Source organism: Phyllostomus discolor, chromosome 5, assembly GCF_004126475.2.
Source record: "Phyllostomus discolor isolate MPI-MPIP mPhyDis1 chromosome 5, mPhyDis1.pri.v3, whole genome shotgun sequence".
Classification (NCBI taxonomy): Eukaryota; Metazoa; Chordata; class Mammalia; order Chiroptera; family Phyllostomidae; genus Phyllostomus; species Phyllostomus discolor.
The window spans coordinates 36,576,115-37,139,685 of record NC_040907.2 but is presented as its reverse complement, the minus strand read 5'-3'; the positions used below and the strand labels follow the sequence as shown (position 1 = coordinate 37,139,685).

The 563,571-nt window shown below is 39.8% G+C and overlaps 13 protein-coding genes and 1 long non-coding RNA gene across 31 annotated transcripts; 9 read left to right on the top strand and 5 right to left on the bottom strand.

The window, feature by feature from the left end:
* Positions 1-20,801: 20,801 nt before the first annotated feature.
* Positions 20,802-41,607, bottom strand: SHISAL2A (shisa like 2A). Of its 3 annotated transcripts, none has more exons than XM_036026090.1 (4): positions 41,418-41,607; positions 40,786-41,054; positions 33,184-33,323; positions 20,802-21,079 (listed from the first exon to the last, which is right to left on the bottom strand). In XM_036026090.1, the coding sequence occupies exons 2-4, from the start codon at positions 40,965-40,967 to the stop codon at positions 20,829-20,831; spliced, it is 573 nt and encodes a 190-aa protein (XP_035881983.1). In that variant the 5' UTR covers positions 40,968-41,054; positions 41,418-41,607; the 3' UTR covers positions 20,802-20,828. The 3 variants fall into 3 exon arrangements, with proteins under 3 accessions (XP_035881983.1, XP_035881982.1, XP_028369569.1); XM_036026089.1 differs by lacking the exon at positions 41,418-41,607 and adding an exon at positions 41,163-41,347; XM_028513768.2 differs by lacking the exon at positions 41,418-41,607 and having other exon boundaries at positions 40,786-41,347.
* Positions 24,847-27,865, top strand: TCEAL7 (transcription elongation factor A like 7). Its single transcript, XM_028511473.1, is given in 3 exon segments — positions 24,847-24,897; positions 27,433-27,594; positions 27,596-27,865. Coding segments are annotated over 3 exon segments (483 nt in total).
* Positions 41,608-55,743: 14,136 nt separating the features above from the next.
* LOC114496538 (60S ribosomal protein L15-like) lies at positions 55,744-56,472 on the top strand. Its single transcript, XM_036026088.1, is given in 2 exon segments — positions 55,744-55,909; positions 55,911-56,472. Coding segments are annotated over 2 exon segments (615 nt in total). The 5' UTR covers positions 55,744-55,792; the 3' UTR covers positions 56,409-56,472.
* Positions 56,473-58,259: 1,787 nt separating this feature from the next.
* On the bottom strand, positions 58,260-67,049 carry GPX7 (glutathione peroxidase 7). The gene is made up of 3 exons (XM_028512463.2): positions 66,851-67,049; positions 60,536-60,797; positions 58,260-59,043 (listed from the first exon to the last, which is right to left on the bottom strand). Exons 1-3 carry the CDS (start codon positions 66,983-66,985, stop codon positions 58,880-58,882), a joined length of 561 nt encoding a protein of 186 aa, XP_028368264.1. The 5' UTR covers positions 66,986-67,049; the 3' UTR covers positions 58,260-58,879.
* A 37,753-nt stretch (positions 67,050-104,802) lies between these two features.
* Positions 104,803-209,815, top strand: TUT4 (terminal uridylyl transferase 4). Of its 8 annotated transcripts, none has more exons than XM_036026078.1 (30): positions 104,805-104,985; positions 131,696-132,576; positions 139,776-139,939; positions 144,767-144,883; positions 155,350-155,527; positions 157,312-157,400; positions 159,907-159,958; positions 162,549-162,618; positions 164,779-164,905; positions 167,365-167,484; positions 167,639-167,851; positions 170,074-170,248; positions 172,103-172,803; positions 175,051-175,201; positions 176,469-176,555; positions 179,268-179,371; positions 182,467-182,524; positions 182,616-182,719; positions 183,011-183,100; positions 185,602-185,715; positions 190,047-190,124; positions 190,275-190,452; positions 190,719-190,766; positions 190,856-190,938; positions 195,388-195,503; positions 196,432-196,637; positions 199,837-199,937; positions 202,416-202,863; positions 207,079-207,237; positions 209,175-209,815. In XM_036026078.1, the coding sequence occupies exons 2-30, from the start codon at positions 131,787-131,789 to the stop codon at positions 209,261-209,263; spliced, it is 5,010 nt and encodes a 1,669-aa protein (XP_035881971.1). In that variant the 5' UTR covers positions 104,805-104,985; positions 131,696-131,786; the 3' UTR covers positions 209,264-209,815. The 8 variants fall into 8 exon arrangements, with proteins under 8 accessions (XP_035881976.1, XP_035881971.1, XP_035881970.1 ...); XM_036026077.1 differs by having other exon boundaries at positions 196,420-196,637; XM_036026082.1 differs by having other exon boundaries at positions 196,417-196,637; positions 202,461-202,863.
* A 2,421-nt stretch (positions 209,816-212,236) lies between these two features.
* PRPF38A (pre-mRNA processing factor 38A) lies at positions 212,237-234,477 on the bottom strand. The gene is made up of 10 exons (XM_028511827.2): positions 234,140-234,477; positions 231,254-231,413; positions 229,493-229,614; positions 227,743-227,828; positions 221,017-221,127; positions 218,721-218,833; positions 217,875-217,901; positions 217,677-217,774; positions 217,162-217,210; positions 212,237-216,585 (listed from the first exon to the last, which is right to left on the bottom strand). The coding sequence occupies exons 1-10, from the start codon at positions 234,267-234,269 to the stop codon at positions 216,543-216,545; spliced, it is 939 nt and encodes a 312-aa protein (XP_028367628.1). The 5' UTR covers positions 234,270-234,477; the 3' UTR covers positions 212,237-216,542.
* A 69-nt stretch (positions 234,478-234,546) lies between these two features.
* Positions 234,547-264,774, top strand: ORC1 (origin recognition complex subunit 1). Of its 4 annotated transcripts, none has more exons than XM_036026086.1 (19): positions 234,560-234,676; positions 239,003-239,068; positions 240,326-240,404; positions 241,331-241,430; positions 242,059-242,186; positions 243,787-243,965; positions 245,106-245,424; positions 248,938-249,304; positions 250,212-250,316; positions 250,886-251,066; positions 252,729-252,826; positions 253,392-253,493; positions 253,954-254,125; positions 255,505-255,612; positions 255,915-256,064; positions 257,693-257,812; positions 262,171-262,340; positions 262,865-262,952; positions 264,373-264,774. In XM_036026086.1, exons 4-19 carry the CDS (start codon positions 241,336-241,338, stop codon positions 264,565-264,567), a joined length of 2,577 nt encoding a protein of 858 aa, XP_035881979.1. In that variant the 5' UTR covers positions 234,560-234,676; positions 239,003-239,068; positions 240,326-240,404; positions 241,331-241,335; the 3' UTR covers positions 264,568-264,774. The 4 variants fall into 4 exon arrangements, with proteins under 4 accessions (XP_028367627.1, XP_035881979.1, XP_035881978.1 ...); XM_036026085.1 differs by having other exon boundaries at positions 238,968-239,068; XM_036026084.1 differs by having other exon boundaries at positions 238,965-239,068.
* A 3,066-nt stretch (positions 264,775-267,840) lies between these two features.
* Positions 267,841-282,043, top strand: CC2D1B (coiled-coil and C2 domain containing 1B). Of its 4 annotated transcripts, none has more exons than XM_028512431.2 (25): positions 267,917-268,063; positions 269,571-269,657; positions 271,105-271,255; positions 272,187-272,293; positions 272,668-272,826; positions 273,235-273,360; positions 273,554-273,713; positions 273,888-274,066; positions 274,238-274,313; positions 274,399-274,500; positions 274,589-274,719; positions 274,940-275,012; positions 275,202-275,338; positions 275,752-275,860; positions 275,944-276,116; positions 276,557-276,682; positions 277,254-277,312; positions 277,395-277,511; positions 277,886-277,959; positions 278,106-278,164; positions 278,386-278,437; positions 278,904-279,003; positions 279,171-279,261; positions 280,648-280,778; positions 281,086-282,043. In XM_028512431.2, the coding sequence occupies exons 2-25, from the start codon at positions 269,592-269,594 to the stop codon at positions 281,219-281,221; spliced, it is 2,694 nt and encodes an 897-aa protein (XP_028368232.1). In that variant the 5' UTR covers positions 267,917-268,063; positions 269,571-269,591; the 3' UTR covers positions 281,222-282,043. The 4 variants fall into 4 exon arrangements, with proteins under 4 accessions (XP_035881967.1, XP_035881966.1, XP_028368232.1 ...); XM_036026075.1 differs by having other exon boundaries at positions 267,928-268,063; positions 271,105-271,249; positions 281,086-281,227; XM_036026074.1 differs by lacking the exon at positions 281,086-282,043 and having other exon boundaries at positions 267,841-268,063; positions 269,575-269,657; positions 280,648-281,079.
* Positions 282,044-286,378: 4,335 nt separating this feature from the next.
* On the bottom strand, positions 286,379-411,343 carry ZFYVE9 (zinc finger FYVE-type containing 9). 2 transcript variants are annotated; one of them, XM_028511349.2, is made up of 19 exons: positions 411,010-411,343; positions 365,302-365,407; positions 360,978-361,083; positions 356,410-358,511; positions 342,416-342,515; positions 339,856-340,032; positions 338,070-338,239; positions 331,320-331,440; positions 325,914-326,036; positions 323,922-324,077; positions 316,774-316,998; positions 314,504-314,586; positions 313,062-313,166; positions 298,881-299,031; positions 296,199-296,279; positions 295,407-295,569; positions 293,040-293,145; positions 290,690-290,866; positions 286,655-286,938 (listed from the first exon to the last, which is right to left on the bottom strand). In XM_028511349.2, the coding sequence occupies exons 3-19, from the start codon at positions 361,045-361,047 to the stop codon at positions 286,777-286,779; spliced, it is 4,272 nt and encodes a 1,423-aa protein (XP_028367150.1). In that variant the 5' UTR covers positions 361,048-361,083; positions 365,302-365,407; positions 411,010-411,343; the 3' UTR covers positions 286,655-286,776. The 2 variants fall into 2 exon arrangements, with proteins under 2 accessions (XP_028367151.1, XP_028367150.1); XM_028511350.2 differs by lacking the exon at positions 339,856-340,032 and having other exon boundaries at positions 286,379-286,938.
* Positions 411,344-424,594: 13,251 nt separating this feature from the next.
* Positions 424,595-437,023, top strand: LOC118500628. The gene is made up of 4 exons (XR_004903202.1): positions 424,595-424,617; positions 435,870-435,880; positions 436,070-436,075; positions 436,915-437,023. It is a non-coding gene; the product is annotated as an uncharacterized LOC118500628 (long non-coding RNA).
* A 7,790-nt stretch (positions 437,024-444,813) lies between these two features.
* Positions 444,814-464,311, bottom strand: BTF3L4 (basic transcription factor 3 like 4). The gene is made up of 6 exons (XM_028511684.2): positions 464,153-464,311; positions 460,836-460,901; positions 456,184-456,297; positions 449,123-449,324; positions 448,242-448,301; positions 444,814-447,714 (listed from the first exon to the last, which is right to left on the bottom strand). The coding sequence occupies exons 2-6, from the start codon at positions 460,887-460,889 to the stop codon at positions 447,668-447,670; spliced, it is 477 nt and encodes a 158-aa protein (XP_028367485.1). The 5' UTR covers positions 460,890-460,901; positions 464,153-464,311; the 3' UTR covers positions 444,814-447,667.
* Positions 464,312-465,357: 1,046 nt separating this feature from the next.
* Positions 465,358-491,238, top strand: TXNDC12 (thioredoxin domain containing 12). Its single transcript, XM_028512420.2, has 7 exons — positions 465,358-465,582; positions 478,399-478,459; positions 484,955-485,007; positions 485,772-485,845; positions 487,456-487,525; positions 488,241-488,324; positions 490,423-491,238. The coding sequence occupies exons 1-7, from the start codon at positions 465,486-465,488 to the stop codon at positions 490,500-490,502; spliced, it is 519 nt and encodes a 172-aa protein (XP_028368221.1). The 5' UTR covers positions 465,358-465,485; the 3' UTR covers positions 490,503-491,238.
* Positions 478,480-481,733, top strand: KTI12 (KTI12 chromatin associated homolog). Its single transcript, XM_028512419.2, has one exon. It carries the CDS (start codon positions 479,991-479,993, stop codon positions 481,152-481,154), a length of 1,164 nt encoding a protein of 387 aa, XP_028368220.2. The 5' UTR covers positions 478,480-479,990; the 3' UTR covers positions 481,155-481,733.
* Positions 491,239-501,436: 10,198 nt separating the features above from the next.
* RAB3B (RAB3B, member RAS oncogene family) lies at positions 501,437-563,247 on the top strand. Of its 2 annotated transcripts, none has more exons than XM_028514186.2 (5): positions 501,437-501,641; positions 509,270-509,497; positions 544,177-544,295; positions 547,804-547,928; positions 559,689-563,247. In XM_028514186.2, the coding sequence occupies exons 2-5, from the start codon at positions 509,270-509,272 to the stop codon at positions 559,874-559,876; spliced, it is 660 nt and encodes a 219-aa protein (XP_028369987.1). In that variant the 5' UTR covers positions 501,437-501,641; the 3' UTR covers positions 559,877-563,247. The 2 variants fall into 2 exon arrangements, with proteins under 2 accessions (XP_028369987.1, XP_035881965.1); XM_036026072.1 differs by having other exon boundaries at positions 501,541-501,641; positions 509,257-509,497.
* The last annotated feature ends 324 nt before the right edge of the window (positions 563,248-563,571 follow it).

The following is a 563,571-nucleotide window of genomic DNA, read 5'->3' as shown; positions in this document are numbered from 1 at the left end:
GTTTCCAGTTCCTAGTCCGTGTTCGTACCACAGTCACTGAACTCAGTGGACTGTCTCTGACACAGGGAGCCAAGGAGGGAAGTGGGTGGACCTAATCTCATAGCCAGTGAGGTTTGAGGTAGGCTTGCAGCTAACTGATGGACTCCAAGCCCAAACTGGCTTTACTCTCTAGATATCAAATGCTTTCTGTGTTTCTCAGGCGTGCCAGAAATCTTCCAGGCTCAGCTTCCACAGAAGTACATGGTAGGATGGACTGAGGGTGGGGTGGGCTGATGGCGAGACAAAGATACGGGGTGCTACTCAGGGCCAGCTTCATGGATGAGCCACCTGTGCCTCTGCAGAGTGCCCCATGCTTGGTTTTAATGCTCTGTTGTCACAGGCTTGATATTCTTAATTTTTCTGCCATTTCTGGATTTTTTTTTTTGATGCTCCAGTTGGGGTCTACTGCACTATTTTATTTTAGTATTTTTGTTTCAAAACTTTTTAAAAATTCTTTTAAAATTTCTTGCTGTGTGGTATTAATTAATTCATTAATTAATTTTCGGTATTGTATTTATTTCACTCCCAGAGTTGCTCATATCTTTTTAAGATTTTATTTATTTACTTTTAGAGAGAGGGGAAGGGAGGGAGGGAGAGAGGGAGAGAAACATCAATGTGTGAGAGATTATAGTGATTAGTTGCCTCTCACATGCCCCCCACTGGGGACCTGGCCTGCAACCCAGTCATGCGCCCAGACTGGGAATCAAACCAGCGGCCTTTCGGTTTGCAGGCCAGCGGTCAGTCCACTGAGCCCCACCAGACAGGGTGAAATTCTTAATTTTGAACAAAGGGCCCTCCATTTTAGTTCACTGAACTCCACAAATTAGGTAGTTTATTTTTTTAATTTTGTGCTTTTGTTTAATTTTTTAATTCTTTTTTGGTGTAGTTCATTTATGTAGGTGCTGTGGTCTGGGGTGGGAGGCAGTGTCCCCTGGCCTGCAGTGGTCCTGGGAGTTGTCACAGGCTTCTCAGTCCTGGGGGTCAATGACTGAGTCACCAACACACAGGAAGGAAGCCAGATCAAACCCCATGACACAGATCTGGCCTGTGACTGCAAATCTCTAAGAGACCTTAGCTGAGCAAGAGAGAGGACAGGTGTCATGGAGACTATGGGGGTGGGGGAATAGGAACCCACAGAGAAGGGACATGATCTGAGGGGGATTTTAGCTCAGCAAGAGAAAGAATTTCCTTAGTCAAAATGTAATTTAATTCAACAAAGCTGTTAAAAATGTAATCATAATGCTGGTAACTAACATCAGTTGGGTGCTTATGATATATAAGGAGTTATGCTAAGCACTTCATTGAAACCATGGAGAATAGCAGAGTGGAGTGGTCAAGAACACGGACTCTGGAGCCATACTGCCTGGGTTCAATCCTGGTTCTACCACTTGTTAGCTGTGTGAACTGGGGCAAGGTACCTGACCTCTCTGTGCCTTTGTCTTATCAGCTGGAAAATAGGAATAAGAATAGTATTGACCTCCCAGGCTTATTGTTATTGAATGAGGTTACATTTAGAAAACTCTTAGAATTCGATGTATACCATGTACTGTATATAAGGTTTGTTAGTTATTTTTTGTTTAATCCTCAGGACAATCCCATGGTGTAGGTATTATTCAGCATTACTCCCATTTAATAGATATGTAAACTGAGCCTTAGAAGGCTGACCACAGAGTTGGTAAGTTGTGGACCTGGGATATGGCCTGCAGTCAAGGAGCTTTTGAGGAGATTCCACCTTAGGAGCTAGGTCAGACTTCATGACCATTATGCCCAGTCTATGCTTAGACCAGAGTAGGAATCTGGTGAGTTTTTGTTAAATTAATCAATTAATTATTGTTTTGTTCACTTCTGAGATTCTAAGCCTCTAGGAAATGTGTGCTCTGGCTGGAGGAGGATTAAGGAACCCAGCTGTCTCAGCATTTCTTACCAATTATTGGCCTCAATATAATTAAGTATCAGGTATGTCCACCCTAGGCCTTCTGAGTTAATTGCCTATATGCTCCCTCCTTTCATCACTATGCACACTGCCCAAGCTCCAGTCTCTCCTTCTCTCTGGAGCCTGAACTCAGCACCACTGTATACTAATCCTGGTCCCTCACATCTGCACAGGACTTTACAGTGATTTCACGTTCAGTGGTTCACTGGTCTGTGTAGTAGACAGCTCAGTCTACTGTCCTCAGGCCAGGCCTCTGAACAGATCCCAGCCAGCTAGGGCTACCTACACCAGACCCAGGGCAGACTGCATGGGAGGGGTGTGCAGTCTGGACACGTTGGGGAGCTCGGTGAGTTCTTGCTCTCCAGGTTGTGTTTAAGGATTTTCTAATCCAAGGAGTAAATGGAAAGGGGCAAGGCCCTCTCCAGGAAGTGTTTATGGCCACGCATGCTTAAAATCTCAAATTCAAATCCAGTGCCTGGGGAGAATTATCTGAAGGCAGGCAGTCCGTCAGTTCCTCTGAAATTACAGAAAGCATGAAGCTACAACACAGAGGGCTGGGGTCCTAGACCTCGTCCCTCCACGGAGTATCTTTTTCCAAATTGCCATAAACTTACATCCAAGATTGCTGTAGGATGTATGGTGACATCCATACATCCGGATGGTGTGTCCCGGGAGGGGTAAATCTGCAGTTTCTTTCATTTGTGTAAGTTCCTACATGCCTCATAAAAGCCTCAGTGCATGCACATTTCCCCACACCAGGTGTGATTCTACTGCTTGAGGATATGTCTTGCTCCCAAGCAAGCCAATCCCTTATTTCCCACCAAAGAAACAGCAATCCGTTCCACTGCTAAAGGAAAAGTTGGCTGTGCTATTGAGAGATGATTCTATACTTTATGGATGATTAAAAGGATTTCCAAGAATTATTTTGATTTTACACAATTATTTTTAGAACATTACCCTAGGTCAGCTTTGACTGAACTATGACCACAAATAAGGTGACCAACCATCTCAGTTTGTCTGGGACTGAAGTGGCTCCTGTGAGGCAAGACTTTCAGTGCTAAGAATGAGAAAGTCCCAGGCAAAACGGAGAAGCAGGTTACTTACTTATCCTGTAACACATCTCTGGGTCTATCGTGAGAGCCCTGTGGAGGCCATGGTCCTTTATATCATTCTTTTTTTAAAAATTTGTTTTATTGTTCAGTTATATTTGCCCCCATTTTCCCCCCATTACTCTCCCCTGCCCTACCCCCACTTCCCACATTCAATCTTCTCCCTTCCCCCATTGTCTTTGTCTACGGGTCCTTTATACATGTTCCATTATACCATTCCTTATGAGGATCTCAGGAGAAAGTCTCCTCTGGCCTTCATACCAAGAATAGTTGTATGTCTCCTAAGGAGAAACTAGTTTGTTTTTATCTCACGAACACTGTGAATTGTGCACGTGAACAAGTTTCCCTTTTTACTGGAAGTCTTATTGCTAAATATGTGGAACGCAGATTTATCTTTGTAGATCCTGATGTTCGGCATTTTCCGCAGCATTCCAACTCCGCTTTGTCTCTCTACCTTGTTTTTTTCCTCAGTCTTATCTTGCTTATCCTATCTTTAAACTTACTGATCTCATTTTACTTTAAATGTCTTTCTGGTTTAAGGCAGGATAAAATTAAACTGTTCTTAACTTAGAGTCCATGGACTCTGCTGAGAGTCATTGACAATCTGAAATGATATGCAAAGCTGATGTGTATGTACGTTTTTTTCCTCTGGGGAAAGAAAAAGAGATTTTAATAACTTCTTAAAGGAGTTATTACAAGGGTATAGATTTTAGTAACTCCTTAAAGGAGTCTATGTTTTCCAACATATTAAGAGCCATTGATATAAGTGAACCAAGACACAAACAATGCTTTCAGAAGAAAGAAGTTGGGAGGTTGAAAGTCTTGAACTGTAGTTCTGATGTTTCAAAAGGCTGGAGTGATGGTATAGAGGAATATTGGTGGGCAGAACACTGGAGCAGCAGGGAGAGGAATGCTGGTGGGGTGGAGTGCCCCCATGATGGAATGGCAAGGCACATAACGTGGTGTGATGAAACCTTGGTGTGCTAGAATGTTAGTGCATTTGGAATGTTGGTGTCACTGGATCCATAGACCACCTCCTGCCAGATGTCCTGGCTTCCTTCTTGCTTAGTTTTACCTCAAGGTTGGGCCTCTGATTCAGCTTCTAAATCTCCCATATTCCTAGCTCAGTGCCCTGTGAGGGCCCAGTAAAGACCCAATTGGTTGCAAGAGCTCTTGCTAATTGGCACTTGGCTGGCTCGTGGGCTTCTGTCAACTTCACACGGGGATGCCCATTCCTTTCTGACTTTGCCCGCTCTCCTTTGAGATAGGTCTCAAATACTTGCAGACTCAGGACCCCAGTAGATTACATATCTTGTCCACTTCCGATGTTCTCGGTGCCTGCCTTAGGGCCTGCCGAGAGAACATGCCAACCTTCTTGCTACTCTAGGGTAGCCTGGCTAATCTGCTAGTCAGAGGGCTTCTGAGGAGGGGGCTCTTAGGCCTGGAGTTCTATAGACTTTAGACTGAAGACAACTCAGGATCCCTGGTATTCGTTTGGAGCAGGGGAAGCCAGGTCAAAGTTGACTGCGGGAGAGGCCATTGTTCCTTTACTGAGACCCACCCCCCAACAAAGCCAGCAAGCGAGTGCCATATCTGAGTCTTCATCAACATGGCTAACACTGTTCACCCCACTCTGGTGATTCCCTGAGATCCCTGCCCCACCCAACTTGCAGGCCTACCCAAGCTGTTTCCATGGCTTTTCCATAAGAATGGCTTATCTTGGTTCATGCTTCAGAGCTTCCTAAAATATCTGAAACAAGCAGCATCTGGCCTCAGCATGCCCTGTACCTCTTGCTAAGTGGCCCCAGACACAACACTAATGGCAGCCATCATTGGTTCACAACTTGGCCTTGCTTGAGCACCTCTAAACCCAGCACAGTGGCAGCCATCTGCAGATCACTTCATAGCTCATGTCCTGGGCAGAAGACAGGTGGCAGCTGACTTTGACCCGCACCTCCCTAGAGCCAGCACACCTCGTGGACATCTTCAGACCACAGTGAAGCACCACCCAACTACCTCCATAAGCAACACACTCAAGGAATGGACTTAGTGGGCACCTGGAACCTATTAAAGTAAGTCCTGCCTTATGGGGTGGGCTCCTGCACAACTGATTCCACAGTGGTTCATGGTCAGAGGTCACAGCCAGTCCTTGCAGCCAAAACACCTGGAGACAAATCCCTCCCACTGATGTTCCAACAACAACCAAGGCTCAACTGCAACAGGAGGGTGTACACAGCTCACATGAGGGTGGGGGGCACGGTGAATGTCCATCTTGGGTGATCAGGGAGGCTGTGCCACTGGACCCTACAGGACACTCTACCAAGCCCAGAAGATGTAGCAGCTCTACCTAATACATAGAAACAAACACAGGGATGCTGCCAAAATGAGACAAAGAAACAAGCCCTAAATGAAAGAACAGAACAAAACTCCAGAAAAAAATTAAATGAAATGGAGACGAGCAAACTATTATAAGGATGCTTAATGTACTTAGTGAGAACTTCAACAGCATAAAAAAAGGATGTGGAAACCACAACAAAGACCCAGTCAGAAATGAAGGACTCACTAACTGAAATGAAGAATAATTTACAGGGAATCAATAGTAGATTAAATGAAGCTGAGAATCAAATCAGCAATTTGGAATATAAGGAAGCAAAAAATACCTGATCAGAAGAGCAAAAAGAAAAAAGAATCAAGAAAAAAAAAGAGGATAGTGTAAGGAACTTCTGGGACAACTTCAAGTGTATCAATATTGGCATCATGGGGGTACTGGAAGAAGAAAACAAAGAGCAAGAAATTGAAAACCTATTTGAAAAAATAATGAAAGAAAACTTCCCTAACCTGGTGAAAGAAATAGACATATAAGTCCAGGAAGCACACAGAGTCCTAAACAAGATGAACTCAAAGAGGCCCACTCCGAGACACATCATAATTAAAATGCAAAAGATTAACGACAAAGAGAGAATCTTAAAAGCAGTAAGAGAAAAATAGTTACATATAAGGGAGCTCCCATAAGACTGTCAACTGATTTCTCAACAGAAACTTTGCAGGCCAGAAGGAATGGTCAATAAATATTTACAGGGGTGAAAAGCAAGGACCTAGAATCAAGATTACTCTACCTAGCAAAGCTATCATTTAGAATTGAAGGACATACAAAGAGCTTCTCAGAAGGGAAAAAGCTAAAGGAGTTCATCACCACCAAACCAGTATTACATGAAATGTAAAAGTGTCTTCTTTAAGAAGAAGAAAAAAAGATAAAAAATATAAACAATAAAATGGCAAAATACATATCTATCAACAACTGAATCTAAAAACTAAATAAACGAACAAGCAGAACAGAAACAGACTCATAGATACAGAAAACATTTTGATGGTTGCCAGATGAATGAAGGAATTAAGAAGTATACATTTGTTGTTACAGAATAGTCATGAGGATGTAAAGTATAGCATAGGAAATATAGGCAATAATATTCTAATAACTATGTATGTTGTTAGATGGGCATGAGATTTATTGGGATGACCACTTAGGAAGTTTATAATGTCTAATTACTGGGGTATACACCTGAAGCTAATATAATAGTGTATGTCAAATGTAATTAAAAATAAAAAATTACTTAAACCAAAACCAAAACCAAAAATGGGGTGGAGGGGAAGACTGTTGAAATCAGTGCCAACCAGGGGAAGATAATTGGCTCTTAATGTTTGTAAACATTTTGTGGTTATGAGAGAACAGGATCTTCTGGAGGTGAAAAGTCTCCTACCTCCCAGCCATCCTGCTACTGAAGCAGGATAGTAAAAGCTAGGAAGATTCCTGGGCAAGTGGAAAGGGGAAACTGAGACATGAAAATCAAACAAGGCCAAACAGTCTGAGCAACTTACAATTAGCTGGTGAATCCCAAGGCCTTATCTCCCCTGACCAAGGATACTTGAGAGCGAATGGCTTGTACCGCTCCTCCCTAACCAAAGAATACATAGCTTAAATTTCCCTGGCCTGGGAAATAAAGAACAAAGACCCAATTAATGTCATTTGTGCCAGCTAAACTCAAGGACAAATAAAATCAGGGAAACAAATAACAAAAACATTATTAAAAGCTGGACGGATCCAAGATAAAAGTAAAACAGTATAACAGACCAACAAATATTCCCCCAACCCCTTATGTGCTCATTTTATTAAAATACAACTGGAAGACTGATGAATGTTCTGCTGAAACCCTCCCTTAAGATTCTCACCCGCAGAAAGAAGATAAGAAGCCCTTAGAACAAAGATATAGTGTGGGCTCAGCCTAGAGCGCTCCCCTGCCCCTCCTTAGGCATAAACTTTTTATTTCCTCCTAAATTCTAAGGGTCCCAAAGAGACTTGCAGCCAGGAGAGCAGTGGGGAGCGGCTCTACTTGGGCTTACCCCTTGATCCTGCCTCCAGGGCCCCCTTTTTTCTTACTTCCCCAGTGAGCTAACAGTAGAATACCACCCTGCTATTAACTCCTTTCCTATAACTTTTCTAGGGAGTCAGCAGAATACTGCCCAGGCTCTCTCCTCTTACTTCTTCTACCCTAAGTCCTCCGTCTCTGTAGCCTTTGCTTCCCAGGTGAGCTAACAGCAGCCCCTCCTTGGCTTACTCCTTTTCTATAACTTTTCTAGGGAGCCAAAGCAGACCCGCCTAGGCTCTCTCTTACTTCTTCTGCCCTAAGTCTTTCCTTTGTTTCATCGTACCCAGCCTTAATAAACATATTCTCAAAAGTCACCTGGATTCACACTGTGAAATCTTTCCTACATGAAATCTAGAACTCACACACTATAGGCTGGCCTGAGGCAGACCTGCTCTGGGCCGGTGCCTATTTGGTAACACACTACCATGTCTTTTCTTTTTGGCACATGTCTTAGCCTGGCCCCCATTCCAATAGCCAGGTGGGCCATGTAGTCTCCTGCTGTCCATCTCAATTATATCAACTTTAAAATGAGCTCCATAATGGTGTGGGGAATTCTTACTAAATAGGGAGGCAAGACAACTGTATTCAAACCCTGGCTGTTGGACAGAGTCGTTGCAGATGGCACTAGGTAGGGTTGGCCAGGGTACTCACTTCCTCTTAAAAAAAAAGATTTTATTATTTATTTATTTTTAGAGAGAAGGGAAGGGAAGGAGAAAGAGAGGGAGAAAAACATCAATGTGTGGTTGCCTCTCATGCGCCCCCTACCAGAGACCTGGCCCACAACCCAGGCATGTGCCCTGACTAGGAATTAAACCAGCAACCCTTTGGTTTGCAGGCTGGCACTCAATCCACTGAGCCACACCAGCCAAGACTTACTTCCTCTTTTTAGGCTTCATGTTTCCCATCAGTGAAAAGAGAAAGAACATGCAAAGATTGCTCTTTCTGCCTTGAAGTTCTATATCAATGTAGAATCCTGGATGTCCTGTTTTCAGGTTATTCCTTTAAAATAGAGGATGTGCCCTGAGTGGTGTGGCTCAGTGGACTGGGCACTGGACTGTGAACCAAAGGGTCGCTGGTTCGATTCTTAGTCAGGGCACATGCCTAGGTTGCAGGCCAGGTCCGCAGTAGGGCGCACCTGAGAGGCATCCACACATTGATGTTTCTCTTCTTCTCTTTCTCTCTCCCTTGCCATCTCTGAAAACAAATAAATAAAAGCTTTAAAAAATAAAATAAAATAAAGGATGTGTGACTCGGGAAACTGGGGCTCTAGATATGATTTGGGCTCAAACTTGCTTTGTGAACTTGAGACAGTCACTAAGCCTGTCTGAGCCCTAATGTTCTCATTTGGTAAACTGAGGTAACACTTATCTCACAGGACTTTGTGAAGCTCCAGTGAGCTAAAAGCAATATGATGATGATGATGATACTGAAAATGATGATGATCTATCTGCACATTAGTCAATCTCTTGGACTAAATTAAAATTGCGGGTGTTACCAGGTAGTTAGGGGTCACCTCCAAAGTCACAGGGCATGTGAACAAGTCTTTGAAAGCCTTCCCCATGGCTAAGCAAACATTCCCAGCAAGAGCTACTACAGAGGAGGCGGGAAAGGGAATCAATCTTTGCTGATTACCCACGTCCATTTGTTTCTTCTATTCCTGCCATGTGGGTGTTAGTATACCCACCTAGTAGCTGGATGATCAGTAAATAAACCTTTTGGAGACTCAGTTTCTTCATCTTAAAATGTAATATTACCTGACTTAATACTGCGGAAGGCTTTAGTGGACATTAACTGCTTTTGGCTGCCCAGCATCTAAACACTGCCTATCAGGAGGAATTCTAAGCTATGTGGAAATCAGAGAGGGCAACAACTCTTTCCCTGACTTCCCTGAGCCGGGACTTGGCCAAGTTGGTCCCTCACCTGGGCCTTGAGCTTGGTGGGAGTTAGGCAGAGAGGACAGTCAGAGATTACTTCAGGTGGCTGCAGTGGGGACAAGAGCCCAGCAGTGCAATAGGGAGCAGCAAGTGGCTATGTGGCCTGAGGTAGAGTCTGTCCTAAACAGAGTTCCTGTAGCAGGACTTTGACTGTGCCCAGCTGCCCCAGCTCCCTGTCTAGCTCTCCAGTCTCTCCGTCCTTCCTTCCTTCCTTTCAGATTTCATTTATTTATTTTTAGACAAAGGGGAAGGGAAGGACAAAGAGAGGGAAACATCAATGTGTGGTTGCCTCTCGTGTGCCCCCTATTGAGGACCTGGCCCTCAGCCCAGGCATGTGCCCTGACTGGGAATCAAACCAGCAACCTTTGGTTCACAGGCCGCGCTCAATCCACCGAACTACACCAGCCAGGGCCAGTCTCCCTCTCATTTCAGTGATTCATCCAATAGCCTTACAACAAAGCCCCTTCTGCTGGTTTTGCCAGACAGGGTTTCAATTGTTTGCAACTGAGAATCCTGACTGGTACAGAGTAAACCACGTAATGTGCCAGACACAGTGCCCGGTATATAGTAAGCACCCAAAAAACAACAACAACACACACATACCCACACACATACCCACACACATACACGGAAAATAAGGTTCAGAGAAGTAAAATCACCAGCCTGAGGACACACAGTTAGGCAGTGGTGCTGGTCTGGACTGATCATAAACATCTTAGTAGTCTTGTTTTTAGATACCACTTTATATCACACCACATCATTGTTGAACAATTTATTGTTGATTCACTGGTTCAAAAGCCTCAAAACAGCCTGACTGGTGAGGCTCAGTGGATTCGGTGGTAGCCTGTGAACCAAAAGGTGGTTCGATTCCCTCCCAGTCAGGGCACAGTCCTGTGTTGCGGGCCAGGTCCCCGGTTTGGGGTGTATAAGAGACAGCCCATAGATGTTTCTCACACATCCATGTTCTCTCCCTCTCTTACTTACCCTCTCTCTAAAAAATAAATAATGTTAAGAAAAAAAAACTCCCCGTGAGGTCCACAGAGCCAGAATACTCTCTTTAAAAGACAGAGAAGACAGCACTAGCTCAGGCGGCCACGTAATGGTTTGGAACCCAGGTCTCCAGTCTTCAGCCCAGGGCTGGTGCTCCAGCAGTATCTACGCACACGAGCTCACGTGTGCGTGCTGCTGCTTTAAAGAAGAGCCCCAACCGAATACACGGACACGCAGTGCACTAGCTGCCTGCGGTGAGTCAGCAGCTGCCATCAGGGAGAGAACGCCTTGTACCAGAACCTTCAGAAAGAAATGCTCCTGCACCCACTCTGCTGACCTGGGGTGTGGAGGAATAGGGGGATTGTGATGGGGTACAAAGTGAGGGTGGGGGTGGGGAGGGGACAAGTAGAGTCATCCTAAATAAGACCTCCTCTGCTGGGCCTACTGATCAAGGGACGTTTTGATTGCTTTACTGTTGACAAAGTAGCTTAATTGGACCTAATAGGAGGAAAATGTGTGATGAATATGAATAATAGAGGTGAGGAGGCCCCAAGGAAAGCTGGCTGGAGGAAGAGTGATGAGCCGAAGACAGGTCTGATGGGCATTAGTTTCCACCTCCAGGGGTGAGCGCAGATGGGGAGCAGGGACAGCTGCTCCTCCCTGGGGCCAGGACCATCCTGCTGACCCCGGTCTCTGCCCTGTCCTGGCCTTCAGACCTTGCCTTCACACTCGCACAGAATGAGAGAATGTGGGACTCACAGGGTTCTGGGATTAGAATCAGACCCAGGATTCTAGAATCACAGACCCTTAGCATCACATAGGTTATTCATAGAAAATATCAGAATCGAACAATCTGACAATTGGAGGCCCTGGGGGGAAAATTTAGGAGATCCTTCTCTAACTTTCATTTAATACCAATAAATAACATCTGCTGGGTATCTCACAACTTCCAAAAATCCTTTCACATCTGTACAGCCACCACATGGGAGTGGGTGTTATAGTGCCTTCAGGTTAGTAACGTGCAGAAAATCAAAATGAGGTGACTGAGACCAGAACCCAGGTTTGCAGGACAAATTCTACTTTCCCTATGCCAAGGTGTTGGTACCCTTGTCTTCTAGAATTACAGCATCACTTTTAACTACTTGGCATAATAGGTCCAAATTCTCAGATGTTCGTTGTGTAAATTCTGCATGGTCATGCACCGTTTTTCTTAGTGCATTCTGGCATATTGCAATGCACTGAAACGTGGTTATCTTGGTTGCATCAGCATAATCAGGGCTGGTGCGTTCTGCGGTTGCTTTTTGTCAGGTTTAACATCCAGCACTATTTTCAGTTCACAAAGGACTTAAACATATCCGAAAATAGATTTAAAATCGCTAATGTAAAGAGTGAACTTCCAGTCACTCTAGGTTTAGTCAGACATGTTCTGATTTTCTTAGAATAAAAAGTTAAACTACAATAACTGCGAGAAGACAAAAGAACAAAGGAAAAATAGGCATCTCTGGATAGGAGCTCAAAACGCCACAGAGGGGTGGTTGTGGCGAGGGCCAGACGCGCCAAGTGGAGGAAATCTGTGCTTAGGATTCTGCCAGTGACAGGCTGAGGGTAGACTATTGCAAATCCGCGCCCTTTTCTGTGTCTCAGTTTACCCCAGTTTGAATGGAGATAATAATTCTTGTAGATTCAAGAGTTTATCAGGCCTAGAGATCTACAGCCACCAGAGAAAGGGCTGAGAGAGACGGCCGAGGGGGAGGGGTGCGGAACAACGGGGAGCTGAGAGGGGCTTGCGGTCTCCATGGTAACTCACAGCAGCCTGGAGAAGAGGCGGGGTTTGGGAACCCGGATCTGGAGGTTTTGAAAATGAAGGATTCACAAAGACAGCAGAAAGCTCCCTCCCCTCTGGAGAAAAGCCTTCTTTCAGATAGAGCTCTGCCCCCGGACGGCCCTCCGTGCCGGGTGGGGATGGCGAAGTGACTCGTGCCCCGTGTGGCAGACGGGGAGAACGAGGCCGAGAGGCAGAACGAGAGTTGCCTGCAAGTTACTGGCAGGGCCGGCGTTTGAAACTAGCCGTCCAGCCTTCTAGTCAGTTCTCTTGTCTGTACCAGAATGTTGTTCCTCTGAACCTTGGCTTCTCCATTTGTGTAAGTGAGACAGTAAGGGCCCTTGCAGCTCTGACAGCGTTCCATGAAACCGTTAGCAAACGCATTCAGGATGGTGAATACTAAGATGAGGATTCTGTGGTTCGTGAGGCATGGGCATTGTCTGATTGTTCCTGGGTCCTCACCCCAACAAATGAGGAGGCACAGAGTAGACACTGGTATTTGTGGAATGAATGTTTATGCAAACAGATACATTCATTCTTTTGTTCCCCAAGCTTGAAAGAGCACCTACTATGTGCCCAGTACTGTGAAAACTTAGAGAAGGGCTTGTCACTGAGGACTGCAGTGATCCAGACTTGCTGGAGGAGGAGGAGGCCGGGGACAAAGGGAAGGAGAGCCCAGGAGGGCACAGGTGAGGGAGAGGACTCTAAACGCCTTGAGCTGCTCTGCTAAATGCACTGTGTTCATTTCCTGGGGCTTTGCCTGCCAAGCATGATTTCTCCCATCCCTTGTCTCCAGGAGGGTGATTTCATTCTCACGGTTCCTGCTGGGCAGTGAGGCATGCAGGTGGGCCAAGACCTATTCTTAGAAAAATTTAAAAAATTTTGTTGACAAAGGGGGTGGAGCAGGTGGTCCCTGCCAGCTTCTCCTTTTTTTCTTTCCCAGTTAACTAATTGGAGAGAAGGTGTGTTTGGGTCATGCCTCTTCCGTGCCTGGCATGGCAAAACGAGCACTGAACCAGGAATCAGAAACCTGGGTTCAAATTCTGACTACCTCCACTCAATGTGTGGCCTTGGGCAGGTTGTTTTCCTTCCCTGGTCTTAGGTTGCTAAAAATAAATAATAAAAATAATGGGGATAGTGATCTTCATAGTGAGAATCAAATAGGAAAATGGTTATGAAATCCTCCCTACCTCCTCACCAAAGTCAAAGTTATCATTTACTGTGAGACAAACATTTTACAAACATCTATAATCTGAGCAAAAAAAATCCTGCAGATGATATTTGTTATCCAAGCTTAACGTATGAGGAAACTCAGGCCATGTAGATAGGAAGTCACAAAGCCAGGATCCAGAGAGGCCAAGTCTTTCTGACCAAAGTGCAACTCTAACAGCAGATCTTTTGGTGTCTTCATTTCTTCACCAAACCGTATTTATTGAACATGTACTATGAGCTAGGTGGCAGCTGGGATAGATTAAGGAATAAAACACTATCAATCAGGGTGTCAAGAGGAAATAGATGGCACTCTAAAACTGGGTAATTTTAAGAAAAGTTTAATAAAGGGCTTATTTAATACAGTGACTAGGGATAGGGTAATACTCCTGCACAAGTAATGTCAGGGCACTACCCTTATGCCTAAAGGAGCAGGGGAGGTCTCAATTATTAGACTTGGAAGACAAAGAGAGCTGTGGTAAGGGCAGCCTGATGTGAGCTGTGTCCCTTGATCGAGAGATCTAGCTAGCATACAGTGCCAACTACAGGGAGGAAGCTAGGGGAATATATACGCTGCTGGGATTCCATGTGGCCAAAGAGTACCAGAATCCAGAGGGCAAGGTAACCGTTGATGTAACCCATACAAATATTCCTAAGGTATGAAGTGAAGTCGAGGAGGGAAGAGAGCATATCTGGGGTGGCAAACAGAAGATGTTCAGCACAAAAAGCCAGTTTCTCTCCCCTAGGGGAAGAGCTCTCAGACAAATGGAGAAGGCAGGTACATTCATAGTTGTAACAATACCTATCAGTGCTCTATTGCTGTGTAACAAATTTCTCCAAAACACATGGTTTAGAATAGTAACCATGGATTTGGTCATGAGTCTATAAATTGGCACTTCAGGCTGGGCATAGCTGGTAGTTCTTCTGTTGATCTCACCAGGGGTCACTCAAAAGTTACAGTCATCTGGTGGCTCACCCAGGAACTGGTTGGTCTAGAGGGCCCCGGTGGAGGGATCCTGTGTGTTCTGCCTGGTCTCATCTTCCAGCTGGCCAGGCCAGGCTTCCTTACATTGTGACGCCACATTCCAAAAAACTGAGATAGGAAGCTGCAAGGTCTTTCAAGGTCTAGGCTCAAAGGTAGCACAATGTCACTTCTGCTATTTGTCACAGCAAGTCACAAAGTCAGTATGGAAACAAAGGATAGGAAAATACATTCCACTGCTTGACAAAAGTGGGGGCCACGTTACACTGCACTAAGGCACTGCCATGTGTGAGATTAGTATAGACTATCTTAGTGGTAAGCCATCTTTCAGCTGGTGAATAAAAAAATAGTACTTCCCACACTGTTGTAATTGTCTATTTAATCTATCAGTCTTCCCCCAATAGCCTGAGAGTTCTCCAAGGGCAGGATTTATGAATGATTCATTTGTTTGTTCCTATAGCTCAGGGCAAGGCCTGGCATGCAAAAGATATTAAGTGTATGTTTGTTGAATGACTATAGCTGGGAGTGGTGCTATTCATTGTCTACTTGTCCAAAGCCCTTGAAGCTACAAATAGAACTCTCTTTAAATGTAAACTTGAAATCATAAAACACTCCCTCTACCTCACTGAAACCCTTCAAATATTGCCATGGTCCATCGAGGTCAAATTCAACCCCCCATTTCCTCCACAAAGGTTTCTAGATTATTTCTTTTCTCCTGTTTTAGAATTTCTGGAATCTAATGGCCTTTGCCTAACACCTTTGATTTGCTTTCAGACTTTTTCTAACTGCTCCCAAGGTTTCCATGGGTCAAACCCACTCTTCATCCCTAGAGGGTAAATCCCTGAGGGCAGGAGTGCGCCTTCTTCTTTTTTTTAAATATATTTTATTGATTATGCTATTACAGTTGTCCCATTTCCCCCCTTCTCTCCCCTCCACCCTGTACCCCCTCTCCCACCCATATTCCCCCCCACTTTAGTTCATGTCCATGTGTCATACTTATGAGTTCTTTAGCTTCTACATTTCCCGTACTATTCTTGCCCTCCCTCTATTTTCAACCTACAATCTATGCTACTTATTCTCTGTACCTTTTCCCCGCTCTCTCCTCCTCCCACTCCCTTGTTGCTAACCCTCCATGTGACCTCCATTTCTGTGGTTCTGTTCCTGTTCTAGTTGTTTGCTTAGTTTCTTTTGGTTTTGCTTTAGGTGTGGTTGTTCATAATTGTGAGTTTGCTGTCCATTTACTATACATGTTTTTTCTTTATCTTCTTTTCTTAGATAAGTCCCTTTAGCATTTCATAAAATAAGGGCTTGGTGATGATGAACTCCTTTAACTTGACCTTATCTGAGAAGCACTTTATCTCCCCTTCCATTCTAAATGAGAGCTTTGCTGGATAGAGCAATCTTGGATGGAGGTCCTGCCCTTCATGACTTGGAATACTTCTTTCCAGCCCCTTCTTGCCTGTAAGGTCTCTTTTGAGAAATCAGCTGACAGTCTGATGGGAACTCCTTTGTAGGTTACTGTCCCCTTATCTCTTGCTGCTTCTAGAATTCTCTTCTTTGTTTTTACCTTGACAAATGTAATTATGATGTGCCTTGGTGTGTTTCTTCTTGGGTCCAACTTCTTTGGGGCTCTCTGAGCTTCTTGGATTTCTTGGAAGACTATTTCTTTTGCCAGATTGGGGAAGTTCTCCTTTATTATTTGTTCAAATACATGCTCAATTTGTTGCTTTTCCCCTTCCGATTCTGGTACCCCTATAATTCGGATGTTGGAACGTTTAAAGGTGTCCTGGATGCTCTTAAGCTTCTCCTTGTTTTTTTGAATTCTTATTTCATCATGCTTTCCTGTTTGGTTGATTCTATCTTCCTTCTGATACATTGTATTGTTTTGAGACCCAATTTCCTTCCCTTCACTATTGGCTCTCCTCCGTGTATCTTCCTGCATCTCGTTTATGGTAACCTGCATCTTTTCATCTAATTTGTGCCCAAAATCAATCAATTCCGTGAGCTTTCTGATTACCAGTGTTTTGAACTGTGCATCTGATAGATTGGCTATTTCTTGTTTGCTCAAAAGGATGAGTCCTGGGGGACTGATCTGTTCTGTTGGAAACATATCTCTTCCTGTCTCTCCTTTTTTTCCTTTTTTTTTTTCCGGTCTGGTCGCTCTTGTTATGGTGGGGGGCGAAGCCTTAGGTGTTCCTGGGGGCTGGGCACCCCAGTCGCTAGATTGTGATGTTATATGGGGGGGCGGGAGTGGGGATGGGAGGAAAAAATGGCAGTAGTTCCGTTCTCCTGGGATCTCAGTCCCTTCTCTGGGACCCTGGGCTGCGAGCTCTGCCCTGGTCCACAATTGCTGCCTCACTGGGTCTGCCAGCCGCAGCTTGTATACTCAGGGACCACTGCTGCGTTCTGGCACACCGGATGGCTTTCGCGCCGATTTCACGCCAAGTTTTCCCCGACCCCCGCGCGCCGCCACCCGAGCCCGCCCCGCTCGTCATCTCCTACTAGTCTGGATGTACGGGTCTACTTCAACTTCTTGACTGTCCGACTTCCATTCAGATAAATCCTCTGTCAGTTCTGGGTGTTATTCTATCTGTAAATTATTGCTGTTCTAACCTTAGTTGTGCGAGGAGGTACGGTGCATCCACCTATTCCTCCATCTTGCCGGAAGTCCCCCAGGAGTGCATCTTCTATCCTGGAGCTCTGGTCACAGTGTGGGGCCCACAGTATGTTCTCAGTCAAAAGTTCCTGAATGGACAACCCACTCTGGGTGGCCTTGATCCTGTGAGAAATGGCAGACGAGCTATTCACACCCTTTTCACACAAGAGAGCCCCGGGTCTGTGGGACAGAGCAAGGCACATCACTCTCCTGGGCTCTGGCCTATGGCCTGGGCCTCGGCTGCCCCATGCATGCTCTGGTCTCTGAGCAAACTGGACATAGGCCAGGAAGAACAATGTCACGAATGGCAATGGAGAGCTACCTCCTCCTCATAAGAGGAGACATGTCCCGGGCTTGAGCTATTTCTTGTGGGCACACAAGCCATCTCTGTCTTTCAGGTTTCTGTGATTTTGGGAAAGAAAGGGGCAGGTGTTCGATAGACCCCAAAAACAGAGCTCCTGGGTGGCAAATTTCACTTCAGTGTCATGAGAGCATGAAAGCAAGCTATCAGATGAGAGTGCTGAGTTCCTTTCTATGCTTAAAAAACCCTGCAGGTTAAAGCCTAAGCCCCTTAATGTGGCAAAGGGTTCAGGACTTGATCCCTATTCCCTACCTTGGTTATAGTATCCACCAAACTGAACCAGTTATTATGCTGTTCCCTGTGTCTTGAATGCTATTCCCTATCTGGTACCACAACCCCCCTTTCACCTCTCTGTGGGTATTTCAAGACTTAATTCAGGCACCACTTACTCCAAGAAGCCTTTCCTGAGGCCCCTGGCTGGGTTAGGGATCCCCTGCAGACACCATGGGCATGAGCTCCTTGAGGACAGGAACTGGGACTTCATTTAGCTCAGATCCTGGCAGAGCATTGTTGTCAGGAGTGCTAACACAACAAATGGAAAGTTCTAATATTTCCAAGTTTTAATAGTCAACAGTTCCCCAATTCTTGGTGAAGACTGAGACTTGGGCTCCCTCCATCTGGGGCCCACTCCTGAGCTCTCCGCCTCCACCCCAGCCCCTCTGAGTGTTCGTTCTCAGGCAGGCACACACACATGTTCTGAACATAACCGGGAAAGCAATTTACAAGAAATAATTGCCGGTCGATGTGTGCTTGGGAGCAGCAGTGAGCTCAGACTATTTCTGTCTGTGCGTCAGCCCACCCAGCTTCCTTCCTCCCTGGCTGCCCTGGGAGTGGGGGTGGGGCCGGGCGCGGGGAGGGGGTTCCTGCTGCACAGGGTGGACAGTTTGTTTCCAAACCAAGACTCAGACGAGCCAACCCCAGAGAGAGCCAGCTCTGAGGGCTGACTGAATTCCAGCGAGAGAAGCTGAATCTGGGGATGGATGTGGGGGGAGCTCTATGGGCCAGGGATGAGTAGGTCGGCAAAGACAGCATGCACAGTCTATTTTCCACCTATCCTCACCCCATCCTCACAGGCTTCTGCTGGGGAAATTCTACCAGATCTTCTGGGCCCTGCTCAGTGTGAGGTCTCCTCCTAACCCCCAGCTCTGAGTCCCCTTTGTTCTTTCTGGCCAGTCTGACTCTAAGGGTGGTCGCAGAGCAGCAGCAGCAGTATCACCTGGAACTACTTAGAAATGCAAATTCTGGGGACTTACTCCAGACCTACTGAATCAGACACTCTGAGAGGAAAAGGAGTGGGTCTAGCTCTCCCAGTTTTAACAAGCCCTCCAGCGGATTCTGATGCAGGCTCAAGTCTGGGAACCATTGCCTTAGGCCACCGACAACCACTCGAGTTTTTAGAATTTACCTTCCCCCATCAGACCTAAAGGCAAGGGCAGCATTGAATCCTTTCTTGTAACCTCCCGCAAGGCCCAGCACAGAAATTGTTCAGAGAAAAATTGGATTTTCCTGATGGGGATGCTGAGGAGAGAGACAGGATCTGGTCTGTCCTGTGAAAGGTCACACAGAAGAGCAGAGACTAAATTTCTGGGCAACATGCTGTTCCTGGGCTGTGCTGGGCTCTTGCCGTTTCTGAACAGGTTGTACTCTGCCCATGTCTTCTGACCTTGTCTCATGTGGAACCTTTGACTCATCTGATGATTCAGCTCAAATATCCCTTAGTGCTTCCTCAAGCTGCTCAAAGGGCTGCCATTGGGCCAACTGGCCGTGGTGTGCCTACCTTGCCCTCCATGAGCACCCTGGAGGCCGGCAGCTATGACTGATTCCCTGTTGTCTCTGGTAACCTGCACAGGTCCTGGTGCAGAGGATGCCACCAGACATACAAGAAGCAGACCAAGGTGCTGGTGTAGAGTGCTGAAAATAAGACATGCACACACACTCACAGGCCCATAGACAACAAATAAAGCAAGACCAGAACCAAGGGCTCTTGGCTTTCAGCCTAGGGCACTTCTGCGTGTGACTCACCCCGTCATGTGCCCTTGCCTGGCTCAGTTCCCATGAAATATCTAAGAGTGACCAGTTCAGTGTTGTCAAATCCGGCAGCAGGTTATGTCACTGTCAGAAATGTGAAGAGCTGCTTTCAGTGGCTACTGAGTCTCCCCGATACTTGCCTTGCACTCCTAAGGCAAAGCCTAGAGCCACTGCCAAAAATGATAACGGGGCGGGGGGGGGGGAGGGCATAGGAAGGGGTGGGGTTGCGGAGAGGGGACTCCTTTGTACTTGCTACATGGAATGCTGCTCTTTTTATGAATCACTTAATAAAGCCAGTTAGATTTTCAAAATAAAATTAAATGGGAACAGCTGGGAGAGAGGGGTGGCAGTCAGCATCCTGCTCTAAGATTTCTTTGCTATCAGTTTAATTTAAAAAAGAAAAGCCAACACATAAAGCTTTCCATTTGCCAACTCTGTTCTGAGCACTTTGCATGGACTAAGTAACTTCATCCTACAAAACCCTTTAAGGTAGGAACAACTATTACACTCACTTATGTGGATGAGAGAACCAAGGCACAGATGTTACCTAACAAGTAAGGGCAAGGACAAGATTTGAACCAATCATTTGGCTCCAGAGTACCTGCTCTTACTGCTATATTGAAAAACACCCATTTGTAATTTTTCAGTATTTGTAGTACTTTTATGTTTATGAAGGGGGTTCACATCCATCATCTTTGAATACTCACCATAACCCAGCAAAGGAACTGAGGCTCAGGGAGACTAAGGACTTTATCGAGGCTACAGCAGGGTCAGGAAGTGGCTGCTTCCGGTCTGGTCTGCGCGCTGTGAAGCCTGTGTTTGACCTGCTAACCATTCATTTCCTCACTCATTGATTAACTCTTTCATTCACCTAAGGAACTGGATGATATTAAACGTGGTTGCACTCTGTGTACTCTACATCCCCTCTCATTCTGTCCCCTGGCAGGTGGCTCACCCTAGGAGTGCAGCAGAGATGCATCTGCCTCTTCTGTGGTGTCCTAAGTACACCTGCTCTGTATCAGGAAGAACAAGTCAGGGTTCCCTGACTCTCCAGGTTAGGTGAGTGGCTCCTCAGAGCCTCCACTAACCCTGGGCTTCTCCTTGATTTCATGGAGTTATTACTGATCATTTTACTTGGGATCCATGTCTGAACTCCCTTTGGCTCATGGTGGGCTAGGCAGAGCAGAATAGCTGGGTCCACAGCAGGCTCTGGGTGGATTTGCTGGGAAAAGCCCTCATTTACCCCACTAGGCACTAAAGTACCTTTGATCATCCTCACCCCCACATTTCCACTGAATAGAGACTCCGGAAGAGGATGGTGTAGAGACATTTATTGTATGTCTATGGGGCTGGTCCATGTGAGATTAGACTGGGGACAGGGGCCTCCTCAGGGATGCCTGGAATGTCACTGGTGGTCACTGTGGCCATGAAGCAGTGCTGGAGAAGATGTCTGGGGTCCACAGCCTGCTCCTCCTTCCAGTCCAGCTGTGGTTTTGGGAAGGGGTAACTTTGCCGTAGACGGTTCACTCCTGGCACCTCCACCGACTTGCCTGAATTCCCATCTTGGTGGTCAGGGGGCACCTCCTCAGGATCTGGAAAACAGCAAGCTGAGGGCATGGGGTCTCCTCCTGTATCCCATTCCTCCCACTGGGAGGAATTCCTTCACACATCCTGGCTGACTCCTCTGAGTGTTTACTTTGGGTGGGCAGGACTGTGCTCAGGGTCTTAAATGCATCATTCATTTAACAAATATTCATTAGTGATATAACACACCAAGCACTAGGAGCTGTCAATGTTTCTAATAAACTTAAGTTTAATGGGGGAGACAGACAATAAACAATTGTTAAGAGATATGAAGGCCCTGGCTGGTGTAGATCAGTGGATAGAGTGCGGGCTATGAACCAAAGGGTTGCTGGTTCGATTCCCAGTCAGGGCACATGCTTAGGTTGCAGGCCAGGTCCCCAGTGGGGGCCACATGAGAGGCAACCACACATTGATGTTTCTTTCCCCCTCCTTCTCCTCTCTCTAAAAATAAATAAATAAAATCTTTAAAGAAAGAGATATGAAGACTTGACCTTCACCATAAATCCATGAGGCAGGAACTATTAAAAAACTAATTTTATAGATGGTACAGGCTACTACACAACCAGTATACAGAGAGGTGCTGGAAATTTTAAAAACATATATTATTTTAAGAATAGATTTCATGACTTTATCTACTGCTTTATCCTCTCCTCTTATATCTGAATTTCTACTGCTTTATCCTCTCCTCTTATATCTGAATTTCATTTGGCTTTATTATTTATTCTCCACTTCCCATTCCTGACTTACTCTGATGCAATTTTCTTGGCTTCTGCTCCCACCATAGTTTAAAATATTTTGTCACTAAATCCCACGATCACTTATAAGTCCTTATCTCCTTGACTCATCAGCACTTGACACTTGACACAATTAGGCATTCCTGCCTAAAAAAATGTATCAAGTGTCCAAGCCGGAAATGCGAGTCATCTCTCATCATCCTTCACACTCTTCTCTAACTCTTTCACAAAGTCAAGCAGTTCACCAGGTCCTGCTGATTCCGCCAAATCACTATCTGCCACGTTCATCTGTTTCTCTCCATCCTCAAGGCCACCACCCTTGGTGAGGCTTTCATCTTCTTCTGCCCTGAGCACTGGAACAGCCTCCAGTCTACCCTCCAGGCCATAGCCAGAGAGATCTGTCTAAGGTCAAGTGAGTCCATGTACTATTCTTTCTCAAAAGCCTTCAATGTCTTCCTATTGCCTGGGACACTTGAGATGGCATTCAAGGCTTTTTGCTCCCGGTGCCATCAGCTTCATTACTAACAACCACTCTTCCCTCGTGAACTCTATACTTTGCCACACCAAAATTTTCAATGTTCTCTAAATAGGTCCATCCCTTCACATCTCTGGGCCTTGGCTTATGCTATTTCTTCTAGAATGACACTTTATACTTTCTCTGTCTAGAAAACTCATGCTTTAAGACCCATTGATGGATGATATCTAGGAAAAATGGTGCCCCTGAAACCAAGGGAAGAGTAAATTTCAAGAAAGACGTTTTACTGGATATTGGAGTTGCTTACCCAACATCCATTCTTCCCCCTTCTCCACCTAGTAATAGTAATTATATTTGGGTAGGATTGGCCCCACCCCATCTACAGGAGTGGGTCCTGATTGATCTGAGCCAACCAAGTGATCCCATTCCTTTGCCATATGGATGGGCAATCAGTGCATAACATTTCCCTGGGTACAGTGATTGGTTTAGTGGTGAGCATGTGACCTAAGGTGGTCAAATCAGAGTACAGCGCAGGCCTTTATTATTTTCCCCCTAGTTGAAGGAAGAGATAGCTCCCTTTCTCCTCCTGGCATGCAGAAGGGAACAAAAAGCATAAAGTCCCAGGGACTGCTGGTAGCCTACTTTGTGCAGTGAGCAAAGTCAGTCTGAGAAGAAAGCCAACACAGAGAGAGGGCAGAGTTGAGAGACTCCCAGAGGATGTGGTCATAAGCCTGAGGATACTTGAACTTCTATTCAAACTGTGCCTGAAGCCCACCCCTACTTTTGGACTTCTCACCTATAGAGTCCATGATTTCCTTTTTTGTTTGTTTTGTTTTTAAGTTTTTATTTTTAAACAATTTAAGACTCACCAGAAGTTACAAAAATAATACAGAGTTCCAGTATATCCTTCACCTAGCTTTCCCCATTGATAACATATTATATAACCATAAAACAATTTCAAAACCAGGAGACTGACATTGATACTAAGCTACTATTGAGCCTATGCAATTTTCACCAGTTTTTATATGTACTTTTTTGGTGTTTAGGAAATTAATAAATATAGTAAGTGTGTATTTAACTTTGTGAAAACACCAAACTATCTTCCAAAGTGGCTCTACCATTTTACAGTCCCACCAGCAATACAGGGTAGGGCGAAAGTAGGTTTACAGTTATTCATATGGAAAATAATATAATAATTAATAAATAATAATACAAGAATAAACTCTGTTTCATGTACTCACAACTGTAAACCTACTTTTGTCGCACCTTGTGTGTAAGAAATCCAGTTGCTCCTCCGTTCCTCATTTGGTATTGTCAGTGTTTTTACTTCAGTATTCTGATGGGCGTGAAGTGGTATCTCACTGTAGCTTTGATATTCATTTTTTTCTAATGTTTAATGAAGCCAAAACATTTTTTCATGTGCTTACTTGGTATCTGTGAAATATCTGTTTAAGTCTTTTGCTTATTTCCTAATGGGATTGTTGTTCTGTTAATGTTAAGTTTTGAGAATTCTTTATATATTCTGGATAACAATACTGTGTCAGAATATTATTCCTCAGTAAGGGCACTGTCTTTTCATTATTTTAATTAATATCTTAATTACCTTAATTTTTGTCTTTTCACAAACATTTTGGATTTTGATGAAGACCAATGACCAATTTTTTAAAAAGTGAGTTGTCTTTCATTGACTGGCTTATTTCACCTAGCATAATAGTCCCCAGTTCCATCCATGCTGTTGCAAAAGAATTCATTCTTTTTTACTGCCACATAGTATTCCACTGTGTAAATGTACCACAGCTTTTGTATCCATTCCTCTACTGATGGGCATTTAGGCTGTTTCCAAATCTTGGCTATTGTAAATAATGCTGCAATGAACATAGGGGTGCATATATTCTTTTGAATTGGTGTTTCGGGATTCTTTGTATATAGTCCCAGCAGTGGAATCACGGGATCAAAAGGCAGTTCCATTTTTAATTTTGTGAGGAAACTCCACACTGTTTCCCACATTGGCTGTACCAGTCTGCATCCCCACCAACAACAAACTAGGGTTCCCTTTCTTATCCTCACTAGTACTTGTTTGTTGATTTATTCATGATAGCCATTTTGGCAGGTGTGAGGTACTATCTCACTGTGGTTTTAATTTGCATTTCTCTGATGGCCAGTAATGCTGAGCATTGTTTCATATGTCTATGTGCCATCTGTATATCCTCCTTGGAGAACTGTCTACTCAGGTCCTTTGCTCATTTTTTAACTGGATTGTTTGTATTCCTGGTGTTGAATGATATGAGTTTTTAATGTATTTTGGAGATTAAACCCTTGTCCAATGTATCATTGGCAAATATGTTCTCCCATACAGTGGGTTCCCTTTTCATTTTGCAATGAAAGGCACATACTATATGATCTCACTTATAACTGCAATCTAAGCAACAAAATAAACTAATGGGCAAAATAGAATTGGAGGCACAGTACAAAGAACAGACTGACAGAGGCTGTACGGGGAGAGCGGAGGGTGGGACTGCTTGAAAGAAGGTGAAGGGTTTAGACAAAGAACATACCTGCATCCCCCATGGATATGAACATCGGCGTGGGGATTGACTGTGGAAAAGGGAGTCTGGGGGTTAAGAGAAAAAGGGAGAAAAACTGGGACAACTGTAATAGCATGAACAGTAAATAAATACAAAAATAAAAAATAAACAAAAACAAAAAAAATGAGTTGTACCTTTTGTGCCTTGTATAAGAAGTCTTTGCCGGGGGCTGGATTGGGAGTAAAAGGGAGAAAACTGTATTTGAACAATGATTAAAATAAAATTTAAAAAAAAGGGGGTGGGGGGAAGGAGTCTTTGCCAAACCCCAGGTAGTGAACATTTTCCCCTGTTTTCTTTTAAAGAGTTCATAGTAAAAGTTTAATAGATTATATGATCATATATAGATCTATGATTTATTTTGAGTTAATTTTTATATGAGGTGTGAGGTTTAGGTAAAGATTTTGGTTTTTTTTTACCTATGGAAGTCTAGTTCTTCCAACATCATTTATTGAAAAAACTATTCTTCCTCCATTGAACTGCTTTTGTATCTTTGTCAAAAACCTTTTCGACATACTTATCACGTGGGGTCCATTTCTGGACTCTGTCTTGAATTATGTGCCTGTCCTTCCTCTAATACCACACTGTCCTAATTACTGTCGATTATTGCTGCTAAATAGTAAGTCTTAAAATCTTACTAAGTAGTGTGATTTCTTCCAACTTTATTATTCTTTTTCAATGTTATTTTAGCTATTCTAGTTCCTTTGTCTTTCCATGTAAATCTTAGAGTCAATTTGTCTGTGTATACAAATAAACTGCTGCAATATTTATCTTTACTATGTTGAGTCTTCCAATTCATGAACATGGTATATCTCTCCATTTATTTGTCTTCTTTGATTTCCTTCATCAGCATTTTGTGATATTTGTTATACAGATCCTGTTTTATTAGTTTTACACCTAAGCTTTTCGGGGGAGTGACTATAAATGGTATTATTGTATTTTTAATTGTGGTCCTTAATTGTTTGTTGTTAATTCATCTTGTATATAAATATAATTGATGTTTGGTTCTCACCTTACATACAATGATCTTGCTAAATGCACTTATTAGTTCTAGAACGTTGTTTTGTGTGTGTGTGTGTGTGTGTGTGTGTGTTTTGTAGATTCCTTAGGATCCTTTGTCATTTAAGCTTGCATTTTCAGGTATTCCATTTGTTATAGGGGTTTAGCAAGTTTCTATTCAATGCAAGAATCCCCTTAACTATTAATAAATACCCATGATTAATTATTAACTATTATTCTCTATTACTAAATTACTAGTTAATAAATCAGGGCAAGGCTAAATGTTGTTAATTAATTAGGACAACTATAATTAATATTATTAATTAACATTTAGCTTTGCCCTGATTACTTTCCAGTTTGGGGGGTGCTTTTTTTTTCTCTAAAACTAAGAGTTACAAATTGATGAACCAAATAGCCCAAAATAGTGAGGGTGTTCTTTACGAGAGTATTTCAGGTCTCCTAGAAAGGTCTGTCTTTACTGAATCAGCATCTGCTTCCCTATGGCTCCCTACACTGATCCCAGTTCTGTTCTCTGGCTTCTCACCAATGTCTCCTCCTTGTGCCCAGGGACAGCCTTGCAGAGATTTGAGGTCCTAGACTGTGAGCCCCGAGCCTTCTTTGTTCAAGGCCCAAAGTCCCCAGCTCCTCAGCTGTTACTGACAGGACTTGGCTCCTAGACTGAGCTGCCTCTGATCACCTTTTGATTGCTCAAGGTCCCTCTTAAATTGTGGGGCTCTGAGCAGCACAGCAGTTACAATAGGATTCATGTTTGGCTGAAATGCACTGGTACAACAATCTTATTTGATTCTCCTAACACTCAGAGATGGTTATTATTATTCCATGTTATAGAAAAATAAATGAGGCCCAGGTAGAGAAGGTCAATTATGAAACAACCATTAAGTAGTGGATCCAGGATTCACTTCCCATTCTGCTTGATTCCAAAGCCTGGAACCTTACCACAGAGCAAACATACCCTTAGTATAGATTAGGAACGAGGCTAGGTTCTGGGGATACAAAGGCATTTAAAATATAGTTCGTATCTCTGAGATCAGCAGACTCTTTGAGGAGACTAATGTAAAATCTAAGTACCTAATAATAATAAAAAAATGAGAGCTACTTATTGTTAAAAGCCTACCATGTGCTGAGATTAATTTAGCTCCTATGTAAGCATCACCTTTAGTTTTTATAACTTTCTTAGTAGGTATTACTGTATACATTTTACAGAGTAAACTGAAGGCCAGAGAGAAGTGACTTGCCTAAAGCCACACAATGAGAACCACAAAGCCAGGACTAGAACCAGGCTCTCTGATGTCCCAGACCAGGGTGGTGCCTTCCCACCATTCTCCAAGGACCTCTGTGGCCAGTCCTTACATGGCCTGGGGCCCTCAACCTTGCACTTGGGACTATCCTATGATGACCAGCTAAGAGAGGATTCTCTCCCTCCTTGCAGATGAGTTAAGACTGACTGCCCTACAAGTGATTGTGACTGTGGCCAAGAGAAGGAGAACTTAAATTCCTTAAATCCCAGCAGAGAACGGTTCCTTCCCCTCCCCCCTCGGTTCTGTCTGCAGGTGCTCCAAGGGTCTAGGTTCACAGACATCTCAAGGCACAAAAAAGAGAAGGAAACTATCCCAAACTGTCACAGGAAACAATTACATCATGCAAAAAAACTCTGCAAAGAAAATGAAGGGAAGCCCAAGTTCAGCGTGCCAAAGAGAGAGGAAGAACCCCCAACATGGAAAATTTGAACGCCAGCAAACTGAAGGGAATTTTAGGCAAAGGCTGCTTAAGTCCCTTGAGGAATTTAAAGAGGACATAGATTACAGGCCTTTTAATAATGAAGAAATGACAAGAGAGGGAGATGAGATGAAACAGTCTTTGGAAGAGATAAGGGGTCTGAGAAAGAAGTTTAGGGCTCCGCATTTTAACAATAGGCATTCCAGGGACTGTCCTTATCCCGTTCAATGCCTTTCTCACCCGAATTTAATTGTTTTCTGCTATTAATATCACCACCACTAGGTTTTTTGTCTGCATTTTCTTGCTAAATATTTGCGATTACACTGAATCCTTCAGAGTTCCTTTGATTTACAGGTTACTCTTGCTACCCACATCTCATCTTTTGACCCAATCTCATTCATTTAATAGGATGTTTCATTCATTTGCATGAGAAGATGCTCATTGTATATTGTAAAGTGAAAACAACACATTGAAAAACACTATATATAATGTGCATTTACATGTGTTATAATACAAAAAGAGAATTATTATGCACCAAAAGGTTAATAGTGATTCTCTGTGATCTGTACTTTTTCATTTTTTGCCTATCTTCATCTTCTCATTTTCCAAAAAATGAATGTATATGTGTGTATAACTTATGCCTCAAAAAAAAAAACCCAACCCACCCAAACCCCTAAAATAGATACTATAAAAGAACGTGTCAATAAAAAAAAAGACTGACTCATCACTGAGGTTTGTTTGGGTCAGAGGTACCAAATGCGGTTAATTAAAAGGCAGTGGGCTCTGGTGCAAACGAACCCTCACTGGAAGGTGAGATGGGCTGCTGCGGGGACATGTCCTCGGCCTACAAGGCACAGGCTTCGACAATTGGCTGGATGACCTTGGGCATGTGACGGTCTCTTTCAGGGCCTCAGCTCCTCATCTCTGCAGTGAAAGCATCAGACTTGGTTTCTAGGAGCCTTTCAGTCAGTGGAAATGACTGACTAATAAGCTCCTCACCAACACCTTTAAGACAAGGATGAGAACTGTGAAGTCTTGTCTTCCATTTTTATTCCTGTTGTTTTTTTTGGTCTTTTATTAAATGCACCAAGGCTGGAACATAAACTCCATACTTTCCTCACTCACCCCATCTGCAAAATAAGATTGATTATAACCAATTGGCAGAGTAGTTAGGCAGGTAAGTGAGATAATATGTTTGAAGTCCTTAGCATAGCATCTAGCACAGCGGTAGGACCTCAGTGACTCTTCTGGTCAAGCTAGTTACAAAGTACCAGAGTAAGAAAGTTCTGGCTTTTTTGCATCCCACGTTTGGAGGACGGTGTGGAGGTAGGGGAGATGGGCCAGTACAAAATACCCCAGTAGCAGCTGAAGCCTGTTTTCAGAAACTCTATTCCATTCCCACTCTGCTCTTGCCAAGGCACTCCCCATACCGTCCTTGTCCTCACACTCAGAGACCAGGCCCCTGAGGTACGGTGCAGTGATCATAGAGGCTGGGAGATCAGGACTGACATCCCAGCAGCACATGCTCACTACTGCGTAGACTCGGCCAATGTCCTCTGATGTAAAATAGGGCTAATGGTCTCTCTACATGTCCTGCTGGAGAGGGAGACAGCAGACAAATGGAAGTCTGTGGAAAGGGTAAAGCTCTGATGAATGTAAGATAGTGAGCTTAAACTGTCTTAAATGCAGAAAGAGGGACAAGAGCCTCCTGGGAAGGAGGGGACAGCACTTAATGAAGAAGAAAGAGAGGAACTAAGGGCTGAGACTGTGCAAAAGACGGAGCTAAAAGCTATCATTTAGTAAAAGGTCAGTTAATACATTTTCTATCTTAAAAATGAGAAGCAAAAAGCAAGAACATAGGCTATCTCAGACAATGGCAATTGAATAATACAGCTGGTGGCTAAGCAGTAAAAAGGAGAGTGGTTTTCAAGTGGGCCAAGGGATGAACTATATTCCCTTTGACAGGTAGGCTCAGGGTGAGGGAGGAAAAAGGGTGGGGAGAAATGAGAGGACCAGGACACAAGCAGGGGCACCCCATGGACCTGGCCTGGTGAGATAGAAACAGTAGGACTTGGAAGGCAGGAAAGCACACGTATTTGAATTCCAGATCCACGATTTACAAACTCTGACCCTTTGGGTAAGTCAACTCACCTCTCTGAGACCTGGTTTTCACATCTGTAAAATGGATGATAATAATACGTACCTCACTCAGATAGTTGGGAAAATTCGATGAGATAATGCATGTACAGTTTATGAGTGTCTGGACTATAGTTGGGACTTCTGTTTCACAGAAATAAGGAGAACAAGGAGAGTGGAGGTAGAGTTGGCTCTGTCACTCACTCACTAGGTAACCTGGGCTTCAGTTTCTTCATCTGTAAAATGGAGAGTAATAAGATCTATACTCTCCCCAGTTACTGTGAAGAACAAATAAGATGATCTATTTAGAGCTAGTTCAGTCCTTCTAACTGTGGTATTGTATCTCATTATTCCTCTACTGGTAGATAGACACTTTCTTTGTTTCCAATATGACAAAATATCATGTTACCCATCTTTATAAATCCTCTTCTAGTGAAACGAACTATTTCTTCTAAGATAATTAGAAGTGGAATTACTGAGTTATAGGGTATATTCACTTTTTTAAAGATTTTATTTATTTTTAGACAGAGGGGAATAGAGAAAAAAAGAGAGGGAGAGAAACATCAATGTGTGGTTGCTTCTCAAGTGCCCCCTACTGGGGACCTGGCCCATAACCCAGGCATGTGCCCTGACAGGGAATTGAACCAGCGACCCCCTGGTTCACAGGCCAGTGCTCAATCCACTGAGCCATATCAGCCAGGGCTATACTCATTTTTAACATAAATAGATACTGACAACTTACTCTACCAAGTGGTGGTACCATTTTATACTCCTATTAGCCATATATGACAGTATCCATTCCCCCTACCCAAACTTCTCAATATTAACATGATCCATTCTTTTACTTTTGCCAATGTAGTTAATAAAAGTTAGGTTCTTGTGAGCCCCTGGTCAAAACGTTTTGTCAACCAATCAATACATATCTTTGTTTTGGGTATTTCTGTCTAAAGACACCTTATTTAATACATACTGTTAATTGATTAACATTTAACTGATGGCCAAGAGCACTATAACTCCTGCCTGAACAAAGTTTACCCAATACATGGATTTTCTCCACAAAGCACATGACAGTCTTATCCGTGCTTAGGAACATGAGACGGCACTTCAGCACTACCTTTGGGGGGCATTTTCAACAGTGAAACAACCATCAAAAGTCATAAAAATGCAAAAACACAGCACTCAATATACCATGAAAAGGACACTTGTTTACAGTGTGAGACCTGGAACAAGAGGGCAGAACACAGCCTTGTTCAACCTCAGCTAGGAAAGTGTGTGATGGTGTAACTCAATTTTTTTGCTGCTCTGCGCATGTCCGCTTTCACAAATGACCTTGAAAACACTGCAAGTATTGATTTTGAGGTTACAAATAAGTTTTAGCAAATAGGAAAATTCACAAATATTGATTCTGCAAATAATGATTGCCTGTATGTGTGTGGTTCCATTTATAATATCTTTGTAGTCTATCACTTGTTTCTTATCTTTATGTATAATGTCCTTTGTATTATTTGTATCTGATGTCTGTTTGCATTTTATGCAGGCAATTTTGTCAATTTTTCTGTATTTTAATTAGTCTGTTTCTGGACTTTCTATTCTAGAGTTTCTCAACATCAGCACTATTGACATTTTGGGTTGGATAATTCTTTGTTGTGGAGCCCTGTCCTGTGTTGTAGGCTGTTCAATGGCATTTCTGGCCTCTACTCAAAGACACCAGTAATACCCCTCACCCAATTGTGACAACCAAAAATGTTTCCACACATTGCCAAAAGACCTTGAGAAGCAAATTTGCAACGAGTTGAGGACATTGCATTGCCCAATTCTGTCTGTCAGTTTCTGTGCCAATATCAAATTGACAAATTTTTATCTTTAAAAAATGTCTTATTATCTGATAGGGCAAGTCCCTTCTTTCTCTTCCAAAATTGTTTTGTCCACTATTACACCTTTATTCTTCTAGATTAATTTTAGAATTTTGATAAATTCCATGAAACCTTTTGTTGGGATCTTAAATTATAGATTAACTTGGAAAGAACTAAGTTGTCTATGACAATGAGCTTTCCCATATCTCACTGGATAGTCAGGTTCTTCTACACCTTTCATTAACTTTTATGCTTTTTCTCTATACAAGTTGAAGCCTGGGCTATCTCTGGTCTCCCAAAGGCTGGGTCTATGCTCCGGATTTTTTCTATTCTGCCATTGCCTCCCAGGTCTTCCTGACTCCAAGGGAAGCCGGCCAAACCCTCCCATCCTCAAAGGCCATCCCTCCTGCTTTTCCCAGTGGGATTATTCATAATCATCAGGATCTGAGAAGGGTTCATGTGCTGTTGTTTGTTGCACAAATTTGTTGTTAAATTGGAAAAATAATCTTGTATGAAGGAAAAGCTCTCTCTGTCTTTCTCTGAAACTTAGCTTTTATACACCCTGTCCCTTGTCCCTCCCTGATGTTTGCCATTCTTACTTCTGAGATTAAATTTCTCCCCTATCCAGCCCAGCCTCACTCCTTATGGTGCTTCAGGGTGAATGACCCTGTCATTGCACAGGTCTCCCTCAGTGCTGCCCACACACCTTTACCCATTATTTATCCTCTTCTAGAAGGCCCTTTCCCCTCTCTTGCCTAAGCAACTCTTTCACTAACTCAACACTAATTCAAGTCTCCTTTCCTTTTTGAAACCCTCTTTAACATTTGGTATCAAATAATTTTGTGCTTAATTATGTGCTGCACAGACCCAGTGTGGTGGGCTGAAGAAAGAACATGACTCAGGTAGAAAGGCATGGGCTAGATTTCAGCCTCACCACTTGCTAGCTGTGATACTTTGAGCAAGTCACCTAATCTCTCTGGGCCTCGGTTTTCTCGTTTGTAAAATGGAGATAATAACAACCATTTTAAGTGTTGTCTACCAAACTATACTGAAAGATCTTTTGCCAACAGCTACTGGTCCCTTTCACAGTACCTTGCAGAGGTGGTGAAAACATGTGATAGACTTGTGAAAAAGCAACACTCTCCTGGGGGGCCCTGCAGGGAGGCTCTAGGTAGCTTGTGCTAATAAAGAAGTGGGTAGTCCAGCACATCAGATTGTCAAAAAGTACCTGTATTTAGTTTCTGAGGAAATTGAGTTTGGAGAGCAGTGAATTTTTCTTATTGTCTCTTGTTTGGGGTAGTAGTATTCAAGTCAGTTTGTATTTTGTAAGTCTAGAATTAAACCATTGTTTCAGGAGATCCACAAGATGAATTCATATTTGCATAACCAATAGAATGCTGACTATATCAAATTATTCTGATAAACACAGAGCACATGAAAAGTTTAGATGGGCAATGTTCACATCATAAGCTGCTGCTTCTGAATATTCTAGGAACACTCATGAGGCAAATGTTCCAAATATCATTTCTAAATGTGTCCCCTTTGTAAAACTGCTTGCCTGCTGAATACAAGGAAATCATGTGGCCTCTTTCTTACCTGTAGTCTGTAAGCTTAAACCTAGGTCCAACTTTGAGTGAGGCTTTGAGCTGAAGAACAGGTAACAAAGCACACAGGCAGTGACAATGAAGGCCAGGAGGACCGCCGCTGCTATGGACAGGCCCACAAGAGCACCAACACTGGGGAGAGAAGACCATAGAGGAACTGAGAGTCAGGAAGGGGCTTGGGAGGTAGCATGTTATAGGAGAAGTGTCCCACCTCCTAGTGTGTGTTCCCTTTCTTCTCCTCTCCTTCCCTTCCAACTTTCTTTAACCTACTCCCACGCCAGGGAGCTGGGATAACCTTAAAGAGATGTCCCCACACTGCTGTTTCTTAAAAAAAAAATCAAGACACATGGTAGGCCTTAGTTAAAAACCAGTTGTCCTTCCAGCCTCAAGGAAATTTCTGACCCACCCTCCAGTAGGTCACATGAGTGGCCACATCTAAAACCCTCTCCACACTGGTCTCTCACTCACTGTGTCTGCCCTGAGTCAGGCCTTAGTCACTTAGTCTTTAGACAACTACCTCCTAGTTCATTTGGGGACCACTGTCTTTCCTTTTTCACATGATCCCTCCCCATTATCTCCCTATGTTGGAATTTTAGCTGTCTTCCGTGGCCCGTCTCAAATGTCTCCTCAATAATGCTTTCCTTGGTGATCTTTCTCTCCCTTACCCCCATTCCCTGCATGCCCAGTTAATCTACCTAGGATGCTTTACTGAGGACCTTTAGCACTTCCCACTGGGTCAGAAAGCCCAATGTGGTAGGAAAAGAGCAAAGAGCTTTGGAACCAGACCTACCTGGGTTACACCCAGCTCTATAACTAACTATGAAGTCCTTATGAAGTTATTTAACTTTTTGAGCCTAAGTTTCTTTGTCTGAAAAGTTAGAATAATGAAAACACAACATCCAATGGGTGGTTGTGAGGATGAATGATATATGGCATATTCTCAGCACATAGTAATTGATCTACATATTTCTCATGTGTTCCTTGAAGACAGACTATATTTAGTCTGCTTTATGCAACTTGTGCAAGCCCTGTCAAGCCTGTGCAAGCCTCTCCTTGTGCAAGCCCTGACCCACAGTAAGCAGTTAGTAAACATCATCGAATACCTACTATGTGTCAGGTGCTGTGAGATATTCTTCTAATGCTAGGATATCGGTAGGCACCAGGCTTTGTTTTTGTGCCCTTCTTGCCTACAACTCTGAAAAGGGTTGCCAGACCCAATATTAACAATGTGTTTGGAGACTTCTCCACACCAACAAGTGTTTCTCTGACCCTGGCAGGGTGTCTGAGAATTCAACTCAATTCTGATATGATCTACCCAAGATAGAATCAGATTCCACAGGTTAAGGAAGGGTTCAGCTGTACAAGACTGCCCCCTCCCCAGCACATATACACACTTCAGACACCAGCTGCAAGTCCAGGCTCTTACCTGTGCTGCTGAACAACCAGCTATAGATTGGAGATCCCATTAACCCCCTCCTTGGGTTCCATTATGTTGCTATCATGGCTCACACAACTCAAGAAAAATTGTTCACTCACTAGATTACTGATTTATTATAAGGATATTGGACTTCTGGCCAAGGTGGAGGTGTAGGTAGATATACTTTGCCTCCTTGCACAACCAAAAGAAGGACAATAACAAATCTAAAGAACAAAAAATAGCTAGAACTGCCAGAAAATCTAACTGTATGGGAGTCTGACAACCAAGGAGTTAAAGAAAAATATTCATCCAGATCAGAAGGAAGGGTGGAGACCAGCAGGAAGGATGGAGAGCAGCATTTGGGGCAGAGAGAACACACGACAAGGCAGCAGCTGGCACACTGAGTGTTCTCACATTTGCCTGCAGATAAATCAAAAGGAACAAATGAGGAGTGAGACAGTCTGCACAACCCAGGGTTCCAGCACTGGGAAATAAAGCCTCAAAACCTCTGACTGAAAAAACCTGTGGGGGTTGTGGCAGCAGGAGAAACTCCTAGCCTCACAGGAGAGTTCATTGGAGAGACCCACAGGGTCCTGGAACATACACAAACCCACCTATGCGGGAATCAGTACCAGATGGCCCAATTTGCTTGTGGGTAGTGGGGGAAGTGACTGAAAACTGACAGAGACTCAAGCAAGCAGCATTGTTCCCTCTCTGACCCCTCCCCTACTTACAGCATCACAACACAGTGCCATGGGTTGCCCCACCATGGTGAATACCTAAGGCTTGACCCCTTACAACATAACAGCTGTGTTGAGACAAAAACATATGGCCCTAATAAAAGAACAAATCAAAGTTCCAAAAATAGAATTAAGTGATGAAAATATAGCTAAACTATCATATGCAGAGTTCAAAACACTGGTAATCAGGATGCTCACAGAAATGGTTGAGTATGGTTACAAAATAGAGGAAAAAGTAAAGGCTATGCAAAGTGAAATAAAGAAAAATATATAGGGAACCAACAGTGAAGGGAAGGAAACTGGGACTCAAATAAATGATTTGGAGCAGAAGGAAGAAATAAACATTCAACCAGAACAGAATGAAGAAACAAGAATTCATAAAAATGAGGAGAGGCTTAGGAACCTCTGGGACAACTTTAAACATTCTAACATCCAAATCATAGGGGTGACAGGAGGAGAAGAGGAAGAACAAGAAAACTTACTTGAAAAAATAATGAAGGAGAACTTCCCCAATTTGGCAAAAGAAATAGACATGCAAGTCCAGGAAGTTCAGAGAGTCCCAAAGAAGTTGAACCCAAGGAAGCACACACCAAGGCACATCATAATTATATTACCCAAGATTTAAGACAAGGATAGAATCTTAAAAGCAGCAAGAGAAAAGAAGACAGTTACCTACAAAGGAGTTCCTATAAGACTATTAGCTGATTTCTCAAGAGAAATCTTGCAGGCAAGAAGGGGCTGGAAAGAAGTATTCAAAGTCATGAAAAGTAAGGACCTCCATCCAAGATGACTCTATCCAGCAAAACTATCATTTAGAATGGAAGGGCAGATAAAGTGCTTCCCAGATACGGTCAAGTTAAAGGAGTTTATCATCACCAAGCCCTTATTAAATGAAATGTTAAAGGGACTTATCTAAGAAAAAGATGATCAAAACTATGAATAGTAAAATCTTAGCAAACTCACAATTATCAACAACTAAACCTAAAGGAAACAAAAACAAAAGCCAGCTAAGCAAACAACTAGAACAGGATCAGAATCACAGAAATGGAGATCACATGGAGGGTTATCAGAGGGGAGGGAAATGAAGAAGAATGGAGGAAAAGGTACAGGGATAAGAAGCATAATTAGTAGGTAGAAAATAGACAGGGGGAGGTTAAGAATAGTACGGGAAATGGAGAAGCCAAATAACTTATATGTACAACCCATGGACATGAACTAAGCAGGGGGAATGCTGGTGGGAGGGGTGGTCCAGGACAAAGGAGATTAAAGGTGAGGAAAAAATGGGACAACAGTAATAGCTTAATCTATAAAAAATATATTTAAAAAAAGTAAAGGATACTAAAGGATTTGAATCAACAGCCAGATGCAGAGATACATAGGGCAAGGTCAAGAACAGAGGAGCAAAAGAGCTTCTGTGGAGCTTGGGGCCTGGTGGCACATGAAAGCTTTCTGGTTCCCCAACATGGAAGCTCTCCAAAAAAAAAAAAAAAGGACCAACTGCTATCCTTTTAGGTTTTGGGAAGGCTTCATTATGTAGTCATGATTGAGTAAGTCGTTGGCCATTCACAAGTGAACTCAATATCCAGCCTCTCTCCCTGAGGTCAGGAAGGGATGGGGGACTGGAGGTTCCAAACCTCTAATCACATGGTTGGGTTTCCTGGCAACCACATCCCACCTTTGATGGGGGCCCAAAAGACACCTTTATTGTTCTCAACACTTAAGAAATTCCAAGGGTTTTGGGAGTTGTGAGCCAGGAACTGTGAATGAAGACCAAATATCTTATAAATCACTATATGGCATACTACTTCTTCAGTTTTTTTGCCCACCCCTCTCCCTGACCCAGACTCCTGCCCTTGCCATTTGTGTCACATTTCACACCCAGCTAGCTGATGGCTAATTACCACTGAACAGAAACACCTTAGAGCTTTGGAGAGTCTGTATTACCATGGCTAAATAAATTATTGGACAGCCCCACAATGGATGCAATGGAATAGCATAGAGCCCTTAAAAACATTTTTTTCAAATAATATTTAAGATCAAGACTAAATTTAGATGAGAGAATGTTAAAGGAGCAGAACATACTACTAAATATATTGCATAATTGCAACTCAAATGAACACAAATAGGTGCATAATTCTGTAAGGTTTGAATGGAAATGCCCCCAAATGCTAACAGGCTGTTACTAGGTATAGCCCAGGGTGTGGATGTCCTGTCCATGTCCCATTAGGATTATAATTGTAAAATATTCTGGCCAGAGTTTAAAATGCCAGCACTTGTATCTTTTTGCCTTAGGGCTTTCTCAGGCCCAGAACAGACACAAACTGCACAGTGAGCAGGTCAGAAGGGCAAGAAAATTAATGCCTGCCTTCTCACACCAGCACACAACCAATGACTAACAGAAATTGATATGTAAACACCCAGCTTCCTGGCCCTTAGTTGGAATGACTTTGAGGTGTAGGTTCTACACTGGCTGGCAGAGTTCAGCAAGTTTAAACTCTGGTGACCCTTGGTGGTGACTTGCTTGGTAACACCATCATTAGTTCCTTCCCTTCTCCACCCTTAGTTCCCCACGCTCCACTAGATTTCTAGGATTGATTTCCATATAAACTATCTTTCTTTAGATCCTTGTCTCCAAGTTTTTGGGGGAATCCAAGCTCAGACACTAGGTCTCTCATGATTTCTTTCCTTTTTAATTTCTCCTGTCCTTTCTACATTTTCTGCATAAACCATGTAGTACTTATTAGTTCTTGAAATGTTATTTCCTCTTTTGAGATACACTGACTGTTTGTAAGGCTCTTGGCTGGGAGACCTCTACTCAAGTTAGGACCCCACCCCTTACAAGGGACATCTATGACCACCTGGATAGAAAGGACCCTCTAAAAGTAGGGTCCTTTGAAGAGTCGGTGAGAGAGCTGTGGGGATATATCTCAGATCAGTGGTCGGTAAGGAAGTGGGTGCTGTCTCAGATGATCTGTCTGGGGACAAAGGAACTAGCCTGCCCTTGGGGTAATAGGATGGGACAACACTGGCATGTGATGTGACCTCGGAGCTCACCCTAACGAATCACTACCTCACTGTCTAAGCCACTAAAGTACTCCGTGGCAGTACTGGAGGGACCACTAGGGTGTATAGGGAAGAGGGTGGTAGTAGAGGGTTGGGGTTCTGGCTGGGTGCTGAGGGGGTTACTCATTTCTATGTTTCCAAGGGCTAGAACAGTGTCCAGAAGACAAGATCATTAAGTTTTTTTGTTTTTGTTTGTTTTTGTTTTTTTCAAATGATCTGAATAGAGCATGTTATAAGAGAGCCAGGCTCAGATTTAGACAGTTGTGCAGCAGGACAAGCCTGGGCTTGGGGCACTCCCTGATAGCAACTTAATGGCTTTCAAGTTTCCTTATGTGTAAAATGGAGAGAAAACATGCCAGGATTGCAAATGTATGAATGCATCTGGCCCTTGGGTGGACCTGGATCTCAGTCTACTGCGACATTCCTAGAAGATCTTGGACAATTCCCTTGCATACTCCGAGCTGCACCTTCCCCACCTGTGAAGCAGGGGAGGGGAGCTCCCTTTCAGTGAACATCTGCAACATGTACCAGTCACTTTCACATGCACACTTCACCAAATCCTGCAACAATTCCATAAGACAGGTATTACTATTGCCATTTTAACGATGAAAAGAGAGATTTGGACATAATTTGCCTGAATTCACATAGCTACTAAGTGACAGAGGCAAGGTCTGGACGGGGCTCTAGTCAGTCCCAAAGCTCCACGTTGTCCCTACACCTCGAAGGGAAGTAAGTTCCATTGTACATCAGCACCCATCCCAGTGCTCAGTACAGAGTGCGTCTTAAACAAAAGCTCCATTTTCGTACTGTAGGTGCATGTCATCTCTCTTTGAGTGCACTGTGAGCTCCTGAGGGGCCGGGAATAATTGATTCTGTGTCCCCAGTGCCTAGTATAGAACCTGGCACAAGGCAAAGGCAATATAACAAATGAATGAAAATATGAATGAACCGAAAATAAATTAATGTATTCCTCTGGGTTACAGATAGCAGCTGAATGTGCAGACTCTGAAAACCTGGTCATCTAAAAGTCCTTTAGAATTATGGTTTGAACTGTTTAGAAAAAGAAATAATATCTATAATTGTCAGGGGCATACGCCAGGCTGATTTCACCTCTTTATCTCATTTGGTCCTTGCCCTAGTCAGGAGTCAAGGCAATGACTTATCATCCTCCTCATTTGATAGATAAAAAGACAAAGGCTCAGAGAAGTTTTAGTGGCAAGCTGTCTTCTCCCATTCAGAGGGGATGCAGCCTCTGGTCAGGTACTTCCAGGGACAGGAAAATTATTGTCTACTGAGATGGCCCGCTCCATTTTTGCCGATTCTCTTTTCTCAGAGAATCGGCAAAAATGCCGGTTAGGTTCCAGGGTCAAGTGCTACTTTCTGGGTGAAGCCTTTGGAGATGGAGAGAGACTGCAGCCAATTGCCCTCTCATCCCTACAATGAGGTTCTAGGAATGTCAGCAATGGCCTAACCACCCCCTTCCCTGAACAAGTGAGGAAACTGAGGACTTGTGGGTAGATATTCACCCAAATCACTCGATTAATACAGCCTGAGCTGGCTTCTACTGTGGCATTATGCCATAGTCTCATGATGAACTTGGAAGTAGCTCCGATCTCTTGGTCTTCTGTCTGAGCTCAGGAGTGTAGTACCTCCCCAGCACTCACCATAGGGCCTAGAAAAGCTTAAGTGCTCAGTAAGAGGCGACTGAATATCAGGGGGAAAGAGCTGAGGCTGGGCTGAGGATGGGGCTGAGGTGGAATGTAGTATTAGGTGAGAATTAAAGCTTGAAGCAGAGGTTTGCATGTACGTCTATAGAATGTTTGCAGTCAGGGTGGGGAAGGAGAGCTGAGGTGGGACTGCAGGCATTACTGAGGGGAGGTTGGGCTGGTGATAGAGTAAGGGCTGAGATCCTACTGGGGTAAGTCACGAGTGAGGAAGGGGATCTTGGTGGGCACTTGGATGAGGGTGGAGTCTGGGTTTCCTGTGAACACTGGTACATGGGAGTTAGCTGTCAGGCAGAGTGTTGGTGTGTATTTGGGGGTTGGGTTGAGGGTGCTGGAAGATGACGCTGGGAGTGGGGATGGAGTGAAGGTTTTTCAGGATGGAGTTGGGGTGGGAGGTTCAGGACTGCATCTGAACAGTAGTTGGAAGCAGGACCAGAATGTGAGAGTGGAGCTGAGAAGGGCTTGCAGAGGGAGTTGGGTTGGTGATGGGGTGGGAGCAAATGTCAGTGTTGGGCCCCAGGGGTTAAAAAGTGGGTAGGGTGGGCACTTGGATGAGAACTGAGGGTTTAGCTCGAGGCCTGGCTGAGGTGGGGCAAGAGGGTTAAGACTGGACTGGGGTTCTAGGTGGGATAAGGGGCCAGTGCCGGTACCTGAGCCACCACATGTAGCTGTGCTCGTAGGGGAAGAAGCTGTGCGGGTCGTCGCAGCAGTACTTGTGGTCGCGGAAGCCGCAGCAGAAGACCTCGGCCGCCTCGCCCCCCGGGCGCGGGCAGCTGAAGCCACGCACCACCTCCTGCTCAGCGCTCACGTAGCTCGTGCAGGCGCCACTCATTGTGCCTGGCGCGGGGGGGCCCCGCCGCCACCTCCGGCCACCGGCCGGCCGGAGGTAGGAGGACACGGGCGGAGACGGAACTGAGCTCTGGGAAGACAGAGACAGAGATAGGCAGAGATGAGCAGAGAGACATATAGAGACCAGAGAGAGAGAGAGAGACGAGAGGAGAGGCGCGGAGACGCCCCGGTTAGAAACCTAGAGTCCCCGAGGGCCAAGAGAGTTGAACAGGTACGCGGACAGGGGCGCACGGAGGGAGGCGGAGGAGGGAGAGGAGAAGGAGGAGGATGGAGGAGTGGTGGGAGTGGACAGCGGGGGGAAGGAGGAGGGAGCGGGCGTCCAAGCGCGGGCGCGGGGGTTGGGGGCGACTCCGTGGAGCTGTGAGCGGGGAGCTGCCCCGAGAGCTGTCGGGGGCGGGGCCGTCCCTGTAGGCACTGCCCCCACCGGCCCTACTGCATTCTCAGGGTTTGCACAGAGAGAGCTGGATGCTCAGAGGGACAACTCATGTCCAGGGTGGCAGGGCGGGAATAGAAGCGTGGATTCCACGTCTTGTTTGAGCACCGCCTGGTGCAAGTAACTGTGCTGGACACTGGGAATCTCAGGTCAGTGTCAGGCGAGTGCAGGACGCCAGCAGGCGACCATACTAGCCAGCAGGGCCAGTATGGGATGATTAACCTTACCAACAACCCAGAGGAGGAGGGGTTTTCAAAAGCATTTTATAAATGAGTGCTAAGGGTCAGAGAGAAGTCGTGTTCCCCTGGCCCTCAGGCCCATGGGATTTTAACCAGGGTTTGCCTCGTTTTCAAGGCCTTGCTCTCACAGCGCATCTTCACCAGTGAACTTTTATATTTAAATTACATTTTATTGATTATGCTATTGCAGTTGTCCTGATTTTTCCCCTTTGACCCCTCCACCCAGCACCCCCCCCCCCCCCAGGCAATCCCCACACCATCGTTCATGTCCACAGGTCATGCATCTAAGTTCTTTGGCTACTCTTTTCCTATACTGTACTTGCATCCCCATGGTTATTCTGTACCTACTTATTTGTATTTCTTAATCCCCTCATCTCTTCATGCATTCCCCCACACTCCCTTCCCATCTTGTTACCATCAAAATGCTCTCTGTATCCATGATTCTGTCTCTGTTCTTGTTTGCTTAGTTTGTTTTTTAGATTCAATTGTTTATAGATTTGTAATTTTTGCCATTTTATTGTTTATAGTTTTGATCTTCTTTTTATTAAATAAGTCTCTTTAACATTTCATATAATAATGGTTTGGTGAAGATGAACTCCTTTTAGTTTTTTCTTGTCTGGGAAGCTCTTTATCTGTCCTTTGATTCTAAATGATAGCTTTGCTGGGTAGAACAATCTTGGCTGTAGGTCCCTACTTTTCATCACTTTGAATATTTCTTGTCAATTCCTTCTAGCCTGCAAAGTTTCTTTTGAGAAATCAGCTGACAGTCTTATGAGAACTCCCCACTAGGTAACTAACTTCTTTTCTCTTGCTGCTTTTAAGATTCTTTATTTATATTTAACCTTCATCATTTTAATTATGACGTGTCTTCAAGTGGGCCTCTTTGCATCCTCTTGTTTGGGACTTTCTGTGCTTCCTGGACTTGTATGTCTAGTTCCTTCACCAAATTAGGGAAGTTTCCTTTAATTTTTTCAAGTAGATTTCCAATTTCTTGCTCTTTCTCTTCTCCCTCTACATGATGCAAATGTTGAACCTCTTGAAGTTGTCCCAGATACTGCTTATACGATCCTCGTTTTTTTTGGACTCTCTTTTCTTCATTTTGTTCTGATTGGTTGTTTCTTTCTTCCTTATGTTCCAAATTATTGATTTGATTCTCGACTTCATCAACTCTACTGTTGTTTCCCTGTAAATTGTTCTTTATTTCAATTAGTGTATTCTTTGTTTCTGACTGGATCTTTTTTATGCTGTTGAGGTCCTCAATGAGTTCCTTGAACATCCTTATAACCAGTGTTTTGAACTCTGCTTCTGATAGATTGCTTATCTCCATTTCATTTAGTTCTTTTTCTGGAGTTTTGATCTGTTCTTTCATTTGGGCAGTGATTTGTTGTCTCCTCATTTTGGCAGCCTCTCTGTGTTTGTTTCTGTGTATTAATTAGATAGAGCTGCTTTGACTCCCTGTCTTGGTAGTATGGCTTAATGTAGTAGGTGTCCTGTAGGGCCAGTGACACAGCCTTCTCTACCTATCTCCCAAACTGAATAGTTGAAGTGTGCCCTTTGTGTGGGCCCAGTATACCCTCCTCTTGTAGTTGAACCTTGGTTGCTATTGGCAGGTCAATGGGAGGGATTTACCCAGGTCAATCAGCTGCAAGGATTGGTTGTAACCACTGACCACCAACCTCCACCCTCTGTGGAAGATCAACTGTGCAGGGGCAGGGTGGTGATGCTCCTATGTGGTCTGTAGCTGTCCACTGGGTGTGCTGGCCCTGGAGTTTCCCAGATGGTGCAGGCTGGGTAGTGTACTCTAATGAAGGTGCATTTTGGCCTCTGTATTTATCAGATAGAGAGTAAAGAGGAGTGGTAGAATCTTGTGGAAAGGAGAGAGCACTCCTGGGGACATGGGATTCAACTGGGAAGTAGATAGCACTCTACTCTGGCTTTTTAGTAAAATTGGGAAGCTGCCAGCAGTTTCTGAAGTCCTTTACCAGCCAAGAATTAATTTGTTCCTCCCAACAACCCTGTGGGTGAGTCAAGCTAGGATGATTATGTCCCTGAGAGACCTACAAAGCTCAATGCCACACAGGAATCTATGGTCCAGGCAGGACTGGTACCCATGTCTGTCTAGCCAAGGATCCTCTTTGACAGTCTGATGAAGACTACGGACCACTATTCAGAAGAATACTTTTTTTAACTACAAAGAGTAAATTACTTTGGAATACAAGGGATATCAATTATATAGAATCATATAAAAATATTTCTTTTGTGATTTAGTTCTTTTTAAACACCTTAAATAACAAGATCTAGAATAGGTTCACTGCTCTGATAACCTATTGTAATTTCGAGGTGGTGAATGAGTATTTCAAGACGTCACTATTGTAATGCAATGTGGAAATATCTATGATTTCTACTGGTGCCAAAATCACTGCTGTGATTTGTTGCTTATATGCATGATAGAAGGAAATGCTAAATTTCAGTCAGATGTTAGTGAAAATCCAAGTTCATGCTTCCCCTCCTCTCACTGTGATCTCTATCCATGCACACTTTTTCGCTCTGTGGAATCTATGCTAAAATCGTCTACCTCTTCTGGTCTAGCTACTATTCCAATGCTTCATCACATGCATCACACTTCTCCCTGCAGACACTTATTGCAGACCTATTATGTGCCACACAGTTTCCCATCTTGTATGTCATATAGTCCTTGAAAACTTCCTTTTGGGTAGGTGTTATTCTTACCATTTTGCAGATAAGGTAACTGAGACTGGTGGAGGTTAAGTGATGTTTACTCAAAGCTGCACAGCCAGTAGCTGAAATCAGAGTCCTGTACCACCCATTCCTACCTCCCCAGCTGAGGTTGGGCGCCAGAGTCTCTAACACCAGAAGGAAAGAAAAGTATAAGAGAAGGATAAGCAAGGAGAATTCATATTCATGGAGGACACACTGCGAAGTAGAGATTTATGCTGTGCTTTTTATTATCTCTTTTAGTCCTCACAACCCTATGCAATATAACTCTCTCTATTAAAAAATAAGTAAATACACATTCATTATAAAACAACAAATCAGAGAATACAGATAAACCAAAGAAAAAAATTTAAAAATCACCCATAATCTCTCCACACAGAAATATCTTACTAGTTTGATATGGAGTCTCCAAGATGCGCGCGCGCGCGCACACACACACACACACACACAATTTTATACCCGCTTTACTGATAGGAAAGCTGGACCCAAAGAGGTGAAGTAACTCACCCAAGGATGTTCCAGTCATAAGTTCCAGTCACCTGTGGTTTGACCTTAGGCAGATCACTTTCCCTCTCTGCATCAGGGCAGTAGGAAGAGCCAAAGCCTGGCACTTGGAAAGCCAAAACTGAAACCCACTGAGCAGCCCTCAGAACAGTGCCCTCTACACTAAGGTAGCCTGTCTTCTCAGGGAGAGTTGGGAAAGAAACACCCACTCCCTGTGACTTTTGCTTATCTACATCCTTTCCACCCTTCAAGACCCAGCTTAAAGGAACCCTTCCAGCAGGAAGCCTTTCTGTGACCACTTATTCTTTCTTGACGCATCTGCTGTCTTGATGGTACCTGTACCATTCACTGCGCACCTTCTGAATGCTGGTACCTGTACCATTCACTGAGCACCTTCCGCATGCCGTCATCTCACAGATACCACAGGACTCACCCTGTAAGTCAGAGGCTGTACCTGCTTCATCCTGGTTTCATGGTCCCGAGGCAAGGGCCTGGTTCTCAAGACAGGGCTGCTGCTTTGTGCTGCTTTGTTCCTTTGTGCAAAGTAGAAAAAAAAGTGCCCCTTCGCCTGACCTGGTGTAGCTTTACACTGAAGACAAGGCCTGTCTCCTGCTCTGGTCTTAACACGAGTCCATCACTTCCATGTTATTAAGCATTTTTCATGTTCACATTTCTTTTTCAGCCTGATATCATCCACTTATGGAATTTATTCCAAGGCTTCTGCACCCTGGAGTGAATGGCCCTCTCCTAGTATCAGTGTCTCAACCCTAAACCTCCCCTTTCCCTGCCAGAGTGTTACTGAAATGCAGGAAGCAGAGGACAGAGGGAAAGGCAAGGACTTGGTACCAGATTAGCCTAGATTCTAATTTCTACTTGGCAACTGATTGCTGGGACACTGTACTTCTCACTTAGCCTGATCTATAAAATAGAAGTTACAGTACTTATCTCATAAGGATGAGATATAGGCATGTGAGCACTCAGTAAAGGTTACTCCTCTTCTTCCTTTCACTTTGCTGAGAGCAAGGATTGTGTCTCATGCTAGGTTTACACATAAGAAAAGTGCAGCCTTTGTCTACAGAAGACTCTTTTTTAAAAAAAATTTGAATTTACTGGGGTGACATTGGTTAATAAAATTATTTAGGTTTCAAGTGCCCAGTTCTATAATACAAAATCTATATGTTGTATTGTGTGTTCACCACCCCAAACCAAGTCTCCTTCCATCACCATTTATTCCCTCTTTACTCTCTTCTACTTCCCCCATCCCCCTTTCCCTCTGGTGATCACCATACTGTTGTCTGTCTATGAGTTGTTGTTTTTTTTCTTTTTTTAAAATATTTTATTTATTTATTTTTAGAGAGGGAAGGGAGGGAGGGAGGGAGAGAGAGAGAGAGAGAGAGAGAGAGAGAGAGAGAGAAACATCAATGTGCGGTTGCTGGGGGTCATGGCCTGCAACCCAGGAATGTACCCTGGCTGGGAATCGAACCTGGGACACTTTGGTTCCCAGCCCGCGCTCAATCCACTGAGCTACGCCAGCCAGGGCCTGTTTTTTTTTTTCTTAGTCCCTTCACCTTTTTCACCCAGACTCCCAAACCTCTACCTTCTTTTAGTCCAAGGTATCAATGAGTTTGTTTCTATTTTGCTTATTTTGTTAATTAGATTTCACATATAAGTGGAATCATAATCATATGGTATTTGTTGTTCTCTGACTGGCTTATTTCATTTAGCCCAATACTCTCCAGGTCCCTCCATGCTATTGCAAAAGGTAAGATTTCCTTCTTTTTTTATGGCTGTGTAGTATTCTGTCATACAAATGTACCATAGCTTTTTATCCACTCATCTACTGATGGGCACTTGGGCTGCTTCCAAATCTTGGCTATTGTAAATAATGCTGTAATGAACATAGGGGTGCATATATTCTTTTGAATCAGTGTTTTGGGTTTCTTCAGATATAGTCCCAGAAGTGGAATCGCTGGGTCATAAGGAAGTTTCATTTTTAATTTTTTGAAGTATTAACTCCATACTGCTTTCCACAATGGCTGCACCAATCTGTATTCCCACCAACGTTGCACAAGTGTTCCCTTTTTGTCACATGCTTGCCAACACTTGTTTTTGGTTGATTTATTGATAGCCTTTCTGACAAGTATGAAGTGGTATCTCATTATGGTTTTTTAAATCCTTGCATGAGGATGCATTTATTGATTTTAGAGAGAGTAAGGAAGGAGAGAGACATCAATGTGAGAGAGAAACATCTATTGGTTGCCTCCTGTGCGTGTCTTGACTGGGGATTGAATCCACAGCTCAGGTATGTGTCCTGACTGGGAATTGAATCTGAAACTTTCTGGTACATGGGATGACACTCCAACCAACTGAGCCACACTGCCCAGGGTTCATTGTGGTTTTAATTTGCGTTTCTCTGACGATTAGTACGTGAGCATCTTTTCATATGTGTATTGGCCATCTGTATGTCCTCTTTGAAGCAGTGTCTATCTGGGTCCTTTGCCCATTTTTAAATTGGATTGTTTGTTATTTTGGTGTTGAATTTTATGAGCTCTTTATCAACCTCTTACGAGATGTATCATTGGTGAATATGTTTTCCCATTCAGTGAGTTGTCTTTTCATTTTGTTGATGGTTTCCTTTGTTGTGAAAAAGCTTTTCAGTTTGATGTAGTCTCATTTGTTTATTTTTTCTTTTGCTTCCCTTGCCCTAGAAGATACATCTGAAAAAGTATTGCTACAAAATATCTGAGATTTTACTGCCTATGTTTTATGGTTTTGAGTCTGACATAAGCTTTTAATCCATTTTGACTTATTCTTGTGTATGGGGTGAGAAGATGATATAGTTTGTTTTGTTTTGTTTTGTTTTTTTGCACATATCTGTCCAATTTTCCTAACACCATTTATTAAATAGACTATCATTACCCCATTGTACAGTATGTTTTTTTTGCCTCCTTTGTCAAATAGTAATTGGCCATAAGGCATGGGATTTATTTCTGGACTGTCTATATTCTGTTCCATTGATCTATATGTCTGTTTTTATGTGAGTACCGTACTGTTTTGATTACTATGACGTGATATAGTTTGATATCAGATAGTGTGATTCTGTAACTGAATGCAGGTCTGGCTGCCTGCAGCTACAAAAGCCAATACTCAAGAGGCAGGTACTGATTTAAGGAAAGTGGTTTCTTCAGATGCCGGCCACCTGGAAAATGGGGGACTCCTGTCTCAAAGCCCATCCCCTGGGAAGTGGGGGAACTCTTGTCTCATCTCAAAGTCCATCTGCCTGGGAAGATAGGGGACTCATATCCCAAAGCCCATCTCCACCTCTCAGTGGAAACAGAGGTTTTTATGAGGAGGGAGAGGGGAACAGAGCAAAGAGATCAAGGGAGGGGGTTGTAAAGTTCTCTACATGCAAACTAGCACACTCTATTCTGATAAGGCAAGTGAGGGTCTGGTGTGCATCATCCTGGTTTAGTCATCCTGGCTTTAAGAAAAAGAGGAAGACCAAAACTATGAGCAATAAAATGGCAAAAAAGTACAAATCTATCAACAATTGAATCTAAAAAACAAACTAAGCAAACAAGAACAGGGATAGAGTCATGCATACAGAGAGCATTTTGATGGTTGCCAGATGGGAAGGGAGTGTGGGGAATTTGTGAAGAGGTGAGGGGACTAAGAAGTACAAATAAGTACGTACAGGATAGCCATGGGGATGTAAAGTACAACACAGGAAATGGTGTAGCCAAAGAACAAATATGTATGACCCCTGGACGTGAACAATGGTGTAGGGATTGCCTGAGGGAGGGGGTGGTGCTGGGTCAGGTGGGGCAAAGGGGGAAAATCAGGACAACTGTAATAGAATAATCAATAAAATATAATTAAAATAAATAAAAACAATTGCTGTGGCTATTTGAGGTCTTTTTGGTTCCATATAAAATTCTGGAATATTTGTTCTAGTTCTGTGAAGTATGCCATTGGTAGCTTGACAGGAATTGCACTGAATCTATAGATTGCTGTTTGTAGTATGGACATTTTAATGATGTTAATTCTTCCTATCCGTGTTATGTTATATGCTTCCACTTATTTGTATCTTCTTCAGTTTCTTTTTTCAGTGTCTTATAATTTTCTGAATATAGGTCTACAGGTCTTTACATCCTTGGTTAAATTTGTTCCTAGGTATTTTATTTTCTATTTTTATTTTTTGATGCAAGTGTAAATGGGATTATTTCCTTAGTTCCCCTTTTTGGTAGTTCATTATTGGTGTATAAAAATGCAACTAACTTCTGGATATTTATTTTATATCCTCTACTCTACTGAACTTATTTATCAGTTCTAGTAGCTTTTTGGTGAAATCTTTAGGGTTCTCTGTACACAGTATCATGTCATTTGGTACAGAAGACTCTTAATGAGCTTTGTCAGCCCATGACTAGGACTTTTTCTCTAGATCTTGGGCAAGCCTGTTCCCCTCTGGGCCTCAATTTTCTGTCTTTTAAATGGTGACAGTAATACCCAAATGACTACAAGAACTACTATTATTTACTAAATATTTACTGTTATTAGGCCCTGCAGTGCTTCATGGGTATACTGTCATTTAGTCATCAGAATAGGACTATGAGGTAGGTACTATTGATATTTTAGACACCCCAGAGGAAGGTGGTGAGGCCCCGAGAGGTAAAATACTTTGCCCGTGAGTCATTCAGCTGCTAAGTGGCAGCGCTGGGATGTGAATCCTGTTTGCAACACTCTAGACCAGGATTTCTTAACCTTTGACATTTTGAGGCAGATAATTTTTTGCAGTAGGGGACAGTCCTGTGCACTGCAGGATGTTTATCAGCCTCCCTGTCCTTGGCCCATTCGCTGCCATCTCTCACTGTGACAGGCAAAAATGTCTTCAGACATTGCCAAATGTCCCTTAATGAGCCAAATCACCCTTAAGAACCACTGCTCTACCCTCTAGAGTCCTGCACAGTGTTTTTCCTCTACAATATGAACAAGCTAGGGAAGCTTCTTTCCCCCTCAGGGTCAGGAAATCAACTGCAGACAGCATTACTCTAATGCTAATACTATTCCATATTTATTACAGCCCATTTGTACTTACAAAGTGCCTTCTTATACATTAGTTTGTCTGAATATTCCAGGTGAGAGAACACATAGATGGATGTGGCTAGCACAGGGCCCAGAATATATGAAGTAAAATCTTGGCTTCTTTTTATTAGCTAGATGAAGGGGTGAAGATTCAGGGAGGTTAGTGACTGCCCCAAGGTTACACAGCTAGTAAGGCAGTCTTGTCATCTGTTATGTTGATTAGGCTGTTAACTCAGTTCTTCCACTTTAGTCCTTAGAAGAGTTTCTGCTTTCATTGAGAGGAACAAGGCAAATCAGAAGAGTTAAAATCTGTTTCTTAGAATTGGAAAGATCCTAGACCCAGGCTATCTAGTTCAACTCCCTATGGCATGGCAGTAGGGTTGACAGATAAAATACAGGATGGCTAGTTAAATTCGAATTTCAGAGAAGCAACAAATAATTTTTTAATATGTTCCAAAATGTCACAAATACCAAGTACAGTTGTGGCCCTGTGGGACTCCCTCTGGCAAATGATGAGTGGGCCCAACTGCTCCTGTGATCAGAAGGGAGCACGCCTATTCCTAGGGATTAGAGGAAGGGGCCTTTTGACTGGGCGCTCCCACCTCACTGGGATTGGTCACCCCCTCCTTGGGAGGATTTGAGCCTTTCAGGAGGAACTTAGCTGATGCAGGGGGCTCCGACAGTCCCTGGAACATTGGGAAACAGACATAGATAAATGCCCTTTGAATACCTATTATGAATCAGGCATTTGTTATGCTCAAAGAATACAACAGAGATAAGGTGCACAGCAATGCAATATCATGGAAAGGAGGAGAATTTCTACTTATGCAACAGAAGGAAGTGTAACGGGAAAAGACACCGGCGTTCGGGCTGCCTGTCACTACCAAGTCCAATAAGCAATGACAGTGATTGAATCTTTTATAGGTGCTTTATTCAGATGGCCGGCGATCCGAGAAGATGGGGGGTTCATACCCTAACGAACCATCTCACTCTTTCTTTCCTGGCCAGATCTTTTATAAGGGGGTTGGGGGAGGGCAAACAAGGTGTCAGTGAAAGCCTTTGAAATTCAACAGTTGCCTCCAAGGGGGAAGGGTAGTCGCTTGCTTCTTCCTAGTACAGAAGTCTCCAGATGAGGTAATCCCCAGTCAATGACCCAGGAGGTCAACTGCTTAAAATTTAGGTGCCAGGATGGGCCTTATCTGTAGTTGCTGAAACAAAAACTTAGCATACACATTACTTGCTAGATTTATGACTATTTACCTTAAGTTAAATTTCCCCAAGTCTTAAACCCCTATTAGGAGGAGTGAAAGAGAATATGGCAAACAAAGGAGGATGAGACACAAAGACATTGAATGACGTTAAGGAACCAAGCCTTTATTCCAAAGACAAGGTTGGGAAGCACATTGGAGCAGAGAGATAATATGCTTGGATTGCTGTTTGGAATATCTTTCAACTTGTGATGTTGAGGATGGATTAGAGGAGGAGGTGGGGGCCAAGGAGATGAGCTAGAAGGATGATGAATCCTGAATTAGAATAATGGAAGCAGGAAGAAGGAAAAGGGGAGAGCTTTGAAAGATGTTAAGATGTGGGTTAGAGATGGCTATTTGTCCCTGCTCTCCCAACATCTTTCTCCTCTTCTTCTATGTTAATGAAACCCCCAGTTTTCATCAGGGCTCATGGCCATACAGAATAAAAACTTTATTTCTCAGTGATTCTTGTGTCTAAATGGCTATGTGACTAAATCTCCTTACCAGTATAAGGTGATGTAGTGCCCTTGAAGGAATAGGATGGAGGTAGTCAGCTATCTTGGATCATGCAGATGTTGGCAATATTCTACGGATGGCAGAGCTGTAAGCCTGGACCCCTGACTAATTCATAGAGCAGATAAAGGGTCCAACTTTTAGATAGGGCATAAAGAAATTTATACTTTATTTGAGACTGTGTTTACTTTGAGTTTTTGTTGTTGCTGCCCAGTCTCTATCCTGACACAAAGTGGTAAAAATCAGGTGAGGGCTAAGATGCAGGGATTCACAGAGATATAGGGAGGAGAGGGAACCTCTCTGTAGGGAAGCTGCAGAGGTTTTGTTATACCTAAGGCAGCATTTCTTGAATGCCTTTGACCACCTGCAGTATAATATTTCTGGGTGGGGCCCAGGAATTAAGCCAGCAGCTCCTTTGGCAATCCCCTCCAGCAATCCCCAGGCTAGCCTTGCTGGAGCCAGGGCTCTGTCTGCTTTCCACAGGTGTCTCCACTGGTGACTAGCCCTCCAGGCAGACTCTAGAGCAGCGTACTTCTTATCAGTAGTTCAGGTCTGCTTCTGCCCTGGGGTTTATTATGCCCTTAAGATTTGGGACTGAAAACAAGCTCTGTCATGTGAGGTCAGTTCACTGCTCTTTTTTTTTTTAAATATAAAGTTTATTAAATTTATTGCTGCAACATTGGCTGATAAAGTTATACAGGTTTCAAGGGTATAGTTCTATAATACGTCATCTGTATTGTTGCAGTTTGTTCACCAGCATTTCTTATGTGCATTTCACAAGGTCCTGAATGAGCTGGTCCTTGCATACCTCTCACCAGACAGCACTGGCTCCATGCAGTCCAGCGTCTTCCTGCCTTAGGGTCTTTTCAAGAGACACTACAAGTGCTTAGGACCTCCCCACTTCTTTCCCCCACTGACTCTTATTAAAATTTCAGCTCTCAGCTTAAATGTTGTTCCTCAGGGAAGACTTCTCTAGAGTAGGTCCATTGCCACTTTCATACACACCCATAGCTCCTTGTGCTTCTTCCTGGTGCATATCATAATTGTAATTATATAATATTACAATTTATTGTGTAATGATTTGGTTAATGTTTGCCTTCCCACTATCTCTAAACACCATGACAGCGGAGAACATGTGTTGTTTACTGATGTACCACTAGAACCTAGTGAAGAACCTGACACATAATCAGCGCTCCAGAAATACTTGTTAATGAATGAATGCCTCTTCCAACAATTTTCCAGGAAGTCCCCTTATAGTCACACTCTCCCTGCTCCACTCTCCAGACCAACTCAGAGGAGTAAATAAGCAGTTTAAATGGGACCTCCCTTTATCTGAGGACCTGGGACCAGTTGATGTTGAAAGAGAATGAATCGTGGGTTAGGGAGTGTGGAAGGAGAGCTCAGCAAAAGACAAAGGCCTTTATCATATCTCCAGAAGTGACCTCCTCCCCACACTCCTAGCTGTTGGTCTCTGACTTGCTAATCTACCCTAAATCTACCCTGACTTGCTAAATGTAACTGAATGCAGGTCCAGCTGCTGATAAGGAAAGAGATTTATTCAGATGCCAGCAATCTGAGAAGATGTGGACTCTTATCTCAAAGCCCATCTTAATGTGTCAGTGCAGGCAGAGGTTTTTATAGGGAGGGAGAGGGAAAGCAGAACAAAGAGATAAAGGGTAGGGGATTGAAAAGTTCTCTACCTGCAGACCAGCACAGTCTACTCCCCTAAAGCCCTCAAAACTGGTCAAGTGATGGTCTGGTGTGTGTCATCCTGGTTTTACAGTTGAAGGTCAGCAAATCTCCCCGAGTTAGGATGACTGAAGGTCAGAGTCTTTATCTTTTGTAGTTCCTAGGATTCTTACTCAAACGTGCTACTGTAAGTCAGAGTTAGCATTTACAGAAACACAGTTAAAAGAATGGTGGGGAAGGTTGCAACTCCCTACTGTTAGACTAATAGCAGATAGCTAAGGAATCAGTAATAAGACTTAAGGAGACAATTAAAATATAGATTAATAATTAAAATGGTTTGGAAAATAGCTAAACTACTATTGATGTAAGAATAGTCCAAACCTGTAGAGAATTTTTATGAGTTTATTTGAGCCAAACTGACAACATATGTAGGGGACCAAGATCTCAGATGCTCTGGAGAGTAACAGTTTGCATTTTTTTAATTTCATTTGGAATTAATGAGGTATTTAAGGAAGATTACATGATGGTGGGAGAAAGCAAGGTAGGATTGGATTACTAGATTACGTGCTTTCTTAAGGGTGATTACACCTTTGAGGAGTATTACTTCCAAGTTTCAAATATGTGTTAACCTCCTGCAAGAACAATGGACAGAGTCTGCTTAAAAACCTTTCACTGAAGGAGTTATAGGCCTGGGGCATGACTACCCAGAATGTCCTGCCCTTTTTCTTCCAAATTACTGAGTGTTAATACACAGCCTAATAAATAAAGTATTTAGCTTACAAGTAAAGTGTTAGAAGATAACTGAAGTGTTGGTAGAAAATGAAACATTAACTATTCAAGTGCCGTCTGGTAACTGAGGGATTAATTTAAAACTGAGTTGTTAGTATTTACTGGTTAACCAATGACTAAGATAATAGTCGATAAGGATTTAAAGTAAGATTTTTCCTAGGGGACTCTTGCACATTAGAAGGGACAGAAGAAAGCTGATAATGCCGAAAGGAAGGAAGGTCTAACTGAGATGGTAAAATTCTCAGCTGGACTCTAAACTTCTAGGGGAAACTGTTTGCTCGTCTTTGGTTTTCAGATAGGATTTAGCCAGGGACAGCATGGAGCTATTGCTCAAAATGTTTGCCATCTAATTGCCTGTACTCTGATAAGGGTCAGGAACTGTGCTAAAGAGAGAAGAGAGAGGGTAGTTGCTTAAACAGTGAGGATAGAGTGTGGTGAGTGAGTGAGTGGTATGCGACGGGAAAGGCTTAGGGGGTTTGCAAAGGCTGGGTGGGAGCGAGAGCAGGTGAGCTCTGCGTATGTTGAACTGAGATGCCCTCAGACATGTCAGTAGGCAGGTTGATATGAGTCCAAGATAGAGATCTCAGTCCAAGATACAGATGGTGCTCAAAACCATGAGAAAAAAATGAGATAGCTGCAGAAGAGTGTATGGAGTGACAAGAGGGACCAACCTAAAACCTCAAGGAAGAACAATAGGGAAGGCGTGGGCAGAGGAAGAAACATCAACCAACACTGAGAAGGAAAGAGCACTCAGAGAAAGGGAGAAAACCAAGAGAAGACAGTGACATGAAAGCTAAGGGAAGAGAATGTGTCAGGGAGAAAGGTGTAGTCAGCAATGGCAGATGTGGCTGAGAGGTCAAGAAGGATGAAGTCAGAGATGTGTCCACTGAGAATGCAGTTCGGGATGTCCATCCCAGAAATGTCCCTGATAGCTGGGCTTCATTGCATGTATGTGTATGCACACACACGAAGTATATACCAAGCTGGAGCATGAGGCAGGGTGTGTAAGGGCACTCTGGAGGCCACCTCAGAAGGGCTGTGGTTGGCTCAAAGAGAGCCTTCATTTACTCTGGGCAGCTTTTGAGGAGGACCATTAAGGGAGACTTTGAGAACTATAAGCAGAGTTCAACCCTCTTGTGGTCCAGTGGGAAAATTGAAGACAGAAGACAGGAAATACCCATATTTTGCCATGTATAATGTGCACTTTTTTGCCCAGATTTTTGAGGGAAAAATAAGGGTGCACGTTATACATGGGTATAATGATTACATATCATGGGTATAATAATCCTGTGTATAATGCACACAAAAACATGGGTCACATTATACACAGCAAAATACCCATAGTATTCTCCCAATACTGGTAGTTTGCTCAGTCTGTGAGTCAGGGGCACAGCCTGGACCTGAATCTGAGTCTGCTTCTCCTAGAAGAGTGACCTTGGGAGAAGTAGACAAGAAATTCTTACTGGCCAATGAATTATCAATCAGTAACTCTGTCCATCACCTCAGTTTTTAGCTGCCTTTAAAAAATATTCATATAGCTCCTTTCCATCTGGCTGCAGCCATAAGGTAAGCCAAGATGGGTGCTTACAAGTACATCCAGGAGCTATGGAGGAAGAAGCAGTCCGATGAGATGCGCTTCCTTCTCAGGGTGCGCTGCTGGCAGTACCGCCAGCTCTCTGCGCTCCACAGGGCCCCCCCGCCCCACCAGGCCCGATAAACAGCGCAGGCTGGGCTACAAGGCCAAGCAAGGTTATGTCATATATCGGATTTGTGTACGCTGTGGTGGCCACAAACGCCCTGTCCCTAAGGGTGCGACCTATGGCAAGCCTGTCCACCATGGGGTTAACCAGTTGAAGTTTGCCCGAAGTCTTCAGTCTGTTGCTGAGGAGCGAGCTGGGCGCCACTGTGGGGCTCTGAGAGTCCTGAATTCTTACTGGGTTGGTGAAGATTCCACCTACAAATTCTTTGAGGTTATCCTCATTGATCCATTCCATAAGGCTATCAGAAGGAATCCTGACACCCAGTGGATCACCAAACCAGTCCACAAGCACAGGGAGATGCGAGGGCTGACATCTGCAGGCCGCAAGAGCCATGGCCTTGGAAAAGGCCTCAAGTTCCACCACACTATTGATGGTTCTTGCCCTGCAGCTTGGCGAAGGCACAATACTCTCCAGCTCCACTGTTACCGCTAATACGTGTCATGTTTGTAAAATTCTTACCTAATAAACAATTTAGGACAGTCATATCTGCTTAAAAGTGTTCTTTGATTTGTTAAAACTAGTTGGCAGATTGTTTCATGAATGCATTGTCAAATTATGAAAGTTAAAGTGCAATAATGTTTGAAGACTATAAATGATGGTGTATCTTGTTTCTCATAAGTGAACACTTGTTTTTGCTTTATCAGAGATTTTCAACATTTTTTCATCTGTGACACACCAAAATGTGTATTAGTTTTTTGCTGGTCTGATAAAAAAATTGGTGTAATTTTTGATTTATGCACATCAGGTCTCTATTGTGTTGGCTGTTCTCATTTTTTATTTGACAGTCTAAGGGGAAAGAGGTCAGTGCCCCTGACTAAATAATCGGGTATTGCATGTTTTAAAAATTCTTGCGTCACACCAGTGTGCCATGGCACACCAGTTGAAAATCACTACTTTTTCTTGTTAGGGAGTTTTCTATGTCAGTGTTTAAAATCTGTTTGGTATGATAGGTGTAAAATAAACTCTGTGAAAAAGGAGTACAGAGAAAAAATCATATAAAAGTGAAATATACATTTTTACATACAAAATTCAAACATCACAACAATACTTAACAAAGAAGGTGAGTGACTCCTGTTATCCCACCTCACCCGCAACCACCATTCACATTTTGGTCTATATTCCCTCCCCCTTCTCTCCTCACTTAACATTGTCATTTTTTTTATCCTCAAAGGAGGACATGCTTATTGATTTTAGAGAGAGAGGAGAAAGGAGGGAGAGAGAGGGGGAGAGAAATATTGATATCAGAGGGAAATATCGATCAGCTGCCTTCTATGCGCTTCGACTGGGGGCTGCACCTGCAGCCCAGACATGTGCCCTGACCAGGATTTGAGGCCTTTTGGTTTTTGGGACAATGCTCCAACCACCTGAGCCACAACAACCAGGGCTCACTGTAAATTTTTAATTAAAATATTATTCTTCATACTGGATTTTTTTTGTGTGTGCATAGGTTCATTCTGTTGTACAGCTTACCCTTTTTTCACTTTTGGGCAACTTTCTATGATAGCATATAGAAATCTAATTCATTAATTTAATAACTATATTAGTGTATCATTTGGATTTGTACCATAATTTATTAGTAGACCATAAGTTGGTAATAAATTATGTTGATGGACACAAGGATTACATCCAATTTGCACTATTATGAACAGTGTATACATATATTATTGTACACATATATTTGCATAATTTGGGAGTCTTCTAATAGAAATAATGGATCAAAGGGTATGAATACTTTGTTTTCAAAGATGTTGCCAGATCACCCTCCAAAAACTTGTGCCTGTTTATTGTCCCAACAATAGTTTATACAAATGCCTATTTTCCCACATCCTTACCAACAATGGGTATTATCATTTTTAAAATCTTTCCAACTTGATGCCCTGGCCAGTGTGGTTCAGTTGGTTGGAGCGCTGTCCTATAACTGAAGGGTTGAAGGTTCAATTCTAGGTCAAGGCACATACCTAGGTTGCAGGTTTGGTCCCTAGTTCTGGCACGTCAGATCCACAGTCCAGTGCACTCCAGAGGCAATCTATCAGTGCTTCTCTCTTTCATCGATGTTTCTCTCTCTTGCTTCCTCTCTCTAAAAGCAATGATAAAATGTCCTTGGGTGAAGATAAAAAAAATTTAAAATCTTTCAAACTTGAATGAAGCCAGCTATCTTTTCATATCCTTATTATCCATCCATATTCTGTGAATTATCTATTCATATCTTTTGTGTCTTCATTATTGTCGTGTACTTTTGGTCAGGGAACTTTCAGTGAGTCATAATGATCAGCCCGATACAAAAAGGCTTGAGGGGTACATTTTCATTTTATCACATCATCCTGCATTGTCTTACAATGAATTTACATTCCTTTGGTAATTAAAAATAATAATAGAGAAGAAAACAACAACAATATATGTTTGACCATTCTCATTGGCTGGGAATCCATGTTGTGTGCAAGTTTTCATTGATCACATTATTTTTTTGTTTATATGCAGAAAACATTTATTGAGTGTCTCCTATTGGGCTGACACTGTCCTAGGCATGCTCATAGGTCTTTCATTAATCCTCACAACAGCCCTGTGAGGTAGGAATCAGCCCTGTTTCATAGAGTTCTTAATAGGTGGGAGATTGTTGCTTGATATACTTCTATTTACCACATGTTTTCATGGGCTAGAAGTTCTTATTGGCTGGTGATTCATTGGTCAAGGGCTCTCATTGGCCAGGAGTTCCTATAGGTTGCTCTAAGACTCAAATCATCAAAATGCTAGAATTGCCCCCTCACAGGAGTGATGGCATAGGTGAGATATGTATGGGTGAAGGAGAGCCATCGTCTCTCCCTCTAAAGCACCATTTGAGTTTGCTTTGGTCACCAAAAAGCAAGGTAGGGGGAAAGGGGACAGTAGGTGAGGAGGGAAAGTGGTTATAAGTCTTCTCGCTTCTTCAGGATGAGCTTCCTCACAAGTGCTGTGATATGGGGTCTGATCTCCTCCACTGACACAGTTGGGTCCCAAGCCCCTACCACCTTTCCATCTGGGGCCACGAGGTACTTCCAGAAATTCCAAGTGGGTTCCTTTCCAGAAGTTTCTAGAGAAAAAGGAAGAAGGAGAGCAAAGTGTGCTTCCCTGTGTACTGTCCCCTGGACACTGTTAGTGTCCATTCGTTCCTTGAGGCAAACCATTTAAATCAGAGGGGGGCAGGACTCAGGCGTCAGTATTTTTCAAAAGCTCTTGGGGAGATTCTAATGTGGTGCCAAGGTTAAGAACTACTGCTCTAGGATTCTTGTGAAGTGCTTGCCAAAGCAGTATCAGATTGTCCTTTACTAATGAACTCAAACGACCGAATAGTCCACACTCTACTCCCTAATGTAATCTAAATGGTTTTCAAATGTTAGTTCATGGACTGGTTGCATCTTAATCATGGTGGTAGTGGTGGTGAGGGGTGCTTAAAATAAACAGATTCTTGGGCCCTGCTTCAGTAGGTTTCAGGCTAATGCATTTTTTAAAAAAGATTGTATTTATTTATTTTTAGAGAGCGGAGAAGGAAGAGGAGAAAGAGAGGGAGAGAAAAATCAATGTGTGGTTCCCTCTGGTGTGCCCCATACTGGGGACCTGGCCTGCAACCCAGGCATGTGCCCTAAATGGGAATCGAACCCAGGACCCTTTGGTTCATAGGCCGGCACTCAATCCACTGAGCTACACTAGCCAGGGCAGCATAATACATCAAGAGATCCCCAGGTACTTCCAAAGCAGGATCAGCTTTGATTTATAACTATGGTAACTAGGAAGGAACTAATAAAAAGACACAGGAGGAGAAAAAGCAAATATTAAGATTGACCTGCAGAGCAAAATTCCAACCTGCCTTTGTAAGGGACATTTTGTTTGCTACACTGTTGTTTCTCATTTACTTCTCCAGGTAAATGGGTGGATGGGGGTGACAAGGGATTTGAAGGCAACCACAAGCAAGGAGTAGGCGAAGGCAAAAAAGGAGTCCCCAAAGGAGGAGATAGGCCCCAGGGAAGAAATAGGGCCATAATGACAAGTGTGGCCTGTGACCTCATTTTGTGGCTCTGAAGCTTCTGGGGCTGGAGAAGGGATCTATATCTAAATATTGAGATTATTGGGATCTGCTTTTTTAGCTCAGGTTTCTCTCCTGTGGCCTATAGACTTTGACTCTGACTCAGGATAGGAGATGCCTATCAGCTTCTCCGGGCATGTGGCATCCCCTCCCTGTCTGCACCGTAGTTTCTTCATCCTGAGTCCAACTATTCACAATTGACTAAAATCTTAGGGTCCAGTCTCCTTACAGGAGTCCCCACCTATGCAAAGGATCTTAGAGATGTCTTCAAGAGTAACTCTGGGGAAGAACTTAAAAGCAGCAGGGTGAAGATATTCTTTAGGCAGGAATACCCTTCAACACATCCTCAAAGATTAGTGCTGGAATAGACCATCAATACATTTTAGCGCGGGGCTGGTTGGGAAAGGGTCCCAGGTCACCCAGGCAGCCAGTGGCTTCTGCTGTCCAGGAAGCCATGGCCTCAGCCAGCTGAGGGAAGGTAAGGGGAAGGATTTGCACTCACCAGTCAGGTACTTGAAGGCAGGGTGTGCACCAGTGCCAGTCACTGCAACCTTGCTAAACATGGGGAAAGAGACACTGTAGGTGCGGCGGGCAAAACTCTCGATCTCCCTGTTGCTGTCAGGCTCCTGTTGGCCAAACTGGTTGCAGGGGAAGGCAAGCACATTGAAGTGGTGGGGCCCCAGGTCCCGCTGCAGCTGCTGCAGGGCCCGGTAGTGCTGGTCTGTGAAGCCACACTCACTGGCCACGTTCACTACCAGGGACACCTGTGTGACAAAAACAAAAATCCAGACATGCACAACCCAGTCAACAGGCATGTACTTGTACATGCCTAGATATATATGCCCACATGTGTGACTGCCCCCCAGCAATTAATACTTTCTCCTACATACAAGATCACAATGTACACATGTAAATGTGAGTGCAATGATCTCATATATACACAAACACATGCACACAGGCACAAATACAATCAGACGCACAGGGCTTATACATATGTATGCGTACACATGCATGAACACTCATGAGAATAAGCATACACCGTTCACAAATGGGTATGCATATGCCCCATGATACAAAGATACATTAGCACACATCACACATATCCACAAACATACAGCACAATCACTGAGAGGCATACACATGGCAGAGTCGCATCAAGAAGTGATGTGGGGGAGTAGGAAGGTAGACCTGGTTCAATTTCTGGCCCATCACTGTAGTTGCCTCTACATGTGTCAGTCTTCCTTCTAGAATTAAGCCTACTGGGGACAGGAGCTATGTCCACTTCACTCCAGGGGCTGATGTATGGAAAAGTCTCAGAAAGTGCCTGCTAAATGAAAAAGTAAGTGTGCACGCATACACAACCACCTGTGTGGGTACATAGACAGACATGGGCTTTCTTGATAAAAGGACCCCATGGTCCCCAGGGCAACCCCATTTTGTCCTGCTCCCGCCTGCAAACAATACTACTTTCTTCTATCACTAGACTAAGCCTTCAATTTATTATCGCCTTATAATAACTTTATTTATTTATACAAATTTATTTATAAATTTATTTAGTACCTTTAGGTGATAAATATAAAGATGGGTGATGGAACTTCAATTACAATACTGCAATTAGAATTCTGGCACCAATGCTATCTTTTTGGCTTCTATTTATATATTATTAAGAATTTTAAATCCTATTTTGTGTCTGGGCTGCCCATCCCTATCTCTCTGGCCACCTTTTTAGAAGAGCCAGGATTATACTGGCTGGCTCCCTAAAGAGGGCCGTCGCCCAGGGGCAGCCTGGGACTCTGGACATGCACAGGCACAAACTGCTCAGGTTAGATGTTTTAGGCTGGCTATTCTTTGTTGTGAGGGGGCTACTCTGTTCATTGTAGGACGTCTAGCAGCATCCCTGGCCTTTACCCACTAGATGCTTAGTCTTGACAATCAAAAATGTCTCCACACATTGCTAAATGTCCCCTGAGGAGCAAAATCACCCCCAGTTGAGAACCACTGGGCTACAGAATGAGAACCACTGAGCTGTAACTCCTTCACCCTGCCTCCATCAGATGAGAAACAACCCACTCCTTGGGGCCACAGGCTGGCAGAACAACCTTCCTCATTTGCATCAGCCTATCATATGCCATGTTTGCCTGCGGTAGTAAGGAACTGGGATCCTTTTAAAAATATATTTTATTGATTACGCTATTACAGTTGTCCCAATTTCCCCCCTTTAACCCACTCCACCTAGTACCCTCATTCCCTCCAGTAATCCTGCCCCTTAGTTCATATCCATGGGTCATGCATGAGTTCTTTGACTACTCCTTTTCCTTACTGTTTTTAACATCCCCCTGTCTATTTTGTACCTGCCAATTTGTACTTCTTAATCCCTGTACCTTTCCCCCCATTCTACCTCTTCCCCCTCCCAACTGATAACCCTCCAAACGATCTTCATATCTATGATTCTGTTCCTGTTCTGGTTGTTTGTTTAGTTTGTTTATTAGACTCAATTGTTGATAGTTGAATTTGTTGCTATTTTAATGTTCATAGATTTGATCTTTTAATTATACAGTTCCCTTTAACATTTCATTTAATAATGGCTTGGTTATAATGGACTCCTTTAGTTTTGCCTTGTCTGGGAAGCACTTTATCTGCCCTTCAATTTAAACACTTCTTGCTAGTCCCTACTAGCCTGACAAGTTTCTTTTGAGAAATCAGCTGACAGTCTTATGGGAACTCCTTTGTAGGTAACTATCTGCTTTTTTCTTGCTCCTTTTAAGACTCTCTCTTTAGCTCTGGCTGGTGTGGCTCAGTGGATTGAATATGAGCCTACAAACCAAAAGGTTGCTGGTTTGATTCCCAGCCAGGACACATGCCTGGGTTGAAGGCCGCATGTGAGAGGCAACCAGTTGATGTATCTCACACATTGATGTTTCTCTTCCTCTCTTTCTCTCTCCTTGAGCTACTCTTTCAAAATAAATAAAATTTATTTACCTACTCTCTAACAATAAATAAATAAATAAATAAATAAATAAATAAATCTCTCTTTATCTTTAACCTTGGGCATTTTAATTATGATGTGTCTTTGTGTGGTTCTCTTGGGGTCCAACTTGTTTGGGACTCTGTGTGCTTCCTGGACTTGTATGTCTATTCCTTCACCAAATTAGGAAAGTTTTCCTTCATTATTTTTTTAAAGTAAGTTTTCAATTTCTTGCTCTTCCTCTTCTCCTTCTGGCACCCCAATGATTTGGATGTTGGTACGTTTGAAGATGTACCAGAGGCTCCTTAGCCTACTCTCGTTTCTTTTATTATTATTATTATTTCTTCTTGTTGTTCTGATTGAATGCTTTTTTCCTTCCTTATGTTCCAAATAACTGATTTGATTCTCAGCCTCATCCCTTCCATTGTTGGTTCCCCGTAGATTTTTTCTTAAATTTCATTTTTGTCTGGGTCTTTTTTTTTATTCTGTTGAAGTACCCAGTGAGTTCCTGGAGCATCCTGATAACCAGTGCTTTGAATTGTGCACTTGATAGGTTGCTATCTCCATTTCATTTAGTTCTTTTTTTGGAGTTTTGTTCTGTTCTTTCATTTAGGCCATATTTCTTTGTCTCCTCAATTTGGCAGCTTCCCTGTGTTTGTTTCTGTGTATTAGGTACAGCTGCTTTGGCTTCCAGTGTTAGCAGCATGGCCTGTCTGGATGAATGTGGCTTCTTTAAATCTTTGGTTGTTAGACTTCCATAAAGCTTGATTTTCTGACAAATCTGGCTGATATTTGTTTTATAGTCTAGTTGTAACTTTTGCTGTAATTGTGCAAAGAGGTAAAGCATATTTACCTATGCTCCCCTCTTAACCAGAAGTCCTGAAACTGGGATCCTTAACTTCCTTCCCTAGTCAGGGGTCTTCCACTTTCTTTTCTGCTGGATCCCTGGGCATTGACTGCACTGAAAATTATTTATTTTTATCCTGCAACTTGTGTGTCTTCCCACTCTTTTGGAAGGAAGGAAATCCTACTTCTAGTACCATGCCTGAAACCAAAAAGCTTATCCTTCAAGTGACCCAAACAGACAGATGTATCCAAATACACTAGTTAATTTGTAGCAAGCAAACAAACATATCATTCACACATACACACACATGCACACACACTACACTCAGGGCTACATGTACATAATCTCATGCTGCAGGCAAGCACTTTCCCAAATGGTCACTGATTCATGCAAACTCATAGTCTAAATGACTGTCTTCCCAGTTAGCCTTAGGGCATAAATCATAGTCTTTTTCATGACTATATCTCTAGGACTAGACCCAGTGCCAAGTATGCAGTGGGAACTAGAACCAGTAAATTTTTTTTCAATTAAAAAAATTGCCATGAAATATACATAATGAGTCAGTAACTATGTGCAGGTGAATAAATGAGCATATTGCCCAAGGGGCAGACCTAGATTGGGGTTAACTCAGCATCATTTACATGCAGGGTTGTTCAACTTTTTGGCATCTTTGGGCCACACTGGAAGAAGAGTTGTCTTGGGCCACACATTAAATACATAATCACACAAAAAATCTCATGTTTTCTCAATGTTTTAAGTAAATTTATGATTTTGTGTTAAGCCACATACATAGCCATCCTAGGACACATGCAGCCTGCAGGCCCAGGTTGGACACCCCAATTTTATAGCTTTCCTGGACTGACTATTGCTGGTTTCCCTCCAAACGTGGTGTTCAAGGGCATGGGCTCTGGAGCTGGACTTGGACTGCCTGGATTCAAATTCTAACTCTAACACTTAGCAGCTGTGGGACATTTTTTTTTCCAATTTCTTTCCGATTGATTTTTTGGTCTCTTGCTCCTGTGCATTTACCAATGATCTAGAGTTTTAAAACACTCAGAATTCTGGAATTATTCTTTGGGTCATTTTTCTCCAGGATTTCTATTCCTCACATCCTGGATGCCTTATTATTTCTGAAAACAAATAGACTTTGTTCTATTCTTGTCATAGTACTTATTACTACTAGGAAATACCTTATTTATTTTTCTGTTCCTTTTTGATTTTCTCTCTCTTCTTCATTTTATATAAGCTTTATTAAAGTGGAAACTTATCTATAGACATACCTTGGTACTTGCTGGCTTCAAAACTCGTCAAAACCAGTACTCATTGCATTTTGAATGAGAAAAAAATGTTTCAGCATTTGGTGCTTGCTCAGGACTTGTTGCACTTGCTAGAACTTGTATGAGTCACAATGCCATCCACAAGAGAAAATGCTTCATCACTCCTCACTTACTTGTTCAGTACTCGTTGGTTTCGGCATTTGTTGAGACTCATCAACAAAGAGGACTGAGGTACCACTGAATTTTGTTCACCACTGAATCTCCAGGACTGGCCTATTACTTGGTATACATAAGGTGCTCCATACAAAATAGTGAATTAATAAGTATCAGAGCTGGTCAAGTGGTAAACCTGGAGTTCTGTGGCCCACTGCACTAGAAGGAAGGAGAGGCCTGATGGGAACGGGCCCTGCTCTTATTGGCTCTTTGCTCTGAGTTCTGGACGCAGCTCCTGCTGGGGCCCACCAAACACAGGCATAGAGCACTCTATCAAGTGCTGCCACACTGTCTCTCATTTGAAACTCACAATACCTTGGGGAGGAAATGAGGACAAGGATTACTTTCCCCAGAATGTAGAGGTTTAGAGAGCACTTTCTTCACTAAAATGGCCTTGCTCCCGAGAGAAGAATGCTGACATCCATTTTTATGTGGTCCATCTGAATCTGGACAGTGGGCCCACCTGTCTAGTAGAGACCACTTCCTTGCCCTTCCCACACCACAGCCTCACTTGAGAAGAGGACTTGGAGGGCTCTTCATTCCACACAGTGCAACATCTAGGTGCCTCTGAATGTAGTGTTCAAGGCCCCTCTTAGTGTCTCCGGACCCTCTTCAGCCTCAACTTCCACCACTCTCAGACTCATGCTTTACACTCCTCAAGCACAACTGCTTGAAGTCCTGGCCACCACCACCTCTCCATCACGTTCCTTGCTGTTTACTATGGAGCCTTGACTCGGACAGTTCTCTGCCTCAAATGCTCTTGGTTTTCCTAAAGCTCACTCTTATTCAAAGATTCACCACACACTTCCACTCCGAACACCTCTATGAGCTGAGATGCCCTCTTAGTAAGGAGGCAGCAGTTAGCCTGGGTGACTCACTTCTCCTTCTGAGCTGTCATCTTAGGAGTTTGCCTAGAGCAGATCAAGGGTGGATGAATGGTTTTCCTCCCGGCTCTGTGCTTTCTAGCGTTGTGTGACCCTGTACAAATACCTCCCTTCTTCCGGCCTCAGTGTCCTCCCTGGAGGACGATTTGAGTAAGGTACCCACACACTCCCTCTGCACTGCACATTTATTTCCACAATGTTCTCGTTGAATTTACTATCATCAGCTTCCTGAATTGCAGACAGGGAAAATGGGGATAGGAGAGACAAAGGCCGCAGGATGCTAGGGTTACTTTTTCCACCCTTGCTGTGACACAGGCTCAACGGGGGCAGCCAGCCTCTGAGAGAGGCCCAGACCCACTGCCCAAAGTCTCTGGCAGGGAAATCAGAGCTGGCTGCGAGAGTTTCAGGTTTCACTGTGCCTCAGGGCCGCGCCACGTAGTCACGGGACCAACTGGAGCAGGATCTGGGGGAGCTGCGCTCTGGAGGGAATGCCCGCGTGGCGGTGGGGAGACATTGCTGTGTTGTTGGGCAGCTGGAGACCCCTAGAAACAACAGCCTGCAGTTCCCGGCAGCGGGGCGCCCCCATCAGGCCCCGCCCCGGCGGCTCCGAGGCCGCGCGGTGTACACTCACCGAGCCACGGTACTTCTCTAGGGACACCAATTTGCCCCGGATGTTAACAGCCTTGAAGTCGTAGAAGTCCTGCTCTCTCTGTGTGCAGGCCACGGCTGCTAGAAGCAGCCACGCTGCAACCAGTGCAGCCACCATGACTCGCTTCTGGGGTGGCTGCGTCGCGAGGGCAAAGACAAGGGGGGTGGGTAGCCCAGCGTGGGGGGCGGGAGGAGGCGGCTCTGGCGCCACCCGGCCAGCTAGGCAAGACGCGCCCCCTTCTCGTTTTCCTCCCTGAGCGAGCGTTGGAGAGTCAGACTCGGGACCTCAGTTTCTTCATCATTACTAAGCGAGCGTTGGGTCCAGAGCTGCGCCTTCCTGGAGGGCAAAACTATGATTCCACGATTCTGACCATTAAGACCATCGAAAATTAGTTCAGCGAGGCTCTCTCATTGCCTTGTTCTGGGATGCAGTGACTTGGTCAGGAAAGGAGGCAAAAATCTGGATCTGAGATCTAGCTTGTAAATTAGTGCATTGGCCTTAGGCTTGTCACACCACCTTTCTCTCAGCCTCAGTTTCTCTATCTGTTCAGTGAGGCTAGCCTTCTTGCCGCAGGTAGGCAGTACAGAATGGGACTAATAGAAATATGGATGTGAAACACTTTGTCAGCTGAATGGTGTCTATAAACTTGAGGTGAATGAATGAATGGTTCCCGAAAGGTATGGCATGGGGAAGGGGACGAAATGGTGGAGGGCCTGTTGCACACTGGGGTCCTGGGGAGCAGAACCTGCGATGGGACTGCAGTGCAGGATGTCCTTGAGGAAGCACCCTGGGGATCAATATCCATGGAAGGGAGAGGCAGGAACAGGACTGGGAAGAAGTCCAGAGCACCATGCAGACCCAAGGACAGTGTGGCAGCTCCACTGGTACTTGAGCTAGAATGGCTTGTAGAGTTGTCCCCAGATAAACTAAATTGGCCAGTCTCTTACATCCCTGACTTCTTCAGTCATTGGATGAGGGTCCATCTGGGAAAAGGTATCACAGAAGCCAAGGTGGCCTTGTCCCTGGAGGGGCTGACAGTTAAAGGCTTTCCACTGATGCCACTGGTGTCCTAAATTTTCACTGATGGAGGATCTGGGCAGCACATTACAGTGACTCCCACCTCAGAAAATCCCTACTGAATGCCACTAAATGCCAAGCCTGATACTGGATGCTGACATGGTACCAGATCTCCAGGAGCTTGCAGGCTGCCATGAGAAAAGCCAGATAAACTACAGTCATTCAACAAATACTGCTTGAGTGCCTGTTCTAGGCCAGGCTCTGCTCTAGGTGCCTCTTATGAAGTAATGAACAAGACAGTGTGGTTCCTACCCAGGGGACAATGGTATTAAATAATTCATAAATAGCTCTAAAATTACTGTTGTGGTAAGTACCACCTAAACTAGCCTTGGGGGTGGGTGGGGAGGGCAGGGCACAGGGAGGCTTCTCAGAAGAAGGAAGGTTTGAGCTGAACTCAAAAGAGTAGAAATTAGCCAGGTTGAAACAAGGAAGCAAGTGCAAAGGTCCTGAGAAAAGAGAAGCATGGTGCGTTGAGAGACAAGGCTGGAATTTGGCTCAAGCAGAGACAGCAGAGGCCGAGAAGAGAAGGTGTAGAGCAGGCAGCGGACGAGGTCATACAGAATCTGGTAGGCTGCAATAAAGATTATGGTCTTTAAGCTAAGAAATGAAGATTCTTTTTTTTTTTTTTAAGTGGGTGAGTAGCAGTGAGCTCGGTGTTATAGAAAGAACCCTCTGGCTGTTCTGTAGTGAGTAGATAGAAAGGGGCAAGAGCAGATGTGCTCCAGATGGTGGGATAGAGGAAGATCTGGGGAATCTGAGGCCCAGAAACAGTTTCTAACCTAGCAGTCAGGAAAAGCCTCCTGGAGGCGATAACCCAGAGTTATGTCTTAAAAGTGGAATGAGAATTTTCCAGTTTGGGACGGGGAGTGGGGTGGGGCAAAGATGTCAGCCTGAGGGAGCAGTGTCTGTGAAAGCACGGAGTTCCAGAGAAGTGCTCAGCTGTTTGGGGTAAGAAGGGGGTATGGGACAGATGTGGTTGGAGGGCTCATCAGGAGCCAGATGGAGAAGGGTCTTGAGTAACAAGCCAAGGAGCTTGGATTTTACTCTCTAGTCTATGATGAGCACAGGTTTTGAAACTGAGCATAAGATCATACAGTTAATAAGACTCAAACCCAGGCCTTTAGAGTCAGAACATGGGAAATTTTTACACTTTCAAGGTGGCCTCTTTCCTCAGGAGCAGACATTATCAGGAGAGCTGGAGAAAGTGTGCTCCAGGCAACGGCCAAGGCATGAATAAAGTGTTTCTGCCCTTTCTACTCCTTCCCCCTTCTCTGTTGGAGTCTTGATGGGTCCTATGATATTAAATGGTCCCATCTCTGCTTTGCCCCCTGTGAAGCTGTGGGTCTCCCTTCCTGCCATCTGTCCCCTTCATTCAGCCTTTCCTTTCATGTCCTAATAACCAGGAGTTCTCAAATTCTGCTCCACACAACTCTGAGTTTTGCCGGCTTGGCTGAGCTATTTTCTATTAAAATCCAGATAGACAGGCATTTCTACTAAACAGAGGGGGAAAAGTTAGTGGTGAAATGTTTCTCACTTGTAAATTTCTCTCTTGGGCCCTTCCGGCCCCCTCCTCCATTCATGCTTCAGGAACCATCTCAGGTATCACCCACCTCTGCTACTACACTTTATCACTCCCTCCTCTCTGTTGTCTTCGTACCTAGTGCATGTTAGTGGGCTAATAACAATATGTGTAGTATGGCCACCAAACTGCAAGCTCCTTGGAGCCAGGCAGAGCTGTATCTGAATCATCTTTGTGCCCCTCTGGTGCACACTAATGCAGTAAATACTCATTTTTCTGAAACTTTCTGGTGACTTTTATTACTTGTCTATGCTAGAGTCTGATATGAGATGCTGTTGATTTAGGCCCACAGTAGTATATTTTGTCATTTTATTTTCAGTCCACTATGAATTTTTGGTGTTTCTGAAAGAGCACAGCTATTCCCAGGTGGTCCATCTACACAAGTGGGAGACCCACAGGCACAGGCAAACTGGCACACAGTTGTCAGTGGAACACCCAAAGGGTAGAGGACTCACATCTGGATGCCCCATAATTCCCTTTCCATATTAGGCTCAAAGAAGTTTTTTATGAGCATTTAGAATACTCATTAATGTTTTGTTCATTCAACAAATTGCTGAGAACCTACTACGTACAAGATACTATTTTAAAGTCTAGCAATATGTAGTGAATAAGACAGAAAAAAATTCTTGAACTTACATTCTAGTGGTGGGGGGAGGATAATAACAAAAATTTACTGTATGAAACATATAGACCAGTAGGTGATAAGTAGGGGAGAGGGGTAGCGAATGTGTTGGTGGGGTGAGGAGGGATTACAACTTTAATTCAAGTGGTCAGGAAGCCTCACTGAGAAAGTGTCGTTTGAATAAAGACCAGAAGAAAGAGAGCAAACAATGGGGAAAACTGGAAGAAGAGTAACATTCCAGGTAGAGAAAATAGCAAGTACATAGGCTGTGAAGCAAGAGCATGCATGATGCATTTGGAGAACAGCAGAGAGGTCAGTGTAGATGGAGCAGAGTCAGCGAGGGGAAGAGTAGCAAGAGATGATCTCAGGTTAACAGGATGGGGAGCAGATACTATGGGATCTTGTAAGCTATTGTAAAGACATTTGCTTGACTCTGAGTGAGATGGGAAGCCATTGAAGAATTTTAAGCAGGGGAATGATATTTCTAATTTATATTTTAACTGCAGTATTAAAATATGGAAACCAGTCAGGAGGCTATTATAGTAATCCACACAAGAGACCGTGTAGGCTTAGACCAAAGTGATAGCAGTAGAGGTGGTGGGAAGTGTCAGAGCCTGAATATATTTAGAAAATGGAGGTGAAATGATTTCCTCATCGGTTGAATGAGGATAGGTGACAAAGGGAAGAGTCACAGATGATTTTAAGATTTTTGGCCAGAGTAACTGGAAGAATGAAGGTGCCATTAATTGAAATGAAGATATCTGCAGGGGCAACTGGTTTGGGATGGGGATCAAAAGCACAGTTTTAGACATGCTAAATTTGAGTTGTGTAATAGCACTGGTATGCTGATAAACATTTAACAACTGGCTCTCCAGGGAAAAGGGGCGTGTGTGTGTGTGTGTGTGTACCCACATAAGTTGATTATAAAGTTTACTGATATAAGTGATGTATAAACACAATTCACAAATAACAATGAAATATGCAATACTCCTTATTGTAAATTCCACATGGCTAATTTATTCTCACACAAAGCTTTAATTGATTTTTGCCAAACTTGTGCCTGTAGCCAACTAACTGTTGCAAGTGCTGAATGAATGAGTATGGTTCCAACATGAATGTTGGTTGATGTTTTTATTTACATTAATAGTAAGATGAAAGTGCAACAATAAAGACATATTTTAGAACTTCACTAGTCAAGTGACTTTTCTGACTTGGATAATAGTATTCCAATACTAGAAGAATATTTCCTCAAATTTTTTACTTTATTTATGATGCAATAGCTACAGACCCAATACAGTCCAAATTTAATCTGCATTTGTATTACTTTTTTCATCACTTTCTTAAGTATAGGCAATTAACAAAATAATAAATCAAATTCTGATTGGTTGTGTTTTCCAGTTTCTGTGGTATAATACTGTCACCATGGTTGGTTTCAGAGTTACCAACATGATGTCATTAAACATGGACTTAGGAAGAGATGTTAAGAGTAGCACACTGTTATGTAGTATTTCCAAAATACAGCTAGAATAAATATAAATGACCCCAAGAGCATAGAAAATAAAATATAATAAAATAATCACAAAGTGACAAGTTTTGAAAATTACCTTCATTTTTATTTTTTAATATTTTATTTATTTATTTTTTAGAGAGAGGGGAAGGCAGGGAGAAAGAGAGAGAAACACCCATGTGTGAGAGAATCATTGATTGGCTTCTTCTCGCATGCACTCCAGGGCACCTTTGTTTTTAATACAATTTATTTAATTTTAAGTTTATATAATTTAATATTTAGTAATGGCTGCTTTTAGCAAGAGGCTGAAAAATTCCTGAATATGTTACAGTTTTCTCTAGGAGCTGGCTCTAGACACTGCTCCTATCTTTAGTTAGGTTGGATATTTGAGTCTGGACTTGGAGAAGTCTAGGTCAGAGATATAAATCTGGGAATGGACAGCATACCTAGTATTTCAAGCCATGATACTGGATGATGATGGAGAGTTGATGCAGATAGACAGGAGGACCAACAACAGCCCTTGGGACTCCAAAATTCAGCAATAGGGAAATGAGAAGGGACCGGAAGAGGAGCCTGAAAAAGAGTAGCCAGCCGAGGAAGAACAAAAACCGAAAGAGTATGGTGTCATGGAGGCCAAGCGACAAATTTGTCCAAAGAAGGTCAAATGCTGCTGATAAATCTAGTAAGATTAGGACTTAGAACTGAACATTAGATTCAGCAATTTGTCCTTTACCAATAACGGGAATAAAACTCTTTGCTACTCCTCATGCTGTTCCCTCTGCCTGGGACTTTTTTCCCCCTGTTATCCTGATAGTTCCCATCCTGCTTCCAGGCTTTATGGAGTCTCAATAGAAAACTGATGACACACACTCAGATTAGGATAATTAGACAAAGGTTTATTTACAAAGGGATGAATTTTTAACTGTGGGCAAAGTATAGAGGAAGACAAGGTATAATTTAGGAACTAAACCCCCTTGACCTGAAGGGTTTGGGAAGAGCGGGGAGAGATAACAGGAACTGTGAAAAAGAGTACTACTCATCAATCCATCTTGACAGGGGAAGTTACCTTCAAAGGAGGTTTGTAGCCATACGAGGCAAACTTGCAGGGAAATAGCTAGGGAATTAATTACCCAGCCATTGCTCTTCTCTGGCTCACTGACCTCCTGCAAGGGTGTTGGCCCATACCCAAGTGGAAGTCAGGGAGCAAAAGAGCCCATGGTCTGTACAGCTTCAGTGTACTGGGCAGACGGTGGGTGGACAGTGGATCTACATTGTGAAATAGAAAGTGTCCAGAACAAAAACCCAGCCCAAAAACAACTTCTCTTTGAGGCTTTTCTCAACACCTTCAGGTAGTTAGAGTGGAGGTTGGTGGTTAGTGGTCATAGCTTGTAGCTGGCTGGCCTGGGTAAATCCCTCCCATTGACCTGCCAACAGCAATCAAGGCTCAACTACAAGAAGAGGGTATACTCAGTCCACATGAAGAGTGCACCTCAAGTACCCAGCTTGAGTGATAGGGGTGGCTGTGCCACCAGACCCTGTAGGACACCTACTATATTAGGCTACACTACCAAGACAGGGAGTTATAGCAGCTTTACCTAATACATAGAAACAAACACAGGGAGGCTGCCAAAATGAGAAGACAAATAAATAGGGCCCAAATGGAAGAACAGATCAAAACTCCAGAAAAAGAGCTAATATCAGAGTCAGGGTTCAAATCACTGGTTATAAAGGTGTTCAAGGAATTTGGAACCTCAGCAGCATGAAAAAGATCCAGTCAGAAACAAAAGATTTCACTGATTGAAATACAGAACAATTTGCAGGGAAACAAGAGTAGAGTGGATGAAGTTGAGAATCAAATCAATGATTGGAACATTAAGAAGAAAAAAACAACCAGTCAGAAAAACAGGAAGAAAAAAGAATCCGAAAACCAAGGATGGTGTAAATAGCCTTTGAGACAACTTCAAGAGATCCAACATTTGCATCATAGGAGTGCCAGAATGAGAACAGGAAGAGCAAGAAATAGGAAACCTATTTGAAAAAATAATGAAAGAAACCTTTCCTAATTTGATGAAGGAAATAGACTAGACATGCAAGTCCAGGAAGCACAGAGTCCCCAACAAGATTATGAAAAGAGGCCCACTTCAAGACACATCATAATTAAAATGCCCAAGGTTAAAGATAAAGAGAAAGTCTTAAAAGCAGCAAGAGAAAAGAAGTTAGTTACCTAGTGGGGAGTTCCCATAAGACTGTCAGCTGATTTCTCAAAAGAAACTTTGCAGGCTAGAAGGAATTGACAAGAAATATTCAAAGCGATGAAAAGTAAGGACCTACAGCCAAGATTGTTGTACTCAGTAAAGCTATCATTTATCATTGAAGGGCAGATAAAGAGCTTCCCAGACAAGAAAAAAGTAAAGGAGTTCATCTTCACCAAACCATTATTATATGAAATGTTAAAGGGACTTATTTAAGAAAAATAAGACCAAAACTATGAACAATGAAATGGCAAAAATTACAAATCTATCAACAATTGAATCTAAAAAACAAACTAAGCAAGTAAGAAAAACAGAATCATGGATACAGAGAGCATTTTGATGGTAACAAGATGGGAAGGGAGTGTGGGGGAATGGATGAGGAGGAGGTGAGGGGATTGAGAACTACAAATAGGCAGTTACAGAATAGCCATGGGGCTGTAAAGTACAGATAGGAAATGGAGTAGCCAAAGAACTTGTTCATATGACCCATATACATGAACAATGGTGTGGGAATCACCTGAAAGAGTGGGCAGTGCTGAGTGGAGGGGGGGCAGAGGGGGAAATATTGGGACAACTGTAATAGCATAATCAATAAAATATAATTTTAAAAAGAAAGAAAAAATAAAATATCAGAGTAAATCCCAGAGTATAGTAAGAGTATACTTCAATCAGAGTATAGTAAGAGTATGTGTGATCTAGGTGTCAAAGTAAACTATTTTCTACTGTGGATTGCAACCAAAAAGCTTGAAACCCACTGGTCTAGAATAAGTAATAAATGCCTCTGCTTCTGTTTACTTACCTTTAAAATGGGAATACTGTAATAGTACCTCCTACTTAGTGGGATTGTAATGAAGATGAAATGAAATAACATATAAAGTATCTAGCATGGAGTAAATAATCAACAGTAGCTATAAACAAAACAGTTTCTAAAAAATACATAAAATTTTATATTTCCTGCAATTACTGCTGGATAATATATAACATTACAGATAGATAAGAACTTTTTGTCTTACTATATCTGAATAGTTATTATTGTAAATGATATGGCCTCTTTTTTTTATTTACTTATTTTTAAGAGTTTCATTTATTTATTTTTAGAGGGAAGGGAAGGAGAAAGAGAGGGAAACAGGATTGGTACTGCCTGACCACGAATCAAACCGGTGAACTTTTTGTTCACAGGCCAGTGTTCAAAACACTCAGCCACACCAGCCAGGGCTCTATGGCCCCTTTCTTTTTCACGAGGTGTTGCTTAACACAACTCTGTTTGAAGGTCTGGGAGGAGGGACTCTGCAGCCCTTACTTATTTAAGTATTCAAAGCACTTAGCCTGGCACTCAATAAATGTGGGCTAAGTTGAATTTAACTATTGATAACTGTTGTGTGACCTTGATCAAGTCGCCCTCGCCCCCAACTGCTCTCTAGACTAGAGTTCCCTGTGTGTAAAGTGAAGGAGATTATATGGAAGACCTCTGATTTTACAAAAATGGGGAAGTTAAGACACTAGGGGAAAGGACTTGCCCAAGTTAATAGAGAGTCAGAGGTTACAGCTGAAGTCTCCACTCCATGGTAGACCACATTTAAAAATATATATTTTATTGATTATGCTATTACACTTATTCCCCCTTTGCCCCCCTCCACCTGGTTCCTTCCAGCAATCACCCGCTTAGTTCATGTCCATGGGTCATGCATGTAAGTTATTTGGCTACCCCATTTCCTATATTGTTCTTAACATCCCCCTGTCTATTTTGTACCTACCAATTTGTACTTTTTAATCCCTATACCTTTTCCCCCATTTTTCCCCTTCCCCCTCCCAACTGATAATCCTCCAAAATGATCTCCATTATCCATGATTCTGTTCCTGTTCTGCTGGTTTGCTTAGTTTGTTTCTTGTATTCATTTGTTGATAGTTGTGAATTTATTGCCATTTTAATGTTTATAGTTTTGATTTTCTTCTTTTTCTTATGTAATTCCCTTTAACATTTCATGTAACAATGGCTTGGTGATAATGTACTCCTTTAGTTTTACCTTGTCTGGGAAGCTCTCTATCTGCCCTTCCATTCTAAATGATAGCTTTGCTGGATAGAGCAATCTTGGTTGTAGGTTCTTGCTTTTCATGACTTTGAATATTTCTTGCCAGTCCCTTCTAGCCTGCAAGGTTTCTTTTGAGAAATCAGCTGATAGTCTTATGGGAACTCCTTTGTAGGTAGGTATCTTCTTTTCTCTTACTGCTTTTTCCACTCTCTCTTTAACTTTGGGCATTTTAATTATGATGTGTCTTGGGGTGGTCCTCTTTGGGTCCATCTTGTTTGGGACTCTGTGTACTTTCTGGATTTATATGTCTATTTCCTTCACCAAATTAGGGAAGTTTTCCTTCATTATTTTTTTTCGAGTAAGTTTTCAATTTCTTGCTCTTCCTCTTCTCCTTCTGGCACCCCAATGATTGGGATGTTGATACGTTTGAAGATGTACCAGAGGCTTCTTAGCCTATCCTCATTTTTTTTTTAATTATTTTTTCTCCTTGTTGTCGTGATTGAATGCTTTTTTCTTCCTTATGTTCCAAATCATTGATTTGATTCTCAGCCTTATCCCCTCCATTGTTGGTTCCCTGAAAATTTTTCTTTTTTCCACTTAATGTAACCTTTATTTTTGCCTGGGTCTTTTTTATGGTGTTGAAGTACCCAGTGAGGTTCTGAAATATCCTTATAACCAGTGTTTTGAACTGTACATTTGACAGGTTGCTTATCTTTACTTTGTTTAGTTCTTTTTCAGGGGTCTTGATCTGTTCTTTCATTTGGGCCGTGTTTCTTTGTCTCCTCAATTAGGCAGCCTCCCTTTGTTTGTTTCTGTGTATAAGGTAGACCTGCTTTGATCCCTGTCTTAGGAACAAGGCCTATTGTAGAAAAGGACCCTTGTAAAATGTGTAGGGTGGAGCCTTGGGTAATTGCCAGGGCGGGGCAGCCCATGTCAGGGTTCTGTGGCTGTGTGTGGGGGTGGGCTTGGGGAGTGGACAGTGCTACTGCATACTCATTGGAGTTTTACCTGGGAGGAAGCTGTCTTCCAGCACTCGCCCTATTGCCAGTCACTTCAAGTTCTCTCCCTTATGCCACTAGTACCCTTCCAGCTGTTGCCCTGGTGCTCATTCCCAAAGGGTGTGGGTCTGGGTAAGTCCTAAGTCCATTGCAGGCCCTTTAAGAGGAGTCTTCAGGGAATCCTGCAGTTTCTTCCACCTCCCCAGCCCCCACAGATTTTTTATAGCTAGAAGTTATGGGGACTTATCTTCCTGGCACTGGAACCCTGGGCTGGGTAGTCTGGTCTTTGGGGGAGATTGCTTCCTCCTGAGGTATCCCTCCCAATATTTATGTACCACACATGGGTATAGGACCATCTGTTCCACATCACCACACCTCTCTGGGCCACTCCACATCTCCACACCTTTCTGTGCCTTTCCACCCTCCATGCCTCTCCATGTCTCTGCCCCTTAGCACTTTCTATAGCCTTGTACTGTCAATTCAATTCTATAACCCTAGAGAGCTGTTAAAACAGCAAACTAAAGCTACACAGAGCAGCAGGGATAGATCTTGGAAAATATAGTGTGTTGTACAAAAGCAAATATAGGATGAGATACATAAAATCCGGCACCATTTACATAAATGTATAATACATACACACAATATGAAAATGCACACAATATGAAAATTATGCTTGTTTCCCAAGAATAATGTAAACAGTTACACAGTAAACAGTTGCTTGCTCACAGGGTTGGGGAGAGGAAAGGTGAAAGGGTATAAGTAAGTAAATAAAACAAGAGATAGGGCTTCAAGGCCAGAGAAGATGACTGAATACTAGGTTTAACTCAACCCTCTGCACATGAGGTGAAAAAATAAAATGAAATACTATAATCTCTGCTTTCTCATGGATTTAACAGTATGTGTAAAATATAAAGCAGATAGGTTCTGCCATTGATTTCGAAAACTCTCTGCTTATCTCCTTACCTTCTCTCCTTATTTAGATCTCAGCTTCTCTCTCTTGGACTCCTGGAGTATCTTTCTCCTCCAGTCTCCCTGCCTCCACTTTTGCTGCATCCAGTCCAGTGCAATTTTCCACAGGGCGACCAGAATAACCTTTGTCACACAAAAATCTGATCATGGCTCTCCTTTGTTTAAATGCCCTTCAGTGACTTAGTTTGTGACCAAATGTTCTAGGCAGCACGGGGCAGTGGTCAAGCACACTGGATTTGGCTGCCTGGGTGTGTTTCTTAGTTCTGCCACTTTCACTTTCTGTGAGATTTTTAAGGAAGTTAATTAACCCGAGGTGCCTCCATTTGCTTATCTGTAGAACAGGCATAATAGCACCTACTCATTATACAGTTGGCCAATTAAATACATTTAAACATGTGAAGTATTTCAAACAATGCATGTCGCACCACAGACATTTAGCTATTATTACTTTTTATTCCCAGGCTCTTGACAGTTTGGGTCCCATGTAACCCTTCAGCCTCATTTCCTGCCTCTTCCTTTTTGTTTCTGGTGCCTGAAAGGCCCTGCCTCCTGTTTCCTGCGTGGTTGACTCCCACTTGATTCAAAATCCCTTCCTCCAGGAAGCCAGGCTTCAGTCCCCTTGCCACAGATGGGGTGCAGTTGATGCAGAGTCCTTCCTGTGTGCTCCTCAGACCCCTGTATTGTAAATTTCTCTTGTTTCTCTTCTCTGTTTGCCTAACACACAGTGCCTTGTGTATGATAGGTATTCAATAAGTATTTCTGTAAAAAAACCTTTCTATTGGTGAATAATATACAGAAAAATTAATATAGCATAAGCATACAGTCTTGATAAATTTTGGCACAGTGAACACACCAGGTTACCTGCACCAGATCTATAAACTGAACATTTTCAGGACTAGAAACCCTCCTCATGTCCCCTTCCAGATACTACCTTCCAAACCTCCAATCCTGACTTCTGACAGCATAGATTACTTTTGCCTGTTTTTGTGTTTTATCTAAATGGAACAGAATAGAATGTACTCTTTTACATCTGGCTTTTTTCATTCATCATATGTTTTACTCATCAATATTCCACATTTTTGTGTATAGTTGTGGATAGTTCATTCTCATGCTGTGTGTATACTTAATTCAAGTGTGTGAGTGTGCTGTAACGCATCTATTCATTCTATTGTTGATAGGCACTCAACAAATATTTCTTGAATGAATGAAGAAGTCTGTCCATTCTGTTACATCATGAGTTTCTCGAGGAAAGAGACAGGGTTTTACTCGTGTCTAAATCCTTAGTATTTAGCACAGGGCCTGGCAATTGGTGGGAGCTCAGTGAATGTTTGAGGAATGACTTGATGCATGATTCCCCTGAGATTTTTGTAATTAAACTGGTCATTTCCCCTCCGTGGGGCCCCAGCTTCAGATCCCTGGGTGATGCAGGTGAGTTGCTAGGCAACAGCATGAGGTTGGCTCTGGGGTCACAGTGGAGAGTGTGCTGCGGGGGTGGAGGTAATTGGAAACACTTCTATTCAGCAGCCTCTGAACTGCCTCTGGTTTCTCCCCTCCGGCCCATCCCCCACACAGCTGCAGGAGGGATATTTCTAAAACAGGCACCAGACCACCCCACTCCCCTATTTTCCAAAACCTTTGAGCTCTCAGTAGAAGAAACAAAGGCTTAGAGATTTTAAATAACTTGTCCAATGTCAATGTAACCAGTAAAGCGCAAGGCTAAACCCAAGTTTGTCTGATTCCAAAAACCAAGTCCTCTTCAGTATTTTTATTTTGGACAAGTTGAATTTGGGTGCCCACAGGTCATCAGGTGGAGAGGTCCAGGCGTCCATGGGTTGGTTACATTGTTGCCCTCCTCATCAGAGCCTTCCATGGAGTAGGTGCTTCAGCAACAAATGGGAACCGAAGGCTAGCAGACTAATTTGCTATGGGAGAAGGGATGACTGAAGGTTCCCTCCAATTCGATATGTGGGGTTTCAATTGGTGGACTTTGACCCAGAGAGCAGCTTCTCTGCCTGACCTCCCTGGTCCCACCAATGTACAACAGACCTAACCCAGACTGGAAAAACACAGGAGGGCTGTCAGGAAAGGGTTTTAAGGCAAAGGAACGTTTTTGAACGATAGTAGATCAAGGAGAGGTGAGGAATGTGTGTGATGGAGGCAGTTAAAATGCCTGGAAGTGTAAGTTTAGGAGAGATTTAATAATTTGGCTGAGGCCTACTTTCCTGGGTAAAATTACAGTTCTTTCGAGCATTCATTCATTTATTCATTCCACAAGTATTTCTTGGTTGAGCTGTGTACCCTATGTTTCAACCACAGTGAACTTCTCACTGCTCCTTACATGATCAATGAAAGCTCTCTCTCCCTTCAACCTTTAAATATTATGCACAGGTCTTTGGGAGACCGTGGTAGTAAGTCTTAGCCTAGATGTGGGATGGAGAAAGGGCATGTGAAGAATGCTTCCAGGAGGGAGTGTCGTCCAAACTGATACCAGAAGGGTGTGTGGGGTTGGGCCAGGAAGGGGGAGTAGGGAACTGGTCTATGTGGAGGAACTACATGTATAAAGGCTCAGAGGCAAGACAGCATAGTGCATTTGGATAACTGGAAGAGGCTTCTCATGGCAAATTTGTACACACACTTCAAGTTTCCATTTAAACATGTCCTCTGTTCTTATCCCAGGGAGACTCACATCCCTCCCCTGTTCCTTGAAGGCTTACAATGCCTTAGAGGATTCAGTACATTATGTTGCCTTTTATCTGGTTTGTAATATTATGTGTGTATTTGTCTGTTCTTCTAAAGACAGAAGTTCCTTGAGGGCAGGAAACTGTCTGATTTTGCTTTGTGACAGCAACTATTAATTAGTGGCTCTTGATAAGTATTGTTGAATGACTGAATTAATTATTTACCTGTCTTTCTACCCCACCGAATTATGAGTTGCTCAAAGGCAGGGATCCTATCTAATTCATTTCCCAGAAATCTCTTAGCTTTTGAGTATAGTGGGGAGTGCATAGGCTCTCAGAGATGGATGAAGGTCAAATGTCAGCTGAATCATGTACTAGCTGTGTGACTTCACTCTTCCTTGCCTTCAGTTTCCCAGTCCTTGGTGGAGCAACAGTTCCATCCTCACAGGGTTTCTATGAGGGTTGAATGAAAAAATGTATGTAAAGTACTTGGCACACAGTAAATACTTGTTGAATGAATGGGCAGATTGGTGGTATAGCAGTGGCTAAAGAGAAGATACAGGAGAAGAAAAACAAGGAAAAGACAATACCCTTAGTCCCAGTGAAGGAGGATTCCCCCTTGCCCCCCAATCGTTGGAATAGACTGTAGAGCTGTCCCTTCCACTCAGGGACCCCAATTCCAATCTAGAACCCACTAACTCAGTGTTGTGTGCTCAGCCTCCCTTAGCCCTTCCTACTTTCCCCTCCTTTTGTTCACTCCCTTGTATCATTTGTGAGTACCTGTCCATCTCCTCCACAGGCTGGAGTAATCCTTGGAGTGATCCTTGGGGAGTAAGGATCAGGATGGATTAATACCCTTGGCTTCTCAGTGCTTCCTACAATGGGCACATGGGGAGTGGTTCTCATTAATCACATGTGAAGTAGAAATATAAAGAATAATGAGTCTCTATAATACATTCAGAATAATTACAGACTCTAATTTAACTCAAAGACAACCCATTAGAATTTTTTTTTCTTTCCTGGTAGCACTTTTCTATTTGGGGCCAGTGACTTGATTTATTGAAAGACCTTAAAGTGCTGTCGATCTGAGCCACAGAAGGTTCAGAAAGCCTTTTCTTGGCAGGAACTCAATCCTTTCTATTATGTCACTTTCTTTAAACAGAAAAGGATTTTTTAAAAATCTTTTTTAATTGATTCTCTGTAAACACTCAAGGAAAGAATGTCCGTCCTGTGGCTGGGTTGTGATTGATTCTAAGAATAAAGTGGAGGTCTCTTCATTGTAAAGATGTGAAATGCCTGAACCTTTCTTCCTATGTATTTAGTGTAATTGGCAATAATTTCCCCCTCCCCCACTCCCTGATTGAGAGACAGCTCACTTCCTATTAGAAGAAAACCAGATCACTAACCTAGGAACCTGAGTCTTGGAAAGAGTTTATTTTACCCATACTTGCTTCCAGAGGGAGCGGAAAGCCGGAAGCCTGTGTTTTCTCTCTGCGTCAGTCCACCTGGTACCTGGACTTATCACCATGTTTGTGATTGGCTTCAGCTTTCTGCCCTCTCTATTGGGACACTTTGCAGTCTTTGAAATATTGGGGCAGATGTTTCCTGTGGAAAATATTCCCCAGGGCTGCCCTCTGGCATATTGGTTTCTGGTAGAAGTATCCAAGGTTTGAAGCTGGGCCCCATATCAAGATACTATGAGGTATATTGAGGTTGAGGGATCTATTGTGACATTAGAAAATTTCTTCTTAGAAATTTCTTTGCATTGCCAACAATTAAAACCTCTTCTTTTCTTCAGCAAGTAGGCTTTTAAATTTGTCAAACTCCTGGCTCTAGCATTTATTAACTGTATAGGTTTGGGCAAGTTGCCTACTATCTCTGAAACTCAATTTCCTTTTCTGAAAAAGAAATTTATTTTTTTGGAAATAACAGTTCCCATCTCCAAGGGTCATTATGTAACAGAGAGAAAAGGTATGTGAAAATCCTGGCACATAGTAACCAGTAATAAATTATAACTACTGTAGAACCAAAGGCTCAGTTCTGCCCAGTTTCTGAGCTAATCCTGACCAATGTAGGGTCAGGCTGTCTCACCTGTAATAGCAGGTGGGCCCGAGAATTAGACCTGGTTTGGCCAGATGTGAACCCTGGTTCAGTCTGTACAACTGATATTCAGCTGCCATTCTCTCACTTAATATACCTGTCCCGTGGTTGTCAGCCCGCATAAATCCTACTAATCCTAATCCAGGTAGAGAGTAAGGGGTGGATCCTACTCCTCATTTTAGACACTGGCTGGCGAGTAGATGTGAATAGAATGATAACCCAGAACCACAATGTTCCTCCCATCAGACTCTTATTAGTGTCACTTGCTGCCTCGATTCTGGCCGCCATGTCTATCCACTGAATAGGAGCTTCTTGCCACCCATACCACCTATCCAGAGCATATCTGAGCTCTCACACTCTGAACATTGTGCATTGGCCCAAGAAGATCTTCAGCCTTCTCCTCACTAGATGTCTACTTCTCTCTTCCCCTAGTCCCCCATCCCCCCAGAAAGGAGAAGAAAGGGATTAACATTTATTAGGTGCTAGGCAGTTTTATATATGCATTCTTAATTTAATCCTAAATATATGAAGTAGGTATTGCTTTTCATTTTTACTCCAAAGATGACAAAACTGAGGCTCAGAAAGGTTATGTCATTTGCTCAGAATCATATGTCAAGAAAGGGATGGAGTAAGGCCTTGAATCTAGATCTCTGCACTGAAGTCCACCTTCTCTCATTAGAAACTTTAAGGCCCTTCTGACACCTTCGGTCTTGGGGCCCATATAAACACTTTCACTGGAGTTAGGGAATTCCTCTAGCTTCTCTGACTACCAGCTGCTTTGCATCTCCTAGTTCATTCTTTTCTAGGGTCCTGCTTGGCTTTACATCTCAACTCTTCCTTCTTGTCTTACTCATTTGCATGTAGTAAGCAATCCTGTTCCAATGCCTGCTTTGTGACTGACCAGGAAATATTTGATCAATCACTAAATGTACAGGGTTTATATTAATTTGCTAGGGGTGCCATAACAAAATACCACAGACTGGGTAGTTTAAACAACAGAAGTTTATTTTCTCACAGTTCTGGAGGCTAGAATTTAAGATCAAGGTGTCCAGGGTTGTTTCTCCTGAGGCCTCTCTCCTTGGCTTACAGTGGCTACCTCTTCTCTGTGCGCTTACGTGGTTGTTCCCCTATGCAGAGGTGTCTCTGATGTCTGTCTGTGTGCCTAAATTTCCTCTCATAAGTTACACCAGTTAGATTAAATTAGGCTCATCTTAACGGCTTCATTTTAATTTACCTCTTTAAAGGCCCTGTCTCCAAATACAGTCATTCCGAGGCACTGAGGGTACTGGGGGTTAGGGTTTCAACATGAATTTTGTTGGGGGTTGGGGAGGAGGAGACATGATTCAGCCCATACCAGGAAGTTCTAAGTAGTAAGCAATAGAAACGGACTGTTAATGATTTCAGCAGAAGAAAATTATTAAAGGGGCACTGAGGATTTTACAAAATCACAAGGAAGACTTGGAAACAGTAAGGCATGAGGGAGGTGAGTGAGGCAGTGAGTAATTAGCCCTCACCAAACAGTCTGGTGAGGACATTGCTGCCCTGACCAGTGACACTACCCTCCCTGTATGCTGCCACTGCCCCTGGTAAACTTGGCATGCCTGCTGCTGCCACCTCTCTGCCACTAGAGTGGATTCTCTATGGCCCCTGTTCATCTGAGTCAACAGCGCTGTGGAGGAGACAATGTTCCATGAAATGACCGCTGCCAGACCCTTCAGCTAGATCCAGCTAGATCCAGGCCAGAACAGGTTGCTTCTGCTAAATTATCCCCTCAGAGTCTGTTTGATGAACCCCTCCCCTAAGCCCCAGGCATGCTGGTTCCTGGAATCTGTCCCTGCCTGCCCCGGGCAAGCACTGTCCCCTTATCTGGAGCAGGTTTCACCAGACTACTTCTATATACCCTGTCTATCCTGTACAATTCTTTAGTGCCTGTGATGTGACATGGAGGATATCCAAGGTGCTCCTCACATATAAGCTCCTCCCTTAATAAGCTTTTTACCCTCCTGAATAAACTCCTGATATAAAGCTGGAGCTGTTAGCCTCTTTTTTTAGTCTCATGACCCTGAGAAGTTTTCCTAGCAAAATCCTGATTCAAAGTTTAAGGTGGGTTTATCTGGTTGGAGAACATATGTTCTTGCTTACCTGCAAGGGAGGCTGGGAAAACAAGCATCATATGTTTTCTCCTTCTGTATTAGCCTCTGCTTTACACGAAAACTCAAGAAGTCTCCTAACATAAGGAGGACGTTTAGATGTGGGGTACTCAGAATGACAAGTGTTCACTGCAGTCAACAAATATTTGTTGAATTTTTAATATCATGCCTTGGAAATACAAAGATGACCAGCATTTGCCTTCAAGAATTCCAAGTCTGGTGTGGTGGGAGATAGACAATTTGAATGAACTGTAATGATGGTCACTACAGAGGAAAGCAGAGGGGGCTATGGGATTACACAGAGAAAGAGGAACTATTGTCAGAAGAGATCAGGGAAGATATTCTGGGAAAGATGACATCTGAGACCTGAAGGACAAAAGGCATTAGCTAGCTAAGAATTACACCCTCCCCACTAAGTCCCAGGTGCCTGTTTCCAAAGCCTCAGATATGAAGCACTTTGCTTGGCACCTGGCATTCAGTCTAGAGTTGTAGATACCATTGATCAGGTACCACAGCCTCTTGATTTGAGGACAGAAACTAAACACAAGTTTTCACAATGCAAAAACATATCCTCATATACACTGAGTACATTCATTCCTTCATTAATATTCCCAGTCTCTTTTGGAAGTTTCTAGAACTGCCCAGCTCTGTGCTAGGTAGAGATAGGAGATGAAAAGAGAGAAGCCATGGTCTGTGCCCTTATGGCACTTGCAATTTGGGAATGAGGAAAAAAGACCTGCAGTGGGGCCAAGGATGTGGTCCTGGTCAAGGTCTACTGGCCACTCAGATTCATTCCCACGGACCAGCATCTCCATGGTCCAGCACCCTGACAGGCTCAGAACCTTGATTTTGTGCCACATGAAGAGTGGATGCATTTCTCAGATTAGAGACATATCCAGATTAGAGATATAACCTCAGACTCACATTAACAAAGCTCATGGTGAATAATGCATAAACCAGTTCATTTATTAATTTGCAAAAAGAAAGTATTACTTGTAAAGCCAATTTAATTTGAGAAGCAGACCAGAACACTCACATCAGAAGATCAGTGGATTTGCTCTATCCCTCTGAACACATCACATGGGAACCAAGTACTGAAGGTAGAAGAGTAGGCTTGGAATCAGAGCAAGGGATATGAGTCAATCTCAGAAGAGGCCTCTCCGTCAGTCAGTTTAGACATTCTGTTCACTTTAACTGTTTCTCAACACTGACTTCAGCTTAGAATCATTTGGAGGAGTCTTCTTCTTCTAGATTTTATTTATTTATTTTTAGAGAGAGGAGAGGGAGGGAGAAAGAGAGAGAAACATCCATGTGTAAGAGAATCATTGACTGGTTGCCTCTTGCATGCCCCCAGCTGGGGACCTGGCCCTCAACCAAGCATGTACCCTGACTAGGAATTGAACCAGCAACCTCAGTTCATAGGCTGATGCTCAATCCACTGAATCACACCAGCCAGGGCAGGGAGACTTCTTAAATACTCATGGCCCATTCCCTGAGATTCTGATCCAGTTGATGCTGAAATAGGAATCGTACGTTTATAGAGGCTGTGGCTAGCCTAACATGGAACAAAGGGGTGTCCTCTAGGTGTTGTCAGGAAAACCATGATGTTTATGTTGTTTAGCTTCTCACTGCAGGATTCCTGGAGAGACAACTGTCACTTTCCCTTTTTAAGGTCCCATGGTTGCCCAATCTCTCCTGTTCTCTAAACAGGATACATTTTAATTAATATGGTTTCCACTTATTAAATTGCTGCCAGTTTTAAAGCAGAGAGCGCAGGGGAGAGAGAGAGAGAGATTTGTTGTTCCTCTTATTTATGCATTCATTGGTTGTTTCTTGTATGTGCCCTGATCAGGAATCAAACATACAACCTTGGTGCATCAGGATGATGCTCTAACTAATTGAGCTACCTGACCAGGGCCTACTTGATGTTTCTGTTTGAATAAAGAATTCTTGCCCTGGCTGGTGTAGCTCAGTGGATTGAGCGCGGGCTGCGAACCAAAGTGTCGCAGGTTCATTTCCCAGTCAGGGTACATGCTTAGGTTGCAGGCCATGACACCCAGCAACCGCACATTGATGTTTCTCTCTCTCTCTCTCTCTCTCTCTCTCTCAAAATAAATAAATAAAATCTTTAAAAAGAAAAAGAACTCTTTCTTCATCTTTGAAATTTAGTAATTTTGCCAGGATTAATCTCTCTTTTGAGAATACTGCTGGAGAATTTATTATTTGCCTATAATTTGATGAACGACCTCGGGTTACGGCCCTGTCACTTTTGGAGCATCATTTTTTCTCACAATGAGGGAGATAATGAGTCCTTTTAGCTTTGTCAGTTTATGTTCCTCTGACTGGATTCATGAATGAACAAGCACCAGTAGATTTCATTTTACATGGGCTGTTAAGCAAGAAGATGTATAAAAACTGAGTTTGAAGAATTCCTTATAGAGATTGTAGCACGACTTCAAGTTCTGGCGACTAGAGCAACCATGTTCAAGGTCCTTTTAAATCCCATAAGTAAATCTAGGATAATGATGCCTTGGTATATTTCTGTAACTGTGGGCCCAGCTGGCTAAAGTTTGATGTTTCAAAGAAGTTTAGAGTACAGATGTATCTTTAAGTCCTTCTAACCCAGTGCTGTCATTGCACACATTGGCAACTGGATACTCAGAGAGGGACATGAGTTCTACAAGGTCACGCAATGTGTTAGTGGTGCAGCAAGGACTGGAATTAGACTTTTGAATTCATAATTTATACTTTCTTTTTTTTAAACAGGTATGTCATTTTTTTTAAAGATTTATTCATTTATTTTTAGAGAGGGAAGGGAGGGAGAAAGAGAGAGAGAGAGAAACATCAATGTGTGGTTGCTGGGGGCCATGGCCTGCAACCCAGGCATATGCCCTGACTGGGAATCAAACCTGGGATGCTTTGGTTCGCAGCCCGTGCTCAATCCACTGAGCTACGCCAGCCAGGGCCATAATTTACACTTTCTTCTCTGCACTATATTAGAATAGGTCTACTACCAGGATGTCTAACCCACAGCCCATGGGCTGCAGGCAGCCCAGGGTGGCCATGAATGTGGCTCATCACAAAATTATAAATTTACTTAAAACAATGAGTTTTTTGTGTGTGATTACATGTTACATTGTATTTAATGTGTGGCCCAAGACAACTCTTCTTCCAGTGTGGCCCAGAGATGCCAGAAGGTTGGACATCCCTATAACTAGACCTGTGGTGAGCCCACTAGATTGATACTGCCTTTCCATGATGAACTGAAAACAATGGCATGCATCTTTGTAGTGGGAGCCTCTGGATACTTCAAATGGGGGTGAGGAGAAAGAATGAAAGTGGTCAGATGCCCTCCTCTTGCATCAATTGCTTTCAAATCTTCCTCATCCTTAAAATGACAGTCCAAGTTCCTTGTCCTCTATGAAGCATTTTGATGCTGGAGTTTGAGAAGATGTTGCCCTCCACTCTATCCATCTATCCATCCATCCAACCAGCCATGCATTTATTTAATGACTACTCATTGAACATCTTCTTTGTGCAAGGCTGTCAGCTGGGCACTCATCAATGAAACAGTCACGTCTACATTTTCATGGAGCTACCAGGGTAGGAATAAAGGCAATTATGATGCAGTGTGATAAACAGCCCCCCAAGAGCCTCACAGAAACCTTGTCAGCCTTCCATTTGGAAGTGTCTCCTAGCTATACTCATCAGCTCTGTTGGTGGTGGATTTCAGTTAGAGTCAAATGGTAAGTTTTTGAGTAAATAATAAAGTGACAAATTATGAAACTTATACTATTAATAGAAAAGTTGTTAAACTGTAGGCACTTAAATTTCAACTGTGTATACTAGACTTACTGTTTTCCCTAAATTATTTCCTGAATAAGGTCTAAACTTAGAAAATATGAAGTGAATTTGAAAACTAGCACATTGCAAATAAAATTGTAGGAATATTAAGAGGCTACAAAATGATCCCAGAAGTAGGTAACTAACAACAAGCACAACTATTATGAAGCAGATTAGAAATAAAATATAAAACTAGAACAAAGAAAGTAAAAGAAGACAACTTACCACATTGATGCAGCTACACAATATACAAGTATCATTCACAAAGAACAGGTAATAGAGGAAGAGAGTGGCTGGTCATTCATTAAAACTCTCCTACTGTGTTTGTCAAAAGAGATCACCCTATGAATTTTACAGTTATAATGTCCCTAAGGTGCGCACTGGGCAAACAACTTTGCTTTTTCCTTAGGTAACTGCCTACCACCTGTTAATAACTATGAATGGCTAACAATAATCTTTATAGTTCTATGACTCTTAGAAAAAATACAAAGAATTTATCACACAAAAAGCTACTATTAAGACAATTATTAAAATGAACAAACCATTACTCTATATATCAATATGATTATAACTCAAAAATAAATGTCAGAAAAACTCAAGTTACAGAAACATTTACAGTGTGATTTATTTATATAAAGTTAAAAAAATGCAAGGTATTAGGAACAACTCTTGTTTTTTAAAAAATATATACACAAATAAATAAATATGGATATGTATGTATGTGTGGGTTAATATACATACAAATATTTCCTTGCTCTAGAAGGGCCTAGAAGCAGTGATGCTCTAATTGCATTGATTGCACCTAGTACCCAGATCTTGGATTCTAAATACCAATCTTCAAAACAAAGAATCCACATTCCTTGGAGAAATGATTGATTCTAAGGCTGTGGCAAGGAAAATGCAAGATAAGCCTGGAGCATCTTGTGGTGCCAGGATAGAGACATACCAAAAAATATGCTCTGGCTGGTGTGGCTCAGTGGATTGAGTGCTGGCCTGTGAAGCAAAGCATTGATGGTTCAATTCTCAGTCAGGTCACATGCCTGGGTTGCAGGCCAGGTCCCCAGCTGGGGACACACAAAAGGCAACCATTGATGTTCCTTTCCCTCTCTTTCTCCTTCCCTTCCCCTCTCTTGGGAAAAAAAGAGAAAAAAGACACAGAAGCCAACCAAAGACCTCCCAATGGCCAAAGCTGGAACAATTTGAGTAACAAAATAATCATAGTACTGGATTATAAACGAAAGAATGAAATACATATCAGTAAGTCCTTGCTGGTATAAATAAATGATTGTATAAATAAACAAATAAGGGAGAAGAAACAAACTTTACTTACAATTAATAGAATTAATAAAATTAATGGATTTCAATTAATAAAAATAGAAGGAATTAGGGAAATGAAAAATCAACATTAGAACATCATGGCATTGATTGTAACAGTCAAGATCCAATATGAATACTATAATTAGTGAATGAAAGTTCAAGGTAAAACAAGATATTTTCTTAGCTTCAACTTTTATCCCCCCAAATATTACTTTTACAAAAGGAAAAACAGAAGGTTTACAGTGGGGAAACCTGTCAGCCTCTCCTTGATCCAGTGATCCAGGTCAACATCACAAGCAATAAGATGTGCTGATAATATATACCCACTGACACAATGCACTGACTAGAGCACATAGCTTTTGTGATATTCTTCCCCAAAAGTTACAGCCTTAATCTAATCATGAGACAAATCCAAACTGAGGAACATTCTACCAAATACCTGACAAGTGCTCTTCAAAAGTGTCAAGGTCATTGTAGAAGAGGAAAACCTGAGGAGTTGCCACAGATTGAAGGAGACTAAGGAGACATGACAACTAATTGCAATGTAGAGCCCTAGCTTGGATTCTAGAATAGAAAAAGAATATTAGTGAAAAACCTGGTGAATTCTGAAAAAAGTTTTTAGTTTAATGAATAGGACTGCATACAAGTTATAACACTTTCTTAGTTTTGATATTTGTACCGTGATTGTGCACTATGTTCACATTCAGAAGAGTTGGGTACGTGGAATGCTCTGTGCTGTTTTTGAACCTCTGCCATAAATTTTAAATTATTTCAAATTAAAGAGTTAAAGATAAAAAATAATACTATATATTACTCAGATGTACAAATATGCATTGAAAGTCTAGAAGCTTACTTAGGAATGAAAACCACCAAATTCATGATAGTAAATAGGTCTGGATGCCGAGGGAGGGGAAGAAAAGATTAAACAACTGCGGAGGAATATATGGCAGCTTCAGTTTTACTGGACACGTTTCATTTCTTAACTGCATCATGGGAATACAAGAATTCATTTTATTATTTTCTATTTTTTTAATCTGAACTGTTACATTAAAATGGAATATGTAATTTAATGTCAAAATGAGCATTTGTGATAAAGTCTTGCCTTATTCCTTTGCACAGATTTACCACTGAAAATAGCCAAAACTTAAGTCACCCTCCACTTACTCATGCCCTTGACTTCAGGACAGAAAGGTGAGTTGGAGAAGATTGTAAAGGACGTTGAATGCTTGTACTTTATACTGAGAGTAATGAGAAGCTGTTAAAAGGTTTTAAGCAGGGGAGGGATGTGGTCATATTTGTGTTTTAAGAATATGACTCTGTCTACAGTAGAGAAATTGAATGGGGGTTGAGGATAGAAGCAAAGAGATAAACTGGGAGGCTGTTGCAGTAGCCCAAAGGTGAATGTTCGAGGTCTAAACCAAGGCCATGTTGGTGGGAACAGTGAGAAGAGAAAGATTTAAAAAACAAAAACAACAACAAAAAAGAAGAACTAAGAAGGAAACAGAAGCAACAAGACTAGGAGAGTGATTGGTTGTGTGGTAAGAGGGAAGACTCAAGGATGACTCCTCTGAACCTCCTCAGAAATGCTCTCCATAAATTTAAATTATTTGGCCATTTAGCTATGGTTGTTTTGCTTTTTGTGTTAATCATTTGTCTCCTCAATATACTGGGAGTTCATTGAAGGTAGGAACTGTCTTTTCTTTGGCCCTTCCACACCACCCAGCCACTTACCTTGTGCCAGAGCTTACTGAAGAGGTAAGTTGGTAGGAGCCGGAGAGGTGGTGAGTAGATAGATGATCGGGGCAGCAGCAATAACACTCTCATGCTCTGGGCAGTGCTATTGAAGAAAGGTCAATCCTGCGGCTGGCAGTATAAGGTGAGCCTTTGAAGAACCAGGAAGGGGGGCCTAGAATAAGAGTTGAGTTGAAAGCTGGTACAGGAATAAGTTCATGAGGAGATTTTGACAGCAAAAAGAGGATCACTAGAAATAGTTCAAGAATAGAGGGGAAAAATGTTGTTCACAGAGGTCTGTGTACCATTTCTTGGATAAGATATTTTTCTTCAACTGCTGGCTCTGCAGAGCAACAACCCTGGTTTTTAATGGTGCATGGGAAATGTTTCTAATATTAAATGGTGATTCTCTGGTTTGATTTAATTAGTCCCAATCCTGCATAGCACCATGCAGAGCCTCCTGAAAGCTGGGATGCTAAAATTATACCAAAACCAAATATTAACACTTTATTAATTTATTCAGTAACTCATTCAAAATAATTTTTATCAAGCATCTGTTATCTTGCAGGCTGTATTCCAAGGGTTGAATTATGTAACTTATGGTCTACTGAAGAGACAATGATAAAGTATTACAAGTGTGATAAATGACTCAAATGAGAAACAGAAACATAGAGTACTATAGGACCATGCAACAGGAAGGTCTAAACTTGTCTTTGGGTTGAGGAAGGCTTCCTTCAGCAGTAATGTTGAAGTGAAATCTGAAGGCTGAGCAGCAGTTAATTAGATGAAGAACTGGGGAAATGGGTGGGAAGAGACAGTGAGAGTGGTGGTGCTGGCATGTGGGAAGGTCCAGAGGATTTAAGGAGCCAAATTTTGTTCAGGAAACTGAAAGGTTTGTATTGATTGGAACCCAGAATACGGGACATGAGACAAAGCTGAGAGGCTGCCAGAGGTCAGCTCATTTAAGACTTTATGGACATGTTGGAGTATTCATAGATCTTCTCTCTGGGACTGACTTCGTTCTAGGTACTAGAGAGACATAGACTTGAATCAGGCTTTAAAGTACTTTAATCCCAGGATTTCTCAGGTGGGGTAGAGATACTTCGACAATGGCGGTGCAGCATGAGAAATATGATGGTAGAGGTAAGAAGAGATTTTCATGGAAATTCACAGGAGAGGTACTTAAGGGATAAAAGTATTTCATCGTATTGCCTTTTATGTTATTTCATACTTATTCCAAACTCAGATCAATCAATTGCAGGACTAAGTTTAGATTAATGTTATTTTTAGGCACACATAAAAAATGATTTAGCCACTTAGGCAATCAAGCAATTCCAGTATAGTTTTTGCTTATGACCTATGTACTACATCTTCCTTTCCTTTTCATAAACTCTCATTCATCCTTTAAAATGCTATCGAATTGTCCCCCTCCCAGTTTACTCCAGATAGAGTAGAAATCTTTCCCTCTGTGCCCCTGGAGGACCCTGGCCTTTCTGGAAGAAAAGTGCATAAACTCTACAGCATGTGTAGCCTGCACAAGACTGAGCTTAAAAATAACTCTTTCCCCTCTCTAACTCTTGCAGTTGCTGTAGATAGCAAAGGTAGGAGTGGGGGTCGGGGGATATATATTGGATTACACAGGATGTCTCAGGCCACTCATGTTTCTCTGGAGATTCATTTTAAACTTGGATCTTCCCACCAGCTTATTGCTTTCTCTGAAAACAACAACAAAAAGTTTAAAATACTCCCTTTACTGTAGTAAAGGATACAAGTGAGTGGAAAACACAACACAGACAAGGCACATGACAAAAAGAGTGAGGATTATCTAGAGCCAGATAGAGTCACATTGATAAGAGAAACATCATTTCATGGGTCAATAAGGAATAAGAAGAGTGAGTTTTGCAGGCTCATTGGAGGAAGCAAACTTCCTCAGAAATATGATTAAGTCTGTACTTAAAGTAAACCATGGGGATTTAGATTAAGGGCCCCAGACAGAAGAGAATCAACAGATCTTGGAGAGTGCAAGAAGGAAAGTTGAAACTGAACTTGAGGCCTTCACATTGGTTAAGAGCTTTCACTATTTTGTTTTCTTTTTTTTTAGGAAGGAGTAACTGAAAGTTTAAGCTAGAACCCACTATACCGTCTTTGAATACCTTTATACAGATTGATGTGTAAGTCAACAGGCAGTCAACTGTGTATTCTCATTCCAGTCTCTCTCAGTGAACCCTTTTGTGACCTTCATAAAATCTTGAATTAAAAACTCCCTCTATGTATGATCTATAGATAGCAATCCGGATGACTAGACCCTACCTAATGTGCAATCAAAATTCTGACTCCCAGAGTGGGCAAAAAAGGGAGAAAACTTCTTTTTTATTCTGAGTGTTATATGTAGAACACAAAGTTTCTAACAATTCTGAGGGTGTTCAGAGTTCTTGTTTGTGAAACTGCTTAAGAGCTGTATTCTGGATAGGAGGAATTTATAGCAACATTATGTCCCAGATTTATGAGTACAGCCCAGATTTCAAAAACCCCGTCTTGTCATAACTATAATACTTGTGCTTAAATACTTGTGCTTTCATCTATCTTATTTTGAATAGAAAGGAAAATATGAGCACAATGTAATTGATCCTTTCTTGGACTTTATGATAAGGGTAAATACCAGGAGAAACTCATACTTGGGTTTAGAGGGATAACAGTGCTCTACTAAGAGTATTTCTTGGTAAAAGCTATCTTCAGTATGAAAGAGGCTGGGAGAAACTCCTGCAAAATTGAGAATGTTTGTTTGTGCCATTTGGAGAGAGTAAAAAAGTCCAGGGGAGAGAAGTTTGGGGACAAAATGGAGAAAGGCTGCTCCCAGCAAAGGTCAGCTGTGTCCCCTTTTGAAGAGGATGAAAGGGCTGAAAGTTTGAGAGAACCAGAAGATAGATAGATAGAGATAGAGATAGAGATAGAGATAGAGATAGAGATAGAGATAGAGATAGAGATAGATAGAAAGAGACAGAGAGAGAGAGAATGGGAGAGAATGGGAGAAAGAATAGCATTAAAAGAAGCTTACAGAAAAACTTACAAGACAGACTCAGGAGGGTGAGAGGAACAGGTGGGTGAGAATAAGAGCCGAAAAGAAAGTGAGACTGAAAATGGGGTGAGGAAAGCTAGAGCAAGCACACAAGCATGCTTGAATGAAAGAAAGACGAAGGAAAAGCTGGAAGTTTCTTTTAGGGTTGTGGAAGTCTAGAGAAAGTTGGAGGAGTGTTGGGAGAAATCTAAGGCCAGGAAAGGAAAGGATTCTGGAACTGAGCCAAGGGCAGTCCAAACAAGGAAAGGTCAGAGTTGCATATACCATCTGCTAGAATTGGTAGTCCCTCCAGGGATCCCTTAGAGAGCCTCTCCTCCAAACCTGTAAGTTATCCTGAGTTATATTATCTGGGGAACTTTGGAGACACTGCAAGATGTTTTGTTGATGTTGCCTAACATTAAGGAACTATCTCCCTAAAATAATATTGCAAGGTGGGGGTACTTAGCTACTGAACAGGTTCTTAGGGGACATCAAAGTAAATAAAGTGTGGCAAGTTCCCCCCTTCCAAAATCTGGGACTTCTGTGCTACCAGCCCGTATTTATTTTTTTGAAAGAAAATACATTTGTAGATGTTATGGCCTTTGCTCAGAGATTCTGAGAAGCCTATCATTTTTGAAGCTTGAAAATGTTTAGCTGGTTTTCTTTCCCACATAATGGTGGAAGTGGAATTTAGGAAAAACCTTTTAAAAATCAATTTGACAGTACATATTAGGAACCTTTTAAATTTTCACAGTACTTGATATAGAAATCCCACATCTGAGAATTTTCTCTGAGGAAGTAACCTTGTAGTGTTTCATACAGTTATGCAAAAAAGCATTATTTATAGTAGTAAAAAATTAAATGCCTAATTTAATTAAATATGTAACAATAAGGGGCTGGTTAAGCAAGCTCTGGCACCTTCTCTCATGTAATATTTTGCAACTGTTAAAACTACATTCACAAATAATTCTCAATGATGTGGAGAAATACCTATAAAAATTGAATAAAAAATTATACACAAAGTGTGATCACAACTATGTTAAAGTGCATTAAAAAAAAACTAGAAGGAAATATGCCAAAAAGTTGTTTCAATTGATGATCTTAAGATAGTGAGGTTGTGGTCTATTGTTATTGTTATTTTCTGTTTTATGTTTTCCTATATTTTCCAGATTTTCTACAAACTGCATGTAATAGTATTACAATCAGGAAGTTTACTTTTAAATGTCTGAAAAATCAGGGAACTGTTTATAAACATAAAAGTAATTTAGTCAAAAATAATTTTACAAAAGATTTATAAGTTGTAAAAAAACACGTTAAAGGAAATAAAGTTGTTAAAGGAATGAAATAAAAGTTATTTAAAAAAATATTTATTTTTAGCCCTGGCTATGTGGCTCAGTGGATTGAGCACTGGCCTGCAAACCAAAAAGTCGCTGGTTTGATTCCCAGTCAGGGCACATGCCTCGGTTGCAGACCAGGTCCCTGGTTTGGGGGCGTGTGAGAGGCAACCAGTTAATGTTGTCTCTCACACATCGATGTTTCTCTCCCTCTCATTTTCCCTCCCTTCCCATCTCTCTAAAAATAAATAACTAATATCTTTTTAAAAATGTTTTTAAAATATTTATTTTTATTTTATTAAAGTAAAACTTAACTTCTGAAAACATAAGTGGTCATGAAAACTGTATAACAACATGAGTAATGCTTATGAGTTAAGATTAAATGAAAACAGACCAAAATTAATATTAATTCAGCAAGAATTAAGATTACAACTATTCAGTGTAGTACTTTAAGCAACCATACTCAGCCTTACAATATACAGTAGGTACCTAAAAAAGAAATTTCCCTGTATGTACTGTCCTTCCACAGGGCTAGCTCTTGAACCTCCCCACCGTTTGTACTCTTGCCCTTTGCTTGCTCATTTTAGACATGTATTTTTGACTTGGCTTTCTTTTAGATTCTGCCTTGCTCCTGCCAGAATATGCCCAGAGACTACTTTTGGTTTTGCCTCTCTGTATCTGACCCTAGTTACTCCTATCAGCCGGTTGCCTTATCTTGAATAGCTAACTTTAAAAATAAAGAAAAAGAAAGAGACTGGTAAGAAATCCAGGATACCAAAATGCTAATAGTCCTGCAGTGGTATTATAAATAGTTTTTGCCACTTTTCCTCAGGCTTGAAATTTTGCAATGTGGTTGTGTTTGGTTTATAACAAGAAACATTTAAAGTTTGTTTGAAAGTCATTTGCCAAGTACTTTCATAGGTAACTATTGAATTTTCCTCCCTTTCATGATTTCCAAGGATGGCTATAAAATTGATATCCCTTTAGCCAAGAAGATACTAGGTCTGCAAGTCTGTCTGAGTCAGAGAAACTCTTTTCCATCTTTCTCTCTCCAAGCAGACTCTGCACAGGGAAAACAGAGAAATGAGCCTGTACTTCCCCTACTTCAAAACTTGAGATGCTTTCCAATGCCTGCAGGGTCAAGCCCAGCTTTTTAATATGGCTCCCAAGACCGTTCAGAATCTGTTGCCACTCTATCTCTCTGACTTTATCTCCTCACAATCTGTTAACCTTTTTCTTTCTTACTCCATGTTAGATCAGGCTATTTGCCATTCTTTAACATGTTAATGTTTTTCACTTTTTAAAATTGGTGTGTAACATTTATATAGTAAGGAACACAAAACTTATGTGTACAACTCAGTGGTTGTTCACATATGTATTAACCCAGATCAAGATCTAGAACATTTCTAGAACACTAGAAGGTTTGTTTCCCTTACTCCTTCCCAGTCCGTGTCTACATTCCCACCTAGAAATAATCACTATTCTCAATTCTATCAATAAAGATTAGCTTTGCCTGTTTTTACATTTTTTTAAAAAATGGAAATAAACTGTATGTATTCTTTAAAACATACAGCACATTCTTGTGTTTCTTCTGCCTGAGAATAGGAATGTTAAGTATCTGTCATGTCCTAGTGCTCTCCCATTCCGCATCCACGGCAGAAATTACTAATTCATCATCCTTTCTTATTGTGTCTAAATTTACCTTCAGGCTCTTTTTCTAAACTGCACACCACCCATTACTAGTTGTTCAGAGTTGGCACTAGTGAAAGCTTCCTGGACAAGAAAGACCTACGTGAGAGCCTTCATTCTAGCATGTACAATACATTTAATAAGTCATTTAAGTCTTGCTGAATTCTGTCATTGTAATATCTCTCCAATCTGTCCCACTGCATCTACGTATTTCAGGCTATCATAATCTCTCACCTGATTTTCTACAACAATCCCTTACTGTTTTCCTTGCCTTTAGTTTTGGCTCCTCTATTCTTTTGTACACACTGCTGATGAATCTTTTTAAATATCCAAATATACTACACCAGTCTTTAAAACCCTTTCAGGTTAAGCCCCAAGCACTTAGCACTTTATAGCAGGCCTCATCTCTCCACTATCATCTCCTATACCCTCCCTCCAGCATGCCAACTGCTTCCAGGTTCCTGAAACGTGCCCTGCCCCTTTTCTCCTCTACGTCATAGATACTCTTCCTCTCCTCTAGTTGTCTAAGACTCACTCACCCTTCAAGGATATTTCAAGGATATTTATAATACAAACTTTTGTTGATCATTCTTTGCCTAATAAGTGATTATTCTCTCCCAGGCAAAATTAATTAACCCTGATTTGTGTCCACATCATACTTTAAACATACCCTTATTATGGCAATTATCATGTGTTACTATTATTTGTTTCTGAGAGCTCTTTGAGGGAAGAGAGCTTTGTAGCTCCAGAACATCAGAGTGCATGACATTTTTTCTAATTTAAAAAAGTTGTGGTAAAATACACATAACAAATTTATTAACTTTACCATTTTAAGTGTACAGTTTATTAGTATTAAGTACATTCATGTTGTGCAGTCATCCATCTCCAGAACTCTTTTTACCTGCAAAACTAAAACTCTGTACTTATTAAACAATAACACCTCACTTTTTCCTCCCCTTAACCCCTGGCAACCACCATTCTACTTTCTGTCTTTGAATCTGACTACCCAAAATACCTTGTATAACTGGAATCATAAAGTATTTGTCCTTTGGTGACTAGTTTATTTCATTTAGGACAATGTCTTCAAGGTTCATCCATGTTTCAGCCTGTGTCAGAATTTTCTCTCTTTTTAAAGCTGAATAATATTCTATTGTATGTATATATCACATTTTGCTTATCCATCTGTCAATGGACACTTGAACTGCTTTTACTTTTTAGTTATTGTGAATAATACTGTTATGAATATGGATGTACAAATATCTCTTGAAACCTGCTGTCTTCTTTCGAGTAAATGCCTGGTAGTGTAATTGCTGGGTCATAGGGTAATTCTATGTTTAATTTTTTTCAAATTATGTGTATTGTAATCACTTTATTTTTATTTTTTTAAAGATTTTTTATTTATTTATTTTTAGAGAGGGAAGGGAGGGAGAAAGAGAGAGAGAAACATCAATGTGCGGTTTCTGGGGGCCGTTGCCTGCAACCCAGGCATGTGCCCTGACTGGGAATTGAACCTGTGATGCTTTGGCTCACATCCCGTGCTCAATCCACTGAGTTACACCAGCCAGGGCTTCTATGTTTAATTTTTTTGAGGAACCACTATACTGTTTTCCATAGTGGCTGAATCATTTTATATTCCCATCAACAGTGCACAATGGTTCCAATTTCTGCATATCCTCACCAATGTTTGTTTTCTAGGTTAAAAAAATTTTTTTTAGAATAATCATCCTAACAGGCGTGAGGTGGTGTCTCATTGTAGTTTTGATTTGCATTTTCCTGTTGATTGGTGATGTTGAACATCTCTTGATGTGCTTATTGGCCGTTTGTATATCTTCTTTCAGGAAATGTATATTCAAGCCCTTTGTCCATTTTTGTCAGTTTTTTTTATTTTTGTTATTGACTTTTATTTCTCTGTGTATTCTGGGTATTAATCCCTTTTCAGATGTATGATTTGCAAATATTTTCTCCTGTTCTGTGGGTTGCCTTTTTACTCTGTTGATACTGTTTTTTGATGCACAAAAATATAATTTTCACTAAGTCCAGTTTGTCTATATATTCTTTTGTTGCCTGTGCCTTTGATATCATATCCAAGAAATCATTGCAGAGTCCAATGTTGTGAAGTTTTTGCCCTATGTTTTCTTCTATGTGTTTTATTATTTTAGGTTTTACATTTTAGGTCAAGGAATCCATTTTGAGTTAATTTTTGTATTTGGTGTTAGGTAAGGGTCCAACTTCATTTTTTGCATGTGGATATTCCATTTTCCCAGTGTCATTTGTTGAAAGGACTGTCTTTTCTTCATTGAATGGCCTTTGCACCTTTACAAAAAATCATTTAACCATATATACAAGAGTTTATATCTGGAAGAGGACATGACATTTTATAGGATTCAAAGATGAATAAGAGTACAGACCATGTTAACACACTAGAGTGGGTCATAGGGAGACTGTTAGAATGGAATTGGATCTCATTTTTGTTTTAGAGAAAAAGGGGAGAGTAAATTTAATTTAAAGGAAAGTAGAATAGGTGACTTAAAAGGCATTCATGTCAGAATTATAGACCTTTAGACCTGTTTCCTTTCCTAATTCATCTAGTTCACATCCTTATTTTTTTTAAGGTTTTATTTATTTTTTAGAGAGGGAAGGGAGGGAGAAAGAGAGAGAGAAACATCAATGTGTGTTTGCTGGGGCCGTGGCCTGCAACCCAGGCATGTGCCCTGACTGGGAATTGAACCTGTGATGCTTTGGTTCGCAGCCTGTGCTCAATCCACTGAGCTACGCCAGCCAGGGCCACATCCTTATTTTTATATATGAAGAAAAAGAAGCCTGATACTACTTTTGAGGTCAGAATTACAAAAAAACTATAGACATATAGAAGGAAGATTTCACCTCAGAGAAGGAAGAACTTCTAACATCTAAGACAGATCTGGGAAGGAACGAGCTATCTATAACTACAAATATTTGAACAGAAGTTGGATGACCACTTGTAAGTTTTGCTGTAGAAGGCAGGTCTGATAATCTATCTCTCTGTCTTGCCTGCAAATGTTCTGTGACTGCCCATTAACTTTTGAATAAAGGCCAGCTTTTAAAACTGGCGTACTTGGCTCTTATGATGTGGTCCTTGGCTACTTTTGTAGTATCAAGTCCTGTCATGTATCTATGATCTTGACATGTGCAATTGTATGAACTCTAATGTTGTTTCCACTCTCAGATTTTATTCACATTTATAAATCCACCTTAAAAAAGACTCTAATGTTTCAAGGAACTAAGCTAAAGGGTATGGCTATAGTTTAAAATTCCACACATAGAATCCTCAGGACAAATTAAATAGAATCAATGGGTAGGAAGCACACATGTGCTAAGGTGAGTCTAAGGGCACACGAAATCCAAACTGGGGAAGATGAGAAAAAACTCTCTTTCAAGGAGAAAAGGAATTAATTTTGTTGAATGTTCATTATGTAATAGGCATTAACATATTTTAGTTTATTTAAGAATGCAAAATTTCAGAAAGAAACAGATCCTTTACACTATCCTTGAGGTGAGCACATACTTTAGGTGCTTTGGTATTGTGTACTATTTGTAAGAATCACAAAAATTTAAAACTCTGAACATGTCTGCTTATAGACAACATTGGATATCAATCAACAAGCATTTTCTAGGTACTTTCTATGTGTCAGGATTATGCTAGTTTCTGGGAATACAAAGGTGAAGAAAATATGGTAAGGACCACATCATGGGGGTGGATGCACTCTTTTTGACTTGAGTTCATCATCAGCTAGTGTCTATAGAAAGTTACCAACCACTGAAGTCTCTCTCCTTGAAAAAATCAAGTATATGGGGAAAAAAGAAGGCTAAGAAAAAAACTCTTGAGCAGATCTGGTCATCTCTCTCTCTTGCTTACAAATGCTCAGCAACTCCCCATTAACTACAGGATAAAGCCTGCTTTTTTTTTTGACTGGCATACATGGCCCTTTATGATTTGTTCTCTTTATAATCTACCAGCATATCTACTTGATTTGAATACACTTATCTCTGAGATACCCTTCTTGTTCTGATTTAATTTACCTATCACATCATCTTTTTATCCGATATGATTATTTTTGGACTAGGTTCTCCTATCACCTAGGAAGATAATAGAATATGGATATTAATCCACTGTGAAATTTTATTTCCCGTTATATATGATGAGATAAAATTTTTGCTTCAAGTAATTTTCACCTGAGTTTGGATGAAATTGAGATCTCAGAACTTCGGACTGAAAGGCTAAATTTGGAGACTCAGTCACAATCATGAGGTCTTTTTTGCAAGTATCAGATATAAATCCTGGGTGTATTTTTACAAAGCAGTTAGACACTTACCATTTTCTCAGTAAGCTGTTTGTGATTCAATGGAAAGAACTGAGTCACACAGGACTGGTATTCTAATCCTGACTGTGACTTACTGTATGACCCTGGCCACTACTTAAGTCTCTCATGCCCCAAGTTTCCTCATTCTTTATGTAGAAATAATACTTGATCTGTCCATACTTTGTTGTGATATTAACATTATAGTTGCTGAAATTTTCAGCTCAACAGGTAGTAAGAAATACAAGTATAAGTATTTGTATTCAAGTTTATAATCTAATCGGGTCAGACTTATAAAAGTAACATGCAGGGATTCAGAAAATGGAGTTTTCACTTTTGATGGAGGGGGTGATCAGGGAGATTTAACAGAGGCAAGAGTTGAGCTGGGTCAGGAAGGTTGGTAGAAGAAAATTAGCTGGAAGGGTAACTGCAGAGAGGTGCTGGGATTCTCAGTCTGGCCCCGGCTTTTGCTTCCAGATGCATTATCTTCTGCGTATTCCAGACTAAATTATGTTCTCTGAAGCGCATACATGTGTCTGGCACATAGCAGGCATGCCTCCAAGGTCTAGCTTCTACCACTTTCATTAAAGCCTCACTCAAGTGGAATTTATCACACTCCTCTGTATTAGCCCAGCCTTTGTTCGAATGACCTATTGCTTTTATTGTAGCTCAATAGAACCATTTTCCTTGTTCATTGGCGAATTTTTCAGACAGGGGTCTGGTTTGCCTCTGTATCTCTACACACCTAACTCAATGGTTTGCTCTTAAGTAATCAGGAAATTTTATTTAATTGAACTTGCTCCAAGGACATTGATATCACATGTTGGTATCATCTTAATGTCTCCGTAAGTTTTAACTTTTGTGCACTGTTGTTTCCCTTACACCATCCTTGTGAAGTAGTTTTTTTTTACTTAAAAAACTTATAGATGAGGAAACTCAGAGGGTGTATTTGCCCAAAGTCATGCAGCTAAGTGTCCAAACCAAGCAAGGCTCTTTAAACTTGAAATCCACTACTCCATGCATTATACTGGGTCCCTGTGGCATCAGACAGGTAGGAGTAAAATGCACTTATGCTCAGAGTTCTAGTTTTCTCATTTGTAAATGGGAATAGTTCTTATTTTATGGGGTTGTGAGGATCTTTAAATGATGAAATATGTGAAGTCCCTGTAAAAATGCTTAGCATTTAGTGGGCAATGGTTGGTTCCTTGTCATCAAGCTTCTGATTCATGTGGACATAAACAAATGAGGTATCCAGTTCTGGGGTGTAGTGGGATGTGTATGGATTATGAAGACAGGAATGCCCTTCTCTAACCTCTTATAGGTTGTCTGAGTCATATTATAAGAAAATGTATAAGGCAATAAATATCTTGTAAATACTTAAGATTTAGCATGCCCCCTCCCCACCTTGCATCCTTGTCATATCATTTTCCTGCCTAGAATTTGTCATATGCAGAGACCCCTGTTTGTGTGAATTGTCCAGCTTTGAGGCCAGAGATTGGTTGAATAAAATCTCCAAGGCTGGGGTCTTAAAAAACCTAACCAAACCACAAATTCTCTCGGATTGTGACTTAAAATAACCATGTGGAGGGACGTGACACATTAAAATCAAGGGGTGTGGGGAACGGGAGCCCATGGATGGTAGTTGATTCCAATCACGGGTAAATCAGTGATACTTAAAATCTTTTTCCCCGGGAAATACTCTTGGGATTTCTTTGAACTACTTAACTCCCAAGTTAGCTGCATTTTAAAATGAAAACGATTTCAGCTTTGATCTGCTTGTGGTGAATAGGTGGAGGGGTCAAATTCGAATCTTCCTCTGCCTAGGTACCCGCCACTGCTCAATAGCCCGCGCTAGCTGCAGAGGGTACACTAAGGCTCGGGCGCGGGCCAGTGGGTGAGCCAGGCGAGCGGGTGCACGTCCTAGGCTGGGGGTTTCCTTCCTCAGGAGGGAACGCTCTCTGCGAGAGACCCGGCGTTGGCTTTTGCGCCCTTCTTCCCGCTCGGGGCCTCAGTAGGGCGGTGCGCAGCCCAAGAGCTAGACCTGCGCGGAGAGCTGTGCGCCAATGCCGGAGACCCCCGCCTCCTTTTGCGCCGACTTCCTCGCGCTTCTCCCCAGTGGGGCCCCGGCGGGGCGCCAGACCTACGGACCCTCGCTCATTGGCCCCGCCCCTCCCTGCGAGGCCTCGGTGACTTCCACTCTCCCCCGACTTTAGAGAGCCTTGCCCCCTCCTCGCAGACTAAAGACTGTTCTCCCGTGCCCACCCCTTCCCTCAACGTTGAGTGAGCGTGCAGTCTTCTCCCCTCGACGCCCGCCCCATTGTTTCTGGACGCCTCTAATAGCTCCGAACGTAGCCCCTCCCCCCATTGGGGTTTACTACCCCATACGGATTAACTGGTGCACAGGGGCCCCCAGAACCAAAGGAGGGGGCACCCCTGAACCCTTTCCCCAAAGTGTCTTTCCAAGGGTCTCCCCAGCTTCGTTCTCCTATCCCACCCCGGGGTAGCAGTCCATTCAGGTTCGTTCTCTCTGTCTTGCTCCCTCGCTGTCTCCCCCCTCGCCCATTCCCCCAGCTCTCCATCTATAAGCCCCCTCCTTACAGTGGGTCCACCTCTTTCTCTCCCTTTCCCTCCTCCCCCTCCCCTCCCCCTTTACTCCCCTCCCCCCCCCACAATGCAGTTCGCGGCGCGGCGGACATGGCGGTGGAGTCCTGAGCTCGTCGTGTCCCGGCCTCCAGTGGCGGTGGCGGCGACAGCGGCAGCTACGGCAGCGACGGCAGCCGCAGCGGGAGGCGGAGGCGGAGCGGGAGCCATTGAGATGAGGAGGCGCCGCGCGCGCCTGTAGCTCGCAGGTACGGAGGTTCCGGCTGCTGCGAAGCACCCGGCGCCAAGGGGGTGTGCTCGGCGAAGGCCGGGCCGCCCCCTGTTCGCCCTCAGGTGCCGCGCCTCGCAGGTGTCCGAGGCCCAGCCGGAGTGCTTCTCAGCCGCTCCCTTTGGGCCCGACACTTCTTTTCTTTGCAGCAATGGGCTTTGGGTATCCAGCGGAAAGCAGGGATAAGGGAGGTAGGGGCGGCGGCCTGGGCGGCCTGAGCGGCCTGAGCAGGACATTGGGGCGCTTTAGGGCCAAACTCCGCTGAGAGGCTGGGGCTCTCCGAAACCTGTAGACCTGGGAGGCAGATTTTGAATTAATGGAACTGGCGTGAGCTTTCTCTCGGATCCAGTATGATTCCTGTCTTATGTGCCTTTTCTTTCACTCCCTGCTTACGTTCATATATAAAAATATACACGCGTATATAATACATCATAAATATTTTCTCTGGGCTCGCCCCTGTTGGAGAAGGCAGAAGTGTATGTGGATTTCATTTCTTGCTCACCCGCCTTCTCTCTCCCCGCCCCCCAGTGGAATGGTGGTAATGAACGCGTTTGACGTGGGAAACTGTGAGATTCTTATTTGTAAACAGTCCTCACCGAGTATGTTGCACGCCTCCACGAGAGGTTTCAGGTCCTTTGGGTACCCGGATTGCAAAAGAAGGAGATATTTAGACCCGAAAGAAGCACATTAGTGCGACTTCGGGTCGTGCCTGAATGGGATGGATTACTGTTATTTTAACAACGTTGATTAAACATTTTCTTTTCAGATTTTTATCAAATCTTTAATCAGACGAATTTGGTACCTTGCACAAGGTCTTAGTTTCGGTATACCATGTTTGTTCATTGTCATTCAAATATTTTGATGTTTCATTCCTTTTGTAATCTCAGTGTCCAGAAATGCAGTTCGAATTGTGTATTGTTGGCATCCACTAATTAATTAGCTGGAGTGGATCAGATTACCTTTGTTTTCCAAAGATTAACCCCCCCCCCCCCCCCCCCCCCCCCCCCCCCCCCCCCCCCCCCCCCCCCCCCCGCCGCTCAAGTCTTATAGTAGTGAAATGTGTAATACTTGGTGGAACAGAACATACCCTGTTTGTTTTTAAAGTAATGAGAACTATTAGGTAATAAAATTGGATAATATCAATTGGATATGATACTTTAGAGAGAATGCCATACCATTGTGGTGAATTGCGGGATGGTTTTTTTTTTTTTTAAAGTTGACTTTTTTTTTTTGGTTAGTATCAGTATGTTCTGCATTTAAGTCAGTTCTATGCCGAAATTTTCTTCAGGCTCAGAACACTTGTATGTCTCCTTAGATATCGCTACACTACACTCATCCCTGTGCTGATTAGTCACAACTTGTAAAATTATGAAATATTGATTCATTTAGAAAGCTGTGCTTAAGATAATGACTTCACTAGTGTTCAGTGTGCTATAATGCTTCATAAATAAAATTTAACGAGTGCTTCTTAAAAACCATATAACTTGAGGAAAATAAGAAGTTTAAGTCATTTACACTTTAAAAATATTTACTATAAACAAAAGAAAGTTGTTTTTTTAAAAAAAGCCCTTTTAGATAAATTTTCCTGCTGCTAGCAATTTTTCATTTGATTAGTGTGGCAAAGGAAAAAAGCTTCCTTGAAATAATACAGTAGCAGAAGTGAAAGTTATTGACATTTAATATTTTAAGTCTAGCAAATATCCAAATACAAAAAGAAAACGAAAATCTTTTCATTGTTCTAGGTCAAATTGTTAGTATACAGATAAATTAAGATGTTCAATTTTGTAAATCCTAAATCACACCTCGAATTACATTTATTTTTAGATAATTTAGCTAGAAGAGTACAGTGTTCATATTATAATTTTAGACCTTTTAAAATAAAAATTTATAATTGTAATATCTCTGATTAATAAAACATTGTTTAAAGAGAATTTTTACTCTTAGAACAGATCTATTTTAGTAAGAATAATTAGAGAACTTTTTTGACCTCAAAGTTAACCTTGACATGCATAATAAACACCATTAATATGTTGTGTTCTTTATAGAATGTCAAATCGGGATCTGTGGGTAGAGAAAGGTGTTTGAAGTTATTTTCTACAGAGTTTCTGGTCTCAGAGAAACATTAAGCAAGAATACCATTAAGTTTTGTTTATTCTTAAAAAAATCGGATCAGTTTGATACAACAATTCAGTGAGTTGTATTACTTTCTAAAGTAAACTACAAGTGCTTGAATTTGTAATATAATGTTATGAAATTCAAATAAAGTCATTACTGTAGATAGAATTACATTCTAAAAAAGGATAGTTCTAAGAGAACCTAAAACAAGGGAAAAAGACACTGTAATGTAAAGCTGGAATGTAGACATTTTCTTCTTAATTTTAGACAAATTAGCATTGTTTACACTATACTAAGTTTTAATTTTAGAATCCTAGATAATTGCATAATCTGGGGAAATGTTTAAAAACCAGCATGTCTTCAACTCTTTCTAAAAGACCCAAAAAGAAGAAAAGGTATGTAAATGCAAAGATGAACAGCTTAGATTTTTTTTCCTTCTTAAGCGAGAGATGTAATTTGTGTGATGTTACAGTTTCCAAATTATTTTCATATCAAATGATCTTATTGGGTGTCCATAATTATCCTGTGAGTTAAAGAGGGAGAGAAAAGGGAACTAACATTTCTTTGAATGTCTGTTTTGTTCCAGGTATTGTGTATTTTTTTTCCACTTGTTCAATGTAACAGTCCTATGAAACCTGTTTTGTATATGATGAATGTCTGACTCAGAGGTTAAGTAATTTGCTGAAGATCTAGAGTTAGTTAGAAAGATTCAAAGCAGCTCTGTGCTCCTGCTATTATATAGGCCATGTTGCTTCTCTGATGTATCAAGTATTCTCTTAATTTTATAGGAGAAACTGCTTAAGGTAGCTTATTTATTCATTATTTAGTCATTCATTTCATCAAATATTTGCATTTCCTTGGTACTCCATATTAGGTGCACCTAGGTTTTAGAGGTAAAGAATTATTGAAGACAATCTCTCAGGGAACTCAATCTCTATATAATACATGTAAATTACAACACTCTAGATCAGCAATATTCAATCTTTTTCATCTTATGGCACACATAAGCTAATTACCAAAATTCTGTGGCACACCAAAAATATTTTTTGTCAGTCTGACAAAAAGAATTGGTATAATTTTGATTCATTCACACCAGATGGCTGTTGTTATATTGTTATCTTTTTATTTGGTAATCTAAGGGAAAAGAGGTCTGTGTCCCTGACTAAATAGTGAGGTATTACATGTTTTTTGTTTTTGTTTTTGAAGATTTTATTTACTTATTTTAGAGAGAAGGAAAGGGAGGGGGAAGGGATGGAGAGAAACATGGATGTGAGAGAAACATCCATGGATTGCCTCTCACATGAACCCCAACCCGGGACCAGGCCTGTAACCCAGGCATGTGCCCTCACCAGGAATCAAACTGGTGACCTTTCCCTTTATGGGAGATGCCCAACAAACTGAGCCACACTGGCCAGGGCAAGTATTGCATGTTTGAAAAATTCTTGAGGCACACAAATGTGCCTGCTGTCACTCACCAGTTGATGCCCTAGATTATAGGAATTCAGAGGGAAGAAGCTGACTTTTGAAAGATAGATGGGAGTTTGCTAGGTAGAGAGGGAGATAAACTGTAGGTTGTTCCAATGGCAAGGAATAAAATCCAAAGATAAGTTGTTTTGGGGCTTGGTGTGTAGGAAAAGGGAGAAATTCAGTGTGTCAGGAATTGAAGATTTATGGATAGAGCAGTGAGAGAAATGGTTGGAAGTAACATTGTGAAAATGACTGTGTATGTTAAATTAAGGCATTTGGCTTTTTATCTTGTAAATTGAGATCAACAAGTGAGATAGACAGTGGTTGAATTGTGATTAGAGGTCTGTATTCTGACTCCTACTTCAGTATTTCTTTCTCTTGGTTTTCCTTACCAACAAGATTATACCTGTTTTCAGTGGATTAGTCAGGCCATCTTTTCCATGCCACTCTCCTCTCTGCTCTGTATTCCACACTGGTTTTCTTTGAGAATTCTGCCATCCAAATCTCTCTGTAAGAATTTGTAATATATTAGAAGGTTCTGTTCAGATAAAAATACCTTTGGGAGAAATCACCTTGTTATTACTAAGTTTTTTTCACTTTTTGGCCTGGGTTAGTTGACTACTTTCTAGTATACCACTAGAAAGCAATAGGATAAGGCATTGGGGAGTGTGGGCTGGAAAGGAGAAACATTCATGCAAGCTCAATGTTCTTCAGGAAACTTGAGGGAGGTCCTGATCTTTACACAAAGTAACCTATACTTTCAGAAAGAAATAGGTATGTTTGTAAGCACACAGTAATCTGGTAGTTTTAAATGGGTATTTGATTTACAATGCCAATAGATAATTTTCTGCATAGTTACTCTGTGATCATTTCTTTCTAAAGATCTTAGTAGCAGTAGGTCAGCCCTCAACGACTATTTATGTTATCATTTATAGGTGAGGAAAGTAGGTGCAGAAGGGTTAATTAACCCTTGGACAAGATCTCAAAGCTGGTTTGCTGCAGAGTTAGGATTTGAACTCCAGGTGTCTGAGTCTAGAATCAGAGCTCTTAACCACTATACTGTGTTGCATCTCAATTTTAGGTTGTCAAACCTTAGTGTGCAGAGGGTGTTAAATTCAGTGTAATTACACAGATTGTCAAAAAATATTTTGTAAGAACCCAAAGTATGACTTGTGAATAATAATTAAATCAGATTGCACTTTGTCAGTCTGAGCTATATACTGTACTTTAATTAATTGTCATTAAAATTGATCAGTCATTAAGTATTTAATCTCTAATCTTGTCCATTTCTCTTGAATATATACCCTGGAGTGGAAATGCTGTGTATTTTGATATATTTATGTTTTCCCTTATGAGAACCTACCAAACTATTTTTCAGGAGGCTGCACCAATTTCTGTTCCCGCTAGTAAGGTATGAAGGTCTTAATTTTTCTACATCCTTACCAACACTTGTTATTACTCATCTTTTAAATTATAAGCTTCCTAGCAGGTGAAGTGGTATGTCATTGTGGTTTTGATTTGCATTTCCCTAATGACTAATGATACTGAACACCTCTTCATATGCCTGTTGGCTATTTGTGTATCTTATTTGGAGACATGTTTATTTACTATCCTTTGACCACTTAAAATTTGGGTTTTCTTGTAAGAGTTCTGTATATATTTTGGACACTAGATCCTTATTATGTATGTGATTTGCAAAATTGTCCTGTTATGGGGGTATTTTAACTTTTTAATTAAAAATGTATAATATTACCATTTTAACCAATTTAAGTGTACTTCAGTGACACTAGGTGCATTCATATTGTGCAGCCATCACCACAACCCCTGTTCAGAACTTTTATCATTTTCCCAACCAGAACTCTGTACCCATCAAGTAGTAACTCCCCATTTCCTTTTCCCCTCAACTCCTAGAAACCAATATTTACTTACTGTCTTGATGAATTTGACTATATATAGAGTCATACAATACTTGTCCTTTTTCTGGCTCATTCCACTTCAAAGTTCTTCTAGTTGTAACATGTGCCAGAATCTTCTTTCTAAGGCTAATAATACTCTTGTTATACTTATACATCACACTTTTTTATCCATTCATCTGTTGATAAACACTTGGGTTGTTTCCACTTGCTGGCTGTTGTGAATAAGACTGCTGTGGATATGGGCATCCAAATACCTGTTCAAGTCCCTGCTTTCATTCTTTGGGTATATCCCCAGAAGTGGAATTGCTGGATCACATGGGTAAATCTACATTTAATTTTTTTTTAGGAATATTGTTCTTTTCATTTTCTTTAGTATGTTTTTGAAAGTGCCAAAGTTTTCAATTTTGATAAAGTCCAATTTAGCTGTTTTGTTTTTGGTTGCCAGTGCTTTGGGAGTCATAACTAAGAAATCATTGCCTAATCCAAGATTACAAGGATTTACACCTATGTTTCCTTTAACAATTTTATAGTTGTAGTTTTAATTTAGTTCTTTGATCCATTTTGAGTTTATTTTTGTATGTAGGTTGAGGGAGAGGTCCAACTTCAATCTGTTGCATGAGGCTATCCATTTGTCCCAGCATTATTTCTTGACAAGACTATTCTTTCCCTTGTTGAGTGATTTTGGCATCCTTGTTGAAAATCAGTTGACCATAAATGTCTGTGTTTATTTCTGGATTCTCAATTGATTCTGGATTTTCCATTGATCTCTTTATGTAGCCATAGATAAGTACCACCCAGTCATGTTTACTGTAGCTTTGTAGTAAGTTTTGAATCCTGAAGTGTGAATCTTCAGTTTTGTTCTTTTTCAAGATTGTTTTGGCTAGAGTCCCTTCCAATTTGATACAAGTTTTAGGATCAGTTTGTCAGTCAGTGTCTGTCAAATCCAGAAAAAGGGAGGGGGGAGCCAGAGTTTTGAAAGAAATTGTGATCAGTTTGGGGAGTATCATCCTCTTAATACCAAGTTTAAGAAACTTGTTTCTTAACAGATTGAGAAAGTTTTTTTCTATTTCTAGTTTGTTGAGTTTCTTTTTTTTTTAATCATAAAGGGGTGTTAGATTTGAGGGGTGTTCATGAATATGAGAGATTTTTCTATTTACTTTAATTTCCTTTAAATTGTGAGGGAAACCTCATCTGGGGGAGTCCTCCTGGTCACAGATGAAATGAGTTTGGCCTGGACACAATCCGTTGGGGGACTGGCGATTCCCTCTAGTGGAGAATGCCTCCAGCCCTTCCTCAAAAGGGCTTTTGGCTTTTATTGAGATGGTATGCGCAGGGCTATACAGTGGGAATTCATAGCTTATCAGTCAATCAATGTCAAAAGGGTATAGTTACAGAAAACAAATATTATCTATAGATAACAATTGAAGGAACACAGAGATCTGCCTCAGGTCAGAGTCTGTTAGACATGCTGACGCCAGATAATCATTAAGGCATGGATCATGGATTCAGGAATTTACTCCCCTATGTTTTGAACTTAAACATCTAGTTTATACCAACAGGGCTATACAAAGCAAAGCAAACTTCAAAGGGTACAATGCATTCTTCAGGCCTGATTTCCCACAGGGTGCTTCGGTGCTGTCATTGGGTCATGCCTGCCTCCTACATTCTTGGTTTTCAGGTCTTACAAGCCTTTTTCAAGGCCTTACATGTGCTGGGCTACAGTTTCCGTCCGATATCACACAAAGTGGTCCCCAACAAAATCGGTCTTCACCTATTTATTACAACAATTTTTGTAATTTTCAGTGTACAAGTCTTATACTTTTGTTAAATTTATTGCTAAGTATTTTATTTTTTGATGCTATTATAAATAAAATTATTTTCTTAATTTTTGGGGGTATTTCTAGTATATAGAAATACAACTATTTTTGATATTGATCTGGGATAGTAACCTTGCTGGACTCATTTATTAGCTCTACTATTTTTTGTGGATTCCTTAGGAATTTCTATGTAAGATTGACATCATCTTCAAAAGTTTTACTTCTTTTCAGTCTGGATGCCTTGTATTTTCCTTTTCTTGTCTAATTTCCCTGGTTAGTACAATGTTGTATAGAAGTGAAAACAGCAGACATCTTTGTCTTGTTTCTGCTCTTAGAGGAGAAAACATTTAGTTTTTTACCATTAAGGTCACCTGTGGGTTTTCTTAGATGTCTTTGTTAGATTGAGAAAGTTTTTTTCTATTTCTAGTTTGTTGAGTTTTTTTTTTTAATCATAAAGGGGTGTTAGATTTTATCAAATGCTTTTTTTTTTTGTCTATTGGGATGGCTATGTGATTTTTGTCCTTTTTCCTACTGATATGGTGTGTTACATCAATTGATTTTCGTATATTGAACCAACTTTACATTCCTGGAATAGATACCCCTTGTTTCTGGTTTATTATCATTTTGTTGCTGGATTTGATTTGTTTGTATTATTTTTTTGAGGATTTTTTACATCTGTTTTCATAAACAGACATTGGTCTATAGTTTTTCATGATGTCTTTGGTTTTGGGTAATACTGATCTCATAGAATGAGTTAATAATATATTCTTGTATTTGAAAAACTTCTGTTTTAAAATCTAATGATATAAATATCAATATCTATAAACCACAAAAAAGTTTTTTCAGTTTTTGGTAATTTTTAATAGAACAAATAGATCTTGAAATGAGAAAGTTTGAGAACCACTGATTTAGATTAATGGAGCAAAAATTGGGAGTCTTGTTTTTTGTTAGGCATAAACCACTCTCATTTGTGTCATTTTAGGCATTAATGTGTAAAATGAAAACATGACAAGACTGTTAACTTTGCAAATGCATGAAGATAATGAATGCACATACGAGACATATATTAGCTGATGCTACATCATCAAAATTTTTAAAAATTTTATATACCTGTAATTGTATTGAAAATACCATTTTGTGTTAAACTTTTTTTCATCACTTCTACATATTTTTTTATTGCAAAAAATTTTAAAGCAATATAAAAGCTTTGGGACTTTATATAGGAGCTTGTGGTATTGTTATGTGACAGTGTCTTGAATTATGTCATACAAATAAAAATTTGTTAGTTTGTATTTAGAACTTGTACTTAAGCTTTCTGTGATAGTACCAGTTTTAAACCAGTGATTTTCAATATATGAGTTTTATATTTCCTGAGGAAGGTATTTCATAATCACTTTGGAAAGCTTAATAAACCACTCACAGTTATCCCCTGACCCCCACCCCATTCTTGTGTTTCTATTTGTTTTTGTTGGGAATGTATTCTATTTTTGAGATTCATTAAAACAGAAAAAAGATTGAGAACCATTATTCTAAATCCTTTCAGGAATGTAGCTTATTCTTCTTTCCTCTTCTAAAATTATTCTTCCGTTGAGACTGATGCCTGCTGACTATATTTCTTATCCTATTTTATCATTTCAGTCTAGGAATCTCCAGGTCACTCGACTGTATTTACTGATACCTTGATGTCATTCTTGACATCATATTGGGCAATTGAAAGCATAATACTTGAAGGTCACCTAGCACCTTAACTTTATTTTTCCTTAATTTCTGTGTTCCAGTGCTGTTCACCTTTACTTTTCTTGATACACCTACTCATATGGTTCAAAACCAGTTCTACTTCTGACCAAAATCTCCTAAATATCTATATGTTCATTTTTTCTTATTTCTTTAGTTTTCTGATCTATTCCTGATCTCTCGGTATGTAGTCTCTTTTTGACTTTATCCTTCCCGTAACTGGTACCATTACTGTTGTGCTTCCTTACCCTATTGAAATATTCATTCTGTCATTCCCCTACCCAGTATGAATTTAAATATTTGCAAATAGTATAAACTAGTAGACTGGAGTTTTATATGTTTAGTTAGTTCCTTATCACAGCTTGGCAGTGTTACAGATTTTTTTCCTGTTCTTCACATGTGCTGTTTTACCTCTGTCTTAAGCCCTCTGCTGCCCTCTGCTTTTCTCACTTGGTGCTGGCCTTCTGTTTCATAGAACAGTATTATAAAATTTCTGTTTCTTGCAGTTCTTTGAGATACGTACTGATAGGTGGTCCTAGCAAAAGAGGCTTCTTTAGTCAAATAGATGTTGTAAATTATATCTCTTAGGTTTACCATGCTTAGTAGCGTATTGAAGAGTATGAAAGGTCCTTCTGGAAAGAAACCCATTTAACTTTAAAACAGCCTCACCCCCTCCCCAGCCTGACCTAAATGGCTTGTGATTAGGCCCCAAATAACCTTCTAATGCTTTTTACTATTACTGATAATTACTAGTATTTACTTTACTGACTCATCCTTTTCTTCACCACTCTGCCTTCCTGGTCTGCTGAAGTTGACCTAAAACAGAAATGGTGCCACAGTTCTGCTTATAAATAAATGTATGGCGTTTTTTTCCTAAAGTCTTAAGTTCTTCTTGGTATACAAATGTGAACACCATTTCACATTCCCAGTTCATCTGCTGTGTTCATCATTATGCATGCTATTTTATGGTCCTGAAAACTTGTCAGGTTTAGAAATAAATTTTGTTTAATACATAAAGTCTTTATCTATTAGAACTATTCCTTCTCTCTCTCCCAAGAGGGACATTCTTTCTTAGCTCAACTATTATTTCCATGATGAACTTTTCTTAGTTTCTTTCCTCAGGGTTTCCTTAGAATGTGTCACATAAAATTGTCATTATTTGTTTAAATGATTATCTCCCCTTTTAAACATGAGCCCATATTTATTTTCATATCCCCAGCTTTTAACCCAGCACCTTATATGTGAATCTTGACAAATAATTTTTGTTAAAATTTTGCGATAGCAGAAAAAGAGTGCTACTAAGGTATTATTAAAATACAAAGCTACCGGAATATATAGTTATATGTTACTAAAATCTGTCATACTTTTATTTACTTTTTAATAGCATTCTAAATAATTAAAAATTTCAAGTTATTAAGCATGAATTTTACTGCTCATCTTTATATTATATAATGCCAATTTTAAATGCAAATGTAAAAGTATGTAACTCTTATGTGGAATTGCTAGTATTTTATACCTTGAATATACATATTTCATTCTTATCAGAAGAGTGGTGATACTGCACAAAACTTACACAACTGTTTTTATTTTACTTCTTTTTTTTAAAAGAATTAATTAATTAATTGATTAATTTGGAGAAAAAGGGAAAGGGAGGGAGAAAGGGAGAGATACATCAATGTGTGGTTGCCTCTCCCGTGCCCCCTACTGGGGACCTGGCATGTGCTCTGACTGGTAATCAAGTGAGGACCCTTTGGTTCACAGGCTGGCATTCAATCCATTGAGCAGCACCATCCAGGGCTATTTCACCTCTTTTATTTGTACATTTTACCAACACTTTCTACCTTTGACTTTGGCAGGACTGAAAGGAAAAGGAACTGTGGCTTGCTGTATCTTTCCCTTTCCTTCTCTGTCATCACTTTCAGCATAAGGGGTCCGTTAATACCAAGGATTTAACATGAGTAAGAAAAGATATGATACGTTTTTTCATCATTCATGGTTCTTAGGATAGCATTGCCTTTCGTCTGTGTTTGAAACAAGTTCTGATTCAAACAGAAAATATGGCTTCTTGGGCTTTTTCTTTCCCTGCTTGTTTAGTTGTGCATAACGTGCTTTACCTTATACTCACTTTGAGTCTGGCTTAATTCCCGCACAGCATGGATCCACTAGAAATCTGTACTTAATGGGTCATCACCAAAGCTATGTGAGAATGAAGTGGAAAGGAATGGCCGACATGCAGTTTAAATGTATCCTTTCTGTTCGTGTGCATGTTGCATTGTCCCATGAGACTTCATTCCAAAACACAAATTTAAAGATAAAATTAAGACTCTCAAGATGGTGACAGCAGAGCTTTAAATCAAGCACAGGGTCTTTCTGAATATGGAGCCCCTGTGTGACTGCATAGATCATGTGTCTTTGAAATCAGTCCTGAACAAAAGGATTAGAGGGAGATAGTAATACGCATTGAGACAGGCTATCATAGTTCATCTTGTACTAATGTGGTAAGCATTAATAGGTACTACCTTATTTTGAAGCACTCTGAGGGTTCCTACTGCCTTGAAGTTAGGTGCAGCAAAGTGACTTGTTTTGGTAAATGAAATGGGAGCAAAGGTGATCAGTGCTGTTCCCTCTTCCCCTGTTTTGCTAATAGTGGGTGGTAACACAAGGTTAAAGCAGTTTGGAATGCTGAGCCAGTGTAGGAAAGACAGCCTAGGACAGTCACAGAGGGTTTTGCAGGAGTTGATAAATCAACTTATGTTGTGATCAGCATTTGTTATTATAGCATAATGTGGCCCATTCTGAGTAGTAGAGTTTGTGAAATTTCAAAATGAGTGTGGTATAGAAGCACAAGCCTTATATAGGACCTTCGTGGAGTCCTATCACCTATGGGACCTAGTAGGTATCCCCAACAAACAAGTAAATCCACCAGAAACCCATTTGGTATATTATTATAAGTAAATACCCAGGAGCTGCTTGATAATGAATGAAGAGCTTTTTAGTATATCTTGCATCACAGAAATCTTTATGTAGAGAGCTATTTCTTGATCATTTATTTATACGGGAGAGGAGGAAAATGTGGCTTCTGTACTTTGGGAATCCAGATTAATCTTTACATCTCATTAGGAAAAAACCCCCAAACGACTGGCAGTCTCAGGCTGTTTAACAAATTGCTTGTGAGTAAAGCTAATTTATACTTCCTTTGACCATTGCTATTGCTGTTCAAGATTCTAATGTATATTGGAATGGCCAAAGAAGTTTACCAACTGAACAAAGAATGAAAAGGCTGGAATAACCAAAGACTCCTAGATAATCAAGTTGTTTGTTAGCATCTATATAATTCAGTTTAGAAACCCAATTTATTAAAAAAAACTGGCTTTAAGGGGGGGCCAGTTTCACTTGCCTTTGATCATAGAAAATTCTGTCAGTTGATTTACCCATATAAAAAGTTAGGTTTTTTTAAACCTTTAGCTGTTTTATAGAGTGACTGAACAGTTAAAATATGAGCTCCATGATACTTTATATAAGCTTAATGTACATTATTTTGATTAATATGTTTTTGAGTTAAAAATTGTTTATTGATTTAAAATATACATAACAAAATTTACCTTTTAAATCATATTTCTGTACAACTCATTGGCTTTAGTACCTTCACAATGTTGTGTAATCATCATCACTGTCTGTCCACAGAATGTTTTTTATCATCCCAAGCAGAAACTTTGTACCTATTAAGCAATACTCCCCATTCCCCCTGCCCCCACAGCCCCTTATAATTTCTGCTCTATTTTCTGTTTCCATGAATTTGCTTATTCCAAGTATCTTATATAATTGAATCATAAAATATTTGTCTTTTTGTGACAGCTTATTTCATTTAGCACAGTGTCTTCATGGTTCATTCATGTTATAGCGTGTATCAGAATTTCCTTTTAATGGCTGAGTATGTGTGCTTGTATACCACATTTTAGGTATCTGTTGATAGATAGTTGGCTTGCTTCTACCTTCTGACTATTATGAATGATACTGCAGTGAACACAGGAGTACACATATCTGAAGTCCCTGCTTTTAATTCTTTTGGCTATGTGCCTAAGAGTAGAATTGGTACATCATGTGGTAATGCTATGTTTACCTTTTTCAGGGGCTGCAGAACTGGTTTTTACATTGGCTGCGTCATTTTATTTCCACCAACAAGGTCATGAGGATTTCAATCTTGTCCCCTCTTCACCAATAATTGTTATAGTCTTTCTTTTGCTAATCCTAGTGGGTATGGAATAGTATCTTATTGTAGTTTTGATTTGTATTTCCCTAATGAGTAATGTTGGTAAACATCTTTTCATGTATTTATTGACCATTTCTTTATTTTTGGGGAAATGTCTGTTTAAGTCTTTTGCCTATATGTAAAGTGGGTTTCCTGGCTTTTTGTCATTGAGTTGTAGGGATTCTTTATATATTCTGGATATTAGACCCTCATCAGATATGTGATTTTCAAATATTTTCTTCCATTCTGTTGATTGTCTACATTTGCTATTTTGGTAGTATCCTTGCTATAAACAGAATTTTTAATTTTAAAAAATTGAGACATAATTGAATATACTATTAGTTTCAGGTATATAGCATAACAGTTTGATACTTGTATGTATTGCAAGATGATCACAATAAGTCATACTAACATCCATTACCACACATAGTCACAATCTCTTCTCGTAATGAGAAATTTTACTACTTACTCTTAGCAACTTTTAAATACATAGTACAGTATTATTTAGTCATCACACTCTATATTACATTCTTAGGACTTATTTAATGACTAGAAGTTTGTACCTTTTGACCATTCCCTGCCAACCATGTCTAGTAACCACCGGTTTGTTCTCTGTGAGTTCAGTTTTTGTTTTAGATTCCTCATATCTCAAATACCTCATATGGTATTTGTCTTTCTCTGTCTGACATATTTTACTTAGCATAATGCCCTTAGAGTCCATCCATATTGCAAATGGCAAGGATTCATTTATTTATTTATGGATTTATTTATTTAAAATTTTTATTTTACTTTAAGATTCTATTTTATTTTTAAAGTATATTTTATTGATTATGCTATTACAGTTGTCCCATTTTTTCTTCCCCTTTATCCCCCTCTGCCTTGTACTTTCCCTTCCTCAAGCAACTCCCCCCCGCCATCCGCCTTACTTCATATCCATGGGTTGCACATACAAGTTCTTTTGGCTTCTCCATTTCCTATACTGTTCTTAATCTCCCTCTGTCTATTTTGTGCCTGCCAATTATGCATCTTATTCCTTGTGCCTTTTCCCCCATTCTCCCCTCTCCGCCTCCCCACTGATAACCCTCCATGTGATCTCCATTTCTGTGATTCTATTCCTGTTGTAGTTGTTTGTTTAGATTTTTTGTTTTTGTTTTTTTAGGTTCATTTGTTGACAGTTGTGAGTTTGTTGCCATTTTACTGTTCATAGTTTTCATCTTTTTCTGAGGTAAGTCCCTTTAACATTTCATATAGTAAGGGCTTGGTGATGACAAACTCCTTTAACTTTAATTTATCTGGAAAGCACTTTATCCGCCCTTCCATTCTAAATGAAAGCTTTGCTGGATAGAGTAATCTTGGATGCAGATCCTTGCCTTTCATGACTTGGAATACTTCTTTCCAGCCCCTTCTTGCCTGTAAGATTTCCTTTGAGAAATCAGCTGATAGTCTTATGGGAACTCCTTTGTAGGTAACTCTCCTTTTCTCTTGCTGCTTTTAAAATTCTCTCTTTATCTTTGATCTTGGGTAACTTAATGATTATGTTCCTTGGTGTGCTCCTCTTTGGGCCCAATTTCTTTGGGACTCTCTGGGCTTCCTGGACTTCTTGGAAGTCTATTTCCTTTACCAGCTTGGGGAAGTTTTCCTTCATTATTTGTTAAAATAAGTTTTCAGTTTCTTGTTCTGTTCTGCTTCTGGTACATCTATGATTCAGATTATTGGAATGTTTATACTTGTTCCAGAGGTTCCTATACCTCTCCTCATTTTTTTTGGATCCTTGTTTTTTCATTCTGTTCCAGTTGGATGTTTTCTTCCTTTTGTTCCATATTGTTGATTTGAGTGCTGGTTTCCTTCCCTTCACTGTTGGTTCCCTGTATATTTTGCTTTATTTCACTTTGGGTAGCCTTCACTTGTTCCTTCATTTTAAGACCAAGCACAGTTAGTTCTGTGAGCATCCTCATTACCAGTGTTTTGAACTCTGCATCAGATAGGTTGGCTATCTCCTCATCTCTTAGCTCTTGTTCTGGAGTTTTGGTACGCTTTTTCGTTTGTGCCATAGTTCCTTGTCTCCGTGGACCTGTCTAATTGTAGGGGAGTGGGGCCTTAGGTATTCACCCAGGCGAGGCAACTCTCTTTGCTGCATTGTGGCGCTGTCTTTGGGGGAGGGGTCAGGGAGGGAAGAAAGCAACTGGTTTGCTAGGCTGTAGCCCCACCTCCCACCGAACTCTGTCCTGTGAGACTGGGAGTTTCTCCTGCCTTGGCAACACCCCTTGGTAGTTTATAGCTAGCTTGAGGCTTTAGTTTCCCTTTCCCCCAGGCCCGCTTGCTCAGCTGGTCCACTTGTTGTTGCCTCCGCGATCCTTCCCTTGTCTGCGCAATCCTTGCCTTGCCGCGTGTCCTCTCCGCTCGCCCAGGTGCCAGTCTCCATCCCTCCTCCAGGGCTGGTGAATGTTTCTTTAACTCCTTGGTTATTGGGGTTCCATGCAGTTTGATTTACTGGCACTTCTGGTTGCTTATTGCTTTCAGATTGCTTATTATCTTCCTTTTGGTTGTGCGAGGAAGTGAAGGGTTTCTACCTAGCCTCCATCTTGGCAGGACCCATATATTTACAGTGTCCATACCAGTGTATATTCTCACAATTAGTGCACAATGGTTCCACTTTCTCCACATCCTTGATAGTACTTACTATCTTTCTTGTCTTTTTTTTTTTTTTTAAATAACAGCCATTCTAACAGGTGTGAGGTGATATTTCATTGTGGTTTTGGTTTGCATTTTCCTGATTATTAGTGATATGAAGCTCCTTTTCACGTACTTATTGGCCATCTGTATGTTGTCTTTGGGAAAATGTTCAGATTCTCTGCCCATATTTTAATCTGACTTTTTTTTTTTTTGCTGTTGAGTTCTTTATATATTTTGGATGCATCCACTTATCTGATACATGATTTGCAAATATTTCCTGTTATTCTGTAGGTTGCCTTTTCATTTTGTTAATGGTTTCCTTTTCTCTGAACAAACTTTTTAGTTTGATGGAGTACTACTTGTTTATTTTTGCTTTTGTTGCCTTTGCTTTTGATGTCAAATCCAAAAAGTCATTGCCAAGATGGGTGTTAAGGAAAATATGTTAATTTTTAATGAAGTTGATGAAATCCAATTTATTTTTTTCTTTTGTTGTCTGCTTTTGATGTCATACTTAAGAAACTTGCCAAACCCAAGGTCACAAAAGCCTATAGTTTTCATATTTTGTGTGTAGTTTAGAGCATAAGGTATAGGTGTTTTTTTTTTTTAATTTATTTTTAGAGAGAGGGGAGGGGAAGGAGAAAGAGGGAAACATCAGTATTTCTCTACTGGGAAATGTCACCCTACTGGGTGCTCCACCTGGCCTGCAACCCAGACATGTGCCCCACTGGGAATTCGAACCAGCGATCCTTTGGTTTGCAGGCGGGGGCTCACTCCACTGAGCCACACCAGCCAGGGCAGGTATAGTGTTTGTATAGTCTTTAGATTTAGGTCTTTGATCCTTTTGTTTTTATCTTTCCATTTTTGAAAACGTAGGTATACAGATTCTCTTCTTTCTTATTCAAAATTAACATACAGTATCCTGCTATGTACCATATTTTGTTGTATGTAATGCATACTCTTTTTCCCAGATTTTTGAGGGAAAACTAAGGGTATGCATTATACATGAGTATAATGACTACATATGAGGGGTATAATAGTCCCATGTATAATGTGCACAAAAACATGGGTGTGCATTACACACAGGAGTGTGTTATACATGACAAAATATGGTATATTACTATTTTTCACTTAACACTATATTTTCCCTCACTCCATAGCAAAATAGAGACTTTCTCTATTTTACAGCTGCATAGTAATATATTTTATGGTTTTGTGATAGTTTTTTTCTACCAGTTCCCTTTTGGTGGTCATTTGAATTTTTTCAGTCATTTGCTTTTACAATTAATGCTTTACTAATTGTAAACCTTGTCTCAATTTTGAGTTATTTTTGTAGGTGTTGTAAGGTCACGGTTGAACTTCATTTTTTGAAGTGGCTATTTAGTTTCCCAAGCACTATTTGATGAAAAGACTGTTTCTTCCATTGAATACTTCTAGCACTTTTGTCAAATCAGTTGATTGAGTATATGAGGGTTTATTTTTGGGCTTTCTGTTCCATTGATCTATATGCCCTGTTTTTATGCTAGTACCATACTGTTTTGATTACTGTAGCTTTGTAGTAAATTTTGAAGTCAAGAAGTGTGAAACTTTCAACTTATGTTTTCTTTTTCTGGATTGTGTTGGCTATTTAGAGTGTTGTGAAATTCCTTATGAATTCCAGGGTGGGCTTTTCTATTTTCGCAAAAGATGCCATTGTTATTTTGATAGTGGATCTGTAGATCACTTTGGGTACTATTGGCATCTTAACAATATTATAAGCAATATAAATTGTTTGCAATAATTGTAACTTACATGAAGGGAATAAGTGGGTTAGTACACAGTGGGCTGCAGTTCATGAATTATTCTCCATTTCCAGCTTTCCGTGCCTTTGGGAAAGCAGCCTGAACAGCTTTGGGGGCTCTGGAGCTTAATAACAATACTCTGTAGGTTGAGTGATTAATTCTTTTGAGTGAATGATAAATACTGTAAAAGGCATGTCTCCCAGCCTCCATTCCCTTGTGGCTATAGGATACATGAACTTAAAATACTCCTCCTTCCCTGCATCTCATTGGAAGTGAGATCAGAATTTGAAAGGGGAACAGCAAGGAAGAGGTAGGCAGGGAAAGTAGGCTGGAAAGAATCTATGAACATGGAATGTTCCATTTATTTAAGTCTTTTTTTTTTAAGATTTCATTTATTTATTTTTAGAGAGGGGAAGGAAGGGAGAGAAACATTAATGTGTAGTTGCCCCTCAAGCGCCTCCTACTGGGGACCTGGTCAGCAACAGACCTGTGCCCTGACTGGGAATCGAATCAACAAGGCTGGCATTCAGTTCACTGAGCCACACCAGCCAGAGCTCATTTCTATCTTTAATTTCTTTCAGTAAGTCTTGTAGTTTTCAGTGTACAAATTATTGTCTCCTTGGTTAAATTTATTCTTCAGTATTTAATTCCTAATTTCTTCCATTCCAATTTTGGATGCCTGTTATTTCTTTTATTTTCCTAATTGGTCTGGCTAGAAGTTCCAGTGCTATGTTAAATAGAACTAGCAGAAACAAATATCTTTTTCTTATTCCTGACTTAAAACTTTTCAGTCTTTTAATAGTGAGTCTGGTTTTATTGATAGCTCTGATCCTTCCCTCCCTCCCTCCTCTCCCCTATTACTAGTACTAGTTAATTGAATTTTTATATTACTAGTTAATTGAAATTTTAAATCATGAAAACGTGCTGGATTTTGTCAAACGCTTTTTTCTGCATCAGTTGAGATGACCATATGTTTTTCTGTTCAGTTTATTAATGTGGTATATATCACATTGATTTACTTCATCTGCTGAACCAGCCTTATATTCTGAAGATAAATCTCTTGGTGATGGCGTATAACCCTTTTCATATGCTGTTCAATTTGGTTTGTGGGTATTTTGATGATTTTTGTTTTGCATGTATATTTATAGTATCTAGGTAATTCTGGCCTCATAGAATGGATTAGAGTGTTCCCTCCTTTTCAGTTTTTTTGAGGAAGAATTTGAGAAGGATTGATGTTAATTCTTTAAATATTGAGTAGACTTCACCATTATAGCCTTTTGGTTCTTATTTTTTGGGGGGGATTGATTAATTTAATATTTACTGGTTATAAGCGTGTTTGTAGTTTGTGTATTTGTAGGGATTTTCCCATTGTATCAAGGTTATCCAATTAGTGTACAGTTGTTCTTAGTGTTCATTTATTATTCTTATTTTAAAAATCATGTGAAGGTTCCTTTTATTATTTTAAAAAAGTGGGTAAAATATGAGTTTTCATTTGTCTTAAAGTATTTTCTAATTTCCGTGGTGATTTCTCAGACCCATTGGTTGGTTGTGCATTGTTTAATTTTCACATATTTGTGACTTTTCCAGTTTTTTTTGTTATTGGTTTGATTTCTAATTTTCTACTGTAATGAGAAAAGATACTTTGTATGTCTTTAGTCTTCTTAAATTTATTGAGTTGTTTTGTGGCCCAACATAGCAGTTCTAGAGAATGTTCCATGTGCATTTGAGAAGAATGTGTGTTCTGCTTATGATGGCTACACTCTCCTGAATATATATTAGGTTTATAGTGTTATTGAAACCTGTATTCCCGTATTGATTTTCTATCTGATTTCTCTATCAATTATTTTTTTAAGATTTTATTTATTTATTTTTAGAGAGGAGAAGGAAGAGAGAAAGAGGGAGAGAAACATCAGTGTCTGGTTGCCTCTCATGTGCCCCCTACTGGGGACCTGGCCCTTGACCCAGGCATGTACCCTGACTGAGAATCGAACTGGTGACCCTTTGGTTCACAGGCTGGCACTCAGTCCAGTGAGCCACACTAGCCAGGGCTAATGATTATTTTTAATCCTTACCTGTGGATATGTTTTTATTGATTTTTAAAGAGAGAGGAAGGGCCAAGGGGTATGGAGAGAGTAACATCAGTATGAGAAATAACATCAGTTGGTTGCCTCCTGTATGTGCAGCCCTGGAGATTGAACCCACAACCTAGGTATGTGCCCTGACCAAGAATTGAACCTGCAACCTTTTGGTGTATGGGACAGTGCTCCAAGTAGCTGAGCCACATGGCCAGAGTACTTTTTTTTTTAAAGACTTAATTTTACTTTATTGCATTCTGATTCATTTGAAATAGGTATCCTGAACATGATGTGAATAGTACTTCTCAGTTACTCCTAAACAATGTAAATTGCGTGAAAGTGAGGGACACTTGTTCACTTTTATAAACATCATTACATTAAGGGAGCACATGGGATGGAAAATCAGAGGTTAGATAATGACAAGTTAATCAGTTTATATATTCGCATGTTATCCATCGTGTAAAATCATAAGGTATGATGATTCTTTAATCCTAGTACCTCACAAGCAAGTGTGTGGGCCCTGTGCCCTGTACCAAAGCACATTTTCATCATGGAAAATTTCCCCAGCTGAATCTTCCTTTTCCAACTTATTCACGTCACTTAATGACATCACAGAAAGGATCGTGAGGTTTGTCCTTGGTTAATAAATTATTTTCTGCCCTGGCTAGTGTGACTCAGTGGATTGAGCACTGATCTATGAACCAAAGGGTCACTGGTTTGATTCCCAGTAAGGGCACATGCCTGGGTTGTGGGCCGGGTCCCCAGTAGGGGCTGTGCAAGAGGCAACCACACATTGATGTTTCTCTCCCTCTCTTTCTTCTCTCTAAAAATAAATAGAGTCTAAAAATTGTTTTCTTAGTGGTTGCCTTGGAGACAGTGTAACTAATAAATTTTATAACAGCTAAGTTTGAGCAATACCAACTTAGTTTCAATAGTATACAAACACTCTGGTCCTATTGTTATTGTCACAGATTTCTTCTTTATACATGTGTGCTCATTAACATAGTTTATAATTTCTTTTTGTACATTAGCCTTTTAAATCATATAGAAAAAGTAACAAACCAAAAGTACAGTAATACTGGCTTTTTTATTTACCTGTGCAATTACCTTTACCAGTGTCCTTTATTTCTTCTTTTGATTTTGAGTTACCGTCTAGTGTCCTTTCATTTCAGCCTTAATAACTTCCTTTAGCATTTCTCGTAGAACATGTCTGCTGGCAATGAACTTTCTTAGCTTCTTTTTATCTAGAAGTGCCATAATTTCTCCTTTATAAAGGATAGTTTTGCTGCAAGGCTATTGAATATTTGGTTGACAATTTTGTTTACTCAGGACTTCCAACTATGTCATCCACTGTCTTCTGGTCCCCATGATTTCTGGGGAAATCAGCTGTTAATCTTATGGTGGAGCCTTTGTGCATGAGAAGTTGCTTCCCTGTTGCTTTCAGAATTTTCTCTTTGTCTTTGGTTTTCAACAATTTAACAGTAATGTATCTTAGTGTGGATTTCTTTGAGTATGTTTTGCTTGGAGTTTTTTGAGCTTCTTGGATGTGTATAATTGTCTTTTATCATGTTTGGGAAGTTTTCAGCTATTATTTTTAAAGTATTTTTTTCTTCCTTCTGAGACCTCTGTTATGCATATTAGTGTGCTTGATAGAGAAGAAAACATAAATAGGAACTCAAGCAGCAATACAGTGAGCATAAAAAAATTTCAGGAAAATGTTCAGTATTTTCAGACACCAGATGCTTTTTTAAAAATTTTTTTAAAAGATTTTATTTATTTATTTTTAGAGAGGGAAGGGAGTGAGATACAGAGAGAGAGAGAGAGAGAGGGAAAGAAAGAGAGAGAAACATCAATGTGCTGTTGCTGGGGGTTATGGCCTGCAACCCAGGCATGCACCCTGGCTGGGAATCGAACCTGCTACACTTTGGTTCTCAGCCCACGCTCAATCCACTGAGCTATGCCAGCCAGGGCAGAAACCAGATGATTTCTTGTCTCATCAATTTATAAGACAAGATCAGAATGCTGTAACAAAGAATAATCAGAGATTTAGAGAATTCTTAGAAATGAAAACATGATAGTTTAGTCTTTTTTCATAACATTTCTATTAAAAATTTAAATGTACTTTTATTTATATAAAACAAATATTGCCTTAAAGTGAAACCTGTCAATTTTCTGAGTCTTGAACTCTTCACTAGCATTTATTTATATTAACTATTAATTTTAAATGATTTTTAAAAATCTTTGTAGCTTATATGCAGATTTGATATACAGAGTTTTTTATTTATGACATTTGTCACTAAGATGACATCTACAGAGTTATTCAGGAGTCCTTATCATAGAATAGTAATAGAAAATTTAAAATATTTCAGTTACTGGATTAGGTAGAGTTAAACTTTTAGAAATAGAACTCATTTTATTTTCAACATTAGGAACTTGGTAGCAGTTTCTAAAAGAATTTAGGCATAGTCAAATATTTGACAACTGTTTGACAGTAAGACTCCTTATCAAAAGTAATGAAAGCAAAATGTATTAATTAAATAAATTCAAATATCCCAAAACCAGGCTATTTATTGGATAAAAGTGCTGTAGCTTTTTACTGGAAAATGATGTTAGTTCAAAAAGACAGTAATAGTGAAAATCTAGTATGGTTTTGGCTTAAATATTAATTATCATAATTTCTTAAAAGATTACTTTATAAACTAACTTAGGAAGAGTAGTAAGTTTTTTTGTTTTTTTTTTTTATAAAAGACAACCTGGGCAGAGATCAAGACACAGGATATAGAGGACTCTATTACCAATAGGAATTATAAAAGCTGGGTTCAAGTTGAGTAAGATGTTACAGTGGAGATACAACTAAGTGAGTTCAGATTTTTTTTTGCATATGCTTTGGCAGAAATACAGGTAGTTGGCAGTAAATGATTTGTGTCCTGATCTTTTTATTTTTGGTAATATTTTTGTGGTTGTGTAATGTAGTTATAATTTATATTAGAGATGTTCTGCGTAAATATGTAATTTAATAAATCAAGTAAAATTAAAGGTGCTACACATGTAGTTCGCTTTTGCTGACTCTAATTTTTACTAATGTTGTTAATCTTTGTTTAGAGGCATAGGTTTGAATTTAAGGCCTGTAGGGTAATGTGAACAGCAACAAATAAAAATAAAAAAAATCCCTGCTTTCCATAAGTATCATATACAAGGTATTTCTAATTTCTGGACTGACTTAACAAAATTGCTTATAGTTTATATTCTCTGGTAAATGCGGAATTGTTCCTATTATATTTAGAACAAAATGAGTTCTGATTTTAATGTGCTCTACCATCTTTTTAAAAACATTTTTAGTGCAGTTTTAGTTTCACAGCAAAATTGAACAGAAAGTTAAGAAAGAACAGAGTGCCCATATACTCCCTTCTCCACCAGAGTATAGCCTCCTACACTATCAGCATCCCTGCAGCACAGTAGTACATTGTTACAGCCAGGAACCTACATTGACACATCATTATTACCCAGAGCCTGTAGTTTACATTGGTTTCATACATTCTATGCAGTTTGACAAATTATACTGACACATATCCATCATTATAATATACAAAATTTTACTATTATTTTTGAACTCTGGGTTTCTCTTGTTTAAAATTTTTTTTAATCTCAGAAGAATTTATTAAAGTCTTTTATACTTCAAAGATAGAAAAAATATGTTGAATTGTATCCCTATATTTAGAGAGCCAAGTTTGAAAGTTAGTGACATAAATATGTAGTGGTTTTTTTTTTTAAAGATTTTATTCATCCATTTTTAGGGAGAGAAGGGAGGGGAAGAGAGAGAGAGAGACATATCAATGTGCGGTTGCTGGGGGTTATGGCCTGCAATCCAGGAATGTACCCTGGCTGGGAATCGAACCTGGGACACTTTAGTTCCCAGCCCGTGCTCAATCCCCTGAGCTATGCCAGCCAGGGCAATATGTAGTGTTTTAATAGGAAAGTCATGTGAGCAAGATCCTACCAGTTAGACTTTATGAATTGATTTCTTATGTTGCATATAGATTGGAATTCTTGTGTTTTTTTTGTTCCATTTCCTTTTATGTTGTTTGTGGTACATCACAATTATTTTCCTTCTGGTTGAACTTTTTGTTGAGTAATATGAAAAATTTTAGTTACAGTATTCCCTTGTTTTGGTGACATATTGCCATAATTGCATTAGAGCCTTCTTTATGAGCGTTTGGCTATTACTTACTAAATGGGCTTTAATTCTTTCTCATATAGTTTTCAGAGTTTAAACTATTTTTCCATTTATTTTTTGTTTTGTTTGTTTTTTTAAATATATTTTATTGATTATGCTATTACAGTTGTCCCATTTCTCCCCTTCACTCCCCTCCACCCTGTATACCCTCTTGCACCCACATTCCCCCCCTTTAGTTCATGTCCATGTGTTATAAGTTCTTTAGCTTCTATATTTCCCATACTATTCTTGCCCTCCTCCTGTCTTTTTTCTATCTACCATCTATGCTACTTATTCTCTGTACCTTTTCCCCCTCTGTCCTCCTCCCACTCCCCTGTTGCTCATGTCATCTCCCTTTCTGTGGTTCTGTTCCTGTTCTAGTTGTTTGCTTAGTTTCTTTTGGTTTTGTTTTAGGTGTGGTTAATAATTGTGAGTTTGCTATCATATTATTATACATATTTTTTTATCTTCTTTTCTTAGATAAGTCCCTTTAACATTTCATATAATAAGGGCTTGGTGATGATGAACTCCTTTAACTTGACCTTATCTGAGAAGCACTTTATCTGCCCTTCCATTCTAAATGAAAGCTTTGCTGGATAGAGCAATCTTGGATGTAGGTCCTTACCTTTCATAACTTGGAATACTTCTTTCCAGCCCCTTCTTGCCTGTAAGGTCTCTTTTGAGAAATCAGCTGACAGTCCTATGGAAACTCCTTTGTAGGTTACTGTCTCCTTATCCCTTGCTGCTTCTAGAATTCTCTCCTTCATTTTTACCTTGGCTAATGTAATTATGATGTGCCTTGGTGTGTTCCTTCTTGGGTCCAACTTCTTTGGGACTCTCTGAGCTTCCTGGACTTCCTGGAAGTCTATTTCCTTTGCCAGAATGGGGAAGTTCTCCTTTATTATTTGTTCAAATAACTTTTCAATTTCTGGCTCTTCCTCTTGTCCTTCTGGCACCCCTATAATTCAGATGTTGGAACATTTAAAGATGTCCTGGAGGTTCCTAAGCTTCTCTTTTTTTTGAATTCTTATTTCTCCATTCTTTCCTGTTTGGTTGTTTCTTTCTTCCTTCTGGTCTGCTCTATTGTTTTGAGTCCCAGTTTCTGTCCCATCACTATTGGTTCCCTGTGCATTTTCCTTCATTTGTCTTATCGTAGCCTCCATTTGTTCATCTAATTTGCGACCAAAATCAACCAATTCTGTGAGCATCCTGATTACCAGTGTTTTGAACTATGCATCTGATAGGTTGGCTATCTCTTGGTTGCTTAAAAGGATGGGTTCTGTTGCATTCAGCTAACGCAAGAACAAATGTCGGAGACTTTCAGGATATCAAAGATGTTGCTTTGGCCAAGTTTAACCTGCGCAGGGGCGAACTCTTAAAGTGTCCGGAGACACGGTACTCACAGGGGCTGCAGATGAAAGAGTCGCGCCGAGCGCTCACAGCGAGGTTCTTATATAGGGGTTTTGGCATGAGCAAGCAAGCAAGCGTTTTACAGAAGCTGATGTGGCAGTTAGCTATTTGCTTACAGAGACCGCGTGCGGGGACAGGGTAAAATTCAAATTTTTAAAACTAAACAAAGCATTGCTTATCTAGCATACCTAGGGGAGAATATCTGCACGACACAGGACCTTTGCTTAACTACATTTTGCACTCTGTCTCCCTTGTTAGTGTCTTTTAGCTAAATGCGGTTCCTGTTTACTAAGGTCACATTTAGTTCTTAATTTTCTTGTTCCCAACAGGTTCTGGGGCTTTGATTTGTTCTTCTGTTTGAGCCATCTCTCTCTCTCTTTTTTTTTTTTTTTTGGTCTGGTCTCACCTGTTACAGCAAGGGGCGGAGCCTTAGGTGTTCACCAGGGCAGGGCACCCCAGTTGCTGGGTTGTGACGTTGTATGTGGGGGCGGGGTTGAGAGGGAACAATGGCAGTTGCTCTGTTCTCTGTGGGACCTCAGTCCCCTCTGCTGCTTCCCCCAAGCAAACTGGTCCCCTCTGGTGCCAATTCCTGTGTGGGTGGGCTTGTGCACGCTGTGGAACCCTCCTAGGACCTCCCCTGTGAGGCTGGGAGTCTCTCCCTGCGCCTCAACTCCCACAGGTGACCTCAATCAGTGTCCCGAGGCTCTGTTTCCCAGTGATGTGATCCTGGGTTGTGCACACTGCCTTGCTTTATAGTCGCTGCCTCACTGGGTCTGCGGGTTGCCGGTTGCCACCCCTGGGCCTCGGTCTGCCAGCTGCCCCCTGCGCACTCAGGGTCCACCTGCTGTGGTCTTTCATGCCCCGGATGCCTTACACGCCCCGGATGCCTTGTGCGCCTAGTCCCACCACTCTCTGGTCTCTGCGCCATGACCCGCGCCTGGCTGCTCAGTCTCCACCCCTCCTACTAGTCTGGATGCACGGGTCTAATTCAACTTCTTGGTTGTCCAACTTCCATTCAGATCAGTTTTCTGTCATTTCTGGATGTTATTCTGTTTCTAAATTGTTGTTGTCCCTATCTTGGTTGTGCGTGGAGGTACGGTGTGTCCACTTATGCCTCCATCTTGGCCTGAAGTCCTTTCCTTTTATTTTTTAGTTTTGAGAACAAATTTTAAGTTTATGTTTCACTAATTTTTGAAAAATGACTTTTGCATTTTAAATAACATGGTTTTTTTTTATTCCATAGCTCTTGCATAAATTGGATTTGAAACAATTCAAACTACTGGAGATCTGCTATATTACAGTACCACAATTGGAAAGAAGCAGGTTTTCAAATAATGGAAGAGTCTAAGACTTCTAAAAATGAAAATCATGAACCAAAGAAGAATGCTTGGGCTCTTTCTGAAGAAAGCAGAACAGTTAGAGTTGTAACTAATCAAACTTTGAAAGCCAGAAATGATAAATCCATAAAAGAAATTGGGACCAGCTCTCCAAATAGGAATAGTAGTAAAAAAAATAAGCAAAATGATATTTGTATAGAAAAAACAGAAGTTAAATCATGTAAAGTAAATGCTGCCAGTGTTCCAGGCCCTAAAGATTTGGGGTTAGTCCTTAGAGATCAAAGTCATTGCAAAGCAAAAAAGTCACCTAATTCACCTGTCAGAGCAGAAAAGGTAACTGTTTCACTGGCTAAAGTAGAAAAGGCATCCAATTTACAGGCAAAAGCAGAAAAATCACCAAAGTCACATAATTCACCAGTGAAAACAGAAAAGGCACCCAGTTCACAGGCAGTGATAGCAGAAAAGGCACTTAGTTCACAGAAGAAAGCAGAAAAAGCACCTAGCTCTCAGGTGAAATCAGAAAAGGTTTCTAGTTTACCAGCAGAAGCAGAGAAGGTGCCCAGTTTACTGTTGAAAGAAAACATGAGGCAGACAGAATTACAACAGATTGGGAAAAGAATTCCAAGCTCCTTGACTTCTCTGGACAAAGTGAATATTGATGTTGTAGAGGGAGAAAGATCTGGTCTGGAAAACTCACCACAATCTCAGAAGCAACAAACATCTACAGATAATACTGGTGAATCTGATGATAGTGCCTCAGGAATTGAAGACATATCAGATGATCTGAGTAAGTACAAATTAGATTATCCTGCAAGTCACTTTTTTGGAGGGATTTGCCTACATTAATACTAAATCCCTAGTTTTATTTGAACCACTTTGTAATTCAGAAGGACATAAATAACATGGTTCTTGAAGCTGAAAAAGAACTTTTATGTTTATTATGGTAGGTAAAAGGCCTGTGCAAATATAAATTTAGTGACTCCTATAGTCACTATAGTCAGAATGTTTCTTCCCCTCACCTTTTCTTCCACCTTCCTTCTCCCTTTCTCTTCCCTCTCATTCTCTTTCTGAATGGTCCTGGTAATGTATTGCTTGTTCATTCACCAAATATGTGTGTATTGAGTTTTTATTATATGTCAAGCATGTGTTTACAATGGAAAACCACACCAAACCAAAACCAAACCCCAAAGCCCCAGACTTCAAGGAAGCTTATTTAGATGGGAGTGATACAGATAGAGTATTTAGTTATGTCAAAAACTTGAGTTGAGAATGCACATGATCTAATTGAGACATTTAGACTTTGGGTTGAAAAAAATGCATGATACAAATGTGAGACTGTGGGTATGACTAAGATTCAGTATGACTAGAAGAGGGAATTGAGGAGGAAAGTGACAAAAATTGCTACTGAAAAGTACCCAAGAATTGGAGAATGAAGGCTCTTTTAGGACATTATAAACTGTTCAGACTTTATTGTGAGTGTTTTGAGAGTCCATTGAAGAGTTTTAGGTAGTTCTCTATATAGTGATATATATATAAACACACTATATATATACACATTATATATATATAAAGTGCTATATACACACACACACAATGAGAAGCAATTGAAGGGTTTTAGGTAGTGGTATATATAGCATTATACACACACACACATACACACACACACACACACACACACACACCAAATCTATATATTTGGATTGGCTACAGTGCATCAGATTCTTTGATGTGAACAAGACTGGAACCACAGATTGGTTAGGATACTGTTGCAGTTTACCTGAGAGTCATTGGTGTAAAGTTCATTTTCTTCTGGGATTTTACTCTGAGGTTAATTAATTGTTTATAAATATTGTCCTTGTCTTTTGAGTGCTTTAATTCTGATTTTAATGATTTCTCTTTGGCAGTGTTTTTCTTAATGTTTATGTGGTTAAAAGAATAAAGCCTTTTCTTGATGTATAGACAAAAAACATAAAAGCTACTTTTAAATCCTTATTTACCACGCTTTGAGAAACACTGGTACAGAGTTCAGAAATAGCTCTTTATTTATGGTGGTACAGAGATTATTGTATATTGATAGTAGTATCTTTAGGTGTATAAGATAACAACTTTATAATATTATAGATAAGACTTAGGACAAGGCCAATGAAAGTATTTTGAGGACAGTATCAAGTAAATAATAGTACTTGTAGAGTTTAGATGTGGTAAATTTAAACATGATAATAAGTCGAATGATTGAAGTTGGCAAAAAAACAAGTGCAGTGAGGTCACTTATGAGGTTCTTATTACTTAAATTAGTAAAAAATCTGTTTTAAAGATTATATTTTTAAAATAAGTGAGGTGATAGTGTGATAGCTAAGAGGGTGGGCCCTGGAGTAAAATCCCATAGGTTTTGAAGCCAATCTTCCCCGCCCATCTTGTAATATTATGTAAGTTGTTTATCTCATAAAATGTTTCTCAATTTTCTCATTTTATAAAAAGTAGAGATGCTGCTGCCTCTGTTAGGCAGGTTAAGTGAGAAAATCTAGTAGAGTGCACTTTTGTTATTTGTTAACATGGAGAACAGCGAGCTGGCTTAAGGGAACCAGTAGACCAAGTAGAAGTCTTTTTTGGAGACTTGGTTTGGCATGTTAATAAAAATGATGTACAGTTCTGCATAGCAATCATTCTTATTAAATAAGTGCTTCTCCTGTTTTAAAGAATTCTCTTTAATGTGTATAATATCTGCCTTGAAGTCACTTTAGCAGTTATATGAAAAAATACAAATTAATAATATTTGAAATATTTCTTATTAGATTACCACTTAGTAAATAAAATAAAACCTTTATATCTGGATCATTGTCTCTTTGGACTTACCAGGCTTTATGGAAATTTGATTGCTCCTGTGCCCACCTGAGATTAGTGGGCTAATTTCTATTAGGCCTAACTTTAGCTCCCACCTAGCACTTCCACCATTTTTTCTTTAGCCATTTATTCATTCAGTGAATATTTTTCTGGGAGTCTGCTGTGTGTCAGGTACTGATCTAGTAGCTCGGATTATGGCAGTGAACAAAACAGACACATTGCTCTTATGGAATTAATATTCTAAATGGGAGGAGACAAACAGCAAATGCAGTAAATAACAAAAGTATATAGTAAGTTAGATGGTGATAAAGGTTATAGGGAATGATGCTACCCTGTCTGGTGGTGGTGTTTCAAATTTAAATTGTCACTGACAAGGTGATGTTAGAGCAAATACTTGAAAGAAGTGAGAGAGTGAGCCTAGTAAATATTTGAGGGGAAAGTATTTTAGATCTGGGCTTCTCAAACATTAATAGGCATATGAATCACCTGGGAGTCATATTAAAGTGCAGATTCTCAGGCTTCATTCCCAGAGATTTTTTGACTTAGAATGTTTACAGAGTGGGGCTTGGGATATTAGATTTCTAACAAGCTCCCTAGTGAAGTTGTTGCTGTTGGTCAGGATCTTGCTTTTGAGTAATATAACCAGACTGATCTCCTTACTTTCACTTACACCATCCTTCATTATGTTTTTAATATAGCAGCCAGAATGATCCTGTTAAAATTATTTAGATCATGTAACTACTGTTCATGTATGTTTCAGTGGTTTCTCATACATCAGAATAAGCCAGTGTCCTTGCAGTGACTTAAAGGCCCTAAATGGTTTGAGGCCCTCCCATATTTTTCTGCCCTCATTCACCTATTTTTTGCCTTTTGTCTCTCTCTGCTCCAATTGCATAGTTTCCTTTCAGTTCCTCAAATGTGAAGGCAAATGTCCACCTAATAGCCTTCACATTTCCCTTTTCCTTTGCCTGGAACACTCTTCCCAAAGATACCCATATGGCTAGCTCTCTTACCTCCTTCATTTTTTCAGTAAGACTTTTGCTGGATCGCTTATCTAAAATTTACAGCCTTCACCTCCACCTCTTCATACTCTTATTCCTTTTACCTATTTAATTTTCCTCCATAGTCCTTGTCACCATCTGTCTAATTTTTTAATGTATCTTATAGAACTGTTGAGATATAATTCATGTGCCATAAAATTTGTCATTTAAAAGTATATAATTTAGTGGGTTTTAGTATATTCAAATGTCATGTAGACATCACCATTGTCTAATTCCTGACATTTTCATTACCCCCAAAAGAAACTTTATATTTATTAGAAGCTACTCGTTACCCCCTTCTCCTATACACTGCCAGCCACTAATCTACCTTCTCTGTCTGTTTTATGTACATGGAATCATATAGCATGTAGCCTTTTGTGTCTGGCTTTTTTATTTAGCATAATGTTTTCAAGATTCATTCATGTTGCCCTGGTTTGGTGGCTCAATTGATTGGAGCATTGTCTTGTACACCAAAAGGTTGTGGGTTCGATTCCTGGTCAGGGCACATACCTAGGTTGTGGGTTTGGTCTCTGGTTGGGCTACATACGGGAGGCAGATCAGTATTTCTCCCTCTCTTTCTCTATTTTCTTCCCTCCTTTCCTCCCTCTCCCTCTGAAATCAATAAGCATATCCTTGGGTGAGGATTTAAAAAAAAGATTCATCTCTCTGTGGTAATATACATATATCGATATATCATTCCTTTTTATTGTTGAATAATATTTCATTATATGGCTGTATTGCATTTCGTTTATCCTTTCATCAGCTGATAGATATTTGAATTGTTTCCATCATTTGGTTATTATCAGTAATGCTGCTATGAACATTGGTTTAAAAGTTTTTGTGTGGATGTATTCGTATGTTTTCATTTGTCCTGGATATATATGTTGGAGTCAAATTGCTGAGTCATATGATAACTATATCTAACAATTTTTTATGGTATAAGACATATAAAATATACCATTTTAACCATTTTAAAGGTGCAGTTCAGTGCCATTAGGAACACTTACAGTGTTGTACAACCATCACTACTGTTTTAATTGCAGAAATTTTTCATCACCCCTAAACGAAACCCATTTCTCACTTAACTCAGCCTCAGACAACCACTAATTGTCTTTCTGTTTCTATGTGTTTTCCTATTCTAGATATTTGATAGAAATGGAATCTTAAAATAGGTGTTTTTTTGTGTGTGTGTCTGGCTTCCATCATTAACACCATGGGATTTTTTTTAAGATTTTATTTATTTATTTTAGAGGGGAAGGGAGGGAGAAATAGAGGGAGAGAAACATCAGTGTGTGGTTACCTCTCTTGAGCCCCCCACTGAGGGCCTGACCTGGCCTGCAACCCAGGCATGTGCCCCGCCTGGGAATCGAGCTGGCGACCCTTTGGTTTGAAGGCCGGCACTCAATCTACTGAGCTACACCAGCCAGAGCAACCATCTGTTTTCAAGGTTCATTTATATAGTATATACTGGTACTTCTTTCTCTTTGAATGCTGATGCTATAGACTGAATTGTGTCTTCTCAAAATTCCTTGTTGAATCCCTAATGCCCAATGTGATTGTATTTGGAGATAAGAGCTTTTAGGAGATAGTTAAGATTAAATGAGGTTGTAAGGGTGGGGTCCTAAGCCCATAGGACTGAAGACCTTATAAGAAGAGGAAGAGGAAGATTTTTCTCAGTGCCTGCACTGAGAAAGGAAAGGCCATGTCAGGTGGCTGTCTACAATCTAAGGAGAGAGAACTTTCATCAGACTCCAACCCTGGTGGCACCTTATTCTTGACTTTCCTGTCTCCAGAACTGTGAGAAAACAAATTTCTGTTGTTTAAGCCACCCAGTCTGTCTTATTTTGTAATGGCAGTCTGACCTAAGGGAGCTGAATGATAGTATCCCATTGTATAGGTATGTCATGTTTTGTTTCTTTATTTAAGGATGGGCATTTGAGTTGTTTCCACCTTTTGACTGTTGTGAATAGTGTTGCTGTAATCATTCGGGTACAGGTTTTTGTATGAATACCTGTTTTTAACTCTTGTTTTGTGAGAGTATTAACATCTTAAGGAACTAGTGTTCTTTGAAACAAAGTTTGGGAAATTCTGCCTGATGTTACTTAATTTTAATGTTGATTTCAGGAAATTAAATAATCTGATTTTAATTTTAATATTTAAAACTCTGCTTTTAAAGAAAGGTAGTTTTCTCTAATTCTTTATATTGGTAGAAATTATAATATTGCAGGATTTGCTGATGTGCCTCGGGAAGTGATATCTCTCCTACCACAAAAGCAGAGAATAGGAGGCCAAAGTCTTTCATAAAGACACTATAAAAAGGATTCAAACATTAGAAGTGTCACTAGGTTAGCTAAGTGTTTCTTAAATTATAGTCATGCAGGGCAAGTTGTACATACAGAGAAGGATAGAGTATTACATTATTGTCTTGCTGCTGTCCTTTTTCATGAACTGTTGAAATAAGAGGAGGATTTCACCTTTTCTTTTACATTTCCGTAATAAAGTTATTACTAAAAAAAAAATTATTTTTCCAAATACTAGAACACACTTGCAAATTGCTCATGGTGCATTATTGTCCTCCTGACAATAATTTAAAAGCCTTCATATAACATCTTTATATGAGTTCACCTTCCTATTCTTTACTTTTGTGGTATGAGAGACATTACCTCCATAGGCATAATGTTTCTGTTTTGTTCAGAAAAATAGTACTATCAAAAGGTAGACTTGATCATCAGAGTTCTTGTAGATGGCATGTAGCTGACTTTTAAGAAAAGAATGGGATTTAAAAAAAAGAGAAGAATGGAGAGATTTGTTGATTATCTGTGAGCATATACTTTTAGATGTGCTTTTGGATATATCCAGATTAATTTCTTCATTACTTTTATTAAGTGTCATCTCTGGTCTAGGCATTGTATTAAAATCTGAAGGTACAAGGTTAAATAAGACCTAGTCATTGACATCGTGGAATTCATCTCATCTAGTGTAGGGGAGCGATAAATATAAGTTACGTTACTGTGCAAATGTGAGATAATAGAGACAATAGAGAGATAATAGCTATGCAGAAAAGGTAAACATTACTAATTTAAGTGGAGAGGGCTTTGATGGTAGAGTGAACAGTGTATGTAAAGGCATTGAGACTTTGAAGTAGCAGTGATCCATTCTAGCACATTTGGTATGAATAAAGTGACAGGTGTTAGAACAGGATGTAAGTTTAGAAATACAGACAGCATAGCTCTCTTTATTGAGGTCTTAGCTTAAACTTTTAAATACACCTTTCCTGACTCCCATATCTAAAGTTGGTTTTCCTCTCAGTTACTTGCTTTTTTCCTTTATAGCACTTATTATAACTTGGAATTATTGTATTCTGTTTACTACCTTTATGAAGGTAAGGACTTGTGTAATATGCTACAGAGTTTAAACTCCACTCTGACTCTTTGAGAAGGATTTTTAAGTATTTTAAGCAAGAGAAGAACACGGTTCAATTTGTATTTAAAAAAATCATACTGATGGTAGAACCTCTACTGAATACCAGCTATGTATTGCTAGGTGCTGCAAATATAAAGATGAAAGCACATAGGCTATGTCTTAAAGAGATTACAATGTAGTTAGGAGGCTAAGAAAAAATATTGATGTGGTGGAGATATATATGAGTTCAGTGAAAGCAAAGAAGGAGGAGCCAGGTGTGGGTTTGTGGTCTGGAGTATGTATGTTCTTTTAGCTGCTAGTGTGTAGTAATAAAGTTACTGAAGTGACTTTAGTTCAATGACTAATCTTTGGGACTTAAAAGAGCTTTTTATCATATTTACTTCAGAGATTCCACAAGATGGTTATGTTAGCCTTGTATAGTAAGTCTCAGTCATATTTGTCTCTTTTGATAGGTATGTTGTAAGAACAGATAGGCATTTAATCTGTGTAGTAGATTTTTCATTGTGAATTTTGATACCATGTATATCTCTTACTTACATTTTATGTAGGTATGCCAACTTACACAACCAAGGAAAGAATATTTTCTTGTGTGTGTGTATAAATTGAACATCTGTTTTTAATTACATTTTAAAAAATGTACCAGTTCTGATCATGATAACTAAATGATTGCTTCCTTTTCTAGGTAAAATGAAGAATGATGAATCTAATAAGGAAAATTCTTCGGAGATGGACTATTTAGAAAATGCCACTGTGATAGATGAATCTACATTGACACCTGAGCAGAGGCTAGGCTTAAAACAAGCAGAAGAACGCTTAGAAAGAGATCACATCTTTCGACTTGAAAAAGTATACTATATTGTTTTAGTTATTTGGAAGAAAATGTGTGTTCCATAACCTTTCTTTCCCAAGTACAGCTTTTTAAATTTTTCTTCTATTCCTAAGGCAGAGATACCATTCATCTTTTTGTACCCCTTCCTTCCTTCTTTCCTTTCTTCCTTTTCTCCCTTTTTAAAGCAAATCCTTAATTACATCTATGGTCTGACTTCATTTATTTATCCCAGAGGTTGAAGAACTATGGCCTGTTCTCTTATTTTTGTTTTTTGGGGTTTTGTGTTTTTTAAAGTGTGGTAAATACACCTAGCCTTTTGTTTTTGTAAGCAAGTTTCTGTTGGAACATAGCCATCCCCATTTGTTTACATATTGTCTGTCTGTGGCTGTTTTTGTTGCCACCATGGCAAAATTGAGTCGAGTAGTTGCTATAAGGAATATATGGCCCACAAAGCATAAAATATTTACTATTTACCAGAGCATGAAATATTTACCAAAACATTACTTTGTCTCTTAATGGAAGAAGTTTGCTGACCCTTGATTTATTTAATCATCAAATAGATGCTAAGTTCTTGTTATGTCTTAGGTAAATGAGCTAGGCATGGGGAATTTATTGGTGAATATGGCACAGTTTCTGCCCATTAGAAGCTAACAGTTATTTGGACTGACAGAAATTAATTAGAAAATACTACATGATGTTCTAGACCTCCTCCCCTCCTGCCAGCTTTTATCTCTTCCTTTTACCATTTTTTTCAACACCTCTTTTTTCTTACATATTTACTGAACATGTATGTGTTAGGAACTATTCTAGCCATTGGTATCTTGTTTCTGAGTACTAATTAATGTTTTAACTTAGAAGTATACATTCCTAGCCTTAATAAAAACATTACTAGATATTGAAGGAATGAATAATAAATTAATCCGTTCACAAATAGGTACTTGAGATATTTGTGAGTATGCAATCAAGGAAATACATCATCATTTTTGATAAATAATAAAGGAAATAAAGGATCTGATTTTGTATAGTTTAGAAAAAGGAGGTCATAGCTAAATTGAAGAGGGCAATCCTGGGTTATTAATACAACTTGTGACAGAGTAGTCACCCTATGAAGATAGAAAGGAATATCAAAGTGTATAGGTCCATAATGTAGGAGAGAGTTTGGGTTTTATGGTGAGTCTGACAAGGTCCTAGTTAAAATCCATTTTTTGCAGTTTGCTGTTTTACTTAGTTCTGTCTTTCCTCTCACTTTCCCTTTCATAAGCCTGGAATTAGTAGCTATTCTGGATCTTCATTGCCAAGGTAAACATTGAGTGCCTTTGTGTGCCATGATATGGTGATAAAAGTTGAAATGGGGTATGCGTGGCATTTTTAAAAACATGATGTTGCAACCCCCCCCAAAAAAACCATGATACTGCTTTTCTAGGAGTTTACTAATTAGAGAAAGACATGTAAGTAAACCATAATAGTAGTAAAAAAATAATAGTATTATTTTAAAATAGAATTTTGGACAAAGGAATGACCAACTTGAGTTGGGGTGGAGAAGTATCAGTTGGGAATGCTTTGTGTGGAGGTGACACTGGAGTCAAAAGGAGTGACTAGGAGTGGACCAGGTGGGTGTGGAAGGGTGGTGTACATAAATTGTATGGGATATGTAAAGGAAATGTGAAAATGTGTTCCAAGAAAAATAGTGGGGGATTGGATGGGAAGATAGGATATGAAGTGGGAAAGATCAGGTCTTGGAAGAAGGAAGAAGTTAGGGTGGAATAGATATTTGATGGTAGTAAGAAAGAATGGTGTAGGCTGAAAGAAAAGCTTAGAAACATGGAAACATTTTATTTGTTGTTGAATTTAAACAGATAAAATCAGTGTACCAATACCAGCAGAGCTGTCTGTAGTCTCTTTTCTTTCTGACGTCTCTTTGTTTCTCAAGCCCTCCAGAACCTTTTGTTTTCAATACAGTATACTCTTTATTTTTCAATTGATTTTTAGAGAGAGAGAGAAACATCAATTTGTTGTTCCACTTACTATTGGTTGCTTCTTGTATGTTCTCTGACTAGGGATTGAACCTGCAATGTTAGTGTATCAGGATGACGTTCTAACTAACTGAGCTTCCAGCATATAGCCACAGGGATATATAGTACAGTAGATGAAATGGAGAAGCCAAAGAACTTATATGAATGACCCATGGGCACGAACAGAGGTGTAGGGATTGTATGAGGTAGTGGGGGTTGCTGGATGTAGGGGGCAAAGTGGGAAAAACCGGGATAACTATAACAGCATAATCAATAAAATTTTAAAAAAGGGTAAAATTCCCAGTAGTGATTATTAAATATTGACTTGGAAATACTGAGTCTTTCCATGCCCAGAAATTATTTTAGCTGTTCTGCAGAAACCTTAATATTTATTAGTGTGTTTACTAGTTAAATAAAATGAAACTATAATAAAGGAGTTTTTAAACAATTTGCATGATCTCTTCTGTGAAACTAGAAGTTTTTTGATAATGAGAACATTTTTCTGTTAATTTCTGTTGTGCCTAATACAGTACATTGCACAGTTAGTAATAGAGGTAGTTTTTCTAGTGTTTAAGTGGTTTTGGAATCACTGGATCTAGCTCTTTTACTTAATGATTAGATACCATTGGATAAGTTATTTAAACCACTTTAAACCTGTTTCATCATCATTAAAATGGAGTTGATGAAAATAATGGGCTGTTACAAGGGTTAAATAAGATAATACAAGTGAAGTTTGGTATAGTACTTGGTATGTAGTAAGCACTAAATAAAGATTGGCTACTGTGGAATTGAATTATTTTACCTGGTTGGGCAATTTTTATTATTTCATTTTAGGGACCTATAAAGAAGTAGGCTCCAGTGTTACAATTTTATCCAAGGTCAATTGAGATGTCATCCTAGGCCTGCTGATTCATCATTCAGTTTCTACTAAACTTTTCTTACTAAAGGAATTTAGTCATGTTCTTGTCTGAACATTTTATAATTCATATGGTAAGTGACACATGACTCACTTAGTGACTTCATCAGTATTCATGGGTTTAGGTATTCTGTGTTTATGCTTTCAACTCTTGAATTCAACCCTTCCTGCCATTTTTACCCTCTTAATCCTTGAGCCAAGCCGCTATCATCTGTCTTCTGGATTATAGTGGTCTGCTCATAATGGTAAATTAGCTCTTTCTGCCTATATTCTTAATATAGAAGACAAGTGATTCTTTTAAAGTATTATTTAGATCTTACAATTCTCTATTCAAAAACCTTCAATGCCTTCCTCTTACTTAAAAGTCAGGCTCCTTATAAAGGGACCTTGTGATCTGGCTTCTCGTTATGCTAGCCTTGTCATGCTAGCCTTTTTGCAATTTCTCAAACATATTAAGCAGATTCTTACTTCAGGGCCTTATCATAGTTTCCATTTAATGCAAAATTTGATGCAGATTTTTTGCTCTACTCATTCAGTCATTTTGAATGGGACAGCCACTCAGTACTCACTCAATGACATTTATAGCCCCCACAGACTAGTGCAGTGAGGTTATCATTGTTCACACATGCACATTCCAGTCCACTCTCCTTGGCTGCCAGGTTACATTGATGTTGCACAAACTGTTCTCATTATATTAACAATGGTTGGACTTCTTCCGGATGGACCTTGTAATATTCTGAAGTGAGAGAATCTTTTTTTCAGGAATTGAAGCCTTTTGAACATAAATCTGAGACAAAAATTAAGCATTGCTGCAATTCCAGTGTAAGGTACTAAAAACAATGTTTTAAAATTCAAGTAGTTAATATGTTTTGTATCTTTATTGTATAATCTTGTGAGTAGAGAGTTGGCATTGGATTCAGTCGTACATGAATTTAAATTTAGCATCTCTCACTTAATGTTATATCCTTGAGAAAGTGCAAGCTCTTTGAACTTTTGTTTTTACAACTATAAATAAAGATAACGCCCATCTAATTAGATTATTAGGGGAATTAGAATATCACATTGTAGCCCTGGCTGGGTGGCGCAGTTGGTTGGAGTGTCATCCAGTACACCAAAAGTTTGTGGGTTTGATCCCCAGTCAGGGCACATACCTAGGCTGTGGATTCAGTTCCTTGTCAGGGTGTGTAGAGGAGGCAACTGATAGATATTTCTCTCTCACATTGCTGTTTCTCCCTCCCTCTTTCTCAAATTAATAAATATATACTCAGTTAACAGTTAAAAAAAGTCTCATTGTATATGAAGCACCCAAGAAGGTACCTGGCACATAAGGGGCACTTTGGAATTGTTAAGATTTTTATTATTTAAAGAATATACTCATATGTAAAGCATGACTAAAGTATTATGACTGATACTTTTCATGTGTCAGAATTGTTTCTTTCAGAGTAATATTCTTCAGAGGTTATCCATTCCCATGGGATTGTGATTGGAGTGTTTTTGGAACTCGGCTTTGGAATTGTCTCCCATATTTGCAATTCATTCTTTTGTATCCCCTAGTTGAGGGTGGATTCTGTTTTTTATAAACTGAAATTCAAAACTAATTTTTGGGGCAGCATTGGAATAAGACTTAGTAATAAGACTGCCTTTCTTATTTTACATTGGGTTCTAAAGAGTATATTAGATAAGTATAAAACATTCATCATTTTCATGATATTGTTTGAAATTAGTATATGATATTCTGTGATAACTTTTGAAAAGAACAGCTAACTTTCTCTTGGGTATGTAAGTACTGATTTGTTTAGTAAAAACTTATTTCTTCAATGCTTATTTTTTCTCTTGTATTTACATAATATAGTAAACAATACATAGTACAAATATATAGTAAAAAAATTTACTGGTCTGTTTTCTTAACTTTTCAGCGCTCACCAGAATATACCAATTGTCGGTATCTATGCAAACTTTGCTTAATTCACATTGAAAATATCCAGGGAGCTCATAAACATATAAAGGAAAAACGACATAAGAAAAACATTTTGGTAAGTTTTTATTACAAAATGTTTTATTTTTGAATGGTAAAACTGTATTAAATGTATTTTTATTTATGATAGTAAAAATGCAATATTTACCCAGTTGTATATTAGTAAATGAAGTGGCAGGGTTGAAGGTTGTCCTTACCTTCCTTATTTTACGTAGTCAGGAGGGGAGCTTTTTTAGAGAATAGTTTTCTCACCCTAAAGTATCTTGATTTCTCTATTTAAAACTGACACGTAGGCCCTGGCTGGCGTAGCTCAGTGGATTGAGCACCGGCTGGGAACCAAAGTGTCCCAGGTTCGATTCCCAGCCAGGGTACATTCCTGGGTTGCAGGCCATAACCCCCAGCAACTGCACATTGATGTCTGTCTCTCTCTCTCTCTGTCTCTCTCTGTCTCTCTCTCTCTCTCTCTCCCCCCCCTCCCTTCCCTCTCTAAAAAAAATAAATAAATAAAATCTTTAAAAAAATTATCTGTTAAAAAAAAAACTGTCACGTATAGTTACTCCAACTGATAAGATTTCTTGAGTTTTTACGTGCTTAGGTCTAGGCAGTGGTGAAGAAGATAGTCGTGGTTCCTGCCCTCAGAGTTTGTAAAGTATTGGTGAAGGCATCCATTGACTAAGGATTTAAGTATCATAAGTTTTGTTAAAGGGGGAAATGTGGTGCTAAAGAAGTGTACGAGAGTATTTTTCTTAGTCTAGAATAGGGGTAGTTACTCTGAGAAAGTGAACATTTGAGTTGAACCTTGAAGTAAGAGTTTAAAAGGCAAAAGGGTGAGTGGTGTAAAGGGTAAGATGAGAGCATTTTACACAAAAAAGCAGCATGAATAAAGATCTCTAAGTCAGGAAAGGACATGGTGTATGAGGAACTGAAAGAATCTAGTTCTAGCATGAGTGACGCAGAGTTCGGAGGAAAATGGTGTGCAGTGAAGTTGAGAAGTCCAGACCATGCGGGACCTTATGAAATTTAGACTTCAAGAATTCTTAGTTCTTCAGTTATTTTTATTACAGAATTTCATTGACATAGATATGAGCAGGGTATTTTTTTCTTTTTAAAATTTACTAGTATTCTAGCTATTTAATTTTTTCTTTTCAAAGTTATAATATATAACCTCTTATCTTTAAGTCTGCATTTGTATATCCTCTCTGAGAAATACTTTTTCACCTGACCTTCCCAGTAACTCTGGGTTAGGTGTTCCTTCTCTGCTCCCATAGCACTTGACCAGAAAACCTTACACAGTGTACTATAAATATAAATGTCTTCTGTCCTTTTTTAGACTTCAGGGCAAATTTAGTTTCTTACATAATTTTGTTTCTGCATTGCTTAGGACAGTATTTGACACATAGTAGGTGCTCACTATATTTTTCCTAAAAAGAAATGGTTTTGTTGAAGAAAATCAGGAACTTAGAAGGAAAAGAAATCATTCAGATTTTACCAGCTTACAATTTTGATTTAATTTGAATTTCAGAAAACTTAATAGAAGAAGGACAAAATGGTGGTTAAGGAGAGTTAGTATCTCTGAGAAGTTTGAAGAAATGTTGAAAGATGCTCATTATTTCAGGAAGCTCAGGAGATTCTAAACAAGAAACTTAAAGCCAGTGCGCATTATATATACGAAGTCTGTCCAGACTGTATCTAGCCATGTAACATGAAAAATAGAGACATTTATCGAAGCAGATACAAGAAACATTGTACATGGGGCAGTGACACCTCAGTCCCCTTCAAAGTGGGCACCTTGCGCCCTCACACAATTGCCAGGGCTGCTCTATTGTAATTTCTTGAATCTCATAGATAGTTGGAAATCTTGTCCCTTTCAAAGGTGATTTTAGTTGTGGGAAAAGCTAGAAATTGCAGGTTGCCAAATCTAGGCTGTAGTGGGATGAGTCACCTGGATGATTTGATATTTTGCCAAAAAACTCTGCCCAAGACTGATTCATGAGTGGACATGTTGCCATGATGAAGCTGTCAATCACCAGTTGCTCATCGCTTTGGCTTTCTGAATCATCTGAATAGTTTGCACAGAGGAATGATCAAGCTTTTAAAGCAAAGCTTGATGCATATTTGTTACTCTACTTGCTCAGTTATTTTGAATGCAATGGCCACACGGTACTACTCATGCTCAGTCAACGGCGCCTACACCTCCAACAAAATGTACCTCCAACTCCAACCTCCACCTGTAGTACAGTGAGGTTGTCATTGTTCACACATGCACATTTCAGTCCACTCTCCTTGGCTGCCAGGTTACATTGATATTGCACAAACTGTTCTCATTATATTAACAATGGTTGGACTTTTTCTGGACAGACCTTGTAATATAAAGTATTTTAGAACATTACAAAAAACAAATAGACAAACCTTAAAAGCAGCCATATTGGACTTCTACTTTTGATGAAGTTATGTAACAGAGACTGATTTACCTCCTTGTAATAGTAACAACAACAACATAAGGCAGAAATAGCTGTTTTTTAAATAGTGAAGGACAGGCAGTGAATGGAAAACAAATGAGATGGGCCCAATGATAATCCAGTTTGAAAGAGTTCCCAGAATGCACTACAGGGAGGAAAACACTATGGACTTCCAGAGTTGAAAAGAGGGACTTGAGTTCACAGTGACTAGAGTTTGCATGATAGAGTAACAAAAAAGAGGAAGCTATATAGAGAAATCCAGAGATCTGTGGAAGTCCTCTCAAGAGTATTCAGCATCAGACCGATTGGTGCATGCATGTACAATGCTTCCTAAAGCCACGGAAAGAACCATCTGAGAGAATTAGAATAGTGCTTTGTGCTCACACAGGACTGGGAGTAGTATTTTCCCACTATTCAGATTGGAAAACCTCATATTTAATGGGGTATTGGGTAGAATACTTAGAAGTTTCTTGGTTCAGAAGTAGAGAATGTTTAACCCTAAAGCAAACATGGTCTGGTCCCAACTAAACTACTTTGAAGGCAGCACCCAAAAGGATAAACTGTTTAGAAGTATTTAATGTCGTTACAGAACAAAGCTTGAGAATATTCATAGAAATACAAAATATTTGTCACTCCCCCCCAAAGTTTACATTGTTTGGCACTCAGTCAAAAATTCTCAGGCATACAAGGGAGCAGGAAAGTACATAGCAAGATGAGAAAAATTAGGTAATTAATTCTGGCTTTGAACTTACACCATAAAATTAGCAGAGAAGGACATTAAGGCAGTAAACTTTATTTCTGGATGTTCAGAAAATCAAATATAGATATGGAAGATATAAAAAGGATTCAGTCGAACTTACAGAAATGAAAAAAGTGTCTAGGATGAAAAACATACTGGGTAGGACAAATGGCAGGTTAAATATTGTAAAAGAAAAGGTTAGTGAACTTGAAGATACAGCAATGGAAACTATCTAAAATGAAACAAAGAGGGAAAAAAAAACTTGCAGAGAAAGAAAATAGCATCTTTGAGCTCTGGGATAATTGGTATATGTGTACCAGTTCTATACAAACTCTTCCAGAACATTGAACTTAGTCAATAAGGCTCACATTACTCTGATGCCAAAATCAGAAAAAAGACATTACAATAAAAGAAAATTTTAGACTGATACTCCTCATAAACCTAAAGCCAAAACTTTTAGCCATTTTAGCAAACTGAATCTAACAGAATATTTAAGGAAGAAATATATCATGGTCAAGTAGGACTTTATTCTAGGAATTTATTCCTAGATTCCTTTATTCTAGGATTCTGCAGTGTGATTCTACTTACATGAATTACTTAGAGTAGTCAAAATTACAGAGCAAGAAAGTGGGATGGTGGTTGCCACAGCCTGGGGGAATGGGAGAATGGAAGTTACCATTAATGGGTATAGTGTCAGTTTTGGAAGATGAAAAGAATTCTGTGGATGGATGATGGTGATGGTCACAGAACAATATGAATATACTTAATGCCACTGAACAGTACACTTAAAAATGGTTAGGATGGTAAATTTTAGGTTATGTATATTTTTTCACCATAAAAACATAGGGGAAAAAAAAAGATGTCTATCCATAGCAATTGTACTCAACATTGTATTAACTATTCTAGCCAGTGCAATCAGGGAAGAAAAAGAAATAAAAGCCATCCACATTTTAAAAGAGAAGTAAAATATAGTGGTAGACAATGTGATTGTTGATGTAGAATATTCAGTGAATTCTAGAAGGTGTTAGAACTAATGAAGGAGTTTAGCAAGGTTGCAGAATATGAGATCAATATGCAAAAGTTAACTATTTATAACTTTCATTTATAAATTGAAAATTAAATATTATTTATAGTAACATAAAAATATGTAAAACTTGTGTACAGAAAACACAAAGTTAAGGAGAAATTAAAGCTCTTAATAAGTGGAGAAATACACCTTATTCATATATTGGAAGGATTGATACTGTCAAATGTCATTTATTTACAAACTGATCTGTAGATACAACATAATCCCAGCCAAAATCTTGGCTTTAAAAAACTGGTTCTAAAGCTAGTATGGAAATTCAGAGGCCCCAAAAGATCCAAAACAGCTTTGGAAAAAGCAAAGTTGGAGGACTAATACCACCTGATTGCCAGTCTTACAAAGCTACAATAACCAAGACAGTGTTGTAATTGACATCAAGTAGACAAATAGATCGGTGGAGCACAATAATGAGTCTGGAAGTAGGTTCATGTATGAACAACTGATTCAAAAGCAATTCAGTGAAGAAAGAATAGTCTTTTAAACTTATGGTTCTAGACTAATTAGATATTTATTAGATATACAAAGATACTGATTAGATATGCAAAGAAAGAACTCTGTTCTGTACCTTATACTATATAAAAAAGAAGAAAACTAAAAATGAATCACAGACCGAAATGTAAAGCCAAAAAGTACAAAATTTCCAGAAGAAAACAGGAGAAAATCTCTTATGACCTGAGTTAGGCAAAATTTCTCAGATGTGACATTGATGTGAGAGAGAATCATCAATGTTTTTCTCCCTTTCTCTCCTAAAAATCAGTAAGCATGTCCTCCCATAAGGGTGAGGATTAAAAAAATATGGGCAAAAATTTGAGGTACTTTAATAAAGACATGCATGTGTCAGACACATCAAAAGATGTTTAACATTATTTGTTAATAGGGAAATCACTACACTTAGAACAGTGAAAATTAAAAAGACTGGCTGTACCAAGGATGAGAAGGAATACCAAGCCTCAGCAGTACTGGTGGAGATGTAAAATATTATATCCACTTTTTAAAGATTTATTTTAATGTTATTTTTAAATTGAAGCATAATAGACAGACATTATATTAGTTTCAGGTGAACAACATAATGATTCAATATGTGTATATTTTGTGAAACAGTCACCACAATAAGTCTGGTTAACATTAACATCTAGCACCATACATAGTTACAAGTGTTTCTTCTTTAGAAGAGAACTTTTAAGATTTACTATTAGCAACCTTCACATGTATTCGTATAATACAATATTAAGTATAGTCACCATGCTGTACATTGTATGCTCAGGACTTACTTTGTAACTGAAAGTTTCTTTGTATCTTTTGATTAATTTTACCCATTTCTCCCTATGTCTTCACTCAGTCCCCTACTTCTGGCAATCACAAGTTTGTTTTCTGTATCTGAGTTCAGTTTTGTTTGTTTTAGATTCCACATATAAGTGGGATCATTTGGTATTTATCTCTGTCTGACCTATTTCACTTAGCATAAAACCCTCAGTCTGTCTGTGTTGTTGGCAAATGGCAGGATTTCCTTTTTTTATGACTGAATGACCCACTGTACAGTCACGGGCTGCATAACGATGTGATGAAACACATTACTTACATGTTTGTGGTGATGCTGGTATAAAGAAACCTGTACCGGATGTTATATAAAAATATAGCACATGTAATTATATATAGTACACAATACTTAATAATGATGATAAAAGACTTACTTTTTATGTATTTATTAAACTATTGATTTTTATTTTAGAGTGGACTCTTTCTATTTATTAAAAAAGCCCACTGTAAAACATTATGCCGTGTCATGCCAGCAACAGCCTCATATATTTCATGTTTACTGTGCTTCTTTTTTAATCCCCATGTGAGAACATGCTTATTGATTTTAGAGAGAGGGAAAAGGAGAGAAACATTGATGAGAGAGAGAAACACTAATTGGTTGCCTCTTGCACATGCCCTGACTGGGGCTGAACCTACAACCTAGGTGTGTGCCCTGACTGTGTATCGAATCAGCCACCTTTGAAGGTTTATTGACAGTGCTCCAATCACCTGAACCACACTGGCCACACTGTGCCTCTTAATTGTATCATTTTCTCTTGTGCCTAATTTAATCTCATTTTTTATAATAACATTCTATGCCAACTTGTAGTCTAGGAACAATAGGCTATACCATATAGCTTAAGTGTGTAGTGGGCTAGGTTTATGTAAATACCTCTATAATGTTCACACAACAATGAAATCACCTACTGAGGCACTTCTCAGAACATATCTCTGTTGTTAAGTGGCTCATGATTGTGTATAAATATCACATTGTCTTTATCCATTCATCCACTGATGGACACTTAGGTTGTTTTCATGTCTTGGCTGTTGTAAATAATGCTGCAGTGAATAAAGAGGTAAAGATATCTTCTTGAGTTAGTGTTTTCATTTTCTTTTTAAGATTTTATTTATTTATTATTAGAGAGGGAAAGGGAAGGAGAAAGAGAGGGAGAGAAACATTAATGTGTTTGTTTCTCACACGCTCTGTACTGGGAACCAGGCCTGCAACCCATGCATGTGCCCCATACTGGGAATCGAACTTGTCACCCTTTGGTTTGCAGGCTGGCAGCACTCAATCCATTCAGCTACACTAGCTAGGTGTTTTCATTTTCTTACATGGGATTTGCAAATATTTTCTTCTGGTCTTGGCTAATATTGTCATTCTTAAACAGTATGTTTCAGTGATCAGAAGTTTATAATTTTGAGGAGGTTCTATTAATCATTGTCTTCAGATAAATATCTAGAAGTGTAATTACTGGATTACTTGGTAGTATATCCACTTTTGAAAGCATTTTGGTAGTTTGTAAAAAGTTAAAAACTATTTCCAGTCAGGATGGCAGCGTAGGTAAATGGGGTACCAGCTTCCTTCCACAACCACATCAAAATTACAACTAAACTACAGAATAGTCATCATTCAGACCTGCCTGAATGAAGTCCTAAAACTGGAGAGAAAAAAAGAAATCACATCAAGACTGATAGGAGGGGTGAAGACTTAGAATGGACTGGTTCTGCACCCACAAGTGGCAGATGAAGTCAGGAGGAACTGAAGAGCTGGGGATCTCAGCCCACACCAGGCCCCTGGGCTCCAGGGTTCCAGTGCCAGGAAGAGAAGTCCCTATAACCTCTGGCTGTAAAAACCAGTGGAGATTATAGCTGAGTGAGACTCAGGGCTTCTGGAGCCCAGGCAGTCTCTTGAAAGGCCTGTGCTTAGACTTAACTCAAACTCACTTTCTCTGAGCTCCAGTGCTGGGGCAACAGCTCCAAAGGCACCAGGGACATACTGGGAAGAACTGAATTACCTGGTATCAGGGCCAGAGCCAGAGGGGCAGCTTTCTGCCAGACAAAAGTGCTGGCAGAGGCCATTATTCCTTTTCTGAGCTTCCTGTCCACCCCCACCTCCACATTCAAACCATTAAAAAATTTTATAGAATTTACCGTCAAAAGATTATGTATTCCAAATTTATCATTTTCCACATACCTCTATACTTTCTGCTTTAGTCTAAATTACCACCATCTCTCACCTGGACTATTTCCAGTTTATACCTCTTCCTGCCCCCACAGTTTGTTCTTTATTCAGAAATTAGAGCTGCTCTTTTAAAATGTCACCTCATGTGATTTCCTGCTCATAGCTGTTCAGTGACTTCCCAACTTAGAGTAAAATTACAAGCCTTTTTACCAGGTTTTGTAAGGGGTGCAATATTTGGCTTCTGGTTTACTGTTCAACCTCATTGTCTTGCTCAGTCACCCCCCCGCCCTTTGTTACTCAGCTCTAGACACATTGATCTCTTCAAATAACATTATGCATCGTCTTGTCTCTACAACTTTGCACTTGCTGTTCTCTGAAATGCTCTTCCCCCAGAAATTGTCTGTCTTTTTCACTTCTTTCTGGTCTCTACTTAAACATTGTTTGTTCAGAGTGGCCTTCTTTGTCCACTCTGTTCTTAAAAAAATTTTTAAAAACCTTTCCTACTAGTGTGTAGCCTCTTATCCTGTTTTATTTTTCTTCATAATACTACCTGACATGATAGTATTTATGCATTTATTTATCTGTTGTCTGTTTCTTCTAACTAGAATGTAAGTTACATAAGGGCAGGGACTTCATTGATTGTATTTATGATAGGATATATGAGGATATATAGGATATATGAGGATATAGGAGGATATGAGATTAATCAATGTTAAGAGTATATCAGTGAGAATGTTTGATGGAACAGTATTCTAAACAAAGTAGGATAGACTTATTAATAGCATAGGTAGAGGAGTTTGTTCACTGATTGTTTTTTATCTTGTTATTACTATGACAAATCTAACACTAATTCAAAGTATTCGCTATATGTAAAGATGATTTTGTTGTATGTTAATTTTGTATCTTTTTTATTAAGTATGTTGCTATTAACACCTTAGATGAATCCTAAAAAAAAAACCCAACAGTTCTGCAAATTTTTTTTAAAAGATTTTATTTTTAGAGAGGGGGGCAGGAGGGAGAAAGAGAGGGAGAGAAATATCAATGTGTGGTTGCCTCTTGCATGTCCCCTGTTGGGGACCTAGCCTGCAACCCAGGCATGTGCCTTGACTGGGAGTCGAACAAACAACCCTTTGTTTGGTTTGCAGGCCTGCACTCAATCTACCCGAGTTACACCAGCCAGGGCCAGTTCTGCTTGCTTGCTTGCTTGCTTGCTTGCTTATTTATTTAAATTTTTGTTTAATTTTTAATTTAATTTTTAATTTTAATTGTTGTTCAAGTACAGTTTTATGCCTTTTAGTCCCATCCCAGCCCACCAGTTCTGCAAATTTAGATGTTTATCTAAAACTTAGATTATAATTAAGGTTGCAGAAACTGTCACAGAAACTTATAAAATGAAATTGTCTTACCTCCTATGTTTGATTAGTCTGTGCCTTTGGTAAACTTTACTTATATTAAGACTGAATATGGTAACAATGAATAAAATTAGGAATAGATCAAAGTATTTCACTATATTGGGGGGAGCAGGGAGAGAACAAACTACTTTTGGTTATTAGATCTGTTGGGAGCTCCATATATCAAAATATAAGATTGTTTCTTCAGTGAAATGGGGTAATAAAAATGCCTTTGTTATAGTAATAAATAAAAGAAGTGATATGGTCTCAGTTATGTTAAAAAAATAGGGGAAATAGTAGAACATGAGCTTGTGGGAGATGTTTCTGTTTTGTATTTTCTTATGTTTTTGTAGTTAGCATGTATTTTTTAAACTATAATAGTAAATTAATTTTAAAAAGTCATTGTATATATGTAAATATAGTTCTTCTTTAGCTCTTGGGTTTAAAATGTCTTTCAGGCTTTTAGCAGAATACAGTTTTTTTCCTTTGTCTTTTTTAAAAACATTTTGCCTAGTGTTGGATAAAATAGAGAGAAATCATTGTAATAGTAATTAAAGTAATAATAGTGTCTAGGACAGGGGTGTCCAACCTTTTGGTGACTGGGCCACACACTGGGAGAAGAGTTGTCTTGGGCCGCACATTAAATACACAAACACTGATGAAAACTGATGAGCATAAAAAAGGTCCATGCATAATTTTCATGATACCCACCACCACAGATAAGCAAATATGTCCTCAGACAATAACCCTAATTATGCAGCAGCCCTTTTGTTAATCTTAAAATTGTTGAGCAGGTCCCAAGTTTGTGATCACTAATATATAAAATATACATATCTAAGTAATAAAACTTAGTATAAAATTTAGTAATAAAACTAAGTGATGTTTTAAGTAAGTTTATGATTTTGTGTTGTGCTGCATTCATAGCCATCCTGGGCAACGGGTTGGATACCCCTGGTCTAGGGTGTTTTCCTATGACCATTTAATCTGATACTGTATATGCTGATGAGAGACAATTTAAGACCTTCTCCTGCATCTCAGTCTGTCTTTGCTGCAACAAAATTATCAGCTAAACGTTAACGGTATCTTGGCTTTGATGCAGCATTTAAAAATTTATGCAGACAGTAAAGTAGAACCAGTTTCATTTATTACTGGTTAATAGCAACCTCCTTCACAGTACCTGTCGTTCTTCCAAATCGGCTTCACAAAGGCAGGGATCTTTGTCTCTCTTGTTCACTTCCATATCCTTTGGTCCTTAAGTCTGGCACATAGAAGTTGAATATATTTGTTTTTGTTTTTCCGTAAATATAAGGACATTAAAATAGAAATCTTTTTTCTTTTCACATTGTTACTGTTAAATGTTACATTGACAGGAAAAACAGGAAGAAAGTGAACTTCGTTCTCTGCCACCTCCTTCTCCTGCCCACTTGGCAGCATTAAGTGTTGCAGTTACTGAATTAGCAAAAGAACAAGGAATAACAGATGATGACCTCACGGTCCGTCAGGAAATTGTGGCGGAAATGTCAAAGGTTATAACAACATTTTTACCAGGTACAAATATATTTTATATCTAATTTTAAAAATCACACAATTCTTCCTCTTATTCCTCTTGAACTTAGGGTAAATTACTTAATGTTTTCCTCCCCCCCACCTCTATCTTAAAAGTAGATGAATTCAATTGTTTATAAATGACTTTTTGAGGGGGGAGATATTGCACAAAAGCAAAATGGAGAAATTTGGCCCAGCATACTTTCTGTAATAAAAAGGGTTTGTTTTTTTTTAAGATTTTATTTATTTATTTTTAGAGAGGGAAGGGAGGGAGAAAGGGAGAGAGAGAGAGAAACATCAATATGCAGTTGCTGGGGGCCGTGGCCTGCAAACCAGGCATGTGCCTTGACTGGGAATCGAACCTGGGATGCTTTGGTTTGCAGCCCATGCTCAATCCATTGAGCTATACCAGCCAGGGCTTATAAAAAGAGTTTTTAAATCCAGAAGCAGGACAATTTCTTAGTAGTTGACCATTATATTTTACATTACTTTTTCAGTATCATTGACTCTCATAAATGGGTATTTTATGTATATTATTTTCAGTATATCCATTACAACCAGTTACTAAATAAAATTTCTATTGCCTGATGGTGGGGAAAAATTAGGAAGGGACATTAGAGATAAAGTTAGCACTTTCATTTTTTTTTTTGACTCTTGTTTTTTTTACAAAAACCTTACATGTTTGGTGTGAGGGGAAGTTGGGCCAGGTTTATTATAGACATTTATGTATAAATCATTTGCTTAGCTCTTACTATTTTAGCTCTTACTTTTTTTGCATCGGTATTGAATTTAAGTAAATGTAAATTAAATAAAATTTATTGCTTACCACCAAAAGGATTTCAGTAAATTATATTTCATAAAGAGCTGTTGGAAGATGTATAAGAATATAAAATTAAAATTTAAAAATGGAGAACATTTTTATTTATTTTTATGATTTCTGTAATGTCTATCTAAAATACATTGAATGCTAATTTAAGTTATACATAGAGTTATGTATAAGAGTTATACTCTTATAAGAGTAGAAATGAAATTTTTATGATTTTCATGACTTGGATGATTTTCAGACATTTTGTGAACTTGAAAAGTATACCTCTATATCTATAACTTGAGTATGAACTTGCACTTTCTGAAAAACAAAATTTGCCTGATGATTAATTCTGTAATTTCTTTTGATGATTAATTTGCCTTCTGATGAGATCCTTTTAAAAGTTGTCTTATTACAATTTTTAGAAATGACATTTGATAGCCTAAGAAAGTATGTTTTAGGTAGTATGTTATTGTTTTTATTAATTTACTATGTGAACTCTTGAAAGCCACAAAGCTTTTTTGATTTTAGGTTTGTAGTATTAATTGACTTGGCTCTACTTTGTATTTTTAAGGAGCATTGTCATTGAATGTCTGTGATTCCTTTCCTATTTAAAGTGCTATCTCTTACATAAATATAAATATCTAAAAATAAATGCAGTTAGTGACAGCAGCTATAGCTAGGTTGTACGTTCTTTTCTGGTAATGTATTAAATGTTCAGCATACTTATAGTCATTCCTAAATGAACTAATACTAAAATTTTGTTTAAACACTTTTATGAGTAATTTCTCTTCTTTGTTTCTGAATACCATAACTGAGAACCATTTTTATTTTGTAGATCAGTTAGAAAAGATATCATTCCTCTATAATTGTGGTATTAGAAGACATAAATTGAGATTTATTCAGTTTTTCTATCACTGTTTTTTAAAGTTCCCATATTTAAATGGTATTTCATGCTTTGATATTTTTCCTTATTTTCCAGAGTGTTCACTTAGGTTGTATGGCTCATCTCTGACTAAGTTTGCTCTGAAAAGTAGTGATGTTAATATAGATATAAAATTTCCTCCCAAGGTAAGTAATTAGAAAAGAACTTTAATTATGTGGTTCTTAACTAGAACTTAATATTTTTTATTGATTATCTTTTTAGAGGAGGTGAAGGGAACTATAAAATATGCCTTATAGAAGTTACATCATGATTAAACAGTGCTTTGGGAAACTACTCTTAAGTGTCAGACGTAGGTGGAATAAGGGACAGAAAATGAAGGAAGCAGAGAAAGGCAGTCTTTCAAAAAGAAAAACCCAGGAAGATTAAAGATGGCAGCAGAGTAGGTAGAAGTTAACTCACCTCCTCTCAAAATCAAACTGGAATTACAACTAAAATATAGAACAGTCATCCTGAATAACCAACTGAAGACTAGCTGAACAGAAATCTTATAATCAAGGATTTACAGGAGAAGCCACATTGAGACCAGACTTGATAGCTATAAAGGTCTTCATCTTTGCCTGTCTGGTGGCCCTTGCCCTCGCATGGGAGCAGGAATATCTCAGCATATCCAGTGAGACTGTAGATAGCCTTTCAGCAGTGAGGAATCTGTTATACACATCAGCAAGAAACCTGAGAAGTTTAAACATGAGAAATAGCAGTAAAGAAAGGATGAATGCTAGGACAAAATTCACCCCTTTTTCCAGCCACAGCCTCTAACCTGTCCTTACACTGAATCCCTACCTTACACTGTCCTAACACAAAGTGTCCTGCTTCTTGCTCAGCATGCTGTGGTGCTGCCTATCCTACAGCCTGGGGTAATGGACTCCCCAGTATGAAGGAGACCATCTTTCCTAAGTGCATGATGCCATTTCTAAACTCTCCAATAGTGCCATTTTTTGAACACCAAATCCCAAATCTCTTTGATTGCAGAAATCCACACCTTCCTCTGCCTTTGCTCCAGCCCTTGATACATCAAGTCCCCAAGCCTCTTCTTCAGACTTTCGTGCTTCCTACGCAGCACCTGTTCTCTCTTCCTTAGCCCAGAGCCCTGCCTCTTCCCCAGCAAGTGATGACCTACCCTCTGTTTCACCCTATCCAGGAGTTCTACACCGATTTCAACCTATTGCCCCAGTTTACAACTTACAAGTCTAAGGGGATTTCAAAGTTAATGTGTTCCCTGTCCCTCAACTTTTGACTTGATTGAGACTGGAAATGTGGCATTTTTTCAGTGTCTATACTATCAAAAATGAAAATGTATTTCTTTTATGTATTATATAGTATGCATTTTAATTTGAATGTGACTCATAACCTTATTTTCCAAATTTAATTGAAAAAGCATTACAAAATTTCAGTTAAAATTTTTTAAATTTTTATTGTTTATCCTCACTTGAGGATATGTTTATTGATTTTAGGGTGGTGGGTGGGGAGAGAAAAACACCGATGTGAGAGACAAACATTGATCGGTTGCTTCCTGTATGTGCCCCAACTGCGGATTGAACCCACAGCCTTTTGCTGTATTGGATGATGCTCCAACCAGCTGAGCAACCCAGCCAGGGTGCCACACAATTTCAGTTTGGGGTTAGAAGTACCATAACCATATCAAAATATGTATAAACGTAGTTTCTGGACTTGTGCTTACTATTATTTTCTAACTAGTCATTTCAATAAATTGATCCTTTATGTATAAACAAAGGACCAGTGATTATATTTGAGCATGTTGAATAGTTACTGCTTATGGAGGTAAATCAGAAAGTGGAAAAAACCTTTGAAATTATACATCAGTGTTTATATCTTGGCTGCACTGATCGAGTTACTTAATCTTTCTGAGCCTCAGTTTCCTAATTTCCAAAACAGGGATAGTAACTTTTATATTAAATAAGATTATATATACCAGATATTTTTGTATAGTGCCTGGTACATTATGGTTACTTTTAATATGTAGCATCTAGTACCGTTAGCAAAAGTACAAATGTTATTTAGTACCTCTAACATTGCTTATCTATTGATGTATCAAACATAAAATAATCAATTGATGTTTTACATGTTTTTAATTTTTTGAATAAATTTATGCAAAAGGAGGTTTGATTTTGGTGGAAATTTGATGTTTAATTTATAGTCTGATACAATTATTTATTTAAAATTAATATATGACTACTAAATACTTTTAAATAGCAGCATAGTACATACTAAACATTTGACAAGTTTGTCATTTAAAGTAGTATTTTAATCTAAGCCTTTTGATCATGCTGCCAATTATCAGTATCCTTTAAATTTATCTCAACAACTTCTCTTTAACAGTTTTTTGGTAAACTAATTTTTTTCCATTTGTTTTGCTGTAAAATGCACAATCTTTCCTCACCTAAGAATTCATTATTTCAAGGGGTGTTGCTGGAATCATGGCAGTACATGATTTATTAAATTCTACTTCTATGAACAAGATGTGTTACCATAAAAATAAAACATTGTTCTGTTTCTGTTATTTTGAAGAAGAGTATGATTTTATTTAAGTGTTTAATGAAGTTGAATTCTTTCTAAAGTTCTGCAACTTGAACTTTGAAATGACTGTACTGATTTAATTTGAAACTTTTTTAGATGAATCATCCAGATCTTCTGATACAAGTGCTTGGGATTTTAAAAAAAAGTGGTGAGTTTCTTTTTTAAATTTGTCTTTCTAAAGAAAATTCTCTTTAAAGGTACATGCATCATGTTGTTTATATATATGGCCAACCAATTTAAACTAAAACTCCTAGCTTATTTGAGTCATCAGATTATATGTGGACATACACATATACATATTTAGGTATTTGTTTAATGTGTGTACTAGAAAATTTACTTGTAAGTAAAATCAAAAGTGTATTTAAAGTGAATATTTAAAATGTAAAATCGACTGCCTTTTGGGTAATTTTAAAAATGTTAGCTTTGAATATTATGAGCATTTCTTGTGTAAAAGAAGACAGAAAACCGATAGTCTTTGGAAAGTCATTGATGAAGGAAGACTTAAGGAAAGACTTGGGAGGAAATGTGTGACTTCATTGAGTAGATATGGGTTTTCCCCACCTAAAATAGCATCAACCTAATTTAATCATTTATATCATACCAACCAAATAGTAAGTTTTCCTGTGTGCCTCATATGTCTGGATTTTTCTTTTATGTAAAAAGGACATTCACGTAGGTCAAAATACTTTAAAAATAAAAAATTTTTAAATTACAGGTGTCTCAAACCGGGCCTCAGGTTATGTAATACAATCTATAATATTATTTTCTTGGGTTTTATTTACTGCTTTTTTTGTTAGGAAGTAAATGCTTAAGAGTTAAAGATCTGGAGCCAGACTTTCTAAGCTCAAATTTTAGTTCTGCTGCTTGCTCATTGTATGTTTTTGATGTGTTATTTAATGTTCATGCTTCCGTTTTCTCATCTGTAAAATGGCAATAACATACTGTCTTTTTTATGAGAAAGTTGTATGGGTGAAATGGGTTAGAAAATAGTTTAGAAAAGTGCCTAGTATATAGCAACTTAGTAAATTTCTGCTGCTACGATCTTTATTATTACTTTTGTCATTTTAGATTTTAATTTAAAGAAACTGGCAAAAATGCTTGCAGTTTGACTTGGAAGGGATAGCTTATTGACCTTATTAGCCTCACTCTATTGGCTCTAATATCAGTTCTAAACTGCCTTTCTCTTTCTGTCTGCCCCCTTAGATCTCCATTATCAGTTTCTTGTTGGCCACTTTCTGGGAAGTCATTTTTAGGGGCCCATTTATCTCGTAAAGCGATTTTGAACCAGTGTGCCACAAGAATTTTTAAAATATGCAGTACCTGACTATTAGAGCGCTGACCTCTTTTCTTTTAGATTGTCATAATTAAAGATGAAAACAGCCAACACAACAACAACACCCTGGTGTGAGTGCCCTGTTTTGAACCATAAATATAGGTCATATAATAGAATTGCATTTTATCAGTCATGTTGCATGTGATTGGTTAATTCTTGGTACTACAGATCCTTATATAGAAGCATAGGCACCTGATTTTTTAAAAAGTCACTTGGGAGCAAAAAGGGTAGGTAATTACTATTACTTTTTTTTGGTAAATCCATCAAAATTATACTTGTTTTTTTGTCAGATTGGCAAAAAGTTAATATATTTTTTGGTGTGCACAGAATTTTAGTAATTAGTTTATGTGTGCCATGAGATGAAAAATGTTGAAAGTCACTGTTGTAAAGGGATTTTAATATTTTATTTCTTAGTAAATATTTGTCTCTAAATCATATTACTGATAAGAGCTTTTACCTCTTCAGACTCACTGGAAAGTATCAACCTAGCAAAAATATTTTAAATATGTTTTTTCCGTAAAGTACATGAATAGATTACCTTTAAAGTCACATAACTAACAGGTATACAAAATGCAGTCTGATTATAAAATTGATTGTTTCTTCTTTTATGCCTTCACTGTACTCTTTTAAGACCTCTGTCTTGTCACCTATAGGATTTGTTTATATGTTTGTTTTTCAAACCCTTGCTCTGAGTTGTGTCTTATTCACAATATATTAAGCATAATTCAACTCCTGACATATAGGCCTTCAGCACTTTTTTTAAAATAAATTAGTAATTCCAACAAGTACTACTAAGATATTTTCTTTGAACTTCAAAAAGAAATAATGTTAATGCATCTATTTGTATTCAGATTGTACATTTATGGCATGGGGCCTACCTTGGAGATATAGAGATGGACTTAAGAGTGGAAGTGTGTTTCACCTTATTAGTCCTTCCTTAAGAGCTCTAATTGGGCAGACTCTTCATATGTTTATGGGGAATGGAGCCAGCAGAGTAAGCCTTTTATCTGCATGGATATTTGGAAGAACTAAGTTTTCACAGCATTGTAGGTTATTTCACATCTTTTGTAGAAATAGCCCTTGAAGTAAGTAATGCCTTCTGTTTGCTATATCTATGAAAAACCGGTTTAACAACTTTGACTAGTTTATATACTTACTTAGATATATTCAAACTTTTAGAGATGTTAAAACTTTTCCTCTTAAGATGATTATAATTTTCAGACAGTATTTGGGTCTGTGCGAGGTAAGAGATTCTGTTGGGTTGATGCTCATAACAGGAAGAGTGGGTAGCCCCACAGAAGCAATGAGAGTGATACTTAGAAGGAAACTATTCCTTAATTTTTACTATACAGTAAACATTTTAGAGATGTTGACATTAGCTTACTTGTTTTATTTTATTTCTTAGTGTTATATATAGATGTGGAATCTGATTTTCACGCTAAAGTTCCTGTTGTGGTGTGCAAAGATCGGAAAAGGTTAGTAACAGTGAAGAAGAAATACAAGTATTTTTAAAAATAACGACAACATCCAAATATGCAGTGAACATCTCTAAGAGAGAAAATTTTGTTTTAGGTTTCTCCTTGGATTAATATGACCAAGCGAGTGTCTACTTATTAAAAGTAGCAACCTTACTAAAAGCATGTGAAAAACAAACAGAACAAGACAGTTAAAAATAAAACACCATGAGGGAGAACTCTATTCACCCAACTGTGTTGAACATTTATTTTATGTTAGGTAATGCTTTTCTGTAGGGATACAAACATAAATGAGAAATAGCCTCTCTTTTCAAGGAGCTCACAGTCTATCAGACTCGAGGTTTTCACTGAAATTGAATGAGTCATTGAAGACTAATCTTGCTTTCCTAGTCAGATGTCTATAGTATTAAGAGAGCAAAGTATAAGCTTCCTTGGAGAAAGGAAACTAAAATAATTTTATTTTAGATGAATGTGGGAGGCCTGAAAATATTACAGAAATAATAAAGTGTTCTTTAATCTCTATATCTTATATTTTAAGATTACTATATTTTCTTATTAAAAACTAGAAGCAGCTATGGGAGGTCTAGTTCAACTTCCCTTTTTTCTAAATTAGAAAATTGAGACCTGGAGGACAATAAGTGATTTGTCCAAATTTATATCATTTAGAGGATAATCAGAATTGGAATGGAGGTATTTTGACTACTAGTGTTTTTTTTTTTCATCACATTGTGTCTTAATTGCCTCTGTATGGCAGCCGCAGATATGTATTTTGCCATGTATAGTGTGCTCTCGTGTTTAATGTGTACCTATGTTTTTGGCCCAAACTTTCAGGGGAAAAATCTTTCATTTTAACTTTCTAATTCAATTTTTTATTCATTTATATTTAGATACTTGTTTTTGTATTATAAAGGAATTTTAGCATTTTTTAACATACTGTGGTACAAGAAATTTTTTTAAAGTTTTTTAAAAAGATCTTTATTTTTAAAGAAAGGGAGAGGAAAGGAGAAAGAGAAGGAGGGAGAAAAACATTAATGTGTGAGAGATACAGTGATTGGTTGTCTCTCCCATGTGAGACAACCAGGTCCATACTGTGACCTGGCCTGCAACCCAGACATGTGCTCTGACTGGCAATCGAACAAGCGACCTTTTGGTTCACAGGCCAGCACTCAATCCATTGAGCCACACCAGCCAGGGAGGTACAAGAGATTTTATGTAACAAATAATTACAAAATACAAGGATAGATATAAGGTATTTCACACACTATCTGTGTATATTGCATATCCTTATTTTTCCCTCAAAAATTTGGGCAACCCTGGCTGGTGTGGCTCAGTGGATTGAATGCCAGCCAGCGAACTAGAATGTCACTGGTTTGATTCCTAGTCAGGGCACATACCTGGGTTGTGGGCCAGGTAGGGGGCGTGCGAGAGGCAACCACACACACTGGTGTTCTTTTCCCTCTCCTTTCCCTTCCATTCCCTTCTCTTTAAAAATAAATAAACACAATCTTCAAAACAAAACTTGGGTACAAAAGTGTGTGTTATACATTGCAAAATATAGCACATTCTTCTCTGTCACTAAAATATCTCTACTATAATTATGTTATATCATTTAAGGTAGCTCCATTTTGACTTACATATAAGCATTACTTGTGGGTATAGGGTAAATTGTTTCTACTCTCTTATCTAAAAATAGCATATCAATTATCATGGAAACTTAGGAAAAAATTAGAGTCAAGAAGTCCAGCTAGTCCAGAATTTCATTTGTTGTTTTTATCATGTACAAAGCAAAAAGAATGTATTAGGAAGCCATGCTGTACTACTTGACATTGACAACATCATTGTCTTTTCTCGTAAATCAAATTTTGGTGAATTATAATGCTTTTGAAAATAATTTCTTATAAACTGAAATACTAAATGAAGTAGAAATTTATTTGTGAAGTACAAATGAACATTTAAAACATCTTTAATTTACATGGAATGCTAGTGATGGAACCGATACATAGTTTTTAGTTGGCTCTTAAGTTTATTAAAACATTTGTTTTTATTTTGGCTTCTTACATGTTAAAATATGGTGACTGGAAAGGATAGCTATAGGATTTGAAGTAGTCTCATTTTTTAAAGTATTAGTACAGTGGTTTGTTTTTTTTTTTTCATTCACAGTGATTTACTTTGTAGAGTGAGTGCAGGAAATGATATGGCATGCCTCACTACTGATTTGCTTGCTGCTCTTGGCAAAACGGAACCTGTCTTTATTCCCTTGGTGTTAGCCTTTCGCTATTGGGCTAAGGTGAGTGAAACAGAAGAAAAAAGTACCTAACCAGTAACATAAATCATAGTATGTGAGAACAAAATATTTATGGATAACTGTAGTAAGGTTAGAGTGGATTTGAAGCAAAGTAGATTTGGGATAAGTTTTGGAGGCAGGACTGGCAGAGGTATTGGATATGAGAGTTGAGGGGAAGTGAGTAATTGATGACAACTCCTGAATTTTTGGAAAATGAAAAGATGCCAAGTTCTTAGAGAGGGAGATGGTATCCTTAAAATATAAAATCTCTAAATTAATTTTCAAATGTATAGTAATTTTAACTGGAATTACCAAGAGTTTTTTAAAAGTTGATAAAATAATCTTAAAATTAGTATGGAAGAAGAAGAAATGTTTGAGAATAGTCAAAAGACCTCAGAATGAGAAGACTAGTAATGGGGGACCTGCTTTACCACTATAAAACTGATTTATTTAAGTGTAGACCATTGGTATAGGAATAGACAAATAGATCTGTGAAATAGAATAGGAAGCCGCAAAATTGACCCCTAGTGTAGATGAGATTTTAATGTATGAAAAAATAAAAGAGCCTTGGCTGATGTGTTTCAGTGAGTTGAACTGAGGGGTAGCTGGTTTGATTCCCAGTCAGGGCACATGCCTGGGTTGCGGACCAGGTCCCTGGTGGGAGCGTGTGAGAGGAAACCTGTTGATGTTTCTCTCACATATCAATATTTCTTTCCCTCTGTTCCTCCCTCCCCTCCCCTCCCTTCTAAAAAATAAAATCTTTAAAAAAGAGAGAAAGGTTTATTTCCGTGATAAAACAGTGGTATAATTAATAAATGGTGCCATCACAACTGTTTCTTTCTTGAAGAAAATGTTGGACCCTTAGCACACTAAATGCAAAACTAAATTCCACTTTAATGAAAAAATCAAAATTTTAGATGAAAATTTAAGACAAAAGAATATATATATGACCATATATATATGACCCATGGGTTGGGGAAACCTGTTTTTACCATGACAGGAAACCTAGAAGCTGTGTAAGATAAGCATATTTAACTGCATTTTATGTGGTAAAGGGTATCATAAATAATGTCAAAAGAAAAGCATATTGGGAAAAATACTATTTTTTCAAATGCATGTACCAGAGCTAAAGGGTATGATGAAGAAGAACACATATGAATTGATATGTAATGTATAAAAATAGAAAAACTGCCATAAGATTTAATAAGCTATTCAGAAAAGAGCAAATTCAAATGGCTAGTAAACAGACATGTCACTCATCCCGTCGACAGTTGTTGCAATCTAACAATGTTGGAATTGAAATACATCACATATTTTTTAGTCCAGTAAATACATTCCTGGGAATTTAGCTTATAAGTACCAGTACTTAGAAAATATGTATAAGGATAAGTATTACAGCACTGTTTAAAGTAGAAAAAACAGAACAAAATGTGAATGTCCTTGGATGGGGGAACTATTGAGTAACCAGGCAGATCATAGACTATAACCATGTAAACGAATGTGTTATAGTTGTACTAATTGACTTAAAGGGACTTTTCTCAGTGCTTTTGTTAATGGAGAAGACTAATACACAGGGATATGTATAGTAAAAATTTTGGTAAAGCAACAATCATTCCTGAATTTATATAAAAAGTAAAAAAATATATGTTTATATATAATAATGTGAGTATAGAAGAAGGCATGGGCTACATAGAGGATTTTTAAGAAGCAGCAGCCCTGGCTGGCGTAGCTCAGTGGATTGAGCGCGGGCTGCGAACCAAAGCATCACAGGTTTGGTTCCTAACCAGGGCACATGCCTGGGTTGCAGGCCACAGCCCCCAGCAACCGTACATTGATGTTTCTCTCTCTCTCTCTTTCTCCCTCCCTTCCCTCTCTAAAAATAAATAAATAAAATATTAAAAAAAAGAAGTAGAAGCAAGATAAGAAAGTAATATTTTTAAAAGGTGTCCACAGTAAAAGCACGTTGTATGATATTCTATTTAACTAAAATGTACATGTGTCTTTATAGGGAATAAAAAATGAATGGAAAAATAGTTACCAACATGTCAGCAATTATTTTAGGTTGGTGAGATTTCAGGTCATCCCTTGTATTTTATGTATATTTATGTAGTTATATACTTACACTTTTTACAATGATTATGGTAGGAATAAAGCTACTTTTGTTGAGAGGGGAACAGAGAAAATTAAAGAAAGCTAAAGGAAAGGGTGAGCCCTGACCAGTGTGGCTCAGTTGGTTGAGTGTCATCCTGCAAAGTGAAAGGTTGCCAGTTCCATTCCTGGTCAGGACGTTTGCCTGGGTTGTGGGCCCAGTCCCTGGTTGGGGTGTGTGCGAGGAGGCAGCCAGTCAATGTTTCATACATCAGTGTTTCTCTCCCACTCTTTCTCCCTCCCTTCCCCTCTCTCTAAAAATAAATAAACATCTTTAAAATAAATGGTAATACTTTTTCCTTGTCATTTTGCAGTTGTGCTACATTGACTCCCAGACTGATGGTGGAATTCCTTCTTACTGTTTTGCATTAATGGTGATGTTTTTTCTACAACAAAGAAAATCCCCTTTACTTCCTTGTTTACTTGGAAGTTGGGTAAGCATGAGTTTGTGACATGTGTACATATATAGTTTGCTCTTGCAGAATACTCTGTTTAAACAATTTAAGTGGGCATTCTGGTTTGTCTGTTTTTCCGTCTTTTAAAATAATTTGTTTTTTTACTACCAATTTGGAATGCCTTTTTATATAGGTTGAAGGCTTTGACCCAAAAAGAATGGATGACTTTCAGCTGAAGGGCATAGTAGAAGACAAGTTTGTGAAGTGGGAATATAATCCAAGTAGTGCGACTGAGAAAACGTCAGTTGCTGAGGAAAACAAAGCTAAGGCAGAGCAACTAAAAGATGAAACCAAGAAGACAGAAACAGACAACCAAAGTAATGCCATGAAGGAAAAACATGGCAAAGTAAGCTCTTTTTTTGTTTGCTTTTCTGTCTATACAATTTTTGATATCTTTGATTGAAACTATTTTAGTAGTAGGTTCACTGACTTTGAGTAAGCCTTTTGGCCTCCATTTTCTTCATCTATAAAGTGAAGAGTTGATCTGGTTTAGTTTTTCAGTGTCAAGATTCCTAAAGAATTCACAGCTCATTTTAGGAGGCTTCTTTTGTTTGAATCATGTCAAAGTTATTCTTTGGATATCTTTCATTTAGACAAAGAAAATTTCCTTCAGGAGTTGGTCTGTAACCAGACTTTAGCATATGAGACTTAGGTTGTCAGATCGGTGGAGAAATAAGGGCCCTGTGGTCCTTTAGGGGGTGGCTTGCTTATTTATTCATTTAGCGTTGATTTATTAAGGACCTTTTATATCCCACTCACTATTTTGAGTGCTAGAGAACCACAGTTGAATATCCATAGATTGCATCCTCCAGAAGCATCTCAGTTGATGGCACTATATCTTTCGAGGTACTTATAGTAAAAAACATTGGAGTCATCCATTACTTCTCTCTGTTATACCCCATATGAAATATGTCAGGCAATTCTGTCACCTCTATTTTAAAATATCCAGAATTTGATCACCTCTTACCACCTCTACTGTTAACCATCCTGGCCCTAGCTACCATCATCTGTGGTCTGGATTGCTACCATACTGTTGTAAGTTTCCCTGCATCTACTCTTGCCCCTTAAAATCTGTTCTCTAGATAGCGATCAGAATGGCTCTTCCAAAACTTAAGTCAAGTCATGCCCATCCCCCTCGCCACACTCAAAAGGCTTCAGTTGTTCCTCATTTAATTTAGACTAGAAGCCAAGGAGATCTTACTGACTAGTTTTTTGTTTTCCTCTTCTTTTCTTCCCCTCTCTTTACCATACTAGGTTTGCTGGTTTTCTTTTTAAAGCTGGTCACACTCCTTCTCTAGTGTGTATGCTGTGTTTCCTATTACTAAAACACACTTCTTTTTTCTTCAAATACACCTTTTCAACAAGTCTTACCCTAACCACTCTGTTTAACATTGAAACCTCCTGCTCCCATATACCCGTGCCCTTTACTAAGCTTTTTTTTTTTTAATATTCATAGCATTTTTCTTCTGTTACTGTGGAATTTACTTATTAAGATTGTTGTTTATTGTGTTCTTCCCCTGGAAAGTGAGCTCCACTAAGGCAAGGATCTTTGGGTTTTCTTCCACGGACCTGTGGAAGTCAGTGAACTGGGACTCGTGCCTGGCACATCAGTAGATATTCAGTGAATATTTGTAGAATTGAATGAGTGCATAAATGCTTCATGCCTTTATGCTACTTAGTGGTCACTTTTAGTCAGTCTTTAGCTAATTCCTTTAGGATCAGGTATTACCTCTTCTGTTACAACCCCAAATTAAAAGCCCATTTTAGCATGCAGCCTTTCCTGTAATTGCTAAATTGTCTCTTCTCCTAATAGTCCATGAAGTAGTCCACTCACCTTATTTGAGTGGCAGTATGTTATAATGACTAGCAACGTCAACCCAGTAGCCAAGTAGGTGGTCCTGGGTCAAATTTTTGCCATATAAAATTTTTGCCCAACTTTATAAAGTTGTTAGAATTAGTAATTACATGCACAGCATTTAAAAGAGTAAATGATGCATGGTGAGCATTATGTATAAGTGTGAGCTCTCATTTTTTTATATTCCTAACACAATGCCAGGGATATAGTAGGTTCTAAATAAGTATTTGGCAAATGAAGGAATTAGCTTTTGCAAGCCCTGGGCATTTACTTAAATTTTAAAAGTAATTACTGCTGTGAAAAGCTGTAGTGATTGTTATGCTGTGATTTGCAACCTTGACTGCACATGGGCATCGCTTAGGGATCTTTAAAAATCCCAATTCCAGTTCATAGCCCCGTCAATTAAATCAGAATCTTGGGATGGGTATGGGATGTGGGAGTGCTGTGCAACTCAGGTATTAGTGTATGTTAGTACTTCCACTATGATTCTAATGTGCAGCGAAGGTTGAGAATCACTATTCTAGTGGAAAGAACACAAAATTCTAGAAGTCAGTAAACTGGGACTCTGTTTACAGCAATGCCTCAAACTGCTTTTGGCAAGTTGCTTCTTTATGCCCAGTTTTTGAAGAAGTGATCTCTAAGGTTTTTTAGAACCGAAAAGTAAATAGTTCTTTAGTTTTGTGAAGCCTAAATGAAAAGTTTTTTTTTTCCAGTCTCCTTTAACATTGGAAGCACCAAATCAGGTATCCGTGGGACAGTTATGGTTAGAGCTGCTAAAATTTTACACACTGGATTTTGCTTTGGAGGAATATGTCATATGTGTACGGATAAAAGATATTTTAACACGAGAAAACAAAAACTGGCCTAAAAGGCGAATTGCCATTGAAGGTAAGGTATATTTCATTTGGAGAATAATTTTTGTATGCTACTCATCCTCTGTTTCTGATGCAGTGTTACAAATTTTATCCCTTGGCTTTGTAACAGTGTATATGCTCTAGCTCGTAATTGTATATTAGATAAATTCTTTATCAAGCCCATTATAGTTGATAGGATTAATACTCATTTATTTTTTTCTCTTTTTTTTTTATCTTAATCATTGTTCAGGATTAATACTCATTTAAATGTTGCCAATCTATAAATATTCTGTTGGTTAGGGTTATTAGCTTGTTTATATGTTTTAATTTTAATTTTTAATTATGAAAATTTTCAAATATATAGAAAAATAGAACAATTATGTGACTACTACAAGATATTTTTGGAGAAAATTGTGTCATAAAATTTCTCAAGTATAATTTTAAAGTCCAGTTTTTATTGTCTTCTCATGACCTCATCTATTAAAATGTGACTAAGCTAAAGAAAAGAAGAACAGCTAATGCTGACTGATCAGGCTTCACATCAAATCCCAAGAACATTAAGATCTTTAAGGGTACAGAAAATAGTAGAATGGCTTCTAAATTCTTAATGAAAAATATAAATTCCACAATATTTTACCTATATTTTAGAGGTTGGAAATTGAATTTCTGTCTATTTTAATTTGTTTAGATTATATATTCCTTCAAGTCTCTTCTGGCCTTCTCTAGTGTGACTTGAACCCGCAAATATTCTTGTACACTCAAGCATGTCCTCACATCTTATGCTCTCTTACATGTAGTAAATAAATGTGCTCTGAAACCTTCAGTCATCATAATTTCTCTTCTTTCTTTTTCTTTTTCTTCTGGAAGGGGGAAAGAGGCCAGGAAAAAGCTTTCTAAAGCCTGTATTTAGATAAAAGCGAAAAGTAACAGATGCTTCAACCATGACAATCCTGGCCTGTTAATTCTTTTACTTAATGATCTTCAGCAGTGGAAAAAAATGTGTATTTTTTGGATGGTACTGTCCTTTTTTCCTTGGCATATTTGTATTTAAGGCTTATAAAATCCGAAAATTACCCTGGCCAGTGAGGTTCGGTTGGAGCATTGTCCTGTACCCGAAAGGTTGCAGGTTTCATTCCCAGTCAGGACACGTATCTAGATTGCAGGTTTGATCCCTGGTGTGGGTATGTATTGGAGGCAACTGATTGATGTTTCTCTCTTACGTTGATGTATCTCTCTTTCCCTTCCTTTCTCTCTAGAAGCAATGAATGTTTTCAGAAGTATGAGTTGGTGTAAGCCTTTTCAACATAGCCACCATTTTAGATTGGACCAAAATTTAAATTTTGGTTTAATTTTTACGTTCTTAGGTCTGTTTCTACTTTTCTGTTTCTCCTGTCTCACTTTAATTTTCTGATTTCATTAAAGTTAAATCTTAAAATCAGTGTTTTTTTAACTTGAAGCTTTGAGAGTTTAGTTTATATTTTGTTTATTTAAATTCTAAAGAATATGTAACTAAAGAATACTATAACAATGAAAATTAGTAATGGGTCCCAAGAGCTTGAAAAATTTCATTCAACGACACTGTAGGGAGGCATATTGGCATAGCTGTTTCCAGCAGTTTCATCATTGAAACTTGGTAATTACTGAGTTGGGTTTCTCAACAGTTCTCTCATTAATTACCTTATTATTATTCTTTTATTTCTTTTCTAAAAGGTTTTTTATTTTATGACAGGTGTTGCTACTGTATTTCCCCTACTCAGTTTGCAGGAACTCAGAAACTTTGGGAAAATGTACTCTGCTCATAATCTAGCAGTTCAGATTTATTTGTATAAGCTTAGAAATACTGTTTGTTAGTAGATACTTAGCTACTGACCATTTTCTTTTTTATTAGATCCATTTTCAGTCAAGAGGAATGTTGCACGGAGTTTAAACAGCCAGCTTGTTTATGAATATGTTGTGGAAAGATTCAGGGCAGCTTATCGATACTTTGCCTGTCCTCAGAGGAAGGGTGCAGAGAAATCGACAGCGGATTCCATGAAAAAAGAGAAGGGGAAAATAAGCAATAAGAAACCAATGAAGTCTGACAATATGACATCTAATTGTTGCATTCAGCTTGGGGAAAGCACAGAAAAAGTAAATGCAGAAAGAGGTCAACCTGAAAAACATAATGAAATGAAATGTACATCACAGAGATGTATTACTGAAGATGACAGTTTGTTGGTAAATGAACTAGTTTTGGCTGAACATGGACAGGAATCTTCATCTCTTTCTGCCATTGAAGGCAGTGAATCAGAGCCAAAATCAATTAAGAAACAAGATGATTTAGCGCCTTCTGAAACTTGTATAAACAAGGAGCTCAGCCAGTGTAATTGCATTGATAATAAATTCTCTGACCTAAATGAATCTGTTGGTACAGACTGCAGGTCCCATTTAGAAACAGAGAAGTCACATCAGATTGTGTGCACCGACACATCTGCTACCTCTTGCAACTGCAAAGCCAGAGAAGATGTTTCTGACCTTAATGATGATGATAACCACCCCACCCAAGAATTACATTATGTGTTTGATAAGTTTATTTTAACGTCTGGCAAGGTAGGATACAGTTTGCAAACAATCTGTAAGATGTTATGGTTGTTGTATGGCCTTGTTTTTATAGTTTTTAGATTCAGGAATGTAAAAATAGCTTCTATGATGATATAGACAATTGTTTTGGAATGATATTTTGGTATGTATTTTAATTTTGCTGCATTATTGTTAATAGTGGCCTTTAAAGAATATATGTAAAACATCAGAAAGTTTCAGCACTCTATTACTAGTTGATTTGCTTCACTTTCTTATATATGAAAGGATTCATTAGATATTTTATGAAAATCAATTTGGCAAAGGTATCATATATTTTAAATTTTGCCTTTTTTTAAGTACCCAGTGATTAGTTTTCCCTCACAAATGGGAATATAAGATCTATAAACTATAATAGTATTCTAATTTAAAGAGGTTTCTTTTGGGAGGGTGGGGGAAATATAAACTTAACTAAAGATAGTTGGATGATCCAAAAATATGAAGAAGCCAGATTCTTTTTCTCTGGCATTGAGCTTCTCTTTGAATTTTGATATGTTCCTTATAAATTACAGGAGTCTTAATTTACCTACTTTTAAAGTGGCAGACTCTGAACTTTAATTTGATAAATTATAGAAAATAAAATACCCTGATGAACAGAAAATAAGCAATACCTACTTTGTTAATAAAAAGTGTTGTAGCTAAGTCATATTGTTTTAAGTGCAGTAGACATAATTAAAATATTATCAGCACCCAGGATGCTGATTATATAGATCATGTGTAAACCAAGTGATGATACAGATTTTGAGGTTAAGTTTGTGGATATTGCATAAGAGTTGTTCCTTGTATGGATCTAATTTATTTTTAGAATTCAGCTTTACAGTTTGTTTCCTCAAGTACCATGCTAATGTGATAAATGGAACCAACTAGGCAAGCATGGGTTTTTTGATTGATTGGTTCTGAAGGTAGAAAATGTTTAGCGTGAAATGAAAGTAGCCTCTTGAAACTTTTTATACAATCATGTATTGCATAATGATTTTTAGTCAACAATGGACTACATTGATGATCCCGTAAGATTATAATAGATGATACAATAATGATCCCATAAGATTATAATGGATGATAAACAAAAAGGTCATTTTCAATGTGGAAAGAAAAGGTTGGACTTGACTACAGTGTTGAATTTACTACCAGTGCTGGGTGGCTTAGAGGAGGCTCTCAAATTGCTGTCTACTAGCTGTGTGCCAGGCCACTGTTGGGGCTAGAGTTGGAGAGGGAGCTAGAGCTGGGGAAGAGGGAGCCCAGAGCTGCCTGCCCCAGCCTCTGCACACACACAGGTGGTGTACTCATGGGAGCACATGTGCATGTGCACGCATACACTTTCCTGCACAGACTCACATTCATTCTCTTAATTTCTTTCCTTCCAGTCCGATTCTTCTCTCCACCTCCTCCCTCTCTCTCTCAATTTTATAATTTCTCATCTCAAGCTTTCTCAGTCTCTTTCAATCTCTGCTCTCTTCTCCCTTTCTCTTCCTTCCCCCCATCCCTTCCTTCTGATGTCCATTCTCCCTCCAGTGGTACCTCAATCTACAGCCCTCTTCTTGCCCTCCAAATGCACACACACAGAGACACACATTTTTATACCACACTTTTACTGTTTCACTCTACTCTTTCTATGATTAGATATACAAATGACAATAAGTTACCATTACCTACATTATTCATTACAATAACGTACTGTACAGGCTTGTACCCTAGGCACAGTAGGCTATACCTTACAACCTTGTGTATAGTAGACTTTACCATTTAAGTTTGTGTAAGTGTGCTCTATGATGCTTGCAAAATTACAGAATTACCTGATGATACATTTCTCAGAAAATATCCCCCATTGTTAAGTGTGACGTATGATTGTAATTTAGTTTGTTAAGGATCTTAGTAGGTTAAATTGTAATTCATGTATTTGATTTAGAGGCTGATCAAACTGTTTGAATTAATCCATACCTTTTTCATCTCTTGTTAGTTTATTTTACGTCTTCAGGCAAAGCTAGTCCTTGATAATACCATTTTAATGGGGAAGAGAGTTAAAGTGGTTGGCTTAAAAACATATTTCTTACATTTAACAATGCGTTTTGTTAACATGCTCCCCCCATTCTCCCCAACCTCCTGAAAGAACAGGTTATCAGACCTGAGCTACATAAAATAATTCTTTTTGGATCTGCTTTTTAAGTAATGATCAAGTCCCTCAATAGTTTATTAGCTTATATTATTTTTGTCTTTGTATAGCCACCAACAATAGTATGCAGCATCTGCAAAAAGGATGGCCATTCAAAAAATGATTGCCCGGAGGATTTCAGGAAAATTGATCTAAAACCTCTGCCACCAATGACAAGTAGATTTCGGGAAATACTTGATTTAGTATGTAAAAGATGTTTTGGTAAGTCTTGTATTATTAGAACTACTGAGACTAGTTTCTTTCTTAGATTTTGAATATCTTTTTTTCTTATTTAAAAATAGTTTGCTTATATTTGCTTTGGTAGACGTTTTTGAATAGTTGAGAGATCCAGCTATAGGTATTCACTAAATGCCTACTGAGTGCAGGGCACTGTGGTAAATGGCAAGGGGACTACAGAATCTGTATGTGTTACTTTTAAGGAGCTTAGACTTGGGATTTGTGCTGTCTAATGTGATAGCCACTGACTATTTAAATTTAAATTAATTAAAATGAATGGAAATGAACAGTTAAATTGCTCAGTTATACTAGCCACATCTCAAGTACTGAATAGCTGCATGTATTCTAGTAGCTATTGTATTGGACAGTCTAGAAAAGAATATTTTTATCATTGCAGTGTTTTTACACAGTGCTGCTCTAGATGGAGATACAAGACATGTCTGAACATTGACATAATGGGAAGCAGAATGTGTTACATGCTATAGTAATACTAAACAAAAGGCAGTGCAAATACAGTTTTAACTGGGATATATCAGAGGAATTGTAATTAATGATGTGGCATTTGAGTTGGACCTTGAACTGCATTTTCAGGCATAGATGATTATGCATAAAGGCAAATGGAGAATTTGGGAGAATAATTGCCTTAGATTTGGTAAGGTGTAAGAAAAACAAGAGGGAGATAAGGCTATAAAGATACTTTGGGGAAAGACTTACATATGTACATGGTCTTATTTAGAATAATAAGATGAATATAAATGAAACGACTAGAAAACTACAAGAACACTGCAAACTAAACTGGCAAGCAGTTTGGAGAACTAAGGAAATTTAGTTAGGGAAAGGTCTTTGAAGACTGATTGGGCACCTTATATGGAAGATGTGCATTTTGACCAGGCATTTGTGGCAGCTGTTAGATTTGAATGGATTAGGTGTCTAGTGTAACAATATAAGTATGAGTCTACCAGGAGGGTAAAACAAGCATGTTATATGGGGGAGAGTGGAGTGTCTGAAGAAAATATTAAATAATATGTAGAAGTAAATACATTTTGTAGATATTTCATAAAATTATGTGAAATGTATATAGATTTATAAAAATTATTTTTTGCTGTTCTTCTGCCCCTTCCTTCCCTAGTAATATTTATGATTTTAATATTCTTAGAAGTTAACAAATAATAATGAAATTCAAATAAAGTTTTTAGGGTGAAATATTGAAGATTCTTTCAGATTTTATTTTCCTTTTCTTTTTTAAATTTAGATGAGTTATCACCACCTTTCTCTGAACAACACAACAGGGAGCAAATTTTAATCAGCTTGGAAAAGTTTATTCAAAAAGAATATGATGGTATGTCATATGTTAAAAAATTGATGATTTTGTTACTCCAGTTACCTGGTTTGAGTTTCATTTATTTAAAGTGTTTATTGAATAGTTATATGTTAGATACTATTCTAGATGCTGGGATTACAGTGCTGATAAAAGAGGTGACACCTACTCTCATGAAGCTTATATTAAGAGGGGGAAACAGATAGTCATGTAAAAAACATGTATGTGATATAATATCAGGAAATAATAAATGTGCTGTTAAAGGCAGGACTTAAAAGGATAGTGATGGGTTGTTATGGTTGTTTTCTGATAAGGTGACATTTGAGCAGAGCCATGAATAATATAAAGGAACAAGTTACATGAATATCTATGGAGGGAACATTCTAGAAAGAAAGAATAGAAAGTACACATGCTCCGCAAGACTGGATTATATTTGGTATATTTGAGGGCCAGCCAGGAAATCAGTGTGGCCGGAGTGGAGTGTGTGAGGTAGATTGTACTAGACAGATGAGGTCAGAGAGGTATCCTAGAGACTGGATCATTAGAGTCTTCTAGAAGTTGGTAGGAAGACATTGAATTTTGAAAGTCTGATGAGGAGCTTCTGGAGGATTTTACCACTTACAGGTGACGTGATCTGAGAGAACAGAGTATAGATTCCTAAGTAAAGATGCAAGCAAAACATTTAGAAGGCTGTTGCATACATTCAGATCAGATGTAACAGTGATTTAAAAGAGTAGATGAGAAGTGGTCAAATTTAGGATATATGTTGAATGTAGAGCCAACAGGATTTGCTGATGCATTACATGTGAGTTGTAAGGAAAGGAAAGGAGTCAAAGATGGTTTCAAGGTGTTTACCTCTGTGATTAGATTGTGCTATTTAACTGAGATGGCAAAAATAGTGGAAGGAGCAGGTTTTAAGTTTAAGGTTGAAGAATTAAGAGTTTTTTTGTTAAATATTTTAGGAAAGAATAGAGGTGATTTATAGTCAAAATGAACTTGTACTTTAAAAGATAATCTGTTGTGTGCTATAAGATTCCACTTTTTAATATTTGCTAGTATATAAAGTATTGACCAAATCTAAGTCCCTATTATATTAAAGTGATGCGCATTTTTATTTGCTCATGAACATAGCTTCTTTTATATCCTTCAGTTATCATTGAAATTTCAAGCAGGGTGTCAGAATTGAATTTGATAATTAAGTTTTGAAAATATAGAATTTGTTATCTAAATGTATAGCCTACAAGAATTAATAGGAAGAAAAACCCAATCCCATTAGATTATAGCTTGTTTGAAGTGTCAGCTGTAGTGAATGATACTAAGGATGAGAAGATAACCCTATCCTAATTTATATCAAATGGATTAATGATTCATTTTTGGAGGAGAATTAATTCCATGTATAATATTGGGTTGGCCAAAAAGTTTTTTGTGTAAGGTGGCTGTAGTATTGTGTAGTTGTCTTTAACTTAATTTGAAACAATTTCATTTGATTTTATTGTGACATATCAAAGTGCTGTCATATCAAAGTACATTAAAAACAAAAATAAAATTGGTGAATTTTTGTGTAGCTCTTTTATTTTTAAAAAAGATTTTATATATTTTTAGTGAGGGGGGAAGGGAGGGAGAAAGAGAAAACTCAATGTGTGGTTGCCTCTCGAGTGACCCCTACTGGGGTCCTGGCCTGCAAGCCAGGCATGTGGCCTGACTGGGAATCTAACCAGTGATCCTTTGGTTCACAGTCCCACGCTCAATCCACTGAGCTATGCCAGTGCTTGTGTAGCTATTTTAATATTGAAGATGAAAGAAAATAAGCAACATTTTTGGCATATTATGCTTTATTATTTCAAGAAAGGTAAAAACACAACTGAAACAAACAAACAAAAAGATTTGTGTGGAGAAGGTGCTGTGACTGATTGAATATGTCAAAACTGGTTGTGAAATTTTGAGCTGGAGATTTGTCGCTGGATAATGCTCCACAGTTGGGTAGAGCAGTTGAAGTTGATTGTGATCAAATTGAGACACTACTTGAGACAGTCAGTGTTTTACCACATGGGAGATTGCTGACATACTCAAAATATCTAAATCAATAAAATTATTGGTGAAAATGAAAAATGTGTCTTATTTTATGGAAAAAAAACATATGGACTTTTTGGCTAACCCAATACTAATGTGATATTTATTTGTAAACTACTTGAATGTGCCTTGAAAAAACTAGTTTTTTCCCAAGACATAAATCTCTAAATACTGATCTTAATTTAACTATTGGTAGTAATATTGAGAATGAATAAAAAGTAGATGAACTTAATGAGATAGTTAAGTTGGAAGAATCTAAAGGACTTGGTGGTTTTTTGGATGTGGATGTTGAGAGAGAGGTGTTGATCACACATACAAGTATATTTTTAACTAGGGCAGTTGAGTTAATCATGATACTATTTGCTGAGCATAAGGATTATATAAATAATAGGTTTGAGATAAAGTTCAAAGTTTAGTTTTGACTTGTTGAATTTATGATGTCTGGAAAATGGAAGAAGCTGTTAGATATATAGGTGTGGAATCTTGGGTCAAAGATCTGTGCTTTAAATGAGGATTTTGGAATTTCTCAGTATATCTGTCAATGGTGGGTAATTTTAAGTCATAGAAGTGGACAAGATCGTCTGTGTTAAGCCATAAGTAGGTAATAGAAGATTCCTTTTTCTTGCTAATTATAAAACTTTGGATTTATTTTTCTTTGCTTAGAAAAGGCAAGATTGTGCTTATTTGGCTCTTCTAAGAATGGATTTGGATTTCGAGATAGTGATCTGGATATTTGTATGACCCTGGAAGGCCATGAAAATGCAGAGGTAAGAGTTAGTGTTTGGAAAGGGATGTGGAAGTTTATTTTCTTCCAGTGATGAATCTATTTTTAAGTTTGTATGTAGTATTGATAAAAGTGTATGGTGTCATTCTTTGTTGTAAATATATTAGCAATAACAGTGTTTAAAACATAAAGGGATTAGCATTATTTTCTTAAGACATTAAAATATTTGAATAAGTAAATTTTCTGTTTAAGTAATTTTATAATGCAAAAAGCATGTCATCGAGAGTTATAAGTGCTTGTAATAAATTTTTGGAGAAGTTAGTAAGTATACTATAGAGTTGAAATTTTTTTTACTAGAACCAGTGAGAAGCTGATGCTTCAGTTCAGGAGTGAATGTTGATCTCACTTACTCTGTCTTTTCATATTTCTTCCATTAGGTGATGTTTTTATATCACTAAAGATAGAAAATAAAGGTAGACATCTAATTTATAAATGGCTTGTGTTCTACACACTCATTACAGTTTTGGGGTACTCAGAACACATTTTTTTTCTGTAGAAACAATGTTATAAATGATTTGTTCTAATATAGTTCTACAGTGAAAGAGGCTGATAGGAAAAAAATATTGTTTAGTCGAAATATGGTATCAAGGGAGAGCTCTATGAATACCCTGGACTGCCAGAAAGACAAAAAGGGAGTCCTATAGTAAATTAAGCCTGAAACATTGCTGGAAGCAAAAATGACAAAACTGAAACTTTCCTACTTTGGGCACATTGTGCAAAGTCAGGGTTTTTTGGTGAAGTCATAATGCTACAAGAAATAGAAGGCAACAGAAAAAGAGGAGGACCAAATACGAGATGGATTGACTTCAGAGAAGAAGCCCGTAGGCATGAATCGACAGGAGCTGAGCAGGACTATTAAGGACAGGACATTGTGGGCATAACTTATTCATAGGATCTCCGGGAGGCAGAGCTGACTCAATAGCATGTAACACATAGGATAGCTTTCAGAAGCTCATTTTGGGCGAGGAGGGGAATTAACATTTGTTGCCTCCCCAATATACACTTTACATATGTTATCTCATTTCACTCTTAAAACCACCTTCGAGGTAGATAATTTCCCCCATTTTACAGATGAGGAAACTGAGGCTTTGAGAGATAAACTGACTTGCCCAAGTTCACAGCTAGTAAAATGTTGGAGCCGGGATTCATACCCAGGTCTGTCTGACTCCAGAGTTCATGCTCTTTCCATTGTATCTCACTGTTTCTCTGTAATTTATTTAACCCACAATGTAGCTGAAATATAGTACTAATAGTACTGTAGAACCTAACCACTACTTTCTGAAATTGAAAGCTTTCTGAGTTCCACAGTGAGATGCCAGGAGCAGACCTTCCCCCAGAGCAGTCTCATCAGTAAGAGTGGGTACTTGGTCTTTTCTTCTTCATGTACAGGCCTCAGCAGTGAGAAAAAGATTGCCCAAACTCCAGTAAAGAAAGGGGCTGATTGGATGGGGAAGAAGTGTCCTAGGTCTTCTAGCAGCAACTTGAAAAGGAGGGGAATCTCTATAGTTGCTTTTTTTTTTTTTAAACCAGCATAGCTATTGCTATTTATGTTTCAAAATCAGGGACTGCTTGCAAGATTGGGGAGAGGCCACGCTTCTGGCATCTGTAGTGGTGTCAGTATAGCCTCTGCTATATTATAAAAGAATTCAGCAGAATAGTGTACCTATGTGTTTTTCAAATAGTTTTTTCAAAAGATAATTGTTAGAACCAACCAATTGTTAGAGGTGACAGCAGTGTCTGGTAGATCTTACTTTGGCTCTAAGTAAATACTTCTGGTGTTAACATCTTCTTGTTCTATAAAGAAACTGAAAAGTTGTAAATATTTTAGTTCTTCTTAAATTAACTTCTACTTAGTGCTATTTACCTGGAAAGGTGCCCCTCTACATTTTGAAGAGCAAGAATTGTGGGAATAGAAAATAATTTTTATTCAGGGAAGAGGTTAGGGTTTTAGGTATCTTCTATGTAAAATTTAATAATCATACTTCTAATTATTAAGGGTTTATGTATTATGTATAATCCATGCTGTTCACACTGGAAGGTTGATATAGTGAAAAAGAATACATTTTTTTCCAGATGAGCCATAATTGAAAACTTAATATTTAGCACAAATTTATATCATTGCATAGTAAAGAGGAAAATAACCTCATTTTATTATGTGTTAATTAGTAACTAAATCTCCAGAGTGAAGCTGCAAGGACTACTACTTTTCTTATAGTGGAAAAGGAGCATGTTGGGGATATACAAAAGTGATTTTAGTAGTGTGGGCATGATGTAAATACCCATTAGCTTAATGCAGTTAACTTATAATGCCATTATCTTCCCTGTTTCTTATGTTATGGATATTGTTACCATATCAACTCTGTTGTCTAGTTTTTAAAAAATCACATTTAAATTTTAAGAGGGTAAGAATTTTCTTGAAGAAGTAGATTCTAGTTATAAAAGGATTATTTGTATTTTATTTATCAACATAATAATAATAAATAGCTCACAGACTTAAAGTGCTTAGTTTGTGTCAAGCATGCTGGCGAATGCTTTACATGCATGTCTCATGTTATCCCTCTAATTATTCTATAGGGCAGGAGTGTATGATTATCTTGATTTTATAAAATAGTACTATGAAGCTTAGAGAAATTAAGAATGTGGCCAAAGTCCCATAACTCTTCAGTACTTAGTTTAAGATTTAAATTCAAGTTTGCCTAAATTCAGAGTCTATGTTCTTAATCACCATACTCTTTTACCTTCAACAAACCCATGTGTAGTTGTTTATTCATGTATTTGAAAACATTATCATCTTGTCTTTGTGCTTCTGAAACTTCATGTGAATGTGAATTACTTGGGGATTTTGTTAAAATGTAGATTATGATTCATTAGACTGAGGTGGGGCCTGAGATTCTGCATTTCTTTTGTTTCCAAATGATGCTGACACTGCAGGTTTATGCACCACTTATTGAGTAGAAGGTTATATAGAGCTTATGGCTAGAGATTTTAAATGCTAGCATTAAGTGCCTAGATTAAAGTAGAATTTGTACAAGGTCCAGTTGAGTCAGACCTATTTTACTATTTCTTTCTTTCTTTTAGAAATTAAATTGTAAGGAAATAATTGAAAATTTGGCAAAAATTCTTAAGAGACATCCAGGTATGAATTTTAAATTATAACTTTAAAACAACAAAATGTTTTTTAGCTTTGTGAAAATTATTTAACCTAGCGAAGTTTTATTTTTAATCAGGTTTAAGAAACATTTTGCCTATAACTACTGCCAAAGTGCCTATAGTAAAATTTGAACACAGACGAAGTGGTTTAGAAGGCGATATCAGTTTGTATAATACATTGGTAAGTTTCTCTTTCTTATAGACCCAGGCATGTTTACACTTACTGAAAAAGTTTATAGATCATTGACCATACCTTTGTATTTAAAGGTTTTAAATGTGAGCAGTATAAGGGGGGGGAAATCATCTTGATATTTCTTTCTGATTGAAAATGAGTTTTTGTGTGGCTAATTTATAGGTATTTTGAGTTTTATATTTATATATTCTATCTGGGGTGTATTATATCTTTCCATTTGATCTTTAGAGTTAATTTTAATAAATTTGAAATGCTTTCAAATATGTAATTATTTTTCAGGCTCAACATAACACAAGAATGCTAGCTACTTATGCAGCTATTGATCCCAGAGTGCAGTACTTGGGATATACTATGAAAGTGTTTGCGAAGGTATTTATTAATAATAATGACCTTCTTTGTTGTAAAGACTAATGGTAGTTAAAGTGAAACATACTAATGTCAGAATTGTGAAAAATATTTTCTGAGTTTTGTTTGCCTGAGTTTTCAAAAAGAAACACTGAATATTAAATGGTTTAAATTTATATCTCTTAGAGAGGGTAATTCTTAGTTTTTCTCCTGTGTGTGCTCCAGTCCCATGTGAGCACTCCTGAAAATTTCTAATTGGTAAAATTTCTTAATGTGATAATGACGTTCAGTTCTAGGCATGGTAGTTGGCATACCATCCTAGTTAAGAATCTCTGGGTTAGGAAATCTGATACAATTTTCCAGCCAAGAAAAGAAATAGTGCAAACAAAACCCTATTTACTTTCATAACACTTACAATACTGAATTTGGTTTTCTTTCTTCTTTTTTTGTTTAGTGTATAAACTCCATGAAGGTAGGGACCTCTGTTCAGACCTAGTTCAGTATAGTGCCTGATTTGTGGTAGATGATCAGTTAATAGTTAACTTTACAAATATGTTGGTGGAAAGGTTTAGTAGGTGAGTGACTAAGTCACATTTTTGGTTCATTAAGCCTGCCCTTTGATTGGAGAGACATATTCATTTAGGTAACCCTGTACATGTCTTTGTGGACAGAGGTCATCTTAGAAAAGAAAGATATTTACCCACATGCTACCTATAAATCATATTGATAGAGCTACTTTTTTGGATTAATGTCGTAAAATTTTCCAACATGATAGTTCTCCCATGGAGTTGTAATAATGAAATCAAGTGGTTCATATGAAGGAAATGATTCCTCTGCCTTAATATAATTCCTCAGCTAAAGTTTTACTCAAGGGAAGTCTCTGAGGATTCATTTAGGGTTTTTTTAAATCTTTGCCCAAGGATATATTTATTGATTTTAGAGAAAGAAAGGAAACATCCATCAGTTGCCTCCTGTATGAGTCCTGACTTGGGATCGAAACCTGCAACCTGGGCATGTGCCCTGATTGGGGATAGAACTCGTACCCTTTTGGTGTGCAAGAACAACACTCCAGCCAGCTAAGCCACCTGGCCAGGGCTAGTTTCTAATTAAAAAACATTTTTTAAAATATCCAACGTATTTGTGTTGTTCAGAACTCAAAAAGTCTGAAGGGGTTTATAGTGGAAAATCTCCCTTCTACACCTGTCACCTAGCCCATAAGGGCCTCTAGCTGGAGGTACCTGTTGTCAAAAGTTCTCCTCTGAGAGTTATTCCAGAACTATACCAGTACATACATTTTCTATCTTACCGTGGTGTGGCTCAGTTGGTTGGCGTGTCATCCTGTAACCGAAAGGTCATGAGTTTGATTCCTGGTCAGGGCACATGCCTAGGTTGCAGTTTTGGTCTTTGGTCGGGGTGCGTGTGAGAGGCAACGCATCAATGGTTTTCTCTCTCCCATTGATGTTTCTCTCCCTCTTTCTCTCCCTTCCTTACCCTCTCTCTAAAATCAGTAAGTGTGTTCTTGGGTGAGGATTAAAAAGAAAAAATTGCCCTGGCTGGCATAGCTCAGTGGATTGAGCGCAGGCTGGGAATCAAAGTGTCCCAGGTTCAATTCCCAGCCATGGTACATTCCAGGGTTGCAGGCCAGAACCCCCAGCAACCGCACATGGATCTCTCTCTCTCTCTCTCTCTCTCCCCCCCCTCTCTAAAAATGAATAAATAAAATTTAAAAAAAAATTAAGGAAAAAAAGAAAAAATTTCCTACCTCATTTTTAGTATAGGTATAAACATACTGAAAACAGTGTTTTGTAATTTGCTCTTTTTTTTTTTACTGAGCAATAGATACTAGAGATTATTATTTTTTAAAAAGATTTTATTTATTTATTTTCAGAGTGGGAAGGGAGGGAGATAGAGAGAAACATCAATGTGCGGCTGCTGGGGGTTATAACCTGCAACCCAGGCAGGTACCCTGGCTGGGAATCGAACCTGCGACACTTTGGTTCGCAGCCCGCACTCAATCCACTGAGCTACGCCAGCCAGGGTGATTACTTTTTATATGTACATAAGAACTTCTTTGTTTTTTAGAAACTGCCTAATATTCCATGTGTGGATACTCATCAGGTTTTAAAATCTGTGGTTTCTGATGAGCCTTAAGTTGTATGACTTTTTTGCTATTAAAACAGTTCTACAATTAAAAAAAAAACACTTCTTATTTAGTCATTTTACATGTTTTTTGGCATATTTGCTGGATGAATTCTTAGAACAGAACTGCCAGATTAAAGGGAATGTGCTTTGGTAATTTTGATATTGCCAAATTATTTTTCATAGAGTTTATCCTCATTTATACTGTCATTTGTAATGTATAGATGCCTCATTTACTTACACCCTCTATGACAGTTTGTTATTGAACTTTTGGATGTTTGCCAGTTTACTGGGCTAAAAAAAATTGTGTCTCAAAGTAGTCAATATTTCTGCATGGATTAAGATTCTAAAGGTTTTTTTTCCAATCATTGTTAATGTTTCTTTAGCGATGTGATATTGGCGACGCTTCCAGGGGAAGTTTATCTTCATATGCTTATATCCTTATGGTGCTGTACTTTCTACAGCAGAGAAAACCACCTGTTATCCCAGTTCTACAAGAGGTAGGTGTTTTAAGAAAATGATGGAGGAGTTTATTGTGAAAACAAGTTATCTAAACACATAGATCTTGCTTATTTATAGTTCATGAGGTTGTGAAGGATTTTCCCATTATGACATTCTAAGTTTTCTTCTTTTATTTAATAGTATAATCAAACAATGAACCTTTTTGAAAGTTTCTTATAGGAGAGTATAGACTACCAAAAGAGTATCAGATGAACAGTACTATTGAATATCTATTGCGGCATTTTTGTATTTTACAGTCAGAATTCTGCAGATCATTATGAAATGTATACCATGATCCATGACCTCATATGTTAGTCTCTCAGGTGCAAATACATGTTTTTTTTTCTCTCCATAGTATTCTCTCTCCATTTCCTTGGCAAGGAAGGTTGATTTATTTCTGTTTATAATTTGGTCAGCTTTGTGAAATTTGGTGAGAGAAAACCCAAGGAAATTCTTCCTCATCTCTGTAAGGTCATATTAATTGTAGTAAGCCTAAGAATAGACATCAAAAGAAACAGATTATACTCATTCACTCAGACTTGGTGACTCATGGAGTTCCATTTTACAGACAGTTTATGTTCTCTGAAACAGGTACAAAGGAGTTCTTAATTATCTGTCTGTTCTTCTTCATTCTTGGCACAGAGTGGATTTGCACACATTAGGGAGGATCCAGTTCTAATTTCTTAGAAAGGGAGAGAAGCATCACAGTTGTTTAGTAAATCACATATTTTGGTCTCATGTGAAGTTTGATAGTCGTGTCAAAGAAGAAAATCACAAAATAGCAAGCCATATCGTGGGTGTCAGATGGCCTTAGTAAGCTTTAAAAAGTTCTAAAGAATGCTGTGTGGTTTTGCAGCATTTTCTTCCTTTTTTTAAATAAACAGTGGAAGGGAAATAAAAACTTTATCATTTTCTAGCAGAGAATTTTAAGTTGCTGAATCTATGTTGAGTGATTGGTTTTTTTAAACAAGGTTGTTCTCTATTATTTAAAATTTAGTATGAATTTATTAGGCCTGCCAGTGTCAAGATCATTCTCTATATTAGTCTAATTGTTATCAAGGCTTTAAATTTGGGGATATTTTCATTATTGCCCTAGTGATATCATCGTAGCCATTTGCTATGACTTTGACAGAATACTATGCTTAAACAGAATGGAACATCAATTATAACAGTTTGTCTGTGTTCTCATTATATTACACACGGATGAGGAGCCATTGAGGCAGCATGATATAATGGGAAGAGCAGGGCATGATTTTGGAGCCAGCAATAACTGGTGTGAATCCTAATTCTGATATCGTGGCCTTCAAAAAGGTGCCTGACCACCACTGCTCTGAGTTTCATCATCAGTAAAAATGTAATAATGGTATTATTTTAGTGTTAATATAAGAGACAAAGACATCGAATACCTTTGAATGTAGTAGGTACTAAAGTAGGTGTCATAAATGGTGGTTGCTTTTATTATTATTAATTGTTATTATCATTAGCAGCTTTACTAATATTATTGGAAAAATATAGGGAGGATTGCCATAGCCTACTTCAAGAACTCTCCCATTATCTGCTTAACAGACAATGATTGATGAAATGACAGTCCATGGAATGTTTTCCATCATAATGAACTGTGATTGTGGGGGGCTTTGTGATACATATGAACTGATGATATATGGATTTTTGCTTCTGGCCCTTTTTGCTTGTCATATGGGACCCCATTGTCCATTGCTCTGGCATCATTTAAATATTGGTCATTGGCATCGATCAACTTTTAAGGGTAAGGATATGTTTAATGAAGCTGATGATCTTTGACTACATTTTTTATTGAACCTAGACTTTAAGTGACTGGGTATAAATAAGGCTCTGCTAAGAATGTTTTTCGTGGTCAACAACACAAAATTCTTTAGGTCAAAAGGAGCTTTTCTAAACAGAATGATTTTGCTGTATTTTAGCAGATCATCCTAAGTAAAAGTAAATTTTCACTTACAAATTAATAAGTATTAGGGATGTTATTTGCATTTGATATTATGAACTGCTATGTTTTCTTAAAAATTACAATTGAATGGGGGAGCCAGTTGCTAAGTGAAACAAACCAGTCACAGATGGACAAATACTGTATGATTTCACTTATTTGAGGTGCTTAGGATAGTCAGATTCATAGACAGTAGAATGCTGGTTGCCAGGGGCTGCAGGGAGGAGAGAGAAATGGGTAATAATTGCTTAATAGGTTCAGAATTTCATTTTTGGAAGATGAATTCTGTGTGTAGATGGTAGCACAGCAGTGGGAATGTGCTTAATGCCACTGAATAGTACACTCAGAATAATTAAGATGGTTAATTTTATTGTGTGTATTTTACCATGACTAAGAAATTGCAATTTAAATATAGTAGTAGATATTAAAATATCACAAAAAGAAAGTACATTCAGAAATGTACAGGATTATTCCGTGTACAAATATGATTAACCTGTTTGATGAGGTTTTAAAGTGAGGAATTAGTGCTTGAGTGGAGAATGATTGGTGTTGAAAGAAAGAGAAAAGAGAGGGAAGAGAGAAATGGAAAGAGTGTGTGTGTGTGTGTGTGTGTGTGTGTACGAGAGAGAAGATATGATTAGTGCTTGTAAGGGCTGAGACAGTGGAGAAGGTAGGCATTGTGAAACAAGAGTTTATAAAAACAGGTAAATCAGTAATTAAACATCCTGTAAGGCCTACCAGTCCCCTTTACTGTGTTATCAGCCAATATATTTGGGTTTGGATCATAGTTGTTACTCAAAAGTAAGAATTCTCTTAAAAAGAATCAAGTTCTAATGAGATACCATGTATCATTTCCCTGTAATACATACAAGAGCATCAAATATTCTGGCCTCTTTAAAACCTACATTTCTTTTTCGATGGCAGAATCCCATGTATTTTGTTTTAGATACTAATATCTGAAATTTCTGCCTTTTTTGTTTTATGAAATGTCAGAATTTTTGCTAGATGATCTTTGGTAACTGTTTATGTGTAAATATAAAAAAGAACTTACTAGATTAGGTCCCTGGAAACTTTTATGTAAATAATGCTTACAGAGTAGATATATTCATTCAACAAACATATTAAGTATTCTCTGTATGACAGGCTTTGATGTAATAGTAGGAATTTTGGTTCCAGAGATAAGTTACAGTCTTCACCTGCAAGGAACTTAAACTTGAGAGTGAAATTAGAGAGACCACACATGTTGTTGATGTTTTTTTTTAAGTGTTTAAAAAAAATTTGTTAATTGTTTTGAGGGGGAGTGACAGAGAGAGAGAGAGAGACACCAGAGATCAAATGCACAACCTTAGCATGTTGGGACTATGCTCTAACCAGCCGAGCTACCTGGCCAGGGCTAATTTTATTAATCATTTTCCCATCTAAAATGGAAGAGGCCATGAGGATCACCTTATCTACTGGTTTTAAAGTATCTATTCTAGTAAGCTCTTATAAGCTAATTTTCACATGAGGAGTAGGGTAAAGAAAGATGAGGTATCTTTTCTTCTATCAGAGTACCTTTGCTTTTATATGTTTTACACTTCTGAACCTTGAGGAAAGTTTCATTTTAGGAAAGGGTATTATAGCTGAACAGAAAGAAAATTTGAAAAAACTAGCCTAATTAATCTCTCATTTTCACTGGGAAAACTAAGGATTTAGGAGCATAATTGTTTTGCCGAGAATCACTACACGGCAGGACTATGACTACAAATGAGATATGCTGACTCTGAACCTGATCTCTTTCTTAAACTTCCTATAGAAAATTAGTCTCAAAGCTGCTTGTAGAGGTTAGTTGTGCCTACACAATCATCTTATGGGGTACTTTTCTTCTTTAGGACAGTGAATTATTACTCATAATCAATCCATCATAAAGAGTTTATAATCTTTATAAGGTGTTAGGGAAAGCTACCTAATTTTCTGTTTTTAAACTAATCAGTGTCCAGGGGTCTTTACAGATTATAGGTACTAGACCCCTTTACCAAAACAAACAATTCCATTGATTTCCTTTGGGTGTACAATTCATAGGTATTATTTATTATGTATTTCTACATCCATGATCCTTGGATGAAAGTGCTGTTTTCATTTGTTTTTGCTTTATTAATCTTGGTCTAGATGTGTTTTGACAGGCCAAATAGGTAACATCAAATGGGTCTTTGGTCTTTCAGACACATTTTATTCCTTAGTAATGATGTCAAATTGTACCTTCCTGGCATATTCATTTTGGAAGAGTTATTTCAATATGTCTGTTATAGCTGAATTCTAAAATAAGGTGAGGGTATTTAGGCTTTTGGGTTGGATGACTTAAAATCTAATAAAAATTATTTTTTTATGCAGATCTTTGATGGAAAACAGATTCCACAGAGAATGGTTGATGGATGGAATGCTTTTTTCTTTGATAAAACAGAAGAACTGGTAATTTTAAAATAGTTTTTATGTTATGGAATGCTTACTGATAAATGTTAGGATTTGCATAATTTAATAATTTTACTTGGATTTGGAGTCCATATTTTGGATAGGTATAGATACTTCTTTTTCTCTCTCTTTTTTTTTTCTCACTTGTAGAAAAAGCGTTTACCTTCACTTGGAAAGAACACAGAAACATTAGGAGAGCTATGGCTGGGTCTACTTCGCTTCTATACGGAAGAGTTTGATTTTAAGGAATACGTAATTAGCATTCGGCAGAAAAAGCTGTTAACAACTTTTGAGAAGCAGTGGACATCCAAATGCATTGCAATTGAAGGTAATCATTTAGCCGATATTCAGAAACAGCAAAATGAGAAGCCAATTTCATTTGGCCAAGGAAATTGAGGGGAAAACTGAAACATATTAGAATTTGGAAGGTTTTTTCTTTTGATTTATCGTTTCCATCCTTTAATCTATGATTAAAAAATAATTTGCTGTTTGGATGGTCTAAGTTATATAGTATTAGACTATAGTCATGGCTACCACATATATTTAATATTATAGTGAACATCATTCTCAAAAAATAAAAATTTTATTTTCTAGACCCTTTTGACTTGAATCATAATCTTGGTGCTGGAGTTTCTAGAAAAAGTAAGTCTTAAATACAGAAATTCTGTGCTCTTGAAGCTCTTACATATTAAGGTCTGCATCTTTATTGTTTTTTTTTCTTTCTTCAATAGTGACCAATTTCATCATGAAGGCATTTATCAATGGAAGGAAACTTTTTGGTACTCCCTTTTATCCACTTCTTGGCAGAGAAGCTGTAAGTTTACATAATTTGAAATCTTACTATTTTCTTTTTTCTTAGAGAACTTTTTTTTTTCACCCCTCTGTCTTGCTCCCAAGCCTCCACCTACCCATACGTTAGACAGCTTTTCTTTTTATGGTACAAGAAGCCTACTCCTGTTTCTAAGTTGGTGTTAGAAATAGGGAAAGAGATGTTTATAGCACCCTGTATTTTTTTATTGCATTTGTCATAGTCCATAATGAGATATCTGCTAAATTTTGTGTATTTGTTTAATCTGTTAACTTTTATCTCCTCCACTGGGCTATATTTCCATAAGGATGGTCCATATCCATAAGGTTTACCAGTATATCTCCAGTACCTGTCATAGTGTCTGACAAAAAGGGTGTACCAAATAGGCATTTTTAAGTATATTTTATTGAGTATGCTATTACAGTTTTCCCAATTTTTTTCTCCCCTTTATCACCCTTCTGCCCTGCACCCCTCAACCCTCCGGCATTCTACCCGCCTTAGTTCATGCCCATGGGTTGTACATATAAGTTCTTTGACTTCTCTGTCTCCTGTACTATTCTTAACCTCTCCCAATCTATTTCATGCCTATCAATTATGCTTCTTATTCCCTTTCATTCCCCCACCCCCATTCTTTCCCTCCCTCCCACTGAAAACCATCCATGTGATCTCCATTTCTCTGGTTCTGTTCCTGTTCTAGTTGTTTACTTAGTTTTTGTTTTTGTTTTTTAGGTTCAGTTGTGGATAGTTGTGAATTTGTTGTCATTTTACTGTTCATAGTTTTGATCATCTTCAATTTCTTAGATAAGTCCCTTTAACATTTCATATAATAAGGGCTTGGTGATTGATGAACTCCTTTAACTTGACCTTATCTGGAAAGCACTTTATCTGCCCTTCCTTTCTAAATGACAGTTTTGCTGGATAGGGTCATCTTAGATGTAGATCCTTGCCTTTCATGACTTTGAATACTTCTTTCCAGCCCCTTCTTGCCTGCAAGGTTTTTTGTTTGTTTGTTGTTTTTTAAAAATATTTATTTTTAGAGAGGGGAAGAGGAGAAACATCAATGTGTGGTTGCCTCCTGTGTGCCCCTACTGGGGACCTGGCCCGCAACCCAAGCATGTTCCCTGACTGGGAATTGAACCAGCAACCCTTTGGTTCGCAGACTGGCACTCGATCCACTGAGCCACACGAGCCAGGTTTTTTGTTTTTTTTGTTTGTTCGTTTGTTTGTTTTTTTAAGAAATTAGCTGACGTTTTTATGGGGACTCCTTTGTTAGGTAACTGTCTCCTTTCCTTTTGCTACTTTTAAGATTCTCTTTTCATCTTTAATCTTTGGTAGCTTAATGATGATGTGCCTTGGTGTGTTGTGTTCCCCTTTGGGTCCAACTTCTTTGGAACTCTCAGGGCTTTCTGGGCTTGTATGCGTATTTCCTTTGCCAGATTGGGGAAATTTTCTTTCATTATTTTTCTTCAAATAAGTTTTTAATGTCTTGCTCTTCCTCTTCTCCTTCTGGCACCCATGTAATTCAGATGTTGGAAAGTTTAAAGGTGTTCCAGAGGTACCTAATCTTCTCATTTTTTTTGAATAGTTTTTTCATTCTGTTACAGTTGAATGTTTTATTTCCTTTGTTCCAGATCATTGATTTGAGTCGCAGTTTCCTTCCCTTCAGTGTTGGTTTCCTGTATATTTTTTTCTGGAGCTTAGATCTGTTCTTTCATTTGGGCCATATTTCTTTGGTGCACCTGTTACATTATAAGGGGTATAGCCTTATGTATTCACCAGGTCAGGGAAATCCACTTTGCTGTGTTGTGGTGCTATTGGGGGCAGGTCGGAGAGGGAACAATGCCACTTGCTTGGCTCTCGTCCTGCTTTCAAGAGACTGGCAGTTTCTCCTGCTGCCACAACCCCCAGGGGACTTTATATCCAGAGATTCTGAGGCTTTATTTTTGAGGCACTGGAACCCTGGGTTGCATGGTCTGTTTCTCTCCCCAGTTGTTCCTCCTGGTTTATCCAAATGAGAATGTGGTCTGCCCAGTTCATCAGCTACTTCCTTGCCTTGAGTCCTCTCTGCCCTTGCTGCCTGTGTCTGCCCATCTTATCACAGATAGGTTAGCTGTCTCCATTTTTAGTTCTTTTTCTGGGGTTTTGTTCTGTTCTTTCATTTGGGCCATATTTCTTTTATCTCCTCAAATTGGCAGTGTCCCTATGTTTGTTTCTGAGTATTAGAGCTGCTTTGACTTTGTCTTCATAGCGTGGCCTATTGTCAAAAGAGCACCCATCTGGATGCATGTGCCTTCTTTAGGTTCTTGGTTGGTGGACTTCCATACAATTCGATTTTCTAACAGTTCTGGGAGTATTCGTTTTTAGGTTTAGTTGTAATTCTTTTTGTGGTTGGGCGAGGAGGGGAAGCGTTTCTACCTACTAATCCATCTTGACCAGATGTTACTATCTGGCACTTTATAGAAAAGTTGCTGACCCCAAGTCCAGGTCACCTTAACTGGGTGGATAAAGAGATTCAGAAATAGAATGGATACAATTTGGTGATTAAGTACAGGTGAAGGAAAAGTGGTTCAGGATGTTTCCTAGGTTTCTGCCTTAATCAACTGGGTGCATTGAAAAAGGCTGCCCTGGCTGGTGTGGCTCAGTGGATTGGGCGTGGGTCTGCAAACCAGATGGTTGCCGGTGTGATTCCCAGTCAGGGCACATGCCTGGGTTGCAGGCCAGGTTCCCAGTAGGGGGCACATGAGAGGTGACCACACATTGATGTTTCCCTCCATCCCTTCTCTTCTCTCTAAAAGTAAATAAATAAAATCTTTAAAAAAATTTTTAAAATGTAAAAAAAAAAAAAAGAAAAAAGAAGAAAAAGGCCTTCATTTTGTCGTGGCAGAAAATATGATGATGATTTTATTTAGCTACATTGATTTTATCAGTAGCAAGTGAGTAATTTTTTAAAATAATGCTTTATTGAACTATAATTCATATACTGTATGGTTCACCCATATAAAGTGAGCAGTAAAGTGGTTTTTAGTATATATGTAGGATTGTGCTTCACCACCAAAATCTAATTTTAGGACATTTTGTTCTTTCTCAAGGAAGCCCCTGTCCCCATTAGCAATCAAATCCCATTCCTTTTCTCTCCCACTTCCCAAACCACTAATCTAGTTTTTGTCTCTGTAGGTTTGTCTGTTCTGGATATTTCATATAAATGGAATCAGAATGTATAGCCTTTTTTTTCACTAGCTTCTTTCTTTTAATATAATGTCTTTAGGGTTCATTCATGTTGTAGCATGTACTAGAACTTAATTCCTTTTTGTGGTTGAATGGATATATCACGTTTTATGTATCCATTCACTTTTTGGACATTTGTGTGTTTTTTAGTTTTGGCTATTACAAGTAATACTATACTGCTGTGAATATTTATGTACACATTTTTGTCTGTATGTGTGTTTTCATTTTGGGGCTATATATACCTAACAGTGGAATTGGTGGTTCATTTTGAAAAACTCATGTAAACTTTTCATTAGGAGCTGCTAAACTGTTTTCTAAAGCAGCTGTGCTATTTTACATTTCCACCAGCAATATATGTGGGTTCCAGTTTTTCTATATCCTCACCAATATTTATTATTATAGGCATCCTAGTGAGTTTGTCATCTTCTACTTTTATCCCTGGCATTAGATAGATTTGAAGAGCACTAAGTGGGTATGTTTTCTTGCCTTTCAGAGATACGGGTACTGTCAGGACAAACTAGTCTTTGTAATAGTGCAAAACAAAGCTAAAGGAAAGCAAGGTACTTGCATAAAGCAAAAATGAATGTGGTTCTTCTAAGACTTTGGAAAATGATTTACGTGTTTCCCTACCTCTTTAGATACACCCTGCTTCATATAATAAAATGTTATATTTTCTTGACTTTTTTATGCAAATCCAGTTATATTTTAAATAATTCAGATGATTTTCTTATTTACATAGAGCTCTTTTATACAGAGAATCATTCCTTTCCAGAAGTGCTATACCAGGCTATAGCAATAAACATGATCTTTGTAGTCAGGCATACTTTGCTTTAAATCCTTCGTTTATCTGCCATACTAGCTTTTCTACTATGAGCAAATGACCTTTCTGAGGCTAAGTGTCCTCAAGTATAAAATAAAGATTAAAATAGCATCTACTATATTGAGATACTATGCAGAGATGCTACAGATGAATGAGAAAATATCGTGGATGTAAAGTGATATTGATGCTGATAATTCTGAATCTCCTTTTTTGTCTCTTTTTTTGGCTTTTATTCATTTTGTTTCTCATGAATATCATTTTCATGTTGTTTTAGTTGAGTTGAGCTATTTGTTGATATTTATTTCCTGTTTGTTTTTTTTTTAACCACTTCTGCATCTTGGTCTCCTTAGCATTTGTATTTATAAGTTTGTAGTGATTTTTTTTCTAATAAAGTTGTATTTTCTCTCTAGGAGTACTTCTTTGATTCTAGAGTATTAACAGATGGAGAACTGGCTCCCAATGATCGATGTTGCCGTGTTTGTGGAAAAATAGGCCACTACATGAAAGACTGCCCTAAAAGGAGAAGGTTGGCAAATAATTTTGTGTCAGCATTACAGGGAAATTAAAGTTGAGGTCAATTATAGCTATAACTGTGTTCAAAAATGTTTAAGTGAGAAAGTTCAGGGCTTTAAATTGGATTTTAGTAAATGTATATTTTAGTGGAATTTTATAATAGAGTGAGATTTATTTGTGGTACCATGATGTCTCATAACGTTCATTTGTTTACTTATTAAATGTCAATTTGTTTTTTATTGACACCTGCTATATGTTGGGAACTGTGCTAGGAGCCAAGACAAGAATGACCAAGACCCAAGAATGGGTTCTGGCTGAGGATTTCACAGTCATACAAACCAATAATTGAAATACAATTAACTGAATATTTGAGATATATACTGTGAGGTATATGACATTTATCTTAGGAATATGCGTTTTGTGTACTGCTAAAATATATATCTATGAAAAATACTTCCTTGTGTTCTCTCTGTATATATTCTGTTTAATAGACCAGGAAAATTCCTTGTTCAGTCATCAAATCTTGCCTGCTATAAAGAACTTACAACTTTTCAGGCAGAACAAGCTCCCTAGTCTCTATCACTGTTTTTTACTGACTATTAAATTTAGGTAAGATACTAATCTTCCTTAAGCCCCAGTTTCTTCCACTGTAAAATGAAGATAATAAGTACCAACCTCTAAGGATTGTTAGAAGATTAAACAGATCCTTTTAAAATTTTTTTAATTTGATATTTTACTATGAAAGTACTAGAATACCCAGTTTTTGCCATGTGAGTAGGTGTGCTATAAATGTGAGTTCCTTTGCCTTTAAAAAGATGTATGAAACATGGGCATATTAGTCACTTTAATTGTGAGACTCTTGTATATTAGTTTGTTCTGTGACTCCCTCAGTTTACAAGTCCCTAGCCCCACATTATTGGTATCAGCAGTTTACTGTTTAGAGTAAAGAAGAAAGACAGTGAAGAAGAGAAGGAAGGGAATGAAGAGGAGAAAGACTCCCGAGACCTTGATCCCCGAGACCTCCATGATACTAGAGACTTCAGAGACTCTCGAGACCTCAGATGTTTTATATGTGGAGATGCAGGACATGTACGAAGAGAGTGTCCAGAGGTCAAACTGGCCCGTCAGAGGAATAGCAGTGTGGCAGGTAAATAAAAAGGTTAAAGTAATTTCTGGTGGAAATGAAGTAATTTATGTTGATGCCATTCTAAGGACCCTAAATCCTTTCTATTCCAAACCTAGCTGCATGGTTTTGGACCTTATAATTTCTAAAAGAGATAAAATTTAGACAGGCTTTTATTTTGAACAGTATTTTTATGTGAACTTTCTAGGTTTTAGTGGTCTGTTGTATTCAATCAATCCCCTTTAAGTATTCGGATTTGAATCACACACTCTTTCTCTCAATATAAAAATTAATGGAAGTTAATTTTTTCCCCTCAAAAGTTAATGAGAAGTTTTCTTTGGGGAACATAGGGGAATTTCTCTCCCTTCTCACTGCTATTATGAGAGAGGGAAATTCGTTTCTTATACTTTAGTTTTTAAAAGATTTTGTTTTTAGAGAGAGGGAAAGGGAGGGAGAAAGAGAAGGAGAAAAATATTGATGTGAGAGAGAAACATTGATCAGTTGTCTTTCATACACTCCCCAAACAGGGATCAAACCTGCAACCCAGGTATGTGCCCTGACCAGAAATTGAAACAGCAGCCTTTCACTTTCTGGGCCGATGTCCAGGCAACTAAGCCACACCAGTCAGGGCGAGATCTGTTCCTTTTATATTTCTTAAGGAATTTTAAGAATTAAAAACTCAAGTAAGAGTTTATTGAAAGAAAAAAATAGGACTTCCGGCCAAGATGGAGGCATAGGTAGACACACTGTGCCTCCTCATACAACCAAAAGAAGGACAACAACACTTTAAAAACAAAAAACAACCAGAGCTGACAGAAAATTGAACTGTATGGAAGTCCGACAACCAAGGAGTTAAGGAAACATCCATCCAGACCTGTAGGAGGGGTGGAGTTGGGCAACTGGACAGAGAGGACTCGTGGCAAGGCGGTAGCTCTAGGACCCAGCGAGGTGGTGGATTGTGGAACTGGGTGTGCAAGGCTGCAGCTGGCTGACCAGGCGGTCCCATTCGAGTGCAGATAAACCAGGTGAAATAAAGGGGGAGTGAGAACTCCCAGCTTAACAGGAAAGTTTGTTGGAGAGACCTTCAGGGTCCTAGAATGTACACAAGCTCACCCACTGAGAATTAGCACCAGAAGGGCCCAGTTTGCTTGGGGGAAGTGGGGGAAGTGACTGAAATCTGGCAGAGAGCAGAGCAAGTGCCATTGTTCCCTCTTGGACCCCTGCCCCACATACAGTATCACAACCCAGCAACTCGGGATACCCAGCACTGGTGAACACCTAATGCTCCGCCATCTTGGATGGAGCCTTCTCTCACTATGTAACAGGCACGACCGGACCAAAAAAAAAAAGGCCCAAACAAAAGAACAGACCAAAGCTCCAGAAAAAATACAACTAAAAAAAATACAACTAAGTGATGAAGAGGTGGCCAACCTATCAGATGCACAGTTCAAAACACTGGTGATCAGGATGCTCACAGAATTGGTTAAACTTGGTTGCAAATTAGATGAAAAAATGAAGGCTACACTAAGTGAAATATAGGAAAATGTACAGGGAATCAATAGTGATGGGAAGGAAACTGGGACTCAGATCAATGATTTGGAGCAGAAGGAAGAAAGAAACATTCAGAAAAGAATGAAGAAACAAGAAGTCAAAAAAATGAGGAGAGGCTGAGGAACCTCCAGGACAACTTTAAACCTTCCGGCATCTGAATTATAGGGGTGCCAGAAGGAGAAGAGGAAGCACAACAGATTGAACATGTATTTGAACAAATAACGAAGGAGAACTTCCCCAGTCTGGCAAAGGAAATAGACTTTCAGGAAGCCCAGGAAACTCAGAGAGTCCCAAAGAAGTTGGATCCAAGGAGGAACACACTATGGTACATCATAATTATATTACTCAAGATTAAATATAAGGAGAGAATCTTAGAAGCAGCAAGAGAAAAGAAGCCAGTTACCTACAAAGGAGTTCCCATCAGACTGTCAGCTGATTTCTCAAAAGAGACCTTATAGGCAAGAAGGGGCTGGAAAGAAGTATTCCAAGTCATGAAAGGCAAGGACCTGCATCCAAGATTGCTCTAACCAGCAAAGCTTTCGTTTAGAATGGAAGGGCAGATAAAGTGCTTCCCAGATAAGGTCAAGTTAAAGGAGTTCATCATCACCAAGTTTTTATATGAAACGTTAAAGATTTATCTAAGAAAAAGAAAATAAAAAATATGAACAGTAGCTGGGAACCAAAGTGTCCCAGGTTTGATTCTCAGCCAGGGTACATTTCTGGGTTGCAGGCCATAACCCCCAGCAACCGCACATTGATGTTTGTCTGTCTGTCTGTCTGTCTGTCTGTCTCTCTCCCCCCACCTTCCCTCCCTAAAAATAAATAAATAAAATCTTAAAAAAATATATGAACAGTAAAATGACAGCAAACTCACAATTATTAACAACCACACCTAAAACAAAAAGAAAAACAAACTAAGCAAACAACTGGAACAGGAACAGAACCCCAGAAATGGAGATCACATGGAGGGTTAGCAACAGGGGAGTGGGAGGAGGAGAAGGGGGGAAAAGGTACCAAGAATAAGTAACATAGATGGTAGGTAAAAAATAGGGGGCGGGCAAGAGTAGTATGGGAAATGTAGAAGCTAAAGAACTTATAATTATGACACATGGACATGAACTAAAGGGGGAATGTGGGTGGGAGAGGGTGTGCAGGGTAGAGGGGAAAGAAGGGGGACATGGGGCAACTGTAATAGCATAATCAATAAAACATTTTTTAAAAGATTTTATTTATTTATTTTTAGAGAAGGAAGGGAGGAAGACAGAGAGAGAGAGAGAGAAACATCAATGTGTGGTTGCTGGGGGTCATGGCCTGCAACCCAGGCATGTGCCCTGACTGGGAATCGAACTTGCGACACTAATAAAACATATTAAAAAATAGAATAAGTTAAAAGTAATGATTTTCAGTTATTCAGATTCTTATTGCAGAAGGTATCTTCTTAATTGTAGAAAAGTAATTTTACATTTGTTCTGCTTTCTAGGACCAGTGGATTTTTTTAATGATCAGGATCAAAAAATAGCATTTTCTTTTAAATTAGTTCTTCTAAGTCCTTTGTTAACATCATGAGTTTAAAAGTCCAAGTTTTAAAATCTCAGAGAGACTTGAGACTCTTATAGATTATCATTTTTCTGCTATTTTATCTTTTGATTTCCTTTCTGATGTTTTCTCTTAGCAGCCCAGCTGGTCCGCAACCTTGTAAATGCCCAACAAGTGGCTAGTTCATCCCAGCAACAGGGTGATCAGTCCCTAAGGACTAGACAGTCCTCAGAATGTGTAAGTACTGTGCCTGCAAATTGGTTAGTCTTGGCAGGAAGATAGCACTATTTTGGGTGGATGATGGGGCTGATTTTTCAGACTGGTAAATTCAGTCTTCTAGATTACACAGTGCTTTGTAGAAGTGTCCTTGCTAAAGCTATGAGTTAGAAAGGAGTATTACTTTTATGGTAATATACATCTGTGTTAATATGTATGAGCAAATTCCTTAACATCATTGAACCTGCTTTATTATTTGTAAAATAACTGACAAGTTTGTTAGATTAAAATAAGGTGATGACTTTGAGGTTTTAGGCTTTGCCTAGTGGAAAAATATCGGTACCATTAATTTAAAAAGACACAAAAATTGAGCTGTATTGGGGGTTAGTAGTGTTAGGGCAATACACATATGGCATTTCACTTGCTTGAAACTTTGGTCTTCTTATAGCTGATATGGATACCTAGTAAAATATATACCCTGTAGGAGAGTAGTGAATTAGAATTCAGATTCTCTGGTTTCATATTAACTTTGTTGAGTTATTCTTTTGTCTGAATCTGTATTCACCTTCTTTAATTAATACTAATTGAATTTTTACTCTGAACCTGACACTGCTTTAAGTACTTGACACTTAATCAAATTTAATTCTTTGAATGGCCCTGTGAAGTGGTAGGTATTAGTATGAACTAATTTTACAAATTGGGAAACTGAGAATAAGAAATTAAAAAGATTCAAACCCAGGTCTATGTAGCTTCAAAGTTGTTAACTCTTAAACATACTAAAAATCTGATGTGATCTTTACTTTAGAAAACATACTTAGAGCATTTGAAAACAAGTAATAGGGAGAGTCTTGGAAAAATATATAGGAGCCCACTAAAATGTATCTACTTATCCTGAATTTGGTGTTTATATTTTCCACATGTATTGTTTAATCTTCACAAAAACCTATGAGGTAGATTCTGTTATTTATATTTTACAAGTGAAGAAACAGATTAGAGTTTCTTTCCTGAGGTCAACAGATACTTGGAAATAAAACTTGAACCCTCAAGCTGTCTCTAAAACCTGTGCTCTGAATCACTTTCGCTGTGCTGCCTCTAACATTCTCTGCTTCTAGCAGTCTGTTTCATTTGACATTAGGGAAGAGTCTGTTTGATGGACGTTACTATTCTGATGTCTCACAAAGCACTTTAAACTCAACCTGTCTAGAATGTACCTCATATTCTCTCCAACTCCTTAGATTTGCCTTTCTCTTATGTTCTCCATCTCATGGAATGTTCCACTATCTAGTTTTCTGAACTTCTCCCTCATACTCAACCCCCATATCCAGTCACCAGGTCCCACTGTTTGTGCATATAAAAGATAACTAAATCATAGCCATTTTCTTCTCTCTGTCTCTATATTGTATTTGCCTAGCACAGGCTGCCATCATCTCAGGATGCCTGTATTATGTATAGCAGCCTTTTAAACAGTCTCAACAGTCTTATATTTATTTATCTTTTAAAATGTTCTCTATTTCATTCTATTAAGCCAGAATATTTTTTCTAAAATGCAGATTGGTGGTGTTTCTGAAGAGTTTAAACCCTTCAGTGGTTTGTTTCGCAGTGCCCCCAAGATAGAGTCTGAACTACAGGTCCTGTAGGAACCGTCCATTATCTTGGTCCTATTTAGTTTTTCAGCCTCAGAGCTTCCATTCCTTTTCCCTTACAATAACAGACTTCTTTCAGATTCCAATTACTTTAAAAGCCATGTGTTTTTATTTTTCAGTCATGTTCCCTCTGCCTGAAACACTCTTTCCTTCTCCATATCTCTCTATCCTTTTTTAAATCAGACCGGTTTCTTTTTGCCCTTGAGTCTCAACTTAAGCATCATTTTTTCCAGGAAGCTCTCCTTGGTTTCCTCTTTCTTTCATCTTATCTCCCCGCCCCTCCCCCTTCTCCCAAAGTCAGTTGAGGTGTTCATACTCTGATTTCATTATACACTATACATTATTACATTCTTTATCACCGTAATGATTATGCTTTATTGCGATTGCTTGTGTAATCTTTACCTGCTCTACCTCTTTTCCCCTATAAACCTTAAGTTCCATGAGAATATACATGTTAGTATTGTATTTTTGATTCCTAGAACAATACCCTGTACATAACTGGCACTTAGTAAATACTTGTTGAGGGACTGAATGAAAGTGACTGAGATAGTTAGATGTAAGTGTCTAGTTATAGTTGGAAGTATGGATTCTACATGATGGGAATGATGTCTGGGCCGTCTCTTCTTTGGGTAGTAAAAAGATTTATGAGGTAATACTTATGTGAGGATGGCTTTTAGGACCTTGTGAAAAATTCTACTTTCATGTAAAATGGGGTTCTACTATTTGTTATGTATATCATAAGCTCTATAATGTTTTAATGCAGTAACTCCATAATCTTGTATTTTGATAATCACTGCTTTTATAAAATTAAGATGTTTATAAATTAATTTAAAAATCTATTTTTTTTCCTCTGCAGTCTGATTCACCATCTTATTCTCCTCAGCCCCCGCCATTTCCACAGAACTCTTCCCAATCCGCTGCCATTACCCAGCCTGCATCCCAACCAGGATCCCAAGCCAAGCTTGGCCCACCTCAGCAGGGAGCCCAGCCCCCCCATCAGGTCCAGATGCCGATGTATAACTTTCCCCAGTCACCACCAGCTCAGTATTCTCCCATGCATGGTATGGGATTGTTGCCAATGCATCCCCTCCAGATCCCTGCCCCATCTTGGCCTATCCATGGCCCAGTGATCCACTCTGCACCAGGCAGTGCCCCCAGCAATATTGGCCTGAATGATCCCAGCATCATCTTTGCACAACCTGCTGCCAGACCTGTGGCGATCCCTAACTCCTCTCATGATGGACACTGGCCTCGTACTGTGGCTCCAAATTCCCTGGTGAACAATGGTGCAGTGGGGAATTCGGGTAACCCTTTCTTTTCTTCTTTTGTGTCTGTCTGTAGAAAGGTTGGGAGATTTATATTATTGGTTGAACCCGGGGAAATAAATGTGAACGAAAGAATGCAAGTGATATTTGGGCAGAGGTGGGGAGCAGTATAGGATTAGAAAAAAGTGTGAGCTATGAATTCAGACTGCTTGGATTTGAATCCTGGCTCTGCCATTTATTATGTGGCATTGGGCTGTTGCCTAATCTCTGTGTGCATTGGCTTCATCTGTCAAATAGGGATGTTTACATTGTCTAACTCACAGGATATTGTGAATATTAAGTGAGGTAATATACATAATATTTTAAATTTTGACTGCAGTACTGCTTTGTATAGGTATTGTTAACACTCATTTTACAGTTGAGGAAATTGAAAAGTTAAGTAACTTAATTATCATGCTGTCATAATTAATCATAGTAGATCCAAGATTTAATCCAGTTCTTCTTTCTTTTAAACCTATGTTCTTTGCCCTAGACTCTTTACTGTTGGTCAGTAAGGATTAGTTCTTTAAAATGAAAAATACTGGTAGACTTAGTAGCATTAAAAATAATAATTTTTTATTATAAATAATAAATTTTCATTATAGAACATTTGAAAAAATTATTCACAATCTTAATCCCTATACATAATTATTAAGTAATATTTGGTGTGTTGTCCTCCATTTACTTTCTAATATTTACATGTTTGAAAATAGTTCACATATAATATATATCTAGTTTTATATCCAGCTTTTTAGTAATAATTATTTTTATTTTAAAACCTCTTAATCATGGAAAATTTGAAATGTACACAAAAAGAGAGTAAAGTATAATGAATCTCCCTCTCTCCCCCTGTTAGCCAGCTTTAATAGTTATCAACATTTGCTATAATTTTATTTGACTCCTTCATCCTGTTAAAAAAAATTCTGGCTTGAGTATTTTAACAAAATATGAGACACTGTATTCCCTTCACTATTTTCTTCCTCATATTAACTATTTATTGAAGAAACAGGAGCATTTCCACATTCTGGTGTTGACTGTATATTTGTGGCATTGTTTAATATGTACTGTTGTTCCTATGTTTCCTGTAAAGTGGTTCTGTTCAGAGGCTGGATTAGAATCCAGTTTTTCGTGTTGTTGTTGGGAAGACTCTTACTTCTTGGTTGATCCTGTATGTTTCCTATTTCTGCACTTCAGAAGGAACTGACTGGTTCTTCTTTTAGTGACTTAAGATTGATTGAGTTAGGTGATATCAGCCTGTTCTATCCATTATCAGGTTCTTCATTAATTTTTACATAGGTCTTAGCCACCATTGATAATTATTGCTGATATCCATTATTTCACTAAGGGTTGTAAAGTGATGATTTTTCTGTTTACCATTTATTCTTATATAAATAACTTTTCCTTATAAATTCTTCATTATACTGAAATGTAGTTTGTTTGGGAAATGTACGTTGAAAGCTTGGTTCCTTCCCTTTATCAGTTTTCATAAGAATTCTAGTGATAATTTTAAACAAAGAATGCTATTCTTTAGAGGACTGGGGTAGGAGGTATCTCTGACCTTTTTCTGAGCAATATAGATAATATATTTTGCTGAGCAGAAGTGCCAGAATGTGAGAACTCACTGAGATTTCCAATATCAAAAGGTAATGGCATACGTGGCCATTCTAATGTGGCCTCTGCTTCTGTCACTCAACAAATGTTTATTGTGTATGAGCCATGACATGCACCAGGATAGTCACTGAGCTTTATAACCCTAAAGACAGACTCAGTGTCCTGACCTTTGATATATTGGCTCAAGTTCTTAGTTGTTTTTTTTTTAATGATATTATTTTCAGAGAGAGGGGAAGGGAAGGCAGAAGAGAGGGAGGGAAGCATTGATATGTAAGAGAAACATCAGTTGGTTGCCTCTCGTACACCCCCAACGCAGGGACCAGGACTGCAACCCCAAGCACGTGCCCTGACTGGGAATCAAAGCGGCAACCTTTTTTTGATTCACAGTCAGCATTCAGTCCACTGAGCCACATCAGCCAGGGCTCAGTTTTTATAGTTTTATGTCCTCCTCCTCCCCACCGCTAACTGATCTCTGTTTCAGCCTTAATGAACTAGTATCTGATGAACATATACTGTCTCTTACCCCTGATTGTTTAACTTTTTCCCTGTACCTGGAATATCTTCTCCATTACTTTTGCTTACTCTCATCTCCTCCTGCTTTGCTTCAGAGCTTGGCTAGCTCATTCATTCTCCATTTTTTTTTTTAATTTTAATCATTGTTCAAGTATCATTCTCCATTTTTAAATTTAAATTACTTCAGGAAGCCTCTAGCTCTTGCTGATCCTGTTCTCCAATTGTATTAGGTATCTTTTCTCTCCGTGTTTCCTTAATATCCATATCATAACCCTTGTCTTACTGTGATGAAATTGCCTCTTGTCTGCAGAACCCATTAGACTGAACTTCTAGAGACTATGGCTTATTTCTTACCTGTCATTGTCTGCCTAGTGTCCAGTACAGTACTTGATGCATGGTACATATATTATTCATATGTTATTATTATATGGTAAACTATTAGTAAATATTTGTTTCATGGATGCATAACTCTTTTTATTTTTTTATTGTTGTTCAAGTATACTTGTCTCCATTTTCCCTCCAGTACTCCTCCCACCCCAGCCATCCTCACTTCCCACTGGATGTATAATTCTTAGTTAATATTACAGCTGAAACTACTATTTCATTAAAAATGGGAGGACTGGATGAAAATATGATTATAGGGGTTGCATTAGAGTTGGAGATTATGTGAGTTTTCCCCTCAGGTTTGAAATTACTTTGTCTACGGCCATACCACCCTGATCACCTCTAATTTTGTCAGAAATTATCTTTAATGAGGTTGTATCACTTGTATTATGAAGCTATTTCATTGTGAAAATGGCCAGGGGAGATTGGAATATATTCTTTAAAATACCCTTTAATGTTAAAACATTCTTTCTCAATCCGTCAAGATCTTGATGTGTATACCTACTCTCATTTATTACTAACTTTGAGCCCTTGCAGCTTCAGCTTTTAGTTGAAACTTGGTTTTATGAATTTGTGGTAAACCAGCCGCTTTATTTTTTTTGTTGCCTCCTGAAAGGACTGAGCTTAAAAGAATGCAGCTAATAGGGGTTTTCGTGTTCTTGCTCTCTACTCCTCCTGTCCTTTATCTCCTAATTTCAGTTCCTGGTAGGAAGTTGAATGAGTAAGGGTAGTGTCTTTCAGGTTATTTCCTGTTTCACTGTGACCCTGAATAGGAAAAAAAAAAACCCACCAAAAATGATCCAGAAGATTCAGGGGGCACAGCACTGAAAGATCATCTTAAAGAGAAGTAGGTTGGTGGGGGTCAGAGAAAGGATAGGAGTCGTATTTTTTGAGTTCCCACTTATATGCCACAACTTATACAAGCCACTTTTATTCTTTTATCTAATTTAATCCTCACAACAACTTGAGGTTCATATTGAACCAGAGTAATTTTTCGAACTGAGATTCAAACTTAAACCTGTTTGGCTTCAAAGCCCTAGTTGTCAGCCATTATGTACACAGTGTCTCAGCTTCCAATAAATTGAATTTCTTTTGCGGCCAAGTTATAATTAATTCTAGGATAGTTGGTATTCATTGTCTTTAGGGTAAAATACAAGCTCCTTAATGATGCACTAAGGTTTTTTGAAATATAGATCCTACCTACCTGTTCAGCTTTTTCCGTTACCACTTCCTTCCTTTACCCCTATTTCTATTTTGTCAGGTGTTTTGAAGATTCCCAAAATTGCTGCACTTTCCTGCTTTCTCGCTTTTATACTGCTATTCCTTTTGTTCAAAAATGCCCTCAATTGCCCCATTTTCCCTAACTTGTTCCTTGTAGCTTAAAACCCAGTTTAGTCAGTCATCTTAGGAAAACCTTTATCCTCGAAAAACTTGTTTAGTTCCCTCTTAGGAACACCTTCTACTGATTTGTTAACAACAGTTACCACATATTATTGTATATGTCTTTTTTTATGTCTCCTGTTTGAATAATTTGGGCACAATTACAATGTTTGAGTCTTAAAAAAATGTTGTTTTTGTATCTTCTGCATTTAGCATAGTTCTTGGCCAGTTATAGGTACTCAATAAATCTTTGTGGAATGAAGGAATATATGAGTGAACAAAAGCTGATGTTTTAAAATATATCTTTTCTTTCTTATTGAAATGCAGAGCCAGGCTTTCCAGGACTAAATCCTCCAATTCCTTGGGAACATGCCCCACGTCCCCATTTCCCACTTGTCCCAGCTTCGTGGCCTTATGGTTTGCATCAAAACTTCATGCATCAGGGAAATGCCAGATTTCAGCCCAACAAACCTTTCTACACTCAAGGTACCATTGCTTACAAATTTCTTAACAGGCTGGGTGGGTTTTGTTTTGGGACAAAGAAGCCTTTGTAAGGGCCAGGATCAAAGAGTGAAAATTCAGGTACTCAGTAAACATTTATTGAGAGAGCATGCTGTGTGTTAGACTATGCTAGGGTTTTGTTGTTCAAGCAAGAATTAAATAAAACCTCCACACTTAATGCACATTGTATTAGGAGAGCCAGAAATGTAAAATAAACGAGAATAGGGGCTTAAAGGAATCAGTTAATGTTGCTCTGGCAGAGAGAGCAGAATATGGGCAGTGGGGATCAAATCACCCAAGATTTTTACGTTTGAACTAGATCTTTTTTTTTTTTTAATGGAAACATTTTTTAAATTTGTATTTATTTTTAGAGAGAGGGGAAAGAGAGGGAGAAAGAGAGGAAAAGAAGCATCAGTGTGAGAGAGGAACATCGACTGGTTGCCTCTCATAAACACCTCAACCAGACACCAAACCCACAACCCTGGCCTGTGCCCTGACCAGAAATTAAATTGGTGATCCTTTGCTTTGTGGGACAGTGCCCAGCCAGTTGAGCCACATGCATGAGGGCTGAACTAGATCTTGAAAGAGATTCAGGATTTTTTCCCTAGAGATTTTCTAGAGGTGAGAGCGGGGAGGGGGTGAAGGAATAATATATTCAGAGTCTCTTAGTTCTTCCTGGCATGAGGGAAAAAGAGAAGAGAAAATACTAGGACTAGAGTATGAGGTAAATGGGAAAGATGTATAGGTGATGAGACTAGAGAAGGTAGGCTGAGGCCATATCATAAAAGAGTTTGGACTCAGTTTAATATGAAGTCAGACCCTAACATTTTTGAGTCGAGTAGTGACATGGTCATATTTGTTTAATAAAACTAAGATTTGAATGACATTAAACTTCACTATATCCTATTGGTTCTGATGTACCAGTAATGGCTTTAATCTAAGTAATGGTTATTACAAACTAAAGAGAATGCCAAGGAACTTGGAACATTTCATCTAGCCTGCTTGCCTCATAGGTATCTCAGTTCCAACAGGGAATGCCTGAGTCTGGCCTTGAGCTCTTGGTTAACCTAAATAGTTAAGAAAACTAGAGTCATAGTTATTACAGTTAAATTTGGGAGTTCAATCCCTGGCTGGAGTGGCTCCGTGGATTGAGTGTCGGCCTGTGAATCAATGGGTTTTAGGTTTGATTCTCAGTCAGGGCACATGCCTGGGATGCAGTAGAGGTCCCTAGTGGGGGGCATGTGAGAGGCAACCACACATTGATGTTTCTCTCCCTCTTTCTCCCCTTCCCCTCTCTAAAAATAAATAAATAAAATATTTTAAAAAAACAGAAACTTAGGAGTTCAAGAAAGTAAAGAAATATACTCAAGATATATTGAGTGAATGAAGTGATAATTTTAAGGGGAAGCCACTAGTATAGTATGACTGTCAGGTACATTCAGTCTTCCTCAGCTATTCATGCACTGATGAGGCATCCCCTCTATTATAGATGAGCAGAACCTTGACTATGACTGCTTTTGTCTTCTAGCAAAGAAGTAGGGCTGAGGGAAGTTACTGTTGGTCATACAAGCTGTTTTAGTGGGGAGAGTCTGAAGTTCTTCCCTGGTGGGTTTGTTCTTCTTGATTCCTCCCCTCCATCTCTTTTTTTCTCTTTGCTTTCATGAATACCTGCATTTCCCTTCCCTCCTTCTCCCCCCAGCCAAGTGTTTTGACATGTGTCATCCCATATTTACTATATAAATAGAAAAGAGAATAGCTACAAGTTAATTCTAAGGGATTATCAGACAAACAGGCATAAGCCTTTCAGTTTCCCGTCTGTGTTGTGTCCAACAGACAGATGTGCTGCCCGTCGGTGTAGAGAGCGTTGTCCCCACCCACCAAGAGGAAACGTGTCGGAGTAATGCAAGTCCGTTTTCTTTCAGCTGGTCTACCGATGCACAGCAACCAGCCAATCCTGCTGTCTCAAGGGTATCCGTACCTCAATGTCAGTTCCATTCAGCAGAAAAAGTGACATTTAATGGAAAGCAAAACAAATCAGGTCCTGATTTAAACTTTTAACACGTTTAGATAGCTTATTTAAATTCTAAGACTGTTTTTAAGAACTGTATTATTTGTATATAAATATGAACTATAGTTTTTACTAGTATCACCAAATTGAGTGATACAAATTTCATCTATTTTATTACCCTATTTTTAAGGGAATTTTATGTTTTGTTTAACCTTGATGAATTGTATAAAGAGAGAATTTTAAAAATTACATTCTTTATTTTCTATTAGCTGTATTCATACTTTGGTTGCTTCAGACTTTATATATTGTTCTTAAGAATTAGGAAAGACTTTCATGTGTTTTAAATTTGTCACTTCTATTCTTTACAGAACCTTGTAGTGCCAAAAACTTTTTAAAAGGTAAAAAAAAATAAAATAAAACTACAACCTGAATATCCAGATTTTTTTCTTTTCCATTCTTGTATATTGAAAATATTCAAACTTGAACAGAAGATATTTGAAGTAATTCTATTTTAAGTTAATAAATCTTTTTGACAAGAGTCAGATTTGGTTAATTTATCTGGTTTAGATGGTGGAAATACAATGTAAAAGTTCAGACTTATTTTACTCTCAGTGAGTATATTCTCATAGACATAATTTTAGAAATTCAAGGGGTTTTTTTGGTGTCCCTTACTTTATTGGACTCAACACCCATATGCAATTTTTTTTTTTTTAGAGAGATCGATTTCTTGTCCCACTTACTTATGCATTCATTGGTTGATTCTTGCATGTGCCCTGACTGGGGATTGAATCTGCAGTCTTGGTGTATTGGGATGACACTAACCAACTGAGGTACCTAGCCAGGGCCCATGTGCTGTTGATAGAAGCAAATGCTGTCTCCATTTTATCATTTGAGAAGACTAAGGTGCAAAACAATAAAGTGGTTTTCAAAGGTAGCACAGTTAAACATGTCGGAAATAAAATTGAAACATCTTTTAAAGGAGAGTTTTAAACACTGAAACTGATCCTAGCAAATAAAATTAAAAGAAGGTAATTCTTAACTGCTGAGAAACACTGGTCAGACCATTCAAAGTCTTAAACTGCTACCTGGAAGGTACACTTGCCATGATGAAGTTTACCAGTAATATTTGTAATTATAGTTGGAAATAAAATTTTTGTGTGATTGGTGGTAGATTTTTTTTTTAGCTGTTTGATACTAGTACATTAAGGTAAAATAATTTTTTAAAAATCCCTAAAGGAGATTTGCCAGGGATTTTAGGCAAAATGATGCTAAAGATTTCTTTGGAAATGTGCAGAATAAGTAAAATGTATTTTATGGACAGTGAGTGTACTATCTTTGTTCTGCTTCCTCAGATATGCATTACTTAAAATAGGAGACTTCCTGGGCTTTTGCCATATTTTCCAACATGGAAGATGCTTGAAATCTAATGCAGGAGGTTGAGGGGTTTCCTGCTATATTTACAGCCCTGAAAAGGTATTTATTAAATGTTAAATTAAGATCAGGTGTATTTACTGCTACTTTTTTCATATTAAAGCTTCAGCATCCCTAAGAATCCTAAGTGTTGGAGTTAACTTATTTGTTAATGAGAAACCTGGTCCAGTGTATGCTTTTGTGTTAAAATGTGACTTGGAACATTGAAGATTTTCTTTAAAAGTTCGTCTTCAGGTATTTCATCTCCATTTCAGGTTTTAGAGTTATGAGGCGTACAGGGTGTTCAGCTCATTTTACTTTTGAGTATATTTGAAGTTTTCATTAAAAAGAAAACAGTCTGTGACTAGAGACCACCCCAACTCAGCCTTCCTTCCTAAAGGAAAGCACCATATGACTTGACAAGATATTTAATGGGCAATAAACTTCAGTGAACGTAGGTTTTGCTTATACAAGACGGTGTTGTATACTGTAATTTTCAGCATCTCACTTGTCCCTCCTTCAGGATCGTCAATGTTGAATAATTGGCAAAAAAAAAAAAACTGTTCCTAGTTGAAAAATAGAAAGCTCTTAAGTTTGTAATGTATGTGTTGGTACACGCGCAAAACCTAGACATGTGTCCAGACCAGGAATCGAACCAGTGGACTTTTGGTTTGCCGGATGACACTCAACCCACTGAGCCACACCAGTCAGGGCAAATTTGCAAACATTTCATAGAAATTTCAAGTTTACAAAGTTTTTTATTGAAATTCATTGCAGAGCAGTTGAAAAGGGCAAAAATTATTCAGTTATATGCAGTGTTCTGTATAATGTTTAATGGCATAAAGACAATATTTTCCCATGAGTATTAATTGTGTACTATTTGTGTAATTTATTTGTTCAATACCCTGAGATGAACATTTTTACTATTTTTTTTAAATATATAAAAGTATATGTAAAATGTTGATGGGTTAAAGCTATTTATTAGGATTTTTTTTCCAGTTATAGTGTACAAACATTATATTAGTTAAGGTGTAAAACATAGTGATTAGACATTTATATCTTATGAAGTGATCACCAAGGTAAGTCTAGTACCCATCTGACAACAGTTATTACAATATAATGGACCATGTTCCCTACACTGTACATCTCCATGACTATTTTTATAGTTGGCAATTTGTACTACTTAATCCCTTTCACTTTTTTCACTCATCCCACTCCAATGCCCCCTCTCATCTGGAAACTTTGTCAGTTTGCTCTCTGTATCTGAGTTTGTTTTTGTTGAGTTTATGGTTTTTTGTTTTTAGATTTAATGTCTTAGTGAAATAATACAGTATTTGTCTTTCTCTTCTGATTTCACTTTGCATATCTTTGAAGTCCATTTATGTTGTCCCAAATGGCGAGATTTCATTCTTTATTATGGCTAAGTAAAAAGTTCCATTGTACCATTGTATATATGCATTACATCTTCTTCATCCATTCATCTGTCAATGGGTACCTAGGTTGCTTCCTTATCTGCCTCTTGTAAATAATGCTGCAGTGAACATAGGGATGCACATACCTTTTTAAAATAAATCCTTTGGATTTCTTCAGATACATATCCAATAGTGAAGTGAAATTCCTGGGTCACATCAGCTATTTTTAATTTCTGAAGGAACTTTGTAATGTTTCATAATGGGTGTACCAATTTATAATCCCACCAAGAGTGCAGAGGTTCCCTTTTTTCCACATCCTTGCCAACACTTGATTTATTGATAATACCTGTTCCGACAGATGATCTCATTGTGGTTTTGATTTGCTTTTCCCTGATCAGTGAGGTTGAGCATCTTTTCATGTGTCTGTTGACCACTTGTATGTCCCCATTGGAGGAACACCTATTCATGTCCTCCATTTTTAACTTGTTTCTTTGATGCTAACTTGTATGAGTTCTTGATATGTTTTAGATATTAATCCCTTAATTGGATATATCATTTACAAATAATTTTCCCTATTTAGTAGATTGCCTTTTTGTTGTAGGTGGTTTCTTTTGCAGTGCAAGAGTTTTGATGTAGTACCATCTGTTCCTTTTTGCTTTTGTTTTTGCCTTATGAGACATATTTAAAAAAACATGGCTGGGACCACATCCATGTTTGTTTCCTGTGTTTTCCTCTAGGAGGATTATGGCCTCGGGTCTTATATTTCGGTTTGTCTTTAATTCACTTTTTATTTTTGTATATGGTGTAAGTAGTCTACTTTTATTTCTGGGGTAGAGCTGTTTTTGTGTTTGCTTTTATATTATGGTGACTTCTTACACATGGGATTATTAGGTAAAAAGGATAAAAATCCCAAGATTCCTGTGACATAGTGCCAAATCACCATCCAGAAAAGTGGTTACCAATTTACATTTCCAACAAATAATATATAAAATGTGTAGGTAAGCTTATGAAAAAGCTTTGAACTCCAAATTCATTTTCCTTTACAGGATAATTTAAATGTTTACTTAAAAAAATAAGGTGAGCTAAAACATTTAATAGTCCATCAGCCAGAAATAAATACTATTATCTGGAGAATTTTATTCATTCCAGCCATCTCTCCTTAAATAGAGACATATGTAAAAAGTGGGCTCATGTGCTGTATTGAGTAAATATAGCAAATTAATTTTACTTGGATTTAACAAGAAAAATATGAAGGTGACAAAATGCTCAACTTTAAAATTTTTTATGAGAACCTAGTTCTAAGTTGAGGACAATTATTTTAATTAGATGGTATATATGATTCCTATTATGAGAAATGAAATTAGCACAGAGTTTCTCTCCTTCCTGGCTGTATTATTCCTATATAGACAATGTTCAAATACTAAACCATTTCTCATATTTATTGGAAGTTTCTACAATATTCACGACCACTCCTTTTACTACTACTTTTTTCCTATGTCCTTAATTTGATTCATTTCTTGCTCGGCTAATTTCATAGATCACAGTTCTTTCTGAAGTAACTTTTAAGTTTTTGCATCCTTGAGAATGTCTGCTCCCTTTATATTTTAAAGACAACTTGGGTTGGGTATAAAATTCCTGGCACAGTCACTGCCCCATGAAATATGCTGTAAGATCTGAGACCTTGATTTTTCCCTATGAATGATTTGATATTTTCTCTTAAACACACCAGGATATTTCTTGATAGGTTTTTATTGTTTCAGGAATTTTTTCTATTTGAATTTTTAAAAATTTGATTTGCTAACAGTTCGCATCAGGAATGTCAATTATACAGTGCAGGATTTTTTTTATCTCAGCTCTTATTCTCCATTTTTAATTTTCTCCAGCCTATTTTCTCAATGCCTTGCTTACATTTTGTTTTACAAGGTTTCATTTTTCCAGTTTTTCACATCTTCATTTTATACTCTGCCAAGCTTACTTCCCATCTCTTATCTTTTTAATGTCTGAATTCTTATATTTGCTCTTAAAACAGATTATTTTGTTACATGGTTTTTGAGTCTGTGAACTTGTTACTTTAACCTTTTGAGGGGTGACCAGCACTTCTGATCTTTGTTTTCTGATTAATGCTTATTTAAATTTAGGTCTGCTGAAAATAATTATATAAAGAGGCTAGGAAGAATGAGGCTTAACTTGGATTATTATGTCATAAGCCTCTCAGAACAATTTTGTCCCTTCATGTTTTAGTATTTACAAGTCATTCTGCCCAATGGCTAAGCTTTTAAGGCAGTACAGTTCAAATTGTGGGAAGTAAATTCAATTTAGCAGTCTGTACCCAACATTAAAAAGTGATACTATACAGAAAACACCAGAATGCATTTTGTCTCAAGGTGTAAGAATTTTTTCCTTATAAGATATGAAAAAAATGTTTTATAGGCCAAAGGTTGAAGCCATAAAGCTACAGTTTCAAGGCCTCATTTACTAAGCTAACCTAGTAGATAGATGACAGAATGGCCCTTCAGCAAACTCCATCTCTTCTACAAACCTATGATTTATCAAAACAATCTCCAGATAGATGTTCATCACGTCCCACCTACTGTTGTCTTTGTACTAACAAGAGGATAGGGACAATCTGCTTCCTGCTACAGGTTGGCTGTGCTGCCCCAATGCCTAATAAGTATGCTTTCATTTTATGTTTGGGGAAGTTTATTTTGGTATTAAAAATTGTTGGCTTTAAGACACATGAAAAATTTTCATTTTAAAGTGAACTTTAAATATTTTAACAATATACTGGATGACTTGGTTGCTCCATAGGTTATGTAGCCAAGACATTTCTTTCTACCTAAATCACTGGTAAGAAATAGCTGCTGGGACTCGAACAGATGCAAATAGAGGTGCTTATATTTAATTTTTAAAGACAGTCACATATAGTTGTACAATAAACCATAGTAGCTCTGGTGGACAACTTTTATTAGCTGAAGTGTCATCAGGAGTTAGAATCACTGGAAAATCTGAAATCACAGCATGATGCCTAAATACTTTAATATTGCTGCAAAAATCCCTCAGTTCAAGCAAGCAATAGAAATGTGCATCCTGTGGCCAGATACAGCTCCCCGGGAAAGTGGATCCATCCTGTATGAGGCAGTTGGTAGTCACAATTTTTGCTGGGACCAGAGCTGTAGGAAGCCATTGAATTACTTTTCCATTTTTAGAGGAGGAAAGGTATCATACAGGTAAACACAACTTTTTCTAGCAAAGATCCTGACACCCTTTTGATGATCAGTGCTCATGAACATTCTTCAGTCCTTACTTTGCTTCTGTGTACTTACACCTCTTCTAATTCTTTCTGAATGGTTCATTTCACTATTCCATCATGATTGCATTTGCATTTCTTCTCACCAGTGCTGCTCTTGCCTATGATTGTTACTGGCTTTTCCTACATAAACACACAATCCCTGGGCAATCTGTTCAATTCTACACATCCACAATTACCTCAACATTGTCAATTAATGGCTAGATCACTATGCTCGACTCCATTCCCTATTTCCAACTGTCTGAGGTTTATTTAGATATACCACAGCTGTCTCAAATTAAACTTTTAAGTTGAACTGAATGTGTACTCTCCCTACTACAACTCTAATTGCCCCTATAAAACCTGGTGTACTCCAACTGTATTTTCTGGCTTTGTGAATAGTACTATTTTCCAACAATTCAGGTCAGAACCCTGAGTGGTATTACTCTTCTCTCCATCAAACCTTTTCAATTTTGTTGACCTACTGCTACTGGCTAGACTAGAATAATGTCAGTTCTTGTAGAATAAAGGCTAAGCATCTTAACCTGGAATTCAAGGCTTATGTGGAAGAAACACTGAAAGAATACTCTTAAAAGGTGTTAAATTACTTTGTTGAGCTATTCAATGCCTCTGGGTTAAACAGTCCATGAGAAGACTCACATGTGCATTCTTTCCATACAAAGCTGCTGGTAATGGGTCGGTTTTCATGTTTACTGTTACTTGCTACTGCTGGAGAAAAAAAATCTGGCACTAATATGTTTTACTAACTTGACATTTCAATGCAACAACTGCACAAATCTTAGGAGTCTCAGAACAGTTCCAATTATGAAGCAAACCAAACACTAAACTACAGAATGATGGAAAATGGGTGTTTTAAATTTAATGACAAAAGGATCACTAGGTGGTCACATCCTCAAATCCTCAATGTTGGTTGTACAAAGGGGTCAAAAGCAGCCCTTGGGGAGCATAATCCCTCAAACATGGAATAGTATTAAAAAAGAGATAGAAAACTCAGCACCTCTTTCATTAAAAAAAAAAAAGGTGGAGACACTTTTAGGTAAAAAAAATTAAAATATTCTCATAGCTGCCTCGGGAGTAGATCATAACCATTCTACATGCAGAGATGCTTTCATGTCTGCAGTAGGCCATTTGAACTAAACCCAAACTGAGTCCATTACTCATTCCCTCTCCGGCTCTTCTTGTGGCTTTTCTTAGATCTGAAATGGCAACACATGACATATTATTAAATTTAACATCTGTTCAAGGAGCTAGGCAAGGACTTTTGGGGAAAACCAGGGTATGGCAACACTGATGGGGACAGAGACGTTACCCAATGTGCCTAGTGTTTTTATGTCTCACAGCAACACAATGCGCTAGCTAACATAACTATCCAAAACATACCATTGAGGAAATGACCTCTGAGAGATTGAGTGTACATAACAGTGTATAGCATATAAACATTTTTAATGAAAGCTTATCAAACGTGAGGATAACTTGGCCAATGTTATTCTCTTAAGTGATAAAAGTTGGGGTGTAAGCCCAGGTCTCCTGAGACCAAAGCTCATATACCCTTACCATTATCCAAAGCTATAATCCTACAAGGAAAAGCAAAACAATACAAACTTACATGATTCTAGGATTTTTCTAGAAAACAAGGCAATTTTATCCTAATGAAGGAGAATTCCTGACTCCATCAGAATAAGAAAATTTCAGGTGAAATTTAGTTGTGATTGGGGCATTAATTTATGAATAAAGAGCGGAAGTCTTAAGTCAAAATAGAGGTCAGTCCATACCTTTCAGGAGATTTTGAGTGGCTCCTATGTCTGTGACTGCGGTGATGACCTGGGGAAGAAAAGGCCAATGGCTGAATGAGTGTGTACTCTCCTACTTCTCCACTGTCCTTTTTACCTCCTGTAATCCCTTCCATTGGCTTAACACTTTTTTGGCCCTATGCTAGGGACTACCTCTAATTGGTAGCACCTCTCTGAACTGGTGCTCGTGTGGTAGGAAGAGAACTAAACCCAACTCATATGCATTCAGGGCTTTATGGCTAATTACACAAACATGACATTGGTTATTTACCACTACCCTGTTAGGTCTTATTCCTAAAATTTCAGATGAAGAAGCTGGCTCACCATACGAGCAAAGCTTGTACATGAGAATCAGGATATGAACTCTGATTTTCAAATTCTAAGTCCATTTCTTTTTCTTCTAAGAAGTAACACAGGCACTCCACTATTGCAGGAGGTTAACTGCTATTACATTTCTTTGTTAAGACAACCAACAGCAAAAGGCCCAAATACTATACCCGGGGACTTGGAGCGGGATCTGTGCCGTCTGTCTCGGGACCTGCTCCGGTGACGTCGTGGACTCTTGCTCCGATGCCTTTCTCGGCGGGGGGAGGGGCTGTGGAAATGACTGGTCAGACTCCTACATCTGACAATATATTCACAGCAGCCTCCCTCCCTAAATCCCTAGCCTTCATTACAAATCCCTAAAGGCCTACCTCCTCCTTTTGGGAGACCGACTCCGCCTATGGAAAGAAAACAGGAAAAAGAGCCTTAGTAGGTAGGTGCCTTGGATGTTGTAGATTGCAAAAAACTGCCCCAATTCCTAACCCGTCTGTTATCCAGCTGCTTAGTCATGTAACTTTTTGGCACCCCTCCCACTCCAAGTGACTCACTGTGGCCAATGGGGTATTTACAAATGTGATACCACCATATAGTGGAAAGAAACTTGCATGACTGGTCTTGTTTGCTCTTGAATCCTACCACTGCCATGAGAACATACCTAACCTAGCCCATCATGAGACATACACAGAGAAGAGATGAACTGCCCCAGTTATTCTAGCTAAGCCTATCCTATACTTGCCAACAGACTGCAAAACAGGTACGTGAACATAACATACTAAAAAACTGCCTATCCTATTAGCCCTGGCTGGCGTAAGCTCAGTGGATTGAGCGCGGGCTGAGAACCAAAGTGTCACAGGTTCGATTCCCAGCCAGGGTACATGCCTGGGTTGCAGGCCATAGCCCCCAGCAACCGCACATTGATGTTTCTCTCTCTCTCTCTCTATCTCCCTCCCTTCCCTCTCTAAAAATAAATAAATAAAATATTTAAAAAAACAACAACAAAAAACTGCCTATCCAAGACCAGTTTGTATCATTGACTACAGACTTGTGAACTTAAATAAATGGTGATTGTGTGACACTGAAGTTTTGTGGGTATTTTCCAGTAGCTAATATTGGGCAAGCAAATATTCTCCACAGACTTGGCATGCTCCCTTCCCTGAAGTCCAGAGCACTACAGTGCTTAAAGTCTCTCTGGAAGAGGCAAATGACTAGGGCCTTACCTTCTGGGAGACCGGCTCCTACTTCTCCTGTAGCGCAGTGTGGGGGAGCGACGGGGCTTATCCAAGTCTCGGTAGCTTCTCCGGCGGTGATCAGGTGATGGTACTCTCTCCAACTGGAAATGAGATGGATGGATCAGTGATGAGCACAGGCTTACATAAAACCATCATAGAAACACTGCTACACTACCCTGGCCATCCTGTCTGAAATCCTACCTTCAAGTGATTTCAAAAACAGTACTTTGTATACAGAGAGATAACACTGAGGAGAAAAAATTTCCAAAAAAAACCCCCACCCCCCACAAAACTTTCCAATAATCCCATTACTGTTCTAGTGTTGGTACAACTATTCTGGAACTTTTTCAGAGCAGTGAGAGGTAAGTAATTATATTCAATTCCTTAGGAAGTTGGCTTTCCAATGCAAAAGAAAATATACAAGGTCATTAAGATTAAGTAAAACTCCTAGTGTACTTCAATCACACACAAAATTTCCCCCAAGCTCAGCCAACTAATAAAGGCCTAGTAACACTGACTAAACAAACAGCAACAAGCACTTAAAGTGCCTAAGTTGTGGTATCTAAATATCCTATCTTGTTAGTAAATGGAACCAAGGGCTCCCTGGAAAAGGGATAATTCCAAGTTGGGGGCAGAAGCTATTAAGACATGACTAGAACATACTGCCATTATAATTTCACTAATATGTGGAATCTAATGAACAAACTGAACAAGCAACATAAAGACATTTTTAGCAGGCTTGACAGCTCTTGGAGGGAGGTGTTATGGGGTCCAAGTATTGAGCAAAAAGGAAAAAAGGACTCATGGACATGGACAAAACTGGTGATCATGGCAAGGAGGTGGGTATAAGGGGTATAAATGCTAATAAAAAAAGTACAAAAAATTTTCTAAAAAAGGACATAATGTCATAACAGAAAGCAAGAAGGCTGAGCCTATGATTGTATCAACATTTCATGAGGCAAGCTGAGGGACCCCCCGGCCAAAGACAGGATAATTTGAACATCGAGAGGAATAACAATGATTCAAAATAAATCAAATTTGCTTAGATCTATGAATCCACAAAGTTACCAGGGACAAAAAGGCATTCGTCATTTTGGGAGGACATTCAAGAATCAACTTATTTTAAAAACTGATTAACAGCCCTGGCTGGTGTGGCTCAGTGGACTGACTGCTGGCCTGTGAACCAAAAGGCCGCTGGTTCAATTCCCAGTCAAGGCACATGCCTGGGTTGGGAGCATGTGAGAGGCAACCCATTGATGTCTCTTCTCTCACACTGATGTTTCCCTCCTTCCATCCCTCCCTCTGTCTCTGAAAGTAAATAAAATCTTTCAAAAAACCTGATAAACTGGCTATGAGTTGATCACTATGAGTTGATCACTGTTGAAGCTAGGCAGACAGGTAAATTGAGGCACAGTCTCTCCACTTTGGTATGTCATTAAAATTTTCCATTCACTCACCACAGAGAAACACCTCAGCTTTGTATGGCTTTGGATTCACGAATGATTGTGCTTCGTTTTGCACTAAACTTGAAGGGAGACTGATGGCTCAGAGTGACACTTCCATCTATAATGTTTCAGTATCGATAAGGCAGCATTTCTTACATTACCCCCTAGCCTTTTTGTGTCCATATATTGTTGCTGTAATTTTAATCACCAATGTTTTAGAGCCTTCTTTTTTAACTTATAAGCATTTCTACATCAGTGTATACTTTTCTTAACAGTTTAGATGGCTGCCTAATACGCTGGTGAGTTGATATGTTAGGTTATTTCACTGCTCCCTTACACTTTGTTTCCAACTTTTCAACATTGTAATTAATATGAAAGAATGTGACCATGCAGTAGGCACTTCTTTTTTCTAAACCAGGCTTAGTTCTTAGGATAGTCCAATTATAAACAGTATTTTTGTCCCAAGTATTTAATAACTTTATTTAATAATGTTTTATTAAATAGTATTTAATGAGTAAGTATTATCATAATTGTTAGGTAATTACAATGCCCCAATACTATGCTAAGGGCTTTATATTATCTCATTTAATACTCATTAACAGTCCTAAGAGAAAGGTATCAGTATCCTTTACAGAGAAGACTGAGATGATATAATTTGCACAAGATTATACCACTATATATAGCAGAGCTAGGATATGAACCAAGGACTAATTAACTCTAAAGCCTATACTGTTACTAAATACTGTGTTTTTCTTTGTTAAAGTTAAAAAAAAAAAAAGGCACCATTCGCATTTCCTATAAATATTCCTCCTCCACCCTTAAGCTCCCAGGTACCTCACCTTCTCATCTTCCTCTTCCTCCTCTTCACTGGACTCCACATCATCCATGTCCTCTTCTAGAGCGCTAACCCGAGGCTCCAATTGCTCAGCTTCCTCTAGCACGTAGCGTTTCTAAACAGAACACAAGAGTGTTAGGGGGCCTTATTATCTCTTCTGTGTCCCCAACACTGGGCTTCTGAGATTGACAGAAAAACTACGGTGCCACAGCTAAAATATTAATAGATTTTTCTGTAAAATAAAAGTTACACTTTTCATTTTACCAATAACTTGACTGATTTGGATATTTTGAGTATGTCAGCTATTTCCTATGTGGTACAACACTGATTGTTCTGTGTCTTGATTTAATTTTTTTATCAACTTCAACTGGTCTACCTGACTGTGGATCATCATCCAAAGAGAAATCTCCAGCACGAAACTTTGCAAACCACTTTTGACAAGTTTGATCAATTACAGGACCTTTTCCACACACTGAACAATTCTATTTTTTACCTTTCAGTTGTTTTTTTTTTTTTAACCTTTCTTGGGATAATAAAGCATAATATGCCAAATGTGGATTTTCTCCCATCTTCAATATTAAGTAACTCCACAAAAATTTACCAATTTTGGTGAGTTTTTTAAAAAATGCACGCTGATATGACAGCTGTCACAACACAACCTAACAAAATTATTTCAAATGAAGTTAAAGACAACTATGCTCTACCAGAGCCATGTTACATAAAAAACAAAAACTTTTTGGCCAACCCAATAATTTCAAAACATCCTGGGTAGTTTATGATTGTCCTGAGGAGTTTAACATACCTGAAATTTACATGGTCTTTTAAGTTGCCCTATAAACAGATAAAAGCTGGAGGGAACATCTCCATTTTCTGCTGGCTCTATTACCTGTGGTCATACTCTAAGGTCACTGGAATAGCTATACCTATCAGGATAGGTACAGCCTTGAATACAAAAAAAAAAAAATCCCATGAACTTCATATACAAAGGCCGTAAGTTCATGGCTTAGACCATACTGGCTGATAGTTCTGCAGGAGAGGCTCAGATCAGAATCTACCCCAAGAGATCCACCGAGGCTTAGCCTAGTGTGAGGGCTGAAGAGTACCTTGGGCCCTGCTTTAAAGTAGCACCAACTCTCTATTATACACAAGACTCAGAGAGCTAGCTGTCTAGAGTCATGCATTTTTATTTATTTTTTATTGTTCAAGTACACTTGTCTCCACTTTCCCCTGCCCCACCCAACCCGAATCATGCATTTTTAACACAGCACATAAACAATTCATCTGGTTCCATTTTCTTCTGAGATGTGGCTTAGCAGTACTTATTGAATAACGGAGAACCTGAAAGGCAACAATAAGTTCAAAACTGCCAAACAGACTAGTTGGGTAAAATAAGATCCCTTATCATTTCCTTGTGCAAAGCATGTAAAGAATGTTGGAGAGCCCTAGAACAAAAAGTAAGATTTGTATTCTACTTAGCTCTCTCTCATTCCTAATAAAATTCTATAAAAATTGGGAAAACTCTGACAAAGATGCCACTCAGCAAAACCAATCCAATTCTTCAGAACAGTGCTTTCTAGTCGCAGAATCACCACAGCTGGGGATCTAGGACTGCATCATAGAGGGTACCCAGAATCCCTAATGCTCAGAGTTGGAAGTGACTAGTTTAAATATTAATTCATAGCATTTATGTTTGATGAAATTAGAATTCATTCCATGGCAGCTCCTTGCCAATGCCAGGGTACATCAGAAACTAAACTGACAACCTATGGGTTGCTTAGTAACAGAATCAGAGACACAGGTAGTCTTAAGGGCCACTACATCCAGGACATGCAAGAGGCCCATACTATGATACATCTGTTGGTGATATACATCAGTCATTTCAACTTCTTCTGAGTCCTGTTGTGTAGTCTTCTAGACTCTATGCACATAATCTCACTTTATCAGTAGGATTGCTGCTTATAGCTGACTGGGCTTTAGAACCCTTAGCTGCTATAACCTGATTGCAATTACAGGTATTACATTTCTTGGAGTATTTTCAAATACGAGAGCAGACAATAGTAATAATAACTAATGTAGCCCACAGTAATGTGAGAATTGGGTCCCAAAAGCAAGTTTTCTTTTTTAATTATATTTTATTATGCTATCAGTTATCTCATTTTTTTCTCCCCTTTATTCCTGCCATGTACCCCCCACCCCCCATGATTCCCCACCCCCTTAGTTCATACTCATGGGTTCTACATGTAAGTTTTTTGGTTTCTCCATTTTTTATACTGTTCTTAACCTCCCCCTATCTACGTTGTACCTATCAATTATGTTTCTTATTCCATGTACCTTTTCCTCCATTCTTCCCCCGATAACCCTGCATGTGATCTCCATTTCTGTGATTCTGTTCCTGTTCTAGTTTTTTTTTTTTTTAACGTTCAGTTGTGAGTTTGTCATCATTTTACTGTACATAATTCTGATCTTTTTCTTAGATAAGTCCCTTTAACATTTCATATAATAAGGGCTTGGTGATGATGAACTCCTTTAACTTGACCTTATCTGGAAAGCACTTTATCTGCCCTTCCATTCTAAATGATAGCTTTGCTGGATAGAGTCATCTTGGATGTAGATCCTTGCCTTTCATGACTTGGAATACTTCTTTCCAGCTCCTTCTTGCCTGCAAGGTTTCTTTCGAGAAATCAGCTGATAGTCTTATGGGAACTCCTTTGTAAGTAACCGTCTCCTCTCTTGCTGCTTTTAAGATTCTGTCCTTATCTTTAACCTTGGATAATGTAATTATGATGTGTCTTGGTGTATGCTTCCTTGGATTTAACTTCTCTAGGACACTCTAGGCTTCCTAGAAGTCTGTTTCCTTTGCCAGATTGGGGAAGTTCTCCTTCATTATGTTTTCAAAGGAGTTTTCAACTCCTTGTTCATCCTCTTCTCCTTCTGGCACCCAATTCGGATCAGTTGGAATGCATAAAGCATCCCGCAGGTTCCTAAACCTCTCATTATTTTGAATTCTTGGTTCTTCATTTTGTTCTGGTTAAATGTTTACTTCTTCCTTCTGCTCCAAATTGTTGATTTGAGTCCTGGGTTCCTTCCCTTCACTGTTGGTTCCCTGTATATATTTCCTTATTTCACTTTGCATAGCCTTCACTTTTTCCTCTATTTTGTGACCATACTCAACCATTTCTGTGAGCATCCTGATTACCAGTTTTTTGAACTGTGCATCTGACAGGTTAGGTAACACTTCATTGCTTAGTTTTATTTTTGGAGCTTTTATATGTTCTTTCATTTGGTCCATATTTCTTTGTCTCAGCGTACCTGTTAGGTTGTAAGGGGTGGAGCCTTAGGTATTTCCGGGGATAGGGCAACCCACATTGCTGCTTTGTGGCACTGTCTGTGTGGAAGGGGTCTGAGAGGGCAAGGCCACTTGCTCGGCTCTCCACCAGCTTTCAGTCACTTCCCCTGCTGCTCACAACCAAATTGGGCCCTTCTGGTGCTGATTCCCAGGCGGGTGGGTTTGTGCACATTCTAGGACCCTGTGGGTCTCTCCAATGAACTCTCCTGTGAGGCTGGGAGAGTCTCCCACTGCCGCAATCCACACAGGTTTTTACAGCCAGAGGTTTTGAGGCTTTCTTTTCCATGCTGGAAGCCTGTGTTGTGCAGTCTGCCTCTCTCCCCAGTTGTTCCTCCTGGTTTATCTGCACGCAAATGTGGGACTGCTAGCCACCACCTTGCCATCCTCTCCACCCTGACTGCCCATCTCCACCCCTCCTACCAGTCTGGATGAATGTTTCTTCTTTAACTCACTGGTTGTTATCCTTCCTACAGTTCGATTTTCTGGCAGTTCTGGTTGTTTTTGGTTTTCAAATTTTTTGTTGTCCTTCTTTTGGTTGTGTGAGGAGGCAAAGTGTATCTACCTATGTCTCTATCTTGGCTGGAAGTCATGTTTTCTAATTTGACATCCCATTCTCTTCACTATTTAGCCTAGACTAACCAGGATGGAACAGGAGAGATATGGCACTCATTCAACAATTAAAAAAAACAAAAACAAAAAACAACTATTGACACATGCCAACAATATAGATGAATTGCAAAATAATTATGCTGAATGAGAAAACTGATAAAAATGAGAATGTACTGTATTAATTCCAAAATGCAAACTATTGTGACAGGTAGCACATGTATCAGTGGTTGCTAAGAGGTGAGGGGAGGGATTACACAGAAGGAAACTTTGGGGTGATGGATATGTTCACTACTCTTGACTGTGGTGACAGTTTAAAGGGTATACACACATAGGTAAAAACTTACCAGACTGTAATACTTTAAACATATGTACTTTATTCCATGTCAATTGCACCTTAATAAAGCTATTTAAAGGAAAATCTCAATTTTGCTCAAACAAAATCTCAATCTCAAGCCCCACAGGTAACTTAGAGAAAAAGAAGCTACCCTGGTTGGGATATGTAGGCTTGTCTCCTCTTATTTCTTTCAGTAGCCTTAAAAAAATCCCATAGGGCAATTTAGAGACCACTGAGGTAGTCTGACTTTTCCACATTATAAATGGGAAAAATAAGACCAGGTCTCAAAGCTGTAATAATAACCCAGCTGTACTAATAACCCAGAAATTCAGGTCTCCTAATTCCCTGTTCAGTCATCTCTCCATTCTCTCTTTAGAAGTCTCCACATTCCCTTTCTCTTCAAGCTACCTACTGTATCTGTTTTCCCTTTGTATTTTCAACAGTTTTAAAATCATACTCTGTCAAAACCATTCCTGAAAGGTGCTTCATGGACAATCCTTTATCTCTGGGAAAGGGAAGCAGGATGATTACAATGCTATTTTAGGGGTTAAGATTTTAGTGTTCCACTCTTGACCCTCCTTTCACCTGTTTTATATCCTGAATTTTTATATGAAGCTCAGTTTGAGCAATGTTGCTTAAAAAGTTTTAAAAAATTGAGCTTACCAAGCTCCAGCCAAAGGAGAAGGGCGTTAAGTAAAGAGGTCTCTATACCATGGCTTTTATAAAGCAGACTGCTTGCAAATTGGTGGTAAAGCACCAAGGAAGCAAGTGGCTACCAAGGCTGCTCAAAAGAGTGTGCCCTCTACTGGAGGGCTGAAGAAACCTCATCATTATAGGTCGGGTACTATGGCATTCCTGAAATTAGATGTTATCAGAAATCCACTGAACTGCTGATTTGCAAATCCCTTCCAGTGCCTGGTGCAAGAAATAGCTCAGGACTTCAAAACAGATCTGCATTTCCAGAGTGCAGCTATTGGTGCTTTGCAGGAGGAAACTGAAGCCTATGTGGTTGGCCTTTTTGAAGACCCAGCCTGTGTGCTATCCATGCCAAACATGTAACAGTTACGTCAAAAGACATCCAGCCAGCACGCCGCATATGTGGAAAACGTGCTTAAGGATCCACTATGATGAAAAACATTTCATTCTTTAAAAAAAAAATCTCTTCTTCCTGTTATTGGTAATTCTGAATGTTAGATCTCTTTTTTCCATGGGATCAAGAGGCACCTAAGTATATGACTGCAAGTTAAAAAAAATAGGGGACAGATATCAGGCATTGGCAGCTTTTCCATTTTCATGTGTGTGGATTTTTAAAATATAAATGTAGAGACATAAAGCATTAATGCAAGTCAAGATGTTTCAGTGAACAAGTTTCAGCAGTTCAACGTTATAACAATATAAATAAACTTGTTAACTTTTTCTGGACAATGCCACCATTTAGATTTTTTAAAAACAAGTAAATTTCTTTTTTAAAAATTATTTCCTACTTTTCAGGAAAAAATTATTTCCTACTTATTTATTTATTTTTAGAGAGGGAAGGGAGGGAGATAGAGATAGAGAGAGAGAAAAATCAATGTGCAGTTGCTGGGGGTCATGGCCTGCAACCCAGGCATGTACCCTGACTGGGAATTGAACCTGCAACACTTTGCTTTGCAGCCCGAGCTCAATCCACTGAGCTATGCCAGCCAGGGCTAGATGTTTCAGTGAACAAGTTTCAGCAGTTCAACGTTGTAACAATATAAATAAACCTGTTAACTTTTCCTGGACAATGCCATCATTTAGATTTTTAAAAAACAAGTAAATTTCTTATTGATGGCTACTAAATGGTGTTTGTAGTATTTTTATCAGAGTAGATTCTATCCATTCACTCTACCTTTCTGAGCTGTCATACATGCAAGTATGTTTTTAACATTGTCTGCCTTCTGTACTGTTCCTGTAAGTTTGCTAATAAAATACATTAAATTATCAAAAAAAAGTTTTAAAAAATTTACCATAGATATAGTCTCCTTGGTAGAAAAAAGTTTTCTTGTGTTAAGTGTTCACTTTTAAAGCCCTACCCTTCAAATGATCTGCTTTCCCCTCCCCCATATATGAGAGGAAATGTTTTCACAGACATAAAAACTACTTATAACCCTGACTGGCGTGGCGTGGCGTGGCGTAGTCCCGCAAAGCAAAAGACTGCCAGTTCTATTTTCTGTCAGGGCACATGCCCAGGTTGCAGGTTTGGTCCCTAGTCAAGGCAGGTATGAAAAGCAACCGACTGGTGTTTCTCTCTCAGATCAATGTTTCTCTCCGCTCCCCCCCCCCAATAAATAAACAAACAAAGAAATAAATATTTTTTAAAGAGAGTACTTATTAAGAAGACTCCTGAAATCCATCAGTTTCAGTGGCTTAGTGTATGTGTGTGTCTGCCTATTTTAGGGGGGTAGAAGGGTATATCTTACCTGTAGCCGGGGCAAAATGATATCACAGACTCTCTCACTGTGTAGTAGTTCATCAATGAACTCATCTACATGCATCAGTTCAAACTCTGAAAGAAAAATCACAAGCTCAGGCCCTGACTAGAGTGGCTCAGTTGGTTGAGTGTTGGCCTGCAAAGTGAAAGGACACCAGTTCCATTCCTGGTCAGGGCACATGCCTGGGTTGTAGGCCCAATCCCCAGCTGGGGGTGTGCAAGAGGCAACTGATTCATGTTTCTCTCATACACTGTTTCTCTCATCTTTCTCCCCCCCTTTACCTTCCCCCCACCCCAAAAATAATAATAAAATCTTAAAAAAATAATAAGCTCAAGCAACTTGGAAATAAACTTAGAAGGTCAAAAAGTAAAAGTGTGAATTCTCTAAAGCCTCCCTTTCATTAGTAAAGCTATTGGAGTGTGGTAATTATACAGTGGGGACTACTGTGAAACCTGGGCTTAAACTACAGTCCTTTGAAGACCTGTCATCACCATCTATCTTCATTCATTCAACTCACTTTACTGAGACCATCTATGTGCCAGACCTCATTTAGGATCTGGGGATAATGGGATAAATGAAGCTGTCCCAATTAGCAGAAGAGACAAACACAAAAGCAAGTACAAATAGCTGTGAACCATATAGGGGTAATGTTCTTGAATAAATCATATAACTAAAGTGTAATTTCTCATGTGAACCACTATGTTTCCAAATGTAAAAAATGTATGTTTTATGGTAAATGGAGCAGTTTCAGAATTTCTATAGTAAACATTACTTTAGTTCAACAGTTCACAACCAGAGGTGATTTTGCCCCCCATCACTAGGGTGGGGAATGCTACTGACTTCTAGTGAGTAGAGGTCAGAGATGCTGTTAAATATCCTACAATGCACAGGACAGCTCCCTACAAAGAATTATCTGGCCCAAACTGCCGAAGATTAAGAAACCCTATCTTAGTTTAGTTAACATAATATAATCATAAGTAAGTAATTCTATGGTGGCCATGACCATGTCCATCTTATTCCTCATGTTGTTTTCAGTACACAGCACAGTACTTGGCATGACTTGGCACTTAACATGTATTTACTCAATGAATGAATTAATAAGTTAACAAAAGTTTAAAGTATAATTCCAAATTCTTAACCTTCTACTGCTAAATGATACATGTAACAGCAGAAAGGGGAAAAGAAAAAAAGTTACCAATCTTTTATGACACTAAGCAAGAAAAGGTTTTGACTGCATTATCCCACTTTACCACTAATAGTGTCTCTTTGTAACAGGCATGGAGCTGCACTTCGTGGATACACTTACTATTTTTCAGTGGGACTACCACATAAGTATGAGTAAATACACTTAAGTCTGTATACTGCAGTATGAAGTATAGTGCTAGAGGAGAGGCCAGTAGGAAGAACTGTGAAGATGTAACCTATGCAAAACTAACTTTGGGAAGTTTGGGAAGGCTTCTATGGAGCTCATTCTAGAGCTAGATCTTACGGGATGCAGCACATGTAGAGGGAGCACATGATATAAGGCTGGGATTAATAAAAGATGCAGCTGGAAAGGTGGGCAGACAGGGCTGGCTGGTTAAGGCCAAGAGGAAGCCAACAGTCTAATGGAGTACTCCCCAATACAGAGATAAAGGGGAATACTCACACAATGTATGTGACAATGTGAGGGCAGAGATATCTGTGAAATAAAAATTAGCTCAATGATAAAGGTTCAATCACATGGCACCATACTCACCCCCATTTCGATTCTGGCTCTTAATTTTCCTATAGTCATTGTACAGAGGCTCCAAGTACTTGTAGCAATCAATTGCAGTGCCTGTCAGTCTCATGTAAAGTGCTCCCAACATGCGAACATACCTGACAGATAAATGACAGTGAAACAACAGTTTGTAAAGAGTTTTAAAACATTGTAGAAGTTCATCCTAGAAAGTTTCTGAATTTTACAACTGGTGTTTCTCATGACAATATTGGATACAAAAGTTTTTTTTTTCTTTCCTTTGGCAGATGAGAAAGCTGCAATTTTGGAGGCAGCATGAGGCAACAAGAAGAGCTAAAATATGGAAATCTGGGTTCAAGTTCCCATTCTATCACTCACTTACTGTGGGAATTTGGGATGTGTTGTTCAACTTTCAGAGTCTATTATAGCAACTGCAAAACTAAGATAGAACCTAGGTACCTCACAGGATTGTTTTAAGAATCAAATGAGATACTGAATTTAACAGAAAATGTAAGATATATTTACTAACAATAAAATAATACATATAGGCATGAGTATATAAATTATTGCTAGGCAGCAGAATGTTGTTCTGGAAAAAATTTCAAGTCATCTTGTTTCAAATTCTGATTCCACTACTTACTAACTTTGTAACACTGGGCAAATTATTTGCTTTATCAATTTTCATAAAATGTAGATGATAGCACCTAATTTGCTGGCGTGGTAATATTAAGAAATATGTGGCCCTTACTAGGTGGCTCAGTTGGTTAAAGCATTGTCCTGATATGCCAAGATTGTGGGTTTGATCCCTGGTCAGTGCACATACAAGAACCAACCAGTGAATACATAATCAGTAGAATAACAAATCAATATTTCTTTCTCTCCCTCTAAAATTAAAAAGTATATATAAGGTACTAAGGATAGCAATATGGCACACAGTAAGTACCTAATAAGTGTTAGGTATTTTCTAGCTGTTAATGTTTAAGATTCCTTCCTTTTTCCTTTCTTTTATATCCAACTAACCATTCAAATCTCCACTTACATAATACAGTAGCAGATACAGTATCTGAAGCTTTGCCACTTTCTAGCTGTCTGACCTTGGGGAAATTACTTAACCTCTTTGTGCCCAAGTTTCCTCCATTATAATGGGGATAACATTTTCACAGGGTTGTTGTGAAGGTTAAATTATTATTTAAATCTGTTCTAGGAGGTAAATCTCTTAGAACAGAGGGTGGCACATAGTAAACTATTACTATGTATGTCTGTCATACTTGTCAATGGATAATAAAAGCAGCTCACCTATTTGCGATGTTTACTATGCAGCAAACACTGTGCTGTGAGATTTATAGCACTATCTTATGTAGTCCTCACATCAATACTGAGTTGATGTTGCTGCCTCCATTTTACAGTTAAGAAAGTAAAGCTGAGAAAATTGAGTTACTACTCTAGGGTCACAGTTAATAAGTAATAGAATCTGGCCATGACCTATATCTGACACCCAAGTTTGCCTTATCTTCCCACAGTATGTTATTTTCTTCACCCCTGAGCATCCAGTGACTTTGTGAAATATTTTTCTTGGGGAAAAGTTACCAAGACTGAAAAAGTAAAGGAGATGAATTCAATCAAGACAGACAAAACACAAACTCAAGAGTTCAAAAGCAAAAATCCTAGAGTAGAACTTTGTGGAAAAGAGATAGCTTCTTAACATTCCTCTTAACCAAAGCCAAATTCTGGACTACTGAAATTGAAGGTTTTATATTAGCTAGTCAACACTTCACTCACTTGAAGTCTTCATTTTTTATAAACTCAACAATGATATCCTTCTCCGGTTGAATCTGAAGCATCTTTAATGTCAAACACAGGAAGGGTGTTGGCTTTATGTTGCCACCATAGACGCCACCCACAAACCTTAACTCCATGGCTTTGTCGACTACGAGTTCAGCTAAAAACAAAACAAAAACAATAGACATTTTAGGGCTAAGCTTTTCCAGGTTTGAAAAAGGAGAGAAATTAGTTCAAGGTTTCATGCTTTTGAATACTCATCACCAGTTTAATATCAGAACAAGTACATATTAATAGTAATAATAATGATGATAGCAATAATAGATACTTATTTCCTATATGCTAGGTACTGAGCTAAACATTTCATATCATTTTTTATTTAATCTTCGCAGCAAACCATGATGTAAGTTCTAGCACTGCCCCTGCTTTCAGCTAAGGAAAGTGAGGGCTAAGAAAGGTTAAGTAACTTGCTCAAGGTCCACAGCCAGAAAGTAGCAAGGCCTGGATATAAATCTAAGCAGTCTGACCTCAGGGGCCATACCTGTCACCATCACATTAGAGGGAAATAGCCACATTTAGAGTTAAAAATGAGATATAAGAATGTCCAAACCCATAGAGAATTTTTATCATGATATGCCAGGAATCAAGATCTCAAACGCTCTGGAGAATGCCAGTTTTGCTTTAAAACAAAACAAAACAAAACAAACAAACAAACAAAAAAACAGCCCTGGCTGGCATAGCTCAGTGGATTGAGTGCGGGCTGCAAACCAAAGTGTCGCAGGTTCAATTCCCAGTCAGGGCACATGCCTAGGTTGCAGGCCACGGCCCCCAGCAACCACACATTGATGTTTCTCTCTCTTTCTCCCTCCCTTCCCTCTCTAAAAGTAAATAAATAAAATCTTTAAAAAAAAATTATAATTATAAAAAAAAAGAAAAGAAAAAAATAAAAAAACATTTCGAATTAAGAAGGAAACTAAGGAAGATTATATGACATTGGGAAATCTCAGATTGTATTAAAGGATAGTTAAGATTACATGTTCTGAAAAAGAGGCACACTCTGACATTTTAAAGGTGTGTTAAACTAGATGCCTAAGAACAAGAGGCAGGGGTGGCTGAAGGTGAAGTTAAAACTTTTATTAAATTAGTTACAGACCTGGGGCATGACTACCCACAATGACTTGTGCAATTCTGAATTTATTATTAGATCACACTGTGAAATTACTTTCTGTCACTGAATATGTCAGATTTATTACAGAGCCCCTTTTGCATTCACAAAAGAAAAAAAGCAGCCCTGGCTGGTGTGGCTCAGTGGATTGAGTGTCGGGCCTATGAACCAAGGGTGGCAGGTTAGATTCCCAGTCAGGGCATGTGCCTGGGTTGTGGACCAGGTCCCCATTTGGGGATGTGTGAGAGGCAACCATACACTGATGTTTCTCTCCTTTTCTCCCTCCCTGTTCTCTCTCTCAGAAAAAAAAAAAAGTAAATAAAATCTTTAAAACTGGAAAAAACCCCCACAATCAACAACTCTTCAACAACTACATACAGTGTGTAAACCTTCTCATCCATAAAATGGGATGCTAACGTTCCAATGTTGTCAAAATCAAACACTAGCTGTGTGAATTGGGGCAAGTCACTTCACCTCTCTTTGAGCTTGTCGGTTAAAGTTTAAATAATAAAGATAAAAAGTTTAAGGGCTATAGTGAGAATCAAATGTGACAATACAAATAAATGCTAATACCTACCTGACACATAGCAAATAATATATGTTACCTACCATTAACGGGAAATCACTTTATGTATCAGACCTCAAGTTCCTTTAGGATAAATTCTGTATTAATTCACTCAACATGACAGTTGACAACCTACTAGAGATACAGATAGAGGCATAAAGGAGAGGGACACAATTACTATTTTTATGGAGTTTATGGCCTGGCAAGACAGAAAGCATTGATGAGTAGTTAAATGAAGATGCAGAATATGATGAAAATATACAAGAAAATGTAACCTAATGGAGAACAAAAAGGTCCTGAGTTTACTTTTGAACTATTGAGTTAACATGTCTTTGAATTAGAGATTTAGATCTCAGGAGAGATCTGAGCTGGAGAGATAAATTTGCAGACATCTACATATACAGGATGTAACTGTGTTATGGAGTTCATTCAAGGACATAACTATGTAATGAGAAAAGGGTCCACGAGTAAACTTTACAAGACTAAAACTTTATGGCGACTCAGAGCAACAATAGGACTGGTTCGTGGGCACACGCAGCTAGCGGTGGTTGGCAGCATTGTAACAGAAGAATATTCAACAGTGTTAAAAACTAGCACCACAACTACCAGCGATTATTGAGTATATGTTATTGCATTTAATGATTAGAACAACTCTTTTAGATGGGTATTACACTCGTTTCACAACAGAGGAAGCCACGGCTCTCGGAAGTTAACAAAGATACTAAAAAGAGGAGCCAAAATTTGGATAAAGATTAAAAGACTACCTAGGAGACTTCTCTGAAGAACTAATATGTATATCAAGACCCGAACGTCGAAATACTGCAAATGATTTACATTTGGGGATAGTAAGATGGTTGGGGGAATGCTGCCTTTCCTTTAAGACTTTCGGGGTCTCCGAGTTTAACACAGCTTGGAACCCCGTAAGTTATCATTAAACATGGAACGACCCGAAGAACCCAAGTGAGACACCATTCGTAGTAAGACCCTACCACCTGTGTGCCCACAGCCCAACACAAGTCTAGGCATGTAAGAGGGGTACAGATTTTTCTGAAAGACAGATTCCTTCCAGTTTCACCCCAGGGTCCAGTCCTACCCGCGCCCAGTCAGAACTGGGCCACAACGCGGCCGATGTTGGGGTCGGTGCGCTGCCACTCACCCGTCAGCCCAAAGCACTCCTCCTTCCAGTACTTGGATTCATAGATCCGAGTCCGAATGATCTTCTCCACCAGGTACTGAGGGTTGGTGCCGTGGATGCTGTGCGCATCCTTCACCGTGCGGTTCGCCATTTTAGAACCCTCTTAGTTCTATTTCCGTCGGGCCCTTTAGTGCGTCATACCCAGCTTTTAAAAACACACACAAACGCAGAAAGGTGGAGAAGGTCTCACTTAGATAGCTCGGGCGACCATCTTGAAATCGGAAGTGCCGCAGCGTAAGGAACTTCCTTCTGCAAACGGCGGCGCTGAGAGAATCGATGATGGCCGCTGCACGTTGGCGTAAGTACGTCATACGCTCCCTTTTGGGAGCGGGACGGGAGGGCGGGCTGGCTGGTGACGCGACGTGGAGACACCATGGGGGCGGAGCCGCGGCGTTTGGCGCGAAATTTTCTCTCCACCTTCTTTCCATTCCTTGCTAGCATCCCGTTTCGGTTCAAGCGTGCGGCCCCTTGCCAGCAAGAGGAGTCCAGCTGGTTCAGGTGAGAGTTACTCGTCTCCACAAACTCCTGAAGTGGAGACGGTGGGAAGTGGAGGACTTACTCCCAAGTTTGGGAATCTTCGGCCCCCCGCGAGTGTGGCGTCCCACGAGCTGGAGGGGGACCTGAGCCGCGGGGACTGAGGAAGTTGTTATTTGTAGACTCACTCAGTCATTGATTAATTCAGCAGATATTTATTAAACGATTCTTACGTGCAAGGCGCCATTCTAAGTCCATTGGAAGCGTTTCTTTCTCACATCCCTATTGCAAAACGGCTTCCCGCTCTGTCAGGGGCTATGAGTTTGCAGTGGGGAAGCCCGGAGCCAACAGCAGAGAAGCGTGAGCATTCCTGCCCACGTAGCCCTGAGTCTCAGTAATGATATTAACCACCCCTTCTCTCTAGATTGCTGTTGTAAAGAGGCGCATCTTTTCCGCCTTTGAGCCGTAGTGTAGCAAGCACCACAGGGAAGTAGGAGCAACAGAAGTTACTACACCATTTTACGGATGTAGCAGTTTGCTCCCAGAAACTTAACCTAGGTCACTGTTTTCCCCCCAGTTGAGCTGCTCTTAAATGCTGGGCTCTCATCCATCCACCTTTCCAGGAGAGAAGTCTAATCCTAGAATAGAGGGACCTTCTGTCTTGACAGTTGGAAAACACTGACTTAAAGGCATGAGATGGCGAGATTCCTACCCTATTTTGCTATCTGTGAAAATGCAATGATTAAATGTCAGTTTTCGATTTTAGTTGTCTTTGAAAAAGGTACCCCCTCTTCCCTGCTGTAATGGATGCTTGGAAATGCCTTTGGAGGTTTCTGATGTGAGAACATGTACCAAGTTCTTCTGTGATAGTTCTTAACCATAACAGAGGGCAATATGTGGACTCCAAACGGTTTATGAATCCCCTAAAATTGAATGCAAAACTTTTTGTGACTTGTGTTTCATAACATTCATCAAATTAATAAAAAATAAAATGAAAAAAGAGAAAACAAAAAACCAAGAATCACTGTGCCTTACAAATAGAGTAATGGATTAAGGAAATAATGGAGCGAATTTCCCATTTTGCATTTTTTCAACTAATCCTCAGTAATCCTAGAACAATGCCTGGCACGCAATGGGTGATTAATACATGTTGGTTGAATAAAAGGAAGCTTCTATTATTCCATCTTATGGATAAGGGAACCTGGCCCCATTTGACCTCTCAGTCAGTGTCTGGGAAGCCTGACTTACTGTAATAAGCACACCAGAAGTAAGCTCTTGGGTATATATTTAACATTATCTACTTTCACATATGGTGAAGTGGTTAAGAGCACAGTCATTGGAATCTGGATGCTCATGGTTTGAATTAAGGCTGTGCCATTCTATATAACATTGGGATAAGAAACCATCTTAAAGTGATAATATTCACTCAGCAAATATTTATTATTGAGAGGCTTCTGTGCACTTGGTACTATGTATTAACATTGTTCTGGGATTACTGGGAGGATTAAATGAAATAAATACATCAAGAGTTTTGGTTCCATTTTCTGTCACATTGGCTCAATAAATATATGCTATCGTTATTTTTACTGCATCTCTCTTATCTGTTTTCCTTGGGTGTGACCCCTGGAGCGGGTGGTGTGTGTGTGTTCCAGATTTCTGCTATCTGCAACATTGAGAGCCTGCAGTGGGTATCTTCTAGAAGCCAGAGTCTTTGCCTCCCATTTTACCCTATTCATCACCCTCTCTTGGGTGAATCTTTGTTGATGGTGGATAAAATGAAATGCTGGGTCAAGGATAAGAGAGTCAGGAAACGGTAGAGGCCTGACATCTATGATTTTCTCATGCTGCCTCTTCAGAAGGACTCTTGCTAAATTTTTTGAACTTTTCATTAAAAAATAGCATACATACAGAAAAGGGCACAAATCATACATATGCAACTCAATGAGTTTTTATTGTTTGAATGTTTATTTTATAATCTCAGCTAATCTGCCAGTTTTAGAAACAGCATGTTGGTGAGTTTTCTTAGGGAACGTGTCTGTGTAACTTGCATCTAGATCCAGAAACAACATGACCAGCATCCCAGAAACGCCCTTTCATGCTCCCTTTCAGTTACCTAAGTTGCCCTCTGTTCAGACTTCTAACACCACAGGTTACTTTGATCTGTTTCTGAATGTTACATAAATGGAATCAATATAGTATATATTCTTTTGATGTCTGATTTCTTTATTGTTATTTTGAGAGATTTTCCCCACTTTGTGTGCAGTTGTACTTGGCTTAATTTCATTGCTTTATAATGCTGCTGTGAACATTCTGATTCATGTCTTTTGATGATAGGTATGTTTTTTTCTGTTGGGTATATTGTATTGGAATTACTGGGTTATAGGCTATGCATATGTTCCGACTTAGTAGATAATGCCAATTTTCCAAAGTAGTTTTGCCAATTCACATACCTTTCAGGAGTGTATGAGAGTTCTGGCTGCTCTACATCCTTACCACACTTGGTATTGCCCTAATCATTTTTGCCCATTCGTTTGTCCACTCACCTATGTACCAAATCCTAACCAAGGCCCTGGAGATGCAGTTATGAACAAGATAGACAAGGTCCCAATCTGCCCTCTTGGAAGTTAACATTCGAATGTGGGGAGCACTAAATAAGAAAGTAGTGGATTGGTCGTTGCTTTGGTAATAAGGTGGTGTAATGGAACGTGACTCTGAGGGGCAATATGAAGAGCAGGGATAGGTAACTTTCCATTGTGTATTGGTGAAGGCCTCTGAGGAAGTTTCATTGCGGCTGAGGCCTGAGCCATCCCTATGAAAATTTGTAAGAAGAGAGAATAGCATACTAAGCTTGTGGGCACTAACAGTAGTTCTGGAGCAGAGTGATAGACCCAGGCGAGGGAGGTTATGTAGTCTAGGCCCAGATAGTCTTCCTTCCTATACCGTCTGCTTGCTGAGCCTAGGGTGAATCACCAACAGTTGTGCACATATATACCAGTACAGTAGTTGCCCTCATCAGCCGTCTCTCTTTCCAAGGTTTCAGTTACCTGCTTCAACTGCAGTCTGAAAATATTAAATGGGAAATTCCAGGAATACAAATTTATGTTTTAAATTGCACAAGGTACTGAGTAGCATAGTGAAATCTTGTGCTCTCATACTGTGTTCCACACAAGACTTGAGTCATCCTTTGTCCAGCATATCCAGGCCGTATACACTCCGCACACGTTAGCCAGTTCGGTTCTGGGGGTCATTATCAGATATTTTGAGAGAGGGGGGGAAAGACCACATTCATATAACTTATTACAGTGTATTGTTATGTTTTATTGTTAATTTCTTACTGTGCCTAGTTTATAAATTAAACTTTATTATACATATGTACATATAGGAAAAAGCAGTGTATAGTATGGGGTTGGATATCCACAGTTTCCGGCATCCAGTGAGGGTCTTTGAATATACTGTATTTTCGGACTATAAGACACACTTTTCCCTCCCAAATTTGAGAGGAAAGGGGGGGGGTGCATCTTATAGTCCGAATGTAGCTTACCTGGCTTGCAGTGGGGTCACAGGTTATTAAATATTTTACCACATTTTTTACTTCAAAATTTTTTTCCCTATTTTCCTCTAAAACCTGGGCACGTCTTATGGTCCGTAAAATGCTGTATTGCCTGAGGCTAAGGGGAACTGCTGTACTAATGTTCTTGAACACAGCTCATGCTCTCCTCCTGGGAAAGGAATGTTGAATTTGATCTTGACTTGGTTCTGAAGGATACCTGATTTAATAAGCTAAAATGTAGTCTGGATTTAGGATTTGAGAGTATAGATTTGATATATTTACTACACATGAGTACCTTATTGGTGTGGAGACTGTTCTTCTGTATGCTAATTTTTGGTTTGAAAAATGAGATCATTGTGCCAGTGTAATCAAATATCATAGTCAAGGTGACAAATGAGGCCATTTATCCTATAATCCGATTATTTAAGAGTTGTAGCCCTGGCTGGCATAACTCAGTGGATTGAACTCGGGCTGCGAGCCAGAGTCGAAGGTTCGATTCCCAGTCGGCACATGCCTGGGTTGTGGGCCAAGTCCCCAGTGGGGCCTCACAAGAGGCAACCACACATTGATGTTTCTCTCTCTTTCTCCCTCCCTTCCCCTGTTTAAAAAAATGAATAAATAAAATCTTTTAAAAAAGAGAGTTGTAGAAAAGTTTGCTGAGAGATGCTGGTTTGCTACAAAGTAGTACTCTTAGTAATATTCCAATATTTTTTAATGACAGCTTAGGAATAATCTAATTTACTTGCATGTTTTGTATCTCAGTAGCCGTATCTCTGTTTTGCCTGATTCAGTGTGGAAAGGTGAAAAGTTCCAAGTTTGCTCCTGACAGTTCTGTTATATCATCCATTAAAAGAAACATATTGAAGGGAACTTAGTGCTATATATTTCCTTGAACATTTACTAAGAGTCAAACACTTTTACTAATTTTCATTGAAAGATTATATGAATCCATATTCATTTTTTTTTATATTTTATTTATTTATGTTTAGAGAGGGAAGGGTGGGAGAGAGAGAGAAACATCAATGTGCAGTTGCTGGGGGCCGTGGCCTGCAACCCAGGCATGTGCCCTGACTGGGAACCAAACCTGCGACACTTTGGTTCGCAGCCTGTGCTCAATCCACTGAACTACGCATATTCAGTTTTTACTTGAGCATAATCTTCTTGCTTTTACTCGTCAGTCTTCTTAGCTCTTTGTTCGTTTCTAGAATGCACTTGATTAAAATCAGATTGGTTTTAATAGTACTGGGTTGTGAATTATACTGTTGATGTTCTTAATGGCAGTCATTCAGGCATCATTTGTAAGTTGTGTATATACTGATGACTCAATATCTTCTCTTCTTTTTGCTAATTAGTTTCCACAAGGTATACTAAAAAATACTTCTTTAGCCCTGACCTGTGTGGATTGGTTGGTTGGGTGTCATCCTGCAAAGTGAAAGGTGGCTGACATGCCTGGGTTGCGGCTTGGTCCCCGGTTGGGCATGTAGGAGAGGCAACTGATTGGTGTTTCTCTCCCTTTCTTTCTCTCTCTCCCTTCTCTAGAGAGAAGGGAACTTCTCTCTACAAACCAATAAATCTTTTTTAAAAAATCATTTTTTAAAAACTAGAAAACCTTATTGATCAAAATGTTCCCAAGAATTATGTAGGACATAATGCTACTGAACTTTAGGAAACCAGCTTGTTTAATCAGGATGTTAAAACACTATTCTGATTCTTTTGTGTTTAACATAAACTACAATGATGGGTCCCGCTATCAGTATTTCAGAGTAATTTTGTCATACTGGATTAAAAAATTTTTTTTTGCCCTCATTTTGTCAAATTTTAGCTCCATAGGAAAAGCATTCAATTTAGAGGAAAGGTTTATTCCCTCCCTCCCTTCCTTCTTTTTTTTTCTTTTTCTTTTTGTGTATCAATTTTATGTTTGTTTTAGGGGATAGCATAGTGGTTAGACATTTATATGAGGTTCATTTTCTTAATTATTTAAACTTAAGATAATAGGTTAGCATTATTAGGACTAAAAGATTGCAGTTTCCAGATTTTAAAGATGATGAGCATATGTGTTTGGATTTTTCATTAAAAAATGTCCTCTTTTCTCCATGTACTTTAATACATACTTATGTTTTCAGCTATTCAAAATACGTACTTACATCTAGGACCTGTGTGCTTCAAAGAATAATACCGCTAACAACTGTCAAAGCAATACAGGTTAGTGACACTTTAATTTTTTTTTTTTAGAGAGGGGTGGGGGTTGGAAGGGAGAAGGAGAGGGAAAGAAACACTGATGTGAGAGAGAAACATCAATTATTTGCCTCTTGTATGCACCCTGGCTGAGGATGAACCCACAACCCAGGTGTGTGCCCTGACCAGCATTTGAATCAGTGACCTGTCACTTTGCAGGACGACACCCAGCTAACTGAACCACACCAGTCAGGGAAATAACACTTTTTTTTTCTCTTTAATATAAGTGGAATAATACACTTAATAAAACCCATTTCTATTCCCCTAAATATCTCTTGTATGTTTTTGCTTCCATGTCTTAGAATCCCTCATTTTATTCCATCTTATCAATATCTGATTATTATTCAGTATTCATTTCAGGAAACCCACATAGGATGCCCTTCCCTGAATAGCCACAAGACCTGGTCCTCGGATTGCAGTAGTCTCTCTGGCTCTTTCTTTTGGCTCTTCACACTAGTAGTTGTCCTTTAGTGCTTTTACAGTTTATCCTTTTCTTGATTGTGTTACAGAGGCACTTAAAACCAACCACTGTATCACTGTGTTTTAGTTTCAAGTTGTTCGATGTTTCATACCTTTCACTGTCCCTTGTGCCTAGGAAGTACTTCTGAACATTTATATTGTAGTTTCATTTCTTACATATTGACCCTCCTGCTCTCCTGGGTAGGAAGAGATAGACATGGTACAAGACAGACCCAGATGATTCAAAATTGCTTTTGCTTAATCTTCATAGAGCTTGACTTTTTCCTCAAGAAATACAATGTTGTCTAAGTCTAAAATGTGTAGAAGTGTAGCTGGGGCAGAAGAGAAGGTAGAACCCATTGATGGCAGGGACAGTGTCCTGTAATCCTTCACAGCGTTGTTGTGTTAACTCTGAGTGAGTGGCTTTTACGCAGGAGTCATGGCATACTGCCCCACAAGGCTGAAGACCAGACAGACTTATTCAAGGGTTGGCAACCCATTGTTGGATGGAAAACCACAGTACCAAACCTACAAGTGAGTGATTTATTTTGTCTGGGAAATGTAACTTCTCCGGGCTAAACTGTTAATAACTTGTATCTAGCCTGTTATAGTTACTACAGGTTGAGGACCAAGGAACAGTAATTATGAACTGATTGTAAGGAGAGGTTTTATTTGATGCAAGAAAATGGCAGCATAAATATAGCAGTTAGTGATAAAGGAAGGCATTGTCAGGTTAGTAAGTTTGATGTGTGTAATAATATCATATCTATTTAAAGTGGATTCTGTGTAATTCTGAATGATAACAGGGTAGGATTAGATGTGGTCACTATGTCCTGCCAGCCCTAGAGATCCCTGATTAATCTGATATGTTACTGGGCAGCTTTCATTCCTTCGGAAGCCTTTGTTGTTCTTTGTTAATAACTGAGAGAAGTAGGGTTCATATTAAGGCTTCTAGATTAATCATTCATGCTAAAACAATTTATTCAACCCATTTTGTCTACTCTTACATAGGACTGGGTGATTTGGTTTCCTATCAGAATTAGCAGAGAGAAACTATCTACGGGATTTTCCATTTGGAAAGCGCTTTCCTTTGTGTCCAGAGGGTCTGAAGAAGTTGGTACACACTAAGTGATTTTCAACATGTTTTCCTTTTATTTCCTAGAGAAATGAACATGACATCAGAAGGCTGTTCTACTGAGAGTCACATCCAAGTTGGACAGTTCGTATTGGTTAAAGGAGATGATGATGAAAATCCATATGTTGCTAAATTGATTGAGCTGTTTGAAGATGGTAAGTTTTGGGTTGGAATGAAAAGCATTCCTTGTCATGAATAATTGGGAAGTTCTAGGTGGGAAGAGAGGCAGATACTGGTTCCTTTGTTCACAGTAGCATGTAGGGTGTGAACCCTGGATTCTGAGGTGGGATCGCTTTAGCAGTAGCTATACCCTGTTCCATGTAGTGAACTTCTCACTCACTAGAGCAGTACTGCATAAAAGGGGACTGGGGAGGGGCTCAAGAATTTAGCTTTTCTATGATTTTTAGGACTGGGTGAGAATGGCCATTAAGGCAGGATTTTCAGAATGTAGCAAAAGGATGAATTCAGGAAGAAGGAGGAAAACAAAAAGTAGGTGACTAGCTCTGTGTTAGACACTTGTCCTTCAGTTTTGGCATGAGGAAGTTAGTAATGAATTTTGCAAATTCAAATTCATAATGAAAGAGGAGGTAAGTTGGATTGGTTTGAGTTGATGTACAGTCAGTAATACAAATGCTTTAGTAGGTGTTTTACCAAGAGGGACTTGTGTATAAGTGTTGAAAAGGCTGGAGGAACAAAAATATTGTTGCCCAGAGATCAGTAAGTGCAGAAAGCCACTATTGCCCCTAAAACTGGAAGAGCAAAAGGGAAAGTAGTGTTAACCAGAGCCTGCAAGTCCGCAGCCATTGCTTCCACTGATTCTTTGAGCCTTTAACTATCTGCAAAGCAGAGAAGAGACCAAAAGGGTGAGAATGGGGGAGAGCTCCAAAAAGAGGATTAAGATCAATTTGAAACTACACAGAACTGCCTCTTCCTAGAGCGAGAAGAGGAATGAGAGGTATTTAGTTCTATGGCAGTTTGTATGCCTAAAATAAGGAACTGGTAGAGTGGGTAGATAAAGATGTTTTTATATTACCTGGATAGGAAGGCTTTTTGGCAAGTTAGAGGAAGACCTCATCAACCTGACATCTACTAGGGAGAGTGCTTCAGCAGTACAGACCTCTGTATTTGAAGTGTGGGCCCTTGTGTGAGGATTTTAGAGTCCTTGTGTGGTGCCTCAGTCTCTCTCTGAAAAGAGCTAAGAAGAAGAAGAAGAGGCGATGATGGCGGCACTAGAGTGCACGTCCTTTCACTTGGAGCTAATGCTGGTATGGAGTGATACTAATGGTGTCCACAATGATGGAGCTGAAGATTGCAAGCATAAGTTTGCCAGAAGTCATCTCAGTGGCTGATGCTCTGATTCCTGCCAGGATTTTTGTTTTTCTGCTGTTCGATGGCTTCTTTGTAATCACTTATTTGTAAGATTTGTTCGGTGCCCTTGATTAGAATTGCTCCTTTTAAATGCCTTTTGTAGTTATTTTGATGACTGATAGCCACCATTAGGAAGTGGGTTGTGTCAGATTACTGCTGGTTGGTCTTGTGACCATTGACAGATTATTTAAGATCCCTGTAACTTGATTACTTCTCCTGTGTAAGGGAGCTAGCCAGAGCCCCTGCCTTGAGGACTATTGTGAGGATTAAAATAGTATGTTAATCAAGTATCACCAAATGCTCAGCACAGTGTGTGATACATATGAAGTAGCTAATAAAATAGTCTCCCATTTTCTTAACCTTACCTTTTCTACCTATCCCTCCTAGATTCTGAACCTCATTTCAAGAAACGTGCTCGAGTACAGTGGTTTATCCGATTCTGTGAAATCCCTGTCGGTAAACGACATTTGCTGGGTCGGAAACCCGATGCACAGGAGATATTCTGGTATGATTACCCTGCCTGTGACAGCAACATTGATGCTGAGACCATCATTGGCTCAGTGCAGGTAAGTAGTGCCTTGATTCTCAGTGTTATGTTGAACTTATTTCTGTCTGCCTCCTAAACTGCATGACTTGAAGATTATGGCTGACTCTAATTTACCCCATGGAAATGAATTTTTTGCTGTTCGTCATCTTCTCTGCTTGTCTGCCTACTTCATCTCAACAGATCTTTATTGGGAGCGCAAATCATGTGTTAGGAGACTCCTGGAGGGGGTGACATTTAGGTTGTGACCTGAGGGATGAGCAGAAATTAGCAAATGTATCTCAGTGGGAAATTATATTTAGCTGTGATTGTGGTAGGCATGAAGCATTACGAGAAGTTGAATACACTTGCTTAAATCAGTACAAAGAATACTAGTTACTAGTACTAGGCACATTTGTGTTATGGACTTTATGATAAACTAGGTTCTAGTGAGCTGTAGCCTGAATTGAGATACTGGTTTGGGGACTAAGATATGGGCTATTCCTTGAACTAATTCAGGCCCAAAATGAGATTAGATCATGGTGTGAAGTATGATCTCATGGTGATTAGGTGGTGTGGTTTCATGGTAATGCAGAAAGACTTTTGGTCTGGCATGGCTGTAGTTGGATTTTCCAATCTGGGGGCCGAGTGTGAGGGAGTGAAAGCCGGGTGTAGATGTTGGAGCAGCGAGATGGGTACATTTGGAAAGGCAGAGAGGGAAGCAGATGTTTAGGCAGGAGCATGATGGTGAGAGTGAGCAGGACTGTAACAAGCCAAGCTCAACCAGTGATGGAAAACCATTTTGAAGAGTATTGAGCATTTGGGGGGTAAAATGGGGCCAGGTTTTAGAAGGCATTGAAAATCAGTTTAAATAATCTGATCTCGCTATAGTGGGGGCCATTATAGGCTGTTGAGCAGTGAAGCATGCTTAAAGAAGTGTTTGTGGGGAAATTTGGAATAGCTGAATAGAATGGTCTGGAAAAGAAAGCAGCATGGGGTATGGCGATCAGCGAGGAGGAGTCTGCAGAAATGTGCTGTGCCATGGCTGTGCCTCTTTAGTTTGGAAAAGTGAAGTTCCAGGTAAGGGTGCAGACTTAAATGCTTTGTAATCATAGCTCTCCTGGGGGCATTCATTAGCTATTTTGGTCCTCATTGCTTTCTATTTACTTATTCCCAAATTCAGGTCGTGGCTTTAGCCCCAGATGAACTGTTACCTAAGAATATGAAAAATGAGAAGACATTCTTTGTGAAACTCTCTTGGAATAAGAAGAACTTTAGACCATTATCCCCAGATCTACTTGCAGACTTGGATAAGCTACAGGAAGGCAGTCCCAGATGCTGGAAGCCCATGGAAGCTAAGATAAACAGCATAGAAAGCCCTTCTTGGACCGCAGCAGAATGTGTGGTCAAAAGCATTGAATCGAGGCACTCCACTTCCAAATCTCACCAAACTCGTACCCATCCTGTTACCCCAAGGGCAAGGAAGAGGCTAGAGCTTGGCAGTAAGTGTGGAGTGGGTCACAGTGGGCAACACTGAGGCTAGTGGAAATGATAAAATACTAATTCATACTACAGTATTGAGTTAATGCAGCAGTGGGCTAGGTACTGATTGGACACATTTTGAGATGTATATAACAAAAAATTTACCGCTTTATTTTAAGTGCACAGTTAACTGGCATTGAATATACCCACACTGTTGTATAGCCATCACCATCATCTCCCAACCATTAAACAATAACTTCTCATTCCCCCATCCTTTGGCAGCCACTGTTCTACTTTCTGTCTCTAAATTTGACCACTCAAGATACTTCATATAAGGGGAATCCTATAGTATTTGTCCTTTTCTGACTGATTTATTTAAGTTTGTGTAATGTCCTCAGGGTTTGTCCATTTTGTGTTATGTGTCAAAATTTCCTGTTTTTATGGCTGAAATATTCTATTGTATGTGTATGTACCACATTTTGTTTATCCATTCGTCTGTGAGTGGACATTGGGGTTGCTTCCACCTTTTGGCTATTGTGGCTAATGCTCCTGTGAATGCAGGTACACAAATACCTGCTTGAATTCCTGCTTTCACTTTGGGTCCATTCACAGAAGTAGAATTGCTGGATGATATGATAATTTTGTTAATATTCTGAGGAACCATCATACTGTTTTGCATAGCAGCTGTACCATTTTATATTTTCCCCACCTGTGCACAAGTGTTCTGATTTCTCCACCTCCTCCCATCACTCGTCATTTTTTCTTTTTGAAGGTAGCCACCCTCATAGGTGTGAGATGGTACGTCATTGTTGTATTTCTCGGTGATTACTGATACTGAGTTCGGTAATGAGCTGTTTTTTCAAGATCTCTGCTACTAAGGTGACATTGCTTTTAGATCCCTAGTGGAAGAGCTAAGAAACATATTTTAAAAGTCTTGAAATCATACCGACTAGTGTATAGACCATAGGGCTCTTCCCCTTCTTCCCATAATCTGTGATTGCATCACCCTTCTTCACGAGGATGCGCCCCGGCTCCCAGGAGCAAGCCGGGTACACACGAGTTTCACAGGAGCTATACCAACCCTACCACTGACAGCAGACTCCCCGAGTAAAAGTTAAAAATTTATTGGCAGTGCTTTATGCTTTTAGAATATATTCCACTGAGGAAGTGAAGTTGATTAAACTTTTTCTTCTGATATTTACATAGTTGGTGATATACAGTAAGGTTCTTTTATTTGTTTATTTTTAGGGCTTTTTTCATATTTGATTAATTTTTTTAGACATGTAAAATGCTAACATGGCTAAAGAGTCAAAACCATTTAAAACAAGCATAGTCAGAGAAACCTCATTCCTTTCTTCACGTTCACATCCTCTTCCTACCATGTTTTGTAGGTGATCAGCTTTATTAGTTTCTGGTTTATCTTGGTTTTTTATTTTATTTTTTGCGAAAATCAGATATAAATATAAACACACACACACAAACATACAAATATGCATATAATTTTACTTTCCATTCTTTTTTATTCAGTATTCCATAGGGTAGCATACTGGATATATTCTTTTCCATCTTTTTTTTTTTTAAGATTTTATTTATTTATTTTTAGAGAGGAAAGGGAGGGAGGATGAAAGAGAGAAAAACATCAATATGTGGTTGCTGGGGGCCATGGCCTGCAACCCAGGCATGTGCCCTGACTAGGAATCAAACCTGCGATGTTTTGGTTCGCAGCCCACACTCAATCCACTGAGCTACACCAGCCAGGCCTCTTTTCCAAATCTTTCTTTTTTCACTTATAATGTCTCTGAAAGCCACTCTATGGCTGTTCTGAGAGCTTTTGCTGTTATATGTCATTAGTCCTTTTAAATTGTAGTTTTTTACTTGATTTTGCAGGACATTGAAAGTTAAGAGTAAGAAATTGACCCAATAACATAATTAGAGGGAGGATATGATAAAAATATTTTAGATGAATTGTTTTTGACAGAAAGATGGAAAATGAAGTATGAAGGAGACCAGTAGATTGGCACATTTTTATATTAATTGATACCTGAGTTGTCCTCATATTTACAAAAAAATTTTTATAATTTTAGCTTCATGTTCAAAGATCTATAAGATATGGCCCTAGATAGCATTTTAAAGTCAGGGTTATTGAGGTATAATTTACATATAGCAGAATTTTCCTCTATTGTGTACGAATGTAAAAACAGTTCTACAGGTTTTTACAAATGCATAGAAATGTGTAACTACCACCCTAATCAAGATATAGAAGTTTTATGATCCCCAAATTCCCTTGTGTTCCTTTGTAGTCAGCCAGCCCTTCCCTCACTTCCTGGTAACTACCTGTCTGTTTGCTGTTTCTATAGTTTTGCCTTTTCCAGAATGGCACATAAATGGACTCATACTGTACGTAGCCTTTTGAGTCTGACTCCTTTACCTTAGCATAATGCACTTGAGATTCATCCATGTTATTGAATGTGTCAGGAATTTATTCCTTTTTATTGCTATGTAGTATTCCATTATGATTTATTGTAGTTTATCTACTCCCAGTTTAAGGCATTTGTGTTCTTCCTAGTTTTTTGGTGAGTGTAAGAAAGCCACTGTAAACTTTCATACACAGGCATTAGGTGACTGTTCTCGTCTTATCTGTAGCTACTCCCCCTGGACCATAGCTGTGACTAAAGGGAACTCTGCACCCAGTGCTTTCCTGCCTCATTGTCTTAGCTCACATGGATCTCACTTATTCTCCCCAGCTAGCCCTCTCCTTTCCTTTTCAACACTTGAAATTTTGCCTTTCTTTTATGTTCTATCTGAAAAGCCATCTTTATTAGCACTTAGGTGCTTTGGGATGATTATTTTACTTTGTATTGTAGACATCTGTGTATGTCATTGCCCATGTTAGACTGGAGTGTCTTGCATTTGAGGACCAGGATTGTCTCACTGAACTTTGCTTATCTCTGAGCACCTGACACATACCTTGTCACTCTAAGAGCTCAGCTGATGTCTGTAAATGAATTGGAGGGTTTTTGGTATGTGTGGTCATGGTAAGAGAGGAGCAAATCCTAAGGTGGTTCACACGTGGTTCTGTGTATCCCCTGAATTCAGCCAATTACCCCCGGGATCCTTGTCCTCTCTATTGGTGGGTGCAATCTGAGTTAAGAGAAAGCTAGGCCTTGGTGTTACCTAACAGCCTCTGGTATAATTTTTTCAGATGCTGTTGAGGGGGGGCTGAGGATGTGCCATATTACCCCTAGTTGAAAACCACTTTTCTAGTAAAGTACTTCATAGAAATCTAATTAACCATTATTTACAAATGCTGGCTCAATAGTCAACCTACGGCTCTAACTGGGAAAATCACCCATGGAATAGGAAAGGGATTAAAAATAATATAGCTACCTTGTCTAGGGGGGAAATCATGGAATAATTCAAAATATGGATAACTCATGTCTTTGTATGACTTCAGTGGCTGAATTTAGCTATAACAGATTGGGAGTTAGTAGGAAAACTTACACATTGTCTGTGGTGATTTCTCTTGGGCCTAGGTTTCCCTATGCCACCTAACACCAGGATTTCCCAGCAGAAGTCCCAGGCCTCTTTGGATTCTCCCGGAAGAACTAAACGGAAAGTGGCCTCAGAGATCACCTCACCTTCTAAGAGGTCTCAGCTTGATGGACTTCAGGCCTCCTCTCCAGCTCTGAAAGCCCCAGAGAAAACTGGGGAGATTCGACGCTCTTATGCTGAGGAGGACAAGAAGGCTTCACATGAGTGTCGCAGGACCCTGAGAACCCGAGTTCCAGCTTTGAAAACCACAGAAATCAGTGAGAAAATAACACTTGAGCCTTCCAGCGGGGGAAGGAGGTCCTCGGTGGTGCCTTCTGTGGTTCTGAAGCCAGAAAAGATCAAAAAGAGGTAACTGGGATGTTATTCTCCCCCCACAGAGCAGATAGGTGGTTCACGTGATGGGGTGTGTTTGGGTCACAGTCAATAAAATTAGAGCGGTGGGTCGCAGCTCTGAATGTGTCGTAGAATCACCAGGAGCTTTTCCAAAATACAGATTTCTGAGCCTCTTTTTCAGGAACAGTGAATCAATCTCTAAATGTTGGGCCCAGAAATCTGCATTTTTGAAATGCTCTTTGGATGATTCTGGTATACCTGCCTGTCCTCTGGGCATCACTGCTTCAGAAGATGGTTTCCCAAACCTGAATTGCTTCAGAGTCCTGGATTTCATTATTTGCTGGGACTCTTTGCCACATTTTAACAGCCATTTTCTTAGTATTTTTTAAAAAACCATTCTCAAATACATGTAGTGCAGGAAGATAATGCATCTAGAATAAAGTTTACAGTTTGCCAGTCAACAGTATTTGTAAATAATGGACTACACAACTAATGTGAGAAGCCAGAAATTACACATTTCTGTGTTTCATGCTCAGAAACTCCAGCACCCAGAACACTAAAATGTTAAAGTTTGCTTTATAAATGCTTTATATTTAATATATAGCTACGTTTCCACTAACCTTGAGCTGGGTGGACCATGAGTTCATAAACACGTCGGAAAGAAAGAAAAAGAAACTGCCTGGGGTTGGTACATTCTGGCCTCTAGGTGGGGAGATGGTGAGTCTGATTTAAATAATAAGCTTCAAGCAAATTTTGATCTCTGGGTTTGAGTCAAACCTTAAATTATAAACTTTTTAGCGAAATGATTAGCTCCTGTGAGAAGAATAGTAGCCAGTCAGGCCATCTGACTATTTTCTAGTGTCTGCCGCTGATCCCTAGTGCCCGAAACTGCTTTTTATAACCTTGCTGTGGTATCTTGCAGGGAGGCAAAACAACCAGAAGCTCAGGATGAAGCTACTTCTACTCCCCATCGGATCCGCAGAAAGAGTTCTCTCTTGACTTTGAATCGGATTAGGCAGCAGCTTAGGTAAGAGTGCTCCTTGGCCTGCAGAAAAATGTTTATCACTGCCATCTATGATATCTATCATCTTCTTAAAGCCTCTTATAGTTCTTGGTTGTTATTTGCTATTCCACTGAAATTCATCTTTTTACCTAGTATGTTTGGAATTATGTTAATTTCACATAAATGTCATAGTTTGAAAGGGGCAAGACACACTGCCCCTGGCAAAGGTGGCTCTTAGGGCCCCATAATCACACCTTGCAAGACTGTTAAGGTGTGATTGAACTTGGATTCTGAGAGCCTTGGGTTTGAAACTGAGCTTCATTGTTGATTATCTGTGTAGCCTTGGAAAGGTTATGCAACCTTTCTAAGCATCAGTTTCCTTATCTGTAAAATGGCGATAATAATATACAAGGCACAAAAATACTATAAATAATCCCTTTAGCAGAGCACCTCAGTAGCAAGGAAGTGGGGCACACTCTGTATTGCTCAGCCTCAGGAGAGACTCTAGCACCTTTAATTTATACTGACCTATTAGGGCACTTGTTATTTAGACTTCAAACACTGAATATCAGAAAATGTGCCCCACCATTCAGGTTTTTTGGTAATAGTAAAAATGACAAAGAGGAAGAGTTTCTGCCGGCAGCAGAGATTTCAGACTCTGATAGTGAGAAGGAAGAGGCCTCAACACCACCCTTTCCAAGGAGAACACCCAGGAACCTACACTCTTCCATGAAGTCGTCTTTAAAGACCCCCTCCAAGACACCAAAGAAAACCGTAAGGTTCTTTTAGCTTCATTTTCTAGTGAAGCATCTCTTTCTTGTGATGGCTAGGGTCACAGTGTTACTAGTAGCAGCTGGATTCTGAGCACAGGTCTGTTGTATTCAAAGCTGGTACACTTGGAATGTTCCTGAACCCTAGAGCTGAAAATGAATCCAGCAGATAGTGATTTCTGAATCCAGGTTCCTGTTAAGATTTGCAGTCCGGTGGCGAAGAGCTGAACTTCCAGAGGGCAGGACAAGGACTGGCTCCTCCTCTTTGTGTTTCCCACTAAACCCACCAGAGTGCTTTGTGCACAATCAGTGCCCACGAGGTGTTGCATCCAGGGCTGCAGAGCCCTGTTGTTGGTTTCGTGCCACTCGATGCACTTGAGAAACAGGAGTGCTACTCCGTTGTTGGTAATGACTTGCACAGTGGCTAAGATTAAAGAAATAAATTGACGTCTTGTGCTTCCAGTGGAGCTTTGGTAGAAAGTTGAAAGCTATTAAGAAAAGAGTCTTCCCATGTTCAAATGTGTGTGAGAAATGTTTGGATTACATGAAGTTGAATTGCTTTCAGTATCGCATGACTTGTCAAGGCCATTAACATATTAATGTTATTATGATCTTCAAAGAGGTTTAGAGTATGTCCTTGACCAGTTAACATTTTTTTCTGGAGCATAATGTTCTTTGGAACCCCCCTGGGAAAGGAAATCCCATAGGTCACTTTTGGACGTGAGGCAGTTTTACCTGGAATTCTTCATTAAGTAAACAGTTTGCCTGCCTTCTAGGGTGAGTTAATCTCTTGGGTCCCACCCAGAAGAGATAGGGTATGAGGGCATCTTACATAATAAAAAGTCAGAAGTCCACCAAATTTTTTATACCTTCTCAGCAAGTTTTTTTTCTCCTTTCCTGTTTTCTTCAAAGTTAATAGGTGTTAAACCAGTAAACAGGGTCTAATTGTACTTTCTGCCTGCAAAAGAGGTGGAGAGATTGTCTTTGCTCTGTAGCCTGGCTGGAAGCAGAGGCTGGGTAGGTGAAATGCCCACAGAAGGGAGTGCTTTGTGGAAACACCATGAAGAAGGGGTAGCAGGCCTGTTCTAGTGAGCCAGCCGCAAGGAAGATGAGAAAACAGGGCTTTAACCTGGACTGAGCAGTGACCCTGGGGTTTGGAATGGAAAAATCTGGTGCAGTTTCTCCAAATTCTGTATTGTAGAAGTCCTGAGCTAAAGTTTGACCATATTTTCAAACAAACATAGAGGAGGACCCTATAAATGAAATTTTTGCCTGCTACTACTCTACACTATAGTTGGGTAGAGCTGTTAGGATTTCTTCATAATTTCTTGTCTGTCTTTCAAAGTATTGTGTTACTTTTAAATAGTATTTAATCCATACTTTCATCCATTCTTTCCCCAGATTGACATTGTTTTCAAATCTTAATTACTAGGTATAAATTAGAAAAAAGAAACCATGTTCAGACTGTGAATACAGCATATGTGTGATGTGAGGAGAGAGGTGGACAGTTATAGGTACCCTATACATACAAGAACTAAGAGGAATTCACCACCTCTTTTCTTTTTAGCGTGTCACCTGGAAGCAGATTTGCTAATGTGTCCTGAATGATATTTTTCTTTGTTTTTTTCCTACTGAAATATGTTCTCTTTCTCTCTTTTGAATAAAGCCCAAGTCTAGAAGGCCACATTCTGCCACTCCCCAGATCCGCAGCCGAAGCCTGGCTGCCCAGGAGCCAGCCAGCATGCTAGAGGAGGCCCGCCTGAGGTAACACTGCTCATGGGCCCCTTTCAGATAGGAAGGAATGGGCCTTCACTCTCACTCACATGAAATAGGAGTAATAGAGTAAAATGAACTTCTATGTTGGGAAAGAAGAAACCTCTCAAGTAATGTCTGGGTCAGCTAATATGGACAGGTTTTAAAAGGAGTGACCTTCCAGGCTACTGCCGTCATTTTCTCAGGGATGGAAGGTGATTAGTCAGGACACTGCTTCTCAGTTAATGGAACCCTTTAGAATTATGTTGGGACTTTTTCAAAATACACAAGCCTACATCCTGCCAGAAATCAACTGAATTAGAATCTCTTGTGGGATGAGGTCTACCCATGTGATTTGGAGAAAGCTTCCCAGGTGATATGTACCTTTGGTTAGAACCATTGAGTTTTGGTGATTTGGGTGGAAAAAGGGATTATGAGGCCACAGGAAGTGAATTGAGAGCGAAGACATTCCCTTGGATTTGTAATCAAGGTTTTATATAGAAACTATAGATAAGTCTTTTCCATTTATTATTGAGTAGATGGTGAAATGCTTCTGAAGTCCTTTTTCTTTATTTAGTCTGCATGTTTCTGCTGTTCCTGACTCACTTCCCTGTCGGGAAAAGGAATTTCAAGATATCTACAACTTTGTGGAAAGCAAACTCCTTGACCATACTGGAGGGTGAGTCCTGCTGAGCCAGGCAGGATGATCGAGGGAGACCACTCCTATTAGTACATCCCCACAGGTGTCATAGTTCAACCACAAGGCCTTTCCCCGGTGTCAGGAGAACAGGCAAAGTTGTTGCTGAAGCCTCTGAAGCAGCTTTTGTTGTCAAAGTCATTCTGTGGGAGTAGAAATTCTGTTTGTTTTGGGGGGCTTTTTTATTTGTTTGTTTGTTTTTAGAGAAAAATGAAACTGGCCTTTGGGTAGGCAGTTCGCATGCAGCATTGCTTATGGAATGAAGGATGCTACGGAAACAGGTCCTGCTCTGACCAGCTTCCTAGAATGGCCCTTACTGCCCCCACCTCCACATTTTAGGGGTCTTGGCCCTTCCTTCAGCACACATTTGCACACTCCTAGCTGGTGATAACGTGAGGCAGCTGGCACGGGCCTAACCCACACGTCTTCCCTTCTTACCTAGGTGCATGTATATCTCGGGGGTGCCTGGGACAGGGAAGACTGCCACTGTGCACGAGGTGATACACTGCCTGCAGCAGGCAGCCCAAGCAAAGGATGTTCCTCCCTTTCAGTACATTGAAGTCAATGGCATGAAGCTGACAGAGCCCCACCAAGTCTATGTGCAAATCTTGCAGGTAAGAAAAGCAGTTTGGGCTTTTTAGAAAACACAGTTTCTCGGTGGCACATGAAAAGAGAAATATTTACTTAATTCTGTGCGTGTGGCATATTGGGTTGGCCAAAAAGTCTAGTTTTTTCCATAAAGTAAAAGGCACATTTTTCATTTTCACCAGTAACTTTACTGATTTGGATATTTTCAGTATGTTGGCTATCTCCCACGTGGTATAACATTGATTGTTCTTGGTTAATGTCTTGATTTGATCTCTATCAACTTCAACTGGTCTACCCGGCCATGGATCATCGCCCAGTGAGAAATCTCCAGCGTGAAACTTCACAAAACCACTTTTGACACGTTTGACTGGTCACAGCACGTTCTCCATACACTGCACAAATCTTTTCTTGCATTTAGTTGTGTTTTTACCTTTATTGAAAGAGTAAAGCTGAAAATGTTGCTTATTTTCTTCCATCTTCAATATTAAAATGGCTACACAGAAATTCACCAATTTTGATTTTTTTTTTTAATGCACACTGATAGGACAGCTGTCACAATACAATGTAACAAAATTGTTTCAAATGAAGTTAAAGACAGCTAAGTGCTACTAGAGCCATCTAACAAAACCAAAAGAACTTTTTGGCCAATCTCAAAGTTGTTGTTGTTGTTGTTTAGATTTTATTTATTTATTTTTAAAGAGAGGGGAAGAGAGGGAGAGAAACATTGATGTGTGGGAAGAACATGGACCAGATGCCTCTTGCATGCCCCAGCTGGGGACCTGGCCCACAATCCATGCATGAACCCCGACCTGAAATTGAACCAGTGACCTTTTGGTTCACAGGTGGATGCTCAATCCACTGAGTCACACTAGCCAATGCCAGAAATATTTTCAACATACCAGGCATTGCCCTTTGTATAGAGATAGCAAGGGCAAAGAAGGCAAAATTCCTACTCTCAAGCACCTTAAAGTCTAAGAGCTCGATATGAATGACTAGAAGCCAGTACTTACTAACATGGTGGGAACCATTCACACATAGGAGGCAGTGTGGCAAAAAACAGAAAAGGGATTAGAGGTAGGCCAGAGTTTGAACCTCGCTCTATTGTTCATAAGTTGTCATAACAAATTATGTCTGGTTTTAAATAGAGTCATGAAGTAATGATTTTGGAGTGTCTTTTGGGACCAGTCTGTGGCTCATTTGCATTTCAATCACACAGACTTTATCTTCTGTTTTACTGCCTTCTCTTCTCCTTCCGTGTTTAGGTTAGACTAGAGTAGAAGGCAGAGTCAGTGTATAGGATCCTGAAGTCCTCAGACTAAATAGCTTCCTCTATTTGCAGATTTAACTTTAAGCCCGGGGGAAGAAAGTCCTTACTTATTTTACCACTTATTTTCCCCTAATGCAGAAGATGACAGGCCAAAAGGCAACAGCTAACCATGCAGTAGAACTGCTGGCAAAGCGATTTTGCACCCGAGGATCCTCTCAGGAAACCACTGTGCTGCTTGTGGACGAGGTAAGGAGATGCCCATGGGAGGACTGGTAGAGAAGGGGCGCAGTTCTTGACTGATGTTCTGGGAGCAAATAACTGGGCAGGGCGGAAGTTATGGCTCCCTTCTTCATTCGTTGTAGCCTGCTCTCTGGTCTCCAGAGGCACATGCCCATTGATTTCCTTGCTGCTTTGGGGACATGACCTGAGAAACACATGCTGTTAAAGCGATGGTAACAGGCCTATGTTCTGGGGCCCTGGCCTATGTTCAACCACAGTGAACAGGTCTCTGTGGTTGACCCTGCATCTCACTCTTAATTTCCTGGCAGCTTGACCTTCTGTGGACTCAGAAACAAGACGTAATGTACAATCTCTTTGACTGGCCCACTCACAAGGAGGCCCAGCTTGTGGTCCTGACCATTGCCAATACCATGGACCTGCCAGAGCGCATCATGATGAACCGGGTGTCCAGCCGACTGGTAGGTCCTAGGGCCATTCTCAAGCTGTTCTTTTATAAATTTCTTTTTTTTTTAAATTTTTTTAATAAACTTGATATTTAGATTTAAGTGAATATAGTTTTTTTTTTTTAAGATTTTATTTATTTATTTTTAGAGAGGGAAGGGAGGGAGATAGAGAGAGAGAAACATCAATGTGCGGTTGCTGGGGGTTATGGCCTGCAACCCGGGCATGTACCCTGGCTGGGAATCGAACCTGGGACACTTTGGTTCCCAGCCTGCGCTCAATCCACTGAGCTATGCCAGCCAGGGCTATTTCTTTTTTTCTTTTTTTTTTTTTTAATATTTTATTTATTTATTTTTAGAGAGGGAGAGAGAGAGAGAAACATCAATGTGCAGTTGCTGGGGGTTATAGCCTGCAACCCAGACATATACCCTGGCTGGGAATCGAACCTGGGACACTTTGGTTCCCAGCCCGCGCTCAATCCACTGAGCTACGCCAGCCAGGGGTTCACGCTGTTCTTACAGATCCAGAAGGGGGGGCCAAGAAGTTCTGCAAAAATGAATACATAGGAAATTCAAATAAATGGGAAAAGTAAGAAATATGGTTCATGCCCTGGCTGGTGTGGCTAGGTAGATTGAGCACTGGCCTGTGAATGGAAAGGTTGGTGGTTTGATTCCCAGTCAGGGCACTTGCCTGGGTTGTGGGCCAGGTCCCCAGTTGTAGATGTGTGAGAGGGAGCCCATTGGTGTTGCTCTCACACTTTGTTGTTTCCCTCCCTCTCTTTCTCCTTTCCCCTGTCTCTAAAAATAAAATCTTTTTTAAAAAAGAAAGAAATTATGGTTCCTGAAATTCTTAACCATTTTTTAGAAGACTTTATTTATTTATTTTTAGAGAGGGAAGGGAGGGAGAAAGAGAGAGAGAGAAGCATCAATGTGTGGTTGCTAGGGGCCGTGGCCTGCAACCCAGGCATGTGCCCTGACTGGGAATCGAACCTGCGACACTTTGGTTCACAGCCCTCACTCAATCCACTGAGCTACGCAAGCCAGGAATTCTTACCGTTTTAAGTTGGAATTAAATATGTCATCATTACATGATGTGCTGCAAACATATCTTGATGTTTTGCTAACCTGTTCACTCTGGAACTGCAGAGCCCTGGAGGTTTAATCATTTTTAAAGTATATTTAAGTACTTACCCTTCCCACGCAGTGTAAGATGCCTAGACCGTAGCAGTGAGCAAGGCAGACGTGGTCTCTGCCCTCCCAGACCCGTGCGTGGTTCAGCGGGAAGCTCGGCATCTGGTCTTCACAAGCGTGATGAGTGAAGCCAGGGGCTGTGCCTGCACAGATCCCAGAGCTGAAGGTCCTCCTGCCCACTTTAACTAGAGCGCCTCTACTTCTGTTTACTTCGCAATGATTTGGTAGAATAAAAGGATCTTTTAAACTAAATGAAAAGTAGTTGAAAACTACTGCCCTACAGGATACCACTGGCTATTGTCAGTAATGAAGAGCTGGAAGCAGTGGTAGTCCCAGCATGAATTCTGTGAAGTGGGACCTAGGAATTGGGTCTAGGGACTAGTGGGTGGCTTTCCACCAGGGTTGTTAGAGAGGGCAATCAGTGAACTTGTTCCTTTGTCATCTTGGCTCCCCAGGGTCTCACCAGGATGTGCTTCCAGCCGTACACTTACAGGCAACTGCAGCAGATCCTCATGTCCCGACTCAGACATTTAAAGGCCTTTGAGGATGATGCCATCCAGCTGGTAGCCAGGAAGGTAAGTCACCCTCCAGAGATCCTAGTAGTACCTACAAACCAGTTGGCAGTTCTCTGCTAAGCACCTGTCGGTGTACAGCCTTGTGCTGCATACTCCAGGGATGAAGAGAAATTTAGGAAGTCCTATAAAAACAAATACAAAATGTAGAAACAAAGTTCTGAAAAATTCCTGAAATCTTACTGTATAATTGATTAGAAGGCTATGACTATGGTGGGCTTATATACAAATGAAGATTAATTGATTCAGGAAGCAGGAAGCTTTACAGAATGAAAAGGGAAGAATAGTTAAATAGATCCCAGATTTGAATTCTGGCTCTGACACTTAATAGGCATGCTGAAGGTTTTAGGAAAGTTATTAATATTTTAAAACTTCCTGTGCCTTTGATTACTTTTCTGGAAAATGAGACTAATACTAGCCACCTCGTAGGGTCGTTGTGAGAATTAAATTCAATCATGTCTGTAACTGCCTAGCGTAGGTATGAGATTTGGACTACCTGTGTCCTCCAGGCTCACTGGGAGAATAGAATGCCCAACGAGATTCCGCTAAGACTAGTCTGTGAGGCTGCTCAGGAATAAAGTGGGTTAAATACCTCCCTCAAGCTGAAGGCAAGAAACCACACATCCACAGTATTTCAGCATCTGCAAGAATTATAAACATATTTCCATTTCTAGTGTCTTGCCCGAGAAGATGTGAACTCTGCCTATAGCAGCAGCACGTGTACATAACACCTGCTCAGAGCTGGCCACTTCCTGTGTTAGGTTCTGGGGTCAGGTGAGCCAGATAGGTACTTGTCTTTAAGCTTTACTTTCTCAGATCCCCAGAGTTACCATCAAACCCTTCTAATGAGGAGAGTTTTTTAATTCTGTAATGCAATTTCTAAAAGTTCTTTTTTTTCTCCAAATGGTCATTTTTTTATGCCACCCTATTTAATGAGGCTATCTTCTTCCTTTTCCTCCAAGATACTTTTGTCTGTTGGTTTTTCTTGCATTCTTACTTTCCTCAGATGTCTTGGTTGTCCACTCAGGTGTAAGAATGGAGATTACAAAGCTAATTGGGAGCTCTGAGCACATGAGTGGAACTGCTTCACTGGGAGTTTCACTGGGATCATCCAATTGGCCAATTTCCATATCTTGAGTAGTTTCCCATGGGGATGGTCAGATTTCCCATAGCAGGCTTCCTGTGTGCTGTCTGGAGGGCAGTGTTCCGGGGGTGGGTGAGGTGGGCCGGAGTCAGAGTTCAGCATGTAAATGTTGAGGGACATCCCCTTCCCTGCCATAATTACTAGTGTCCCTGGTCTAGAGACTTTGTTCATTCTTGTTTGAGAATAAATCTTGGGTCTCCTGCCATAGTCTGAGAGGGACCATCTCCAGGGCAGTTTTATGCAAACAGTACAAATTAACATGATACAAAATTTTCTTCCAGAGCCCTAAAGTGTCCCTCCCTTTAGTGGTCCTAGTGCTCAACTCTGCCCTTGCATCACCAAAAGCAGCCATGCACAATGGGTAAAGGAATACGCAAAGCTGTGTTCCAGTAAAACTTTATTTACAAAAATGTGTGGTGGGCCATAGTTTGCTGATTCCTGGTATAGGGCATCAGTTTAACTACTCCTTATTTTAGTCAGACGTCCCCTTTACCTCTAATTCCAATACCACTAAACCTGAGCATTTTGTAGATTTTCAGTATGGTTTAGATTTGCTTTTAGATTCCTCATTACTGACTTATTACTGTGTTTCTTCACTCTACTAAATCAGCCACTACTCTGCCACCTCTTTCCAACTGCAGAATTATATTGTTTACTCCTATTGCTTCCTTTATTTATGGTTCTTGGTCTTTTAATAAGATTTCAGAAGACATCAGATTTGAATGTTGTTTTCACCCAAAACTGTTGCCTACAACTTCAAACCTCTCTTTTATTTCTTTACACATAAGGAAACATACCTATTTTGTATTCTGTCTCCTATAATTAGAAAGTCTTTGTGAGTCCACTTGTATTGATTGCTGGTTCCCATGCGTATATGGCCTTGTTTCCTTATTATTCTGTCTAGTTTTCTTTGTTTTGTTTCATTTTTTCCTGTATGCTCGTTTTCCTTAGAGCTTTATTTGAGAATTAGTTGAGGCCTCGGTTGAAGTTGAGTTCATATAGAATTTGTTACTGCTTCTGTCAGTTACCAAAGGGCACTATCAACTGGCACCATTTTGAGACAAAAATGTTCCACTTGAGGTTTTTAGGAGATGCACATCCATATGAAGGCTTGTGACTGAAAAGACTCCGTGAGTTTTTTTACTCTTCATCACTTCGACCAAGGTCTAAACAGGTCATTTTTCTGCCATTCCTTCTGCATGATGAGTCTCTCATTCACCCTCCTACTGAGGTCAACTCCCAAGATCATGCAGAGTCTTCTTTTAGATTGCATGTTGGGTGGGACCAAGCTTTTTCTTTTGTCTCTGTCATCACAGCAGCAGTCAAAAAGGATGCTTATTGTCACCAAGGTTCACAGATAGTCTCAGGGTGAGGACTGTTTGGGGTGTTTTCTTGCCTCCCAGGGTCCTGTGCATTTTGTTTTTAGGCCTCTGCAGCAGCTTGAATCCACGCTATTAACACAGTACTGCTTCCCAAGGCCATGGGAATGTTAATTGGAAGAAAGATACGACAGGGAAACATCCTTACCACCTGGATCTCTGGGAGATTACAGGAAGGGAAGAATATAAACTGATACTCAGTTTCTGTCTTAGGTTACTGGAAAACTGATATTTTTGTTTTGAATGTCTTAAATTTAAAATCTGAAAACAGTATACACAAAACATTTAAAAACTCCTGTAATCCTACTTCCCAGAAACAATTTTTTATTTTATTTTTTTTAAGATTTAAAAGAAATTATTTATTTTTAGAGAGGGGGAGGGAGGGAGAAAGAGAGGGAGAGAAACATCAATGTGTGGTTGCCCCTCGAGTGCCCCTAACTGGGGACCTGGCCTGTAACCCAGGCACAGGCCAGTACTCAATCCACTGAGCCACACCAGCCAGGACTATTTTTTGTCTTTGTGTGTTGTGTGTGTGTATATATACATATATCTATATATATGCCTATATAATTTGCTTTTTTTTTTTTTTCAAAGTTAATGTAGTATGGATTTTGGAAAGAAATAATCATTTTGGCATGTCATTAGGCAGGATGTCACCTGAGACGGTTGTCAGGCAAATGGTCAGGACTGTTGGCAAGTACTGGGAATGCAGTCCACAGTGAGTCCCAGAATTCCCTCAGGGAAATTTAAATTGCAAGTGGCCTAAATAAGCTTGGGAGAGAGGATAAGCTTCCCTGTGAAGGGAGCCCAGGAGACCCTCAGCCTCTGTGCACATGCAGAGGAGGGAGCAACAGCTGAGCTGCTGGCAGTGTGCGTTGGTCTGACTCACCTAACCACAGACTCCTCTGGGTCCCCCAGGTTTGTGGCCTCCTTCCCTCTTGATGCTGGCTGTTGAACCATTGGCCAGGCAGTCTCCAAAAGTCACCGCATGCTGTGAGGGAGTCCCAGCTGTGGCTTTACCTCCAGAGTAGGCCCCGCCTATTTTGTCTCTTGGCCTTCCCTGGCTGCTTCTGAGGGCACATTTTTTTCTCATCCTGCAAGGAATGAGAATCCTTGTGTTTCCAGATGTTTCAGTGTGATCATGGGCCATGGGTCCCTAATATAAATAAAGCCAAGAATTTCTGCCTTTTCCACTGTGGAGTTATTTGTAAAACCAAGACAAAGGTTTGGACGTAGAAAAGAGTCCAGGGCACAGTACAAAGTTATGTGCTGTATAATAACATTTTGATCAACGAAGGACCGCATATGTGACAGTGGGCCCATAACATTATAATGAAGCTGAAAAACCCTTATTGCCCAGTGATGTTGTAGCCATTGTGATGTTGAAGCACAATGTGTTTGTAGTGATACTGCTATAAGCAAACCCACTGTGCTGCCAGTTCTGTAAACGTTTAGCATATACAATAATTTATAATATGCAATACTTGATAATAAAAGACTGTTACTAGAGTATGTATTTACTACTCATCATTTAAGGTGTATTTTTTTTCTACTAAAAAGTATACCATGTAGGCGTGTAAATGTACTCAGATGTTTGCATGGCAATGAAATCACCTGATGGCATTTCTCGGAGCGCATCCCATTGCTAAGCAGCACGTGCCTGTGATGATTTATGTCTGGCTTCTGGGTTCCCAGCCAGGACTGAGTGCTTACCTTCAGGGCTTAAGTCCATTTCCAGCATTGCCTTTACTTTTTTAGTTGAACACGGAATCTGTTGGTTTTTCTCCTGGGCTGATATGGCAAGGGGACCTCAAGGAATAAAATGTTCCCTCTTGAAGGTAGCAGCCCTCTCTGGAGATGCAAGGCGTTGCCTGGACATCTGTAGGCGTGCCACGGAGATCTGCGAGTTCTCCTGCCGGAAGCCTGGCTCCCCTGGCCTGGTCACTGTAGCCCACTTACTGGAAGCAGTGGATGAAATGTTTTCATCGTCATACATTACTGCCATCAAGTAAGATGCTTCTCCTTCCTGGCCCTGGGCCTCTTTGGAAGACCACTGGAGAGGGCCACAGTCTGGGAAGGTCGTGGAAGCATGTTTCCCTTTCAAAAGCTTTTACTCATTCCCCCTGCATTTGTTGAAGACACTGTCCTTTTTCTTGAGGGGCATAGTCAGGGATGTAAACCTAGTACAGTAGGAGAATTTCCATGAACTGAGTTACACTGTGGGTGTTCAGTGACGAGCTGTGGGAACGAGAAGAAGGCTACCTGTCGCCACTGATGGGTGTGCTGAGCTCATGAGATGGGGGTGCTCATGCCTTTCCGGATGCAGTTGCCGTGCCACTTGCTTCCAAAGTGGCATTTGTTATGTCATTTTGACTTCTAGGAGGTTCGGGGGGACCCTTACTGAATAATACAGGAGCAAGTAGTCCCCGGGTTTTTTCTGTCTCTAAAGATGCAGAAAAGTTTTATTTGGCTTTCCTCTCCGTGTTGGTGTAGCCACTTACTGAGAATTCACATCTCTTTATTTCCTTTAAGAAATTCCTCTGTTATGGAACAGAGCTTCCTGAGAGCCCTCCTTGCAGAATTCCATCGATCAGGACTGGAGGAAGCAACATTTCAACAGGTGATCAATCTTTTTTCAAATCCTAGATTTTTGTCTAGTGCCTTAAAAATACATGGGCATTTCAGTCACTGTGTAACAATTTGTGACAACCTGATAATAATGTGGAAGAACTTCAAACCAGCACCTATTTTTATGTGATGTTTTATTGAGTTGCATGAGAAGCGACCTTTAGCACCTAGTTTCTATGTATTAGATTGAAGGTTTACTATGTGCCAGATACTATTTTAGGAGTGGGAGGTTCAAAGATGAACATGTCAAAAGGTACTGCCATAATACAGCGTATGTGGTGTAGTAGGGGCAAGACTTTCAGAATAAGCCATGTTTAAGATCACCAAGGTCCATCTGAACATTCTTTGGGCATAGTTTAAATTGTATAGAGTAAAAGGAAGCGTGCGGGCTCATGCCTTAGAGTGGTTTACTTAAACTGGAGTCCACTGGCGGTGGCTCCCTCAGGAGGTGAATTGTTAAAGGTGTTGGAGTGTGTACCGGGAACGTGTGCGTCTGTGTGTGCGGGTGTTTCAGACGTGCAGAACATTTTCTTCCAGGTACTTCTTGACTTCCTTTCAGCTTTACTTTAAATTCTTTCTTAAACATTTAGTTGCTGATCGTGTTTTGCCCATTATTTTCCTTCTTAGAGCCTGAAACAGCTCTTCTGCAGAGTCACTTCCATTTTAGTTTGCAAACATTTCCTGAACATCTACAATGTCTCATTAGCTGTGATGTGAATTAGGGGCCCCAAGCTAAATTGGTTAATATCTCTGCTCCTTGAAAAGCTTCTGGTATTGGTGGGTGTTGGGGTGGAAGGTAGATTTGTAAATAGAAGAGAGAGTAACCAGAAGGTACTACAGACTTGCCTGACCTACTTGGGGTTTTAGGTAGGAATCTATGCTTCCAGCTATCCTCCTGCTTCTGTTTATTCATTGTCTTTGTGCCTTTGTGCCTTTCCAAGGGCCATGTGTTGGCACCTCTACACTGTGTCTACTAAGAAAAATGCCTTATAGCAAAATTTGACTTGAATTATGACAATCTCAATTGTGCAACTCTCAGCCCTGGATACTAGAACTGTGTGTATCACAACCTCAGTACTAGACATTTTATATCCATTAACTCAAGAGATACAATACATTTAATAGATAAAACTGAAGCTCAGAAACTGAGATAACTCACCCAGGTGTCATACTTAGGTAATTGGTAGAACCAGGATTCAGACCTGCTACTCCCGATTCCAAAGTCCGTATTGCATTCTGTCCCTCGTTTGCGCCCCATTGGGGCACCCACGGATGCCTTCTCAGGTATTAAGTATCCTGGCCAAGAAGTGTCTGATTTCCCCGAAAGAGGAAATAAATGATCCGACATAGATCTAGAAGTATCTCTCTTTACTTTTCCAGGAGCTGACCTTGGATTTGCTTTTTGTTTCCAGGTGTACAGGCAACACGTGGAGCTGTGCAGGATGGAGGGGCTGCCGTACCCCACCATGTCAGAGACCATGGCGGTGTGCTCTCAGCTGGGCTCCTGCCGCCTCCTCCTTGTGGAGCCCAGCAGGAATGACCTGCTCCTTCGTGTGCGACTCAACGTTAGCCAGGGCGATGTGCTGTATGCCCTGAAAGAAGAGTGAAGGGCTTCAAAGGAAGGACTGGGAGCTGCTGTTTTTAAAGAGCCTGATTTTCTTTTTCTAAGCACATGGAATTGTGGCAAAGTATACTGAAGGGAAATGGCTACTGTGTAGTTTGTAATTTTCCATTAACGACTTTTCTTTTTCCAGTGTTTGGGAAATGTATAGTCATTACAAACATCAGATTATAAAACCATACCATCCTTCCTACAAGAGGCCCTCCTTCTGACTTTTATTTCTGTCAGAAGCACTGCCACCTATTTAGCGGTAACATACCATACACAAGGGGGGACCCTAAACAAACCTGGATTTATCTTCTGAAGGGCAGGCCTCCCCCACCGAGTGAGTGTTCTAGGAACCCTTCTGTATCAGTGTACCAGCTGGCATTGTGAGAAGCTGCGTTCAGCTTCAGTGAATTTTTTTTTGAAGACTCTTTCAGTGTGTTTGCCCGTTTCATGGTGGGTGATTTACCAGTGCACCTGCCCGCACTGTGCTGAATGTTCAGCAGTTTTGACCAAAAATTGCACAATCCCTGTGCCCCACCCTCCCTGTTCACTGGATCTTGTCCTGAGCAACTTTATTTTGGTTCTCCAGATGAAAAAAGTCCTCAAAGGGAAACATTTTGCCCATGTGGAAGGAGTGAAACAAAAAAAATGTCAGAAGCACCAAAAGGCATCAAAATTAAGAAGTTAAAAAACTATTTTGATCAGTGGAAAAAACCATTTACATAGGTGTGTTGCATTAAATGGAGAGTACTTGGAAGGTAACTGAAGTTTACACATGTAAGAATAAATACACAATTTTTTATAAGTAAATTCCAAGGGGTTTTTTTGGTCTCCCCTCACATATAAATATCTGCATACAATTTTATTGATACAGTTTTGGGAGAATATATAAAAAATTGGTTTATTGGTTGCCTCTGGGAAAGAAATGGATGGCTATGAGCAGGAGTTAAGGGAAGACTTTCACTGTATGTCCTTACGTGTTTTTTAAGCTTTGAACAACATGAGTGACAACAAACTTAGTATATGAGAAAGAAATGCTGGAAATAATACTAGTGATAAGGAATCTCCAGCAACAAAGAGCTAGAAAATGTAAATTTTAAGGAGTACCATTTATCCTAAAACAAATCTTTAAATGAAAGAGACTTAGACGGCACAGGAAATATAAGGTACCTAGGAATAAAGCTAATAAAAAGAGGTAATTAATCTCTAAATACAAATCAATTCCAATCAAAATCTTGGCAGGGTTTTTTGTATAACTTTGCAAGTTAATTCTAATATTTACATAAAAACCAACAATGGGACAAACTGACATCTCAAGCATCCTCATGAGAAAAACATCACCCATATAATATTGTAAGAGTCCTGCCAGAAATTTTTTACTTGAATCTGTTGAGAAAATTATCAGCTAAATCAAAATTATGGGGGAAATACTCTACAAAGCAACTACCCCTCTTCAAAAATGTCAATATCACAAAAGACAAAATGGAGGAATTATTCTAAACTAAAGGAAAATAAATGAGAACTAAATGCACTGAATCTTGATTGGGTTTGTATATTTAAGAGATATAAATAATTATAAACATTTATAATAGGTATACTAGTATATAAATGTTAAATTTTGAGTGATAAATTGTGTAGGAGAATTTTTAGAATCATGAAAAATTTTAGTGAAATGTCTACAACTTCAAGAAAAATGCACATTGATGTATATACAAATATTTATATACATATAATGGACTTAGATCACTATCAATATTTTAAAGAATTACATGATATTTTAAAAGGAAAATGGGTAAATAAGTCATCTACAGAATAAGAAAAATGAATGACCGACAAAATGGAAACATACTAAAAGAGCTCTGCAATTCAAAACCCTTTTACGTCTATTAGAAAACCTTCCAGTGATGACATGAAAAGTTGGAACCCAACTGCCCCTCTGATGGGAGCATAAACTGAAACATATTTTGTACATAATTGGTATATAATCTGCAAAATGCAGTAATTCTGAGTCAGCTATTCCACTCCTAGGTGTATAACCCAGGAAAACACATTATGTACCTAGGAGTTGTACACAAGAATGTTCATTGTACTGTAATGGCAAGCCATTAGAAAAGTGAATTATTTTCATACTATAAAATACAGAAATGAAAATTAACTGGATAAAGTTTACAAATGGTTGAGTACATAAAGAAGTTGAAGATACAATGTTAAAAGCTTGCAACAAAAACTATGGGTTATTTAAGGGTGTGTGTGTATATATATATATATATATATATACACACACACACACATACATACATACACATAATGGAACTAGGAATAAAGACTAGAGTAATGGATACCAAACTCGGGAGAGGAGGTAGTTCTTTAGGAAGGGTTTGCAACATGAAAGATATATAAGTTGTTTCAACTGCATTGTGCTGTTTTTTTTTTCTCCCTAAACTTGTACTTGGTGCTCATGTTAATTCACACCAGAAATAGGAACTATTTTTATTGAGTGCCTACTATGTACCATGCAGTTCTTTAAACACTGGAAATGACAGAGAATAGTGGAGCTTGCATTCTAGCAAATGTGAAGTATCGTGTATCTTGGGATATATGTTAAATACTTCATAAGAAAAGTGGGAGTGGAACTTTTATTTTAAAATGCTAAAGTCGGTCTCTTTGGGCAACCATCCAAAAGCAACAGATGGAAAAGCTCCTTGTCCAAGGCAACTGCAAGGTTTTTTCAAACCGTTACCAGAACAATTTCAAAGTTGAAGAGATAAGGAGTGAGTTGCAAGGTTTGTTTTAGATGGAAGGTTCTCTGTACCCATCTTATTGCCCAGCAGGGTAGAGGAATACAAACTTGGTGTTAAACTCTCTGAAGTGACTTCACGAAAAGGTGCAATGAGCACCTACTGCCTGTTATATCTTAAGTCTTTAACCCACCTTCTCATTGGAGAAAGTACGTTCACATGATAAATGGTTAAAAATATGGTGAACTACATTTACATTTCCCTGGAGACGAAACACATGACTAAGAAGGTGACACCCTGAGAAGCAACTCCCGTAGGGTGAGGTCTGCACTACTCCCGCCCCCACGCGAAGACGGCGGAGCGGAGAGTGCGGCCTGCCTGTGCGAGCCAGCCGAGGGCTGGGAGGAACTTGGCGGAGAAGCTGTAATTGGGCAAGGACAGATGACGCCCCTGCTGCTCTTGCGTAAGCTGGTGGACATCCCGGAACTGCCCATCGGCCCGTAAATCAAGCCCTGTACTGCCGGTGCACTCGGAACTCCACCCTTGGAATCACCTGTGGGGGGCGCCACACCCGCTTAGCCTTGCGCATGCGCATTGCGCACCGCTCGGGCGTGGAGTCACGTGTTAGTGCGCGAGTGGTGTCGTAGAGGTAGCTTCCTGTCACGGCTGCCGCCGCCGCCACCGCCCGGTGGCCACGGGAGCCCCGGGCGGTGCTGGGCGAGAGAAGGCCTGGGTTGGTTTCGGATTCGCTGCGAGGTATGCTGCGTACCTGCCCCCACTCCCAGCGAGGGGAGACCTGAGGATGGCGGGGGAGATGGAGTCGGCTGGGGTGGGGCAGGGAGGCGCGTCGTGCCGCGAGGGAGTGGGGTCCCCCGGCTTTGCCTCTCCTGGGAATTCTGCTGCTCTCCTCAGCCTGGGTCCAGCACCGATGCACCCATCTTGGTGGCCCCGGACCCGCACCTTGGCACGTTGGACTGACCTAGTCTCTCCCTGAACCCGCTGTAGTGCCTCTGCTCAGTGGGCAGCCCGCCATTCACCCAAGCCACGGAAATCTGACTCCTGAAGTCACCCTGAGCGCCCCCTCCTGTGCGCCCACCTCCAGTTAACCTCCGATCCCTGTTGATTTTTCCCCGAACTCGGGACTCCGGCCACTTCTCGCCACTCCCACGCCACCGCAGCTCTCCCCTTTTGCCTGCACCGTTGCAAGAAGTGACGGCCTTCAGCCTCCCGGCTGCAGCCGATCTGATCCCGCCACATGCATTGATTGCCCTAGAATAATGCCCAAACTCCTTTAACATTTAAAAGTTTACTTTGTCCCCTGCTCACATTTTCAGCTTGACTGGTACCATTTTGTGTCTCACACTTTATGCCCCAATAATCCAAGGTCTTTAGTTTCCTGTGCAGGTCAACCTTTTTCACCTTAGGTCTATTATCAATCAGGTTGTTCCATCTGTTTGGAATCCTTTTCCCCAACTTCTACCTGACTCAGCACAGGCATCATCTCCAAGAAGTCTTTTCTCTGTGGTGCTGGATAAGGGGCTGCACTTGAGCACTCGTGGCCCCTGGCGCAGTCCTGTGTGGTTTTTGTCCATGAATCAGGCTCTCCATGGTGTAAATGATCTTTGAGGGCTGAGAACATGTCACACTCATTCCAGCCCTGCCAGAGAGACAAGGTCTCTCTGCACATAGTAGGTTCTATGAGTGGTTGTGAACTCTCTGAGAGAATCGGAATGCTGAGTCAGGTTTCTCTAGAGCAGAACTGTCCAATAGAACTATTTCTGGTGATGGAAATGTTTAATATTTGTGCTGGCCAATGGTGGCCAATAACCAAGGAACTGGATTTTTAATTTTAATGAATTCCAATGTAAATAGCCACACATGACTACCATATTTGAAAGCACAGCCTTAGAGCCTTCCTGGATCCTACCCACCCAACCCCTTACCTAGAGTAACTTCCCCGAGTCTGTCTTCCTAAGCTCCACCCCATTCGTTTAATCCAAATTTGTCAAATCAGTTCACTACACTTTTATTGTGTATCCACACTCCCCACTTAAGTCCACTGACAGGTGGTCTCCATCCCTTCTATCTCCTGTGCTGCCTGCTCCAGTGCTTCACTTCCAGTGTTGGTATTTCATCCTTTGGTCTTAAGGGTTGACGTTTTTCTTGAAGTTGGGAGTGTACTAACCACACCTTACTAAGGTAGCACTGTTGGGAGAAGGGCTTATAGGCTGCTGCAGTCTGAGTCTCTTCCATTCCCCACCAGACAGGTATCTGGGCAGGCAAGATGCCAGGGCCAAGACCTCGGAAGGGCCCTCAGGCCAGTGGTCAGGGTGTGGCAGCTGCCAAGCAGGTATGTATATACCTCCTCACCCCTGAGCCAGGGTGGGAGGTCCCTAAATAGCATGGGCAAACTGGGTCACTGGTATGGTATCCCCATTAGTCCAGAGACGTGGAGCAAGTGCCTCCTGGAGTTGGCAGAGCCCTTAGAGGTACCCTGACTAGGTCCTGCCACACACTCGAGGGATGTGATTCTTGAACTCTGCTGTGTCTCAATGCAGGCATCCCTGCCATGGCCACCTCTGGACAAGTGGTCTGCCGGGTTCAGAAACCACCAAAGTTCAGGGTGTGCTGATGGGGCCTCAGCACTCTCACGGGTTCCTCACTTAGGCCATGACTCTGCTTGCCAGCCAGGGATGCCAGGGCTTGAGGGCTAAGTCTACCAGGAGAGCTTTGCATCCTTAGGGGTCTGTCCTCTAATCTCTCTATTTATTTATTTTCTCTTGGTCCAAGTCCTGAGACGTCTTACTCCATTTTTATTGCCTTAAAATAGGCACGTAAGGGAGGTGGTAGAATAATGGGCATGAACTCAAGTCACATGATCTTATTTTAAATTCTAGCTCTGCCACTTAACAAGGCTGTCTCGGTATCATCTGAACATGGAGATATAAGGAGGATCTACATTTATGTAGAGTGGGCAGATTCATGGAGACAGAAAGTAGAATGTAATTATCAGGGGCTGGGGCAAGAGGGGAGTGGGGAGTTACTGTTTAATGGGTACAGAGTTTCAGTTTTGCCATGCGAAACGAGTTCTGTGGATGGATGGTGGTGATGGTAGCACAAGAGCATGATGTACTTAATGCCACTGAACTTTATATTTAAAAAATGGTTAAGGTGCCCTGGCTGCGTGGCTCAGGTGGTTGGAGTGCCATTCTGTGCACCGAGGGGTCGCCGGTTCCGTTCCCGGTCAGGGCACATGCCTAGGTTGCAGGTTTGGGTTCAGTCCCTGGTTGGGGTGTGTATGGAAGAAAACCAATTGATGTTTCTCTTTCTCTGTCTCTTTCTCTCTTTCTCTCCCTCCCTTCTCCTTCCTTCCTCTCTCTCTACAAAAAAATTAAATATATATATATATATATATATATATATAATATATATATCATGGAAACGTCTTCAGGTGAGGATTTAAAAAAATGGTTAATTTTCATGTTATGTGTTGAAATATGAAAAAAATATGAAGCTACCCCTCAGGACTGTGAGAATGAACTAAGATAGTAAAGTAGTGTTCAGTATAGGGCCTGGCAGCTAGTGACGAGTAGTAATGGCATTGTAGTCGTGCTGGGCGCTTCGTAGAGTCACCAGGGTGTACCCTAAGGGGTAATGTTGCAGGCCTCAGTTTCCCTTTTTTGCGAATTTGGCCTCAGACAGGGAAGGAGCCACTGACCTCTGGGAGACTGGCTCTGGGGCTCGGCTACACCCTCATCCTCATTGTGTGATCCCTGAGAAACCTTCTCTGCTCTCAGCTGGGACTCTTTGTGGAGTTCAGCCCTGAGGACATGCTGTTGGGGATGGAGGAGACTGAAGATGATGGGGACCTGGAGGCTGAGCTACTGGCCCTCACTGGAGAAGCAGAGACCACAGGCAAGAAGCCAGCACCCAAGAAGCAGGGTAAGGGTAAGTTTCTGGTGCTGGGCTGGACTTGGTGCTAGGACTGGATGGGTTCAGGCAGGGGGTGGAGAGGAGCCTCCCCCCAGCTGCCAAGGATCCAGCCAAATCACCTGGTCTTCTGGTATCCACGTCCCTGCTGCAGCACTGCCACCGAGAGGCTGACTTGCCCTGCTCACACACCTGTGTGATAGGGAGCTCACTGCTTCCCTGGATGCTCCCTCTTGACTCAGGTCCCTGTGCTCAGCCCTAGCCAGGGTCTGATACAGAAAGGGGGCTTAGTGCATAGAAGTTGTGTCTAATGAATGAATAAGTATAATCTTCCTCCCCAGTCTGGAAGAGGACACAGACCTGAAGTCTGGGAGGGCCAGAGGACCTGAAGCTTCCTCTCTTCTCACCGGGAGCCCTCAGAGGGAACCTCCGCCCAGTCCCACGTACCCCTGAGCTAGGGTAACGGGAGAACCATGGCCCTCCATGTTCTCTCAGCCAAACCTCTGGGGTTAGAGCAGCCTGGGTGTGAGTCATGGCTCTGCCACTTGATAGGATTGCAGTATTAGGAAAGTTAATATTGGTAGTTTTCCCCCTATAAAATAAGGATAATATGACATATCTTGCAGAATTATGAGGTTCAAGTAGATGTTAAAAGTCTTTATGCATGTGAAAGGTGTGGTTAGGAGGAGTGGATGAACATGCCTATGAAGAACCACAGCAAAAGTGCTGAAAAGAGAGCAGCTTGTTGCCTTTTGGAGGGTCTAGGAAGGTTTTGCTGCTGTGAGGGTCTTTTCAGCTGGGTCATACAGGAAGAGCAGGACTTTTACAGCGGGGACTTGGATTTGCCCAGGAAGGGCAAGATTTCTACCTGGGTGTAGAAGCACGCAGTGCGTTGAAGACTCTACTCTTCATGGACCTGTTCTGAGGCCCTGACCCACTGTTCCCCCAGCGCCCTTGCCTATGGCCCACATCGAGAAGCTGGCGGAGGACTGTATGCGGGATGTGGAGGAGGACGAGGAGGAGGAAGAAGGGCTGGAGGATGATACAGACTTGCTGGTGCGTTTGCCAGGCTGGTGGCTGAGTGCTGTGGTCAAGCCTGCGGAAGAGGCCTGGGGCTTGTCCCTCTGTGTGCTCTGATGTGGGGCGGCTGCCCCGTCCTTCTTGGGCCTGTTTTCCGGACTGTACAGTGAGAGACTAGTTTCCTTTGATGCCTGGTCTGAATGCTGTACTTAAGGATTCTCAGATTTGTAGCCTTCACTGTTTCCAAGGCTACCTGTCCTCAGATTAAAGAAGTGTTTTGGTAACAGGGACTTTCGGGCACAGTGACTAATGTCGGGAGGTACTCCTGGGGGAGAGGGTCCTTTATGTTCAGATCCTGTCATAGCTGTGGCCATGAGGCTCCCACGTTCCTGGGACTTATGTCTCCCCAGACTGAGCTGCAGGAGGTCCTGGGTGCAGATGAGGAAGCTGGGTCCCCGTATGATGATGAGACAGCCGTCCTGGGCAGCTCTGAAGAGGACAAGGGGCAGGAAAACACTGAACCTCCAGTGCAGACAGCTCTACTAACAGCTTCAGTCCCGGTGGCTCAGGTAGGTTCTGGGGGGATCCCGTGTGCCTTCGATAACCCTACGTGTCCACGTTTAACAGCATGGCTTGAATAGGAAGACCGCAGTAACCCTTCCCAGGGCTCCCCTCCAGCAGTGCCCCAAGCAGTGACTGAGCCTGAGAAACTCTTTGGTGCCTGGCCGGCCTCAAAGGCCTCTCTGTTGTCCCGGGCCTCCCCCTGCAGCCGTCCACAGATTGTCTGGGCCTCTGTGTTTGCCTCTGATATGGCCTCTGGCCTCTCCAGTAAGTCTTTGCCTCCTCTTTGAGGCTTTTAGGCTCGTCCTCCTTGGATCCAAGAGCTCTGTTTTCTGGGGCAGCTTCCTTGCAGGGAGGGAGCAGCAAGGGCCTAGCTGGCCCTGGAGTGGCCAGGCCCTGAACTGGAGTATCTACAGGCTGGAGGGCCTCGGGGGCTGCAGGCTCTGCTGGAGGAGCGGATCCACAATTACCAGGAAGCTGCAGCGAGCGCCAAAGAGGCAGGTGAAGCAGCCAAAGCCAGGCGTTGTGAACGTGGCCTAAAGGTAGGTTGGGCCCAGCCAGGGAGCAGGGCTGGGAGGAGTGGGGTTCAGGGTGGTGGGTGAGGCAGCAGGAGGTTGTGCCAGTACAGGGGAGGCCTCCCCTCTGGCCTTGTGAAGGTAAAGGATCCCTGGCCTGTCTTCAGGCAGGGTCCAGGCCGAGATGGCTGGCTAGGTTTCTGGCTCTTCTCTCCCCCAGACTCTAGAGTCCCAGCTGGCTGCTGTGAGGAAAGGCAGGAAGATCAATGAGGATGAGATACCACCTCCAGTGGCCTTGGGCAAGAAGCCCCCGGCCCCCCAGGAGACAACCAACAGGAGCCCTGAGGCAGACCTCTCTGCCCCCGCCACCCTGCTGCCAGGTATCTGGAGACACTCAAATCCTGTTCTCCTTCCCAGTCAGAGCCCATGGCCCCCAGTCCCCCCGCCACTCCATTGGCATTAGTGACACCTTCCTGTGGGCTCTGGGAACCCAAGGTGGGCACTTTCTTCTTTGACCTTGATGCCCCCTCTCTGGGCTTTTTATTTCTCCAAAGACAACCCTTCTCAGCCTGAGACAAGCCTCTCGGGCAGCCCCGCCCGGCCCAGTTCAGACCCAGACCCTGGCCCACAGGCCCTGTTGGCGGCACGACAGAGGGAGTACAAAGTGGCTGCCCTGAATGCCAAGCGGGCTGGAGACCTAGACCATGCCCGAGAGCTCATGAGGATTGGGAAGGTATGACATCTGGCTCAGGGGCCCTGTGTCCAACCCCTTGTTTCATAGTTGGGGGCAGTGACCCCTTCAAGGTCATGCAGCTAGACTGGGCTGAGGGGGAGTCTTATTTTTCAGCCCAGGCTCATGGGGTTCCCTGGCTTATGCCCACGCCTGCTTTTCTTACTACTGCAGAGATTTGGTGCCGTGCTGGAGGCTCTGGAGAAGGGGCAGCCTGTGGACCTGAGTGCCATGCCCCCGGCACCTGAGGGTCAGTATGAGGGTGGTGGAGGGAATCTGCTCCAGCTGGGGCTGGCCAGACACCTACACCTACATTTCTGCTCTGGGTCCCCCAGACCTCCCACAGGCTTCCAAGGCCCTTACAGTACCTTCAGTCGTACCCCCAGCTGTGGAGCAAGTGCACCCAGTGATGGCCTCTGACACCCCAAGAACTCCAGGTAGGATGGGAGGGTGGGACGGTGGAGTGGGGACCTGGGGAGAGGCGGGCAGAGATAACACTGATGCTATTTCCTTCCTTCTCTCTAGTGGCCCACACTGAGCCACAAACAGTGCTGGACGCCCTGCAGCAGAGGCTGAACAAGTACCGTGAGGCAGGCACCCAGGCCCGCAGCAGTGGGGATGAGCGAAAGGCCCGGATGCACGAGCGCATTGCCAAGGTGGGCCTGCAGCGGTGAAACCCCCTGCCCTTGTCAGCCTCTCCATCTGCTGTTGCTGCTAGCCTTGGTCCTTCAGTGTCCATCTGTCTCTCTCAAGCTCTTGCTGCCTCAGGCTCTTTTTCCTCTGGGGGGTGCCTTCACTCTTCCTCTCCCTGCCTCTCCCTGTGTGGAGCCTGCAGACTGCTGCCCACCACAGGTCCCTCCCTCCTTTCCCTTGCAGCAATACCAAGATGCCATTCGAGCGCATCGAGCAGGACGCAAGGTTGATTTTGCCGAGTTGCCTGTTCCTCCAGGTATGTGGTACTTGGCCTAAGGTCTTTACGATCTCCGAGGGGGTGGCGGGGAGTGATTCCTCATGTGTCTGCCTCCACTCTGGGAGCCGCCCACTCCAGCCATGCCCAGGAAGACCCAGCCAAAGCCCCAACAGCCTAGTGCTTCCCTGAGGCCACCCTACCCCTCGCCCAGCTCTCTCTCTCCCACAGGATTCCCTCCCATCCCTGGTGTGGAGCCCACTACAGGCACTGAAGAGGATGCAGTAGCAGCCACTTTAGCTGCTGCTCAGAAACTAGCCTCCTCCGAGGATATAGCTCCAGCCGAGGAAGATGGGGATGAGGATGAGGTTTGACTGAGGGCCCAAGACTCCAGGGGTTGGGGAGAAATGGCAGATGAGGGGCAAACCCAGACCCTGTTGCCCATACTAACAAGTCCAGCAAAGTAGCTATTCTTTCTGCCATTTTACAGAAAAAAAAAAACTTGGCCAAGAGCATCCAGATAGGCATTAGCAGAGATAGATTCAAACCGAGGTCTTTCTGACCCCAGAGCCCCGGGTTGATCCCGAAAATCCTGGTGTCTGCTGTTGGTCAGAGCTTTTGAGACTCATTGTAGCTCAGATTCTCTAGGGCCCACACAGGGAAGCCATTCATCTCAGTAGACCCAGCAGGTTAGTGCAGTGTTGGGAAGAGAGTCCCTGTCTGAGCTGCCACAGCTGGGGTGGGAACAGATCTCCTGTGACCTCCTCCTGGGCACCTGCAGGATGAGCCTCCAGCCCAGGCCCCAGTATCCAAGAAGCCTCTGATCCCTTCATCCCGCTCCCTGCCTGAGCCCAAGGCCTCAAGTTCTAAGGAGTCACTGAGCCCCTCTGGTGAGTTGGGAGAAGAGGGATGGAGGAGTAAAGGCTCCAGTGAGGGGGAGGCGTGGCTCTGACCAGCAGTACTCTCCCTTCAGTACGGGAACAGCTGGCACTGCTGGAGGCCCGCAAACTGCAGTACCAGCGGGCAGCCCTGCAGGCCAAGCGTGGCCGGGACCTGGAACAAGCCAAAGCTCATCTGCGGCTGGCCAAATGCCTTGAGGCTCAGATTATCCAGGTCCGAGCTGGCCGACCACTGGACCTCTCCAAGGTGAGTCCACCGGGTTACGCAGGAGGACTTCTCAGGCAGAAGAGGTGGGTGGCAAGCTTGACAGCAGGGCTGTGAACAAAGCAGCTGCTCTGATGCCGCTGTCCATTGCCATTGGTCGTACCTTCCCTGAGAGGGGAGACATGGGTAGGATGTGGTGACTGCTGGGAAAGCACCTTTGGCTTATGCCTCTCTCTGCCCTGTGGCCCCGAGAAAGGCCAGACGAAGGCCTGGTGGCCTGCCTCTGGTCGGAGATCATAAGGCAGGGCAAGGCCAGTGGGAGGCAGTGTTGCAGCAGCCTGGGATACAAAGGGAAGCAGTGAGTTCCTATCACTGGCTGTTGAAGTTGGAGAAACATTCAGTTTGGGTTCCTGCCTTTGTTAGGCTCAGTAGAGGGATAATCTGACCCTTGGGGCCCCTGAGGGGCCTTGTGACCTGGGCAGGTACCTTCACCCTTGACGGATGAAGAGGGTGACTTCATCCTCATTCACCATGAAGACCTGCGTCTCTCCCAGAAGGCTGAGGAGGTGTATGCCCAGCTACAAAAAATGCTCCAAGAGCAACATGAGGTCAGTTGATTGCTTGTCTCTCTTCCCTTCAGTGCTCACAGCCTCCCTTAGGGGAAGGGCATAGGCTCAGACCAGGTAGGCCTGGGTTCATTTTCTAGCTCTTCTACCTACTGGCTGTGTGACCTTGGGCAGGCACTTCCCCTTTCTGAACCCCATTGTCATCTGTAAAGTAAGATTATTACTACCACTGGGTGGTTATGAAGTTCACACAACAGACTGGAAGGGAAAGTGCTTTGAAGGTCAGAGGAAGTGGCAGGGGACATGTACACAGACATATATAGGAAAATGTATGCATGTTTGTGTGTATGTGTCGATCTGAACTGCTTGCAGGTCTGCTTTCTGAAGTGATGTTTCTGTTAGCTTTTGAAGAAAGAGAAGGAGTTTGCTAAGTGAATTTTGGGGAATGGCTATCATAAAAAAAAAAAAAAACCAGGAAAAACGGGTCTTGGAAACAGTGATCTTGGGGAAGAGGTACGTGTTGGGGGAAAAGGGCGAGACTGTAGAAGATTGGAGCTTTCAGAAGTCGGGCCTCTAAAGCCAGTCTGGACCCACTGTGGGCCTCTATTTTCAGAAGTGCCTGCTGTTCTCCAAGCAGTTCATGCACCAGGGCAATGTGGCCGAGACGACTCGGTAAATGCAGGGGCTGGGGCATGTGGGGTAGGGAGCAGACAGTGAGCCCTGTAGTGCTGAAGTGTGCCCCCAACCCTGTCAGGTTTGAGAAGCTTGCTCAGGACCGCAAGAAGCAGCTTGAGATCCTGCATCTGGCCCAGGCCCAGGGCCTTGACCCTCCTAGCCACCACTTCGAGTTGAAGACATTCCAGACTGTGAGGTACCAAAGCCTTAGGGAGACAATGGCTGCATCCAGGGATGTGCCAAGGGGCTGGGAGCCAAGGCTGGAGTCTTAGGCCCCTTTAGTAAGAATTTCCAGGTGTGGCCCTGCCGTAGGCACTGGGCCTTGGGGTGTGGGAGGTAGGACATGGTGACTGCCTGTGAGGAGCTTGGAGCTGGGGTGGCTAGGGAAGGAGCTTTGCAGGGAGGTCTTCGTACCAGCTCTGCTGCTCCTAGCCCAGACAAGCTTCGCCTCCCTGGGCTCACTGTATTTATGACCACCACCTGGCAAGCAGACAGGCAGTCCTGGAAGATGGGGACCCTTTCCCACTGCGCTCCTTCACTTTGAGCTTTCTCCTTGCTTCCTGGCTGTAGGATCTTCTCAGAACTCAACAGCACAGAGATGCATCTGATCATTGTCCGGGGAATGAACCTCCCAGCCCCTCCAGGTAGCCCTAGGGCCACTCCTACTCCAGTAGGTTCTTGCCCAGACACTCCACCCCTAGCCAGTAGGGGGACACTGGCTCTCCCTCCACCTCAGGTGCTGGGCCCCTGGCTACTCCCTCTGACCCCGACTCCCATTTCTCCTTTATAGGGGTGACCCCTGATGACTTGGATGCATTTGTGCGGTTTGAGTTTCACTACCCTAACTCGGTGAGGTTCAGGGAGAGGTAGGATCCTCTGAACTGGTGCCAGGACCATGTGCTCGATTTCTCCCCACCCCTGGGAGGGCTGGCTGTAGGGAGGGGCTTGAAGACCCCTAGGCCCACTCCTTATAGGCGTCCCTTCCCTCAGCACTGGCTTAGCCCAGAGCTCTGGGCTTGATAGACCTGTGTTTTCAAGCTGTCCTAACTTCTCCCTTCTTAACACTTTAGGACCAGGCTCAGAAAAGCAAAACAGCTGTGGTGAAGAACACAAACTCTCCAGGTGAGGGCTGCCTTCTCCCTGTCGTTCTCTGGGGGGTGGGGCGGTGTGTCCGTCCGCGCGCGCACGCAGCACGTATTTCCAGATCTGCTGTCTTACTTGGTGCTCAACTTGGGAGATATGGGCGGGTATCACGACCACTCCTCTCATGTAGTTGGGGAAATGGAGGCTCAGAGAGGTAAAAGGACTTGCCTATGGCCTCTGAGCAAAGAGGTGTTGGAAATTGAATTCAGGAAACCTGACTCTAAATTCCAAGTTCCTCCCACTTGAGTATAATCTCTATTAAGAGTACAGTATAGTAATCTCTATCAAGAACTGTCCAAGTTGACTTCCAAGGCCAGGACCTGGGGGCTCTACCACCCCCCAGTGGTCGTCTCTCTGGATTGCAAGCAGAACCATCTAGAAGGGAGGCCAGCCCCTCCTCAGGAAATCCCTGGGCGCCAAGCCCCATTTTCTCCCACCCTTGCAGAATTTGATCAGCTCTTCAAACTAAACATCAACCGAAACCACCGGGGCTTCAGGAGGGTGATCCAGAGCAAAGGAATCAAGTTTGAAATCTTCCACAAAGGGTGAGGCCCATCAGCCTTTCGTGCCGTGGAGGGGTGGGCTGGGAGGAAGGACAGACTTCTGGTGGTGCTGCCGCTGCTGCTCCTACTGTTTCCTTGTGCTGGACTCGTCCAGCTCGTTCCTGCGCTCCCTGCCCAGTCCAATCCTCTGCTGACTGTTGGCTCCCCAGATCCTTCTTCAGAAGTGACAAGCTGGTTGGCACAGCCCATCTGAAACTGGAGCGGCTGGAGAATGAGTGTGAGATCAGAGAGATTTTGGAGGTAGGACTCAGAGGTTGTGGAGGTCGGGTGGGTGAACCAGAGGACTTGACAAGTGAAAAGCTGACATTAATTGAACATCAGCCCCTGTTGTAGGGTTTTTGTGCCCATTAAACAGCACCTGTAAATATGTTGTAGAGTAGGTTATTCCCATGTCACAAATGAAGAGATTCAGAGGGTTTGATAAACGTTTATAGCATCACCCATTCAGAAAGTAGCTACACTGTTTCCACAGCACTCTGGGGCACTCAGGTTCCCAGGGATGGTGGACTACAGGGCCCTTGAGGGATCTGGTCATTGCTGTTGGCTGGGCATGCAGAAACTCCTAGTTTTGGCAGGGACAGAGTTGTGGTTGGGACAGTTGTCTGGCAGCTGAATGAAGTGGAACAAGCTGTAAATGTGAAGATAAGGTCTTTCAAAATCAGGACCTACCACAATGAAGATACTCTGTGTTTGGGAACTGGCCCCACACAGCTCCTTAAGTGTCCACGAATTTGTCAGATTTCACAGGCAGTGACTAAAAGCTTGCCTCTGACCAATGAGGAAACTAAGGTCCAGAGAGAAGGGTGTGGGCCTGGCAGAGTGTGGCCCAGACCCTTGCTGCCTTCTTAAGTGGGGCTTTTCCCACCACTGTGCACCTCCCTCCCTGCACCACCTTTTTTGGGGAGTTTTTTTGAAGTGGGGCCTACTGTGCATTGGCCACATTGATGGTGGATGGTGGTTACACTGCTTTGCACTCCAGCTGCCCCTCCCTGTGACCAGGGAGATAGCATGGTGGGTGGTAGGAACCCTTGGCCTGGGTTCTAGTCCTGGCCTTGCCACACTGGCTGTGTAACGTGTGGGCCACCTGTGAAGGGACGGTCTGGGCTTTCAGGCTGCACCTTTAAGCCAGAGCATTTCTTCCAGGAGTTGCCATGTGGAAACTGAGTAAGCAGAACTCTAGGTTTCTCGTCTCTACCTCAGAGCATTGACGCTTATTTAGATTTACATACTAATTTTTTTACAATTTATGTATTTACTTAGAGGAAGAGAGAGAGAAAGAGGGAGAGAAATATCAACATGTGAGACATGTTGATTGTTTGCCTCTTGCATGCCGCAAGCCAGGCATGTGCCCTGACCATGAACCAAACTGGCAAACCTTTCGGTTTGCAGGCCGGTGCATAACACTCGGCCACACCAGCCAGGGCTACTTTTATTTTTCTTCTTCTTCCTTTTTTTAAAATAAGACCTAAAATCACTACCACCACCAGGGTTGTCAAGAAATGGAGACTCCTATGTTGATATTGCTATTTTAGCTCCTTATTCCTTACACCTGTAAGCATAGGGGCACCGCCTGCTCCCAGCCCCTAATCCCATCAGTTACCATCTCCCTCTCCACGTTTCTTACAGGTCCTGGATGGAAGGAAGCCCACTGGGGGCAAGCTGGAGGTGAGGGTGAGGCTGCGGGAGCCTCTGAGTGGCCAGGACATGCAGACGGTCACCGAGAACTGGCTAGTCCTGGAGCCTAGGGGCCCTGTGAGGTGGGCAGCTCTCTGGGCCCTCAGAACCTCTGCCCCTGCTCTCTGCTCAGGCCCCAGGGGGACACTTCCAGTTCTCAGCTCATATCTGGGAGGAAAGCCTAAGAATTTCTCATCTGTGAGGTTAATCAAGAGGCAAAACTGTTGGGTAGGGCTGTGGGCTGGGGTTCTTAGGATCCTCATAGAACCTGAGAGGGAAGTAAAACCTCCCAGGTCTAACTCTCCAGGAATCCTTTCTAAACTCTATTTGTATATTCAATACTGCAGTTTAGACTGACTTCCTGCTCTCTCTGCTTTGTGCCTTGTGCAGCAGATGGTCAGCGCTGGGAGAGGAGCCAGGCCACCAGCTGCGTGCAGAAGTGTACTTTTTCCCAGCTTTGCTGGCTACAGAAGCCTTTGTACATAAGGGGGATCAATGCTGCTACACAAATACCAAAAACCTGTGAAGTACGTGCATTACTGGACCACGACCTTGGTCCTTCCTGTTGCTGGCCCCTTCCTAGGCCTCCACACCAAAGCGGGCTGGATTCCTGTAGGCTGCCTCCCCTTCCCTCGCAGCAAAAGCAAGGATAGCCTCACCGCTCTGTGCCATGGAGTCTTGCGGCCCCTTAATCCGTGTAGCAGCTGTGTGTAGCTAATCCCAGCCCCTAGTTGCAACGTTTCTGAATGTGCCTTTAAAGATACAACTGTAAAGGATGGAGAACTTGAGAGTGATCCTGCTTAGGGCTCCATGACGTTTGTCAGCGGCACCCTCTGCCACATGACTCAGTTTGCCCAGCCCTGCCTGTGCCTTGTTTCCTGCAGCTGCTGCACTAGCCTCCCTGCTTCCCAAGCTCCCGGTGGAGGAAGGGAGTTATGTTCTGGACTGTGTGGTGGGAAGCAGGCGAGGTTGTGTCTTGGGTTTGGTCCACGCACCTAAAACTAAAAGTCTGCTAACTGGAGAAAAAAAAAAAAGTAAAATTTTATGTAGCTGTTATTTAAGAAACTAGGTTTAATTCACTTATATGGGCTTTATAACTCTACACACAGAGTAACCATCCAAGACCTAAACAAAAGTCCTGTCACTTTTTAAAAGCCAGAGTAGCAGTAACATGAAATTGACAGAAACTGCTACTATGGCTTCCTCTTGCAGAGGACAGAGGAAGTCTTGCCTCTTCAGCTAATCTCCTAGGGAAATCCCCAGTTCTTTCCAAGAAATCCTTTGGCTTTGGTTTTCTGAATGGATGGAGACGGATTTATAGTTGCAATAGATTTAATATTCAAAACTGCAGTATTCTACATTTCTTAGAAATTAACATCCCATCCACCCCCCCAGCCCCCACAGCTTTTTGAAGCATTAGCTTAAGGTCAACAAAGCATTCCTCAAGGTCATTTTTTAAAGGCTCTAAGTGAAGCAAATACATTCAGTTTACTGACCACTACAGCACTGTGTAAGCACAGCTCAGGGATTGGTGGGTTTTGTTTTTTGTGTCTTTTTCTGGGATAGGGCCGGACCATGCTTCCCCGCCCTTAATAGATCTTTTAGTGGGTAACAGCATGAAGGACAAATGACTTTTTTCCAAGAGCTTTCTGGCCTTTCTTACTCATCACAGTGAACTACCAAAATTTTCAGATGAGCCATAACAACTGCAATTATATCTGTATGTCAAATCAGCAGTAATCTAGAAAGAAAAAGAGGGGTGTTAGCCTTCATAAGGGGACCTAGAGCAAAGATGAGTGGCCAGGAGGGTTTCTGACCCAACCTAACCTTTCCATCACATTTGTACCCCAACCAGTGCTTAACTAAATGGTCCGGGACAGCTGTCACTATCCTCAAAGGTTCCAATCAGCCCTAGGAATCTCTAAACTCGGGGGCCTCTGCTGGAAATGCCCTGTTCCAATTTGAGAGGCAGTATTCTGTGGCTCACAGAGTTCCTTTCTCAACCTGTTCAATTTTAGTCGTCTTCACTGCTCTTTACTTTCTGGAAAACAGACCTTCCAGGCTGAGGGGAAGCAAGCCAAAGCCACCCACTGGACTTGGAGACTGAGGTTCTGAAAGGGCCTTTGTTGTAGCCAAGGCATGCAGGGGTCACTGGTGGTGGGAGAAGCCTGCCCAGCCTCAAAAGATTTGTCCAAATGCAGCATCCAAACACTGGAGACGAGTGACTCCCCTGCAGCTGAGAGCCAGGTGTGACCCAAATCATTTTTACATTTTAAATTCTCTCTTCAATCTACTGCAAGGCACCTTCCTTCTGAATTAGTGAACCGAATGCAACATGGGAGAAATTTTTCTTACACAAAGACTTGCTCACAAAGGGCAAACTTTGTTTAACATTATTTGCCTGCCTTAAGCACCACTCTGAAACCTGAACTGTCACTTCCAAATTTTGTGGGCAGTACCTAAAAGATCTTGTCCCTTAACTAGGCATCTTTTAGGATGAAATTATGGGGCTGAGACTGGTGGAACCAGGGACCTTGTACCTGGTCCAGCTCCATGGCTGATGGCTGTCTCCCCACTCTGGGCCTCAGCTTCCCAGCCTTTGTTACCGTTCCTGCCTTGCTACATACATAATCCCTAAAACTTGCCCATTACCACTGTTAAAATTAGCATTATTATTAAAATAGAACATTCAATTAGAAAAGTGTTCAGCAGATTGCTTGATCATCGTGTGAAATGCATTAAATGCATAAATTACTCCCAGGATGACTGGTTATGACAAGTAAATTTACTTGGAAATTTTGGGCCCACCAGCATTCAGGAACCACTGGATGAGGGAAAATACTATTTGGGAACTTAAAAAGGCAAAGTCTCATATTTCTAGAGTCCAGTAGGTACTTAGAAATTATTGATAAAAATAAATGGAAAACTACATTGTGTAGCACTTAGTAAAAACACCACAATTTAAAAAAAAATGTTAACTATAATGGCATTTATACTCCTCTTCAGTTTACAAGGATAAAATTTACATTCTAGAAAAATTTGAGACTGAGAAATGTGATATTTCAGCCTTCTATATAACACTTAATATACAGGTGTCTAAAAACAAAGATAAAACAATGGGGGAGTAAACTACTCTTGACTATTTTATGTTCAATTCCACAAGATAAACTAAACATAAAGACATTTTATGCAATTGAGAATGGACCTGACTACGCAGGGCCAGAGTTTGTCCGTAGCTGGAAAATTTAAAACCTTGCCCTCATCCAGAAGAAATACGTATAACTGCAAGATGTGTTTAGCTGACTGTGAGGAAAGATAAACTTATTTAGGGAAAAAGAACCAGCTCCTGTAGAAGTTCCGAACTTCCAAGTATATTTGGACAAAGCTGGGTGTTACATCCATAATACCTGCTGCTATTAACAAGTGTCCTATCAGGTTTTGGACGGGTATGTGTGGCCCCAGGGCTCAGTCCCTATACACTGGTGTCCTGGTTATCTAGGTACCCCCGCCCCCCCCCCTTAGAAGCTCTGAATATCTGAGTCTGTGGGAAAGATCACAATGACAGTTCTCTGCAGCCACCACCGGCAAAGCCTGTGGAGAGACAGACACAGAATGTCAATCTCCCTCCTTCCCCTACCACCACTGCCATGGAAAAGGGATAAACATAGTAGACAGACACACTGCAAATTGAAGGCCAGGCTTTTGGGCCTCTGGAAAACAGCTGCTGCCCTAAACAGCTCCACAGCCTGTACCTGCCAAGTACTAAGTCCTACTCTGGCCCCGGAGAAGGGGCCTCCTCTCTGCCCCAAAGGCTTGCATTAGCTCCCAGAGGATTCTTGGAGCTGTGCGCTTGCTTATGCAGAGGGCTCACCTGCTACTTGGCCTGGGCTCTCAGAAGATGGCAGTGACAAGTGAGTGAGTTACCCTAGAAAAGTGTTTTTCAAACTCTGGGTTGTGAAATCCATTTGGTCTGTGACCAGTATAAGTTTTTAATGAAAAAAAAAAGTATACCATGTATATCATGGCTAAACCAAATCTTGTTTTCTAATACCAATAAAAGAAACCATGGCTGATTCCGAGGACTGGACAGGGTATGCACTATGAGCCTGCAGCTTCCATGAGGCCAGAAAACAAAGTGTTAAAAAAAGGGCAGGAGCACATCCCATCACAAGGAAGGAGCGACCTCTGAAGGGCTCTCTGGGCAATGCTGAGGCCATCTGCACCCCAAATGAATTAGAGCCATTCAAAAAACAATCCACAAGTCCACTATGAAAACTGATTAAACGAATAAATAAATAGGAAAGAAGAAAAAGCTCTTGCTTATAGGTGACTAAGTACAGCTAGTCAAGGTGGAGGTAGTACTGAAACCGAAAAATCCATCTGTAGCCATCCCAGTGAAGGGTCAACGCAGACAGGAAATGTGCGTGTATGCTAAATCTAAGGGGCAATTCTGATGAGCAGGATCTGCATGACATGAAATGAAAGTGTACCTATTGGTTATTCATTCCAAGGGGGAAAAACGCTGGAGAAATTAGACGACATTTTGACCAGGTGATCCAATTTACATCATCCATGAGGGCAGGTGGAGGTATCAAGTGACCCCCAGAGGTGGTGAGTCCCTAAAAAGGACACGTCACTTAGGTGGGGTTCTCGCCAAGAATGCATATACTGATTCTAATTATGAAAAGATTGTTTTTTCAAATGAGGCATTTTCTATTAAAAAATGGGGTCAGGGAACTATACTCACCAAAAATAATGGAGGACATAAAAGATAAAGTGGGGTCAGGAAAGCTACTTGCCATGTCTGATCCTAGGCTGGAAGCTTTACTGAAGGGGAAAGTTCCATGAGGGACATTGTTGGGCAGATGCCTGGGTAAGGCAGCACATCAGCGTTAGGCTGACTGAGGTCACAAGCTATCCTGCTGTAATGCAAGAGGATATCCTTAATTTTAGGAAATAAGCATTAAAGTATCTCAGGGTAAAAGGCTATTAGGTATGCAGCTTGCTCTCAAATGCCTCCTTTTTTAAAAAAAAATTTTTTTTGGAGGAAGGGGGAGAGAGAGGTGGAGAGAAACATCGGTGTGTGGTTGCCTCTCCCACACCCCCTACTGGGGACCTGGCCTGCAACCCAGGCATATGCCCTGACTGGGAATTGAACCAGTGACCCTTTGATTCACAAGCTGGCACTCAACCACTGAATCACACCAGCCAGAGCCAAATGCCTCCATTTTTTATGGAGAGACACAAATATAGCAAATGAGGCAAAATGTTAATATGTGAACAGTAGGTAAATCTAAGTAAAGCATACATAGGATTTTTTGTACTTGCAACTTCCTTGGAAGTTTAAATTATTTCTCAAAATGTTTTTAAAAATATTTCTAGTGTACATTATAACTAAGAATATCTTAAATGCATTGTCAGCTTTCACAGAAAGGCCCAACTCAATACCTGCCATTGACCTGGACAGATCTTGAGCAATCCTGGACTCGGCTCTGCTATCCCAATCACCTCATTTACACCGAGTTGCCCCTTCTTGGCTAGAAGAGGGATAATCCATTGGGCAATCTGTTAAAAACAAACACAAATCTAATTGTGACTTCTACTTGAAGTTACTGGGATGTAAATAGGACAAGATCAGTGTGACACTCTCCTTTTATATCAATTCTGTACAAGGGTACAAGACTGATGCTTCATTTTTTTATTCCCCTCCACTCTCCCACCCCACCCTCGGTGATGTTTGTATCCATTTGAGCATTTCTGAGCACAAGACCATAAGTAAGTCTTAAAACAGGAGAATTCTTGTCTAAACAGTAACAGAAGAAGATTAGCTGCGAGGATAGCATAACTGTCGTGCAGTAACGGAAGCTGCCCAGGTCTTCTTGGTGGACAATGCATAGAAGACTTAGAATTATGGAACATCTGTCCCCCCAACCACCCTTTCCCACCCTAGTCCCCCAAACTCCCACTCCCCCCCCATTAATAGTGTTAACAAAAGCTTAATCTTCCAGTTCTAAAGTGCAAATGACTTGGGTATGACTGCTATTGCAACAGGTCTGAACAGAAAAAAATGAAGTCCTCTGTCTATGTGATGTTTTCCAGAATATAAAAGATGAGTTCCATGACGATGGGGCCCTCACTGAGCTGGCAGGCCCCTCCATGGATCACCGGCACCAGAGCGCTGTCCAGGTCGTTCATGTACTGCGAGGGAAGGGGCTGGCCATTGCTCCCTGCTTGGTAGCCAACCTACACCACAGAGAGAAGGGGATGACAGGTTACTGGATAGGGAAGGTCTCTCCAGAGGGCTGAGGGCCAAGGAGGCTGAGCAGGAAAGGAGATGTCCTTCCTGGACATGGGCCAGACACACAGCAGTTAACACCAATTCTCCTCCTTTTCCCTGATTGTCATTTATCATCCTGACCCCTAACACTTGGGTGGTCATGAGAACTTGGGCAAGACACTTAAACCTAATCCTGTTAGAGTCTTAGTTTCTGAGATGGGGCTGGGGTGATATAGGGAGATATGAAATATTGGAAATACTTTCCTAAATCTATGGTTGTGACAATGAAAATGGGAAAATACACTAGATCTTGTAATCTTGCTATGTATAATGCACACTTTTGCCCAAATTTCTGAGGGAAAAATAAGGATGCACATTATACATGTGTAATCACATACCGTGGGTACAGTAATCCCATGGATAATGTGCACAAAAACGTGGGTGTGCGTTATATACAGCAAAATTGGTAACTCCCTAACATAGCAGGAACTGAGCACTTATTCTGCCAATCATCTGTCCACACACCGTTTTGAGCACCTACAAACCCAGAAATTCAAAGATTAATGGAACAGGGCCCCTGCCCTCAAGAGGCCCACTCATTAGCAGAAAACTCTTGTTTTTTAATTGTTCACATGAATTTCTGTCTTTCCAAACAGATTACAGTTCTGAGTGACAAAGGACCATGATCCTTCACGTGTATTACCCTGAGGTGCTTAGTACAGCACTGGGAAAGGCCTTACATAGAAAACATGTACTTGTTGACTGATGACTAGTCAGGAAATGGAGCCAGATCCATAACCTTTCACATTCTCCCTGAGAATGACGCGGCTTTGCGTCAAAGCAGGTGTACCGGGACACGTCACAGGGATCCAGAATCCAAGATGTACGGGCGCAGCTTGTTTCTATTCCACTTTGCTTTGCTGTGCTTTATGGATATTGAGTTCTTCACAAACCAAAGGACTGTGGCAACCTTGCGCTGAGCAGTCTATCAAACACCGCTTTCCAGCATTGGTTCACTGTGTTTCTGTGTCATGTTCTGGTAACTCTAGAAGTATATCAAACTTTTTTATTACTGTTACATTTGTTATGGTGATTCTCCAATCAGTGCTCTTTGATGTTACTATGGTAACCGTTTTGAGGTGCCCACTAACTGCGCGCACATACAAGATGGTGAACTCAGTAAATAAATGTGTGTGTTCTGACTGCTACAAAGACTGGCTGTGACCCCCCTCTCTCCCTCTCTTCAGGCCTCCTTAGGCCCTGAGACATAACAATATTCAAATTAGGGCAATTATAACCCTATAATGGCTTCTCAATGTTCAAGTAAAAGGAAGAGACGTACATCTCTCACTTTAAGTCAAAAGCTAGAAATGAATAAGCTTAGTGAGGACGGGACGTCCATAGCTCAGGCCAAAAGCTAGGCCTCTTATGCAAAACAGCCAAGTTGTGAATACAGAGGAAGCGTTCTTGAAGGAAATTACAAGTGCTATTCCAGTGAACATGAATGCTAAAGAAGTGTACAGCCTTACTGCTGATACGAGAAAGTTTCAGTGGTCTGGATAGAAGATTGAACCAGTACATTCCCTCAAGCCAAAGCCTAATCCAGAGCAAGGCCCAACTCTTCACTTCTGTGAAGGCCGAGAAAGGTTTAGGAAAGAGGCCCTCTCCGTACAAAGGGCAAGGTGGAGCAGCAAGTGAGGGTGCAAATTATCCAGAAGATCTAGCTAAGATAATTAGTGAAGGAGGCTGCACTAAGTAACAAATTTCAATGGACACAAACAGCCTTATATTGGGGAAAAAGAACCCCACACCATCTAGGATTTGTACAGCGAGAGAGGAAAAGTCAGTGGCTGGCTTAAGCTTCAAAGGACAGGCTGACTCTCTTGTTAGGGGCCAATGCAGCTGGTGACTTTCAGTTGAAGCCAATGCTCATTCACCATCCTGAAAACCCTGGGGCCCTAACAATTATACTAAATCTACTCTGCCTGGATGGCAGCACAGCTGTTTACAACATGGTTTACTGAATATTTTAAGCCCTTATCTAGACCCACTGCTCAGAAGACTCTTTCAAAATATTATGGCCTCACTGACAATGTACCTGGTCACCCAAGAGCTCTGATGGAGATGTACATTGCCTGCTAACACACTTCAGATTTTCAAGTCTTTTTAAGACATACATTTTTTAAGGCTATAGTTGCAATAGATAAGAGATTACTTTGATGGATCTAGACAAAGGAAATTCAAAACTTTCTGGAAAGGATTCACTATTCTTAGGTGATATTAAGAACATTCATAATTCATGGAAACAGGTCAAACTATCAGCATTAACAGGAGTTGGGAAGTTCATTGCATCCCTCATGAATGACTTTCAGGGGTTCACGAGTCCAGTGGAGGAAGCAACTGCAGATGTGGCAGAAATAGCAGGACACCTAGAATTAGAAGTGGAGCCTGAAGGTGAGACTGAACTACTGCAGTCTCATGATGAAACTTTAATAGATGAGGAGTTGCTTCTCTTCTTATGGGTAAGCAAAGAAAGTGGTTTCTTCAGATGGAGTCTACTCTTGGTGAAAAAGCTGTGAAGACTGTTGAAACAAAGGGTTTAGAATGTTACATAAACTTAGTTGACAAAGCAATGAAAGGATTGAGAGAACTGACTCCAGTTTTGAAAGTTCTATTGTGAGTAAAATGCTATCAAACAGCATCACATGCCACAGAGAAGTGTTTGTGACAGGAAGTCAATCGATGCATAAAACTACGTTGTTGTCTTATTTTAAGAAATTGTCGTCACAGTCAACAATCATCAGCAATCCCCAGCCGGACCAGTCAGTAGCCATCAATGCTGAGTCAAAACCCCCGACCAGCCAAAGGATGATGACTCATGGGAGGCTCAGATGATAAGTAGCATGTTTAGCAATAAAGTATTTTTAATTAAGGTCTGTACATTTTTTTAGACTTAAGGCTACTACACACTTATTTACACCACAGTATAGTGTAAACATGACTCTGACACGCACTGGGAAACCCAGACTTGCTGTACTCCAATAGTCATGTATCGTGGTGGTCTGGAACGGGGCCCACTTATCTCCGAGGTGTGCCTGTGGAGAGTTTACAGTGCTGGCCCACAGGAGAGGCAACGGGACAAGGTATTGGGGGAGGGAGGCACATGTGCTAAGAATGGATTGTTACTTCTAACAACAAAAGAAAAATTTGAGTAAGACTGGGAGAGAAGCTTGACCATAGGAGAGCTGAGATGACAGGAAAATTAATGAGGAAACAGCTCAAACTTGGAAATGTTCACAGTAAGAAGACCTTAAGGGGTGGGTGCTACAGAGGCCAGTCAGCAGAGGCCCGCTGGGCTCAGATTAAGAAAACAGGATACAGGACAGCCTGGACCTGCCCTCTGTGAAGGGCAGACTGATCCCCGAAGGGCGGGACAGAGGAGTCTCAAAGGGCAGCATTCATGTCATTCACACAGGGGTGGCAGGTCTTTGCACACACTTCTCCTAACCCTAGAAAGAAAACCAAGTCCTTGCAAATATTTAGATGAGGAAGCCACGGTTCACATGATCCAGAGTCTGATCAAACAGCACATCAAGGTGTATTTCTACAGGGGAGGCCAGAAAACTACATTGGGTCAGGCCCAAGGTCCAGAGAAGGAAACTCTCTGGGTTGACACAGGAAAACGCACATCAGAAAGCTACTGAAGAGTCTTCTTACCTGATCTGAGTCAAGTGTCACACGCAGTCCCAGTTTAGTCATTCCATCTTCCTTCAGAAGCTTCAGGTGGGGACAGAGAGCAAGGCAAAAAGCCTTGGCAATGTGCTCAGTCAGTCGGCTGTGATCTGCTGGGTCACTCAGGCAACTGTGCTGGTCATCGTTTTCTAGGAAAAACACCTGTTTCCCAAACGAGAGACTTCAACCTTGTGCCCCAGGAGATGCAGGGAGCAACGAGTGCATCAGCTCTCCATGCATGAGCGCCCTGACCTCCTGAGGTGTGCAAGAAGACCTCACAGACAGGGTACCTCCAAGTCCTTGGGCCAAGAACAGGGCACTGACATCTGACACCTGAGGAGTGACGCTAGTCTCTGCATCTACACAGTGGCAGGACCAAACTGCCTGTCCCCCAAAAGCCGTGTCAGGGTCCTAATGGTACCAGAACCATTCTACTCAGAACCAGGAAAAGCTTACATTTTCCACTGCGCACTTCTAAAACGTTAATTCCTATATGTGGGTGGTTTTCTTAGGAATTGATCTTAGAATCTAAGGGAATGGCCCTTATAGTTTATGTGACCCAAACCCTTTATATTACAGATTACTCACAGAAGGGAGGTGACTCCCCCCGGGTGCATGTAAGATATAAGCACTGAGAAACAGAGGTAGGGTTAAGCCCAGCATCTGGGTCTTCTGCCTCTTATCACAGAGTTCTTCCCGCCAGGTGGCCTTGACACTGCCGAGGCCAGAGCTGTGTCAGTGTCCACTGCATGGGCACAGGCAGAAGCACAGCAAATTTGGAACTGAGAGACTAGAGTCCTTGTCCCACACAGGAGGAGGACAGCCATGTCCTTTGGCTTCTTATGCCCCATGTGACTTCATAAAATGGAAACCACTGTCCTCCTCAGAGAATAAATGACATATAAGCATGTTTTGCTTATATATACCAACCCTAGCTTACTGCTCAGTAAGCGGCTTATACGAATGGTACTAAAAAGGGATCAGCTATGCAGACCTGTCCCATGAAAGTGACAGCATGAAATTATGGAAAAAGCTCTAGAATGGGAGTCAGGAGGCCTTGGCCTTTGCTCTTCCACTAACCAGGATCAGGCAAGTCACAGGGTCACACAGCCTCTCTGAGCATTTCTCATCATGCAAATGAGTGGGTCACCTCCCTACCTCATGGTGTTACTGGGGAACAAAATGGAGGAAACGGAGGTCAAAGTACTTTGTAAGCAATCAAGTTTCATGTGTTTCAGAGTATGCACTACTCAAAATGTGCCAAAGGCATAATCATACAGCAAGCAGCTAAGACCACCGAGCTGTGTATGAAAACGCAGCCTGATATGAAGGATAAGACACTTTCAACAACAGCTCAAGAAATGAAGAACCAGATTCTAGTCCCTGCTATCAGGAATCAGCTATGTGAGCTTGGATAAGACGCTTAACCCCTCATGGCCCCAGTTACCTTCTGTGTAAAATGGAAAAGTTAGAAGTCACAGAATGTTTTAAAAAATTGCTTCTAAAGCTGCAAAGACTCTTAGAGATCTTTAACTAATGTCTTATTTTACAGATAGGTATAAATAAAGTTCAAAAGAAATTGAGAGACCTAGGGCCCACCTCTTCCTGATCTGTCTGATGTGCACACACACGCGGGGCCTCTGATCTGCTCCTCCCATTTCCAGACTAGCCTCTAATACTGCTTTCCCGGTAGGGAACCGTGTAGTGAAAGAGAGCTTAGGAGTTGTTCACATCTGGGTTTGAATCAGAAGGACTTTGACGCTACTTATTTACCACGTATTCTTGGACAAGTTACTTAGTCTCCAAACTTTAGTTTTCTTTTAAAATTATAGTTGACACACTAGTTTTCTTATTGGTGAAATAAATCAATTTTTAAGACTGTGTTATCTCATGGACAAAAACTAGGGGTGGGGGGTAATGGGGGGAAGGGGGGAGGGTTGGGTGGGTGGGCTGGAATGGGAGTAGGGGGGAGAAAACTGTACTTGAACAATGATTAAAAAAAAAAAATACTGTGTTATCTAAGATAGTTTAACTGTGAGTGCAGCATCACTAGCCCAGCTTTCTGAGCCACACGGAAAAGACAGTGTGCACAATTCAGAGATGTACCCTTTGTGAATCCCAATGCAAACAAATCCCTACTGGTTCATAGGAAGGAGGAGACACCAGTGTGCAGCCTGCTCTTGCTGGCATTTCTTCCCAGTGACCTATGACACACCAGAGGAATTAGAGTATAGAAGACAAACAGACTTTTTGTCTTAACTTTCAAATGTGTCTCTGGGTCCAGCAAAATGTTGTGCTCAAAGGGGGTCATGAATGCGAAGTTTTACTTCCTTACCTCTGTCCATCTAATGACTTTTCCATTTGCTTTATACTCCGATCCGTGGAATATCTTCACACTTATTATAGACTCCATGCACTTCCCGTCTATAGGACTGACGACACTAAAACAGAGTCAAAGAGGAGAGATGGAAGCAGCTCTAGAAGTTGGAAGAGCCACTTCTCTTACCAAGTCTGGCTACTAATTACACTGGGTATCTTACCAAACACACCTGTGCAACATACCACAGCAAGGAGCCACTACACAAAAACGTATGTGAACAGAGCACTCGGGGGTGCTCTTTGTTTATTTTCACTAAAATAACTGAAAGAACACACATACAAAAAAAGACTCATGATTCCAGGAGCTGGTTCTTTTAACATAAAGAAACTGTTCACTCAAACCTGCTCTCCTCCTCCAGCATTCCTTCCTACAGTGAATGCAGGGCCACCCACCCCGTCCTGCTCACCCCTGTGCTGTCACGGCTCTGTCCCCTCTGCTCCTGGCTGTAGTAACATCCGCCATGTTAGATTCTTCATACACTTGTGGATCTGCCTTACAAAGGAACTTCTGAAGGGGAGGACTATGATGTACTCGCCTTTGTGTGCTATATTCTCGGTTCTGACACACCGCTTAGAATGTAGGAGTTTAATGAATGTTTATGATTGAAAGAATTATTTAACTGATTACACTAATTATGATAGTGCTGGAGTGAACTGATGAACAAGTATCTATATTACCTCAACAAATTCCCTTCGCAGCTAAATCATCATTCCTAGGTTTCTGAACAGAAACTTTGCAGGAACCTAGCCCCCTTTTTATAGTCATTTCCTCTCCAAAATATAACACGTATAAGTATGTGGAAATACTGGTGGAAATGAGGATCCAAAATAAATGGAATCACAAAGATTCCAAATGCTTCCTAACAATGTTCAAATCTGTTTATGTTTTTCAATCTCTATGTATATTAAGGTAAAATTTAACTTAAACTTCAATATCAGGGATTTGCTGGCATTAAAATTATTTAAACAATGTTAAGTTTAATTGCAAATTCATCACACAACAATGTCAAGAAAAGAACACCCTGAGCTGGTTAGCACTCTTTCAAGAGAAGGTACCCAGACAGAGGGACAAACTGGAAAACATTCCATTCACACACTACACACTAAACTCCTGAGTTGGAGAGACTTCCCTGACCGGTGCTTGTCCTGTTTTCTGAGATGCTGCCAATGGCCCTTGTAGGAAGGGGCAACTTGTTGCTTGTTAGTTACCAATATGTTATGGCATCAGATTTTCAGGTTATCGATTTTTTGAACCTAATAACCATGTCCATTTCCAACTATAATAGAGAATTAAACACAAGTGGATTCTGAAATTAAATTTTCCAGTGAAGTATGGGAAGATAAAGGGTTATTTGTAACAAAGAAAATAGGCTCCCTGACCGTGTGGCTCGGTTAGGCATTGTCCCACAAAGCAAAAGGTCATCAGTTCTATTATGGGTCAGGACGGTGTCTGGGTTGCCCTAGGTTCGGTCCCTGGTCAGGGCACGTACAAGAGGCAACCAATCAATGTTTCTCACATCGATGTTTCTCTCTCTCTCTTTCTCTCTCCCTTCTCCTCTCTCTAAAAATAAATAAAATCTTTAAAAATAGGCAAATATACTCACTGATTTAGAAATCACTTCCTTCTGTTAAATAACGAGTTTTTAAACCTTTAAAAAAAGCTGGATGCCATATTGTTCCTGCTATCCCCTCAGGCTGGAATCCCTACTCCACCACAGCTAAGCGGCACATACCTACTCATCTTACCAGATTCAGCTTAAGTAGCAGCCATTTCTCTGTGAAGTCGCTCTTGAATACTGCCCCACAACCTCTACAAGCTTCCTTTTCTTTTATCCTTACAGTATCCTACAGTGTTTTCCATACTTTGGTGAACTTATTTATAATTATTTCAGAACCAGACTGAGCCACTTATCAGTTGGGAAAGAATGCAGCACTTGACGCCCAAGGCGGTGGTCCTGGCCCTGCCACTTCCTAGCACTGTGAGGTCACTCAGCCTTTCGGTGCTGTTTCTCATTGGTAATATGGAATAACACTACTTCTGTCAAATTAACAATATCAGCAGAAATGCTTTAAACCATAAAAGGCTCAGGCATTACTATTATCTGAGTGATTTTAGAGGAATTTTGTTTCATCAACTCTTCCCCTCCTCCTTCCTTCAGAAATATGGACAGAAACTCTTTCAGAAATGAAGCCAAGAAACCGGAATTTAAAATTCTATGTTATGTATACAAAGCGATCCTTTCTCTTCAGTCAAGTTATAAAACAGCAGCATAGACAAACCCAGAGCCTAGCCCGTAACTAGTGCCAAGTTTGCTGCGTTTACCCCTTGTTGACGTTCTTGTCGTCGTCCACCCACTGGATGTGGATGAGCTCCTGCGGATCCTCAGCATCCGCCTTGCCACAGGTGATGGTGAAGTCCTTCATCTCTCGCAGGGCCTGCCGCAAGGCATCCATGTTCTCTGCAGTGATCTGGACCATAACGCCGTCTGAGAATCGGCACCAAGATAATGCAGGTGAGAGCGACAAAAGGGAGAGACGCAGGGGAAAACCAGCACCTGGAATCTAGCAACCCCTCTAGGATTAAATGTAAAACTTTGCTCTGCTGTCTAACTGTCTAAAGCTGACAGGCACAAGCGAGTTTTGTTCTGTGAGCCAACCTCTTACTTACTGAAAGTGCTATGAGAAGCAAACACCATGATGTGTTCTGCTTAAAACACTCACATTCTGATTTCACCTTAGACCCAACAAAGTTTCTCCTGTATCCCAAATGATGACTGCAATGTTCTTGTGGGTAAGAGGGGCTGAGCTTCATCTACATATTTATAGATTTGCGCCCAATGATTGATACATTTAAACTCAGACTATGTCCCCTTGGGTACCTTATCCCAAAGTCCTGAAAGGTCATCTCTTAATTTTTATGTACTGTTGTACCATATCTCTACCACTCATCTCCTTTTGGAGAACTAAGCAGTTTTAATTAGCTGAAGAGTAAGATGCTATTGAATGAATGATAATGAGTCCAGAAGTCTATGGCAAAAATGTCAAAGCTTCCTTTAGTGTCCTTCACTTTTGGGACTGGAACTAATGTACACAGAGTGCTTAACTCATTATTTACCTTCCACAATACTGGACTTGGCAAGATAGCCTGAAGAGGACTTCAGAGCGCCACTGAACACAAAGAAACTGGCGCCAGTCACTGCAACAGCAAGAGAAACAGTTTGGTGAAGACAGACCCTGAGGTGGAGGGACTGAGAATAATAATAAAACATTCAGTAGTTGGGAACTCCAACTATCACCATCCAGAAAGCAAACAATGCCAACTCCACACACCCTCATATGCAAGTAACCAGTAATTCCCAATGCTTATGACAGGCAGGGAATGAGGTTTTAGGATATACTCTCCCATTTTGTTTTGCTCCAATTAAGAATCAAAGAATCCTATAAGCAAAGAAATCTTAGTGGTCAATTCTAGGGCTTGGCCTTAATTTAAGCCTGTTTCTCTAAATGAAACAATATTGGAACACAGCTGTGGCCATTCATTTACACACTGCCTGTAACAGTTTTTGAAGTGTGATGTCACAGAGTTGGGTCGTTGGCAACAAAGACTGCAGGCCTGCAAAACTAAAATATACAGAAAAAGTCTGCTGACTCCTGATCTAATTCACTGGTTTCCAGGTTTGTTTGTTTGTTTGTTTTAGGTCAAATATATTTTGAACATAGTGACATGTTTGTCAACTATTTTATTTACCAAGTAGAACTATTAAGAAAAAAGAAGACCTTTAAAAAACACCTGATACTACTGTCTCTTCATAAAAGAAAGGATATTTAATACACTGAACTTTATGAAAACTTCACTAAACTGTCTTTCTTTCCCATCTCTTAAATTGGACTGAGCTGTTCCAACTTTCTACCCAACACCTAACAGGTAGGTCAACCAGCCTTTGTCATGACTCCTGGTGACGAGGAGCCCACAATAGCACAAGGCAGTCCATTCTCCTGCTAGATAATCTCAGTGCTAGTGTGTGCTCTCAAATCGAGGCCAAACTTAGATGCTTGTTACTTTCCCTCATTGGTGCCAGTTTTAGCCTTTTGTAGCTATAGAGAGTAAGGTGGATCTTATTTCCACATAATAGAAAATCTTAAATATAGAAATAGCTATTTTTCACTCTCTTTCAATCTGTACTTTTTCAGGTTAAACATTTATGCTTCAGTCAAGATGTCTTCCTTTGATCTAATTTCCAGATTTCTTGAATCATCCTCTCAAGAACCCCCAGTTGCACCAGTGGAGAGCAGCAGTTATGTTAATGAGATCCAGAACGTATTCAAATTTTCTAGGTCTGCGGGCCCGGTGGCGTGCACCTGTAGTCCCAGCTACTTGGGAGGCTGAGGCAAGAGGGTCGCTAGAGCCCAGGAGTTCTGGGCTGCAGTGCGCTATGCTGATCAGGTGTCCGCACTAAGTTCGGCATCAATATGGTGACCTCCAGGGGTGGGGGGTGGTGCGCCACCAGGTTGCCTAAGGAGGGGTGAACTGGCCCAGGTTGGAAACAGAGCAGGTCAAAACTCCCGTGCTGATCAAATTTTCTACGTCTGAGGTGAATAATAGGGAGCACTGTAGATTTGTTATACCTACCTTACTTTGGCCATTGTTTTTGAGTATATACAAGCTAAATACTTTTCATGCCTTTATCAAACAACTGATTTAAAATACATATTAAAGAAAGTGACATACAGTATGTCTTCTAGAGAAGTGTTTTGTAAAGCATACTAAAGAAAGCTAGTTTTAAGATAGATTCTGAGGGAAAGAAGATTCATGGTCAAATAAATTTAGGAAGGGCGAGGCATGCTCCTCCTTTGGGAAGGTCATAACATACATCAGCTTGTTAAAGGCTCTGAAAAGTCCTATAGTGAAGAAATCTGTTTAAACTTCTTTAACTCAGGATCCCTCAGTTTAATGTATTAAGGAAGACTTTTATCTATTTATGTGAATATTTAATTTTTTTTACTTATTGATTTTCTAAAAAGAGAGAGGAAGGAGAAGATGGGGAGAGAAAAACAGAGAGAGACAGAGACAGAGACAGAGACAGAGACGGAGACAGACATCCATTGTTGTGCCCCTCATTCAGGCACTCATTGCTTGCTTCTTGTATGTGCTCTGACTGGAGATCCAACAGCAGCCTTGGCTTATCGGGACAATGCTCTAACTGAGTACCCAGCCAGGGCTGAATGTTTTTTAAAACCATAAAACCTGGGAAGACACTGAAGGAAATGCCACACTAAGCAGTGATCCTTAAATTCATATGTGCATTTGAATCTCATGGGGATTGTGTTAAAATGCAAATTCTGATCTAGCAGACCTCGGGTGTAAATTCTTCATTTCTAACAATCCCCTAAGTGGTGAGACCACATTCTGAGCACCACTGAATCATGAAAACTTTCTTCAGAATCCTGTCAACCTATTAATTAACATTCTTTGAGTATGGTCATTCAAGAAGCTCCATGTCTAAGTATATTCTCACCATGGGGCCTAGTCACTAACTTCAAATACCACTGGGGCCCTGTCAAAACCCTGGGGCAGTATTTTCTAGTTCCCCCTCCATAACAGAGATTCCATTTGCAACTCTCAGACTGGCTGCTTCCGGAATCAACCTCACCCTGGAGAATAAGGTTGGAAAGGTTAGTTTAACCAAGTTGTTTGTGGTCACCTTTCTAGAAAGTAAGTGCTACAGGGTTGAGATATCCAACTCCACGTCCATTACAATCTTCCCTTCTCATAATCTCAATTAGCTCAAATACTCACCCTTTCTGGGCTGATTGTGAATACTGATAGCCTGGGTCTGGTAGTTCCCATCATCATTCTGCACACACACGAGATGCGAGTCTGCCTTCTCATTGAAGCAGGCCCCTCCCGCCAGGACGTGCTCGTTTGACTTGTTCATGGCCTTCATCATCTGTAGTCAGAGAAGAGGATTAGCTCTCTTTCTTATTCTGCAAGAATGGGCTTTTTTTTTTTTTTTTGTCTGACATGGCATAACTCCTTCACCTTCAAAGACAAAACAATATTACTATTTATTACAGTGACAAAGGGGCTCTGAATAATAAAAACAAAGTGAAAAATCAGTCAAATAAACAAATACAAAAATTCTCTGTATAGTTTATAGGTGATTCATATTGTAACCTGGGCACATGACACATTTTGCATTCATTTGTCTTTTATTGCTGCACTAAACTTAGTTTAGCTAATTACAGTAGTTTCTGTTATCCAGTGGAGTCTCTTAAGACGTATTTATACTTAAATTCTAAGTCAAAAGAAAGTCCCATATTTAAGTGTGTCTGTTGTCTTTTTCTATGGCCATGTAAAGGAGTGAGACCTTTCTGTAAAATACATAAACTCCATTGCTTCTTAGTTTTACTAACCTATGCATGATATCTTCATTGAAATCATTTACTAATACTTTGCTTTGTTCTTACCAAAGGATTTTAAATGATTCTGTATTTCGCCATGTATGATACGCAACCACATTTTGTGCTCATTATCCATGGGATTATTATACCCACTATTACACCCATGGTATGTAATCATTATACCCACGTATAATGCGCACCCTTATTTTTCCCCTCAAAAATTTGGGCAAAAAAGAGTGCATTATACACCACAAAATATGGTAATTCTGAAGCTAATGTAAAAACTCATTTTGCATCTAGTAAACAAATCTGAACTTATATATCATCTTGCTGTTAAATTCTGGCTTTTGGTTGAAAGAGGCTAATAATTGTTTTTTATTTCCCATTTTTCACTTCATGCTATCCAATTTGTCTAACTTTCTAATTCGATCCTTTAAAATGGCTTCAATCTTTTAAAAATCTAGTCCACAACTTTTATTTTACTCCACTCTTCCACTTATAAGTTGAATTACCACAGTATGAAAAATATCAGATAAACCCTGGCTGGTATAGCTCAGTGGACTGAGCGCTGGCCTGTGAACCAATGGGTTGCCGGTTCAGTTCCCAGTCAGGACGAATGCCTGGGTTGTGGGCCAGGTCCCCGGTAGGGGTTGTGCCAGAGGCAACCACATATTTTTTGTGGCTGTGGCCACAAACCAGCTTTCTGTCTTGTTTCCCTTCTGATTGTATATCCTTATATACAGGAATGCTTGCTGATGCAGCACTATTTCCCATCTGCGAGCTTCAGCATATGCTATTACTTAGTCCACCTTGCTTTCCCTCTCCCATATCCCAGCACCTGAAAAAGCTGCCCCCCCAAGTCAAAGCATACTAAAATAGCGGTTCCTGCATATAGCCTTCTTTAACTCTCAATTAGACACCAATGTGACCACTGCTTTCTTTGAAATGCCACAGCACACTCTTTGTATTCCTTATGTGACATTACCCACATCCAGACTTGGATTAAGAGCAAGGAGTCAAGTAAGACTGCTTATACTTTGGTCCTGGTTTTGAAACTAATTAGCCTGTGCCCTTGGGTAAGTTATTTGATTTCTCTGTGTCCCAGTTTCCTCCTATATAAAATGAAATAATGAAAGTAATTATTTCATATAATTATGAGTATTAAATAAATATTTGTAAAGTGCTTAGAACAGCACCAAGAACATAATAAGTGCTGTTTGTTAAATAAAATTTATATGCTTGCTTCCTCCACCTTGTTTATGAAATCATAAGTCAACCTTAAAATCTGTAGCAAATAATTCAATCCAGTACCTCTATTAGATAATGGGATTCAGGATCTTCCTAAGAAATAAAAAATTAGTGATGACATACTAATAAAAGGCAGAAAAGCAAATGCTGTGAAAACAGTCTGTGCAAAATAGCTAACATATATGGAGCACCAACTGTGAGCCAGGCACTGAGCTAATGATATATGGGTCTTATCTTGAAAGAACCATTTTAAGATACCAAATGAAGTAGTGCATAAACCTTATCTTTTATATTTCCCACTGCTGGAGTCTAACCATCGATGAAGATCACAAGAGCCAATGACAGAATATAGTTCTAGGAATGACTGTGCTGAAGAAATGTGTAAGGAGTTACTACACCTAATTCACTTCTGAACATGCCATGCCTTTCAATTTCTTCTCTGACATCTCATGTTAAAAATGACAGTTGAGTCCTGGCTGGTGTGGCTTAGTGGACTGAGTGCTGGCCTGGCCTTAGTGGACTGAGTGCTGGCCTGAGTCCTGGCCTGGGTTGCCAGTTCGATTCCCAGTCAGGGCACATATCTGGGTTAAGGGCCAGGTCCCCAGTGGAGGGTGCTTGAGAGGTAATCACACATTGATGTTTCTCTCCCTCTCTCTCTGTTTCCTTTCCCCTCTGTCTAAAATTAAATAAACAAAATCTTTAAAAAAATGGCAGTTGATTCAGCTTTTTGATTTGAAGTAGAAAGGGCTTGTAATAGATAAATTTAAGCAGGGCCTTGAGGAACAGTTATAAAACTTGTATATGATGTGTAAGGCTTATTAGCACAGGGCCTTGCTCAGGGCAGGTGCTCAATAAATATTTGCTGAATATATTAATTAGTATGCCATATAAGTAGGGATGGATTTGGAGGTTTTGCCTTATACATGGAATTACACTGATAGTAAATGTTGTTAGCATAAATTTTTAAAAAATTTTGGCTCACTTACAATTGCAGGGTCATGTAGATTAAGTATCTAATAAAATAGGCTTTAATGATTCCATTCTGTAAACACTTATCAAGTGACAAGAACTTTAGGTGGGAAGATCCACTACAAAGGCATGAAAAATCTATGAAAGCAAACCACTGTACCATGGATCCGATGAAGAATGAAAGACAGACTCTCTGCTCCCAAGATGCTTAAAATCTGGAGCAGAAGGGAATTCATACTGATCAGCTACACATGTTACATGAATAAAGAAAGATGGGAAAACATAGGAAAGAAAGGATGACATTGTCTGAGGGATGGAGAATTCCAGGGAAGTATCCTAAAGGGCATCATTTGGATTTGCTTTGAAATCAGGTACAGAGCAAGAACACTTTGGAAAAACAGAAAAGAGCGAGTGAAGAAACAAACAGAACTGAGAAGAGAACACTGAGCTGAATAATGAAGGAATTGGGGGAAGAATATCCTTTTTCAGGAGATATTTAGAAAAAATATAAATACTTATCTTTCCAGTTAGCTAGAGTTCACTTGTGTCCAGAAGCTAGCACCCACCTTCTAGTCCTCTGTGTCTACATATTAACTATGAACCTTTGCTCATTCGTCTAGCAAATACTTAGTGAGAATGTAATGTGTACCAGGCATTTTGTTAGTACTTCATTTAGTTAGTAAATTCCTCCTTTCATGAAACTTAGATTCTTGGGAGTGTAAGGAGAGAAAATAAAAACAATAAACAATACATGTAATGTCAGACACTGACAAGTACTAAACAGAAAAACAAAGCATGGAAGGGGGCTGGGGGTACTGGTGCCATTTGAACTAGGACAGTCAGTGGAGGACTTACCGAAAAGTGAGAGGAAAGCAATGGGATTGTCTAAGGAAAGGCCTTGCAGCATTTAGAACAGTGGGTGCAATGGCCCTTGGAGGTGGCATGACAGCATGTCTGGTAGTTTTCGGGGAAGAGTAAGGACTGTGTGGAAGGTTAATGCAGGAGCTGAGTGACAGAAAAAGAAGAGGTATACACATTAGGTTACAGAGGTAATGGGTTAAGGAATACAAATGGTGTAGAGGACTTCAGCTTTCTATTCTGAGTGGGATAAAAGATCTTTGGAGGGTTTTTGAGCAGAGCAGTGATATGATCTGACTTAGTTTTAACAGGATCGCTCAGGCTGCTGTGGTGAGAACAGACTGAGGAGGGAGAAGGTACCAACAGGAAGACCGTTGTTAGTAAGCTACCGCACAAATCTGAGGCAGGGATGATGTCAATTTAGACCAAGATCGGTCCAGGGGCAGAGAGGTGGATGGGTTCTAGATATATTTGGAAGGTAGAGACAGCAGAATTTCCTGTTAGTTTAAACATGGGATATGAAAGAAAAGACAGATGACTCCAAAGTTTTGGGCCTGGGAACCGTAAGGATAGCACTGCCCTTAACTTAGGAAAAGCAGTGAGAAGAGCAGGTTTTGAGAGAAGATCAAGAGGTAAGAGTAGAGCTTGCTAAGTTTGAGATGCCTATCAAATGGAGATGTCAAGTGGGCAGTAAGACACTCAAGTCTACAAAACAGGGGAGAGATTCAGGCTGGAGAAAGACTTGGAAGGCATCAGTAGAGAGACAGTATTTAAGGATAATTCCAGTATTATCCAGAAAACTGGATAGATCTTCAAGGAAATGGACACAAACAAATAAAACTTAAAAGGACTAAGACCTTGCAGACTCTCTGAATTTTTATCTGTGGTTAAACACTGCCTTCTACACGTAAACACAAGGAGCAGCGACACCAACAGTCAGTGGAACATCACTTCCCCCCTCTGCACTATCTTCCAGGGCACAGCTCCCCAACTCCTGTCATTCTTTTGAAAAGAGGGCTATCTGGGCCTCCTCCCTAAGAGAAAAGAAATGTATTCCTTGAAGGCCAGAAAATAAAACATTCCTCAGAATTTAGGGCCATCTGTTCTTGCTTGTGCTACAACAAACCTTTGAAATCATGCTTTTGTAACTTCACATTTCTCTGAAGAATATGTGTAATTTTGAATTAAAATAAACCCAAACTCCTATTTTAGGATGTTAGAGTGAAAAGAATCTCAAGAAGCCATTCAGCCTAAATTATATAAGACGGGGAGTTATACAGATATAATTTCAAAGATTCTTACACTGTATCACAGCTAACATAAACTTCTCTATCCCTGTCTCTGGTTTTGAGTAAAGGGTTATTAACAAACTTTTGTTCCTTTTTGCTGAGACTCTGACACTGGGTTAACTCTTTGGCTCTATTACCCCAGTGACCTGATAAAAGTTTGAATGTTTATTACATTACTAGAAAAAAATTGCTTTACTTTTAGTTATATTTAAAATGATTGCTAAAATGTACATATTTAAATTTTGACATATGTACACACCCACAAAAACAGCACTTGAAATCACTATTCTGTTCTATTGATCTATGTATATACACATATATTTGCACCAAAATAATACTGTCTGGATTAATCTACCCTTAAAATAAGTCTTAACATCAAGCAGTGTAAGTCCCTGAACTATGTTCTTTTTGAAAGTTGTCTTGGCCACTCTAGGTTCTTTGTATCTCTATATAAATTTTAGAATCAGTGTCTCAATTTCTTTTTTAAAAAACAGTGTGCTGGTATTGAGATCATGTTGGAGCTATGGATCAATTGGGGGAGAATTAACATATTAACAATATTGAGTCTTCTGATCCACAAACATGGGGTATCTCTTCATTTATCTCAGTCCTCTTTAATTTCTCTTAGCAATGTTCTGTAGTTTTCAGTGCAAAGGTATTGCAGATCCCCTGACAAATTTATCCCTAAATATGTCCTGTTTCTGATGCTGCTGTTTGTTTTCAACTCCAATTTCTAATTATTTATTGTTAGCATATAGAAATATGATTGATTTTTACCCAATGGTTTTGCAACTTTGCTAAATTTACTTATTAGATCTAGTAGTCATTTTGTAAAGTCCTTAGGATTTCTTACATAGATAATCATGTTACCTGTAAAAGATGATCTTACTTCATTTTTTAAATCTGTAATCATCTTATTTTCTTGCTTTATTACATTGGCTAGAGGCTCCACTGGAATGTTGAACAGAAATAAAACTAGACCTTCCTTCTTTGTTCCTAATCTAAAGAGGAAGCATTTAATCTTCCACCACAGAAATATTAATTGTAGGTTTTCTTGGTAGATGCTTATTAGGTTATGGAATTTCTCTTCTATTCTTAGACTGCCAAGATACATACACACCGTGAATGGAAGTAGGATTTCATCAAATGCTTTTTCTGCATCATATAATTTTCCATCTTATCCTGCCAATTCAGTGAATTATAGATTGATTTTTGAATGTTATAACAACTTGGAATGTTTTTTTAAATTTATTGGGGTGATATAAGTTAATAAAATTACATAGGTTTCAAGTGGACAGCTCTATAATACATCAATTGAATAATGTATTGTGTGTTTACAACCCAAAGTCAAATCTCTTCTGTCACTATATATTTGACCCCCATGGAATAAACCCCACTCAGCCATGATGCAACTTACTATTTTGTGTATTTGTGAACTGAATTTACTAAACATTTGTTATGTATTTACACAACTAACTTCATGAGCAATACTGATATGTAGTCTTATTTCTTGTAATTTTTTTTCTGTTTTTGTCACTAGAATGAGAGTCCCTCCTCATCTATTTCCTGACAGTGTAGTGTTTCTATAGACCTGATGTTATTTCTTCCTTGATTTATTCAAGTCGACAGTGAAACCATTTGAACCTGGTCTTTTCTTTGTGGGAAGGTTTCTAACAATAATTAAATTCTTTCAATAGATACAGAACTATTCATGTTATCTGCTTCTTCTTGGCAGAAGTATGTCAGCTTAATGTTCAAGGAATTTGTCCACCTTGACCACATGAATATGTATTGGCATAAATGTGTCCATAATATACCATTATTGTCATTTTACTGAAGTAGGACCTGTGATGACATACCCTATCCCATATCTTACAATGGTAATTTATGTTTTTGCTCTCTACCAAATCAGTCTGACTAGAAGTTCCTCAATTTTATTGAACTCAAAACTAGATTTTGGTTTCATTTTCCAATTTTTTTTGTCTTCTATCAGTTTCTGGTCTGATTATTTCCTTACTTCTGTTTACTTTGTTTCATTTGCTCTTAATTTTCTAATTTCCAAAGATAGGAGAGTAGGGCATTGATTTGAGATTATCTTTTTCCCCCAATATAGAAGTTTCATGCTATCAATTTCTTTCTAGTCACTGCTTTAGCTGTATCCCACAAATTGCTATATGCCATGTATTTATTTTCAGTCAGCTCAAAATATTCTAATTTTCCTTCAGGTCTTTTCTTTGACCTACTGGTTGCCGAGAAGTGTATCTTTTGTTTCCAAATACTGAGATTTTCTAGATCTTTCAGGTATTGATTTCTAATTTAAAGTTATTGTAGTCAGACCTCTGGCTAAGATGGAGGTATAGGTAGATACGTTTTGCTTCCTCACACAACCAAAAGAAGGACAACAACAAATTTTAAAACAGAGACAACCAGAACTGCCAGAAAACTGAACTGTATGGAAGTCTGACAACCAAGGAGTTGAAGAAGAAACATTCATCCAAATAGGTAGGAGGGGTAGAGATGGGCAGCCAGGGTGGAGAGGACATGCAGCAAATGATGGACTGGGCAGGTGAGGCAACAGCTGGCGGATCAGTTAAGTCCCATATTCGCATGTGGATAAGCAGGGAGGAACAACTGGGGAGCAAGACAGACCTCACAACCCAGGGTTTCAGTGTGGGAAAGTAAAGCCTCAAAATTTTCCACTGTAAAAGTCTGTGGGGGTTTCGTGGTGGGAGAAACTCCCAACCTCACAGGAGAGTTCCCTGGAGAGACCTACAGGGTCCTAGAATAGATAAAAGCCCACCCACCTGGGAATCAGCACCAGAAGGGCCCAATTTGCTTGTGGGTAGGGAGGAAGTGCCTGAAAGCAGGTGGAGAGCTAAGCAAGAGGCACTGTCCCCTCTCTGACCCCTCCCCCACATCCAGTGCCACAATGCATCAATGTGGGTTGCCTTGTCCTGGAGAAGACCTAAGGTTCTGTCCCTTACAATGTATAGGTGCTCCAAGACAAAGCACTATGGCCCAAATAAAAGAATACATCAAAACTCCAGAAAAAGAACTAAACAACAAGGAGATAGCGAACCTATCAGGTGCTGAGTTCAAAATACTGGTAATCAGAATGATCACAGAAATGATTGAGTACAGACACAAAATAGAGGAAGAAGGGAAAGTTATGCAAAGTGACGTAAAGGAAAATTCTACAGGGAACCAACAGTGATGGAAAGGAAACCAGGACTCAAATCAATGGTTTGGAGAAGGAAGAAAGAAACATTCAACCAGAATGGAATGAAGAAACGAGAATTCAAAAAAATGAGGACTGGCTTAGGAACCTCCAGCACATCTTGAAATGTTTCAACAACCGAATCATAGGGGTGCCAGAAGGAGAAGAAGAAGAATCACAGATTGAAAACTTATTTGAACAAATAATGAAGGAAAACTTCCCCAATTAATCTGGCAAAGGAAATAGACTTCCAGGAAGTCCAGGAAGCTCAGAGTCCCAAAGAAGTTGGACCCAAGGAGGAACACACCAAGGCACATCATAATTAAGTTACCCAAGATAAAAGATAAGGAGAGAATCTTAAAAGCAACAAGAGAAAAGGAGACAGTTACCTACAAAGGAGTTCCCATAAGACTATCAGCTGGTTTCTCAACAGAAACTTGCAGGCAAGAAGGGGCTGGAAAGAAGTATTCCAAGTCATGAAAGGCAAGGACCTATATCCAAGATTACTATATTCAGCAAAGCGATCATTTAGAATGGAAAGGCAGATAAAGTGCTTCTCAGATAAGGTCAAGTTAAAGGAGTTCATCATCACCAAGCCCTTATTACATGAAATGTTAAAGGTACTTATCTAAGAAAAAGAAGAAGATCAAAACTAGGAACAGTAAAATGACAAGAAACAGCTATTAACAACCAAATCTAAAAAACAAAACAAAACGAAAACAAAGAAAGCAAAAAAACTAGAAAGGGAACAGAACCAAAGAAATGGAGATCACATGGAGGGTTACCAACAGGGGAGTGGTGAGGGGGATGGGGATGGGGGAAAGATACACAGAATAAGTAGCATAAATGGTAGGTAGAAAATAGACAGGGAGAGGTTAAGAATAGTACAGGAAATGGAGAAGACAAAGAACTTATATGTACAACCCATGGACATGAACTTAAAAGGGGGGAATGTGGGTGGAAGGGGCTGTGCAGGGCAGAGGGGAATAAAGGGGGAAAAATGGGACTACTATACTAGTATAATCAATAAAATATATTAAAAATTATTTATAGATATTATTAATATGTTGGATTTAAATCTAACATATTGCTTTTTATTTTTTTGGTTCCATCTCCTCTTTGTCCTCTTTTTGTTTGTCTTTTTTATGTTATTCCAGTTTATCTTCTTTATTGGCTTATTAGCCATACCTCTTTGCTTTAATTTTTCTAATGGCTACATTTGGATTTACATTATATGTCTTTATCATTCTACCTTTAAGAAATATTACACCACCTCCCATGTCCTATAAGAACCTTACATCTGTATACTTCTGTTTCCCTTTCCCTGGCCTTTGTGATATTGAGGCCATTTATTTTGTTTCTACATAAGTTATAAACTCCACAATACATTGTGTTTTTTGTTTGTTTTAATTACCTTTTAAAGAGGTTTTACATTTATTATTTTTGTTGTACTTCATTCCTTTATGAAGATTCATATTTCCACTGTTTAGAGTTCTCCATGAAGGGCTTCCTTTAACATTTCTCATGGAATAGGTCTGCTAATAATACAATCTTTTAGCTATTATATTTCTGAAAAAGCATTTTGCTTGATTTCTGAAAAATCTTTTTACTCAGTATAAGATATAGATTGATAGTTTATTTTTTTTATCCTCATCTGAGGACATGTCCACTTCCACTGATCCTAGAAAGAGGGGAGGGGAAGGAGAAAGAAAGAAAGAGAAGCATCGATGTGAGAGAGAAACACTGATCTGTTGCCTTCGTAATGCACCCCAACTGGGGTCATATCTGCACACACCTGAGTGTGTGCAACAAATGGGAACTGAATCCACAATCTTTTTGGTTTGCAGGATGATGTCCAACCAACTAGCCACACTGGCCAGGGCTTTTGGCACTTTAAAGATTCTGCTGCACTGTCTTGCATCTTGAATTGTTTTGATGAGAAATGTGTTGTCATTCTTCTATTGGTTTCTCAGTATTTAATGTGGATTTTTTTTTCTCTAGGTGTTTCTAAGTTTCTTCTTTTTAGCACTGGTGTTACATCATTTTATGATGATGATTATAATGTTCCTTGATGTAGTTTTCATCCTATTTCCTTTTATTGGGGAGTTCACTGAGTTTCCTGAATCTATGGGTTTATATTTCTCATTAAATTTATAAAACTTTCCATAATTGATTCTTCAAATATTTTTCTGTCTGCCCATTTCTCCTCTCCTTTGGGGACCTCAATTACAGAGTTAGGCCATCTAACACTTCCCACAATTCAATTATAAGCTGTTCATTTAATTTTTTAGTTGTTTCTCTTTGTGTTTCATTTTGATAGTTTCTGTTACTGTTTTTAAGCTTACTGATTTTTTTTTAGCAATGTTTAATTCAATGTGTATTTCATCTCATTATCATTTCTTTGTTTGACTTGGGTCTTTTTTTTTTTCTATGTTTCTTAAGGATACATACATGCCTAGATCAGTATCTGGTATATGATATACCATCAATAAATGTTAGTTAACACAATGATAAAAATCATCTCATTATAAGATGTGAATAGGGTTACCTAAACCAACAGAGACCTTCAATGGCCTTGAAGAATAAGATTAGATTATTTATTTACAATGACTACTTCATTTTTTCATTTTCTATGCTACCAGAAGTACTGTTTTTTTTCTAAGTTTCTAAGCTTAAAGTCTCCCCTAGTGAGCCCCTCTTTCCACATTTTACATGTAGCTGCCGGAACTCAGTTTTCTAAAATTATTTTCATTGTCACTTTTCTAATATAGAATCTGTGAAACCTCTTCACAAATTATCATATTAAAGTCTACATTCCTTGTCTGTTTTTGAAGGCCTTCGAAAACCCACCAGTCTCTCTGCACAGCTTCATTCCCAGTCTCCTTAGCCTCTTCTTCACTAGGCAGGTTATCTCCCACGGTCCCCACAAGACACGATCATTCCTGCTGCTTTCCTGCCTTGGTTTAAGATGGCATCTATTCTCCTTTTCACTTGTTGTTTTTCACCCTTCTCTTTCTAGCACCTAAACATCATTCACTGTCCATTCCAAATATTTCATGCATTTATATTTAGACAGCATTTACATTTACATGAACATTTAAAAACATCTTCTACATGGAACATGGTGCTCTGGCTGTTAGAGATTCAGAACCAATTAGAAATGAAGAAACATTCTTAACAGCTCCATTAATCAGAGTTCTCCCCTCTCTAAACTTTTAGTAAACTTACAATAAATCTCAAAACTTGTTTTTATACTGTTCTATCCATGTTAGCTCTGTTTCATGTCTTCATTCAATATATATTTCTTGTGCAATTACTCTATATCAGGTAGTCTGCTAACAGTACAGTGGTAAATAAGATACAATCTCTCATGGAACTAGAAGTCTAGTAGAGAAAATAGACACTGAACAAGATCATTACAAATGTACTGAGTACTGCACATAGGATGTATGGAATTCTAGGACACTTATAACAGGGAGAGTTACCCCAGTAGGGACTTAACAAAATCCTAGCTGAGAAAATGCCATTTAAGCTGATGCCAGAAAAATGAGTGAGTATGAGGCAGGTGAAGAGTACGGCAAGTGTGCATCAATAAGGAAATAGCTTGTGCAAACGCTATAAAGCAAAAAAGGAACAGAATTTAGGAAATAATAAGAAAGACCATTGGTATAAATGGAAAAATTAATGCGAGAAAAAGTGGAATATTGTGGTGATTAAGTGAAATAATGTATAAGAAATTACTTTTTCAAATATAAAGTGAAGAATTATTAGACACAACACATTTCATCTGTCTGAGACTAAGAAAGACAATTATGTTGAGTTGAAACCAAAACTGAATTAGAAGGAAAGTCAGTCTGCTAAATCAGGTAAGAAAAATAAGTGATAATAAATTGGTGAACTTGATTGAAAATGGAATATAATAAATGATAAGAAATATAGTTACTACTTTTGAACAAAGATTTGTGAACCTGAACAACCATAAATCCAGGAGGCAGAACTCAGAGAAAGACAGATAATATGAATGGCAGCTGTTGTAATGAATATCATCAGTCAGTACTGAAATAACCATGGGGAGTCTCACAGTTTTTACAGATACACAAAACAGACCCAATTCCCAACACAAAGTACCACCTTGCAAACACCAACACTTTTGACTGGGATAGTCAAAAACTTTGTTTTGTTTTTTTTCCGTAAAATGACTCTAGTAGCATTTAGCTGTCTTTATTCAAAACAATTATGCCAGTTGTATTGTGACAGCTGTCATTATTGGCATGCATTTAGAAAAAATTATCAAAATCAGTGAATTTTTGTGTAGCCATTTTAATATTGAAGATGGAAGAAAATACACATTTTCAGCATAGTATGCTTTCTTATGCTCTAGTATGCAACTGACCCCCCCCCCCCCAAAATATTTGTGCAGTGTATAGAGAAGGTGCTGTGACTGATCGGACATATCAAAAGTGGTTTGCGAAGCTTGGTGCTTTAGATTTTGCACTGGACAATGCTCCACTGTCTGGTAGACCAGTTGTAGTTAATGGGCAATCAAATCACAACATTCATTGAGAGCTACCAACATTATACCACATGAGAGATAGTCAACACACTCAAAATATCCAAATCAATAAAATTATTGGTGAAAATAAAAAATGTGTCTTTTATTTTATAGAAAAACTGAACGGACTTCTTGGCCAACCCAATAATATATGTTATCTGCTTGGAGATGACACCTGATCACCTTATTGCTGGGCAGTGCCCTCCAACAAGGCAAGCATAATGTCCTTACTGATTTTTTTAATTTCATATCATAGAATATAATTGATGTTTGTGAAATAGATAATAAAACTTCAAATATGAGAACTATAACAAGTTTCCAAAGCATAGTGTCTTTTAATACTACTTAGGGCACAAATTATATAAAAATAGTTCATTTTAAAGATTTGTTTATACTTAGTCTAGTCTATTAATGCTCTCTGATATTCCAAGGTAGAACAGCTAAAAACTGATAATTACATCCCAGAAGAAGTTAAACATACACTCCAGTTACTATTTTAAGCCTTGGGTAAAGGCTTCCTTCACAGAGGCCACCCCCACACAACAATGTGGAGCCCTGGGCTTTAAGTCCAGTAAAACATTTGTGTGACTCTAAGTACATACCAAGAACAGAATATTTATTGAATGTACAAGTAAATAAGTAAATAGATGCTGAATGAAAAAGGAAGGAGGGAAGGGAGAAAATTATTTCATACCAAGAAATAGTAAAACAAGTAATCAGGAAGTTACCACCTTTTATTATTTTTTTCATCACCATTTATCCCCCATACCATCTTCTACCTCCACACACTCCCCTCCCCTCCCCTAAAATCACCACACTGTTGTCTGTGTCCATGAGTTTTCTCTCCGTTTTCTTCCTTTTTTGCTTCATCTCTCCACCCCCACCATTAGTTTAAAAATGATTTTAAGAACATTTTTAATTCAAGCAAGAATTCACATGACAAATAGGTAAAGAACATAGTTTATCTAATTCTGTTAATACATGTGTAGTATGCATAATTTCATTTTAGTTACAAAATACAGCTTAATTTAAGATGCAATAATTTGCTTTTGGAACCTTACTTAAAAGTCATTTCAGGACTTAAAGTGAATTGTGCTTAAACACTAAGAACAGTCAAAAATAACATGTACTTACAATAAAAGGGAAAGATGAAAAGATCATACCATGAATGCTATGAAGTTAATTTTATATCTTAATCAAAATGCAAACCTATCACTGACTATCACAGTGTCCAAAAGTCAAAAGCACAACTAATGACTAAATAAATCACAAATTTAACATCTTGCCTATTATGACATTCCCCATTATTGATCTAGGTCATACAATATTAAAAACTGATTTCACTGTCAATTAATTAAACAATAAATTTATATGTAATCCCACATTTTTTACGTTCATTCATGCATTCAACTATGAAAAATATGTTTTCATGTTAAATCTTACCTCATTGTATCTGTTGCTGGGAATTTTGATGCTTGTTTTCCGAACTTCCATGTCAACCACCAGACCCTGGACTACTGGTAATGTATATTGGTAATTTCTGAAGTCCTATGGAAAGGCAGATTGAAGTAGAATAAAGAAGTCATCCATGGCAGGATTTCATTCATATTAGTAAAAATGTAAAAATTGTCAAAACTGAAAGATCCCATTTATCTAAATATTTAGGATAATGAAAACCCCACTGTGTCTGTGTACTCCAGCTTTCTATTAGACTATACTTACAAAGAAGAAGATTAAAACGATTCATATATCTCATATATAATATTAAACAAATATTTGAATGCTTACCCTGCTTGACACCACTTAACACTTTCAGTATTTATTTGTTAACTGTCTCTTCCTCGTAAGGTAAGCTCCAAGAGGGTAGGAACTCTCACTTGGGTTGTTTTTATATTCCAAATGCCTGGAACACCCTAGGCACTGAATGAATATTTGTAGGGTAAAACACACATATATAGGCCCAACATCTAGTGTGGCTGAAGCAAAATGAGCAAGAGTGGTAGGAGTCAAGGTCAAAGTTATAGCATAAAGCTAAATTTCATAGGGTCTTATAGGCCACCATAAAGACCTTTACTTTTTTTTTTGGCCAGGTTTGTGCTTGTACTGTATTGACACAAAGATGCGTGGCAGCTTACATTGAACGAAATGAGTAATTAAAAATTAGCTTTAAATATAAAAAAACCCAGGACCCAGTAATTCCATGCTATCCTAAAACTGGAATCAGGAGGGCCACCACATTCTGGGACTGGGGAGGGGCAGATCAATGCTGAGCACATGTGTCTACCATTATGAGAGGAGTTTGTAATGTTTGAGGACTAGCTAGGAACATGCCCTGACTTCTTTACAAAGAATAGATGGTAAGGGAGCAAGGATAGAAGGAAGATCAGATAAACATAATAAAAATAATCTAGGCAAGAGACAGCAATCATCTAGACCATGATGTTAACAGTTCAAAAGGTTGTGAGAAGTTTTCAGATTCTAGATCTATTCTAGATATACTCTAGGATGCCAGGCTTAAAATAAAAACAAGATAGAATGCTCTGTGCTTTAATTATACATTACCTGTAGTGCTCAATAATCCTGCAAGGTCACTTAGATAATAAGTGTATAATCAGGGGCTGGAATCCTGTACTAATTTGCTCCAAAGCTCCTTACACTTTCCAAACACTATATATATATATATAATAGTGTTTATATTATATATATATATATATATATATATATATATATATATATATATATAATATTGTTCTTTTCCTTTAACATAAATCTTCACCTGCCTGAAACAGCAGGGACATTGCTATCAACAAAATGATAAAATCTTTCTCTCCCTTCTACCATACAAACTCAGATAAGGAAAAAGAAAGCAAAAATTCCCAACTTACTGCAAGAAGATTCATGATGGTATGCCCCGTCTCTCCAAACAATGGCTTCCGAAATCTGACACTGAATAGTGGGCACGGATAAACTACGGAAATGAGAAATGATAAGACTAAGTCTGGCACTTTAAAATTTGGGTAAAAGAGATATTATGGTCGATACAATTTTCCAAATATAATTATAATGGCTCACTAGAGCATATGAAATTTAGAGCTCAAAAAGTATTTAGCATATTGGCATCACAGGCAAATCCTAAGCCTTCTATAAACTATACCAGTCATTTGATGACCAGAATAAGCCTTTTGAAGCTGTTGTTTCAAAAATGACAGAAAGTCTTAGGAAGCACTGTTCTTCAAAGTACATTAACATGATCTGAGAAATAAATATCTTCTTACAGAAAAAACATGTATAGTAAAAGGACAGCAAAATCACAATTATTAATAACTATACCTAAAGCAAAACCAAAAGAAACTAAACAAACAACTAGAACAGGAACAAAACCACAGAAATGGAGATCACATGGAGGGTTAGCAACAGGGGAGTGGGAGGAGGAGAGAGGGGGAAAAGGTACAGAGAATAAGTAGCATAGATTGTAGGTTGAAAATAGATAGGGGGAGGGTAAGAATAGTATGGGAAATGTAGAAGCTAAAGAACTTATAAGTATAACACATGGACATGAACTAAAGGAGGGGGATGTGGGTAGGAGAGGGTATACAGGGTGGAGGGGTGTGAAGGGGGGAAATGGGACAACTGTAATAGCATAATCAATAAAATATATTTAAAAAAAGAAATAAATATCTTCTGATTCCTTTGTGCTCAAGAAGTCTAAAAGAGTTCACTCAGACATCTCCTGACTGGCACCCTCCTTAGGTGAGCCAAATACCAGGTGATCCTATTAGCTGGTTAACTCCTTGAACTTTATGACTTGAACTGTCTGTTCAAGACATGCAGTTATAGGCCCCAGCCAGGTAGCTCAGTTGTTTAGAGCATCATCCTGATACACCAAGGTTGCAGGTTCATACAAGAATCACAAGAAATGCATAAATAAGTGGAACAACAAATTGATGTTTCTCTCTGTCCCTCTCTCTCTCAAATCAGTAAATTAAATTTTTTAAAAAGACAAGAAGTTATACATGTTGGCTCATCTGCACACAACCCTTTCCTTTACGTACTTCATTAGGCTGATTCACATGCTTCCTTCACAGTTCAGTCCAGAGGCCCTTGGTCCAAAAAATGTTTCTCATCTGATTCCTTCATTCTAGGTGAAGTTAAGAGTCCATCTTGGAACTCCCAAAGAACCCTTAGTATTAACTTTGAGTATGTGTTTTAATACAATATACTACTTCATGATTTCTGTACATCTTCTTTACAAAAGATTCTAAGAGCCTACAACCATATCTTGGCTATTTCTGAATTCCCAGAATTCATGACACATGGTAGGGCTTTATTAAATTCTTGTTCATTAATGAATAAATAAGTGAAATTATAAAGCTGACTTGCTGAGAACATACAGTATATAGTTTTATGGTTTATAAAATAATTTTTTCATCTCACTTGATCCTCTTAAAAACCCTATATAATATAAAAGGCAAGCATTATCATCTCCAGTTGCAAAAGAAACAGACAATCAGACAACTTGAGTGATTTGGCCAAAGTTACAAAGCTAATAAGTGGCAAAGTTAAGAACCTATTCAAGTGGTCTGATGTCTAGACACTTTCAACTAGGTGAAGACACAAAGATAAAATAAAGTTTGCATTTAGTCCTTGACATCTTAGAAAAAAATCACAACGTTGTTGTGCTGCTACAACCATGGGCCAGGGAGCTTTTCTGTTGCTTGTCTTGTCAACTGAGAGAGTGATCTCTATACCACTAGTTCCCAGCATCTGTTAGGTTCATAAAATATAATTTGCTGCAGCTATTTTCCAAGTGACAAAAAAATGCACTGACCATATATAGAAACTATAAAAAATAAAGTTATTTGTTAAGTTCAAATTCATTTTTTCTCAAAGTGATTATTCATTCATCAATGAACTATAAAGCCAATAAGTTTACAAGGTAATAAATAACCACTAACTTTCTCATTTGATATTTTCTGTCCTTCCCATTCTAGGCAAAATAAGTAGAGACAATGGCTAAGTTTAGCTTAGCTATTTCAAAATTCTGCTGAATTGTATCACTGGGAGTGGGGAGGTGTGGCTCTGAATATTTCAAGACTTTATGTAGTCAGCATGTCTTGCTCATGTGTTTTAGAAGAAGGTATTTTATACTACTTACGTCGATATTCAGCTCCAAGTCTCAGCATTAGTCGGATGGGAAACACTTTGGCCCAAGGAGTTTCCCATTTCTGTACGAGAATCCCAAACAAGTAAGGTGGGGCTGGGAGCACAAGGTCTTGCAGTGACTGGTAGGTAGATGTCACGTACAGGAATCCACCATGTTCTTTACTGCCAAGGAAACTCTGACTGAAGAAGGAGTGTCCCAAGTTGCCCACAACATTCCCTAAAACAAAAAAGCTTATTGATTACTTTCTATCAATAAATCAATCATATTTTTAGTAATCATTATTAGTCCATACTAGGCCAGTCACTATCACACACTAATTCCTAACTTTTCACCATGAAACACCCATGTTTAGAAAGCTTTTAAAGAAATAACTAGCATTTATTAAATGAAACTTTCCCCCCAATTTTATCAGGGCTTCTGGTGAGTGTGATATAACTTGTATTATCACACTGTTGAAATCTAGCTAAAAGCCAAAAATATTGATGACTCCCTTAGTCAGATGGCACAACTTTACTATATAGATCAAGATAGATATCATTGCCTCAAAAGTTACAAAAAATGTTAAGATTAGGTACGTGCTCTTGGAGCTTGTAATCTCACTGGGTTAACAAAGGCAAATCATGAACATAATGAACTAAGACAATACACTTATGTATGAGACAGTGAGGGAAAAAGAAAACTTACAGAGAAGGTAGTACCACAGACAGGATGCACAAACATGAAATGTAAACGACTTCATATTCAAATAAGCCTTAAGTAGTTTTTAAGTTGTAGATAAGGTGTTTTTTTCCTTTTAACTGTAAATGGTCTTTATTGAGCACTAACTTAAGTATTTTTTAATGAAACAGTAACAAATCAGCCCTTAATTAATGAGATATTTTCCTTCACTTAGAATTACAAAACAACTTTCTGATGAGAGCTGTTCAACATTGTAAGAGCAGATACGTTCACTAGACATGTGCAAGCTTCCTTTGATAGTTCTGAAAGTAATACCAAATACAAAAATCCCCGTCACAGAAGTTAACGCTCACTTTCCTTGAAAACTAGAATCTATCTGTTCATAGAACTGTTCATAGAATCTTGCCCCAGGCTTAACCAAATCTGGCTGCTTATTTCAGCTATTGGGCCAGACATGGTCCAGGTCACAGGCTTTTATGGGGTATTTGCATGCTAGCCCTGTGTCCTTGGGAAAGCCAGGAGTGCCCTGCAGAAACTCTAAATAAACTTTCTCTCACAGTTTGAATCTTGGCTCTGAATTCTTTCTTAGCTAGAACTCAAGTATTGAGTTGCTGAACCAAGGTCTGGTCTGGTCTGACTCCACTGGTCTAACACCTGGTGCCATTTCTCCACCAATGAAGGTATTGAGTAGAGAAAATACGCTTAGGTCTGTGTCATCAACTATGATTGTGTGGCGGACAAAATTCTGTCTGCCTCCTGGTGTACATGTCTTGTTTAACTCCCTCCCCTTGAGTGGGGAGCACCTGTGAATATTAGGTTACTAATCAACTGGGAGTTAATCAACAGGGAGATTATCAGGATGTGCCTGGCATAAGACCTCTAAATCTAGGTATAGAGGTCAAAGATTCAAAGCGAAGAGACAAAATCTTGCTGACCTGGAAGAAAGCAAACATCCGTATTGTAAAACCACCTATGAGCTATGAGAAAAGGAACTGCAGACAGTCTTCAGGAGACAACAGCTATTAAGAAAATGGGGATCTCCCTGACTGGTGTGGCTCAGCTGATTGGGTGTCACCGGTTCAATTCCCATAAGGGCACATGCCTGGGTTGCAGGTTTGGTCTCTGGTCAGGGAATGTACGAGAGACAACGTATCAATGTTTCTCTCTCACATTGATGTTTCTCTCCCTTTCTCCCTCCCTTCCCCTTTCTCTAAAAAGAAATAAAAATAAATTTAAAATAGTGATCTGCAAGAAAGTGAATCTGCCAACAACCAGATGACCCTGAGCTCCAAATGAGAACCCCAGCATGGCTGACACTTGGAGATGCCCTGAGCAGAAGATTCAGCACAGCTGTGCCTCAGCTCCTAGCCCATGGAGACTGTGAAATAATACATTTTTGTTGTTTCAAGTCACTAAATTTGTGGCTTAAAACACAGCAACAGAAAGCTGATAACACAATTAGTAATAACAACTCTGTTAGAAACAGGTCATAGGTGAGTATATATGTTAAAAAAACTTAGAGAAATTCCCAAGAAAATGCTAATAGAAATATAGGTAAAAGACATAAACAGAGACATATGAAGTCTATCCAGAAAGTATCCAGCCATGTAATGTGAAAAATATGCATTTATTGAAGATGATGCAAGATACAAAGAAACATGGTACACAGGACAATGATGCCTCAGTTCCCTTCAAGGTAGGCACCTTGGGACCTCACAGAGTTCTCCCAATCGCCATCAGCTGCCCTGTCATATTTTCCTGAATCTCATCAATGGTATGAAATCTCTTCTCTTTCAAAGGTCATTTTAGTTTTGCAGAAAGGCACAACTCAATGCAAAATGTGGGTTGTAGTGGGGCAGAGTTACCTGAGAGTGATTAGATGTTTTGCAAAAAAAACTCTGCACAAGACGTGATACATGAACAGGCACATTGTCATGATGAAGCTGCCAATCACCATTTGCCTATAGCTGTGGCCTTCTGAATCATCCGAATAGTTTCAGGGAAGGAATGTTCAAGTTTAATGCAAAATTTGATGCAGTTTCATTGCTCTACTTGCTCAGTCATTTTGAATGTGACAGCCACACAGTACACGTGCTCGCTCAATGGTGTCTACTGCTCCCACTGACTAGTTCAGTGAAGTCATCACTATTCACACATGCACATATCAGTCCACTTTCCTTGGCTGCCAGATTACACTGATGTCACATAAACCATTCTTGTTATATTAACAATGGCTGGACATTTTCTGGACAGACCTCATATATCACAAAGGACAAAATATTCATGGCCAGTAAATACATGAATACATGCCCAGCCTCATTAATAATTAGTGAAATGCAAATCAAAATGAGAAACCATTTTATACCCACCAGACTGGCAAAAATTAAAACTCTGGTAACATCAACTGTTGGCAACTCACACACTGTGGATGAGGACAGGTAGATATAAACTGATAAACCACTGACCACTCTGGGAAACAATTAAACATTATCTAATAAAGTTGAAGTTATCCACTTCCTATAAACCAAAGCTCTCCTAAGTATACCTATAAAAATTTATTTTTTAAAAAGATTTTACTTACTTTCGGAGAGAGGGAAGGGAGGGAGAAAGAAAGGAAGAGAAACATCAATTTGTGAGAGATACATTGATCAGGTGCTTCTTGCACTCCCTGACTGGGGACCTGGCCTGCAACCCAGGCATGTGCCCCAACTGGGAATCGAACTAGTGAGTGACCTTTCAGTTTGCAGGATGGTGCTCAGTCCACTAAGCCACACCAGCCAGGGCTACATATAAAAAAATTTTAAAGAGCATGTCTATGTAACAATAAACTGGTAAGAACAGCAAACTGTTCATCAGAAGGAGAATTAATAAATTCTAGTACTCTTATGTAATGAGTATAAAACTGTACCCTGAAAATGAATAAACTGGAACAACTAGAGCAATGAATGAAAGTCAAAAACATACAGGGGAGTAAAAAAAGCAAACCACAGAAAATAAACAGTGTGACACCAATTGTACAAAGTTGAAAAACATGCAAAACATGTTATAATCCTTAATGATGTGAGCATTTGGGATACAATTATGATAAAGAGAAGCATGAAAAGCATAATACAAGTTTGATGAGAATGGTTACCTAGAGATTGGGGATGGGAAGTTTGGAAGGAAGATGTAATCAGGACAGTAAAGAAAGATTAGTCATTTTTTATCCCATGTTTGGTATTTTGTTTACAGGTGGTTATTTTGTTATTATGCTTCATAACTTGCATGAATACTAAAAATATATTTATATACCAAATATATTTTTTTCAGATTTTATTTACTTTTAGAGAGAGGGAAAGGGAGGGAGAAACATCGACATGTGAGAGAGACATCAATCAGTTGCCTCTTGCCTGCCCCCAGTGGGGACCTGTCCTGCAACGCAGGCATGTGCCCTGACTGGCAATTGAACTGGTGTCCTTTGGGTTCACAGGCCAGCGCTCAATCCACTGAGCCACACCAGACAGGGATATGCCATATAATTTTTTAAAGATTATTGAAGGACTTTAGAAGGAATTACCTTTTTTAATACTTATCTGAGGACACGTTTATTAATTTTAGAGGGAGGGGAAGGAAGAGACAGAAACATCAGTGTGAGAGAGAAACATTGACCAGTTGCCTCCTGTACATGCCCAACCAGGGATTAAACCTGCAACCTAGGAATGTGCCCTGACTGAGGATCAAACCTGCGACCTTTTGGTTTATGGAACAACACTCCAACCAACTGTGCCACACAGTCCAGGGCCAGAAGAGATACTTCTATCTGGGAGAATCATCAAAGAATTCATACAGAAAGTGGTCTTTGAGTAACACTCAAGAAGACTAATAGGATTCAGATAGTTGGGGGGCTGGAAAACAGCATGGTGGTGGGGGGTCATGATCATGAGTAATGAAGCAGGAAATGACTGTACAATGGGAGTATGGGCAGACTAGGAGTGAGAAATGAGGATGAAAATGTAGGATCAGATACCGAATGGTAGAGCACACAGTTTATGCTAAAGACAATATGGAGCCAATAAAGGTTTGTGATAAGAAAGGGAAACAAGAGATTAACTCCAGAAAACATGGTCTGGTACATACAATTCTCACTTTGTTCACGTCTATATTCTGAGTGCTTGTTTACAAAAAAAACAAGCACAGAACATGGAGGAAGGAAGGAGAGGAAACAATAAACAATCTGAAATCTCCCATGGCCCCATAATATCAGAAAGCATTCTAAAACTCTTAAATGTCATTTCTCACAAAATATAGTTTTCCCCTCACTGTGGAAAGCATAAGCAACTATGTATGATAAATATATACATACATATACTAAATAAGAAATATATGCATACACATATTATTACTGAATACATATAGTTTAGATAAAAATTCAGAGGAAATTATAAAGTAAGTTCATTCAAGGATTTTTCAGGCTTTTTGAACAATTTATGCCACAGGAACGAACCACTAAGCAAGTGATAGAGTGCTTAAGGCTTTCACTCTCAGGGGCAATTTAAGATACCATTTGTCAATTCCACACCTTATGCTACGCAGAGGAGAAAAATAATGAATTGCAGTTATTTTAAAACACTTACTATAGGTTTCCACCTATAAAAAAAATCATAGTGAAATAATATATCAAGTTGTTACCTTCATTATCTAAAAACAGGATTCTTAATAAAACATGCATATCACACAGATATTATGCATACCTGGTTTTAAAAACTACTGTACTATTATTAGATACACAGAGGTTACTGACATAACTAAAGAAAACTGGTCTGGGAGCTTTCGTCCTAATCAATCTAGACCTGTGATTTCAACGAGCCATTAACATCTCCAGGTATCTTCATGTATAAAAATAAAGAGTTGTTACTACTAAATAATCTAAGATACTTTTCTAGTCCCATTACTTCTATGAGCTGTGAAATGATTCCTATTCAAGGAGAAACTCTCATAGCTCACTTCTTTATACTTTTGAAATGTTATTTACTTAGCTATATATGTACCTGCCCTCATCCTGTATTACAGAAAATATTTACGAAGGCTTAGATGTATTACAGGCCGACCTTAGACTATTACCATTATCTTACTATCAGTCCCACATGATTTTTTGTAAATTATTGTATTTTAATATAATGGACTCTACTGATATATAAGGATATTTCTTAAAAACGAATAACCATTTATACTAAACATATAATGACTCATATAATAATTCATGCCTTCCCTTGTTGGTATTTCTTAGAGTTCCATTCACAGCTCTAGCCTCTTCGCACTGGCCTATCTTATTCATAACCATAGCTTCAAATATCACATAAATGCTGTGTCTGTATTTTAGCCCAGACCTACCTCCTGAGGTCCATATCCATATATTCATCTTCCATTTACATATTACCATCTGTTGTCATTATTTCAAATTCAACACACTGAACAAGGACCTCAGCTGCCAGCTCTGCTCTCCTATTTACTATCTCAGTGAAAAAGAACAGCATCCACCCAGGTGCCTGAGCCAGAAATCTGAAGCCAACTTTGACTTGTTCCCTTTCATCCTCACAGGCACTCAGCATCAAATCCTTTGAAATGAAGCACTGCTGTCTTTCGTGTCTGTTTGTCACTCTTTATTCCCACTGCCATTACTTACCTTAAAAACTGATAATTTCTTGCTAGATTCCTACAATGACTTGTAAAAAATATCATTTGTAAGATAATGAGTGTTGGTAAGAATGTGGAGAAAAGGGAACCCTTGTGCACTGTTGGTGGGAGTGTAAATTGGTGCAGCCACTGTGGACAAGAGACAGTATGAAGGTTCCTCAAAAATTAAAAATAGAGCTACTATACAATTCTGCAATTTCTTTCTCAATTTTAATAGTATGTCTGTATACTAGTATCCTTAGTGTTCTCTAACTTCTAGTAGCTATGCATTTACTCTTACATTGTTGTAGTAAAAAAATCTACAATTTATTTATTTTGAAACCATAATAAAGTTGTCCATGATAGTGGTTCTTGAAGCTTGAAAATTAAATGTAAAGTAACCTGGTTATGTAAATACTGTTAACTAAAGAACAAGTAGTAAGTTATGGTTATGCTTCCCTCAAGTGGGTACCAATATCATGAATCCTCAGCTACTCAAAGAAAAATATTCTTTTATCAGTTCAGTGGATTCTCTTACCAATTTGATTCTAGCCATTGTAAAACAACAAACACACCAGGTAAAGTACTAAAACTTATCATTTCCTCAAACCATGGAAAGTTCTAACTTATCACCAATATCAACCTCCAATGCCAGGTGTCCAAATTTAAGGCTATTATTTGGCATCTGTGTCTGAAAGTTTCTGTCATCTTTTAAACCTAATAAAAAATAAAATAAAAAACAAAACAGAACAAAAAAGAAGTTTTTGTCATCTATAAAGGGTGCACACTCAATCATAATGCATTCCCACCTGCCAGGGCATCCCGATAAAGCTGCACAAAATGACTAAAGATATCTTTGGGCAAACACTTCTCATCCGGCAGACACTGGAGAAGAATGACTATCTCAGACTGACCCACCGCATGCATTCCCTTGGTCGTGAAACACCAGCACTTCCTGTTCACATCTACAGATGGAATAAAAATAAAACATGAAGACATTCCTCTTAATTCTTACCCTTATAAAATGCACAGAAATCTATGTTATAATACAGTAAAGAATAAAATAGATCATTCTGAGCCTGTATAATTCAACTTGGGAAACACACTTCATTGAGTGAAAGAACTATTGTAGAAAAATAAAATATACCACTACCTCTGGTGTATTAAGGGCTCTAGGCAAACCCTTAGGAAAAAATTGGAAGGGAAGTAAAAGAAGTAATACTGAAAGAAATACATTGAAAACTTTTAAATTCTATTATTACAGATGTAATTATCAGAAGAAACAACATTCCTTTAAAGATAAAATAAATAAAACCAAATTAGGTATCCTTAGCTATAATGATTAAAAAATGCATTTCCTCATCTTTATTAAAAAAAAAACACTTAAACAAAGGAAATAATTACTTATGTAAGACTAGAAACAACAACAACAAAAGCCAATATTATAGCTTTGAATTCAGGTTGTGATGTAAAATATATTTTTACGTACACATTAATCTGTGACCAAAAGATTCTGGCAATTTTAGTTATAGTCCTTTCTAGGAGAAAATTCAAGGTAATTAACAACATGACTTGACTTAGCTTTGTGCTATAAAAAGTGGTGAAAAGGATGGCTTTTCTGAACTACTTACTTCCACTTCTTCAACAAAAGACTCTATAGAGTCCTAGCAGCACAAGCCATATGTAAAAGGATGTTAAAAATAATGTTCAATCCTTGACACTTTTATCATTTGTACTACAACACAATGTGATCCCCCCCAAATTGAAAAAGGGTTCAGATAAATTATGAAACCACAATGTAAGTCAAAACTAATAAAAGGTCCCTTCTTTCACTTTGGCAATTGTTACTTTATATATCTAAATAGGAGATGTCCAATCCAACTATTATTAAGATGGTATGCATTTCAGGAATTCTAGGTTAGCTATTTTCTAAATATAGCTTATAAACTAGACATGATAAATTAAAATTGAGTAAATTATTTTAAAATCTGACCCTAGAAGGAAAGATGGCAAGCATTAATAACGGGCTAAACATACAAGGGTATGATTAGCAAGTAAACGAGAAATATGCATTTCATTAATGTAGAGCCTCTAAAAAAACAGGTGTTTCTGGTTTCCAAGGTCAACTTAAAGCAAGCACACAGGGGGAACTAGAGGACTGCTCCCAGTGCTTCCATCCTCTCTCCAAAACTGTGCCTATTATTTAAAATTCATCCAGGATAAATGTGTTCTGTATTTTCTAATACCACCTTAGAATCAAGATTTTAAGTTACTCTCTTCTCTCTCATTCTGATGCACAAGAAGGCACCATGAATTGATAAGTTTCTTCTGAACCTTCAGATGTACTGAAGTTTTACTACATGTTAGCTAACTAACATTTTTCCCAAATAACATTTTGCACCATGGTTAAGATTTCATGGGAAGATTGAAATCTAGCATGTAAATTGTATGACCCTCCTGGATAATTTATCCATCATTAGTTGGTTATCCTGGTGGTTAAGCTGTGACATAACATTCCCATCTCAGGCAGAACTTAGATCAATTCACGTTTTCTTTAGCGTTCCTCCACAGAGAATTTACCTATCCCATACCTATGACTAAAAGCAAGAGCTTCTGTAGGTACCACAACTGTCCTCTGGAATATGTAATTATATACAAACAAACTTCTTCAGTACCAAGTTTTCAATAAGATGTGGCTCTATATAAAAATTCTTGTGTGTAATAAATATGAAAGCTTTGTTTATTATATGTGAATCAGTAAGGTATCTCATTTTTATTTTAAAAACAAAATTTTAACTTACAATTTACAATTTTAACCATTGACAACAAATTTGCATTTAAAACAAATACAAGTGGGTCGGGGCCACCATCCTCCAACTGCTGCATCACTGAAATCTGTGATGGCTTCTCTTCCACAGCATAGTCTGTAAGGGGAGAAAACGATGTGAGAGACTGGCTAGGGTTAAACACAGAGGGAAATCCAGTGGGTGAACAGGCTGATTATTCACATAAAAGAAATGAGCATCTGATTTATAGATACGGTGAACACAGGTTTGTACCTGCTGTCTCAGCATTGGGTGTATTATAGTGTTCCCTTTCACTCCCAGTTTGGATGACAACATAGTCATCCTATGTAGAGACTTCTCCACAAAATGACTTGTGACAAATCTAAAGACAACCCTTCTATTTAACAAAATATCTCCAACAATTGTAACAAGAATTTCACACACTACATGTTCTAAGACCAACATTTAAAATAATCCACGATGTATAAGGAAGTGATAATAAACTAATTACTTCTGAAAAGGATGCCCAGGGGTTGAGTTAGAGGGGAATCCTACTTTTTACTCTACATCCTTTTGTATAGTTTTAGACTTTTTTCCATAAAAAATTAAACTGTAGAAAATACACCTGTTGGGAACCGCCTTGCCTGGTTTCAGAAGTTGTAACCACCCCCATGGCTAAGGCTGAATGAGTGACCTTTGGACCATAAGCCACTAAGGAGACATAGTTTATCTACCTGGCAGGGGAGCCGCCTCTGCCTCTTTTACTTCACCTTGCCTGGCCCCCAGCGCATGATAGGTTAACCAGTGATGGGTAAGATTCCTCAAGGGAGGAATGACCTAAGACAGGCACGATCATGGGGAGGCCCCTGGGAAGGACTTGGGGGCCTATAGCAAAAAGGGATGATGGACCCTGGACCCTCAGCTTTAACATAGCCTGAGTCCTCATTCTGTCTTTGAAATGTCTCCTAATCTCTTGGCTGCCTTACTTCCCCTGACTGACTTGAGCCTGAAACAATGACAGAGCAGTGCAGCCCTGGGCAGGAATGGGCAGCTCCCTGGGGGCAATCAGGCCTAAGAAAGAATGCATAAAATCCTGTGAAACCTGCTTTGCTAAGAATGCTCTCAATTAAATCATAAGGGTCCAAGCAAGAAATGAGTTTGTTTCTCAAAGCTTTGTAGTCCTTTACCTAACAGACCCTGACTCAGAATAAGTCCTGTAATTCTTTGTATGCTATCTATTGTTTGATCCTTACTGCCTGACAATGATTAATGAGCTTTACCTGTATTCCTGTGCAAAATGAACCCAATAAAAGCCCACTGAGGAAAAGACTCTTGGCCCTTCCCCTTTGAGAGATCCGCCACCTTTCCTCCCTAAGAAGATCATGTCTTGGTAGACTTATTCTCATCCGTAGCAGCTGGGGGGGGGGGCAGAGCCCCCCCCAAATACCCCCCAAAATAAACTAAAACTATCTTAAGTTTCATGAAAGAATTCCTCTATGGAAAGTTAAGAGTTCAGAACATACATCGCCAAAATCACCAGTAAATCACACATCAGACACTTAACATGAACAAGTTAACACCTGAGGCTTTCAACAGAACCCTTCTCATTTAAATCCCTACAAGCACAGCACAATGTTATATTCAGCCACCCCATTTTGAATTATGACAGTCCTCTCATCTTGAAGTCAAAATCATAGGTAATGACCATTGTAGAAAATAAAAGTATGGGAAAGGAATTGAAAACCTGAAAGTTGTATATTGTTTGATTGGTTTTATATAAAATGCACCATTAAGAGATGGCCAGGTAGAACAAATTAACACCATTTCTTACTGACAAAAAGAAACCAGAAAACTGTTTTTTGGCTGTATGGGAAGTGTTTATCCTATGAATGAAAATATCAGAAAGAAAAACACTAAGTGACTTAAAAATTTTTATGAAGCTATTTCACTAGAATGCAAAATTGTGGTAAAGATACAGTAATGGAGTTTAAGTAAGCATATATTAGATAACTAGTTGCTGATTCTTGGTAGGAGAGGTTTTGACAATTCGAGGTAACAGATGTGACTTTTAATGAAAATGCAATCTTATTTAACAACAGAGTAGGCCAACATAATTTCTTATTAATCTAAGATTTATTAAAATAACTAAAATTTGAAACTTTAGTAATTTTACTAACGAAAGAATATCTATAGGGGTTCCTGTCTGCTAAAAAAGCAAAGGCATCACACAAGCAAAAGAATGTTCAACTTCACGTGAAAGTCATCGTAAAACTGACAGTACAGCACACTCAGCTAACACTGCTGAGAGCTGACTGTAGGCGCAGCACCAACTGGCCGCAGAAGACACATTATGTAAATTCAGACCGAAGGAATTCACGGTCTAAGTGAAAGAATCAGACTTATACAATATCTAAATTACAATGAGAAAAGTGTTAATGTAGTAACAGTCCATATGAATTTTTATTAGAACAGAGATGAGGATGTAAAACATTACGATGGAGGTAACCTATGTAAGGATTCAGAGAAGAGTTTTCCACTAATCTGGATTTTGAAAGGTTGAGGAATTCTTCAAGGAGTCTAAGGTATAAAACAGTATTCTAGTCAAGGAAAGGAAAATATTAATTACATGCCTACTTGTATCAGACATTTTTCTTGCTAAGAACTTCCAGATATAAAATCTGATTTAATATTTACGACTCTAAATTAAGTAGATGTAGTTACCCAAGTTTTTAAAAGACTAGGAAAAAGATTCAGAGAGGATAAATGATTTGCCCACTGGACCACAGAGCTAGAATGGAATAGCACTGAGATTAAAGCTCAGGTCTGTCTAGATCTGAAGTTCATTCTCTTCCCACTCTCCCATAGCACAAGAAAAGGCATGAAAGTATCAAATATGAATATTCAGCCCTGCTGGGTAGCTCAGATAGTAAAAGTGTCATCTCTACAGGCCAAAGTTGTGGGTTTGATCTCCATCAGGGCACATACAAAAAATCAACTAATCAATGAATAAATAAATGGAACAACAAATTGATGTCTCTCTCTATCTTTTCCTCCCTTCCTCCCTCCTTTCCTTACCTCCCTCCCTTCCTTCATTCCTCTTTCAAATCAATAAATAAAGTTTAAAAAATATTTTAATGAGGTGAATATTAAAAAAAAAGTTGGTAAACTGAGGTACTGGCTGGAGTAAAGTTAGATAAGTTGAGATAAAGTTGTAAGGGACATTTTATGGTAAGGTAAGTAATTTATACCGAAGGTATTGAAAATCCATGGACTGTTTCTAAACAAAAGTAATATATGATTAAATATGTTTAAAAGGATAACTGGCAATTATGTGGAATATAAAATAAAGGAGAGAAAGGCTGAAGGCAAGAACTCCAGGTAAAAGTCTAGGAAATAACTAACCAAGATTATAAATAAAACTTCAGAAAATGTATCAGTTGGATACTGATCTAGATATGTCAATAAGACACTATCAAAAATTATAAGCATTCTTTAAATTGGATAATAATTTTACTTCTTGTCAAGACTCACTGGAAATATTTTTTTTACCAGTAAAATGGCTATTTAAGTTCAGTACCACCCATTTATTTTATGTATATTTCTAAATGAATGTTACACTCCAAAACAAAAAGTTAAATTAATGTATTGACTATATCAGATGGGCCAGTCCTAAAATCACAAGAAACTCTTCAGAGTATTATGCCCTTTCAAATATTTTTAAAAACTTCCAATGAACTACATTTGTACTACAATTAAAAATATATACTTCCAGGAATTCTGGCTAAAATGGAAGCATAGGTAGACATGCTTTGCTTCCTTGCATAACCAAAAGAAGAACAATAACCAATTTAAAAACAACAACAACAGCAACAACAAAACCAGAAATGCCAGAAAATCAAACTTAAGGAAGTCCAACAACCAAGGAGTTAAAAAAGAAACATTCATCCAGACTGGTGCACTAAGACAAAGAAATATGGCCCAAATGAAAGAACAGATCAAAACTCCAGAAAAAGAACTTAGGAACAAGAAGATAGCCAACCTATCTGATGTACAGTTTAAAACACTGGTAATCAGGGAGCTCACAGAAACAACTGAGCAAGGATGTAAAATAAAGGAAGAAGTAAAGGCTATACAAAGTGAAATAAAGAAAAATCTACAGGGAACCAACAGTGAAGGAAAGGAAACTGGGACTCAAATCAGTGATTTGGAACAAAAGGGAGAAATAAAAACTCAATCAGAATAGAATGAAGGAATAAGAATTAAAAAAAATGAGAAGGCTTAGGAACTTCTGGGACAACTTTAAACATTCCAACATCTGAATCATAAGGGTGCCAGAAGGAGAAGAGGGAGAGCAAGAAATTGAAAACTTATTTGAAAAACTAATGAAGGACAACTTCCCCATTCTGGCATAGGAAATAGAAATGCAGGTCTAGGAAGTTCAGACAGTTCCAAAGAAGTTGGGCCTAAGAAAGTACATACCAGGGCACATCATAATTAAGTTACCCAAGATTAAAGATAAGGGGAGAATCTTAAAAGCAGCAAGAAAAAGGAGACAGTTACCTACAAATGAGCCCCTGTAAGACTGTCAGCTGATTTTTCAACAGAAACTTTTCAGGCAAGAAGGGACTGGCAAGAATATTCAAAATGATGAAAAGCAGGGACCTACAACCTAGATGACTCTATCTAGCAAAGCTATCATTAAGAATGGAAGGGCAGATAAAGGGCTTCCCAGACAAGGTAAAGATAAAGTAGTTCATCACCACCAAGCCCTTATTACACGCAATGTTAAAGGGACTTATTTAAGAAAAAGAAGATCAAAACTATGAACAATAAAATGACAACAAAGTCACAACTATCAACAACTGAACCTAAAAAAAAAAAAAGCCAAAAACGAACTAAGCAAACAACTAGAACAGGAACAGAGATCAGATGGAGGGTTATCAGTGGGGAGGGGAGGAGAGGGAGAAGAATAAGGGCAAAGGTACAGGGAATAAGAAGCATAATTGGTAGGTACAAAACAGACAGGGGGAGGTTAAAAATAGTATAGGAAATGGATAAGCCAAAGAACTTATATGTATGACCAATGGACATGAACTAAAGGGGGTAATTCTGGAGGGAGGAGGATGTAGGGTGGAGGAGAACAATGGGGAGAAAGAAATGGGACAACTGTAATAGCATAAGCAATAAAATATACTTAATAAAGTATTATATCACTCCAATGAATGAAATAACATTATATATAAAAACACAAGTATCTACTCTAAAACCAGTAACAGCAATAATTATTTTCATGATACTGAGTAGCTGTTTTTTTGTTAGAGAAGGGTAGTTATTATCATTCAAATTCTATCTTCTTCCCTTAATTAGAAGGCAATATTTGGTATATATAACTATCTTGTTTAAACATGTAAGTCCACAAACCTCCTTTTACACCAGTGGAGATGAGAATGGGAGGAAGGCCATCTTCGGGAATAAGGTTCATTGCACTCCCAACAGGACTTCCAACCTGAGTTATGCTCCCAGAAAACAGAGAAATATCCGTCTAGGAAAAGCAAATGAGCAAAGTGAGAGTTACAGAGAGGTTCAGGACTTTGGCAGAATATAGTCAAGAATATAAATGGGAATTTAAGTGAAAATTTAGAAGTCATATGTTTTATACTCATTAACCTGTGGTTTCCTAAAGGACTGGTTTTATATACTATGAAAATGTTTCCAATTGTAGTTTCTCCCTTTGGCATCACCAAATCAAAGTAATGAGAGAAGAGGCACTGTAGCCTTGAAGAAGTAAAGCTTCGTTTACCCAAGTTTCTTTTGCTATATAAGAAATATATATTTAAAGGTTATAGTAAGAACAAAAACAAAATTTCAATATTATCTCATAATTTCTGAACTTTTAATGTATTTGGGTGTATTTAAAGACTTATTTATACTGCTTTTTCAAATCAGCTTTGAGAATGGTGGTAATAGTTTTACAACAATATAAGAATAACTTAATCCCACCCACAGATTGTGCACTTAAAAATCATTAAGGTGTTAAATTTTATGTTCCATATATGTTAACACAACAAAAAAAGAAAAAAATTACCTTTGATAAAGTACAGAGATTAAAATAGGTCATACTGTCCTGGTTGGTGTGGCTCAGTGGACTGAGTACCGGACTGAGAACCAAAACATTGCCAGTTTGATTCCCAGTCAGGGCACATGCCTGGGTTGCAGGCCAGGACTCCAGAAGGGGATGTGCAAGAGGCAACCACATATTGATATTTCTTCTTTTTTTTTTTAAGATTTTTAATTTTTATTTATTTTTAGAGAAAAGAGAAGGGAGGGAGAAAGAGAGGGAGAGAAGTATCAGTGTGTGGTTGCTTCTCGTGTAGCCCCACTGGGGACCTGGCCTGCAATCCAGGCATGTGCTCTGACTGGGAATCGAACCCACAACCCTTTGGTCCACAGCTCATGCCCAATCCACTGAGCTACACCAGCCAGGGCTGATATTTCTTTCCTTCTCTTTCTCCCTCCCTTCCCCTCTCTCTAAAAATAAATAAACAAAATCTATAAAAAAAAATAAAGTAAAAATAAAATAATAATAAAATAAAATAAAATAGGTCATCCTTTTTCATTTACTATGCAATGAAATAAAACTCCAAGTTCATTTTTCTTTGCATTAATATGATCATGTCAGGTACACTGAATAAAGTATAATGTTGCAAAACACATTTTGTGTGGGGTTAAATCCACTTAATTAATGACTTAACAGACTACACTCTAAGATCTATTACAATGATGCTCTCCTATCTATATTCTCTACCACTTAAGAGAGGAAAATGAAGCTATATAAAGACTTTAAAGAAGCATTTTAGAACTTTGTTAAACATATATAAGAACGTTTATAGTAGCTTTTATTCAATTCATAATAGCCAAAGACTGAACATAATCCAAATGTCTGTTAACAATAAAACAGAAAAATCATGATATATCCATACGATAAAGTACTACTCAACAATAAAATATTGACTTAAGATGCATACAGTATGGATAAATTTCATAAATGTTAGTTTGAGTTTAATAAGCTACACACAATATATTATATACTGTATGTTTCCTTTTATATGAAATTCAAGAACAGGTCAAATGAATCCATGGTTATCTAAGTCAGAATAATGGTTATCAAGGGGAAAAGATGTAAAAGAAATTTAATAGAATGGGGTACTGACAGAAAAAGAGTATGAGGAAACCTTCTAGAGTGATAAAAATGGTCCATGTGTTCACCTGAGTGGGCTACACAGGGTTTGTGTGTGTGTGAATATATTCATAGAGTTGTTTCCCAAAGATTCTCATAAAGCACTTTACTAAATTTACATTTTGTAAATGTACATTTATATTTAAATAAATATTAAAACTACTTTTTAAAGTGTCAATATCTTGCCAACTTTTATCTATACTATAATTTAGTGAGTTTTTGCTAAAATTTTGCAATGTTCTTAGTATACCATCATAGGAGAAAAAAATTGTAAATTTTTATTGGTATACCATTATTAAATGATTTCAAGGCATAGTACAGGAAATAAGGTAACCTATTCTAACTTGCTATTTGATGATTAATCCATCTTTTAATATAAGAAGTGACCAACTGACCTCTACTTACATACCATCTGGAAAAGAAATTTGTTTCATTTACTGAGAACCTATTAACTACCAGGTACTCTACTAGGCCATAAAGATGAGAAAACTGTATTCTAGTCTGGACCTAAAGGACTTGTTTTCCCTCATTCACCAGGTAAATATTAAAATTGAGTGCTGAACAATATGAAAACACAGAAATAAAATAACTTGGTTTAGTTTCTCTTAAATCTGAGCTAAACCTTGTTTCCCTATAATATTCATTCACTAGAGCTTCCTCATTCATTCCAAAAAAAAATTTATGTTAGCAACAAGAATCAGATAAGAAAAAACAATAAAAGGCACCCAAATTAGGAAGAAGTAAGACTTTCACAATTTACAGAGGAAGTGATTCTATACAGAGAAAACAATAAAGACTCCACAAAAAATCACAAGAAACAAAAAAACAAAAGCTATGTTTTCAGAGTCTACCATACAATTTAAAAGAGGTAAAAAAAATTCATAGGAAAAAAGTCAGCACTGCATAAACATCATAGTTATAACTGATTCAGGCAAGAATTGTCAAAGGACAGCAAAGTCATTTGTGGAAAGATTGCTGGGGTGACAGAACAGTTACAGTCTCAGAGAATCACCCCCTCGTGTTCCTTATTCACTGCAAAGAAGAATAGCCAATTTGCAGTGGAGAAAACACAGAGACATCAATTTAATCAATTATCAAACTGATACTTTTTTACATTATTTTTTAATTATACGTACTTTTTCTAATACTACTTATCCCCCCATCCCCCTCCCCCCTCCCCACTTGCAAGCATCACCCCGTGGTCCATGAGTTCATTTTCTTTTTTTTCCTCTTTGCTTGATTCCCCTATCCCCCAAACTCCCCAGAGCTGTCAGCCTGCTCGCTATCTATGATTCTGCCTCTACATTGTTTGTTTTCAAAATGATACCTCTTGATGTGTTCCACTAAGAAAATGATCATCACTTATGTAGTAATATTATTCTTGACAAAAAATATCTAATCTAAAATTAATCATGAGAAAAAATCAGACCAACACAAATTAAGGACTTTATGCAAAATATGGCCTAGATAGTCCAAAATTAACACAGTTGACCCTTGAGCAATGCAGAGAGGTTAGGGGCATCAACAACCTGTGTCACCAAAAATTTGCATTTAACTTTTAGTCAGACCTCCATACACTCAGATTCCCAACCATGAACTGAAATACACTTGACCCTTAAACAGCACGGGTTTCCACTGCATTGGTCTACTTAAACACAGTAATATGACAGACAATTTTTTAAAAGTGGTATAATTGTTATGGAGTAAAGAAAACCAAAGAAACACGGGATCCTAATTTTTTTAAATATATTTTTTTATTAAAAAAATTTGTATAGCCCTTGTTGGTGTGGGTCAGTGGACTGAGTGCTGGCCTACCACTGAAAGGTTACTGGTTTGATTCCCAGTCAGGGCGCACGCCTGGGGTGTGGGCCAGGTCTCCAGTGAGGAGCATGTGAGAGGCAACTGATTGATGTCTTCCACACAACGTTTCTCTCCCTCTTTTTCCTTCCCTTCCCCTCTCTCTACAAATAAATAAAATCTTTAAAAATTTTTTATGTATGTGCACATGTGTATAAATGACATTTATAAAGAACATCATTGGGACAACTGAGCAAACCTACACATGGACTATATATTAGATAACAGAATTATATGTTAATTTTTTCTCATATAATTCTATTGTGCTTATGTAAGAAAATATCTTGTTTTTAGGAGACATAAACTGAAGTATTAAGCAGTGAAGTACAACTAATCCTCAAAGGGTTCATCAAAAAAAATGAGCGTGTGCCCTGGCTGGTGTGGCTCAGTGGATTGAGTGCCAGCCTAGGAACCAAAGGGCCACTAGTTCAATTCCCAGTCTAGGGCACATGCATGAGTTGCAGACCAGGCCCCTAGTATGGGGCACACAAGAAGCAAATACACATTGATATTTCTCTCCCTCTCTTTCTCCCTCCCTTCCCCTCTTGTTGGGAACCACCCTGCCTGGTATCAGAAGCTGTAACCCCTGCCTAGGCTAAGGCTGAGGGAACATCCTTGGAACCGTAAGCCAGCAAGGAGACAAAAGCTTATCTCCCTGGCAGGACCACTGCTTCTGCTGCTTCATTCAAAACTGAACCCCAAAGCTTGGTCGATTAGCCAATGATGGGTAAGATTCCCCAAGGGGGAAACGACCTAAGACAGGCACGATCACATGGGAGGCTCCCAAGAAAGGACTTTGGGGGCTACAGCAAAGGGGGTGATGGACCCTCGCTCCTCGGCTTTGACATAGCTTGAGTCCTCATCCTCTGAGAGAAAATCTCCTTATCTCTTGGTTGCCTTTGTTCCCTTGCTCCACCTAAGCCTGAAACAATGACAGGGTGGTGCAGCTCTGTGCTGAAAAGGGAGGATTCCCCGGGTGATCAGGCCTAAGAAAGAACATGTAAATTCCTGTGAAACCTTCTTTGTTTAGAATGCTCTCAGTTGAATGAGAAGGGTCCAAGAAGGAAGTTAGTTTGTTCCTGAAAGTTTTACAGCTCTTTGATCCTGACTCAAAATAGGCCCTCAGACTTCCTTGTTATCTATTGTTTGATCCTTACTTCCTAGCAATGAGTAATGAGTTTTTACCTGAATTCTTATGCAAACAAAACGAATAAAAAGCCTCTCCGGAGGGGGAACGGCATGCTCTCCCCACCAGGGAGGGTGGCCAAGTGGTGCGCTCCCCACGTGAGGAGTGGCCATGGCGCCCTCCAGGAGAGAGGGTGGCCAAGATGCTCCCCACGTGAGGAGTAGCCCTGCTGTTGCTATTCCCCCACAGGGCCTGGTTATCTCTGTGTATGTTTTCCTCGAGTTTTGACGAGCCATCCACAGCGTTCCGTGATCACTGCTGGCCGGTGACCCATGCATCACCCTCTCTCTAAAAATAAATAAATAAAATCTTTAAAAAAATTAGTGTGTGTAAGGGTTAATGTAAATGTGGCACAATGGGAACAGTTGGTAAATGTAAGAGTATACAGATGTTCACTGTACTATTCTTGTAACTTTTCTGTGAGTTTAAAATTTTTCCAAATAAACAACTGAAGGAAAAAGAAGGAACCTTCTTGACAAAGTTGCATGCAAGATACAAAGAAGAAGGACATAGTCCTGGCTGTCACTCTCTGCAACCTTAGAAACTGCATCCTCCCCAACAAAGACTTATATTTGAAGACAGACAGCACATGGTTTAATGTTCATTCACCAAACAGAAATGTAGCTCTGTATGTCAATAAATCTAATCCTGATAACATGCAATTTCAGTTACAATAAAATCCACAAGTTATGTAAATTCCTGAAAGAAAATTCCTGAAAGATAATTACTGAACAAAATGTAATTAGTAACTAAGAATTCTTTGAAAACTTCAAGAGTAAAAACTTTATCCAAACTTTGATCCTTTTATTTCTTTAAAAAAGATGGACACATACTTAGGTGGAATTAATGGCTTTGACCACCAAATTCTAGGAGACAATCAGCAGTAGAAAAGGTACTACTGTATCAAAGAATCCTATGTGTATAATTTCTCATTTTGGCCCTAGGAGACTCTGTTTTCTCACTGACTCCAAAAAAAGTAGCTGCTATTTGTCCCCTTTAGAAAATTAGGTTCCAAGGAAAGAAAATCCCATTAGCCCCTAAAATGTGACCAGTATATGCTAGAGAGACATCACAGAGGTGACAACACAGTATGAGCTAGTTTCCTTAGGTAAATAATGAGTCTTATATCCATTAAGTCAGTGATTTTTCAACTGATTTTTAAGCTTTGAGATCCTTTTAAAAATCTTCCATTGGAAACACAACTGGTATAAAAGAAAAAAATGAAGATGGCTGGATTGAAGAGAAAGGATTAGAGGGATTCCTCAGCCACCTTCACATTGCTTGGCCCTTCCTCACCATGGTACTCCCAAGGGGCTGCCATGAAACCTGGCAAACATCATTTGAAAACCAGTGCATCAAGGGGCCAGGGTTCCCTCTAGCACCACCTCTAGCTATAGGGGCACTCTAAGCTCACCTTACGTAACCTTTATAAGAATCTTTCTCTTGAAAAACTTCCAAATACAGAACAAAGAAGGATACCAGTTTTGCCACAAATATTTTAGCCCTATACATATACACATGGGTGCACAAGCATACATACACAAGCACTAAATTGTATCCAAATCTATAGGGTTCGACAAAAAGGACACTCAAGTGAGAAAAAAGCAAGACAGGCCCTGGCTGGCATGGCTCAGTGGACTGAGTGCCAGCCTGCAAACCAAAGGGTCGCTGGTTTGATTCCCAGTCCGGGCACATGCCTGCGTTGTGGGCCAGGTCCCCAGTAGGGGGCGCGCAAGAGGCAACTACACATTGATGTTTCTCTCCCTTTCTTTCTCCCTCTTTTCCCCTCTCTAAAAATAAATAAATAAAATCTTTTTAAAAATAACAAGACGGAAGCAGCACATGCTGAGTAAGTAAGTACTCATTTTTAGTTGCCATTTTATTTTCTTACCTCTGCTGGTAAAGGACTGGTAGTTACTGGCTTGACTGGGTCATGTGACACAGCCAGGGTTCCTGCAGAGGAAGTTCCATTCATTGTTAATTTGGCTGCATCAGCAACTTCTCCATTGGGCAAGATCCCATCAGCAAACCAAACTCGCCTCTGCTCTCTGGGCTGAGCCACTTGAGGAGCCAGAAAAATAAAACAGGCATCAATGTGATATCAATAGCATTTGTAACATCAAAGAAGAGAAGGTCACCAATGCCAGATGTACAAAAATTCACTATTTAGCATTTTATAATTGGAAATATCAGAATTGTAACTGTGTGTAAAAGTGGTTATAAACTAATAAAATATACATTTAAATACACTTTACTTCTATAACTTAAAGGTAAAGATTTAAAACAATTGGTTTAAAATATTAAGAATTCTTAAATATACCTATAATTATATCACACTATGCCCCATATCACTAAAAGAGAAACTAAAGAAGGTGTTTTAAGTGCTTAGAAAATAAATTAGTAGCAGGGAAATAATATCTAGCAGTAGACATCCACATCTCCTAAAAGTATGAGGTTCCATAGGAATTAAATGTCTAGAAAAGTGCTATGGTATTTTTAAAGGACAAAAGATGCACTGAAGAATGCTGAAGAATCAATTAATCAAGGAAGAGTTGACATGGATACATAAGAATTGGGAAGCAAACTGACCAGCTCTTTGGCTAATGTGCAACTGAAGAAGAAAAAAACTGACCTGGCAGTGCAAAAGCAGCTGATGCTTTAGTAAAAGGACAGGGGAAAGATGGAGAACTGAGTCTGATGAAATAATCTCTTTAAATCCAATTTTGGATATCAATTCAAGTAGCCAAAACAAGAGAGACTAGGGAAGAACAACAAAAATGACAAATGAAGTAAAGAGAATACAGATGTTGAGAAAGAAAGCCTGAACTCATAAAAACAAAAAGAGTATCACTAAGGAATGATCTGAAGAGGGGAAATGAGGAAGATTATGACCATGTCAATAGAAGGCTTTGATCGTCAAAAGGTAGGAGGACTATTTGGGAAGGGGATATTAACTAGACAAAAATATATAAAATTAATGAAAGAAGACTGATTTTAATTATCAAGGGAAACTTCCTGATAAGATCATTTTAAGGAAATATATAATTGTTACTTTTACTACTGATAATCTCCTGAATTTACAAAGTGCCTTTCATCTGACAATCTCATACTCAAAAAGATATAATTAAAATAAGTTGAACCTATAATTTTCTACCTATCATGTGATACAATCAGAATTAAAGTTCTGGATTTTATAAAGGTCTGTGTACCTAACACAATATTTCCATATTTTTATATGGACAGACTAAAAATGAAAGGAGAAAATGGCTATGTATATTCCAAAAAGCAATGGCCTGGTCAGAAGGAAGAATTCTCATTTTCATCACTTACTGAACTCCTACAAAGAACATTAAAGTAGACATGAGGTTAGGATTTTTCAGGCAGACTTCAAAATCTGCATATCTTTTCAAGTATAAGCAGTGTAATTACTCCATTATTAAACTGGAGAGAATACTGGCATATTTTTAGAGGTGCCTACAAAATATCAGGCAACACAATATTATTCTTTACTTGCCCAAAAATAGTCTCAACACATTTCTCACCTTGTTCTTCTACTTTAATAACCATCCAAAGGGACTTATCTGCAGTGTTTTAAAGACTTGTGCTGTAAAATCACATCAGCACCTTTTCAGAGGAACTTGGTGAGGAAAAAGAGAGAATAGCACATGATTCCCTACCTTCTGCTCCAGGGTGCTTTAAAACTCCCACAGGTACCATCACAGTGGGAGGTGGAGAGCTCAGGGCTCCTGAGGCCTGAGCCTGCTGCAAGGGAGGGATAGTAGAACAGTATTCAGCAGGATTGTTAGGGTTAGGGCTCTGGCTTGAGGCACTCATCATGTTCTCCCAGGCTTGAGCTAAAGCAAATACAGACACAATCAATGTGAATGGATTGCAAAATATGGACATCAAGACCTCCACAATAATGGATAAACAATGTAGCTCCTCCTCATTAACACTCATAGTATGTCTCTCTTCCACCTAGGGAAGGTATCAAGGAGATAAATAATTTTATTCAATAAAAGAGACCATTAAGTAAACTATTTGGAAGCAACAAATAAGAATTACATGATACTTCTGATACAGACTGATAGGTCAGTCTGAGGTTAATGACTAGGCCCCTGGCTTTTTTAAAAGAGACCATACATTCCCTTACTAAGGATTTGGAACTGGAATATCATTTAGACATTTGGGGTTGGAGTATGTAGGTTTAATATTCAATACATTTTGTAAAGTTCTATTAAAAATAAAAATCAGGGACTAAAATAGCATGACTCCACTGTGTATTTTTGTAACTTCTAAACTTTTAGGTTCTCGTCTTAGTCGAGGTAAAATCTCATTTGAAAAATTCTGAAGCCTAAAGCTCAGGAGAATGCATCTCAACATTTTTGTGAATTCTGCCTTTGTGAAATCATCACCCTGTGTACAAGCATCGAGCAAAAACAACCACGTCACATCTGTGGTGTGTCTCAAAAGCACAGAATCCATTTGAGCATGAAAATATGCCAATATCATGTAAGTGTCATCAACCAATACAAATACTCATAAATGTGTTAAAATACTGTATACTCTATAGTTTAACTAAATATGGACATATCAACTACCGCCTTTAAAGTAAATAAGCTGAAAGATGCTACAGAAATGAAAGATATCAACTTTTATATCCAGGTTCAGGTAATATCACATACCCAGGAATAGAAACCACCTGACTTTTTGAACATCTTTTTTAAAATCTCATTCAACATAAAAGAATGATCCGTAAGATTTTGAATATTTATTGCCTCCAAACTGCAGGACAAGGCTAAAAACAATAGTTCCTTTGAAAGCATTGGCAGAAAGAGGAGACGAGAAAAGGAAAAGGGGATAGGAGACACTGAAAAGCATCAAATTAAATATCCAGTAGAAGACCAGGCTAAGCCATGCGAAAGGAAAGACACTGGAAAAACCAGGAAAAGTAGATTACTGTAGGATCCCATTAAGGGCATACTTGCTTAATAAAATGTAAGTAGTCATATGAATTCTCTGCCATTTCCTTCATCTTTACCTTTGCCAAGTTTAAAAAAAAAAGCTATCGAGTTGAAAGATCTCATCAAATAAAAGAGGTACTGGGAACCATAATTAAGCAGCATGCTTTTATCTGTGGATATATGTCTGAAAATGAAAGCAGGAATAAAAATCACCAATTGAGCAACAGAGTGAAATAACCACCATCTAAAAAAAATGACCCTCAGGAGTAAAGAGAATGAATTCATATTTGATCAAAATTATAAGACTTCAGAAATGGGAGGAAATTGGGTGGCTGATAGGAGATTAGAACAGATCAGATTAACTGACATGCAATAGGTTAATAAGCCAGCAACAGGAAAACATCACTATGAGCAACGCAGACAGACAGAGCAGCAAGGGCCTCGAGCAGGTAAGTTTCAGCTTCCAGGAGGCACAGTACACTACCCTGGCACAAGCAGCAGTGGTGTCCAAGTTCAACATTTTATGTCTATTAGTAGTTGTTCTGACAACTGTACAAAGAATCACTCAAAGAGAAAAATACTATAGCCTGATCAATCATATCATATCTGTTTACAAGAATTCTCTGGGTGGTCTTTGTTTAACTTAACTAAAATGTCGTTGGATTCACTTCCAATCCTGTAAAAGAGGAATACTGGATAAGCTATATTTACCTTTTCCAGGCCATATTCTTTTTCCATATAACTAAATTCAAAACCATTATCCTTATGATAAATTTAAGTAGTATTAAGGAGACAACTGACAGAGAAATGTGATTTTCTATTTGATCTTGGATGCTACAATATTTATTTTTAACAAGGTAAATGAAACAAGATGTTAATAAGAATATATTCTAGGTTATTAAGATACTTCCTAGAAAGAGACAGCTTCTCTAGAAAGGCAAACCTCAGTCCAATTTTAATCCTTCGTCCTCTAAGTGGTCAACAGCCCTACACCCTCATCCCACTCTGATCATTTCACATGAACATTAACAGCCACATAGTGCCACATTTCCACAAGAACTTCCATTCTTCCTGCAAACTCACCTGAACTTAGCATTCATTCAGTACTTTAGGCACAGGAATTCTGAAATGCTAAAATATTTTCAAAACATGGAAGTTTAGCTCAGTATTTTCAGTTAAAGTTATGACATTTCAGAAGCTAAACAACTTGTAGAGAGAGCAAATTCTCTTGTTCTCCAAAACTGTGAATTCAATTTGTTTTAATAATACTCACCATTCATTAGCACTGAGTGGCATATTACACATACTCTAGCTTCCTTTCTATCCATGTACAACAGTTTACATTTCAGGCTACAGCAGGAAGCACAGAAAACCTGCAGGAAAAAGAACATACTAAATTTACTTAGGATCACAGTATAAAGGGAGTAAATCAGTACTGAACAACACTGGTTGATAGGAAACCTCATTTACAAAACTAAAAACTTCAAAGGAAAATGCATTGAAGAAATTGGACACAAGACCAATTCAAAGCAAGAGTGTGAGATTATATGTCTGCCAGCAATAAGGAAAGTGAAAGTCTTGGCTGAAAATAAAAATCTTAGCCAAGATCAGCAAATACAAAGGGGGGGGGGGGGGCAGGGGGGCAGAATCTGAGCTGCCCTTAGGCAAAATTCCTATACACAATATCAAATAACATAGGCATTTATGGACAGTTACATCTGCTATTTCTGTTTGGAAAGGTAATATAGCAGGGTGAAATAAACAATGATTGGGAATTTCGGGCTTTAACTTCTGTTTTTTACTAGCCTTATGTGTGGAATAATAATCATACCAGCTGTTTTCACTAGCACCTTATTTCCACCTTCCAGGATTGGCTCTTGATAATCTTACTTCTTTCTCCCTTCCATTACTAGGCAACAAGAATCTCCTTAGCTCCCTGTTAAGAATTATTTTCTTAAAAACTCATCAGTCACTTATCACAGAGAGCTTCGCGCAAGCAGAAAACTGTTCTCAATAGGGCAAACTCTATACTAGTCCTGTTCTTATGGCCAAGATGTATCCTATATCTGACAAAAATGAACCAAGAAATGAAGTCATATTAACAACAATTTGAGAGATCATTTTCTCTATTAGGCATTATTAATATGTCTAGCTATTATGATTACCAATCTACAATTTTCAGAGGCTTTACATTTTCAAAGTAATTCTGTGATGAAGGAAGAACAGGTGATATATTATCATTTCATCTCTCAGAAGAAACTGAGTTTGGAGGGTTAAATGACTTGATCAAGTATAGAACAAACTGTAAAAATACTAGGCATTTTATATCTATTAGCTCATTTAACCTCAAAAATTCTATCTATGAGACACTTACTTATAATTAAGAGTTAAATAAACAAATATTAAGTAAAAGTGCTCAGCAGTACAGCTAGTAAGTTACATAGTTTCTTCAGGCTCTGTTCTTACCTATTATGTACTGCTGCCTCATATTAATTCACATATTTCATTTTAATTTGATACTTGACTATTCCTTCTCCTCCACCATGACCATATCCAGTCAGTCAATGGGTACTGTTGGCCTTCCCTCTTAAATAGTTCTCCCAAAATCCCATCACTTTCTCTCTATCACTAATGTTGTTGCCTTTTTTTAGGACTTTATTATCTGGAGCCTAGAAGATCATCATAATCAATCAATTATTTTGTCTTTCTAGTCTTCAAATTTTTTTTTCCAATTCCTCTTTTTTTTTAATCTTTTTTTAAAAGATTTTATTTATTTATTTTTAGAGAGGGAAGGGAGGGAGAAAGAGAGAGAGAGAAACATCAATGTGCGGTTGCTGGGGGCTGTGGCCTACAACCCAGGCATGTGCCCCGAGTGGGAATTGAACCTGCGACACTTTGGTTCGCAGCCCATACTCAATCCACTGAGCTACGCCAGCCAGGGTCCAATTCATCTTTCACACAAATATGAAATGACAGAACTTTCTAAAAAGTAAATTTAATGATAGTCTTCCTCAAATCTTTCAATAACCTTTCTAATCAAGAGGTAAAACCAAAAGGTCATAATTTACTCATTTATTCCATAAATATTTGAGCCCTGACTATGTGCTGAGCACCATGCTACCCCACCGAGTGTGGCAGTGGACAAACAGACATAGTCCTTGCCTTCATGGAATTAATGGTCTATGGAGGTTATAGTCTGAAATCAAACAATCACACAAGTAAATGTAAAATTACTTCAGAAAAGTGTATGGTAAAAAAGATCACATAATCTAGGCTTCACATAGATTGACAAGGTCAGGGGAGGTTTTATTTAGGAAATGATAGTTAAAATCTTAAGTATGGGTCAAAGTTTTCTATGCATAAAATGGTATTCAGAGGTGAAATGATAATAAGCATAGAAAATGGCATGTGCATGGGTCCCCTTAGGGGAAGAAGCATGGCCCCATCAAGGAAGTAAAAAAAAAAAGTTAATATGGCTAGAGGCCCGAGAGCTAGGGCTGCACAGTATGGTTCTACAGACTATATTAGTGATTTGGGTCTTTTCATTACAGCAATGGGAAATCACTTAAATGTTTTAATCAAAGGGAAAGATTTGACCATATATGCACTGCTACTGGGTAGGGAGCAAATGGAGGGGAGCAAGAATGAATTGGAGATGGTTCAACATGTAAAAATCAATCGATGTAACATACATTAACAGATGAAGGGGGGAAAACCCCATATGATCATCTCAACTGATACAGCAAAAGCATTTGAAAAAATTCAACACCCTTTTATAACAAAAACACTAAAAAAACTAGAAATAGAAGGAAAATACCACAACATAATAAAGTCCATATATGAAACAGCCATAGCAAACATCATATTCAATGATTAAATACTGAAAGTTTTTTCCTCTAAGATCAGGAACAAAGCAGGTACCAGCTTTCACCCCTTCCATTCAACATAGCACTGGAAATTCTAGCCAAAGTAATTAGGCAACACAAAGAAATTAAAGGCATCCAGAATGCGCAAGAAGAAGTAAAATTATCTGTTAGCAGATGATATGACTTTGTATGTGGAAAACCCTGAAGATTCCACCAAAAAGGAAAAAAAAACTGTCAGAACTAATGAATTCACCAAAGTTGCAGGATACAAAGTTAAAGCACAAAAATCAGTTACATTTCTATACACTAATATTAAATAATCTGAAAAGGAAATTACAGAAACAATTTCATTTATTATAGCATCAAAAAGAATAAAATAATAGACTGAATAAAATATCTGTGCTATATATAACAGGCAAAGAGCAAAGATCCACTAAATACAAAGAGCTTCATTAAATGAATAAGAAAAATACAAATTCTTTCAAGAAAAAGAGGCAAAGAGCTCACCCAGGTAAAATGGTCAATATAAACAGTCAACATATATAAAATGGTCAATAAATAAAGAAATACTGTCACTCATGACAATAAAAATTAAAAGAATGAGATTTTTTCCCTATGGTACAAGCAAAGATTAAAAAAAAAACAAAACCCTTGATATTATCCAATGGTGGTGAGAACACAGAGAAGAGAAGCCTTCTCTCATATCGTGCTGGTGGTAGTATAAATTGGTAGGTTAATTTAACAGTATCTTCAAAAATGTTAAGTGTTCATTCCATTGACCCAGTACATGAGATTTTAAAGCTGTGTCCATAAAAAAATATCCACATGTACAAAGAAATGTATACAAAAATTATCTCTGTACAGCCTATAATAAAGGCTATAAACAACCCAGATGTTTATCAGTACAGGATCAATTAATTAGACTGCAGTATTGCCCATGAAATGGAATGCTTCAGTCTGTAAAAAGAATGAGAGTTCTTTGTACTGACACAGAAAAGTAGAGGAAAATGGGTAACTTGGAGGATGAAAGTTGGATAGAAATAAGGACTTTTTCTTTCTCTATATTTTACATAATTTTAGGTGTTGGATACGGATATTTTAACTTTACTTTGGGTAGATCTTTTTCTTTATTTAAAAAAAGAAAAGAAAAAATGATATTAGTTAATGCTGCAGTTCCATTTTCTCCCCCAAATATATATGTTGAAGTCTTAAGCCCCAATTCTTCAGAATGAGACCTCATTTGGAGACAGGGTATTTACAGAGGTAATCAAGTTAAAATGAGGTCATTAGGGTGGGTTCCTAATCCAGTATGACTGGTGACCTTGTAATAGGAAAAATTTGGACACAGTACATATACAGAGAGGATGCCACATGCACATAAAGACAGCCATCTATAAGCCATGGAGAAAGACATGGAACAGATCCTTTGCTCACAGCCCTCAGAAGGAACCAACCCTGTCATTGCCCCGATCTCAGACTTCTTTCTTCCAGAACTGTAACAATAAATTTCTGTTGTTCACACACTCAGTTATTGGTATCCTGTATGGCAGCTTTAGAAAACTAATACAGTAGGGAACTTTCAAAAGTAGAGGGCTTGTGCTTTAGGAAAATAACTACAAGTAAAAAAACCCAAAAAAACAAAGAGATATCTTTAAAAAATCAAGGTAGGAAGCAGCATAATGCAGTTAAATAGAAATATCCAAGAATATCCACCCTTCTCAATATCCCATGAGCCTATCAATAGTGTGGAGGGAACATATCATTATGTTTCCAAGGATTAAAGAAACACACAGAAGTTAGAGAAGCAGATGACTTGCCAAGAGACTACCTAGAATGGAGAGAAAATGGGACACAGGCAGCAGAAGCATTTCTGTAGAATCACCCACACCAGAGAAATACGTGAAAACTGAATGTCACGTACACTACAAAAACAACACTGGACAATGCTTATGACTGACACAGGTAGTGTCCCACAATACAAAATAGAAGGGAGACCTAGAAACACTGACCCTCGTTCTCAAAAAGACAAAGACTATGATGTAATGAAATACTCAGGTCAGACGAATTAGTACCCAAGTCTGATGGGAAAAATAGGCAGAAAAGATCTGAAGTAACTGAGCAAGGGTTAATACTCCTGGATTTAAAATTACTAGATTAATACTGAATTTGCCTGCCATGAACCAGGTTAGTCAGTGTTTCTCAAAAAAGGGTACTCTCAGCATTTTTGAGGTGGGTCAATTCTTCACTGGGTGGCACAATCTTGTTTCTCACAGAATATTTAACAGCCCTGGTCCCAGATTACGAAATGCAAGTAGTGCCCTGGCTGATGTGGCTCAGTTGTTTAGAGTGTTGTCCTATAAACTAAAAGGCTGCAGCTTCAATTCCCAGTTAAGGCACATATCTGAGTTACAAATTCAGTCCCTGGTTAGAGCATGCATAAAAGGAAACCAATCAATGTTTCTCTCCCTCTTTCCTTACCTTCCCCTCTCTCTGGAATCAATGAGCAGATCCTCGGATGAGAATAAAAAATAATTAACTAATTAAAAATAAAAATTGGTAAATGCCAGTAACAACCCCAGTGACTACGACAATAAAAAAATATTCCACCACATTCCAAACATCAACTAAGTACTTTCCCCAGTTTTTTGAGCTAGAAGCACGGAGTCAAGAAATGAAGTCAGTCTAGCCCTAACTGTTGTGGCTCAGTTGGCTGGGTGTCACCCCACAAAGTAAAAGGTCACTAGTTTGATTCTGGTCAGGGTACTTGCCTGGGTTGCAGGTTTGGTCTCAGTCAGGGTACGTATGGGAGGCAACCTATCAATGTTTCCTTACACTGAAGTTTCTCTCCCTCTCTTCCTCCCTCCCTTGACCACTCTTTAAAAATAATTAAAATCTTTAAAATAAATGTTAGTTTAGAAAAAAAGAGAATTATTTATTTGTACACAAAAACTTATTACACTGCTGAAATATCACACCCTATACTTTTATTATTACAACTAACACAATCTACTGCAATCTATTCTACTTATTCTCCATTTTCCCAAACTAGAATGTAAACTCTGTGGAGCAATGGACCAGAGTATTTTGATTCTGATGTCACACGGAAATAAAATAGGCACTCGACAAAATTGTTTATTGCTCCTTGATCAGTCAAATCATTGTACAAATGAATACATGAATGAAGAAGCAAATATTAACATGCACTTATCTGGGCTGGGCTATATCGTACATGCTCAAATTCACAACTTGAGCAATGACAAACACATTTTAAGCAGCTTATTAATAATAGTGACCTCAAGTTTTACAGGCCAATGGTTATGAATGGCCTTAAATGACAGGATCTATATGATCTGCCTACCTATAAAGAGACAAACTATCATGGTTTATAATATATATATGCTATACAATGTTCCAGTTAAATGTTGGTTAAAATGTTCCATTTGTGTGTTTACATGTGATTTTCTTTAATGTGATACTTCTAGATTCCATTCTTAACTTTATAATTCACTAGTCAAATGACTTTATGTGAGTAATTTAAACTCTCTGAACCTCAGTTTTTCCTCATATGTGAAACTGAAATGTTAAATTATTCTGCTCACAAGGCTTTTATGAAGATTAAACAACATAATACATGTAGAATGTAGCACATAATACAAATTTATGTATAAAGCCCTTATTATTGTTTCCTTTCTTTTTAAAGTTTCCGAGTCATGGCTTTCCACATAACAACTCCTAGTGCCAAATCTATAAACAAGCTTCATACTCAAGTACTGTTTGTGCCTGTTTATACCCCAGTACAGTGTGAACAACACTCCTTTGCAATTCTTGAAAATTTAAATAATTGAAGGCTCACTTATTTCTTTTCATATTAGAAAGTGGAAAAAAAATGATGTACCAAGTTATCAAAAAGCCCTATAATTATGACAAAAACAACTATGTTGCAAGAATAAGAAAGTGCTTGTGACTGACCAATATCCAGCTATTCACAAAGACCAATGACAGTAACAACTTGTAAAAATTCTTAAATGAAGAAGAGAACCTTACCATTGCTTAAATAGCAAATACCAAAATCAACATAGTAAAAACTAAAGCAGTTCAATCAAATCCCAACCCTTCCTCTGTCCAAACACCTGTTCCAACTTTACTGTTATTAGCTGAAAACAATAATAATTCTCACAGTCACTTTAAGAGTATATTACAGGAAGGGCTAACAAAGGGTCTCTAATTTTAACCTTTCAACTTTATTTCCAAGTTAGGCTATATATCAGGGGAGATCCCCCAAAAACCAGAATTATCTTCTGGAGGGCAAGTCATTTGTAGTACAGGCTTCCCCCGCTAGGTGAGTGTTCCAGGAACCCACTTGTATCAGTGTACCAGCTGGCATTGTGACAGGCTGCTTTTGGTTTCAGTGAATTTTTTTTTAAAGATTTTATTTATTTATTTTTAGGGAGGGGAGGGGAGGGAGGGAGGGAGGGAGGGAGGGAGGGAGAGGGAGAGAGAGAGGGAGAGAGAGGGAGAGAGAGGGAGAGAAACATCAATGTGCGGTTGCTGGGGGTTATGGCCTGCAACCCAGGAATGTACCCTGGCTGGGAATCGAACCTGGGACACTTTGGTTCCCAGCCCACGCTCAATCCACTGAGCTACGCCAGCCAGGGCAGTGAATTTTTTTTGAAGACTCTTTTAATGTGTTCGCCCATTTCATGATGGGTGATTCTCAAGCATACCTGTCCACATAGCGCTGAGTGTTCAGCAGTTCTTGACCCAAAAGAGCATGACCCCCGTGCTTCACCCTCCCTATTAATCTGATTTCACCCTGAGAAACTTTGTTTCCCTGATGAAAAAAGTCCTCAAAGGGAAACGTTTTACTGATGTGGAAGACATGAAACAAAAAACTGCAGAAGCACTAAAAGGCATCAAAATTGATGAGTTCAAAAACTGTTCTGAGCAGTGGAAAAACATCTCGATAGGAGTATTACATCAAATGGAGGGTACTTTGAAGGTGACTGAAGTTTAATCGTGTAAGAATAATATACAATGTTTTACAAATAAATTCCGGGGTTTTGTAGGTCCCCCCTCATAAACAGAAAGATACAACACCAGAATTGTAAGCAAACAATGTTCAACATCAAACCTTAAACTTGAAGTTATTAGGATAACTTCCTTTAATATACTGTGAATTAATTTTTATATACTGTTATTACCTTGTAGATAACACATTGTGTTGTCATTTCTACATGTGTTAAAAAGTACTAATTTGTAAAAAGCAAACAATTATAAAGCATATCCTATTTTAATCATATTCTGGCCATTCTTTATTTAAATAACTTTTTGTTAGAAATCTTCAGTTATATAAAAGTAGACATAACAGAATAACAAACCCCCAGGTGTCCATTACCTAGGTGAAACAATCACCAAAGCCAATCCTCGCCCACTTCAGCACCCTTTAGTCATTTTGAAATAAATCTCAGGTATTATTTCATCTTTAAATATTTCAGTATATATCTGAAACATAAGGCTTAATTTAACATAGCAATACCATTACCACACCCTAAAAATTAACAATTTCTTAATAACAAATATCCAAGCAGAGTTAATATTTAATAGTCACGTACAGGGGCTGGCAAAGTAGATTTACATATGTGAGTACGTGGAACAGTTTATTCTTGTATTATTATTTATTAATTAATGCATTAATTTCCACATGAACAACTGTAAATCTACTTTTGCCCCACCCTGTATATTTTAATAGACTTAATTTTTAGAGCAGTTTGGGTTCACAGCAAAATTAAATAGAAGATACAGAGATTTTCCATATACACCTGCCCTGCATATGCCTAGCTTCCACCATTAACAGCAGCCCTCACCAGAATGGGACATTTGTTAGAGCCAGTGAACCTACGTTGACACATTATTATTACCCAAAGCCCCTAGCTGACATTAGGGTTCTCTCTTGGTGTTGTAATTCCATGGGTTTGAACAAATGTATAATGATATGTATGCACCATTACAGTACCATACAGAGCAGTTTCACTGCACTAAAAATCTTCTGTGCTTCACGTATTAATCCCTTCCTCTCCACCACCCACTGTAATCACCAATTTTTTTTTTCTGTCTTCATAGTTTTGCATTTTCAGAATATCATATGGTATGTAGCCTTTTCAAATTGGCTACACTTAGACAAGGCTCATACAGCATGTAGCCTTTTCAAATTGGCCTTCACTTAGACAAAGAACAAAATTGGAAGATTTTCATTTCTGGTTTCAAAATTTACTACAAAGCTATAGTAATCAAAACAGTATAATACTAGCATAAACACAGACATAAAGAACAATGGAATAAAACAGAGCCCAGAAATAAACTCACACCTATACAGTCAAATGACTTTTGACATGGGTGCCAAGACAATTCAATGGGGAAAGAACATTCTTTTCAACAAACAGTGCTGGGAAAACTAAATATACACATTCAAAAGAATGAAAATGAACCTTTACCTTACACCATCTACAAAAAGTAACTCAAAGTGGATCAAAAGCCTAAATGTAGGGAAAGAGCATCAAAACATTTGTTTGGCAATTTCTTGAATATGGCACAAAAAGCACAGGCAACAAAAGAAAAAGCAGGTAAACTGAATTTCATCAAAAGTTAAGCCTTGACCAGGTGGTTCAGCTGGCTGGAGCAATGTCCTATACACCAAAAAGGTTGCAGGGTCGATTCTTGGTCAGGGCACATGCATAGGTTGTGGGTTTCATCCCTAGTTGGCATGCATATGGGAGGCAACTGATCAATGTTTCTCTCTCATATCCATGCTTCTCTCTCCCTTTTTCTCCCCCCTCCCTCCCTCCCTCCCTCTTTCTCTCCTTATCTTCATCTCTAAAGTCAAACATATTAAAAATTTTTAATCAATAAATAAAAATAAAAACACAAAATCCCCTTCCTTATTTATATAGCTCTTCTTTTAAAAAAGAAAGAAAGCTGGTAAATTGATGTGTTACTAGCAAACAATTTAGGGAGAGCTAAGCAATATCAATTACTCTTACAATCTTGTCACAAAACTTTATACCCTTCAACTCTGTTTTGTATTAAGGACATATGGAAGAAAAGACAAAATTATGTGTACATGTGTATAAAAAGTTCCAGAATGTCTAGCACAAGAGCAAAAATACTACAGCAAAAACTGGAATGGATTCTATGTGTAATATTCAACTTCTCGAGAATTACAAAATATAAACTAAACACAAACATTTCTTAAATTGAAAGAACACCTGTACGGCACCTTGTACACTATGGTCAGGGTTGAACCCCACAGTGAGCCAGCCTGAGTGACGATCCCATGCACAAACAGGCCAATAACAATTAAGATTCAATTATTACAGAAGGGCCCACATAACTCACACAAGGGACATTCCTTGAGCACCCATCTCAGGGGATCAAGGAGACTGTACCACTGGACCTCACAGGACACCTACTTCATAAGGTTACCACACAAAGACAGGGAGTCATAGCAGATCTATCTAATAAATAGAAACAAACACAGACCATCAAAATGAGGAGACAAAGAAACAGGCCCCAAACAAAAGAACAGATAAAATATCCAGGAAAGGAGCTAAATAAAATGGAGGCAAGTAATTTATCTGATGTAGAGTTCAAAGTAATGGTTATAAGGATTTTCAACAGCATGAAGAAAAGCATAGAAACCATAAAAAAATCAGAAATGAAGAATATGATATCTGAAATTAGGAATACACTGGGAAGAATAAACAGTAGGTTGGATGAAGCATAAGACTGAATCAGCGATTTGGAAGACAAGGTAGAAAAAAACCACCCAATCAGAGCAGCAAAAAGAAAAAGGAAACACGAGGACAGTTTAAAGGGTCTTTGAGACAATATGAAGTGTAACAACATCCACATCATAAGAGTACTGGAGAACAAGGTATTGAGAACCTATTTGAAGAAATAATGACTGAAAACTTCCCTAAGCTGATGAAGAAAAAAGACACACAAGTCCAGAGAAGTATAGTGAGTCCCAAACAAGATGGACTCAAAGAGACCTACACCAAGATGCATTATAATTAAAATGGCAAAAGTTAAAGAGAAAGAATCTAAAGCAACAAGAAAAAGACAATCACACACAAGAGAGTTCCCATAAGATTGTCAGCTGATTTCTCAACAGAAACATTTCAGGCTGGGAAAGATTGGCATGAAATATTCAAAGTGATGAAAAGCAAAGACTACTTTGCTACAACTAAGACTACTTTACCAAGCAAAGCCTATCACTTAAAATTGAAGGAGAAATAAAGAGCTTCCCAGACAAGAGAGAGCTAAAGGAGTTTGTTACCACCTAACAAGTATTACAAGAAATGGTAAAGGGACTGCAAGAACAAAAAAGAAGGGTAGAGGAGCAGGGGGGAGGAAGGGGAGAGGAGAGCGAGGACAAGAAACAACAATGGAGGAACACAGTTAAAAGAATAAAATGGCAATAAATGTGTACCTATCAATAATCACTTTAAATGTAAATGGCTTTAATGCTCCAATCAAAAGGCATAGGGTAGCTGAATGGATAAGAAAACAAGACCCATATATATTCTGTCTCCAAGAGACCTCCCTCAGAATGAAAGCTACACATGGAGTGGAAGTAAAGGGATAGAAAAAGATATTTCATGCAGATGCAAAGGGAGAAAAAGCTGGCGTAGCAATACTTTTTGACAAAATAGACTTTAAAACAAAAGCTACAGTAACAAAGAAGGATAGTACACAATGATAAAGGGGGCATTCCAACAAGAGGATATAACCCTTGTAAACATTTATGCACCAAACACAGGAGCACCTAAATATATAAAGTAAATCTTGATAGACAAAAAGGGAGAGTTCAACAGTAATACAGTCATAATAGGGGATTTTAATATCCCACTGACAATAAATAGATCTTCCAGACAGGAAATCAACATGGAAATGGCATCCATAAATGACACAATAGATCAGATGGATTTAATTAATATCTTCAGAGCATATCACCCCAAAGCAGCAAAATATACTTTTTTTTTCAAGTGCATAAGGATACACCACACGTTAGGACACAAAACAAGTCTCAATAAATTTAAGAAGACTGAAACCACATCAAGTATCTTCTCTGACCATAATGCTATGAAAGTAGAAATTAATCACAAGAAGAAAACCAAAAAACACACAAAGACATGAAGGCTAAATAACATGTTATTAAACAATGAATGAATTAACCATGGGATCAAGGAAAAAAATCAAGATACCTTGAAACAAATGAAAATGAGAATACAACAACCCAAAATCTATGGAACACAGCAAAAGCAGTCCTAAGAGAAACAGTCATAGCATTATAGACCTATCTTAAAAAGTAAAATCTCACATAAAGTTTAATTTTACACTTAAAGGAACTTGAAAAGAAACAATAAACACAGCCCAACGTGAAGAAGGAAGAAAATAAAGATCAGAGCAGAAATAAACAAAATTAAGTCTAAAAAAGTAAGACAAAAAAAAATCAATGAAACCAAAAAGTAGTTCTTTGAAAAGATAAACAAGATTGATAAACCTTTACCCAGACTCATATAAAAAAGAGAGCCCTGACCAGTGTGGCTCAGTTGGCTGGGTGTCATCCTGCAAAGTAAAAGGTCACCAGTTCGATTTCCCATCAGGGCACATGCCTGGGTTGCAGGTTCAGTTCCTGGTCAGAATGCATACAAGAAGTAACCAACTGATGTTTCTCTCACTCTCTTTCTCCCTTCCCCTCTAAAATAAGTAAATAAAAATAAGAAAGGAAACTAGGCCATTTTCTCACACCATACACAAAAATAAACTCAAAAACAGATTAAAGACTTAAATGTTATATTCAAACCATAAAAATTCTATAAGAAAACACAGGCAGTAAAATCCCAGACACTTCTTGTAGCAATATCTTTTCTGATATATCTCCTAGGGCTAGGGAAACAAAAGAAAAAAATCAACAAATGGGACTATATCAAACTAAAAAGATTTTGCACAGCAAAGGAAACCATCAACAAAATGAAAAGACAACTCACTGAATGGGAGAACATATTTGCTAGTACATCTGATAAAGGGTTAATCAATATCCACAATTTACAAAAAACTTTAAAAACTCAACACCCAAAAAACAAATAATCCAATTAAAAATGGGCAAAGGACCTGAATAAAGACTTTTCTATAGAGAACATACAGATGACCAACAGACATACTACAGGATGCTCAACATCACTAATCATCAGATAAATGCAAATTAAAACCACAATAAGATATCACCTCACACCTATCAAAATGGCTATCATCAATAAATCAACAAATAACAAGTGTTGGTGATGATGTGGAGAAAAAAACCCTCATGCACTATTGGTGGTAATGCAGACTGATGCAGCCACTACAGAAAGCAGTTTGGAGTTACCTCAAAAAATTAAATACAGAACTTCCTCATGACCAGCAAGTCCACTTTTGACAATTTATTCAAAGAAACCCAAAACACTAACATGAAAGAATATATGCACCCCTATGTTCAATACAGCGTTATTTACAATCACCAAGATTTGGAAGCAGCCCAAGTGTTTATCAGTAGATGAGTGGATAAAAAGGCTGTGGTACATTTACATAGTGGAATACTACTTGGCAGTAAAAAAGAAGGAAATCTTACCCTTTGCATGGATGGACCTGGAGAGTATTATGCTAAATGAAATAAGCCAGTCAGAAAAAGACAAATACCATTTGGTTTCACTCACATGGGCAATCTAATGAACTAACAAGCAAAGTAGTGACAGACTCATAGATAGGGAGCAAGCTGACTGCCATTGGGGTTGTGTGGGGCTGGGGGTAGAAAGATTGCACCAAAAAAAAAAAAAAAGAGAGGGAAAACTCATGGACATGGACAACAGTGTGGTGATTGTGCGAGGGAAGGGGGTAGAGGGAGGTGGAGGAGAATATGGGGGGATAAATGGTATAGGTGAAGACTTAGGGTGGTGAACAACCACTACAGTGAACAGATGACGTGTTGTAGAATTGTGCACCTGAAACCTGTATAATTTTGTTAACCAGTGTCACCTTAATAAATTCAATAAAAAAGAAAAAAAGAATAACTTCCTTATTTCAAACAATTCCATTCTAAATATCTGTCAATATATAAACCACAAAGTTAACACTTCCTCAATTCTCATGTTTATGAAAACTGATTCAGCTTAAATCTTGGCTCTCAAAAAAGCTTTTATAAACACTAATAATCAGCAAGGTCATTTTTTATTTAGAACTAGAACTGGGTGATCAAAAGCTATTTATAATATCACTTCAACCACCTTGTAGTTCCTTTATTAATTTCTAATTGAGCATTACAAAATAAGCATGCTAGATTTCTGAGCTGATACACACAACTTACCTTCCCACATGCTCTGCAATGATGCCTCCTTTTGGTGAAAGTAAACCTGGCTTCACATTTCATGCAATTTGGAGCCTGAGAATCTGGTACCCATACTGGAGCCACCTCGCCCAGAGTGGTAAATGGCTTTCTGGCAGAAATTCCAAACTGACCAGCTCTGAGATCATTATCTGGGCTATCTGGAGCTAATACAAGGCACGGTCTACTAGATACCCCGGACTCGTAACTTTCTAAATGTTCCCCATTTGTATCAGTAATAGAAATGTTTCCCAAAGAGGTATTGCATACATTGGCTGCTGAGTTTTCCCCTATTTTTGCTTTCCCAAGAACATCATTTTTGTTTTTAATATTATTTCCACTGTTTGCAGGAAGGTCATTTTGTAAATGGTCTGATAATGGCTTTGGAATTTGAAGTTTAAGATTAGAAGGTTGCTTCGGTCTTGCACCACCAAACGGAACACTAATGGATTGCAGGTTTGCTACTATCTTGGGTGAAGATTGCCCAAGCACTGATGAAACTTGGCTAGAGAAATTATGTAAATAATTTTTCTTTTTTAGGTCACCAGTGCTGTTTAAAAGTAGTCCACTCCCTTCTGTGACTTCATTTCCTCTCTGTTCATAAATATTTGAGTAGCATTCTGATTTGCTCTCCTCTATTTCCTTTTCTTCTGTTACTGAATCTTCTTTGGAGGGTAAAGTCTTTGGAACAAAACAAACGGGGCTCTGCATTCCATAGGAATCACAACAATTAGAAGTATTTGCTGCTGGTGTATCCATAACAGTAGAGAAATCACATCCTTTACTTTCATCCATGACAGTTCCTTTTAAATCTAGACCTGCTTCTCCCCTTCTATCACACTCTCCTCCACTATCATTGTAAGTGTCCTCAGGCTGATTCATCTGCAGAAACTTCTCATTTTCTTTATTTACTTGGCTGTCATTCATCTCATTTAGTTTAGTCAATTTCCAATTAGTCATCTCCTGAGATTCAGAAAAATGCTCTGTCATATTAAGAAGTTCTGTAGTGCCAAGAATTTCTTCACGCTCACAACCTTCATTTTCACCAGCTCTAACTTCACTGGGTACAAGGCAATCTGAAGACTGTTCACAGTTCTCATCCTTTCCAGATCCACTATGCATATCTGGTTTAAGAAGTAAAGGTAAACCAGACTGGATGGGTTCTTCGTTGGTTATCTTTTCTGTTGGCTCTTTTTTCATCAAAATGCCCTCACTATAATGGGAAAAGGAGTTTAGATTCCCTAAATCTGTCCTAGAAGAGCTGGTTTTGTCAGTGAAAATCTCATCTGGTATACAGTTCTCTTGGTTTTTAACAGCAGGATCTTCATCTGTTCCCTGGGATGAAATTATTGGGTCAACTGTTAAATTTGTAACCACAGACATGGAGGGATCTCTACCAATATTTTCATCATCCTTTACTTGTGAAGGGGAACAGATACTGGTTGGATTATCAGGTGAAGTAGTACATATATGTTTAACAGAATCCCCCTCTACATTTGGTCTACTCAACAGATCCATTTGTTTCTCTGAGTTCATATCTTTTTCAGTGGACCCATTTATATTAAAACTAAATTGATCAGTTTGTCTGTTTTCATTATCCAGTGAACAGCTAAAAGTATCCATGAGGGACTGAGTATTATAATTATTACAATCCTGCAAATCACTGGGTAATGTCCTTTTATCACAGTTATGCATGACGGCTACAACAAGAACATTCTTCTCATCTGGCAGACAAGCTAGGTTTCCACATTTCTTCTCTCCCACTTCAACAGTACTGCATTGATCATCTTGATTACAGTTCCTCTTAATTAACTGATCTTCTGCAATGGCATTTTCACCAATCCACATTGTGTTGCTCTCTGGATTCAGACTACAATCCCGCCCATTAGCACAAAGGTTCTCTTCCTCCGTGGTCAGAGGAGCTGAATGAGCTACGGAGAAGACTTTCAGCTGTGGCTGTGACTCATTAGAAACTGAAGGTTCATTCGCTCTGGCCAGTGAAGGGTTAAATGACAGCAGGTGAGATGGGGGATCTAGAAGCTTACTCCATCTTGTGTCCAGTAAGATAGGAGAAACTGTTTCATCTGAAAAAAATAAATAATTACAGTAAGTTTTCTGGTAACATTGGAAAATCTAGAACTAAGTTAGTTGACTACTTTTGCAAATACAGTCTGAAAATAAGATATCCCTAAGATATACAGTTTCTGTTTCATAGCTAAGAATAAGAAAATATATTTACAATTGTTCCCTGTACTATATGTCACTGAATAGTAATATCCCAGAACACTCCAAACAACAAAAGTATCCTACCTCAGTCTAGCAACATAATTCAAGCAGCTCTCAGGCTGTACTTGGTGGTAGTGGGGCACCAGTAATAGGGAAGGGCTCAGATTGGCTGAGTACAACACTGAGTGAGGACTAATCTAAGGAGGAAAAAAATCAAAATGGTGATGAAGATGATAGTAACTAAATGGGAAAGAAAAGAAAGGAATTTTCTGTGGATTCAGAATGTTCTATTATGTACATCATGACTGAAATTGGATTACCTGAATATATATCTATTTGCCAAAAATGTACAGTTAACATCTGTACATTTCAATGTGTGTAGATTTTAAAAACTGTTAAAAAAAAGAATGATAATAAAGCAGGAAGTGAGGAGCGGTTGAAGGTATAAATGAACCAAAGATGGCAGCATGGCCCTGGCTGGTGTGGCTCAGTTGGTTGGGTGTCATCTGGCAAACAGAAAGGTCACCAGTTTAATACCCAGTCAGGGTACATGCCTGGGTTGTAGGTTCAGTCCCCAGTTGGGGCACATATGGAAGACAACCAATCAATGTTTCTCCCTCTCTCTAAAAAGCAAATAAATAAACTTTTTAAAAAAATGGCAGCATTCAACTACTATAGAAGCTGGGTAATAGGTATGCCAGAGTTTACTATATTATTGTTTACTTTATATATATTTAAAATTTGTCCATAAGTTAAAAAAAGTATGCTACAGTATATGAAAGTCTAGTCATAATTATGTCACAATATATTAATTAGGTTCATATTTACATTGCTGAGGACATTTGGCAGAAAGTATTCCATTACTTTATTAAATCAACACATTCTTATCAATAAGCATAATTTAATCTTCCTGTTTATTTTTTTAGATCATAACTAAGATGGCTATTTTCCCCAAGTTACAGTGCAATGTGTATATTTAATTAAAGAAAAAATAATACACTTATTACCCTTCTTGCTTTCTTCAGTAAATCTGATAATCATAGCCCTAAAATTATACAAATACATTTTCCTCTCAGTAGTAACATTAATCTTCAATGCTCCCATAGCACCTTCTTCATATCTTTATCAAAGCATTTGCTGCACTGTAATGAATGGCTAAGTTACCTCACTTTTCCAGGCAGAAACCATTCCTTTCCATCAATATAAGTCCTTACTTTGCATAGTGCCTGGTATGTAGTAGGTGGACAATAAACACATGCTAAGTGAGTATCTATCAGAGTAAAAGCACCAAGCTTGAGGAACGTGGAAATTAAATGATAGCTCTGGCCTCCAAAAAGTACATATTCTAGTTGGGAAAATAAGAAATGGAGCCCTAAAAAAAAAAAAAAGCCCTGGCTGGCGTAGCTCAGTGGATTGAGCGTGGGCTGGGAACCAAAGTGTCCCAGGTTCGATTCCCAGCCAGGGTACATTCCTGGGTTGCAGGCCATAACCCCCAGCAACCGCACATTGATGTTTCTTTCTTTCTCTTTCTCTCTCTCTCTCTCTCCCCCTTCCCTCTCTAAAAATAAACAAATAAAATCTTTAAAAAAAAAAAAAAAAAAAGAAATGGAGCCCTGGCTGGTGTGGCTCAGTGGTTGAGTGCTGGTCTGTGAATCAATGAGTCACAATGATGATTCCCAGTCCGGGGCACATGCCTGGGTTGCAGGCCAGGTCTCCAGTGGGGGATGCATGAGAGTCAACCACATATTGATGTTTCTCTCCCTCTCTTTCTCCCTCCCTTCCCCTATCTCTAAAAAACAAAATAAAAAATCTTTAAAAAAATGTAAATCTTTTAAAATTAGGTTTAAAATAAGTCTTTATTTTACTGGTCAATCGACATTCAACAAGCTATTTTCCTTAGTTTAGGAAATATAATCACACATTTTAAAGCTTTTCTTGATAATAAATTGTCCATATGTAACAGAGGAGAGTTCAGACTCTAGTACATATTGCCTAGATTCTAATTCTGCCACTTCTTAGCAAAGTAGCTTTGGGGAAGTTGCTTGACCTCTCTTTGCCTCTATTCTCATATGTAACATGTAAATAACATCTACTTTCATGGGATTATTTTTAAAATAAAATAAAATCCATATACATTATTTAATATATCTCATATAACATATGAGTGATTAAACATGTTAGTTATTACTCTGGATATTAATATATAATACTGTTAAGTTATTGGAATTGATTTTACTTTTTTAAAAAGTACTGAATTCTCTTATAACCCTACATTCTCTACATCATAAGCACATTCATACACCTTTGCCAAAGTAAGTTCTCACCTTCGTTTTGTTCAAATTCATCTAAAACCTTGTCCAGGTTGTAAGCTTCTGCTTGGAAGTAATTCTCCATCAGTGAGGAAACACCACTCAAGAGACTTATTTAAATCTACAAAGACCAAACTAGTATTACACTTTCAATTGTTAAAATATAATTTATAGACAAAACAAATGATACAAAAGGTCCCTCTCTTCAGGACCTTTTACCCAGCTGCCTCCAACACAACCCTCCCTATACCCAAAATTCTACATCCTTCAGCTCTTACCTTACTTTCACAGGGAAATCTTCCCTGAAACCCTAGAAAAGGTGAATTCCCCTTATAATTTCTCACAGGACTCCACTTTTTCCTTTATAACAATCTAAAAGTATACATTGGTGTCATTATTTGATTAATATCAATCATTCCCACTAGTCTGTTGATACTACAAAGACACACACACTAGACTGTTCACCAAGTGATTAGCAGAGAACCTAATGTAGTATCTTTTCAGTAAGTACCTGTGAGCCCTGTCAGGTGTAGCTCAGTGGATTGAGCGCCAGCCTGCGAACCAAAGGGTTGCTGGTTTGATTCCCAATCAGAGCACATGCCTGGGTTTCAGGCCAGGTCCCCCAGTAGGGGGCATGTGAGAGGCAACCACACATTCATGTTTCTCTCCCACACTTTCACCCTCCCTTCCCTTCTCTCTAAAAATAAATAAAATCTTAAAAAAAAAATAAAGTTACTGTCTTTAAAAAAAAATAAGAAGGTGTCTTATTTTGATTTCTGGCCAAGATGGAGGCATAGGTAGACACACTGTGCCTCCTCGCACAACCAAGATAGGGACAACAACAATTTAGAAACAGAATAACAACCAGAACTGACAGAAAATTGAACTGTATGGAAGTCGAACAACCAAGAAGTTAAAATAGACCCGTTCATCCAGACCGGTAGGAGGGGCGGAGTCGGGGAGCTGGGTGCGGGTCAAGGCGGAGAGCAGAGAGTGTTGGGAATGGGCATGTAAGGCATCCGGGGTGCGCAAGATGGCAGTAGGTAGACCCTGAGCACACAAGCAGCAGCTGGCAGACCCCAGCCCAGGGGTGGCAAACGGCAGATCCAGCAAGGCAGGAATTGTGATGCAAGGTACTGCACGCAACCCAGGATCACAGTGCTGGGAAATAGAGCCACAAGACATTGATTGAAAACACCTGTGGAAGTTGAGGCGCAGGGAGAGACTCCCAGCCTCACAGGAGAGGTTGTTGGAAAGTCCCACGGTGTGCACAGGCCCACCCACACGGGAATCAGCACCAGGGGGGCCCAGTTTGCTCGGGGGAAGCGGTGGAAGGGACTGAGGTCCTACAGAGAGTGGAGCAAGTGCCACTGTTCCCTCTCGGACCCCACATACAACGCCACAACCCAGCAACTGGGGGTACCCCGCCCTGGTGAACACCTAAGGCTCTGCCCCTCATATGTAACAGGTGCGACCAGACCAAAGAGGGGAAAAATGGCTCAAACAGAATTGAAAACTCCAGAACCAGTGCTTTTAAGCTACCGAGAGATAGCCAACCTATCAGATGCATAGTTCAAAGCACTGGTGTACAAGATGCTCACAGAATTGATTGATTTTGGTCGCAAATTAGATGAACAAATGCAGGCTATGATAAGAGAAATGAAGGAAAGTGCACAGGGAACCAACAGTGATGGGAAGGAAACCAGGACTCAAAACAATAGAGTAGATTAGAAGGAAAAAAGAAACATTCCACCAGAAGAGAATGAAGAAACAAGAATTCAAAAAAATGAGGAGAAGCTTAGAAACCTCCAGGACATCTTTAAACGTTCCAACATCCAAATTATAGAGGTACTAAAAGGAAAAGAGGAAGAGCAACAAGTGGAAAACTTATTTGAACAAATAATAAAGGAGAACTTCCCCATTCTGGCAAAGGAAATAGACTTCCACGAAGTCCAGGAAGCTCAGAGAGTCCCAAAGAAGTTGGACCCAAGGAGGTATACACCAAGGCACATCATCATTACATTACCCAAGATTAAAATGAAGGAGAGAATCCTAGAAGCAGCTAGAGATAAGGAGACAGTAACCTACAAAGGAGTGCCTATGAGACTGTCAGCTGATTTCTCAAAAGAGACCTTACAGGCAAGAAGGGGCTGGAAAGAAGTATTCCAAGTCATGAAAGGCAAGGACCTACATCAAGATTGCTCTATCCAGCAAAGCTTTGGTTTAGAATGGAAGGGCAGATAAAGTGCTTCTCAGATAAGGTCAAGTTAAAGGAGTTCATCATCACCAAGCCCTTATTTTATGAAATGTTAAAGGGACTTATCTAAGAAAAAGATAAAAAACATGCACAGTAAAATGACAGCAAACTCACAATTATTAACAACCACACCTAAAACAAAAACAAAGCAAACAACTAGAATAGGAACAGAACCACAGAAATGGAGATCACATGGAGGGTTAGCAACAGGGGAGTGGGAGGAGGAGAGAGGGGGGAAAAGGTATGGAGAATAAGTAGCATAGATGGTAGCAGAAAATAGACAGGGGGAGGACAAGAATAGTATGGGAAATGTAGAAGCTAAAGAACTTATGATACATGGACATGAACTAAAGGGGGGAATGTGGGTGGGAGAAGGTGTGCAGGGTGGAGGGGAATGAAGGGGGGTAATGGGACAACTATAATAGCATAATCAATAAAATACATTAAAAAAATAAGAAGAACAGAGACAGAATCATGGATACAGAGAGCATTTTGATGGTTGTCAGATCAGAAGGGAGGGAATGGGTGATGTGAGGGGATTAAGAAGTACAAATTGACAGTTACAGAATAGCCATGGGAATGTAAAGTACAGCATAGGAAATGGAGTAGCCAAAGAACTTATGCACATGGCCCATGGACATGAACAATGGTGTGGGAAATGCCTGAGGGAGTGCGGGGTGGAGGGGGCAAGGAGGAAATATTGGGACAAGTGTAATAGCATAATCAATAAATATATTTTTTTATAAAAGAAAGAAGTGTTGTGTTATCTGCAACTAACTTTTGAATGATTTAGGAAAAAATGTGTGTGTGAGGATCAGAGGGGTAAGAGAGGGAGAAGAGGAAGAGAGGCGCTGAAAATGAGGCAAATTGTAAAGATTGATGAATGTAGGTAAAGGTCTTCGTTACGAGGACGTTATTTATGAGTCTTCGTTATACTATTGAATTTTTCTATAAGCTTCAAATCTTTCAAAAGAAAAGAGTGCGATGAGCTCATGGTGGGAAGCACTCCTTTCCACTGTGAATATAGACAGAACAGATTATTTTTTTAATGTTTATACACTCAAATTCAGAAGTGAGAAAAAGAAATATACAAATGCCATAAAGCAGGAAGAAATCAAGCCATAGTAATGAGTGAGAACTGAATGGTGGCTGTCCACAGACAGCAACCTTCAGGGATTTGAGAACTAGCAGGATTTGAAAATCATTGGCTGCAAACTTACTGAAGTTTCTACAGTGAAGGGAGACAGACCAGGCTCTCTGCACAAAACCAAGAGCTGGGGAAAAACTGCCCCAAGTGACTCCTATACTCAGCAATGGAGCAGGACTGAACCGAGTGTCCATAATATGACCATTCAGAAATTAGAATGCCTAGCCTTCCTCTCCCTCATGATTGGGAATGATATTAATTCTTCACATTCATAAACATAACATGGTTTATCTCTATGCTTACTCAGCTCTTCCTGTGACATAATCAGTTTCTGAAACCAATCTCATCTATACATCCTCTACCCCACCACCATTTTTTACCCCTTAAAGAGTCAAATGATTTCTAGTCAGGAAAAAGTCAATGATTCCTGCTCTACAAGAATAAAATACTTCCAATTTTCTGCTTCAAAGTACTGCTCTTCATCAGTAGTCTAAAAATACAAAATAATGTAATTAAATCTATATTTCTGTTCCCTGCCCCAAAATGAGCTTTCCTTGTTGAACTCTTGCATGATGACTAAGAATATAAATGACATTAATTGGGTGGATTACTATTATTTGCTCTTAACAATATTGTTCAAATCTACATTCTTTTTCATGGTGAAATTACCGCTCTATGCTCAAGGTAGAAGTTGACTCTGAAAGTGAGAAGCCAAGCACTGGTAGAGAAACTAGCATTTTGACATAATTCAACAGTAATTTTAAAATAACCCTTTGATTCTGAATTTAGGTCAAATTTTTCCTAAAACTACACTCCTGATTTAACATGAAGCAATGTTATAAATGAAGCAAGCAGCATTTATCCATGAGCATTGTTTTCTACAGATCTAGTTGTTTTCTCTCAAGCTCTAAGAGAAATAAGACTGGTTTCCTTACCTTGTTTCCCTTACACACGTGATAAGAAACAGACTTCTCTGTGCTTACTCATGATGCCTGCTGCACTACCAGCCAGTCCTGCTGATTCAGTATGCTCTGTTTGACCCTAGAGAAAAAACACATTGCTCAGTACATTTGCTAAAGCAATAAGCCCTAATTTTCTTCATATAAACCTATCATAGCTGGACAAATAAAAGCTATGGGGCTTAAACAATAAATTACAATCACATCTTCAGATTTAAAGATGTGGCCAGTACGTAATGGGATGCAGCAGTAGACACATTTTATTGTCTAAAAAGGCCAACAGGTAAATGTTTCAACGAACAGTTAAGAATTTGTGCACACTTATATTCAACAGATAATACAGAGTGAAACATCAAAGTAGGTACTTTTTACCCAATGTCTTTATGTTAATTCATAAAAATACCACTGGTTTTATATTACAATAGGCCTTCCAAGTAACCAAAGCTAACAAAAGTGTTGCTTCACAAGAAAGTCCTCTGTTCGTGTGATTTTTTTTCTACCTATAAAAAATTCTTAAAATGAGATTCAAATGCTTCCTACTAAGATTTTTATTGCCAAACAACTGTTTTTCCTCTAAATGGAGTTTCATGATTCTAGACCTTTTCTGTTTAGAAACAATGATTCTATTAACCGAATTTTAACTTATACAATCAGGGGTATGCAAAAAACAAAGCTTTCTCAAATGTTATTTCCTTCTTCTGACTATGACAGTACCTATGAAGTTATAGTAAAGCAACAAATGCCTATAGAAGTGCTCAGAGATAATTTGAAGTTCTTTAAAAGCCTAATTTGGCTTTGAACAAGATTAGTAGTAGGAACTAATTAGAATAAAACTAAGTCCCTGGCTGGTGTGGCTCAGTGGACTGAGTGCCAGCCTGCGAACCAAAGGGTAGACGGTTTAATTCCCAGTCAGGGCATATGACTGGGTTGCGGGGCCAGGTCCCCAGTTAGGGGCACAAGAGAAGCAACCACACATTGATGTTTCTTTCCCTCTTTCTCTTTCCCTTCCCCTCTCTCTAAAAATAAATAAATAAACTTAGACTTTTGGCCAAGATGGAGGCATAGGTAGATATACTGTGCCTCCTCCCACAGCCAAAAGAAGGACGATGACAAATTTTAAAACAAAAAGCAACCAGAAATGCCAGAAAAATCAAACTGTATAGAAGTCCAACAACCAAAGAGTTAAAGAACATTCATCCAGACCAGTAAGAGGGACAGAGACAGGCAGCCAGGGTGGAGAGGACTTGTGGTCAGGTGGCAGCTGGAAGACCCGGCCAGGATGCAACTGGCAGACTGGGTGGTCCTACATTTGTGTGTGGATAAACAGGGAGAAAGAACTGGGGAGAAAGACAGACCGTGAAACTGAGGGTACCAGCGCGGGGAAATAAAGACTCAAACACTCTGACTGAAAAACCTGTGCGAGTTGCAGCGGCAGGAGCAACTCCAGCCTCACAGCAGAGTTCACTGGAGAGACCCACAGGGTCCTAGAATGTACAGAAACCCATCCACCTGGGTATCAGCAGCAGAAGGGCCCAATTTGCTTGTGGGTAGTAGAGGAAGTTAATGAAAGCTGAACAAGAGCTGAGTAAGCAGCATTGTTCCCTCTTGACCTGTCCCCCACATAGAGCACCACAATGTAGTCATGTGGGTTGCCCCACCCTGGTGAATACCTAAGGATCCACCCCTTACTACCAAACAAGTGTGCCTAGACCCCCCCAAAAATGGCCCAAATGAAAGCTCCAGAAAAAAACAACTAAGGGATGAAGAGATAGCTAATGTATCAGATGCTGAGTTCAAAACACTGGTAATCAGGATGCTCGCAGAAATGGTTCAGTATGCTTGCAAAATAAAGGAAAATGTAAAGGCTATGAAAAGTGAAATAAAGAAAAATACACAGGGAACCAACAGTGAAGGGAAGGAAACTGGGACTCAAATCAACAGTTTGGAGCAGAGGGAAGAAATAAACATTCAAGCAGAACAGAAAGAAAAAAAAAAACAGGAATTCAAAAAAAATGAGGCAAGGCTTAGGAACCTCCAGGACAACTTTAAGTGTTCCAACATCCAAATCATAGGGGTGTCAGAAGCAGAAGAGGAAGAATAAGAAATTGAAAACTTACTTGAAAAAATAATGAAGGAAATCTTCCCCATTTTGACAAAGTTAATAGACTTCAAGGAAGCTCAGGGAGTCCCAAAGAAGTTGGACCCAAGGAAGCACACACCAAGGTATATCATAATTATATTATCCAAGGTTAAAGGTAAGGAGAGAATCTTAAAAGTAGCAAGAGAAAAGGAGACAGTTACCTACAAAGGAGTTCGCATAAGACTAGCTGCTGATTTCTGAAAAGAAACCTTACAGGCAAGAAGGGGCTGGGAAGATGTATTCAAAGTCATGAAAGGCAAGGACCTACATCCAAGATGACTCTATCCAGCAAAGCTTTCATTTAGAATGGAAGGGCAGATAAAGTGCTTCTCAGATAAGGTCAAGTTAAAGGAGTTCATCATCATGAAACCCTTATTGTATAAAATGTTAATAGTACTTATTTAAGAAGAAGAAGATGATCAAAACTATGAACAGTAAAATAACAACAAACTCACAGCTATCAACAACCAAACCTAAAAAAATAAAAAACAAAAACAAACTAAGCAAACAACTAGAACAGGAACAGAATCACAGAAATGGAGATCACATAGAGAGTTATGAGCGGGGAGTTGAAGGGGGGAGGATGGGGGAAAAGGTACAGGGAATAAAAAGTATAATTGGTAGGTATAAAATTGACAGGGAGAGGTTAAGAATAGTATAGGAAATGGAGAAGCCAAAGAACTTACATGTATAACCCATGGACATGAACTAAGAGTGAGGGGAATGAGGATCAGAGCGGGGAGTGCAGGGCAGAAGGGAATAAAATAGGAAAAATGGGACAACTGTAATAGCATAATCAATAAAATATATTTTTAAAAATATAAAAATGAATACAAATAAAGAATAAAACTAAGAATCTCATATTATCTGTATAAAATACCTATATACAGAAGTAACACTTGCTTGAGTGTGGTTGGTAGGATAATAATATTGGTGTAATAATTTATAGTTTTAATTTGAACATTTCACCTAAAATGTCATATGGTGTGCCTGAGTGTGATACTGTTATGTTACAGAATTACATACTTATGATTTTGTAATAAAAAGGGGTGTTATTTGTGCCAGACCCTGTATAGTCACAGAATTTTCAGAATACGAAAATATGTTAGAGATGATCTAATAAACATCACTTAATTTTAAAGATTAACTGAGGCACTAAAAGATATTTCCTGACATAATAAACATGATTCCATTATCTGTTGTGAAAATTAGCGTACTAAAAAATAAGAGGATGAGAAAAAGGCCTAAAATTCCAGAAAGCAATAGAAAAAAATGCAATGAAAATCACTGGTGAGAGATTTTCCTGTTTTGAGAACTTGAAAAAATAAGTACATGCTACATACTCTAAATGAGAAGAGTTGCTGATACTAAGAAATAGACATATTCATTAAAAAGAACTAAATCACATCAGAAGTACAAGAAGGCAGCATGGAGTAGAAGTACCGAAGCCAAATGAGAATGAGGAGGCAAAAATAAGGTTCACCCCTCTAATACCTAGCTAATTAAAGATTTTTTAAAATAAATAAAATGGACTCTATGGATTCAAAGTCAAATCCTGTACATGTTTGCATATGTATATTTTAATGCATGAGACACTCCAATAATACCATGTAACTATCCCAAACATCTAAAGTTGTTTTTTTTTTTCTGGAACCATATCCCTTTGACTTTCTAGCTTCAGTTGCAAAACCTCAAGCCTGGTTAAGTCCAAATGTCTATATTCCCCCAAGTAGCCTAAATATAGCTGAATTAAAATCACACAGATGGTGACTGGTCTCAAATTTACAATTATGACTTCACAGTAAATTTTCCTTAGTCATTCTGCTTTCAACCCCAAACCTCATCTCCACCTTCGGATATGCCTAGAATTTCTATCTTCCCCACTAGACTGTAACAGTTAACTGAGAACAATGGCTATGTCTTCCTTCTCAGTAACCCATAGTATACCACATAGTGCTCAACAAATGCTTCATGAAGAAATAAACTGTATGAAATTAATAAAGTCCATATTTAAGTAATCAACTTCATGATAAAGATTCCTTCCTCCCTAAGAAATAAATATTTGTGAATGTGTGTCATAGATTAGAGGAACAGTACACAAATGCAAGAGAGAAACAAAAAACAGAAATCCTCTGGTGGGAGAGAGAAAATGACAAGGACTTAAATAGTGGGGAAATTTTATCATTATTATATAATCACAGATACTTTGATATAATAATTACCCTTCTAGGTATTTATCTTAAAGAAGTAACTGGATAAATGGAAAAGATATGGAATAAGCTACTGTTAGGTTGATATTTAAAATAGTAAAATATTGGAAAAAATCTAAATGTCAGATGAAAGAAGCAATTTACAAAACAGTGCAAATGGTAAGACTCCATATTTGGAGAAAAACATAAAACACTTAGAAAAATATACACCAAAATACAATGGGGAATCTCTCAGCAGTATTTGGGTGATTTACATTGTTTTCAAGCCTCTATAGTCCTAATTTTTCTAGGATAAATGTATATTATTTGTTAATAAAAGGAAAGAGAATTGAAGATATGTGAATTTCAATTAGTAAAAACCCAAGCTACTTAAATTTTTACCTTCAAGTATGAAAACTGAAAAAGGAAGAAAATAAGAAAAACAAGCATTTAAGAATTCCTTGGGGTCCACTGGATTTGGGGGTCCAATGGATAATCCATTAGATTATCTCCCTGGGATACATAATTTTTAATTATAATATGGAGAAAAAAAAGAAGAATAACCTAAAATTAAGATACCAAGATTTTATTTTAAAAACGAACATATAAGAAATAATGATGTGAATAAAACTGATGTTTAAGATGTCAGAGGCAGCCCTGGCCAGTGTAGCTCTGTTGGTTGGAGTGCTGTCCAGTAGCCGAAAGACTGTGCATTCAATTCCCAGTTGGGGAACATTGTAGATTCGATCTCCCATCCCAGTACATATGGGAGGCAGCCAATCAATGTTTCTCTCTCTCCCTTACTCTCCCTCTAAAAGCAATGAAAAAATGTCCTAAGGTGAGGATAAAATTATTTTTAAAAAATAAGATTCAAGCAATTTACAGGAATCTCTAATGTGGATGTATTTATAACAGAAGAGATTTATGAAGGTAATAATTTCTAAAATCCTGGCCACAGGTTAAAAAAAGGGAAAAAATGAGGAAGATAAACGGGAAAATATTCTCAGTTAAGTATAATTTCCTACCTTGGATCTGATTAATACTATTCACCACAGAACAAACTCAGTATCCACTTAGTAACCAAGCTTCTTAATAACATTTCCAGCAGGAAGTCTGGCAAGGAACTAAATTCAACATGTACAAAACTTCATTCAATATTCCAAAGTCCTCTTTCTTGGTTCCCTCTCCTAGTATGAGCAGAGCTACCAAGGTAGGTGTGGCAAATTATATTTCCAAAGATGATTGCTATAATATCTCCCATTCCACATGATTTTCTTTCCAGGGTGGTGAAATCTGTATCCCCTTCCTCTAAACCTGTTTTATGACTATCTCAACTAATAAAGCAAAACAGGAGGGACACTATGGTAACTTCTAAGGCTAGGTCACAGAAGCTAATAGTTTCTGTCGGGTTGTCTCAGGATACTCATTCTCGGAATCCAGTTATCATGCCAGAGAAACTACATGGAAAGGACACACATAGGTGATGTGGCCCATGAACCTCATAATGTGAATGAGTAAGCCTCAAGATGACTAACTCTAGCCCCAGCCTCTGTCTGACTACAACTGCATTGAAAATTTTAGGAAAGAACCACCTAGCTGAGCCCATTCAATCTCCAGAACCACAAAAGATAATAAATAATTAAGCTGTCTGAAGCCACTAGTTTTGGTGTAGTTTATTATATGTAAAAATAGGTTTGTGATTTGTTACTCTTCAACCCAATCTTATATAAATATTCTAAAGAAAAGAGTTAGAACCGTAAGAGAGACAGGCAAAAAAGAAAAGCCACTGATGGCAGCAGCTTTTTTACTGTGCAATTCAGCACTGACTCCAAATTTATAAATCCCACTCAACAGCTTTTGGGCTTTTTAGAGTACAGTTTGGGAAACATCTCATTATTCAAGCAACAAACTAAGGTGAGGGAGGGTGTCTTATCTTTTTCAATAGTAGCTTATCAAAGATTTCCTCTAAACAACATACAGTACTCTACTAGTAAGTAAAGAGCTCTGGTAAATGAATTTTTTAATCTCATTAACTTTCCAGAACAATTCTAGTATTCCTGGTAGACTAGCACCCTGGAAATTCATTTAGCTAGCCAGCTCCTTTAAAAAAAAAAAAAAAAAGATCTTATTTATTTAATTTTAGAGAGAGGGGAAGGAAGGGAGAAAGACAGAGAAACTCCATGTGAGAGACACATCCATTGGTTACCTCTCACAGGCCCCCATCTGGGGACCTGTCCTGCAACCCAGGTATGTGCCCTGACTAGGAATCAAACCAGTGACCTTTTGTTTTGCAGGCCAGCACTCAATCCACTGAGCCACACCAGCCAAGGCTTGCCAGCTCCTGAATAAGTGTATGTATCATGATCAATCTGGTTCACCAACCCAAAACTTTGAATGCCATTCTAGATACTACCTCTCCTTCTCCCCACCTCTACATTCAATCTGATACCACATCTTGTCAATCTTGACTTTCAAATCTCTTAAGTTCATCTACTCTCTCCATTCCCATATCCCATACTTATCACCATCATTCTGTTGCCTGGATTTTTGCAAGAATCCTAAATAGTCTCCCTGTCCCACAGCCATTTTGTAGACATCTAGCCTATTCACTATACAAATATAAAACACAAATTTGATTGTATTATTTTTGTACTTGACACCATTCAGTGGTATCCTATTACCCTTAGAATAAAGTCCATACCTCTATCACATAGCTGTTTGATTTGGTCTCTGCTTACCTCTCTAGTGTAACACCTCTTTATTGTCAAATTTTTACTCTATGAACTGAGATTCCTGATCATCTGAACTTTCAATTCTCAATCTTGCCTATCCCTGTTCCTCGAAACAGGCCTTCATACTGATGCATGCTACAATATGGATGAACTTGGAAAACATGCTAAGTGAAAGAAGTCAGTCACAAAAGACCACGTATTATATGGTTCTCTTTATATGAAGTGTTCAGAATAGGCAAATCCTTGGAAACAGAAAGTAGACTCATTGTTGCCAGGGGCTAGGGAGAGGAGGAAATAGAGAGTAATTGCTAAAGGGTATGGGAGTTTCTTTTGGGGGTGATGAAAATGTTCTGGAATTTGACAGTGGTAATGTTGCACAACTCTGTGAATATACTGAAAACCACATAATGTAACTTTAAAAGACCAAAATTTTATGGTATGTAAATTATATCTCAATAAAACTGTTAACAAAACAAAACTTCACTCATTACTATTTAGGCCTAGAATACTCTGCCCCTGCCACTGTTACTTGACTAATTTGTACTTTTCCTCCTTATCCTACCCTACACATCTATTGAGAAGCCCTTCTGATCTAGGTCTAGGATAGGTGCCCCTTTCTCTTATTTATCTTTACTTCCTCCATCATAGCACTTATCAACTGAATAAGGATTTTTTAAACTACTTGTCTCTCCCTTACAGGCTGCCGAGGTTTTTCAGGATAGGGACTTCTATGCCTAATGAATGGCAAATGTCTGGGTAAGTGCTCATAACCACTTGTGACACTAAGTAAAACAACTAAAGGTTTTACTTTCACAGTACTTCCAATTAGGAAATCTTCTCATACAAAGGATCCCAAGAGTTGTGTTGAGACAATGACTCTAATGTACTTACTATTTCAAAGTTTATTAATACCAACATAAAATTATTAGTTTGCATAATACAGGACAGTTCAAACTTAAACCATGTTTTTTAAGTATATTTTATTTTATTTTTGTTTAAGATTTTATTTATTTATTTTTTAGAGAGGGAAGGGAGGGAGAAAGAGAGAGAGGGAAAAACATCAATGTGTGGTTGCTGGGGGCCGTGGCCTGCAACCCAGGCATGTGCCCTGACTGGGAATTGAACCTGCAACACTTTGGTTCGCAGCCCACTAAGTATATTTTATTTTTTAAATATGTTTTATAGATTATGCTATTACGGTTGTCCCATTTTCCCAGCTTCATTCCCCTCTAACCTGCACACTCTCTCCCATCCACATTCCCCCCCTTTAGTTCATGTCTATGTCTCATAAGTTCTTTAGCTTCTACATTTCCCATCCTATTCTTGCCTTCCCCCTGTCTATTTTCTACCTACCATCTATGCTACTTATTCTCTGTACCTTCCCCCACCTCTCCTCCTCCCACTCCCCTGTTGCTAACCCTCCATGTGATCTCCATTTCTGTGGTTCTGTTCCTGTTCTAGTTGTTTGCTTAGCTTGTTTTTGTTTTTGTTTTAGGTGTGGTTGTTAATAATTGTGAGTTTTTTGTCCTTTTACTATACATGTTTTTTATCTTCTTTTTCTTAGATAAGTCCCTTTAACATTTCACATAATAAGAGCTTGGCGATGATGAACTCCTTTAACTTGACCTTATCTGAGAAGCACTTTATCTGCCCCTCCATTCTAAACCAAAGCTTTGCTGGATAGAGTAATCTGGGATATAGGTCCTTGCCTTTCATGACTTGGAATACTTCTTTCCAGCCCCTTTTGCCTGCAAGGTCTCTTTTGAGAAATCAGCTGACAGTCTCGTGGGCACTCCTTTGTAAGTTACTGTCTCCTTATCTCTTGCTACTTCTAGGATTCTCTCCTTCATTTTAATCTTGGGTAATGTAATGATGATGTGCCTTGGTGTGTTCCTCCTTGGGTCCAACTTTTTTGGGACTCTCTGAACTTCCTGGAAGTCTATTTCCTTTACCAGATTGGAGAAGTTCTCCTTTATTATTTGCCCAAATAACCTTTCCACTTGTTGCTCTTCCTCTTCCCCTTCTGGTAGCCCTAAAATTCAGATACTGGAATGTTTAACGATGTCCTGAAGGTTCTTAAGCCTCTCCTCATTTTTTTGAATTCTTATTTCTTCATTCTTTCTGTTTGGTTGTTTCTTTCTTCCTTCTGGTCCACTCTATTGGTTTGAGTCTCAGTTTTCTTTCCATCACTATTGGTTCCCTGTGCATTTTCCTTCATTTCACTTAGTGTAGCCTTCATTTTTTTCATCTCATTTGTGACCAAATTCAACCAATTCTGTGATCATCCTGATCACCAGTGCTTTGAACTGTGCATCTGATAGGCTAGCTATCTCTGTCACTCCGTTGTATTTGCTCTGGAGTTTTGATCTATTCTTCCATTTGGACCATTTTTTCTTTTGTCTTGTTGAGCCTGTTATGTAGTAAGGGGTGGAGCCTTAGGTGTTCACCTGGGGAGGGCACCCCAGTCGCTGGGTTGAGACATTACATGTGGGGGCGGGGTCTGAGAGGGAACAATGGCGCTTGCTTCGATCTGTTGGATTTCAATCCCTTCTGCTGCTTCCCCCAAGCAAACTGGGACTTTCTGATGCTGATTCCCATGTGGGTGGGCTTGTATACATTCTAGGACCCTGTGGGTCTCTCCAACAAACTCTCCTGTGAGCCTGGGAGTCTCTCCCTGTGCCTCAACCCCCCACAGGTGTCCCCAGTCAGTGCCTTGAGGCTTTATTTCCTGGTCCTGGGACCCTGGGTTGTGTGGTCTGTCTCGCTCCCCAGCCTCACCTGGTTTATCTGAGCACGAATGTGGGACTGCCTGGTCAGCCAGCCACCTTGTGTGCAGTGCCTCAATGCACAATCACCACCTTGCTGGGTCTGCCTGTTGCCACCCCACACCCAGGGTCTACCAGCCACCACCTGCGTGCCCAGAGTCCACCCGCTTCCATCTTGCGTGCCTGATGTCACTGCTTTTTGTGCCATGACCCCTGTCTGCCCAGCCACCTGACTCCACCCCGTCTACCAGTCTGGATGAATATGTCTATTTTAACTCCTTGGTTGTCGGACTTCCATACAATTAACTTTTGTCAGTTCTAGTTGTTATTTTGTTTTTAAATTGTTGTTGTCCTTATTTTGGTTGTACGAGGAGGCACAGTGTATCTACCTACACCTCCATCTTGGCCAGAAGTCTCTTTAAGTACATTTTATTGATTATGCTATTATAGTTGTCTCATTTCTTTCTCTCCTTTATTCCCCTCCGCCCTGCACCCTCCTTCCCACCTGCATTCTCCCCGGCCTTAGGTCATGTCCATGGGTCATACATGTAAGTTCTTTGGCTTATCCATTTCCTATACTATTCTTAACCTCCCCCTGTCTATTTTATACCTACCAATTATGCTCCTTATACCCTGTACCTTTTCCCCCATTCTCCCCATCCCACTCCCTACTGATAACCATCAATGTGATCTCCATTTCTGTGAATCTGTTCCTGTTCTAGTTGTTTGCTTAGTTTGTTTGTTTTGTTTTGTTTAGGTTCAATTGTTGATAGTTGTGAGTTTGTTGTCATTTTACTGTTCATAGTTTTGATCTTCTAGTTCTAAGATAAGTACCATTAACGTTTCATATAATAAGGGCTTCGTGATGATGAACTCCTTTAACTTGACCTTATCTGAGAAGCACTTTATCTGCCCTTCCATTCTAAATGAAAGCTTTGCTGGATAGAGTCATCTTGGATGTAGGTCCTTGCCTTTCATGACTTTGAATACACCTTCCCAGCCCCTTCTTGCCTGCAAGCTTTCTTTTCAGAAATCAGCAACTAGTCTTATGGGAACTCCTTTGTAGGTAACTGTCTCCTTTTCTCTTGCTACTTTTAAGATTCTCTCCTTATCTTTAATCTTGGGTAATATAATTATGATATGCCTTGGTGTGTGCTTTCTTGGGCCCAACTTCTTTGGGACTCTCTGAGCTTCCTGGACCTGCATGTCTATTTCCTTTGTCAAAATGGGGAAGATTTCCTTCATTACTTTTTTCAAGTAAGTTTTCAATTTCTTGTTCTTCCTCTTCACCTTCTGGCACCCCTATGATTTGGGTGTTGGAACACTTAAAGTTGTCCTGGAGGTTCCTAAGCCTTGCCTCATTTTTTTTTAATTATTCTGTCTTCATTCTGTCCTGCTTGAATGTTTATTTCTTCCTTCTGCTCCAAACTGTTGATTTGAGTCCCAGTTTCCTTCCCTTCACTGTTGGTTCCCTGTGTATTTTTCTTTTATTTCACTTAGCATAGCCTTCACTTCTTCCTCTATTTTGCATCCATACTCAATAATTTCTGTGAACACCCTGATTACCAGTGTTTTGAACTCAGCGCCTGATAGGTTGGCTATCTCCTTGTCTCTTGGTTCTTTTTCTGGATTTTTGATCTGTTCTTTCATTTGGGCAATAGTTCTTTGTCTCAGAGCACCTATTACGTTGTATGGGGAGGAGCCTTAGGGATTTGCCAGAGTGGGGCAACCCAAGTCACTGTGTTGTGGCACTGTATTTGGGGAAGAGGTCAGAGAGGGAACAATACCACTTGCTCAGCTCAGCTCTCATCATGGTTTCAGTCACTTTTCCCTGCTACCCACAAGAAAATTGGGCCCTTCTGGTGCCGATTCCTGGGTAGGTGGGTTTGTGTATGTTTTAGGACCCTGTGGGTCTCTCCAGTGAACTTTCCTGTGAGATTGGAAGTTCCTCCTACTACTGCAACCCCTACAGCATTTTACAGTCAGAGGTTTTGAGGCTTTAGTTTCCTGTGCTGGAACCCTGGGTTGCACGGTCTGTCTCTCTCCCCAGTTGTTTTCCCCAGCTTATCTGCATGCAAATATAGGATTGTCAATGATTGAAATTACCATGTTTTATCAAGGATTTCTACCCATAATCACAACTCTTCAGACAGCTCCTATTAGTTTGATTACTTACCTTTAAAGAAAGAAAAGTGTGATTCAACAGTATCTATGTATACATTAATGGAATATCTAGCAAAACTGAATTCCAAATCAAACAACCAACATGTAATAGACCTAACTGCATGATGTTTAATCTAAACGAACACCTTTTATGTGTAGTCAGTGGAGCGTGGTGAAAGAGCACTGGCATAGCACACTGGCAAATCCAAGTTGAAATTCATGCTCTATCAAGCATTTCACAGCATTGCTGCTTTGAGCATGCTACTTATCCTTTCTAAGGCTCGGTTTCTTTATATTTTATATGAAAACTATACTTTGCAGGATAGTTTTTTATGATAAATTCTTCATAGAACTTAATATGATAAGTTCTTTTTAAAAAGTATTTTAAATTTATTTTTAGAGGAGGGAAGAGAAGGAGAAAGAAAGAGAGAGAAACATCAATGTGTGGTTGCCTCTCCCATGCCCCATACTGGGGCCCTGGCCTGTAACCCAGGCATATGCCCTAATAGGCAGTCAAACCATGACTCTTTGGTTTGCAGTCACATGCTAAATCCACTGAGCCATACCAGCCAGGGCTTGCAGGATAGCTTTAATGATAAATATGAATGTATTTATAAGAAGTACCTCATTCTGATCTGATATATAAGTGCTTAAAAATGGTAGCTATCATTATCATCAAAAAGCAATTTGTGTGAAATAATTAAAAGAGAAAGGCAGAGTGTGATTTGAACCATAAAAAAAACCCAGCAGACTGGTTTATTTATACAATTAATACATCGGGGCCATTGGTCTTAAGTGATCAATTCAAGTCTCAACAATTAAAAGAAATACAGGAACAAAAAAGTTACCTAACTGTTCGACTTACTGAAGAGGCTAAGTACATTTGATTCTAAAATAAAACCCTTTAAATATGAACATTCTCACTCATAGTGGCAGAAAAAAGAAATGAGATAATCTTTGAGAAGAGCTTTATTCCTGCAAATCAAGACCAAAGTACATTAAGAGAGCAGGATCTGGGAATCTGACATTGTTGCTATTCCACATTCACACAGGGCTTCAATTTCCAGGATATCAATCTGGCATCTTTCACTAACACTGAATTAGAACCAGGTGGTTGTTTCAAACAAAAGCACACCAGTTTAACAAATATTGGGAAACATGATGATAACAGATGTATCAAATATACATATGTACTCAAATCCCTCGAATAGCAACTGATTTAAGATTGGCACTAAAGTAAGGAGAATGTATAATTCTCATGTTTGGAGTAATAAGATTCAAGACCATATGAACAAATGTGTATATACATGGTATAGAGTCAGAAACTATTCAGATACACAACATCCCTAAAGTAGCATACAAGTTGTTTGTTCACAATTGAACCATTAAGGAACACTGTATCAGCCCGAGTTCATACCTCTAATTTCTAGATAGCAGATACCATACCTACTAGATTACCTTTGCCAACAGAATTCTATAGTTTCCTGCTTCTCACTCTGTACACACACATAAATTTTTATTACAAGATAAAATGCCTTATTCAGGAGAAATTATCAACCAATTTCTTAACCTGGTATGAGCTCCTGATCTAAGCTGAATGAATCGCAGACCCTTCTACACTATTCTTGAGAGAAAAAGCTGCAATCCCTCCTTTTGGATTCTGTGAAATATCCTAGTTATCCTTTAAAAATTTCCTTTTCTTCTTAAGTAAGCTTCATTTAATTGCTTAAACTTGCAATGAAAGTCTTAACAAATATAATCCAATATTATGATATAAACTGAGACAAAGAATATCAAAATCACAGTTTCAACCTTAAGTGCATACCTAAATTTTCAAAGATCAGACACTAACTGCGATATTCTATGTTCTACAAGTAGCTAATACATGAGAGAAATTCACTGGTGGTAGGGTCTTATCATTTGGATCATTCTAGGTAACAGGCTGACAGGGAGTTATAATTTATATACCACAAATTGTGTACATTAAGAGTAATATCAAGAGTATATGTAAAACAGGGACTTCCGGCAAGATGGAGGCATAGGTGGACACACCGAACCTCCACGCAAAACCAAGATTAGAACAACAACAATTTAGAGGCAGAATAACACCCAGAACTGACAGAGAATTTATCTGAATGGAAGTTGGACAGCCAAGAAGTTGAAGTAGACAGGTTCATCCAGACTGGTAAGAGGGGCGGAGAAGAGCAGCCAGGCATGGGGCGCAGTGTGCGAACAGGGAGAACTGGGTGTATAAGGCAACCGGGAGCGCATAAGGCATCTGGGGCGCACAAGATCGCAGCGGGTGGACCCTGAGTATGCAAGCGGCAGCTGGCGGACCCAGGGAGGCGGCAATTGTGGACCAGGGCAGAACACGCAACCCAGGATCCCAGAGAAGGGACTGAGGTCTCAGGAGAATGGAGCTACCGCCATTGTTCCCTCCCACCCCCTGTCCCTGCCCCCGCCCCCACGTATAACGTCACAATCTAGCAACTGGGATGCCCAGCCCCGGTGAACACCTAAGGCTCTGCCCCTCACCGTAACAGGAGTGACCAGACCAAAAATAATAAGAAGAAGAAGAAGAGAGAGAGAGACATGTCTCAAACAGAAGAACAGATCAATGCCCCAGGACTCATCATTTTAAGTGACCAAGAGATAGCCAATCTATCAGATGCACAGTTCAAAACACTGGTGATCAGGAAGCCCACAGAATTGGTTGATTTGGGGTGCAAATTAGATGAAAAAATGCAGGTTACCATAAAAGAGATGAAGGAAGATGCACGGAGAACCAGTAGTAATGGGAAGGAAAATGGGACTCAAAACAATAGAGTGGACCAGAAGGAAGAAAAAAACAACCAAACAAGAAAGAATGGAGAAATAAGAATTCAAACAAATGAGGAGAAGCTTAGGAACCTCCAGGACATCTTTAAATGTTCCAACATCTGAATTATAGGGGTACCAGAAGGGGAAGAGGAAAAGCAACAGATTGAGCACGTATTTTAACAAATAATAAAGGAGAACTTCCCCATTCTGGCAAAGGAAATAGACTTCCAGGAAGTCCAGGAAGCTCAGAGAGTCCCAAAGAAGTTGGACCCAAGGAGGTATACACCAAAGCACATCATCATTACATTACCCAAGGTAAAAATGAAGGAGAGAATCCTAGAAGCAGCTAGAGATAAGGAGACAGTAACCTACAAAGGAGTTCCCATCAGACTGTCAGCTGATTTCTCAAAAGAGACCTTGCAGGCAAGAAGGGGCTGGAGAGAAGTATTCCAAGTCATGAAAGACAAGGACCTATATCCCAGATTACTCTATCCAGCAAAGCTTTGGTTTAGAATGAAAGGGCAGATAAAGTGCTTCTCAGATAAGGTCAAGTTAAAGGAGTTCATCATCACCAAGCCCTTATTTTATGAAATGTTAAAGGGACTTATCTAAGAAAAGAAGATAAAAAAAAATATGTGTAGTAAAAGGACAACAAACTAACAATTATTAACAACCACACGTAAAGCAAAACCAAAAGAAACTAAGCAAACAACTAGAACAGGAACAGAACCACAGAAATGGAGATCACATGGAGGGTTAGCAACAGGAGAGTGGGAGGAGGAGAGTGGGGGAAAAGGTAGAGAGAATAAGTAGCACAGACTGTAGGTTGAAAATAGGGGGAGGGTAAGAATAGTATGGGAAATGTAGAAGCTAAAGAACTTATAAGTTTGACACATGGACATGACTAAAGGGGGGATATGGGTGGGAGAGGGTGTACAGGGTAGAGGGGAGTGAAGGGGGGAAAATGGGACAACTGTAATAGCATAATCAATAAAATATATTAAAAAAGAGTATATGTAAACCAGTTATCATTCACCACTAATTCAGGTACTACATGTGATATATTTTTTAAGATTTTATTTATTTATTTTTAGAGAGGGAAGGGAGGGAGATAGAGAGAAAGAGAGAGAAACATCAATGTGCGGTTGCTCGGGGTCATGGCCTGCAACCCAGGCATGTACCCTGACTGGGAATCGAACCTGTGACACTTTGGTTCACAGCCCGAGCTCAATCCACTGAGCTACGCCAGCTGGGGCTCATGTGATATATTTCACACACCAGTACCAACTATTGGAAAACTAGCCAAATTGGTAGGTTCATAAATTGTATACCTTAATTACTTGCAGTAATATTAAATACTATCTTTGCTCCTGTCTTGACAACTTCTTATGGACATTTAGAGCATTGTATTTTTCTTTTAACAATGTTGAATTTAAAAAGAGCATAACCTGAATTGTCTCAGCCAAAGTTTGGGATAACTGAGTTGGATGAAATAAGTCCATGCTCAAATTACTTGCATTATGAACTTTACAATATTATTTATTGACAATCCAAAGGAAATCTGTAAGTGCAGGTGCTCTCCCAGTTCTATTTTTTGGCTCCCTTTTCTTCTAAAGTCTTCAACTACCATCTCCTCTCACTCAAATTCCAGGACCATGGCTTCACCTACCTAATATATAATACTTCTCCATCTGAATGTTTCACTACAAACTCAAATTTCAAACAATGAGTCCTTTATATTTAAGAGGAATATTTTCTCAAAAGTTGTCAATTCTCAATGTATCTCTCCTTCCACCTTACCTCCAATGCATGCCCCCATTCTATTCTGGCTTCCTTCCCCACCTTAGCAACATTGTTATAGATCACATCTTTCCCCTTTACGAAACTCTTGTGTGTCTTGTGTGACACTAAAAATTCTGATCATCTCCTAATTCTTTGACATCTCCCTCTCACCTTCATCCATGACTCCTTCTCTTCTACCCAATCTTAAAAGTTGAAATTACTCAGAGTTCTGTACTCAGTCCTCTTCTTTTCTTGATATTTGTATTTTTCCAAAGGAATTCTATCTAATACCACTGCCTCAAACACCATCTGTTAACAAGTCCTAATTTCCTTTTCTCTGCTTCAGACCTTTTTCTGGGTTCTAAACCTATACATAGAGTGCCTGTGCAAGTCTTTGTCTCACAGACATCTCAAACTCACTATGTACATCTACTCTCATACAAATCAACAGTTTCTTCTACTCCTTATATCATTATCTACCCAGTTGTTCATGATATAGTCATTCCCTAGCCCTCCTTCTCCATTATGCTCACCATCAACATTCAATCATCTCCTAAAATGTATGAAAATCAATTTAGTCTGTCTACAACCACTACCTTGGTCCAAACCATGATTATTCCAAATCTGGATACTGACATGATCTGATCTTAGCAATGATCTTCTCATACCTACTCTGCCACTTCTTCCCCCAACCCATTCTCCACTCAGCACTTATAATAATCTTTAAAAAGAGCTAATAAAATGATTCTCCTACTTGAAACTTTTTCAACTGTTTTATATGGCTCTCCCTCTAAAACTAAATAAAATTTTTAAAAGAAACAAAAAGAGAAAAAAGAAAAACTCTAGTTCAATAACATATAAACACTAGTCTGAATTTATTAATGTTCCTGCTACACATAATAGTACACAGAGCAGAGCAAGAGAAGAGATATAAATTAACAGGGCACTGTAACATATTTTTAGTAGAGTTGATATGCAATATTATATTAGCTTCAGGTGTACTATACAATGATGTTACATTTAAATACCTTACAAAATGATCACCATATTAAGTCTGTAACTACATACAACTATACAAAGTATAATAGATTTTTTTAAAATATACAAGGTCTGTCTAGAAGGCATCCAGCCATGTAATATGAAAAACAGACATTTACTGAAAAAGATACAAGATACAAGAAACATTGTACATAGGACAATGAGGCTTCAATCCCCTTCAAAGTAAGCACCTTAGGACTTCACACAGTTCTCCCAATCACCATCAGCTGTCACACTGTAGTTTCCTGAATCTCATCAACTGTCTGAAATCTCTTCCATTTCAAAGGTGATTTTAGTTTTGAGAAAGGCCAGAAGTCACAGGGCAACAAACCTGGGGTGTGGGGGGCTGAGTCATGTGGGAGACTTGATGTTTCGCCAAAAAACTCTGCACAAGATGTGATGCATGAGCAGCAATGTCGTGATGAAGCTGCCTATCACCAGTTGCCCATAGCTGTGGCCTTCTGAATCATCTGAATAGTTTCCGTGGAGGAATGTTCAAGCTTAATACAAAATCTGATGCAGATTTGTTGCTCTACTCAGTCATTTTGAATGTGGCACCTCACAGTTCACATGCTCACTGAACGGCATCTACCACCGCCACTGATTAGTACCATGAAGTGGTCAATGTTCACACATGCGCATTCCAGTCCACTCTCTTTGGCTACCAGGTTACATCGATGCCACACAAACCTTTCTTATTCTATTAACATGGCTGGACTTTCTCCAAACAGACCTCATATACATGTCTGCTATTAGAATGTATTCATACATGTTATTTAACACAACATTATTATCAATCAACACTACACAGAATAATGTGAAATGAAGCATGCAAGTACATCTAGATTTGCCAGTCTTTAAAAGCTTAACAGGATTCTATTATATGGATGTACAATTTAACTCTCATCCCACCAATGACTACCTTGTTTCCGTATCTGTATATCTACATACAATATAATGGATATCTTTGTGCATGTATCTTGACATTTAAAAAAAATAAATCCCTAAAAGTGGAATTTGAAACAAGGATAGTATACATCTTAAAATATAATAAATGTTGCCAAAATTTCCACCAAACATGCTGTGCTTATTTATATTTCCTCCAAGAATATACAGAATTTTTTCTATAAGCTCATAGTTATTGAGTATTATCAACCTTTGCCAATTTCACAGGTCAAAATGGAACCTGTTTTTTTCTCATTTGTATTTTTAATTATGAGTAAAAGCTAAATATCTATTTACAACTTTCACATGTTTACTGGGCCTTTCTACAAATTGCTTGTAAATACTCTTTATACATATCATGTTTATAATCTTTGTCCTAATTTAAGGTTGTTCCTTTTTTAAAAATATATTTTATTGATCATGCTATTACAGTTGTCCCATTTTTTTCTTCCTTTTATTCCCCTCTGCCCTGTACCCCCCTGCCACCATCATTCCTCCACCTTAGTTCAAGTCCATGGGTCATACATACAAGTTCTTTGGCTTCTTTATTTCCCATACTACTCTTAACCTCCCCCTGTCTATTTTGTACCTACCATTTATGCTTCTTATTACCTGTACCTTTACCCCATCCTCCCTTCTTCCCCTCTCCACTGATAACTCTCCATATGATCTCCATTTCTGTGATTCTGTTCCTGTTTTGGTTGTTTGCTTAGTTTGTTTTGTTTTTTGAGATTCAGTTGTTGATAATTGTGAGTTTGTTGTCATTTTACTGTTTGTATTTTTTATCTTCTTTTTTTTCTTGGATAAATCCCTTCAACATTTCATACAATAAGAGCTTGGTGATGATGAACTCCTTTAACTTGACCCTATCTGGGAAGTACTTTATCTGCCCTTCCATTCTAAATGAAAGCTTTGCTGGATAGAGTCATCTTGGATGTAGGTCCTTGCCTTTCATGACTGTGAATACTTCTTCCCAGCCCCTTCTTGCCTGTAAGGTTTCTTTTCAGAAATCAGCAGCTAGTCTTATGGGAACTCCTTTATAGGTAACTATCTCCTTTTCTCTTGCTGCTTTTAAGATTCTCTCCTTACCTTTAACCTTGGGTAACTTTATGATGTGCCTTGGTGTGTGCTTTCTTAAGCCCAACTTCTTTGGGACTCTCTGAGCTTCCTGGGCTTGCGTGTCTATTTTGTTTGCCAGATTAGGGAAGTTGTCCTTCATTATGTTTTCAAATAACTTTTCAATTTCTTGTTCTTCCTCTTCACCTTCTGGCACCCCTATGGTTTGGGTGTTGGAACGTTTAAAGTTGTCCCAGAAGTTACTAAGCCTTGCCTCATTTTTTTTGTTAAATTCTTGTTTCTCCGTTCTGTTCTGGTTGAATATTTTGGGGCAACCCACATGGCTACATTGTGGTGTTCTGTGTGGGGTAGGGGTCTGAGAGGGAACAATGCTGCTTACTCAACTCTTGGTTGGCTTTCATTAACTTCCTCTGCTACCCATGAGCAAATTGGGCCCTTCTGCTGCTGATACCCAGGTGGATGGGTTTCTGTACATTCTAGGACCCTGCGGGTCTCTCCAGTGAACTCTCCTGTAAGGCTGGAGTTGCTCCCACCACTGCAACTCCCACAGGTTTTTCAGTCAGAGGGTTTGAGGCTTTATTTCCCTGTGTTTCACAGGGTTCCCTGTGAAATCCGTAGTACCCTGGGTTTCACAGTCTGCCTCGCTACTCAGTTCATTCTCCTGGTTTATCCACACACTGATATGGGACTGCCTGGTCCTCCAGCCGCCACCTGGCCAAGAGTCCTCTCCACCTTGGCTGCTCGTCTCCACCCCTCCTACTGGTCTGGATGAATATTTCTTCTTTAACTCCTTGGTTGTCAGACTTACATATAGTTTGATTTTCTAGCAGTTCTGGTTATCTTTTTATTTTAAATTAGTTGTTGTCCTCCTTTTGGTTGTGCATGGAGGCAATGTGTATCTACCTACGCCTCCATCTTGGCCAAAGTCTACTGTTTGTTCTTTCTTCTACATAGAAATCTTCCATTTTTATGTAGCCAAATTCATCATTTTTCTACTCTACAGCTTCTATAATTCACATCATGCTTACGAAAAGAGCCTTCCTCATACCAATATTATAAAAATATTCACCCGTTTTCTCTATTTCAATTATTTATTTTTATTTGTTTTACTCTCCCATCATCTAGAATTTATTTTGGCAACTAAAGTTCTAGAATTTGCTTTTCTCGTTCAATAATACATCCTTGATATCTTTCCAGATTAACTATTTCATTTATTTTAACTGTGCACACAGAATTCTAAACTATACCCATATCATAGTTTTATTTAGTTACTTATATTTATTAGTTATATATAGCTACATATAACTACTTATATTTTATTAGTTATTTATAGCACTAATGAGCATTTAAATTTTTCCTTATTTTCCCACAAACACCAAGAAATGCTGCTATGAATACCCTTGTGTATGCCTCCTTACATACATGGTTTTTTTTTCAGATATACATTTAAAAATGGAATTACTGAGTCTATAATGTGTGTCCTTTTTTTTTTTAAGATTTTATTTATTTATTTTTAGAGATGGAAGGAAGGGAGACAGAGAGAGAGAAACATCAATGTGTGGTTGCTGGGGGTCATGGCCTGCAACCCAGGCATGTACCCTGACTGGGAATTGAACCTGCGACACTTTGGTTCGCAGCCCGAGCTCAATCCACTGAGCTACGCCAGCCAGGATGTGTGTCCTTTTTTGATAGTAACAAATTATCCTCCAAAATGATGTGCTCAATACATTTTCATTTAAAAAATTCACTCAACATATATTTAAGTACTTTCTTTATGGTAGGCACTGTTCTAGAGCCTGAGAATAAAGCATAATGGTACCAACCCAAACAAGGGCACTGTTTTTGTGATTGAGAGGACAGGCTCTAGGGACAGATTTGCCTGAGTTCAAATTTGGGGCCAACAAGTGTTAGATGTCTGACCTTGGGCAAATTACTCTAACCTTGTTTCTCAAGTTCCTTATCAAGCAAACAGTAGGCCCTGAACAGGTAGCTGAGTTCATTAGAGCATCAACCCAATAAGCCACAGTTAGGAGTTCGATCCTGGGCAGGACACATACAAGAATCAACCAATGAATGTGTAAATAAGTGAAACAAATCAATGTGTCTCTCTCCCCCTTCTTCTCTAAAATCAATAACTAATTTTTTAAAAACAGTAATAACAATAGTACCTACTTCACAGGATCGTTGTGCCTGTCATAGACAAAGTACTTAAAGTTTTCTTATCATTACTTAAATTTGCTACTATCAACCTTTATTTTTTCCAGGAAAAGAGAGAACAATAGTATGTATTGCATTATCAAATCACCATTTCTCTGATTACTAATAAGATTTACATCTATTTTTACCTTTTGTGTTTCCTATTCTGTGATCTCTTCAAATCTTTTGCTCATTGTTTCCTGTTGGAATGTTTGTATTTTTCTTAATGATTTGTTGAAGTCTTTACATATCCTGGGCATTAATCCTTTGACTGTTAAATATGTATAAATTTTCTAGTTGACCCTAAGCTCTGACCCATAAGCTATCAAGTTCTCTTTGTGGCCAAGTCACCAAAACAGCAGTATTGACTGCTTTTTACTAAGAGAATTTCAGATGCTGCTCTGTGTGTGCTATAAGAGGTTTCTAATTGCTTAGACTTGGGGGAAGAAGGTAAAGAAATATTCTCCAAGCAATGGGAAGTATAAGCTAAAGGCTTAGAGGTAGTTTCTATGTTATCTCCACTCTTGTCTCCTAACCACCTGGTACAGGGTCTGACACATAATAGACTCTGGATGAACAAGTATTGTTTGAATGAATACAAAATATCCTTACCAGGTTACAAGCTCCTTGTGGGCAAGTATGGTTTCATGCTTATGTTGGTATCACTCCCACAATGTCTTAACAGCTTTTACACAGAGGAAGCACTCAAATGTTTTTACTGAATAGATACTATCTCTGTACCTGTATGAAAGTAAATAGTTGAGGTAGTCAATGTAAAACAAGCACTCCCTTCCTCATATAAAGATTACACTCTGATTTGCAGTGGCAGGAACTCTGTACAGAATTCTGTGTTGCTTGGGTCTCTTCCTCTTAAATTTACTATTCCTTTGTTCAAGAATAGGGAGGGAGATGCCCCTGAAAGCCCATTCACATGAGGCTGAAACTATTTCTGAGCAATATTTCTCATTTTGTATCTCTTCTCACTACATTATTTAAGAAAAAGTTCATTTCAGCACTCTAGATGCAGCTGCTTGAGCCTCTTGGTATTTGTTTCTCTTCCTACACACCTTGCCTGGCAAAGCTCTGCTTTGCTAAGTGCTGCTGGACTGGTTAATTTCCAGGATATCACTCTTGGCAATCAAGGCTATATAGTTTCATGTGAAACAATGAGACAATGCAGTGTAATGGAAGAAGTACAGGATTCTTGGTGCCAGATGACCTGGGACTGAGTGCTAGCTCCACCATTTACTAACCACATGACCTTAATATCCCTAAGTCTCAGTTTCCTTCAGTTTTCAAATGGGAATAATATCGATAATATCAAGCCCACCAGGGTCACAAAACTGCCGTAAGAATTATAAATTAGATAACAATGCAAAAATATTTCATAGAGTATTCTACAAATATGTCACTACTGTATGAAATATGGCTCAAAGACTCAGTAAAAGGACTCCAAACAATTCACTTCATGAGGGCAAAGGATCATGTCTGTCAGGGTCATGTCTGCATCTCCAAAGCCTAACATATTTGTTGAATAAAAGACTGAAAGAATGATAGAAAATGAAAAGAGCATTCACCAGGAGACCTTAGCCAAATTAATAAATCTCTGAGTTTCAATTTGCTCATTTGTCAAGCGAGCACAACACCACCCACATTGAAAGATCGCCATGAAAATTAAAAAGAAATAATATCCATAGAATATAACATAATGGGTACTCCTCTATTTGGTTCTTCCTCCTAATCCAGATATGACTTAGGACTTGTTTGTACAAGAGGTAGATACTGTTAACAGTTTTATAATAATTGGTACTGACTCAAATTCTTCCAGGAACAGTCAAGGAATATTATGCTGTTACATGACCTTTTCTCTCAATAAAAATTAATACATTGGCAAAGTAGTTATTTAAACACTTTATCTCAAGTATGTTCAAACTGCTACAATTCACTGTGCCTTACATGCTCATAAACCTATAAAATGAATCACTGTCCCAGTGAATTTAAGAGTCTTCTCAGAGGAAAGTACTTCTTTATGTAATCTATATATAACAATACATAACTACTAGTCAAAATCATTTAAGCATCAAAGCTATATTGAAACAAATTCCATTCATTGTTCACAGCACACATTATGGAATCAATGTTTTATTCAGTTATCAAAAATTTTGAAGATTTTATGCATATATTTTTAGAGAGAGAAGAAGGGAGGGAGAAAGAGAGAGAAAGAAACATCAATGTGTGGTTGCCTCTCAAGCACCTGATACTGGGAACCTGGCTTGAAACCCAGGCATGAGCACTGACTGGGAATAGAACCAGTGACTCTTTGGTTCACATGCCAGCACTCAATCCACTGAGCCACACCAGCTAGGGCTAGTTATCAAATTTTTAACACATAGTCCAATTCATATTATACATCAGAATTAAAGTTAGAGTATCTAACAACAGAGCACCAAGACACATGAAATATAAACTGATAGAAATGAAGGGAGAAATAGAAAATTCAACAATAGTTCTAGGTTTCAATATTCCACTTTCAATAATGGACAAAACAACTAGGGAGAAAATTAGCATGGAAATAGAAACCATGAACATTATAAAACATCTAAACTTAACAGACATCTACAGAATACCAAATTCAACAACAGCATAATATACATTCTTCTCAAGTGCGAATAGGTCAGAGGCCATAAATTAAGTCACAAAACAAGTCTCAATAAATTTAAAAGGATTGACACAGTATAAAGTTTGTTTTCTGACCATAATGGAATAAAATTAGAAACCAATTAACAGAAGAAAATTTGAAAAATTTTAAAAACCTGTGGAAATTAACTAGCTCACTAAAAACACCAACAGGTCAAATAATAAATCACAAGGAAAATTAGAAATACTTTAAGCTTAATAAGAATGCAATCACAGCTCTGGCTGGGTATCTCAGTTGGTTGGAGTAGCATCCCATACACCAAATGTCTGCAGGTCAATTCCTGGTCAGAGCACATACCTAGGTTGCAGATTCAAACCCCCCCAGATGGGGCTCCTACAGGAGGCAACCAATATGATGTTATGATGTTTATTTGTTTCTTTTTTTTTCTCTCTCCCTTCCTCCCTGCATTCCTCCCTTCCTTTCTCTCTCTGAAATCAATAAACATAACTTTGAGTAAGGATTTTAAAAAACAACAACAAAAGAATGTGGGCAAAACACTAAATAAAACTTGTGGGATTCAGTGAAATCAATGATTAGAAAGAAATTTATAGCTATAAACACCCATTTTTTAAAGTAAAATTTCAAGTAACAACCTAATTCTCCACCTTAAGAAACTAGAAAAAGAGGAGCAAATTAAACCCAGAGCAAACCAAAGGAAATAATAAAGATTAGAATGGAAATAAATAAAATAGAGAAATGCAACAAAACCAAAAGTTGCTTTCTTTGAAACAATCACCAAAATTGCAAACTATTAGCTAGACTGACTAAGAAAGAAAGACTAAAATTATTAAAATCAATAGTGAAAGTAAGGCCATTAGTACTGACCTTAGAGAAATTATATGAGATTTTTTAAAGGATTATAAAAGAATCCTATGAACAACTGTGCATTAAATTAGGCAACCTAGATGAAACAAATAAATTCTTAGAAACAAACTACAAAACCAAAATTGACATAAAAAAGAGATTGAATTACTAATTTTAAAACTTCATACTCATCTCTACCAATTAAAAAAAAAAATCATTCTGAGGGATTCATTCTGAATCCCTTTCCAGTTCATTCTGAGACTAAAATTACCTGATACCAAATCAGACAAAGACAACCTAAGAAAGCTACAGACCAATATACCTTAGGACTATACATGTAAAAATTCACAACAAAATACTAGTAAACCAAATCCAATAACATAAAAACACAAAAAACCCTGACCTTCATGGAACTTATATGGGTGGAAATTGATAATAAACAACATAAGCATGTAAAATGGCACACTAGATGGTACACACAAAATAGGAAAATATAAAAAGAAAAGGAAAAATTGGGGGGTTACAATTGTAGCTAGGGCAGCTAGAGAAGGTCTCATTGAGAAGGTGATGTTTATGTCAAGACCTGAATGTCAGGAAGCAACTTTACCAATATCTGGGGGAAGAGAGTTCCAAGAAGAGGGAACAGCAAGAGCAAAGAGTAGATTAATGAAAGGGATCAGATTAAGGCTGGTCAGCTGCCAATTATATCTGATAAAAGTTAATACAATAAAATTTCAATACATTGAAAGAATCTTGATAATCCATCTAGAATTTGTTATTAAGAAATCAAATCTCTCAAGAGACAGGGCTGTCAAGGAACATGTATAAAGGACCCATGGACAAAGACAACGGTGGGGGTAGGATTCAATGTGGGAGGTGAGGGTGGGTAGGGCGGGAAGATTAATGAGAATAACTGTAACTCAACAACAACAAAAAAAGAAATCTAATCTGTAACAAAAACTTTGTTTCTATTTCCAATTTTCACGTATAAAAGATTTTAATAATAGGCCCTGGCTGGTGTATCTCAGTGGATTGAGCTCGGGCTGTGAACCAAAGCATTGCAGGTTTGATTCCCAGTCAGGGCACATGCCTGGGTTGCAGGCCACAGCCCCCAGCAACTGCACATTGATGTTTCTCTCTCTCTCTTTCTCCCTCCCTTCCCTCTCTAAAAATAAGTAAATAAAATCTTTTAAAAAATGACTTTAAAAAAATTTTAATAATAGTTTCCTTAAACAAGGACTGTATTAAAGAAAAGTCCCACCTCACTCCTAAGGCAACTCCAAATTTTTCATAAAAACCACTGCATTAAATGTCAAAATATATACTATAATATGACATTACAACTAATACTTCTGCTTTCATTTCAAGAATTTGCTGAAAATATTCCACCAATCTTAAATTTATTTGCCTTTTCCCAAAGGAGCTAGAGAAACAAAAATTTTTGTTGCATGAATCTCAGAGGATTTAAATGTCAAAAGATCAACTGCTATACTTGAAGAGATTTGTTCAGAGTAAGAAAATATGGAATGTAAACCTTAAAACTAGTTGGGTTTTGTTTTTAAGTCATCAGGGTAGAATTAATGGGTATGAACAAGCAGTAAAGTATTCAGATTAAAAACAAGGAAGGGGCCCTGGCTGGTGTGGCTCAGTGGATTGAGTGCTGGCCTGTGAACCAAAGGGTCACCAGTTGGATTCCCAGTCAGGACACATGCCTGGGTTGTGGGCCATGTCCCCAGTGGGGGGCACACAAGAGACAATCACACATTGATATTTCTCTCCCTCTCTTCCTCCCTCCCCCTCTCCCTAAAAATAAATAAAACCTTTTAAAATAAAAAATAAAAACAAAGAAGGGTACAGATTAAGCACTATATTATTAAAACATTTTTTAATCATTAAGTAGTTGAATATTCAATGAAGTTTATCTAACCAGGGTGTTGAATTTACAAAAGTTTAAAAACAAACTAGGCAGACCAGCAAACAAATTAAAAAAAAAGAATCTGAAAAATAAAGAGTGTAAGGAGCCTCTGGGATGACTTCAAGGGTATCAACATGTGCATCATAGGGGTACCATAATAAGAAAGAGAGCAAACAATCGAAAACCTATATGAAAAAATAATGAAAGAAAACTTTCCTAACTTGGTGAAGGAAATAGACATACAAGTCCAGCAAGTGCAGAGAATCCCAAACAAGATAAATCCAAAAAGGCCCACACAAACACACATCAGAATTGAAAAGCAAAAGGTTGAAAACAAAGAATCTTAAAAGCAGCAAGAGAAAAGGGAACTCTCCAAAGTCTGTCAGCTGTTTTCTCAACAGAAACTCTGCAGGCCAGAGGGGATTGTCAAGAAGTATTTAAAGTGATGAAAAGCAAGAACCTACAAAGCTCTCATTTAGAATCGAAGGACATATAAAGAGTTTCCCAGACAAGAAAAAGCTAAAGGAGTTCATCATCATCATCAGACCAGTATTACATGAAATGTTAAAGGGCCTTCTTTAAGAATAAGGGAAAAAAAGATAAAAATATGAATAATAGCCCTGGCTGGCGTAGCTCAGTGGATTGAGCTCAGGCTGCGAACCAAAGTGTCGTATGTTCGATTCCCAGTCAGGGCACATGCCTGGGTTGCAGGCCATGACCCCCAGCAACCACACATTGATGTTTCTTTCTCTCTGTCTCCTCCCCTTCCCTCTCTAAAAATAAATAAATAAAATCTTTAAAAAAATATGAATAAAATGGCAACAAATACATAGCTATCAACAATTGAATCTTTAAAAAAACAAAATAAACAAAGAAGCAAAAGAGAAACAGACTCATAGAGGTCATTTTGACAGTTGCCATATGGGAGGGGGTTAGGTGGATGGGTGAAAAAGGTGAAGGGATTAAGAAGTACAAATTGGTTGTTTCAGAATAGTCATGAAAGTATATAAATAAAGTACAGCATAGGGAATATAATCAATAATATTGTAGTAACTACGCATGGTGCCATATGGTCATGAGATTTATCAGGATGATCACCTAGTAAGTTATATAATGTCTAAGCAATGGGGTATACACCTGAAAGTGATCTAGTAGTGTATGTCAGGGGTGTCAAACTCATTTTCATTGGGGGCCACATCAACCTCATGGTTGCCTTCAAAGGGCCGAATGTAATTTTAGGACTGTATAAGTGTAACTACTCCTTAACCAGGGGCAAGGAGCTTGTTGTTTCCTCCAGGTAGAAACAAGGTGGAGGGCCAGATTTGGCCCTCAGGCCTTGCGTTTGCCACCTTTGGTGTATGTCAACTATAACTGAAAAATAATTAATGATTTATAAAATTTTTTAAAAGCTGGGTAATCTTATAAGTAAAGTTCAGGCTGCTTGAAAGCAGCCAAAACCAAAATGAGATGAGTTTAGATTATTCCAAATGGTTTTCAAAGTGTGGTCCACAGACTCCTATAGATCCATGAGACTCTTTCAGAAAGTATATGATGTCAAAACTATTTTCATATGTATATCAAATCATTGTTGTACACCTAAAAGTAACACAATGTTGTATGTCAAGTATACTCATTTTTAAAAAAACACTGTTTTTCGTAAAACATAACAACTTAGTATGCCTTTTTCACTGTGTTGACATTTGCATGGATGGACACATTTGCACTTCACAAAAGCAATGGTGAGCAGAATTGCTTGCACCTTAGCACAAATCAAAGCAGCCATATCAAATTATACTAGTCATATTCTTCACTGCCATGAACTCTCAGTTAAAAAAAAAAGATGCCAGTTTCATTTGGTAGATGAAGCAAAAAATGTATTAATTTTGTTAAATTTCAACTCTTGAGTAAATGTATTTTTACTACTCTGTGACAAAGTGAGAAGTACAAACAAGGCACTTATGCTGCACACCAAAGTGTGACGGTTGTCAAAAAAGTACTTGCACAGCATTTGATAATATGAACTCAACTAGCCACTTTTTCCACTGAACGTGATCTTCACTTCAAAGAAAACAGGGAGCTCAAAAGAGAGAACAGTAGCAGAAAGGGAATCAAAGAAGAGGACATAGGTAAAATGTAAGATATACTTCCAACCCTCCGATAACTGATAGCACAGCCTAGAAGACAACTCAGTTTAATATTATTAATATGACTGTCTTTTCAATGATTCTTCTTGCAATCTCAATTATCCTACTATGTTCTAGGAACTATGCTGACTACTAACTATTGAACTGAACCTGAAATCTTAAGCTTTTCTACTGTAAGAATCCACAGGGTTCTAGACCAATGTATTATAGTACTACAAACAGCAGAACCCCAGCAACAGTACATAGAAAAGTTAAATGATTTGACTGAAGTTAGTCATCAGAAGATCACTGTCCATCCACATACCCCATGAACTTATGTCTCCCCTTTATTTATTCTCAATAGTGATTCTGTAGGCCCACTGATCTAATTCAATCTTTTTTTCCAGGTTTCAGCTGATTTATTCTTTTTCCTTCCACACATGCACATGTACCTCTATACACAGGCACACACACAACACCCTCCTGCTGAACAGATTGTGCTGGGCTTCCATCCCACAGCCTTTCCAGTGGGACTTTCATTTCTCTAATGCAAAGTCAAAGGAGATCAATGGGGCCCCTCTATCTAATTGCTTATTCTTTTTTACTCCAGTGATGTCTCTTATTTCTTTCCCTGTCTAATCACATTGCTAGTTCCTCTAAAAATGGTGACAATGAGCATTTATATAGGAATTTAATGGGAGTTATTTTAGTGTTTCACCATTAAGTTTGATATGGGCTTTTTGTTATATGTATATAAGTAAAACCAAGAAGAGGCCAATAGCTCCTTAATGTTGTCATTGTTCAATACTGGCCTATTCCTAATTTATTTTTTTATTTCTTTTTTTATTGTGGTAAAACATATATAACAAAAAATTTTATTATTTTAAACATTTTTACGTGTATACTTCAGTGGCATTAAATACATTCACACTGTACCCCTGGCCAGGTAGCTCATTTGGTTAGAATATTGTTCCAATATGACAAAGTTGCAGGTTTGATCCCCAGTTGCAGCACACACAAGAATCAACCAATGAATGCAAAAATAAGTGGAACAACCAATCAGTGTCTGTCTGTTTCTCTTTCTCTCTCTACTCTTCTTTCTCAATCAATAAATAAACTTTAAAAAAATACATTCATATTGTACAACCGTAATCTCCATCCATCTCCAGAACTTTTTCATCTTCCCAAACTGTGATCTATATCCATTAAGCACTAATTCCCCATTACTACCCCCAACCCCTGATAACCACTGTTCTACTTTCTGTCTCTATGAACTTGCCAATCATACTATTTCAGGAATGTGAAGTCCTGAAAGGCTGAGTGACTTTACCGAGGTCATATAGCTAGCTGATTTCTGATTGATAAAAGTCAAAATACGCACTTAGAAACAAAAGTGGTGGTCATGAGTAGCCAAATAGATTCACTTCATTTTCTTTCTTGCCTAAGAGCCTACCCTTAGTCTGCTGAATTTCTGCAAGGTCTTTATTCAACAAAATCTCTCACTATCTTTTAATGGAAAAATATAGAAATTTAGGTCATATATCATTGTAGTTAATGAATTCTTAACAGGCTAAATAGTGTTGACCATAAATACTCATCAATCTGAATGGCATGGAGCTTGATTCTTAACCTTCTATTTGGTTCAACATTTTTATTAATGATTTGGATGTGAGCCTTTATGGCAAAATGATAAAATCTGTATGATCGGCAGAAAAGTGTGACAGCTGGGTCTGCTATATCAAAGAATCAATATTCAACAAGTCTGAATCAAATTAGAATAATGAACTAAATCTAACACGATGCTTTAAGCAATATATGTTTCTACATTTGCGTTCAGAAAGACCCAAACTATTGAATGATATGTTACAGGGAAGAAGCCATCAGGAAACAAGCTAATGTAATCTCAGGCTGCACTACTAGAAAAGTCCAAATTGGGGATGGGATGGCAGGGGAGTGGATTACACAACGCAACTTGTACTAATCAGTAACACAGTTCATCTAAATTGTCATTCACTGAGCACATACTATGTGCCAGATCACACCTGAAATACTGTTCTTAGTTCCAGTTCCAAGCACAAGATTAATTTCACATCTTAACAAACAACACTTCCAACAGAAAATAGCCAAGAAAGTAAGATGTGTAGAAGTTTTTACTTATAGCAAATAAAAGCAACTTAGGAAAATTTAATCCACAGATAATTATAATAATACCTTTTACTTGTCACTTATTATGTGTGGCAGTCATGTAGGCATATCCCTTGTATCTCCCCTCAAGAAAGAGATGCAGCTATTCAACTGTTAGGTGAGAACGGAGACTTCTGGACAAGATGGAGGCATAGGTAAACATGCTTTGCCTCCTTGTGCAGAAAGAATTACAACCAAACCCCACAACAAATAGCACCCAGAACCATCACAAAATTGAACTGTATGGAGTCCAGCAACCAAGGTTTAAAGAAGCCACATTCATCCAGATGGGCAGGAGGGGTGGGGGGACATGAACACAGGTGGAGAGGTGTAGAAATGCTATGTGGCACCGAGAGGCGGCAGTGGCAGCAGAACAGGCAGTCCCACATTCACATGTGGTGGATAAGATCAGGGATACCTTGGGAACAAGGGATATCTTGGCAGCAAGCGATCCCAGCCCCACTCCAGACTGTATAGCCCAGGGTTCCAGTGCCAAGAAGATAAATCCCCATAACTTCTGGCTGTAAAAAACAGTGGGGGTTGAGGCAGCAGAAGAAACTGCCAGATTTTCAGGAGACTCTGCTTAGAGGGTCTGCATGGACTTAGAATGTAAGCAGACCCAGCCCCTCTGGAATTCAACACCAGGACAACAGCTGGAAGGGCACCAATTGCATACACGGAGTAAGTGAAGCGACTACGAACAGGGAGAGTACAGGGCAAATGTACAGCAGCACTGTCCCCTCTGTAAGTCCTCCCCACACACAGAGCAACAAAGTGGTGAAGGGGGTTGCCCTGCCCTGATGATTACCTAAAGCTCCATCCCACACAATGTACAGGTGTGTTTTCTACAATAGGTCACATTACTAAGGCAGGAAGTCAAACCAGCTCTACCTAACACACAGAAGCAAGCACAGGGAGGCTGCCAAATTGAAGCATCATAATTAAAATGGCAAAAGATAAAAGATACAGAGAGAATCTTAAAAGCAGCAAGAGAAAAGCAGAGAGTCACCTACAAAGGAGTTCCCATATCGCTGTCAGCTGATTTCTCAAAAGAAACTTTGCAGGCAAGAAGAGACTGGCAACAAGTATTCAAAGTGATGAAAAGCACTGACCTACAACCTAGATTACTCTATACAGCAAAGCTATCATTTAGAATGGAAGGGCAGATAAAGGGCTTCCCAGACAAGGTAAAGCTAAAGGAATTCATCATCACCAAGCCCTTATTACATAAAATGTTAAAGGGACTTATTTTTAAAAAAAGATCAAAACTGCCCTGGCTGGCGTAGCTCAGTGGATTGAGCGCGGGCTGCGAACCAAAGCGTCGCAGGTTTGATTCCCAGTCAGGGCACATGCCTGGGTTGCAGGCCATGGCCCCCAGCAACCGCACATTGATATTTCGCTCTCGCTCTCTCTCTCTCCCCCTCCCTTCTCTCTCTAAAAATAAATAAATACATAAATAAAATATTAAAAAAAAAGATCAAACTATGAACATTAAAATGGCAACAAACTCACAACTGTCAACAACTAAATCTAAAAACACAAACTAAGCAAACAACCAGAATAGGAGCAGAATCAGATATGGAGGTCATTTGGAGGGTTACCAGCTGGGAGAGGGAAGGGGAGAATGGGGGAAAAGGTGTGGGAAATAAGAAGCATAATTCGTAGGTACAAAATAGACAGGGCGAAGTTAAGAACAGTATAGGAAATGTAGAAGCCAAAGAACTTATATGCACAACCCATGGACATGAACTAAGGGGCTGGGGGATTGCTGGAGGGAATGGGGATATACCAGGTGGAGAGCGGCAAAGGGGAAAAATTGGGATGACTATAATAGCATAATCAATAAAATATATTAAAAAATAAGGTGAGAGTAATTATTTTATGTAATTTTAGAGAGTAAAACAACAGAAGGATAGATATGAGAGAAAAGCAAATTATGGGCTAAATATAAAAGCTATTTTCTAATAATTAGCAGTAACCAACAATAGAATGAGGTCCTTCAGGAAGTAGGCAGGGCCTATCACTTAAGTGTGAGGCATTATAGAACAGATAAAAGTTGACATCAGTAAAAGGTACCAAGTATTATGTGGGAGAAAAAGGTTCCACAGCCAATAAGTTTGGGTAATATACTGCTGAACAAGTTTCTCTACTTTTACTACTCCATTTTTAAAATACTAATAGGTATTTGCAAATCTCTATCTGAGGGATATAGTAGTATACTAAAACTTATTCGATTAAAAAACATTCCTAGTGTAGAATGATTTCTTCCCAAAGTTAAGATTCACTGATGCAGGGACTCCAGAAGAAGCTAACAAGGACAATCTTCTAACTGTTTCACAACTTTCCAGCCAGTAAAGACATCATCTGTCTATCAACATTAGCACCTCCAATACCTCAAAGATGGGAAGGCTACATAAAAGTTTTCTCACTAAAATACATCTCATGTTTTTTGAAGGTAAAACGTGCCCTCCTTTGCTTTATCAACAATAATTGGTCCCCATTTTAATTACTGGATTCTTACTTTATAAGCAATATTAAAGCTTCATTCCAAGTGTGCTCCTGGTGACCTGGCTACTTTGATATAACACAGCTCCACATACACTGTTTCTCAAACACATACACACTTATCACGAAAAAGGGCAGAAGGGGCTTACAAGTAGAGAAAGAAGACACCTCAGTCATTAGCTATTCATGAGGCTAATTTCCAAAGTTTCCATGTTTTGATTCAGAAATACATTTCCTTTGTTTCAGGGAAAATTTTTATATAAATTATAATCCCTCAGTCTTGGCTTCCCCATCTTCCTTGGCCACCATCCACAGCCCACTGCTACCCTTCCCATCCCCATTCTGTTACTTCATTAATGACATTTCCTCACCATTGTCTTGAGTTGTCCACATATCATCTATCTTTTCATTCAGTTCTTCTTTAGAAACACTGAACAGAATATTAAATGTGGAAGGGGATTTAACATCTACTCCATCACTCATTTTCAGATCAGAGAAAGGAGGCCCAGATATCAGTTATTATATTTTTCTAATAATAGCAAAGCAGTCATTTTTATCTGCTTCAAAAATACCAACATATGGTGTACTTTACTGCAATAATTTTTTAAACAGTATATGAAAAAGCTAAAGTTCCCAAAATACACACACACACCTCTTTTTCTTACACAAAATGCTACATGCTAGTAGTAGGCTTTCAAGGCAAATATCCACCAAAGTCAATCAACTAATTTTATGCTCTCCCAATATGAACATATCCTCAAGCACTATAGAAAATCCTAACATAAAACAAATAAAGAACATGTGGGGAAGTTCACATGATGAAAAAGAGTGTGGGTTTTATAGTCAGAGATATATGGTTTGGCTTAGGAAAGTTGAAACTCTCTGAGCCCTCACAGTTCTTTTGGCTGTAAAACAGGCACAATCACATGGATATTATAGGGCCCTTTTAAGAATTAGAAATAGCACATGTGACACATCTAGCAGAAGGTGGCACACTGCTGACAATGCTTTTATACTATGTAAGTAATGCAAGGTAAAAAGCAATCAAGGAAAACTTCATAAACCTGGTGTCTTGGAAGAACTGTATAACAAAGCATGCAGAAACAGGAGTGAGGAATGATCAGACTGAAACCAAATCATGAAGAGCTGTTTCAGCCTTCTTTTTTAAACACTGAGCAGAAATTTCTAAGAGTGGCCTCATAATGATCTCAAAAACAATTTACCTCAGCTACTAACTGGAAAAAAAAAAAAAAAACCCACAAAAACCCAGAACCTGTGGACAGTCATTATGTCACCAGAATCACAAAAAGGTCAGATGATGTATTTTGAAGTTTCAAGGTTTTTCTCAAACTCAAAGTGTTTTAATTTAATTACTTTTGGGGGGTTGTTTTTCAGGTTCAATTAAAAATGAAAAATGGAGACTAAAGTTTACATAAACCCTGACAGAATGTTTTCAAAAGATTTCGATACTGCCTACTTTTTATTTTAATAAAGAGAATTTGAGATGGCTCTGCTGTGCTTTGAAATAATAAAAAATATACCATTTACTCTTTATTTTAATAAAAGGAATTTTGGCAGATAAACTACCAAACCTTAATCTGAGGTTAGAAAACAACCATGTTATAAATAGAAATGCATACCTTTTCATTAACCCTAGTAAAAAGACTCCAAAAACTGTTTTTTGTATCTTTATATAGAAATTATGACTTCCAAAGCAACTAAAAGATTGTATAACAAATCAGCAGAAGCCTTTCAGCTCACTCAGTTCAAAGTCACCATTAAAGGATCAAATAGTGATCAAATCAAGTGGAAAAATACTTTGGGTGATCCACTGTACAGAAAATGAAGGTCCCAAACTTGCATTTTGTTTATTCAGCATTCCCTGCAGTATTTATTATTCTGAAATAACTTGAGAAACATTAGCAAGTCACTCATTGCTTACCTTGAACTATGTCCTACAAAAACCTCTAACCTTGATTGGAAAACTTTAATACCTTGATTGGAAACACACTTATACTACATATAAGAATAAAGAGTAGTCCTGGCCAGTGTGGCTCAGTTGGCTGGAGTGTCGTCTGGTCTCAGCCTCAATTCCAGGTCAGGGCACATGCCTAAATTGCAGGTTTGGTCCCCTGTCAGGGTATGTTCGGGAAGCAACCAACTGGTATTTATCTCTCCCTCTCTATCTCCCTTTCTCTGTCTGTAATCAATGGATATTTCCTTGGGTAAGGATTAAAAATAAAAATAAAACAAAAAAAAGGAATGACAAATCTGTATATATGTAGGATTATATATCATGGAGATGTAATGGGAATCCTTAAAACCTATCAGTCCTGAATCCTTAGAAACACTAATAGCTACATATGCACTGAACTCTAACTTTTGAGAAATGTCTTAGCAGTTAAAGGAAAGCTAAAACTAAGGCTTACAATTGCCTCGTTAGGCAATATTCTTAGAATACAATCTCTCAGAGCTGAAGCCCCCACACCACTGTTCCCATCACCACCCAACATGGTTAACCAGTTCCACCAAGTGCCGGTTATGAAGGATGCTCATGAATATTATTTGACAATAAAAAGAAATGAAGTACTGATACATGCTGCAACATGGACAAACCCTTAAAACATTATGCTAAGTAAAAGAAGCCAGTAATGAATTGTGATTCCATTTATATGAAAAGTCCAGAATAGATATGCAAATGCATAGAGGCAGAAAGTACATTAGTGGTTGCTAAGGATTGGGAAAACTGGGGGGGGGGGGTGGGGAGTGACTGCTAATGGGTATGGGTTTCTTTTTGGAGTGATGAAAATATCTAAAATTAGTGATGATGTCTGCACAATTCTGTGATTAACAGCCCTTGAACTATACACTGTAAATGTGTAAATTGTGTGGTTTGTGAATTATATCTCAATAAAGCTACTAAAAAATAAAATACAGACTTACCTAATACTCTAAACTTAACTGAAATACATGTAATTCTTCACTACACATTTTACAGCCTCTCTATAGTTAATATTGTTTCAAACTGCCAGAAGAAACCAAAGCCGAATATACTCAAACTTGCCCTAATTTATGAAAAATTCTAGACTAGTCTTATCATTTTCTTCGATCTTATTTTCTAATATGCTTTCCTTCAAAGGTAATAAATTTCCATTTAAATGTAATTAATTTTTTTTCCTTTTTTTAAAATATATTTTATTGATTATGCTTTTACAGTTGTCCCATTTCCCCCCTTCTCTCCCCTCCACCCTGTACCCCCCTCCCACCCACATTTCCCCCTTTAGTACATGTCCATGTGTCATACTTATGAGTTCTTTAGTTTCTACATTTCCCGTACTATTCTTGCCCTCCCCCTATCTATTTTCAACCTACATTCTATGCTACTTATTCTCTATACCTTTTCCCTCTCTCTCCTCCTTCCACCCCCTGCTGCTAACCCTCCATGTGCCCTCCATTTCTGTGGTTCTGTTCCTGTTCTAATTGTTTACTTCGTTTCTTTTGGTTTTGCTTTAGGTGTGGTTGTTGATATTTGTGAGTTTGCTGTCCTTTTACTATACATGTCTTTTCTTTATCTTCTTTTCTTAGATAAGTCCCTTTAGCATTTCATAAAATAAGGGCTTGGTGATGATGAACTCCTTTAACTTGACCTTATCTGAGAAGCACTTTGTCTGCCCTTCCATTCTAAATGAGAGCTTTGCTGGATAGAGCAATCTGGGATGTAGGTCCTTGTCTTTCATGACTTGGAATATTTCTTTCCAGCCCCTTCTTGCCTGTAAGGTCTCTTTGGAGAAATCAGCTGACAGTCTGATGGGAACTCCTTTGTAGGTGACTGTCCCCTTACCTCTTGCTGCTTCTAGGATTCTCTCCTTCGTTTTTACCTTGGCTAATGTAATTATGATGTGCCTTGGTGTGTTTCTTCTTGGGTCCAACTTCTTTGGGGCTCTCTGAGCTTCTTGGATTTCTTGGAAGACTGTTCCCTTTGCCAGATTGGGGAAGTTCTCCTTTATTATTTGTTCAAATACGTGCTCAATCTGTTGCTTTTCCCCTTCCGATTCTGGTACCCCTATAATTCGGATATTGGAACGTTTAAAGGTGTCTTGGATGCTCTTAATCTTTTCCTCAATTTTTTGAATTCTTATTTCATCATGCTTTCCTGCTTGGTTGATTCTATCTTCCTTCTGGTCCACTGTATTGTTTTGAGACTCATATTCCTTCCTTTCACTATTGGCTCTCCTCCGCGTGTCTTCCTGCATCTGTTTTATGGTAATCTGCATTCTTTCATCTAAATTTCGTCCAAAATCCACCAGTTCTGTGAGCTTTCTGATCACCAGTGTTTTGAACTGCGCATCTGATAGACTGGCTAATTCTTGGTCGCTCAAAAGGATGAGTCCTGGGGGACTGATCTGCTCTGGTGAAAACATGGTTTGTTTTTTTTTTTCCCCCCTGTCTCTCCTTTTTTTTTTTTTCGGTCTGGTTGCTCTTGTTACGGTGGGGGGGCGGAGCCTTAGGTGCTCACCGGGGCTGGGCACCCCCGTCGCTAGATTGTGACGTTATACGTGGGGGCGGGGCGGGAGCAGGGCGGGAGAAAACAATGGTGGTAGTTCCGTTCCCCTGGACTCAGACCCTTGTCTGGGCTTCCGGGCCGCGAGTTCTGCCCTGGTCCACAATCGCTGCCCCTCTGGGTCTGCCAGCCGCAGCTTGCGTACTCAGGGATCACCGCTGTCTTCTTACGCGCCCGATGGCTTTTGCGCCGATTTCGCGCCAAACCTTCCCCCGACCTCCGCGTGTCGCTGGCCCGAGCCAGCCCCGCGCCCGCCGGCTCGTCTTCTCCTACCAGTCCGGATGAACGCGTCTACTTCAACCTCTTGGCTGCCCGACTTCCATTCAGATAAATCCTCTGCCGGATCTGGGTGTTATTCTGATAGTAAATTATTGTTGTAAATTATTGGTTTTCTAATCTTGGTTGTACGAGGAGGTACGGTGCATCCACCTATTCCTCCATCTTGCCGGAAGTCGTAATTAATTTTTTTAAATCTAGGGCATACATTAACTACTTCTGTGTTATCATTTTTCTTTATTTTTTTTATCCTTACCTGAGGACATTTTTTTCATTGCTTTTTTTAACAAATTATTTTTTAATATTTTATTATTTATTATTTAGAGAGAGGGGACATGAGGGAGAAAGAGAGGAAAGAGAAACATAGAAATGAGAGAGAAATATCAATTGGTTGCCTCTAGCACATACCCCAACCAGAGACCAGGCCCTACCAGAATTGAACTGATGACTTTCCACTTTGCAGTATGATGCCCAACCAACTGAGCCACACTGGCCAGAGCTTTATTGCTTTTTTAGAGAAAGAGGAAGGGAGAGGAAGAAAGAAAGATGGGGGGCAGGGTGGAGAGGGGGAGAGAGAGAGAAACATGGATGGTAGAGAGAAACACCAATTGGTTCCCTTCAGTACACACCCTGACCAGAAAGGGAACCCACAACCTTTCAGTGCACAGGAAGATGTACCAACCAAGTGAGCCACATTGGCCAGGATACTTTTTTAAAAATGCAACAGCCCTGCCTGTGCACTGAAACGTTGCAGGTTAGATCCCTGGTTGGAGGGCATACGGGAGGCAACCAACTGATGTTTCTCTCTCTCTTACTTTCTCTCTCTCTAAAATCAGAAACATATCCTTGGGTGAGGATTTTTTTAAATACAAAAAAACTACCATAATAGATATTAAGAAATGTATCCTTAAGGATATATCACCTAAATAATAAAAAGAGAAATGATGACAAATCACTATAGAATTTCCTACTAAAAAATTATTATAGTCACAAGCCTAGGTCTACGTAAGTATGTTTTAAGCTTAAAGCAAATGTATGCTAATCATCAGAGAAATCCAAATTAAGACTACAACGAGGTACCACCTCACACCTGCCAGAATGTCTGCTACCATCAATAAATCAAAAAAACAGCAAGTAGTGGTGAGGATGTCCATAAACGGGAACCCTAGTACACTGCTGGTGGGAATGCATACTGGTGCAGCCACTATGGAAAACAGTATAGAGTTTTCTCAAAAAAATAAAAAAATGGAACTGCCGTTCCACTTCTGGGAATATATCCTAACAATCTGAAACATTGATCAGGAAGAATTTACACATCCCTATGTTCATACCAGCATCATTTACAATAGCCAAGATCTGGAAACAGCCCAAGTGCCCATCAATAAATAAGTGGATAAAAAAGATGTGGTACATTTACACAATGGAATTCTACATGGCTGCAAAAAGGAAAGCAGTCTTAACCTTTGAGACAGCATGGATGGACCTGGAGATCATTATGCTGAGTAAAATAAGCCAAGTCAGAGAAGGACAAATACCATATGATCTCACTTATATGTGGAATCTGATGAACAAAATAAACAGACAAACAAAACAGGCCCAAAGGCATGGATACATCAACAGACTGACAGATCTCTGATGGGAGGGAGTGGGGGGACCGGAAGAGATTAGCCAAAGAACATATATACATAACCCATGGACACAGACAACACTGTGATAAAGGTGGAGGGGAGCTTCATGGAGGCAGGGGGGCAAAGAGGGGTAAAATGGGGGACATCCATGTCAACAATAAAAAAATCACTGCCGAGGTAGATCAAATGGTTTTCCACTGTTCCTTTAATTTGCATTTTTGTTTACTAGTGAGTTAAAAGAAAGACCTATATATATATATTTGCTGACCAAAACAAACAAACACACAAACAAACAAACAAATAAAAAACAACCCAGCCCCGGCCAGTATGGCTAAGTTGGTTGGAGCATCATCCCATAACCAAAAGGTTGTAGGTTCAATTTCCAGTTAGGGTTCATACCTAGGTTGTGGGTTCCATCCCTATTCTGGGCATGAACAATCCCTGGTCCAGGCGCCTACAGGAGGCAATCAATTCATGCTTCTGTCTCACATCAGTATCTCTCTCTCTCACTCTGTCTCTTTCTCCTCCCCTTCCTCCCTCCCTTCCCCTCTAAAATCAACAAATATATCCTTGGGCAATGATTAAAAATATAATAATAAAAAATAAAGTTTTGTAATATAAAATCCTTAATGCCATAAGATCCCCATTAATACTTATTAAGGTCTCCTTTTCCCTTGCCCAGTATGAATTCAATGTCTTTTCTTAATTTCAATGTGTCCATAGAGATTTCCTCATCTTTACCTTATTTTATTAAAGCTCTCAAAAAGTACTTCATAAGTACAAAACATTATATACTGTTCTAATTTTTCCAATAGTTCAGTTCTACAAAAGGGCTATTTACAATAATTCAAAAGAAAAAATGTTAAGTACTACTTAATTTGTACTATAGGAAATATTTTGTAAATAACAGTTTCAATTATTTTATTTAAAAAATGTATTGAATATTATAAAGTGTAAGATCTTCTACTAACTACACAATTAAAATACTAACTACTGACACTTTGGTTCCTCCTTAATTTAGAAATCTCTAATACTTTAAAATTGTTCATATTGATTTTATTTCCTAGTGGTAAACTGTATAAATAATTAATGATCTTTCAAGTGCTTTCAAATAGAAGTAAACAAGAGGTATTATTTTCCACTTCCAGAGTAACAAGGACTTACTGGGACTGCTGGGACTGATTTATAGCTCTGATTTACACATTGTATCATTCATTCCTTACAGTAATCCTATAATGTGGGTATTATTAGCTACATTTTGTAGAAGAGAAAATTGAGGCTTAAAGGGGGCAAAAAACTTGTCCAGGGTTATACAGATTATCAGAAAAGACTGAAACCCATCTGACAGGTTGTAAAATATAGCTGTAATCCATAGCAGTTTGTAAGGAAAAGTCTGTTTTTTAAGATTTTATTTATTTATTTTTAGAGAGAGAACAGGGAGGGAGAAAAAGAGGGAGAGAAACAGATCAGTTGTCTCTTATATGTGCCCCTATCCAGGGACTGAACCCACAACCCAAGCATGTGCCCTGACTGAGAATCGAATCAGGGACCTTCCACTTTGCAGGACAACACCCAACTAACTGAGCCACACTGGTCTAGTTGGAAAAGTCTGTTTTACAGATTCTTCAGTTCTTAAGTAATGTAAGTTTAGTAACTGATATCATTTTTTGAAAACTAAATATATGAACTATTTCTATTCAGTAACTACAGCTTTCCTTGATTATACTAAAATGTGGCTCTATGGCAGGTGAGATACACACAAGCAAAAGTAAAGATCATGTAAAACTCGGAAAATGAATAATTTGTAATAAGTATACCCTATACACAGGGAATAGCTAATTTTTAGCTAAAAAAGAAATGGAAAATATGTGTAGTAAGTTAAGATCAAAATTGTTTCCTATCAAAAATTTTAAGTAATTCCAAAAGGAGACTCATTCTCTAAAAAAATGAAAGCTACCAAGTTTTAAGTCACACAAATTTCAATGCCTGGCTTTTGTTTTTCCAAAAGGAGGAATGAAAATGAATAGTTATTGAGAACCTTCTATGTGACACTAAGCTAATTGCTTTTGCTTATTTTTATTTCATGGAACCTGTTCCCAGTGGGAGGTGCTATTACTCCAGCAATACTTAAGAAAACTCAAACTCTAAACATAACATTGCTCTAAGAGCTGTAGTAAAAATTACTGCCCATATCTGATTCCATACTCTGCATCACATCATGCAATTAACCATAAAACATACCACACACACGCACACACACACGTCATCCCTCTAGGAACATAAGAATCTAAGTTGAAATGCAAGCAATTACTGTATATATTTTTTAAAAAGCTTTGTGCCTTTGCAACTAATCTCTGTCGAGCACTTTATAGGTACCAAATAAAAGTTTACTGAATGAAATGAACAGTGGTAACTTAGCAACAGAGGAAGAAATGGGATCATCTTCACTCATTCTTTCTAAAGGCGTTAATATAAAACTATCACTTACCAGGCAACGTATACAATTACCTCCTTAAAGAAAAAAAACACTGAATTGGGAACTGGAATAGGAATGAAAGATCACACATAAAAATTACTGCCCTGGGTGGTGTGGCTCAGTGGATTGAGGGAAAACCAGGGGGTCGAAGGTTCCATTCCCAGTCAGGGCACATGCCTGGGTTGTGGGCCAGGTCCCCAGTAGGGGATGCTTGAGAGGCAACCACACATTACTGTTTCTCTCCCTCTCTTCTTCCCTTTCCTTCTCTAAAAATACATAAATAAAATCTTTTAAAAAATTATTGATATTCTTAAAGGCAAGTTACTGAATTAAACATAAGAAGCCTTAAAGAGAGATCTAGCATGTTCCACTCAACTACAAAAAGTGTCTGACCCTGCCTTTTTACGGTTAACTAAGTATGTCCTGCTTCCACAATTAGCTAGTTGCTAGCAGAAACAATGGTCATTACTGTGTTTCCCAGGACACCAAAGAAAGCACCTGGCACTTAAAATTAATAGCTAAAGTTTTATAACTATCTTTAATAGATTACAAAATTTTTCAGATATATCTACCTTGAGAGTTTTGCAAGATAAGCATAACTCTGCATTTTACAGATAATGACATTGAGGTCCAAGGAGATTAAGTACCAAGGTAAATAGCCAGGTATCCTTTTACAACACAACTACCACTAAAGGCTCTCAAATGTTTGTTGATTGAATCAGCTGTCCTTTGAAATACCAGTTTTCTAAGATTAAAACACCATTAACTGTCCCTATGACAAATGATATATTGCCACTTAAGAATGATTGAAGGCTTTGCTAGAAAACATACTGTACCTTCAACTCAGCTTGCCAAGATTAGTTAACTTTAAACTTATTATCAGTGATTCTCAAAGTTTGGTAGGACTAAGAAGAGGGGAGCTGGATAAGAATGAAGATCCTTGGGCCACCATCATGCCTAGAAATTCTGATTCAGGGGGCCAGGATCTGCGTATTTTAATAAGCACCCTGAACTGATTTTAATGTTGGTAGTCTTTAGGGACACACTGAAAAAAATTGGATTGGACTTTTTAAAACCTAAATTAATCTACCAAAAAAATTTTTAATCAAGCCAATTTTTTTTATAATCATAAATATTTAAGAAAAATCTTACAAAAACAATACAAGGCTACTGCATCTAACAGGATAGGTCCTCAAAAGCATTTACTACACCAAATCTCCCTAGATCTCCGGAGCTTCTCATGATGCACAGGTGGTTAAGTCAGGGGTCTTTTAGGTAGGTAGTTACCCATGTTATTCTGTTTTAAATGATGTATTCAACTATGATTGCAATGTAATTTAGTAAAACATTTTATAGGTCTTAAAATGACTGAATGTTAAACAGTAAAATGGATAGTCAGTTAACTTTGAACCTAATATGTAGAATTAATAGTTTAAAAATCACCAACAGTATAAGCCCATTTTAAACTTTAAATGACCATAAAAATGTACCTTGAGATTATAGGTGACATCTCCCCCATTATTAAATATTTATGGGGATTCTGTACTTTCCAAGGCTTCTACAATAAGTATATTGTTTATAAAAGTTTAAAAGTACTTATCAATCCTACAACCTTAACTTACATAACAGGAAAACAAAAATAACTTGTAACCTCATTTATCATAAACCAAAAATAAAAAAAAATACCTATAAGCCTGACTTAGGTATATAAGGTTAATCACTAATCACCAACTTTTCTATTACACTTATATCAGAACAAACCACTTAATTTCTAAAATTTAGACTATGTCCCATTCCCATCAGGTATCTGTTATTACGATAGTTAGCACGACTTTTAAAATCCTTTCCTCATCAATTCTATGGGTCTAATTAGATAGAACATTTTTGTACCGAGAACTGAGGCATTAAAATACACTTATTGGGGAAGAAGAGGGAACAGACCTTTGTAAAAAAAAAATATATATATATATATACATATATATATATATATGAATAATTGTGAGCATTCATCTAGAAACATCGCAAAGCTGGGATGGAGCTTTCTCCAAAGGCAGACCACGCTTCGAGGCAAAATGTAATAGAAGAAGGCAGGACTGAGGTACCGGCAGGTGATGAAATTTCACCTCAAATAAGACGCAAAAGGCTCTTTTCAACCCCGCAGATCCGTGAACGGCACTCCGAGGGTACCAGGGGCTTTCGCGGCCCATCACTTTCAGCACTCCAATTCCCACCCTGCCCTATCGCCCTTCCCCCAGGGACTCCGGGACTCGGTGTGGGGCGCGGAAAAGCCAAGGCTGTTTGCAAACAGGCGTCCTCTGCATCCCTCCGGGATGAACGTGCAGGGCCGGGGATAAGAGGCTGCGCTCCGCGCGGGGCCAATCCGAAGGGCGCCAGTGACCCCGCCAGCCCCCTGGCTCCACACCCCGGGCGGCGCCGGAACCGAGGCCGGGGCAAGGGCTTCTCCGCGGCGCGGGGCCTAGTCGCCCCCCACGAGCCTCCAAGCCTCCCGGGGGACACGGGGAGAAGGGCTGAGGCCCCAGAGCCGCGGGGTGGGGGAGGCTGCCGCAGCGGCTGGAGTCCCCGTCCGTCCGGCTAGAGGGCTGCCGCCCGGGCCCTCCCCAGAGGCCGAAGGCCAGCAAGCACGGGACCGCGCCGCGTCACACTCACCTCAAGCGGCAGCCGCCGTTGCCTCAGCATGGCCCGGGGGGGTCGTCCCTGAGCTGCCAGCCTCCTCCGGAGGGCACCGGCGAAGCCCCAGGCGCCGCCGCGAAGCCTCCCACTCCTGAAGGGGCTGTGGTTGCCGCTGCTGCTGAGGCCCAGCACCCTCCGAGCCGCATCGAGCTCCTGGGCCGCCGCAGCGAAGCGGATCCCGGAGGAGCTCCGCCGAGCCGGGCCGGGCGCGCACGGCTGCGGTGGGACAACCGAGGTGCCGCGGGCGGGGATCCTCCGCGAAGCCTCCACCGTCGCCTTGGCCGCTCCTGCCGCCGGCGCCGCTGGGCCACAGCGCCCCCTGGACCTCACGCCGGGCTACGACGCGAGGACTGCGGCGGCCGCCCAGGCACGAGCCGCAGGGAACGCCGGCGAGCGCGGTGTGAGGAAGGCGGGGGCGGCGCGCCCCCTGCACGGCCCACTGCCTACGGTCCACCCCAGAAGACGGCTCCCTGGAGACGGAAACCCCTAAGTCCTCACGGACGTTGACTGCCCCCGCCACCTACCCCTAGTCCTTAGACCCCGAGCACCTTTGCCCCTCACTTCAGGAAGTACAGCGATGTTCCTGTTCCTCGGACCCTCACCTGCAAGCAGGAGTGTGAGGGCATCTTCTCGTTTTTCTCTCTCGTGATTCGAGGTGGGGCGGGGATCCCTTCTAATTCCTTCTGTGTGTCTGGGGTGTAAGAAGAGTGACCCAGCGCCAACCTTTTTACACACACACAATCCTCACTCAAAACAGATGAAGAAATTGCATTTGACCTTAACTTTTGGGGGATCTACTATGCAGATCGTTACAGAAATTTCCTACAGATACCAAATCTTAACCCCTAAAGCCTCCCCCAAAATAGAAAAAAAAATATTTCGAGCAAGACAAGAGAATAGTCAACCGGTTTCCTGAAATTCATAAACGACTTAAAGGTAAGAAAAGAACTATCCATGTTTCCTAACTAAACCCAACCCCTCCGCTGCCCCGACCTCTACTCTTCCACGCCCCCACCCCTGCCAAATCCCAGGTAAGGCTCTGAAGGAAGGAAATTGTTATATAGTGGGGCTGTAGAATCATTCTGTTTACAGAATACCCCGTGTTCGATCCCACTCAAACTCTAGGTGCAAACATCAGAACCAAAAACAAAAGAAACAAAGGCTGTCAAAGGGAAGTGGGGGAAAGAAATCGCCAAATCCTCTTGTCCCAAAATTTTCAAATACATTATTTTATCATAAAGTAGTATGGTAAAATGAGCAGGAATTTTGGTGGCATACATAGTCTGATACTACCCATTCCAGCTCTGTCATGTTTAGCCTTGTGACCCTAGGCACGTGAAATATTTGTGAACCTCAGTTTTCTAATGCCTGCCTTGCTAGTTGTTGTGAAGACTGGAGCTAATTTACATAAGCTAGGAACTGGCTGATGGAAGGTACTCAAATTCTTGTTGGTTCCAAAACACCCTCCCAGGCTTTCTTAAAATCAAGATTGTTCCCACCTGCTTTTGTTCTTTCTCTTTCAATCTGTGTGTGTGTGTGTGTGTGTGTGTGTGTGTAAATGTATTCCTATCAAAAGATGAGTACATTATTAGTCTTCATCATCCTTGATCTGGCTAAAATTTTCCTAAATTTCAGTTATGGAGTAATATAATATCCATCCATTAAAGAGGAATAGAATTTAATACAATGGATCCTGTGACAGTCTGCCATATACACAGCAGATGTCAGTGTAGAACCAGTATATTTTCTTTTTTAAAAAAATTTATAAGGCAGCCTCACCTTATTATGTCCCAATAATAATAAATCTTTTTAAAAGATTTTATGTATTTTTAGAGAGAGGAGAAAGGAGGGAGAGAAACATCAATGTGTGAGATAAACATCGATCTGTTGTCCCTCACTCACCCCAACTCAGGCATATACCACCACTAGGAATCAAACCGGCAACCTTTCATTTTGTAGGACAACACTTAACCCACTGAGCCTTACCAGTCAAAGCAATAATAACAAATCTTAATGAGAAAATTACATAAAGTCACCAGGAACTTTCAAATAATTATTGAGAAGCCATCTTAGAGATAATATAACCTTCTAATCAATGAATGCTCTCCCTGTACAATCCTAAGTGTGCCTGCCCCACCTATATTCTGAGTCACATTACAAAAAAAAAATCACTATCCCCTTTTTATACCCAGAGAAACTGGTGCTTGGAGGGAAACTATAATTCAGCCTCACAACAACTCTAAGAATTAAGTACTATACCATGTGAAATGCATCCAACCTAAAGAAAAGCTGAAAGTAAACCCTGAGATTCCTTTGGTCTCCCATCTGATGCCCTAACAGTCCTTTCTGCAATATTTAGAAAATGCTGTAAGAGTAAATTACTGTCACTAAAAATTTTCAATCTAGAGTAACAGGCCCTTTAACTTTGATTAGTTTGACAACCTAATGTTACCACTGTGCTTTCTGAGCCTAGTTCACTACCACCAGGAAATCTGCATTTGTATAGAAATAATCATGCTACACAGGGTGTAGCTAAGACATGAGGTAATTCATTTGCTCCCAGGACCAGTTTCTTCTTGTTTCACACTTTCTCCCCTTCTATTCAGGTTATGTTTCTGAAAGAGGAAGCCTGTATCATCAGTACCTCCTCACTGATCATTCCATTGTTTTGACCCAGCTTGCTCTCTGCTCCTGAAATGTCTCTCATCTGTTTTCCTCCTCCAATGTAAATCTCTTTTTCATTTTAACCTACCTTGACCTACTGTCAGTTGATTTGATTATCCTACTCTTGAGTTTCACATTGATTTCCACTGAATGGAATCCAGCAACTCTCAAATATCAATATTCCCAACCTGGATGACCTCCCCACTTTCATTTTTATACCATATACATTCATCCTATAGAAAGCTAGCATTCTAAGAATGGTTTCTTCGACAACAATAAAATTTGTAAAAATGGGGGAAAAAAGAATGGTTTCTTCAAGCGAATTTAAGCTGTAGCACCCCAAACAAAATTATCTTGACTCTTTAACATTTGCTCTCTAAAATTCAGGCCTTTTGTCAATTAAAACTGTTAAAAAATAAATAAAGCCAAAAAAATATCCATTTCCTGGCTTGGTAAATGGCACAGGAGTCATATTTAACTCTTGTGTCTCTGTCCTGGAAAATTGGTCAATAAGCCTGATAAATTCTATTTATTGCTTTTATTGAATTTCTACTACTACCCCTTTTGGTCTAGCCTATATGCTCAACAAATTACAGGTGCACTGAATGGAAAGAGGGAAGAGAAGGAGAAAGGAGAGATGAATGAATTATTCATGTTTAAGAGCACACACTGTATCAAAGGTTGTATAAAAGGAGGCACAAAACCTCTTCCATACTCTCTATAATCCTTGTACTTCCCAATTTATAAGTACTCATGATTGTACTGTCAACATATGTTTACTTGTATGTCTCACCTATCAGTATTTGATTTATCTGTGTTCCCACAACCAATCCCAGCACAGAGTACACCTCAGGGAATGTTAAACCAAACTAAACTGTGGCTTAGCCTGATGTGCATCAGGCCAGGGCATCCTACCCACTTAGTTACTTTTTTAGACCTTTCGTGTTAACTTTCAGGTCCCACAGAAGAATAAGACTCCTCTTCAACAGATGATTGCTCTGCAGCCTAGAACTGACCCCCAGCCTGCTGCTGCCAGCTATGGTCTCCCACACCCCTCTGGAGTCACCAGCCATAGCCAAAAGTCAAACCCACAATTCTCAGTCTGTTACTAAAAATGTAAGTCCTGGAGCAGGCTAGAAATCATTAGAGCAGCATAAACTTAAAAAGGAAATTGGGGATGTTTGGGAGTGTATTAGTTCATTTGAATCATTTAAAAAAAGAACAAAACAATTTCCATTTTAGGAATTTAGCATGAGGAAGTAATGAAATATGTGAACAAAGATATATGCAGAATGTTTCTTATATATTTCACTGTGGGCTTATAACATAAAAATATAAGAAAAACCTTATAAATTAAATGAATTACAATACCTTCTCACAAGAAACATTATACATCCATTAACAATTGTCTTTTAAAAAAATTTTAAATGACATTGAAATCTGCTCATGATTCAATATGAAATTAAGAAAAAACAATTTTAAATAAAATATATTTTAAAATACTTAAAAATTTTAAAAAGAAAAAGAAAAAGAATTTTAAGTAAAAAAAGATTTGTGTGATCCCAATTATCTTTTTATATATATGTATTTTAAAATATAATATTTAGAAGGAAATGGTGCAAAATGTACATTTGCAGGAATTTTTTGACTTTTTATTTTGAAATAAGTTCAGATTTAAAGAAAATGTACAAAAAATACTACCAAAAAATCCCATATACAGAGGTAGCAAAGGTAGGCTTACTATACTATTGTGACATTCTTTTGAATTAGTAATAAAGATATTGTAATAATCATAACCTGCATGTCTTTTTCCATATGAACACCTACTTTTGCCCACCCCTGTATCTTTCACCCATATCTAACCACATTTGCTTTAATATTCTCTTTCTTATGCATGCATATGCTCTCATTCCTGCTCTTTTTCTATATCTGTGGAGAGACAGATATATAAAGGAACTGTTGTGATTATTTTCTGATCTATTTATCCTTAAATATTTTAGTCTGTTTCCTCAAGAGGAGGAATACAAATACCACAGTGCAATTATCAAAATAAAAAACTTAATATTGATACAATACTGATTTAATTTATAATCTTATTCAAATTTAGCTAATTGACCCACTAATATTCTTTTTTAAAGGCTTTTTAATTTTTTTAAGAGTTATTTATTTATTTATTTTTAGAGTGAGGGGAAGGGAAGGAGAAAGAGAGGGAGAGAAACATCAATGTGTGGTTGCCTCTCATGCTCCCCACACTGAGGACCTGGCCTGAAACCCAGGCATGTGCCCTGACTGGGAATCAAACTGACAACCCTCTGGTTCACAGGCTGGCACTGAATCCACTGAGCCACATCAGCCAGGGCTGACCCACTAATATTCTTTATAAAAAAATAAAATAATTTTTTCTGGCCAAGAATCCAGTGCAGGATCACACATTATAATTAGTTGTCAAATCTCTTTAATTTTCTTTAATCTGAAACAATGTCTCAGTCTTTGTCTTTCATGATCTTGACATTTTAAAAGAATATAGGCAACTTATTTTGTAAAATATCCCTCAGTTTGAGTTTGGCTGATGTTTCTTCATTACTAGATTCAGGTTATGCATTTTTGGCAGGAATACCTAAAAACTGATGTTGTCTCCTTCTAAATGTATCATATCAGGAGGCATGTGATACCAGTATGTCCTATCAGTGGTGACAGTAACTTTGTTCAGTTAATTAATGAAGGCAATATTTGCCAGGTTTATTCAGTAAAAAGTAATTATTTTGTTCTTTATAATTAATAAATATTTTGTGAGGAGATTATTGGAGACTACCCACAAATTCTAACATTCATTGATAATTCTTGCTTGAAACAATTATTACTGTAATAGTTGCCAAGTGGTAATTTTCTAATTCCATTATCATCATTCTTTATACATTTTTTCTTTTCCTAGTGTATGAGGCAGCTTTTTGCTCCTTCTCTATTTATTCATTTTTTAATTTGTTGATTTGTATATGAATGAACTTGTCAATTTTTATTGTATTCTATGAATTATATAATCATTACCATTATTATTTATTTTGATGCATAAATTGTTTTAGATTTACCTGGCTTTTATGTTTTTTCATCATCTTTCCATCGTTTTCTTAACTTTAAAAAAATATATTTATTTATTTTTAGAGAGAGGGGAAGGGAAGGAGAAAGAGAGGGAGAAAAAACAGCAATGAGTGGTTGCCTCTCACATGCCCCCTACTGGGGACCTGGCCTGCAACACAGGCATGTGCCCTGACTGGGAATTGAACTGGCGACCCTTTGGTTCATAGGTTGGCACTCAATCCACTGAGCCACACCAACCAGGGCTCTCCATCATTTTTAAAGCATTTCCCTTACCTTCTGGCACTAACATTTCAAGCTTACCTTATGCTTCCCATCCTCAGCTCTGGAATCACCCATTTCCCCTAAAAGCTCTAGTTCCATTTAATGGAGAATGATATTAAAAACCAAGATCTGGATGGTAGATGTGTTCATTGCCACCATGGTACCATTGCTCCTAGGCTCTGTAAGTAAGTAGAACTAGAAAACACACACCACTTTTTACTTGAACATCATTTTCACTTTAAAGAACAGTAGATAAATTCTGGTTATTCATTTGGATTTGGGAATTTGACAGACATTTTCTAGGAAATAAACAAAGTGATCCTGTCACTTCAAGAAAAACAACTAACAGTATTTGTTGCCAATGATAAAATTCAAGTTTTCAAGTAAATGTTAAAATTTTGAAAAACTTGTATTCACTGCCATGAACTTGACAGCTTCCCAAACTTTTCTGAAAAGATGGATACTGATATTAACAAATGTAGAGTGTTTTTTTAATGTTCTATACTGAAATGTGTCAACATTAGGTAGACCTGCATAACTCCATCAACTAGTATTTTATCAAATGGCCAGTGCATGATGTTACAAAAATATGTATGAGTATAATATCTCTTTAAATTGTAATACAGATCAAAGGATTTTAATGGAACAGAGCACACAAATTTACTGATATGGTTTCAGATTCCATATTGCAACTAATCTTTAAGAAATTACAATTTATGCCCTATCCAGGTAGCACAGTTGATTAGAGCATCATCCTGATGTGCCAAGGTTGCAGTTTTGATCCCCAGTCAGGGCACATACAGGAATCAAACAATGAATACATAAAAAAGTGGAACAACAAGTTGATGTTTTCTCCCTTCCTCCTTGCCTCCCCACTCCTTCCTTCTTCCCTCCATTCCTCTCTCTAAAATCAAAAAATAAATATTAAAAATACAGAAAAAGAAATGACCACTTGTCAAATTTTGATGCCTCAAAGAAAATATCCATAAGCATCTGAAATGACTATTAAAATATTCCTCACTTTTCTAACTACATATCTGTTAAGGACATATTTTCTTCATATACATCAACTAATATATCCCAACAGATAGAATGCAGAAACTGATATGATTACCCAGCTGTCTCCTCGTAGATTGACATTAAAGAGATTTACAAAATGTAAATAACGCCACTCTTCTTACTGTGTTTTCTGTTTTGGAAAATATAGTTGTATTTCATTACAATAAGTTATTTGTGTTAATGCCTAATAAGTTTACTGTTGTTATTTTGAATAATTGTTTAAAATGTTTTCTTAGTTTTAATTTCTAAGGTGATAAATATTAATAGATACAACCATATAAACAAAAGATCTTTGGAATCCTCAATAATTTATAAGCATGTAAATGAGGCCTATGCCCAAAATGTTTGTGAACCACTTCTATAGTTTATTCAGCTATTCTCCTGTGAGTGTGTATTTTGGTTGTTTCCAGCATTTTGTATTACAGGCAATGTTGCAATGAATAATTTTGTGCATGTGTGTTTTTCTAATGCTGTACATGTATCTAAGGGTAAATTCTTAGAAGTGGGGTTTTGGGGTCAAAGGATAAATACATATAGAGTTTTGTTAGATATCACCAAATTTCCCTTCCAAAAGGTTTCCCTCATTGCTACCATTGTCTGGCTCCCTTACCAACATATATGTTTCTTGTCAAACCTGACACAATAAGATATATAACACTTTCAGTCCTCTGTAATGGGAAAAGCTTTGGGACAAGACAGACCTGGGTTCAAATCCTGAGTAAGAATTGGATATGAATAGAAGGATATATTTTCTCATTAGTAAAATGAGGCTTATATCTGACTTATATACAAGGAATTGCGCATCGTATGTGTTCTTTAAATGGCTTGCTGTTACTATCTGAATCTTTCTGGACAAACAGCAGTGATGGTCTGGACAATGCCCTGGATTTTTTGCACTATCCTAATTGGAACTGCAGAGGAAGTTGACAGTAAGAGAGAATATACACAGTTCAAAGTCTTGGGAGTTACATAGGGTGCAAGAAGATAATAGGTCACCTAAAGAAGAAAAGAGAGCTAGAAGCAGATTCCGAAACCTAGTAGTGTACAGAGCCAAGGGCCTGGGCCATGAAAGCACAGAATAGTTCATTAATTCATTAATTCAATCAGTTGGTCAAATATATATTGAACACTACTATGTAACTGCCAGGCACTATGTTCTGTGGTAAGCAAAATACTATATTTGCCCTTAAGGAGTTTAGACTCTACTGATAGAAGCAGATGAGAAAGTTGGCACTTAGGATTTTAGGGGGTAAGCACAGTGTGCTATAGAAACAAATAGGGGTGTTTTACCCTTACCCAGCTTAGGAGTTAAGCAAGGTGTTTTAGAGGAAGTGATACCCAAGTGACTAAGACTTAACTAGGCAAGTTGGGTGGAGGGATAGGAAGGTAGGAGTAGGTAGGGAGAGAACATGTTCCAGGCAGCAGGAATAGAATACAAACAACCTGGAGGCAAGAGAAGACATGATGTGTCTGAAGAGCTGAGAGAACAGATTTGGCCTAGGCAGCGAGCACAAGGTTGGGGAGCAATGACAACCAAGGCAAAGGCCAAATCAGGAAAAGCCTTATAATTTAAATCAAAGGCTTTGGGTTTTGTCTTATGATCAATGGGAAGCTGGTCAGTGGCATTAACTGGTTTGATTTCAGAAAGGATCACTCTAAGTACTGTGTAGAGAATAGATTAAAGGACACAAATTTGGAGACAGGGAAGCCATTTATAAATGTCTTGCAATAATCCAGGCAAAAGTGGTGATGACTTGAATTAAGGTACAGTAGGGAAAATAGAGATTTGGGGAGGCAAAGTCATCAAATTCATGATTGAATTGGTATGTGAGAAAGAGGGAGAAATCAAAGATGACACTTGTGTTTCTGGCTTGGGCAACTTGGTAGTCCTTGCTGTCAGGCAAAAAACAGGGGAGGAGGAGGAGCAGGCTTGAAAGAATAGTTAATGAGTGTTGTTTCAACATGTCGACAGATTAGGAAACTGAGGTTCAGAGAGGTGAAATTACTTGTCCAAAGTGACCATAAGTGGCAGAGCTAAGATTCCAACCCGGGTCTATCTGACTACAAATTTCCGTGTTGCTTCAGCACACTGCACCTCCTCCCACAGTCAGAAGGGGAGAAGTGTGCCAACCACCAGGGAGAGGAAAACCACTGGGAACATTTATAATATGAATGAAATGCCTTCATGTAAGTGAAATTTGACTGAATGATAAAACAAAGGTATTTCCATAAGCATAGTTGATACTCAATCCATGATGACTCATGCTGTCATCCTCTGATCCTAGAAGGAAAGTATTAGGATATTCTTACTATTGAGGGATGTTTACAATATATTTTTCATAAGAATTACATATGAGACAGCATGGTATATGAGGTTCAATGGGAACACCCTGGTTTAGCGACTGGATACCTGGGTTCTAATGATATAAACATGATATAATGATATAAACTAAAGAAATAGGATCATGTTCCAAGCATAGAAAATATGTTCATGCATATTGTAAGTTATACAATATAAGGGCAAATGCTGTTCAAATTACTCTTGATAATTTTTTACAAAGAAATAAAGCACTTTAATTCTCAATGTTTCAAGTAGTGTGACATATACCACTGAATGGGGAAAGAATGTGTCTTTAATAAATAGTGCTGGGACAACTGGATATCTACATGCAAAAGGATAAAGTTTAACCTTACTTCACACCATATACAAAAAATTATGAACTCAAAATTATCAAAGAACTATATGTAAAAGCTAAAACTGTAGAACTCTTAGAAGGAAACATAGATGTAAATCTTTGTGACCTTCGATGAGACCGTGATTTCTTAGATATGATAACAGAAGTACAAGCAAAGAAAAAAATAAATTGGACTTGGTCAAAATTTAAAACTTTTGTGAAATTGACCATAGTGGAAATACTTATACTACAGAAATTGGCAAATGCTACACACCAGGGCTTGTTTTGTTAATTGTTTAGACTTAAGAAAGTAAAAGAGCAAATGTTAATAATGCAAGTTAAACTTAAAATTACATTGTATTTAGAGCTGTTACACTGCGAAAAACATGGCAAAAATTGAGGAAATACTCTTCCAGCATTTGAAAACTATTATCTGATTCAGCAAATAAGTCATTCATATTATTTACAAAGAAGCAACATTCCAATATATGTCTTTGTTGTTTTACTTTCATCTTACCCATTAAATGTAAACTAAAATATTAACCTACATTCATGTTAGACCTATACTCGGAGAGCCGGTAATTAAACATTTATCAGCACACCACCAACTGGAAGGGACATGAGTGATCCTAGAATCCAACATCTTTTACTGCTTTACATGTTGGGGGCATGAAGCCCAGGACCTGTCCAAAATAGTCAATATTTGAATCATGTGCTGTTCTTTTACATTTTAATACCACCTCCCTGGATATCCAAGAATATGTGTTTTCCATGGTGTGCCAGAGTGAGGAAGGGCAGAAAAAATGTGTGAAACGGTTGTCATCAGCTTAACTAATAAAAAAAACCCTCTCTCCTGGGTTCTAACAATGCTGTTTACCTACCCTGGAGATTGGCGGAGCCAGAAGAATCAGGACACAAAAAGAGTTCTGTCAGGTTCCTCTCTCTATGTGGGCAGACAGTAATAGGGCAGGCAAACCACCCTTGTCTATATTTGGACTTTTCTCTCTTTGCCTTATACCCTGAGGCATTGAAGAGATTGAGGATGTATTCAGGCTTCTCTTCAATCAGGAGTAAACAGAGGCCTGACCCCATGGGAGAGAATCAGGTTCAAATTTGGCATACTGACCAAAGCTTTCTCATTGGCCACAATCACTTGGAACATCTCTTTGATATTATTTTATTTACGCAGAGTCACCTTGGGAGGTGAACCACAGAATATTAATTATAATAGACATTTACATATAGCCTTGTACAGTTTATGAGGCCTTTGTACAATACATGCACAGTCCTGTGTGAGTCCCATAATAGTCCTGTCTGATGAGTAGGGTAGGGGTTAGTAAACCTATTTTATAGGTGAGGAAATGAGGTGCAACGAGACAGGGTGCCCAAGTTCATGGAGCCAATTTCAGGACTGGAACCCAGGTATAATGACACATAATTTAGTTGTCTCCCATGGTACAAAAGTATTATAGCACAGACCTGGAAGTATTCAGAGAATAATTATCGGTGATAGTTACTACTAAAAAACAGCTACCATTTATGAGCACTCAATGTGTCTCACTGCACTAAGTGCTTCATATGCATTCTGATTTAACCTTCATAGCAATCTTTGGAGGTTGATGCTAACTTCTCCATTTACTAAGGAAGAACTCGAGGTTCAGAAAGTTAAAAGAATCTGTCCTGGATCACACAGCAGGTGTCAGCCAAAATGTGAACCCAGATCTCAGTTTTCAAAGGTCATCCTCTTAAGCTTTGAAGATGAATGAATGGTCCCTGACACATGAAACAATATTTTTGTTAGCTGTGGAATATTTTGTGTGTCTAGTAATAATATAAGTAAAGAAAGGAGAAGAGGAAACTAACTGAGAATCCACTCTTCAGTCATTGAATAGATACTCCCTAACAACCATATCTTCAGGATTATGTGAGACATTAGGGATGAAGGGGTGTGAAAGCAGACAATGCATGTGTTTGGGATTTGATATAAAGAAGTAAACACAAATGAATATGTAATAATAAATTGTGGTAAATCTGGAACATTATGAGATTGTTAACAAAGAGAATAATAGGGGCAGGGAAATTTTTGAGAAACAGTTATTCAGGAGGATCCAGGAAGCTCTTTCTGAGGATGTGACGTGTAAGTTGGGACTTGAAGGCCAAGTAGCAGTCAGCCAGGAGACAGCGTGTACAATGGCCTGGTGTGGAAAATAGCCTGGGAGATTGAGCATAAGCCAGTGTCACTGGTGTGGTCTGAGCAAGCCGTGAGTGACAAGAAGATGTGACCAGAGATAGGGAAAAGTCAGATTACATGGTAAGAATTTGGGATTTTATCTCAAGTTCAGTGGGAAGCCTTGGAGGGTTTTTAGTAAGGGGAGGGGTGTGATCTAATTTATGTTTAAAATATCACTGGCTGCTGAGAGGCAATGGAATTATTGAAACAAGATTTGAAATGGAACAGGAGGCTCAGAAATAAAAGCAAGATGGTAGCTTGGACTAGGCTTCAGGTAATAGAAGCGAAGATGGATAACTTTGAGTGGATGAGTTTGAAATAATAGGTGCCAGATACTGTCAAATATATTTTCTTATTTAAGCCTCACAACAACCCAGTTATATAGATGTTTTACAGATTTTTACATTTTTTTGTTTGATTTTTAGATGAGGAAGCTGAGATTCAGAGAGATTCTTCTATGCCATGCTTCTGTTAACCTAAATATGAAAGGCAAAAGTGAGAGGCAACAAGCATTTATTTGAGATCAAAAAGAATAGCTGTTCCTTCAGGCAGAAACCCAAATAGTGTTTTGATTAGGAGACAAAGGCAAGGGATATTTATGAGATGAGAATGGGAACAGTTTCATCTATAGAAGGAAGGCATTTCTATAGGTATAGAAAGCATACATAGTGATGTTAATGCTAAAGAATGTTTTTAATTTTCAGTCCAGTAGTCATCAATCCAGTAGTCATAATATCTACCTTCTTGTTATCTTTCCAAACAGTTGTTTGAGATTCAGTTTTGCTTTAGGCCCAATTCAAAGGTGACTTTGCCCTGTTTAAACATTTCAAAGGTTTGAGACATAAGATGTGCAAGGCAGTTCCTCTATGATGGCAGCTTCAACTCCACTTTAAAGTGGTTTCGTTTGTATTGGTTTTTACATTTTCCTCTGTATAACAATGATCACCTCATCTGTCAAGTAAAGAAACTGATAGTCAGAACCCAGGGTAGGTGTCAGGGTGAGTAGCATGATAAAGCCTCTGAAACAGGTCAGTCTAGTTAGGGAACTTCTGAGGTGAGACGAGATTGTGTCAGCTAGAGAACTGTGTGTGATTGATTTAGCACAAGATCAGGCCACCAGGACCCCTAGATTTCAGTCAGTGTGGAACAACGTGAAAAGTTTAGGCCTTAGAAAGGTTTAACTGCACATTGATAATCTATAGTTTGAAAGACTCATTCAAGATAGATATAAATGTTCCAGTTCACAGATGAGAGAACTAAAACTAAAGTTCAGAGAGGGGAAAAGGGCTTGCTAGGGTCACCTGGAATGATAGTGACAGAGCTGGGGCTAGAACCAGGTCTTCTGATTCCCAGCCCACAGCTCCCACAGATGTAAGCTCTGCCATCTCTTTGATGGGCCTAAATATCCTTTTACTTGGGGATATTCAGGATGAAATGAATTCCATGTGTGAAAAGTGTGCTTAGAGGAAGGGGGGTAAATCTCACTTCTGCTCCTGGGAGGTCCTTGCTAGAAACACAAGAGTCACTATCTTCCCACATGACAACCTCTTAAATCCCCAGACATAGCCTGCTTCTGAGAAGGCTGGAGAGGGGACAATTGTCCCCCAGATTCTAAGCTCTTATTTCTCCCTCTACACCCCCTTTCTTCTTTAGGGGCTCTCTATTCTCTTAAAAGCATGCTTTTGGGAAAGGATTTTCTATCAGTCACTTTAGCATGAATTAAAGAGAAGTAAATCCCCATAAGGCAGGAGTCCTAAATTCTGCCTCTCACTGCTGTTTGACCCTTGGACAACTTATTGCTTCTCTCTGGGCCTGTTTCCTTATTCCATGAGGGTACTGGACATAATTTCTGAGGGGCCTACGAGTTCTGATTTTATGGGACCATAACAAAGTGATATTATGAAATCTTATGGGACCCCCCAATTCCAGGTGTCTGGTACAGAGTAGGTCCACCAGAACTCTTGCTACCTGTGAGATGAGGCTCAGCAGGTGGAAGTCACCAACTGGTGGGCCCTCCCTGCTTCCTGCTCCCTTCACATCTGCTCTCCAAAGTCTCAGATGACTGGAAGCTCCCAGGATTCAGAATTATTTTCTTCTCTTCATCTAAGGGAGGAGTCCCAGCCTCCACCCTTAGTCCTTATACTCACACTGTGAATGTAATTTGAGGGAAGGATCTCCCTGCCTTAAAATATCTCCTCTAACCACTGGGAGAAAGTGAGATGTTGATGAAAGAGCAAGAACTTTGGAGTAGATAGGCGAGGGTGTGCCACTTTATCAGCTCTGTGACCTTGGGCAGGTTTCCCCTCCCTCCTCAGATCTGCAGGCCCTGCATGCTGTGAAGATCATGTCTATAAACTACCTGGGGGAGGAAAAAAAGATGGAACCTCTTTTTCACTTAAGGGGGAAAAAAAAACACATTAGAAATAGAATATTGAGAGCCATTCCTTTGCTTGCTTCCCATAAGTTTTCTTTAAACAACATAATGCCATATAACAGCTTATTTTCTTTCTTTTTTTTAAATGTATTATTTTTATTTTTTCAGTATTTTCTTTTTTTTAAGATTTTATTTATTTATTTTTAGAGAGGGAAGGTAGAGAGAAAGAGAGAGAGAGAGAAACATCAATGTGCGGCTACTGGGGGCCGTGGCCTGCAACCCAGGCATGTGCCCTGATTGGGAATTGAACCCGTGATGCCTGGCTCGCAGCCCACTGAGCTATGCTAGCCAGGGCAGCTTATTTTCTTTAAAGAATGCAATACAAAGTATTTATTCCCTCCACATACCTAATACATAATTAGTGTGAAATACATGTTTATTATCATTGTAATTACAATTGTTGATTGTAAACCCAGTGACTTTATTCAGAAGGTTTTGAATTCTCTCCAAAACAGAAATCTGATTTAAAACCCTCCTGCCTAAAAATCTTCTGTGGCTCCCCATAACCTACATGGTATAAAACCCAAACTTTATACTGTCATTCAGAATTGTTAACACTCTGGTCCCAACCTGCTTTTGCAGTCTGAAGTCTGTGGTATATTTAGTTCTTAAAAACTTTGCATTTTACCTTAGCCACTTAACATGTTTCCTGCTCTGTAGTATTGGGAAAGTAATTTCTACCTCATAGATGAAATAATAGTAGCTTATGATAACTACTAACTATTAAAGTTATTAAGTGCTAGCTAGGTATAAGACTTTGACAAACATATTTAATCCTGACAAGAACCCAATGAAGTAGGTACTTTTATGTTTGGATAAGAAAATGGAAACACAGAGAGGTTAAATTATTGTCAAATATAAACAGATTTAAATGGAGGTCTAGCTGGCATCACAGTCCATGGTGTCAACTGTTCTGCTATAAAGCCTCCCTTGAGGACATATATTTGTTTATTTTATTTTTTTGAATCTTCACCCGAGGATATGTTCATTGACTTTAGAGCAAGAGAAAGGGAGAAAGAGAGAGAAACACCAATGTGAGAGAGAAACATTGATCAGTTGCCTCTTGTATGCATCCTAATCAAACCTGCAACCTAGGTATGTGCCCCGACCAGGAATAGAACCCACAGTCTTGTATGGGACAACGCTACAACCAAGATAGCCAGCTGGCCAGGTCAGGGACATATGTTTAAAAGAGCTGTGAACAAAGATTATTAATCACTGTCATCACTTCCTCCTTCCTTGGATCTAATGCTCTGATTACACAGAGCAATTACCATCCCCAAAGGTACTTTTACAGCTCTGTGCCTTTGTTCATTTGTTCTCTCTTCCTGAAATGCTCTCATTTCCCTACTCTTTTCATAAGACCCAAATAGGGGACCACCTATTCCATGAAGTGTTCCTTAACATACTGCCTTGTCCCTCTACCCCTCAACAGTAGGTAGTAAAACTTCTGTATCTTTTTCTCCTTGGCCTTTTCTACTTGGTAAATGTTCAGTGATAATTGTTGAACTCACCAATCTTAAATAATATACTGTAAATTCACTGAAACTAGTCAAGGGAGTTTTCTTTCCAAAGGGTCTTCAAGTATGCCAGAGAAAATCTGAGGTGATAGTTAAGTGACACTTAGGAGAAAACGAACAGTGTAATTCAAGGCATGTCCAATAGGTGGCACAATAGTCATGGTCAAAGCCACTAGGGACGAGCTCCTCTGAAAAGGGAGAGAGCAACAACTGTTTACAGAATGTTCACAAAGCTCTTTTATATATAGTATCAGCATGAATTTTTATCGCCATTTTACAAATGAGGAAGGAAATGAGGAAGCTTTTTCAAATTTCAGAATCTTTTTGTAACATACTGTCAAGCAATTAGGTGAGGTAATTTCAAGGGTCTACCAGAGGCCCAGTGACATTCCTTCCAAGTTACCCACCTTATTCCTTGAAAATGCGTGTAATGTAACTTTAGGAACTTCCACTCTTTGGCTGAGGCTTTAAATTTTAAATATTCAAATGAAGCGAAGATGTCCTGACAGGTATGGCTTGGTTGGTTGGGTGTCATCCCAAAAAGCGAAAGGTCACTGGTTTGATTCCCAGTCGGGGCATATCCCTAGGTTGTGGGTTCGGTCCCCAGTGCATACAAGAATTCACGAATCGATGTTCTCTTTCTCATGTCAGTGTTTCTTATTCTCTCTTTCTCCTTCCCTTCACCTCTCTCCAAATATAAATAAATAAAATATTTTAAAAATAAATGAAGAGGAAGGATACTATATGAAATTTTTAATTCATTTATGTTTTAAAATAAAAATGTTTCAAATATATTTTGAGACTAACTTGACCTAAGTGGGTCGGATGGAAGCAGTGAGGCTGCATAAGGTCACTGGAGATCTGGAGAAGAGCCACAAAGAGGGAGGAATTGTAGGAAGTTTCATTAACCTCACAACTTTGTCATGAGCCAACCTGGTTCCCTATTCCCATAGCCATTCCCAGAGGACTCCATTCATCAGGGGATTCATTATCCCAGGAATTTGAGAGCACACTTCAGTACAGTGTATAATCAAGTAATTATGCCTGGGAAGTTCTCAAGAAACCTTTCTTTCTAATCTCTAATAGAAGCTAGGAAACTGAGAGTCAAATCTGGGATTACAAGAATGAAATCTGGAGTAAAACAGTAAAATCTGCAATTCCAAGTTTGGCACTTTGGTTTATCAGAATTTCAGACTTTGATTGAAATTGAAGGTCAAAAACAAAATATGAAAGTCACAGATTAGAACTTGGTGTTCCAGTTAGAGTCTTGGATTGCCATTATTGAAATGTCTAAAGTAGACTTCCTGGTTGTAATTGTGGAATCTAATCATAGAGTTCAAATTCAGAGAGTAAAGCTTATACTGTATTTCCAGTAGCAGCTGAGTTGTAACCATAGAATGTTCAAGTTCAGAGTACCAAGAATGTCCAGAATGTCCAAGTACCTTTGGTTTCAATAGTAGATATGGGAGTTCAGCATTCAAATTTCAGGCTTTGAATGTGGAGCCTAGAGTTCTAATAGAATCTCAGGTTATGAGAATAAAATCTAGAGGTCCAATGGTGCAATTTCAGTTTCAGAGAAAAATCTTAGAGTTCTTAAACTAGAATATGGAGTCACAAGAATAAAACATGGAATTATATTATTTGAGTCTTGAATTATGAGATTGGAACTTTAAGTTCCAATAATACAATATTGAAGTTTGAATGCTTAGCCTGAAATACAAGTATGGGATATGGGATTTGGAAAGCACATCTTGAGTTCTAGTAGAAAATCTTGAGGTGTCATAGTGGGACCTTGATATGTAATATTAACTTACAAAATGCAAAAATTGGAATCTAGCATATTAGATTATTTTTAGAATTGACTTTCAACAATGGTAACGGTTAACAGTTAAGACCTTATTATGTGCCAAGCATTGTTCTAAGTCCTCTACATGTTTCACTGTTATTGCTGTATTACATTTAGTGGTCACACACACACACACACACACGCCCTGTGAAGTGATTGCTATTGAGAGGTTAAATAACCTTCCAAAGGTCACACATCTGGGAAGCACAGAGATGCTATCCAACCATAAGCAGCGTGCCTCCAAAGCTCATGCTTTTATTTTTTATTGTTGTTCAAGTACAATTGTCTCCATTTTCACCCAGCACTCTCCCACACCCCCTCATCCCTCCCTGCCTCCCACCCTCAATCCTACCCCTTTTGGCTTTGCCTATGTGTCCTTTACATATGGTCCTTGGCAACCCTTCCCCAATTTTCCCCCATTATCCCTTCTCCCCTCCCCTCTGGTTATTGTCAGTTTGTTTTTTATTTCAATGTCTCTGGTTATATTTTGCTTGCTTATTTATTTTATTGAGTAGGTTCCACTTATAGGTGAGATCATATGGGATTTGTCTTTTACTGTCTGGCTTATTTCACTTAGCATAATGCTCTCCAGATCCATCCATGCTGTTGTGACGCATAGGAGCTCCTTCTTTCTTTCTGCAACGTAGTATTCCATCATGTAAATAAATGTACCATGGTTTTCTGATTCATTCATTTACTAATGAGCACTTAGGTTGCTTCCAGCACTTGGCTATTGTAAATTGTGCTGCTTAGAACAATGGGGTGCGTAGATTCTTTTGGGCTGGCATTTCAGGATTCTTTGGGTATAATCCCAGCAGTGGAATTGCCAGGTAAAAAGGTAATTGCATTTTTAGTTTTCTGAGGAAATTCCATACTGTTTTCCTAAGTGGCCGCACCAGTCCCCATTCCCACCAACAGTGTACTAGGTTTCCCTTTTCTCCACAACCTTGCCAGCACTTGTTTGTTGATTTGGTTATGATGGCCATTTTGACTGGTGTGAAGTGGTATCTCATTGTGGTTTTAATTTGCATCTCTCTGACAGCTAGTGATGCAGAGCATGTTTTCATATGTCTCTGGGCCCTGTGTATGTCCTCCTTGGAGAAGTGTCTGTTCAAGTCCTTTGCCCATTTTTTAATTGGGTTGTTTGTCTTCCTGGAGTGGAGTCATGTGAGTTCTTTATCTATTTTGGAGATCAAACCCTCATCCAAGGTATCATTTGCAAATATATTTCCCCATACGATTGGTTCCCTTTTTATTTTGCTGATATTTTCTGTAGCCATGCAGAAGCCTTTTATTTTGGTGAAGTACCATTTGTTTATTGTTTCCTTATGTCCCTTCAGAGTTCATGCTTTTAACCACTATGATGAATACCTCTAGATTCTGCAATCTAGAGAACTTTGAATTGCAATAGTAAAAGTTTAGGTTTAACAAGTAGAAACTAATAGAAACTATAGTTCTAATGGCATTTTGAGTAATCTTTATGTCTAGTGGTAGATTAAGTGACTCACACATAGTATCTGGAGTTCTAAACATAAATTATTCAGTTCTGAAATTAGAGTTTAAAATGAAGAACCTCAATTTTATCTCAATAATTGTAGTGCAAAATTCTACCACCAGAACTTCAGCCTCAACTCTGAACCTTTGGATCTAATCCTAATAATGGATCTGTGTTTCTGAGAGTAAAGCATAAATTCCTAGAGTAGAATTTTATTTTCTGATAGTGGAACCTTAAGATTTTAATAGTCAGATCTTCTGGAGAGATGAAGACCTGGGGTTTTAATAATAGAATCTAGAATTATTAAAGAAGATTCTTGAATTCCAAGATTGGAAACTTGGATTCCAATAATGAAATCTTAAATTGTAGTCATAGAATATAAGACCCAATCTTAACACTTCGGGTTTAGAGAGTATAACATGATGTTTCAAAAGTAGGACATATGAGTCCAAGAATAGGACCTGAAGTTCCAATGTTAGAATCTTGGGCCTTGGCAATAAAACCTGGGGTTAGAATATTAAAATTTGGAAATTGGGGGATAGAATATGTGCTTGTCCAAATAGAAGCTATAATTCCAAAAGCAGCATCTTGGGCTTTAATAGTAGAATCTGTTTGTGCACTGGAAGAATATGGGACTCACAGAATATAACCTGGAATTCCAAACATAAAGTATTGCATTCTTAGAGTAGAATCTATATAGTCCAATAGAATAGTTTTATAAAATTATAGTAGAACATGGGTTTCTATTGGTAGAATCAGGTATTCTCAGAGTGGAATATGTCCAATACTAGAATCTGGGGTTCACAGAATAGAATATGGGAATTTCAGTAGAACAATCTAGAATTCAATCTAGAATTGCAATTGAAGAGTTCTGGGACTAAAAGTAGAACTTTGATTTAAGGTATACTCTTTTTTTAATTTTATTTATTGACTTTTAGAGAAAGAGATGAAAAGAGGGAGAAAGAAACATTGATTTATTGTTCTACTTACTAATGCATTCATTGGTTGATTCTTGTATGTGCCATGATAGGAATTGAACCCACAACCTTGGCGGATCAGAGCAACACTCTAACCAACTAGGCTACCTGGCCAGGGCTTGAGGAAGCATTTCAAAGGATAAGTAGAGGGTAAATAGGCAAAGAGGAGGCAGAGAATTTTAGGGAGAAAATACTGAAAGAAAAACATTGAAGTAGGATCTAACGTGGTGTGCACTATTCATTTTTCAGCCAAGAAACATTTGTGAAATGCCTACTATTCACCAGACACAATGTACACCTTGGAGAAATACAAAGAAATCAGAAGTAGTGTCTATCCCTGAGGAAATCACATGAAAAAACAATTGCAGTGACTTTTGTTTTAGACATACCTGGGTATGAAGAGCAGGCTCATTAACTTACCAGCCTGTGACTAAGCAAGCCCCTTTACATCTTTGAGCTGGTCTCTTCATCTATACAGGCAGGATGATGATACCTTCCTTGAAGGTTTGTTGTAAGGGTCATGATATTCATGATAGCATATGTGTATGTGTGTATAGAGGCACATGGGATGTACTCGTGATGATGATGAAGATGAAGATGATAATGACATGCTCAGAGTTACATACAAAGTGGTGCGAGACTACAAAGGAGGTAATGTTTGAGTCCTGAATAATAGTAGGATGCATCTGACAATCAAAGAAAGGAAAGGTCATTTCAGGCAGAGGAGAGATTTTAAAAGTACAGAGGCGTGAGGGAACACATATTTTAGAAGTCCTGGTCATTGATGAGGCTGGGGTAAAGGGTTTTTAGTGCCAGGCTAGTGGTCTTTAGGTGATGGTGAAGCATTGAAATGTTGTTAATAGGGGATCCACTCAACAAAAATGTAATGAATAGATTCAAGACCTAACTGAATAATAGACCAGTATAGGAGAGATGGTCTCTGTTTGTAACATGTTATATAAAAATGTAGCTTGGGAGAAAGTACTTATACACAAGATAAGTAACAACATTAGCATAGAAGAAAAAGGATGGGCTTTAAAGTTGGGAATCCCTATCATGTTTCACCAAACAAATTTACCCTCATTTATTCACCCCTCCTTCTGTCTGTGAGTCCTTAAGAAGAGAGACTATGTCTTTTTTCCCCAAAAACCTTTATTGTGGAAAAATTAATACATTTAGAAAAGTTTGAATATATATCCATATACTCAGCTTCCTGTGTTTAATAATCACTATTTTGACTTATTCACTTTTGTGTATATTTTAACTACATGAAATGGGTCAGACACCATGATACTTTACCACTAAATATTTTAGGATAAATCTCCTAAGTATTAGGATATTCACTGAACAACCTCAGTACCATTATGACACCTAATAAATTAACAATTCCCTAATATTATCTATAATTCAACCTATATTCAATTTTCCCAATTGTCCCCAAATGTCTTAGTTTGTTTAAATCAATTTTCAATCCAATTTCAGGTACTGCATTGGATTAATGTGCTCCTTACATTCTCTTAATCTAAAACAGTTTAGATTAAGATGCCCCAGTTTGTTTTAAATAACTATGTTTTTGAAAAACTAGGCCTATTGTCTTAAAGGATGGAACATTCAGGATTGTCTTGTTTTATATAAAGTAGAAGTTAAATGTAAAGCTTTATTAGATTTAGATCGAACCTTTTGGCAAGACTGTTTAGTAGGTAATACTCTGAACTTCATGTTGCATTGCATTGGGAGGCACATTATGTCAAGTTGATGCTAAATGTAATCATCTTTTTAAGGTGGTGCCAATCACCACCCTCCCCCCTCCACACACACACCTTTGCAATCTATGCAGTCTACTAACAAGTAATCTATGGTGACAGATAAAATTGGGTACCACACAACAACTTTCACCTAATAGTTTTAGCATCTGTTGAGAGGCTTTATGTGACCAGTTATTTTATTGGTGGTTGAAATATGGTGATTTTCTAATTCTGTCATTTCTTCTATATCTATTAGCTGGCCCACATTTGAAAAGAACATTTTGCTGCCAACTGAGAATGCACTAGAATTCTTTTTTTAAGTATATTTTATTGATTATGTTATTACAGTTTTCTCAATTTTTCCCTCTTTGCCCCCCTCTGCCCAGTACCCCCTTTCATTCCAGCAGTCCCCCCACTTAGTTCATGTCCATGAATTGTGCATATAAGTTCTTTGGCTTCTTCATTTCCTACACAATTCTTAACACCCCCCTGTCTATTTTGCACCTACCAATTATGCTTCTTAATCCCTGTACGTGTCTCCTATTCTTCCCCTCTCTCCCTCCCAGTTTATAACCCTCCAAATGATCTCCAGACCTATGATCCTGTTCCTGTTCTGGTTGTTTGCTGAGTTTTTCTTTTCTTTTCTTTTCTTTTTTTTTTTTTACTTTTTTTAAAAAATTTATTTTAATTGTTCAAGTACAGTTTTCTGCCTTTTACTCCATCACAGCCCACCCCCCAAGCCCTCCCCACCTCCCTCCTATTTCTACCCCCACCTTGTTTTTGTCCATGTGTCCTTTATACTTGTTCCTGTAAATTCTTCCCCTTTTCCCCTGAAATTCCCTTCCCACTCCCTTCTGGTCACTGTCAGCCTGTTCCCTATTTCAGTGTCTTTGGTTATAATTTGCTTGCTTCTTTGTTTTGTTGATTAGGTTCCTATTAAAGGTGAGATCATATGGTATTTGTCTTTCACCACCTGGCTTATTTCGCTTAGCATACTGCTTTTTTTTTTTTATTCAGTTGTTGATAGTTGTGAATTTGTTGCCTTTTTAATGTTCATAGTTTTGATCTTCTTTTTCTTAAATAAGTCCCTTTAACATTTCCTGTAATAATGGCTTGGTGATGATGAACTCCTTTAGCTTTACCTTGTCTAAGAAGCACTGTATCTGTCCTTCCATTCTAAATGATAGCTTTGCTGGATAGACTAATCTAGGTTGTAGGTCCTTGCTTTTCATCACTTTGAGTACTTCTTGCCAGTACCTTCTTGCCTGCAAAATTTCTTTTGAGAAATCAGGTGGAAGTCTTATGGGAACTCCTTTGTAGTAATTCTCTGCTTTTCTCTTGCTGCTTTTAAGATTCTCTCTTTATCTTTTACCTTTGGCATTTTTAAAAAATATATTTTATTGATTATACTATTACAGTTGTCCCATTTTCCCCCTTCCCTCCATCCTGTACACCCTTTCCCACCCACATTCCCCCCTTTAGTTCATGTCCATGTGTCATACTTATAAGTTCTTAGCTTCTACATTTCCCATACTATCCTTACCTTCCCCCTATCTATTTTCAACCTACATTCTATGCTACTTATTCTCTGTACCTTTTCCCCCTCTCTCCTTCTCCCACTCCCCTGTTGCTAACCCTCCTTGTGATCTCCATTTCTGTGGTTCTGTTCCTGTTCTAGTTGTTTGCTTAGTTTCTTTTGGTTTTGCTTTAGGTGTGATTGTTAATAATTGTGAGTTTGCTATCCTTTTACTATACATGTTTTTTCTTTATCTTCTTTTCTTAGATAAGTCCCTTTAACATTTCATAAAATAAGGGCTTGGTGATGATGAACTCCTTTAACTTGACCTTATCTGAGAAGCGCTTTATCTGCCCTTCCATTCTAAATGAAAGCTTTGCTGGATAGAGTAATCTGGGATATAGCTCTTTGTCTTTCATGACTTGGAATATTTCTTTCCAGCCCTTTCTTGCCTGTAAGGTCCCTTTTGAGAAATCAGCTGACAGTCTGATGGGAACTCCTTTGTAGGTAACTGTCCCCTTATCTCTTGCTGCTTCTAGGATTCTCTCCCTTATTTTTACCTTGGCTAATATAATGATGATGTGCCTTGGTGTGTTTCTTCTTGGGTCCAACTTCTTTGGGGCTCTCTGAGCTTCCTGGATTTCCTAGAAGTCTATTTCCTTTGCCAGACTGGGGAAGTTCTCCTTTATTATTTGTTCAAATACATGCTCAATCTGTTGTTTTTCCTCTTCCCCTTCTGGTACCCCTATAATTCAGATGTTGGAACGTTTAAAGATGTCCTGGAGGTTCCTAAGCTTCTCCTCGTTTTTTTGAATTCTTATTTCTTCCTTCTTTCTTGTTTGGTTGTTTTTTTTCTTCCTTCTGGTCCACTCTATTGTTTTGAGTCCTACTTTCCTTCCCATCACTGTTGGTTCTTTGTGTATCTTCCTTCATCTCTTTTATGGTAACCTGCATTTTTTCATGTAATTTGCGCCCAAAATCAACCAATTCTGCGAGCTTGTGCATCTGCTAGGTTAGCTATTTCTTGGCCACTCAAAAGGATGAGTTCTGGGGCACTGATTTGTTCTTCTATTTGAGCCATCGCTCTCTCTTTGTTTTCCCTGGTCTGGTCACTCTTGTTACGGTGAGGGGTGGAGCCTCAGGTGTTCACTGGGGCTGGGCACCCCAGTCGCTACATTGTGATGTTGTATGTGGGGGCGGGGGTGGGGGGGGAACAATGGCGGCAGCCCCACTCTCCTGGGATCCCAGTCCCTTCCCTGGGACCCTGGGCTGCACGCTCCACCCTGGTCCACAATTGCAGCCTCACAGGGTCCTCCAGTTGCCGCTTGCGTACTCAGGGTCCACCCGCTGTGCACCCCGGATGGCTTACTTGCTCCCGGTTGCCTTAGGCACCCAGCTCTCCCCGCACTCCACGCGCTGTGACCCACGCTCGTCTCTGCCCCTCCTACCGGTCTGGATGAATGGGTCTACTTCAACTTCTTGGTTGTCCGACTTCCATTCAGATAAATTCTCTGTCAGTTCTGGGTGTTATTCTGCCTCTAAATTGTTGTTGTTCTAATCTTGGTTGTGCGTGTAGGTACAGTGCGTCCACCTGTGCCTCCATCTTGCTGGAAGTCTTCCTTTGGCATTTTTTAATTATGATGTGTCTTGGTGTGGTCCTCTTTGGGTCCAACTTGTTTGGGACTCCCTGTGCTTCCTGGATTTGTTAGTCCGTTTCCTTCGCCAAATTAGGGAAGTTTTCTCTCATTATTTTTTCAAATAAGTTTTCGATTTCTTGCTCTTCTGTTTCTCCTGCTGGTATCCCTATGATCTGGATGTTGGCACATTTGGAGATGTCCCAGATTCTTCTTATACTATCCTTGCGTTTTGAATTCTTGTTTCTTCTATTTGTTCTGGTTGAATGTTTATTTCTTCCTTATGTTCCAAATCATTTATTTGAATTCCAGCTTCCTTCCCTTCACTGTTGGTTCCCTGTAGATTTTTCTTTATGTTACTTAGTATAACCTTCATTTCTTCCTTTACTATGTTGCTGCGCTCAGTGAGTTCTTTGAGCATCCTGATCACCAGTGTTTTGAACTCTGCATCTTACAGGTTGTCTATCTCCATTTCACTTAGTTCTTTTTCTGGTGTTTGTTCTGTTTTTTCATTTGGGCCATTTTCTTTATCTTCTCAATTTGGCAGCCTCCCTGTGTTTGTTTCTGTGTATTAGGTAGAGCTACTTTGTCTCCCTATAAAAGGCACCTGTAAATTGTGTGGGGTGGGGCCTTAGGTAATTGTCAGGATGGGGCAACACATTTCACTGCACCGTGGCTCTGTGTTGGGGGAAGGTTCAGAGAGATGATTGTGCTATTGCCTGATTCCAGGGGTTTGCCTGGCACTCGCCCTGTTTTCAGACACTTTGCCCACTCCCCATATATGACTGGTGCTCTTCCAGCTTTTGCCCTGGTGTTGAGTCCTAGAGTAGATGGGTTTATGACCATTTGAAGACCATGTGTACCTTTTAAGCAAAGTTTCCTGAAAATCTGGTAGTGTTTTCTGCTGCCCCAACCCCCACTGGTTTTTACAGCCAGAAGTTATAGGGATTTGTCTTTCCGGTGGTGGAATCCTGGGTTGTGCAGTCTGGCCTGGGGCTGGGATCACTGACTCCCAAGGTATCCCTCCTGATTTTTATTTACTACTCACAAATATGGGATTGCCCATGCTCATTCCACTGGTGCCTCTCCATGCCACACTGTCTCCTTGTGTCTCCTCAATTCTCCGCCCTATCTCCATATCTCTGCCCTTCTTACCCATCTGGATGAATGTAGCTTCTTTAAATCCTTGGCTGCTGGACTTCCATACAATTCCATTTTCTGACAGTTCTGGGTGTTGTTTTGAGATTAAGTTGTAATTCCTTTTTGTGGTTGCCTGAGGAGGCAAAGCGTGTCTACCTACTAATCCATCTTGACTGGAAGTCCCTAGAGTTCTTCCTTAAAGTCATGATAAAACATTTAATTATTTTTCCTTTACCATTTTTTAGAGTAAGTTAGTTAAATGGTCACCTCCAATTGTAGCAAATAGATTCTTTTCTTTTACTTTTTTAATAGTATCATTGTGGAGTTTGTAGACTTTTCTTTATTTGATATTCAAAAAATAGTGACAGTTACTTTTAGTTTGCCATTTTTCTTATTGTTCCAAATTTGGCCAGTGCAAATTCCTTTAAGCTGCCCGTTGTGTAGATTTTATGTCTCCATCATTCCTTAAGCATTTTCTTACTTTCTGGAACAAAAAGATAACCCAAGTTCACTTTTACTTCCTCTGACCTAGAATCAGTCATTTCTCTGGAAGAGCCCTGACTCCTTATATTGGGGAATGATATGTAGCAGCCAACAACTGGGCACTAAGTGCATTTATTGTTATTGGGATTTCATTGCTTCTGGGCTTATTCAGTGGACAGAGCTAGAAAACTTACATTTAAAAAATATGAGATAATATTGATTTTCCAATAAAAGCTTAAGTTATATATTCTATTTCATTTAGATCTGTTATTTCTTAACATGAAAATCACAGTTTCTAATAACATTAACTTATTTATTTGCTTTATCCTAAAATATACATGAAATAGTTGGCAATTAAATACTAATATTTGGGCCCTGACTGGTGTAGCTCAGTGGATTCAGCACTGGCCTGTGAACCAAAGTATTGCTGGTTTGATTCCCAGTAAGGGCACATGCCTGGGTTGCAGGCTGAGTTGCCAGTAGGGGGAGTGCAAGAGACAACCACACATTGATGTTCCTCTCCCTCTCTTCCTCCCTTCCCCCCTCTCTAAAAATAAAATCTTTTAAAAAATAAATAAAAAATAAAATATATCATAATACGATGGTCAATTTCAAGAAATTTAATATTCATTTAATATTTTTGTCTAACACATTGTCCACGTACAAATTTCATTCACTATCTCACTGATATCCCTTCCGTAGATCAGAAAACAACTCCCCACAAATTTTTCACATTCCTGCATTGTGGTTAAAGCTTTCTGAGAAAGAAAATCTGGCAACCTGGGTTAAAGAGTGATTAAATAACAACCCTAAAAATGAGACTCATGGATAAAGAAAAATCCTTCTCTCTCCTGGGAGCAATTTGTTTACGTTCCAAGAAGGCGAAGTAGAATGCTCTCCCTCCTCTCCCCTCCTCTCCTCACGTGGGATCTGTTTATGTTCCAAAGCAAAGACCCGTCTCTTAATCTCTGGAGGGAAGGAAGGCAGCTGTGAAGGCCTTTCGCAATAAGGTCTGAGATTCATAATTTTGAAGTTTCTGTTCTGTAGAACAAACTGCACTGTATGTGCAGGTGACATCAAGCCCTCTTTCTGTTACCCCAAGGGAAAATAGGGCACAGAAAACTGGTACTAAGATTGCTATGTCAGTAAAAGCAGTTTTATCTCTGACCCAGATCCAGAGGTTTCATATTCTTTGTGTGTGTGTGCATGTGTGTGTGTGTGTGTGTGTGTAAAAATTTGTGCAAGTGGGGTAATCTCTCAGATCCTTTACAGTTTATGACTTAACAGTTTATAGTTTTTTTCCTCCCTAGATCTTGGGTCCTACTGGGGAATCACATTGCATTTAGTTTGTTGAGTTCTTTAGTGTCTTTCAATATTTACCCTTTTAACCTGTTAGTTCATTGACATTTTAAAGAGTTCAGACCATTTGTTTTGTAGTTCCCTTCTTTCTCACATATAGGAAATGTATGATATATATCCTTCCGCACCTTGCTTTTTTATCTAATAATATATCCCAGAAATTACACTACATTAGTGATTTTTTATCTTTTTCATCTCATGGCACACATAAGCTAATTACTAAAATTCTGCAGCACACCAAGAAATATATTTTTTGCTGATTTGACAAAAATAGGTATAATTTGAGTTATTCACACCAGACAGCTACTGTTCTGTTGATTTATTTGGCAGTCTAAGGGAAAAGAGGTCAGTGCCCCTGACTAAACAGTCAGATATTGCGTGTTTCAAAAGTTCTTGCAGCACACCAGTGTGCCTGTCACACAGCACACTGGTTGAAAATTGCTGTGCTGTATTAATATATTCAGACCTTCTTTTCTTTTTTTTTTATGGCTACATAATACCATGGTCGGATATTCTGTTTCCCTAGCATACAGCATATATAATAGGTACTCAGTATTTCTTGAGGATGTGCGTGGTCTGCCCGCCCACACAAAAGAAGAAACGAATGGGGACAATTGAGTAGGAGAGCAAGGTATAGCCTAGACAGGATAATTTGGAATCAGACAGACTTGGGAGGCAAATCCAGCTCTCCTTGCAGTTTTGCATAGTGGGTAAGCAAGCAAGCTCTGAAACCAGAGAACCTAGATTTGACTCCACAATGTACTTAGCTGTATTTCCTTGGGAAAGCTACTAAAGCAATTGTGCTTCAGTTTCCTCATTTGTAAAAAGGAAATAATAAAAATACCTACTTCATCAGGTTATTGTGAGAGCTCAGTAAATATTAGCTATACTTTATATATAGGGTTCAATAAATATTAAGTATACTTAATAGCTATACTTTTTGTGTTATTTAATCTTTATTGTATTTTTCCATTGTCATTTAATCCTCTTATATCCCACTCCCCACCAGCAAGCATAATTTTTCAAATATCAATTTCTTCATATGTAAAATAAGGCTAGTAATACCCATTCAACAGGGAGGCTGTTGAGGACTGAGTTAAAACAGTGACCAGGACAGAGAAGCAGTCAATGAATGGTAGCTATTGAAGCTGTGGGGCAGAGGTGGAGCATGCTTACTGGGAGAATTATTGGTGCTCTAAGTTCCCTGTGGGTTGGACTGTTTATCTCATTCACTAACTCAGGTCCAAACACTATACCTGTCCTATTGACTTTGGAGTTAGACAAATCTATTGTTTTAAAATTCCAGCTAGTACACCTGTGCATTGTGTGATTTTGGACCAGTTAATCAAACTGTCTGATCCATGTTTTGCTCATTGATAAAATAGGGATATCAATAGTACCTATCTCCACGGGCTGGGAACCAAAGTGTCCCAGGTTCGATTCCCAGCCAGGGTACATTCCTGGGTTGCAGGCCATAACCCCCAGCAACACCGCACATTGATGTTTCTCTCTCTCTCTCTCTCTCCTTCCCTTCCCTCCCTAAAAATAAATAAATAAAATCTTTTAAAAAAATAGTACCTATCTCAGATTTGTTGGTGGAATTAAACAGAATGATAGGTGTAAAGCTATCTGATCACAACTTAGATGACGATTTTGAAAAAAAATAAAGCAGATGCCTGACCAAGTATGTGTGAGAACATGACTTGCAAACCTCTAACTATAGGGAGGGTAATTGAGCAATCCTCCAGCTACTGAACTGTGAAATCCATCACTGCATTTGTACTAAGGCTGTGCCTCTATGGGCAACCCCATTCAGTTACTGAGTGGCAGGAATATTAAGGCAGACCTATTTCTGGGAGGCATGGGACCCCTCTGATGGTTGATTTTGGCCTGGGGATTCCCTAATGGCTTGCCAAACTTTCCTCAGACTATAAGGCAGACTAGGGTGCTTCTACCCAAGCTTTTCTTTCTCTCTCTTTCAGTTAGGGTCAGACTTTGGTCTGACAGCTTTCTCAGCCTCCTTTTTTACCTTACATAGGAACTTCTCCTAATAAAATCTTTGCATAATTAATCCCATCTTGGATTCTTTGAGGACTCAGACTAATACATCCTCCTTGGAAAAGGAGCACTTAAACATAGTGAATATGTATGCTGGGCTTAGCTGGGTTTTGTTTTGGAAGGGAAAATGGCTCAGAGAGGAAAGGAACACTGTCACTCACACCTCCTGCTCCTTCTCTCCTTCATTGTCCATAGGTGGTACCCTCAATGAATTTACTGCATTTTATATCTCTCTTGGTGTCTGCTTTCGGAGGACTTAACTGACACTGCCAACTACAGGAGGAGAATACTTGGCTCTCAAAAATTGTTCTATGTAGAACCAGAGAGAAAAGGAGGAGCTAGGGTGGGTGTGAGTATGTGTGCAGATGGGCTATCAGTGCCAGATTTTATTACTTGGTGTATTTTGCCAAAATTAAGAAGACATATTAACTCTGGCCAGGTGGCTCAGTTGGTTGGAGTGTCATCCCGTTCCAGGGGTGTCCAACCTGCAGCCCACAGTCCACATGAGTCCCAGGATAGCTATGAATGCAGCCCAACACAAAATCATAAATTTACTTAAAACATTGAGATTTTTTTTGTGATTACATGTTGCAGTGTATTTATTGTGTGTGCCAAGACAACTCTTTTTCCAGTGTGGCCCAGAGACACCAAAAGGTTGGACACTCCTGCATGGTACACCAAGGGTTGTGGGCTCCATCCTTGGTCAGAGCACATACCTAGGTTGCTGATTTGATCCCCAGTCTGGTGTGTACCAGAGGCAACCAATTGATGTTTCTCTTTCTCATCAATGTTTCTTTCTCTCTCTCACTCTCTCTCAAGATCAATAAACATATCTTCACATGAGAAGAAAAAGAGTGGGAGAAAATAATTGCAAATTATATATCTGATAAGGGATTAATATCCACAATGTATAAGTAACAACTTAACAACAAAACAACCTAATTAAAAAATGAGTCCTGGCTGGTGTGGCTCAGTGGATTGATTGAGTTTTGGCCTGTGAACCAAAGGGTCACTGGTTTGTTTTCCTGTCAAGGCACATGCCTGGGTTGCAGGCCAGTTACCCAGTTGGGGGTGCATGAGAGGCAACCACACATTGATGTTCCCTCCCTTTCTCTCTCCCTTCCCCTCTCTAAAAATAAATAAAATATATATTTTTAAATGAGCTCTGGCCTGTGTGGCTCAGTTGGCTGGTTGTCCTCCCACAAACCAAAAGGTCACCAGTTCGATTCCCAGTCTGAGGACCTGCCTGAGTTGCAGGTTCCGTCCCCAAGTTGGGACCCATGCAAGAGGCAACCCATCAATGTTTTTCTCTCTCTCTCCCTCCCTTTCCCTCTCTCTAATAAATTAATAAGTAGCAAAAATCATTTGACTATACATGTAAAGATTTATTTGAGATCTCTATTCTGTTCTATTGGTCTGTATGTCTTTTTGCCAGTATGTTGTTTTGCTTGCTGCGGCTTTGTAGTAAGTTTTGAAATCAGAAAGCAAGTCCTCCAACTTTGTTCCTTTTCAACTGTTTTGGATAATTGGGGCCCCTTAAAATTCCATGTAAATTTTAGGATGGGTTTTCTGTTTCTGCAAAAAACTTGAGTTTTTGATAGGGATTGTTTTGGGTACTATTTACATCTTAACAATATTGTCTTCTACTTCACAGACATGAGATACCATTTTGTTTATTATGTCTTAATTTCTTTTGGCGGTCTTGCGTTTTTGGTTAATTTTATTTCTAACTATTTTACATTTTTGATGTTGTGAGTGGTATTATTTTCTTATTTTTTTTGATTGTTAATTGTTGATGTATAGAAATACAATTGATTTTTGTGTTGGTTTTGTATTCTGCAATGTTGCTCAATTCATTTATTCTAACATTTTCTGTGGACTGGTTTGATTTTTAAAAACAGAAAAAGTGTGGGTGCAGAATAAATTCACAACCACCTTGTTCAAATTTATAGAATATTTGCCAAGGTATGACTAAAATGTGGCAAAATTTTGAGAATGCAAATGTCAATATCAACATACGTGACCTACACATTTTTGCCTAAATACTGCCATCAAAGATCTCGAATATAAACAATTCACAAGTCCTTCTTTAAAAAAACCTCTCAAACTTACTTCTTGAATAATCATTAAGATAGGTTTGACTTTCAGGTTAACAGTGATATTTGATGAGGATACTGTGTAGATATGGGCCCCATATACATAATTCTGATTTCAATAAATATTTGTTGGGTGGTGTGGGGTGATGTTTAGACTGTTAAATTTGATAGATCTAGATTAAAACCTGGATTCTCCTACTAATTAGTTGTGTGACATTTGGCAACTTTCCTAAACCATTTTTTTTTGTTTCTTTTGAAAAGTAGGATTATAATATCTGTCCCACTGGACTGTTTAGGAGTTACATGAGACTCTTTTCAAGAGTATTTAATAAGTGTTATGATCATGAGTAGACTACACATTGGGCAGTATGCTAGATGTTGGGGATAAAAGATGTATGACATGCCATCTGCCAATGATCTGGGTGGGAAATGGATTTTAAAAACCAAATAACTTTAATATTATACTATTGTAAAAACATATGCAAAGGAACAGAGGCTTGAAACAGAATGGTGTTTTTTTAAAATTATTATGACAGCTATTTATAAATATTGCATCGCCAATAGCTTTTGGAACAATTTTGTCAAAAATAGTGAAATGATGACTGTCTTTTTAACCAGCTAACTTGTTTAATTTTGTGGGGCTCAGCAAAACAAGTCTTTGGGATATAACAGGAGAAAGGACACACTGGGATCTGGGCTCAGAGGGACGCTGTCCATTGGTCAGTTCAGGATAACCCAGCTCCCTTGCGTCTGTGTTGCAGGGATCATATACTGCAAGTCATGTGCATCTTCAGTGGCTCACCTCATCACCGTGGCTGGGTATGGCATGCTCAGATATGAAATTTAGATAATTTGGCTCCTGTGTAGAGGAAGGATTGGAGGGAGTAAGCAAGACCAATAAGGGGGCTACAATAATCCAGGCAAAGTCTATGTGGCAGAGCAATGCAAGATGAACTGGAGTAAGGTAGTGTAGAACAGACCCTTGCTGTGCCTAGACCCTTTTTGCCATGGTTTGGGAGACATCACACTTTATCATTGGTGGGTTCTAAGGAACCCTGTTTGACTCAGCCACCATTTTACAGAGAAGAAAACAGGCTCAGAGAGCAAGGCCATTGTTAAAACACTATTATGGGGCTTTATTAACATTGTATTCTACGAACGGAATGTGGCCCCCCTGGAACACAACAAATATAAATAATGGCCCCTGGAGTTGGGCACTGCAGCAGTCCTGTTGGAAAGGTTACAGCATGGTAGGTAATGAAACTGATATCCATATAAAGACCTGTGATTTCCTACTATACCATGCTATGGCTTATCATGACATTTTAATTATAGATATATAGCATACTTAGGGGATAAACACAGAATTAAAACAAAGAAACAGATCAAACACATCCCAATATGGATTTTCACAAGAACCTGGTAGACTTATTAAAATTTAATGGAATGCCATAAACACTAGTTACTTAACAAATAAAAAGTACTTGATGTATTATTCTTAAACCATTGCTTAATGGGAAAAGTACAGGTAAAACAAATATGAGATCTCAACTATTTACTTTGGGCTTCCTAAAAGTAGATAAATGAGCTTTACAAAAACTGAAAGCGCTAACCACAAAAATTAAGACCATGAATTGATTTTTTTGCAAAAAGACATTTCTTCAATTGCCCCCAAAATTTCAGGTGAATTTCCCCAGAAATACTTCTATAATTATCTTGGCAATAAATACATAACCTTGGAAAAAGTACATATTTAGTAACTACTTCCCATATTAAAAAAAAACTATGCAATTCTTTTTTGTGCCAAGAACACTACAATTTATAAAAGTTTCATTCATACTGTTACCTATGCCTACTCATTCTGAAGGCAGGAACATTTCTTTGGGTTGAGCCAGGATCTCAATATGCTTTGTCCAGGAAAGAAGGTATGAAAACTTTTTAAAAAAACACTACTAGCTTATTGCACATGAGAGAGGCCAGACATTTGTTAACAGGATAAAAGGAAATAGCAGAGTTCCTCTGGGTGAGTAGTTAAAGGCTTTATGGGTATTGATAAAAAGATATTTCTGAAAAGATGATAAAATCATCTCCTTGAGAATTTTCAGTAATGAGTTTTACAGGACAGCAAGAAACATTAAGATTTAGAAACACCTCATTGGACTGATAAATTTCAGATTATGTAATTAGGTGACCTGTACAGGGTCATGTAGTTATTGCCAGAGTCTAAACTAAGACCCAGCCTCCTATCTTTCAGATGAAGACAGGAGGCTTTCCCCTTTTCCTTTCCTCTTTATCTCTTACATGTCCTTAACCACTTCATGCCCATCCTAACCATCTCTGCCCCACAATGTGTCCTTTGGTGACAGAGGAACAGAACTCTGGACTATATAGACCACAGGTGGCAAATCTGACCCTCCACCTTGTTTTATCTGGCCTGGCACCTTGTTTCTACCTGGTGGCAGTACCCAGCTCTTGCTTAACTGTTAAGGAGTAGTTACATTTATACAGTCCTAAACTTACATTCGGCCTTTTGAAGGCAACCATGAGGCTGTTGTGGCCCCTGGTGAAAATTAGTTTGACACCCCTGATATAGACCACTTAGAGTAACAATGGATGAAACATTATTTCAAATGATTGGGCTGAAATTCATTTGAGACTTGGGGGTAGAGGTGATATACAAAAGAAGGAAATTCTGCAGACAACAATAAGAGAAGCCAAGAGGAAATATCCTCTTTTGTTATTTTATTTTGTAGTTAAGTCCATATATTATATAAAACATAACAGGAAAATGAACAAATTTATAAAATAAATTGAGGTGTCTGGACAATAAAACACAAGAGCTTTGCCTTTGTGTTTACAGATTGCTTGATATGTTGTTGGTCTTGCACTTTAGATGTCAAATCAAGATATCTAGCTTGAAACAAAGTTGACAGGCTGTGAGGTTAAGCCACAGTTAGTTTGATGTTGGGCCAGGAAATGATTTTCTAAATCTTATCCTTAAATATTAGCTAAAACAAATGCTGATATAGCAAAATGCAAGCTTTTATCATTAGATATCAAGAGGGAAACTTGAATGAATGCAACTTACCTCCAAGTCCTCTGAAAGGAGGTGACAATTAAATACTGTGTTTTACCAGTGTTCTCCCAAAGCATTACTCTAGTAAGCATGCAGGAGGATGCTGTGAGCAGCAATAATAATAATATCCAATCTAGAGGTAGGTTCAAGGCCAGAGTAGGAGAGTGGTTGAAGAAATCCTCCTCAGGCCAATAACTCTTCACAGAATGCCCTTTGGTGCTGGGGGATGAGTATATGGCCTATTTTTTTTTTCCTGATTCAAAAGGACATTCCCAATTCCAACCTCACTATAAAAAAAAAAAAAAAGGCATTTTTGCACCTGCTATTAAGAACAGCTAGGATACAGGATAAGGCTGGCATAAAATTATTTAGCAAGCACATGCTAGCTATTCCAGTTTGAAATCTACCAAACTGTAAAATCAAGGGGGAAATAAAAAGTTGAAGATGAAGTGTTATGCCTTAAGATAAGGGAACAAAGTCCCAAAAAAGAGGGATTAGGCACTCACTTAACTCTATACGGAGAACATTCTTCTGAGGCTAGGTGGAAGATGAGGAAGAGCATTTCCAAAGACGTACCAGGCCATGTAGAGGTCAAAAGGAGGGAAAAAGGAATTTAGAAAGAAACTACTTCTGGGTCTGACTAGGTAAGTGAAATCTAAGGCAATTGCACCAAAGATATGCTACCTATTTCACCAGCAGGAAGCTGGTGAAAATATCTCAAGACATTTTAAACCCAGAGAAATGTATGACAAATGTGTTAACCAAGCAAATGAAAACCAAACCTTCAAGGATAAAATTCTCTTCAGATTTGAAATCCAAGGTTAATTCACTTTTCATTAATTTTATGCATTAGAAAAAAAATTAAAAGTAACAGATGTAAAGATTTGTTTTATTTCTACTGGGGGAAGAAGGAGGATAAATAGAACTGTTTTCCAATTTGCTCTCCATTGTATATACACATACCCACACACACACATAAACATACACACACCAAAAATATCCCAAACAAAAAAACCAAGAATCAAAAATCAAGACACCCTCAAGCTGCACCAATACTTCTTATTTTGACCAAAAGAGTAGATCCTGGGAGGAAGTGCAAAATGCAAAATTATATGACCAAAAAATGCTGAACAAACAGCATTATTAATATACAAAATATTTATATTACTGAACTAGTAACAGTTGATATTCTCCGTGTCTGTAAAACTTTGGAACCACATAGCTGATGTTAAATCTAGTCCATGCCAGCTTCCAAAAACCAGAAAAAATTTTAGTTAGCTTCATTCTTTGATGCCTCATCAAAATTTTCTACAAGATCTGAAAAAAAAAAGGTAAATGAGTTAAAAATACATAAAAAGAGGTAAATAAAATTCTTAACTTCTAACCCCAGTAAAACAAAATTGTTCTTCCTAGAATTAGCCTGAAAATATATAGGGCAAGGGGGCAGAAATGAATTGGTGGCATTTTGCTACTATCTCATTTATCTGCTAAAACCATAATCCTAAGGAAATGTTAGTCTTTATTTATGCATACTAAAATGGACAGCATTTTCATATATCAATCATAGTTCCCACAAAAATGTTATAATAATAACTATCCAAATTTATAATCACAGTGATTCCAAATTCATAAATGCAGGCAGCAAAGCTTTGCGTGGTAATTTTGGATTCTAAGTATTATGTGAGAAGGCTTTTAATCTTTTTAATTAGATCATATCCACATCATTGTGAATCAATTTAAATTTATGAGCTCACCATCGACAAAAATTGTAAGTAATTATGTAGTAAATTTAAATGAGATCAGCAGGATGCTAAAAATCTTAAAACTAAAGAACTGTCACTTACCTGGAACATCATCATCCTCCTCATCAATGTCTTCTGGTTTTGGTGCTTTGCTATCCAACACTGCAAAAAGTTTATTTTAAAATTAGCCACAGAGAACAAAGACATCTACAAATACTTTATCCTTTTTCCCTGTCTATATCTTATATAATTATTCAGAAAAAGCTAAATATTGTCTAATCTAATACCATACTTTTTACTTAATACTAAAAATCAATGGAACTTTAACTTCATTAGATATATACTACATACAGCAGGCAATTTGAATGGGCACTGAAGGTAAAACTTATATGTAAAATGGAGTAATTCAGATTAGCTTGAATGAAAAGACAGTTAATTCATTCTCCAAATTCCATATTCTTCAAATAGAAAATTAATATTCAAGATGGTTTTTCATCTCTTTTGGTGTAAACAAGTATCTAGTTACGTATTATGAGCACTAAAGTAATAGGCTCTTTGATTTTTAGGGGAGACAAGTCACATTTGAAACCAGAACTATCTTGGAAATTCAGTATGAATGGTTGTTGCATCTATAGTAATCAATATTAAACAAAAATTATAGTTCTGTGATAACACTATGTTCTTGCTGTCATTAGTCAGAAGTGAATATCAAATTGACTATTTAATGTGGCCTGCAAATCCTAGCACTTTACCTTTTAGGTAATTACTCTCAGCTCTATTATAATTTCTACTAAAATATTCCCTATGCCACATTGTATAATATTTAAAGAAACAAACTAAATAATTTATGAAGCACACAAGTAACTTTATAAAAGTAGAAAATATATACAGGCAAATCCTTCCAGTAATGGGACACCTTTTAAAATAAACAGGTTCTTTAATTAAGGTTGGGAGGAAAAGAGGTACTAAGTTGAAATACCTACCTTGCCGAGGGAACTGTTCAGCTAACTTCCTAAGACTTGTTAAGCTGTCAGCACCAAGCTGACTTAATATTCCAGGAAGCATTTCTGTGATTGGTTTGGCTTCTGCATGACCAGTAATTGCAAAGGTGTTGGCAGAAAGGGAAGCTTGGACTTTGGGATTGTTGAAATGAATAACTGTTCCATCATCTTTAATCATGTTTACCTGTATGATCATGAAAGAAAAAGGTACTTCACAAAATAGATACCACTAAAACAGTATCTTTTTAAAAATAGCTGTTAATTATTTTTCTCAACTTGGCAGTTATGCAATCCCAAGGTAGTAATTATTTAAGCAGTGGGTATGGGTGGAAAAAGATCCTAACAACAAGGTAAAATGGTGTAGATGGCACAGATTACTAGGATGGTCAGAGAATCTACATTTTAAATTCAAGACTTCTATGAGAAAGTAGTTCATGCCCACATTAAAAAAAATGTAATAATCAGCCAAGAACTGGCTTCTTAATGAAATAGCCATTATCTTACTCAATTTACACTATCAAACTAAATTGGTACAGATACCATTTAGTGAGGTAGCATCTTAGGGGACAGGTTGTAATGGGGTAACAGTGTCTGGTAAAAATAACCACTGAAAATCCATAAAGAACACTCAGAGATGTAATTGATCAGGTATTTCACTCATTTTAACACAGTAAATTTACAAAGATTTCAACTTGTTCTCTTCATGTCATTCTGTGTAGAGGATTTTTATCAGTTCCTCTAATTCTTGCATGTTGCTTCTCAACAACCTTCAACAACTCTTGTAAATGTGAAAGTACCTCTCCCACCCACTTGCCTGCCCACCTGGACATGCTTTATCAATTACTAGGAAACCTTCAGAACCATGCTCACATTTTTTCTATAGCTTTCATCAATATGAATTTTTATTGTTTCAGACTGGATTTATCACATGGCCTTGGACTAATTGAAAAGGAAGATTAAGCTATTTAAAATGTTATTTTTCTCTCACTTGTGCACTTTCTGTGTTTCAGTAGAGCTGAATTTGTATAAGTTAAATGTGTAAATAATGTGATTCCACTATGTAGTTGACTCCACTGGGTAAGTTACCTTGGTGGTAACATGCTTATTATGTAAAAAGGTTAGGAGAGTTAATTCTTGGCTACTTTAGAAGCATTTCATGATCCATCCAAAAACTGCCCTTGTCACAATCAAGCAGAGATGCTGAGTGTTCTCCATGGTCAGTGGAAGTGGGCTTTTCTTCCCAGAGGTGATCACCACCACTGATAGACAGCACCAGAAAGGAAGGGGAAGAAAGGGGCGTCTAAATTTCAGGCAAGACCTGGAACACAGAGAAAATAAAGGCAAATTCCCTGGAAAACTGTAACTTTACTGCACAAATAATTCCCCCATTTTTTCCTGACATAATCACTTTTCAATTCTATACCCGTCCCTCTTTCAGTATTGTACTTAAGGTTCTATTATATATATTATACACAGTTAGCATTCAATCTAGCTGTTGTAACAAATACCATGAGTTAAAAATAGTTTATGTTAACTTTAGAAACAGATATACAGTTCTGAAGATAATTACAGTTTAGTTAGAAAAGTTTAATGTTAAAGTAGCTGAAATTCTGAAAGAGAAAAAAGGTGGCACAGTGGTATGAAATGGGATATTGCTCTGGACCTACCCTAGAATCACATAATTTTAGTATGGGAAAAGAATAAAGATATGCTGGGACTATATTTTCCAAATCAAGACCAATCACATATTTAATAAAGGATTTCTATAATAGTTCAAGGTATGGAAAGAATCTCAAATACTAGAATTTGAGATTTTTTAAATTTACAGATGTTAAAATCACAGGAGACTTGAAATAGATATTGTTCCCCCTAAAGTCAGGCCGTATTATTTGTTGAACTTCTAGTCAATCTGTTGTGAAGGAAATAAATACTAAAGACAAGAACTCTTGGCTAAGCAACATACCCAAGAACAAATAGTTGGTTACATGCAAACTCAGAGCTAAATTTGGGTTTCTTAACTTTGTTTAATTTCGTTCCTATGATGTCATTCACATTCATTTTTATGTAGCTGGACTTAGAGATTTCTTACTTTTTCCTTTTCTTTTAATTGTTGTTCAAGTACAGTTTTCTGTCTTTTACTCCCATCTCAGCCAAACCCCCCCTCCCAGCCCTTCCCATCTCCCTCCCATTTCTACCCACGCCTAGTTTTTGTCCATGTGTCCTTTATACTTGTTCCTATAAACCCTTCCCCTTTCCCCCTGAAATTCACTCCCCTCTCCCATCTCCCCTCTGGTCAGCCTGTTCTCTGTTTCAGTGTCTTTGGTTATATTTTGCTTGTTTGTTTGTTTTGTTGTTTAGGTTCCTGTTAAAGGTGAGATAATATGGTATTTGTCTTTCATTGCCTGGCTTATTTCGCTCAGCATAATGCTTTCCAGTTCCATTCATGCTGTTGCAAAGGGTAGGAGCTCCTTCTTTCTTTCTGCTGCATAGAATTCCATTGTGTAAATGTACCATAGTTTTTTGATCCATTCATTTACTGACGGGCACCTAGGTTGCTTCTCATTCACATTCTTAAAATGCTTATTTGCTGATAAAAATTCAATTATGTGGTCCCATAAAAACTTTCTAGAAAATTATTTACCTCAGAATATAGGCAAATGGAGAATGTAAAAGGAAAACAGCACAGATACATGGATAACATATATCTTCCTATCTACAAAATAAATAATAGGTCAACCGAGAACCAAAAGAATAAACAAATTCAAGAGTTTTCCTTCTGTTCAAGCTTCTTTCCCAAGGGCTAAATGTTAAGTCGTATTTTACATCGTGATGTAGGTCTTTGTAGGCTAAAATATGTTGAGTTCAGTGTAAAAAGCAAGATGTATTCCACTTCAGACTGAAATGGAAATTTATTAATGGTTGTTTTAAATGAGGTTGTATTTAAAATATGAATAAAAAGGCCCAGAAAGGGGTGGAGAGTTAATATTAGAATACAGAGAATAAACTAGTAGAAGTTAAAAAGGCCAGAATATTTTATTTCTAACATTCCTTCCTCTCTCCTAAGCAAATGACACAGTTATATAAGGCCCCTAGACACAAGTGATTAGAAACTATTAAAGGATGAATTGTTGGGCTGATCAGTTAGCTACCTCCCCAACTCTTTGAGAGGCAAAAGAAGGGCTAACGAACTTACTAAATTCACAAAGCAAATTGCATGCATTTCATATGGAGAATTTACCTTTTTTCTGGTGATTTTATTGATGTTTGGTCTAAAATCATACAATCTATAATCTACATACAGTGTAAGAACAAGGAGCAGACAAGTAAACAGACTATTAAATTAGCTACTATACCCTTTTTAAAACAAACAGCTCCTTTATGTCAAAATGTTTTCCCACTTAATAGGTAGTTGAATGTAAAGGATGCTACTTGAACAACAGAGGAGACATTTTTTGAGACTCGTAGTCCAAAACACCAGATGCCCTTGCTCTTATTTTGTGCTCTAATAATACTGACACATCTTGTAGTTACCAGAAAGTATTTTGTCCTCTCATGCCTAGTGCATCTACATATGCAATTTTCACTTTTTAGAAAACCCTTTTCCTGATTCTCCACCTTGTAATTTCCCATTTATCCAATCTTTGGGTCAGATGCTCTTAAACTTAAGGTGATTTATGCACCTTCTATACTTCAAGGGGTATTATAAGTAATTAGAATGGTTGTGATAAAATTATGTTTGCAAGTTTTTGACTTTGTTAGAGATGAACTCCTTGAGATAAGAGACCATGCCTTACTAGACATAGTATGTCCGCCAAGTATCCAGCACATAATAGTCACTCAAATTTGTTGAATGAATGGACACCGCCTATATATAGAATTTATTCTAAATCATGGATGCTGTCTTAAGGTTTAGAAATAGCACCAGTAATGCTCCCCAATAAAGATGCCCAGAACTGTCTGGGCTATATCTCTGGCCTGACTTTTCCTACTGTTCTGGCCTTTCAAAATCAACCTGACTGTCCCACAGAATTTAGGGCCATTTTATTTTATTAAAATCTTTTGAGCCCTGGCTGGCGTAGCTCAGTGAATTGAGCATGGGCTGTGAACCAAAGTGTTGCAGGTTCGATTCCCAGTCAGGGTACGTGCCTGGGTTGCAGGCCATGACCCCCAGCAACCGCACATTGATATTTCTCTCTCTCTCTTTCTCCCTCCCTTCCCTCTCTAAAAATAAATAAATAAAATCTTAAAAAAATAAAAGTACATCCAAATATCTTCAAATGTCACAGGTCATAAAACATTTCCAGAAACTTAGTTCTGGATTCTACTCTTGTAATTCACCTAGGAATTCTTTCCTAAAACCTGGTTATTTACTTGTCTTTGTATGAAAATCATCTGTGACACTCCCCTGCCCTTTGCTTTTTAACAGCTTTGAATTCTCTCTTTGGTAACATGTAAAAGAAATCTATATATAATTATACCAAATCAATAAACTAATGTATACATAAAAAAAAACAGAGAAGCTTGTCTCAATCTGAATAGTGTTTCAGTTTTGAGAGTTTCTGAGGAAGAATTAAATTAAGCTTCAGGAAAAGAAAGAAATCATGAATACTGCCCTGGCTGGCGTAGCTCAGTGGATTGAGCGCGGGCTGCGAACCAAAGCGTCGCAGGTTCGATTCCTATTCAGGGCACATGCCTGGGTTGCAGGCCACGGCCCCCAGCAACCACACATTGATATTTCTCTCTCTCTCTTTCTCTCTCCCTTCCCTCTCTAAAAATAAATAAATATAATATTTAAAAAAAAAAAGAAATCACGAATACTGGTTTCTTTTAGCCTAGAAAGTAAGATTAAAATTTTACTTGGTAAAAGTGCATTCAACAAGTTTTTAAAACCCACCATTGATCTCTCTGCTCCTTACCCACCAAACTGAGTACTTACTTTTCTTTTCTTTTTTTTTTTTTGGTTTTTCAAGGTCTAAGTATAGGAAACATAGTAATATTATTTTTGGCAGTCGTGTCTTTTCAAAAGATTTTACTTAAACTGAGAAACAACAAAAAGACTGTATATTCCTCAGAGTTCAGCACTCTGTAACAAGTTTAAAACACCCCAAATTAAAAACAAAATTCTACTTAATGTACTTCTTCTAAGACATAGTTTCTTTTTTCTCCTAATAACTGTTTTTAAATCAAGCATATCATTTTCTTCAAAAGATCGAAAAAAATATTACTTTGAATATAGTAATGTAAACCATAATGTTTGAGGTAATATATTACCTCAGATTATATATAGCATACTAGATATTCCTAAACAATATTATTTTAGATATGCAAAATGTTATATCTTGGTTCTTAAAAAATCAATTTTAGAAAGAGGGAAAGAAAGAAAAAAGTAAAATTCCTTCCCATCTTAGGTTCAAATATTGAGAAATTTTACAGTTATTAACTTGCACTGTTAATTATCTTTATGCATATTTTCTCTGTACAACTAGTTTGCGAGGGTTGGAAGACAGCACACATGTGCACACACGCCAGCACGCAAGAGCAAGAGTATGTACATGCCTATCATGTACCATTAATTTTTGTGTGATGCTCTGAAGCTATGACTCTTCAAGAAGTTAGAACTGAACTGGCAATACCAACAAAATAGAATTCACAATTCAGTTTAATAAATACTACAATAAAATTAAAAACAGAACATATGGAGGAACATAGGAAGGGCATCTAACTGTCCTTTGCGTATGTGTGCTACAGGAAGGTTTCCGGGAGGAAATAACACCTGCATTAAGGCCTAAAAAAGGAGAAACAGCAATGTCCTTAGAAACAGTGATGGGGATTTCTTTTATCTGTAATGGGGTAAATAATAAATTCTGATAGGAGGTGCTCAATAATACAGCATATAAGTAGGTTACTTTTCCTTTTTTTGCTGAGGTGGTACCACATATAGTAAAATGATATAATTCACTCTTAACTTATAGCAGTGGCAATTTAAACAGTGGTTACTATCAGAAATGGAATCATTAGATAGAAGTAGATCTAGATGGTAACATTACAAATAGTTATTGTTAATATTTTTCTTGAGTGTCTTCTGAAATAATATTAATCTTTGGCTTCATATTTGAGAGAAACAGTATCATTGAAATATAATAAAATTACTTAAAAATCCATGGAAAGCTACTGCTAGTGCTTCTTGGCTGAGGTAACAATTAGAGAGACTTGTAGAGTAGAATGGTGCTCTTATGGGGAAAAAAAAGGGTCCACCGTATCTGAAGAAATCTTGGGGTTTCTTTATTTCTATGTTATTAGAAAATAATCTTATTTTACATTAAAATTCAAGAGAGTTCCATAATTTTGTCACACATGCAGATACTTTCAGTCTGAAAATATGAATTACTTAACTGTCTACTAAAATCACTTTTGGACAATCACCCAATTTTATACAATAAGCAAATTCAATAGCTACAGTCCTTCCAAGATAGCTGAGTGATAATATCAGATTCCCCTAAGCTGATATTTTACATTTAAAAGTGTAGATAGCCCTAGGTGATGTGGCTCAGTAGACTGAGTACTGGCTTGTGAACCAAAAGGTTGCTAATTCAATTCCTGCTCAGGGTAGGTGCCTGCATTGTGGGCTGGGGCATGTGAGAGGCAACCAACTGATGTTTCTCTTGTACATAGATGTTTCTCTCAATTTCTTTCTCCCTGCCTTACTGCTCTCTCTCAAAAAAAAAAAATCTTTTTTTAAAAAAATGTGGATAATTAGCCCTGGCTGGTATGGCCCAGTGGAGTGAACGCCAGCCTACAAACCAAAAGGTCACCAGTTCAATTCCCAGTCAGGGCACATGCCTGGGTTGCGGCTTGGCCCAGAGTTGGGGGGGCATGCAAGATACAACCGATCAATATATCTCTCACACATCAGTGTTTTTCTCGCTCTCTTTCTCCCTCCCTTTCCCTCTCTCTGAATAAATAAAACCTTAAGTAAAGTGTGGATAATTATTTGTGAATATGTTATTTGTTCACATATTTAATAATTTACAAAGTGATCATACCTCTTCAATACCAGCTATATTATTGACAGCCAGTTTTTTTAGAGAACTCTGAAGTTTTTTGTCATCAGCTGTAGCTGTTCTATGTACCACCTTCTTCTTTCTGCGAGCTGTACCCTGAAAAATAACCAAACAGAAGGGTTAGCATGCCTTGAAGGCATCTGGGAACTACAATCAGATGTCTTCCTATCCATAGTTCTCTTAACAAAATCCAACATAAGAAATTGCTGACTATAAGAACAGTAATGATTAATAATGCTCAGAGTTATGTTTGTCACACTAATCCAGATTTTTGAAGGTCAGTTCTAGTTAGTTCTTATTCTTTCCAATATCCAACCTTTATCATCTCAACACAGTTTCCAGTTTTCGAATAAAAAATAACTTATAACTTCTGGACAATTCAGTGTGCTTTATGACAACTTTTAAGCATTATAAGGAATACTTTTTTATAATACCTACCACCCTCTGACAAAAAAGTCTAAAGATATTCTGAAACTTTGGAGATTATGACAATATTAAGAATCAAATACTGCCCTGGCTTGTGTGGCTCAGTGGAATGAGCACCAGACTCTGAACTGAAGGGTCACCAGTGTGATTCCCAGTCAAGGAACATGCCTGCATTGTGGACCAGATCCCCAGTGGGGGTGCTCCATAGGCAACCACACTTTGATGTTTCTCTTCCTCTCTTTCTCCCTCCCTTCTCCTTTGTCTAGAAATGGATAAATAAAATCTAAAAACAAAAAAAAAAATCAAATGCCTACTATGTGAGTATTCTAGAGTCCTAGAATCCGGGAATGAAAACCATCAAGTTCTTACTTCAAAGAGCACATATTATAGTGGGAGTATAAAGTCAATAAATACATAAATTATATAATTTCAAATGGGTTAAGGGTATTAAGAAAACACAGTGATAAGAGTACTGGGTAGGAGCTAAGTTAAAAAAAAATAAAGACACTATGTGAAATAGAAAAAAGAAAAGAATGTTAAGGGAAGGCCTCTTTGAAGAGGTGAAATAAGAGTTGAGACCCATGGGAAAATCTAGGGGAAGAGAGAGCCAAACAGAATGAAATGAGTGAACCTATTGTGTTTAGACAGAGAAAGCAGGCCAGTATGGCTACAGCAGAGTGAACAATAGGAAAGGAAAAGGAAAATGAAATCAGAAAGATAGGCAAGGCCTAGGTCATGTAGCTTAGAACACCAGAAAGAATTTGGATTTTATTCCAATTGCAATAGAAAGCCATTGGAAGCCATTTTAAGCATGGGAATGATTTCACCTGATTTACGATTTTAAAGGATGACTGAGGTTGCTGTGGAAAATTAACTATAATGAGATCAACCAGAAAGCTACTGTAGCAGTCCCGATGGAGAGATGAGGATTGTGGCAGTGGAGATGGGGAGAGCTCAGACTGTCAGAAGAACAAACAGGACTTGCTGATGCACTGGATGTCAGATATGAAGAAAAAAGGAATCTAGAATGATGTTTAGAATTTTGGCCTAATAAGCAAATAGGTTGAAAATTATATTAAGATAGAAAAGTCTCATTTCTAAATAGGTACTTTGAAATTCTAAATACATTCCACTGAAAAACTATTTAAAATAAGGGATATCTTCAAATAAATTTACAGAAGTGGAATAGCTGGGTCATAAGGCAGTTCCATTTTTAATTTTTTGAGGTATCTCCATATTGCTTTTCACAGTGGCTACACCAATCTGCATTCCCACCAACAGTGCAGAAGGGTTCCCCTTTCTCCACATCTTCACCAGGACTTGTTTGTTGATTGATGATAGCAGTTCTGATAGGTGTGAGGTGACGTCTCACTGTGGTTTTAATTTGCATTTCTCTGATAATTAGTGGTGTTAAGCCCATTTTCATATGTCTATTGGCCATCTGTATGTCCTCTTTGGAGAAGTGTCTATTAAGGTCCTTTGCCCATTTTTTAATTGGATTGTTTGGGGGTAGGGTTTGGTGTTGAGTTTCATAAGCTGAATCTGGGAATTTATCTGAAGAAACTTGAAACACTAATTCAAAAAAATATATGCACCCCTATGTTCACTGCAGTATTATTTACAACAGCCAAGATTTGGAAGCAGTCCAACTGTCCATCAGTAGATGAGTGGATAAAACAGGTGTGGTACATTTACGCAATGGAACACTATTCAGCCATAAAAAAGAAAATTTTGCCCTTTGTGATAGCATGGGTCGACCTGAAGAACATTATGCTAAGTGAAATAAGCCATTCAGAGAAAGACAAATACCATATGATTTCACTCATATGTGGAGTTTAATGAATAAACTGAACTAACAGGCAAAATAGAGAGCAGGCTGACAGTTCTGGGTGGGGGCTTAGGGGTGGAGGGATGGAGCAAAAAAGAAAAGGAACTCACTGATACTGACAACAGTATGGTGATTGTGGGGGGTGGGTGGGTGGAGGTGGAAGATGGAATGGAGGTAACTGGTAATGGAAAAAATGTAAAAATTTTTTATAAAAAAATTAAAATAAAATAAAATAAGGGATAAAATTCCCAGGCCAATTTACAAAAATGAAACCTAAACCAGACCTGAAAAACTAACAAAAGCAGCCTAAGTCTTGAGGGCTAAACCTTTTTGAGGCATGGCAGGAGTAAGGGGAAAGGAAGGGGGTTTCAATCTCGGAGTAGCTCCTGCAGTAGTACTCAGCCTTATTGAGGGTAGGTGGAAGTTCACTTTCAGCAGCTCTGGTGGGAGTGGAAGAGAGCCCTGTGAGTAGCAGCAGAGGATGTGATGATATCTAGTTTCTGAAGGATGGACTGGAGTGACTGTTTACATAGATGGTCATTTATTTTTGAAACATTTCTGACTCAGGGATAGCTTAATTGCTTGCTGGATACCTCAACTCAAACGATCCTCAGATACCTCAAATTGAACATGTCTAAAAGCTTATCAATCCACCAAACTATTCTTCCTATATTTCCTAAGTTTTACAGCTAGTGGTACCATCATATATCCATTCTCTAAAGCCAGAAATATGGGGTCATCCCAGACTCCTCTCTCCCTTTAATCCCTCATATACTATCAGTCATGTCAATTCCAACCCTTAAATTTGTGTCCCACATATAGCAGTGGTCTCTCAATTGTTCTCCTCTATGCAAACTTCTATTTCATTCCATTTTCCAAACTGCCAGCAGTCATCTTTCTAAAATGACTTTTATTTCCTTCTTAAAATTCTTCAAGTTGCCCCTTGCCTCTTGGATAAAATCCTCAGCTCCTAGTATGGCATATAAGAATATAATGCAACCCCAAATTACATACTCTAAACTCTAGCAGTGCCAAGCTAAAGCAAACCATCCCATTAAAGCACCATGTTATCTCAGCAACCTTTGTGCCTTTGCATGCGTGAGAATGGCAATCTCTTTTCAACCTACCCATTTACCCTCTCACCTGTCTACCTAGTGATAAATTTTTATTCTTCAAATCTCAGCTCAATGATGACTTCCTTGTCTCTCCTAAGCAAGAGTGCCTTGTACTTCATTTTAACATTTATAACTCTATAGAATAATGGTAAGGATGTCTCTCTTCCAAGCTGAGCTGTGCCAAGAGGAGACCTTAACTTATTTATCTTCTATGTGTTTGGCACATAGTAGGTGCTCAATAAACTAGTTAAATGAATGAATGAATATATATATATATAGTGATATGCTGCATAAACTCTTCTAGGTATTTTCTATGGTTCTTGAATATCCCTAGTTTTCACATTGGTACATGACACTACACTTGATGTAACAGTGTGACTACTTTGGTTACATGAATGCTAATATGACTCCAAAGTCATATGACTGTATCGCTATGAAAGGAGAAGGTACTAGTCACTTCTTCCCTTCACCATCTCCTGTCCCCTCCCTAGGAGCTGGGGTTATCATCAAAGTAGCTGTGGTTATCATCAAAGTAAATGACACAGTGGGGCTGCTACATAGTGTCCTACCTACCCCTCCCCAGGTCAGAGGTAAGGACTGTTGCTTTTCCTTTAGCAAAAATTGTACTGGGCAGAGATAAGGTTAGAATATTCTCCTTGAGCCAAGGGCCAGAGCTGAAGGGCATCAAAGACTTTTGGTGTTCAGAACTAGCTCTTCCTTAGGCTTCAAAGTATATAAGAATGCTCATGTTCATAAAGGCAGGAAATTTGGGAGAAAAACCTAGCAATGAACAAAATGTACAGTCAGCTTGGACATCTCTAGTTAAACCACCTGTAAACCAAACTATAGTGGTAAAAGTATCTAGTCAAGATGAGGTAAACTTAGCATCTGGGATGGCCGGCAGGTCTGTTCTGTGCCAGACACCATGTTAGGTGTTTTATCAATATTACTCTAATTTTTAAGAGCATCTTATGTAGGATTATTTCTCTTTTGCAGATGTAAACACGGAAGCTTAACAAGGTTGGGTAGCTTGTTCATGTCACATAACTACCAGATATTAAGAAAATTCAAACAAAGGTGCCAGAGAGAGAAGTCTTTTAGTTATCTATTTTAGAGTTAGACAAGTTATTTTCAATTTCGAATGTGGTTTGATCTTGATTATTAAAAAGATTTTAGATTTTCAATGATACAAATCCAAAATAATAACAACAACACTATCTGGTAATAATACATTCTCCTATCAATTTTTCTTATGCCACACTCACCTTGCCCCCTATCCGGACCTGAGCCTGAAGTTTGGCTAACTTTTCTTGATTCATGCTGTGGTAAATCTAGGGGGGGAAAAATAGATTTGTTAAAGTCACTGTTTTACCAAAATAACTGTTTATGCAACAGTACCTTCTGGTTCACTGAGCTTACAATATCCATTACCATTATGATCATATTAATACTGTCTATATTCTTAATAAATAACTTTTTTGAGCTTCATGAACCACATATTAAAGGAACCAAAATTAAATAATACCACAAAAGAGTTGAATATACAAACAGAAAATAGAATAGGATTCTAAGTTACCTATTTGAAGATCCCTCCTTTAAAAGCATGATTCAGTACTTTGGCATTCAGTAAAACCTAATCAGTTATAAAATCTCTGTAGGCAAGCCAGTTTTTCCCTCAAAGGTTTTTACAGCAGAGAGCTGTTACCAAATGTTATCAGCACAACCTTTAGATATTTTTCTCCCAAATCATATTCTGTATTCCTTGTAAACCATAAATAGAAGACTGAAAAAAAAAAACCCCAACTAGACAAAGAAAAATTCAACAATAGGCTGTGTAGTCGTCCAGATATGAGGTAGCTGTGTCCTCTATTCAAGGTCAGATGATATGTTAATAACAGGGAAAGAGAACCAGATTCTTAGATGTTCAGTGCTTCTGTAGCACTTCTCACTGAGTTCATCAGATACCTTGCACTGATACAGTATGTCATGCTTGTCAAGATATTCTTGCATTCAGGGTATAATGCCTCACTGCACAATCTGACAAAAGCATATCTCTGCCACATTACTACAAAATTTTTTTGGGGGGGGGAGGAGAAGAGACTCTTAAATATAAGCTCTTTAAGGCTAAAATTAATTTTGAAAATTCTAAGAACATTATAAAGTCAGGAATCCTAGTATGGACAGTGATATTTGTACAAAGGAAAAAAAGTTCTTAAGTTTATAATGGGCCATAACATTCCACACTATATAAACAAAAGCCAATGTTAAAGTACTGTTTTACTTTCTGTGGATCAACAGATCATTATTGAGATGTGAGAGATGGAATATAGAAGTACAAGGCTGTTATCAAACCTCTTTGGCTAATTCTCTAACTTCTTCATAATCATTAAGATAAAAAAGATTGTTTTCATTTGCGAAATGAAAGAGAACCAAAGATTGTATTAGTACAAGACATCCTGTATTCTGACTCTCTGCTTACATTAACTTGTGTATCTCTCTGTTTTAAGGCCAAATAAATCCCAGTTCTCAAATAACATTTATTTTTACATTAATTCAGTATTTATTTATAGTCTTCATTTTCCTAGTTGTGCAGCTTAATCCAATAACATTTAGAACTTATGATTCCTTAAATCTTGCTCAGCACTGTATCACAATGCTCAAGCAGCTAAAAACACACTTTCATTGAAGGAAGTGTGATTAGAGTACAAAACCAGAGAAGTCTTCAGTGTGTGTCAACCTCAACTTGTAGACTTATGTGTGCTGATGTAAATCCCAATATCTATACGCAATATCCACAGAAAAAGACCAATATTCACTTTTCTCAAAGGAATTGGCCATGAAGATGTAGTGAACTAACAAAGAGCCTAAGGACCTTTTTACAAAAAAAGGGGCACAGGGAAAATATTAGAACTAGACATAGGATAAACCTTTTGGGACGCTTAGGCATTTTGAAGTGACAATCCCCAGGAAGAGATGGAAGAGAAGGAACAGAAGTCAAGATAAAGAATCCTGACTTGTCTGAAACAAAAGCAACAAAATTATTTATATCAGGAAAACAGAGAACTTGTTCCCAGGCAGCTATCTAAGAAAAAAAGCATTTTAGGGAGTTTAGAAGCTCAAGAAGTTAGAGAAGAAAGAAGGGTGGTCCTTTGTCTATTAGCAGGTGGGGGTGTATGGAATTCAAGTAGGAAAGAGGATTGGACTTTGTCTATGAGAAATGTCAGGCTCAGAAAGAATCTGAACTAAACTTCCAAGATCATCTGGTTTACTTCCCTATTCCTCAATCAACTTGTAATTCTTGTATGTGAGTCCATCTCAAATACTTTTAAGCAGCCAGGAAGGTAAGAATATGGATAACAAACAGTTCACCTCCCTCTCAATTTAACAGATTTGCAAATGAGGGCCCAGAAGGGAAAACTCACTTTCTAGTTTCAAAATAGAAAACTTCCTAAGGCTGTATGTTTAATGAGTTCTTTCTTGGGGATCCTAGAATCTTTTAGTCCTTTCCTCAAGGACTCAAAAAAGGGTATAAACAATGAGGTTATACTCAGTATTTATTGAGTGCCTAAGTTCCAAGCACTCAGTAAGTAGGCACTTTCACATACATCATGTTTACAGAGATAAAATAATTTCTACTTTTAGTCCCGACTTTTTTTTTTTTTTTATTATTATGTGGGGTTTCTTTAAGAGAGGCATCGGCTTTGGAATCAGAAGAATCAACGTTCTACCACTTTGGGTTTCTGAAAGGTATTTTACTTCTCTGAACCAATGTTACTTCTGTACTAGAAAAGGTGTAACACCACACATGCCATAGGTGCTTTTTTTTTAATGGTTAAAGGTGATCAACAGCATGGGGTATGGCTCACAGTAGATATGCAAAAACTAGTAACTACTGTTGTCAATCTCGAGGGAACAGCTATGGTATAATGATATAAAGAACGTGGTATAAAGAACGTGGGAAACGAAGTTGAGACCATCATTCCTAGCTGTGCAACACTGTGTCTATCGGTCAATCATCAGTTTCCTGACAGCTTATACTAAGCATCAAGCAGTGTGATGGGGCTATGCAGATGGGCAAGGCACTGTCTCAAGAGTGGGAGGCCGACTGAAAAACAAATACTGCCATTAGGAGGTGAAGAGCGTTGCAACACAATTCGGTTCCAGAGGCTAGGGGCCCGGGGCCTGCTAACCTCAGTTACCCTATCTGTATGGGAGGAACAAATGAGATGACAACAGACTGGCTGTGTATATAGCTCCAAGCTCACAGCACTGTTGTGAACAACAAGAGTAACAAGACAGAGATAGGGAACCACCCGCCTCCTGGGGCTGGATCTGGGTGGCGAGAACACGGGCCCGCTCGCCCCCACAGGGGGCGGTGGTGCTGGGGACCTTCCCTCAGGTGCCGACCCCCAGCTGCGCCGCCGGTGACCGACAGGCCAGGCTAGCCGCCTCCGCCCCCACTTCACGCGCCACGGCGGAAGTGGCAGCCCGAGAGGTTGGCGGGTGTCGGAAGAAGAGGGCGGGGGGAGACCGTGCGCAGAGGCCTATGGCCGTGGAGTGGCGGGACCGCCGGGGGTCTCACCTGAAGCAGGGAGGGTCCTCAAACACCAGCACGCGGCAAGAGCAAGATGGCTGCCTCAGTGGAGACAGAGAAAGACGACGGAGGCGGTGGCGGCGGGAGCAGAGTCCACGTGACACAGCGGCCCTCGCCAGAGCAACCTATCCGGGGAGAGGAAATACAAACTACAGGGCCCAGCCTGCTCTGCGCCTCCCAATAGAGGGGTGGCAAGTGCTGGTGACCGCGCTGCATTCTGGAGCTTGCAGTCTCCCGGGCATTTCATTGTGTCGGTGTCTGCAATGTGTAGGGAGCCTAAAAAAGGGCGATGTGTGTTTTTCTTTGCGTTTGTACGTTGCCAGACATTTTTTACTAGTCGTTAAGTGTGCACTGTCGAACTCAACTAGTCTCCACTCAGGAGAAGAGACAGGAAGTTTGACCAATTATGCATCAGAGAGGAAAAACTGAAGAGACATGCTCGACCCATAAAGTTTTAAAACAACAAAAACAAGTAGATTTAACCAGAAGAAGCTCTGAAAGGGGTGTTAACACTTTAAATGCCTGAATTAACCTTTAGTCCTGGTTCACTGGAGAGAGAGGTCAGTTTTGCAATAAGGTACCAAGTTTGGTTTTACTCGGAGCTGGCACGAGTTAGTTGCATAATCCCTGACGGAAGCACTGAGGCAGCAAGGAAAATAAGGTCCAGCGCTTCTCCAGCAAGGGGTATTCTTGCAAACAAGGAAACCAGGTACCGCAGGACAGGTTTCCCAGGTCTCCCGGAGACCTAAGCAAGAACCTAAGAACGAAATCCAGTCGTCTAGGTCTTTTATATTTGCGGCGGGGGAAGTGATGGGGCCAAGGGACAATCCATTTGGAGCGGCTGACTTCGGCGATCAATAATTTGCATCATGAGAAGACAAAAAAAGAAAAGAATTTGCATTGTGAATATTAAATGCAGCTGTCAGGGGGCGGGGCTAGCTCGCTGAAGGACGCAAAGAGAAACGGCTCTCTAAAGCCTCCTTCCCACCCCCACTACCCCCCCACTATCTGGGCCCACCTTACCCTCTTGGTGCTCCGGGTGAACAACCAGAATCCGGAAGTGGGGGAGGGGGAAGCAACGTGCGCTGGAGAACTACACCCGTACCCTTTAACGTGATATGCACCTTTAAACTCATTCGGTCACAATTCGGACCCCGGAGGCACCACCCACATCCGTTTAACATCACTTCCTTCAGGGTTAGAAAAAAAAAAATCTGGGAACTCGGGGGGGTTAGATTGAGCCGCACTTGGAGACCGGCACAGCTCTTCTACTAGGAATCCAGCCCTGCGTCTGCTTAGTCCGGTGGCCCCTCACACCACCATGGAACTGCGGCCTGGTCTCGGGGCCACCTGTTTGCTGGGCTTCAGTTTCCTGCTCCTGGTCACCTCTTCTGATGGACATACTGGGCTTGGAAAGGGTCAGACCGCGTTCTTATCTTAATCTTTACTTATTCTGGGTCTCAGCCTAGTACAACCCTCTTCTCGTCTTAACACGACCCCTAATCCTCCCCCCTTCTATCTCTTGGGTCACACTAGATTCCTTTTTATCTTCTCCCACCACTCCTGAGTTTGAAGAAGATTTCCTAGGGTAGGAAGTAGCGGGTCTAGGGAGTGATATGATGGGGAAATTGTTCTTGGGTTGGGGTAAAGAATAGCCCTAGCCCATCATAATGCTTAGCGGTTTGTAGGTAGGTCTTAAGGGACCGCCACCTTTACGGCTAGGAGAAATAGGGCCTTTGGGGACCTGCATATCCAGAGAGCCTTGCCTTGGGTCTGAAGATGCTCCAACTTACCCTCTTCCTTGAGTTAGGTTACTGCTTCCTCCTTGCCCTGCGGGGAACAGCACCTGCATTCCAGGAAGAGGTGATTGGTGCAAAAGGAAGGGCTTAAAAAAGGATAGGTCTAATGTTAGACGGGTCACCAACAGTTGTCCCTCCTGTGGTTCAGTCAGTGTCTCTGAAGAGAACGAATTGTTTTTGAGGACTGAGGGGACAGTGTTTATGCAGGGAAGATAAGAGATGTGACCGCCCTACTCCATCCCATTACTTACATCTTTGGAAGCCAGGGTTTATGCTTTTATAAGGGGGTGAGTGATAAAACTCACCCAACATCACCCATTGATTCCCCTCCCCTTCCATTTTTTTGTATTGACCTTACTGTATGGAATGACTCTGTTGCTGTCTTAAATTCTATTTTTCTCTTATCCTCTCTATTTGCCCATTTATTGGTATGTGATGAGATTGAGTGGACACTCAGTGTGCCTGAATACAGTCACTTCTTAATCCAGTAAGTAATTTTTGATCACTTGTCATATTTCCAGGCTCTGTCTTGGGCACGCCTATTTTCATAAGCTTATATTCAACTCAGAGAGAGAGAGTAGACACATGTACAAATTAGTAAGACAATTTCAGCTAGGGATACATGCTAGAAAGAAATTGCTACTGGAATGGAGTACAAAGGCTAGAAAGGACGAGGGAACTGGCACTATTTGAACTAGGAGGGTCAGGGATTGCTTCTCTGAGCAGGTGATAGTGGGTTTCCATCCCAGTGATAAAATTGCATGGTAAATTATACTGGGCTGGGATGTTTTAAGTACTGACCACCCTATTTTAAAACAGATTACTGTATATTTAGTGTAAAATTAACACTACAGAAGTGTAGTGTTGGGAGTGTGGGTTTTGATCTGAGTTTCAATTTATTCTGCCACTAACTAGCTAAGAGCCCTGGAGCAAGTTACTTAACTTCTCAAAGCTTTGTTCTTCATCTACAAAAATGGGCATAGTAATAACCCTCAGACATCAACAAATAATTTACTCTGTTCCAGTTATTCTGTTAGGTGTAGGAAACTGCTTGGAGTCATGTATTCAGTATTTTTATTCTTTGTTAGACATGAAGGTCTGTGTGGTTATTCCAATTATCATTGCTGTATAATAATTTACACCAAAAGTCAGTGGTGTAAGGAAGTCATTTTATTCTGTTCATGATTCTGTGGGTCAGGAATGTAAACAAGACACAGTGGGGAAGGTCTGTTATTCCATTCCATGATGTCTGGGGCCTCAGCTGAGCTGGTTACTTCTCCATGTGTTCTTTCTTCAAGGGCTGGTGTGGGCCTCCTCACAGTAAGACAGGTGGATTTTGAGAGTGACTGCCCCCCAAAAACAGGTGGAAATGCATAGCATTTAAAAAAATTCCTCACCAGAGGATATGTTTGTTGATTTTAGAGAAAGAGAAAGAAACATCGATCAGTTGCCTTCCACATGCAACCAACTGGAATCGAACCATAACCTAGGTACATGCCCTGACCCGAGATCAAACCTTTTTTGGTGTGCAGGGTGATGCTCCAACCAAGTGAGCTACCTGGCCAGGCCTGTGTAGCATTTTATTATCTAGCTTTACAAGTCATATAGCATTACTTTCACTGTACTCTGTCTGGGCCTGTTCAAGGGGGAGGGACATTAACCTTCCCACCCCCACAGAGGGAAATGTTGAGATCACATTTCAAGAAGAGCAATGTGGAATGGGAGGTAGCCTGAAGACTATCAAGACAAGTAAGCAGGCAATTACATGACACTGTGAACAGGGGACACCCTGCTAGGGTGTACTCAAGTAACTCAAGTAACTAGGAGTACCTAGGAGGTCAACTTGAGGCAGGGGGACTGTGTTGCGATGATTAAATTAAACAGCAAAAGGGTCTTAATATTGTGTTACTAATTTGGAAAGTATTTAGGTAATGCTTATTATTAGTCTTCCCAAAGAATATGTATTGTTCCTGAAAGGAATTAATATTTCAAACTTTCATATTTTTAGTAATTCTTGGGTATGGATTCTTGGGAAATAAATTATAGCCTACCCACTCCACTTCCCAAAAAAGTGTTACCTGATGCAGTTGTTCACAAAAATCTTAATGAGTAAGATTTCATCCCAGATGTGTAGGTAGCTCAGGCTCGTTCTAGAAGATGGCCTGGTGGTTTGCAAACAGGAGAGACTGCATGTTTTCATTAAAAAGAGGAAGTGCATACCCTGGTCAGTGTAGCTCAGTTGGTTGGAGCATTGTCCCATAACCAAAAGAAGAGGAAGTGCAGTGGTATGGTGTGCGTGAGCACTGGGTAGGAATCAGGAGGCCTGGGTTTTAATACTGGTCAGAACGTATAGCCAGCTGTGGTCTTCCCTGGGTACCATTTACTAAATAAGAGAATTGGACTAGAAATGATTCCTAGGAGTTCTTCTGGCTCTAACATTCTAAAATAATTTTGTTATTCTCCATTTGCTAAAAGTTTGGACTATATCACCCATGGGAAGAAGTGTAATGACTAACATTTGCCATACATTGATATATTCCAGGCACTGGTCTATACACTTTTCACATATTTGCTGGCTACATCCTCATAGTAAATTTTGAGTTGGGTAATATTATTATCATCCCCATTTTACAGTTAACCTAAAATGGGGTAGAGGAGTCACACAGCTAGTAAGTGTGGGCTACGAATCCCAGAGCCAGTGCTCTTTAACAAGCACACAACTCCTGCCTCTGAATGCAGAAACTCCTTTAAAGACATAAAAGCAGAAATGAGAAAGCTCTCAGTGGGGGCAGTTCGTGTACTCTCCTCCTGAAACAGGAATGTCAGGTCTCCGGAAGAAAAATTTGGCACTGACACATGTGCAGTGTTTACATTCTACATTGCATCCTATTCACAACAACCCCATGGGTTAGATATTGTGTGAGAGCCATATTTTGCATTTGTGAAAATAGTGGCTGAACTAGAATTCCAATGCAGGTCTGTTTGACCACAGGCAGCCTTTTATTTAACCACTATGTTATTTTATCTGTCAGGTACAGTGTTCCCTATTTTAGAGGCTTGGCTGCCAGCTCTGACACTTGACCTTTTATCAGCTGGGAGGAGATGGAAATGCTCTCCTGATGTCTTTAGTTTACACTCATGAAAATAATTTTAGGGTGAAGGAAGTCTGATGTAAATGCTGTGTTTACAAATGGTCACTCCTTATTTTTCCTCTTTTTTAAAAAATTAATGTTCTTAGGGAAGGAGTTGCTGACGTGGGAGCCTTCAGCTCACTTTGCAGATAACTGGCATAAATTAAGTGGCCGTGCAGGTGACACTTTAGGTAACTGGACTCTCTTCAGATGTACACGTTGGCAGGGGTGTGAGGGTGGGTGGGGCCAGGGAGGAGGTGATTTTAGTAACTAGATAAACACTCTACACTTTCAAGTTATTTCTGAAGGGAAACAAAAGGACCTAGATTTTCCAGATCTGAAGGCAGTGTTTTCATTCTGCTTGGGTGGAGCCACATTCCTTCATCCATTTATTCATTTAGTTGTTTTTTTTTTTTTAAGAATTTATTTATTTATTTTTAGAGAGGGAAGGGAGGGAGGGAGAGAGACAGACAGACAGACACACAGACACACAGACACAGACACAGACATCAATGTGCGGTTGCTGGGGGTTATGGCCTGCAACCCAGGAATGTACCCTGGCTGGGAATCGAACCTGGGACACTTTGGTTCGCAGCCGGCGCTCAATCCACTGAGCTATGCCAGCCAGGGTTTATTCATTTAGTTTTTGCCAGAGAGGCAGTAAAGTGTTGAGAGTGATTACACTCCAGACTCTGGAACTTCACCACCTGGGTTCTAATCCCAGCTCTGCCACTTATTGGCAGTGTAACCTTGAGCAAGCTATAAACTTCAACTTCCATATTTGTAAAATGGGGATAATTAGAGTTTCTACCTCGTAAATTTATTGTGAGGATTAAAGAAGTCAATACATGTAAAAAGCACACAAAACAGTGTCTCACATGTAATAAATGCCACATGAATGTTAGTCATTGATACTGTTATCATTATGTTGTAATTATCACATAAAGGAACAACTCAAGTAATGGTGGTGATTATTCCTACTATGGAAAATTCCAGTTACATTTTAATATAAATTTTCAAAGAAATTTTATACATGTAGTGAACTGTGTCAAATTACACCTCTACACTTACTCTTAGGGATAATGTGGTAAGGCAGTTAAGGAAGTACTGGGGTACCAGAGGAGCATGTTAACTGGGAATCAAGAAACCTAGATTCTGGTTGTAGCTTCCTTTGTAGGCTCTGCTCTTTTCTAGGCCTTTGTAATATGAGAGGATTGGGCTAACTGATCTGTTAAGTTTGCGCTGTCCAGTACAAGTAGCACTAGCCACGTGTCACTCTTAAATTTTAAATTAATTAAAATTAAATGCATACAATTAAAAATTTAGCTCCTCAGTTGCATTAGCTACATTTCAAGTACTCATCAGCCACCTGTGGCTTGTGGTTACCATATTGAACAGTGCAGATATGGAACATTTCCATCATTGCCAAATGTTCTATTGAATTGTACTGCCCTAGAGATTCTCTTAGTAATAACCTGCTGTGACTGTATGTTTTGTCAGCTAGCTTCTGAGTAGCCCAAGTTTATGGAGAAATTTTATTTTACCTGATGTTAATCTGGCTTCCCTGCCTTTCTTTGGGCTGATATTGCCTGTATAAATGTTTCAATCATTTTATTTTTGACTTTTATAAGTCCTTCTGTTTTAAGTGCTCTTCTAAATATCATATAGTTTTCTTTAAAAATCTGACCATTTCTGTCTTTTAACTCTATAACTGACAAGTTTTAGTCCTCTTATGTTTGTGGAAATTATTGACAGCTAGTCTTACTCTTTTTCATCCAGTTTCCACTGCTACAGATTTTTCTATGCTTTTTTTCTGCTTTTGTGCCCTTTCTTGGGGGATTGAGTATTTGGTGGTTCTTATTTTCCTTTATTGCCTTCATTATCTTGAAAGTAGGCGCTCTAGTTCTTTTGTTTTAGTGGTTGCTCTTGAAATTTTACTTGCATGCTTAACAAAATTTAACAATATCTTAATGTTATTAAGAACATTTCAACTTCAGTTGCTTCCTCTTATCAGTAGTTGTCTAGCACTTTTGTTCTGCCTTTTTTTAAAACTCTACAAATTGAGCATTACATGTTTTTATACAAATGTTTAAATTTATCTACATGTTTACTAATTTATTTGCTCACTATTCCTTGTATCTAGGCTTTCTTCTGGAATCACTTCCTTCCTGAAACTTGCCCTTTATTTTTTTAGTTTCTCTGATTCTTCTCTCCTGGAGGACTATTTTATATTTCCTGTATAGTGTCTTCAAACCTCCAGTACTTCTTCCACAATCCTTGTCCTCAGCTGGTGATCATGTTTCCTATTTAATAGAAGGCAGAAGGCCTTAAAAGAGGCCTTTCAAAAATTGTACCACTACATTTACTTACCTTCTAGCATCAGTGTTCATGTATTCTTCCTTTCCCATCTTTATTGGACAAACTATCTGTGCTCCTAACAAAGGTTAGTCCCTCTACTTGAGTACTAAATCACATGTCCTTTCACCTATTCAAGATATAGATGTATATATATATTTTTTTTTAATTTGTTGATGAGAGACAAAGAGATGGAGACATTGATTTGTTCTTCCACTTATTTGTATTCATTGATTGCTTCTTGTAGGTACCCTGACTGGAGATCACACCCACAACTTTGACTATTGGGATGATGCTGTAACCCACTGACCTACCCAGCCAGGACTACTCAAGATACTTTTTACTTTCCCTTCTCATCCTGTACCATCAGTTTTCTACCATTATCATATCATTTCTATCAGCTTTCAACATCCTATACTCACCTCCCCATTGGATTAAAACCCTTCATCAACTCATAACTCCCTTTAGCAATCCCCTCCTTACCAACTCCAGCACAATTCTTTGAAACAGTTTTATGTGCTAGTTCTCTAGTTCTTCCCCTGGGCCATCTTGATGTGCTCCAGTCTTGCTTTCATCCTCACTCCTGTATTGAAACTGGTCTTGTTAAGGTCAGCATTGTTCTTCATTTGCTAAATCCAGTGGTCATTTCTGCTTTAAAAGGAATATTCGAGTCAGTTGATCACCCTCCCTTCCTGAAGCGTCTTTGAAACACTTGGAATGTAGGACTCCACGTGCTGTTGGATTTCTGCCTCTCTCACTAGCAGTTCCTTCTATGGCCTTGGCTGGTTCTTTTTTCCCCCCTATCCTAGGGGTGCTTCAGGGCTCTTGGACTCCCTCTCCATCTATACTCACTACCTCGGGGTCTTATTCAGTCTCAGGCTTTAAATAGCTCATAACTCCTTTGAATTCCAGGTTCAGATACTCAGTTGTTTATTCATCATCTCTAATTGGATGTCTGGTAAGCATCTCAAAATGAACATATGCAAAGCCAAAATCTGTTCTTATAAAGATTTTATTTATTTATTTATTTATTTATTTTAAAATATATGATTTAATGGCTTTTCCCTATTCTTCTTTTTTAAGATTTTATTTATTTTATTTTTAGAGAGGGAATGGAGGGAAAAAGAGAGAGAGGAACATCAATGTGCGGTTGCTGGGCGCCATGGCCTGCAACCCAGGCATGTGCCCTGACTGGGAATCAAACCTGTGATACTTTGGTTCGCAGCCCGTGCTCAATCCACTGAGCTATGCCAGGCAGGACTATTTGTTTATTTTTAGAGAGAGGGAGAGCAACATTGATTGGTTGCCTCTCTCACGTACCCTGTGTGTTCCCTGACTTTTCCAACTGGCACCTTTTCAATTTGTGGGTTGATATTCAACCAACTTAGCCACACTGGTCAGGGACAAATCCAAACTCTTAATGTTCCTTTCCAAAATTTACTTCACAGGCTTTCTTCCCTACTTCTTTTAATGGCAACTCCATTCTTCCACGTACCCTTAGACTCATCCTTGTCTTCTCTTACCTTATATCCATAGCAAAATCTTTTTTGATTTTGCTTTCAAAATATAGTCCAAATTTGGAAGTATGTTACTCCCTCTACCACCACAGCTGATCCAAACCATCATCATTGCCAACCTGGCTTATTGCAGTTTCCTTTGCTTTTGCTCTTATCCCCTGTGTTAGTTGGCTGGGGCTGCAGATGACCGCAAACTGAGTGGCTTAAATAACAGAAATTTGTGTCACAGTTCTGGAGGCTAGGAGTCTGAAGTCAAGGTGTCCATAGGATTTGTTTCTTTTGAAGGCTGAAGGCTCTGTGCCAGACCTCCTTCCTTGCGTATGGCTGTGCTCTCCATGGGTGCATATTTTTATAGGGAGACCAGCCATATTGGGTTTGGGCCCACCCTGATGACCTCATTTTAACTGTATCCCCTCTGTAAAAGACCCTATTTCCAAGTAAGGTCACAGTCTGAAACACTGGAAGTCATGGCTCCCACAAATCTTCCATGTGGGGAAACAATTCAATTCATAACACCCCCTATATTCTGTTTTTAGTACATAAACTAGAGCGATTTTGTTAAAACATAAATTACATCATGTTCAAAGTCTTCTAAGAGCTTAGTGAAGCCAGAGTTATGACAGTGGCCTACCAGGCCCAGCACTGTTTGCTCCATCCCTTACCTCTTTGTCTTTAGCTCGTACTTTGAAGGTCAACATTGTGTCGTGACTAAAGGCAAGGAGTCTTGGACCCTGACTACCTAGGTTTAGATCCTAGGTCTGATACCTACTAGCTATGTCAGCTTGGGAAAGTTACTTAAACGTTGTACCTCAGTTTTCTCATCCGTAAAATGGGATAAATGAGAGTACCTACCTCTAAGGATGTTATAACGATCAATATTTGTAAAGTTAGAATAGTGTTTGGCATATTATAGTAATAGCAAAAACTTGTAGCCAATTTTTCAGTCCCAGACACTGTTCTAAGTTATGTATCTAGTTAGGTAGGTAGGTAGGTAGTTAATTTTTAAACAATGCTCTTCAAGTTTTTTTAAAGACTTTATTTATGTTTTAGAGAGAGGGGAAGGGAAAAGAGAAGGAGAGAAATATCAGTGTGCAAGAAATACATTTATTGGTTGCCTCTTGCATGACCCCAACTGGAGACCCAGCCTGCAACCCAGGCATGAGCCCTGACTAGGAATCAAACTGGTAACCCTTAGGTTTGCAGGCCAACACTCAGTCCATTGAGCCACACCAGCCAGGCTTAAGCTCTTTAATGTAATCATTTATTTAATCCTTACGGCAACCCTATGAGGTAGCTGCTATTATTATCCTTATTCACAGCCAAGGAAACTGAGGTAAGTGACTTGCCCAAAGTCACAAAGCTAGTAAGCTGTGAACTGGGATTTCAACCCAGAGAGTTTAGGTCCAGAATCCAGTCTTTTAACCACTGCACAGTACTACTGCTCAGTAAGTATTTATTTATTGAGACAAGTGATGAATACTTGATGGTGAAAAAAAAATCTCAGTTTACCTAAAAATGCCTGTCTTGCCCTTGTCTTTAAAAGATAGTTTTGCTAGGCATATATTCCTAGGTTTAAAGATGTTTTTTCAGCATTTTGAAGAATATACTTTGCTGTCATCTGACTTCTGGTTTGGTCCTGTCAGTCAAATTATAGATCTTTTGTAGGAAATGTATTATTTTTTCCCCTTGAAATGTATTTAAGATCTTAATGTCTTTGTTATTCTGCATTTTGACTAAAATTTAACTATGTGTATTTTGATTTTGTAATTTGCCCCAGGTGTTATATATTGTGTATCATATCTACACATTCCTGTTTTATCTTCATTCTTGAAAATTCTCATTATCTTTTTTATTTTAAAAATGCAAATTTATTTTTTAAATATATTAACATGGTTTCATCCTTTACAAAGTATATTTTTCCTCCCGTTCTTGTTCTTCTGTCACCCAGCGTCTCACCCCAGTGATGTTTTGTCTCTTCAAATCTGTCCCTTTCCTTCATCTTCTTATTCTGAGACTCCAGTTTTACACAAACTAGTCTGTTTCTTCATCTGCCTTATATCTCTGGGCCTCTTCTTGACATTTTCTATCTCCTTATCTCTCTGTGCATTCTGGATAACTTCTAATCTATCTCTACATCTGTCTCCAATTTCCTCTTTTAACTTACCCATTGAATTATTTTTAATGAATAGGTGTTTTTTGAGCAGTTTAAGGTCTATAGAAAAATTGAGCAGAAAACACAGTTCCTGTGTAAACTCTCACGCCTCCACCTTCCCACTCCCCTGGATTCCTCTATTATTAATATCTTACATTTAGTGTTACTTTGTTACAATTGATAAGCATTAACTAAAGTCGGTGGTTTGTTTTAGGGTTCACTCCTTGTGCTGTACATTCTGTGGATTTTAATGAACATATAAATGACGTGTATTAGTTTCCTAGAACTGCCATAATGAATACCACAGAATCAATTAAACAACAGAAAATTCTTTTTCACAATTCTGAGGCCCAGAAGTTCAAGCATGATCATGTGGTTGGCAGGGTTGGTCTCTTCTTGTAGATGAGCACCTTCTCTCTTTGTCTTCAAATGGTTTTCCCTCTATGTGTGCCTGTGTCCTAATCTGTTTTTAGAAGGATATATTAGATTAGGGTCCACTCTAATGACCTCACTTGAACTTAATTACCACTTAAAAACCCTGTCACCAAATCCATAAAAAAAAACAACAACAAACCCTGTCACCAGATACGGTCATACTCTGAGGTGCTGGAGGTTGCGACTTCAACATATTGAATGTGGTAGGGGAGACACAATTTAGCACATAACAAGTTGTATCGGCTATTACAGAATCATATAAAATAGTAGTTTCTCTACTATAAAAATTCCTTTTCCCACCTATTCATTCCTGCCTCTCCCATGAACCTCTGACAATCACTGATCCTTTTCCTATCTCCATAGTTTTGCCTTTTCCAGAATGTCATAGTTGGAATCATTCATTATGGAGCCTTTTCATATTGGCATCTTGCAGTTAGCAATACTCATTTAAGTTTCCTCGTCTTTCTGCAGCTTAATAACTCATTTCTTTGTACCCCTGAATATCCATTGATTATATATTTCAACAACTATATTTTTAATTTTTAAAAGTTCTGTTTTTGTGCCTTTACTTTTTTGCCCATTTTGTGTGTTGTTGCATGCCCATTTTTGTGATCCCATGTGTTATTTCTTTAAATAATCATGCATAGTTAGTTTTGTATTCTGTGGTTGATAATTCTAATAACTGAATCCTTAGGGCTCTAAATCTATTTGTTCCTCTGCAGACTCTTGCTTGTGGTGACTTGTTTTTTTATTACACGTTTGGGTATCTATGATTGTGAGCTCGTAATGGTTGTTCACCATTGGCTATCCTGAAGACCTAAAGCATTTGATTAACCTGGAAACCAGGGGGTACTATTGACATGGAATCACTATAGTCTTTTTTTTGACAGTGGACTAATATGGAGTCTCAGGTTTGTTTCTTCCATTTTCCCACATATAATGAATGTCTGCCTTACCTTTTAGTTGTTGCTCATGGTTCCTCATCTGGTTTTAGTTTACTCTGTGTTTGTGTTCATTACTGTGAGTACATTTTGAAAGTCCGTTTTATCTAGGATTTCATTGACTGTCTAGTCTGGCATCCTGCCAAAGCAGGATCAAGTTGCCTGAGTTTAGGCAGGTATTGGCAAATAGAATGAGGTACCTTCCAATTCTGAGTATCTTCTCAATTTCACTCTTACTTAATCATTCACTCTTTAGGGTTAGACTTTGTGCTGTAGGCAAATGACACATTTTCTCTTAGCCAGCACCCCATGCTGTTGGGAATAAAAAGGGATGATGGTTAGTTTGGATTCTGCCCTCATGTGCTAATCTCAATGAGTTATGTATTTTTCTGTTAACACTGATGAAAATTTGAATTTATTCCTGGGAAAGAGAGACCTAAAATATAGTATAGTAAATGAGAATCATAAAGTTTAAGGTTAAATCTCAGCTTGGCCATTTACCAACTATGTGTCCTGGTACAGGTTATGTAACTTCTCTGACCTCAGAAGTCTCAACTGTAAAGAATAACAAAAGTTGTCATTCATTCACTGATCGTTAATACCTATTTTAGTGATGAGAAAATGGAAGTATAGAGAGGTTAAGTAAAAGAGGGTTATTGTAAATTATTGCCAAATTTAAATGAGTTTAACAGGTGTGATGTGCCAGGCATATATAAGGTGACCAATAAATAACAGCTAGCATTATTATGGTCATTAATATTTTCCAGATATAAAATTAAGTTATTATGTTATGGCCAAAATAAGATTCATTTACTCAGTAAATACTTTACAGAACACTTACTTTGGTCACGTGTAGTGCCAAGTGCTAAGGAAACAGGAGGGAATAAGACAGATATGGTCCCAGCCTTTAGGGAATTCCCTTCGGGGTGAGGGAGACCATGACACATCCAACATTTACAGTTCAGCCTGGGAAGTGCCATCTTGGGGCACAAATAGGGTGCTTTGGGAATCAGGGAAATTTTTCCAGAAGAAATGCCCTTTAGGTTTATATCTGAAGAATGAATTGGAGGTGAGGGTAGAAGGAAAGGCAGAAGGAGCAGTGATTGTGAAAGCTGGAGGAGAGAAAGTGCATGCTGCATTTAAAGAAATGAAAGAAGCTTTGTGCGTAGGATTTTAGGAAAAATATGCAAAGTAAGCCTGGAGAGGTGGGCAAGTGCCATGTTCTGAAAGGCTTTGTAAGTCCTGTTACAAGAGTTTGACCTTTCTTTTTAGGGCATTGGAAAGATTCTGAAAAGTTTTTACTTACCACAGATGTGATTTTAAAATATCACTCTAGCTGAAGTGTGGGAAATAAAAGCAAGAACAGCTTTCAAAATATTGTCTCATTTAATCCTTACACCAACACTTGGAGGTATTATCTTGATTTTACAGATGAAGAAACTGAGACTTGGAGAGCTTACTTTAATCACAAAATTAACATATTTAATAGGAAGTAGGGTCCACACCCATGTCTTTCTGACTCTAAAGTCATGTTTTTGTATTGTCTTCAACTAGTAATGATTCATTGGTGACCTGTTTTATGTTTACTCTGTGGAAAATTCTCATTCATTCTTATGGTATTATTTTCATACTCTGTGTTAGGTTACAAAGCATTTTACAGACATTATTTAAGTTCCTTAAAAGCTATGAGTAGACAATGTTATTTCCATTTTACAGGTCTTAAAAGTGAAGCTTGAAGTATGGGACTGTCTATGGTCCCATATACCTAGAAAGTGGTGGGGTTGGGACTTGAACACCATCCTCTTGACAGAGGAAAGCCTTTTATGGGTGAACATGCCATACTTCTTTCTTGGGTCTTTGCTCTGTGTTCATGTGTGAATGTTTATAAGACTCTTTCCTTCTAGGTTTTGGAGATCATATTCATTGGAGGACACTAGAAGATGGGAAGAAAGAAGCAGCTGCCAGGTACAAGATATGGTTTTAGGTTATTTATGGTGGTAAAACACTTTTCAGACTTCAATTTAGCATTAATTTCAGGTGAAGGTCATGCCAAAGCAGAGCAAGAACTGAGTATTGCCCGATATCAACAATGATAATACTGTCTAACATCTATTAAGTGCTTACTATGTACCAGATGTTGAATTATGTGAATTAGTTTATTTAATTTGCATGAGAACTCTTCTGAGGTGGATACTGTTGTTATCTTCATTTTGGAGATGACTAAGGCACAGAGCACGTAAGTAACTTGTCCAAGATAACACACCTAGTAAGTGGTGAAACCAAGATTCAGATGTAGGCATTCTGGCTTCCAAGCCTCCACTCAACCAGCAAACCATACTGCCTATTAGCCTCAAATTGAATAGTCTTAAGTTCCAAGTAGGTTTAGTCTCTGCACAGAAAACTGATACAAAGGGGAAGAAAAGGGTGAAGTAGGGGAGGGATGTGCTGTGCATGCATTAATTTATTTAATCCTCACAACCTCTGAGGTCGCTTCTGTCTGTGAAATAAAAACTGTTATACAGGGAAGGAAATTGAGATACAGAATGGTTGAACAACTGGACAATAGTTTACACAGCTAGTAAATGGCAGAGCCAAGTTTGAATGTTCTCTACTATACTGTTCTGGAGAGATAAAAAGACCCAATATGTATGTGCACCTACTTTATACATACACATACTTGCACAGAAACACTCACACTTCTGCAAATTATAGTGCTTGCTTTTGCTACAGATCCTACAGCTTTATAGTTCTGAGTCTCAGACCTGCATGACTAGATTTAACAAATAAAAATAAAAGATGCCCAAATTTTAATTTCAGGCAAACGATTAGTATAAATATTCCCTTTGTAATGTCTGAGACATACTTACATTAAAAACTTTTTGTGTTGTATATCTGAAATTAAAATTTAACTAGGCATCCTTTATTTTATCTGGCAACCTTACCCAGGAGAAAAATTCCTATTAGTTTTTCAAGTTCTAAATCAAATAACTATTTCTAGATAAAGTCTTCAGCTATTTTTCTGGGTAGTTTTTTTCCCTTTTCTGTACTGTTACAACCCAAACTTTTTGTACATCCATCCATCATCCATTAATAGTATATATTATTCTGCTTACAGGTGCCTAACTCTTCCATTCAGACCCTTGATCTCCAATGGGGGAACTATTTTATGTTCATCTCTGAATCCCCAAACATGGAGTTTTGAAACAGTTATTGAGAGTCACTGGGTGTAAGGAATGAAGGAAAACTAGCACTTGTGAATTGTCTTCTTTATGCTAAATACAGTTCCGATTGTTTTGCAATATTTAATACACATTAAGGCCCCATTAGAAATGAATGGGCCAAGTCTTTGACAGCAGGGTGATAACATTCCCATGAGGCCTATAACATTTGACATAAATAAATGATGCCATTCTCGTCCCCATCTCCTTTCTGGGAGAACAAGAACTGGGTCTAGTTGGCTAGAACTGCTTCCATAGCAACAGCCCTTTAAGGGCCAATGATCGCCGGAAGTTCCGTTTTTACTTCCGGGTTGTGCATGACCGCAGACAACCCGGAAATTGGCCCGCGTGGTTGCTCTCAGCCGCGCCTGGAGAGAATGCCGCTCGCAGTGTTTTGTGGTCTGCCGTACTGCGGCAAGAGCAGACGTGCAGAGGAGCTCCGCCGGGCCCTGGCGGCCGAGGGCCGCGCGGTGTACGTGGTGGACGACGCGGCGGTACTGGGCGCTGAGGATGCGACAGTGTACGGCGATTCGGCTCGTGAGAAGGCATTGCGTGGGGCCCTGCGCGCTGCTGTAGAGCGGCGCTTGAGTCGTCACGATGTGGTCATCCTTGACTCGCTTAACTACATCAAGGGCTTCCGCTACGAGCTCTACTGCCTGGCGCGGGCGGCGCGCACCCCAATGTGCCTAATCTACTGCGTACAGCCAGGCAGTCTGAACAGGGGACCTCGGGTGGCAGACGTGGAGGACTGTCAGAGCCAGAACGTCAGTGTGAGTTGGCGGCCGCGCACCGAAGAGGGAGGGAGACCTCTGGCAGCGGACACCGGTTTCCTCAGGGAATCGGGAGCAGTGGATTCGATAGTAAATGGAAGAGCCCAGGCACAGGTATTTAAGGAAATGGAGCGGGAGGAAACCAGGGCGCCAGATCTTGCAGCTCTTGTGACTCCGGACTTTGAGAAATCTGCAAAGCATATGTCCAGTGCCTTTTACCCCGCGGAACTTCTGGAAGCCTTAATGCTGCGCTTCGAGGCTCCCGACTCTCGCAACCGCTGGGACAGACCCCTGTTCACCTTGGTGGGCTTAGAGGAGCCATTGCCTCTGGCAGAGATCCGGGCTGCTCTGTTTGAGAACAGGGCTCCTCCACCTCATCAGTCTACACAGTCCCAGCCCCTTGCCTCTGGCAGCTTTCTGCACCAATTGGATCAGGTCACGAGCCACGTGTTGGCGGGACTGATGGAAGCTCAGAAGAGTGCAGTCCCCGGAGACTTGCTTAAGCTTCCTGGTACCACGGAGCACCTTCGGTTTACTCGGCCCTTAACCATGGCAGAACTGAGTCGCCTCCGACGCCAGTTTATTTCCTACACCAAAATGCACCCCAACAATGAGAACCTGCCTCAATTGGCCAACATGTTCCTGCAGTATCTGAGCCAGAGCCTGCACTAACCAAAGTAGGTTGGGGGAAAGCCATGGCTACTTGTCTAACCTCTTCTGCACTGTATTTCTTTGGGAAGAATAATCAAGGTCTTCAGAGCATATCGATGTGTGATACGAGAACTGTTGTGACCAATTCACCCTTTGTGTAATGCCTCTGTGTCAGGCATTAAGTTTAAGGCATACTCTGAGACTAGAAAGAATGGAGAACAAATTTAAAGGACCTTGGCAAATTTCTCCAGAGGACAGAGCTCAGGTGGACAGGGCTTGTTTGGATTGGGTTCTGTTTGAGATACCATATTCCATTGATTTCCCCATCTGAATTGTGGGAGAGCAGACTGGATGAATTGTTCTAAAACAGTTGTGAACGGAAACTGAAGATGGCATAGTTCTGCATCTGCATTGGCCCTTTTCTCATACCACACATAGTTTTTGAGTATTGGACTTAAACTTTTTGCTAGTCTGTCTGCTAGGGTATAGGGTCACAGATAAATCCACTGGTTTCTGTCCTTGGGAAGCTTTTGTTCTAGTGGAAGTGAATGACATAACCATTAGGTTATTTTGTCTAATAAAATCTTTTAGAAGAAGAGAGTCGGCTGGAATCTCTTGCACTTAATGTAACAATGTTCTTCATGTAATTTATTTTTTAAATTAATTTATTTTTAATGTGTTTATTGAGAGAGAGAAAAACATCGATTGGTTTCCTCCCATACATGCCCCAACCAGGGATTGAATGCAGAATTCAGGTATGTGCCCTGACCGGGAATTGAACCCCTAACCTTTTGGTGTTGGGGATGATGTTCCAACTAGCTAAGCCACACTGGCCAGGGCTTCATATAATTTATTTAATGTAACACTTTATTTTATTTTATTTACTTTTTAATTCTCATGCCAGGGTATGCTTTTTAGAGAAAGGAATGGAGAGAGTGAGAGAGAGGGAAACATTAATGTGAGCGAGAAACATCAGTTGTCTCCTGTATGCACCCCAACCAGGGCTGAACCTGCATCCTTTTGGTGTGTGGGACGATGCTCCAACCAACTCAGCCACCCAACCAGGGCTATTTAATGTAACATTTTAGATATACATACAGGGGTGGACTAAAGTAGGTTTACAGTTGTATGTGAAACAGTTTATTTTTGTATTATTATTTACTAATTATTGTATTTATTTCTATTACAATTGTAATCCTACTTTTGTCTACCCCTATATATTACTGTTGTGCCTTAGACTAATATTAGTGTTTAGTGAGAGATGAGTGATTATAACTTCTGTAACTTGTGCTTCATTCTGTACTTCAAGACAAATGTCACTTTAAACTTGTCTTTTGTTAATTAATGTCATTAAATGATAGATACCTATCTTACCGATGCTTGTGGTTTTCAAAGATGATATAGGTAGTCTTTGCCCTTGAGAAGTTAATTTGGTGGGAAACACCGACAAGAAAACAGATGATTTGGAATGTAAAGGGCTGGCTGGTGGTTAGAGGGTGATCACAATGCTTTGAGAGCCCAGAGGAGGAAAGGACTACCTAGCTGTTGAGAGAAGGTGGTTTTGCAGAGTCTTCACAGAGGGATTAATATGCGAACTGTCACTCGAGAGCAAGGGGGTCAGCAAAGGGCCGAAAGGCTTTATGGACCATAGCATCTCCGTTGCAGTTTATCAGCTCTGGCATTGTAATACAGAAGCAGTGATAGTATAAAAAAGTGAGTGTGGATGTGTTTTAATAAAACTACACTGAAATGTGAGTTATCGCAAAATCCTATTCTTTAGACTTGGTTCAATCATTTAAAAATGTGAAAACCATTTGTATCACACAGCTCTCCAGGAGTAGGCAGTGGGCTTGATTAGATCTGCTGATTGTAATTTGCTGCCCTCTGCTTTAGAATTCTTAATAGCCTTCTAAATAGCCTTAATAGCCTAGTTTGCTTGGGAGAAAGGAGAGAGCAAAACATTCTGAACTTCTCTGTAAGTGCATGGAGCTGTTAAAGATGGGCTGCCTTGGTTGGTGATTTTCTTGATTTTCCTGCAATGTGGATCACCTTTTGCTTCTGATACACGAGAGAGGATTCCTGTGTGAAATGAAGGTTTGGACTAAGAAGTCTCGAAGTCTTTTACCAACCTGCATTTTCTGATTCTAAGTTAATTGACTATTGTTTAAGCTGAGTATAAGCCCATGAATTTTAGATTGCCATTCTAAGTTAAAGTAGACTATACTGGCCAGAAAGAATGTTGGTTTTGAAGTAAGACTTAAAAATTAGTAAATTGCAGAACCTAGATTTTATGTGGCCAAATATATAATCTCTTGGGAGTCTCAGTTTTCTCATATCTATTATGAAACCATTAGTAATATCTATTTTAGGATTATTGTAAGGATTTAAATGAAATAATGCATACAAAGCACATAGCACAGTATTGTATAATAAAAGGAGCACATTTTGGCTATTACAGTCACTTAGATCCCACTTCTTACTTAAGCTTGCCCTGCTCATTCATTTTATAAGGTTTTCGAGTATTAGAGGCAGAAATCCATCCCAGATTTGTAGTAGGCTTCTAATGAGGAGCTGAATAATTCATTTGACACTTATTAGTTTATGTGTATTTAGAATAGTGTCCAGTACATAGTAAATGTTATATACATGTTTGCTATGATTTTATATGCCAGATGTAGGGGATGTAGAAACAGCTGAGTTCCTTAAGGCAGCTCCAGGTCTGGTGGGTGAGATATGTAAACATAGTAAATACGAGTACAATTCAGCACTGTTGCACAGTGTGTGGTGGTATGCTGATATGGTAGGTGGATGAAGGCTGCTTACCTGGGACCGCCCTGCAGGTTGTCATTTGAGCCTTAGAGCTTAAAGACTTTCAACTGACCAAGACTGGTTCAGATGGATTATGTTACTCATTATCTTAAAAAAGAAAAAGCTTTCTTTCCTTCCTGATTATAAAAATTACATCTAATTGTGGAAAAATTGAAGATACGGTAAAATCCACAATCCCACTATCCAGGGATAACTGCTATTATGTTTTGGTACATTTCCTTAGGGTTCTTTTTTCTGTACATATTTGTATAATTAAAACCAAACTACAGATAATAATTTTATATTCTAGATTTTAATTTTAACATACCAATGAAAATTTTCAATGATTATATAACCTTAACATTTAAATTTGATGTTTTCTTCTACAATCTTTTCTCCCTACCTTTTTTTCCTTTTTTTAAGATTTTAGTTACTTATTTTTACAGAGAGAGGAAGGGAAGTACAGAGAGGGGGAAACATGGATGTGCTAGAGAAACATTGATTGGTTGCCTCTCGCATTCCCCCAGCCAGGGACCAGGCCCACTACCCAGGCAAGTACCCTTACCCAGGGAGCCACACCAGTCAGGGCTCTCCCTGGCTTTAAAGCCCAAATTTGCAAGGTTACAGGAATGTCGGGATTTATCAATAATTTTGTTATAATGTTATTGAATAGGTTGTCTTGAAATTCTCCCAATTGAAATTATACTACATGAATGTCTTTGTCCATTACTGTTAATAAGTTGGTCATTTTTATTAGTAGTATAGCTATGAAGAAGTGGAATTGCACCGTGGCTGGTGTGGCTCTGTGGTTGAGTGCCAGCCTGCAAATCAAAGGGTCTAGACTGATTCCTAGTGTAGGGCACATGCCAGAGTTTTGGGACAGGTCCCCAGTAGGTGGCGCAAGAGAGGCAATCACACATTGATGTTTCCCTCTTCCCCTCTAAAAAATAAATAAATAAAATCTTTTAAAAAATGGAATTGCTAGATTATGATTTCTTCATTTTGTTTTTAAGTGGATTGCCCCTGATGGTGATTATCCATAAGTCCTGGTGTGGAGCTTGCAAAGGTAAGTGCAAATGATCAAACCTCAGATGTGTTCTCAGATATTAGCATTAAAAAAATATGAGCAGTGACCTTGGCCCAGTGACTGCTGATTGCTTTAAGGAATACCAAGGAAGTACATGACAGATTCCCTACCCCCAAGAAATTTGCAGTTATATTTGCAGGGGGCAAGAAGGTGAGGCAGTGAAGATAAGTAGAGTGTGAGATTAGTGCTACAATAGTCATGTGGACAGTAAATGTCAGAGGAAGCTGAGACGTACAGAGAGAGACATGAGAAGTTTAGGAAAGTCTTCCTGGAGGACAAGCAAATTAGATCCCAAGGTCAACTTTGTAGCATGTGCTTTTCCATACTGTACCACCCTGCCACTTTTCACTCAAACTTTTTTCTTTGGTTATGCTATACTTAATGAAGTCCTAGTTGGAAAAGGAGTATAAAATTAGTGTAAATAGTGTAATTATATATCTATATATTAGTGGTATTATTATTCTATTGTCTGTTACTTTTTCAGTAGAAGTTATTGAAATATGTAAAAAAGCAAATAGTTAATTCTTCATTTGTATATCATTTTCTGGATTTTATAAATTAGGTAAAAACTTCAGAGAAATGAAGTTAGTCACTTGAGGTTACATAGCTATGCAAGTAAGTGGCAGAAGTAAAAATTCAAGTGTTCTGATTTAAGGGTTAGTAGTATGAATGAGCTCAGCAAATGAGACTTTAAATATGACAGTGATGTTTTCTTTTATTACAAAATCTTTTTTTCCTCCTAGCTTTAAAGCCCAAATTTGCAGAGTCTAAAGAAATTTCAGAGCTTTCTCATAATTTTGTTATGGTAAATCTTGAGGTAAGACTTCTAGAGTTTCTCCTTTCTGCTATAATCTTAAGTTTTTACTGTTTTAGAATTACCATTATTAATGGTATAAAATCGTATTTAGCAGAGCTGGCTGCTTAGTATGTATGTGTTTGACATTTGATTCTTAGATTTGTATCAGATACAGTAGAAAGCCACCAGCCTCCACTTGTGGGAGGAATTAGGATCAGTGGGTTTGGATATGATGATTGAATTTTAAGGTTTCTTCATTCTTAGTCTATGATTAGGACATACTTTTACATCTTTGTGTTGCTGATCTAAAGGTAAAGTCACACATGCAGGCTGCAAGTTCTTGCAAAATGTGATTCAGTCAAAAGCCTCCTCTCTTCTGGGCTTGTATGGACATCCTTTTTGTTTATTTATTAGATATCCTTCATGTACTTCACATAGACTATAGGTCTTAGATTCCCAAATCAGCATATCAGATCTTAGAGTTAGAAGGGCTTTTTAGGTCACTTGTACTATCCCCATTTTACAGAAAGAGCATATTAGGCCTGAAGAAGGTGACTTAGTCAAGATTGTAGAGCCTAATAAGTGATAAGAATAGGTACTGTGGCCTGGCTGCCTCCTTGTAAGCTATACCTTTCAAATGTGGGATGCTTGGATGCACTATGATGATACTTCTAGCTCTAAATTTCTATAAAATAATGTTTACTTAAACACAGTACTAGAAATTTCCTGAACACATTAACAGTTAAAAGTTGAGGCAGCTAAGGGATTGTTTTATAATTGGTGGGTAGCCCGAATGCTGATACACTTCAGTCAAGGAAAAGTTAACATTATCCAAAGAAATGACTCCATTCAATTTCTAAAATGGGGACCACACCATAAATGACAGAATTACTCTTGGTTCCTATGCATATGAACTCCTTGCCACTTTCTATGGTAAGTTAGAGTCACTTCTCAAAGGAAACAGAAATGCCTTTAGTGATCATTCTCCAACTTTGGAGATTTTTAAAAAGAAAGCTAATTGTGTGATCATATCTCCTGGGAGGACTATAACTTCACCACTGTAGCTAAAACATCAGCCTCATTAATTCATACATTGGAGAAATACTATGTGCAAGTCAGTGATGTTTTGGGAATCAGCAAAGTTCAAAACAAAACTCTCTGGCCTCATCGAAATTACCCAGGGGGACTTGAATATGGGGAGACAAACAAACATCAGATGGCGGTAAATGCTATGGCTAAGGAAGAAGGGTGGGGGCAATAGTTTGCAAAGATAGTTTTCAAAGAAAGTACCGTTGAGCAAAGAGTTGAAGCAGAAAAGGGAGTGAGCTGTAAGGATAATGGGGAAAGTGTGTCCGGGTGGAGGGCAAAAACAAGTACAGAAGCCTGAGTTTGGAGCATGCCGGGCTTATTTAATGACAGCAACAGCCAGCAGGTTGTTGTGCTTGCAATAGGCTGAACAAGGGGTAGGTAGGATGTGAAGTTAGAGAAGTGCCCAGGTGGCAGATCACATAGGGCCTCTCAGACCACTGCAAGCAAGGACTTGGGGGCTTTACCCTTCATGAGAGGAGAAACTACTGAAAAAATGTGAGGAGAGTAGAGACGTGATCTGACTTAAGGTTTACACTTAATAGGATGAAGAGGAGCCCAAGGATGAAGATTTCAGCCCTGATGGGGGTTATATTCCACGAATTCTTTTCCTGGGTAAGACAAAAGATCTTAATCTGGGGATCCATGACGTGGAAGGAGAGAAAAATGAGTCAAAGCACTGTCCCACCTGGTGAAACCACACTGGAATGGCTAAAAACAAGAACACGCAACAACCAGTTTCAGGAGACAGTGAGAGGAGTGCTGAGTGCCAGACCTCCAAGTCTGAAGGAGAGCTGTTCCCATCAACTAACTCCTTTTGTAACAGTATTGATCAGTCTGTTTATTCGTTCAACAATAATTTGTGCATCAGCTGTAAGTCCAGCATTATGCGAGGCATTATAAGAATACAGATAAGCCTTAATTACTACCCTTGAAACCATAGTGCAGCAAAGGCAATGGAATACCGTAACCAGACAAATGTCTTAACAGGAATAATTTTATAAAAGATACTTAATGACTACCTAATCTTTTACTCAGCATTCTGCTAGAGTCTATGGAGGATACAAATAAAAATATAGAATTTCATTGTTATTAAACAGAAAAGGAACATATTAGGAACAGCACATGCCAAGACATGGAGGAAGGGTGTTGCATTCAGGAGACTGCAAGGAGTTCATTGTGATTGCAACATAAAACAGGGAGTAGGGTGGTGAGATAATGGGCTGCAAAGGTGGGCAGGTCTCATTTCCCAGAGAGCCTGGTGTACTATACAGAGTTTGAAGTACCTCTCATAATTATTGCACCCCTTGTACCATTTTGTCTACAATAGATCCCAGTGGCAAGGTGCGTCCTGAAATTATCAATGAGAATGGAAACCCCAGCTACAAATATTTCTACATCAGTGCTGAGCAAGGTATGGTTATGTTGAAAGAGAGGAGGGAGGGTTGCTAATAAATTTAACGTAAAAGGTCTGTGATGGGAAACTCAATTCAAAATGTTAGCTGAGCATCTCCTGCAGGACTAACTTTTGTCCAAATCCTCTGTAGAATATAGAAGAAAGGTAAGACTGACCTCCTTCCCTAACTACTTACAGTTCACTTGGGAGCAAACTGATCCATATGGGACTGAAGAACCGAGGCTCACAGAGATAGCCACTTGTCCATGGTGTCATAGTTGATAACATCACAGAGCCAGGATTTCAGTCCAGAACATAGTTTTTTTTCCTCTGCATTAATACTATTCTTGTCAGAATTCAAAGCAGGGGTATGGTAACTCTTAGCTGCTCAAGTCTAAACATTTTGGGGTTGGTTGTTTTTTTTTAAGATTTTATTTCTTTTTAGAGAGGGGGAAGGGAGGGAAAAGGGGAGTGAAACATCAGTGTGTGGTTGCCTCTCATGCACCCCCCCACTGGGGACCCAGCCTGCACCCAGGCATGTGCCCTGACTGGGAACTGAACCAGTGACTCTTTAGTTGGCAGACCGGTGCTCAATCCACTGAGCCACACCAGCCAGGACAAGTCTAAAAGTTTTTATAGATAATAAACTTTAACTGGACCTAGAAGGATAAGAATTTGTCTCTATGGACAGATAGGCAAAGGACATTTCAGGCTACGGAAGTGGGGGTCAGGAGTGGTGGTGGCTCAACATGGAGAGTCCTGAAGGCTTGCCAGAGGAGATGATGACTGAGTCCTGAAGAATGAGACTAATCAGCAGAAAAATGCAAAAAGCATGTTCCAGGAAGAACAGCATCAGCACAGACAAGTGAAGAAGGTTGAAGTCATGAGGCAGCCGTGTCCCCCCCCCCCCCCAATCCTTCAGTTGTCACTCTGGATGTAGGGGTTGGAATTCATGCCATGTGCTGTCACTGTTTTCCTTCTGAAGTTCCCCCTACCGTATGTAAAAGGGGCTTCTTTGTTAAGTTGCCATGTGTCCTCATTGCCATGCTACCAGGTTGTTGATCACTTTATGTTTTGAGTCCTTGAGACTCTTATTTCTCAGATTAAGAGGGGAGAGAGATCTGGAGAGGGTATCTGCACCATCACATTTTCCTTACCCAAATGCAGATTACCGGAGGTTGGTACAAAAAGGAAATTTTCCACATGGAGAAGAGCAACTGGACTTTAGGTCCCCAAATCTTGACCCTTGAAATTCACCTTTCCTTTAGAATTTCACCTGTGTTGCCACTGCCGTCTCTACCTTGGCATCATCCTTTAACACATTAGTCTAAATGTGGACACAGACCTTTGCTTGAATCCCACATGGCTCAGCTACCATGACACTAGGACCCAGGAACCTGTTTTTCCTAAAGACTTAGGCAAAACAGAAGGGAAGTAACAAAGTATATACTATCTGGCTCTTATGAGGTTATAAACTTACTTTCTGAGATTCACAGACTCTGGCTCAACTTAACTCCGGGCCTGCCATTGTGTAGGGAGCCTGTACCAAAAGAGCTGCCCTCCTTGAAATCTAAATCCACAAGAGGGACACCCTGAGATAGACAAGAAGTTTCATCTCTCATCTGTCTAGGGCCTTCTTTCCAGGTTTCCCTTTTGCCCAAGAACTTGGCTTCTACCATGTATAGTTGATACTAGAAATGACCACCTCCTTCAGTGAAGACCATGTCCCCTTGCAGCACACGACTGTACATATCAGTGTAACCTGTAACCTTGACAGGAAAGGAAATGAATGCAACACTCATCCAAAAGACATAATGGGGATGGTAGGAAGATGTTTTCTATTCCTAGTGTCAGGTGAACGTGTGCAGCCTCTTGACGGGTTCAACTCTAATCCCAGAGAGTAAGCAAAGGAATTACTAACATTTTGTAGCACAAAACAAATGGACAGGCGTGAAATGACTTCCCCAGGCTAAAATCCAGAGCTAGATCTTGCCTCCAGATCCCATGCTCCTCTCATATTTCTCCAAAACCTAAAAATCTGTATTGACTGTCAGATGTCAAATATTAAAGCTCTACTTCATACCCCCCTACCCCCGCCCCGACCTTTATTTCACAGTTGTTCAGGGGATGAAGGAAGCTCAGGAAAGACTGACGGGTGATGCCTACCAGCAGAAACATCTCGAAGACGAGTTGTAACGTGAATGTATCCCGTCTTTCATCAGAGTTAGTGTTCTGAAAAGCCGCAGGATGACCGACCAGGAAACCGTGCTCCTGCCTGCATGGGTCGGAGCCCTCTCACTGTGGAAGAGTTCTGCCAACAAGCTGGTCCCCATGTTTGTGGATCCACCAGCATGTGGCCAACTTCCTTCTCCTGCCCCTCTGACCTAAGGGTCTATTTGTCACTGAATGTAAAGGACGACACCTTTTGACAAAAAACTTGAGCCATTTGGAGGTTTACTCCTTGCACTTCAGTATTTGAATCTTTCCGTATCCTTCTGCTTCACTCACCTTAGTGGGGAAAGGAGACGAGGAGCATCTTTTCTACAATGTTAAAATTGCAGAAATCGCTGATCATTTCAAACAACAAACCCTGAATGTAAATTAGTAATTCTGCCCCCACCAAGGAGACCACTTGATTCTTCTTTTTCTCCTGGGAATAATGTTGGCCTTCTTCCTGAATCCCTACAACTTCCTTCCTCTTTTCCTGCTTGGGGTTCCCTGTGTGCACGCCTGTGTGTGCGGGAATGGCGGTGTGCTTGGACTCAGCCTGGCTGGAAGCATGCCTTCCCCGTTACTGTTGGAGAAACTCAAACCTTCAAGCCCTAGGCAGAGCCATTTTTGTCAAGTTGTCAACTGTATTTTTGTACTGGGGTTAACAAAATAAATAAATATTGATTGTACCGTTACACTTTAATAAAACTTTGAAAGGAAATATGTTGTGATAGCCTTTTTGTTATTGGAGAATGGAGGGAGGGATGGAGACCAGGAAGCAAACTAACCTTGAGGGCCTCATCTAGCATTCTTCCCACGCCTGCATCTTCCACATTTCAAATGGACCCTTCGAGTTCAACTCTTCTACTTTGTACATAGTTGAGTTCCCTCCATCCTCACTCTCACTGTTTTAGCGCAAGGCAGGCTTTTTGTTTTCTAGACTGTATTGTCAAAGCCTCATATTTGTCTACTACCAATATTCTCCCCTACAAGCCACCCTTCCTGCTCTCCAAAATGCAAAGGTGACAATGTCAGTCCTGTTTAAAGCCTTGCCTATCACCTTCAAGATAATAGTATTAATAGCAGGAAACACTTGGGCATCATTGTGTGCCTGGCACTATTCTAAGTGCTTTATGCGATTTTCCCTATTTTGTTTGCCTCTGGTCCTGACAGCCTTGTGAGAAAGGTGCATGCTAATCTCCACTTTACAGGAGAAGGATTTGAAGTATATGATGAAACCGTTTCTCGAGACATGGAAATGTAGCTCAGTACCCACGTGGAAAACCAGTGGGGAGCGAGTTGGCACTCAGGACTATGTCCTCAAAGAAGTTCTGTGGGAAATCAGGCCTTCATTATAGCCAGGCTCCTTTGTGACTTGCTCTTGCTAAGACTCTCACCCTGAGTTCAGGCAACAAACGCTTACTGCCTATCTTTAAAGTAACTTCCTGAAGTCTGTGCTAATTCTCCCAAGGATTCAAGTGTAACCAGACCTGTTACTTTTATCATTCCCTTGTATTCACATCATTTTTTCCTTGTTAATCTGTAAGAAATAATCAGTAACATCCCTTCTGTTGCTATCTGTAAAAAGTAATTACCTAAAGTAAACCTAAGTGTAATGAATGAAAACCTTCTTTGATGTATGCTGTTAGACAGCCAATAAGAGCCTGTCAAGGCAAAGGTCAGTGCTCTCTCCTCTTGAGAGAGTGGTCAGGATGCTCTGAGGCGCTCTCCCCTTGAGAGAGTAGCCGTGCTGTTCCCTTCTCCTCCACAGGACTCGGTAGTCCATGTGAATGTATCTTGTCTCATCCATAATGCCACGGACACTGCAGGCCAGTGTCCGTGTCACTAAGGCACAGGATAAAGTCAAGGCCTTTACGAAGAAGCTGCCTACTTCATCAACCTCATTTATTCCCATTCGTGTCTTTGCATTTTGTGTTGTGATACCAAGTTGTTTCAAGTTCTGCTCACAACGTGCTTTTATGCTTTTGTGTCTTTGCTTGGCTAGCATCCTTTGCCTAAAACTTTTTACTCATCCTTCACAGTTTGAGCAACCTCTTCCAGAGTCTTTCCTGACTTTTCTCATAAGGATAAAATGTCCCTCCCCTGATACATTTTTCTTGGCTTCACACCACATACTGTAGTTACCTATTTGCACATCTGTGGCTGTCACCAGGCAGCTATGCTCTTCTACAGCAGTGGCTGTTCCTCTGTTTTTGTGCACCAAGGTCCCCAAGCAATGTACATCCAAGTGAACTGTCCCATTCTGTGGTAGGTTCTTTGCATCTATTCTCTATATTCCATCAGTGGTCCTACAGGATAGGTATTATTAGCCTCATTTTATGGAAAAGGAAACTTTGGAAGTGGAAGTGGCTTACCTTCAGTTTCCAGAATAAATATTGTTTTCTAACCACCCCTATCTTACTCCAAATTCATGGGTTTTTTTCTTTTGTTTTTTTCCATCACACTTGCTTTACCTTTTTTCTGTTTCAAGGTGTAACTCAGAACAGGAGTTTTCAATCTGGGAAACATAAAGACTCTACAAGAGATACCTGAGCACAGAAACTAGTGAACTGGTATCCAGATCTTCATTTTCCCCAAAATTTTCAGCATTCCTAAAAAACAAACAAACAACAATTAGCATGTACTCCATCAATTCCACTTCTAAGTATATCCCCCAAAGAATTGAATGCAGGGACTGGAATAGATATTTGCACACCCATGTTTATAGCAGCATTTTTCACAATAGCCAACAAGTGGAAGCAACTCAGGCGTCTGTCAATGGATGAACAGTGTGGTGTATAAATAAAACGGAATGTTAGTTACCGTCCTTTCAGGCGAATTTCAGCACCATGGCTACTGGTCAGTTTTGAGAGGATGCAGTTCCCATTTAGAGCACAAGGCGGAGTATAAGACCAAACCTTTGCAAAGGGTCGCTGAGCCAACTTAGCCTCAGCACGCCCTGTGAGAAAAGCAAAATAGGAGACAAGTGGGAGACTTTTTCCAAAATTAGAAAGGCAGCCCAAGTTATAGATCCTAAGTGAATGGGAGATGTTCTTTAGTTTCCTGGGCATGTATTTGAAGTGGGAAACCATTGGCAAGCATGATGAACTTCGTTAAGAGCTATCTGATCTCTTAAAGTAGCTGACGTTTTTGAATATCCTATTATGCACCACACATTTTACATACATTATCACTTTTAATCTAACTCAAAAAGCCAGTGAAATAATTCTTATCTCCATTTTACAGATGAGCAGCCTGTGTGATCAAGAGAAATTCAATCATTTAACTAGCAAATGGTGAAATCTGTATTTGAACCCAAACCTCTGATTCCAAAGCTTATGTCTTTTTTATTATCCCACACTGGTTTACCTTAGGAAGCCTTGGAGTTTAGTTTTATTCAATTCCCTTATTTAACAGAAATGGTCCAAACAGGGGACTGGTCAGTGGTGAGTGATAACTGAGGAGACCAAAGAGAAATGTGGCGCCCAGAGAGAGCTCATGGACATGAGGACCCCTGACCACAGACCATGGTTTTGCCCATGCCACTGATGCATAAACACCCTGCAACAGGGGGAGGTGTTAGAATTGGTCATTTAACTATGTACTCACCCTGGGAGAATCGCCTGTCCTCTCTGTTCCTTAAGTGCCTCATCTTTAAAATAGGCTGAGTCCTCTCCATCAGGTCTCAAATGTCACTTCCTTCAAGAAACATTCCCTGATTAATCGTTCTAAGACAGCCCCTTCTCCTAGTCTTTATGTCTCATAATCTTAGAATATTTCCTTAAGTGTGCTCATTTCTAACTGAAATCATCTTGTATATTTTGTGTACTCATTTCTCTCCCCTCCTAGTATTCATAACCACTGTGTGACCAGAGATTCTGTCTGTTTTGTTCATGTTTGTGTACACTTGTGCCCAGAATACTGCTAAATGTTCTCACAGTAAGTGATCAACAAATCTTTGTGGACTGAATGAATGAGTGATATAACACTGAAGAACTAGGACCAGAGGGTGAAAGCTACAAGCAGGCAGAATTCAGCAAAGACTTTCCTAAGAATAAAAGTTGCCCAAAACAAAGCAGTCTACTCTGGAAGAGTCTGTCTCCCTATCTATGAAACTGAGTAGGGGCTCTCCCATGTTGGATTGGTCAGGGAGGGCTGAATTGAGGTTTCTGTGGATCCTCAAGTTTTGAACTAAAACCTTGATAACAGGGTGCTGTCTAGTCATTGTCAGTGTTAAATTATGGACTGGGCATTTTCTCTAATAACTGGGGAAAGAGAGGCTCAGAGGGATAGAGAAGTAGAGACAAGTTGCTTGACAGGGCTAGATTCTGCTTCTAGGATCTGTGGGAGAGGCCTAAGATGCTAGTAGGCTTGTTTAAATTCAAATACAATAAGTGAAGACAATTATGGCTACTCATTTCCAACTCAGTTGCTGCTTTTACCACTGGGTTCTGTGCCCTTCTTCTGGATCCCACTTTACCCATGGCTATCTTCTGTTCTCTTTCTTATAGAAAATGGTAACCACCCAAGTCAGAAATCTCTCCTAGTTGCGTCAATTTCCTTTCTCCCCATGCAGAGCTCAGCAGTCATCAAATCTTGTCCTTCTCATCCCTTTAATATTCCACAGCATCTCCCAGCTAAGATCTCATGATCTCTTTGCAAGTCCCTGCGCCAGACTTTTTTCTGGTCTCCCTGTCCCCTGTATCTTGAGTCTATCTACCATTGTGCAAGCTTAGATCTGTCTAAAGCATGAATTTGGTGAAGCCCTCCTCCTGGATAAAGCTCAATAACAGCTCCACATTGTCTTAATCATCCTTAGCATGGTCTCCCGGGTCCTGGATGACCTCTGGCTTTGACTTAACCTTCCCACCTCACTCATCGCCTGTACTGTGCCCATCACACATCGATGCTTCAGAGATTCATAGCCCCTGAATTTCTCTGAAGATTTCTTATCATTTCACACCTTTGGGCCTTTTCTCATGCTGGTCCATTTGCCTGGGTTGCTTCTCCATGAGTTTAACTCCTGCTTTTCCTTAAACACTCAGCCTAAGTCTCTCTGTACCCCACGACCTGCATGCCAGCATGGTGCCTGGCCTAACAGGCTCCTTGCTCATGTGTCCCACAGTGAGGAACACAGCCATATCTTGCCAAATACATTAATATCACTGATTTTAGTCCTGGCTTATTCTATTTTCAGTAGTTAAGAAACCATGGGTTAATCATTTCTTCCTCACATCTAAGATGGTATGAATCAGTCCCTGCTTCTTTTTGTTTGTTTGTTTGTTTGTTTTTAAGATTTTATTTATTTATTTTTAGAGATGGAAGGGAGGGAGAAAGAGAGAGAGAGAGAGAGAGAGAGAAACATCAATGTGCTGTTGCTGGGGGCCATGGCCTGCAACCCAGGCATGTGCCCTGACTGGGAATCAAACCTGCGATGCTTTGGTTCACAGCCTGCACTCAATCCACTGAGCTACGCCAGCCAGGGCCAGTCCCTGCTTCTTAGGTTTATTGTGAAAATTAAATGATATGGTGAATGTGAGAAATCCTTTGTAAATATTTAATGCCTATTTATTCAGCAAATATCCTCTGACCCCTTGTAAGAATGATTCAGGAGGCTCTGTATTGGATAGTTGTGGCCTTTGTCCTTGTAGAGCTCAGACTAATAGATTTTAGCACCTGCTATCCTGCATTAGACAATGAGGACTTTGGATCAGGGACCATTTGTTATTCACCCCATGTGTAGTAGGCACTCAGGAGATATTTGCTGTGTGGGTAAGTGAATGAATGAATGAATGAATGAATGGCATTCCGTGTGAAAGAAACTTATGCAAATTCATGGAGATGTTATGGAGCAAGTCACATTCAGGGAACTGCAATTAGTTTAATGTTGGAGCTCAGGGCATGATGGGGAAGTGTCCAGTAATGAGGCTATAGTGTGGGTGGAGCCAGACCATAAGGAGCCATATGTGTGTATTAATAAAGAGATGGGCTTTTAAGGGCAAAATGAGGGATTTTTAAGCTGGGTTTAGGAAGAGTCCTATCCTATCATGATAGGATTGTAAGGAGGCTATGACATGAATGGAGAGGAAGGGATAGAATGGAGAGCTCTTGGGAGATAGAATGGATTGGCTTCAGTGAAGCATCTGCAGAGTGGATGAGGGAGGGGGAGGGGTGATGGGTGGTATCTGACTTCTAACTATTCATACATTGCATGTTTCCCTCTGTGTGTCTCAGACTCCCCCCTGCTGACAGCAGTGTGCTCTGGTGATTGACAGTGTCCTCAGTGTGCATTTTAACCAGTTTCACCTCATTAACTGATGCAGGTGGGAAGAGAATGGACCTTCCCATTAATTTATTTAACAAAGGAAGAAACTGAAGCACAGAGAAGGAAGAAATGATTTGTAAATTAAATGGCATTTGGGATAGTCATTATTTTTTCTTATTATCCAAATCTATTCCCACTCCTGTGAGAGACTGGTTAAAGACCGTAGATTTCTTCCTTCCTTGGGTCCATGCCCCTCTGTGATGTAGCTTCGCTCTTCTTCCCAGTCAGAGGTGGAGTATATTTCTCTACCCTTTTCAATCTGAGCTGGACATAGGACTTGATTTGGCCAATAGAATAAAGTACGTGTGATGTCATGCAATTTCTGAGGCTAGGCCAAAAGAGATGGTATCTTCTGCATTCACCCTCTTGGAACACTGCCCCAGGACCACCATGTAAGCTGGTCCAGCCTATTGGTGGGTTAGAACATGGAAAAGAGCCATGGCATCCAGCCCTCAACCAGCACCAACTGCCAGACCTATGAGTGAGGCCATCTGAGACCTCCCAGTCCAGATGACCTTCCAACTGAGTGTTGCTTGTGAGTGATCTCAGATAAAATTGGCAGGTGGACCTATTCAGCCACCACCAGAACTGTAAGGAGTAAGAAATTATTGTAGTTTTAAGCCACTGATTTTTGGGTGGGGTGGTTTGTAAGGCAGCAAGTGTTTTCAGTAAATAGCTTCACTGTGTACCTGGTCACTTATGCCAATTCCCTTTCTCTCATATCTCACATTTAATCTGTCACTAAGTCCAGGGAATTTTACTTCCTCAATGCATATCAAATCCCTCTGCTTTCCACTTCTCCTGGTGCTATGACATGAGTTCTGATTCTCTTCATCTCTTGCCTGGATTATTACAGCACTCTCTGTGTTCCCTATCTCCTGTCCCTCTGCTCCCACCCTTCTCATCTAATCCGTCATACCACAGTTAGAGCTATTTTACTTACATGCATATGTAAACATGTTACTCCATTGTTTAAAACCTTTTGCTCGTGGTGTAAATCCCCAAATCTCTAATGATGGTCTAAGAGGCCTTAGACCATCTGGCCTTGCCTCTCCTTCCAGTTATGCCTTCCATCACTCCTCTCACTGAACCCTGTTTCTAGAGCTGCTTCTCAGATTTTTGTGACCTTGCGGCACCTTCTCCAGCTCCCCCATTGCACGAGACAACCCACTGATGGGATCAGATGAAAATGTTTGACCTGTCAACACTTCTCAGTCCCTAGATGGCCATGAGGGACTCACACTGGAGTATAGATTTGAACCTCACGAAGACCTGAGCATTTCAAATGACATCCACACTTATACTATTACCTTTTCTAAGTGACTGATTCTTGTTCAATAAAAAGCACCAATTTTTTTTATTTCATGTAAAAACCAGGAGCTAGAGAAGATTGATTGCTCCAGCAACTAAAAAAGTTTTAAAGGAATTTTATTTGTAGGACTCATAATCACAACAGTGTTCATTGAGCAACCATAATTCTGGGTTCTAATTGAAAGAACCCTGGAACTGGAGTCAGGGAGACAAGGTATCTGGTTCTGTTATTTACCAGATATATAACCTTGACAAGCCACTTAAACTTTCTGACTTCTATTTCTTCATTTACAAAAAGGGGATGACAATCAATACTTTGCTTGATTGTATTGCGGACTAAATGAGGTAAAAGATGTAAATGAGCCCAGTGTATTTTAAGGTCTTAGTGATTATAATTGTTAACCAATGTGACCCAAGGGAAAAGGTAGAATTTTATCTTTCTTGCTACTCTTAATCGGGCATTTGGAATTGGAAGTGAAGAAAGTCTAATATAATTAGATGTGTCTTATTCTTCCCTCTGGTGGTCCTCTGCTAGTCAGCAGGGATGTGGCTACTGGGGCATAAATGATACATCCAAATGTGCCCTCTCTGCCCATTTAAGATCTAAATGCAATGGGACTGAAGCCCAGATCTCACATTTTATGACCCTTGTAAGTTTGAAGCCCTCCAGGAGATTTCTGCCGATTTCAGTAGGGCTTGTGCTCTCATAGTCTCTGCGGCTGGTCTTTTTCAACTCAGAAAAACAAAGTCCACTGCTCATTTTGCTTTCTCACTATCACAGCTCCCCTGTCTCAGAAAGCACTCCTGACTGTAAAGGCCTTTGCTGGATTCCTGAAGGCAAGAAAACCATACATTAGGTGTGTGATAAACAATCTATCTCTTATGCATTCCGGTGTTTAAACACCCCTTTGTCCGCCTGCCAAGGGAGGGTTTCTCCTGACCCTTTACCCATGTAGCCCCTAACCTGACACTGGTTTTCTTACTCATCATTCTCCTTTCCCCCTCCTAGCCCTCTTTATTACCTCTCCCTTCCATTCTGCCAAGTGAATCCGAAATTGTCCTCCTTTTCTTTACACAGAGCAATTTAGTGTTCCTCCCCTTCTCCCACACTCAGATATTCACACTCCTCAAGGCCCTAAGTAGGACAAAGGGTCTTCTGTGCATTAGGGTCTATCCTTCACAGAAGGTAGTTGTGGTTAAAAAAAGCACTGTTTCTGTTATAATAACAACAGTGTTTCCTATTTATTGAGTGCTTACTGTGTGCCTGGCACTCTGTCATGTGTTGCTAGTCATTATCTTATTTACTTATTTGATCTTCACACTGACCCTGGGAGCTAGCTTTCACTATTGCTATTTCTACAAATGAGAATTAGGTGCCTGTGTCAGAAAAATTAGGTAGTTTACATAAGCTCACACAGCAAGCAAATGGTAGAACCAAATCTGTCTGGTCCCAAGTCTATGCTCTTTCCATTTTAATATATGGCCTTTCAGGGGAAGGAGGAGAAAGTAATCAGAAGACCCGAGGCTATATAAACACAATGCCATCTGTTCTTATATTGTTTTGCTACTGTAAAAGGAAGGTTTTATGTATTATCTCATTATTCCTGTGAAGAATGAATAATCATTATCATCACACCCATTTTGACATGAGGAAACTAGGGGCTTGTGGGAGAAAGGGAGTGAGGGAGCCAGCAGTATAGGATGTTTGATTTAAAGATCACAGAGGCACTAGTTCTGGGTGATTACAGAGTTCAGAGTGTGACCATGGGAGCCAGTGGCTGAGGTTATGTGAAGAGCGGACCAAGGACTGAGGGATCAGGAAGCCACGTGGCTACTGAAGTCAGCAGAAGGATGGCAGGACAGGGGCTAATGAGGATGTTCAGGAGCCAGGGCCTGAAATCACCAATGCTCAAGAAGCGATTGGGCATAACTGAGGTCCTTGATGGGGAGGGGTAGAAGGAGATATGGTTGGACAGCAAAGAAGGAATTTTTTACAAGCATGGGAGTGGCAGTGCTGACCCCGCTTCCTGGTTCTATGATGTGAGGGGAGTGGAAGAGTGAGAAGCCCTCTTGCAGGGGCTACAAGAGAAATCCTGGAGGAGGATAAAGTTTTGATAAAGGCAAAGAAGTAATCTGAGTACTCTCTGAAGAAGCAGAGGATGTAGGAGAGTCTGCTGACAAAGGAACAGGATTCACGAGGGCACAGGGGAAAGGGCTGCCAGGAGCTGGACAGTGGGAAGGTGAGTGAGAGGGAGGGGGTTGAGAAGCTCAGCACAGTGTAAGGATTATTCTGACAGAGAACTCAAGACCACCAGAGGGGCTGTCAGTTGGGAGGCTCCCCAAACTGGAGAGGCAAATTGTAGATAGGTCCATGATGGAACTTGGGCAAAAAATGGTTTTTGCTATCCAGTTCAGACCTCTGAGATTTGGGATGGGGGAAGAGTGTGGGAAAGGACAATGATTCTAAAACCAAGCTGGCAGCTGGCTCCTGTGACCTCGGGAAGACTTGAGTCCCTGTCAGGATGGGCAGACACAGGGCTAATTACCTCCTATACTTGCCTTCTCTGGTGGAGTTGGGACTTCCTAATGACCAGGGAAGAATACTTTCTGCACTTTGGGCTGCTTCTGGTAATGGGGAGCCATTGAAAGTTTTGTGTTTTTTTTGTTTCATTTGTTTGTTTTTTGAATCAGGTGGATGGTAACATGGTGACATTTAGAAGGATTATTCGGGCTGCTGGTGTAGAGGAGGGACTGGAGAGTGGAGGCAGGGAGACACATTTAGAAGGCTGTTGTATTAGTTCAGGTCAGAAGTGATGAGGCCTGAATCGGGGTGAGGACAGTGGATACAGAGAGGAAGGGAAGAGAGATAGGTAGTTAATGTTAAAGAGGTGTAATTACCAGACTGATGATGGGATGTAGGGAATAGGGTAGAGGACGATGTCCAGGTTGCTGGCTGAGCTTCCTCTTGTAGTTAGCAGTCCAGATTCTGCGTCTCTCCCTAGGCTTTAGTGAGGATGAAGCGATACAACGGACAGGAAAGTGCTTTGGGAATGGCAAATCTCGGTACCCATCATCACCTACATTATCATCAAAACTCTCTGATCATAGTAGTAAGTTCAGTCTGTGGAACGAAGTGTGGGAATTAAGATAAATCACGACAATCGCCCAGATATTGAGGAGCTCAGGGTCCCCAAGATGCGTGGATTCCCAACACCTGTAGGCAGCGGGGGGCTGGGGCGGGGCTAACGCGGACCCCGCCCCTGGGCGGGCCCGGGCGGGGGCTGGCCACGGCCGCGGCAGGAGCTGTAGCCAAGCCCGAAGTCGCTGCGGTGGGAACCAGAGCGGACCCACAGGGATCGGCGCCAGCCTGCTTCGAGAACCGAGCAGATCCCCGCCCCCGCCGCCCGCCGCCCGCCGCCCGCTGCCCGGTCCGGCCGTCCTGCTGCGCCGTTGGGGAGCGAGCTGCTTTCCAGCTCCCGGAGTCCCAGGTAAGGGGCGCGGCCCCGGCGGCGCCCCGCCGGGGGAGGACCGGGGACGCTCCGTGGCGCGGGGCGCTGGGGACCGAGAGCGGGCACTGACCGAGAAGGAACGCAGGGCAGCGGAGGGGACACCGGGGAGAAGGGGCTCGGGAGAGGCCGCTAAGGAGGGGGCACCGCGGCAGGAAGGGGCGCGTAGCCTGGGGCGGGGGCGCCGAGGGAGGGTCTACCCGCACCCTGAGGGCCGCACCGGGAGCCCCGAGGGCAGCGAGGGCAGCGGGAGTGCGGGAGCAAGAAAGGGGGCGCGGGGCTGGGGAAATGGGGAGCAGCCACGGGAGCGCAGTGAGGGGAAAACAGAGGGCGATGGGGGCGGGGAGATTTGAGGAGGGAGCCGAGCGGGGCGCGCGGGCAGAGGGCACCTGGCCCCGGAGGGGTGGTGAAGGGGCAGCTAACGCCAGAGGATTGAGAGGAGAGAGGGCAGGAGGTGGCGTGGAGGTGAGGAGCTGAGGCGAGGGGACTGGCCGGCGGGACTCGTTTTGAACGGGAGAGGAGCGAGGTGACGAGGGGAAGGGGCGCTGGGCAGCAGCAGGGTTGCTGGTCGGGGACTGGGGATTTGAGTGTGGAGAGCTGGGAGCGGAAGGGATGCGGAGCCGGAGCCCAGCTGGGTACCTGCAAGGCGGGTAACCTGAGTAGGGGGCGAAGGTTGGGCTTGGAGGTGGAAAGCTTGGAAGAATGGGAAGGTGGGACCTCGAGTGGGTCTGCCGGGCCCGTGAAGGCAGGGGCGGGGAGCTGATCCAGGGAGAAGGCAGCGGCCTTGGATGTGGGCAGCGGGCGCCAGAGTCCTGGCCAGAGGTGGACCGTGGAGAGCACTGGAATAGGGCAGGGGTCTGCTGGCTGAGGGGAGGAACTGCTAGGGAACTTGGAGAGTTTAGGGTGGTGGGCGCGCTAGGTCAGGCTAGGGATGTAGGCTGCAGAAAGATGACGGGGCCCAGAATGGAGTCCGTGGTCACCCAGGCGCTGGCAGTGTCTTAGCTCCTCAGAAGGATGGGAAGAAGGTGCAGGCACTGGACCCTGTTACACTGGCACCTGGGATCAGAGACAAGAAGAGAATCATGGACAGAAAAAATTCATCCACAGGCTGACCCTGTTTTGGAGTCCAAGTGTAAGAAGAGATTTTAGGGCGGGCAGGGCAGCAGCAGGCGCTGGAAGCTAACAGAGATGTGGAGGAAGACAGGCTCTTCCATCCTAATTTCTCAGATTCTAGAAGGAAAGGGGTGGGAGATAGAAGAATGAGCTAGGTGTGTGTGTGTGTGTGTGTGTGTGCTCGCGCGCGCGAGCACACACAGGTGAAGGCCCACCTGTTTGTTCAGTGCCTATGAAGGGTGGAAGACAATGGGAGTCCCTGAAAAGCCCTGTCCATGGTGATAGGAAGGCCTGGTGATATGTTTTAGCCAGAGGAGAGACATTTCCCTAGAGGACGATGGGTCAGGGAAGACTTCTAGTCATGAAGGATTTACCTGGCAGTGGAAGGAAGTATGTTCCTATCAGAGAAAACAGTATGGGAGATGCCAAATATCTAAGATGATCTCTAGTCCAAGAAATAAATCTCCATTTCCTTAAGGATTGTGATATGAAGGGGGGCAGCAGTAACCTGTAGAGTATGTTTAAAAAGGTTTCCCATCTTAGCTTGAACTCCTATGGCTGCTTTTCATCTCCCCAGAGTGCAGCACTGGACCTGGCTCACAGTATGTGCTCAGTGAATGTTGATTGAATGAATAATTGAGCTGTGGTTATACTACTGCCTCAATGTCCTCATCTACCCCCAAGAATTGTTGTGAAGATCAAATATGATAATATGGGTAAAAGAACTTTCATAAACCATAAAGCACTGTACAAAAGGGAAAGGCCACTGGTGTTTTTACACAGGTGCGCCTACATTCTGTCTGTGGTCACACCCACGGCTCTCTCTCTCCAGTCTGGAGAAAGAAGGAAGTGAATGTTTCCAAGCTTCTATTGTATGCAAGATAGAAGGCTTTGAAAGTCTCCAGTGGAGTGTCTGGCATTTAGTGGGTGCTCAAAAAGTGGTGGCCATTATGATGCTGTTTCTATGGGGAAACAGTGAGGAGGTAGGATGGGCTAGTGGTGGTGGGTTGGCAGTGGAGAATGATCGAAAGAAAGGTTGAATTAGACAAATTAGTAGAGTATGGCTTTAGGGAGGAGGTTGATATAGTAGAGCGAGGTCCTCATATGCCCAACTCCCTCTTTATCCTCACTGATAAATGTTCCCCATAGGAAGACAGAATTACATTCGTTGAGCCTTCTATGTGTCATATACTATTTAGGTGCTTTGCCAGCATGGACTACAGTCTTTCCAATAATGCTTTTACAAATGAGAAAACTGTTTTAGTCATGTACAATTTCCTGTCACAGTCTCACAGCTAATTAGTGATGGTCCTGGAAACTGAATCTAGTTTGTTTGATTTGGAACCCCAAGCTATTTCCACTACCCTGGATGACCTGGTAGAAAAGGAAACATAAAGCGTGCACACACACACACACACACGCACACAAACACACAAACACACACACAAAATTAAGCATTGTCTAAAGCACTCTCCCATAGACTGGTTTTAATTCTTGCAACAGTTTTCCAGGAAGTTATTTTATTAATTCTTATATAGATGAGGAAACTGAGGCCCAGGGTGTGATTTACCTAAGGTTGTACAATTGCTGGTAGAGCGAGTGCTCAACCCAAGTCTCTTGACTCAATCTTGTGCTTTTTCCATCAAGAGAGTTCATCTATTCATTTGGTCACTTCATGTATTGAGTTAATATTCTCTTGCTAGACTGTAGGGCTCTCTTCTCCTCTCCCCGCTCTTTTCAGACTGAAGTTGGCTTCTTCCTTAGGTGTGTATTTCTGCTGCTTATGAGATGAAATACATTTATTTTTTCACACCTACCCTTGGAGGAGCCATTTTCTTCTTTCCCCTAGCCAGGAACCAGGAGTGACTTCCCAGACGGTCTCTGGCTCTTCATCTATGTTGCTTGTCACGGAGACAGTGAGCTACCTGGCTCTATCATTTGTGTGACTGTCACAAAAGAGAGGGAAGATTTGATTGATGCTTATCTTGCAAGTGATTCTGCATGCGCCATGTGCAGTGACCTGTCTGCTCAGATAAGCCTCGGGTGGCTGCTGGCGAAGATGCTTTTTACCTCTCTTCCACATGTCTGTGTAGCCCCTGCCTTCATATTGAGAAGATCCCCTCAGGGGCTTACATCTGAATGTGCCTTCTCACTGCACCTCTCTGCCCTCCGCCTCTCCCTGTTCTCACACCACTGACTGGGAAAGCTGTGCTGTGTGCACATAAACAGAGGTTGACAGTACAGCATGACAAGTGCTGGGACAGAGACTCTTGGGGCTCTGGGGATGCTTCTTTACTCACTCTAAAATTGTTGGTTTCCCCCTACCCCCTACATCCAGTTCAGTCTCAGAGTCTTGAGATAACAGAAGGTCTGGTCATGATTTGCTGTGTGACTTTGGACATATCACTTCTCTTTATGGGGCCTCGAGTTTTGACCTGTAAAACGAAGGGGAGTAGATGGGGTCAGAAATTGAAACTGTTTTTAGCTTTTGCCTTCCTCCCCATTCTCACACCTGTGGCAGGCATAGCTAATAAAGGTTGATACTACACAAGGACACATGTATTTTTCTGCACACAGTGTACACACAAAGCGCACTAGCAGATATTTTCTTATTTAAAACTCATGGCAGCCTTGCAAGGTAGATAATATTATCATATCATAGATGAGGACACTGAAGCTCAGAGTTTAAGTGACTTGCCCAAGTTCATACATTGAGTTACTGGGAAAGTGGGGGCCTAGAGCCAGGCTTTTTGTTATGGTAGAGCTGCCTTTCCAAAATCCCTTCTAATTCCAGGAATCTAAGAGTGTAAACAGCTTCATTAGAAAGATGAAGAGCAATAATATGACATTTACATCGATAGTCTGGCACATGGCAAATGCTCACTAAGTGTTTATTGAAAGGAGTAATATGCCCTAAGGATTTACTATAGGTCAGGTATTGACAGGTGTAAGGATGGATACAACTGAGCTTCTACCAGACACAAAGACATATAGTTAATTGTAAAACAAGCTCAAATAATGTAGCCCAGATCGGGGGAGGGCAGTTAAACAACATTGACTGCAGAAGTAAATTAAAGTGGCCAGTGAAATAGTATCTATTGAGTGCCTCCCAGGGGCCAGGAAATTATGCCAGATGATTTACATATGGTAACTGCTCATTCTATTTGTACTATAGCTCTGTGAAGTAGGCAGTATTTTTTCTGTTTTAAGGTAAAAATGCTGTGGCTTAGAGAGGCCAAATGATTTGCCCAAGAATTCAGCAGAGGAGGAGGGCAGGGATTTGGAATGTGCCCACAGCACTGCAGGGCACGAGGTCTAGTCTCCGTTGTTGGCTGTGAGGCTTGGGCACATCCTCTTGATTTCTGGCTCTCAGTTTCCTTCTTGATCAAATGGGAATAGTAATTTCTGTCTTTTCAGTTTTATTTCTCAAGTTTATTTAGAGGCTAAAATAAGATAATGGATATGAAATCGAGGTATGGATCAAATCTCTGTTTTAGTAAAGTTACTCTTTGACCAGCAGTTCCATAGCTAAGATCTCTCCTGAGGAAATAAATAGGAAGGTGAATAAGTATTTATGTAAATAAATGGTCACTGTGGTTTAATTTATAATAACTAAGAACAGAAAAATAATTTAAATGTGCAACAATAAAGATTGATCATATAACACATCCTTGAGTGGAATACAATGTAGTCAGTTGAAATGATATGTATGTGGATAGGGCAGGGGAGGGTAATGGGGGAAAAATGGGGAAACTATAATTGAATAATAATTTAAAAATTAAAAAAGAAAAAAATGATATTTATAAAGAGTTTTTAAAGTTTCAGTAAAATATTTATGATATAAAGTTAAGTGAAAAGGAGCAGAGTACAAACCTAATGAAGATATGATCTTAGTTATTAAAGTATACAAAGAAAATATAGATTAGAATGTATAGTATGTTATCATTATATATAGATAAAAATATAAACAGATCTCTATGCTTACATATGCAAAGACTATCTCTGAAGGGTTCATGAATCAGTAACATGTTTGCCCCTGGGAGAGGAGCTGGAGATTGGGAATCAGAGGTGGGAGCTTTTCCACTGTAAACCTTTAGTTTTTATATTACTTATTTTTATGCTAAAAATTAAGAAAATAATGCAAACTGCAGATGGTGACAAAGGGGTACTTACAAATAGTAAAAGTTTGAATTATTTTCAATGTATGTATTACATTTTAAATTAACAAATAATAAAATATAATTTTAAGTAGATGGCATTTCATTGCATGAAAAAGCAAGGGAGGAAATACACTTAAAAGGACAATAATGGCAGTTTCTGAATGGATGGGATGTCCAATAATTAATTTTTTTCTTTTTTATACTCCTTGCTTTTTTCCTTTTCTTTTTTTTTACAGTGAGTATATACTTTCAAAATTGAATTTTTCTCTTGTAAACAAAGATGACTGGCAGTCAAGCAGAGGATAGAGTGAGGTCATTGTAGTTGCTTCCTTTGTTTTAGGTAAAAAAAAAAGCATAATTCTTTTGAATTGCCAATTCTTGAAGCAGACTCTGTACCTTGTACCATGGAAAATGGAAAAGTTAGGGCTGTGAGACGGTGTGAGCACCCTTCCCTCCAATCTCACATTCTTCTTCCTCAATGCCATGACTCAGTTGCTGAGGATCCAGGATGTGTTCCACACCTGCCGTGGGAGCCTTGTCGTGGGGCAGATTGATGGAGGAAGTGAGGCTGTGGGTCACCAGAGACTATTGGCAGCATATTTAAGGAAGTGTTTTTAAAGGGCTGCTAATAAATTATCCCATGTATTTGTCTGACCTTCCTTCAAGAGAGCTTTAAACCTTCTACATTTGTCAGCCCCTTGCCCTTACAGCTCCCTGGAGTGACTCAGAGAGATAAATCCACCAGTATCTCTTTCTTTTCCTTTGGGGAAAAAAGCAGGAATTCCTAAAGAGAGTGACACCCTGGACATTATCCCACATTAGGGCTGTCTTCCTACCCTCCCCTGACTACCAGCCTGTTTGAGTACAAGGTGCTGAACATAAGAAGAGATTGCAGATGGAGAGGCAGGTACCTGCAGCTGGTAAAATGTAGAAAAAGCAATTAAAGGCTATGGGACTAAGTGCTGGATTATGGGGTTCGGATCCAAAATGTTCTAGGAAAGGGGAGGATGGTGGCAGGTCTGAGAGGACTGGGGTCTCAGGGAAGGCCTGACATGTAATAAATAGTTGGTGAATGAGTGAGTGAACAAACAAGTAAACAAAGGACCTAGGCTTTGAAGGATTTGGAGTAATAATGACTTATGTTCACACCTGTGTGGGATTTCCCAGTTTATTAAGGCCTTACTCCTTGTAATCTCGTTTGAGTCCTGTAATAGCCCAGTGAGAAAAGCAGGGCAGAAATTGTTCTTCCCATTTTTCAGATGATGAGATTGGTCCCCAGAGTGGTGAAGTGACTCTTATTAATTCAGCACACATTTACTGAGTGCTGATTATGTACTAGGACTCGTGCTAGAAGCTAGAGAGACAGAAATGAAGTACATTCAGTCCCAGATGTGTGGTGTAAAGGAGGAGCTGGAATAATAAACAGTTCTGAAATGATACAAGTGCTGTTCAAGTGCCCTGGGAGTGTAGGGGCAGGAGTGCATGCCTCTGCCGTGCACAGGGTAGATGAGACTTCCTTAGAGCTGCAAGGGTGAGTAGGAGTTTATTAGGAGAAGAATGTGTAGGCAGAAAGAAAGAATATGTGTCTAAAGGGACAAAAGCAAAAAAATATTGCATATTTAGAGTAAAGTGTGTAATTTGGGATAAAAGCAGCACAGATCGGTAGAGCGAAGACTTAGGGAAGATAAGGCTTAGAGAGTTTATTCTTTGGTTATTTGGTTGTCTGTCAAGTTGAACAGTTTGGGCTTAATCTTCAGAGCTGTGGGGAGCCAAAAAAAGTGTTTGAAACAGGAATGACAACCCTGTACTGGGCCTTTCTTAGCAAGTTCATGTGTTTGCTGTTTTGACTTTTTTTTCACTTAAAACTCAGCTCAGGAGCTGCCCCCTATAGGGAACTCCTTGACCACCATTCTTCTAGGTTGGATTAGATGCTTCTTTTGGGCTTCCTTAGCCAAGACCTCCTTCTGTCTTATCACTTACCTAATCCTTTGTTACTCTGAGTCTACGTAGTTTATACTCTAACCTGTGGCCACTTAGAGGTCAGACACCATGTCTGACTCATATTTGAATTCCCCATGCCCAGCACAGGGTTTGATCCAGAGCAACGTTCTCAGTAAATATTTGCTGAAGGAATGAATGGGAGGAGCTGAGTTCCACCCCAGCCCTGAGACAACACTGGGATAGATGCAGTGATAGGGTAATTCTGAGTGGCGTGTGTTTCCTGAGTAATGCTGGAGTGGGGAATTAATACACAAATGACAAAGTGACCATTAAATATTCATGACTCAGGTTAACCCTAGAGATGTGTTCCTGCGTGACCACAGGTCTCTCCTGCAGATGGCTTCAGTGACTGATAGTAAAGCTGGAGTCAAAGATGCCTCCGACCAGAATTTTGACTACATGTTCAAACTGCTCATCATCGGCAACAGCAGTGTTGGCAAAACCTCCTTCCTCTTCCGCTATGCTGATGACACCTTCACCCCAGCCTTCGTCAGCACTGTGGGCATCGACTTTAAGGTGAAGACGGTCTATCGCCATGAGAAACGAGTGAAGCTGCAGATCTGGGTGAGTGCTGGGCATCTTGGGCAAGTTTGTTCTGACAGGGGACTAGTCTGCTAGTACCAGGGCTGGCAGGTGGGGTCAGTTTGGAGCTTCTAGGTGTTTCTGCATCAGGCACTAATGCTGTTGCTGGTCTAGGCCCTGGAGTGCCCCTTGCTGGTTTTATATAAGTTTGCTCTCCTCCGGGGGCTGTGTTGTTTCTGCTGCCTAATTATCCAAGAGGCCTTATCCTGGCCTGTATGAATGAGTGACTGAGAATCTGGGCTTTGAAGCTAGAGAGCTTGATTCAAATTCTAGTTCTGCCACTTACTAATCCTGGAACCTTGACTATATTACTTAACATCTCTGGGCCACCCTTTCCTCTTTGGAGATTATAGTAGCCTCTGCATCATAGGGTTGTGGGAGCTTAGTATAGTTAATGTACAATAAATGTTAGCTATTGTATCCATGTTCTATCACTGCATAACAAATCACTTCAAAACTTGATGGTTTAAAACAACAATAATAATTCATTACCACGTGCTTTCTGTGAATTAAACATTTGAGAGTGGTTTAGTTTCTTGCTTGTGGCCTCTTATGAGCTTGCAGCCAGATGTTGACTTGGGTAACAGTCATCAGCAGGTTTGAGTGAGGATGGAGGATCCTTCAAAGGTGGCTTACTCATATATGGTACTGGCTGTTAGCAGAAGGCCTTAGTTCATTTGTATGTGGCTCTCTCCACAGAGCTACGTGTCTTCATGGCATGGTAGCTGGCTTCCCCCAGCTCTGGGAGAGATCTAAGAAACCAAAGAGGAAATGGCAATGTCTCTTATTATTTAGCCTTAGAGTATTCTGTTGTTTACTAATTTAATGTAGGAGGAAACTATACAATGGTATGAATCATTGGGAGGTGAGGATCATTGGGGACCATCTTGGAAGCTGGCCATCACAGTTATTATTATTGGTATTTACCAGTGGTACTAATAAAATATATACATATTTGAGATGATATAGCAACATATAGATCATACACTTTTCAATAATGAATTAGCATTGAGATCAGAAATTTTGAAAATTTGTAATTTAAAGTTTTCAAAACAAAGTATTATTCAATTTATTAAATGTAAATTAATACATTATACATATATCTTATTGGTATAGTCTGTATCCAATATTTTTTACAAGTTATTTTCATGTATTAATATTACCTTATAATTGCCCTGGCTGGCATAGCTCAGTGGATTTAGCGCAGGCTGCGAACCAAAGTGTTGCAGGTTTGATTCCCATTCAGGGTACATGCCTGGGTTGCAGGCCATGACCCCCAGCAACCGCACACTGATGTTTCTCTCTCTCTCTTTCTCCCTCCCTTCCCTCTCTAAAAATAAATAAAAATCTTAAAAAAAAGATTTAAAAAATATTACCTTATAATTAATCCCAAGAGGTAGATATTATTTTAATACACACCTATTTTACAGAAGAAAATAATTCAAATTCAGATAATAATTAACTTGCCTTAGGTTGACTACACAGCTATAAAGTGGTATTCTAGATTAGATCTTCTGATTCTAAATTATGTGAGCCCATATTTCCATGTATGACAATGTTAAGTATTAATTTATATAGAGATAAAAGTTCATTTTGTTTATTTTGTCTCTATTAAAAGCATTGAGGAATCATCAATCATTACAAATGTCACAAGCTATACAGACCATTTAGTTCATTGATTCTGGAAGTGTGCTCTCCTGATCAGCAGCATCAGCATCACCTGGGAATTTGTTAGAAATACAAATTCTCAGGCCCCTGTTCAGACCCACTGAATCTGAAACTCTGGGGTATGGCCCAACAATGTGTTATAACAAGCCTTCTAGGTGGCTTTGAGGCAGGCTAAAATTGAAGAATCACCGATCTAGTTTAACTGCCTCATAGCGAGAATCAATAAGTATTTATTAAGTATCTATTATGTACCAAGTGGTTCCACTTATGTTGTCTGACATCTTTGCAGCCAATGCACAGAGTGGGGTGAGGGCACAGGGTATTCGTGGCATGGCCAGCAAGACAGTTTAACTAGAGTAAGGCTGTGAAAGAGCAGGGGTGGGGCACCCAGTTAAATTTTCCAGAGAGGCCATCAAGCAGCAGCTTGGGGGTTAGAGAGACCTTGCACAGCAAACAGAAGGTTCTTGCCATGAGTCAGAGGGTGGATGCCTGACGACTCCTTAGGGAGCTGAAGAAACCACTAGAGTTTATTTTATCTATGAAGATAAATGTTTTCTGGTGTTTACTATGTAGATTGACAGAGATGTCTTCATTTGATCTCCACCTCAGAGGTTCACATATTCTATACTCAAAAAATCTTCAGGTAGGGAGGGACATTCTGCCTTTCTAAGGGGTTGGCAGCGGTGGCTCCCTCACTCTTCATTCATTTTTAGCCCCTTGTGAGCTTTTGCCATTTTCCTGTGCCTGGTTAAGTGGATTTATTGATCATACTACCTAATTTTAACTAAATGAATCATCACAAGGGATTTGTGGCTTTAAAAGAGTCCAGCAAAGAAACGTCTGATTGAACACTGTACTAATTATAGTGAGCCCAAATGAGTGCAGAAAATGGCTGAACTGATATTTCTCTGACACCTAGCACAAGGTCACCGTCAGCCATGTTTTGAGGTAAAACCAATGAGGGTCTAATTAGATTTGACATAGACAATCACATTACTTCTTGCTCAAAAAAAATTGGGAAAGGGTTTTTTTGTGTGTGTGTGTACATATGTGCTTTGCTGCAAAAAAAGTTTTCTGTATTGTTTATAAATACACTAAAATGTAAACATTTAAATATTATTTATGTCACTTTACATATTTTAACAGCATTTGTATTAAATATATATATATATATATATATAATTTAAGTAAATACACAAGTTAAGTAAATTTAGAAAGATTGTACGGTACCTAAATTTTTCTTACTTAATAGGGATATAAATTTGGAGACTACTACCGTAGGCATTGGGAAGCCATAGATGGGTTTAACAAGGCCAGATTTGCATTTTAGAAAAATCTGTGGTTTCAGTTTGGAGGGTAGATGGGAATGAGGCAAACAGACTAGTGGTTTGGGTAAATTACAAGGGCTTGAGCTAGCATAACAAAATACCACAGATTAGATGGCCTAAACAACAGACATTCATTTCCCCACAGCTCTGGAGTTGAAAGTCCAAGATCAAGGTGCCAGAAGGGTTGATGTCTGGTGAGAGCAGACAGCTGCCTTCTTGCTGTGTGCTCGCATGGACTCTTCTTGGTGTTTACAAATGTAAACAGAACGAGCTCTCTCTCAACTTATTAGGACACTAATCCTATTAGATCAGGGTCCCACCCTTATGACCTCAACTAACCTTATTGCTTCCTTAGAGGCCCCATCTCCAAATATAGCCACATTTGGGGGTTAGGGCTTTAACATGTGAATTTTGGGAGGACATAAACATTTGGTACATAACACTAAGACAATGATGAAATGATGTAATGGATGGAAATGAGGAGAGAGATTTAGGACTAGAATTTATGGAATTTGATGATCAATTGTATAGGGAGAGGGAGGAATACACATCTACTCATAAATTTTACTTTTATAAACAAAATTTCTGTGATTTTTTTAAAGCAGTGTGAGCTGTAGTAAGTCACATCTATGAATAGATAATATCCTCAACTGCAAATCCTCACCAGCTTGTTGGGGTTAACATAGTATTGTGCCAGGCACATATTAGGAATGCAATAAATGTTAGGTTCCTTCCTTTCTCTGCTCTTGATCCACATGCAAAGTGTGGACTGGCCCCTTGCAAGGTTTCCCACCTGTGGTTCTAGGTGTGCTGGAACAGCATTCAGGGACTCACTAGCATAGCATGAATTGTTGATTTAAATTTCTCTAGCCCATTTGATCTACCCCAGGAAGTTTCAGAAAGTCATTGTCAGGGCGGAAGGTGGAGAGAGAAGAGAAGATTATGAGCATCATTGAGCAAGGCCATTCACAAAAGGAGTTTCTGTCATCTCTGGGGGATGTTGGATGATGAAGGCATTGATAGTGCCTTGTTCTCTGGGGTCCCTCGGTACATAGGTTCCCGAGAGCTCCCTCTCTATCCTGGCAGGTTTCTTATTGTGGATCAGAGAAGAGAATCTTAGTGGGGAGGTGGGGGTAGGTGAGAAATATTATTAATAGAGAGTGAGAGCATGCACAGTTGTAAAGGGAGGGAGACTTGGAAGCTCCACAGCAACAAACGTGACTAGAGGCCACTTATTGCTGGGCGCTGGTTGCCAAGCAACCCCTGGAGACCTGTGGAAGACAAGCGAGAGAGGGCCTTTCATTACCTCTACATGGGGCCCACTGCAGGGACCATTGTGTCTGGTGCTGGTCAAGGGTGGAATCTGGGGACCTGTGGAAGGACTAAGCTGACCTAGGACTTTGGGGTCCTGGGTTCTATTCCTGGATCTGCCCTGCAGTTATTGTGTGATATGGAGTGACCCTTACCTTCCTCCAACTATCAGATGGAAAAGGTAAGTCTTGCTCTTCTTGTCTCATGGGTTGTTGTGAAGATCGAATGAATAAATGAAAGGAAAGTCCAAGGAGAGCTGTGAAGCCTTGAGTAGATCAGGACAATGGGTATTGTTAGTCATGTGAATTCTTCTTGTATGTGCTTTGAATCATTCTTTGTGTCTTTCATACCTTCCCCCTGACATAGGGAGGTAGTTATCTCCTTAAAGAAAGGGTGAGGTTGAGGCCAGAGATGTCAAGTAACTTCTGCAGAGCCAGTCAGTAAACTTCATTCTTTCAGCCATTCAATAGGCATTTACCTGGTGCTCATTCTGTGCCAGGCATTGTGCTAGCTGTAGGGAAGGAAACACCCTCCCTGCTCTCATGGAGTGTACACTCCAGTAGGGGAGATAGACACTAAGTACATGAATAAAAAAATCTAACTTTATCAGTGGTAAGGGTCCTGAAGGAAAATAATAGACTTGTTTCAAACCCAGGCGCCAGGACTCAGAGCTCAGGAATCACTGAACTGTGACTTAGGTCCCATCTCTGGGCTTGCAGCTGGGGTTCTCAGGCTCAACTCTTCCCAATTCAAAAGGCTAGCTTTAGCCCTGGCTGGCATAGCTTAGTGGATTGAGCTCGGGCTTTGAACCAAAGTGTCGCAGGTTCGATTCCCAGTCAGGGTACATGCCTGGGTTGCAGGCCATGACCCCCAGCAACCGCACATTGATGTTTCTCTCTCTCTCTCCCTCCATTCCCTCTCTAAAAATAAATAAATACAATCTTTTTTTTTTTAAAAGACTAGCTTAACTGATGACCCTCCCATACCAGCTCACCCCCGGCCTGGTCTTTGTCAGGGAACATGGTGTCAGGGGTCTCCATTGTGGAAAGATAGACTATTTTCCTTTCACTTCCACCAGTGAGGCTTTTTCCATGACTTATATGTCAAGTAGTGTCTCCTATGTCTGGGGTTACTGGTGTAAAGACAGGAAGGGACTGGCAGGCCCATCCAGCATTCCTCTACTGAGGGTTCAAGAACTCTGTTTTGTGAAGGGTTTAGAGGCCACTGTCCTTACTCCTGGGCCTGTGCTGGTGTTACTGTTCTCCCTCCTCTTTCTTTCTCTTCAACTCCCTGCTCTGAAGCCCTCCATCATTTTTATTTGTTTTTGTGTGTGTGTACATGTTAGTGCTGATTTTTAAAAAATAATGTGTAGAAAGCATTAACATAAGTGCCTGACATAGAGTAAACACTCAACAAATAGCCATTTTTATTAAGATTCTAGGGAGATCAAGAAATGATACTCATTTTCTTACCCACCTAAGGTTGGAATCAGCTGAGAAACAAATGCAGGAGTCAGAGAGATGGGGAGTAATGTGACAGCCTTATTACTGATAAAAGCTAGGATTCATACCAGCTTTTTTTTTCATCATGTGCTTCAGCACATGGCTCAAGTCTTCCAGGAAGTGGCTCTGCTAATACTTCACTTTGGAGTCAGTAGACACACAAATCCAATCACAGGGCGACAGGAGTCCCTAGCTGCAATTAGCCCAAACAATATGCAGCCAAGGTCAAAGTCCATGTGACCCAGATTTACTAATTTAAGGCCAAAGCATTTCACCCATGTCTCCAGTAGAAATTTCTTTGTCTATGAAGAGTCTTCCTCGTGGAGGGGAAAAGAGGATTTGTTCTTCAATAACCCTTTTTATAATTAAAGAGATAGATATAAATAAGCATGGACTCCAAAGGGAGGTTAAGCAGAAGGATGAGAGCTGGGAAAATAGAAGGAGTCTTAAAAGATTTCTCTGGAATTTTGAATTCCACAGTGATGAGAAGGATCCCCTAGGTAAATAGGAGCTGAGAGCCAGATCAGGTGAGATGGGGCTGTTGGGCAGTCAGCTGGGTTCACTGAGCAGCCAACGACCATACCCCCACGTGCAGCCTCCAGGAAATTGTAGGTCACCACATGACTTTGGAGTCACTCATGATACTACAACTAGCGAACATTAAACCAGGGGATCTCAAAGACCTGTACTTTAGGAAGTGATATAAAAGTACAATAAAATATAATGGAGCTTAGGAATGTGGGAAAGATAATCATACTAGAAACCTAGACTGAGGAGGATGGTGGCTCTCAAGAGTCACTTAACAAATATTGCCTCTGCCCGACATTGGGGATAGAGAAATCAGCATGAACACCACAAATCCTCTGCTCTTCGGGAACAGGTGAGACTGAATTTACCTCTAACCCCAGAGGTGAGATAAAATGAGTACCACGGTTCTCTTGTTTTGGTTAACTGAAGCAAACCAGGACATTAAGGGAGACTGACATTTCCCTAGACTTTAAGAGTTTATAATGGTGGATTATTACATCAGATCGGGCAGCTGTCTGATGGGCATCTGTACTAGTTTTCTATGGCTGTTCTTACAAATGACCACAAACTCAGTGGCTTAAAACAATACATATTATCTTACATTTCTGGAGGTCAGAGTTCAAAATGGGTCTCTCTGAGCCAAAATCAAGGTGTTGGTAGGTCTGCATTCCTCTTGGAGACTCTAGAAAAAAGTCTTTTACTTGCCTTTTCCAGCTTTTAGAGGCTTCCTGCATTCCTTTCTTCCATCTTCAAAGCTACAAATATAACACCTTCCAACCTCTCTCTTCCTGACCTTCTTGCCTTTCTTTCACAGGACCCTTGCGATTACCTTGAGCTCAGGTGAACAGTCCGGGATAATCTCCCCACCTCAAAACCTTAATGTAGTCACATTTGCAAAGTTCCTTTTGTCATGCAAGATAACATTTTCACAGGTCCTGGTGGTTAAGATCTGGATCTCTTTAGGGTAGCCATTTTTTTTTCTGACTACCACAGCTTCTATTAAGAGCATAGAAAAGATCTAATATAAATTTTTCTTACCCTTCAAGGCTCTAACTCCAGTTCCCTCTCCTCGAGTGAGAGCATCCTGTGCTACCTGGCTGAAACAGACATGATCTGTGTCTTGGGCTCACACTGCCCTCTGAGAATACCTGTCACCTTGTTAGGTGCCAACGAGCCTGTGAATTTAGAGCTCATCACAGCAGCTGAGGCCCAGAAAGAGATAGGATTTTACTAAGATCTCACCATGAGGGCTCCTAACACATTCCAGCGCTTTTCCTGCCACCTGAACATCAGCTGGGCCTCTCTACAGAGGGACTGATGGGTAACACAGAAGAGGCTGGAGGCTGAACAGGGACACTGGGGCTCTGACAGGTCCCTGTGGCTCCAGGAAAGTGGAGATGGTCCTGAGTACAACATCCCACAGTCAGCTCTTATGATAATCAGAATTGATTTTTCTCAGCAGCAAGTTTCCTGGTGTGGCTGCAGAGACATGTTGACACTTTCATCTCTCCGAAGTCTGTAGGAGGCAGCTGCTGGAGGGGCTTTAATTTGATCTCTAAAATCACAACAAAGACTATGGGAAGTCAAATCAGAATTGCAGGCATAGTCTGCCTTTGTAATATGGAAATAAATTAACCGGTAATCGTCTCCGGCTATTCAAGGGGCCTCTTCTCTTTGGGCTCATGAACTCCTTCCCTCCACCCAAAGTGGTGTGGGAGAAAAGGAAAGAACCTACAAGCCACTTGTGTATTCATTAATTCAATAAATATGTGTCATGTAACTAATATGTGCCAGACACTGTCATAGGAGGGCAAATAACAGCTGCAATGTGGTATAAATGATGTAGTAAAGGGATGAAGAAAGTGCTCTAGGAACACAGGGAAAGGAGCTGCTACTCCTGCCTGGGAAAGTTATATTAGGCTTCACAAAGGAAGGGACATTTGATCTGGTCTTTGCAGATAATTAAGAGTTTTTCAGGTTAAGATTAGGAAAGATCTCTACAAGCAGAAAAAAAAAGAAAGGCATTTGAAAAAGCATGATTGCTTTCAAGGATCCATTTTGTGCTGACTGTGGTAAGTTGTGCAGGGGTTGGTCAGACTCAGGGGCGTTCAGTGTAGCCACAGAGATATAACACACACACAAAACTGGATGATGCTGCAGATGCAAATGATGCCTTGAGAGAGAGAGGTACAGAAAGTTTTAAGGGAGTTCAGAGAGGAAGTACTCCCTCTCAGCCTGAGGACCTCTCAGGAAGGGCTACGTGGAGGAGGTGGCCTTGTGGTAATAGGTGCTGTAGCCCTGTCCAGTGTGGCTCAGTTGGTTGGGCATCATACTGTAAAGCAAAAGGTCACTGGTTTGATTTCCAGTCAGGGCACGTGCCTGGGTTGCATGTTCGGTGTCTGATCAAGGCCCATGTGAGCAGCAACCAATCAGTGTTTCTCTCTCATATACATGTTTCTCTCCCTCTCTCTCTTCCTTCCCCTCTCTCTAAAAACAAACAATAAATAAAATCTTAAAAAAAAACAGGTGGCCTTAGCCAATAATAACATCCACAGAGGCAGGGCCATCGGTCTCTTCTATCTAGCTCTGTGGTCCAACTGACCTCTGTTTTTGACTCAGTGGCAGTGTGCTGACATCCCCTGAAATGATTTACATGTTTGGGAAGCAGTACAGTGGTGGTTGGGAGCGTAGCCTTTGGAGTGAGCCAGAACTGCGCTCCAAACCCATTCCTATCACTATCATCTCGCTCAAGTCCAGTTACCTCTCTGTGCTTCGCTTTCTTCTTTCTAAAATAAGAATAATGTTAGTAACAAGCACCTAGTGGCTTTGAGAGAATGAAATATGATAATATTTAACCTATTGCCTGGTACTTAGAAAATGATCACTAGTTGGTAGTCTTTATTATAATTAACTCTGTTACTCTCAAGGGTTGATTTGTGGCAACCAGGAGTCTGGATGTGATCTGAACTAGACTTTGCATCCTTTTGAGGAGTTGATGCACATCCACCTGAATTCTTTCTCTGAGTTCTGAGCTGAGTCTGCCATGGTTGGTGGCCAACCCCTTTGGCAGAGCCCTGCCCTGATGGCACATGCAATTTAGCTGGGGAGATTAAAAACAACTCAGAAAATCATAAAGAACTAAAATGTGTGGTGCTGAGTGAATGCAGTGGAAGTTTAAAACAAAGAGTTTAGTATTGAGTAGAGTGGATGAGAAGGGCCTCTGGGTGGGGGAGATGGGGCATCGCACGATGGGGAAGGGAGGTGGGTACAACAGAGACATTCCAAGCCAGGGGGGTCAACTTGAGCCGAGGTGGGGGGGCAGACGTTAAGGGTGGGAATGAGTTATATGCTTTGTGTGATGTTGTTCTTGTGAGGTGTCTGGATTCCTCCCATTTCTCCCCATCACAGCTCCTGCCTCTGCATGTATCATGTGCTGTAGCCATTCTGGCCACACCAAACTTCTATGTGTTTGTTTATCTATTCATTCATTCAGCCATATTTATATCATATGCACCAAACATTGTTCTAGGCACTACAGATATAGAAGTGAAAGCAACAGGTGAAATCCCCTATGCCATATCCCCTTACACTAGCAACAAACAAGTAAAATATGAGTATACAGTGTGTTCTATGGTGATAAGTGCTTGGGAGAAAAATATAGCAGGGTACAGAGCATAGGAAGTGAGAGGTGTTTACAAATTTAATCAGGGTGGTCAGAGGACTTTTGAATTAAGCCTCAAAGAAGGTCTGGGATATTCGGTGGACGAGTATCCCAGGCAGCGGGAATAACAAGGGCAGAAGCCGGGAGGCAGGGGTATGCCTGACATGATCCAGGAAGAGGAGGAGGCCAGTGCAGCTGCAGCCAGGGGGCAGCGGTCGGAGAAGAGGTGAGAGCGTTAGTGGGAGGACCGGATTGTGCAGGGCCTCAGAGGCCTTTGTAAAGGTTTTGAATTTTTTTTAAACAGTTTTGTTGAGGTAGAACTTTAAAACTGTGTGTATTTAATGTATGCGATTCGATGGGTTTGGATATATGTAAACACTCATGAAACCATCACCACAATCAAGATAACAGGTATATTCATCACCTCCGAAAGTTTCCTTGTGTCCCCCGCTTTTTTGGTGGTAAAAACACTTAACATGAAATTTACCTTCTTAACAAATTTTGAAGTGCACAACACAGTATTGTTAACAATAGGCACTATATTGTGTAGCAGATCTCTAGAACTTATACCCACTGTTTTATCTCTACTTCTCTGAGTTTGACTATTTTAGATATCTTCCTTAATAAAAACAGTGTCCTTCTGTTACTGGCGTATTTCACTCAGCATAATGTCCTTCAGGTTCGCCCATATTTTTGTAAATGGTACAATTTTCCTCTTTTTAAAGGATAGCTGAATAATATTCCATTGTATGTACATACAACATTTTCTTTATCCTTTCATCTGTCAGTGGACATTTGTGTTGTTTCCATATCTTGGCTCTTGTGAGTAATGCTGCAGTGGACATAGGATGGCAGATCTCTCTCTGACATCTGATTTCAATTCTTTTGGGTATGCACCCAGAAGTGGGATGGCTGGATCATATAGCAGTTCTCTCAAAGGACTTAAATAGACATTTCTCCAAAGAAGACATATCAGTAGCCAGCAGGTACACTAGTCTCCCCCTTATTCACAAGAGACACATGCCAAGACCTCCAGTGGATGCCTGATACTACTGAACCGTATAGGTACTATGTTTTTTTCTGTACACACAGACCTATGATAAAGTATAATGTATAAATTAGGCACACTAAGACATTAATGACAATAACTGATAATAGAATAGAACAATTATAACAATATACTGTAATAAAAATTATGTGGATGTGCTCTTTCTCTCTCTTTCTCTCTCTCTCTCTGATAATCTAGACACCTACCAAGTGACTAACGGGTAGGCAATGTGTACAGAGTGTACCTGCTGGACAATGGGATGACTCACGTCCTGGACGGTAGGGAGAGGGATGGCACAAGGTTTTCGTCATGCTACTTCATCACACTACTCAAAGTGGCATGCAATTTAAAACTTATGGATTGTTTATTTCTGGAATTTTTCATTTAATATTTTCAGGCCGCAGTTTACCATGGGTAGCTGAGACTGCGGAAAGTGAAACTGGATAAGTGAGAACTACAATACATATGGAAAATACTCAGCACCACTAATCATCAAGTAAATGCAAATAAAAAGCACAAGATATCACTTCCCACATTGTAGAGTAGTATTTATAAGAATAAACGATAAGTGTTGGCAAGGATGTGGAGAAATCCGGACCCTTGTACATTGTTTTTGGGAATGTAAAATGGTGCAGCCGTTATGGAAAACTGTTGTTTTTCTACTTATGCCCAAGTTATTGGCGACCTGTTTTGATGGAGTAGTGAGGATGAAAACCTAATAAGAGCGGGAGAAGAGAATTGAAGATACCAAGTATACATGACACTTTCAAGAATTGTTGCCCTTGGAGTTTGCCCTTGGAGTACAGGCAAATGGATGGTAGCTGAAGGTGAAGGGGAAAGTGAGTCAAAAGAGGGCTTTTTGTTTTGTTTTTTAAGATGGGAGAAGTAGTAGTATGTTCGTGTGCTGGTGGAACAATCCAATAAAGATCAACAAACCAAGCAACCAACAAAGAAACAAAAACACAAAACTGATGCTGTGGGAGGGAGAGGAGAATTGCTGGACAATATCTTTGAGTTGGTGAGAGGGAATGGAATCACAGCAGAGGGTGAGTCCTTGCAAGGGGCACAGACAGCACCCCCATTAACGAGGAGAGGGCAGAGGGTATGGGCACAGGTGCGGCTAGGGGCTGCACGTGCTGGCGGGAGTTCTCTTGGATAGTTTTCTGATGAAGTAGGAAGCAAGATCATCAGCTGAGAGTGAGAATGGGGGAGGAATTGAGAATGTTGTCTAGGAAAGTGGGAGAGTGAATAGACCAGGGAAATTAATCTGATTGCTGATTAAGGTTCTGCTTGAAATTAGTGATCATAAATTTATATGTGTGAATTCTTGAATCTGAAGCAAGGTTTTGTGTTTTTCCTCTAACCATGTTTTGCTCTGTGGATACAGCCATAGCATAGGCAGAGAGTTGGCTTTAGTGGGTGTTGTTTTGCTGAGTAAGTGTGACAAAGCAAAGGAGAGCCTAGGGAGTCAGGGTGTGTGCATGGAAGCCACTGTCGTAATTGACTACAAAATTCAAGCTGAGCAGAGAGGGAGGTGAGGATGCAAGGAAGAAAGGACAATGAAAAGATGGTAGGGGTTGAAGACTGTTAAGCTGGGAATCTAGGAGTGAGCAGGAAAGATCATAGTGATCTGTGAGTGGGAGACTTGAAATTACTATTTGTAATGAAAAGGTACGGGATATGATTGTGAGAGTGAGTGGCTGAGGTAGGGTTAGAGATCAACATCACCGGAGGAGAAGAGTTCAGGGAAAGGAGAGTCCAAGATGCTATGGATTTTGAATCACCAAGAGTTACAGAGAGAGTAACAGTAAACCAGGATCTGCTCTCTGGTCAGTAGAGGGATAAGTGGGTGGCATAATCTCATGATGTGAAATTCAAAGCTGGAGATGTTCTCTTTTCTTTTTAAATTCTCACCCAAGGGCATGCCTGTTGATTTTAGAGAGAGGGAAAGGAAGGGAGAGAGGGAGAGGGAGAGAAACACCAATGTGAGAGAGAAACATCAGTTGGCTGCCATTTGCATGTGTCCCAACTAGGGACCAAACTCCAAACCAGGCATGTGACCGAACAGAGAGTCAAACCCATGACCTTTTGGTTCAAGGGACAATGCTCCAACCAACTGAGAGGTGTTCTGTTTTTTGAAGGAGGAAGCAGAATGATTTTGAAGCAAGTGTGAGAAGCAACATGTACCCCACCTCCTAGCCCAATGATTCAAAGGTGGTGAGAGAGGAAGCAACCACCACTTTGGGGCTTTAGGGCAGCTCTGTCCTCCGGGAGAGCCAGATTTGACTTACAGCAGGATGAAGAAGACATCCAGAAGAGAGGCTGAGGAAAAAGAGATTTTTCTGATGACTGACTGTGAATTTCAGAAGGTCCTGGGAGAGCTTTCAGCAGGGAGGGGAGCAGATAGGGTTAGAAGAGACGATGGGTAGAGTCCAGGGATGGTCTGGCAGACTTGGGTTTCTTACCATGACTGACGTGGAGGGATAGAAGGTGCAACAATACACGGACAGATGCCCCAGGACAAGCAGTGGTTGTGTAGGGCATGTGGGAGGAGGGGTAGGAGCCTTGAGTTTTCTTGATCCCTGCTTTTAGAGGCCCAGAGGCTGGTGAAGGGAATGCCTGGTGTCCCTCTCCATTTCACATATCAATAATTGTTATGGCCACCACCATTTATGTAAAACATCCTCTCCCATAAAATGGGGCCCATAATGTCTCCCGAAAGGTTGGTGTGAGTGGGCAGTGGCACTGGCTGGTACCAGCGCTGTGCTCAGATCCAGGTGCTGTCATGATGCCTGTTGTACAGGTAAGTACACTGGTGTCCAGAGAAGTTAGGTGGCTTCCCAGGTTCACTCAAATGGCCAGAGGCAGAGTCCCTATTTGAGCTGAGAGCAATCTGACTTCAAACTTCGTCTATGCCCCTGTCCTGAACCTCTCCCCTCCTTGTTATATCGGCACATAGGTAAGGATGTGGGCGCTTTGAAAGTACACCACAGATGGTGAAAACACTGAAGAGTTATAATTTATTGGGCAGCAACTCCATGTTGTGTAGGTGCTTTATATGCTTTTTTGGTAATCATAACAACTATTCTGCACAGAAAAGGTGAGGAAACTTAGACTAAGTTAAGGAATTTGGCCAAATCTTACCAAGACTAGTAAGTGGCATGGCTGGGACTCACAATTAGGGCTGTCCGCCACCAGAGCCTGTGTTCTTTTCATACCCCACTGCCTTCCGCACTCTTCCCACTGCCCTGCCATACACACCAGGGACCTCGCAGGTGGCTGAAAGTGAGAGTTCTTGTCACAGCTGAAATTTGGAGCCTCCAAGCAAACCCTCTCAGAAAGGGATGGGTTATCTGTTGGAAACTGTCTCCTGTTTGCTTTCCAGCTCCCCTCCCTTTCTGCCAGCTCTCTTCTGTCCACCCCACTACTACTTCACTAGTGATTCTAATGGCCATCCAAGGTTGTCCAGCACTGATATGTAATTAAGTGGCTCAGCTCTGAATGTAGTGATCTGTGAGGAGCCGCTGCACATCCTGGCAGTGTGAGAGGAGGGGTAGGAGCTTGGTTAGTTGAGTGCTGTAGTATAAGTAGAAGGAACACATGTGACACATAACAATGTTTCTGAACCTCAGTTTCCTCAACTGAAAAGTAGGAATATGTATGGCTACTTCTTTGTAGTGCCGTAAAGATGAAATGAGCCACTATAAGGAGAGGACCTAGCATGGTGCCTGTAACTTGTCAGATGCTCAATACATTTGCTTAAAGTTACACAGTGAGTGGTGGAACTGGATACGTTCATGAGTGTTCTATTGTGCCGTACTATTGTGACTAATCTTGGTTACGACCACTTTTAAGATTTCGAGCTGTGGTGTTTAGAAGGTAGAGAAATTAGATGTGACTCATAGCCCTTCCCCCCATTTTCAGTGGGCGGGGACAGCAGCAGTACTCGGCCCCTGAAGATGCCCAGCTGCCTTCAAAGATGGGAGATTCTGCTAGCTTACTTGGATCCTGTCTGATGTGTTGTTAAGGGCAAGAGTGGGAGTAGGGGAGGCCATTCAACTGAGGATTTATAATTCCTTCCTTCTGCAAATTCCTCCTTCCCCACACCACTGCCCCACACCTTGAGTTGCCAGGTGACAGCTGGAAACTCTTATCCTCTCTGTTCTCCTGTGCTTCTCACTTTCCTCTGTGAAGTCTGTTGACTTTGTCCTAATGAGGGCAGAGGCTCTGAGCTCAGGCCTACGGGTGAGAGTGGAAGAGAGGGGAGATGAGGCAAGGTCAGGTGCAAGGGAATGTCTGTGCTTCCTGTCCTGAGCACCCAGCTCAAAACTGGGGGTCCTCCTTTATTCCTCTCAGCTCTTGTCCTACTCATCCCATAAGAACTATTGATTTTCTCTCTCAAACTTCTCTTGAATGCACTTGCTCTCAGTTCTAGTCCATAAAATTTATCCAGGGCTGACTGTGAGCCTGGCTGTCCCTTCTACCCCATTCCTGCTTCAGATTCCTATTATCTTCCCCCTTAGACTATTGTAGCAGCTCAAATGGATCTCCCTGCCCCCAGTCTGTTTCTTCCATATGCTCTCTGATGCTGTCACTCATTGCTTAAAATCCAGGGAGGGCTGATCCTTGATACTAATAAAGTCCTTTGCCAGGCACTCTGGGTCCTTTCTTGCCTCCCCAGCCCTATCTTCAGTCGCTTACCCTTCAATCAGTCTGTGCTCCACCCACGTGTTCTCCAAGCCCACAGTCTAAACACAGAGTGTACACACACACACATGCAAAACCCAAAAGGGCAAAACTTTATATTTTAGAACAGTTTTAGATTTATAGAAAATTGCAAAGAAGATGACAGAGTTTGCTTTTCACCATACCCATTTTTGCCAATTATTATCATTTTACATTAGTGAAATACACTTGTTCTAATTAGCCAATATTGATACATTATTATTAACCAAAGTCCATAGTTTATTCAGATTCCTTAGTTTTTACCTAATACTCCCTTTTCTGTTCCAGGATTTTATCCAGGATATCACATTGCATTTCATTGTCATGGCTGTGAGAGTTAGGGTGCCCTTTTTTGCTTCCTGTTTTCCCTTTTCCCTAAGAATTACCCTTTCTCCCCATTTTCCATCTGCAAGCTTCCACTTGACTTTAAATACTCAGTTCAACTATAACCTCCTCTGGGGAACCTTTGCTGACCCACCTCCCCCCTAGCCTGGGTTAAGGGCTCCCCCTTTACTTCCCACAGCTACCAGCTGTGTTGCAATGATCTGGACTGTCTGTCTTTCTCCCAGACTGCAGGTTCCCCGAGGAGCTTGATTCATGTGTACAGCTCAGGGCCAGGCCGAGACTAAGCATTCAGCAGGAATTAGCAAAATGAAAGAGAGTACTCAGGCTGTGGCTTTCTGCCTCTTAAAGTCAAGGCCAGCTATTCTCCCTGTACCTGGAATATGACCTTTCTCTCAGGCCAATCATGTTTTGTTTCTCTCAGGAACCTCTTTTGACCAGTTCTGCCGCTCAGTGGCTAAGAGGTCTGAGGCTCCCAGGGGTGTCCAGCCCGTGGCCTGCAGTCCACATGTGGCCCAGGATGGCTATGAATACGGCCCGGCACAAAATCATAAATTTACTTAAAACATTGTGAGATTTTTTGTGATTATGTGTCATAATGTGAATATTTAATGTGTAGCTCAAGACAACACTTCTTCCAGTGTGGCCCAGGGATGCCAAAAGGTTGGACACCCCTGGACACTGTTAGACTCTCTGTAGAGAAGGCGTGTGGCTTCCTCACCTGCTTTCCTCTCAACCGTGTGGACACCAGTCCAGCCAGTTAATCAGATACATTTGTGATCTCATTTGATCCTGAAAGGAGGTCTTGTCAATCTCGTTATGCACATGAGTATACTGAGGCCCGGAGAGGTGAAGTGTTTGTACTTTACCATAGGTCACACAGCTGGTAAATGGGTTAAGTGGGACTTGAACCCAGGCTTTTGTGACTCATTCTCAAGCTTCGGCTCTTTCCACTGGACCACACTGTTTCTGCATGCAAAAAGGGAGACCTAACACTGAACAACAATTAAGGGTCATACTGGAGCCAAACCAGTACATCCCAGCCTCGTCCACAGGGACCGTTTTAAAATACGGCTCCAGGCTGAACCCACAGCATTGTAAATTGGCTGAACCATTCAGTTTCCTCTGGTAGGACTTGGAGGAAAAGATAACAGCAGTAAGATAGAACAGAAAGAGTGAATAGAGAAAATCAGAGGTGATTCTAAGGTTGGACATTATAAGGACAGAAAATGCCCTCTCAGAATACTGTCCTCCCCCACTGCTATGTTGCTGTGTCAACTGATTGAGCCCAAAGGCTGGCCTGCAAATTTACCACCAGCTGAGGCATAATTAGCCCTTTAATTTCCTTTCAGTGGAAGTTTGCTCAGGCAGTTTCCAGCCCTCCTTTTTGGCCACCTCCCTCCTTGCACTTTCCTACACCTCCAGCTCCGCTGGGAGTCTGAGGCCTGTGCTGGGTGTGGCGTCAGGGGAAGAATGCAGTTACTGAGGGCAAGCTGTAAATTGAATAAACATGACTAATGGTTATACAGAGCATTACAGCTGTCCAAGCACTGGCACAACACTTATCTCATTTTATCCTCCCAACAATACCCAGAAAAGGATATTATTATCAACTCCACTATGCAGCTAATGAATCAGCTCAGAAAGTCAGGTGCCAGGTCACATGCCAGGAAGTAGCAGAGCTGGATTTTGAACTCAAATTTGCTTGACCCCAAATTCATACTCTTACCACTGCCCCTCAACAGTACCCACTTACTAAATGTTTATGGTATTTAATTAATGACACGTAAGTGCTGGCGGAACACTAAAATTAAGGGAGTGATAAGAATGAGGATTTTAAGAGGTTTCTTGGAGGAAGTAATCCTAACTCAAGATGGGAACAGAAGTGGATGCCAAAGTATAGAATTAAAAAAAAATGTTGTCTTGTTCCCAAAGGAATTTAAAGTGATAAAGAACAGACAGAGTAAGAGACTTCGTCTTTTTTGTTTTTAGTTTGGTTCTGTTGGGGGAATGCCCCAAAAGCCTAAATTCAAGATTGATTCCAAAGAACTGACATGTAGCCAGTTCATAAGAGCTTTAATGGGAGAAACTTACATACACAGGTAAAGCTGTTCCCAGTGGTGGTTGGGTAAAAATCTAACCCCTCCCAGGACATGGTCTCTTTTTTATATAGGGGGTTAACAGTAAATCCATATAGTGGGTAGTCACTTAGACCACAGAAAGAACAATGCATTTCTAAGTTAGCAGATAATATCAGGCAGTTATGCACACTCTATACATTCATTATCTTCTTTCTTGGGGGCATGGCATTTAACTTTGGGCAGCATTAAAGCTTTCTGGGTAGTCAGCCAAGCCTGAGGCTGCAAAGAGTTAAATAGTCATGGGTTAAACAGTGAGTCCAACATTTCCCAGTTGCCTTTACACTGGAGCCATATTGCATCTTTGACTTCTCCTATAGGTTCTAACTCTTTATTTTTTCTCCAGGTATGCTGATTTTTTTCTCCAGATATGCTGCTGCAAATTTCCTACTAGCAGTTCAGTCAATTTTAAACAAAAGAAAACAACCCCCGCCAAAAAAAACCCTAAAAGACTTCATAGTCTGGTGGAGGAGATAAACATTTTGTCAATTCATACAGTATTTCATTAGAGAGAGGGTAGGATAGAGGTTAGGAAGGCTGTGAGGTCAGGCTGACTAGTACAGATCTTTATCACCTATATGACCTTACGTTCGTTACCAAACAAAAATGAGGTTGAACTGCCTGTCACCAGCCACAGGCAAATTCTGGAGACAGAGGTTGGTGAGGAGGGAAAGAGGTCTTTATTAAAATGCTGAGCCATTTAGGAGGATAGCGGACTCCCTATCTCCAGCTACATCTCTTCTGAAAAACACAAACAAAACCCAGCCACTCCCAAAAAGACCAAAACCCAAAACAATGTCCAGAATTCCTGCTGCATCCTTATCTTTCCTTTGGAGTCTGAGGCAGCTAAGCAGATGGCTCTCTGGCTTAAGGCTCCCTTCTCGAGTCTGAGTCTTTGTGTGTTGTTGGAGCTGCCATCAGCCACACAGCTCGTGGCTTCCAGGGCCAGAAAGGTCCCACAAGCCCCAGCCCACACTGCCTGAGATGGGTCAAAGAGAGTGCATTTCTGCCTTCCCTCAGCTTATATCTCCCAGCCCAAACTTCCTGCACTCCTGTCAGCCCTCCAACCAATCCCAACTTCTTCCCAGGCTAGACTTGACAGGTGTTTTCTCTGGCACAACATCACCTCCTGCTGCAATCTTGACCGTTACCGTACATGTGGCTGCATCCTCTGGACTCACTCCCACCAGGGACTAGAAGGGAGTAGAAGGGTTTCTTTCCCTTAGCCAAACATTTCACTAGCTTTGCTCATGCTCAGTGCAATGACTTCCTCCTGCAGAGTCTTTGCCCAGGGTGGGGAATCTGTTGCCATGTGCTAGCTTGGTTACTGGGGCAATGTGGTGCTGCCCCTGTGACCCCTCCCCTCTGCTCCCACTGTACTTGCACTCTCCACCCTGGCCGGGTTACTTGGTATCACTTAGGCAAGTATTTAACCTCTGAGTCTCAGTAACTTCATCTGTAAATTGGTATGATAATGGAACCTCTCTCAGAAAGAATTAGCGCAGTGCTAGCCACACGCTAAGTGTCAATAAATGGGGAGCCACTCATTACTTCTGCCTGTGGGTACTGGAGAGAATATGAATCATTGAGGAGGAAGCATTTGAGCTGAATTCTGACTGGGAAGTAGTGACTGGTTCAGCAGTACAGAGGTCAGGCTATTCCAGGCAGAGGGAACAATATGAGGAAAGCACAGAGATTTTTGAGGAACACAATGTTTGGGGCCTGGGGAGTAGCCCAGGATGGTAAGAACTTGGTGAGAAAGAATGGGAAGGATAGCATGAGCTTAAGGCAGTGAATCTGTTAGGTTAGAAAACCAGTGGTAAGTGAAGCACCCCTGAAAAGCAGTATAGCACAGGGGTCAGATTTGTAGCTCCAACATTTGCCAAATTGAGCAAGTACTTAACTTTTCTGTGCCTCCATTTCTTTGTCCTACTCACCTCAAAGAGCTGGTTGTGAGGATTAACAAAGTAACACATGAAAAGCACTTGTCACAGTTCCTGGCAGTTAGTAAATACTCAATTCATGTTAGCAATGATTATTATTACTATTTATCCTGTTTCCTTAGAGCTACAAGTGGCCATAAAAATCACCTAGTGTAATATCCCTTTTTAAAAATGGAAAAACCAGACTTCTGGCCAAAATGGAAACATAAGTAGATATGCTTTGCCTCCTCGCACAACCAAAAGAAGGACAACAACAAATTCAAAAATAAAAAACAACCAGAACTGCCAGAAAACTGAACTGTATGGAATTCTGACAACCAAGGAGTTAAAAAGGAAACATTCTTCCAGACTGGTAGGAGGGGCAGAGACAGGCAGCTGGGGCTGAGAGGACTTGCAGCAAGGCTGCAGCTGGAGGACCAGGCGGTTTGATATTAGTGTGTGGATAAGTCAGGAGGAACAACTGGGGAGCGAGACAGACCACACAAACCAAAGTTCCAGTGTGAGAAACTAAAGCCTCAAAACCTCTGGCTATAAAAACCTATGGGGGTTATGGCAGTGGGAGAAACTCCCAGCCTCACAGCAGAGTTTGTTGGAGAGACCCACAGGATCTTAGAACATACACAAACCCACCCATCTGGAATCAGCACCAGAAAGGCTCAATTTGTTTGTGGGTAGCAGGGGAAGTGACTAAAAGTGGGTGAGAGCCGAACAAGTGGCATTGTTCCCTCTCTGACCCCTCCCCCAAATACAGCAACACAACGCAGCAAGGTGGGTTACCCCGCCCTGTCAAATACCTAAGGCACTGCCCCTTACAACATAACAGGTGTACCAAGACAAAGAGATATAGCTCAACTGAAAGAACAGATCAAAACTCCAGAAAAAGAACTATTCAATAAGGAGATAGACGACTTATGAGATGCAGAGTTCAAAACACTGGTAATCAGGATGCTCACAGAAATTACTGAGTACAAACATAAACTAGAGGAAGAAGTGAAGGCTACACAAAGTGAAATAAAGAAAATATATAGGGAACCAACAGTGAAAGGAAGGAAACTGAAACTCAAATCAATAATTTGGAAGAAGTAAACATTCAAACAGGACAGAATGAAGAAACAAGATTTCAAAAAAATGAGGAGAGATTTAGGAACCTCTGGGACAACTTTAAACATTGCAACATCCAAATCATGGGGTGCCAGAAGGAGAATAGGAAGAGCAAGAAATTGAAAACTTATTTGAAAAAATAACGAAGAAGGATTTCTGCAATCTGATGAAGAAAATAGACTTCTAGGAAGTCCAGGAAACTCAGGAGTCCTAAAGAAATTGGATTAAAGAAGGAACACACCAATACACATCATAGTTAAATTACCCAAGATTAAAGATAAGAGAGAATTGTAAAAGCAGCAAGAGAAAAAGAGCTATATACAAAGGAGTTCCCATAAGAATTTCAGCTGATTTCTCAAAAGAAACCTTGCAGGCAAGAAGGGTCTAGAAGGAAGTATTCAAATTCATGAAAGGCAAGGACCTACATCCAAGATGATTCTATCCAGCAAAGCTATCATTTAGAATGGAAGGGCAGATAAAGTGCTCCCCAGGTAAGGTCAAGTTAAAGGAGTTCATCATCACCAAGCCCTTATTGTATGAAATGTTAAAGGGACTTATCTAAGAAAAAGAAAATCAAAACTATGAGCAGTAAAATGACAACAAACTCATAACTATCAACAACTGAACTTAAAAAAACAAAAACCAAAACAAACTAAGGAAACGACTAGAACAGGAACAGAATCACAGAAATGGAGATCACATGGTGGGTTATCAGTGGGGAGGGGGAAGTGGAGAATGGGGGAAAAGGTACTGGGAATAAGAAGCATAATTGGTAGGTATAAAATAGACAGGGGCAGGTTAAGAGTAGTGTAGGAAATGTAGAAGCCAAAGAACTTACAGATATAACCCATGGATATGAACTAAGGCAGAGGGGAATGCTGGTGGAATGGTGGATGCAGGATGGAGGGGGAGAAAGGGGAGAAAACAAATGGGACAACTGTAATAGCATAATCAATAAAACATACTTAAAAAAACTGAAACCCAAGGCCCAGAGTGGGTGGGGGTGGGATATATCACTGATTTGAGTCCCAGTTTCCTTCCCTTATATTATCGATTGTAGGGTACATCCTTATTTCAGGGTTGCTAAAATGTAAAACAGCAGACACCTTAGAATCCATAAAATATTTTAGTTTACACTCCAGTGAAAATAGACCTTGTACTCTAATGGGGTATTCATAAGCTCCAAAACAAGTTAGTGGTAGAATTAAATCTTATCCAGGCCTCCAGACCCAGCCTACAACATGTGACTCCCTTAACTGCTGTCAGGTTGCCTCTGACAGGTTCCTCTCCCTCTCAGATGATTGTCCTCCCCTCCCTTGTAAATAAATTTCAAGGCCTTTGCTTTTCAGAGCTGAATGTTTGTCCTATATTTAGAACACTCTGGCACCTGTATGCAAATGATCCTCAGGGAATTTGTCTGCTATGGTGACTTGGGCCAACTCCCAAAAGAAAGCAGCTATGAGACCAAAGGGAAAGCACAGCCCAGTGCGGGATGAAGGTCCTGGACTATCTTGTTGTTCCAGAAGTCCTGAGATTTCCTTCTAATCTTTTGCCTACCCTTATATATTAATTCTTATATCTCTGTTTGGAAATGAGTTTATAAGTAGGTCCCTGGGCCAGGCTCCAAGATGAAGTTTTGGAATGTCATGTCAGAAGGTGCTGTGGAACCCAGGCCTGTGGACATTCACATCAGCTCTGGTGCTGGCTCAAGTTTGGGAGAAATGTTTCTTATCGTCGGGACAATGGAAGTAATGTGGGGGATTGGAGAAAGACAACTTTACCAGACAATCCAATGGTTCTGCCCTGCAGAGCTGGAAAGAGTTGGACTCAATGGGATGACTAAAAGGTGGGGAGAGCGGGACCTCACACACTTCTCCCAAACGCCAACTTCCCTGGCCCTTGGCTTAAGTAGCTGTGACCCCATCCTCAGTGGCCTTACCACCTAACAACACACACTCACTGAATGTCCTCAGCGGCCCCCTGTTCTCTGTAGGACAGGGTTCAAGCACCTGATCTGGTCATCAAGACCTCTATGATCTAGCTCCAGCCTCACTGCCTACCTACTTTCTCCTCCACCTAGTATTTTAAGCACTCTATTTCAGAAATCTAAAACACTATCAATTGTAAGGTACATCCTTATCTCAGGGTTGCTAAAATGTAAAACAGCAGACACCTTAGAATCCATAAAATATTTTATTTTACATTCCAGTAAAAATAGAACTGTTTGTACTCTACCCAGATGCCATGCTGTTTCAAGCCTTACTTCTTTTTTCTTTTTAGCTGTTTATTATAGAAAATTTCAAACATTAGCTCAAGTAGGCAGACTAATACTACATGGACCCCATCAACCATCCACAATAATTATCACCTCATGGTTTGTGCTCCATGTTTTTCCCATAGTCTCTTCTCCCTGGACTATTAATAATAATAGCAACTGCCAGTCTTACTGTGGGTTTAGTTTTTCTTAATGTAAAAGTAATATATGCTCAATTAAAACATACTTTGAAATTAGAGCCAAGCATTAAGAAGAAAACATTATTGACTACGTTGGTTTCTTTCCAGTTTCTTTTCTGAATTTTAAACATAGTTTAGGTCATACTATACATTCAATTTTATATCCAGCTTTTTAATATGGCATTGTAAGTATAGCTAACATTGTTAGAAAATCTTTATGAATATGTTTTAATGATTTCATTGTATTTTATAGGGAGGATGCATCATATCCATTCACTAATATTTGTTGCACTCACCATGTGTTGGGGCACTCTAAACAGTGGTGAAAGAATGAGGCACAGTCTCTGGCTTCTCAAGCTTAGTTGTTCTCCACTGTTGGAACATTTAACTGTTTCTTAGTTTGGGGCTGTCATGAATCATGTTCAGTGACCACTGATCATCCTTGTATATAAAACATTTCCTAGATTTCAGATTATTTTCTTTAGATTGATTTTCAATAGTGAAATTCCTGTTTTACTCTACCTCTGCCAGCTTTAAATATTATCTACTTCAATAGGTAAAAAATAGTGTCTCACCTTGACTGGTGTGGCTCAGTGGATTGAGCTCTGGACTGTGAAGCAAAGGGTCACCAGTTCGATTCCCAGTCAAGGCACATGCCTGGGTTGCAGGCCAGGTCCCCAGTGTGGTGGTGGTGGCGGCAGGTGTATGTGGGGGCAACCACACATTGATGTCTCTCTCTCTCTTTCTTCTCCTCTCTCTAAAAATAAATAAATTAAATCTTTTTAAAAATAACTGTAACCTTTTTTTTTAAACACAACAAACTGGTGTCTCATCATTTCAAATTGCATTTCTCTGATTACTTATTGAACAATCATTTATATACTTATTAACCATTTGTTTTCTGCAAACCATCTTATAAAGGTCCTATTTTTATCACCAACAATTCCTTAGTACAAGACCTGACTCTCATTTCCCTTTACCTGCTGTGAAGGGATGTATTAAGTGTAATTTTGTTCCAAGTTTCTCTTTTTCCTCCCAGCCCCCTCCCACCTCACTTCTTCCCCCACCTCTTCCTATCTTGAAGAGGAGTTGGGTGAGTCACATAAAGGATACCGCAGGTGGTAAATTAAATGAATTCCCCAGAGAGATTTCTCTGAATGCTCTGAATGGTGCTGATGTCAACTGAAGACAAAAAAGAGTGAGGAGAAAATGGATTGGCAACTCTGATGCTAAATTTGTCCATGCCAAAAGCACTGGAGTGTTATGAGTGATGATTCATTCAGCAGGTACTTTAAAATACCTGTTATGTGCCCAGATCTGTGCTGGGTGCTGATGAGGGTATATCTGCTAGAGAGAACACAAATGAAATAGGTTATAATCAACAGTCAATTATGTACAAGCCAGAGATATTCAGACTAAGTGGAGATGTCCAGCAGACATTGGAAATTTCCATCTGAACTTTGGAAGTGAGGGACCCAGAGGAGGACAAAGAGCCTGTGTGAGAGACAGAACAGGAGCAGGAGAAGATGAGGGGAATGAAATGATGAAGAGAAGTTTCACGGAAGCTGGGGGAAGAAGAGGTTTCTAGATGAGGAGTGTGTGTTTGGGAGTGGCATCTTTGTTATTTAGAGCAACAGAGAGATTACATTATCCATCCTTCTCTCATTCATTCATTTATTTGTTCATTCAATATTCTAAAAATACCTGCCAGGCATCAGGCATTGTTCTAGGCATTGCTGATGGTTCAGAAATCAAGTCACAGTCCCTAACGCACAGTCTAAATGAAGAGACTTAGATGGGAGTGGAAACAAATCCCTGATATAGGTGCCATGGACCATTCACTCAAAAAATATGTATTGAACACCTAAGATATGCCAAATACATTGAGGAGCAATGAAAGCAAGCCCTATGACCTGTAATTTATCTGCTTGAAGTAAAATGTAGTGCCTATAACTTAGTGGAAATCATGGAAATGAATTGTCCTATCTGTAAGAGGTTTTGAGCTTTGGGTTTTTGAGGGTTTTGTATGAGAGATTAATGCCAAAAGTAAGAATCCAGAGCACTCATGTTTCTGGGCCTTGGATTCCCTTCTGTAAATGAGGGGGTTGACCCTACATATACCTACCACAGGGTTTGTCACATGTGAGGCAACTTACCCCACAGACTGAGAATTCTGAGGTCAGGGATCACATGGGTCTTTTTCGCTGGCATAGTATAGGATTAGTAAGTGTTAGTAAATGGCAGTAAATGGCCTTCTAGTTCTAATATTGTATATTCCATTGCCTCTAAAATAAGGCCCAAGTACATTTTGTGGAAGCCCAGAGGAATGATGATGAATTTTGATGCTGAATTCCAAAGAACTTCCCATAGGTGCCCTTTGACTTAGGCCTCAAGAGTTAGATAGAATTCTAGTGGGCAGGGAAGTGCTTTATAATCCCCAGTCCTGGAATCTAATGACATCTTTCCTGCCCTCTACCCTCAAGGATCTACCAGTTACTAGCTATGTGTCCTTGAACTTCAGTTTTCTCACCTATAAATCAATAGTGACAATAATACATTGTATGCTGGAAAAAACACTGGATGTGGAGTCAGAATATTTGGGTTGGAGTCTCAGCCCAGCTGGAAAGTAAGTAGCTGTGTGACCTTGGGAAAGTCACTTTGCCTCGCTGGGTCTCAGCTTCCCTACTTGTGGAATAAGCTGGCAGACTTAATGAGCTCTAAAATGACTGGTTTCTTCTGGCTGTAAAAAGTCTGCATCACAGGGCCATAGTTAGGGTTCTATGAGATGATGCAACAAAAATGCTTGTGAACTGTAGTGTGGTCTATACTACCAAGGATAGATGGGTATAACAACAAGCCAGCTGCAAGGGATCATGCTCTCCATTCCTCAGTCCTCTGCTTCTACCTGGCTCCACTAAACTTTCCTGTAAAGCTCGCTCCCCCTGGCTTCCTCCCATCCCCTTGGGACATAACTGGCCTCTTCTCCCAGCTGCTGCAAAGTACAAAGGGCTTGGAGCTTGGCAACTGTGGGTTGGATGGTGGGTGTGGGGAGAGCTAGCCTGCAAGTTTGCATTACCTGCCTCCCTAATGCTCATCATCCCTCCATCCCCACCCAATCTGGCCTGGAGGAAGAGAATTGAAGAGAAGGGAGAGAGGAGTCTGGCTGGGGAAATCAGATATATAACAGGGCAGGGTCCAGGGACAGAGGCTCCAGAGATAACCTCTTACTAGATGTGTGACCTCTCAAGTCTGTCACTGCTCTGGGACTCCCTCTTTTGTCTATAAGATGGAAAGGAACTAGAAAGAGGAGGTGGTTTGTATGATCTCACAGACCCTTTTCCAACCAACCCTGAGGACCTAAATGAGTTTTCCCTACTCAGCACATTGTGAGCCTGTGGGTTTTATTCACCAGCATTTTTATTAAGTATCTACTATGTATAAGATGCTATAGTTGAGGGCCTGGGATTTAGTCAAATATAAGATTGGGTCAAGATGCTCATAAGCTGAAAGAAGAGACAGATAAATAAGCCAGTAATTATGAGAAATGTGATGTGTGCAGTGATACAACGTTAAACCATAAAAGGGCAGAAAAGGAATTTACTTTGTGAGAGGAAATGAGGTCAGAGAAAGCTTCAGAGACAATGTAGCTTTGGAACAGGTTGTGAATTATAAAAGAGAAGGAGATTCCAGGCAAAGCTCAGCACATTAGCATGAGGCCCACCGGTGTAAAGAAACAGTGTGTTTGGGAAACCACAAGTGGTTAGACAAAGCTGGAACTCATTGATTCAGTGGAAGAGTAAGAGGGAAGGAGCAGAAAGGGTCTGTATGTTCACTGAGAAACTTGGGCCCTATTGTGCGGGCTGTGTGAAACCAGCCAAGGGATTTAGACTGAGAGGAAGATAATGAGCTTTAGATTTTAGAGTGACCCATCTGACATTAAGTGTGCTCCATCGAAAATGTTGCAGACACCCAATAAATCCATCCTTTCTACAAGTGTTTACTGGAAACCTCTCCCATCCTACATGCTAGTGCTGTGCCAGACGCAATAATAAGCAAAACCAGACATCCTGTTCTTGTGGCACTTGCAGTTTGGCAGGGGAGACAAGACCTTAATCAAATAATTATACAAATAAATACAAAATTACAGTGGGGATGAGTGCTACAAAGAAGAAGCATGTGGTGCCAGGAGAGCCTGTAATTGGAACATTTGACTTTGCCAGGTGGTCAGGGCAGCTTCTCTGCTGAGCTAAGCTTCAAAGGGCAGTGCTTCAAGGAAAGGCACTCTGAAGTCTCTAAGGAAATGGGCCTTCTAGCTTCAGAATCCCCATCCAGTGAATCAAGTAGGAATTGCGTCCTGTTCATCCTTTGATCTCCAGGAACTAGCCAGCGCTTGCCACAGAATCAACACCCAGTGAAGATTTGAAAGAAAAGAGAGGGAAAGAAGGAAAGCCCCAGTAGGCACTTCAGATGTTTGAAGATAGCAGTTCCAGTCCCCAGAGTAGTAGACATTTTCCTTCCTTCAGTTGTTACCATTTCAAGTTCCCATCGCTGTTGTGGTCATTCTGCTAATTGTCAAGGTCCCTGTGACAGGTGATTTAAAACATCAGAGATGTAGCCTTGTGCAGAGAGCACTGGTTTCTTGGAGCCAGAAACCCCTTTTCATCATTCACTGTCCTTCACCTTTTCAGCACTCAGCTGCGCCTTTTGTGGAAGGAGGATATTGGTCCTTCTCTTCCAGGAGCCCTCTGGGAATTAACTGAGACAATAAGAAAAAACTTTGTAAACTAAGAGCCAAACAATCATAGAATTTAAATATTTGGAGGGCTACCACATGAGTGAAAAATTAGATTTATTCTTTGTGTCTCCAGAGAACAAAATTAAATCAATGGATAGAAATTACCACATGCAGATTTCAGCTCAGCAGAAGGAAGAAATGTTCTAACAATCAGAACTATCCATCAATGGAATGGCTGCATTTCAAAGGTGGGCATCCAACATTGGAAACACTCAATACAGGTATGCCATGGAAGAAATTCCTGTTTTGAGTGAGAGGGTGGATTGAATAACTTCTAAGACTTCCTTTTAACTTTAGAATCCAACAACCCGATGATAGTCTATACAAGCAAAGGAGCTGAGAGAGGGCACGTGTGGCAGAGAGAATAGCATGAACAGAAACATGGAACAGAAATAAGAGGGGGCAACCATGAGGAAATTCCAAAAAGAAGTGAATGGTCTGTTTAAATGGATTGTGCAATGGAGGATAGAGAAGATAACTAGCATTGGTTGCACATAACCTTTGTGCCAGACGCATGTAGTTCCATTGAAGCTTGGTGTGTGATTTCCAGGCTTACCCTGTGGTGCAGGGGAGATTGTTGGCCCCAGGGAGTCTCAGACATGGTTGGAAAACTTGCTATCTCGGAGGCTGTGAAATGGGCTAGGTCGTCTCCTGGGGGGTGGCAGGGGATCAAGAATACGCAGTCTGGCTGGGCTATAGGTTGATTTGAAAAATTCACAAAGACAGAATTTGAATCCTTAGTCTGCCTTTTTATATAGTCATGACTCTAGCAATCTATGTAATCTCTGTGACTTTCAGTTAATTTACATATAAAATGGGACTGAAATTTTCCTTCTCCAGGCTGATGTAACAATTAACAGAAATAATGTAAAAGGGCATGCTGGGAAGAGCACAGGCTTTGGAATCAGAGAGACCCAGACTTGAATCTCAGTAGGCCATGAACTGGTTGCACGATCTTAGGCAAATTGTTAACCTTTTCTTATCTGTAAAATAGAAATGACAGTATTTTAAGGCTATTTTGAAAATTAAGCAAAATAAGAAAAGTGCCTGGCATATAACAATGCTCAACCAGCAGTTTTATTTTGTTACTACAAATAACAGATGAGATCCCATATGTTAAGCACTTATCAAAGATCCTAGCGCGTAATAGGTGTTCAGCTGATGTTAGTGCCCTTCCCCGCTACCCCTGTGTCTGTCTGCCACACTGGAGGCCAGAGCAGTGGCTTGCTTACCCTGGTGTCCACTCTCTGGCTTAATGCTCTGCCCATATGAAGAGCTCAATGAATGTCTGTTTCTCAGAAGTGAATTGATTGCCCTTGATGACATGGTTGGTCTCTTTCCTCAAGTAGCCAGTGAGTCATGCCACTTTCTTCTTCCTGTCTCCTCTCTTGTTCTATTTCTGACTCTCATCAGTGGGAAGGGAATCAATGTTCATCAAAGTGATTTTTAAAAATAAAAGATAGAGAGAGGGAGGTTTAGGAACTATTCTCTGGGCTACTTTCTTTCCATTGAGTACAGGATTTTGACAGCTGGACTGTTGTTGTTTCCAATCTTCTTCATCTTTAGGTGAAATAACAATGGCAACAATATCAACAATAATAGCAGCACCTACTATGAGCTTTATTGAGAATCTACTATGTGCTTGGCACTCTGCCAGGCTCTACTTGTAGGTTATCTCCAGTCCTTACATAACAGCTTCAAGGTTGGTTTTATTATCACCACTTTACCAATGAGGAAATTAAGGCTTGGAAATTTTAAATAATAATGGAAGCGGTAACTTCCAATGCTTATTTTCTATTATGAGATAGGCACTTAAAAAACATATAACCTCATTACAAACACCCTGAAAAGTAGGCAATATTATTTCCAGTCCAGATGCAAGGAAGCTAAGCCTCAGAGAGATGAAAAAGAAACAAGTTGTCCAAAATCACACAGGTGGTGAATGGCAGAGTGGGAGTTAGGCCACAGCCTGCCAACTCTTACATTCATTCATTTCCTTTCTATCTGGCCATTTACTACTGTCTGAGGAAAGCTTCATGTTGAGATTCTGGCTGGCGGCAGCCATGGGCAGGTTTAATGATATGGAAGTGACATACGACCTGAGACTCATCTGCTCCAGCTGGGCAGAGCCTGGGAACCTGCTCTGGGGCTGATTCTGGAAATACAAAAATAATAACTGATGCCCATCAGGCACTTACTCTGTACCAGGAACTATTCCAGGCATTTTTAGATATAACTTTCTTAATCTTGACAATAACTTTACGAAGTAAGGTATTGCTATTATTTCCATTCTTAGAGAAAAAGAAACTAAGGCCCCAAAAGGTAAATTGCCCAGGGAGGGGATTACACACAAGCATGAACATTGGAGATGGTGATCACGGGAGCTGTTTTAGAGACTGCCTCCCGTAATCATATGGTTAGTAAGTGGTGGAACAGGGACTCACACCCAGCAGTCTAACTCCAAAAACCATGCTTTTAACCTCAAAACTATATGGCCTTTTTGTTTAACAAGTAGTACTTGAATCCCTACTGTGCACCTGGCTCTGTGCCAGGCACTGGGAGTACAGGGATGAAACTGATTCCACGTCCAAGGTCATTTATTGTTCCATACCAGGATTTCCAATTAATTGGATATCAACTGGTGACAGGACTCTTCTATCAAAACCTGGGGCACAGGGCCAGGCTCCTGGCGGAGATGAAGGACTAGAAACTCTCACAGAAAAACAGAATAATGCAGATGGAGTGAGAAGCAATGAGACCTAGAGGCAGTGCTTTTTGTCAGAAATCCTACCTGGGCCTCTAGATCACCAGACTGGATGGAAGTGTGGCTTACTTCTAAACCCTACAAGACAAGATTTAGGGTCTGGCCCTGCAGATCTTCAGGAGAAGTCTCATCTGTGGTGTTGGCTCTGAGGGGGTCAGGAAGCAGAGGCAAGAGCATGGGAGGGGTGGACCACATACCGTTGCCCTGTTTCATAAGTTCACATGCATGGAGCTTTTGTGTGGATACGGCAGACAGCGAATGTTTCTCTCAGTAGTGCCTAAGATTCCCAGTGTTAGATATTAACTCACTCACTTATCCATTTCTTCATTCATTCATTAATTCATTCATCTATTCACTTATCCACTAGCTAGAGAAAATTCTATTTGCTAGACCTCTTAGAAAAAGGTATTGTATGTGGTCAAAAGAAGTACTCTGAGAAGCTTTTTGAGGTGAAGGGTAAGATACCCAAAGACCATATTCAATGGGCAGGAGATGGTGATTCACAGGCTCTCCTAGGGTAGTGGGTGTGTTATATGCAGATTTTGTTTGGCTGGGTAATCCAGTGCAAGTCTGGGCCAGAGCTGAATGAATGAGGGCGTGCTGAAGCTGAGCCCTGCCATAAACATAACCGTTATATTTGGTTTCTTATCTCCTCACATCTGATATGTCTCCATGTCTATAATTCACCTCTTAAATACCTCTTGAATCTGGTTTTATTCCATCCCCATGGCTACCACTCTCGTTCAAATCCTGATTGGGTCTCGTGTGAACCACTGCAAAGATCTTCTAACCAGCAGTTCTGCTTCCCATGTCTTCTCCCTGCAGCCCATTCTCCACATCACAGAGTGATCTTTCTAAAATTTAGATTTAATCATGTTAATCCCATGCCACAGCATTCAAAGCTCTCTGTAGCTTCATCATCTACCCATTTCCCATCATTCTTTGAGTTCTTCTAAAGTGCTCACTGACAAAACTTTCTTCTGACAAAATACCTTTCCTTCACTTCTCTGCTTGGGAAATTCTTTAGAAAAGTCCCTGTTGTCCTCCTTCTACTGCCAAATAAGCACATCTTTAGGCAATGCTTCTGGGCTCCATAGAGACTCGCCTGTGGGAGTCATTATGCTGTCTTCTCATGGGCATATCATGGATTGCACTTTCTTCGGTGTGGGCATGTGACTTGCTTCAGCCAGTGAAATAAGTGGAAGTTTTAAGACCAACACATGAGTCATGTACTTTCTTTTTTTTAAGATGTTATTTATTTATTTTTTAGAGAGAGGGGAAGGAAAGGAGAAAGAGAGGGAGAGAAACATTGATGTGTGGTTGCCTCTCATCCACCCCTCACTTGGGACCTGACCCACAACCCAAGCATGTACCCTGAATGGGAATCGAACCAGCAACCCCTTGGTTCACAGGCCCGCACTCAATCCACTGAGCTACACCAACCAGAGCGTGTCATGTATTTTCTTTTCCTCTGGTAGCTGCTTTGTCAGTCTTTATCCTAGAATAAGGAGGACAAAAACCAGAGCACCCAGCCAACCCTTAACCCTTAGTGGTTCTGTAACAACAATGAAAAATAACACCTTGTTGTTTAAGCTGTTGAGATTTGTGCTTGCTTGTTACTGAAACTCAGTCTATCCTAAATGATACACTATCTCTAAGTTGACACCTTCCATAACTACTTACCTTATCTGACTTGCGTGGCACATTTTCTTTATACAACTTATCTGGTACTGATGACATACTGGTACCTGTTGCTAATTATCAGTTTGATATGGCATGTCTCAGCCACCTCTACACTTTTACTGAGGCTTCCTGAGGGCAGGGATGGCACTTGTTCCATTTTTGTATCACCCAAACTATGGTTCACGGCCAAGGCAGTATAGTATAATAGGTGTAGGAGTCAGATAGACTGTTTTGAATCACAGTTTTGACATTTAGTGGGCAATGTCATTGAACCTCAGTTTTTCTCATCAGTAAAAGGGAATAATAATATATACCCTTCAGGGTTTTTCTAAAGTCTGTGGATAGTAGGTGCAGCATTGGTACTAATAATGTCATGCTATAATTATTATTGTTCCCATTATCACTATAGTGTGCAGTGAGTGCTTGTGAATAAATATTTCATTGATGGGGGTGTAGTAGTATGTGCATTGGACTTGGAATCAGAAAACCTGGATTTAAGGCATAGCTTTTGTCACTAGGTTTGAGACCTTAGGAGAGTCAGGACAACTCTCTACCCTCTCTGTATTTTTGTATTTTCAGCTACAATATGCAAACACTAATAATACCAACCTCACAGGGATTTGATAAAATTTAAAAGGACTAATATATATGTTATTGGAAATGTCTTATACATGCTCAGGCATCACACATTCTAAAACTGTGATGAAACAGGGGAGATTGGCTGGTCCCTCACTTGAGAACTGTGGGGACCTTTGGGAAGCATCCCATTGTGCTCCGGAGACTCTTCGCTGCTGGGCTTGGTTTGGCTAGCTTGCTTACTTGTTTGTTTTTCCAACTCGACTATGAGCTGCTTGAAATAAAGAGTTGTCTTAGGAAATATTTTTTTTTTGTAAAAATGTTTACTTCTCCTTATGTAAGAATAATACATGCTTATTGTAGTGAAAATAAAAATACATGGAGAAAATGAAAGTCCTGATAATTCTTGTCTCTCATACAGAGATAACTATTAACTTTTGATGTTTCTTTCCAGATTTCATCTCTGCACATACACTTAAAAAACTGATATCACACAACAAATATAAGCATTGTCCCATGTCATTAAATATTCTTACAAAAATAGACATAAACATTTCTACATTTTAACCATGCTCCTATTGTTGAACATATAAGTTAATGATACTTTCTGACTGTCTAAATAAAGTGAGATAACAAACATTTTTGTGGGTAGGTATTTGTCTGATTTGCTAATTTTGTAGGAAAACATTTTAGGAGAAAAAATTCTAGGTCAAAGGGTACAGATAATTTTGATGCTCTTGAGATTTCCATATTGATCTCCAGAAAGACTGAACCAAGTTCCACTCGCATGAGCTGGTGAGAAGTTGCACATCTCACTATATCCTATCTACAGTAGGAATTATAATGAAAAATACAGTTAAAACCTTTTTATATAATATTCATTTACATTTCTTCTATGAATTGTTCAGCCCCCTTGCCCATTTTTCTGCTGGAATTTTAATTATCTGCTTATGCATTTCTCTGAGGTTTTATACTAGTCACCTAGTATAATACAGGATACATAATAGGTGCTCCTATTAGTTAATTGTTCTGGGGACTTTTTAGGAACAAAAGCAAACTTTCTAGAAGGCTGACTCTTTCCTTTTTCCACCCAGGACACAGCTGGGCAGGAGCGGTACCGGACCATCACCACGGCCTATTACCGTGGGGCCATGGGCTTCATTCTGATGTATGATATCACCAACGAGGAGTCCTTCAATGCTGTCCAAGATTGGTATGAGATTCATTCATTCATTCATTCATCAAACTATTCAAGAAAACCTTAAATGTGCTGTGGGCTAGAGAAATCTGGGTGAATTAGATTGGCTCCTGTCCTCAAGGAATTCATGGATGAGAAGAGAAGACAGCGAAGTAAGCAGGCAATGAAAATATCATGTGACAGGTGTAGTGATGAAGAGAGTCACCAAGGCTGTGGGATCCCAGTGGAGGGCTCTGATGCAGCTTGGAGAGTCAGGGAAGGTGTCCTGGAGTTGCTGACATATACGCTGCACGTTATAAGATGAACAGGAGTTAGCCAAAGGGGTGAATAGATAGGAAGGTTCCAGGAAAAAATAGAGATGTGCAAAAGCAAGAAGGTAGGTAAGAGGATAGAAAGAGCAGAGGTCATGAAGGACTTTGTGTGCTGGAGTAAGAAGTTTGGATTTTATCCCACAGGTAATAACATTTGAACAGGGAAACAACAGGTTCAGGTTAAAGTTTTTGAAAGATCTTTCTGGCCACAATAGTGAGTGAATCACATACTGCTTCCCTACAAAGTTTATCCCTGAGCTGGGTTAGGGGTCCAGGAGTACATCCAAACCAAGTAAAGATTCAATTCACAGTGGAAATCAGCACAGCTTCCAGTGGTACAACCTCTGAGCAACCCATCTTTCTTCCTGAGGCATGAATTACAGGGAGAGAGGAATGTGAGCAAAAGGAAAGGTGAGAGGGAGGGGCCAGGACCTTGTGCCCCCATCAGTGGAAAGGTTGAGGATGGGGGAAGGTGGAGCATCTGTGCCGTGGCTCTTCCTCGGAATCAGAGAGGCTGAGCAAGCAATACACACAGCAGCAGGGCTGGGCAGCGCTAAGCTTTTTTCCTGCTCCCTTTTGCCAACAGCTGCTCATTTCCCAAGGAACAGTGGGCATGACTGAAGCACTGTTTGTACCTTGGGACCTTAAGATGAAAGTGACCTTGCAGGCTGCCTGCTGCACCCCCATGTTCTAAACAGCAATACAGGGTGCCATCTGTATGTCTGTCATTCATTCATGGTTCTCCTCAGCCTCTCTGTCATTATCTTCTTCCTCCTTTCTCCCCCTTCCCTTTAACAACGCCTCTCTACCTTCCTTCTTTCCCCTTCTTTTCTCTTTTCTCTTTACTCATCTTTTTTCTCCTCCTTTTCCCCTTTCTTATTCTCTCCCCTCAGTCATGATTTCCCCCCCTCCTCCCATCTCCCTCCAAGGAATGATTAGCTCTTTAAGTGTCATCCACTGCTCATTCCTTGTTGACCTTGACCTCCTTCCCTTTCTTCGTCAGTCCATGTTCATTCCACCTCAGGAACACAGTGACTTTAACACCTGAGGACAATTCCTCCAAAAATAACCTGAGTTGCTAATCTGGGAGCTGAGAGTGGATGGGGTGGGAGGAGAGAGGAAAATGACAGGAAGAGTTGCATGAGTTGGCTCCAGTTACTGCCTTGAGACTGCAGTCTAAGTATGTATCTCTCCCAAGCCTTGGCCTTTGTGATTTGCCTCTGAGAAACTTGGTCCCAGACTAGCCTCCACCTGCCATTGAAGCCCCGTGCCCAGCGTGGAATGTAGTTCTTTGTTGGCTCACAACAAAATGTAGTTGACTGAATTTCATCCTTTGATGGAATGACTTCTCACCATTAAAGAAAGTTGGTGGTGGGATTAGTTTCAGGAGCAGAGCCAGTAATAGGTCCAGGTTGTAGTTAAAATTGAATTACTGCCCTGGCTGGTGTGGCTCAGTGGATTGAGTGCTGGCCTGTGAACCAAAGGGTCGCTGGTTCAATTCCCAGTCAGGTCACATGCCTGGGTTGTGGGCCAGGTCCCCAGTGGGGGATGTGCAAGAAGCAACCACACATTGATGTTTCTTTCCCTCTCTCCTGCCCTATCCCTCTCTCTCAAAATAAAGTTTAAAATTTTTTTAATTTTTTTTATTTTAATCTTTGTTCAAGTGCAGTTTTCTCCCTTTTACTCCCATTCCAGCCTACCCACTCAACCCTCCCCACTTCTCTCCCATTACCAGTCTCCCCCCTAGTTTTTGTCCATGTGTCCTTTAAATTTGTTCCTGTAAACCCTACCCATTCTCCCCTGAAATTCCCTCTTCTCTCCCCTCTGGTCACTGTCAGTTTGTCCTCTATTTCAGTGATTTTGTTTATATTTTGCTAAAAATCTTTTTAAGAAAATTGAGTTACTAAGGGTCAGTGTCAGGATAGGGTCATAATTGTAGATCTACTTCAGGATTAACCACTTATTGGCTTATTCACTCATCAGATATTCACTGTCAACTTCTCTGCTCCGGTCTCTTTGCTGGGCACCGACACCTCACAGCTGAATAAGCCTGTCCCTGCCCTCAAAGGAAGGACAGATAAGTTCAGCCAAATGTAACAGTAGCCATAGTAAACGTGTAGGGGGGACAAAGGGGGAAGTAACCATTTCTATGTGATGGGGTGGTTGGGGACAGAGTCAGGCCCATTCCACACAAGTTACCACAATATAAGGATCCTACTTTACTCCCACTTACTCCCTCTTTTAAAATTTTGTTTCTAATTATGGAAGTAAGACATACTTTTAAAATTTGAAAAGTACAGGAGACTATTTTTTAAATTTTATTTTATTCATTTATTTATTTTTAGAGAGGGAGGAAGGGAAGGAGAAAGAGAGGGAGAGAAACATCGATGTGTGAGAGCTACAGCAATTGGTTGCTTCTTACACACCCCCAACTGGGAACCCGGCCTACAACCCAGGCATGTACTCTGACTGGGAATTGAACCAGCTACTTTTTGGTTCTCAGGCTGGCACTCAATGCACTGAGCCACACCAGCCAGGGCAGAAAACTATTTTTTTTTAAAGTTTCATAATCATTGTATATGAAAGAAAGCACTGCTGACATTTTGGTTTCTACAAGTAATCATGATCTAAGGGGTATGATTCACTTAGGAGGAGGGGAGGCTAGCCGGGCCTGGGGAAGTCTCCCCGCAGGGAACTGGGGAATAAGCCTTGGGCCTTGGAGGACAAGTTAGTGTGGGAAAAGGATTCCCACACTAACAAGCCACAGAAGAGCATCCGGGGAATAGGTGAGAAGGTTTGTAAAGTGGGAGGAAAGGCAATGAGGCTGGAGAGACAGGAAGTGAAGGGTCTTTAACATTTAACTGAGGGAACTAGACTTTATTGCATGAGTAGTAGGGGAAAGAAATCTTTTAAGAAAAACATGGTCAGACAGATGTTTTAGAAAGAGCTCTCTGCCCAGTGAGAAGAGGTATAGGCAGATGCATTAGAAGAGGGTTCCAAAGAGGTAGGTGAGGTTTACAACCAGGGCTCAGGGGTCGGCCTCTGTGACAGCCAGTAGGGGCAGGTATCTGTCTCTGTCCTCAGCTGAATTAACTGACAGTAACTCAGATGTTGGTATTCCCATGGAAGAGAATTGATTTCTTCAAGCTCTATAGAGTCCTTTTCAGTCTAGGGGGTGTCATTAGCATGGTCCTGTCTCTGTCACTCTTTAGGGCCACTCAGATCAAGACCTACTCCTGGGACAATGCACAGGTTATCCTGGTGGGAAACAAGTGTGACATGGAGGAAGAAAGGGTTGTTCCCACTGAGAAGGGCCGGCTCCTCGCAGAGCAGCTGGGTATGTACACAACATGTGTGTGTTCATGTGTGTGCATGAGATTGTGACACTGGGGATTGTGATTGTGAAGTACGTACATATGTGCTCTGTAAGTATTGTTTTATATTTGTGTGATGTACATATAGCTTTGTGCCAGGTAATTCACTATTTGTTATATGTACATTATTTGTTACATTGAATATATAAGTAAAACCAAATTATGAACTTTTTAAAATCAGCTCCTTCTACAAAAGATATGAAATGTTTTATAAAAATCATCATAATACATTTTTTAAAACCTACATAAGTGACAAAATTGGAGCAATGGAAAAGCAAAGGTATAAGGAAAATAAGAGGAACCAGGGGGTAAGATAAGTATGTATACTGTAAATTCTTGGGCATGTGCAAGAGTTGGGCTAAAATATTGGCTTTGAGCTTCCTAGCAACCGTTGCAAAGAGGAAAACATAATCAGTTACAGGGTTCAGAGATGGTTCTTAAGTAAAAAACCAACCCATTGTTCCAGAGAAGCACTGCTTTCATTGGCAACTGTATAGCAGACTGTATTTGCAGCGTATGGCAATGTCCTTAATATCGAACAACCTTACAGTAACTATAACACTGAACATCATAGGCTGTGTCTTACACTTTCTCTCAATGTAAACTGATCCTTCCTCACCAAAACACATTTCACAACAAAAGTTATTGTATGAAGGGATGAAATAGTGAGGCTGAAGTATGTGGCTTAGTAATGCTCTCATGCTTCCCAAGGTTAAACCACCTTGACTCTCCTGCTGCATTGACACCCAGGTGCTGTGGGTGTGTCTCAGTGACCCTCAGCAGGACTCCTGCCTACACTTGCTTAAAATAGCAGCTTTTTCTTTTATTTTTTCTTTTGCAAATTTCATTTATTTATTTTTAGAGAAAGGGGAGAAAGAGAGGAGAGAAACATCAATGTGTGGTTGCCTCTCGCACGTCACCTACTGAGGACCTGGCCTGCAACCCAGGCATGTGCCCTAGACTGGGAATTGAACCAGTGACCCTTTGGTTCACAGGTCAACATTCAGTCCACTGAGCCACACCAGCCAGGGCCAGCTTTTTCTTTTTTTTTTTTTTTGTATTGGGGTTCAGTGTAAGATTGACTTAGGAAAAAAAAAAAAGATTGACTTAGGGAAATCTTCCCATAGAAGAATGCATGTACTGCCTAGCTTTTAGCCAGTCTTTGTAAGTAGTTGTCACAACCTAGGTGTCATAACTTTGCAGAAGTATGGAGTTTAAATTTACACTGTCTGACAATTTCTGAAGTACAGATATTTAGGCTGGTATGTGGGCAAACTCTATAATATACAAGTACATTGTATATATTACATGTATTAGGAGTACATGTGTGTTGGGGAAGGTATCCTATACTTTTCTTCCCTCCTCTATTCCCCAGAGTGTTCTGGAATAGAAAGTAGCAAACTGTAGGTGAATTAATAAATGGGAGGTTGAGTCATTTTGGGTCATGCTGTTCTTATACCATCACAGAGGTTCCTGGGCTCCGGAAAGTACCTCTACCTATCTGTGGTTCACAGAACAGTAAGCATGTGATGAAGCCCACACCTGGGTGATCTCAGGCTATCTCTTTATGTCCTCAACCTGCTGTCCCCAGGGGAATGCCCAACACTCTCCCTGGACTAGCTATGCCCCATTTGTTTGGAATGCTCCCTTCCATGTCCCAACCCCTACTTTCATTCATCCAATGAACACCCCCCACTCAGCTTTCAAAACAGCTCAAGCTTCACAACTTCTGTGTGTGAAGCCTTTCCTGGCTGCCCAGAGCTCTTTTCTTTGTGTCCACACTGCATGTGCACCATACAGGCAGCAGTCACAGTGCCGGTTGCACTTAGGTGCACTTGTTTTCCTGTCCATCTCCCGAACTCTCCTTGAGGACAGGAAATGAGTCTTGTTTATCTTTGAACCCACAGTGCCTATCATATGGCCTGGCACCGAGTAGATACTGCAAAAATATGTTTTGATTAAATTTTTATTATGTTAAGTATTTGGCTACCTCATTTTACTTCAATCCAATTAAGACTTCCTGAGTACCTACTCTATGCCAGGTACTGCACACTGAAATAGGATACATTTCCTGGTCTGTGGAGGACAGAAACAATGATACCCCAAGTGATCAGTGTTGTGATAGAGGGATATGCCGGCGGTTGTGGGAGCATCGTTGGGGTCAGAGAACATGATGCCCAAACTGAATCTTAAAGACAAGGAGGAGCAGCCAACTGAGGAAAAGAAGCAAGACATTCTACGCAGGAGGAATAACACTGGCAAAGGCAAGGAACAGCACTTGGTGCTCAGGCAACCATAAATCATGGGATTGTGTGAGCCTATCGCAGTGTTTCCCAAAGAGAGAGAAACCCATGACACTGGAAGTGTGCAAGGTGATTTTATGTAATGTTTTGATGTGTATTAGAAAAAATATGATCAGCATGTCAAACCCTTAGAGTTAAGACTAAGTTTTAGAAAGATGAGTTAGTTTTATATTAGGAAAAAATATAGCTAGCATGCCAAGTCCTTATGACTAAGATTTTTAAAAACCAAGTTGGTTAAATATTGATTAGGTGTTTACCATGTGCCAGGCACTGTTCTAACTGTTTTATGGTATTACTCATTTAATTCAATCCTCCTAGAACCCTCCGAGAAAAAATACTTTTCTTATCTCCAAGATACTGTTTTTTTAACAGATGAGAAAACTGAGGCACAGAGAAGTTGAGTAACTTGCTTAAGGTCACACAGTTAGGAATAGGTAGAGTCACAGTTTGAACCCAAGCAGTAGTCTGGCTTCAGAGCCCAACCACTTACCCACACTATAGGGCATGTATGGTAATAATGGGTGATGTATCTTGAGTCAGGCATTGTATGAAATACTTTGCAGTAATTGTCTCATTTAATGCTCACTATAACCCTTCAAGGTAGGTGCTATAGGGTCATGTCCAATACTCTGAAAAATGAAATTTAGAGGTTAAGTAACTTGCTCAAAATTACACAGTTAAGAAGTGGAGTCAACATAGATCATAATTTATGTAGAAACATAGATGGAAGTGACATTAATTCTTCGTTAAGGGTTTAGGGAGGCACTTGAAGAGGGCCTTATTAGTGAATTGGTCAGATTTGGGCAGTAACCCAGCGCTGTCCTACTCCAGTTCCTGAGCTTTCCTCTATTGCTTACCAGAACTTGCTTACTTACAATGTCTCTCTCTTTTACTAGACCTCAAGAGCAGCTGAAATTATGTCTAACTTGTTCCCTATTCCAAGCACCCAGAACAGGGTAGATATGCATTCTTCATACATTTATTCACTTGTTCATCAAAAAAATATGTTCTGAGCATGTACTCTGAGCTGGGCAGGTTCTTTTTGGCACTTGAGATACAACAGTGAACCAAACAGCTCTGGTCCTTACTATCATGAAACTAATGAGGAAAGAAATTTCAAACCCATATATACAAAAATTTAGAATCCAAAATGTATATTTAGAACCAAAAAAATGTAGAATCCAAAATGGGTGAGTTGCATGGTATGTGAGTTATATCTCAATAAAGGTGTTAAAATTTGTAGTAAGTTCTGCATGAGTTAGGACTCTTGATATGACAAGTGATAAAATCCCAAGTCAAACTAGCTTTAACTTAAAAGAAAACAAAATTTATTACCTCATGTAGCTGGGAATTCCATTAGACCCAGGACTCAACTGCACTCTCTAGTTCTCAGCTTTGCTTACCCCTTCAGCCTCCTCCAGTAGTCAGACTCTGCATGGGGAGTACGATGGATGGTGGCAGCTCCAGATTCATATCTTCCCAACTCCTGCAAAAACAGCCTGTCTTTCCCAGCCACCATATATTAATCTCAGGGAAGAATATCATTGGTCACCTGTGAGTCACATGGCTATCCCAATGGCTGGGAGAGGCAAGTATTATAACCTATAGTCCCACAACAGCTGTGTAAACTAGGGATTCCCTAAAGGAAGTTATGGTGGACAGATAAAAATAACATAAGTCACCAATGCTATAAAGAAAGTGAAAAAGAGAGACCTAATTTTAGATTGGAGAGTCAAGATCTTCTGAGAAAGTAACACTTAAGCTGACAATTAAGGATGAGAAAAAGTTAGCCAGGCAAAAGGTGGGCATGCAGGGCGAGGAGGTGTTGGGGTGGAGGGGTGTGTTCTACAGTAAGAATTTCTACAGTAAGAATAGGCCTAACGTGGGGTAGAGCTTGAAACCCTCATGAGAGTGAAAGAAGACCACGTCACAGGAATAAACAGTCACAGGGAGAATTGTGTGAGATGACAGTGAAGAGGCAGAGCCCAGATCACAGGGTCTTGTGGACCATGTTGAGAATTTTGCAAGGAAGCGGTCAGATCTGGCAAAGTGAGGGAAGATGCTCAGCCCCCCTCATCGCCACCCTAGCCCTATCTCTCTGCCATGTCAGCTGTTAAATAAGTTTCAGTGGCCTGCTTGTCAGTGCCACAGTGCTGTTCTCTGCTTTATGGGGACCCTCTTTGGGATTTCCTCTTTCTTTAGCTTTTCTCAGCTCACTCAGCCAAGACTATTGGTATGGCCAGCAGCTAGCATTTGTTAAAGCTGTGAGCAAGTAGCAATAGGCCTTGATAAAGTTCCTGGGACATGAGTAAGGCTACAAAGATGCTGAGGAAAGTGGATTTTTGGGAGGGTGGAGGAGTTTCAGGCACTCCTATTCCAGGAAGCATGGCATTTTAGGCTCTGCCTCCATGTGACCTTCAGAAAGGGGCTGTTTGTCCCTTCCTGGGATTTGACTGGCAGTGGGTCTGGCTAGAGCCCAGGGATGCTAGTAACCACTAAAAGGTAAATGCGCTTCTACCCACAAGGGAAGAAGAGACCCATTTAAAATGTAGCTTTGAAACACACACATACACTCACTCCAGCCAAGTGTAGTGGGAAAAACCTCAGACCAGAAGTGAGGAGACTGAAGATTTTACCCTGCTTCTGCCACCAGTTTCCTGTGCAACACGGAGCACCTAGTTTCCTGTCTGGGGTCTCGGTTTGCCCCTCTGGTGAGCAGGGGGTGTGGATTAGTTGACTGGGAAGGCCTGTTCGGCTCCATTCATCTTTGATCCCATGATTTCAATTTACACAGCTCTCCACTCATCACTCAGGCCCCTCGGGCCCTTGTACACTGCCTTGCTTATTTGAGGCACTTGCTGAATATTTGGGGGTTGGGATGAATTATTGAAGTCTTGCATCACTGAGCCTGGTTACAGCTAAATAAAGACCTAGCTGGCACTGATAAAAACTAACTTTGCTGCAATTCTCTTGTGACCCCTCACTCTCACCCACCTGGAAGGCGGCATTTCATCAGCTCCAGTAGACTGATGAAGATGCTGAGTCCAGACTGCTCATGTTTTCTTGTATACAGAGAGCTATGCCACACTTCTGTGTCACTGTTTTTTCGTGTAAAGATTATGTGACTTTTCTGAGCATACAGGTAGTAGGCGGCAGGCCCAGTACTGCTCAAACTCAGCCTTTGGACTTAAAATATCCTAAGGCTCCTATTTTATCATCCAGTGGTGTTTTCCCAAAAACCTGCCATAGTTTCTCTTCAAATTTCCATCCTCAGTCACAATGTTAGTGAGATTTCTTTAGATTATGTTGTGGTCATACATAACCTGAGTCAGAAACTTCTATAATAAAGTTTTTTTTTTCTTTCATTTACATTCTCTGCTTACATTACATGCCACTGCAAGTCAGCTCCAACTCACTCCCAACTTCCTACTCTGGGATCTAATCTGGAATGGCTAAACCACACAAAGGCTCTTAAAGCTTTTGGTGAAACTTGGAATGGCCACATCCATTGGCCAAAAGAAGTCACACAGTCAAATCTGATGTTGAAGTAGGGAGATATATTCCTTCCACAAGGAGGCACTGCAAGCCACCTCACAATCTGTCGGGATGTAAAATCCTCTGCAGGGAGGGCAATGAATAATCCACCACAATCACTGAACACATGATGGACCCATGAATGCATTTCCTGCCTTCAAAGTTCTCATTGACCAGGGAAATAGAGAGATCATTTCAATATCCTCTGGATAGATGTCTATGCTAGTGCTTAGCCTGTTACTATCATTCTTTACCCTTCACCTGTCTCGCTCCTGCAACCCCCTCTGGGGTGTCGATCTTTGCAGGCTGTGTTTCCCAGGCTCCGATGACAGTGGCCCCTGACTGGGTCAGCCAAGGAGAGATGCTGGCAGGTGATGGGGAAAAGGGAGAAACTTGGATATCGCCCTCAACCTCCAACCCCTTAGTCAGCATCTCCAGTAGAGGCTGCTCTTCTCTGACTCCTGCTCCCATGGTTCTAGCTTCCTTTGGTCCCAGTAATAGTTTTTGTTTTGGTTTGGCTTTTGCTATTGATAATCTCTGGGTTTCCTCACTATCGATTTAACCTCTTAGTTCTTCTATCACCGATATAATCAATTCCCTGTGGATTAAATATTAAGAATAGTTCCTATTTTCCTATTGGGATCTGAATGGAACAACTCCATAAGCAAGTTGTAATGGTGTTGCAGGGGTGAGAACATTGCATGTTCTGAGTGGTAGAGGTTGGCTGGGAAGAGAAAGGGAAGGCCCTCTTGAATCAGTGACTCCACAAGTAAGTAATAAAGATAATTACAAGTAGGAGCTAAAGAGTAATAGCCTGAGCAAAGGCAACAAATAACAAAGTGTTAATGTTTCTGGAACATGGTGTGACCCGGGAAGATGAGGCTGGGTCATGGTTGTTAAGCCAACGAGTCTGGCTGTTATGTTAATCAGAACTCTTTCAGTTCCACTGACACAAATCCAAGTCAAAATAGCTTATATTATAAAATAGGGGCATAACTTAAACAGAATGGAAGAAAAGGTTGCTGAAATGAGATGGCCAAGAAATTGAGAGGCCAGGGTGTTGGATGGATTGTGCACACGAAACCCAAAGCTCCTGAGAATAAGACAACACTGGGTAGAGAGGAAGACAGCGAGCCCCTCGCCAAAATCACCAGTGACTGGAGGAAATGAGTTGAAGACTCACACATGATGGAGATGAAGAGGTATCAGAGCAGGATGGAGAAGGGATTTGAACATGTAAATGAAGGAACAGTGCTCTGGGGCAGTGTCAGGATGGAGAGGTGAGTTTCTGAATAGAATTCTGAAGTCAAACTCAGAAGCGGGCAGTGTGGACACAGTCTGTGGTGCTGCGGGTCTGTGACAGCTGCCTGTGGACTGGATGGGTAACATGATCATTTTGGGGTGGAGGGAATCATATAAGATTCAGTTAAGAATCAGGACCTGCTAATGACAAGTAAAAAAAATCCTGTTGTCATGAAGCCAGATGGAAGGAGGAAAGGACTGGGGGGCCAGTCTGATTAATTGGTTGTCATCTTTGTGATCTCACTAGATTCTTAGCTCCTGAGAATCCTTACTAATGAACCTGAGGAAAAGGTTATCATCTGGGCCTACTAATGAAGAACCTTCTAGGAGACTGGCAGTAATTAGGTGGGGGATGAATTTGGAGTTCTGCCAGCAAAAGAGCTAGCTAGGCCCATGAGCTGGTTACTTGAATCAGAGTTCTCATACTTTGGGTACCTTTGAGATGACAGTGGAGACATGTCCTTGGCATGATGTGTGAGCTCTTCATGTTTGTTCACCTACTACCTCATCTCTCACCACTCTGAGCTTTCTGCTCCACACTCAGTCTTAGCCAAAAGGCCAAGAAGTGATGAGCTTTCTACTCCAGTGATAAAAAACTGCTATCACTGCTATCGCCATAGGTCCTTCTAGCATATACCAAGGGTGTGTGTGTGTGTGTGTGTGTGTGTGTGTGTGTGAGTTTAGAGAGAGGAGAGGGAAGGAAAAAGAGAAGGAGAGAAACATCAATGTGAGAGAGAAATATTGATCAGTTGCCTCTCGTACGTGCTCCAACCATGGGATCAAACCTGCAGCCTAGGCGTGACCAGCAACCTTTCACTTTGTAGGATGATGCCCAACCAACTGACCCATACTGGTCAGAGCACCAAGGCTGTGTTTTGCCTCATTATCTGTGCTTATACTTTTTCCCCATGTGGTGTGCCGCACATGCATGTGCCCAATCATATGTCTTTATCTAGCTGATATTTTCTTAGGGATCAGCTTCTCTAAGAAGCCTTCCCTGGCCCCCAGTTTCATTTAGGCACCTCCTTTGTGCCCTGACAATCCCCTGGCTTCTCACCATCCCAGCGTTTATCACTATAATATTGTCACTATGCCTCTTCCACACTAGAAAAGGAGTTTCTTAAGGGTAGGAATGGTGTCTAGTTCACCTCAGTGTCCCCAGTGCCCAGAACAGGATCTGCCATGCTCATTGAGCTGAGTTCTTATGACCCCCTACTGTCCACCTCTCCTCACTCACACCCTCCATGCTCATTCCCACCTCCTTCATTCATCTATTCATTCGACTAGTACTCACCAAACACATACTGTAGCTGGTGCAGAGGCTCAGATGAATAGCATGGTCCCTGCATGGGAGCTCCTTGTCAAATGGATTTCTCCATGCAGGGTAACATGTGTTTTGGCAGAGGAAAGCACAGAGAATGAAGAGGCCCTGTCTAAGCTGAGTCCTAAAGAATGAGAAGTTAGGCAGGTGAAGAGTTTTGCTCAGTACTGGCCTGAAAGCTTCCCATTCCCACTAACTTTTGTAAGCTTCCTCCCCTCTCCTCTGCTGCTGCTCTCTCCATCCACTAAGTGTTCCTCTGGTTTGCTCTCTGTGGGTAAGAAATGTTATAGTGTGTTCTGTCACTGTTCCAACTGAGAGCAAGACAAGGGGGCAAGGGATAGGGCCCTGGCTCATGTCCCATCTCTAAGCCTCAGTTTCCCTATCTGTAAACTATTAAGTGCTAGCCCTTGTCTCACCCCGGCCCTCACAAGGTTGTTTTAAAATTGTATTTGTGAGCTGTTTTGGATTTTGCACCTATGAAGATTGACACTCAGGTTAGTGGGTCTTTTCTCCACAATTTCATTTGGTGTCCCTTTGTCCCTGGCACTCAATATAGACCTGGTACAAAGTCAGTGTTCAGTAAAGACCTGGTTTATTGATTAGTAATGAATGATGAAGAAAATGAGGGTTTCCCCAAAGGTCTTAGGATGCAATGCAGGGGCAAGGAAGCTGGGACCAAGGTGGTCTAGAAGTATAAGGGAAAGAGAATTGCCTTGTATTGGATATGCCAATCACTTCACATACATTTGTGCATTTAATTCTCATCACCACTCTATGAGGTATATAATATTTACCCATTCTGCAGGTGAGAAAACAGGCTGAGAGAGATTAGGCAACTTGCCCACAGTTGCACAGCTGGTAGTTGACTGAGACTATATTTAAATCCAGGCTGTCTAAGTGTTGGACCTGTTCCCACTGCCCACCTGCCCAATGTGGAATATTATCCCCTCAGTACCAGTTCCTTGGAAGGCATGTGTGTCCCTGGCCTTGACCTGTGTCCTCATGTTCATCTAAACTGATGGTTTAAGCCTATTTACTTCTTTATCTGTTTGCCCCTTTCCTAGGCAAGCAATACCCACCCCCCACCTCCCCTAACACTGTCACTTGTAATGAACCAGTCAAAGACCAGAGAGTTGATTTTTATGATATTCAGTAAGGAAAAGCTACGTGCTGAAGGGTCTCTGAAGCTGACTAGGTTTCTATGGCCTGGGGATAATAAGCCAGCAGCTGCCTCCTTCTTCACCTCATACTGCAATTAGCTGGCACTTCTGCAGCTGGCCTTTCTCAGGGTGGGAAGTGGGCCACAGGAGGAGCTGTCACCTGGAGGTGGGCTGGCAGCAGTTGTGAGTGCCTTCAAGCTGAGATGGCTGGGGGAAGAGGAACCTTGTTTGTACCTGGGAGCTTCAGCCTCTTTGTGGACAGTGGGATACTAGGGAGAAGAAAGGAGGAGGAAAGAGACCGCCTCCTTTGTGGGAGAAGATGAAAAAGAGGGAGATGAGAGATGCAGATGAAAAAAGAGCAGAAAGAAACTGTCATTGTAACAGGCAACTTTTGGTAGTAGTTTATCCATCACCTCACTCAGTCCCCCCAACCTCTGTCAGCAGGAGGACGGTGTTATTATTCCCGTTTGACAACCAGGGAGTCTGAGACTCAGAGAGGTTAAGTGATTCAGAGAGATGAAGTGACTTGCCCAGAATCAGACACTTTGGTAGCCAGATAAAAGCAAGGAGGCCAAAGATACTTTTAAAGGAAGAAAAAAGATATGATTGAAGTGGGGTGCGGGGGAGGTTAAGTGAAAGGGAGGAAGAGGAAAAAATAGGCTGGGCTGTGTATGGACTTGGGAGTCAGCCAAACCCAGATCTAAACCCAATTTCCACTAATAAAGCCATGTGACCTTTTGTGAATTATATAGTCTCTTGGAACCTTCATTTTCTCATTTATAAATTAGAAAAGATTATATTCACCCAACAGGCTGCTGTGAGGATTAAGTAAATTGATATTTGTAAAGCTCCTAGCATAGAATCTGGCATATAGTAGGTGCTCAATAAATATTAGAGACCCCCAAAGAGAGAGTTCAAGGAACATAAGGGAAAAAGAAGAGCTAAAATGAAAAAAACAACAACAACAAAAATGGAAGAAAGAAGCTTTTGAAAAGAAATAAAGATAGATTCAGAAGGAAGGGGAAGAGGTAGACAGACAAAAGGGGAAGGAGTAGGCTAGGCCAGGGAAATGATGGAGAAAGCAGCTTATGCTTCCAAGGGCTGCTGCAAACCTGGCCAAGATACCTCAGTTTGAAAGCAGCCACTTTGTCTGAATCAGGAGGGCCTTTCTTGTGTCTCCTTGGACAACCAAGTTCTGTTCATTGTCACAGAAAGTGTCATTAAGGATCTCAAGGTACAAAACAGACAAGAATGTCTCATGCTTTAGGTGCAGTTTTCTCTGGGCCTTTCTGGAGGTCTGTGGTGGGGAGGGACAGATTCTGGGGGGAATTCAGAAAGGAGAAACCCCACCGAGTGGCGGTAAGCCATTGTGTCTGTTGGTGGAAAGGGCAAATAGAGTTTTGCTTATTCACTATGGATCTTGGGGTGACTCCCCGAGCCTACACTAGTGCTGGCCAGGCTAGGGTGAGTGGGAGGCAGGGGAAAGAGGAGGAAAAGCCCTGGTCAAAAAGGCCAAAGCCTAGGTTTCTCATATTGGTACCTCTGCTTGTCTTGGGCTACTCAGCTTATTTCTCTAAGCCACACTGTGTTAGTGAAATGGAAGTCTGCCTGGACACTCTTCCTGTCCCCAGATGTGACATGAAGACCAAATGATGTAATGGATGTGATAAATGCCTTGGAAACTGTGAAGTACTGTGCACACATATGGAAGTATTCATTCTATCAGGAAATACATCTAGTGACTCCCCTCTGTGTAAGGCACAGGGCTATATACTTTACATTCATTATCTTATTTATCCTCAACTAATTCTATGACGTAGGTAAAATCATCCCTATTTATAGGGCATTGATTCATGAAGAGAATTGGTGACTTTCTGGGGGTTACACAGTGGGTCAATGGTAGAGCCAGGATCTGCCCAGTCCTTAAACCAGTGCGGGTAATCCCTTCTCTGTACCATCTCCTTGAAGCAGAATTCTCTGCTCATGGACTTAGGCCTCCTTGCCTCACCCCTGAGCACTACCTGTATTAATCTAGAGCATTCTGGCCAGGGGGCATGAAAGGGAAGGGGAAAATCCTTACCTGTATCTCTCTCCTCTCCTCAGGGTTTGACTTCTTTGAAGCCAGTGCCAAGGAGAATATCAGCGTGAGGCAGGCCTTTGAGCGCCTGGTAGATGCCATTTGTGACAAGATGTCTGATTCGCTGGACACAGACCCCTCCGTGCTGGGTGCCTCCAAGAACACCCGTCTCTCGGACACCCCGCCGCTGCTGCAGCAGAGCTGCTCCTGCTAGGCAAGGCGAACCCTCCTGCTCTCCCCTCATGGTGGCCCCACACCCACTCTGTTTCCCCTGTTACATTCTGTCCATCCCCAGCCCCAAGCCAGCTGTGTTGCTGCTGTTCTTTGCCTGCAGCAGAGGTGGAGGCATGCCCCAGGGGTTCTCTGCAGATGGCCCCACTTACAGACACTCAGCGCTATACTAACATCCAGGTTGCAACATGGGTGGAGATTCATTTACAAAAGAAGACTCCATTTTACAAAGGGGATCCACAACAGGGACTTGGAAGGCAAATCTCTTAGATTTCCTCCATTTACCAAAATTTGACACACATATACCTTTCAGGACCTGGCCAACCATGTAAAGTGAGGCCCACCCGCACAGCTAATCCTATTAAAGAAAAGTTCCCCCTACACAACACGCCTGTTTCATATCAGGCTCCCCTATGGAGCTTCCTCACACTGCAAGTCAAGCTTCACTCTCGAAGCCCTGTGTCTGTCGCCAGGGATGCCCACGGGGCCTGGGCAGTTGCTGTGGTGACAGGCCAGGGCTAATCTCCGGAGAGCTCTCTAATGATACCGAAGGAGCAAAAGCTGAGTCAGAAACACACTTAAAAGGAAAAGATTATTCCCTTCAAAATGTCAAAGATCCCTGCTATATGAAAGAGCAAGGGAGGGAGCTCAAGAAAGACAAAAAGAGAAACACAGGCAAGATAGAGAAACAGGTCATGAATTTCTGATGTTGTTGCTTTCCAGCTGGTTCTAAACTAGGGGAACTCGATGAAATTGGTCACTGGTTCTTAAATTCCAAGAATCTGAAAAATTTAGAGTTGGTAGGGTCCCAAATCTGACCTGGTCTGACTAGTTAATTCCAATCCCTATCTCTGATAGGTGGACGTCAGTCCTCACAACCAAAATCTCTTCCTCTAAAGCACACACTCCGGTCAGGGACGGGAGCTCATTGTTCACACCGTCTTTGGACAGCTCTCACAATCTGAAGTTTCTCCTTGTTTCTAAGCTGAAACCTGCCTCCTCGAAGTTCTTCCTTTTCTCACTCAATTTGTACTAGCTCTGCTGTCAGAGACCTCACAGAATCTGCTCCCTCGACACCCTTAGAGGACTTGAAAACAGAAATCATGATCCCTGGGATCTGCCCTTTCTCTAAATCAATAGCTCTGATCCCTTTTGCCATCGTACATAGGGTCTTCTCCCCATCCTGCCCTTTCTCCCAGCCCATCTTCCAATCCCTCCCAAGTAGTCCCACTGGAAAATGTGATTCAAAGCAGAATAAATCTAAGGTGGGGAGGAGGGGAGCATGACCCTGAAAAAACTGGGGAAGCTAAATTCAGATGTTTCAGTCCCAACCTCATACTCTCCTGGGAGTGAAACCTTAGTTTTTACCAAAGAGCAGGTGTGAAATAACTCCTGGAGGAAGCCACCTAATTAAACACCCGAAGAAAAAAAAAACAAAATATGAAAAATCCTCTGACACTAGAAACAAACTGAATGGATTAACTCATGATTCTAGCTTGTTTGTGGACACTGCACATGTTTGGTTTTTAGCTGAAACAATGACATGGAACTAAGTGATCATTTCTGAAAAACCTTTCTCCCAACTCTGGCCTGAATCTGCAGTTCCCCCCTGCACTAACATGCCACCTCAAAAGTCAGTGAAGGAGCGGGGAGAGTCTCTCCCTAGCTTTCCCTCCATTTTAAATGCAGCTCATTGTTCTAGGAAAGCACATTAACTAGCAACAGGTTCAAGGACTACATAAAAGGGTCCTCCGGAGATAGCCCTATGGTGATGGGGCTTCCTCTGATGCAGTGCAGAGGATGGAACTTTGATCTTGGAATCAGGAGACCTGGACTCTCCCTTAAATCAAGTGTGATGCCTCTAGTTACTTACTCCTCATCTCTGAGTCTTGTTTTTTCACTTATAAAATGAGGGAGGTATTTGGATAATTTTCAATATCCCTTCAGGCACTAATAACTCTGTGATTCTTTTTCATCTTCATGATTTCAGTGGATCTGCAAAATAAACCTGAGACCTGAGGATTATCACCCCAATGTCATTGCAGCTAATACTGATGTCACACTTACTCTGTACGAGGCATTGTTTCAAGCACTTTACATGTATTAACTCATTTATCTTCCCACCATTTTTGTGAGGGAGGCACTGTAATCAACCTCATTAAAAGATGAGGACACTAAGGTACAAAGAGATTCTTGAGCTTGCCTAATATCATATAATGAGTAAATGATAGAATATCGATTCAAACCCAGGTAGTAGGCTTCAAGATTTGTGCTCTTCACCACATTCTGTACTACATTTCTTATAGATAAACTATGATCCAAAGAAATTAAAAGACTTGGCCAAGATCACACAGCTAGCAAGTGTTAAAGCCACATTAGGATTCAATCCCAAGGCCCACAGATTTCAGGTCCACTAGAGAAATGACTTACATCTCTAATTGTTAATAAATTGCTCAATGTTTCAGTCTCAGGCAACCAGATCCCATGAGGCTAAGGAAAAAATGTCCAAGGCTTCTCAGGCCCAGGCACTGGCTTTCCCTGCACCTGCCTTTCCCTGCACCTGCTTCTGTCAGGCAGTTCTTATCTAGCTCTCCAGCAGGGCTTTGGGCAACCTCCCTGCTCCAGTGATGGAGCATTTTAGAGAAGTGATTTGATCAGCTTCTCTGACCATGTAAGAACATGGTCTCCTCACAGAGTAGTCATTCTGGCTGTGCTTTTTACACTGTTAAGTACCATACAAGTCAGGGATAATTACTATTTTTCTGGGCAGTAACATCCATGCACCCTAGTACAAGGATTTCAGACTGAGCTCCTCATGACCCCTGGATATTTTAGTACACATATCAAATAATCTGTTCTCTCCTACTGAGTAGCCTGGCAAAGGCTGAAAATTTTATTTAAAAACTGTCAAATTCTGTAAAACTCAGGGGCCAGTTCAAGGGAGCAAGCATCCTTACAACAGAGGGAATCAAGAGTTAAATGTAATAATGGCCAACGCTTTTACTGGTGACAGGCAAATAGACCTGTTTATTAGATGGCAATTCTCCAGCCCTGCTCTGTGACCTCCTTTCTGCTAAGTGGAAGGCAGCAGCTTCCAGCTGATTGCAGTGCAATGTTCATCAATCACAGTAATAGCACAGTTAGCCACCAAGGCTCAAGCTGCATGGTATGTGTTAGTGGCAACCTGTCCCAGTTTCCACCTTGTTTAACAATCCAAATAAAAGAATAAAAAAAAACCCTCTTGACCTGTAAAGAAGCAAAAGTAGGCCAAAAGTGCAATACAGTATTGTAACTATTTATAGAATCTGTTTTAAATGCATGTGTATCTGTAAATACAAAGTGATTCATGATTTATCATTGTCTCCTCAGTGTGTAGCATTATTCTAGAAGCAGCAAGAGGGCAGCGTGTACTGAGTGGTCACAGACGCATCAAATATTAGATATGGAAGGAAGCTCAGGGAAAATCTTATCCACACTCCTTGTTTTATAAAAAGGAAGGCTGAGGTCCAAGGAGAGGGAGGAAGTGTCCTAAGGTCACTCAGAGTACATTTATGATGGAGCCAGGAGTAGGGCTTAGATCACCTCTGGCTAGAAAATTCACCTTTTCTGTACATATCTATTGTGGGCCTGGCACTATTAAATATTAGATAAATATAGATGAAAACAAAGACCCCTGCT

Coding starts and splice junctions, on each gene's coding strand:
- SHISAL2A (XM_036026090.1), bottom strand. CDS start 40,967: ATGAGTGGCGCCTGCACGAGCTACGTGAGCGCTGAGCAGGAGGTGGTG. Junction 33,324..40,785: donor AGCTACATGTGGTGGCTCAG/GTACCGGCACTG, acceptor TTCTCTCCCCAG/TGTTGGTGCTCTTGTGGGCC. Junction 21,080..33,183: donor TTTAAGCTTACAGACTACAG/GTAAGAAAGAGG, acceptor GCTGTTTTCCAG/ATCCTGAGGAGGTGCCCCCT.
- GPX7 (XM_028512463.2), bottom strand. CDS start 66,985: ATGGTGGCTGCACTGGTTGCAGCGTGGCTGCTTCTAGCAGCCGTGGCC. Junction 60,798..66,850: donor TAGAGAAGTACCGTGGCTCG/GTGAGTGTACAC, acceptor TTTGTCACACAG/GTGTCCCTGGTAGTGAACGT. Junction 59,044..60,535: donor TGCCTTCAAGTACCTGACTG/GTGAGTGCAAAT, acceptor CTTTTTCTCTAG/AAACTTCTGGAAAGGAACCC.
- TUT4 (XM_036026076.1), top strand. CDS start 131,787: ATGGAAGAGTCTAAGACTTCTAAAAATGAAAATCATGAACCAAAGAAG. Junction 190,767..190,855: donor TGCTGGAGTTTCTAGAAAAA/GTAAGTCTTAAA, acceptor TTTCTTCAATAG/TGACCAATTTCATCATGAAG. Junction 202,864..207,078: donor TGGTGCAGTGGGGAATTCGG/GTAACCCTTTCT, acceptor ATTGAAATGCAG/AGCCAGGCTTTCCAGGACTA.
- PRPF38A (XM_028511827.2), bottom strand. CDS start 234,269: ATGGCGAACCGCACGGTGAAGGATGCGCACAGCATCCACGGCACCAAC. Junction 221,128..227,742: donor TCATTTTGCCCCGGCTACAG/GTAAGATATACC, acceptor TGTTCTGTTTAG/AAACGCTACGTGCTAGAGGA. Junction 216,586..217,161: donor CACTCAAAATCTCCTGAAAG/GTATGGACTGAC, acceptor TTGCCATTTCAG/ATCTAAGAAAAGCCACAAGA.
- ORC1 (XM_028511826.2), top strand. CDS start 241,336: ATGGCATACTGCCCCACAAGGCTGAAGACCAGACAGACTTATTCAAGG. Junction 242,187..243,786: donor GATTGAGCTGTTTGAAGATG/GTAAGTTTTGGG, acceptor TATCCCTCCTAG/ATTCTGAACCTCATTTCAAG. Junction 250,317..250,885: donor CGGATTAGGCAGCAGCTTAG/GTAAGAGTGCTC, acceptor CCCACCATTCAG/GTTTTTTGGTAATAGTAAAA.
- CC2D1B (XM_036026074.1), top strand. CDS start 269,592: ATGCCAGGGCCAAGACCTCGGAAGGGCCCTCAGGCCAGTGGTCAGGGT. Junction 274,314..274,398: donor CATGCCCCCGGCACCTGAGG/GTCAGTATGAGG, acceptor TGGGTCCCCCAG/ACCTCCCACAGGCTTCCAAG. Junction 277,313..277,394: donor AATGTGGCCGAGACGACTCG/GTAAATGCAGGG, acceptor CAACCCTGTCAG/GTTTGAGAAGCTTGCTCAGG.
- ZFYVE9 (XM_028511349.2), bottom strand. CDS start 361,047: ATGGAGAATTACTTCCAAGCAGAAGCTTACAACCTGGACAAGGTTTTA. Junction 326,037..331,319: donor CTCCACTGGTGTAAAAGGAG/GTTTGTGGACTT, acceptor CTCCCCTTACAG/ACTATGCTGTGGAAGAGAAG. Junction 299,032..313,061: donor CCAGCAACAGATACAATGAG/GTAAGATTTAAC, acceptor CTCTGACTACAG/ATGATGAAGGCCATGAACAA.
- BTF3L4 (XM_028511684.2), bottom strand. CDS start 460,889: ATGAATCAAGAAAAGTTAGCCAAACTTCAGGCTCAGGTCCGGATAGGG. Junction 456,298..460,835: donor AGGTCCGGATAGGGGGCAAG/GTGAGTGTGGCA, acceptor GTTATTTTTCAG/GGTACAGCTCGCAGAAAGAA. Junction 447,715..448,241: donor GGAGGATGATGATGTTCCAG/GTAAGTGACAGT, acceptor TTTTTTTTTCAG/ATCTTGTAGAAAATTTTGAT.
- TXNDC12 (XM_028512420.2), top strand. CDS start 465,486: ATGGAACTGCGGCCTGGTCTCGGGGCCACCTGTTTGCTGGGCTTCAGT. Junction 465,583..478,398: donor ACATACTGGGCTTGGAAAGG/GTCAGACCGCGT, acceptor CTTTCCTTCTAG/GTTTTGGAGATCATATTCAT. Junction 485,846..487,455: donor TTGTTATGGTAAATCTTGAG/GTAAGACTTCTA, acceptor TACACTTAATAG/GATGAAGAGGAGCCCAAGGA.
- KTI12 (XM_028512419.2), top strand. CDS start 479,991: ATGATCGCCGGAAGTTCCGTTTTTACTTCCGGGTTGTGCATGACCGCA.
- RAB3B (XM_028514186.2), top strand. CDS start 509,270: ATGGCTTCAGTGACTGATAGTAAAGCTGGAGTCAAAGATGCCTCCGAC. Junction 544,296..547,803: donor TTCAATGCTGTCCAAGATTG/GTATGAGATTCA, acceptor GTCACTCTTTAG/GGCCACTCAGATCAAGACCT. Junction 547,929..559,688: donor GCTCCTCGCAGAGCAGCTGG/GTATGTACACAA, acceptor TCCTCTCCTCAG/GGTTTGACTTCTTTGAAGCC.